Source organism: Orussus abietinus, unplaced genomic scaffold (assembly GCF_000612105.2).
Source record: "Orussus abietinus isolate OABI.00-Male unplaced genomic scaffold, Oabi_2.0 scaffold16, whole genome shotgun sequence".
In the NCBI taxonomy this organism is placed as follows: domain Eukaryota; kingdom Metazoa; phylum Arthropoda; class Insecta; order Hymenoptera; family Orussidae; genus Orussus; species Orussus abietinus.
The window spans coordinates 1,252,342-1,799,217 of NW_019394714.1; the positions used below are offsets into that span (position 1 = coordinate 1,252,342).

Consider the following 546,876-nt stretch of genomic DNA (forward strand, 5'->3'; position numbering starts at 1 on the left):
CGACTTTGTGCCCCGCACGCGTGCAGCACGCAAACCGCACGGGAACCGCACGGATACCGCGCGCTCGAATTCGCGGATTCGCAAGAAATTCACCGTCGGCAATTATTACCGCGCGGGAGCCCTCCACGTACACGTGGATGTGTGCGATCTTGTACATAAGTGATTTTTCCTGGCCGCGGTATTTCCGCAGCGGCTCCGCAAGGAGGTCCCTTTATTACCTCCGTTTCAGGATTTTGCATACAAAGAGGGAGCAGGACTTTACTAGCTTTTTAGTGCCTCCACTCCTCCGCGGTTTTAGATTTCCCAAAGCGGGACCTCTCGAACCGAGGGATTTAATTCCGGGGAATTTATTAAATCCCGCGATACGGAATCCCGAGTAATTGGACCCGTGTGTTCGTTAAATTTAATAATCGAACGCTGCCGATTCCGGGGGTAAATTCGTTTCGGGGTAAGGTTTTAGGATGAAACCACCTGAAATTTGAACATTCGAGGTCCGGGGACTTTCGGTATGGGATTCGGCGACAAACAACACACGGCAAGAGGTTTTCTAAAAACTTGTATTTTTCTTCCTTTTATTAATTAATAAACGTGTGAGTGACTTGTATACGTGTATCCGTGTGCGCGGTCGCACTCTCTCTCTTAACCTCTCTCCGCGTGTCGCGATCAGTGTGGAGCTGTGTGTTGTGTGTGGGTGTGGTATACGTGTGGCAGTATATTACAAGATCCCGGGGAGGGACTTCGAGTTCTCGCCCCTCCCCGGTAATTAGAGATTGAGAGAAATCAATTAACAAAATTAACTAAACGCGAAAGACCGCCGTCCGACTCGACACGAAGCGCCCTTAATCCTCCCCTGTTCCTGCGTCAGGATGATGTCCAGACAGAAGCGCAAAAGGATGTCCTTTTCCGGGCACTTCCATTATTTCCAAAGTGTCGCATGACTATTTGCATGACGAGCCGAGCTCACTTTGCACAAGGCGAGCCGGTTGACTTGTTACGCGAGCTACGCGCAAGAAAAAGGGAGCAAGAAAGAGGATAAGGACGAGATTCGTGATCTCTCGGGTGATAAGTCAACCGGCATGGCGTCGCGGAGAAACCGGACGAGCGGCGGTCCGGCGCATTTTGGCCGTCTTTTATCTCGGAATAAGAAGTCCCAACAATGGTTTTCGGAGATGTCATTTTACCCAGTCCCGGGTAACGCAGGAAAGGGGATTTCTCATCGTGAGGGCGTCTCGTGTTCTCAGCCGCAGCCTCGCCCCATCGCGCACGCGTCGTCCAGCGTTTAATAGCGAATAACCACTTATATCACACAAATTTTAACAATATACAAAATGTACCCTATGTACAAGGTTTAAATTACACTCCCTCACGCGCTACCGGACGCGTGGCGTCCTCTCGGCGGCAGGAAGTCCCCGCTCTTGCAAAACTTCCGGTGGCCATCCTTGCCGCCGAAGAGGACGCGCGTCCCGTCAATGGCGCTCGCAATCCTCTCGCTTTCGGTAATGCAAAGAGTGGTTCAAACGAAGGTCCTCTATGAACGGAACGAGTAAACGAATAACGGTCATTTCCTCCCTTTCCAGGTATTTTGTCCCTTATGATACAGCATACATCCAAGATTCTTTTATTGAGCTTCGAACGACCGCCGCGGGGCGTCGAGGGACGTTCGCCCGATCGCAGCGCCGCCACGCGAGGACGCCAACAACTGCGAACAAAGGTAGCCCCCGTCTCGGCGAAAGAGTTCCCCCTAACCGGTATATTCAATGTCCGAACGTGGCGTTGAAATAAATCGTAGAAATTCCCCTTCCCAGAACAAACGGAAGGTCTCTTCGAGTTAATCAAAATCAATCGACTTTTCTCTGATACACGAGGACAGGTGAATTTCTCGTCGGCCGAATCGAGGGCTACCTTCACAGGCGAGGGGGCTTCTCGATGCCCCGGGGGTCGGGTAGAGAGGATGATATTATCGTGATGTACTTTGTTCTTTAAAGATTATACATTTATAATACACTTATTGCGGATGCTCGAAACCCTGTCACTCATATTAAGTGTCCTCGACCTCGCGTACCGAATGGACGCGAAATTCGGACCAAGGACCGACGCGGTCGTCCTCGCAGTCAGCATTTTCAGTTTCCTGTGGGTCAAGGATCGATCTTACGAGATCAATTGTCATGATTATGTCGCCTATGTCCGAGGTTGTTCGGATTCGCTTTATTTGAGTCATGGATCGGTGTGGTTTGCGGAGCCACCCCCGGCGGTTCTTCGGTCGGGTCCTCTCCACCGATTCCTCTTTCCTGTGTCCCGTCCTCAGGAAACCTCTTTACGTCGGGTCCTCTCTCGGGAGGCCTACCTCGCTACCCCTAGTAACTTATTACCACTCCTTATTGCTTTTAGGGTAGAATTTAGCCGCCGTCTTTCGCCTTTGTCACCCCTCCCTCTCTCGTCCACCTTTGGAAAAGAGGACCTCCGAGGTAAAAAGGAGAGGGAGGGATTCGGGCCCGTAGTCGCGCATACACAAGAGGTGAGAAACGAAGGGAACATCCCGTTAATCCTCGGGGAAATGAAGGGCTGCGATTTCATTTCGCCCCAAAGGGCCGAGAGGGGATGAAGCGCGCTTCCCGAGCTTCGTTCAACTCCTCGGAGCAGCTTCCTTAAGGGAGTCTGAATAAAAAAACGTTAGAAAGGTGGAGGAAGAGTAGAAGAAAGTAGGAAGTGGACTACGTTAAAGTGTCACGTGGGCAGAGTGGGGGTAGCGGGGGGCGTGGCCTCGTGGCTGGCGCTCGGAGTGGGGGGTACCATTAGCGCCTACACGGCGCGGAGACAAGGGACGCCTAATGAACTTAGACGCTGTACAAGGAGCCCTGTGACGCAAAGGCCTGATAATTTTGAAAGAAAAATAATTTTCTATGAGTCGATCTTACCCCTGGCCAATCGGTACGTCCAGCGGCGCGGATTTTAATCCCCTGAATGGGGAGGACGAATTAATCGACTCGAACCCTTCTTAAATGTTAATTCGCCAAACAAGTAACTCCGTTAGGAAAGCAATTCCTAAGAGAGAATTTCCCTTTTCACTCTAGACCGTACAATCCCGGCACTTTTGTCATGTGAATCGCTCGTTAGGGAAACGGCCTCGTTTAGGGAATTCGGGGGTCGGAAAGGGTTAACGCGCCTCTTGTTATGCTTATTTGCTTTTTTTGCGGGAAAATGATCGACCACCTCCGGATCATTGGCATGTTAATCTCGACTCCTTGCCTTCCTATTTCGGCCTCTACGTAGACTATTCTCAAAGTTCTCGCAGCAATTTCGTTATTCATAAGGCGGTCAAGACCACGAGGCCCCGACACCTGCCCAGCAATTTGGAATGGTAATCGGAGCACCCCAATTTCGTGTCTCCGCACCTGGTCGCCCGAGGCCACGGCTTGGACAAGGCGCGTCCACTTATAAGAAATTCCGGGAAAAAGAATCGAACGAGCCGGTGATTTGCTTCCCGTTCTTCGAGGCTTTAATCACCTCTCGACGATCGACAAGGGAAGTTTCCACATTTTTCGATGCCATACCCCAATTTTATTTACTCGATTTAATTGCATCGCCGATCTCGGAGTGGTGGAAAAAAAGGGAGACGGATATGTAAAGGAAGAGGATTTAGGAGAGTCCCCTCGTTTCTCCTGCATTGAGCAATGATTTATTGGTGATCGCGCGTCGTCATTCGTTGCGATTGAGCCGATCCAAAAGAATTATAGCTGCAGTTTGCAGGGCCCAACTGCAGCGTTCGTCGGCTCGGTACCACGAGGCAAATGAATCATAAGGCGAGGCATTAAAGAAACTCAAAGTAGTTCTCCAATTTGAGATTAGGATAGCGCACGACATAGCTCCGGTGTATCGGAGTAGTCAGGTATTTCTGATCGGGCCGCAACTTTTCGAATTATGTCGTGTACCGGCTACTTTGAGAGTAGCTACAATCGGAATCAGCTCGTACTTGGAATGTGTTCAAGGATCTCGAAAGTTTAGGGGTTCGGTCTCAAAGAAAGGCAAAGCCATCCATTCGGAACTTCCCCGTCGAGGTCCCGCGGCAAGCCCAGCAATTTTATCGAACAGTCTCTCCAGCTCCGGTAAGAAAAACCCATCGTCACCGCGGGTCCTCGAAATCGGTTCCAAATAGCGATTCCACCGTCCCTTGTCAGAGCCGGAACCTCAAACCCACGGTACCAAGCCGAAGAACCATCACCGAACGGACAAGATTAATTATTGCCTATAGTACACCCCTTCCGTGTTTCCAATCCCAACCCGGGATTGGGAATCTCGATCCAAACCCCGGTCTTCGGACTCGAGGGCCTTCCTCGAGGGGTCCCTCCCCAGCTCCTTCCATCCCAAATCTCCCATCTCCCTTCCGCTGGCCGAACCGTTAAACGCGTCAGGAAATCCGAAAACCGCCGAAGCAACGGCAAGAGACCCAGAGTCCCAAAGTCCGACCCGTCCAGAGGAGTTCACGTCCTGGACCCGGTGCACCCCCGTCTCACCGGACATCACCCTGTCCCGGGTCCCAAGTCTAGAGGACAGAAGAGGTCCCTACCCTCACCACGATATCTCGCGCCTATCCGATTCCCCCAGCACACAGGGCCCGGACCTAGGGTCGCCAGAAGCTCTCAGTCGCAGGGATCCCCCCAGGATGTCCACTCCTGGTAGGACGGGTGATGGTGGTGGTGGGAATGGCCCGGCAGGCCCGAATGTACCACCCCCATCGTCTGGTGATGGTGGTGGTGGTGGTGGTGATAGTGCTGATGACCCGGCGGAGGCGGCGAATAGGGCTCCCCTCCGACGCCGACGTCCACGACGTCGACCTGCGTCGGCAGGCTCGGCGTAGCGACGACGGCCGTCGGTTGCGGCGAGGGCTGAACCTTCTTCGGGCGACCGACCGGGTTGCCGCCTCATTCGCGACTCCTTCTGGGTCGACCCACCTTGCCCTTCCGGACGGGGGCGCCGCCGTTGCCCGCCGCTGCTGCCGCCGTGACGCTCGACGACTTCACGATTTTGTGCCAGTCCGTCTCGCACACCGGGGCGCCCGACAGCAAGCAGTACCTGGACACACATTAAAAGTCCAGGTTAGTCTCCGGATCCCCAAGTTTCGGGACGAACGAACGTCCGTCGACATTTTCACCCAAGACGTTTTCGATTCGATTTCTCCTAGAGATTGCGACAGCGAGGAGAAATCATCGTTTCCTATCCGTGATTATTTTTTATCGAGAGAAAGAAGGGGCAGGGTACACTTCCGAGCTGGTGTGGCCCACTTGCCGCACCGCCGGTCATTTTTACCGACAAGCCGCGGCCTTTGACGGCATATTTACCGGGGATCGGGGAGATAGCTTTTGACCGGGGTGATCGATCGATCGATCTTAATCGAGCTTCTCACCTGTCTCCGGGCACTAATTGAGCGCCGCACTTGCTGCAGGCGAAGCACTTAAGGTGGAAGACCGAACCTCCCGCCCTCATGACAAATTCACTGGCCGGTATCGTCTGTCCACATCCCGCACACGCCCCTGTGTTGCCAAACATTCTGAAAAACGGAAGCAGACAAGACATCTCGATTAATAACCACGTCAAATCCTCCACCTAATTATTAAGTCCTTATTTCCGAACCACCGTGAAGCCCACTTGGGGATTCGACGTTGGGAGACGAGCTCCCATCGACCCATACATAGAATCCAGTCGCGCGACAAACTGAATAAAAAAATTAAATCACGTGACTTTGCAACAATGAAAAAATATTTCGCGTGGATTTATTCGCGAGGGAAGGAAAAAAAAAAAATTGAACTCGAGAATCGGGTCTCGGGAGGCGCTTTCTACGTCGAAGCGAGGCCCCCCTTAAAGTGGCTTAAACGAGCTCCCCGATATAATAAGGTGTTGTAAATGCGCCTTTTAATTGGCAGCCAGGCCAGATAGGCCCTTCGTTCCTATCGAGATCCCGCGAAATCCTCGCCGTTAATCCGGCACCCAGGAGGTAACGGTAAACGTGGAATACCGGCGTCACATAATTGACATTGGTGACCCGGGTTCGACGCCGACGTCGTATGTATAAGTACGTGGACAGGTACTCGTATAGGCAATGGTTCAAGCCGCGGATGGTAAACGCGTATCGCATCCGTAGGTTTTGGTCCCGATGCCCCTGACCCAGCCAAAGGCAACGAATGTAACGAGTAATTACCCGAGGACGCGGTAATTGCTAACCCAGGTTACCGATCGCGAGGAATCTGCATACGTCCGAAAAGGCGCGGTCGGGTGAGGGGAATTATACATGCAATAGAAGTAAATACATAAAACATAGGGTCGCCGGTAATGGCGTGTAATTACCGTAATTCACCGTGATAATTGCCGGGATTTGTAATTAACGGTAATGCACCCCACCGTCCCGGGGTCTCCGGGCTAACTTGGCGAATTCTGCCGAAGCTGTTGAGCGGAACACGCGATGACTTCGGGAATTAATGGCTCGTGTTCTTGCATATGATTAGAGGCGGTTTGTAATTGCGCCCGGAGGATTGATGGAGATGATCGTCGAGTTTTTTTTAATTGGGAGGGGAAAGTGCCCGGGTGAGGAAACCTAGGCGAACGGTTTCTCCCGACACGAAGAAACGAATCCTGGGAATTCTATTTACCTCGGCTGATACGCGTGATTAGGGTCCACGAGTACTCCGACGTATGGCCGAGAAAAAATGGGATTTTGTAATTGGACTTGGATGGAAAATGTGAAAATTTTTCGGAGGACCTCCGGCCGTGCCCCCTAATTTCGGCCGCCTCGTTATCGGCTCCCAAAGTGGCCCTTATTAATTAATCGATCGACCGATCGTTGCAATGCCTCGAGACAGGCCAATTGGCAGGGAACCCGGAATTTTCTAAATGTCAGCGATGGCGTGAATAAAACATGAGGTTGATTAAAAAGGACGAGCCTTTAACGACGCAAGGAGTGGTCCCTACCCGGGACTCGTGAGAACATCGTGTCTCATTAGAATTGTCATCGATCTTCCCTAACGATCCGACAAGACAATCCAATTAATAATCCGAGGAGCTCGGGCCAATCAGCGCTTAGATGAGGACAAATGAAGACCGCGAAGAAGTCCAAGATCCGCAAAAAGTGGACGGTCTTTGACGGCACTGACCAGTGGTCGAGCAAGAGTCACTCTCACGTGTCCAATCATCGTCCATTTTGCCGTTCTACATGGGCGGTGGCAGACGTCGGGCATCACCCTAATTAGCAACTATGGGCAAACCGAAAGTAGAACGAATCCACGTCAACGTCCGCCTGCATAATTAATAATCCGCAAACAAGGCAAACTTTAATTGGGACGGAAATTTCCCTTAATTTCCCGGATTTTTCTTGCCTCCGAGACGACGTCACAGTTAACGAGGAAAAGACTTTAATTTTTTTAATTGTTAATAAATTCTAACGTATTGCCCTCGTTAATGAGCTAAGGAGGATTGCGAAACTGGGCATTGTTGTCTAGGGAGACATTTTAGTAAAAATTGCCACGATTGGGTAAAATGTCCGCAGACTGGTCGAGTAGCCTCTTTTTGCAGGTAATTGCCTGTTTACTAATCGCTGAACTATTTACGCAGTTATCAAGCTCCTTTCCGAGTGATATCGCTCGAAGGGATACTCTTGGCAAAGAACGCTTGCGAAACGCAACACACGGCTTGTCGTAAGTAAATGAGTATTACCCGAGCGCGAGTTGTGTATGAGTCATTTGAACGTGAAACTTTAATTGGACAATTACTGAACAAGCAATTAGATAAAGTCGGAGAAGTGAGGAGGCAGAAACGGGAATACGAAAATAGACAAACACCGGCATGAGAAACTATTCCAATTAGCAACTGTGCAAACTTTTTACTCGACCTTACGGTGATCTATTTCAAAATTATTGAACAATCGCGGAGCACTTTTTTTTTCCCTCCCCCTTTCTTTCCGTCTAAAAACTGCAAATTAGAGGCAGGAGGGACCGCCAACAATTGTGCAAACATCTCGGTCGAATTATCATGATTAACTCCAGGAAATCGTAACGACCGGGAACTAGACAAAGTAAACCGATGCAATTGTCGGAGCGGCAAACGTGTCGAAATTCCCTTTATTAAATAAATATTTGTAATACCCCCCCAACTCTAGGACCGTCACTTCGGACAATTTGGTTAAGGACCTCGAGGGGTTTGTCCTGCTGCCAAATGCGAATTTTGTTGTTGGCCCCGGCCCAGACGCGATTCGGTCTGCAATGTCTTTATTTCCGATGGACCGGCTTTATTAATAGTCCAGCGGGATTAAATATATTTAATAACATTCACTCGGGCTCGGCGAGGCACCGTTCTAATGCCCGACGACAATGCCGGGAACAACGCGCAACCAATCCCCGCCATTATTCCCTATCGCCGTTCAATCAGAGATGGCCTTTTGTCGATTGCAAGATCATTTAATATGGCGGCTGGTACGAGAATAGTTGTGCTCTCGCCGGGCATCGCCGGAGAGAGACGCCGCGACGCCGGGACGCTCTGGCGAGAGAGAGACGGACCGACCTCGATGGTCTACACCTTGGTGCGCCGTATAAATAAGCCGACGCTCCCACGGGAGTGCTGGCGGAATAATTCCACCGAATATAGGGCTTACAAATTCAGTTTCCCGTCCCGCCGTCGAATTTGATTTATCATTTCCTAATCGAGTGCAATTATTACCGTTTACAAGTAACGGCCGGCCCCAGGGGTGCAAGAAACCCCGCCGACACCGTCCGCAGCCAATGATCCCTCTTCGCCGGAAGTATCGTACGGAATCGCTGCGGCCCGGAGTCACCGTCTCCGCCGTCGACGGTTTTTATTAATTAAACTTTAGGCAACCCCAATTGCGTTAGTTCCCCACGATGCATTAGTCCGGGGAACGCCTCAGGGAGGCGCCATTTTGCGGGCGCAATTGGGGCTCCGCTCGCCGAGAGCGGATCCCCGTTGATTCGGGTGGATCTTGGAAAATGGACAAACAAGCAAGCGGACCAAATAATTAGGCTAATTAAAGCCGCCCAATTTGCGCTTTAGACAATTAAAGTACCGCCACGCCGGAAGGGACGGACTAACTCATTAGCGGTGCACGTGCGTGTCGGTCCTCGGGGGTGCGGGAGGCACAGGAGTGTCGGTACTTTTCCGAGGGTGTGTGCAAGTTACGACCAGGCTGGAGGGGGTTGCACCCCGTGTCCGGGGTGGCTCGTTCAAAATTTTCGCCTAAGAACGTTTCCCGGGGAAATTAACGGCGCGCTCGGCTCTTGTGTTGGGTCTTCTATAAATCCCGGATAGAAAAAGTTACGACGCGATCGTCGATTTTTAACCCGATGTCCTCGATTAAGAAAGCAAACCAGGGACCCCATCTTGGATTTCATTCCATCAACTATCGCCGGCGAAATTGACAATTTCGTACGCGACCTCGCAACAATTCCAAATTTTTCATGCAAATTTATTCGCATGCGAAAAAAAATCCATATCGCCCGCGAAATTGACAATTTGGCGTACGAGTATTAAACATTAACCAATGTCGCGACTTCGCGACAATTTTTCCTGCGTATCCATTCGTAGGGGAAGAAAAAAATCGAGCTCGATAAACGGACGGCCCGAATCGGCGTCCCCGACTTCCGGCGATTCGGCCCGACTCGGCCGGCGTACACGTAAAGCCGCGGCAAATTAAATTGAAATTGACTAGTCGGGTAATGAGGTGGCCTGACCGGCAGAGAGTGCTCGCGCGTTCCAGAAAATGAGTTCCGACTTAACAACAAATTGCCTGGGTGAGATTTTTTGTGCGACCGAAGGGGGAGAGGTGCCCGCGGGATCCGTCAGGGGGGAGGATCCCGCGGGAGGAGGGCAAAGAGAGTCGGCCCTAATAAAGCTAATCGATATAAAAAGCCGCGTTTCCAATAACCATTTAATTCAGTCAATCAAAATTCCTATTAGCTCCGCGAGTGCAATTTGGCCGGATATACCGAACCTCGCGCCCATATTAGAAGTCGGCTGAGATATTGCTCGGGCTCAGCGATGGCCTCGAACTACCGCCACGTACGAACAAGTGGAAACCTCGGAATAAAATCCGGAGCAGGCCGTCAGCGATCTCGAGAGCGTCGGTTAAACCCAATTTACCCGGGCCCCCCGCCGACATAAGGTTTACGACCTCCTCAAATCGAAGTAATTAGGTGTCAGGGACGATTAATAAGATTCCTCGGGTTTCTCGCGTTTCGTCTGGTTTCGGGCCCCACCGGGGGGGGATCGGGCAAACCGATCGGGTTCCCGATAACTACGAGCTCTCTCAATGTTATCGGGTTCTCGAACCCGAGGGCAAACTCGATCCTGGAATCTGGAACCGGACTCGACTGGCCGCTATCTGCGCATGCGCCGTTAATTTCCAATGATTCACGGCGACTGTATTAAATTCATTCAAATTGGCCCTCTCGTTTCTCCCCGAGTATGCATGAACTCGGGTCGACTCTCTTTGCGGCAACACCTGGAAATGCCCCGGTGCGCGATAACCCGCGACCCGATAATAAATACGATTGACCTCATTAACGGGATCCGACGATAAATCGACGTTTCGTAGGAAGAAAGGCCCCGCGAAAAGGCGGCGGCATTAATTCATGCAAATTAGCCGCATCTTCTCGGCGAAGGGGCATATATCATGCGCACGTACAGGCGTACACGAGATATGTTACTTGATCGAGTGCGCACACCTACGAGGATTCCTCGTATCATATCGCACACACTTATACGCGGAAATCGAGGGGGGCAGAGAAGTGCAGGACGCGTGTGCACGGGCACGCGAGGGGCACCTCGAAACACGCCCGTGTACGTGCACAGGTGTGTGCGGTGCCGGCCAGGACTGATCGATGCCCCAGAGGGGTACGGGGGGATATCCGAGGAAACAAAGCATGCAACCAAAACGTTAATTACATTAAAATGAGTCCAAGATGGCGACGGATCGGAGCGGTCCCGGAGGTCCACTTCCTCGAGATAAATGGGAACGTTTGACGTTCCCGAGCGAGGACGGTGAAATGTTAATATATATTTTTTTTTTTCTTCCTCCGGATAAGAAGGGGGAAGAGTTTCCTCGTGGATTTGTAAAGTGACGTGAGGATTTAAATACCCCGGGAGAAATGACGATTTCGAGGGAGCCCCTCGTCCTCGCGGTTAAGGCGACGCACTTATTGTGCAATTTATGCGCGATACGTTACCCTCGGATATTGGGCTCGGGAAGGAGGGACCTTAAGTGCACTCTTTGATCTCGAGGACGAGGTCGGGTGACCCCAAAGTATAGTAATCTCCCCAAGGATAACCGGCCCCGGAGCGGAGATCAATTCGCCCCGGCTGACAGAAAATGGGGATTTAATCGAACGGTCGTATCGACAATTTCGCGACCGGAGCCCGCCGCCATTTTCCTCATCGCCTCCGTTCTCGATCGACGCCGTTCGACCGCTCATTGGCGAGATCTTTTTAAGTGGACCTCGAGTGTCCATCCAGGTTTAAACGCCGGGTATCCGGTGATTAAACCCTATATAAGTAATCCCCCGCCCTTAACTTTAAGGCCGTCGATTAAACCTCGGGTCTTTGTTGGGATTAATCGCAGGTTAGCTCGGGGGCTAAGTTCAGGAGACATCATCGAAATCGGTCGGCAAAGCGACGGTCCGATCGGTCCTGGTTCCGGTCCCCTCCACCTCGCGGAGGGACGGAGGAAAATCCAAAATGGCCACTTCCGATCGCGGGGTCCGATCGCGCCTGGGCATCGGCATAATTGCCTTCGATTCGCCCAAAGTGTCTCCGGGGGGTTTAAAGTTCCGCGCGGAACGAGCGAGCGTCGGGACGGATAATGGCGGCGTAAGGGCCGCTTCGCCTTAATTAATTTCGAAACTCGAAACTCGACTCGCGGCCCGGATGGCCCGTGCGGTAGGTCGTAAACTTCGAGTGCCGTCGAGATATCGAAGGAACCCCTCTCGCAACGTCAGTCGATACTCGGCCGGGGTACGGGCTCTTCTTTGCCGACCTTTGGGACTTCTCGGCTCGGGTTGGCTTTCGAAAAGTTTCGCTCTACAGCCCCCCCTCGTTCTCCGTCCGCCATCTTTCTTTGCTTCGGATTTTCCCCTCTCCGAAAAATTCCCCGCGAAGAAATTTCGGTCATTTTTTTTTGTTCCCACCCCCCCTATCCGACATTAATTCTCGTCGATTGCGATAATTCGCAGGCCCAAAAATTCGATCGGAGTAATCGTGGGAATTAAACTCGCGAATCGCAGGAACCGAACGAAGCCATTCCTCGAAGGGGTGGCATAAAGAGTCGAATAAGGGAGGGCCAGGAAGGGCGTAAAGTAAGCGCCGAGTCAATAAGGCCTCTGAGGCGTAATCCACGTCACGCCATGGACAAATTAAAACTTAGTTGCTTTGCAATCTCGTCCGGGACCTTAACCGGGGGGGGCGAGGAGGGGGCGGCGGGCAACCGTAGAGTTAAATTGTTATGACATAATTAGGGGCGATCCGGAGGAGGGGGCGGCGGGAGGGGGATGAAAGCCCAACATGGCGACCAATTTTCCTGAGCGGTTCTCAGAGCCTCGTTCGGGGGGATATTTGTCGCGTGTTTTCCGACTAAGTGAATTGTATTCCGGGATTTGCCAAAGCGAGTCCTCGCCCCCTCGCCCCCTTACCGGACACCCTTTCATTTACCTGGGAAATCAACATGGCCGGCGCGATTTCTACCGCCTCGATTTAATCGAATTATTCCGACTGCCGATTAAAATCCCACTTTGCCTAGATGCGCCCCATTCGTCGGGCAGAACAGCGGGGCATTCTTCCTCGAAGGAAACTCCGCGAAAATAGGGAGAACTAATCGAATTCTCCCGGGAGAACGCCTTAGCCTCGAAAAAAAAAAAAAAAATTTCACGGATTTTACTAAGCCAAATAAAAGGTGAGTTTTTAAATCCCGAGGGATAATCGATCCTTCGCGTCGACTCTGTATGCGACGATCGTACGAAATTTCTGCAATGAGATTCGAGGGAAAAGTTGCGGGGCAAGTGGGGGGGAAGGGAGGGATCCGAAATATAAAAATGTCAGGGTGCAGGGTAAACTACAGGTCGAAGGTGGATGGTAGCCAGGCAGGCAGGGCCGTATCCATCGGGCCAACAAAAGTTTCTAAACGATACGGTAATAACAATAATAACTTTTGCAACTACCCCCCAGCGAAGCGGCGGCCTCGGGGGGAGGAGGAGGAGGGAACGGGGGGAACCTCTCCGGCCGCGTAAATTGAACGTCCAACTTGTATTTATATGATAATAAGCGCGTTTAAATAAACCCGGTGTACATGAACTCGCTACTTAAATACCGGACGATTACCGGGGATATTCCGTGCCGGGTTCGCGTGCAAACTTCCGAGGGTGGAGGAGAAAGGGGGTTCCTGGGGGGTACGGGGGGTGGACAGGCCGGAGGGGGTTGCAACATTCATTCTGGCCTCGGTGCGTTACACCGATGTCCATCGGTGGAACTCCCATTTACATATTTACAGTCCCGGAAAACTTTCCCCAAGTTCGGCCGAAACCCTCTCGACGCGCCTGCGCGGATCGAGACTCCTGGGGGGATTTATTTTCCCATCCCGACTTTTACCTGCCGGTTTGTGGGGGGATGGTTTTCCTGGACTATGGGGGAGAGGGTGGAGTCGACTGGAATTTTTTGGGTCCTTTTTAATCCATTTTTCTGACAAGACTTGACCCCTTTAATGCCCTTCTCTTGGGCAGGGATTAAGGGGCGCGTCCAAAATGGCCGCGGTTGGATTTTATTTTCTTTTTTTTTTCTTTCTCAGCTCGGCAAGTAAAATAGGACACGACTTAACTTGCGATGTTTCCCTTCAGAAAATGCGATAATTTTCTCCGGGCTTTTGAAGCCCCCTAATTTGCCTCGTTATCTCGGGCCGAGTTTTCGGCGCGAGGCGTCCTCTCGCCGGCGTCGTAAACGCGAGGGTGGCGGCAAACGGGGAAACGTTAAAGAAGTCAAAGTCGCCATTAAAATACCCCGCCACTGTCGGGGACCCTCCTCGAGGAGTTTTCGACTTGTCTATTAATAATAATCCGCGCGACTTTCGCCGACTTTCACTCGAGCCCAATGGACGCCGGGACGCGGGCTAGAGGGAGTGCTCCAAGAATTCGACTGTACTTTCCAAAGAAAGACCCGAGACGTACAAGAGAACGAGGACTTCTCGTTTAACGAACACCGATCCGGAGAGACAGCTGTCACCGATTGGCCATTATTTGCAGACTCTGCGTCGCTAATGGGCAAACATATGGAACCCCATGGTACCACCGCCCGTGATACCCAACGTGCCTAAAAATCATTCGACCGGGCGCATTTGGTGACATTAACCGGGATTACTTCTTTTTGCAGTGCAGAATTAAATTCCGCCGGTAAATACATTTCGGGGATCGGATCGTCCACGGGGTCGGGGGTCTCCGTGGGAAGGGATGGCTCCAAAATCCCGGCCGAAATTCTTTTGAAATCCATATCCGCCGTTTAATTCCCGTCAGGCGCGTCTGGGGGCGCTAATTCGCCTCGTTATTCCTCGGCCGTCGCGGCGCCCTCCCGCGGAACATCCTAAACCTCATCAGCATCGGCGTTAAACGGACACATTCTCGTGTCCTTTGTACGTCCGGGCCGCAGCGAAGGAGGAGAAAGACAGAGAGAGAGAAAGAGCCCCGGGAGATAATGGGCGGGAGAGGGACGCCGCCACCCCGGAAGCCCAGGGGCGGCTAAAGGGGGCACCGGTTACCTCCCGAAGGAGGTTAGGTCGGGCTCGGTTATAATTTTAATGACGGCGTGTCCGCGCGCGAGCGGGCGCGGACGCGCGCGCGAGCGGACTATTAAGAATACGCGTCGCTAGAAACTTTTAACGAGACGGTGCCCCCCCCCTCGCGGCCCACACCGACGCCGCCCCGTAAATACGTGCACGGGGACCGCGGCGTATAACGACGCCGCCATCTTCGTCGTGGTGTCGCCATCGGGGGCGGGCCCCGCTGCCCCGGCGGAGCATTATGTATTTTATAATGATCTCACAACAAAATTGCAATTTGCAGCGGGCGATGTCGCGCGCCCTCCTCCTCCCCCTCCTCCTCTCCTCCTCCTCGTTTTCTTTACTTAGTTCTCTCGCTTGCACCGGCGCGCAATCCTTGCGGAAGGTTTGCTCTTTCGTGCGATTCAAAGCGCCCTCTGGCTCCCCGAGGAGGGAACTCCCCGTTTCGGGGATTTCGCCCAGGTGGCGACACTTTGCGCCTTCTTCCTTTGTCCGGGACCTTCCTTCGGGGGTTCCTAATTTCTCCGCTCCGGCGTCCCGGGCGGACAAGATGGCGGATCCAAGGGCGCCTTGGCACGTATAAGACCCTTTCTCGACGTTTGCGATCCTTCCGCGAGGATCGCGTCTTATCATCGTCCCGGAGGATACTATTTTTGAACGATCTCGAGCATTTCTTACGGTGTATCCACGTGGAGGTATGGAGATAAGAGCGTTGCTCTCGGCTCCCGGATGAAAACGATTGATTAGCTCCCCGCGGCGTTTCGGAAAAATGTAAAACCCATCAGCGCGGACTTAATTGGATGGCATTCGAGTCTCCGGCGACCGACAGGCCGGGGCCCCGGAGACGTTACACGGATTCGTTAATTATGAAAGGGAAACAGATGGCAGAAGCGGGTTTAATAATCCTGGATAATTTTCCAACGGCAGGGGGGCGCACTTAATTGCCCGTTCCGGGTCGCTTTTCGGGAGAAACGGGTCGAAGGAGGGCCTGATAAAGTGTAAGAACATAACCTCGAAACCGTACCAACGAAGTTTCCAAATACGTCGCGGGGATCCAGTCGAAGCGAAATAAGGGAGATTTCGGGGACGTACGGTTAACGGTGAAAAATGATCTAAACGGCCCCGTTTTCCCGGTTATCGGTCCTGGAAAGCCTCGGATACGTCCCGGGGGTTCGTTAACTGCAAATGGAAAACAGATGGCGGGAAATGCATGCGATTGTGCGCTATTTCGGGAGCGCTTCGTTAGCCGGGCGGTTACTTTTAATGGGGGAGGCGGTGGCGACAAAAAGGCGGCCGTTAATTATTTCGAAAAAAGAAATTCACTCGGCCCCGGATCTCCCTCTGACCGTCTTCGCTCGTTCCTTTGCGTTAATTAAGTCTCGTAAATGACCGACTCAAACGAGGCGCGTGCAATTGCCCTTTGGGCACGTTTCCCTCGATTCCGCCTAGAAGGGGGAATTAGGACGATATCCAGGAAAAAAAATATTACCCACCCGAAGCCGAGGCCAGGTTACGTTAGACTAGATGATTAGGCGACCAAGGGATCGTTAAATAAAAAATTTCACCCCACGCCCAACCGCGACTTTTTGCAAGGTTATACAATAAAGTTGTTAATATCTGCAGGGAGAATTTATGCGGTACCATTTCCGGCGACTCGGGATCGTCATCAGCTGCATACCGGAGAGCAAGGCCCTTAACAATCTTCGACCCTTAACCTCCCTCAAACTTTCTTCCCTCTTCAACCCCCTAGGTAGATCATGCAGCCCTTAGCCAAGTTAATGACTCCGTATTACGAGGACGCCAGCCGCGAGACAATGTCTGCACTTAGTGGATGACGTCAAGCGCAAAGCGGGTCATCCAGTGCATCACTTTTAATTACACTAATCCCAGAACGTAGCATTACGTCACGTGGATGGAAACAATTTCCACGCCGCCATTTGTTCCCGCTACAATGGAGCGATGTTAAGAAGAAGAAAAAAAAAGTTTACATGTTAGTAATTTATTCCAAGGTGTTTATTTTATTATTTTTTTTTTTTCATTTAATTTCAAACGTTTCGATGGATCACGGGGAAACGGAGACGCAATTTCTCAGGCTCCATGGCTGCGAGATCATCGACGCAATTAACCTAATTTAACGGCGACCACGGGGCGATTTTTTATTCCCTTTCCTCCGGGGGCTCCCTTTGCGTAGATAAATACCTAGGGGGCGGCATTCGGAGAGATACCCTTATCACGGCTGCAACATGCATTCCCTCATTAGCGGGGATTCCCATCATTTTCCCTGACACCCCCGCAGCATCCCCTAACGAGGAGGGCGAGGGAGATAGAGCACGGACCGCGGGTCGCAGGGTGGAGGGCAGGGTGTCCAAGAGATAGGAATGAAAAATGCCGGCCGGGATGTACAGGGTTGAAAATTGGAATGGAAAATTCCGAAATGTATGCCGAGCCTCCGGCCCCGTCGGCCTGGTGCCTTTTGAATTCCAAATTCACTCGGGGGTATTATTTAAATACGGATCACCCGGGGTGTATTTCGAGTCCTTCTTCGACCGGCAATTTTGGATATTCCCTAAAGGAACGGTATCTCTAAAAGTGAAACCTGGTCTTCCCGCCGATATCTAAATTTCCAAAAATTTTCGTCATCGCCCCCAAGGTGCTCCAAGTGACAATTAAATTCAAATCCTATCACCTGTCGCGTAATAATCGTATCGACGAGGCACGACTGCCCCCGGAACGAGTACGGAGCTCTCAAGGGACAAATGTCCATATTCGAGGAATAATCAATGACGATTGGCCAGCGATTTCGGGAATAAGTATACCCCGGGCCCCGAAGCGCTCCTCGGAGGAGTCCAATTACTTTAATCTCGGCCCTGGCCCATCGGTCCCGAAACGGCTTAAAGCAAAAAGTCAAACCCCTCCGACCGGGGCCCTATCGGCCGAGGAGCGGAGAGGAAAAAATGTCGCCCAATCTACATAATCATTAACAGAAAGGAAATTTATTTAACCCTCCGGGCAAAGGACTCGTTATTTCCCTCGAGCTAATTTGAATACATTTGCCGGGTAGGTAAATTAAAATCCAATTTCGGTGTAATTTCGTGCTATTAAATGCGATTGGACCGCCTCCCCCCTCTTGGTCCCCTGCCCTGTGTCGTCTTCCAGCTCTGCCCCTCCTCTCCCTCCGTTCTCCTCTCCGAGGAAGATACGATGTCGAGGAAGCCGCGAGAATCGCCTATTAATTCCCTCGTGCTTTTAGGTTAGATAAGCGCGTCCACCCAGGGCCCCTGCGCATGCGCCCCCGCGGTTATCGCTTGTCGGGGAACTCCGTAGTTAGTAAAAGCATCCACCTGACGTACGGTTTTTCCGTATCGCGTATTTAGCGTACGGAAGGACCCCGCCGCGGCGTAACGCGCGGCATCACCGCAAGCGGGTTGCGACCGCAACCGCACGCCGGATCGCGAGCGCAAAGCGTCTACACACCGTGGTATTAAATAATCGTCCAATCAGCGCTCGGCGAGGAGCGAGGAGTCCTTAATAGCAATCTGCATGTTGAGAGAAGCCGTTAGTGTCCCTTCGATTAGCTGGCGTCCCCCGTTCCCGGCCACGGGGTCCGGCACCACGACGATGGGGTCCGGCGCGACGACCGGACGACCGGAGCGCCGTCACCGCAAACTTTTTCATTCCCCCAGGAAACTCACCTCGACGGCCCCAACAATTTTCGTACAAAGAGTAAACTCAAACCCTCGTCTATTAAAAATTCCAAACCGCGCGCCATATCCAAAGAGGAAGGATAAATAAAAAAAAAATAATAATTAAGTGGTCGGAGAAGTGGAGAGTAGTCAAAGATTCGACATACCTAGCAATTCCCAATTATTAGTGTCCCTCGACTTGCATTACGTCCCGTAACTAATAAAATCCAACCGACCCCCCTCCGACTCCTTGGGCCGACCCCCGAGTCGATAAAGTCGACCTCTTTGTTTCCAGCGTACTCCCTTAAAGCAAAATCTGTCTCATTAACAATCTAATTAATAATCCAATTATGCGGCAGGAATCCCCGGGCATATTTTCACGGTAACAGGAAAACAATTCCCCCCGACAGGCTCCGTTCCCCCTGCTTTGTTCCACCCCTTTCCCGTCCCATTCCGCTCGAGTCGCCCCATGCCCCATCCCCCATCCCCCGTCGCCCGGCCAATACAACCCCCTCCCCCGCCTTGGGATCCCCCTCGGTGCGCGCGCACAAGGAAGGGCCGCAGCAAGAAGGGGTGCCTTAGGACCCCACCCCTCCAGGAATTTAATAAGCAATTACCAGGGATGAAACGAGACGCATCTGTGTACCTGTATAACGAGGGGGGAACGAGGAAACGGGGGCGAGAGCAAACGGGCAGGGGCGCCCGGGGGAGGGGTCGGTACACAATATTTCCAATAAATTATGTTTGCCCTGCGCCATTTGCGCGGCTCGCGAAATGCGGTAAGAGGGATGTAGGAGCCTACCCCTTGCGCGGCCCTTACGCCGCGTTTTCGACGCGTACCCCCGGCACCCTCCACCGGGGGGAGGTTCGCGCATCGATTCCTTGATTCCTTTTTCGCTCGGGATCGCGGTAAAGGGAAATTCCCGACGAGGTGTCAAAACGCGGAGAAAGATCGGCAGGGACCCTATTCATCCCACCAACACACGCGTAGGAAATTAATAGTTCCGCATACGACATCAAAATGTGGACCGGTGCCGGGACTTCGCAACGATGCGATAATTTTTTTTTTCCTTTGCGAATCCATTCGTATGGGATAAAAATCGAAAATGGGGTTCCTGGATGGGGACTACGGTGAGGATCGTGCAGGGGTGTGCCATTGTCAAAGGTTGCTTAGTCTAGTCGAAAATCCACATTGGGATCACCGTGGGGTCCATCTCTTGGGGTCTCTTCCGAGGTGGCGGAAAAAGCCCGGTCGGCGTTATTCCGATACTCGACTGGTATCGCTCGGCATCGATTGGTCGAAAGCCACGCGGACCTTGTGCATCCCGGCAAATTAGTGTCGCTGCGGGCAGCAAGGGCCGCCAACAAAGGAACACGCATACCCCGGTGGAACGAGTGCACCGGACGCGCCGGGACTCGCGAGTGCAGTCAACGAAATAACGATTGTTTGTCCAATTACGTGAGTATCGATAGATATAATCGCGCGCGAAACCAAAGCCGCAGCCCTCGATAGGCGAGTCGGTTAGGACGGGACAGGGTCCGCGTCCCCCACACGCACACACAATGATCATGCGTCGAGCAACGAACGCCCCGGCGAGAGGCGCGTCTCTCCTGGCCTCGGACAAAGCCTACGCTGCCGACGTTTTTCCACGGCAACTGCTCGAGAGAAGTCGAAAGGAGAACCAACGCGGCCCTACCTGGAGGTCCTGGACACCAGTCATCGGGTTCGCGTTTCAAGGTCAGCCCCCCATCGGGGGGAGGAAATCACGGGAAATCGCGAAAACCCATTCGGCGATCCCCATCCTCGGCCGAAGAGCGAAGACCCGGAGGAGGAGGAGGCGGACAGGAAAGAGAGGAGAGCGAGACGGAGGATAATGGACCGAGGGGATGTATGCACCACGGTGCCGTTACCGTTGCCGGGAGAGAAAGCTTTTAATTAAGTACGGCACCGACGCGGCGCGCCGGACAGACGGGTGGAAGAGAGGAGGACGAGAGACGGATGCTGGGAATGGACCAACGAGATATATCCGGAGGATTCGTCGCGGACTCGGATTTACAATCTACGATCCGATCGTGCTCTCCCCCTGGTTCCTCCCTACCCCTCCACCGAGCCCTACCGGTTTAGGGGATGCCGTAAACTTCCGGCGCTCTCTCCTTTTTGCCCTCCGCGCTTTGCCTTTCGCATCTCCCTCGGTTTTCGGTGCTCCTCTTTGTCGCCGCTTTCTGGCAGGTGTCAAAACACGAGGTAGATAGGCATCGGCCGGGATATTTATAGCTGTAGATATCGCGGATACGCGCCCGAGGAGAACGAGCGGGATGCCGCGCTCCGGATGGTGCTGGGTCCGGCCTCTGGGAAAGACCACGGAATCCGTGTTTTCTCGTAGACCTATTTCTCCGGGATCAGGTGGATTATGCGGCTAAAAATGTGGGCTTCCCATTTCTTCGGATTTTTCCGAGGAAAGTGCGATGGTGGGGACGTACCACACACTTTGGTTCCCGGTACCCAAGTGGGAGCTGATGGGACCATCGACGTCCACGTCTCGATGAGCGAGGGGGGGATTTTTTTTCCACGGTTTCTGGAGTAGGTGGAGGTCTCCAGGCTCGCGACCGGCAACCTGGGGCTTTGATCTATGCTATTAACAATTATTAACGAACAGGGGTGCGTCGGCCAAATGCCTCTGAGCGCGGACGAGGGGCCGGTGTCGCAGGGTCCGTCGCTGGCACGTCGGTCGCTTTATCATTCGAGGCACGCCAGGCATAATTTGATAAATTAGGTACACATAAGCGACGGCTGATCGCGGTTATTAGGTTGGGTACCCGCTACAACCTCCGACCTGCGCCATCGACCTTCGGCGTCGGGCCCTCCGTAGGGCCGCGCCCTGGTGGCGGAAGCGCACTCCGCCGACTTCGGACTAGTTGCTATGCCGCGAACACCCGCCAAATGGGATTATTATTATAGCCCACCCTACCAGCCATCACCCCCAACGAAAGGGGAATGTTAAAACGCCCAGGGACCCCGAGGACTCCGACAGCCTTCGCCGGGGAATTATTTTTCACCCAAACACGCGCTCCTTGAAGACGCCCCTCTATCCTGCGGAGACCCCCAAATGGAATTTTGGGAACGAAGAGAACCCACCTTCGGTTCGTCAACTGGGACCACTCATCTTTATTTTCCCAAGCAAATTACCCACCCCTGTGGCTCTCACCCCGGAAGGCTTTGATACGGTGGATTCAATACCTGTCGTTCCTCCCGTGTCTCCAGGTGTGATGTACACCCGGTGTTTCTGCGTGTGTTATCTACATACGGTTTTTATGCCGAGTCCACGCGGGAAATTTTTTTTATCTCGCGTTTAGATAGGACCTTTCCATGTGTGCCACCCGCACGGGATATTTTTGCGGGTGGTAGCCACACACGGGAGACCCACGCGAGGGGGTCTCCACCCACTTTGGAGGGGTCCTGCTTTGACGGGCCGCGGCCAACGGGGCGAGAAAATTCGACGTATTCCGTTTCACCGATACCGCGGGACGTTATCGGCCCTCTCGGTCCATGGAGGCGATACGGCGTGACAGGCCCGTTAATTGTCGGCTCGCCGGGGACGAAAGTTTATTTTCTTTATTTCGCCGACGTAGCCCGGCCCGGCCGGCGGTCGGTTGAAAAAATATTAACGCGCTTTCGCCGCCGGGGGGGGTGGCGGCGGGGCCGAATTAAAATTCATGGACCACTCGGCGGCGCGCGTCGCGAAAAGGCGGGAAAAACTCCCGGAAATCCCGGGGGCTTTTTTCCCCCGCCTAGGAACGTCCGTCGATCCTTCCTCCAGGGGATGGGAGCTATCGCAGAATTTTCCACATATTTTCAAAACGTTCTCCCCAGATCCTTTTCCCTTACCCTTCCACGTCCAAGATCTTTAGAGATGTAGCGGCGGGCAATAGTTCCTCCCTCTATTTCAAAGTCGCGGCATCAAACGAAACGACTAATCACCCGAAGCCCGTGGATTTGTCGCGTCGCAATTTTTCACCACTTCCGCCCGACTTTGCTCCCCGACGAAGACGCCCGGCGTCGCCGAATTAATCCGCGCGTCCATATTTATGCGGCCGTTGGGTACCCTCGAGTCGCCCAACAAGCTACGAGATAACCCAAACAATTTTTCCCCTTTAACGCTAAACCGCCTGTATAAATTTAGCCCCATTATCGCGGCGCTATAAAAAAAAAAACCGTTTAATTCTCTCAAAATTCCCCCGCCCCCCCAAAAAATATAAATCAGAAAAAGCACGAAACCTCGTCCTAACCACCGAGTACCGAACAACGTTAATGAGATTTCTGAGTAACCGGGTCACTTGGCTTTTTGTCGCCCTTTGTGCCCCCCGTCCCCCTGCCCCGCTATCAGGACAACGGTTGTCTTTGATAAATACAGTCGTTCCCGATAAAGTTCGGCGCGGGCCCACGAGCCGCGAGTATTTTTCAATTAGCGGAAAACAAAGGACGTCCGGGCAATAATTGCAACAAAGCGAAAACAAAAGGAAGCCCGGGAGTAATTGCCCGGCGTGACGGTGCACTCCGCCTCCCTCCCCCCGGGTCTCGCGCTCTCTCTCTCTTTCTGTTTCGATTTTTCCCTTTTTGGATTACTCGCGCGCTGCGCGCTCGACTTTGTGTTCTCCTCCTCCCTCCACCCGTTCGGCGTTATCGGCGCACCCCTCGTCAAAGGACGGATAAATTCGTCTCGAGTGGCGACATTTATGCTCCACTGTGCTACTGAGAAAATGGCTGCCTCGGTTTGGGGGAGGTGTCGCGATGGGATGATTTTTTTCCTCCGCGATCGAGGGAGAGCCGTGACTTTTTAGGGCTTTTGCAAGTTCAGGAGGGAAGTGAACTTTGGAGGGGAATTATTTTTTTTTTTTCAGGATCAACGGGGGAAATGAGAATTTCGGGGATGCTTATGAAGTGGAACGATCCAGTGGAGGCATTGGAAAATGCTCAACGCAATATGGCGCCAGCTTCGAGGGGTGGGCCATCATCCTGGTCGTTCGTAACGAGGGGGCCCCATATCTCCAAACCGCGAATCGGGCGCCATGGGGGGCAACTAATTCCCGGACCGTTTGCCCGGGAGGATTTTTCGACTGTTGCCTTTGATTTCGCGTTCCTACGGCCCATCCGCTTAACGATGTTTGCACAGTTGAAATACCCACCGCGGCCAGTCGGACGTACAACCGAGACAAGGTCTCTGGGGGTCCAGGAATCGAGTAACACCCCAGAGGAAGAGACCCGGATCGTGCGAACCGCGTCGGGCATATTTCATCCCCTCGAAACGCACCCTTCTGCGATTTTCTCTTTTTCCCGAAAAATTCGAGAGTCCAGAGTCGTCCGACAACCACCACGCGAGGATGGTCAACGAATGGCTAGAAGGATTTTCCGTGGAATTAAAGAAGTAATCCGAAGGAGAAAGAGGACGCTAGACGTGGAGGGGGCGGGGGAGAGATTGAAATACGAGGGGAAACGGAGGGACGGGGGGTGGGAACGGCAATTAACTTCTCCTCGCGAGATTAGAACGAGATATTACGAGATATCGAGCGACTTAACGGTAACACGCGAGAGACTTCAAAGGCGGTAATAAACTGCCTCTAATGAACCCCTTATCGCCGTCACCTGCCTCCCCCATCGCCACCCACCGCCACCCACCCCACCGAGGCGTGCGCCCCCCAGAGCGAAGGAGAGAATCGACCCTTCGGGCTAACCTTCGGTTTCCCTGCCGGACCTTCGACCTCTCCCTCTGGGGATAAACCCTCCACCTAATACGAGGTCTCCAGTGAACAACGCAACCGCGGATCCATACGAGAGCAACAACAAGTGGTCGCAACAACGCGCAACGATCGAGCATCGTCGCGATACCAGGTACCACCCACTCTAGGGGTCATCCCGTCTCCGTCAGATATCCCGCGCGACAGGATCGCTGATAAGACACCCAGATCCAAAGAAACGGTAAGACCGCGCCTCCCCTTCATCCGGAGCCTCCGTTCCCCGCCGCGGAGTGGCGCTGGCGCGCACTCAGCCCAGCTCCGTCAAGCCCAATCATGTTGATTCAACAAAGTACCCACCTACCAAATTGCAGGAATTTGGTATTCGGCCAGGAGAGACATAGACGTAGAGAGCGAGAGGGAGTTCGAGGGGGGGGGGGGGGGCACACGGAGAGAGAAAGCGACAGAGGGAAGGTGGCGGCGTTTCGGGGTGCGCGAGGAAGACGGCGCGGGGGAAGGAGGAGGGGGAGGGAATTCGGAGGGGCACCGAAGCGGTCTGATTGCACATCTAGGCCAAACCAGGACCGCGCGACGACGGTCCGTCGGCGCGCTCCAGCGGAAAGCCGCGCGATGATTGGCCGCCCTCCGCGTTCGCCTGTCCCTCCTCTCCCCGTCCCCCCGGCGCAGCCGAAACGCGGGGGCGGGCGGGGGGTGATTGGACGCATCCCGGTGATTGTGGCACCCGGCCTGCTCCCCCGTCCCGCGACGCCGACGCTCTCTCCCCGCGCCCCTTCCCGGCGTCGCGGCGACGGCGCCCCGACCGACCCCCCGACCGCCGCGGGGGCGGCCGCCCCCCCCTACGTCACCCTACACGGCTGTAAATCGAGTTTACCCTCTTGCCGTAGCTCAGCCCTTCAATCAAACTGATTGAAACATTCCTTGAATCCAAAAGAAACGAACTCGTCCCGTGGTGCGCGCGCAGGACCCCTTCCCCCGTCCCCCCCGACCCTCGGTGCACGTGGGGCAACGCGGGGGCGTTGGACTGGGAGGCGCGACACACGCGTGGCTGGGACGACGGGATGTGTGTTTGGGTGTGTATGGGTGAAGATCCTCCGGCTTTCCTCCGGGGTGACTGGGGAAAGCGCCTTCCCCTCCCGGCGAGGAACTTTGATGGATAATTGACAGGCCGCCTTGGGAGCGGCCGGTAATTGAGTAATCGACGGGGCGTTTCTGATAAGCGGGATAAGCGACGGGGTGGGGGGATTTTTGGAGGATGGCGAGAGAGTGGCGCCGGGAAGATGGGGACCTTCGATTCCGTATCGCTTGGGTCTGACCTATTGACGAAACGCCACTGGGAATGGTGCCGACGACACCCCGACATCCCAGAAGAACGGACGGACGGATCGTCGAACGCGGACAGACGTCTTCTGCCCGTCCGTCTATTCCGGGCTGGCCCTAAAGTCCACGTCTGGTTCTCATTAGATCGCCCCCCCCCTCCCCCTCTCTCCTGGCCTCGAATCCTCTAAATTTGGCACGGTAAACCGTCGATTCTCATCCCGAAGGAGACGGACCACTCGCCCGGGAATCGAAGGGAACGCGATCGGTCCGCTCCCGGGCGAACGGATTCTGGATCCTGGGGACCGTTCCGAACGGGTTGGGATAAGTCATGCACGGCATCTCGGGGAAAATCCCCCCGCGTTTGATATACGTTTAATATCGTAAACTGGATTATGCGCGGCAGGTACGGAAAGTGCGCTCCGAAATAGTGACCGGACGAGTCAATTACCGTCGCGCGTGTTCGGCTCCGTGGTCTCGTTTAAGGCATCCCCATCCCGAACGGCGGCTTAGTTGCGAAATATGCGGCGCCGACCTTACCTCGTGTAGTCGCTTTTGCAGAGGATCATGCCGGCCTTGGTGAAGCAGGACTGGCCGATGTCCGCCAAGGTTGCCCCGCAACAAGAACACTTTAGGCAGCTGTTGTGCCAATAGCGGTCCAGCGCATGTAGCAACCATCTTTCCACTATTCTCCCGCCACATCCGGCGCACGGCTCTGCGCTCGTCGGCCCGCGGGGTCCACCTTCTTGCTGCAATCAAGCAAAAAGGAAACCAGCCTTTAGCCAAATCCCGATCCGGCCAGACACACCGATTCGAAACAGCCCTGCGACACGTCGGAGCAGATATAACGTTTTTCGGCAGACCTCGATTGTCTAAAATTATGGGACAATAATTGGCGCGGCGCCCTCCATTTGAAAATTCGGGTTCTACGTCCTATACGTCCAGTCCCCACCCGGAAACCGCAATGCCAGGGCAGGCGTCCGTAAAACCGGAAATCATTACTTTTTCCTTTCAACGCGTCATCCTGACCACCGGTCGACTTTTTATCGCCATGCCCGATACGAAATTCGAGCGCAAGAAAGGACGCCTGAACTCGGTGGATTGTTCCGCGGGCTCCGTTTTCGCGAAGGAATGCGGGATTGGGCGGTTCCCAGTCGCGTTTCTTTGCTTCTGGAATTGATAATTATCTTCTTTTTTTTTTCATTTACTCTTGAAAGCATTCGCAATAAAGGTGCTTACTATCTTGTCCCCGGGGAAGCACTTCATCTGGTTCATCCGAGACGTGATGGCACTGTAGTGATGCGCGTGCACCTCCATGATCCGCGCATCTAGATCGACCTGAACCGGATCAACGCGAACCCTCCCAGGGTCACTTTCGGATTTTCGGACAATGTCCCTACTCTTCCTCGGTATACGAAGATCAACGTGAACTCCACTCGGAGGATCTCGAGAATTGTTCTTGGTGATCAGTTCCGAGATCGGACTCGCGTCGTTCCCTCGAATGGCATCTCGGAAATTTTCCACCCGGATTCGGACCGATTCGACCTGGACGGTATCATCCCGTCGTCATAGCTTCCCGATAGGTCGCATCCAGGAGAATCCGAAGTCTATTAATTGGGTCCCGGGGAAGTGGGAAGACTCTCTCCCGGATTCAACGGCGGACCATAGGAGAAATCCCAACAGGAGCAGTTGGGCCTTCAAACGAGAATGCGTTCCTTCCGGTGACGGAGGACCCGAACACCATCAGCGGAGATTTGGACACAATAATTCTGAACTTTCCACCCAAACGCTAAGCGAGGTTTAGACAAAAGCGGAAGCGTTCGTTCCACTCGAAGGAAGGACTAGGGCAGACTTCCTTCGACCTCTGCTCGAACGGCTCAGTCCGCGGATAATTTCGGTAACGAAACGCGTACACTTTCCCCAACCGCACAAATTAACCGAGCACTGGAGTCCCCTCCCTGCTGGATCCTCCGGACGCTAAGATAATCGGTCCTCGTCCGCTAGGCATCAGCTCCCAAAAACGCGAACCGTTCCCTCGGGCGACACCGAATCGGCCGTCCCACTGACGGTGACGAATTTTTCGAAAGTCTTCGCCGAGAGAGATTTCCTAACCGAGAAGTGGCGGAGCGACCGCGAGAGGCAAGAGAGAACCAGTCCCGACCGAAGTCAGGACCCAACTGACTGGTCGGTCCGCTTCGGAGCCGACCCAGGTCTTTGGGCCTGAATGCCTGGCGGGCCCCTGGGTTCAGGTACCCTGGTGGGGTCTGGTGGGCCCTCGCACCGGAGTGGGGGCATAAAAAGACCAGCCTAGAAAGGACCTAACTAACGCTCAAAGGGGAAGATTCCGGGCGCCCCACTCCTCGAGCCAGCCGACCCCTGTGCCGAACTCCCTCTATTCAATTATATTTCTCCACGGTAAATGCCCATATTGTTACGTTTGTCAATGGCCGCCTAAGTGAGGGTCGCATTCGTCGGGGATAATGCCGGCTGAATTCCGGTCGGTTCGACCCTCGGATGGCATCCCTTGCACGGAAACCGACCCCCGGGCACCGACACAAGGGACGTCCCGGACTATGGACTACCGCGGTGTCGCTGATCCTGGAAGAGGACACTCCTGGGCACATCTGAGAAGCCGATGGAGTCCCTTCCGGGAACAGCCGCGCCTCGCGCCACCTCCGACGCGGATGAAAAAACGAGGAAGCTGGAAAATTCCCCTTGAGCACCGGACAATGGGATTTCTTTTTAATTAATGCGCAATAATTAGATACATCCTCGGCGATGCGTAAATCATGGCGCTTTGGCAGGACCACCGCGTACAAAAAAGATCCGTCGCAACTTCCGGCAGGGCCCAATTAGTCCAGACTTTTTAGGTCCCTCCCAGGGTTTCATTTAGCGGAGTAGCGACAGATGTTGCTTTATCGGCCCATGGTAATGGGACCACCGCACCCGCCGAGTGCAAAGCGGTACGAAAATCGTGTCCTCACCTTGATGGTGCAATTGTTGTTGTGATTGACGGGCGGGTAGGCGGGGTGGCCGGGGTGGTGATGAGGGTGTCCCGGGTGATGGGGATGATCGGTCATCATGCCCCCGGCCCCGTGGTGGTGCCCGTTGCTGCCGAGCCCCTGGGCCCCCGGTAAGGACGCGTAGGGGGCCCCCGAGTCCGAGGGGGCCCCGTGGGGCGGGGAGTGGGGGCTGGGCAGGTCGGGCGTCGTTGTGGTCCCCCCACCGCTAGCAGTGCCGTAGCCATGGTGGGCCCCGCCGCCGGGCCCGGGGTGGTGGGGACTGCTCGACAGCGACGGGTGGTGGGGATAGGCTGCGGGGTGTCCCGGGTGGTGGGGGTTCATCCCGGCGGTAAGGGCGCTCGCCAGCTTGACCAATGGGGTGGGCGGGCCGCTGGAGCCCACCACCTACGCGCCACAGGGGAAATCGGGGTCGCCCTCGGGTACTCGGGGCCCGGGGCCGAGTCGACCTGGGGCCACCTAGGGCCCGGGCGCCTTCACGAGCGGGGCCCGACCGAGAGGCCTCGCCGGGACCACTTCCGGCTTCGGCGCGGAATCTGAAAGCAAAAAATTTCATCTTTAGTTTTCCGACTCTTGGGACTTCCGTTTCGGGCGAAAAAGATGAAGATTTATATGATAATTGGTATACTTCAATTAATTTCATTCGATTTTATATGTTAAACAATGCGATTCGGGAAGAGGGTACGTTCGGCCTTCAAAATTGTGATAGTATTTCGGTGATTCGGTCATGATTTCGAGGGTTAAAATCCATGTTCTAGTCTGGAATGAAATACGTCCTCGAGCCTGGGTTATCCACGGTATTGCCAGAGAAATATTTAAATCCAATCCGGAAGACGTTTCCGCAATAAATGTAACGAATCGAGACGAGAACGAGAGCGTACGCGGCGGTAAAGTTTCCGCGGGACTAGATCCCCCTGTCCCTCGACTTCCGGTTGTATTGCGCACTTCCGGAGGCGGAGGGATAAGACGCATCCGTCGAGGAGGGTTCCTAGGGAAAATGGCGGACGCGGGGGTGTTTCGCTAGTAAAACCGACGTTTTACGAGTATTGCATACTACTACTTTGCTCGCCCTACCCCCCGAGCCTCTCCCCTTTATCCACTCTAATTAAGCATTCTATTGTTTTAATTATACACCCCCGGCCCCGTTTCCCCTTCCCTTCCTCTCGCTACAGGACTGTATTGCCGCCATCGTATGCAGCCCCGTAGCAAAAGCCGGATGCACGGGATACAAGGACCGGTGGTATTGAAATACCTGGCGGAAGAGGCATTCCTCCCCACCATCGGCTGCTCGAAATGCATTCCTGCTGGACGCTTTACTTCCAAAATTCGTCGGAAAATTCCTCGACATTTTTGGGAAATCGACGATTTACCCTGGGAACTACTTTTCATCGCCGTCGAATTTAGGTTAAGGTTCCTCGATGTCAAGGATGATCGCGGGTCTCGATTCCAGGGCTGTCGTTTGGTTTCATCGAGAGGGACCAAGGGAACGCATTTTTCGGGGGGACCAATCGCGTCGAGGCGATCGCTCGGTCGGATCGATCCGACCAATTGGACGGCGCGAGAGCGGCTCCAACGGAAACGTCCAAGGCCCATGGAGGCCATTGTAAGGGCCGAACAAAGCTCGCTCTAATTACTCGGCTTTATGATCTTTTCCGGCGTCCAATCAGATTTCCTCATTTCCCTCGACCCACTGGAAAGTAATCTCATTAACTCGGCCCCTGCCCCCCCTGCAGCCCTCCGGCTGCCTCGTTTCCCATCCCAAGCCCTCCGAGTGCGTTCCCTTCCCCTCTCCCCCTTCCTGAATCGCTGGATTATTCCTAGGGAAAAACTGGGAAACAACTGGGCCAATTGTTAGGACCCTAATCGGTGAATTTCTGTCGAGGGTCCTGCCCCCTGATAAGGATTCATTAGTCAACCGATAAGAGCCTCGTAAAGTGTTCGCGTTGAACGGGCGTTTTTCCCTTCATGAGGATGAATGTCAATTATATCTAGAATGCAGATTGATGGAGGCTCCTTAGTTTCGTGATAAGAGTCCGAAGATACGCTCGAGGAATATTTTTTCCTCGTAGGAGAGCTTTAACGGAATTATGGCTGGGGATGTCGGGGTTAATCGTGGTCCTTCTATTGGGAGGATTTAGTAAAGGCGATTGCAGTTTCGGAGAGGACTGCCTCTTGGTGTTATTGGTTTAGAAGGTATGCCGAGGTGAGAAGGTCTTTAACCTCACCAGCACTACCGACATCTACATCCTGTTTGGGCTTTTTTAACTTGAGCTACTTGAACTGGTATGCCAGCAAGCTGCTACCTCCAATCAGGACTCGAGGCTCGCCGCGCTAATTTCACTGTTAATTGTTAACTGTTAACCGGTAATTGGACTACGCAGCTCGAGGGATGCGCGATGTAGCAAAACCTGGGAATTTCAGAAATTCCGCGCGTTTTCTCCCCGTTACCCAGCTGGACGTTCAGTTCCGAGCGATGCTCGAAGGGGTCTTATTTTAGTCGGCGCCATTTTGGATTTTTAGTCCCGTGGGAACGGCACTAAATGGGGAAAGGAGAAACAACACAAAGCGAGAAACATATTTAATTAAACGCCCGGCAAGAAATCACTCTTTGCGGTCATAAATCAGAAGAAATGCCGGGTACGTCGAAACCGAGCCTGCAAGTACGCCAATAAAATGCGCTTAGACGCTTAATTACTGGCCGGGAACATTAATTGCACGTTGTCGCGCGACACCCGAGTCGCTTGTTCGCGAGTTATGTCTCCCGTATTCGGCTGAGCACAAGAAGCGACAAAAAGGGGCCGTGAAAATGGCACTTTTGAGCAACGCTCGGTTCCAGCCATTAGCGACGCCGCGAAGAACGCCGATTGAAGTAAATCCCGCTGCAGGCTGTCCCGACACTAATTATCGATTAGTATTAACTGCTCGTCGTTGCTGGAAAAATGTTCGAGTAGATTTGCTTGCACGTAAAGTTTCCGGCTTTCCGTTCGGCACGAGAGGTGACAAAAACTCAGCCGTGAAAATCGCGCATTCGAACCGTTAGCGAAGCGAGTGATGAAAAAGCGGCCAATTAAATAAATAAATGAAGAAAAAAAAAAAGAAGAAATCCCTCGCAACGTCGCGCGAAAAGTCCATTATTTGTAATTGGAAATTTATGCGAGTAGCGGTCCACGTCGGGCCTAAGGAGGGTGACTCGCGGCTAATAACATAAGTTCAATCGCTAATTATCGATCGGCGGGCATTAATTGCATGTTGTCGCGAGCGAGATGCTCGAATCGCCCGAACGAGTTATGTCTCCCATGGTAAATTGAACGCGAGAAACGGAGGGAAAAGAGAGAGAGGGAAGGCAGGGAGACGTCGATGCAACTCGATAAGCAAGATGGTAAACTGCAAGGCGATAAACGCGTCAAGACCGAGCCGCAAAATTCAATATTAATTGATACCCGCCATCGGCTTATTGGCCGCGAGCTGACGCTGCAGCAAGTATAGACAAAAAGTCAATACACTCGGTCTGATTTAAATCTCTTCCGGGTATCTAGAAATCAAGGCTCCACGTCGCTTAATTGACGGGGCTAATTTAATTAGTTGTCGTTTGAATTACTTCCGGGTGTATCGGGAAATCGAGGTCTCGCTGCGGATTAAATTCACGGGAATGCCAAGAGTCCGTAATAAATCCCCCCGACTCGCAATTGTTTACAATACAATTTTTCACTCCCATCCCGTGGAACATCGAGTCTTCCGAATTTCGGCTTTACTTGTACTATTTCCGATTTTTTCATACACGGGCACAGTTATTTTTCCAATTGTTTCCGAGTAACGAAACGTGACGAGCATTGCGTCGAAACGATTAACGGCGGAAACCAAGATGGCGGCGCTCGCGGCTCCGATAGACCCGATAACAAGACGATATAATACCGGGACACACACGGTCCGGTAATTACCGCGAATGATAATGGCGACGATGATCGCGGGACGATAAGCGATAATTAACGATCGCGATCGAGCGCCGAAAACGAGGACGGCGAGGGTGACAATGGCGATAACGAGAGAGGCCAGCGATGTTATTAGCGATAAGCCGGCGATAACGGGAAGGACGTATCGCCGACGCACGCCAGTTACGATCCGCAAATTGACACGAGCTGTCATGGGCGGAACCGCCGCTAATTGCGCGCGCTTAGTCGGACACGAAGAATAGGGTCGATTTCCCAAAACGGTCCAAACGGCATTAACGATTCCGTTTGGCCCCTCGATAGGCCCATCCGATGATAGCACATCCATTCAGCGACAACGCTCCCACCCCGAGGCGATGATAAGTAACGAAACAACAGTCGTCCTATACTTCATTGGGTACGAACCCCAAAACCAGGCAGGAAAGCAGGAAACGAAGCAAGGAGGAGGTCTCTTGGTCGAGTTCCTGCGGACCCCGAGTAAAGAAAGAAGAAAAAAAAAAAAAAAGATGGAAATTTCGCAGCCCGTTAACCAGGATTCCCCGCTGATCCCGCGTCCCTAGGCGTCCCTTGCTCCCCGATGTGATTCCCCGAAATGGCCCTCGGGGGTATACGCCTTTTCATTTGGGCCTCCCACCCCCGCGTGCCGGGGCCCTCTTTAAGTAGGGGTCCGTCGGTCCCAGCCGCCCCCCCGGCGGCCCTGGGCCGGGGCCGCATATAATTACTATAATCGCTTTCACCAATAATTAGATTATTTTCAGTCCTGTCTTCCAGCTTAGTCCCCTCGACTGGTCATTATATCCGTGCCGAAGTTATCATTACCCGTGCACCGATTCCCTCCAATTTTTTATCTCTCGGGCCCGTCCCCTCCAGGTGCCCCCTCCGCGTCGTTTCGTCCCTTCTCGCTCCCTGTTCCCCGGGGCCCTCCGTCGGGCCCCGTCTTGCCTCTTCGAGCGTTTATTACGGAAAGCAAATCTTCCGACCGGAGCCGGAGGTACCCGCGCATGCGCCCAAGAGGCGTTATTACAAGATACAAATGCTTTATTTTATTGTTGGTCGGCCAGTTGCCTCGGAATGCCTGAACCATTCCTCCGCGGAGTATCGTTGAGCAAGGGGGAGCTAGGGGGGGCAAGGGTACGGGAACATTTTGTAGGCACTACTTTATGCTCCTCTCGTCTACCCCCGTCCTCCCCCCGTTCCTCGCCGTCTCTCGGGATATTTCTCCCCGCTTTGAAGGCTTTCGGAAACGGATAGGAGGGAAGCAATGACGCGGGACCGAGCCCCGTTGCTTACGGAGGTGATCCTGGAGGGAATCGGTGACCGGCGTCCTAACCGCGCTCATTCAAGGCGATCCGAACGGTGCTGGATAACCTCCCCTCTTGGTGGGGTTTGGATCAGGGGTTGATCCTTGGATATTATCGGTGGTCGGCGTACCCTGCACCAGGAGCTGGGTACCTCTGGAACCTCGGCATCCAAGTTTCCCCCGGATTTTCTTGGATCGACGAAACGCCAGGGCGTCGTTAATTCGGGCTCGTCGTCGATCATGCGAGGGTCCGGGCGCGATACTCGTCGGGTCCTTGGCCAGGGCGCAACATCGGAATACACTCCGAGCCTTAATACGTATTTAATTAAGTACCACGGTGGAGCGGTATGGATGGCGGGTTGGCGGAGGTGCAGGGCGGGCGGGGGTCGGGGAGGTTTATAGTGGATATCAGGACGGGGCCTCCATAACTCTTGCTCTTCCTCCCCTCTGGTCGCGAGCCCGCGGCTCTTATGCCGCGCGATGGAATTTCATCCGAGCTATACGACATAAATCTACGGCGCATTAATGCCATTACGGAGGTACCGAGGCCCGGCTGCACTCGACTCGGTGTGGCGGCACCTTAATGCGGACCCCGCCGCATACCTCGACGGATTCGCCCCTTCTAGGTCTAACGACCTAGCGCGGACACTTTTATGCCCTGTCTCTCTCACCTGCGCGAGTTAATGGTCATTAAGGCTCCCGACACCTCGGGGTCCTCCCAGGCGCCCCGGCGCGGACTGGATCCTCGATTCGAACGATCTTAACCGCATATATCTTTCATTTTCGGTTCTCCAATAAATGATGAATCTCCAAATCTCGACCACGAGTCAAAGCCCCGTAACGCGAGCTCTCGGGTTCATCGGCACTTTGTACTTGGACAACGAGGTTGCGTCTTTAGCGTCCGATTTAAGATACCGGTCTATACCGGGAACTTGCATCGGACATGCCCTCGCTTTTACGCACATTGTCTCTGCTTATTCGCAGCCATTAAGGCTGTCCCGGCGCGTTGCGCCCTAAGAAGCCTCTGCCATGGCATTACGGTCTTGAGTAAAATTACTTGGAGGAAACCGCGAAAATTGCCCTGCGGTCACCAGCTCCCGTTCCTCGCGTTTCTGCCCGGTTTCGGGCCGTGTTCTGGGAAATCCGCAGAATTAAGGAGCGGATCCGATCCGTCGTCTCGAGGGTCACTTATTTAGCCGGATTAATAGAGTGGTCCGTAGAGTGAAACGATTCCGGGTCAATAGCATTGCGAGCCGCCGAGGTCGCGACGTGGGAGGAGAGAGAGAAAGGGGAGAAGGCAGAAAGAGGTAGCTTAAGACCCCATAAATCACCGAAAAGACCCATGTAACGGTGCTCAAAGGATTGCCTTCAAAGGGCCCCGCCATGGCGAAGGTCGGTGGGCCCCTGGCGCGGCTTTGCCGAAATCTTAAGGCCCCTTTCCCCCCCATCGGGCCCAAGGATTCGAATTTTCTTTAATTCCCCGACACGATTTCGGATTTCCGAAACGCACTTCCAAGCCATAGAGATCGGCATGTCCGGGTCCTTCGCTTAGCGATAAACCGCTGGCCTATCTTACGCAAAGTGACGCCTTCCTTAACACGGAACGCTTGATTTATGGGGCTCCAATGTTCGCGGAGGGACATGCCAATTTCACGGTTCGGTCTAAACCTATTCCCGAGTAATTCCGATCGGCCGGGACAATTAGTATATTTCGTGCAGTTTTCCATCGCGCGACGTGCGCGGGGTCAACGCGAGACGACCTCGCGCAGGAAACCGTGAAAGAGAGAGAGAGAGATATCGGCCGGCTTAAGGCCGTATCATTGGCCGAGTAATAACGTATCAGTGGTAAACTGTAAAGCCGTTATTTGTGCACGGGCGCGTCCGAGTCTGCACGGGGTTCGACCCCTGACGGCCCCCATAAATATCCGTCGGTGGCAGCTTGTTACTCCGCAGCATGCGAACTTCAAACCGACCACAACACCCGATACTATCTCGACCTTCTGCACCTCCGGCGGCCCCGGCACCTCCGCCGAGCCGGGGGCACGGATGGGGCACGAGCCCCGATGGGGCACGGTGCCCCACATCGGAGCTACTCGCGCACGTGGTCTGCGACCACGTGGTCTCGAGGTTCGCTTAACCCGAAATTCTCTCGGAATCTGACGACAGGACGCGGGTTAAGTTCTCTCCTCTAAAAAGGAAAAGGGAACCGGGAAGAGAGAGGACGCCGTTCCAACAGTACATCCGATTCGTCGTTTCCGCGATAATTCCAGCCGCCTCCGGAGGCCAGTCCCCGGTAACGTCGCAATTCCTGCGTCGCGCGGACAAGAAACGGGGACATTAGCGGAGCGTTCCCAGCAATTTACCTTCCGCTAGAACCGCGGGATTTTTCCCCCGGAGCGGGGCCCGGGGGGAATGTAGCGAGAGGCACTCGAGGAGGTTAGTCGAAGAGGGCTTTGTTCTAAAAGCATCGACCGCGAGCCGCTGGTCGCCGGTTGAAAATAACCGTGACGCCGGCTGGTCAGGCCGGACAGAGAGTACGAGCCGTCGAGACGCGTTCTCGGTGCTAATTGACTTGGCTCGCGCCCCTTAGAGTCACGGAAATCCTAACGTCGGGCATGAGCCGCAGAGTCGAGCTCCGATTGGCTCGGACGGATCAGCTGATCGCGCCGACCAATCAGCGGCCCTTATCGACCGCGGATATGTACATCGACATGTATTCATATTTCGCGCAAATGGGAAATTCGCCCTGGTGGTTATCCTCCTCGCAACTGCGTATCGCTTCCTTGCGAAGGGACTAGACGCTATCCAGCGGCGACCACGAGTAGTCGGAGTCCAGGAGCCTTTCCGGAGAAGCCCGCGAAAGCTACTCGCGCGTCCGAGGGCCCTAATTGGTCGAAATTAGCAAGTTTAGTCATTAGGGGAGTTACCATTGGCGGGACCACTTGACTCCACTTCCAGCCGCGGCGAGGGGGTCGGGGACACCCGTTATAACGCCGAGGCGTTCTCTCTCCCTCCGTCTCTCTCCCTCTCTCTGCATGCGCACGGAATTACGAAGTGGCGCCTCTCGGCGTCTCCCTCCCTCCCCTGTTGGTCCTCTTTGCCTCTCTCTCCCGCGCCTCTTCCCCTCTTCATCTCTTATCCGTTTTATCCTCCTCTCTCTCCCTCCTTCATCGGTCGTCCCGATTCTTTCTCTCTCTCTCGCTGGCTCTCGCTTCCTCCTCTCTTCTTCTCCGCGTGCTTCGTTCGCGTCTTCGCGATTACGTCGTCCTCTCTTTTTCTCGCGCTCGCCGGCGCCCTCTCTCTCTTTCTCTTTCTCTCCGGAAGACCGCAAATAACTGTTTCCACTGGAATCCTGCGGTCTGCACCTTACTACCGCCGCGATATCAATGTCCTTACGTGCCGCGTTTAACGCACAACGAGAGCCACGCGGATCCGCCGTCGATATTCCGCATTCTCGAGGGACGCCGCGAAAGCGAACGGCCGATTAATGGAGGTTAATGGAAACCGGCCTTGCCGATTAACGCAGCCTCGTTCCGGGATCCTCGGATTAATCGCGTCCCGGTTAATTCCGACGCGATAAGTGCCGTTTAAATGGGGCTCGGCCATAATCTTCGCACAATTACCGGAACTGTGTCGCGACCGTAAGTGTTATTCTCCCATTCGAACGGTGCAACGCAACGAGGATAAATGTTTTAAACGTTTCGAGTAATCATGGGCCTGCTCGCAGGGGCCACTTTTTCGACATTAATTTCGTCGACCCCTGCAGAACCCCGCACGTGTAAATATGCACCCCATGGACCAACAATGCGCGGTCCCTCCCCCAAAGTTCTCCCTCTTTTCGAGGGTCTACCTCGACCGGCACAACCAAAGCCGCGTTTACACGTACGCAACACTCCGCCGCGTAGGCAGGGCATCAGCTGCTGCACGAGAGCCCTTAATTATTCTATTAAACAGGCCACGGACTTATTGTATCGCTGCGAGGCACGGGGACGTCTCTGAATGGGGGATCAATTTATTGCGCACAGCCGATCGCCGGTCTCACGATCGGGAAACCTCCCCCTCGAGCTTGGATCCACCCCCCGAAAAACCCTGCCTTTAATTTCGACTCCCATCCCCGGACGATTACTTCCGGGAAATAAATCGCGCCCTGTCCAGAAAGACCGTGGAAGGATCTTCGAATTAATTTTTTTTTTTTAACAGTTAATTCGAGTCGCCAGGAAAATTCAGGAACCCAAGTATTTCTCGACGGTCGGTTTATCCGCTCCGTCTTGACCGACCGATTATCCCCCGAGGATCGTTCGCGGCGTAAGGAACGTTTCTTTCGGAAATTCAAGTGGCGGTACTCGGTCGGTGAAGGTGCGCCGGTTCCGGCATGAGGCCCCATTAAAGTTACGACCGCGAAATTACAGGCGGCCGAGAGGAGGGGAGGGAGCAGGCGGGCGGAATTAAAAAATTACCAGGGGGGGCAGAGTGCCGAGTTGTCGAGTCAAAATTGGAAATAATAATTCCCCGAAGTACCGCGCTCGAAGGTGCTCCCATGGGATCGAGTCGAAGTCGGTATCGGCGCCTCCAGACCCCGTCCCAATAATCCCATCGACGAGTTCGCTTTCAATCCCCTCCTTCCTTTTCTTATCATGCATCCCGTACCTCCCTCTTTTATTTTTCATCATACGTCCCGTACGTCCTGAAACTCCCGAAATATAATACGTACCCCGGAGCGGTATCCTAAATTCGAGACCTCTGGACCGTGGCAAGTGAGGTTCATTAAGAATTAAAAAAAAAAAAAAGAGAAGGCCGGGGTCGAAAACGATTTCGGGGGTTTTCGAAAAAGCAGCCATTCCGGTATTTCCTCGGCAAAGGAGCCCCGGGTTCCGCCACGGGCCCCGTCCGGGTTACGACCGCGAGATTATAGGCGGTCGACCGTGGGGAGGGAAGGGGTGGCGGAATTAAAAAATTACCGGGGGCGCTCCGCGGGGGCAAAGTATCGAGTCGTTAAGTCAAAATTGGAAATACCAATTCCGCGGGGAGTTACGGCCAGACATCTGCCCCCGGGGCCGTTTTACAACGCCGTTTCGAGTTGCGCGCTGCAAAACCGCCCGGGCAATTTTCTTTCCTCCGGGCGGTGGGGGGGGCACTCGCCCCCTTTCCCGCCCGGAGACGGCGTTCCCGGGAGTGGCCGGCCCGTGATTGCTCGTAAACGCCAAAAATATGCGAGTATTCGCCCGCTTTACGGCCGCCCCCCCCCCCCGATTTTTCCGACCTTCTAATTGTTCTCCACCCCCCCGATTTTTACCGAGGGTCGTTCGCCCCCGATCGGCACCCTTTCACCTCCGAGCCCCCAACGAGATGCCCCGAAAATTCGATCGTTCCGATTCTTATCGCAATTCATTGCGTCCGCGTCAATTACCCGTCATGAAACTATGACACATCGAAAACCGAATTACCTCGCGAAATCCCTAAGTCGAGGCAGCCCGACAGATACGAGTTCTAATGACTCCAATATCGCGAGACATCCCTCTCGCCCCCGCCCCATCGAGGATTCGGATTAAGCCGACCGGGGGAAATTCAATATCGGTAGCTGAGATGGGCACATAAAATTACTGACTGCCACTTTGCCTTAATTTGCGCAGTAAAGTGCCCCTCCCCGCTTCCCGTACTTCCGCCCGACGGCGAGCTTCGAGTGCCCCCGCCCCCTCCCACCCGGCCCACCGACGACCCCGGGGGTGGCCACATCCACCACCGCGCTCGTGTAAAACTAAGAAATTATGATTCGGTTATTGGCTTCCGCGCATTTTAGTGCGTAATTCCGCGGAATTTGCAGCGACCCCCCCGTTTCTTGGTCGCCTAATCAAATACCGCGATACGTCTCGACATGAAAGATTACGCGACTGGCGCGGGGCGTAAAGTATGCAAGCAACTATTCAAAGTAAGCTCGCCTGTTAAACAAATCACGATTCACGGGGGAGTGCAGAAATTCTTAGAGGGAACAAAAAAAAAGTCAGATTAAAAATGAAAAAATATTTCAACACCCATCCCATTCTTCCCAGGACCCAGTTTTCATCGAGGCACGAGCGGGGCACGTAAAGCACACCCCTGGCAGGGGGTCGAAATTGAAGTTGCAGTATACGGAAACGATAATACGAAAACCATAGGAATCCGCAATATGCGGAGGGCGAGTTTCCGTATACGTAAACGTGTCTACCGCAGAATACGTGCAGGGATTGCGGGGGGCGTGGGGTGGTTCAGGGGGTCCGGGGGGATGGAACGGCCCCAGCGTGTCACTACTATCAGTTTATCAGATGCTGAGGGAGCTCGCAACAGCTGTTGCCCCGGGTATGGTAATTTTTAAGAAGGTGGGGGGTGGAAAGCGGGAAGGAGGCAAAAGTGAGAGGGTAGGGAAACGGGGCAAAACAAAGTCGGAGATAGCCGGTGGGGCTGAAAAGGGGGTGATCCGGAGGATTTTTCGGCCCCGGGGGTGGAAACGCCAACCAATATCTGTCAAACGCACATTTTTTCAAATTTATCTCGGACCTCCCCCAACCCGGGCCCGGAAGGGGATGGAAGTCCGATTTAATTTCTACCCTCGACGATCCGTGGGGGAGGTAAGGGGCGAGAATGCGCAAACGATCGCGAAATGGGGTGCGACATTTCGCGGGAGCCAATTTCGAATCTTGCACGTGGTTAGGCCTGGAGGGTTACTTATCCTTCGTCCTTTGGGTAATTTCCCTATTTATCGGCGGGTGATTAGGGATGATTTGGGGTAATTCAACGATTTCCAATGTTCGAACCGCGCAAAGACTTTAACGTCGATATGGGAAATAACGGCTTAGTGGCGGAAAACGCCAGCTGCGAGCGCAATCCTGATTGAACTGTTATTCGAGAACCACCCCGTAGGGGTTGGGCCCACCCCGGCATTATTGTGCCACGCCGTTAATTGTGCGGATTTGTCGCCTCCCTCTCCGCCGCGTTTACGCGTACGGGGATCGCCCGTTGCGATGGGCGAAGTCGATCTTTGCGTTCCGCTTCTAGATGCGCAGGGTGAAAAATTCCACGTGGATTTTAAGGGTTGTTCCGGGACTATTTCCGTTGGGCCGGATAGGCGTTCACCGATCCTCCTCGGCCAAGGGTCTGGGAAAGTAGACACGAGTCATCCCCCTTAGAGGCGAGCACAATGCCGGGAATTACTCCCATCCGCGACGCAACGTGGGGTTCATTGAGAGCTAACGTGAAAAATCGTCGTTCAACGGAAAACTCGCGGCCATAATAGGCCTTAATGACCCGCAATGAGCATCCCTTATGTCAGGGGCACAATGGCAATAATGGGCCCCGTTGTCACGGGACTTCACGCGAGGCCGATCGGACGAGGATCGTCGCTCGACGTTATCGGATGATTTGTTTAACCGGAAATTCTGACGATTACCCTGTCTGGGAAATTGTACGTCACGCGGGAGGACATCTTCATCTTCGGGATCCCCCCGGACGGGGGCAGGACGCCATCGCGTTATTAACGTCGGCGTAATTACGCGAGTCGTTTGACGGACCTCTGACAACTGCAATTGTCGCGCGGACAGCAAGACTCACTCGAGGAAGCCTCCAAAGAACTCGGTGACGTCCTCGCTCGGCGTGAAAAATCGTTTTGAGGTTAGGACGCCGAGAGAGAACGGCGGGGTACTAATAGCCGCGATTCGCGGAGGCGTTACGTAAAATTGCGGCCGGTGGTACCGGGAATTAATTCACTCGAGGTGGGCAAAGTCGAAAAAGGAAATACCGGGCCAAGAGGACGTAACCTCGTTTAAAGTACCTAAGGTTAGTTGCGATAACATCTACGAAGATACGGGAAATATTCATGACTCGCGATAAACGTTGCGCCGAGGTGCAACAAATGCGAGCGGTTCGACGAATCTTCGACGACGAATACTTCAAAGGAGGCCACCAAGAGTTCCACGACATTCCCGCTCCCGGGAAATGTGATTTAGAGGTTAGGACGGCGGGGGATGCAAATCGTGACGATTTGCAGAAGTATTATGCAAATGGCCGTCGTTAAATCTAAGCCGCGGTAATGGAACCGGAGGAGACGAGAAAACCGCGAGGGATCGCGGTGACGAGACAATTAATGCTTGAATTATGACGGACCGTTGCCGAAGCAAAGATGGCGGTCGGAGTGACGCCACCAAAGACCTGGCCGCCCTCCCGAAATAACTTTACACGGAAACCAGGAAGAGTCGATAGAAATAGATCCTTTTCCAGTATATCCTCGCGTCCACCCGACTCCATTGTCGCGAAGTAATTGCCCAGAGGTCTTAAAATATCGCGACAAACGCTTAGCCATCATAGTCGCGACTCTCCGAGGGTGAAGGAGAAGATTCAAAGAAAGGAGGAATGGATTAATTTTCGACCACTCGTCTGCATTTCATTATACGGTATCATCACGTGAAAGGGTACTTAAGACAATCGATTTTTTCCCCCCCGAAGATCCCTCTTTGCCGGTAGCGATCCTTTTTCGAGATTTTCGTCCCGTTCCCGGGAAATAACAAATGGCGTTGCGCCGTCTCGGAAACTATTTGCGAAGGAGAGGAAATTGGCAAGGCATTCTGAAAGGACTTGTAAGTCGATTGTAAGGGTCCCTCAAAAGGCCGGCCATTGTTGGACCTGAATGCGCATCCGAGTAATGACAAGTTATCGACGGTATCAGCGAGTCCTCGCGTCCCGACAAATCGCGCCAACGCGACAAACCTTTGGCGACCTCTCGAAATCCCCTGCAGACCGCTTTTTCCCAACCGAGGAGCAGAAAATTAATTAAGGAGAAACTCTACCTCGTAAAACGTCCTCCGACGAATATCCCCTGATTGCGAGGAATTATATTTCATACGCTCGTTAATAAGCAACTGCTGGAAATCAAACTCGCGCCTCCGGGCGGAATAAATTACTATTAATTATTAATTCCTTTGAATAGTGACGCAGGAAGAGCTGCCGGCTCGACGGGTCGTAAGGAATGTTTATTAATCCGAAGGAAGACCCATTAATATTAATGGCCGGAGAAGTAGGAGAAAATTTCTAATTCACCGGCCGACGTAACGTCTCGGAAAGTCGGGACGACGACAAAATGAAACGCTAAAAAAATCACCGAACGAAAGAAACGCGAAATATATTTTCAATTTTCGCACATTTTGACTTTTTTCACTACCTTAGAAAATTATGCATCTTCTTTCTATTTTTTTTTTTTTTTTATAGACTCCGTTTAGCAAATAAACGAGGAGGCAAAAGAGGAGCCTAAGGAATAAGGTTAAGCAGGGAACATTTCCGGTCAGATTACGGCGCAGTTTCGAGTGTTTCGGAGCTCTTTTTCCCGGGATAACGATGCTCGTTACAAGTCGCAGGGACGAAACTCTCGTGGTCCCAGGGACGTGGAAATATCATAATGCTTCGGCATTATTTCCCATCCTGTTCCCCCGATTCCTCGTTACTCTTCGCGAGATTTGACACAAGACTGCTCCCCAACCTCAAAGAGGCTTCCGCGATTGCATCTCGAGCCTCGAGTCTCACTCCGAAATTCAATAAAATTATCAAGAAGAATATTCGATCCCGCTACGCCAAGTTACTCCCGACTCGCCATTCGCGGGCAACTTCGCGAGGCATAACCCGGGCGCGCTGATTAATTTAATTTATCGGCGTTTCGCGGCCGTCCAATCAGAGATGTGTCCGCCGCGTTAAACGCGCGTCCATTAGTCCCCGATAGGATCGTTAGGTGGACACTAACGATCGGATTAACGGCGCGTTCCATCAACGACACGCGGAGAGTCGTGAAAGGTCCTTCCGGGATTTTTGCTCCCGGGCGCGAGCGGCGTGACGTTGGCCGCGCAATCGTCGGGTAGGCTGCATCGAGAGCATTAACATCGATGACATTACGGGGCCGTAATAGCGGCAATAAAGCCCCGCTTCGCTAAATAATAACCGGACCGAGAGAGAACGGGGAGATATTGCAAATTTCTCTACGACGAAAATGGCGTCGCGTTCCGCCACGCCGAAATGCCCGAAGTGGGACCGCGTTCCCCGTCACACCGCGGCGCGTCACGTCGCCCGGAGAAATCCGCGTTTTACGTAACCCACGAAGCTTACTTTTTCCCAAACGCGGTCGCGGTCGATTGCGTCGAACGAAAATGAGGAGAAAAAACGTGGAAAAAAAGAGAAACGAAAGAGAAAAAAAAAACGAGAGACGGAGAAAAATGTGACGGGGATTCGAACCCTCGACCCCGGAGCGCCGAGACGCTCGGGAGAGCCTAACGGGAACGGAATTGTAAAATTCAAATCGGCGTTATTTTCGGAGACACGGACGGATATCGGGACTCGGGGGGATAATCTCAATTAGCATAATTTTTATACGTGGGTCGAGATCTCGTAGGTGTCGCCGGCGAGAGGTGTCCCGTGGGCGAGCCTCTCCCGTGACTCACACCCTGTGGGACTTTTTGAGGCCTAATTGGCAGTAAATTTAATGGAATTGCGACCAGGTGTATAAGGAGATACCGGCCGCTGGTTAAGTCCCCAATAAAAGTCCCTTTCCAGGAAAGAGTCGACGCTAACCGGTACCCCCGGGTGAACGAGGGTGTCCGTTTAAAGGAATTCCCTAGAGACGCCCCTGGGCGAGCCTGACCATCCACAATGGGATTACTCGTCGCGTATAATAGGCCGATCCACCCAAATTTCGGGGACCTGGATATCGGCCGGTCCTGCCCGTTGGACCGAAGGACCCCGACTGGCAAAGTCCTCGCCGAGACTGACCAAACGTTCCGGCTCCCTTAATCCCTCCTTCGAGGACCTCTCGGATATTTATAGCTCCCCGAGATACCCCGATGCTTTCGCGCCTGCCAGCCGGAAAGTAGGCTCCACTCCAAATATGGCCAAAGCCCAAACAACACGCGCAGGAAGATCGGGTCCACGCGTTTACTGCTCGCCAACTGACCGTAGGCACTTTCACTGTCGATTTAACTCACGACTTGAGAAATATGACGCATGAGAAGTGGGCCACGTCGATTCCGTTAAGATTGAATTCGAGATCGCGGCTCTCCCGTCTTCGGATTCCCTTAGAGACTGGGACAGGAACGAGGCAGGAAAAAAGGGGCGAAAACCGAGAAAAGGGAGACAGTTCTGGAAATTTCGAGTGGCCCGGCGCAATTTCGTGATAGCTCTCCGGGACACACTTTGCGCGCCTTCCGCCGCGGCACGCACCGCGGCACGCACCGCGGATGACGGAGTTCCCACTGACTCATTACGGTAATGACGAGGCGAGCGCCCGCGCGCGCATCAATTCGCATTAATATTCCCTAATGGAAGCGGCAGAGACTTTGGGCGCGAGTGTCCCCGTCTATGTCCCAAGCACAATGCCAATTAATTAATGAGCGCCGCGAACGGTAATACGACGTTCAATTAAATAATTCCCGGCCGGGTGTCCCAAAGCGGCGCGCCCGGGTCGCCGCCATCTTCCTTTCGGGGTAGTCGATCGATCGAACATTAAATCCCCCCTTTTAAATCCTATTAAAATTACTCGCAATAACTCCTTGCGCCGTGTTTAAATTATTTATTTCCAAGGGTTAAGCATCGCGCGAGAATTATTTCTTCCTCCTAACGAAAAGACGGGGTGGATAAAAAAATCCGAAGAAATAGCTAAGAGCAAAGCGATCGGGGTTACGTTGAAAATGACTCCGGATGGAAATTCGAATACGTAATGGCGCCTGCCCTCCCGACGGCGCCGCGTCTATTTACGAGCGAAGTAATCCCGTTTTCGAGGTCGAAGGATCTGGATTAAATAGAGTCAGTGCACTTGTTGCATCCTCCTTTTTTTCCCGCCCCTCCCTGGTCGACACCGCGTTATTAAGCCCAGAACCCTCTCCCCTCCCGCTAAAAAATGTCCCGCTGTAAAGGTCCTCCCTCTTCTTCCCAGGAGGAATATTCCGAGAAACGGGAGACTGCAGTGTCACGCCGGATCGGAATTCCCTCGGATTTGTAGGGAGGAGTCCGACAGATAAACGTCAATTTCCGCCGGATCTGCCGCCTCGTTTGATAGGAATCCGTAATTGAAGTTCCGCGCGCAACAATTACCTAGCGAGAGTTTCCCCCCATTTTCGCGACGTCTAATCGCGACCGAGATAATTCGAACGATCGAAGTGAAAAAAGTGTCAAAAGGTATTAATTAACGAGATCGAGGAGATCTTCGATTTTAAGGCTCTTAATAAATCTCCCTCTAAGGACTTCTCAATTCCTCCGTCTATAAGGGCTGGATATCGTTAACTTTTCGTTCGGCAAACCCTTAACGAATTTTCCTAGAAAAGTCTTTAAGCGCGCTTTATCCGGGAAGCCCTTAACGAATCCGTAGGCGAGGGCCTTAATGAGTAATGCTTAACGCGGCCCTCGTCGGTCCGTTAACAAAGTTAAGCCCTCGCCCTCGCGAGGCGCACTCGACGTGGCCGCTTCAGTCTCACGCAAAACGCACGTCATTGCGTGTAATGACCGATTAACGGGGGCCGGAGGGTACGCGTCCCGCTCGAGTAGCGGTGACGTTGCACCGCGTTATGCCCGACCGCCGTTGGGATCGTTATTAAATTGCGAGGACGTAACCGAATGATCATTCGGCCCGGCGCGAGTTAACGAGCGCGAGCCGCCCGTTTAGCCGCCGCTCGCGAAACCCCGTCGATTGGCTCCAATTTCGATTCCTGCCCCTTTTAACGTTCGGTTAACCGTCGGTGGTTTCCACCCCCGGCCACCCCCGCGCGATCCCGCGCCGAGCGCCGACTTTCGCTAAATCGTGTCCCGATTTTTAGTCATCCGCAAATTGTTCTCTCCCAAAGGATCGGAAAGAGGTTCGTTAACGCCAAAAATCCGATACAAGGGGGAGCGTTAATCGTCGATTTTTCTGGCGAACGAGAAGCGGGACCAAGATGGCGCGAGGTGGAGGAGAGCTCTCCGGAGCGAAGAGGTCCCTAATTCTAAACCAACAGTCCCGGCCCTTCGGTAAGGACGTATCGGATCCCAGCCAAAGTCAATATCGCAGGCAACACGGTGGTCCGGCATCAGCAGGTTGGGCCACCTGCGCCTCCGACCTCATCTCCATGGTCGAGGTCTCTTCTCGAGCCTGGACCACCCTAGACCCGGGCCGGACATGTTGTTCCAATCCCCCCTAGAACCCCTCGACCCCCTCCAGATTTCTTTGTTCTCTCGAAAGGGACCCACCAGAAGCGAGAAAATTCCCCCGACATCGAGATATCAGGACCGCGCGGCATCCCCGAAGCGTTCTCCAGGGCGCAGATTTTCCAGATACGTCTGAAGGGAATTTCAAGCGAACCGGAAGGATTCGCCCCGAAGGGCACTCGCGTTATTCGGGCACTCGGAAAAAAAAAAAGGATCCCCCGCCCCCGCGGACCCCCGCGGCCAATCCGCCGCGGGATCTCCGCGCAGCATCCGCAAGACGTCTTAAGAGCACGGAATCAATTACCACGGGCTTTCACCGCGTGGGCGCGCCACATCTGGCGTGGCCGGATCTCCCACGTGTGTGGACACATACCTCTTGCGTCACGTCCCTGTGTTAACGTTAACTCCACCCGTAGGAGTGTTCGTAACCCGCTCGGCGAGCCGAATTAACGACGGGGACAACCGTTAACGCGAGCCGAGAGGCATTCCCGCTGGGATCGTAGGTTCCCGTTGGGTTTCATCGCTGGAACGCTTTGGTGCCCCTCGGTCTTCCATCGGTCCGTTGCTTTTATTCGATGATTTTATTCAATATAATATAATAATATTTATTCGATATAATTCGATGATTTTACTCGAATTCACTAAACGTCCCCGATCTTCGCGAGGATAATGGAAAGAAGTAACACCGTGGGCATGGGACACTTCGGGGAGTTTAACGCGCCGTCCTGTACCCCCCAGGACTCGCGTTTGGGAACGAACAAGCCGTGCACTCGGAACAAGAGGTCCCCTCGGCGGTGTAGGTGCCCATTGTGTTTGTTGCGCGGGGCCCCTCGCGAGCGGCCCATTGAGGAGCAACCGAGTGGAAGTCCCATTCCTCGCGTCCAGAGATCTCTCGTGTAATCCGATCCTTAACGGACCCCCTCCTCGCAGAAGGTAGAGCCGAGGTACGATACCCACGACCTTCCTCTCGAGATGTTCCACCATATTCCGATATGTGGATCGCCGGGACCCTCAATGACGGTTTCGGGACAGGGGCCCGATTCTCCAGTCCGCACGACATCAATTTTCCCATCCGAAATGGACAGTTTCATACCCCGACTTTCAAGTGACGCGATCTTTGCGACAATGCGCAATTTTTGCACGGGATTCATTTCTAGGCGAAAAAAAAAATTCCCGCGAACTCGAGAATCGGGTGGACTCGTTTTTTCCTAAAATCCGAGCACTCTCGACGGTAACGTTGCAACCGATGATGGAGCCATTTGAATACCAGCGGGCAGGTGTCCCGGGTTTCGGGGGTGGGTCTTGCGGGACCGTACCTGGTTTACGAGCCACCTGGTCTTTCGCTTCCCTCCTCGCGTCTTCCTCTACCGGTCGGTCGAAAACACGCAACGACCCCGCGTAACGAGATTGACGGATACCGATCGATCGTTAAGTCAACGGGGATGGGCATTACCCGTAAACTGCAAAGCGCCCTGACAATTATCGCGCGCACCCGGTGTCGTAATTCAGCCTCCTTAACTTGATAATTACGAGCAGCTGCACAGGTGCAGACCTTTTCTCGAAGACGCGCGAACCTCCGGAATCCTCCAACGGCGAAAATTATTACCGCGAGGAGTCCCCTTTCTCCCCTCCGTCTTAATTGGCGATGGATATCCCCTGGACCAGGTCGACCCAAGAATAACCGTCCGATCGCAAAAGGTTCCCGGAAATATAGCGATCAATGATTTACGTCTCTTAATTACACGTTTCGCTTTTGGATATATATATATATCCGCTGAGGAAGCGTAGCTTCGAAAAGAGGAGCAACTGCGCAGGGGTGAGTGCAAGCACCTCGTCGCCACCCTCGCCCCGAGGATCAGCAGGATCGATAAGAAATCGCTCGGAAAATTGGCTTATTCCGATTGGCCGACCGTCGTCGCCGCTAATGCTGACAAACGACGTCATCGAAACTGCCAAAACATCCCCGAATCACGTCGTCCCACCCCCGAGGTCCCGCGACGCCCCCCGCGACCCTCGAGATTGGAAACGGCACCCGGGGAAACTCGTCAAAGGTCGAGTTTCCTCCGACTTTTCATTTTTCACCCTTCGCATTTCCGCCTCCCCCAATTTCTATTTTCCATCCCGCCCGGTCCACCTCGATCTTCTCAATTAGCCGGACAATTCGTCCTCCGGTTGACACTTTCGCCGCGTAAAAGGGGTGAAATTTCAGGCGAGTTGATAGCAGGGATCAGGCCGGGGCCGATTAGAGGAGAAAGCCAGATTTTAAGGACGAAACCTGTCGTTCCAGGGGAATCCGGATGACGGAGGCGCAAAATCGTGACTTATTGCCCTAGGTCGTGGCCACTGATACGGTAATTCAGGATGCCCGGATAGGATATCGATGTTAATTGGTAATCAATCGCTCTCGATAATCGATCCGTTTAGACGCTATCGGACGGGATGTATACCATCGTATAACGATGTAGCCATGTCATAGCCAGAACGTGCTCGGATCGCCGATCGGTCCTTTTCCTCGTTTCAGGAAAATCATATTCCACATCGCGGTCCAATCGACACCCAGTCAAATTCTCACCCAGTGGCCGAGACAATCGCAAATTACACCGTGAAATCCCTTTCCGCGCGTTGCCCACTCGAGCGGGCCTACAATGTGGGCGCACGAACGGTGGAATAAAAAAAATAAAAAAAAGAAGAAGAAGAAAGCTAACGGCCATTAACGAGCAGATTCGTTCCCGCGTAACCCGCGCTCGTTAACGACGGTTAAGGGTCGAGAGACTCCCTCGCCGCGCGCCACCCCTGCGGAATAAGGCACCTGATTGAAATTAGTGGCGGGGAAGGAAGTCAGGGGGATTGCCGCGGGGTGGAGGGGGAAGGAGGGGGCGGAAAAAGTAAGCAAACCCGGAGAGGGTCGAGACGCCACTCGTTGGCCACGATGACGGGCAGATATCCGAGATATCCGAGATGATATCGCGGCCGGGCCTCCCGAAGAAATATGGCGGCCGGTCACGTGACCCGCCGGCGAGGCCGCCGATTGGTCGGCTCCAGGGGAAAGTCTCGGTAACAGGTGGCGCGGCGGTCGCGTGACGCGCGACTCGCAGGAACCGGACCCCTCCTCTGCCCCCCCCGATAATTAAAATAACGTTCGCCTTATTTCCTCTCCTTTTCCGGCGTTCGCCCTCGATCGAAGCTCCCTACCATGTCGCCGAAGTCACGTGACGCGGCGCGGCCATTTTGGGAAATGGATCCTACCGTTTGGCACAAATACTTTGTGTATCGCGCGTTCGAAGAGACCGCAATTGCATTTCTCGACATTTTCCGCTAACCATTCGCTACTTGCGAACGGCGATGCGTCTCTCGATTACGCGGTTATTAAACTCTCCTCTCCGGGCCGCCATTTGCCGCGCGAGTACGCAGAACCGTCGAAGGAACGGTCGCGCGAAATAACGGCGCGGCCCGGCCGCCACGGCAATGAATTAATGACCGTCGATAATCGAAATAAAGTACCGGCTAACTTCTCCACGCTTTCGAAAGTGACTTACAGTCTACACAATTGGATTTACTTCCCCTTAGCGCGGGACGCCAAAGAATCGGCCCCCGAGGAGCGGTCGGAGCCGGGAGTTCTCATTAAGGGGCCCGAAATAATCGCTAATTTAAAAACCGAAATTGTAAATCCCTAATACATCGGGGCAAATTAAAAAGAGAAAAAGTGAAGTCCCATCGACTTCCAAACTGGATCATCAAGACTCGGTGCTGCTCGCGGGAATTTTTTCATTTCTTATTATTTAATCCCTTCGAACGAATTCCACATGGGAGACCTTTTTATTTGTCGAATCAGAGGAGACGTTTTCCAATTAGGGAACTTAATCAGAAGAGGCGGAGAGGAAAGGATTGACAGAGATACGTTCAAGGGGCGAGAGGGGGATAATGGATTTGAGAGGAAATAGGCAAAAAGAGAGAGAAACCCAGGGGTGGAGGCGGCAAGATAGAGGGCGAGGGGGATGTCTAAGACGCTGCTCCGCCAACAGGTGGCAGCACCCTCCCTTTCCCTCCTCGCCCCCGACCCACCACCCATGGCGGCAGCTAGCGATAACCCGTGGCGACACCCGATAAAACGGGATCGGGGTGGTTTCGGGGGGTGGGGGCTGACGACGGGATAAGTGTGCGACGGGGATGGAAAAGAAAAACACCGGAGGGATTATCGAGACCCGATACACCCCCGTAACGAAATACTCCCGACGGAGTGGATTAGGGGGGCGGATAAATAAGGGTCGCGAGTCTAAAAACGAAACTAACTCCACGAGAAACGATTTAAGATGCATTTTGCTCGAGGGTGAAAACACCAAAGGGGGAGGTAACGCTCCGATTGATCTGTCCCTCGTACTTCTGCGTTCTCCGATGCACTACAAACTGCATCCAAAATGGATTTCTACGATGTTTATGGAAGGGGGAAAATTGTAAAGAACAAATGGACGGGGTGGCCAGGCCAGGGGGCCAATAAATTACGCCCCTGGCCCCGGGCCTAAACAAATAATAAATCCCCCCCGGGCCCCGAAAAAGCGCACTTTTCGGCGCGGGGCCCCTTTCAGGTGCGGGACAAAGGCCCGTTTGTTGGGGCCCGCTCCACAAAGGGGCCCTGCGAGGCTCCGGCTCCGATTTCGAGATAGAGACGGAAAGGGGGAGGGATCGGGAGCAAAACGAAGCCGGGAAATATGGCGGCCGTCTCACGGGGATGACAAATCGACGAAGGGGGGCATAAAGAGAGTTTAAAGGATTCAAGGGAGATAAATGGACAGAGAGGGCGGGGGGGACGGGGGGAGGCACAAAAGGGAGCAAGAAAGAAATTCGCAGACGCAAAGCGGAGGTCTTTATCCTCGATAAGGCCGATGTTAGGTTATGTCTAGGTAGCCCTCATCGATAACGAGTGGCATAACATTCGGAGCGTTTCCGCGCCGTCTAGGTTATCTGACGATAGCGATGCACTTCCTGCATTTTTTTTTTTTTTCTAACGCACGTTCTCGCTCGACCCCCGCATCGGCTCGGTAATACAATAACGCGGTAATGAGGATAATTTCGGGCGATGTAAGTCGCCGTTACCGCGGTTCACCGCAACGTTTTGCCGTATAACGCAGATGGGCCGGGTTCGTTGCCGGCTTCGTGTGTGGCGGCGCAGGGCCCGGCCGTGAGGGCGAGAGAGACGGAGCGAGGCGGCGCCGCGCGGGAGCGACAAGGACGAGTGCCGCGCCCGGAATAGGTGTACAGAGGTGGTCCCTATTAATAAGCATAATTAGGCGGAAATTGAATGCCTCCTGAATGCCGATTATTAGAGAGGGCCGTGTCGCTCCCTCTCGCCCTCCTCCTCGGCGAAATCGCTCGTTCCCACGGAACGTCTTCACCCCTCTTCCCTTCCCCCGCGATTTACCGGCGTTTACGGCGGGCGTTCCTCTTCTTCGCGCGATCTCCGCATCTTCCGGCGTAATCCCGACGACTCGGTAAAACCCTCGGAACTTCGATTCCCCTACACCTCCGGAATCTCATCCGCGAGTTCAAAAAACGGCCATTAAAAGAAAAACCCACAATGTAAAAGAAGCCAAAAATCATCCGCAAAATTCGCTAAAAATTAAGGGGAAATAAAAATCAATACGCGACACCATAGATCGTCGAAAGTATCTCCGGGGTCGTCTCACCCTTAAAAAGGGCACGAAACTGGCATGATCGATTCGAGCCCTTTAAGGGACGGCGGAGAAAATCCGTGGCCGGGGTAAGAGAGAAATAGACACCGAGTGGGAGGGGGGAGGCAGCATCCCCCGCTAAAATTCAGCAACAGCCAGTGCCCCCCTCTCCACTTTGCAGGGAGGGGTGGAGGCGCGGTGGTCCATAGCTGAGTGCTCGGAGCTTGTCTCGCTCTGCGCGCGGCTTCGCAAGAAGGACGGACAGATCCAAATTGAAATGTAATGTATATCCCCCCGGCCCCCGTCCGACCCCACCCCGGGTCCGGAGATGCACGGAGGGAGCCCCGGGAGGACTCGCGAAACCGGGGGGCGGGGGTGGGGCTAAGTGTAGGTGATTTACTGCTTCGGGCTTAATGGAGGCTGTTTACTGCTAATTAAAACCAAACCCATTTATACTGCCATATCCAGCGACCGAAACCGATATCCCCCCTCCCGACCCTCCGGGACGACCGACTAATGCGTCCTTCTATCGGGAACTCGCCCCCCGCCCCACCCATGGAGTCCCTTCCGGGACGACTTCACGTAAGTGCGGGTTCAACCTGTACGAATGTACGTGCGAGTGCACTCTCGGGTGTCCGTAATCGGACGAGTACGCTCGGTACCGCGAGAGCATTTTCGGGCACTCAGGGAAACTCCGAAATCCCGTAAAGGGGTGGCGATAGGGATTTTCGATGTGGCGGGTGTAAAGGCATAATGGAGGCGATCGAAAAGCTAAGAATGACGGTGGGCCCTCTTAACGGGTCTCGCCCCCGACGCGAAAAATGAATACATTAATACATGCCCCCCTCCCGGAAACGGCCGTTCCGCGCGCGCGTACTCGCCTCCGGGGAATTGTTACCCGGCAATTATCCGCGCCTAAGCGTCCCAAAGAGACGCCTCGGCGGCCGTTGCGACGAGTTACCGCGACGCTTCTCATTCTCCCCGTAGTCTATTAGTCCCGCCGGTTAACTAGTTCCGAGTAGAGTGAAATCGGCGAAGGAGCCGGCGAAGGGAAAGGGTCCGTCCCTCGACGCTCCCCGCGCAACGGCGTCGCGTCCGGGCCCCGAGCGACCGTTCCGAAAACTCGGGGTGTCTTGCGCGCCTGCGCGCGGGCATCTCTTTCCGTTGGAGCCGAGCGCTAATTAGCGCGAGCGATGCGACGCAAACGGCAGCGGCCAATGGACGTGCCCGGAGTTACGAGCGAGGGAGGGAGGGAGGCAGGGAGGGAGGGAGGGACGGACGGCGAGCGCCGCGAGCAAATCGCGCGTCAAAACGCGCCAATGATAATGGCGTACCAGAGATAAAAGGTACAAGGACATAAATTCAAGGTATTATTTAAGAAACGTTCAAGAAAATGACGTTTACGAGCGCGCGCGGCCCCGCGATAGTTGCGGCCCCCGATGCCGGACGTCGTGGGGGGAAGGGGGGGGGGGGCCCGTTCGCCGATCCGTGCGCGAACGAGCTGCGCGTGGATTCGCGCCGGCCGCCGCCATTTTCGGGCCGCACCTTCGCATTAGAATACGCGCTTTGCACCCGCGGAATGCGCGCGCCGGCCATCTTCGCTTAGGACTTTTTATCGCCGCGAAGGAGGCCGACGCCGCGGCGAGCTAATCGACGGGCTATCGATTACTATCGACGGCGCCGCGTCTTCGCTCCGAAATTGGCTCCGCGGAAGTGGACGCCGGCGGATCGCGATTTCCGGGCTTACCGGGGGGACGCGATCCGAGGGAAAAGTGAAAAAGGAGAACGGAAGTTTCATCCCCCGAAATCTCGATGGGGTTGGGCGGAGTCCGGCCGGACCGGGTGATTAAGATATTAAAAACCCACCCCTGACCTCGGCGGTCCCTGCCAGCCCTGTTGCCATCCGCGTGCCCCTCCCCGCGCCGGCCGCATCCCCGCAACGCACTATCTATCGAAGCCGAGGAAATAGGGGTAGTCTGGGGGACCGGGGCACGGGGGGCTTTTATACGAAAGTACTCCATATCACTTTATTTAAGATTTACCCTCTCGCTCGCCCCTTTCAACCCCCAACAAGACTTGTCCATTTCGCTGGTTCGTTCACCAACCTCCTCGGCCCCCTCCCCGCTCTACGTATTTCTCTCTCTTCGCCTATCTATTCCTATCCCTCCCCGCCACTCCCGGCGCGGGGCAATCTGCCCCAACAACCTCCCTTTCGCCCACCACGCCGCCCCCCGCGGAACGTGGGGCAACTCCCCCCTACTTCCACGATATTCTTCCTTTCACCCATTCCAACGACCCCCGCGCGAGCCACCCCCTGGACCACCACCTCCCCCACTTGCCCATTCTTACCCGACTCTCGAGTTTCCATCGACATCCCCCCTACCCCATTGTGCCTCAGTGCCGTCTTTTCGGGGCGACCTGCAGACCCGCGGAAGGAGAAGCACCTGTAGTACCCACGGCACGTACAAGGGCTCTGCGGGGGTGCTCCCCCCCGGACAAATCCGCACCCTTGATCTTGAACTTCTAACCCCTCTCGGTGGGGCGTCTCGCCTCTTTCTCTTCTGTCAATCCGACTCGTAAAGGGTCCTTTCTGGCATCCCTGGCTTCGTCATCGCGGATGACGATGGCGTTAGAAACGTTAGGAATAAATGTAGAAATTCATCCAGGGGTGATTTCACCCCCGCGACGTCGAGCGCAAACGTAGGTGTACTTCGTCCTTCTTCCTCCCTCACGGGGGACCTTCTCTCCCTCTCGCTCTTGTCTTCCATCCTCCGTTCGACATCCTTCCTCGTCTTGCCGTTCTTCGTGGGCTCTTTCCTATTTCTCCTTCTCCCTCTCCCTTTCTCTCTTTCCTTCTTCCTCTCCCGGGGCTCGCGGGGCCTTCGCCGTCTCCCTTCGTCGCAAGGTCCGCGCCTTTTCCATCTCCCTTCGTCGACGGGCCCTCCAGATCCGCCATATAAACCGGTCGGTCTGGTCGCTCCGCGTCCCTACCATGACGACCACCTGCTTTCTCCGCGCGCCGGTGAGGCCCTTTGGGCCCGACGCCCGAGTCGGCTATTAAATTTATTCGACTCCCATTCTCGCTCGACTTTCCCGAATCCTCCTTCCATTTTTTTTTCCCCGACGAAAATCGAACAACTCCACGTCCCTCCCGTCGAGGTTGGAGGCTCGGTCGAGTCCCGCGCCAAGTGCAAGACCGACTCCGCCGCGGTGTCTTTACGTCCGACTAGTAACGGCGTCGGATCGAATCTCAGAGACGGGTGAAAAGTCGTTTTCGACGACGAAAGTTGATATTTCCCGCGAGATAGGGCTCGGCGTTCGCCGGCGAGGAAGAAAAATCGAACCCTAGCCTCGGGGTATACATGGAAGACATTTTAAGGCTCGCGTGTTCTACATAGCGACAACCCTTCCCCGTGACACGCGATTTTCTGACTTCCCGACGGGGGTACGGGGCCCTGGGTATAACTCAAAATGGGAAGTTTTAGTTTCTCGGTGCCGTACATCCGCGAGGTCCTCCATCTTCGCCCTGCCTAACGAATTCATGAATTTTCCCTTTTTTCTATTTTCTTTTTTAACGAGCTCGAAATCCGACCTCGGAGCGCCCGGGCGAGAAATTGTTCGCCAGTCGCGTGTCGCCAGGAACCGCTTCCCCCTCGCGACACGCGACTTTATAATTTGTTAGGTCCTAATGATTTACAGATACACGTACCCTGATTTCCGTCCTTGCCCAGGACCCGGCGAGCACGAGAACCCTCCAAAAACCCATCAATCTTAAATCCAACCCAACATTAATGCTTCCCAAAATCGAAAATACCTACAAAAATTCCCGCCAAATAAACCCGAATAACCAAATAAATTTCTGAAACACGAATTAATTTCTCACTGTAACGCGAATAAATTTCGTCGCAATTTTTATTATAAAGTGCGAGATAAAGGGGCCGAGAGGGAGGGGAATGATCTCGAGCAAAAGACAAGAATGGCGCCGACGTCCTTTCGGGACAAGACCCCCGTCGACCATTACACAAAAGATGGCGGACACTTAAAAGGTGCTGTTAAATCCACCCCCCCCTGCCCTCCCCCCGACGCTTCCACCGGTGTAAGACACTCCTCTCAGCGGCACCTCGTTTAATTAAAGCCATAAATCAATGTCAATTAGCGCGCCCACGAAGCGACGCGTAATTAATTATGATTAACAATTAATAATAAAATAATTGCCCCGACGAATCGGCAGCCTGGTGGGGAGGGGGGCTTTTTTACGAGTCATCGGCCAGTCGGACGTTGTTGCCCCCTCTTCGCGATTGGGGAAGGGGGCCCACATATTTTCTTAATTATGAGCAAATGACCCTTTATTGCGAAACGTACGAGACGGAAGGAGAAGGGGGAGCAATAATCAAACCGCGGACGCCGCGATTTTAATTGGCGCGCATTTTTTCCCCGGCCAATTAGAGCGCGTCAATCCGTCGCCGGGTGTACCGAGATATTCGATCACTCTTATCTCTTTGTTCTCCTTGCGACCGTTTTGCGTCCAGAGAGTGACCGGAGGTTCATTGTATTTCTTTTCTTCCCTTCCGCGACGTCATCGAAATCTCGTTGACCACCAACGGATCCCTACCATTTTGCCGTTGTAACGCGGTACCGCGAGATCGCGAAATCCTCAAAGGGGCGAATTTTAAGGCCGGCCGTTAAACGGCCGCCGTCAAACGACGATCCAATTACGCGCACACAACCGCCGCCGCGAAGGATGTCGGCCATTTCCCGGCAATAGTTATAAATTCGCGTGTCGCGCGGAAACGACAAACGTCATTCGCGGGACACGCGAACTTAAAATGTCTTTCATGTTTACCTTGAGGTCGAGCTTCGATCGCCCCCGTCCCCCTGCTCGCCCCCCCTCGTCCCCACTAAGTTGTCACGTGACCCTTGTCGCGCCCCAAATAGATATCCGCGTACCACCCTTTCGACCGAACGGCCTTCTCAGCGTAACCGACACCGAGTCAATTTTGGCATTAAAGGTAAAACTGGGAAATTAATTCGGAAAAAATGTAATGGGCCCGCGGGTCTAGAGCGTAGATATCAGCGCGCAGATATCCGAATCGATTCGACTCCCCCGGGCTCGCCGGCAAGATTTAAGGTTTATTTCCTGGGACTCCTGCGACCCCAGCACCCCGGGACAGGCGAGGGAGGCGTATCGCCCCCGCGACTCGTAAAGATAACCGCGAGGCCCCCCCGGGCCTCCCCCCGGGCGGTGAATGCGTGTACGCGGTACCGTGAATTCATTAAGGCACTGATTTACCGGCTACTTCCGGACTGGGTGAAATTACGCGTGCGTCCCCTCGCCCCCGGGCACGCGCATCCCGGGGAAGGAGGCACCCCCCGAAGAGTCGCGGTTATTCGAGCGCGACCCCCCTCGACCTTCCGTTTCCTTCGTCGGGGGGGATTGTCTCCGGACTCGGGAGAGAAGTCAAGGCGGGATAAAAATCGGACGGAGGTATAGAGAGATTCGCTCGAAAATTCCCGACGAGACGGAATGCAGAAAGGTTGATCGCGACGGGCCGCGCCGCGACGCCGTGCGACACGGTGTGACGCCGTTCCGTGGCGCGGCGGTCGCACCGGGGGTGCAATGGGAGGGGGGGGGGGGGGGGGGCGGAGTGAGCGCGGGTTGTATGCAGAGAAGCGGGAGAAAGAGCGGCCGAAAAGAAAAAAGAAACCCTCCACGAGGGGTGGAGGGGGGGCGGCAGGGGGCAGGGGAAGGAGCATCGCAAAGCCAAAGCAAAAGGGAACTAAACTCATTTCCGAGGCATTAACCAATTACTTTTTGCGAAAGGGTGTCGGTTACCTCCGGTCCCCCCGGGCCCCGCAGCCTCGCCGATCCCCTCCCTCCCTCGCGCGCCCCCCCGCGGCATCGCGGCGTCCCTCTCGCGCCCGTTCTTTTTACCCGGCTAATCATTTTACCCCCGACGCACAAGCGGCCCGGTCGGCTAGGCGTCATAATCAACGGGAAAATGTGTGCCGGCCCTGGCCGACGCTCGTAGCCCCGTTCATCGGCGGTTCATTAGCGCGCTTTTCGCCGGAAGAGAAGGAAGAAAAGAGAAGAAAAGAAAAAAAAAAAAAGGAGGCAAGGAGTTTACATCGGAGGGCAATCCGTGCCGCGAGATTTCGCGGAGTACCGCGAGTCATGGAGGAGGGAGGGGTTTGAATCACCGAAAATTCCATTCTCGTTTACAAGGGATGTCGCAACCCCCCGGCCGCAACTTTTCGCCCCCCCCTCCCCCCCCCGCACCCCTTCTAGTAACTAACGACCGCCCCGAGAATAATATCACGCGCAACGAATTTCCCCCGTCTGGAGCATCCGAAATTTCGGATTACAGCCTTCGCGCGATCGAGACTCTGCCCGACCCCTCCCCGCCAGGGTCAAAACAACCCCAAGCGGGTCGATCGTACAATTTCGCAGCCCCGTTCTTCCTCCCCCCCTCGGTGAAAGTACACATGTACGTGCATAAACGCGATACATAATATACCGCCCCTCGGCCCCACCCCAGAGCATACGAGTACGCGTCCGGGGCTATCCCTCCCGTTTCCCCCTCACCCCCGCGGGACAGGCCTGGGGGGTGGGGCTCGATCTAATATCTCAGCGGCGGGCACACATATCATATTGTTAATCTCAAAACCGCGTCTATAAGAATCCACTTAATGAAATTTCCGGCGGGGCGGGCCCCGCGATTGGCCGGCTCCGGCGGAAAGCGTCCCTCCTAGTGGAGGGGCGTCCGGGGGGGGGGGGGGGGAGCTTCTCGAGGTGGTGATGACGGTAGTGAAAGGGGGGGTGGAGGAGAGCGGCATTGTGGAGCAATTAATAATGTCATATTGCACCCCCACCACGCGGGCCCGTTCCCCTCGCCCCACCGGCCTGCCTTCGCCCCCTCATCCCGCGTCTCCTTCTTTCTCTCCACCCTTAGCGCGTGCACTCGCCCTGGCGGCTCGCCGGCAACCGGGAGTGGGTGGGTGGGTGGATCGGGGGCTCGGGGGAAGGAGAGGGCGCTCGTGACTGTTATATACGGCGGATATAGGCTGTTGTGAATATTACATTCCCCGCACACAGAGACCCCGCCTCCCCCTCCGAGGACCCGGGACAATAAGACAGCCTTTGCAATTAATTTCCCGCCTTTTGCTAATTAAATTTTTTGCCCACCCCCTTTCAGGAGGGGGAGCTAAGGGCCGACTTATATCGCGGGTAGTTCCTGGATGGCGCCGGTCGTTACCGAGGCGAGATTAATATTTATTAATATTCATTATCCGCGGCGCTAAGAAACGGGACGACGGGATTCGTGGGGGGGGACACCTCGCAGGGGTCACTGCGACTCCATCCGAGAATCCGGAACTGGATCACTGTGACGCGAAAGTTCAAGGCCGCCGACGACACCCGGGGGGGGGGAGGAGGGGGCGCAGCGAAATCCTACGGGGTGGCGGCGAGAAAGGGACACCCCGGCGGAAGTCGGGGGTGAAAGAGAGAACGAGAGAGAGAGAGAAGGCCACGATAGCCCGGCGGTCACGTACGAGGCCATCCCCTTTTCGAGGGGTGGGTTCCCCGGGCGAATTTTCAGGTGAACGTTGCGCGCTCTCCCCCCGATACCTTATTTCCTGACGATTTATTTTTCTTAACGGGAAGAAAAAATTGAAACTCGAAGGCACGTGTCACGATATTCATTTTTCGGGGGGTGGGGGTGGGGTAGGGCCCAGTTTTTTTACGAGGGCCGCGGGCGGCTCGCGAGACGCGTGCGGCTCAAACGCGGCCGCGTTTACGGCCGGAGAGAATCGGGCCTCGTGCCCCCCGCCCCCGCCCCTTCAACGCCCGGGGGAACCACCCCCGACACGGGAGATTTACGATCGGGCGCTTTTTGCCGCCCTTAAGTACTCGTTATCTGCCGGCAATTAAGCCGGCTCGCGACCTCGACCCGGTATTCGCCGACCACCTGCAACTTCGTCCTCGGGGGGGGAGGGTGGGGAAGGGATGACTTTTTTACCCCTCGCTGCTCACCGTGATCTTTCACATTTTCCCAGGACCGCGATCGTTTGAGAACGATCGAGTGACGACAATACATAGACGAAGCAAAACGCCGTCTTATCGGACCGTAAAAAAAAAAAATTCCCGTACAAAGTCAAAAACCGTGGTATACCCCCGGAAGCTTTTTTTTTTTTTACGTCGCGATCTCCCTCGCCCTGGAAAGTAACCCCGATGACTTTTCCCGAAGACAATCGGCACCCTCTCCGAGGACGATTTCCTCGATGGAAATAATTTCCGGCCGTAGCAAAGCGGTATCTTTCCCGCGACCTGCCCCCGAATTCTCGGAGGCATTCTCCGGTGCGCAGGGTGCACAATGGCACCGGGGGGGGTGGAACGCACTTCGGGGCACGTTGATTCGATCCACGAAGTATAGAGGGAACGTCATTACTCGAGATGCGACTGCAAGATCGTATTCCGTAACATCGTCGCTACAGGGACGACATAATAACGTCGAACGTGCAATTGGAGCAGACGAGAGAGACAGAGAGAGAGAGAGAGAGAGAGAGAGAGAGAGGGTGCAACTCGCGACAAGAGTACGCCGAGAGGTTCGCCAAAGTGCAGCGAGGGAGGGGGGTGGATGGTACGAGGAAACCCCATATGAGTCCTCGTCAAGGGACGGAGACTTTTCAATTAGAGCCCGGCCTCGTTTGCGCGAGCGACGTTAACGCTGATAACGTTATCACTCCCGGGGATAAAAACAGGATGCATCCATCTAGGATTGGGATCCGAATCGCGAGACAACGAGGGATGAACGTTCCCCCCGATTTTCGGATTCCCTCCCCTTCTTGAAGATAACCCCGAAAAATCGCGACGCTCCCTGAGTTTAATTTCCAAAAAAAAAAGAAGAAAAAAAAAATGGGAACCGAGAAACTAGAAGAATCCTAATTCCCATGCTCGAGCGAATATCGATCGGTCGAGGAGGGGACCCTGGATAATCGTCGGTGGTTTCGTTCGCGACGCCCGTTAGAACGCCCTCGGATAATGTATGGTAACGGAACACCTAAGAGCCGCGGCGCGCGGGCGAACGTGGGTGCGAGTGGACGCGCGAGTGTGCGCGCCCGGGATGACCAGAGGGCAGCTAACGTTTATAATATTAACGCTAATGGACTACCTTATACCTTATATACGTACACACGCGACCCTCCCGGATAATATTCATGGATGTGCGCGAGGGGCTAATGCACCGCTGCAAGTCGTTGCGGTAATAACGGACGCTCATGGCGTCGCGACGCTAATAGTCCGAGAGCCGGCCCCGCCAAGATTTTCGGAACCCCTCGCATCGACCGCTCGCGAATTTCCCGCCGTTATGCCGTTCCGCCACTTTTCACCTACGACTCCGGTCGATTGATAACCCTTATCGGCGCCTCCACCCTCGCGTGCGGCCCTCCGCGGAAAAAAATTGGCAGTTTGCAATTAACCAACGAGGAGCGTAAACGAGGGATGAGAAGGAGAGAAAGGGAGGGAGAGGCCGATTAAAAAGGGATAGAAAGAGACGAGCATATCGCCGGGCGGTCCTGTTTATACCGGGCGGAAATACGGGCGGCGAATTAAAATGTAAATATTTGATTAAAGTTAATCCCGACCAGGTTGGGGGGTGGGACACAGGGGGGTCGGTATATGGAGAACCGAGGGTGGCCCTAAGGGGCGGTTTTTATTGCTGGTTTTTATTACTCGCGTATACCGCCCCCGCCACCCCCTTTCCGCCCTCCTCCTCCCACCCTATGGGCGGCGAGCTAAGAGAGAAAGAGATAGAGAGACGGGGCAGAGGGGGACGGGGGGGGTCGGGTTGATTAAAACTAACGTTGTGCCAAGAATTACCCCCCCGTGAGATTGAAAATTAAATTAATATACAAAACCCCGCCGCCCCGCGTCTTCCCCCTCTCGACCCTGGGGGAGGGGCTAATTAGCTATATAATATTAATTAAAAGTTAAGTGTCGCCCTGTTTTTCCCCCCTGCACGCGAAGGGGTGGGCAAATTCCATCTTACTTTAATTTACAGCCGCTCGTTTCGACTGTAAAACCGGACGCCCCGATTATGACTTTACAACGTAAATTATAACGATTAAGAAATTCATATCTTATTAATTAATTTGTATTTACAGCGTAGTTCTATTTATACGCAAAAAATTATTACGTTATTCTTGCAATGTTAATGCACTCAAGTCTCACCCCTCGGAGCGTACCCGAAGGTATGGGTAATTTAATTAGTAGCGTGAATCACAGGAAGGTAACAAAATTAAAAATTGTCCCGCTGCTTTGTAATTTACACGAATGCAAAGTCGAGCTCGTCAGCGATGTCATGTTAATTAAAATTTAAACGTGCCCTCCCGACTCCGATTCCCCTGGAAATTACGCACCTCGGAGATGCTCCATTATAGAAATAACTCAGGAAAATCGGGCCCCGATAATCGAGGATTGTCAATTAACCACGTGACCAATTAGCCGTAAACTAATTTCCGGGAAAGGAAATCTCGCTGGGAAAAATTAAATATCGCCGCGGGAAAATGCGCGCCACGCGATTGCGCGTGGGGAAAGGTGGAGGGAGGGAGGCAAAAAGGAAAAAGTACGAGAACGAGGAGGAAAACGAAAAAGGGAGAAGAAGGTAATCGTATAATTACCGGCGAGTCTCGACCTAACAATGAAAGTTACGAGGGCCTGGTTAATTAAAAAGCAGACCCGCTCCAAGAATTATACCACGGGATTGAAAATTAAATGAATATACAGAACCCACCGGGCTAATTAGCTATATAATATTAATTAAAAGTTAAGTGCCGTCCTGTTTTCGCCACCCCCGGCTACCACCCCCGGGCGACGAGGGGAAAAAAAATGTCTGCCCTAGTTTGACTCCCACGGGGGAGGGGACTCTTCAATTACTTCGACGATTTACCTCCGATAAGGGATCGGGGGGAATTGACGTACTGTTTCGTTGTAATTAATTTTCAAGTACCGTGCAAATGTCGACGCGAGAATTTGCCAATTCGCGAATTTTTTACTCTTGCAGCAAGGGTGCCGTGCACTTCGGGGTAGATTTATCCATTTCTACGAGACTTATAAATTTCCACGACTATTCGAAAATACACGACCGGTGAGCGACGTCGCGATCGAGCTTCTTCGTCCGGTTCGCGAAAGGATTTTCTACTCGACGGGTAAAAAAGCCACGAAATTTCTTTTCCATCCTACGTGCGTAGAAGATGTCGCTCTCCGAAGTCAATGGCGCGCGGAACCCGTTGCTCGGCTCTACTTCTGGCGACGCGATTTGCTCGCCTTAAGGTGCGGATTAACGGTGCAAGGATGCTTTCGAAAAGCGGTGAAACAGTCTCCGATCGACAGAAATAAAGATGGAAATAATTAAAAACGATCGCACATGGGGAAAAAAAAAAAAGAACGGAAGAAGAGATGACAAGTCGCACCAGCAATACGGGGAGTAAGGAAATGGAAACAAATCGTAAAGGAGCCTCGATGGCCCGTCGAAGACGGTTTCCAGGTACCACCGAGGGGCAAAACCTTCCCCGCGCTAGCGATGGGTCGTTTCCCCCCGGGGTAGGTTTTTCATCCGGGGGCAAAAACCGGAAGTTCTTTGGGTAGGCCGAAGATGGCCCCGGCGGGCGATAGCGGATCGGCGATGGCGCGCGAAAACCGTTGTCCGGCGTTACTCGGGTTCTTGCGCTCGTAAAGCGATAAATTTCCCATGGTGAAACGGTCCCAGGACCGGCAAGAATGTCCGATGTCTCGATATATCTCCGAGTGGACGAGTGGACGAGCAGCGAGGGGACGCGGGGGGCACGGGCCCCTCGTAAACGGGACTGGTACCTGTCACGACGCCACCACCGGGTCCCGGCCAGATAGAGGAGGAGAGAGGGGGCAGTTCACCTGCACGAGACATCGCCAAATCGAATAGACTTCGGCCCGAGACCCGGACCCGAATGATTTAAAGACCGGCCGCGACCTCCGACCCCGAGACCCAGGGGACGATCTCCGCCGATGACGATGCCAATCGACGTCGATCTAGCGCGAGATGGACCCTCCAGGGTTGGAAGACGATTTTTCGCCATTTTATAAATGAGGAAAGGAACGAACCCCAAGCCGCCATATTTTCACGATATCACGAATACATATTTAATATCGCCCATTAAAATATATAAATCGGGCAGACAAGTCCGGGAATTTAATCGAACGACTCTGCCGATTTCAACATTGACCACGCGTTTAGCAACTGCCATTTTGGTATCTAGGCTCTCTCCCAGTAATGTAATTAAGCTTTTTCTTTTTTTTTTTCACGACCCGACAGCGATATTTCACATTGCGCAAGTAATCTCGGAATTTCTCTATTAAGGCATGTTTTATTGAAATTTGCAATTTTTCGCTCGATCGCGCGAACATCTCCTTCTAGTATTAGTGCCCTTTTTTTTTTTATTATTTTAATCGAGGCATTAACAATTCACCCAACCGGAGTAATCTTGGAAACTCGGCGGCCAGAAGTGGATATCGACCTGTCACGATCAGACGTCCCTCGAATAAACCGAGCAAAAGTTCTAACATGCAGATTTATTTAGGCATCTCTATTTCCGCGCACACGTATATCCCTCCCTAACGTCGTTAGACTTCTATTTCTTTTTTTTTTCTTCTTCCGAAACCCGAGGCGTCAATATTTCACATAACTCGAGCAATCCTGGAAGGCCGACTCCAGAAGTGGATATCGACCTGTCACGATCGGACACGTCGCGAGAGTCCCCAGCCGATCGGTTCCTGCTTACATTCACTGCACGAACTTACTTTGATCCTATTCACAACTCAATCGTATTAAGAATTCCCTTTACAGTGAAAATCGACGTTTCGTGATCAGACGCGTTACGAGAAGCCCCCGTCGACCCTCCACCCTCCCCGGGGCGATCGAAAGGGAAATTCTCGACATTTCGCCGACCCGTCTTCGACGTTTTGCAATTAACGTCATAAAATTTCGAAACGTATTTTCAGAGCGTTAACCGGATAGGAAAGACACGTAAACATCCAGAGGGACACCCAGGGGACGCGTATTGTTGGGAATCGAGGAAGATCATCGTATCCTGGCAAAGTCCCAAGCCGCGTCTCGCGATATCCGCGACTATCCGCCGAAGAAATCCTCGCGGATTCCGCATTGATCATTTCCCGCGACTTCCTCTCGGTTCCCTAGGACGACTTCCGGGAAACCGAGCTTCACCTGGTATGCCACTCCACGTGGACCCACGCGGGACCACGTGGCGCCTGCGTGGAAATACGTGCCCCCTGGTTTTTCGCCTAGGAAACCCGCGACATGCCGAATGTCGAGGAAACGCCGCGGAATTACAATTTAAAAAAAAAAAAACACACATCTGGTTGAATCAGTGAAATTTTCCAAAACAAGGAAAATTCAATAAATCGAGGGGAGCCTCGATTTAATTTTTATTTTGCCTACTTTTCATACTTTCGCCGGGAATATTCCTTCCGTGCTAAGACTTTAACATTACCGACGGAATATATACGGAACGCCTAGCATTCCGAAAGGAAACGGGTCAGAAAGCTTATCAAGCACAACAAACAAAAACAGTCGCGGGAAACCCGACACCTCTTCGAGGAATTTTTATTTTTTGCCGGTAACACTCTTTTCTCGTCGGGGCCTTACTAACTAACATCGGAATAGCGCACAGATTGGGGAAAATTAATGAGAACACAGGAAATCATTTATTTTTGCGATAACATTACAGAAAATATTCCTTACTAATAATAAGAACTGAGCGTTACCGACAGAATATACTAGACATTAAGTAAAGACTCTGCGGCCTAGTTTCCCCGATTCAGAGGGAAACCAGGAACCAGGAAATATTTTCGAGGTTGATTTTCCGGGAAGGCTCGAAAGTACGTAAACCCCTGCGGGGTTTCGATCCCGGAAAAGCGAGAGTTTATTAGACAAGTTTCGCGTCACCCAAGAGAGAGACGGTGTTTCCCAGCGACGGACAAACAGCGAAAGCAGTCCAACGATAGCGCGGAAAATGTCTACGCGTTAATTCACAGGTAATTAGATAATGAACCAGAAATTCCATCCGCCGGTTCCCTTCTATGCAATTTTAGAATTCTCTGATATGCGTAGTTTTGGAAACATTCTAGAACGTAGGTCGATCGGCTTTCGAGACTCGTTGGAATGCTGGGGAGTCAATAGTCAACAAGCGAAGGGCACCGAGGCCCCTCAGCCTATAAACAATAAGACTCGCAAACTCACCGAAAGCCCCGGCATGCGTAGGCAGGTTTTGAGTCTTTTTCTTCCGTTTTCAGGAATCCTCGGCACCACTAAATAATCACTCACTCCGGTTTGAACATCCCTTCAATTCTGCGTAGAAACAGGAACGCGGCGCATCACAGGGTGAAAAATTCAGCGTTGCAAGGAAGATATATCTGGAAATTCCGGTCCGATTCGATTGGTCTGGTCCGCTTCCTGGTTTCGTCCCGAGCTCTTCCACAGGGGCAATTGGGACGCCAGCACTCCTGGTACCGGAGCAGCCAGACGAGGTCCACTTGATCGGAGCGTACCCTCCGCGAACGATCACAGCACTCACGAAGCACCGCACTTCCCGGGCACCGATATCTCGGAGGAGCACGTGGGCCCTAAGGGGCCTAACCTTAAAATTTCTCGCAGTCGAGAGGAGCCAGTAGAGGTCGGAGCACCAAGTATCGTCACCCTCGAGCTCCGGCGCCAGCCTTGCGGCGCTCAGTCCCACCTCCGTCCACCTCCGAGTCCGGCGCGCAACTGCCGCGGCGTAACATCCCTCGTGGTGGGTCTTGATGACGCAACCGGAAGCGCGCGTAGAGTCACGTGACCTTTGGCCGAAAGCCAACGAAGGCCCTTAGCGGAGTCGCGGCGGCCGATCGCGCCAATCGGGAGCCAGGCCAGGGCGAGCGAGCCTCCAATTGGCCGCAGGGACGACGCGCGAAGGCACGCGGCGCGCCGCGGGAGAGCCGAAGTCGCGCGTCCAGGTCCGCTCGCTACGGCGGCTGACGAGCGAATGAGCCTCCGCGGCCGACCCCCTCCACTGACTCGCGGCGCGCCAGTGGAGGGGCGACCGACGGCGCGCGGAGGGGCGCGAGGGGCGGGAGAAGAGGAGGGGCGTCTCTCGCCCACCCTCCTCGAGCGAGTGAAACATTTCGCGGGTTTCGCGGGGAAGCGAGGGGTGCCCCCGCGGGGGTGGGGAAGACAACAGTATTCCGTTAATTGAACGACTACGGCCCCCTCGCCCCCCACGCCCGCCGGGGAAGGGAAATTACTCCGAGTAATTACATAGGAAAAATGGACGCGGGATGTATCGGCCGGTAAGGAGGTGGAACGCGTCATCCGGTCTCCCTCGAATCGGCCAAATGGAAACCTCCCCAAAATTCTCCCTTCCACCTTTCGTAAGTCAATCGCCCGCGATGGGCAATCGTTTCGTCGGAATTACCTCGAAATGCGAACCTTTGCCGTTTGTATTTCGATTCTCGATTCCGGAAAATCGCCGCGCTCTCTGTGCTCGCTGTGGGATTTTTCTGTAATTTCATTTTCCGTCCTTCTTTTATTTCATTTTTCAAGGACCTAATTCCATCCTCGGAGACGTCTTAATGGCCGGACATTCTATTAGCACACGACCTGTGCACACATGCCGTTAATTACGATCCTTAAATGGCCGTGATAATTAAAGACATTACGCACCCCGCGCACGTCTCGCTTGGCGAGTAATAATGTCACGTATCGGTACTCATAATCTGAATGTTAATGGACGAAAGTATATAGATGCCGGTGATTATTAAAGTCCCCGGTCGAGATCGTTGATACGGGATGCGAATAATGGCGAGTTAAATTCCTGACAGCGGGAGTCGATTCCGCTTGGACTTCGAATTTTCTAAGGATTCTGAAAATCTTTCGATATCGGCAATTAAAAAATAGTCGGCGAACCAGCAGAGACCGAACACGGGTCAATAACGAGCCTGAAGGAACCGTTCAACTCCGAAGAAAAATACCGGCTCGTCCTGAGACCGCAGACTAGGACTTTTCCATGCCACGTCTCCTGCTGGTCCCTTCCCGTATCCTCCGCTCCCCGATTCCATCCCATTCCTGATGGAGGCACACTTGTCAAAACTTTTATCTGGACCCGCATCTCCGCCGGCGGGAAAACAGCGTACCTGGGAACGGTCAGGCCGCAGAACAATGGCCGCTGCTTTTCGGGAAGAAGGGAAAAAACAAAGGGCCGCCCATCTTTCCCGGCCTCGTCGAGCTTCACCGGGTTTTCGGATAATTGCGAAGGACAGCTAGAAAAGGAGCCGCCCGCGCTTTGAGCCCGCCACCTGGCGACGGCGGGGCCAACGACGACGTCCCGTAATCCAATGAGGACGGTCCTCCTAAACCATCGAGACTCAAACTAGCTCCTTCCAAATTAGCCCTGAAACTCCGAGGCGAAAGAATTTCCGAAATCCCGGCCGGGCGTCCGCGGGTCCGTCTTTTTACCCGCCAACGCGCGGCCGGCCGTTTCGGTGCCGTTAACGATTCGGACTTTACTGTTTGAGTACGGAACCGTGTTTTATCCGCGAACCATGTTAAAACCCCGCGCTGTACCGCGACGGGGACGAGAATAGGGCGAGCTACGCGGAAGAGGGATTCTTCGGATGGATCTTCCATCCTTGTCCGCGTTGGTCCTGGATCGTTGAAAAAAAAAATCGCAAGCTGGTCCCGGTTGGTCCTAGATCACCGAAAAAGAAAGTCCTTTGCGATGACTGCCATGGATCGCAAACTGGTCCCCGTGCTGGTCGGACGGCGGTGGACCGCGTCCGGGATTCCGGACGTCCCGGCTACCGCGGGAGCTCCGCAGGGGCGGGGCAGACGTCAGCCGGATGAAAAGCATCCCTAATTTGAAACTGAGATGCGAAAGGCAAATAAGTGCCAAAACTGGCTTGCCTCCATCTCCTGGACCCTTTTTCCTCTCCCCTGTCCCGGGCAATTATGGACCGTTTAAATGGTCCACCGACCGGCGGCCTTATGCCCTAAACTCTCCTCGGAAAGATCCGAAATTGGATCTTTGATCTTCCGTCTCCACCGAGCTTTCTTCGCGGTCCTGTTGGCCGTGCCCGTCAATGGGAGCCTAATTCGAAACGATTAGCGGGATGGAACTCCGCCGAGAAATTCGAGTCCGTATCCGACCGTGACGATGCAAACGCGTGACCGGGAATAAAACCGCCGATACATGATATTACAAATTTATTGCTTGTTTTCAACGGTACAGCGTTTATCGAATTTTTAGCCGCGGGTCGTTTTGTCCGTTTTGATCGGTAAAGACGGAAAGGTGTGGGAGGAAAGGACGAATCCTGGCATGGGAGGATCCCTGTCCCGATCACGCGATCGTTTGTAAGGAGGGCAATCCCGAGGGAAAACGACTTCGAGGTGCGGGAATAAGTCCCAAAAATAAGCGAGCCGTAGAAGGGAGTACCGCGTGGGCGGGTGTCGTGTTCCCGCGAAAATCATTGCCACTAAAAATCCACGAGGCCCTTTAGAGTTCGGGAATTTATGCCGGCCATTCGGCACGCCGGGCCCTTCGCCCCTTCCTCGACTTCTGCTCCCAGAATTGGGACCACTTCGGAGTAATTGGAGAACGCGAGACGTAACTTATTCCCAAGGGCGGTAATACCAAAATGGTGGGGGCATTGGGAAACTAATTTCACTTGGAAGTCATTTTCTAATCCATCTAATTTTCTGAAACAGTAAAGAAATATTAATATTCCGGAAAATTCGTCCTCCCTCGTGAACGCCCTCGAACCGCGGAATATTCGGTAACCGGCTCGATAGGTAAATATAAATTTGTCGAAAAAGAGGAAAGAGGGAGGTAAAGCCTCGAAGTACGGCCACTTGGCAAACGAGAGAAGGAAAGTAGCGAGGGCCCGAACGGCGGAAGAGGGAAAAAATCCGAAAGAGCATAAAAGCGGCGATAGAGAAGGAAGCCAGCAGGGCGGAAGGACGTAGGTAAGAAAGGGAGGGAACGCTGGTAAAGGCAGGAAAATGTCGGTACGGGAAGGGACGCCGAAAGAGGGCATCGGGGTGGTTTTTGAAGGGCGGCCAATAGGAGTATTGAAAGAGGCACCCGGAGAACCGGGCGAACGAACTCGGCGATCAAGAGGGCCAATTACTTGCCCATATCACGTGGAATACATAACTTCCGGCATACGTGAATGCTCATACGTGGGGCGCCACCCCCTGAGAGGTGGGTCCACCCTCTCGAGGAGGCACCCACGAACCTGGGAGCCCCCTACGTACATTCGTAACGGGATGCATTGGAAAGCGTCTACGCTTACGTTTGCGGTACTCTCGACCAACTCCCGGTGGGTGGTGGGTGGTGGGTGGTTGGGGGTGGGAACGCTTGGGAGCGGGTGGCGGTGGGTGGCAGCGCGGCCGGTGATGGCGGGGGTGGGTGAATACATGTAATAATATATCCACATATGACGGGGTCCTCGGGGGTGAGTCGACGTGCAGCGGCCTCGAGGGCTCGCGACGCTAAGGGTGCACGAAACGTAATCGACCACTCCAGAAATTGCATCGACCCTCGAATTTATTGTGAGAGCTCAAAAGACGCGGCTCGGCTTAAAAAGGGACCTCGTTAAAGGAATTTTAGAAATCTCCGACTGGCTTCGCGACCTTAGTGGGGGCCACCACCTACGAAATCATGTGTGACGATGCGTAGAAAAGAGGTAAGTGTTCCGAAAAATTCTCCCGCGAATCCTTCGAAAAGATCGTAATTATTGGGATTTTCGGAATTTCCTTCGTCTTCTAAAAATTGCCACTAACTGCTCGTCCGTTGGTAAAATCTTCCCTACCTTCGAGGGCCTCCCCAGGTTCGGGGATATTAATCTCCCGGCGAAGGTCAAAGGGAAATAATAAAAAGGTCGGGGAAATGATTAGGGTGGTGCGTTTTAATGCGAGCCCCGGGAAAGAGGGCGCGGGCCGAGGGGCGGCGTGGGAGTCACCTCCTCTGGGCTGTAAATAATAAAACTGAAAAGGTAAATATAATTACCAACCCGTAACATGTTTGTAAGCCGTCGCCGGGCGGTAACAACAATCACGGGGCTCTTGAAAACGGCTTGCTTTTGAAAAGCCCTCCCCGCACAACGGCGCAAATTAATATTTCAGTCCTCACCGTAAGATGGCTACCCAATTTAATCTGCACGCCGCTATAGCTGGAGGTGAAGCTTGGGGGGCAGGGGGCGGGGACCGCGTGTCCTTTCGACTTAAAAACCTCCACCTTCACCCCCACGTAGCGAGCCTTTTATTGCAAGTATTCCAAAACGAGAATCGCCTGGGAGAAATATGAAAAAAGTATTGAAACTCCCTGTTCAGAGGACGAGAGAAAGCTCTTCGGATTCTAAAGGCGGCCATTTTGGTCCTCGGCAATGATTAATAGGGGAAAACGGAGGTGGATCAATATTGACAAGTGGCGATGCCCCCCTTATTTTTCCACCCTGACTGCGTCACGTTTTCCGGAACACCCGGAGAAATCTTGAAAACCGACCTGAATTATTTTGGAAATTAATAGAAACGTTCTCGACCACGCCGCACTTGGTCCAAGAATCGATCCCCGCTGGGACCATTTTCTTTTTCTTCTTTTAATTCGAGCTTATCGTCGCCCAGGAAGCAGGAGAGGATCGAGACATTTGCGTTTGTATTTTTCTTTGTTTTTAGGGGCACTCAAGCTTGATGGCATTACCCCTACATCCCGCGGGATAATGATACGCGTAACTATCCGCCATATTGTATTACCTACGTCATGTACCGGCATTGTTCTCACCCTATGGCGTCCTCACCCCCGTTCAAAATGGCCGACCCTCCCCGCGGTATCTTCCCGTATTTCGCGGTTACCGTACCCCTTTATTACCGCGACACGTCGCCTGTTTTACGGGGTTCGAACACCCCGCGCACTTTTCTCCCATAGACGCCATTGTCATTTGCGAGAACTTGTCGTGTTAATTCCGCCCAGGAGTGTTACGACTCTCCCCGGAACGCGCAGGGTGTATCATAACACGTGGACGGCTCATTGAGGGTAGAATTTAAGGGCGAGAAAAAAATAGGAAAACAATTTCATCCCAATCTTTTCCATTGCTTTTATTTATGAAAAATTCAGGAACGACCCGCGACCTGGGAGCATGCGCACGGGGACCGGAAGTGACGTCGACGTCGGCAGAAATTCCAATGGATTCGAGAGGCCGACGGGGATGTAGAGGGTGCAACAATCAGGGTAGACCCGGCATTACACTCCATTCATCCCCTCGTGCCATCCCTTGCCCACCACCACCCTCAAACGTATTTGGCTGACAATTCTTCATTTGCGTGCAGCAAACTCCCCGGCCCGGGGGTAGCGAGGGGTTGGAACGACGCACGAGGGAAATTCCATATGTCGTCTTCGGAAATCCGAGGAAAGACGCCGGGAATCCTCGCGGGATCGCTATTTCGAGAAAAAGGAACCGAGCCTCGCCGCAGGGACGACTTCCCGATGGCGAAGCCTCGTTTATGGGGAATCCGAAATTTTATCGGGAGCTTTTGAAATCGGGAGTGCGCTTTAAATCACGAGGAAGCGCGACTCGATGATTAATTTATGTAAAACTTATTTTAGATCTTTGATAATGGTTCGTGAGGAACTCGTCCCCGAGGCTCTTGCTATATCTCCTCTGGTATTTTCACCTGGAAACGCCGAAAATATATTGAATGTTCTAAAAAAATATTCGGAATCATTTTCTTTTTTTTTTTTTTTAATATGGATTTTGAGCGAGGAATGAAATCGGGTTGAAGCCATCGCTATGTCGGGGTCAGACGGGCATTTCCTATGGCATAGTTAGGGGTACGTGCAGGGCGGCCTCGTCATTTGGCCGGTATTGTCAGAGAGGCCGACCACCCTGTCGCCGAGGAATACGGAATTCGGTCCGTTTAACGATATCCACTTGGATTTATGCATTCTTCCTCGATCTCCCTTTCTGCCCCTTCGCCGATTTTTCACCAATTTTTCCCGCACTTTTGTCCCATCTCTTCGGCCACGCACGGATAGAACAAGTTCGATTCTATAGAGAGTGATTTTCAATGCCCTGAGATTGATCGAAGTCAATGGTCGGCACTTGTCCCACGAGCTGGGCTGGAATCAATATTTCTTCCCGATTCCTGCTAATTACTCGAATGGGCGTAAATCCGTTTTTTTTTTATTTTCCAATTTTCCTTTACTGGCCATTATTTCTTCTCGAATAAAAATACTGATTAGAGTCCCACCTCATCCGGCACTGACTTAACTTTTTTTCCCCGTTCCATTTTTTTTTCTCTCCGTGAAACTGATGTCAGGGAAATAAAATCAAAAAGAGGAGACCTCGAGTTGAGGAATGCGCCGAGGGAACGCGGAATTTGGTTACAAGCCGAACGTTGAACGTTTACCGAGGCTGCCTACAATGGCCGCCGAGGAATACGAAATTGGGATCTCTCAACGACATCCACTCGGATTTATACATTCTTTTCCTTACTCTTTGTCTCCGCGATCCCCCTCTTTCGGATCCCCTCGGTCACCGACGAGACCTTGAACCCGATTTCCGCTTAACCGGCGCAAAAGTGACCTCCAAAAACGGAATAAATCTCGAAATCCTTGAATAAACTGAACTTCGCCCACCTACGTGATCCTGGAGCCGTAGACCAGGAATTCGGCTTGCCGCGGCAATACCCGAAACACAGAAACGATGGTCAATGAAAAAAAAAAAAAAAATTTGCATGGAACATCTGCATCGAAATCCACGATTATTCTGCCACCCGTCGTTTAACGCGCAGCTTCTATCTGCCACTCGATGGGATTGACAAAGATGTTCGCAAGAAGGAGACAAGGAGATCCCGAAGGAGACCTCGAAAGAGAGCAAGCACGACCGTCAGAAGGGAAGTCAAATTGATCCATATTAATAAGAGCCGTAGATTCCGACGGCGCTGCATTTTTGCATAAATTTGAATTGACTGTCGGTTTCGGAAGGGGTGGCAAGGGGTTGTAGATCTGAATAATCGCGAATAATTCCGGAATTTTCTCGTGTAAACGCGGGGTACACCCGTGATCAGATCCCCGGCACCTGGAAATCCGTACAAAGCGCTTCGGAACCCGCAAACGGTGCCCCAGAAAAATGGTGCAATTTTTAATGCAGTAAAAAATCCTTCCACAAAAATAAAACCTTTGGAATGCCGCATCGTCGACGTCCCACAGAGCGATCGGCGCCAAGCTCGTTAGGTTCATTGTCTAAGGGCCGATCGGATTCACGTGATCGATCAGAAAAACACACAGGGGCCCATTCGCGGCCTAATACGAGGCCCAGAGACAGCAATGGTCGGAGAAGGCCCACCCGTCGTGAACGCTGGAATGTGGAACTGTATCGCAGGGACGGGTCTCTAATCCCTTTTGCCCTGTCCTCGCCAGGACCAACCCGGCCCCCACACCGAAGACCGATAACCACGTTCTAAACTTCAGGGAAATCACCCTAGCCTCCACTAGAACGGAGCGCAGGAAGTTTGAACCCTGAACAAAGTGTCAGTCCGTGGAACCACCCAAAGGTGTCCCACACAACACTCAGGCGTTGCGTTCTTCCACTCCACTTCATTCCGCGATCTCTATCCGTCCAGGAACTTGCGATGCATCAACGGCAAAGCTTACGCGGCGATAACGACACCGACCATCGGTGCATTACTTGGCAGTAGGCGTTAGGAGGGTCGTGGAGTGTTGTTGTGGTCATTGTCGATACCCAGGCGCATCTAATGTGGTGGCGGAGCCAGCCAACGCCGATACCGGCAGTCAGTCATTAGTACCGCCATCGGTAGTTGCCAGCCAGTGTTGGCCGATGTTATCATTTCGGCCTAACGCCAGCTCCGGGCCAGGTAACACCGGTCGTCATCAGCGATGGTCGTGCCGCACACTCTCGTAGGGCGTCCCCGGTTCACACTTTGAATATCGTGTTCACCGTTCCACATCTCCTGTTCTAGTGGAAGACACGTCCGTCGCGAGGACGTTTACCTCGATGGTGTTACCAAACAGCTGGTGGTTAGACCATGGCCCTGGTCGGGTTGGACTTGTCTGCTCATCGCTATCCAAGACTATGGCCAACTTCCCCAGGATTCAATAATTGGCGTTTATCGCCGGAATTGGGCAGATTTTATCATCTTGGTCCTGGGTGGTGCAATGGGTCACCATTGGGGCATGGCCCATCACGATGTTCCTCTGTCGACCGGATCGTGAACTCCTGTGTGGGCATTTTCGAGTCCCTGTCCACCGTTGGGCATCCGCTTCGACGGAAAACATTTTCCTAACAACGTTTCTGCCTTGTATTCCCATTCTGTCTCACGTTTCGAGCTGGTCGCCGGTGTTTCCTCCGACCCATGGGAGGTGGAAGCAACACAACGACCATGTCGCCCGTTCCCGACGCGTCTCTCCTGGGTCAAACGCCGGTTCTTCGCCATTTTTTAGAGCCTCCTGCACGTAGCTCGGTAGATTACCGGATTACAACGTCGCGACGAGACTCGTCCTCGTCTTGGACACGACAACTCGGTTGTCGACAACTTTTCCACTGTCGCGATTACCCGGTTTGACGCCTTTAGGCCTCACGTGCGGCGTCGCGTCTCCGCCGACCTAACGGGGGCAGGAAAGGTGCAATTAGGTCGGAGGTGACGAAGGTATCGTTAAGGCCCAAGGCGAGGCAACAGCCATGGGAGTTTATTCCCACTTTTTTCCCATTTCGTGTCCCATCTGGGCCCTGCTCCGCTTCACGGTCCCTGGGCCCGTCGCTCTCGGTCCGCCCCATTGTAATAGCGGCGTGCTCGTTCATCGGAATGGGAGACCGTAAACCGACGAACACCTGGGCAGGGAGGAAGGAAGAGGACGAAAAGGGAAGACAAAGAGGGGAGAAAAGTACGGACAGAAACGGCAAGAGCCGCGAAATGGGAGAGAATGGACGGTGGACGGGAGAGGGGAAAGCCGAAAATTGGCGGCATGGAAACGAATCTGAAAAAAGAGAGAAAGGGAGGACAGAAGGAGAGGAACGGGACGGACCGTTTCATCCAGGTACGTGGGTGAGGAAATATGAGCTAATACGTCATTTAGTCGGTCTATTCAGAGCTCGGCCCTGACGATAATACCTCGATGACGATTTAACTCGTTACGTAATTCCTCGGTTAATTGCTACAGGCCTGGCCGGGCGGAACGTCGACCGAAGGAAGACGAGCAGGATCGGGAGGATAGCTAATAACGATAAACCCTCTCGTTTAATATAAATTGATATCGTGCCGTCGCTTACAGGCACCGTTACATAATTTGTCAAATTCAGTGCAAGACGTTTTTACGTATTTTTACATATTTCACGTCCCTTTGTCTAAATTTCGCGCATTATATTCCAGTATAAAGGTGTAGATAATTTTTTGTATGTCAGTGGGCAAGGAATAGGCGACTTCTAATTTTCTCCACCTTTGTAACTTTGATTCGGACAAATCTGCCCTCTCCCTCGGGACCTTTCGGGAGAATCCTTGGGACCCGGGGTCGAAATAAAAATCCCCTTGCTATTATTATCATATAAATAGCGGGCCTCCTTTGGCCTCTTATTTCCATTGAGCGGCCGATAAGAGTCGGCAAGAGTCTCCATGAAAGGAGAGGTCAGACGGTCCCTTTGGAGCTGACCGATGTGCCTGCTTGTAATTTTAATTCTTTCTTTCTCCTCATTTCTTCTCCCTTGTCTCTCTCGTTCCCAGCCTAATTCGCTTTCCGCCCTCGTACGATCTGATAAAGACAGGGCCTGGGGACGCCCGACGGCACCGAAAACTCATCAATTTTCGGTCCAAGACGGACAAAACGGACGGGGAAGGTCATGGTCGTCCTCTCTCCTTCCCTCTTTCTCCTGAATTTCGGGCATTTCTTTGTACACATATTTTTAACAAAGAAATTAATATTCGAGAATTTTGAGAAACTGCAGGAGAAGTGGAAAGATACTTCCGAAGAGAAACGTGTCACTTGCGGCCCTGAGGAGAGGACCTTGACGGGCCGCAAAAACCGGAAGTCAGCGGAGCGATCGAACCGGGCCACGTACGTGAGGTCCCTGATCCCAGGTCCTTATAGATCCTTATAGATCCTTTCGGATACCATCTATTCCGGAGATCCAGATCACCCGTCCCCAGATGTTGTAATAAAATAGATAATAAAAAGAGAAATCTAACGAGGAAGTGGATTATTTCCCGTTTCCTGGGCCCCTGGGGTATCCACCTGTCCACCGAGATCTTCTCCAGAGATTCGTATGAAGGATCGTCAGGTGCAACAACAGGGGAATTACAATAACAATAGGGAGCTCCGAGTGGGCGATGAGAGGAAAAAGAAATGCCCGCGGAAGGAACGGAGGCATCCTTGTTCGGATGCAAATTTTTGACGAGTCCTTGTCCGTTCCCCATTCCAACGTTCAGACAAAGAGAAAAAGGAGGAACGGATTTTAATCCCTGGGCATTGTGCTTCGTCTTCCTCCACGCTCCATTACTCTTCGGGCGATTTCTTTTTTTTTTCCGCGGCCTGATTAATTTGATTAATTTCTCCGCGGGCCATTTTTTATATTTAGGAATATTTTTAAACACTCGTGGACGCCATGGAAATGATTTAAGGACCGACCGAGGGCCGGTAATTGGGCCTTATCCAGCCCTTCGGCATTCGAGATCTATCGCAATGACGCGCGGAATCGATAGCGAGGATCTCGAAGGACTATGGCGAGTCAGGCCAATGACGACGTGGCGGACTAATGAGGACGAAACATCGGCTGGACGAATCGAGATCTCCTCGAGAGATCGAACGGGAGCAGAGATCTCTTCGGGGACTTATCGCCGCCATTATGGCGGCCATTAATCCCGGGCGGGGTATCTGATTGGGCCTCCTTTCTCGCATTTTCGTCGAAACCTCATTCGAGACGTCTTTCCTCGAAACCTGATTTACGGGATCGCTAACCTAGAAAATGAGACCTCTTCAAAATGGAACCAGGAATTACTATCGAATTTTTTCGCTTTTCTAAAGTATACGGTAAAATGGAGTGTACTAATTTTTCGGGAATTTTCCGGGGCCGATTTTCCCCGAAAATCGACTAAGGGTCGCGATCGCAAATACGTGATATTGGCATTCGTCTCCGCCATTGGTGGACTCGCGATCTTATCAGGAGCGTGCCAAGCCCGACGACTAATGCGCCCCCTTGACTCGCGACAAATGGCGATGCTGTTTAAAGGAATTCCGCCGCATTTCAGAGAAGAGCCGGAGAGGCGGGAGAGAGTCAGGAATCCCGCGTGCTCGACGGCTAATCGAGAAGTTGCGAGCACTAGATTTCGCTGCGGTCATCGATTGCGAGATGATTTTCCGACGACGATAATCAAGGTGTAATACCGCCGACCCTCGAGAATCAAAAAAATCAAGAGATACTAAATCTTTGAGGTTATGCCTACCCCTGAAAAAATTCCTGGTGGGGAAAAAAAATTCCCGGAGTCACTTAAATTTCGCCGTTTTCGGAAAACTCGAAAATTTCGTTAGTCTTTTTTTTTTGTGTAATTCTGGAAATAATTTGGAACGATGTCAGAGCGGTCGAAAAGGTGAGTCCTCTCAGAGGTCGGGATCAGCAGGCGCACCGTCCCGGCGCGTAGGTGCCAGCTGAGAGAGATTTCGTAGGTAGATATTACGGCAGGGGCACGAATATAATTTTTATGGAGAGCCCACTTGGCGGGGTTTCAGGTATTTACGATGGCACTTGACCGGTGACATGGGTTTCTGGGACCAATGAATTTTAATTCCTCGGCGGGCCCCTCCCGGGCCCGGGGTCCCGCGGGGCCCCTGGAAGAGGCCGCTCTTCGGGGGCCACGAAGCCGGGCAGCAGCCCCGCTGTGACACCCGGTACGATGATTTAATATTTTAAGAAAATGAAGGGTCCACCCTTAATTTAACCCGCCGCCGATGGAATATGTTCCTGGCAGCGGGATACCTAGGAAGCCATTACGGGATATTCGATTCGGCGGTCCGGGAATGCCTTCGAGGATCCCGGGAGCGAGTCCAGCTCCCTTGGGAGCTGGACTGCTTTTTCTTTCGAGATATCCCGGTCGCTAGGATCCACATCACTAGGATTTTCAGCGCCGCGGTGGTTGGGTAAGGACGACCGAGGTATGCCCACGATGGACCAGTTATGCCCAACGGCTTCGATCCTGTCCAGGTTCCATTCGGATTCTAAAGCCACTTTTCGCGTACTTCATGTAATCAGACCGTAGGAGTAATAAAATTACATGTTTCTTTAAATAAAATAAATAAATATAATTGGGGGTCACGTAGATTCAACATCTGGGATAAGGCCCCATCCCAATTGGGTTTCCGCACATCTAAGTGCCGCCGACAAATTCGCTACTAACCAGGGACGTTGTCCATTTCCACGGCAATTTGTCTCCAATTTGCGAGAGCTATTTTATCGGAAATTGGAAATCAAGGATTACGACTGGGCAGTCTAAGAATGTTTCCGTCTGGACGTCCGAGAGAATCCCTGGCATGCTCGGGGCCAGACCGGCGAGGACGGGTCGTAAGGCCCGAAGGGTGGGAGGTGGAGGGCCTTAGGGCGCTGTGACAAAGGACATTCTAGGTGCCGTGGGGATCCCTTTTTATTTTATCCTCTCTTTTTTTTCACCTCCTCTAAAGTCGCCGTGGACCGCAGCATCACCGACCCCGTTCGCTAAACTCTGCTCTAAGCGCGGTTCGATTTTTGTCCGCCCGTTTGTCTCGACATGACAATCGGCTTTCTAGGTACCGCCGGACCAAAGTTTCTTGCCGATCTCAGTTTCATTGGTCGATTAAAAGAGGCAAAGGATGAACACCTTCATCCCGTCAAGAGCGATCAGAAGTAGGGACGAACCGATACCACCGTGGATATTTTTGCAAATTGCTCAATTGAAACGATTGCCCCGAAAAAAGGTACCGCGGGGGCTAAATGACGTCTTTTGCAGGAAACAGAAAAACGTCGTTTGCGGACCCTTGTCGCCTCGGCGTTTTGGACTCGATCGCGTTGTGTACGGAGTGGACGGCTCGACGAAGGATACCCAATCTCTCTGATGTAATTGAAACGTAACCCCATTGTTAAGGCATAATTGACTGACACCGTGCAGAGGACCCTCCTGCCCCCCTCGATCGGGTTGCCGGTAAGGCAACCGAATCGGGCCGATCGGACGCGCGATCCACCGGCAAAAACACCACTCACGATGCCCGGCACAAAAAACCCCATGGTCAAATGACTGGTCGCGTCTCTACCCTCCCCTTTTCGTTGGCCTCCCTTTTCGGTTTCGCGATCTCCTTCTATCCCACGAGTACCGAGGCAGAAAGAGGGAGAGGAAGAGGTATCGCTTTCCAGCAGTCCCCTCTTCGATCTTGGATCTTGGATCTTGGTCCTCGACTGGACCCATAGCGACCATCCCGAGCTGTTGAAATCAATTAATCGCGCGTTATCTTTCTAAGTGCCCCCATTCGGTCGGTTAATTAATTATTTCATTGAAAATAGTCACGCCCAGGTTGGTCCGGAAAGTCATCGATCATGCTGACTCTGGCTTCGCGGTACACGGTATCGCCTAGTAGTTCTAATCCCGCTACAGGATCCCATTTACCGGCATAAAGACGATCAGGAACCGTGGCAGCGGTGGATGGATTTTTGGACGTCGAGCAATTGGCTCATGATCGAGTGCCCTGATTCAAGGAAATCTCGAAATTGGATCGGCTCGATCAGCGATCGTTTAGGGCTACTTTCGCGCCGTCGGAAGGTTCCGAGAGGGTTTTAAGGGGGTACCGATGGGGTTCAGAGGGCAAATAGGTTTGGGGTTGGCAGCCTTGGGTATCTCTAATAGACAGGCCAAGACTAAGGGGTTGAGAATGGCGGGCGGTGGGGCAGAGCACGGGGGTGCGGGGTGCGGTGGATTAATTAATAACGCCGGTAATTGGACTCCGTTCAATCTAAGATAGCCCCCGCTGTCCGACCGCCGTCGCCATGTTGGCCGTATGTGCACTTCTGTGTACTCGTGCAACTGCACGTGTATACGCGGTGCCTTCGGGGGGTCTATCTCTCGAGATGACTTTGCCCCCTCCGCAATTAATTATACACACCATTTAGTGAGTAATTAATCGTTAAGTCAATAATTGCAAGTGCCCGGGTTTCGGTTTTTACGCCGGAGTAATTAGCGACAAACATAATGGGTCCACCTACGGCAAGATAGTCCGCCATTGTAATTAAACTCCTGCGCGCGTAACGCGACGACTGCCATCTGCCCTACTAACTGCTGGATGGATCGATCGATAGTCAGGATTGAAATTAAGACAAAGTCTGACCGTCTTGTCGATTATACGCTGATGGCAGCGTTGAGGGCGGCGAGTCGCGGAACCTCCGGGACGTGGACGCGCCCACCTCGCAACTTTGGAGGCGGCTCAGGGGACGTGGGACCATCCGAGGAGCTAAAGAGTCGGAGACCCGGACGGACGGCGAGAGAAGAAGAGGAAAGTCGGGAGACAGGAGGCGCTGCGCGGCAGGAAGGGCGTAGGTGGCAGAAGAGGCAAACGGCGAAGGTGGAGGTCGGAGTCGCCGCGCTGGGAACCGTGCGCGCTCTCCAACTCGAACTTCCAACAACTTTAAGTTCCCGGCGCGCGCGGGCGCGCAAACAAAACGGCGCACTAATTGCTTACGTCACTCGGCAAGTCAATGGACTTCTTGACTGCGAGGCCCTCTGAGTCACGCGGCGCGCACAAAGCCAACATGGCGGCGAAGAGGGTGACGGAGTCGGATTTGAGGTCCAATTGAATCACGCGCCGTTTCCACCGGGCCCAAAAGAAGCGCGGCCATAAACGGTCGGATGATGAAGCACCGCTTCACGTTTCGGCCGATCGAACGGTTCCATGTTGACATACGCCCATTTCTCGCGGTTAATTAGTGTTTGGCCTTAGCGAGGCAAATTCAGTCCTAATGGGCCGCGTCACCGTAAGAACCCGTCGAGTGCACGGCCCAACGCCATTATCGAGTGCCTCACTTGTCCCCGTTCGCCGAGGCGTCTATCGCATGTGAAAATCGTGACGTAACCCAAACAAATGGCCGCGATACAAGGACCGAGCACATTCTGCATACAGGGGAGCTTCAAATCGACATTCGCCGACTCTGTCCATTTTCCAAATTTTGAGTACGACGAACCGACTACCAGTTTCCCACGAAAGTCCCTTAAGCCGTATTTCCCTGTAACGTCCTACCGCCTTCATTAGACTCCACTTAACACCCGAAGGTGTAAATGACACGGTTTAATAATGGGCCAGCCAGTAGGGCCGAAAAGGGCGGAAGGGAGTGCCTCGAGACTTTGCACTCCGGAGGCGAGGAGGGAAGAGGACGTGAAAAGGGTCCACGAAAGATTCCGAGGGAGTCCTCGAAGGGTGAAGGTGTCCCCCTCTAGAGGCGGAGGTGTGACTTTCCGCGTTTCCGAGAAGAAGTTTGCAGACTAAACAGGGTTCGAGAGCCTTAAACGGGCCGTCCGCCGTCCCGACCGACAACTTCCTGAGATAAGGCGCGTCGATAGAGGCATAAGGCTCTCTTGGTTCTCCCGCCCTCCCCGTGGCCCCCTTTCGTGCAGGGTCCCCCCTTCCTCGCACTCTATCTTATCTACTACAAACAAGAATTACGCTCGCCGCGTAATCTCGACGAGTTGCGATTTATTATATATAGGACTTCTCGGGTGTGCCTTCGCGCGGCCACGAACTCACCCATCACCGATAGGACCCGGCTTATCGACCAATAAGGAAGGCTTCAGGGCCGATAGAGATACCTCGGAGCGAACGTACCTGTTGCGGCTCCCCGCGTCGATATCGGGGCGCGGGGCGCGAGATCCCCCTTCGTTCCCTCGCAGCCGAGATTCCGAGTCACTTTTCAGCCCTTTGCGACCCCGAAATCCCTAGAAACGGGGATTTAAAAACTCGAGGTGACGGTCTCGGCAACATGGCGCCCTCGAGCGCAGCGCCACGGTCGCCAATCCGGCGAGTCTGGACGCTTTCGGACCTCCGAGGTGGTTCGACTCTCTCCCTCCCGCGTTTTTGCCCTCTCCTTCCCTCTTTTTGCTCCCCGACCGGCAGCGGACCCCCCTCACCCGCGCCGCCCCCGAGGGGTTAGTTTTCACGCGGGTTAGGCGAGTAATATGAGCTGCCACTCAAGGGCCGCCCTGTATTACCGGCCGAGTAATTACAGCAACCCTCACAGGCGGCCGGAACGCAACACGGGCGTCCCACACCGACGGGCCGCCGGGATACATTGTAACGTTATGAGTTTGGATTGTTGCGTGTGCCCGGCGAGGGGGATGCGAAATGAAACCGCGAGGGGAGCGAGTAAGAAACAGGGGGAGAGAGAGAGAAAATATGCGCACGCGCTGTAGAAGAGGTAGAGGGACCGCCACGGTCAAAGATCGCCGTTCGAGGAGATCTGTGACGAGACGCGCTAATCGGCTACACGGCCCGCGAGATCCTCGACAGAGGGTGGTACTGGCACACGGATCGCCAATTTTTTTTTTTTGCCTCGTGGATTTTAATTTCACATCGAAGGTATTTTTTATAAGATAGTATTTCCAGTATTAAAAGCCCGACGTAGGTTTCGGAACGAAAGAAAATCCCGATTCGTCGGGGTTCGCGCCATCTCGCGGCATAGGTCCTCTTATTCGTTCCCCTTTGGGAGTTCGCTCGTAGGTGGCGGGCCCGTGGGGCGAGGTGGCGTTACAAGGCTCTCGACACGATCGCGAGATTACCTACACCCACGCCAAGATAATAGATAGTAATTGCAGGGTTGTCGGCTCGGCGGAATCGGCCCCTCGACAGATCGATCGGGACCGGCGGAAAGAGAGGCCGCGAGAGCGAGAGAGAGGCCACAGGGCCCGGTTAGGAAGGAGGAAAGGAGATCGAGGTAATGACGAGACCGAGGGAAGAAATCGTTCTCACATTATTTTCTCGCGATGGGGGCACTACCGACGGATTATATACCCCGCGCCGGACCGACTGAGGAGCGCCCTTTGAGCCAGGCGGCCATATTGGAATCCGACGGGAATTCGGGCCCCGCGTGACCCCGGGGCGTCGAGTACAGGGTGGGGCAAGAACTCCTTTACCTTTCGTCCCATCGAAAAGTTCTTAGAACCGAATGTCCAACGGATATACTTTTATTTTTTCTCCTCGAATCCCGAAATTCCACGCATGCATCGTTTGGAAGGACGCGGCCAGATTTGTAACGATCATCCTGGCATCTTGGAAATACGTAAGGTATATGATTTCGCCAATTGGCGATTTTAATAATTGTTTAGTCATTTTTATGAAGGGGGAATCTCTATTAAATTTTATTCTGTCATTTGTGATGCATCGTTTTCGTCAGTGGCCTGGATTTCGTCGAAATCGGAGGTGAAAGAGAGATTAATAAACGAGATCTGTGGTTTCCGGGGCACGAGCGGAAGGAAAACGCGAAAGCAGGGCTTCCGAGTGGTTGTAAGCTCCAAAGGGAGTCTTCCTCGTCCTTATCCTTAACCTCCGTCCACTCCTTCACCTCCCCCTCGAGCCGCCATTCCACTTTTAAAGACTCGCGGGGCCGCCATTTGTCCAAATGGTCCTTTTCTCTGGATTTACATTATTTACAAACTGGTTTCTCGCGATGTAAAATAAAAATCCCTGTCTCTTGCCCTCGCCACCTCCGAGGAAGGAGGGCAAAAGGGAGAGAAAGGTGGAAGAGTTGGAGGACCGGCAGAGAGAGGGACGCGCTCAACGAGGGAGGAGGAGAAAGAGAGGGAAACACGCGAAAGAGAAACGTATGGACGAGATGAGGGAAAGAAAAAAACCAACGAAGGGACGAGGAGGACTGGCAAGAACATTGCGATGATCGTCCTACATGCCCGACATGTATGTGCACGTACGAAGACGTTCTTGCCGTACGACTTCGGGACTTATGATAACCCCCACGTCCTGGACACGGCGGCGAAGTTATTGGGAAAAAAGGGAAGGCGGAGAAAAAAATGTCCTCTCGTTCAATTCTGACCTGCTTCAACGTTATCCGACTCCTTGGGCTTTGTCAAATTTTTCTCAAATTTTTGCCCGACGCTTTTTGACCGCGGCGTCGTTTCGTCCAAGTCGGCATCCGGACCTACCGTAGAGTTCGAGTCTGCAAACTTTCGGACAGGGCACGAAGAGGCAAGGGGGAACCGTTCGAGAGCACGACCTCGAAAGTCGCTGCTTTACAAACAAAACCTACTTACGCATGATAACGTATTCGGGACAGGGAAGAGCCCGGCTCCTCGAGGATGCTGGATCCAGGATGCACCCAGGCTGGAAAGAGCGGGCGGACGTAACATGACTTAACGCAGTCCTCCCTCCCCTCGGGAAGGGTTAAAAATCTCAGCCGATTTGGAATTCTCGCAAAAGTGAACACGACTCACCCCGGATGAATCCTTAAAGAGTTAAAACTCGCTGTCGAGATTCCCCGAAAAGTGGGCCCCAGCCAGGAGGGGTGCACTTTGCATGATCCTTTTTTCGGAAAGGGCATTCCTAATCCCGATTCTTATTCCCCGCGCTACCGAGGACGGATCTCCGGAATTCCTAAGGTGAACCATACGGAAACCAGTCGGATGGTTTTATTGCGCCCATAAATACTATCCGCGGAACCATTATTTTCGGGATAAAAAAATCGCGACGCATTTCTTAAACGGTCCCCTCGGGAGCGAAAGGAACGCTGCGCCATGCGGGGATCTTTTGTCTCCGCTCCTTTTCGATGAATTATTTCAACTATCCTCCGCGCGTCCATTCGATCGGGAGTGGGCACGAATCCCACGAAAAATAATCCTCCTTTTTTTATTTATATCCCGGTTCACCCATGTTTTATACATCTTTTTTACTCACCCTAAGTCAGATCACCGAGTCCGTTTAATCATCGATATTCCCAGATCCATGGCACTCGGTTTGCGGAATTACAAAAAAATAGTCAGGACTCCCCTTCTTTCCAGTCCTCCTTCCATTCCCTCCACCCAAACAAATTGTTTCAATTAATCATTATACCGATTACCTAAAGGTAATTACAGCGTTCATCGAACGTAGAGAGTGAAGAGAAAAATCACGCAGAGAACGGGCGTTTCCCTCGTTAGGAGGGTCACGCTTAATTAACACCCCATTCGACCGCGACCGTCAATTAGTTTATTAATCAGGATTTTAATAATAACTGGTATTTACATAAACGCATTCGCCCTCCCCTGTGTGCCGGTCCAAGCGACAGAAGGGCGAGGGGGTTGTTGCCCTCCGTGTCACCCTATCAACCTAAAGAGCGGGCGGAAAGCGGGGGCCGCGGGCAGAGGGGGGTCCCCTCGGCGTGGCAAATTAATATAATTTATGAAAATGAGTTTCGCCGTCACTGCCGGCCAATTCTTCGTCTGGCTCGCTCGGGGAGCGGCCGACCTCTTTTTGGGGCTATATAAGTGTATCGGAACTCCGACGGTGGGATGCCCGATAAGCTGGAAGTGGGGCTAAAAGTAGCCGGATCTAGGGGAATCTAGGGGCCCATCCGGAAGCGAAGTTACTTGGAGTCGATAAGCTCGTTCAAGAAACGAGCTCGCGTTAAGTAGATTACGCGTAATCGCGGCCTACATTACGACGAGGACGACTTGCCGGTCTGGCTGTCGATAGTGACCGTGGATGGTCAGCCTTAATGGGAACTTTATCGCTAAACGGCGCTGACGACCTCTTAGAGTCTGGGATCTAGGAACTATCTATTGTATCCGGGGAGTGGAGGGTGGGTGTAAATAAAATTCCTAGGTGGTTCGTACATCTGGACCTGCTGCGGTTTCGAGATTCGCCTCCATGCCCGCGACTCCCAGCCAAAGGGTGCCTCGGCGACCCCACCGTCCGTTACCAATGGTCATAATTCAGTCCGATTACTCCAACCACGGTATCGCACCGAGGTTACCCTGGACTTCGCGTTGCCACGGGGGAGGCTCTCTATCTGACGCATAAATTTCGCCTATCCGTGGCGCGCACCTACTTAAGAACACGCCCTAATCTATCCCACCTACTCCGGACTGAGTCGGTGCTTCGGTTCCAAGTCGCCCACGACCTCGTCCACGGTGGGACGAGGAGCGAAAAAAATGAAACGAAACGCGGGGGATACGTCGACGGTGGGATTTCTGAATTTTTCGAGCGATCCGAAACGTCGTGCCCGTCGCCAATGGCAGTGCGTCCTCGAGGATCGCGCTACTCTCGACTTGACTTATGAGACCGGGTTCCCTCGTAATTAAACTTCCCCGTGATATCCATCGAAGATACCCGTGCCTCGGTCACGCGTGTCTTCCCCGGTGATATTAATGATTGTCCCTCCACGGACGGGGGGACACTCGTGCACTCCTCGGGACACTACTCTCTGCATACTTCCAGTGATTATGTATGCTATTTTTGCCGTCGAATGCGGTAAATCAGCCGGGAGATGGGAATCTTATTCCTACCGCGTGTATTATGTATTATGTGGCCAATCGATGCGAATCTCATTTCCATAATTTATCGGCGGCTCTCTCCGGAAAAATAAGACCGAAGGACTCCGCCACGGTTGATGCGCCTCTGGATGTCTGCATTGTTGGGCGCGAGACTGCAAATAGAGATCGTTACGTCCGTGGAATTGTGATTTGACGACGGACTTCCTATGCCAAGATCATATTTTATGGTGAATTCTTGAACCACGCGATTTGCATGACACCGCACATAGGGCGCGATAAACGGCCACGTGGAGTGGTCAGGATTAACCGGGTCACTTTTCGCAAATGTTCCATTTCGTTTTTCCATCGTTCCTACTAGGGGAGCTATTGTATCCGGAATTACAAAATTGGGCATTATTTCTGAACGATAAGCGGCCTGCCACCTCGGAAAGTGGCATTTACCTGTTGGGGGGTACACGTTAGGTGCGCGGTAGGTTAGGACAGGCTCGAAGGTTCGCACGGCAAAACGGCTGTCTCATTGTCTCGGGATATTATTAATCGCGCCATTATTCGGTATCCGGCACGGCGTCCGAGGAGCGAATGCTAATTTCCTCGGCGAATTTCAGTCAGTCCGCCAACTTTTGGCGCTATCTCCGGGAGCGATCTGCGCACCAGAGGCGTTCGACCCTGTTTCCGCGCCGCGTAAATTCTCTTTGGTTCTCGAATCTCCCATTTTATCGTCTGCCGAGCCCGATACACCGGACGCCATCGACTTTCCAACAATGTCTGCCCGTCAGAAGCGGAAACTTGGGCATACCGAGTGCTAATCCATTGCATTTACCTTAGGCATCATCTAAGAAGAAGGAAAGACGGCAGATTTGGGTAACAAGATGTACGGGGGAATCTATCCGTTCGATCGTCATCGATCATCGAGATCCACGAGGCAACCTATCGGCTCGATCGATCGATCGCCTCGGGCGACCGGCTTCTGCCGGGAATCGCAGAAAACCGGAGCAATCCGAAGTCGTAAAGTCGAGACACTTAGCTCGCTCGTTCCATGTACAATTACCGGGGTAGTTAGCAACTCGAGTGCGGTGGCTACACGCGGGATCATTTTAAAATAGATCTTCCAGTAATTAACGTCGCGATTCTAACATAAAGGCGTAACGAGGGCTGCATAAGGCAGTCCGGGTACTTCCGGTATCGGCAAGATCGGCCATCGTTAGGATCGGCAACATCGGACATCGACAATGCCTCCCGGTAGATCCACGACGACTCTTAATCTCGACTCGAGGATCTCCTTGATCTCTCGCGATCCTTAATTATCTCCGGGTACGAAAGGACGGCTCGGCGATCCGATTTTCCCGACGATTTCTCCCGTTAACGGGGCACCGGGCTCATAAACGCTTCGTATGGTTCCTGGGGGTCCATATCGGGCGACGACTCTCCCTAACGATCTTAAAGCGCGGCTCTCGAGAAGCCGCTCTATCAAATCAATTATTCTCACCGGTACTGGTCGACCGCGTCATTTGCAATCGTTAAGAGAGATCGCGCCCGAGAGAAATCCCCAGTCGATGCGCCACTTTTCGAGGGGAACTTCCGAAAATAGCCGCCATTGTGGGCGCTCAAGGGCGGCCCGGAGTGGGACATTGGTTGGAATCGATTCGAAGTCGATTTCGACTCGAGGGGGCTTTGGACTTAAAATCGCCCGGAAGATGGATTTTTCTCCTCGAATCGGGAACCGATTGTCCCATTTTTAAATTGATAACTATCGGGAAAATTTGACGACCCGTTCCGGTGCATTTCGATTTTCTGGTTCCCACAATCAATCGATGATAGTACTCTTTTATAGGGAATTAATTCGGAGGATGTCCGGGAGAAGGTAATGGACCTCCGAAGAACTTAGCCGAGACACGGCTAGCCCTTCGGGAAATCCTTGTCCCTTCGCCTTGGACGACCCTCGGAGGTTGATTTACAGGGATCGACGCACAGACGACAATGATCCTGAGCGACCAGGGACACCTCCAACGCGGCGGTCGTGGTAACCGAGTAACTGTACAAGCTAGGAACAGGATTCCCGTCGGGATAAGGAGGTGGCCGTGGAGGTGGCCGAGGAAAAAGGACGAGCACGGAGGAAACCTGTCCCTAATTGATAGGAAATTCCTGGATGCCGCACCTGGACATTTTTCCGGCCAGCGCCGCTGGTCCAGGACTGGTCGAACACAAGAGTCCTTGCAAGAGGACCTGTCGTTGACCCTCGATAAGAAACACTCTCAGGTCCAATGACGAGGACATATTCCGACCGATTGGCGAATTTTAATAGGAAATATCCCATCATACCATCACCGAATCTCCCATGCTCCAGAATATGCGTCGCCAATGGAAGCCCTCCCAACGCGGAAGCAATTCTCAAAAGAAACGGCGTTATCAGTCAATTCAGGTCGAGCTTGGCACGGTACGTAGGTGCGTGCGCAATTAACGACAGAAGTGAGTATAATGAAGACCGGTCGAATGTCATCCGGCGAGCGAGAGCGACGAGGACGGGCTCGACGAGGGCGACGAGAGGGAGCGAGAAGGCCGAGGTAAGGACGAAGTGCGCTAGAAAAGGACAACGACGCGCCTCGGCAGCGAGGAAAGAGTGAGACGCCAAGGACCAGTTCATTAGCGACACTCACTGCCCGACTCGGAGACATCTATTTTATTTATTTGCGCACTTTTTTCCGCCCCCTCCCCGGTGTCTTTTTATAAGGAGCGCGTTTAACGCGTCTAATCGTCCCGGCCGATTCCCTGACGCTGATTGGCGCTCCGCTCGAGGTCGGAAAGACCAGGACTCGGTAAGCGTGGGTTCGCGTCCCCGCTAAAGGCCTTCACGGATACCTCGCATAAATGTCTTTGGATGTGTGCACCGCTCGTAACTCGGTGAACGCGAAATCTCCGGTAATAGGGATAACGCGGTTTCGCGGGGTTAATAATGTGATTAAACGGTGGGCTCGGAGCCGGAACCCCGGCGTGATTTTGCCCTGTGTTTTTTACCGCGCCTGAAATGTTTTGCAAACGGACCGCGCTGATTTTGGACGTCGTCCAGGGTGCAGATTATACCGCGCGAAAAGTTTCCCCGGTGCCGCTCCGGATCGCCGCCATTATGCCCCGGCCCGTCGGAATAAGCAGGATTATTGGACTTATGTTCCGCGGCGAATGGAAATTAATTTACACCGAATAAATTCCCCTCCGCGCCCTCTCGTCCGCACGTTTCGCGATGAAATTAAATAAAGTTTATAAATGCGCGTATTATTCCGTGTATGCCCCAAGTATGGCGCGGCGTATCGATCGCGAGAAACGCGAGATGGGACGGTACGCATTATGCATCCACTCGGTTTAATAATAATTAGAGCGGAATTTAAATACCGCGTTATCACTTTGCTTTGTAGTCGATATTTTCCAAATTATTATCCGGCTCGCCTTCGCGCGGTTTAATAACCGAGTCCTCGGCGCGAGATTGAACGAGTCGTTTATTAAATACGGAATCGGTAAAAATTTGCATAATGCGTCCTGGCGATGTAATAATGCCGTCGGCTGAAACGGCCGATAAACATCCATTATAAACTCTTCCGAAATCAATGCAACGAGACCGATATTACGGGCACGTCTTATCGTCGCGCCTAAGGTACGAGTCAACGATTCTGGTAGAATAATTTATTCATCGACTCGATTAATAAATTTTATTTTCCGCAAAAAGTCAAACGTTTGCGATGGATGCCTTTGACGAGAAAAAAAAAAATGTCATCCTTCGAGTCGCCGACGGAATGGTGCGCCCGATTGTTGGAGAGACGCATGCAACAATTGGGTAAAACGCAATGAGGCGTGTGTGGGGACAAATGTCACGTCCACTCGTTTTCGCCCGGTTCATTCTCATAATCCAATGGACGTGCCACCTCTCCTCCCCACGGTCGCGAACCGCGCACGAGAGCGGACATAATCGCGCGTGGGAAGAGGGAGAGAGATCGAAAGTGAACGCGGAAGTTCCTTCTTCCCTCTTTTGAAACGGAAGGACTTATGCGCGTTTTAAATAAAAACGATTACCGCATTCCTAATCTACATATTCTCTAGATGTCCTCTTGGACACGATCATCAACACCACTTACCACCTCATCCCTGTACATCAAAGCCGCGTATACGAACGCAGAGTCGCGCCACCCCCTACTAACGTCCCTCATCAAACGTCCCTGCTTTTATAGACTGCTGAGGAGCCAGCGCTACCCAGAAAGCGGGCCATCTGGCGGCGGCGCTCGAAACCACGCGGCGCGCGCGAGCCCGATGACGCGTGGAATCGGTCGCGGGGGGCGCGGGGCCAATTAGACCGGCCGATGATTGGCGCGTGTAAACCGAAACGATGACGTCACCGGCGAACCGACGCCCACGCCCCCTGCCCGGTCAGTATTACAGGGAGCTGCAGGCTCGTTCGTAAACCCTCTCGACCGGACCATGCGAGCGCCCCCGCCTCCGCCCCTTGCACTCCGCGAGTACAGGAGACTAATGGAATTGATTAAAATGTGTTCGATCAACCGAACCGCGACCAATCCGCCGCGTGCGCGCGCCGCGACCCCCGCGGACCGGAGGCCCGGCCGAATATTTGCGTTCAGGTACGTCGACGCGGAAAATGCTATCTTTGTCAATTAATTCAACCTGTTGTCCGTCGCTTCGTCGGTCGATCGGGAAAATTGGCGGTTTTGTGGCCCCGAAGAGGGCCGCCCCCCGCGACCCGTCGAAATTTATCTCCGTAATAGCGCCGGCGACCCGTCACTGGGGTTCGCGCCCCGGCGGGGGCGACTTTTATCGGTAGATTTTTCTTTTCTTTTTTTTTTTTGTCACTCTTCCCGTTTCTTTTATTTAGTAAATCGAGGTTCCAAAGGAGGAACCGGGAGGTGTCCGAAGAGGATGGAAGCCAATCGGGGAGGACTTTCTGCGGATCATCCTTGTCGAGGAATCTCTTCCCGCAATGATGGGATCCGTCCGCTGGACGGCGATCCATCAGGGCCACCAAGAAATGACAAATTGCACCGGTACAAATTGCAACTTGGCCGCCGGCAAAAAGGACAAAACGGGAAACGCCGGGAAGATAATGAAAACGGATGCGCGGCCGTCGACGCGTGAAAGAAACGCGACTCCGGCAAAAGGAGAAAACGGCGGAATCGAGAATCGAACGGGTCCCCGCGATCGCGCGGATCCACCGCGAGGGGTTTATGTACACTCGAGGTCCATTAACATATAAATTAGATCTCGCCGGAAGACGGCTCGCTCTCGAATCTAACTTGGCTATACTAGCGCCGTCAATTATATACGAGGCGACGTTCGATTAAGTAATCCGTCCGAGCGTAGTTAAAAGTGCGTCGCCTTCTCCGTCTCTGTCTCCGTCTCCGTTCCCCCCGTTTCTCCCGGAATTTACCTCGACCTGTCCTTTTCTTTCGGTCCCGAGCAAAAACTTTCGCGACAAACGTTGCGCAACCCACCGGAGCCGCGTTCCCGGAACGATTTCACGAGGACGAGAACGCGAGCCTTTCTCGGCCCGCAATTGCCATGCGGGATATGGTAATGACTATTCTCGCGGGAATATGCGACTTATCCATTAAGCCCGCTGGCTGTACTTTTAGCAGAAACCGGAAGAACGGAGAAGCAGCTGCGCCTGGATCTACCGATGCGCGTCCAGGACGAGAGTTCTCCAACCCATGGATGCACTTTTCTGCTTCCCGGAACAATCATCCCACTTGCATTACCTCGGTTGAATTACTTTAACAAAATGTATCCCCTCGCCGTCCTGAAAATACCCGAACCACTTTTATGATGCCGATCGTCAGCAGGTTCGCACTAATTAATTAATTAATTAATTTTTTTAAGGGTGCGGAAATATTTTTTCATGGAGGGTCTTTGCTCCGGTTTTACGCGATCCGTGGGAGTGCAATTGTTAATTGGCTAATAACCGATCGAACCGATTGGACCGACCGAAAATGCCGTAGCCGAACCGCGGAGCGACGCGACGTTACCGGCACACCTAATCAAGCAATAACTATTTGTCAGTTTCTCCGGCAACCTAAATTCAGGCTAATTCGACATCCGTGTCGTACACAGATTCGCTATCGGGTATCTCTTTCTATCTGGACGACAGCATATTCGCATTAGCGTGGCCCCGCGACCCACGCTCGATCGACTCTCGACCCGAGTTCGATCTCTCTCGTCGAGGGCTAAGTGCATCTATACTGCCTGTATCGTTCCCGCCGGGACACGTTCGAAGCCACTCCCTGCTAACTTTATCACTCTTTTTTTTATTTATTTATTTATTTATCGCCCTCCCTGCGTAATACTCCAGAGTCTCACCGTTAAATTCGAAAGCGATTTCCGGAATGAAACGTTTGATTACGTGAGAATTCTTCATATTCCGAGATTAACCTGGATAATTAAATTCGATGGCCCCAGCTCCAAACGAGAGCATCCGAATGGATGGTATCATATGGTGGAGTGAAGGAGAAATTGGACAAACTCCAGTTTCCAGGCATGACCGGTCCATGGGAATCCACGGTGGTCCAACATGAAACCAGACTGGAATCGGCAAAGGCAAAGCCCTACTCGAGTCTCGCGTGCGTGTCAAGATAGGCCCCTTTGCTGGGGCGACTAATTGAGCGATAATCCCCGACAATATTTATAATCCTATTCTGTCCTTCGCTTGTTCTCGCTCGAGGTCTCCAGGAACGTCCACCCTATCGCCGTTTACAGGGCGATTCTCGCATTCCGCGTCCCTTTGGTCCGGTAGAAGATAGGGCGATGAGGAACGTCGGGCCTCGACCCCAGATGCATGCTAATTGTCGGACAAGGGTCGACCGGAGAACTGGTCCAGGGAGTCCTTTTCGAAGACAGAGCCAGAGATCAATCCACCATAGGTCTCCCAGCGCGGAAAGGAAAAATAGCCAGGACGATCCATTCGTCCTCCTCCAGGCTGGCCAGACAGACTGGCAGGCCACTGGTCATCTCGTAACGTCCATTTCGCTTTAGAGCCGCATACATCGGCGGGGTTAGGGCGAGGGGATGAGGGACAGAGCCCGTTTGAAAATAAATGCAAATTTCCCTTGGCAAAGCCCGAGTTTTGCCATCGCTACTTGATGTATTGCCTCCTGGCTTTTCCATATCCTTTCTTCTCTTTTTTACAGGCTCCCATCCCAGCGTCCCGCTGGTTAGGACGAGACGCGTTGCCGGTCACTCTCTCTGGACGGGCACTAGCACTTGGGTCCCTTCTGCCGCGAGTGGATAGAGACGTGAGTCGCCAGTCGTAAGCTTCGACTGGTTACGTGTCTCTTTTATGGCGAGAGTCATGACCGAATGGCGGACTCGTGACACGAGACTCGGACACCTTGGATGCACGGATCGGTTCCCAGAGCGGAACAAGCGTAATAACTCTGAAATTGACTGGCGCAAACGCTAAAAATTCCCGAGGTTAGGCCTGTGATCTACTCAGCGAATCCGATGGGGAGCCGACTCTTATTTGGGTCATCAAGAAATTTCGAGCGTGCCGGGCTCGCGGCGTCTCCCGGACCACTCGGCACCATTAAGGACCCTCCGGCACAAAGCCTTTGGTCGAACGACGGATCGACCCTCGATCGACCAAAGGAAACCTCGAGCCGCGGGGTTCCGATTAAAATTAGCAACCCAATCGTCCCGATCTTCTGAATCCGCGAATCGAATTTCATGCCGACCCTGCTGGAACTAGTTCCCGGTTCAATTACGGGCGCATTACACTTCGGAGCCGCACTATGGAGCGAATTAAGGCACCTTACTACAAGCCGGTAATATTTATCGGTTGACTTTATCCCCTCGTGTCTACCTTCTCGGGGTCCGGGGCGAAAGAAGGCCACCGGCTATTCGGGACTCCTGATTGGCCGGCTCCAGGGGAAGCTGCCGCGCCCGGTTGGGGGTCGCGAGGCTTGCGCCGCGAGATATAGAATATCTTATTAGTCGGACAATGGGCAATCAGAGACGCCATATAGCTCTCCGTTAGCGGTCCACTCTCTGTCTCGGTCCATCCGTCCGTGTGTGGTACCGGTACACCTACACGCGCGCCAAGGCCGCGGCCATTCGCCGCTGCATTCTCGCCTGGTGCAAGTTATGCGAATCTCGTCCTAGCCAATCGTATCGAACGCTGGATATCGTAAGGACCGACTTCGCCTTCTGGGCCAAAAATTAAGTTAGTTGCTTATGCACGACACGGGGTTTCTTGTGAAACTATTGGCCCACTCGCGGATCACTGATAAGACCTTCGCCCAAGTTATTAGACCCGGGCAGCACTCTTGCCGGGAGCTAATTCTCCCCTGCTGGGAGCTGAGACACCACGCTGCATCGTTGATGTATGAATCGTATCCAGCGGGACCAGCCTTGGAACCCGAAGATACCCCCCACGACCCGATACTCCATGATCCCAAGGATGGGATTTCGGCTGATTTGATGAGACTTTATGTTTTTAAGAATTAACGCATCTCGAGATGCAGCCGGTACCGGATCATCGAGTGTTCCCCTCGCGTACAAAGACCTCTTTCGGGAGATTTTAACGACCGAAATCAATGTCTCCGTGAAAGGGATAAATTCGGCTCCAGAGGGCGGTGCTGGAAGGAGTGGACAATCGCAGGTTCCTTTTTCGAAATAAAAAATCCCGAGTCGGGAATTAGCCGGGGCCGGATGATTTATTAATTCGATTAAACCTTATAAGCAACACGGTGGTTTAATCTTAGTTGAGGACGACCGGCCATTTTATATAGTGGCCGCTATCACGCGAGCCTTGGTGTGCGTGCGCGATTACGCGCGCGAGCACTCCTTAGCGTAATGCGATTCGCTTGCCAAGTCTTTCGCCGTCATGTCTCGCTCGGTATTTCACCGGGACGAGATGCTCCGTCCGATGCCCGGATGATAATCTCCGAGGCCGCCATCTTGACTGGCCGATGGCGACCGTTAGACGAATCGATCACGCGTTCTAAGGTTTTGGTCCCCGGCTCGCGATCGCCTCTTATTTTTCCTCGCTAACGAAGTCGACCGTTATAAATCCTCCGGACAGTATTATTAATCAAGCTCCCAATACTTTCCATATATTTAATATCCAGGGAATTAAATGCCCTTGCCACTCCACCTTCTGATCATTTTCCCCATCTCGTTAATTTCCCGAAGTCAAGAAAATCCAATTACATGACATACCACGTGTTTACACATTTTTTCACCTTCCATATTCTTAATATCAAGAAAATACCCATTAGGACAATTTTACCGGCGACACCTCCTGATAGCTTCCACAAAGTCAAATTACCGCGACGATCCACGATCGTCGCTTATCGAAATTCCGTAACCCGTTCTCGCGTCGCGTTTCCCAGTTCGTAAACCTCGGTAAGCAAGTGCCGCATACTTTCCCATGCATTAACCCCCAACGAGTCACCCCGGGTCGACGAAGCAGACGTAAGCACAAGACTTCCCATTTCCTCGTTATCCTTTTCCTCCCCGTTCCGCCCTCCGAGGGGGCCGCGGTCTCCCGGCCGGTCGCTCGCGCTCCATTCATTAACTTAACACGATTTATCAATTAGCGTAAAAGGCAGCGATAGATAGTCGTTCTGATATGTTGCCCCCCGCCCGCCGTCCCCCGAAACCGGTGCCCCGCCCGCCATCCCGTCCGGGCGGACCCTCCGCCCGGTTTCATTAATGGAAAAGTGGGATTTCGGATTTTAAGTGCGTTTCCGAGTCCCGGACTCGGGCCCCGTAACGAGCGTTAATAACTCCTTTGATTAACTCCCGCGGCCCGCTCGAGGAGAAATTAACGAGCCGCGATGTATCGAATCGATTGCGACCGCGGGAGGGGCGAGATGGGATTTTTTATGGCCGCCTGGGGCAGAGGGGTGAAAGGCCAGGGATTGAGTTTTGGGATGCTGGGAGGGTTTCCGAAATCCTCGGAATGGATCCGGAGATTTCTTCGACCGGGACAACCTGGACTCGAGTTTTTCCGGTCGTTACCGGAGGAGCCAGATTCTAAGTCACCTGCCCTTGGCGCTCGCTCTCGAATCGGTAGAGCGAACAGGTACGTTCAACCTGTTCGGGCTCTCTTAGGTTCCCTTGGTCGTGCCAAGGACGAGCCGGGATAAGGTGGAATCGGTGGAGGGCAAAATCGTCGAAGAATTAATTTCTTCTCCAATAACGGTTTCGCGCCTCGCCGCGCACCAATGCCATTTCGCGACCGCGAGCACGGGGCCCTCTCGCTCTCCTTCCCTCTCCGTCCCCTCGCCCTCCCTCTCAGGATCCTCCCGACCTCTTCCTCCGGTCTCGGCATTCCAGTTGGCGGCAATCGTCCGCCGGAAGTGGCCGAGAGGGAGGAAAAAACCAGCGGAAAAATTCAACTCTCCTCCGCGGATCACCGAGCCCTCCATGTCGGATGTCCTGGCAACCTCCTTGGCTCGGCGGGTCCTTTTATTTCCCCAGATTTAGAAAATTCTTTCCAAAGCGACCATGATTTTTTTATTCAACGGATCATAGATACCCTGATGACGAGCTATTTTTTTTTCTCCGATTCGCTAAATTATTCGAGACGGTTATCGACGTCGAGTCCAGAGAAAGATTCGGGAGATTCGCATCTCCAGGTTTCGCGAGGAAGGTAGGACGTGGAATCGCGCAGGAGGGAATAGAGGCGTTGCCATCGATGATGTCGATACGTCCCCGGTAATGACGTTTAATGAAACCGCTTCAAATGGCAATAAGAGCGCATCGATTTCTCCCGGCATCGCACATACGGATATAAATAAATACGTACTCCGCCCCTACGAGGTGCAATTTACATTCCTCCCCCCTCGTCCTTTCTCTTTCTCCCCTTTCTCTCCCCGAGCTATCCAATTACATATAAAGTACTAATCACGCAATTAATCTCAATCTATTTAATAACACCTTCATTACGAGCCAACGCGGAGGCCTCTCGAGCGAACCCCACCCCTCCCTTCCTTTCTCGTCCTCTCGTTCCCTCCGTCTCCCTCCATTCGCCTTCTCTCCTCCTCCGACCCTGCAACGATCCTTCTGTCATTTTCCAAACGCCTCCTTCTGGATTGTTGATGATGCGCTCTCGGTCTTCAATTTTTTTTTTCTCCTCTGTTCCACGGTTTCGAGCACTCCGATCCTCCTCTTGTACGTTTCTCTTTACTTTCCATCCTCCATGGTTAAGATAAGGTTTATTACTCCGGTCTCTCTATACGGTTATCCTTCTCGAAAGATGATAATATCGTCGATAGGCCGGGAACAATTTTTTCCATCCTCCTCGTTCCCTTCGCTAATTTCCTCCCTTATCCCTCTTTGCTCTTGACCGCCGGTGCCGGGCCGCACGCGGAAAGTAACTCGCACGATTTCCCGGTAATCTCCTGGCGATTAACTGGAAACCCACGCATCTACCGGATTTTAAGGATCATCCCTAGGGATTCCAGGGAAAAATCCTCCCCGCGATCCCGTTGTTCGGCCGCGGGCCGAGCAGGAGAGCCGGGTAATTATATTTCCACGGAGACATAGCGGGGAAATTACCCGCGTCCAATTACACGCATGCTCCGCGGGTTTCCGGGGTGTTACACGGCGCCTGGTTGGCCGTTTAATGGCCGAAGAGATCGCTCGTGAGAAATAAAAATCATGGTCGCCAGGAAAGGAGAGGGATCCCTGCCGGCCCCCTCAAGGTGGGAGAAAGTGGGAAGAGACGTCCCGAGACTTTCCCACATACCCTATTAAATGCTTCCGCAATTTTCGAGAAATTACAATTTCGAAAAACGTGCCCAAAATACCCGAGGGAAGGAAATCCAAGGAAAAGAAATAAATAAATGTCCGAAAATCGAAGTCGGGAATTTTCTTCACGACGAGGACGGGTGGAGAGGAACTCCCTTATGATAAGGGAAACGAAGGTGGAAAGGGGTGTCTAATTTCGAGGGGCAAAAAGCGATCGGGGGAGGGAAGGGAGCAGGGGGACTCCCGGCGATAGATACGCTCCTGCAAGATTAATCACTCTGCCGGCTCAAAAGCAGAGAGGACCGGAGGGGACGGGTGACATAACGAAATTGAAGCGTCAGAAAAGCTCGTTGCTTTTATTCCCGACGGCTCGAAACGGTCCTCCGCGTTTTATAGGCCGTTTACGATGGCGCCGGGAGATTTGTAACTCGAGGGAGTCCCGGTTACATCACCGAGGAAATTATGGAGGAACGATTACTCCGGATGGTCCATCGGGAGAGGGCTTCGTCTTCGGGAACGACTTGCCCGGATTACTCATTTTTCCTGGCCGAGACTAACCCTCTGCCCTGTATCGACTCCTGGGAACGCGATTCCCTCCTCTGGCGATTTTCCGTTCCCAAGGAATTAATCGTTAGAAATTTTCTGCGGCCTCCTTGTCGGAATGAGTAATTTTCGAAATTCAATTTGTACTCCGATTTGGTCATCGGTGGCTCCACGAGAACTGGAAGTGGCCAAGAAGTCTCTCCTCGTCCGGAGATTCGCGCGACGATACGTGTGCGGACGGTGTCCGCCATTCGTATTGGTTATCTTAGGCGTGGAGAACCTGAAAAGCTTTCGAGTGTCCGCCGAGATAGTCGGCTAAGTGGCACGCCGGGAGAATGGTTGTACCGCTAATTGCCTTAATTCGATAAACTGCTAACCCCTGCCCCTTTTGGACCCCGACCTAGTGGACCGATCTTTCAGCGTTTTCCCAGCCACCTCCACCTTCGGCCTCCCTTTCTTCTCCTCGTCCACGTCTTACGCGCCATTCGGAAAGGGCCAGAATCTCGACTATCGTGGCAGCCATGTCAGGTTTGTCCAAACATCCCGAGACATCGGAGAGAAGCCGATGGTCGAGGGTTGCTCCGGATTCGCATGAAGCTCGCGACGTCGCGGAGGGTGGGGGCGTCCTTCCCTCGGCGGGGCGGGGAAGTTGCAAACTCTCTTTTAATTTCCCGTTAAATTTGAATAAAGTTACCGAGTCCGTCCAGGCGGAGTATTAGGCGGGGATTCGCCGGGCACGTCCGGCGGCAACATTTTAAACTCGCATTTGGGTGGCTTTGGCCCTAACTTTATCCAGGCCCGGCTTCCGGGCCGGTCCGAAACCCGCGGGATACGTGGGACGCCCTCGAGACGACGCCCCCCCGACGTATCCCAGGGTGCTTCGGCAAAGAAAAAAGATCCCTGGAAAAAATGTATCCGCAACCGTCCTCCACCGCCAACGAAAGAGAAGAAGGGTATTTCCATCGCGCAAGGAGACTTATCAGCCCCTCGGTGGTGAAGGCCCAAATTTGATTGGGTCCCTATCAGTGGTACTTTAAAGAGTGATCGGTCCGGTTTCGTCGAGAGTTTCGATGCCAGGCGATGGACGTCGCTCTAATCGCGGCCCAGGTTTCGATACCGGAAAGAGGAGGGCGGAGGACAGCGGCCCCATCGCTGGCAGCCGGAAGGCCAACCCGGCTCTATTAAAAAGCCCGTTTCCGCCTCCGTTTCTGAAAACCTCTTACGGCGCTCGAGGCAACTGCGAAAGCACTTGAAAGCTCCTGAAAAGCACGAGGCCGACAACACTTCCAAGGGCTGAGTGCCGAGACCCACCGGAACGGGGCTCCACCGACTTCGCACCCTGTCACGGAGATACGGTTACTCCGGGGGTTCTCTTTCTCCTCTCCCTGTCTCTCTTCCTACGTTTCCCGGGCGCTTCGCCGCGGTCGCAATATCGCCACCGATCCCTATGTATTAAACATCGGACCCGCTCGGGTCTGGACCACTCGACCTCCGCGAAGACTCGCGAGGATGAATTAGCACCTGTCGGGGTAGGTCCGAGCACCTCAGGGTAAGTTCCACCCCATGAGGAATATTTCGAGTACTAAGAACCGTAAAAAAAAAAATCGGGGAGAACGATTCGACACGGGAATCAAAATCGAGAAAATCTCCAGGGAGTTAAGAGGGGTTGGAATTAGCAGGTGACACCCCCGGTAAATAAATCTCGCCGAGCCCGTTTCTCCACCCCCGTCCACCCGGAAGTCCAAGAGGGGCAAGAGAGAAAGAGAGAGTTGGGAAAAAGCAGAAACCGAGGAAAAAACAAGGGAAGAAGGAGACGGAAGAGAGGCGAAGGGGCACCGGGCGCAACGTGGGAGGGATAAAGCCGGGAAAAGGAGGAACGCGGTTTCTCTTCTTCTCTCTCTCTCTCCTTCTCCCTCTTTCTCTCGAGCGGCGGTAATCCGCGTGTTGGGGCGCACTCAGCCGAGGATAACGGGAACATACATAATGCAGCGTCTCTCCCGCTGCAAAGCGACCAATGGCGACGGCCGCCTTAAACGAGAATGGACCGGCGACGCTCCTTAAGGATCGCGTCCTCTTAACGAATACGTTAAAATATCGCCGACAGTCTCGATTTGTCGGAGATGAAGCCGCGCTTCGTCTCCCGGAAGATCGACGCGCGCCCCGGCGCCTCCTCGCGTCCCCCACGCGACGCCATCTTGGTTCCGTTCTGCGCGCCAAACGAAACCCATCTCGTCCGTCGAAACGATCGCTTTTATCGATATGTCCGTAAAGATCGACCTGGGAAATCATTCCCGGGATGGAAATATTTTTTTCGACCGTTAATTCAATTCTATATAGCGTCGCGTCGTTTACCACGATGGCGTCTCATCCGCGTCCCCCCGCGAAGACGCGTTGTTAGAAAATTCTTGCAGACAGGGAGGACGGTTAATTCCCCGTGAAAAAGGACCTGGAAGGACCCGTAGTTAATCCGGTCCTGTTTAGACAATTTAGCGTGGTTACTCGGTTGGAGTCAAATATAACCTCTCACCGCTCGCCGGTAAAGAATGGCGGACGTTACGCAGCGGAGAGCGCCCGTTTACGGGGCGGAGGAACGCCACCCCCCACTCGGGGGTGCTTCCTACCCCCGAAGAGCGAAAGGGTTAGAGAAACGAGAGGGCAAGAGACAGGACCGCGTTGGCGTCCGAATAACCCAGCTCTTTAATTTAGAGCCGCCGGACAGTAATTAAAATAACCACTCCTGACACATACTAGCTAAAGGGGTGCCCAACGCCCTCGATTTAATTTCGACAATTTTTCAGTACTTTGTTTCTATTTTACTCCCTCGTGACTTGTCGCACATTAAGCGTGAAAATAATTCCAAACGCGTCCGTATATATTTTCTTGTCGCATGAGGTGAAAAGAAGGAAAAAGGGAACAAACGAAACAGTGGGGGATGGCACAGGGGCGAAAAGGTCCGAAAATTGAGAACCCGTTCCCGAAATCGCCCGTACGATTGCGAGAGAGAAGGCGAGGGTCAGGTCGAGAGGACGCGTTACAAAATAGAAAATTTCATTTAGCCCGTCATCCCCCTCCCCTGTGCCCCACCCCATCCGGTATGTCCTCTTATTGCGAGGGTGTCACCCAGGGGAGCTGGCCAAGGGCGACTCAGGGTGCTCCGCGACCGATATTAATTCCAATTACCCCTCGTCCAAACACCGGTTTCAAAAATCCAAGAACCTTCGCCTGTTTTATTTTTTTTAGCTAAAACGGGTGATAAATCTTTTTGCTATCGAGAAATTTTCCAAAATTTGCGAGCACCCGTAGTGGAGATTGCGCAAGAGGAGCTCGCGGTATTTCACGTAACGCCGGGTGTTACAATAAATTTAAACGATATTTTATTCAGGCGGTCCGATCTCTAGTTTTCAATTTGCCGGCTCGTATATATTTCGCGGGGGTGGCCGAGGCAGGGGTAGGTTGGCAGCCCTGGAAGATGCAATTTCTCGGGATGGTCCGTCCGTCTGAAACCACCGCCAACCCCCGCACCCCACGGTCCGCAGGCTTGATGAAAAAATAATAATCTCGGGGGAACGGTCAGTTATGGGGAATGAAATCATCCTCCTCCCTCCTGGCGGCCATATTGAAAGTATTCCTTGTCTTCCGGGTGGAACTCCCCCAGGAGAGCTCCCTCGGAAACTGAACTAAGAACAACCCCCGACCCATTAAAAAAGGTCAAAATACCCCGTCAAAATTATAAAAATGAACATTCACTTATATGGATGGATAAATTTCTGCCCGATTTATAATATCCCCTTTTCTGACGAATTAGCGCCCGAATTGCGGTTCGACCTGTAATAAATTTAAATTAATTTGCGCTCCCGCCCCCCTTCAGGTGGTATTAAGCACGGCAAATTAATGCTTTCGACGTCGGATCAATTTAATTTCCCGGTAATTCGACAACGTTAAATTTACATCCCCGACCTTGGGAATTATTATAATATCGCAGAGTATTTAATAAGTGATTTAATTGAATGAAAGCAAGTAGAATCCGATCAGCGGGTAAATTCTCCCCGTTTTCACTGGGCCACTAGGAAAACCAATTACCCGGAGCAGAATTATTAAATTCCGATACTACCGGGAAGCCCTCCAAAATTTGTCTCCTGCGTTTTACGATCAAGCTCATTATCTCGCTGATTACACCTCAAACGTATTAACTTTATTACAAACCTGATAAAATCAAGTCTAGAGTGAACCTACTTGTACGATCGACTCAACCCCTTTCGGACGACCTTAGAATTTTCGTTAATCAGGAACCATCCGGACGATTTCAACTTTACAAGGGTAAAACATGCGATAATGTGCAGCGGGTAACAATAATTATTATCAAGGAATCCCCATTTAAAAAAATGCCAAGATTTCGGAGTCTCGGGATACGGTCGCGGATTTTTGCAAACAAAGTGCATAGGTATTTAACCCTCGGCGGTGCATCCCCCTCGCGAGCACCAGGTGGGGGCCGGGGGCGGGGGCGGGGGTAGATGTTTGGCTTCTACTGAAATTAAAAATATCGATTCCCATTTGCGCGCGCCGGGCTTCATAGAGGCTCAATTCGTTTCCCTCCTGCAAGACAATACCCATTCTTCCCGCGGACAGTAAGAGGTACAAATTGCAGTTGGCTCTCCTCCTCTCGATAGCTGTATGCGCCACCTCCTGCTCGACCTCCTCCTCCGCGCCCCGGTCCACCCCGTTCCTTTTCACCGGGAGTCCCGACACACAAAGGTCCGTTTTCATCCGCCTCCCCCGCGTTCCGTTGGATCCGGCCAGGCGCACCCCTATTGGCCGCCGGCCGCGGAGTCGCGGCTCCAACGGAAACGGCTCGCGACGACGGCCAAGCCTGGGCGAGGGGTCGTCATTCGCGCGGGGGACCTTCGAGAGGAAACATCATTCGCTCGTCCGCCGCTTCGACCCGTTAAGTATTAAAATACAGCACTCTTATATTTTTAGACACCGCCTGTATAAGATGGCGACACGTTTAATTACACATGTATTACCATAATTAATAAAATATTTCTCGGTTTACGCATTTTCTTTCCCCGCACCAGTTACTTGGTTTACTGAAAAACGCATCCTAGGTGCATTCTGCATACCCAGGATGGGTTTCCCTCTATCTGGCTGGTCTTTTAACGGAGTAGCCATGGCAAATCGACGCTCCGCGACGCCGACGTCGCGAGGGCGCGGTCTCGAGGGCTACCCTCGCCGTTGGCTCGGCCCTTGATTAGGCTTCCGGTTAATTAATAACCTCTCGTGCACACACCCATCGCGTATGAATATGCATGTGCGTCTGGCTGCCTCGCGCGAATGTGGGGGTGCGTTGTTCGGGGGGGTTAGAAGGGTTACGAGGATACTCATTCATTTGCATCGGGAAAACAAGAGTTGGGACGCGTGGGACTGGAAACCGGAAGGTCCTCCATTTTGGTTTTTCAATGTGTCGACCCGTTCGACTCGACGGAACGTTTCGGGCACATTTAAATGTCAAATATTTTGACGAAATGGCCAAATATTGGGAAAACCTATTTCGTCCATTACTTAATTCCCTCTCTTCGTTCACCCGGGAGTTTAATTAATCACGTGAACAATTATTTTCGGAAGAACTGCCGCCGTTATTGAATCTCACAACCGGAGAACACTTTAATTAATTAAAGTTTCACTGATAAATTCCGAGTCGGGGCACATCTCTGGTGATCGAATGTTATCGCGAAAGCGCGATAAGCTCTGATTAAAGCGATCGAATTGCGTGCATTAATCCGACCCCGCGCGACCCTAGATCACGAGAGCTATTTTCGCAATTACCATTTTTTACCGACGTAACCGACACATCGGAGCGACCTGGCTTCCAGAAAAAGAAAAAGATCGATCGCCGCCGAGGGACGTAATTTATTATGAAATCGAGATTAGTCCGGCAAAGGGACTAATTATCATATTCCATTAAGCGAGCGACCCAGGGGAAAGTCCGCACTGTCCAGGGGAATTAACAAATCCCATAAGGTTTTAATCTACCTGCCGGAAGTGGCTCCATCTGTCTCGCACACCTGTCCAGGGTTCCCTGAATACTGGGGCAGGTTAGGGATCGCTATCTTCCAGAAACGATCAAAGGTATACATAAAATTTTATCAATCGTCGCCACTAATTAAACGCATGCCCGACTTAATAATTTTTTACATGGACTCGCGGTCGATCCCGATCCATCAGAGAAAGGTTAAATAATTCCTTGGAATTTTCGGGATTTGTCGGAGACAGTCCAGGAGAGTCGGGGATCGGAGAACCTCTGAGGTCGGTAATATTCTGGTATCGAGGTAAAAACGCTGAAAATGAATTAACTTTTTGCCGTCGCGAGGCGGCTGGCCACGCTCGAGTCTCATTGTGAGGAGAGCGTCCCGGCCGTGGCCATTGTGCGTCACGACGCTCTCGCGTCCTCGTGGGGTCCAAGGTACCCCGACCGACCGAATCGCCGCCGACGTCTTTTATGAGGATCCTTTGCTTCGACATGGACGCATATCCGGACGGGCACAAATCAAATCACCGCTTTTCAAAGCAAATCCGAAGAAACTGCGACATTTCGAAATTAAATTGCTACCCTAAAAGAGTCACCGGAACTCGACAAGCGTCTCCAGATTCCGGAACGAGGACCTTACACAACCTTCAGGGACAAGATCGTTGGTTTGGGGATCGACCAAAATTTCTTTAGACTTCCCGAAGATAAAGTTGAGCATCGCTGAGGGCAACTTAAGCCCTTTGTGCTCTGGGATAACAATCATCATGCGATCGTAATGGCCTGAGATCGTTGGTCGTCCTGGACCGCGTAAGGAACTCTTTACCTCCCCCGCTCCCCCCTAACCGCTCCACGGTTATCCCCGGTTACACCGACGCGTAATGTCAATTTCTCGGAAGAAGCGAAACGATGAATATTAATTACTCATTGACTTCGGTAACTCGGCCCGAGTTAATCGCCCGGGCCCTCGATCGATCACTCGTCCGAGCGGGGGGCGCGCCCGAAAATGAGAGCCCCTGACCGGAGAATAGCTTCAGGGCAGTCGATCCTAGCGCCCGACAAGTCGCTCTAAAAGTCCATTTTTTATCATCGATTAACCGCCACCTTTCGCCCAGTCCGAAATTTCCCCCATTTCGACTTATCTCCCAATTCCCGTCCAACTTCGGAGCGCGCCGTTCATCTTTTAGCCATCACGGGAGAAATAAACCCCGTCATCCATGGCGAGCCACCCTGAACCTATCCGCGTTTCCTGCAGCCTCGAGTTTACAGGACTGCGAGAGGGAAAACTCGAGATAATAATCGGACAGCCCGTGGCTGTGTAATTTATATTTAAATAAGGTCAGGATCGAAACCGCAAGGTAAATACGAGATTCTCTCTATACACGATATCGCCGCGATTGGTCTGTGGTCAGGAAAAATCGACCAGGGAGAGGTCGATTATGTATCCCCCCGTGGGGATCGAACCCTCGCCCGGGACGTCGAAAGATCGCAGTCGGACCCCCAAGGCTTCGAGCTCCTCGGATGGGGGGATCTCCTAGTGACGCCGATTTCGGTACGACTATCGATAGGAAGGTACTAAAAAAAAATAAGATCGACCCGTCACGTCAACGTTAAAAATGAAAAATGCCAGTAAACCTCCAGCCCAGGAATTAGCTTCAAAACCACCTTATGACCAATAGCCGCGATTTTCGAGCGGCGACTATCTTCACCCCAGGTCCGCGTCGAGCTTGGCGGCCATTTTATTTCGATTTCTCCCCCAGCGGTGGGGCCAGGGCCGTATAATAAAGGCGCCGGAGAAACAATATAAAACAATAAAGGGTTCTTACCATAACCGCGGCGGGTCGGAGCGATATTGTATCTCGTATGAGGGAGGTGGGAGGGCTCTGCCCGGTGCAGCGCAGGAAGCGGGGGTTTGGAGGGAGCGATTTGGGGCCGGGGGTCTTCGCCCCTAACCCCGCACGGTCAGTTGTCTAATATATGTGATAATAACTTCGCCCGGAATCGAACCCGCCGGCGCGCGAATCTCAGATCTGCATATATGGATTGCCCCCCACCCCCGCTGCATAAAGGGGTAGGGCCGTAGACACGCGTGTACCTACCCCAACCCCAAGCCGCAGAGGCGAGGAATTTCAAGATTGAAATTTGAAATATGGAAATAACAGAAACGATCCCAGCCGCTGAGCCGCCGCCGAAATGACGACCCCCCCTCCGTAGGAACGAGGTGAAAACGCGGAGAAACCGCGGAGGAGGAGAATATTCCGCGCTATAAGCGGATGTCTCCCTGTCCCCCTTTCTTATGACGCTATCGTCGCCTACCTTCGTTCTTATCATTTCTTGATTTTACATTTCAGATCCGATTGATTCTTTAACCCTTTCTGTTGTGTTGCGTACCTCCACCTGGCGGCGCTCCTAGGGGCACTAGATGCGCCTCCTGGCGAGCAGAACTCGAAGTTAACGGACGTTACGCTATTCGCCTTCGTAGGACATTATGCTACGTGGCTCGCTAATGTCCCGTGGCGGGACTTCTAGGGCCCGATGTCACTCCGGACAAAGACGCTATTTTCCGTGAATCGACCGGCTCCCTTCCCGAGTCCTAATTGCGAGATCAAACGGAAAAAAGGAACGGTTCGACCGAAAGATAGCCGTTCCTCGGAAATCCTGCTACACCGCGTAAGAGTGCACTCGTCTCCGGTTCTAATAAGCATGCAAATCCGAGGATGGATAATCGAAACTCGGCCACTGACGTTTAATTATTCCCGGCCGTATCCCCGGCAGTGGTCTTCGCGATTACTAATTACGTATGCATGCCCGAATGCGTCGGAGGAGAAAAATAAAAAGTGCCCAACGAGGGAACCAAATAAATCTCATCTCAGACTCGGATGGATGAAATTGGGTAAACTTTGCCATTTACCTCCCGGACGATCCTTTGACTTACTTCGAACTATTTATTCGCCTCGCCCGATCGTCCCGTTTCATTTCGTCGATTTCCCTCGCTCACTTTGCCCATTTATATTCGCCCATTCGATCCGTCCCGATTCCGTCCATTTACCTACATCCCCTGTTTATGTCTATCGATTACCCCCACGTACAATTTCACCATTTTTATCGGCCTCCTCGGCTTACCTAATGCATGTATTTTTATCCCATTTTCTCGGCTCGATTAAAGGTGATGGAGCGATTGCCAACCGGCACGTCGAAAGGGCAATTAAAGCCTCGTTTATCCGCGGCGGTTAAAATGGCCGAATCCGCGATATCTCGCTAAAAGCAACGCTAGGTGCTAAGACCGCGCCAATCTCCGTTAATCGCCTCGGCTTCGCGGTTATTAATTACGCATGCGTTTCCGCGTGCACGTCACGAAGCCTTCGTTGATCGCCGATAAATCCTCCTCTCCCCCTCCCGGATACCCCGGGTCGTCTCGAGGAGTCCGCGACGTCCCGTTGCCTATTTTCCGCGACCCGCGCAAGCTCGCCTGTCCGCTCGAGCGAGTAATCGTCGACAGGTGAAAGCACGGTAGCGAGGAACGAATGTTAAGGAAATAACGAGGATTAAAGTATCGAGCGACCGAGAAAAGGGGGGCGCGACCCCTGATTACGTGGGCACAAATGAACCGCCGATCACCCGGCTCGACCTTCCACGGTCTTACCCCTAATTAACGTCCTTAAATTAAACGAAATCATTTGGACGATTTTTAAAAATCCCATTTCCTCGGTCTTACTCCTAATTAACGTCCGTAAATTAAACTAAATCATTTGGACGATTTTTAAAAACCCCCTACTTTCGGTACTCCTCTCCTCCTTGGCGCCTCCACGATCAAGCACCGAAGTTTCCTCGCATGATTCGGTGCTCCCAGTTTGGAGGAAAGTTTTATATATATATATATATCTTTACGTTTGATATACACACCTTAAAGGGGATAGATCGGAATAAAAAGTGCGCTCGGCAACAGGGGTCGGGAAAACCTCGGGACCTCCTTCACCCCGACAGGACGTCCTCGCATTGTTATCCTATCCGTATCATCTACACAGTCTCGCGCCTCCCGGAGCGGGCCGTCCCGGGTCCCGCGGGAAGCGCGCCGCTTCCCTCGGGCGTCACGACGCGGAGGGTGACGGGGGTTGGGGTTGCTGAATGGGGGATGGAGTCGGTGAATGGGCGGGACTTTCGCGGCGTCCCGCACTGCCACGCGCCCCCGGATCGACTGGTCGGCTTTAAGCCGGGAGGCTCGAATTATCGGGGGGGCGACCCGGGGGAGGTAATCGCGGGGACGGGGGAACGCGTTCCGGGGAGTTCCTTAAGGGTACCGATAGAGGGACAAGCAACGGAGACGCTAAATGTGGGATAGCGGACGGATTTCCTGCGCCTTAAAGGGGAACTATCGATATTCGAACGAAGACGCGGACGATTTATCGGACGCGGGTTTAATGCTTTCATGAGCCGACGGTTTCGCGGATTAATCGTTAACGAATTTGGTTTCAAGCGGGCACTCGATTGAATTGTTTATTGCAATTTATAGGTCAGGTGTCCGGGAGCTGTGCGCAATAAAGAGTGCAAATTCAGGATTTAAGACGGGGGCTGATGTTAAGAGGGTTAAAGTAGGATATGCCGAGATCGATGTCACTTTAAGAAGGGGATGGAGTCGGGTAGCCGAGGTTACGCCAGTATCGGGGGTTAAGTGAATACTACCCGGTGAATCAGCGCTCGGGAGGTCGTATCGGCAAAAATAAAGCGCGGGATTAAAAATATCTCGGGGAGGGGAGGAATTCCTTCGCCTTTTTCCCGATTTAGAAGCCCAAAAGCGCCGAAGCTTCGGTCCCGGCGTAAGAGCGAAAAGATGGCGGCTCGTAAAGCAAGACGAGGACCGAAAGAGACCTTAAAGGGGATCCGTTCATTCGCGCGGCGCCCCGCGAAACGATACATCGAAAGGAGTTTAAAGCTTAAAGTTAAAGGTTTTAAAGCCTCGGCGTGCACGCAGGTGCATCGGGATTCCGCAGGTGCGGGGGGGTGCAGGGAGGGCCGACGGAGGTGGAGGCACTAATGAGCAAATAAGGCGAAAAAAGGTGAAAATTCATTAGCAGTCAGCTAGCAATGGGCAGCGGGAGGGTTTACCAGGAATCGGCGTAACTCCTTTCCCGGTAAGGGACTCGGGGAGCTCGACAAAGGCTCTAAAAATAAATACATAATTAAACGCCGCAATAATGAACTCCTTTATGCCGCGGCGAGAGAGCCGGCCCGGGGAGAGAGAGAGAAAGCCACGTCTCCCTCGCATCGGTTTAAACTCGATGGAGCTCCGTTTACGTTTTCAGTTTGCGACCAGCAGGGGTGGTGAAGCCGCTATAAAGGAACAGGTGCTATGTACCGGAAGGAGTCCAGGAAAAAAAAAAGAGAATTCAAAGAAAAGAGGAAATAAATCATTTCAATTGCCATTAATCGTCCGTTACTCCCCATCGACATGGACTCGAACTTTATTCGGGGACAGATCGATTCTTAAATGATGGGAATTTTTATCAGGAGTAAAGTCTTAACCGAGGTCGTGGGGAAAATTTCCTCGATTTGAAAAATTCGTTTCTCCTAGGATATGCGACGATCCGTGTATCGACAGGAGTCGAGATTTCTGCCAATGTCGTCCTTATACGTCGGATGCGCCCAGTCCTTAAGACCCCCGTCAGGTACGAGTCCTGTTCCAGAGCCCGCAATAGGCTCGCCACTTCCGACGAATCCTTAATGATTCACCGAGGCCGTGACTTAGGCATTTTTCCACGAGACCGGGTAATAGTTTAAGTGGATCGCCGAGGAGGTCGGATCAAGTTTTCCGTCTCATGGAAAACCTTCCCGAGTCCTTGTTAGGTGCTACGGTTCTTCCACCTCGTGTCCATATCCGAGCAAACCCTAACAAGGAGTTAATTACCGGCTGATCGGGTCTCTTGCACCTTCTCGACCCGCGATTAAAGATCTAATTCTAGTTCCGATTAATAAAAATACGTTTAGAAAAAAAGAAGAAAAAAAAACGTATCTCGATTTAGAGCACATTAAAACCATCCCGACTCCTCGTTTCCTAACAAGGTGTAGGTAAGGAGGTTAATAGTTCCACTACCTCGTGCCCATGTCGGAGCATATCCTTACACGGACTCTGCGTCCGATCAGCTCCCTCCCTTCTCTACTTGGGATTGAACCTCCTCCCAAAATCGTGACAATTAACAAAATCGTCAGAATTTATTCACCTCGTCAATGAACCGAACTCCAATTGAATCTGCCCGATCAAAAGGATAGGGTCCTTCCAAAGGCGAAATCGTATCCGAAAAATTTCCCGATCGACGTCGGACTCGACAAACCCCGGAAGTCCTTCGACTTCCAAAGCTCTCCACGGCAGTTTCCACCGGATGCAGAAAAAAGAAATAGGAAGTGACGTCAAGAAGCATCTCTCGGCGCACTTTCGGCCCGAAAAGGAATCCCGAGGGTCAGCAGGGAGGACGCATCCTGCGGATAACGACCGACTAAGAGGCATCGCGAGGAGTCCTGCGGGAACCCCGGGGCACTTCCCTCCCCCGAATCGGGGCTACCCCGCAATTGGGGTGATCCTCTCCCTCGAGGTCCTCCCCTCCGCGTTCCTGGTGGATCATTTTAACTGCTGGACTCCCTCGGGAGCTTTTATAACGACGGCGTCCAGTTATTACGGCGCAGCCTCCGGGGGCGACGATGCTCCGACAAGGGAGGACCGATTTAACGAGGGAGGAGCAGGAGGGAAATCGGGGAAAGAAGAGGAAGGGATGCCGTTTCCGGTTGATGGTTTCCGGGTTTTCGTAAATATTGGATCTAGCGGCTTTCCCGTACATTCCATCGGTCCATTTAGCCGCGGTCAAAACTCGAAGGTCCTTTCTCGAATTCCATACATTTTTTTCCTCCGCGTCCTGGGACGAATTGACTATTTTTAAATCCTGCGAAATTTTTTACTTGAATTTCCAATTCTGCAGGCTCAACGAATGAAATGTTTATCGTATTTGCAACTCGTCTCGTATTTCTCGACTCACGCATTTTCCAAGGAAATAATAAAATTCTACTTGAACTTCTATTCCGAAAAGAGTGAACCATTTTTTTTTTTTAATCTAATCTGCAAACGTCCCTCTATTTTCGATGCAGGAAATCGGGAGTACGGGAGAGAGAGAGAACCACGTCCGGTTGCAAAAGAAATATCGATGGTCAGCCAGGAATTCGTATCCTGACGGTAACGACCGATAAAGAGAGACGGCGCGGGGGTTTTCTCCCCCATTAGGGGCAGTTCTTGGGGCGATGCGCCCCCGCAGCCCCTCGATTGGGGAGATGAGCCCCCATCCCCATCCCGGCCCTCCGCGGACCATTTTAACAGTGGGTTTCCCTCAGGAGCTTTTATAATGGTCGGGTCCAGTTATTACGGAAGGACCTCCGGAGGCCGTGAACCCGCTACGCTGATTCGACGAGGGGTGGAACGTTAAAAAGTGTCGACCAAAAATTGCAGAAAAAAAAAAGTAATCCCGATGCAAACCACAACATAATAAAAAAATGGCCTTGACTTAATACTTAATAGTTTATTTACCGATAAGGGTAAAATAACGCGGTTTAATCGAGCTTTCTTTACCGAGGTCCGGACTGAGGACCAAGGGACATTTTCGCCCGCACCCCGGAGTCAAACGATCGCTAGCACTTCTCGCACGCAATTCGCTCGACCTCTTCCGCGAGTGTCGCAGAATAGTCCCTCGCCTCGTCGCTCCTCCTTCGGGCAGCCAAGTCGGGGACACGACGTTTTGCATGTGTTTCGACTAATTAACATACGTGAAAATCCTCTTAATTGGGTGATTAAACGCCTCCGGAGACACTTTAATGGGGAACGGGCCCGGCTTCTCGTTCCTCTCCTGTAATTCTCTCACGACGTTTCCACTCTCCCTCCCCCCATCCGTCCTTCTCCCCCGCTCTTTATCTTCGCCTTTATCTCCTCTTTTTACCGCGCCCCGCCTCCACCTACGCATTTCCCCGGCATTCGCCTAGACTTTCAGTGGACAGGGAAAAACTGGACAATTTCTGGAAGGATATCGATGACGATCGGGTGCCGATGGATTTCTGTCTAGAGATCATCAGAGGATGAAACGCACATCCCGGAAGCATAATCCTCGCAAATAGCGAGAAAGTAATTATCTCGGAAGAAGGTACTATCGGCGCGGAAGATCCGGCAGAACGGTCTCCCTCTGGAGGGAGGAAGCGGGCGGCAGAGATCGGCGGCATCGGGCCCGAACAAAGAGGTGGCAAAAGGCTCGTCTTTATCTATTCAATTATCGGAGCCGACGAGAGGCCGCGTATATACGCCCGGTGTACCGTTAATCCCGTTTCACGACTTCCGCTCGTTTCTCGCCGGGGGTTGGTTGAGCGACGTGTCCTGTGTGACGCCACCGACTCGCCAACTTCACGGATGCGCGAGCGTCCTACCTGTCCCTCGGTTTAATGCCTAAATTACATAGAAATTGCCTCCCATTTCCTATATCTCGCCATTTTCCTCCCACGCCCCCTCGCCGTTTACCTAATCCTAATCGAGTGGAAGTACCCTGACGCGCTTCCACTGTCGCTCCGTCACCTCCACCCTGACCGATCGACCAATGGCATCGAATGCCTTATTCTATCTTAAAGACCCCGAAGACCAAAAGATGCGTGAAAACCGTCATTAAAAACGGATCCCCCCAGGGGTCTGACTCTGCCCTTGACCATACATCACCCACGACCATGTAAACGCACCGCGCAAAACGCACCTCGAGGGTGTGTGGGGGAAATGGCTCTTTGTCTCGACTCGACTGTCTACCACACGGATCTACACCCCGTAGATAAATGTCCACGTTTATGTGCGTATAAATGTACTCCTACTTACACGCACATCTACACCGGCATCAACTCTTGGACGTACCCGAGATTCACGTAACAGGGGATCGGAACCGATAAAGGCTTCTGCGTATACACGCACACGAGAAATGGGTGCGTGGTGGATGCAGGGTAGATCCCAGCAGATAGATAAGGGCAATACGGTTTGGTTTAAGGAAGTGGTTAATTAACGGAAGATAGGAGATTAACTCTCTCATAGGCTCTCTTGCCGTGGTCTTGCCCGGGTCTGATGGATCCCTCTTTTTAATTTACCCTCTTTCGTGTATCGGGGAAAATGGCCGAGGGGTCAAATGGGGGCTTTTGGGACTTATTTTGAAATGGGACTCGTAATCTGGAGTCGATCGAAGTCGTCTTCCCGTCTCTCCTAACCAGTTCGAGGAAATTGTCGAATCGCGCCGCCACGTAAGTCGGGGCGAACCGAGTCGGCTCCAACTTCCCTGATTGTTTTGAAATGAAAGTAAATTTAATTCACCGGCTAATTATCGCAGCCGCCGGTTGTGAATTAAACTTGTAATTGGCTTTCCCCCGATTCGAAGAAATCGCCCCAAGCCCTGCCATGCCCCTGCGGTAATCCCACGTTACCTGCGCGTATGTACGTCCTTGTGTACCGTAGGTACCAGTACATAGACCCCGAATCTTCCAAACTTTACTTGCTTCCAGGTCTACACCTGACGCGAAGGCAACGAGACCCGCGAAAGTCGGTCCAATTCGGAAAATCTTCCAAAAAATCATATCGCTTATCAAAAATTGATAGGAACTTCCGTGGAAAAATATTCCCGTCACCTGTGCGTCCAGATCGATAAACGGCGTTTATGTAAACGGGAACAAGCGGTGGGTGTTAAATCTGTAGTCAGCCCGAAGGTGCTCCTCTTCGAGGAAGGGTCCCCTCTTCGGGCCGGCCTAATTTTATGAAACTCTAAAAATTCCTATGGCCGCCATTCGTCACCATTGCACCGTAACGCATGGCGCGAAATCGCGTGTCGCCATCCCGCGAAACGAGCGTGAGATATTTTCATCCCGTCCCATGCGGACGTCTCACTCGTCGAAACGGAAGGGGGAAGGGCGTCGTTTCCGTCCCGATGTTAACGCACGACGCTGACGGAGCGGTCGGATAAACGACGAGTAGTTCGGTCGGATGTCGGGGAGGCGAGGGAAAAAGAAAAAAGGAGGAGAAATTTCAGGAGAGAACCCCTCGGACAAAAAATCGCAAGAGTGCGAACAAGAGCGGAGTCCTCCTCCTTTCGCGGGTCCGCGGATGCAGCTGCGAGATCCGCGAAGACGGAGAAAGAGAGAGAGAGGACCGAGAAAGGAGACACCCTCGGCCGGATATCCGAGGACGGTCTCGGACAAGGGGGAGAAAACGTCCCGGATGGGGTGACACCGGGACTCGCGTGACTGAGAAACGAGGTGCCGGCAAAGAGGCCTACGCGGAATTTCAATGGCGCATAAAAATGAGATGTTCGGATGAAAACAAGGAGATAAGCCGGCAGAGGGTGGCCATTTAAATTGTAATTTTCAGTAGGTACACGGGGGCCGATATCGACGGGGGGAGGATCGCGTGTCCGTAATGTATGCGCATCCCAAGATGCGTTCCGCGGCTGCACGCCGACCCGGTGTGTACCTGTCGCCACCACCTTCGAACCTCGAGGCGTCAGAAAGACGCATACACTTGTAGGTAAATGCAGGGAAAAAAAGAGATAAACGTCGATAGGGTGGGAGAGTGGATAGAATTTACCGATGGGGCTCTAGGAATTTTTTCAATGAATAAAAGGGTCGGCAAAGTGGTCGGCAGGCGGTTAACAATTTTCTCGCGCTCTTCTCGACATCGAAAATGGGGAAAATCGAGGGCTTCGAGGATTTCGAGGGTCAATGGACGAACGCCATCGGGCTCGTAATTAAAATGACGAGACACGCGGAAAGAAGGATCCCGAGAAACGGGAAGAGCGGGAGGAACGAGGTGAGAAAGAAAGGACAGCGTCAAAAGTCGAGGGGCACCGGCACGGCGATAGGTACATTTCAATTTAATTAATAATTTAATTACTCAGTGCGCTAATTAAATTGCGAACTGCTTCTCAACTGGTAATTCATTATTTTAATGAAAGTGTGTACATTTTATTGTTCCCCCGAGGAGAGGAAAAACAGGCTCTCCGGGAATAATTTAATGCAGGCAATGAAAAAAATGTCAACGCAATAAAAAGTAATTAGTTCTGCCCACCGCCGCGATAGCGGGGGATAGAGAGGAGCGCCGAGGAAAGATGGAAGAACGCGAAGAAAAGCAGAAAGGAAAAATTAAGGGGAGCCCCCAGCCCAAAAATTGTAAAGTTGTCGAAAAATAAGAAATAATCATGAATCGAAAGGTGATCATTTTTCGGACAGCACCAGTCACGGGGAAAACGTTGCAACTACGCGGGTGTCTAAAAAATAATTAATGGAAATCCTGAAAGTTGACTCGACGACGATTATTATGTCGCTCATCGACGTCCCTTTTATTTCCCCGGTCATTAAGGTCCTCTCGAGGCTTCGTGCAATGTTTCAGGCAATTCATTTAATTACTTTCACGGAAGACTTCGACTTTCGAATCGTTGCATCTCCTAGGTGGCAGCACCTGGCCTTTCACGTCACCTTAAGGGAGGGGAAGCGGACGGGCAGCAAAGAGCAAGAGAGAGCCAAACAAGAGTAAAATGTCGGCCTATCGCAATTCGAGATTCGCTCCAGTAACGAGGTGCTCGCAGGCATGCAACACCTTAGCCGAGCTAATTCCTCAGGGCCCTGGTTCGCTTTTAATAGCGACTGGCGAGCCTGGTCTTTCCCCTCGACGGTCGGTCACCCGTGGGTATCGTTTAATCCGAAAGAGGACAGCGAACCCGAGAAATCGAACCTCTTCTCTAATGAGACGAACCTATCTGCCGGAAAATTTGTGGAATTATTTTCTAAGTTGGAATTCGAAAGGGCAGGGGAAATGGGCTGATGACGTGGAGAACCGGCGGTTCCCGTTTCGCAAAGTTCCACGTTCTAGGGTCGCGTGGGACGGGAAGAGCCAACGTCCCGCTTGAGATGGAGACCACATTTTCGCGGACTTATGCAACATTTGCTCGCCGCTTTGGAGGTACGTAAACGTCGTCGTGCCTTGCAGGTCCCACGATATTCCGCGGAGCTGTACTCTCTGTTTACGGATTCCTAATATTCTCCCGATGCGATTCGTGGCGATAAACTTCGCCGGCTCGTAAAAATCCACCCGAGTCCCCGGCGTCGAGACGCCTCCGCGAGAGTTCCTGCCCTGCGACTTCTCCCACCTGGGTACTTTATGCGTCGCTTATTCGAAAACGAAATGGTATTAAAGGATGATTCCAATTGTAGCGAAAAGTACGATTCTGATACGTTTAGTTTCGTCGGATTGACGATCGAGATGGCAAAATTTATATTAAATACATTGATGGGGTTATAACCTAACGCGAGATATACGGTACTTGGAATCGAACGTTGCCATGAGTTCCTCGTTATACTCCCTGGATTCGTTTCTTTTGTTTTTTGATATTCTTTCGATTCAATCCATGGTGATAAATTTTGCCGGCTCGTAAAAATCCGATAGAAGAGCCCGAAAGTTCGCGACTCTGCCGCCAGAGTTCACGGGGTGAGCGGCTCTTACAGCGAAGTGCCGTCATTGAAGGACCCCTTCTTCCACCTCGACATTTCCTAAGCGAATCGCGCGATAACCGAAACTCACTTTCGATCAAGTCGAACGGCGACGTGGAATATGCAAGGGCATTTTTCAATTACGTCCAACAAATTTATCGGGAGAGGCACAGAACGGCTCGGATCGTTTCATCGGCGAAACCGGCGTTTCCATTCCATTAAACCGCGCACTTGGCGTCGCAAAGTAAAACCCACACCGTTTCATCCCACAACCTTCCGCGCATTCTCATTACCATGGCCGGGCAACTCCGAGGATATCTCTCGGGATGGCGCTATTTGTTTACAGATACCTAATATTCCGCCAATGCGATTCGCGGCGATAAATTTCGCCGTCTCGTAAAAATCCCCCTGCGATCGCGGAGCTTCGCAAGGCCTCCGCCAGAGTTCCTCGGCGTGGCACAGCGCCGCCAGTAGCGCCCCTCCGTCCACCTCGAAATTTCAGCAGCAATTCTCGGGAAGACGGCAGGGTATTTTCCAAAAATTCAAATTGCCCCAGCTAGTCCTCGACGGCAGTTTCCCGTAGCCTCCCGAAATTCGCCGGAGAACTCTCGCCGGACGAGACATGGCCGCAATAAAACAGCGTATAAAATAATTGGCAGTAAAGTTCCCCGCGAGTCGGCTCGCGCGGGGAGCGGGGGGACGGGGGCCTACGGGAGGGATGCGACAGGACCTCCGCATCATAACCTCACTTCCTCGCGCGCAGACGCATACGGGGCCAAGCCGTGAACCGGTGCCGTAAATTTCGCGAAATATTTTATTGTGTGACAATTTTTATGGTAATTGTCATTATAAATTTGCCGGGATATTTACGCCGCCGGCCGTATCTCCGGGGCGAGGCGGGGGCGGCGGGGCAGGGACTCGCGAGCATTAACGCTAACGATCGAGCGGTAAAGATCGTCGCGCGTAAATCATCCACTCAGTGATAGTTTCGCACAAGCGCGCAGGGACGTAAATTCGCACGGCCGGCTGGGAAATCGAATTAACCGATCGCAAGATGGCGCCGGCCTCGGTGACGTCACCCCCTTCTTCGAAACCCTTCCCGAAATCGCCCAAAACCCCTCAAAGCGAGTTATTTTAAATGTAACTAAAATTGCATAATCGTATACAATTGCAATTACACACGCTAAGTGGAAGCAGCCCAAAGGGGAATCGGGGACAGGGTCTGAAGCGGGGGGTAAACCACCCCATTAGCGCATTCCTGGCTATGTGTCAACCGAATTCGCCCCCCTCCGTCATCGACCGGTGCCCTGCCCCACTTTTCCCTTTTCCCAATTGTCTTACCTCCCCCGCGACCTCCCGGCAACGAGTCACGTAAATAAGTTCCATTTCGGAGTTTCTCCCGGGGGTGGAGGGCACGTCCCCCCGGAGTGACCCCTTTCAAATCAACGGTCAATACGACGCCCCCGTCGCGAAAGTATTCTCGTATCCTCCTCCCCCGAGCACTCGCTTCTCCGACCCGGCTGGAACCCCCCAGGGGGCGGGGGGGAAAGGAATACCCCGAGTAATTGGTCCGGTATTACATTCTTGGTGACCCCCGGGGTCCGGCGCTCCGTAAAAGACAGGGCGATGCTTTGTACGGTCTTATTGCTCACGGCGGAACCAGTTGCGGCGAGCCGGGCCTTAAGGGGCCCTTAAGGGGGGCCTTAAGGCGACCCGGCCACGCGGGGAGATATATCACGCCCCAAAATTTCGCCCCTCGTCCCTCGACTAGGAAACCGTGAGATTAAGAGGCCGTTAACTATCTACCTCTTATCTACCCTAACCCCTCTCCGGGATTCTTCTAACGCGTTTAGCAATTTTCCCTCGGTTAATAATTCCATTTAATCGTCCTAAACCTCGCTCTCCATTCTCCCTGTTTACCGCGCCGGTCCATTCTCCTCCTTTGCAATTCTCACCCTTCCCCTCCCCTCGTTAACCCTCGGTGCACATCTCCGACTCTTTCCGACGCACGCGCCGCATCCTCGGAGCAAAGCAGGGAAGACACCCGGAAGGGATGGCAAAGAAGGAGGAAAAGAGAAAAACAGGGAAGAGCCTCGGTCCGGCGTAATTAAAACGCAACGGGGATGAGCTTGCGAGACAAGACGGACAGTGCTGATTTCATTATACATTTTGCTCCTTCGGCCCAAGGAAGAGAATTTCCACGCGGCAATTAGAAAAACTCATCATTAAATTGTGCAAGTATCCCGAGGCTTAGATTAAACATTTAATTATCCGCACGCCGAATAATGCTATCTTTTCCATCTCATACATGAAATCCAGCTATTTTCGCGAAAAAGGGTGCGAAGCGACGGGGTAAAAAGAAAAATCCCGGCCTCCTCCCCGAGGGTGAGCAACCCCGTCTAAGCAATCCGGAGAGGGGCGGGCTTTAATCGGTCCCAGTGACGTCACTTGTGCATTTCTAAAGCGCACTCTTCGTGCCGAGCTTGGCGCTGATTTAAAATTGATTTATGCAAATTGGCGCTGCACGAGCAATTAACAATTCCTTGTAGACCGTGGCGGTATAGCATTCCGGGCGGGTGGTGGGCGGGATAGACGAGGAAGGAGAACCAGCGGACGAGGGGTACGGCTTCGGGCGGGGAGGACGGAACGGAAAAGGGGTAGCTGCACATAGCTGAGCTGATGAAGGACGAAACACAGGGAATGCGCGATGCTCCGAGAAAATGGAATTAATTTGCTAGGATTAAATCCGCCTCGCTCTGTATAGACCGAATGGTCGCGAGCTTGTGTGGGAATGCGGGTGTAAGCGGGCGTACGTGTGGGATTTTCCTCGTGTGCGAGTGTTTTCGGGTACAGGTGTGTGCGTTTTTACGGCTAAATGTGTTTCCAGATGTGTGCGGGCATTCGCGAGTGCGGGATTTTACGTGTGTGGAGGTGCTCCACCTTCGCGTTCCACCCGCTGACACGCACACGGAGGGAGTCTCACCCAGACCCACCCGGATCGACGCGCCTGCGTGGCCCCGCAAACGTCTGAGGTGCTCGGCAGTCTTTACTATCGCCAGGATTCCCCGCAGATCGATGTAATTGTAACCCCCCGGGGGAGCGGATAGACAAATTCGCTGTCTCCTGGAAGACACGCCGGGGATCGATACACTCGCAAAGCGCGGCGGCGGAAAGACGGACGGATAATTTGACTACGTGCCAAGAACGGCGAGATCTGGAGAGGGGAAGGATCCGAGGGATGATCGCGATTGGGTTTGGAATATGGCATCCCCTGGAGAAAAGACCCTCGTACCCCCTTGTCGTCCCAAAAGGCGTCGAGGAATTTCGGATACGGCTCAAGAGGTTCCCGGAGGACCTGATGAGGTGGGTGCTGATCGTTTAAAGCTGCTCCGGATATGGGTAAAAAAGAACCACACAGTTGCCCACCGCCACCACCTCCGACTTCCAGGGATTCAGTCCGATCTCTGCGTCTTGGAACTCGTTACCGCTAGAACCGGGCTACCTTCCGAGGGTCTTGCAGGGTCGTAGGTCGAAGGTGCGCGAAAAGGAGTCGAAGAGCAGGTGGAACCGCGCGGACGACACCGGGCCGGCGGCATCGCATTGTATCGGCGCGGAGTGGGAGCCGGTGGGTGGGACTCGGTGGGAGTGGGTCGGGAGTGGGAGCCCGTTATTCAGAGGAGCCGGCACGATTTGAGAGCTGCAGCGATGCAGCTGGCATTTAGCAGGCATTCAATTAAATATTGATCCAGCTCCGTTTAGCGCCGGTAAACAATTATGCACGCTAATTAATGCCCACGGCCAGGCGCAATCAAACCGTATCGTCCTCGAGCGAACCGAATCCGTCTGCCCGATGCAGATTGATCCCGCGTCCTTCTCCCCCCGCAGCATCCCGCGGCTGCAGCTGAAGCAAGCCCGATCGCCGCGATCCTAATTAAAGTACCGGGCGCGCGCGGCAATTGCGAGCCTCCTGCCGGGATCGTCGGGGGGAAACTGCCCCTCGGGTTGGGGAGAGAAAGAGGAGCCTCCCTCCGACGGGAAGAGGTTCCTTCCGGGGTATGAGGGGTACCCAGTAATTAGAGGAATTATCAGGTAGGGTGAATCGAGGTGCGAGGGTACCATCGGGATTATCCCACAAATGATAGAAAGATCCTCGACAGGGGGCAACGATTAAAAAATAAAAAGATCCGCGAGAATGCCAGCTAGGACCTACCTAGGAGCCCGACCTACCGATTTTATGCCGATCGTTTCTTATCGAACGTTAATTATAGGAGGTGCTCGGAGACTCGAGAGGCTTATTCCCAGAAGAGCCAATAAACGTCCCTCCGACTATCCGTTGGTGTCCCGATACCTCGCCGCCCTCCTCCAGGCACCGAGCCAAATGTGCATCTATTTACAGGGGGTGGAACAAGGGGGCAACGAAGGGGGGAAGAAGTGCGCTCGGAATCGAGTTCGCGACCCTTCGATGCGATTTCCAGACCGACGTATAAAAGGAGCCACCTCGAAGGTACCGGGACCAGATGCATGCATTATTATGGTTTATGGCTCACGTCCCTCAAGAGCGGTGCGGCAACCGTGGGACATATTTTAACGCGATGCTAAAGGACAAAAGGAACGTGCTCGTAAGTTACGAGACGCGCTTTCTAGGAACTGAACAAGAGCACTTGCCTGGCCTGATAGGATGAGCAGCTAGGCGCGGAAAGGGATCGAAAGCCACGTCAGGGTGGTAATAAAAAAAGTACCACGTGGACCAGGCTGAGAGGTTTATTAACGAGTCCACCCTGACGCTAAAAGATAAACCGGGCATATTTAATAGTCACCGGAGACGCTTGTGGGAACCGAAGAACGCTTGCTGGGACTGGACGGAAGAACATCATCTGAAAGTGATATCAGGGTGGTGACGAAAAACGCGGTTAATCAGCGGATGCGGAACTTGACCGAAGGTTGGACGTCTATTAACGCGATGCATGTGCACATGCACGAGGGTGCAGGGCATCGCGAAGGTTGCATAACACACAATTTTCCGTAGTGGCTATGGCGTTTGTCTAGCGTACCCGTGCACCCACGCTTTAACTATCCCTCGATCTAAATGCACTCTAATGGACTGCATTAAACAGAGAGGCGGCCCGGAGGGAGGCGGAGGCGAGGTGATAAAGGGAGGGGGTGTGTCGGGAAGGGGGAACAGCGATGGATCAAACAGGGGTGGCTGGTGGAATGCTTTCAAAAGTCCTGCTTTTTTCCAGCACCTGCCGTCACTCATTTTTTATCGACTCCCGAAAAGTGTGGATTTTAGGAATTTAACGGCGCGTTAAGCGATTTTAAGGGGAGTGGGATTTTTCTTCTTGGTGCGGTCAAAGGTCTTGTCGGATGACGCAGCCGGGTGTAGATTAGTGGAGGAGATAGAGTCGAGTTCGAGGTGGAAATTCCATTCGTTGTGCAATTTGTGAAGATATTCATTTTTATTTAAATAAGGAATTAAGGCGCGACGGTGCTTAAATACCGGACCCGATAGAGGGTACCATTACTTGTCCAGGCTGGGAACGAAAATTCCATCCCGGGCGCCTCGTTAGATTGAATCTACCATCAGCGATCGACCGGGAGCGCTAAGAGGTAGAAAGCGCGTTCGAAATTAGCCATGAAAGTGGGCACGCGGGGTGGCTCTCTCGTTCTGGGATACATTAAGCAGCTGCCAACCGCTAGACGACAGGTATGCCACGCACATGCCAACGCCGTAAAAATAAAAGCGAGACACCGAGCCTCGTCGGAGACTCGGCCGGCAATAAACGATCTTGTCGTGCTCGAGAAACGGGAACGGAGGTTCGACCCGTTCCCGCGAATTTATACCCGGGGATGCTCCGAGTCTCCTTCCTTTTCAATTTTTTTTACCCGCCCCCTCCAGCGTTCCCTCTCTCAGCATAATTCCCGGCAAACCGGCGGAACTTCTCCCCGAATGTGAGAATTTCTCTTTTTTATCTAAGAAAATTTCCAGAAAATTTGGAAAAGTGCTTTTTGTAAATGAGAGTCTTATAGGTGGGACTTTGCACACTTTTTGATCGGGAAAGCGGGACAACGGGAGGATCTCGCCTCGTCGTGGCGCCAGGACCCTGATAAGGGAGATTCGCGACACAATGGCCATTGGGATGACCACGTTCGGATCGCACAAAGTTACTAGACACCCCCTTTTGTTCCCTGGCATCCTGTCGGCGGATTCGATGACCGAATGCGAGCTCGCGAACGCACGTCCCGAAATTCCCGATCGGGAGATCGCGTTCCTGTCGCGTCGTAAAGCGTCGATGCGATAGCGCGTGTTATCACGAACACGTCCCGTAAACATGCGGCACCCATAAGTGTCGTCGACTTTCCTGTCCATTTTTTCGAGCCGCGAGATTCACGCCCGAAAGTACCTCTCCCGAAAACCGAGACTCAATTGCAATTTCAAAAATGTCATGATATAAAACCAATGGATATCCCGATAATTATCGTCGAAGTCGGGTGGATAAAAATAGGCGAGGGTAAGGGTGGGGATTGGAGATCCATCGGTAAATTCGCCGAAGCTAAGTGCAAAACGGCTGAAAAAGCGCAGCTTCGCCCTCCCCTCCGTCCGGAGGGCAGAGGCAGGGAGGGGGAGAGGCATTACTTAACTAAATGAATTCAATATCTCGGAATAAATACATTGATAAATCAGCCACTCCGCTAAAAGCTTACTTCACTTTAGCGAAGCCCCGGCAAACAGGCGCGTCCACCAATACGAGCGCCCCTACTAATGGACACGCGGGGGCGAACACCCCCGTAATGCACGCACACGAGCGTGCACTCGCGTCTCCGAACAAAAGTGGCGTGCATACACGGAGGGTTCGTCGCGAGCCTCGGATTTTTCCCGCATTACCATTTTTTCCGACCGGGCCAAATGCGAGGAACTGAAAACCGCCCCAAGGACAATTGGGAGAAAATTTTGCCATTTGAAAATTGGTCGTCACGATTGTCATTTGAAGAATTAGGGAGGAAAGCGGGAGAGGAACGCGACAACAGTCCGGATGAACACCCTGTATACGAATAGACTCGCGGGCACTCAGAGTGGGTGGTGGGGGTGGGTGGAGCGGAAGATGCGGACGAAAGGGGTGGTGGACTAACGGAGAATGGTGTACTTATAGAAGAGTGGCTCGTCTATAAAGAACCTTGTTTGTTTCCGGCCGATGGATATCGAAGAAAAACTATTTGCTCGAGAATTTCGCGAGACCCCCCGGGGGTGGCGGTCCCCCATTCCACGTGGCCGAGTCGAGAACCGAACGCGACGGATTAACCGTGACTTTAAAGGGGATGATTTTTTTTTTTCGAGGTGTTCCGATTATTTTTCATATTTTCCTCGGAACGGATTCTTGGTTTTTCAGTCGAGAGAGAAATGTCGCCATCGACAGGTCGCGCTTAATTGGCCGAGGTCTGATTCGGGGGCGGGAGGGAGATGGGGGTAGTCGGCTTTAAGGATCTTCCGCTTGCACAAGCAGTTTGAGCACCGAGACGGTAAGCCAGCGGCACGCGGAATGCCCGGGGGTGGTCGCCCCCGCCACCCTCACCACCCCTGGCGGCCCAAGGGGCGGGGAGCAGTGGTCTGATTAAAGAAAAATCCGCAACTTGTTGAACGTCTTAAATATTCATCCACCGATGTAGCGTCTACTTAATAACCGGCGCCCCGGCGTGCGTCGTTTCTCACCCCCGGGGGCCGCGGGGGTAATCCACCCCCTTGCCGCGACGCTGGCCCGCGAGCGGAGGCGAGTCAAATCCGCTAAAACGTTTTCTTAGCGGTATCGCCGGGGCTAAAAGCTAAAAGCGCTTTTAAATTCCGTCGACCCGACTCTGTTTTGGTACCGCGGGGGCGGCGGAGGGTGAGAAAGTCCGGAAAAAAAATATTGCAAATCGCGACCCGCCCGCCAGAGGGAAGTAGAACCCATCTCCAAGGACCTCTTCGAAAAACCCCCAAAAATAAGATACCAATATCAATTAATAAATCACTGACGAAGCGATGATTGAAAATGATACGGGATTTTGGACTTTCTAATATTTACTATTTCCTCCCCTTCCGACTGGACTTTTAAGTCGCTTGAAAGCATCCTTGGTCGTTTCGACACCCCCGCGGGAGACGACACAAGTTGGAAAGGATATGGGGGGCCAAGAAAGAGGGGGAGGTGAAGAGGGGTGCAGAGAGCTGCATGGGGAGGAAGAGGGTGGAGAGAGTGTCCGCTAAGAGCTCGGACCGAGGGGGCGGTGGGTGGTGGGTGGTTAAGTGGGTGCACCTATGCTCGGGTAAAACGGAGAGCTCGCCGAATCGAGCCTGGCAACGGTCCAGCCTAATGGAGACTCTTAGCGTAATTAAACGTAAACACATTCGAGGCGTCACGCTAATCCGAATGCTTATCGAGATGCACGCGCGTGCACTCCCGGATCCCTGATACCGGGAACGAGGGGGGTGCCTCCCGATTATTGCCCCAACCCTTCCGACCGGACCGGAACGTCACCTTGGACAACCGATACGCAGGGGAAAAAAAAGGAAACGCGCCGACCGGTCATTTTGGACATCGGGATAAATAGGAAAGGGGAGTCAAGATCGTTTCGTGATGCATCTCGCGAAACGAGGAAATGGGAAATCGGCGATCGGGCGCTCGGGAAGATTCCTGCATTGCCGGCAACTGTCGCTCGGCCGCGGGCCGAGGTCGAGAAATAAAAAGGCACTTAAGCCCTCCGTCGAGCCCCCGCCCCGAGCCGGACTCGGGCTTTGAGATTGCCAATTAATTTGCGCCAAAGTAAAGTGCGGAGTTAAGAGAACGCGGCGCCCCAACAGGGCGGGCGGCGCACCTTTAATAGCCGGCCCTCTGCATGGCGAATATACTGCGCCACGCGAGCGACCCGGGTTTTTATAAAATCTCGAATAATTAACAATAAACTAATTAGATAATATAATCCCGCCTGCTAATGAGATCGTCCGCGGAGAATTATTTTCCGAGCTCGGAAGAACCTTAGACCGTCTACGCGAGGATATTAATAAATTAATTAATAAATACGCGAACGGCTAACAAAATCGCTATCCTGGACGGTCCAATGTCGTCTTTTACACAGGTTGGTCGTTTCATGTAGGAGAAAGTTGTGTTTTTAAATCAATTGTGAAATCACCGTTCCCGGATGTTCGCGTCGATATCTCGATTCCTCCGGGACCCGGGTCCTGGTCGACGGATCGGGATCGATCGAACGGGCCTCCAGACCCTCGCCGCTTTCCACGTCCCATTGAAGGTGCTCGTCCCCGCCAAATCGGATTCCCCGTGCTAACCGAAGCTCCGAAACGCCGCCCGATCGTTAGATCGATCGATCGATTCGCTCGCTCCAACATTCCCCGAGCGTCCCTTTTTGCAAATTTTATGAGAACCCTTCGCGCTCCTCCTGTACCGTGATTCGTGAATCGTGTATCCTAACATTTACTCCAATCTAATTTACAAGCACTAATATACCCCCGTTAAATTAATGGACGAATAATGTTAAGTACATATTTTTCTATTCGCCAATTCTTACGGAAAAAAAAAAAAGAAATCTGGTTTTGTAAATAAAGATCCATCCCCGAAATGCGGTAAAACTGTCCAAGGTATCGGATTTAACTCAACCCGAGTCCCGGCTGTTCTCCATCGATCGATCGATCGATCCATCGATCGGGCCCGTTTCCCCGGATCCCGCCGACGTCCCGGCAAATCGGATTCCCGATGCTAATCGAAGCTTCCGAGCGGCGTCCAAAGGGGGCGTCGTCGCGTGGAGCGCGTTCCATCCGTCCATCCTCCGACCCATCGGTCCATCGGTCCATGGTCCATGGACCATCGGTCCACCGGTCCCCAGCCTCCGTGCGAGTGCCTTTTAAGATCGCGGCCGCGACACGCCGAGTGCCTGTCTAAACAAATAAAGCCCTAATGGAAGGGCGCCTTAAGGGGCGTCGGGCGTCCCCGGGGAAGGGGGCATCGATCAATCGAAATGGGCAGATGGGTATCGACTGCCCCGGGATCGATCGGAGATACGCAGCCACCTCCCATGCCGGAAATTCCAACTTAGACTCACTCCACGGTGTTTTAAAAAAAAAAAAAAAAATAGTTAACAAATTCACGATACCGAGTAAAAAGTGTACTTTGATATGACACGAGTTGCTGTGCGTCAATAAGGGAGTATTAACCGTTTCTTTCATCAGTTCGTGATTTTACCAGGGGTATAGACACGTGGAGGAAAAATGGTTCAAGTAAGCCGGAGGTTCTTTAAGGCCCCATAAAGTCCGGGAAGCTCGTCGGGCAATTCGTCGGTAATGGAATCTCGGCCCTTAACAGCGATACCCGCCGCGCCCGCGATAAGGAAGCGCGCGTTATCGATTAGAGGGAAGCACACCTCTAGAGGGAATTATTCGACGGATCGCGGACTTTCGATTTTGGTTTCGGAGGGAATAGGTTGGAGCTTCGAGACGAAGAGGGGAAGGGAAGAGTCGGGGTAGGGGGTGCCCATTATTTTAAAAGCATTTAAAAGCCGCCCGGGCGACCCGATGCCACATAAAAATCGTCCATTAGGTGGGAATCGCCGGGTGCCGGCCAACTCGAGCTGGCTATTAGTGCCGAGCATTAGCTGGGAATTCTTCAAATGATATTAACTACGATCAGGTGTAAGGAGCTCCGCCTAGATATTATTAATAAAGACGACCCCTGTCGCGCGAACTGGACAAAATAATAACGAAGTCCCACAGCTGATCGAGATAGGCGTGAATTATAGGCGTCGAAAAATGATATAAGTAAAATTAGGTTGAACCAGAAGAAGAGGAAAAAGCCTGGAAGAGCGGTCGCGGCAATGGAAGTGCAATTAGCAGGAAACCGAGCCCATTTCCCACCCCCGAAGGCGGCCGCGGATTTGTCCCATCTTGTCGTCGAGAGGGACACTTTTAGGGCGAGTCTCTAAGGCCACTTGGTGAGAAATGAAAATCGCCCCCTTTCGTCGGATTAAGTCCTCCCTTGACATCGGGGGTGGTTCATCCCCGAGGACGGTATCCATCCCGTTCGGGCCGCAAAGTATTACCTCCCAAAGAGCCCGAAGCCGAGAGTGCCAAAGCCCCTCGAAGAGAGGGGGAGAAGAAGTCTAATTTAAATGCAACTTCGTATTTTTCTTTCCCCTTTCCCCGCCCCTTGCGCGACTCCTTTAATGCCCCGCGGAAGGAAAAAGATGAATAAGAAAGGCGGAAAAAGAGGAATGCAAAGCAGCCCCTCGCGACAACTGCCGATACTCCAATTACTCCTAATTAGGAGGAGAGTAACCACCGCAAACGAACGCCACTCGAATTTCTCACGAGCTGCGAGGGAAGGTACCGATTCGTTGAAATGGGCCGACTCCACTTTTTGTTTTTTATATAGATCCAAAAATTTAAAGCGTGAAATGTGTATTTCTTACGTAATTTAATCCCCGTCGCTTGGTGCACCGGAGACGCTGGGTCTGACAGGGAGGAGACGAAGGGGGAACGAGGAGGAGAGGAAAGGGAAAATGGCTAATTTTCGTTTAATTTCATAGCTATTAGAATCGCCTAACGCGCCGCGACGGCCCATCTTACAACGACGCGGCCACGGGGGGCCCTTAATGGGAAAAATGTGCTTTACGGCCGCTTTTTGTGGACGCGCCAACGCGATTATCGCCCATAATGCCGCATATAATAGATCGTTAGCCGACGGATTTATTTCTCGCCAGGAGAAGGTGCCTCGGCTGGCCTTGACACTGCCCAACGATTCGTTAATTTCCAACCCATCCAAAATATATCCTCTTCGTCCAGCAGTCGTAACGAGTCCCATTTATCGTTCCGATGACTCCGCGATCGAGCTTCGATCGATCGGGGAGAATTACAATCGATCCCAAACCCGCGCAGTAAGTCCCCGGGGAATCGGGCATGCCTCGGATTCTTCGCATTCTTCGCACTCTTCGGATTCCCCATGTGCGGGGCGGCAAAGATTCGATAGTAATCGATAAACTGACGAGAGCACGCCCTCGAATGCCGGGTGTTTCGTCAGTTGCAAATTGATCGAGTTCTGCCGCGATTTATCCATTATGAAACGTTCGGGAATTCCGGTCGCCGGTTTGCCCGCGGGAATAATTGAGGGCGCAGCGCGAGTACTTTTGGGAGAAATTTATCCCCCGCGGGGGAATCCGGCGATCGCGAGATGAAATAATTGGGGCCGGGCTCGGCGTCGGTTCATCCGATGCGATTAAACCGCGGCCAGAATTGGGCGGCGGGACTTCCGGAAACGGGAAGTTGGAAAAATCGAGCCACGGTCGTCCATCGCGCTGCATCCATCGGGAAGACCCCCAGAGGCCGCGGCGCTATTTCCGACGCCATCCGTCAGGGGCCTGTTACCAAGACGTCCTCGCGCGTCGCGCCGCCCCCGGGGAAGCGCTGCACGGGCCGGCTGCGCCGAGTTATGCCCCTAAAGAGGTTTCTATTTGCGCTTGGCGACCCCTTCCCCGACGCGGCTTCTCAAAAGTGCCCGGCCCCCTCCCCGGGATGCGTCCCTTTGATGGCCCCCGTGGATTCCGTCGCGGAAACCGCGGCGGACACGTGGCCCGCTCTCCCGGGCTTCCGAGAAGACGCCGCCAAAGATGGACGCTGATGTATGGTTCGACGCGCCCGTTTCGTGTCGGCGTGTTTAGTTAATAGCCGATGATTCTTCTTCCCGCCAACCCCCGGCCACCGGATCGGTGTTAACCGGCCGTGTCCCGCGAGCGCGTCATATTTCCTCCCGGTCTCTCCGCTCGTCTTTTTACCCCGTCCCCGATTTTTCGGAAACCCACCTCCCCCTCTTCTCGCACCGGATGCAATACGCCGATACTCTTCCCGACGTCATCGGGGTCGCAGGACCTCCCAAAATAATTTTCCCCCCAAAACTACGAGTCCACCTCCACCCCCATCAGACCCCGGGAAATGAGCTGCAGGGTTGCGGGGGGGGGTGGAAGATCGACCCCCTCCCTGGTCTTGGATAGGGGGTCGAGAAGGATCCGCGGATCAGGAATTTCCGGCGAAAATAAAACGCGGCAGCCGAGTGGGTGCCTCACCCCCGAGCCCTCAGGGGTTGGAGTCGGGGGGGAGCCCCTTTGTTTGTCGTTCGCTCCAATTACCGCCAACCCGGTAGCTTCATAATTAACTCCCACTCGTTTAACAAACTTTACTTTTAATGTTTTAAAAATAGTAATTAGCCAGTGGCGGCCAAGAGAAGAAGAAGGCAGGTGGGGTAGGGGAGGGGGCGGCGAGCTGGGGGTGTAATTAACTATCATGCAACCCCTTCCAGCAGCAGCCGGCGTAGCAAGGAGGTAATTGGACCGGAGTCTTATACGCGAGGAGGTGTGCCGGGGGAAGAAGGGGACGGGGGTTTGGAGCCCAGCCGAGGGTGGCGGGTGGGAGGGGTCGGAAGAAGATAGGCGGGGGAGCGGGGGGCGCTTTCGGTGGGATAAAGGGTTGCTTAAAATTGCACGCAGCGCTACATTATGGAACTCTGACGAGCTTCCAGCGGCCGGCGGGGGTGGCTGCATGGAAATCCATTAACCCCCTTCGGTCCTGAATTAATTGCGATTCGTCTAAGGCCGCCCCCCTCTACCTCCACCCTTGGCTGGGAAAGGCCGGGAAAACGCCTGCAATTTTGTTTCCAAGGACTATCGCCGAATTTGGGAGTGACCACTTCCGACATCGCTTCAGGGGTGGGGGCCGAAAAGTAATAATCGCCAAATGGACGCCTTGGAGGGATTATCGGCATCGTCGGGTAATCAGCCCTTAAGGCTTGCCGAGGGGTGGCAAGGCGTGGGTGGTGCCGGGGTGGCTTCCTGCCGTGGAAAAGGGAGGAAACCCTTACGGTGCCGCCAACTAATCAGCGCTAAGACGCCGAAGAATCAACGGCTCCCCTCGCGTCGGCTTCGCTCCTCCATATTTGATTCGCCCCCTCCGCCACCTGAGAGACCCACCCCCGAAGACGGCCGGAATTAGTCGTCCACTTTCCCTGATTTGCCGCCACTTTTGCTGCCATTAATCGGAATTCCGCCGCGACGCCGGATATTTTTCAACCCTCTACTGGGTACTTGTGTAGCCCTCTGTTTCCTTTACCACCTACTCGGTAATAAAAGTTCTGTCGATGTTACGATAACACAGGGCAATTGGAGAAAGGAATTGCGACGTCGATCGCCCTCTTCCCCGTGTAATTGAAATAAGCGTCCGGCCGGAAATTAGGCGCTTATCGGGCGTATGTTGATAAAGAAAAGGGGCCGGTATCGGCTAAGCTCCCGGCATAATTACTGAAATTCATTAGCCGCGGCGAAACTAATTTCGCAACAGCGCCTCGTCGCCCTTAATCGGGAAAAACCTTGAAATTTAATTAAATTTAGGACCGCCAAAGCGGGAGCGAAAGAGACAAATGCGGAAGGGTTAACGGGTCCGGGAAAGAGAAGGAGAGAGTGGTGGAGGAGAGAGAGAGAGAGAGCTTGTTGCTAATGACGTTTACGCTACACCACAGGAGGTATGAAACTGCATGTAGAACTTGAACTTCTCTCTCGGTTAGACCGATCCAATTTCTCCTCGACTTATCTCCCATCCGTTCTTAGCCAATCAAGTTTTTCGGTGTTAAAAAAAAATCCGAAAGTTCTAGTTACGCCGTACAGTTCCGTCTCTCTTTGCGAAATAATAATTCCAATAAGGTCGGCGATTTGCGGGAAAAGGAGAAAACGAAAAAAAAACAGCCGAAGGAAAAAGGGAGGGGAGAGAGAAAAAAGAGCGGTGTGTCGTAAACCCATAAGCCGTTAGCCATTAAGGCCTGCATTTCTGCGGCCCTAATAAGGCCCATTACATTTCCGAGCCGTTCGGAGGCCTATTTTACGGGCCTCGTCTCGTGTCGTGGCAATACACCACGGCATACATAGTATAAAGTGTTGCTTCGCGAGTGGGGTCGTTTAAGACGTTACAGTACCAACAGTGAGAACCGGGGGAGTGAGAGAGAGTGAGCGAGAGACGGGGGGAGAAGGACGGCGGGAGGGGGCGGAGTGGGGTATAATGTTCCTCGGATTTTGCTCTTGTTGGGATGCCATCGAGTCGTCCCGCTCCACGTCGTCTCTTTCTCCATCTCTCTCCCTCGCTCCCTCCTCCTCCCACCCCGGCGCATCCCTCTTCGCGTCTCGCTTCAATCCTTTCTCGCTATTCCTCCTTCCTTCGACGTCTCGACCCTCTCTTTGCCCCCCCCTGCACGTTGTACGCAAACTGCAATTTATGACGATATACAACAGCGGTATTCGACTTCGTACGTCTATGTTTGAAGTAGCGAATGCGTTACAGAGGGGTTTAATAAATTTACCGAGAAGAGGAGGCAGGGCAGGAACGCGAAGCTTAAATGAAAAGACACGCAAAAGGCGCCCGGATGTTTTACGAGAAGAGCTGGGAACGTACAATACCTTAAATGGTACATCGATACGGATAATCGCGAATGAAGGACGGTGGAATCCACAGGAAAGTGGGAACGGGTCCGCAGGCGCGCATCAATCGGTCAACCTCGATTCGCCGCTCCGTCCTTCTCGCACCCGAGGGTATTCGTTCTTCCTCCCTCCTAGCGTTTCCTCTCTCTCGCTCTCGGCCTTTCTCTTCCTTCTTCTTCCAGTCCCGGCCGCTCTCCACCCACACTCGGCCGCGACACCGAGGCTTCCTTTCTATTTCTTCTTTTTCCCTGTCCTTCTGCCCCCTCCTCGCCGCTCCCTCCGCGTCCACCAGGGCAGATCGTCCTCTCCCGATCTTACGCGTAGCTGGCGGTACCTCCGTTTCCTCTTCCTCCTCCAGCGCCGGGGACCAGGACACCGCGCTCCGTCGCGACCAGCTCCGCTGCACGGTCGGCACCCGTCTGCGCCCCGCACGGCCCGCGCCTTCCTCCACCCCGCCGCCCCGTGGCAAGCCCTCTTTGTCCGCGCCTCGGCGGCGTCCGAGCGTCTACTTAGCCCGCCCGGTAAAGAGGGATTCCTCCTTGCCAGCCTGACCGCGAAATCTCCCGATAACTCGCGCCCCTCTCTCCACTGCGTAAATTACAGTGGGATCTCTATTTGCGGCGAGCCGAGGGCATAGGTTCACCCACTACCCCGATCGAGATCGCCGCCGATACGAGGGCTTTCACCGACCGTATGAACGATGCAACACGGTGGCCGACCAAGACGCGGGGTAACGGGATAAATCGTGAATATCCATATCTATGCCGTATGTAGAGACAAAGAGTACCCCATATTGCCAAAGGCTAATATAAGTGAGCGATGAGAAATTTGGCAGAGTTCCAAGTAATGGACACGTTCCTTCTCGATGGGATCTTTCCGAGGGCCCGGAGGATCCGTAGCTCGCCCTCGCGTGTTGAATCCCGTGGGAAGGAGCGATCGATGGATCGCGCCGGCGAGATCACGCGAGTTCGCGAGATCGCGTGGTCGCCGAGAAAAGTGAGCAAAACCGAGAAGGGAGGAACGTCCAGCCCTCTGCGGATGTCCGACCACCTTTGATCACGATGCGCTAGAGGTGAAACCGACACCTCGAGAAGGTCCGAAACCCCGAAATACGCGAACCCCTTCGATCGGAGAACGAATTCGAGGTCGACGAGAGCTCTGGTATTTTTATCCTTAAAGAAATCGACCTCGGTTCCCCGTAAACGAGGAGCTGATCTTGAAGTACAAGCGCCGTCTCCGCGGGGGATCGTTCGTGCAGAAGAGGGTGCATCTCTGCTCGACGATGCGCACGCAGCGGGAGGATGCACCTCGCGGGACTGCGCAAGCACAGGGCCTTCCTGATTAATTAAAGCAATAATTGCGGACCGGATAAATTATTGCCAGACCCCGGACCCAGGCTGATCTTATTTCCCCGAGAGCTGGGGATCGATCGTCGATCCTGCACGGACCGACGCCTAGAAGGTCTCCCGAGTGCCTAAATAAATGCCCTTCGTCCGGATTCTTCCCAAAACGGATGGAAATTCGCTTTTGCTCTTGACACTGTCAATGCTTCGCGGTGCGGGAGGATTTTGACCGAGTCGACGTCGCCGGCGCTTTAACGCATTCGCGTCTTATGCCGGCAAAGTGTCAGGATCTAATGGAGCGCTCGGCTAAGTTTATTACGTCTCAGGGTCGGCGTTGGTTGACTGGGTCGCCGGTAAGGCAGGGCTCTGCCTCGCGCATCGAAACGAACCGCTTCTAAATCATTCAGGGGTGTCGGCGGTCGGCCCTTGTAAACGGTCCCGGACCGGAGGTGCGTCCCAAACTCGTCCGGACGCCTCCGGTCTTGTCTCCTAGCCGGTGCGAATTTAAATCCCCTAAAATATTGAGGGGCGCTGCCTCCGAAGAGAGACGAGTCGGCTCTCCCTCTTTTTCTCGAGACCTTCGATCCGTTTCCACCGGACGGTCGAGAAGTCGGTCGCGAAGCGATCTCCGTGTGAACGTCGTCCGAACGTCATTCGAACGTCGTGCGAAGGATGACCATTAATGCCAAAGGAGAAGATGAATTATTTGACCGGCCATTTTTATCCCGAGTCCGAAACAAATGTTAATTATCCCAGGGAAAATCGCGACACCGGCCGACGACGATCGCGATTGGCGAATTGTGCGTCAACGAAAAAAAAAAAAAGGAATACGACAAAAAATAGATACATGGGGAAAAAAATCCGAGATGGAAAGGGGACAATGTCGCGCCTACCCCGGCACGTAAATTCATAACGTCGTTGGTGTAAAATAAAAATGATTACGCGTTGCGAGGGGCCGCGCGGGTATTTATGCGGCGAATGTTTATAGGCACGGCGCCGTATAACGCGGGGGCGCGTGCCCCGCGTAACGCCGCCGTTACCGCGATGCGTTGTAATTTAAATTAATTGAAAAATATGCACCGCGTGTCGGCCCGATCGTTTCTATGCACGCAGCTCACCCGCACGCACCCCTCTGCGTGCGTGCCCGCGCGCGTCATGCGGATTCGACACACACACACACACCCGCCTATGCACCTATAGTAGTCCAATTATTTTGGGCCGGATTTACCGGCATGGAAGTTCGGATTTTTTTCATGATTTACTCACGATGACGATTACGTTATTTAATCATTTCCAATTTAAAGAGACATTTTCTCTGTCGGGGTCCCGCGCCTTTTTTGGGCGACCCCGATGCATCGCCGGCGGCAAACGACATAAGTGCAACGATCGGCTGGGATTTTCCCACGGCATCGGGTCCCCTGAAAATCCGCCCCGCGATTGCCGGAAGTCCGGCGATAATTTTTTTCCGGCCGGACGATTTTCGATTTTTTTATTATTTTAACCCCGGCGGGCCGATCCCTCATGCCGAAATCCGGTCGCGGGTACAAATATAAATAACCGAATGATAATGAATCAAATCGCGGGCGAAAAACCAATAAGTTAGCCGGGGAGGGTCGGGGGGTGAACACGTACGTGTACATATGTGCGTGGTACGCGCACATATTGCCGGAATTCCGATTATACGATGGCTTTTTGCATTTCAGAGCAGGTGGCAAAAAAAGAATTTCTCGTTGATAAAAATCTCGTCGCTTAACGATCATCTACATCTTATAAAAAAACATGGAAAATCCAACCCAGTCTCGTTTTAATTCGACGAAGAATCCAGAGAAGAGGAAGGCCCAGCCTGATAGCCGAATTGTAAAAAATGTGGGTCCGTCCAAGGTTTCGAGAAACTCAAGATGGCGGCCGCGAGGCGCGCTTTCGCAATTTGTCGCCGGGATCGAATTTCTGAAAGCCGGCCATTGTAGTCGGGCCCCTTTTGGCCGATAATGGTGCCATTCAAGATACACGACTGGGCCTTGTACGGCCCGGAATGACTGCGTGTTCCTCCCCCGCCGTCTTTAACCTCCCGGCCAATACCTTCCTCCCCCCTGCCGCCCTCCCGAGGGGCCCGTCGCGTCGTCTCTCTCGGGCCCCGTCTCCCTCCTTCTCGCTCGATTTTCTTCCTCGGGAATGATTTAATTTTACCGGCCGTTTAAAAACTCCGGGGACAGGGTCCTGACCAATGGGACGCGCTGGGACCCATCGCGGACAACGGGCCAGTCATACCCAGTGATTAAGTGGTCGAGTTTATGGCCGATAAAAAGCCAACTCTGACAGGCTTTACCGCGGCTCGATGCCTGCGTTCTTTATTTAACCCGGGATTAGCGAAATCGGCTTTGCCCGTTAAAATCGAACGTTTTTCGCGGGCCGTCGAAGCGCCTAAGCGTGAGGCCCCGAGACGGGGTCCTAATCGGGCCCTAATCCTCGACTCCTCCGCCGGATCCCCCAGAAAAACGACGCTTCGCGAATCGACTAAGAACCCCTTTTATCTCCCAAGATTAAATGTTGAAAAATTTCTTAAATTAAGAATTTCCTAAGTTACGCGTGAATTGATCAAAACCCAAGACGACGAGAGGACGTGAGCTCGTTTTTTTTTATGTTCTCGGGATGAGGGAGAAAAGGAGAGAGCGAACAGAGGGGTTATTCTTTCGTGGTCGGATCAACGTGTGGGGTCTACGTATCCAAGTGACCCGGAACTTGAAAAAATTAAGCCGAGGAGCTTCCCGGCTCTCCGATTGCCGGAGAATGGACGCCGTTTATTTTCTCACGATTTCAAGAATCATACCTCTGTTGACTCTCGGCCCTCTCTAGAAAGAGGCTCTCTCGAGCACTTTCAGGAGGTGTCAAAATGTTGGATAAACAGGGGGAGACCCGCTGGCCGAGAATACGAATGAGGAAATGCGCCTCGGAATTATGTACCGTGTACACACACTAATTATGCAGCTCTCTGATGACTTTTCATCTCCTCGTAAACGATTTCCAGCGGGCAAAGATTTTTCAAGCCGTTCGTTTCTACCTCCTGCTTTCGACCGGAAATCCATGCAACGTCGTGAGAAAGGAATTAATTTCAATTCTTAACGGGAACACCTTTCACCGCGGATGAAACGCGACGCCTCGATCGGCTTCGATGATTGAGACATTTCGGACTGACTCCTTTTCTTTGATTTATCGCGGTTATTAAGATATCCCGTACACCCGAGATCGGATCATACACATCGGGTCGTCATGCCGAATCACTGTAGAAGACTCGGCGCGAGTGGCGTTTCTCGACCCTACTAAAAATACCATAGTCCGTGGAATAAAAAATAATGATATTAATAATAAACCCGCAGTGTTAATACAACCGTGTATTTCCAAAACGCGCGAAATTACCGCTTTTGGCAGAGGACGTTGAAGGGACGTTGAAGGCCCAGCCTAATGGCCGATCGACTCGCCGACAATTATACATCGCGTCTCCAGTAGTTATTAATTTTTCCCCGTGACAGGTTGGGCCTTAACGATCGTTAAGACCGGCCATAACCGTGCGTATGTTCTAATCGGCAATTAACTAGCGATTAAGCCGACGTCCCGCATAAAGTAGCGACCTTAATGCCCTCAGATGGTGGTGGACGCATTTGGCACGTCGGATGTAAACCGTTGAAGAGCATTAAGTACCTCCATGGGTATATTTATTTTGGGAAGAGATGGATGATTTTTCTCATCGACACCCGAAGGTGCCTCGATAACGGATGGGAGGCTGAATCAACGTGGAAAATCGAACGGCTCGCTCCAGATCTGTCCCGCGAGCGGAGATATCGGCTACGGCGACCATTGTCGCGGCCCGTGGATTAGCATACGCGAAAAACAGACTCATAAAGGAAAACGTCGAACGGCTGACTTTGGTGGCCGGCGATTCGCTCTTCCCATGCTAATGCGCGAGCTCGCTCTGCTCGCGCCAAGACTTGCGAGGCGAAAGGGGTACCCCACGTTAGGGAACCCAACTTTTCGCGTCTCCCTCCTTGCCGATCGTAAAGCCCCGTCTCCTGCGATTCGCGAAATTCGAAACTAAAATACAGGGAAAAGATATTAATTGTAAGAAAAATGTCAAGCAAAGGCCTCCGTACGCCTGAACGAGGGGAAATCACCTCGACTGGGAAATTGAAATCGAAATCAGACTCCACCCCTCTCCCAGGGTGAGGTCGTCCCAGGTCGACGAGGGCGTCCAACGAGTGCCCGTAAATCGCGGGTCTCGCATCCGATAATTTAGCTGTATCTGTAAGCAAGTCCCGCGCCCCTCTCTCCCGGAAGTGAAAAAATCGGCCGGCCACAAATCACGGGGCACAATGGGCCGATTGTGCGCGCGGCCCTCCAGCCAAGGCCTGACGTCTGCCGGCCTAACCTAACCTAACCTGACCTAAACTAACGGCGAGCCTCGGAAGGGTAGGCGAGAGGAGGGGTGGAAATCTATTGCCGGAAGTGAGTGTATCCCGCGACGGTGCGGTATATGGAAATTCGAGGCCGGGGGAAACTGCCCCCCCAGGGGGACGACCCCCTCGCACGCGCGCCGACAATTTAGCACTGGTCTTGACGATTTCCGGAGGTGACGTCACAATGTCCCCGGTTCAGGGTGGGGACAGGGGGTCAAGAGGTCGTGGAAAAATCGGGGAAACGGGAATTCACGGGGGTCGTCGATTTTTATTCCCCGGAACCAGGAGGGGGAAGGGGTTGTTTGTCAGACATCGGGATTCTTTCTCCAGAATCGAAATGGTTATACCTCAGGGAAGCTTGAACATCCGGCTCGGCGGTACTGCCGATAGCCATTATCCAGAAAAAAAAAAAGAATTCGGTGAATTTCAGGAAAGATGAAAAATCAAAGGGGGGGCTCCCGACTAGGGGGGCAACTCCATCTCTCGCGCCCCCTGCGGGGTCTGGGAGCGCCATTTTGCGGATGAAATTCCAATCGGGAATTAAGTCGAACCAATCGGAGATGGCGAGATGGATAGCCTCCCCCCGTCCCCCCTTTCCCCACCCCAAGGATAAGGAGGCCGATCGGGGGGCCTCATGAGAGGGAGAGAGACGCGATTCGGCCGAGGGGGGCTCTCGGGGCCGATTCATATAATGAAATGTCCGTGAGATGATGAGCTCGCAGAGCCGTAAGTATAGCGTTGCATCCTGGCCCGTGACCCCTGCCCCCCTGGCTGACCCCCCTCTGCCCCCTGAAAAACCATGAGATGTGCGAGTCGCGTGCGAGATGCGTAAGCGATTTAATTCGAGCGGATGCAGGAGTGCACTAGGACGTTAATGTACGAGCGCACAATCGCGTATCGGGCATGCGTGTACAAGTGCACGAGGTCGCGTAGACGTGTACGTGCAGCATTGCGCATTTACGCGTGAGTGCGCGAGTGCGTCTTCCCGAGGCCTCCGAAAGGGTGATTACGCGAAGACGATTAAATAAATAATTAATCCGCCGGGCAGTAACGCCGAGTTAAGGAGTCCCCTTTGAGGCGAATAATCGTGGGATTTGTTGCTCTCGTTGCCGAGGCTTTAATTACCGTAATTGGGATACTTCGTTTAATTAAGTCGCCCCGAGAGTCGATCGGGCTTTATGGGGACTGATTTATCGCGTTCTTTTGATATCTCCCAGAAATGGAAAAATTTTCAGAACGATACGAATGACTCCCCGTAACGACCCCCTCCGCCCTGATTGGGAGACTTTAATTACACCGCGATAATAATGCGAATAATTATACAACCACCCGGGGGCTACGCGATTTCGTTTCTAGGTACTCCTGAATAATTACTTGCCGGACTGTTTTATCTCGATTTTTGCGATCTGCCGTTCTATCCTTGTCAGGGGAAAAATCGGTTAAGGGAGAAGGTCGACCGCGGCGCGAGATGTCACCAGAATCTAGGGAGTAATTAGGCTCGATCCAGGATCGATAGAGTGGAATACGAGGAAGGTATCCACGTGGGGTGTAATTCGGCCGACCGAGTAATCACGGCTAATGCGTCCCTAATGGTGACTAAATACCGAATCATAGTTTGATGCGCTCTCCTGACGGCTGCCTATCGCGGGATGCTTCCCCTCGAGTCCTTCCATATACACACCTTCTCATATTAAATATATATATATGTACCTTACCGCTCATACATTTTCAGACATTCGAAAATTATAATTCCCTTCATTTTAATACCGCCGGTTTCCTTAAATTCAGCCCAAGTGAAAAGATTCTTCGAGAGGGCGCCGCGCGGGCCAGCCGATAAGGTAAAATACAATTTGAGAAGGTGCGCGAGAACGGGAAAGGACCGTTCCCGAATACAACCGAAAGTTGAACTTACGACCTCGCGATATTAAGCCATAACCTCGGTATGCACGGGGAAATTCCCGTTTTCAACCTGCGCCTCGCGCGTTCACATCCGGAGATCTGGACCTCGACTTAACTCGAGGGGAAAGATGATCGGGGGCCAGGGTTGAGTTTCGCGTCAAATACTTATCCGAATTTGATTAATAAATCACGGGGTAGCTGACTCAAGGAGGCGATCGTTGGGTGAGGTCAGCGATTCGGCGAAGGTGATCGACCTCGAAAGGACCCTCGGAAAAGGGTGGCCTTCCCCTGACGTTATTAAACCGAAGCTCGGGGGGGAAAGAACGGGGCCACGGGGTGTGTACACCATAGAGAAAGACGTATCGTTCCAATAGCGCGTTAACGAGTTCTAATGAGAGTTGGGAACGATAGTCGACCCTGGCCGGTCTAACTTTTCCCTCCAATTAAGAAACAAATAAGCTCAGGGCTCAGGGTGGCCCGCTTTCGCGGCTTCTTCCTTATTCAAGTGGTCAAAAAACGCAGTCTAAATATCCTGGCTCGTCCCCCAAGTTTCCCTCCACCCTATAACCGCTTCTCGCGAGTCGTGGCACCCGAAATTCATTTCTTTCCCGAACTCGAATTCCCTGAGACTGACCTCGCCGCTGAATTATGAAAATTATAGAACCTAAATATCGCGTCCATGGAAGGTAGCAGTTCCCGGGTCCGCCGCCAGTCGGCGCGAGCATCGCGTCGGGATAACTCATTCCCAGCCTCCAATTACAACAAGCAAGATGTCATTCCGTCATCTCGAGGAGGGCCGCACCCAAATCCCCCGCAACCTGGATGGCGCCCACGAATCGATATGTGTCTTGCGCTTACGTTCAATCGACGCATAAGTGTCCACGTGTGTTCGAGTCGTGTGAACGTAAGCACGGGACGCAGGAAACACGAAGGTTGCCGCGAGTGGGAGGGTGCTCTTATATTCCACTTATCGAGAGCCAGTGATCGTCAACCCAAACCCGCTCAGCTCTCGAATTCGAACCTGTATTACCGGCTTCGCTTCGTTTATTGCACCCCGAAGATTGCTCATTTACGATACGAAGTCGCGTGTCATCGGCGAGGACAGCTCTCGGCGCGGTTCATTTTTTTTTACTCTCGTCAAGAGATGCGAAACGACGTTTCGAGATCGCGGACGAAGCGCGCAGCTGACTTCACTCCGAAGAGTACCAGTCCTTATATCGATTAAAGGGACCTGTCGACTGCAGAATTTACGAGGAAATTATGGAAGGTTAAGTGGCACTTTTTCGGCCTTTCGGAGACATCAAGGAAGGAGATAAAGAAGTCGCGGACGGTGAGAACCCCTGTGGGCCAATAACTCGGAATTATAAGCCGAGGATGACTCCGCGCTATGGAATATTATTATATTATACCCGCGGAGAAGATATCACTTCTATCTGGGGATCGGATCGAAACTAATTTGATTTCAAAGAAACCATTGGATGACCACGTGCCAGGCCCACGTGGCGTCGAGACGAGAACGCAATGGCGGCAAAGGGTCCCGGACAGTCCCCTTCGTCCCGGTGTTTAAATTCTCCGAGAATGCGCCCCGTAGAAAAAGTTTCTAAACAAATCTCCCTAAAATTCCCGATAATTATTTAGGGTGTACAGTGCATCGCAAACGCGAATATGACGCCCCCACTCTAAATCCGCTGCCCTCCCCATGACGTCCCGAACGTGTCCGACCTCGGCTCCTCCACCCTCGTCGCCGAGGTCCGCGGATCACGAATCCCTCGTAAATGACACCCTCGTAAATCGCGTCATCGCTCTGGCACGTATTCTGAAAATTCATAGAGATGCGACGAGGCCTCCTTGCGGTATGTCGGTGCAATAAGTAGAAGGGGGGGGGTACGCAACGAGCAAACGGGGCTGAAATACGCACTTTTACGATCGCCCTCGCAGGTCACGTATCTCTCTCTCTCTCTCTCTCTCTTTGCGTATGTTTTTACAATATAAACGTTGACGCACGCCCGGCGCTCGTTACGTGGCCGGGACGTCGTCGAGACGTCGTCGGGGTGTCTTCGGGACGTCGTTGGGACGTCGTCGGGACGGATCCGCGCGGAGAGTTTAACGCCGCTGCGCCTACTTTTTTATTAGCGAGGCGACGCTATGAATAAAGCCCGGCTCGAAGAAAAATGGCGACGCGATGGCAGAAGTGGAAAATGCGGAAAACTCAAGGCGCTTAGAAAAATTCAAGACTTACTGTTCGAGGAATCGCGGACTCGAAGTAATGGAAGCGGCGCCGGGTGCAAAGCTTGAACAACCACGAGAATTTATTGATAACAATCTTAAAGATTTTACAAACTCAAATTTTACAAAGTTATGAGCATAATACGTGACTGAATCAATGGTGCTATATGACATGGAGAGACACGAGGAATCTCGCATAATCCTAACACTTACCGATGCCGAAGAGAGGACGCCGTTAACAGGGACGAAGACACGAAGAGAACTTTCGAGGCATGGACTGCGGGCACCTCTGAAATGAAAAATATACAATTAAATTAATTGGAGAGAAACGCGTCCGTTACTGTTAAATTAATTTTTCTTTTGAGTTTCAATCTCGAGGAGGTTTTAGCCCAAAGAAAAATGGCGGATCGCTGTCCAAGGAGCCGAAGAGTTTCCGCGGAGGCGTAATGGCGGCCCCGAAGAGACGCTCGACGGGAATCGATCAACGGGCAGCGCCGCCTACGCGCGGTTTCCCGATCGGTCCGCGGAGTCGACAGTGGCGGCCGGCAACTTGTTTACTAATTATTAATAAACTAATTGCGGCTTCCGTAGGGACCCGCCCCCCGCCCGTAAATCAAGGGGCCGTCGCACGGTGGCGTCGTCTTGGTTGCGCGCACCTCGGAATTAATGCTTCCCCGCTACCGAAGCGAGCCGTCTTCGGCCAACTCCGGCGCCATCTTGAAAGCTCCTCTTCGACCCCCGAATTACCCCCGAGTGTTATATTTCCCTGTCTGAGAATTCCTCGACGTTGCATCAAACCGGAACGTTAAAAATGTCGGCCAAACCGACATGTATAATTATAAAGCGTGTTCAACGGATTAAAAAATACGCGATCGGATAAGATGCCAGCGGAGGCTTTTTTCCGGCGTCGGTAACGATAAAGAAGGCTCGGTCGGCTTCCTCGGGTACGGGCCGTCGACCGCCCCGCGTCAGCAGGAAGCCGGAAATCGTGGGAAATTAAATTTTTCCCCCGCGGGAGCCGCGAATTCATAAAATCCAACATGGCCGCGCGGCCCGGGACGCCGGAGGGTCTCCGGGTTTACATCGAATACGTGTCGACCGCTACTTTTACGCTCTCCCGCTGCATGTTTACCCGCGATATACGAACTAATATCAGGGAGCACGTGATGCCGGGCCCCCGCGCCCTCCCAGTGGGTGGAGGGGCTGCCGAATCCGCCATATTGAATCGTTGCCGTTCTTGGCCCACCTCGGCCCTCCACTTGGCTCGAATCCACCGATCCTTTCGAAAATTCGCCCCCACAAAGGGAACCCGCTTAGAAAGGACGGGAACAAACGTCAAAGTAGCCGCCAAATCGACGACTAGCCTTAATTAAAGGCAGCAAGCGTAAGTAAAAAATCTCCAGAGGTTAGGAAGAGGAAACGCGCAGAGAACCAGGACGAAACGTAAAGCTTAACCCTTCGACGATTCGCGGGGGAAGAAAAAACGGAGCCTCGCGATTTCCCGCAGCCGACACGAAGATCCGCGGATTCCGCGCGCGATTTCCGCGATCCGGCCTTTCCCGGGCCGACGCGGTGTCGGTTACAGCGGAAATAATGTCGGTGCGTTTCGGCCGAGGGGTGCGAGGTCGCGGGGGTGGAAGCCGGGGCAAAGGGAGAGGGAGGGAGACGGAGGGAAGCCGGAAGAAGGGGTAGGAGAGAGAAAGTGGACCAGAGGGAGCAAGAAAGCGCGCGGGGCGGGGGGCGCGGAGGGAGCGAGAGAGCGAACGGGGGCGAGAATATTGGTTGGCTTGTAATACCGAGAGTGGAGGAGAGGCAGGGACCCGGCGAATATTAAATATATTATTACATTCATTCTCATTTCCTTTTAGCCCCGGCACGCCGGCTCGCCTCGTGGCGAGCGACGGCCTCGAGCGCGCACCGAGAGCGAACAAGCCGTTGATCGTGCAAGCAAATGAACTTTCGTGGCATACCCGACTCAACGTGAACGATCCACTCGACTCTTCCCGAATATGCACTTAAACCGCCTCTTATTAGTTTGATTTATATTTTAATTAAGTCTCGTTAAATTTAACTTGAGCAATTTTTTCGGCTCTTTTTATTTAAAGCAATCCGTTGTCACGTGGCGTTAGATTTTCCACGTCCTTCCTAAATCCTTGGAAATTCCCTCTTCTCACCAAATCTATCGTTTGGGAGTCTCGGTCATAAAAGAGGCGTCTCGTGTAGAAACGCCCACGTGCGTCGTGTCCGGATGTAGTACACCGGCCGGCCGATAGGAGGACAGCGCTCTCGCGAGCGCTCGCGTGGGCGTTTACCTCGCAGCCTTCGAGCGGATTAAGTGGTCGGGATAATGTCGACATAAGGGGATTACTCTAATGGCCCGAAATCGAAGGTTTCGAGAACAATGTTTCCCCCCAAAAAAGATTGAAAATTAGTCCGAATCCTTTTTTTTTTGTCATCGACGGAAGACGAGCGGAAGGACTCCTCGAGCGTCATCGAGCTCGCAAAATGGCGGACAAATTGCCGGCACTCAAAGTACCCCGGGGTGGTAACGGGAAGCGTTTTCGAAAATCCGATAAACCGCGAGAGGCTATTCGCTGCCGTAAAAAATCCCTTCCTCTCCACGGATCGTATCGGCCCGATGACGCGCCAAAATAGAAATGGCGTGAATTCAATATCCCGAGTTTTCGGAAATTGTCGCGGATGCGCGTCCAAGTGGACCGACGCGGACGGCCCGGAACTGAAAACCCGAGAAAATCTAGCTATCCGGCCCTTTCCGCGAGAACTTCGACTCCTGACCCTGGATATTTATTAAACTTCAACGGAAATTATTGCACGGTTCTTCTCAACCCCGTATACAGATCTGGGAAGAAAATTATTGGTAATGGATGGGAGGGAAATCTTTTTTTGGATCGTTTCAGGAGACAAGCCAAACGGATGACGTACTGACGGTACAGCCAATTTTCGCGCGATTTCCGGGGGGCAGGAGACTGACTTCCGGTGTGCGTTTACGGAAATGCAGGGACGGGGACCGGGGAGGAAATTGCTGGGGAAATTCGAAAATTCTCTCCCGCCACCCAGGAGCTCATCCCGACCCCGTTCGACCAATGCTTTCGTCCGTGCCGGGACTCCGGTAGAAAAGAATAGCGAAACTCCCCGCTAGTACCCAAAATCCAAAGTAAGACATCGAAAAAAATAATGAACGTAAAAAAATACATATCCAGAAAATGAAAGGGAGAAAAATCCTAAACCGCCATCAAAGGATAAACTCCTCGACAGATTTATGGGGCGAGGTTAAAATTGTCGACATAAATTGGCCGGCAAGGATTTAACATTTTTTTTTTCTCTCCCTCTCTGACGGAGTCCATCTCTCTCTTTCTCTCTGGTCGTCGGAAAATATTTCCGACTCGACTCCTTGGACCGGCGGAGATACCGATCTGGCTTTGAAAACCCTCGGAATGATCGATCATCGGAGGAAGAGAGAAGAATCGAGCCCGATCCCGGGAGAGGGAGAGAGAGGAGGCGAGGGGTATTGTGCCAGAACGAGGGACAAGAAGATACGGGGACCGCGAAGAACCGAGGAAGACGGACGAAATCGGGACACGACGGGATGGCAGGGTCAGGGGTCGCCAGATTAATCGGCCCGAATGTGAATACGAATTAGAGACTCTCCGACGAAGACAATGACAGAGGAGCCGACCCGGAGACGATTTTCTATGCTGATGCTGGTAAAAAAAAAATATATATATATAATTCCAAGGATGACTAAAACCCCCGCGATAAATATATAAATTTACTTTCTTATAATAAATGTTCATATTCGAAGGTCTCGGGATAAATCCTGGTCTTTCGGTAAAGGGCACACCCGGTGCATCGGAGATGCAGGCCGGAGCCCCATCCGCGGTGCAGCGACACCGCGGATTCTCCGCAGCGATCGCGATCGCCCTCGCATCGATGCGAGCCCCGAGATCGGTCTCGCGGCGTTATTATCGGATATCCAGGTGACGTTTTATCGGCGGTTCTCCGCGGTGCATAATTGGGCCATTGTGTCCTCGCGGGTGGTCCAGCGGTCGGACGCGCCGCGCGGATTAGGCCCCGAGATCGAGATCGATCGCGGATCCGCCGCGATATCATCCCCGATAAATCCGGGGCGGTTCTGGACCGAGGATTCCCGCGGGCCGTTCGCGGCCGGCCTGCCAGATTAAAAAGAATTCCCAGCACCCTCCATCGACGCACCTTCCCGTGCCCTACGCGCGTTTTCGACATCTTTCGAATTTGGGGCTGCACCCTCGTGCTCGTGTGGACTCGTAGATGATGATTTTTTTTTTCTCACTCGTAGCGGGCGAGTGAAAAAAAAATAGAGAATAGAAATCGAGAGGGAATTTGAATAGAATGTTAAGAAAAATAATCCCGTAAACCGGCGTTCGTGATAATTCCGGTGACTACGTAGGTAACAGGGAACGTCTCGATTTCGCCTCGAAATGATCTCCCACCGGCGGTTCCGGGTCCTGGGACCTTATCACCCTCGTTATCAGTGGTCCTTTGGCGTTAATTCCGTCGCCGATATCGGCGCGGCGAGACTCGTGGAGAGGACAAAGGACGAGGCCCAATGTCGGGTCCAGGGCCGAAGGTGAGTTCGAAGCCGGATAGGGCCGGAGGTGGAGACATAATGGGACCGTTCATAAGGGTTGGCGCCACCCTATCTCCTGTGGCGTGATAAAGCGCACCGTATCGTGCATTTGCCCCCGATAAGCCGGCATCGGGTTAGGGCTTTCCCTTTCTGCCGGTGCCGATGATTCTCCGGAACGCGAGCGCCTCCACCTGCGAGATGCCCCGATCGGAGTCGATCTCTCGAATCGGTGTAATCTCATGAGAATTATTAAAAAAAAAAAAAAATCATCAAGAAGTCTCACAAAAATCATCAAGTAAGGGTGGTCCTGGAGGGTGCGAGGATTTCGAGCGGTGTATAAGGGGTGGCGAGGGGAGGCCCGTAAAATCCACAAATCACCGAATAAACCAGAACAATGACGCGGCAGGGGGTGGCCGGGGGTGGGTCGAGGGCACGTACACACACCCCGAATACGACCGAACCCCCCTCCCTGGGACGATAAATTTGTCGACGGAGTCAATAACAGAGGCTGTTTCTGTGATTTAATGACACCCTCCGCCCCGACCAGGGTGTACCGCCTGTTTGCGCGTTTTCACTTTTGAGCCTCTTTAGTCCATCGTCGGGCAGGTCTCTCCTTTACCGACCACCTCCACCCTCGCCCCTCCGAGGGTTGACGGTTTTTCGAGGGCTTTGCGCGCGCTCGAATTAATTCGCCCCTCGCCCCCGGGGGCGGGTCGGTCATTTAATTGTTGCTCGAGTCAATTACCCCCCTCGTTCCATAAATAATACCCCGCTCCTCGGGGACGCGTAGGAATAGTCGCGGTACGGACCGGCCCCGGATTAATTCGCCCTCTGTCGTTTTCCATGTTTTCAGTCTCGTGGGGTGAAGTCACCCCCGATATCCGATCCCGCCCCTAATTCCTCGATCCCTCCATTTTCTACCCCTTCGGTGGCTCCGAAAAGACCTTCGAAACCACTTGACAACATTTAAAGGAATTATTTCCTATTGTCCCCAAATAACTGAGAAGCTCCCAGAGTCTAGTGCGACGTCGGCGGGAAAATTCAAACCGCGCAGCTCCTTACGTGGGACAGTGCGCCGAGTTACCCCGCCGACTTCCGTCAGCTTAATCCAGAATCGGAAGAGTTTCCGGCCGCGCCGGAAGCGATGGGTTAACGCCGGCACGCTCGCGCGCCCTCGCGGCGCCTCCCCCAACTATTATGCGAGGCGACGTTTATCGGCATTAACGTCGGCCGCGACCGCCTCAAGACGCGTTTTATCGCGGGCGTGCTAAAAGCAAAATCTCCGCGATACACCGGGAGACCTTTTAGCGTCTACGCGAGTGAGAGTCAACATCGCCGCCCGTAAAACCAAGGCGCGAGCCATCTTGGCCGAGCCGACGAAAGTCCGCCATCTTGGCGCGAAGCAATGATATCGAGTTAAATCGTCGATAGAAACATTCGACGGATCGTATCCTTCTCCCTTTCCCTGCCGAAAGGTTCTCTCGCGAGGAGCAGGAAAATCCCCACCGGAAGAGTCTAACTCCGGTATCCTCCGAGATATGCGATGGCAAAGTCTCAAGGTGGACGCGCGGCGTCCCGTCGAGGGCGCATGCGCTCTCGCGTGCGCTCGGATCGGTATCGCGCGAGTCGCGCGATCGGTCGCACCGCGCCCTCCGAATGGCGACGCGAAAGTTCATTAGAGAGAGGCCCGGCGCGTGCATTAATCAAGATTTTAATTATACCGCGAGGCGCGCGCGCGTAGCCGCGACGGCGCACGCGCGGCCGCTCTCTCGCTCGGGCGCATGAGCGGGGCTTAGAGAGCCGGGACTCTCTAATTAGGGCTCTCCTCGAGGCTCGAAGATTAAAAGCCGGGCCTAAGTGCTGCGCCACGATGCGCCGCTCCCTCGCTCCCTGCCGGCGCCCCACGCCCTCTCTCTCTCTCTCTCGCTCCCGCCTCGCGCCGCTAATGACGATCGACCACTCGCCAAACGACGCTGGAATCCACGCCGGTGGGGCAGCGCCCGAGCGAGAGAGAGGGCGCGACGGGCGGCCCGCGAGCGCGAGAGAGAGGGCGGACCTAAAGTAGCGCACTTAGATATCGGCTCGGCCCAGACCCGGATGTAGCGGCGCGAAGTGGCTTCTCGCGAAAATCGATCCGAACGAGCTTTTCCTGGCCGATTCCGCCCCCAAAGCTGACATCACCCGGGACGGGAAAAAAAGAAAAACAAAATTTCCCATAGAAAAAAAACTTTTTTTCCTCATTTTTTTTTACAGGTTATCAGAATTTCGCGTATGGAAAGGTGACGCGGAAGAGTTCAGAGACTGGTCCCTCTTCATCCAAACTTCTCTGGATATTTAAACGTTTGCACATATTGTCCCAGCCCCCTCTCCACCTGTCCGGCTCGATGGCGAACGACAGGTCGCCATATTGGAACCGAGCTCTACAAACGACGACGCCGCGCCCCCGATACACCGTCGATGCTAATCGCGCCGCGAAAGTTGCGGGGCATTATAATTAATGCCCCCGCATTTTAAATGCAATTAAACCGCGCAATTAGCGGAGTGGCGTCACGAGCGTGTCCTTCGGGGAGCTAGAAGGAGAGGGAAGGCTCGGCGGGGCGGAAGAGAGGGGAGGGGGCCGAAGTGTCGGCGACGGCGTAGAAAATTAAAATTCAAATTAAACGGCCGAGTAGCGGCCAGTTAACAAGCTCGTTAACGGCTATCGCGAAATCAATCACCCGACCGCGTTTGAGCAATCGCCAGTTCGGCTGAGGTGGTTGCCAGGAGGAAGGAGAGGGAAGGACGAGGTACGTAGGAGAATTGTGCAACGCAAGTCGGAAAATTCGACACGGAGGTGTCTACCTCGGATAGGTATCGTTTACTACCGAAAAATGAGGTAAAGAGGTGTAGCGACCGGTCGCAGGTCGATCGGATGCGAGGACCCCGAAGATGGACTTTCAGGGTGAGCAATAAGAGGGTGGTGTCCAGTTTGTCCAGTTAGACCTTCTCGAGCCCTCCGCTCCCTGGACCATCCTATCTCTAGGGGTGTCTCTAGGCCTTCCACCCTTCCCAAGTATATCCTCCTCTCTTCCGCGGGGCCAGGGGAAGAGGGGCACGGATTCAATTATCCGATATTAAACTGCCCCTAACCGCGTCCGTGTTCCGGCCCCTCTCTGTGTGGGTTCAAATGTTCCCCGCCAACCTCCACCGGAAGTATCAGGACGGATGGAGCCTGCAGTTGCACTTGCTATTGCACTTGCTGTTGCACGCGCCCCTTGCACGAAACGCGACACAGGTCGAAAGGATTCCCGTGTCAAGCGCGATCGATCAGCTGATCTTCGATTTCGAGCGCCCGCTTTAAAAAAAAAAAATTTCGCCCCCTCCTCGTCCTGGTTCCTTCAAAATTGGACCTCCTTATCTTCTCTCGAACGTTTTAGAAATATTAGAAATGACAAGAATAAAAATAAAAAATAGGAGGATCCCCAAACGTTAAGGGTGCAACCTGGGGTCGAAATGGTCGGCCCTTGTCCCAACCGTGCGTCGCTGTAAAACCCGTGAAAAAATCCCGGCGACCCCGAGAAACTTCGAATTGGCTTTCTCACCCCTTTCTTCCGGGAGGGGGGTGACCACCGATAGCGAATCCTTCGACCCCCCCCCCCCCCAAAGGGTCAGCCATCTTGGATTGGCTCCGACCCGTGGAAAAAAAGTAGAGCGAGAGGGTTAGCCCTGCCACCCCTTCGCGGGGGTCGGTATAAGCCGAAGGGGCGGCCCAGGCGAGGGTGAGGGGGGGGAAGGAGCTCTTTTATTAAACGAAAAATTGGATCGCTTGTCGGAATGCAATATTTCGACGGATTCATTTGGTGGAAACATTTCTTCACGGGGAGGAAATTCAATCAAATCCAGAAGGTGAGAGAGAGAGGGCGAAGGAGCAGGAGGGAGAGAGAAGAGGGTCTTCAGGGATGAAGAGGGGGAGGAAGGTGGAGGAGGACGGACACCCTCCCCCGGAAAGGCGCACGAGAGGTCTTCGTTGTTTCAATCTCACTTTGTGAATCTGCCGTAAACTGCGCGAGAGGGGTGAGTGTGGGGTAGTTTTCGGGAAACGCTTCCGATTAACTGTAAACGGTCCCCGTGGGGAGGGGGTGGAGGACCCCCTGGACCCTGTTTCTTCCCGTAGATCCCGTCTCCCTCTGTCCTCCTCACCGCGAAGGTTTTGTCTCAAGGAGTCCCTCGAGACGAAGAGGACGATTTCTCGACCGGCGACTCGATAGTCGGATCGACACCCCCCGTTGACAAGGTGCGCACCTCGACAGGACCGCGCGGATGCAGGTGCAGCCACGGCGCCGAGGTGGAGGAAGGGAGAAAACCAAAACAACAACAATAAAAGAAAAAAGACAACAGAGAAAATAAAAAAGCACAAAATGACGCCTCGTTACGGCCGAGCGAGTGCGCAAAGCGCGAGAGCTCGTTAAGCGACTTTCCAGGGGCCTTTTCCCGCGAAACGTAATCACGAATGGGGGGACGCCCCCCCCTGCCCCCTGCCCCCGGTGCGCGACTGGCGCGCCGCGGNAGAGAGAAACCAGCTACGTATATATATATATACATATATACAGAGAACCAGAACGAAACTCCAGGTGAAAGGCGAGACGAGGAGAAAGGAAGGAGCAGGGCAGACAAGGGTGGGGGGAAGGCGCCCCCGCGATCGGAGGGGCGAACTTTTAACAAGTTTCTACGCGGGAAATTACGAGAGGAGAGTAATTAAGGGTGATTAGAAAAAAAAAAGGGAGGAAGAGAAGAGAGGGAGGAAAAAATCGTTCTCCCATGACGAGGGTGGATGGGAATCGGCATCGATCGAAAATCGCGGCGCTGATCTACGGGGGCTCGCCCGCTCCCTCCCCCGAGCCTCCCGCTTCGGGGGGAGACGGGGGGTTATCCTCCGTAAGGTCGAGCCAGCTCGAGAGAGCGTCTTCCGAAGGGTTGTAGAACATTGGCACTAAAATATAAAGTGGCTTTCGGGGTGGCATAGCAATGGGGTGCCTATCGCATGCATTCACCCGGGGACGCGCCGACCGGGGACGCCGGGGGTGCGGGGTGCTATTGATCGACCGGGAGCCGGTCGACCCTCTCGTGTGCTTCTACCTACGGCCACGACACCACCCCTCCGTGCTGAACATGCACTACCCCTGCGCTGCGTCGCGCTGCACCGCGCCGAGGCCCACGAGGTCACCCTCGGAATCCCCGAACCCTTGTTCGCGCTGAAAAATGTGGGGGTGCACCTGGAGGGAAGCCCCTGCTCCGCCAGGTGGTGAAACTCCACCTCTGACCTGGCCCTACGTGCCGCAAAACGCGCTACCATCCCCTGCGCCACCCCGATGTCCCCGTCGGCTAAGTCACCCTCGGGAATTTCAAGAACCACCCCCGCATAGTGACATTTTTTTTCCCTCATGAAAAGGATCGTGAAAATGAATCGATGACTCGTTGTGGGAAAATCCTCGGCCGCGATGACCGCGGAAACGGGCGGTTTGGGGTGGGTCATGGCTGCGAGGTTCATCCCTCCCCATGGGGACCCATAATTTCGTAATCAATCGTCCCGGCGGACGACATCGGGACTCCTCGCGCGGCCGGACGGGGGTAAAAAAATAATTAAAGCCAAACGTCAATGCGTAATACAAGCGGTTTACGCGCACCGGGCGGAAAGCGCGTGTCGGCCATCGTGTAATAATAAAACATACCCGGCGTTTGCCGTTACCGTGATACGCGGTGCCGTTTTTCCCCGGGAAATTTACCGTGAATCCAATAAAAATTTTAAACACACCGGAAATCGTTGCGCGCCCGATTGCAAATAAAATCGGGGCCGAAAAAAAGGGGGGAGGGAAAAAAAAGAAATGGAGAAATAAACGAGTCACCGGGGAAAATTTTAATCGCGCGCCAGGGAGTACTCGAAGAGCCGGACGGATAAAAGCTGCGATCGACGTCAAAGGACAAATGTATGTATATACGCGCATGTATTTACATATGTATGTATAACAAACGAGGCAGCAATTTGAGAAGTGATTTTTGCTCGGAAATGATTTATTACTCCCGGTCCCCCTTCCCCCGCAATTGCCGCGACAGGACCAAGGACGAGGGCGAGGGGGACGGCGGAAGGGAGAGGGGGATAATGAAATTGCACTCATCGTATGAAATTTAATATTAATCCTCGATGTAATACGAGAGGGAGCCCCAGTGCGCAAACTGGCGAAAAAAATGGTCTTCCAGCCTCGTCTCAAAGTGCGCGATTTAACGATTCCAATTGACTTATAATTAAAACCTTCGTTGCAAGCCGAGTCCGATTCTGCGATAATTTAAACGTTCAAACTGTTCGGAAAATGATTACGACTTTTTTTTTTTTTATTTCCTCCCTTTCGTCCTTGTAATTCGAAAAATTATTCGCGCGTCAAAGGTGCAAGCTCTAAAGTTTATTACAACTTGGGCGCGTCGGTTAAAAATATCCTGCAAAATTAATATTCACGCCATTCCGGGAATTTACACGTATTTAGGAATAATATAAGCTCGCGTCCACTAAACAGAAGTACAGGGTCGATAATGAAATTACAAGAAATAATCTAATTAGAGAGTGTTAGCCATCCGCGTCGGTGTCGTCCCGGCTTAACCCCTCGTTTAATCTGCTCTCTTTCATCGCTAATTTCCTCTTTCGTTCCCGATGCCTCCATTTCAATTAAGGACTCCATTAGTCCAAGTTTGAGATTCCCCATCCCGGGCCAAATTCGAGGCGAGCGTAAACAGTCTAAAAAACGAGGAGGCAATTATTCCCGAAGAAGGACAAAGTCCCAAAATTGAAACATTTAATTCCGAGCCGATGAATACAATCGTACAATTCCAAAGTCTCCCAACGAGGAACTCAAAATAATAATTATTTTATCAATACCAGCAATATTCACGTTTCACGTCGTCCCGATTAGGGTGCGTCCTTTGGCTAGGGAAAGAAAATAAATAAACGGCGGAAATAAAATTTCGAAGGACCCTACACGAGGAGGAAATTCTGCGGAGAGGGAAAGGAGGAGAGAGATAGAGGGAGCTCCTCGGCGGGCAGTCGTGTCCTTCGAGCGGATCGCATCCTGCATCCTTGTCCCACCCACGGGCTCAGGCGAGAGCACGGCTTATACACTCGGTTAGACTCGCCTCACCTCTCGCGTTTAGTCCTGTGCCACCTACCGGCTCGGCCTGTTCTCCTAATCGCGACAGGACGTTTTCGCGCCTTCCCGGGTCGCCGCTGGCGCCTTCCCGGCTCCTTAGGGATGCTGCGCACCGACGTCCTGGCAAGAAGGACCTGGTCATCCCTCGAAAATCCCCCGAAAAAAAAAAATCTCGCGATACCTAGACACCCCCCGACACATCAAGGACCAAAACAAAGACGCGAAGGACTCGAATTCTGCGATGAAAATTTGACAAAGAAGTTCCCAAAATTCCCTGAGTCGTTTAAAAAATCCCCACGAGATAAGTCGAAGGGGAGCGGGTCTTGGGAGGTTTAAGGACGTCGAAAAAAAATTAAATTTCCTGATTTTTCAATTTTTTGGGACTTTACAATATATTCGTAAAACTGGAAGACCGGAGATGAGATGGGAGCGATCGGCCGATATCCGGAGGGCGAGGAGTCCCGGGGGCCCGCGAAGGATCCGGGGCCCAACGAGGGACCGAATTTATTCCGGAAGGACGATCGACCCCGAAATGCCTCGCGCGAGAACATCGATTCCGTCGCGATGGATCGATGTAAACGGTTGTTAATTAGCCGGGCCGAACGGGACGGACTGGAAACCCATGGGGACCGGAATCGGTTATCTGGCTTGTCGGCCCTCCGAACAGGGAACATCTCGGGTTTCGATAAGTCCTACAGGTTGTAGGTCCTTGAGGGATCCTTCGGCCCTGCGCCTCCGCATTATGTCGGCTCGAAAGAGGATCTAGATTCCGAACGACGAAATTTAATCCGCGAACCCGGCCCGACGAGTGCATCGCGGCAAGAGAGGCAAAACTGGGCCCGAAAAATCCCAAATGGGTCCTTGAAACCGATCCCCGTCCTTATTAACGCCGCTGGACCCGTCGACGGTAAAAAGGAATTCCGTGTCTCGAGATGCCAGGACATTTTGACTGCCGCATTGTCAGGACAAATTCCAGGTGGAACTTAAAAATCGGAAGGAAAAGTTATCCGGAATGGAAACGTCCTGGATCGTCCCAAGGAGGAATCGTTCGTCCTGGGAGGACTTCTCCTAGTAAAGTCACTTTTATCCTAGAAGGACTCCTCCCGTAAAATTCTCCCTAGTCCTAGAAAACCTCGGGAAAGGTCCCTCCAGGGCTGCACCCCGAGGCCGAGGAAAAGTTTAACAAGGGGGGCCGAGGGCAACGACTTATTAGATTAATTAACGTAATCCTAATGGGATCTCATCTGGAGGCACAATGTCGGCCCCTCGATATCGCGGTATAGCCGGGAATACGAAGGGACTCGAGCCAGGACCAGGACGAGGACCAGGACTGCAGCCGAGGTGCACCGACCCTGTACTCGGTGCACTGTATACACCCCGTGTATTACTGACAAGATAGCTCGAACAATGGCTTCCATTACGGGCGGAGGCTGCCTTGTGTTAATGGGCAAATTGTGTGCTAAGTCATTTAAACGCCTACCCCGAGGAGCCGGAACTCCAGGTCGTCCTTAGGAGACCGGGACCTTCGCCTTCATAAGAGTAGGGTAACAAATGTGGCGCAATAACTAACAATCGTCGATATTTAATTTTTTAACGTTACTCGGGTACTCACATGCTGCAAGACTACCTGCCCCCGGGTTGTCCAGGGCTCCCAGGGTTCCGTAGAATTTCGTAGACCACGAGGTGCCGGCTCGGCCAATCGGGGGCGTCCTCGCTCCTCTCGCCGGCTCTGGCCACGTGGCCGACCGTCGACTCAGGGGAACGAAAGAAACCGAGAAGCAAAGCCCCTCCTGCCTAGCAGGAAACGCGTAATCACGAGTCCCCGCCCTACATTTCGTCACTTCCGGTCGACACAGGTGATTCGATACGCCTTTCCCCGACAACGACTACTCGGGAAGGGAAGCACTGGCAATAATCACTGATTCACTTATGTCCCGATCGAGTCTAAGTAGTCCCGAGCCGTTCACCTGTGCAGGTGCAGACCGGAGGCACCTAGGATTCACCTGCAATTTCTCTGGTTGCACCCTTGGCTAGATTCGCTAGATTCGACCGCAAAGTCTTTACCCGCTGCACCCGATGTATCGACCTGCAGGGGACATCTCGACGATAAGGGCAGGAAAACGGGCATCGGCCGATCGACCCAGGGGTGCAGGTGGAGAGGCCCACCTGCGAGTGCTCCGACCTGTATGATTTATCTATTGACCTGCACGCGACATCTCGCCGATAAGGGAAAGACGGTGTTCACCGGAGGTGCATCGGCCTAACTGTACGGCGAAATCGTACATGCGTCCTGTACGCGTACCCCTGGGGAGTTTCACCTGCGTCAACGTCCACCTGTATCGTAAATAACCCCCTAAGAATACCGCGAGCCGCAATTTACGCGCGCAAGTAACGACTGGCCCGAGTCGATTAACCTGCATCGCGGGTCGCAGGTACCTACTTAGTCGCAATTTATCTGCCGGGATCGCAGCTGACCTGCGTCAGGGCCGACCTGCGCCGGAAACACGGCTCGAGAGAGCGGCTTGCCTGCGCAGGTCGTGACTGCCCCGGAGTCGATTAACCTGCGCCGCGTGTCGCGGGCACTCGCCTAGAGTCCTCATTTGCAAGGCCCTCCTCCGCACCTGCGCAGGCTCGTGGGTTTTCACCTGCGAAACCCCGGGTTATCCCGGCCCGCGGTGATAACCCGCGTCCCAGGTGAATCCCGCAGGTGTTTTACATTTCGACCCAAGGCGGATCCTAGTCCGTCGATAACCCGCAGGTGTCTTACATCCAGATTCACTCGCGCACCCGATACAACCTGCATCATCCGTTACGGTTCAATTCGATCCGCTCACCTGGGAAATTCTCGACGTTAACATTAATTCAACTAAATTCCCTTACGAAGTGCCGCGCAGGTATAGGACTTCAGGATGCACCTCTACCCAGGTTATTAGGTACCTATTCAAATTTTCCCTTCATTTCTCCTTACACCTGGGAGTTTTCGACAAATCTGCACCGATTGCCCGTAACGACCTACCCCACCATCCCCTACGAGTCCCAAGCGCGCGTGTCCGTATCCAGGTCGTGAGCTACCTGCATAAATTGAACCTGCGCCTCGCGTTACACCTGCGAGCTTTCGACCTGCACCCCAACGGCCCGAGACGACCTACCCCAACCCTCACGAGTCCCAAGCGCGGGTATACCTAGCCAGGTCGTGCAGCACCTGCGCGTAGTCGAGCCTCCCGATCGGCCCGTCTCATAAGCGAGTCAGGCCCGCGTCGCGGTTCGCAGGTAACCCCCTGCAGTCTCGCAGGTAGTCGCGTGACAGCATCGGCGCCGGCCCGCTGGTGACTGCGAGCCTCGGCCCGCAGCCTCGCTCGACTACCGCGGGGGAGGGCGGCGAGCACTCGGCGGGGGTGCCCGGGGGTGGCCGAGGGTGGCAAACCGTGCCGGGACGCTGCGCGAGAGCCAAGTTCCCGACGGCGAGGCGCACGACCGTACGGCGGAAGCGCCGCGGACCGACTGCGAGTCGCCGAGCCCGCGAGAAAGGGGAAACCGCCGCCATCTACCGGCGGCGCCGGCAACCTTCCGCCTCCTCCTACGAGGGGGCGGTAGCGGCAAGGGGTGCACTCAAAACATAGAAATATTCCCCAAAACGGTCCATACCCTAACTCCCAAAAAAATTCACCGGATAATTAAAAACAGACCCGATGAAATAAATATACATGAAATCGCTCCTCAACCGATAAGAGCACGTAAGAACGACTACGAGTAATTGATCTCGACGTTCCCCACGTTGCCACTAAAATTTATTCCCCGTTTTTTTTTTTTACTTGAAAATTAATACTCTTATCTAGGGATATCCAGGGGATGGTACCTCTTCATTCGAGAGTTTTTCGCGATTCTCGAGATGCGATCTCCGGAGGGGAGGTGCAGGGGGCCGATAAGAGGCAGAAGGGGTGGTTTCCGGAGAACCGGGCACGACTGTCCCCCTCCGTCTGTCGGGGGTCGCCCCCCTCTCTCCGCCAAGGCGCGTGGAAGCCGCAGGTGCGAGGGAGGCGGAGCTCGTCGCGCCTGCGCAGGCGCGAACCACTCCTTCCACGGACCGCGGGGGGAGGAGCGAGCCGCGAGGACGGTGGAGTAGCCACTCGCGATTGGAGACCCGGCGCACCTGTACGGCCCTCCCGGTGCACCTTTCGATGCACCTGTCTGACGTCACCGATCGCCTTGCCGCCCCCTCGCGAGTGGGGGAGGGTCGCCCCCTCTCGCGGCCAAAAGTGCCGCGGAAGACGCGACCTCTTGCCAGAAATCGCTCGATCGGATCTCCGAGGAAAATCCCAGGTTAGGGTGGCAAAGGAGGAAAAAAGAAATTATTACTTTCTACGTCTTCGAATTATGGAATTTATTACAAGAGTCGTCCCCGAGGGAAAAGTTAGGGGGATGAAAAATAAAATACCGGGCCCAATATTAATATGACGATTTTCCGGAGTTCCGGGAATATGGTCTACCTGGAGGATTCGACTTTGCGCAGATTTTTTTGAAAATAATCGACCTCGGGGGTTGATACCACTTTCGGGTAGTCTTCAGCCGCGCACGCGAGACGCGCGTCAACCCCCGGAGGGAGGGGGCGAACGTCCCCGCAGGGGTGGGAATTAATTAGCCGGGAAACCTTGCGGGGTGCTTTGATGTCCGACGGGCTTCCGGCGGGCCACGTAAGGTCCAAGGTAATCGACTTTGCTCGTTTGAACCCAAGTTACCTTGCCGGGCCAGGAAGACGACCCCCACGCCACCCCTCCCCATAAACGACCCTCCCCTGGGGACGATCCGGAATTATTTATCATCGATACCGGCCTGCCCGTCTTTGTCGCGGGACTCGCCGGGGGCCCAAAACCCCCGACCCCCGGGGGGAATTCACCCCCGAGGAGTCAGGGCGCGGGAAAGTTAAGCAGCGTCCCGACCTACCCTACACCTCATCGAATCCGATCATGGGGTAACAATCCTGCCGAACCCTCGCCGATATAAATTTATATTCCCTCCACCTGACTCTAAGACTTCTTTTAATCAGGAAATCCGGTGCGGCACCCTTGCCTACAACTTCCACGCGGAGATTTCAAATGACTTTGGAATACCCTCTTTTAATTCGCTCCGATTACCCGAGAATATATTTTTTTTTAACGTAATCTCGACGTCGCAACGATACACCCACGCGAGATGGAGTATGCACCCGCGTGCAGTTAAGTGCACGCGCACACGCCAGTCTAGAGACGCGAGGGCGGTGCAAGGATCTCCTTAATGGAGAGTCGGTCGCATAAAGGGGCACTCGTAATTACCGGGGGAGGCAGAGCCCTCATTGTTTACCCTTTGACGATCGCAAGAGGGCAACCGAAAAAGCCCGGCTCGAAATTTAAAATTCCGGAAGACAGCTCGCGCGTGCCTCGCGGAGGTCGGCACGAAACACATTTTACCCAATGCCTTTGTCCAGAGACAAAAGGGGGGCCGCGCTCTTTCGTTCCCTTTCTCCGGACTAAGCGGCTCCAGGAGTGGAAACCTCCATGGGAGCAGCCGCAAGAAAAAATCCCGATGACACGGGAAAGCCTCCCTTCCCGCCCTCCACCCTTCCTCCCCTAACCGAGCGCGACGATCGGCACAAAACGTGCATCTCCATCCGCCGTGAATTTTTCCTTTCCTCCCTTTACCCGACTTTGGCGTATGTAAAAACTACCAAGAGCACGGAGATGGATTTCACGGGGTAAGAAATACACATCATTCGAGAAAATAGAGAGAAATAACCTGAATTATTTTCCTCCCTAAGGCTTAAAAGGCTTCTCGACATCACCCTCTAGGGCCTCGGTAACCTCTTCACCCTTTCGGGGATGTCCTTCCCTCCCTTCCGTACAAACGCGAGAAAGCACATCGCTAAAACTCGGGAATACGTCGCCGAGTCGAAATAATTACCCCGTGCAAATATTCCCGGGTTTAGCCGAGCTCGAAGGGGCGGAAAAGAGGGCTCGAAATCGCGGGAGGAAGGGGGTGGCTGGCCGGCTACTTGGTCAAGATTTACATAAGAATAACCTGGAACAACAATCCCTCGAACAATTACCCCTTTTTCGCAGAGCGCCGGTATTGTTCGGGGCGTATTATTCTAATGAGCCTCAACCCCATGGCGGCCATAGTCCGGCGTATCGGTACACGGGAAAAGAGGATTCTCGCCCTATCCTTCCTCGATGCACCCCCAGGACCCACCTCCTCTCCTCCCTCTGTAAATTCCTCCCCTGGGGAAACTGCTTACACTTCCACCCTCTCGGATCCTCGCGAAGAGACGGATCATAGCGTTTCGAGGATCCCCCTTTATGGGGAGGAGACCCGATAAGTACTTCCCGTCTTATCAGGAATTACTGCACACCGTGTCAACGATGGTCGGGATTTCTTACGGATTATTTCTTAGGAATTTTTTATCGGTCGAATTCCCCCCTTTCCACGGAGATGAACATTAAAAATCGTGTACACGTTTATCTTAAATTTCACGTACAGTGAATAAGATTTGGCATTTTTTTTTTTTTTTTTTTCAATGGAACCTGCTTCGGACCTCGAGGAGAAAAATGAGCAACGTGATGCGCGATATCGCGATAACTTGATAACCCGCAGGATGGCACGTCCGATCTCGAGGCAAGGGGGAGAAAGGGGGGCATGCCCCCCCGTGATTTATGGGAATATCCGAGGTGGGCCGCAACGACAGGATCTATCATTACGCTAACGCGGAAAGGCACCGACGGGCCTCGAGAACCGTCATTATCCATCCGGCCCCCCTTGGGGCCCGATGGGGCCCCAACGCAAACAACCATAACACCGGGCCCCGATGAGATCGAGAGAGATACATCTGGATCGGACAATCGATCGTCGAGGCTCGATCGATACCCTCGAGATCGACGTCTCCGAGAGTCCAAGAATCGATCTCCCCCCATAAAAATCGCGGTAACCCTACAGACGTCTTATCTATGCTTTCTACATTTTTATCAAGGACTATAATCAACTCGTGACTTTGGCGAAATCCGGAGTAAAAAGGCACTTTCGAGGGAGGTGCTCAAGAAATCCGACTGGGAGACTTCAACGAACAGCCCGAAGAGGTTCCAAACCCACCCAGAAAATGGAGCTGCACTTGAGCCATCGAAAAAAAATCCATAATAAATTAACGTGGAAATATTAAAGCCCCATAAATTCGGAAAACGCGTACCGGAAGTTTCCGTTTCCCTTTTTCTTTGGCATCCCCCTTCCTCACTCACCCTGTAAATAAAAAAAAAAAGAGAGAATCGCAAGCTTCCGATTGACGAGAATTAATGTCCCCTAAAAAGTCGCCGACCATTGTTCCGGGGAAAATTTGTCGAAATAAAGAGTCAAATGGATAGAAGGCGGGTACCTTCACGACTCGCCGGCTTCCGAGTTGTCCCCCCTTATTTGTCAATCCGCAGTTGCAAGTGCATCCCAAAGGCTGTATGCACCCCCCTTCCTCCGGGCCGGTGAATTTTCGCGTTCCTCCGCCATCTCTCATCCGAGGGAGAAAAATCCCGGCGAGGGGGAGGGATGGCCCACTTGGGGTGGAAACGAGATAGGAGGGAGGCTGCAAGCGGAAGAGAACTTAATCGTGCGAATCTCCCAACCGGATGCTGCCTCCACCCCCCGGAGGCCCTCCTGCGCTTTTTAGGACGGAAAAAAGTCGCGCTACGGCGAAATCGGCCGAATTTATAACAATAAACCCGGAGGAACAGACGGAAAATCGGGCGGCCGCTTCCGCGTTTAATTCCCACCCCCTGCTTCCGAAAGTGCGGCTTAACCTCGGCGAAATATCGCAAAAATATGTAAATAAATCGAGAGACGAGCCCGGTCGAGACGAAAGGGTTGGGGAGCTCGGGAATAAAATAAAAACGGGAAAATTCAGGGAACGGCAAATTCTTCTCGAGGAGAGGAGAAAGCGCGGAGGGATTTGTTAAAATATGTGCGAAATATATTTAGAGATAAAATCCGCCGATTCGTTGGGAAGAGTGGAGGGATGTTGAACGGGGCGGAGGGAGGCCCTCCATCGAGGGGTCGAAAGTCAAAACGTAATCCGGCGTAACGAAAAAATCCCTCATCGATTTCAAATGCGGCAATAAGTGTCTAATAAAAAAATTAATATCGCGTAAATTAGCGTCACCTGGGCCTCCCTTCGAGGGGGTTACAGCAAACCCTCCCTTACTTTTCCGTGATTAGTCGGCGATGCATAGGGATGCCAAAGTGGAGGGCACCGCTTTTGGTGCGTCCTGTACGGGTTTATCGGGGGATGAAGTGCGCGTTTATCGGGGGATGAAGCGCGCGAGGGCCATTGAAAGATTAAAAACGCCGCCGGGGGTGGGAGGTTGGGGGGTGCGTACCCATGAAACGCGTACTTATGCTCGCGTACGAGGAGCCCGGGTATTTAACTGGGAAAATATTCGGAGCATCGCCGTTTCCACCCCCGACGTCGGACCCTGGAATCCGATTCGCCCCCCCGACGTTCCCACCCCTCCTGGCACGACGTCCTATTTTATTTCATTATTCTTCCCTCGGACTTGAGTCCGCAACTCGCGAATGTGCACCTGCAAGGGGGAAATCTGCCCCATTGTTCCACCAGGGGAAGAAAAGCGAGGAGGACCGACCCGGCTTAGTTTACCCTGGACCGTGTTTTAGAAACGCTTGATCCCCTCTCGACTAATGCCGGAGGTCCGCAAAAATAGGTCCGGTTCTCCCGATTTTAACCCCAGGGCTCTGGAGAATACCCCTGGTGAAAACTCCCGAAAAACTGGGGGAAGCCGAGATTAAAAATCCCGGGACGTTAGACATTATTCCAGAGAGTTATCCTCGACGAGGCGCAGCATCGTCGAGCCTTTGAATCTACACAAGAGCCTGGAACCGCGTTTAAAAAGCGGAAAAAAAAATTCCTAGACATTATAATTAATTTCTTAGATTTCCTAGAGAATGTTTCCCGATCACTCGGGATGCGAAATTCCGCGGAATTGGGAATTTCCGCGAGGTTTCCCTCGGGATGGTCGCAGTACCTTAAAGATGCTGCGCGTTGAGATCTCCCGTTCGGCTCCCCCGGAGCCGATCTGATTTCCCGGGTTTCGGAGGGAACATTTCGCGGTTATTGTCCTACGTTATCAGGGGACCGACACGCGTACATAAAGGTGCCGTAAGATGCGTCGGGACGCCTTCGAATGGTCCTCCCGTATTATGTGCGCCGATGGCACGAGAGATCGTCCCTTCGGGATCTTTGCTCGAAACATGGACTACCGACGTCCTCCGTTCACGCGTTTTCGTCCTCTGGACATGTAATATGTACCTGACCTAGCTTCAATTATTTTGTTAAGATAAAAAAATTGGTAAAGTCAAGATACGAGTATGGGAGCATTAATCGAGAAAATTTGGTCTATCTGGCCCTAGACCTCGAAAGCCAGCCAGGATCAGTCGATCCACGGTCTCTTCTCGATGGTCCCGAGTTCGCGATTCGGCAAGACCGATAGCCGGCTGGCTGCATCCTGTCGTTAAGGGCTACGACCATCCTATGCACCAAGGTGCACTAAGGGTATGCTCGCGGAAGACATAAACTCAGACAATAGCCGCCTTAGGCCACTCGGCGATGGCCGCCATTAGACGTACCTTTACTGTACGTCACTACTTACTATACATCCTGCCTCTCTGCTGCCGTTTCTGCCATTCCTCCTCCGAGATACCAGGTGCGTACAGGACGTACGGTTCCACTCATTTTATCAACATTTACTGGATTTTACACCGAATACAAATAAGCGAATATAATTGTTATAAATATTAGAAATATGAAACACGATTAGGAATTTTTTTCCATTATCAGGACTGGGGTAATCTCACGTCTCGTCGTCGATAACCCGAATCCCCGGAGACAAGCCGAATCTTTGCACCCCCAGGGCGGGGGAGGGTTTCCGCAGGATATATGGACGCGAAGACGCGAGGGGTAGGAATGGCCGAAGAGGTAAAACGTCAAGAAGGATGGGAATCCGAGTGAGTAATAAGCACCTGCCCGCCTTAGAACCAGCGACTTGATTCATTTCCCGGTAAGTACAGAGTGCGTCCGTACCGACCGAGCACTGCCTTGGGCTTTTCGCCGGCCCCGATGCACCGGAGATGCACATGCAACTGCGGCCCTATGCTAATGCCGACCTCCCTTAGGACCGCCGACTTGACTCTCTTCTTCCGAAGAGTTATCGAGCCGCCCCGAACAATGCAAAAAGATCAAACTGGACCGTATGGTGCCTTTTTTCCAGGAGGTTCCTCCGGGAATTTAGGGCGGTGCGAAACCGCCGGCGAAACCGCGCGCGAAAGTGTTTCGAGGCTGATACTTAAACGTGATTTTAATTTTCGTAAACAATCGCGAAAAATCAGGCGATTCCAATTGGCCAAAAGTATGAGGAAATATACGATTTGCGTTACTGACTCTCAGAAATTAATATTAAATTACGAGACTAAGAGGGAACGTTATTCAGGGAGGTAATGCAATATCAAACGTTTAAGAGGAGCACCTTCGCTCGGAAAATCTCGTCATCCATTCCCCGAATATCCGGGGAGTCACGTAAACGTCAAGACGTCCCGTTTATGTCGGGGAACCAGGTAAACTGATTACGCCTCCGCCGTGATGGGAGCGAAGGCGCGAAGGCGGCAGAAAACGCGGTTACCTCCTGTCAAAAGGGAAACGATGAATTTCCGTGGAAATAAAGGAAACCTAGAAAAATCGGGCAAAGTCCCAAGGACCGGAAGGAAATAAGCAAGTGCGAGAATTGCGAAGAGCTGGCTGAGGGTCGATAAAACGGGACGTCGCCCCGCGAGGAGACATTAGCCCCGTAAAGAGGGGGTGCACCCCCCGACCCATGTACGATAGGGACCTGGAAGATAGGACAGAAGAGACGGGGGCAAAATATAAACTAGGTGGTTTCTCGGGTAATATATACGTGCACAAATATGCGGCACTTCATCTTTTTACGGGTGGCTAGCTTGGGGTGTCGAGACAAGAGCCCTCTTTTACAGGGGGGGTCGGGGGGCGTTAAGTGTTGCGTTAAATGTTCCGTGGCGCGAAAGGGGTGCGAGGGCGTCCGGGTTGCTCCATGCGAGGCGGGTTTTATTTCCGCAGTAAACTCTCGATTAGGCGGAATTTTCGCGGAAACACTCGGGGCGATGCTGAATCCGCACCCCCTGGAACCCCCTTGCGCCCCCGGGGGCTGGTAATACGCTAAAAGTGGCAGTAGAGGGGGGGCAGGTATCCCGCCAGTTTTCGCGCTTCAGTTTCATCCCTCTGCTTATGGGGTAACTCCAGGAGCACCTCCGTACCTGTCTAACTACCTGGGCCACGATTACCTGCGCTCGATGTGATAAATTCAGGAGAATTTAAGGAAGGGTCGTCGGGGGTGTGTTCTCCATTTCTCGGCATCCCGTTCAACCCCGTGAACTCGCTTGAATTTTAACCCTTAACTTCCCTGAATTTATCGGAAGCGACTGGCAAAAATATCATGTACAAGCGTCGGTGTACCTCGTTTACAACGCCAGGGCAACATTAGGCCGGAATTCCCGGATTACTCTGGAAATAAAGAGAAATGCGTCGGCTTACGGGGGACGGGTCGAAAAATGCAGATCTAAAAACGGGGCGATATTGTTCAAACGATTCGAACAGTTGCACTCGAATGTCCGAGTAGGAGCGCACACGAGAGGACCGTATTTATTCGGCCGGTTATACGGAAATGCATAAATGGGAGTCGAGGGGGTGCAAAGGTGTGCATACGAGTGCATACGACTGCGGGGTATCACCGGGGGGACGTTCGATCAGGCGGAGGGGGGAATTGATTTTAGGACCGGGCTTTGTGAAATGAAACCTGACCCAGCCGTCGCCATTAACAACGATAAAAATAATCCAATCCGACGTTTGTTTGATCTATCAGCGCTGATATTTTCCGAAATGTTGTACGGGTGATTACGGCCCAGTCGGTGGGTGGAAAAGGGGTGGCTTGCCCCAGCGCGCGTGGGTGCCAACCGAGGGGCGTTAAAGAGGCATTTTTTATAAAACTTCATTATTTACATGAATACACGTATCCTCTTCGTCGACTTGGTTGGAAAAATTAATTTCTTGACAATTTCAATCATTTTTCCCGGACGAGTAATTTTTTAAAATAAGACCGAAACTGACCAAGTGGTCCCAGTTGTACGAGGATATATAATAAATAGACACTTTCCGAGGTCGGCTCCGATGAATCGAACTTCGAATGCGAAATGTCAATTTCTCTAATAATCGCGATCGCTCTCCGCGGAGGTGCTTCGAGTTGGTACCAGAGGAGCATGAATAATTTCCCAAGGACGAAAGTGACACCGGTGCGCCGCTACATCGCTCAGTGTCAACAGGAATCTTGGCCAATGGAAGGCAAACAGTCAAATATTTGAGTGGCAGTCGAATTTGAAAAATACCGCCGCCGGCCGCGTGGACCGCGCCGCCGAGGGGGCCGCCATGTTTAATTCACGCTGGGGTGGGACCGGCATGACGCCCATTCAACTCTTTTATCTTTTCCTTTTCTCCCTCCTGCTGTCCCTCTTTTTCGGACTGGTCCCCCCTGTTCTTGTTTGCACTTTTCGGACCCGTCCGCCTTTTCGAAAATATCGAGCCTAAAGTCCGCTAACTGACTCGGCTCAAACTCGATCGTAGAAGGCAATTCGATGTCTTAATAAATAGAAAAAAATTATTCCTTCCATTCCCTCCTCGTAAATTGATAAGCTAGGATATCGATCTACCAAAGGACCAACTTTCCTCGACGCTGTCAACCTTGTCCCCTCCCAAGACATCAAACCTCCTTCTAATATATTTATCGCGTCTCGACTTACCAGGGTGGGCACAAAGTCGGTTTCCCAGCGTTCTTCTTCTTGGTCGTCGTCTTTCCTTGATACCCATTCCGTACGTGTTCCCTTCTCGAGTACGTGTCACCTCTCGATTGTTATGTCGATCCACCACGTTTCTAGTTGGCATCCTCGTCGATTATTCGCTAGACGCTCCTTGCTCGAGTCCCGACTCTGCGACAGCAGAAGAAATTATTAATATCTCTTCGATACTTACAAGAAATTCACCGATCATGGCAAAGTACTAATTAAACGTTAAACAAAAATTCTTATTATAACGATGAGGCGATTAAATTTGTTTTTCCTTCAAATTTGAATTTCGCGCCATTCCGCCCTCGTCTTCCCTTCCTGCGCGTCGCGGGGCGAGAATCCGCGTGGCGAACGCACCGGGCAATTATCGTAATTATGTAATTATTATAATTGACCGCACTCTTAATTTACCTATATGCTAATCGGGGGTGGGGCGGCCACCCACGGCGTCCTTATGAATTATTAATTGTCAAAACGCGAGCCCGGTTCGACGGCGCATTATTTAATAATAATCAGGGCCGACCGTGGACGCCATCAAAGTTTCCCCTCTGATCGCGAAGCTTGTAAAACAAAAAAAAACACAAACGAGCCCTTACCAAATGACACGTATAATTGCTAATTGCCAGTCAATTACAGCTGGCCTATGCTAATTACATGAATCCTGGGTCCAAACGTTTTCGCTCCCGGAGATATACTTAATAGGAGCCCCACGTATAACGTGTGATTAAATTTTTAATTATCATTAATAAACCTAAATGTTTCTAAACTCGACGACGTTCAAGACGACCGACGAGGGATACCCCGAACACTGCAATTTCTGTTAAATACCGATTATTTATTCATTCCCGACCACGGAAAATTAATAAATTCATAAAACAAGCATTCGACGGCGGAATTTCACTGCAAATAGTAACAGGTATACAGTCGAACTTGAATTTTCGATAAAGATAGCAGAGTGCGTTTCGACACGCCCGAGTGGCATAAGTCTGCTCGAAGGGGGTGGAAGGAACCGCGCATCCCTATGGAGGCGGGGGCAGAGGGGGTGCAGAAACGATGTGAAATGAATCGGGCAAACGGACAAACGTGACAGACATAATTCCACAGTAAGCAGTACTTAGAGGCACCGAACTGCACCTGTCGATTCCCACTGGGAAAGATTCTGCGATCTCCGCAGGGGGTGGAGGTCCTCTTAGGGCGCAGGAAGCATCCCTTCTAGAAATCTCATCGACCGCGATATCGACCCCTTAGACCAGAAACTGAAAACAACCCTAATGTTCCGTAATATTAAATTGTAACGAGAAAAAAATCCTGTTAAGGTAAACGATGGGATAAAAAGAGGCGACATCGGGTCGTAGACAAAGACGCGTAAAGGGGTATCGAAGCCCCCCTCCATCGTCTCACCCCCGGGAGCCTCTTAGGGTGAGATTTATCTTAGGGGTGTATCCACCCCTGCGGAGTTCTCGCGAGAACGCGAGTCTCCTCTCGGCGATATTTGCGTTCTCGCGTTTCGTAAGCTTTTCCCTTGTAGCGGCAGGGGGCGAGGGGTGGGATTGGTGGAGAGGGCACAAAGCTCCTCTCGCACACTTTACACCGGAACTACCCTATCCAGTGGTGCGCGACTCACCGAGTCGGCCACAAATGGATGTACCTGTATACCCGCGAGGAATATTATATGTCAATAGCGAAAGGGGGTGGTAAGCGGCTTACACCCTTATTGTCCTCACAACGCGCGCGCGGAAGAGAGAGAACGAGAGAGAACTCGCGCATTACGCTCAGATGCTGCGAGTCCCAGGCTCCAAGGGGGTGGCTATCGCGCAACCCCTGCATTCGGAAAAATTATGATTATTAAAATTATTATTATTAATGCAACTTAAATAAATAATATAGTGATAAAATTAAAATCTTCATACGCCGAGGACAAATTAATAAAACCTGCTCGTCGACAAGTTTTCACTTCGTTTGCCAATGGGGAAAAAGTGCGCAACATTTATGGAATCGCCGATTTCCAGGAGAATCGGGGCTCTCGCTTGCTCGGCCAATCGCGGATGTGTACGCAAAGGGGTGGTTTCAAGGAGGGGGTAAAAAGTTGGCGGAAGTAAAGATCCATTTCCACAAAGAGGCTCGCGTCGGCCACTCGAAGCCACTCGAGAGAAATTTGTTCTATTTTGTGATATTTGCCGGCGCTTAATATTTTGAGCAAACAGGTTAAGTGCCTCTAAGTGGCCGGGAGAGGGAGAAAACGAACAGGAAGGAGGACGAAGGAGTGTAAGAGAAAGGAAGAGGGGGCGAGCCCAGGTACGCGAGTTTGCATTCGCCCTCGTTTCTCCTTTTTCCTCGGAATTTGGCCAGACGCGTGTCCTTAAAAATTTAAACCGCCTAGGGAATAATTTTGTCTACACTTATTCTCCCACCCCCTACCTTGAAATTCTCCGATACCGAATATTTTTCCCTTTTTTTCTTCTATCATCCTTCGTTCGATGTATTCAAATACTTTGTCGAAATATCCTTATCACCCCTCAGACTCCGATCGAGCGGGGTGTGATTCCGTCAGAGGAAGTCCCGGGGGGTCCCGCTTGTCAAAAAACGCACGATACGCACTCTCCGCCTCTGTCGGGGTGCGTCGCGATTTTTTTTCACGAACTGCAAAACCAGCGCAAAAATTCGCAATAACGCCGCCGCGATCGCGGGGTCGGCCGTCGGACAATAAACATGCCCGATATTACCAATCATTATTATTTACTCGAAATCAAACAGGCCGCGCACATCGATTCATGCCGGCATACGCGGAGGGACCCCTTCCGATGTGTGCACGAGACGACGCAATCAAGGGCCCGGGCAATTAGTCCGAAATTTCCGATAATTAAAAACTAATCGGCCCTACGTCACGTCCGCCCGGAATCATTTTGAGTTCTTAATAATTTTACGCGCCTCTCTGCCCTCGAAAAATAAATTCGTAACATCTCTGGATGTTTTTAATCGTCCCCAGATAACTTTCAAGATACTCCTCGAAGTTCCAAGATTAGCGGATGAAAATAAATTAAAGCAAATCGCTTAAAGGAATTATTGAACGATTTTTACGGTATAGAAAGTAAATATTAAAAAAAATGTCGAATAATCGCGAGCATGAATTTAATCGTTTCGCGTTGTTGATTCAGTCGACAATGGGGGAATTATTGCCCTGTGACAGTTATGGATTATGATCTTCACTGGAAGAGGGAGGAAATAAAAAAAAAATGCGACCAAGAGGGTGGCTCGGAAAACATGAAAATCCGTGATCGAGGGGTTAAGGTATCGACCGGGCTCGACGGGGATTTTTGAAAATGTCCTACACTCGACTATGTGTTTGAAAACCCGATATCTACTCGTAGTTTTTATTATTATGAGCTTTTTTCCGATGAGAGGGGCATGACAACTCGATGACGAGAGGGCGAGAGATGATCCCCTGCGATTCGGAGATGGTTGGAAGGAGGGAAAAAATAGAAATAAATTCCCCGAAATTCCGCTCGAAAATTACTTTATCGTTATCTTCGGACCATGGCGGACGAGACGCGATAAGGGAAAGAGAGAAAGACAGACCTCCGGAAAATCGAGTGTAAAAGGTGTCGAGGAAAAAGGAGGAGAGAGTTTCGCGCGTCGAAAACGCTTGACGCGGATTTTTGAAAATGTCCGACACGCCTGCCTCTGACAAGTGACCGAGAGACAGAAGGGTTGAAGAGGGGTAAAAACCGGGAGAAAAGGGGATGGCGTTACATACGTCGACGGTGATTTCGAACGCGTGTAATAGCGCGTAACGCGTAACCGAAAACGCGAAATTCGCGCTCGCGACTCCGCAAATATAGAAATTCGGGAAATCCTAGCTCGCCTCTCCATTTTCATTTTTCCCCCGTATTTTATTTTTTTTTCTCCCAGAAACGCGATCCACGTTTCCCTCTGTCATCCGGGCCGGCCGAAAAATTCTACTTTTCTTTGAGCTTCTTGTTTCGCCGTGTCGTTCGCAGAAAAGAATTTTTTTTTTTCTCCCTTTTAATCTAAATACAAAAAAAAATTCTAAATGGTCGTCCCTAACCTTACATAAACATCGAAGTAAAGCAGCTTTCCCGGATTGCAAGCGTCGCGTAGAAAAAGTCCGGGCACAAAGCGACGATGGCCCCCCCTTCCCCTCTCCACGCAGCATCTTGTGCCCGGTCCATTAGTGTAATTGCAATTTATTTAGTAATTACTTTAATTAGCGAGTACCCGGCATCGAGGGCCGACTACTAGGCAGGGCCTAACGGAATTAATTAATGAATTAGCCTTAAGGGATAAGGCGTAAAAACAAGTGGAAATCGGGTGAGGCGAGTAACTGAGCGCGCGATTAAAGTAAGTGGAGTAAGAACTTAAGTAACTAAGCGAGGACTTACTCCTTCGAGGGCGGGGGAGGAGATGAAAATTAATGGCAGCCCTCGCGATTCCTTTTCCCCGAGTTAAACTTTCATTCGTTAAGGCGATTCCATGCAAATCTCACGGACACCCCGCTAACCCTTTATTCGGCCCGAGTTCCTTCGTTAAGGGCGAAAGGCTCCTCTCGGATTTTAGATGAAAGGGGTGGCAATTTATTTATCACCGTTTATTAATTAAATCTAGACAAAAGGTCGAGAGCCGAAAGGACGACCGGAATTAGTCGAGGACGGCCCTGGTCCCTCCTAGCCACCCCAAAAATTCTCGACCATTTGTCGCGTCGGGGGTTGAAAATTTCTCTATCACCGCCTATCGGCTAATTCGAAGCCACGGGTCGAGACAGGGGCCAAAAGCCAAAAGGATGGGCAGGATTGGTCAGAACCTTCCCAACGTCTCCTAGGGGAACCTCCGTGAAAATTTCCCAGCCTCTCAATTTCGTCCAATTCGCATCCCCTCCAACCCTTCCGCTAACATGCTCGCTCGCCCTTGTTTTCCATCCCCTCGTCACGTCGTCGTCTAAAGAGTTAATCGGAGGAAGAGCTCACTGCTTGAAAGAACGAAAAATGAAACGACCCTCCTCTCAACCCTTCCAACCCCCACCGCATCCCTCTCACTCGTACCAATTTCGAAAGTGGTTCTCGGGTAATTTTCCGGAAAATCAGGTCACCGTATACTTGAGATTCGATCGATCGATTGGCATCCCGGCCCCTGCGATATAAATAAGTCCGAATCGCACTTTCGACGTTTCGACCCCTCGCGGTCAACTTTCCAAGTCTTTCAGCGAGTACAGGAATTTCTTCGTCATATTTTTTTTTTTTAATATATGCAATTGAATTTTATCACGTTCTACCAGAAATGATCTAAACCAGCTTGTAAAATATAGAAAAGAAACATGGAAAACACATATTGTTTTACCGGCCCATTCAGATCCAGGATGTCTGTCTAACGTCTGATTAAAATAGCGAGGCTCCCAACCGAAGGATATTAAATATTTCCAGGATAAAGAGAAGCATTTCTTAGAGAAACTGGCGGATAGAAGAGGAAGAGAGATATCAAGCCCGAGGAAAAATGGCCGCCGATGTCAGTCAATTGTCGAATTTTCCACAAGAGGCGAATACACCTGTCCCGAAGCAGGAAGTCCTGCAGGCGCAAGTTACGTAGCGGACTGGGAATTGAAGGATGAAGAAGACTTACGGATAATTAAAGGGGGAGCGAAATGAAGCCGACGAGAGGGAAGACGGCCGTTTGGGCAACTCGTAAGTATGGCCGGCGACAATAAAACAAATTTGCATACGGAAGTACGAAGCCCCTAATGCAACTGGCCATTGGTGCGTCCCCGGGCGCGAGTTTTACCCGGGCTAATTGTTCGCTGGGAATCCTGAACGGGCCTCGAGGAAATTAAGAAAGCTCCCTCTATTTGCCCCAGGTCTAAAACGTCAACCACTGTCATAGACAACTCTTAAAACCTTTATAAGAAATTTTCTTGACTTAAAATATAAAAAAAGCCGAAAGAGGAATTTTCTTCTCGTCTCTACGTGAAATGGAAAGTCTGCCGAAAATCGTCCTGGCCCCAGGATTCGCGGCTCGTGGAAGATCGAGGAGGCAGACGAGCTAATCGTCGCGATTCGCGGGCGGACGGGGAATGCGGGAAATTGGCGGTAATTAAAGAGGGGCAGGAACGAAATTAAGTCCGCCGCCGGGAGCGAAGATGGTCGTTTAGGCGGGCCGCGCTTATAGACGGCGACAATAAAGCAAATTTGCATACGGGGCCGCGGATCCCGGGGATGCACCTGGCCCTGGTAGGTGCGTCCCTGGACGCGAGTTTTCCCGAGCAAATTGTTTGCCGGGAATCGTACCCGGGTCCCCGGCAAATTGAGAAAACTCCCGTCTACGCCCGACGGTTTTCGACGAGCTAAAGGGGTTAAACCATCCGAGGTAGACGTCGCCCGGTGAAATTAGCGGGAATCGCCCTTTGACCGTGGGAGAAAATTCGATTACGCCACCGCCATTACGGAGATTCGGCCGGGGCCATTTTTACGTTTCACTGTCCCCTCTTCCGATTCCCTCCAGGAGATGGAACCCCGACGATTCTCCCGTTACGACTCCTGGTCTAGGAAAAAATATTCCACCGCGCTCTATACTCCAAATACGATGAATACATATTTAAAAAAAAAAAATCCTCTTAATAAACCTCACCTAAAAAATTAATTAATAGCGTCTAGGCATCTGCCCCAACAAACGGCAGATCATATCTTGGTGATTAAAAGCTGATAGAAAATTCAGGTGTCACCTGACGACGTAGCTTATCACACCGATCACCCTTCGGGTGGTCACCGGAGCGTATTAGGGGTGCAGCCAGTGGCTGACGCTCGATCGAGACATCACTCTTCGGGGTGCACGGACTGATGACTAAATTAACCCTCGGATGTGCAATTTTTGTGCACACGCGTGCCCGTAGGGGGCGAGTCGTCATCTGCCCGCGTTTATCGGCGCACGTTGCGCACGAAAATTACACGCGCAAGTGCACAAAGGTGGTCAAGGTGGTACCGTACGCGAAAACGGTCCCAGGGAGTGTACGTGGGTCGAGATTAATGCGAACAATTAATTCCGACGCTGGAGGCCTCTCCTGAGGTCGCAGGGAACGAGATTAAAGAACGAGGAACAGGATGCACCTGCCTGCAGGTGCGGCCCTTCTCGAATACCGTTTCTTCGGAAACGACCGATGGGACTTCGGTTTTCACGCCCGAGAGGCTCGAAAACGACCATTTACCGTCCGAGCTTATCGGAAGAAAATCAAGTCGCCCCTTACGTCTCGAAATTACGGCTCGATAGTGCACTCTCGAGGCAGGTGCATTTTTACATCGCTGCATCTTCGACAAATTTCTTTATAGACGGTAAATATGTCGGCGATGTTCGCGATCGGAATATCGGAAGCCTCGGCGAGAACGAATAAGGGTGAACCCTTAAGGGTGGAGCAGGGGGTGGAAAGTTGGGAAGAGGGACTCTCGCATCCCCGAATCAGCCCGATCTGCTTCGATCGGTCCAATTAAATTATTGGCTGGCCACCCCGCCCACCTCCCTCCCCGGGACGGGGTAACAAACCGAGGCAATTAACAATCAATCACAGGTGTCCCTCGCGTCATTGAAATGACGTCAAACATTGTATTTGTGTAATTGTCCATTTATTCCCATCTCCCGGCTGTCAGCTGACAAATTGCGAGCTCCCCGGCCGCCGCGCATTTTCCTGTCAATCGCGAATGAATCGTCGCCGGTTATATTAATTAGCCCCGGGGACACCGGGAGACGAGGTGCAGCTGCAATTGCGGAGCCCGACGGGGAATCGTCGCCGATAATTACCGGAACTGGGTCGCCGATTGACAAAACGCGATCGACGAGAAGAACGAATCGCACCGTCCCAGCCAACGAGACGGGAAACCGAGTGGATCGTTAACAAACGCCTCGACGATAACGCGGGGTCCCTTATCAAAGAGATAATTCGACTGCCTAATTTGATACCGAGGAACGGAGGAAAAGGGAATTAAACGGTGATACGCTTCTACCAGGACTACTCGCTACGTTGAAATAGACTATTTTTTACGGATTGCGATATCAACCTTTATCCTCGAGATGATCGTAATCTAAGGTCCTATTTTCCTAGGCAGATTCCCATCGGGCCCCTAGGTGGGCTACGCGATAGAGCACTATCCTAGGTAGGTTACCGCGTTACCAACTTCCACGGGGCGCAGTGCACCAGTTACGGACACATATAACCCTGAAACTTACTTTACGATCGGAATTAACATAAATTACCGAGTACCCGCGGCAATTTACAGTCCAATAATTATCCATTTTCTGTTTGCATTGTTCGGCGCTGGCGCAACCGACAATTTAAGGAAATTTCCATAATAAGTCGACGGTTGGTAGTAATGTTACCCGAGGCATAAATTCAGCCTAAACCCACCTTCAATCTTCCCCTCCACCCTTGGTACGTAAAGATGGACGATACCGGGCTTTCATTTCCATGCGATCGCGATACCGATATACGCGTACGGTGCATGTCTTCATTCTTTCTCTTCCTTTCCCGATGAGCAGTTAAACCGTCCAGAAATACCGGCAAGTGCACTCCTTCCCCTCTTTCAAGAAAACGCCTTAAGAGGAGGCTAATAAGCGGTTCCAGAGCCGCTAAACGTGAAAGAGTCGTTAAATGTACCTTCCTTTTATTTTCTTCCCCCCTCGCTGGGGATGTGCCTTCGCTTAAATAATTCCCGTATGTAAATAGTTCCGTATTAAATAGACGTAGTAACGGGTCCTTGTCCTTATCTTCCTGAACTCCACAGACCTCAGCTGCAGTCCCAGGGCGTCGTGTTTGACTGGATTTTTTGTCGGGACCTGGTGCGGTTTTCCAGGTGTTGTCGGAGGCGGTATTTATGGGGAAGCTGCTCATTAATATTTATACGCGAAATCAAATCCCTAAGCCGAGATCTACTCCTCGAGCAAACGTAAGCTCTCGGAGTCGCCTAAAACGTAAGACAAACACGCGTCGGTGTCTCATGAGCGCTCGAAATTTCGCAAAACCAACGACCGGGTCTCGCCCTCGCGATAATACCCCAAAAGGACCCGCGAGGGGTTAAGACGGAGAATTTGCATCAGTTTACCGCAATTCGCACCTTCCCGCCTTACGGATTAAGGACTACCGCCTACCCTGCAGAGACATCTTCCTCAAATAATTGTTATTTGCTCCAGCGACCCGACCTCGTACTTTCGCTTTACCGGAACACATTTACAAGCAACAAATTATTACTTAACGCTTCTCAGGCAGGAGATAAAAATTGTTCATTCAAGAGAGTCGAAGTTTCTTAAAGATCCTTTTCCCTAATTTCTGCAGCTTTCGGCCTGATCCCAGCCAAAACGGCTCACCGAATGGATCTCGGCGCCTCCTCTGTGCTGACGCCGGAGCCGGCACAATGGGCGCGAAATTATTCATAATTCTAGCGAGTTAGTTTAATAAACTTACAGACTGAGGTGGGTATTCATCAGGACACGCCGCGACGCCCAGGCGGGAAGGAAGGAGTTATAAATACGTCGCGAAGACACCGCGAGAGCGGCCCAGGAGAGAGAGGGCTTAGTTACACACACCACTCCCTGGTCCTGATTTGCATATCCAAAGCTCCTCCGGTCTCCTGCACCATCCTCACATGGAACGTCTCATTTAAGGGAGGGCAGCTCTCCGATCCTGTTTAAACACACCTTCATTAGAGACTTTTTCAATCTTTGCCTGCAAATCGCGCATTGCGGGAAATCGGCCTTCCCAACGTACACAAAATTACCTTACTGATAAATTTTCACAAGATGATACAAAAATTAAAATGGATGTTTCGCAATTGATTCTCTTAAACCTGACGATGACGTTACGATAGATAAGAAAAATGTGCTTATTAAACGCAATTATTTAAATTAATTTACCGGTGCTTACCCAAGGTTAGGTTAGGTTGCATCAGGTTAGGCGGAATCGCAAGTTCGGTCGATAACGCAGTTTGTCGCGACGAGGCTGGTACATTCGGGTTTGTGATTAGGGGCTGGCCGGCAAACAATGCCTAATTACATAATTATTGTGCCTGGGGCCGTAATTAAGACACATTACTCCTCCCAGCTGGTAATTCATTACGCTTAATGTCTTCCCTGCCTACGTCGTTCCATCGCCAGGATGACAGTTATGACGTCTCGACTAAATATCGTTACCGTGAAATATTACCGAGCGCGGTATTAATCTGCCCAAAGGGAGACACTGACGGCATTTGTCCCTTTACTCGAGATGAGATGCAGAAAATCAAGGAAATACTCATCGATTCCAGTCTCCGTTCACTCGCAGGCAGATCGGCTTTCGCATGAAACAGTAATCTTCTTTATAACGTACAGTTTGATCGTTTAAACGAATTAATTTACACTGCACTTCCCGACTACGCAATTACCCACATTTCGCGAAAAACCGTTAACCGAACTATTCGTAACGGAAAACCGCCAACCGCCGATTTCTTAGTTAGCAGAGTCCAGTGGCGCTATCTTCGGACAACTCTCGGAACCCGGTTGCCAAATGGACGACCCAGCCGACCAATCAACGGTAACCGTATCGACTGTCGTTACCGGACAAAAATGGCGCCAGAATATGAAAGGAAAAAAAACTCATCGGAATAGATTTTCATGCAATTAAGTAAATGTTTCGATAAAGTAGCCAATCACTTGCCAGGAACTCCGGATGTGTATTTCGACAGGACTAGGTAGAGACACGCAGTTAATATTAAAGGCTCTCGCAAACAGCGTGAAGTCCTCTCCAATTCTCGAGGTGATGCTCTTTCCCTCTCCCTCCCCCTCCTCTCTCTCGAGGCAGCGCAAACTACCTTACGTTCAAATATGGCGATGATACAGAGTCCGGGTAGTTCGGCGCCCTGTTTGCACGAGTTTGCAAATAGTCTCCGGGAATCGAAGCCAACCGAACCGAAGAATTGATAAATTAGTTATTCCGTTAGTCGTCGGCGGTCGGTGGCGTCGTGTTTGACCTGAGCTTCCCGAGGACGCGTCCGTTTACGTCGCGTACCTTTACTGAGTGTCTATTAATTCGAACGCCAAAAGCTCCGCGTTTATCTCCATCAGTGAATAAAGGATTTTATCGCTACTCTGCTTTCAGCGCGGCAGACAATTTTAACTGGAAGTGGAAAATATTTACCCAGAAAAATGGGAAATCATCTCGCGCCAACTGGGAGGAAGTGGAACTCTGGAGGAAGCGGCGCCATTTTGAAAATTTAAACTACGCACGAAAAGATGTAACCCGTCCTCAAACATGGAAATTAGTTACTGATGCAAAAGGTGAGTGAAGCTGTTAAAAATTACGGAAACTGGGGAGTTTTCTTTTAAATAGCATAACGCGAACGGTCCAGCGGCATTTCGCGGTTAATTTCGCCCCCGAAAGTTCTGGGTGGAAAGTAAACCCTCGGGAAGTTAGTCAAGTTTCTCCTTTCGATTCTCATTGAAGGATCCTCATCTCTCGCTTCGATTAGCTGCTTAAGACAGCAAATCCCCCCTCTCCGAAGATTTCAGTAATTAAAACACAGCAACTGGGTATTATTTTAACCAAAATTAACGGTCGCTGATTATTTTTCAGATTCGAACATTTCTCAGCGTTTTCTCAAGATGGCGGAACTCGACGGCCGCGTAATTCTTATAGTGCAATTTTATTTATATAAAATAAGTCACTGGTCCTTACCAGGACAACCGAATCCTCTGCAAGGCGGCCATTCGGCCGTTATTACAGAGTCGGATGCTGAGACCTTAGTTTTGGCAAACCTTAAACTATAATATTTGCTTATCATTAGGTAACAGGGTGCGACTGCTTGGTGTGATGCAGTCCATCCTCTCGGTAAACAAGGATAAGGGTTATGACCATCCCGTTTGCTTTTCAATCCGAAATCCTCCGAAGTGTCCTCTATCCAATTAGCCCCTGCGGGAATCCAGCTCCCTTAGCGAATAATTCCCAGATACGACCACCTCGGAAGAAGCTAAAACTGCAGGTACTCAAAAGTGGAAAATAGTGAGTAATAAAAACTTCACTCCCTATATCTCTACAGCGGAACAATTAAGACAATTAATTATGGGCGAAGGCTAAATAATTCACCACGATATACAATTTTCAGAGAAAGTGCTCCGACGAGGGACCCCTGTGGGGCAGTCAAGGCGTCGAGTGATTCCATTGGAAATTATTTCCCACCTTATTCGCGGCCACAAGGAGCTCGCGGTTTCGAAGGAAGAACCCACAGCCGTTTAAGGCCTCGCGCACGGATTCGCAAAGGTGAGGGCGTTAATGGAGGTATAATGCGCCGTGTGATTGTAGGCCCGCCAATCGAGGCCCGATTGTACGTCTGAAGGCCCGCTAACAATCTCAAACTAGCCCCATTCAAGCCACGGTCTCTCTTCTAAATGCAACCCGACGTAGCCCCTCTTCCTTGTCGAGGTCGTGCCACGCACGCGTATACATTTCCGTAAATTCACGCATCCTCGTATACGCTCGTCCTGACCGCGAAACGCACTCTCAGCGGACCACCATCTTATATCCTCGAAGCGAACTAAATTTTTTTCCACATCTCGAGTCGTCTCGAAATTTAACCACGTAAATATACAAACTCCCGACCCAAACCTTGCCTGCAAAGGAACAATAAAGAACTCGTGATAAGTAGATACATAAAAAGACTTATTTCACTTGACAGAACACACTTCTAATGTACCTAAGTACTAGTGTTCAAATTCTCCATAGATATCGAATACTGTAAGTCCCTTCTTACACTAGTTATTTTAAATTACGCTTAGGTGTAATCAAGTGTCAATATCAATAAGCAAGATGTCCAGTACATACTGCGCTGTAGCATGCACCTGTGGCCGTATAAGAGTACATAGTCATGAGGGCTACCTAGGATCTAAGTTCGGCAATGGCAGGAATAATTCCAAGACTACGCTACGCGTTTTCTCTCTAGATCCAAAAGAGTTTATCAAAAAAAAAAAGAATACTCTGTAAAGAACAATTTCGCGCGTTACCGGTTTATCGTCCTGAGCAGATCCTGCTGCTCCGATGAGAGTTCTTTTCGAAGACACCCGATCTCTTCTTAAGTAACCGGGCCATTCGACACGACTTGACGGACCTGTTAAAAAATTACTTGTATGTTCCACCGAATAATACTAATCTAAAAATATTATTTCTTTTATATAATTGAACCTTGGACGTCAGTAATCAATTATTACCTTTTCCGAGATGATACTGGGTCTTCCAGTTTTCTTGGCGATGTCGTTCAACAAAAAATTCGCCGTCTGAGTGTCCGTTGAAGTCGACGATTGGCGTCTCTCGGAGCTGTCTTCATATTTCGGTGCTGGGAGAAATCTGAGGAATTGCGAAATTTAATTTGATAACCAGATAACAGGGTTCGGTCGACCGTAGTTTTACCTGTGAATTACTGGCGATAAAAGGGTTCTGTCAATGGTCGAAGGGTCCGTAGGTCCTGTGATCCAGCTGACCAAGCCTCCGACTACGACGACCACTGTGGTCCCCAATCCGGCGAACCAATGATAAGACAACCGGTACAAGGGAAACACATCCTCCTCGCTGCCGAGAGTGGAAGTGTTCTTACCATGGGGCGGTCAGGGAATTTTACTCGGACTTGAGAAGAGAACGAATCGGTAAACTCACTCAGGAAACATAAACTGTTTTAGGAAATCTTCGGTTACGTTCCCAGGACAATGGGAGACGTCCACCGGGAGTTTCTTGGGCATCAGGAGTCCGGACCCCAGGGAGGCGTTGGCTCCAAGGCTGGACCATCCGGCGATCGCGAATCCTGCAATGGCACCCACAAATGCACCCTGTATGCGGTAACAGACAAAATTCCCAGGGCTTTAATCAAACCGCCGGTTTAATCCAAGGCCGGCCTCAAAGAGCGAGTCTCGCGTCGCCTTAAACCGCAAAACTAACAATGAGCTGTACCTAATTGTACAGCGTCGTTTTTATGGAACGTGAGGAAATGATTGACTGATGATTTTAATTTTTCCTTCCAGGATGCTTCCCGTATTTTACCTTAGAATTGGTCCACGGGAACAGCATCCCTAAACTGAAGACTCCAAAGCTGGTCCCAGCAGCGATTGCAGCTAGACTTCCGGTGACCTGGACAGCGAGTAAATTTTCTATATTTATAATTAATCCGATAGTTCGATTGAACCGATCAACTCACTGCTAGGACGCCTCCCAATTTTTCCACGAGGAAGACGAAGCCCAGAGCCAATACTCCGAGGGATACTGCCACGATTTTGACAAAAATCGCAGCACATCTGTCGCTGGGTTTCAGCTGGAAACAGCCTTTCACGAAGTCTTCCAAGAGGACCACCGACGTCGAATTCAGGCCAACCGAAAGAGTGCTGGAAAGAAAGGAGAATGGTAAGCTTTAAAAACAGAGTAAAAAAAAAGAGTAAGCTTAAAAGTACACCCATTGTGTGTTTCGTAATTCTAGAAACCGGGGATTGGTACACTTTACCTCAGAGCTGCTCCAAAGATCCCAGAAATGAAAAGTCCTGGTACCCCGTGGAGATGACCGGCTATCTCCATCACGTAAGCTGGTAACAGCTGATCGTCAGCTGTTATCAGGCCGGTTGCTCTCGGATCGCACTTTGGCGAGGCCCACCAAGCCAAGAGAACCAAACCGCACCAGCAGCACGTAGAGATGAAGCACATTACGCCAACTGTAAATATTCCTACGGCACTGTAACACGAGTCATACAGGTCAATAATAAATGTATATCACCGTCGTGTTGGGAAGATCCGCTCTCGAGGTGAATATAGAAATAATTTAAGAATTTTTATAAAGACTTGTAATTTTTATTTCAAGGTCTCCGGGATGCAAAATGGCAAAAAAGAAATAATTCATGCGGCTGAATTACTCTCGAAAAAAAACGATCGTTCTCATCATCGGATTCTTCCTGATAATGGATACAGCCTTGACGTGTAGCGAATAGCGTCGTTGCAGAGGTTAACAAACAAGACACTTGTTTCGCTTAAGGAGTTAATTTACGTCTCGCTTGCATCGTTTACAAAATAGATGCATTTTCAGATAACCGCTCTAGGTAATTTGTGTCGTAAACGACGTCGCTGCCGAGGTTAACAAACGAGGCACCAACTTGGCGCCTTCTCGTTTCATATTTTTATCCGAATGATCTAAGGAACCTCAATCGGTTTGCAGGATTTAAAAATACAGCATCGTACTCACTTACAGTTGGGATGTCTTCGTGTCTGGCAAAGACCTGTATCGCTGGACCATCGTCTGATTAACAGAGATGTATGCGGTACTGTACAACCAAGTACCAATCAACACCGTCCATACCGTGTGTCTTGTATACGGCGAGGGATCGAAGCTGAAAGGTCGTATTTATTTCCAATTAAGATTTTTGTGAATTCCCAGGTAAAAAGCTTTGGATGAAATTCTTACGAGGATTGTTGCACGTGAAAAGGGAGGAGAAATAAAGCATCGAGCTTACTTCAGAAATTGGATTCTTTTGGCCTCCGTGGCTCTTCGCCAGATTTCGACGGGTCCTCCCAGCTCGTAAGTTCCTAAAGCCGTAACTGTCACCACGGCTGCTATCATGATACCGACCTGAAGAGCATCGGTCCACACCACAGCTCTCAGGCCGCCCTAAACAGGAATTAACGCATAATTAATTAAATCTTGTCCGTTAATAGGGGAAGATCCGCAAGTTTCTACTCGTGGACCAAAATGGCGTCCCCAGATGCGGACATCAACGCCTCGCGGTTTTCTAAAAGTCACCGAACACCGACACCCTCTAAATTCCTCTGCATTGAATAATTGATGATTTCGCAAGGTCCACGGAAATTTCTTAGGAAGACATGGAACGATTAAGGACAAAAACGGTCCGTCAGAAAATTCTCCTTCCTCGACGCGCCTTCCAGCCTGTCCTGCGCCTCTAACCTCGCATTATTAATTCCCGCGGGGAATAGTTGTCAAATTGTTCGTAACGCACGTTCATAGGAGTTCGATTGAATTTCCATGATGTAGCTTTCCGGGAATTTCAAAGGCTGCGCCCTGGCACGCGATAATCGAGGCCTCAGCCTTGCTCGCGCCGAGGTGCATAATAAACAATTTACAAAGAGTCACTCAGCCGCGATAAATTTTCATTAATTTGGAGTTGAACAAATTGCTCGGATAATTACGAGGCAGCCAGGGCGATTAATCACTTCAGTTTGTGGTTCGTGAACCGCGCGACTCCAACGGCAACCACTCGACGGTCCGCCATTGTTTCGCGCTTCCATTGTAGCCTTTTGCAGTTTCCCTCCATAAACATTTCACCTAGCTCGGGGCATGAGCTTCTTCTCTCGACGTACCCAAAGTGGCTTTCAATGGGAAAATTCCGGACCTGGAGACCGAACTGCTCAGCGTTCTGAGATAGCAGAAATAGAGTCAAGAAATTATTCCCACGGACTTGTACGCGTCCCTGATGGAATTACTAGTAATTTCAGGTCAAAGAAAAAGTGATCCCTGGCTCGTTCATGACTCAATTATACCAACTGGACCGTTGCATAACGTGTACTCGTACGTGCACACACGTTACAGCTGAATTACAAAGAAACGACTAGACGCGCCGAAGAAGGAACTCCGGTTCAACGATCAACTTTCAACGCCCTCGTCCAAGGAGACGTAAATTTCTAAATTCGCTTCTGCGGACGAAGAAAAATTATTCGTTATCCTTTACTCACCATCACCGTATAAAACACGCAAATCCCGCAGACGATGCATCCGATCAGATGAACGTTTATGCCACTCACTGCAAGAGTGAATAAAAATTATTACACGAATCTACACAAGCAGGACGCGCTTGGAATTATCATTAAAACGAGGTAATTCCAGATAAATGTGATTATTCACGCTAAGACTTCGTCGTAACTCTCCTAATCCGCGGCGGTATTATTTATTCGCTTACTCGGAGAATTTCTGTTAATCTTAATTTTACTTCCAGAAAGATGTTACACGTTGTCTAAATTACAGCGAGAGTATACGAGTGCAATGGTTTCTTTGCGAAGAAAAAAAAAAATAATTAATTCGTACCTTGGTTGAGCGCCAGAGCAGGTACGTAAATTACAATTGATAGATACAACACCTAAAATCATTTGAGCGATGTTACGACACAATTATTTTGGGATCGATGTAGGTCTATTAGGAAGATTTAAAGGAAAGGGAAACAATACGTGATAATTACTGTGGAAGGTAGAATTATAAATATCACTATTTTCTGCGTGTTAAAGAATTGACGTTTCGACCCCCTTATCAAATGTGACAGTATGATATCAATGACAGTGGTCTCATTATTATAGGAAATGAATAATTTTGGTCTCTCAATGTCCTACTGTACGGTTGTAAAATCGGAACGTCAATCCGGTTATGTAGGCATTACGATCTTACCACGTCGATGACAAAAATCATGGAAATAAGAATCCTGACAGAGCGGTTGAATCTGATCTCGAGATACTGAAAGAAAAGAAAAAAGTACCATCATCGACACCTCTTGATCCACGCCGTTTTACAATTAAACTCTCGAAAATATTTATTCTTCCAGAACCGATAAAGGAATAAACCCTCTCGACAAACCTGATAAGCGGAATTGAGCCTTAGCGTCGTAAAGACCGGAAGATAAATCGTACTGACAGCGACTCCGGAAAGTAATATCGAAATGATAGTGATCCAATATTGCGTTCCGAAGTTATAAATCTCGGCAGGAGTTCCGAGTATCGTCACGCCGGAAATAAAGCTGAAAAATATCGACATGATCGGTAAAGTATGCCTTGAATTAATTCCCCGGTTTACAATGCGACCACCTTTGCCCTTACCTGGCGATTAAAGAAGCCGAGACCGGAAATAGACCCATTTTATTCCCCCCTAGTAAATATTCTTCCGTGTTCGATTTTTGGGCTCGACGGAAGTGCCAGAGTCCAGCAGCTGCCGAAATGACGAGCATCAAGACGAACACCAGCCAGTCCGCCCAATGGAAATACCACCTTTCCGGTTGCTCGATCATCTGCAACCCCGAAACGACACGAGTCAAACGTGAATGAAAGTTTAATCCCCTTGAATAATTCATTGCAACCGAATGACGGAGCACTAGACTTTCGCCTAAGTGCTCCGATTGTTCCATTGAGATTATTAAAAGTTAACGAGGTGAAATCGACAACGCCTGCCGAGCGATGCATCAGGTCGAGAGTCAGTAGTTGAAAGAAGTGAAAGAAGTTAATGGATCGTGCATCGGTCGTAAACGGAATTACCATGAAAATGCGATGCGATCGTCATGCTTGAGACTTTATGTCAACCAAGCACGTAGATAGAATTTTTTACAAGTATTTTGATTTTTGGGGAGCCGAGCCACGTGCACGTGCATGTGCATTAAAGATCAAGTATTCCTGCATCTGATTACTCTTGTTCCAGGTACCGCCGCACTCGGCGAGAGGTGTAGAAAGTTCAGAAACTCGGCTAAGAAAACCCGCTAGAAAGTACAAAGCGAGTAGAATATGAGACCTAACGTAATTCACCTTACCTCGTCTCTCAAGAATGTCAGCGCCCTCCCAAAATCGGTGATAACCGATTATTATGAACAACACGAGTGTTACGGGGTCATCGGCAACGCGCCCACGTGTGTACGCGATAACTGCACGACACACAGTCTCTACTTGCTTTTAAACTTTATAAATAGTCCCTGCTTATATTTAGTTGGCTGAGGAAACAGTCGGTGTACCACGGCCACGGCTGAGCATTTCGTCTCTGAGGGATCCCTCGTCCGGATCGTCAACCGAATTCCACCGAGAGCCTGATAAGATCGACACGGACCCGAAGGAAATGAGGAACCGGTGGGAAGGAAACGTAAAAGCAATCCTCGAGTCGCCGAAGAAAGTTATTGGTCACCAGCAATGGCAATCCTGAATTTACGCCGAAATTCTGGGGGACGAGCTGACAACGGACAGGGCCAGAAAGTGCATTAGTGAAGTACAGGAGAATTGCGGAAAACGCGAGACACGAGGCTCGCGACTCAGCTGCGACCGGTTTGCTCGCCGAAGCGAATACTATTCTCAAGATCGCCGATGAAGAAAAATTCCGCAATGCCTCGACTCCCTCCAGAGCTGCGTCCGGAGAAGGAGCGGCCCACCAATAACAGCCGTCGAATTGGAGAACCAAAATCCGATCGCGTTTCGGCCAAGCTTTATTTCCACGCCGGCTAGACGGCGGAATGATAACCGCAGCGAATATACCAGCCTCGGCACAATTGTTGACACACGCGTTAATCGTTCAATTAAACCATTAAAGGTTCAAAGTTAACCAGAAAGTCCGAGTTCGGTACACGTACTCGAGCTTTGAGACCAGTTGCTCTTAACATCTAAATCATGGCTCTAAGAAGACGCATTTTTTCCCGACTGCCGATTTACAATTTCATAATTATTATCGTAATTGTAAAATATTTCGATTTAATCTTCTGCACACGTCGATCGGATATAACAACCTCGGGTAATTTCCTTCGACGCTGTTATCACATTCCTAGAGTATCTCGCTGATTTTATTTTTTTTAACCTCGTCACTGGTCGCGATAAGCCATTAATTCAACTTCGGATGTCATACCTGTACCGGACTGGTACAGAATAACTTAACATTTGTGGTGAATTCGGCATGCAAATTTATGCGGTGGTTTAAAAGGCTAAATGTTAACGATCAGATTTACATATCGAGTCTTGTGCGTCCGAAGGTACACTTATTCTACGTTTTTATTTTATATCAATGTCGCAGACTTCCATTGAATTTTATTGCTCTAAATGAAGCCGGCGATTCGATAAAGAAAAAGTTTGCAATTTAAGCGATCTTAAGACCACCCCGGTTATCAAGGATCTTGGATTCGTTTATGGGTGCTCGTTTGTGACGAACGACTGTAAATAAACTAATTTCGACGCTGGCAAAGTTCTGCGTAATGAAGTTTTTTACGAGGTCAGCGCAGAGTGCAGTTTTGCATCGAACGAGATTGCAAAATACGATTTTCCCATATTCCTCCTTTCCAGACAACCGTGTCGCGTAAAAAATCGTTGCTAAATTTCCACCATTTTTTTTTACACACTTTAACGCCGTCCGTTACAGTAAAAAGATGTGATTCTTCAACCATGTCGTAACTTTCGCTCAAAGGACTGATGTTTATTGATCATTATTGATATCGTAAACGCGTATGGTACAATGATAATCATCTACCCTTAATACCAATACCATGCATAACCATTACCCTCCTTCGGAACCGAATTACTAACGTTTCACAATGTTCAGAATTTTTTTACAAAGGTACATAATCTACTAACTTTGGATCCTATTTTTCAGGTAATTCGCTTCGTACACCTAAACAAATAACTTCAGAGTATAATTTGATTCGTCATTAGACCGCACATCAAATGATCCGAATGAAGGTGTTTCATGATTTAAATGGACATGAAAATTAAGATGACACTGAAAAGTTACATTAAAATTTGGACACGACGAACACTTCTCTAAAAAAAAATTAATTTTACCGTAGTGAAAAGAACGTTTCTTTTAACACTTGCTTATTTTAACGGAGCAAACGACATATCACTGTTCCTCTATCTCTTCCTTCTCCCTCATCACAAATATTCACCTACAAACGAGACGAAAATAATGGAATGTCTTAAAAGTTGTGATCTGTTTCCGGAACAGATTTTTATTCGGGCCCTTACCAAAAATATGGCGACTGCGGTTCTATACTTTTCCCACCTTCGAACTTTGCTGCATCTTCTTTCAGAGACGCAGTTACTTACTTCAATAATTTCTATTATTCACCGTAACACCACAATTCCTACAACCACTATAAAAGAAATACTGTTTTGACCTTATTTACTTTAGTATTCGATTGTATTTCTTACATTTCAGAATGCGCGTGAGGCATTTTTACTTCAGGTTCACTTTCGCTATAAAATATGATATCGCAGTGATGAAATACTAAAGTACAAACGTTACGTCTATTTTTACAGGCGGGAAAGAGTGCTCTTAGGTTGAACTCCCAACCAAATTAAAATCTACTTACGTTATAAATATTAACGTTCCAAAATCAATCCTCGCCTCTGAAAATGATTAACGCGTTTTTCTCGGTACATTTCAGCTCGAAATATTTTACAAAATATATTGCCTACTAAACGTTATAAAAAGAGGTGAGAAATTCGTTACCCCATCAATGAACAACTTAACATACACCTGTCTCAGATGAAAGTTTCCGAAGGCCTGTACAGAGCCGAGACACATTTGGAAAAATTGGTGAAATTGAAATAAGTCTTGTTAATAAAATGCTAATCAACTGATACATTGCATACATTTAACACCTATTTGCAACGACAATTTTTTCATACAAGTTCTGGAATACTTTACAAACTAAAAATCACCGACCGTAGAAATGATTCCCCTGCCGAGTGATAACAGATTTGAATCTAAAAACCGCATTGCACGATAACACGATTTCAGCGTGGGGCAAGTTTGCAACGCTTATCAAAGACCACACCTAGACGCAATAAAGATATGCCGAGTAAGCCTTTGATAAAAACAAAATCATTATACGTCGCAATCGCAAGTTTGGGGCAAACGATCGATACCATTCAATCTGGAATCATGATCGATAAACTCCATTGCATGATTCACCTGCTTGGAACAAATTCACCTACACGCACCTGAGTACAGAAATATTGAGTATACTCTCTTGAGAGATTAAAGTCCGGTGTCTCTTAACAAATGCTAGATCACAGCTTCCGATGCTTCCCTTCGCCAAATAACCACCTGCACGTTCTGTCGACAACATATGCCAGAACGAAGTCCACTATCAGCACCATGATTAGAGTCCTTCGGAACTAAAAAATCACAAAAAAAACGTCATTTAGTAGAAATTTAAATATAAAAAAAAATAATGCCCTCTCAATAGGAATAATTTTAAGGAACAAGCAATAATGTAAGAGACATGTCTTACATCACTTGGAAATTCAACAATCTCGAATAAAACGGCTACATCTGGCATGAGCCCACAGACTAGTACTAAAATGCCAACGAAACTTCCCAGGAGAACGTAGAGTAAAGCTTTATTTTCGGTTAAGCTTTCCATAAATGGGTGGCCCTGTTGAAAATAAATAACGTTTACAAATTAAAATTACGCCGTATCAACTTGAACAATAATGCAGGAATAAATTTTAATTACCCTGTAATTTATAGCAAAGGTAGATATTTGAAGTGTCATCGATATAATGTACAGCGTGCTGTTTAATAAGTTAGGTTCGAAAGCATCCTCATCCTCGTCCTGGCTTGTAGTGGAATTCGTAGAAGATAATTCTGTTTGATTAGACGGGGCTAGGATAGCTGCTAATTTAGACTCCCTTTGAAAATAATAAATAATTAATCAAGACTTCGGAATAATTACTAATTAACTCACCAACAGTGATATCATAATATTATGGATTAAAACAAACTAAACATTGTAAATTAAAATTCACAGTTGATTTCTCACCTAGGCGATATAATAGCAGCTTCCCGCACCAAATAAATCAGACAAATAAAGTGCACTGCGAATTGTAATAACACAGTCAATATTGTGTATACGTTGAATATATTTGGCAGCGGCCTTTGCTTGGACAGAGTTTTTAGGGGTTTTGAACGCGATATGAACAGAAAACAGCTGGCCAATAAAAGGCCCTGCAGCGTTGCCTGGGCATCGCTGTATTTTATCCTGTCTAAATACAGCACCGAGTAACTGTATGCAAGTATTAGCGCATTTAATGCCAGTATCTTAAACATCTGCAGAGTCGTAACCAACGTGCATCGTCCTTGCTTTATCACGTGACAAACTGAAACAATAAAAATTAACATAGCGTCAAATTAATTACATGTCTTAATTTCTTTAAAGTTCTCATCGCTAACATGAAACAGTGAAAACAAATAACGCAGAAAAACTTACTGCATTGGATAGACGACATTTTACTAGTAAATGGAGCTGCTATGGAGGCATCCCCTAATTTAACAATCATCTGCTCCTGTTCTTCCAGATCTTTTAACATTTTCTGTATCCTCAACTGCGTATTATTAACTTGTGGCCTCGAACTTAATCGCGAGCCATTGCTAGGTGGCAAAGAATTGCCTACGCTACTGCTTGTACCACTACTATTGGATGTAGTGTCTTTCTTCGTGACCGTCATCTTTTCAGGGGAACTAGACAAAATGGCCACTCCTAGAAATTAACACATTCTAATAAATAATATTCCATTTCGTAATTAAATGTAAAATTTCCTTAACTTTAGGTAGAATATATTTACATACCGACTTGAGCGTGTTTCAAGGCTCCTACGTCATTTGTGCCATCTCCACACATAAGTGTCGTATATCCCAGGTCTTGTAGCGTAACGACAATAAATTCTTTTTGCTTCGGAGCGCATCTCGCAAATATGACAATATGTGGCAACAATACACGAAGAAGATGCCTGTTATTCTCATTGAGATAAGTCAGCCCCTGAGCAGACAAAAATCATAAATTTCTATCACTTTTCCATTCACTGTGCATCGAGCAATTAATAGAAATAGTCAACCTCTCCAGTTAAGCACAGCGCATAATTTTTCCATATTTCTTTAACTTTGGAGTGCGAAACCTCGGAACTTAATGGCAACCGTATCGTCTGATCCACACTCTCCCACATCCAAGTGTCATCCAGCATTGTCAATACCAGCGTCACAGGTTTTCTCGTAAAATGTAATTCTCTGCTCACGTGACAAGCAGTGAGAGGATTATCACCTGTGATCATAACTACCTGAAAGATAAGGAGGCCTGTTTTTAAATGGTCTTCATCAAAATCAGACAGTTAAAAAGTATCCTTCAATGTACCGAGTGCGAGGCATTGATGATTTCTTTAATCACTGATTTGGAGTCAGGCTTAAGAGGACAGCTTATAATGACGAACCCCACAAATGATAGATCCTTTTCCAGATCTTCACGAGTTAGATCTCTTAAATCTTGAGATGACAGGGAAGCCGGCAATTTACGATGTCCCAGTGCTAAGACTCTAGCTCCACGACGGGACAAAGACAAATATATTGCATCATAGTTTTCAGGAACGGTGGCGAGCTAAAAGAGATGAGTTAATCACTCTGTCATTTTTTAGATTAGGCTATGTTAGCATTGCTTCATCAATTTTGTTACCCATGAATTGTAGTCAAAATATGTCTAGAGGTTATTTAAAATTTTTTACATCGAGTACTTACCATATTTTTAATTACTTCTGGAGCTCCTTTCACTGTGACAATGTACTGAACGTCGTAAGTCCCAGAAACCGTGTAACCAGCCACTACGCACATTCGTTTTAATGCGGAGGAGAAATGATGCCTCTGGATGGTTTTAAGAACTGGACATTTCCCTTTTTTAGGAATCACAGCATCACCTTTTATAAAATACAAATAATAATGTCAAAGTACAGCCCTTATCGTGTAATATGAAATGTGGTAACCCATTCGTCATACCTTTCGTGAGATTCCAATTCACAGCCTTTAACGTGGCTTTCTCAAGTGGATCTCCAACAATGCCGTCGTCAAGTTGAGCAAGGGAATGACAAGTTGCTAATACTTGCAAAGTTTCTAATGGTGCATCGGCAAGTTGTACCACCTCTGAACTGTCACTGAAATATTAAAAATTTGAGACTTTGACATGACATCGAGACGTTCAAATTGACCAAAGGAAATGACGTACTCAATTCCAGCTACACCTTCCACGATCAAGTCGTCGCTTGTCAAAGTACCCGTTTTATCGAAACAACAAATTTCGACTTTTCCAGCGAATGGTATTCTAAATGGTTCGGTACAATACACTCCTGTATAAAAGAATAAAATGTCTTGTAACGCGCAAACAATACACTAAATTAAAATCTAATGCTATTGCTAGACATAATATACCTAATTTTGATAACGCTAGTAGCGAGCTATTGACAGCTAATGTCAACTCAATCGGCAATTCTGGAGGAACTACGGATGTTAGAATAAGAGTGCATTCCAAGAACAACTTATATTTGTTCCTCTTTGGATCTTCGCTTCCTAAATGTCAAATTAAATTAAACGATTAATACTTAATTTCTTACTTGTCAATAATAATTTTATTCCTCAATGTGACTCACCTTTAATCCAAACGTAAGTAGCCGCCGCAATGGCAAAGATTAATAGAAACAGGATGAAAGCAAACGTCTCGAGATTATTCGCCGTAACGCGTTTCACTCCAAACAATATCGTTCTCAACAATTTTCCTTGCGATGTAGAAAATCCTGTACGTAGAACGTACGCCACGCAACCATTGTCGGATGCTAAATAAACATTAGTTTAATGTTCACTCAATGTAAGTTCATGTTTGTTCATAATTTTGTTAATTCTTGTCTACCTCTGTGACCAGCAGTATTCTTGCCAGGTGGGGTATGCTGCAAAACTTTAGTGCCTCCAAATAAAATATGAAGTTTATCTTCTCCTTCAATGTTAAGTTCCCTGTCGGGTTCAAGATCTTCTACAGGTTCCTTCAACTGGGGAACGGACTCACCTGTCATATATTTTTTAATTTAATTTTGAAAATATTCATACCTTATAAAAGATTTAAAATTGTCGTACATTACCTGTTAGCATACTCTCATCTACTATACATGGACCTCTTAATAAGAGCATATCACAGGGTACAAGATTATCATTTTGAGACCTTGTTATCGAGACTATATCTCCTGGGACTAGTTGATCGGTGAGTATCAGTCGCCACCGTCTGCATCTGTATACCTTTGCAACATTAAATAAGATTAAACATTTTTAACCGCTAATACCCGAGTTGGATTACAGCGATTTGTTAGAGATTTTACCCACGAACCATTATCATGTAGGGTTTATTTCCCATTTTTCTAATTTCTGCCATATATCGAAGTTGCTGTTGTACAAACGTACACTCGAACATAATAAGCATAACAAGCGTGAATATACTGTAATACCAATACATGTCGAGACACCACAGAGCCACGCAGAAAACTTGAAAAACAAAGAACGGAGCAATGGCTCGTTCCTTAAAAAGCTGCCAGAATTCCGGCACCACCATATCCAATCTAGGTAAAGAAAACAATGTTTAGGGTTTTACAAAACTTTCACCTCAAATCATTTATCAAAACAATTATTATAAAACTCACTTATTTTTCCCATATGTAGACTCTGCCGCTGCGACTTCATTTTCATCAAGGTAGCCTTTCCAATCCCGGTACTGTCGAACGGTACGATCTACTGGAAACTCCAAGCTCCGAAATTGTTTTTTCGTGGGATCCCACGAATACTTTGTCTTTTGAAAAATGAACCAAGGCTCCTGATCATTGATGTGTTGCAAAGTCACCAGCTCCGAAGAACCATTATTCGGCGTAGGTACTACCTTAGCAAGCTTCGCATTGTACGGATTATTGCACTAAAAAAAGAAACGTCATGCTAAATCACAAATGCATACTTTTTTATGTATATCATGCATACGTTGACGCACACATCTCATGAATACAAAATAAAGTCTCCTGGGAATAAAGATTTGAATTTCCCGCCTCACGGTCGCGTACACAGCAGTTTAGCGTGGAAAAAGCTGATCACTGTTCGCCACGTTTGTCGAAAGGACTCAAATGCGTAGGTTAGGCACGTGTTACCAAGTTGGAAAACTCTTATGACACATCCAGGATATCTTACCGAACTGCAGTTAATGAAACAGTGTATGTGGACGGACCACTGGCAGCAGAGGCAGATGAAAATCTGGAGCACCCCAATAACCGCGATGCCCACCAAACCGTCGTCGTAATACCGGTCGATCCCATACACAAAGATCCAGTTGTAAATCCAGGCCACCTGCAGAACGGCGAACGGCAGAACGTACCCTCTGCAGAACAAGCTTCGAGGATTGTGCAAGCTAACGGTCTCGATGAGATCGTCTAGTCGCGACGAGGAGACCGTCGCCATGATTACGCTCACCGACGAGAAGTTCCTGGAGACCGCCGACCTATGTGGCACGCGTGCTACCCGAATGCCAAAATGGCACTGATCACGAACGATTTTACCAACGGTGGAACGAACCTCGGACGTGGGTCGCATCTTGAAAGAAGATGGCGCTGATGACCCGTGAAATTTAAATATTGAACCCCAAATAAATAATTCTTTACGACGACTATAGAGGGTATTGAGGGTATACATATTTTTAAATCATCGCGTTAAATTACAATGCCTTGTAATAAACTCTAAAACAATTGCTATAAATTATTTAGGATATTTTCCTTTGTTAATCCTGGCTGTATTCAGGTTTTCAAGTTTGGACAAGTTTTTGCCAGATAGTGGCGACATCTAATAGCTGTTCTCTCCAACATTTCGCATAATTCTTCAGTGTCCGGTTCGATAAGGCAGGATCGACTACGCCATATTTAACAGCTAGTCAAAAGATCAGTTCCGTTTCTTATCGGAACTCAAGTTATGCGTAAATAAGGGAATTAATCGCACGGTTTGCCGAAGAATACGTAAAGAGTAAGCATCGATAAACCGAGGAAAGTGGAGTAGTCCAGGTGCCATTGTTCACGTGTTAACGATTAGTGGCTTGTAGACGTCTTACGTGGTGTTTCCCGCATCCGTCCGTTGAGCGAAATCATGAAAATCATCTGCTAGTACTTGCGCAATTTCTGGAATCTCACTGTCTCGAGCGTTCTGTCGTCTGACAAATTTTTGAGCCGTGCCGATTAATGCTCTGTACATTCTGAACTGGAGATCTGTGTAAGTTTTTTCGAAGGTTTCTAAAAAAAGCTTCTTTTTTAAGCCTATCAAATTGACAAACCGAATTAACACACATCGCAATCGAGTGACCTGTCAAACGATTTTTTGGATACATTCCACGGCTGTGTAACTACTACTGTGAGAATTTCAATTCATATTATGTGAGCATATTGGAGCATGCATGCCATCAATGTCGGATTAATCTATTTCATTTTGTAGTTGGAATATATAGTTTTGTGAAAATTGCGTTAAGATCTTTGGTAAATTACACTATCATATTAAGAATAGGCTACCACTGATGTCAAAAAAAATGTTTACCTAGGCAGTGACGCAGGCTCAAGGTCAAGGGACATTGATAAACAAGCAGTAATATGAATTTAATTATTTTGAACTATTGGAGTACATGCATTCATTATAGAAAGAAATTTACATATTCATGTTTCCTCGCTCTATGCAGATTGTATTTACGTAGAATTAACAGGTTTGACCTATCAAAGGTTGGAAGAGTTGTGAACTGAACGGTTATGTATTTTCTTCCATAAGGTGCAAACAGATAATGAGTACGGCAAAGCAACAGCCTGGGCCCTCAAAGCCCTCGGGATCGGCATCTGACGAGAAAGAAGGTGATGACCGTATGTTCGAATGCCATATTTGCCTTGATACTGCGAAAGATGCAGTTGTCAGTATGTGTGGCCATTTATTCTGGTATGTTCTAGGCAGTATTTGAAACATTACTTTTACTATGTTAAATTAGTATCGTCATTATTGGATGATGCAACGATTTGATTTTTAGTTGGCCATGTCTTCATCAGTGGCTAGAGACTCGGCCGGTGCGGCAAGTGTGTCCTGTGTGCAAAGCGGCTATCAGCAAAGAAAAGGTCATTCCATTGTACGGTCGAGGCGCTACGAAACAAGAAGACCCAAGGTTTGTGCTACAAATTTAATAATGAAATGAGTTCAGAAATAGACCCTTTTCAAGAAATTTCGATTTCATACCAAAATCAACCTTACTAATTTATTACCCCGTTTAACAGAAATAACGTTCCACCACGTCCAGCTGGACAACGGTCAGAACCTGAATCTAATGTAGGATTTCCCGGATTTGGCTTCAACGATGGTGGGTTTCATATGTCCTTTGGAATCGGAGCCTTCCCTTTTGGATTTTTTACTTCAACATTCAATTTTGGAGAAACACGACCGAGTGCAGGTGAAGAGTGGTAAATGTATCTTGCGGTAACATTTTCTTCACATTTTTGTTACCTAGTTAATCATTTTTAATTGGATATATAATCAATTTCGCCATAGTTTAGCATAATAAATTTGCATATTTTTCGATACCTCCCATTCATAAATTGTACTCATTTTGTTATAGCTCCTCGTGGTACACCACAATATGAATCGGACCAATTCCTTTCGAAGATCTTCTTTTTCCTAGCTGTGGCGTTCATACTCGGAATAATGCTGGACTAATAATACTGATATAAAATCTTTCGGATTGTATCACTGAAGGAGAACTCTGGCCCGCTGCACCTTTATGAATACATTCACATGTCATTCTTGTACGATATCAATGAATTTCATTCACAATTGTTATAAATGTTAACACGTATCAGGATAATTGCTCCACAATTTTGGAACATCTATTCATCTCATTACTAGCAAAATTTTATGTTTTGACTTTGATTTCACAGAAAATAAGACAATAGTTTAATGTTTTATTTAAACATTGAGTTATGGAATAGATCAAATCTTTCTCATTGTAACTAATTGAAATTGAATTTCCTGTCTCTTATAATAATGATTGGTACACATTTTTGTTACTACGTTTTCCTAAATGCTGTATAGTTATTCATTATCCCATCGCTGTACCTATATTTACAATACTTATTTTCATTTTTATTAATTGGGCCACGTTAACAAACTGAATTTGTGTATAAATATATACACAGTAATGTATATATACATAAATATGTGGTATGTGCCCGAATTGTGTCGAGGTTTACAAAGGATTGACTATCATGTATTAAGATACCTATGGATATATATATATCCACATGTTAAGAAATTTAAATTATTATAATGTCACTGCAAACCACGAATAGTCTCCTCGAATCATACATATATTTTTTTTATTTATCGGAGTATATATATATAATAGGTTTGGAATGTATATATATTAAATAGTTTGTAAGATAGTTTATAAATATAATCAATTTAATTTCATCGATGTAAGCACGCGTGTACGTGGCCAGAGGTGCAGAATGTAACATAGTATAGATATGGATAAGGTAATCAAAACTTGTGCAATGAGTACGTCATTGTAGCATTCGTCTTGTTACATTCAGAATTTTATATGCATCAACTTTGATCGACTCAATATCGAAGTGCTTCTATAAAAGAAAACCCCATGCTTTCTGTACAGATAATCCAAAATTTAACGATTCAATGTGTAGAAACTTACTAAGGAGAACACGAAAACCACATTTTTAAAGATTTCTGGGACACTTCTACTCGTATAAGATGAACGAGACTGCTTTCCGATCACGAATTTGCCATGGAAAACATTTTCAAGGTTGAGAATTGTAACATCGACAGCTGCATCGTTACCGTAATAAACTGCATTTAATAAGCTTTGTTGAATTCCTGTAAATTACACGTTCACTAGGATGGTTGGCAGATAATAACAGTTATTTAACAGAGTGACAATTGTTATCGAGGTAAGGTAATTTATTGATAATACATAACACCAATAAATTTTGCAAGATGCAAATTTTCTTAAATAGGGTAGATTTTGCGGCGATAAACTTGACGAGGGCGGAAAACATATGATTCGCTAACGGAGAAATGACAAATATTTGCTACTTAATATTATGCTCATTTTATGTTAGTTTATTTTTTCACGCACAGTGGCTGTATGTAAATACCAACGATTCCGATGATAGGACTCCCCGTAACATTTGAGCACTTAATCTCAATTTTGCATCTTGCATTGCCTTCGTATTTTTTTGTGCCAACACCTTAGTGCAAAATCATTTCCTTTAATTTTGGGAAAGAGCGGAGTAATCATGTACAATACATATTGAGAAAGCATCAAGCTACTTCATGGAGTTACGCAATGTCATGGTGAATCTAATGGCACATTAAAAGTAACATCTATGAACAATATATGCAGATGTAATGTTCCACTGACATGTTTCGTCCAAGGTGTAATAGAAAATTAAACATATGGATAACTATAACCATCGGAGAAATTCGCAGAATACTACAAACTAGTACTTTGAAATTAATGAGATGGCGTCATTGTGATAAAAAATAAATGTCGATAACTAAGCAGCCCAAGCATACCGGGAAAGATGAATCTATCCCATTGTGGCTCTAGCGGTTGTATCACAGATTGCAGCTCCAAAGGGGTTGATACGAGTTCCCCTAGTCTACATATTACTGGATCAATGAAAAATAGCAATTTGTGCGTTGGACCATTCCTACATTAATCATCTATAGTGTGCAGACTCGAGTATATAAATACTATCACTTTCTATAATTGTGCAAGACAAGCGATACATATTTTCTGCACTGTACCGTTTTCTTTCCATGTTGCATGACATTCCTTACATTAAGGAAGTACCATTGAATATTTCGCACTCTCCTTAAACACTGCAAACAAACAACAGAAATTATGTCCAAACGAGCGTACCATGAAATTTTATAATAATTCAATTATTATCGTGCCACGCTCCATAATTCGTAATCATGATCCTTACATAGAAACAAAGGTCTTCGCTTCGATCCCTTCATGTGCTATGTACATTCGTTGCCTATACCTCGTCTCTCACTGGCTTAGACTGCTTTTTAAAGCCCTTTAAAACAAGCAGTTCGTTACATTCGTCCCGAGTTAATTTTGCAAGTGGCAACCGCTCTATCTCCTGCAATAAAGATAAATCAATGAAAATAACAGATTTCGATTCACAAGGAAAGACAAGATGTAGATAAAATGCTGATTTCAATGTAAAAAAAAAAAATAGAAAAAAGTAACTTTACCTCTTCGTGTTCATTCAAAAGAACAAGATCTGGTGGCACGCCTTGTATATGCTGGAATTCAACATTCTCACTGCATCAATGGTTAAGAAAAGCTATGGAACGATGAAACTAATTGGAAATCAAACTAAAGTCACATAAAGGATACTAAAGTGGAACGTCCTCGAAAATGAATGCCTTTACATCAGGAAGTCGCTCCAAAGCGCAACCTTTGCAGCTCTGAAATATTTTAAAAAATGTTATACTTGTCTACATCATTGCACATATTTTTTATTTCTTGCACGGTATAAAAAGTAAGTGCATATTGTACACATCATGTTCTCTAAAATTTTTAAAATTCCAGTTATAATTAATGCTGCTCATAAATCATAAATCGTTACCTCAATTCTTGCCGCAGCGTAGTAACTTTGAGTGGCATCTCCTAGACAAAATGCAAGGAAACCCGCCGTTAAGAAAATCGAAACAACAGTAAGCACCATGTTTACCCTAACCGGAATCAACCGGAAGTGCATTGTGCATTACATGCATTACAAAAGTTTACTCCCACTGCATCGACTCTACAGAAACTGGAGATACCCGTGTGCATATTAGAAAAATCGTCCACCTCTAGTGGCGTCACTTCCTGTTGCATTGGAACTCCATCCACTTTTAGCCAGACATGCGTAAAACATTACGCGTATTATGTATCTACAAATATATTTTTCCAATCCCTATTGTTATCATCACGTATTAGTAGAACACTGCAATAGTATCGGTACTCTTCATTTATTTTAATTGAATTTCAACGTGTTCGATGGATATCGAGCAGAAAATAAATGGCCGTTCAAAATGCACGGAACTGCCCTCTATCTACGTCACTATCCCCCGCTAAAAATGCAGCGACGTTCTCATGTAAATCGACCCAGACAGAGGGTATTTCTCATTTCCGCTGGAGGGAGCTCGGGCTTTCCGTTCCTTGCTCGGCGTTGAGATCGATTCGTGATTCTTTGTCGCGTCGTTTACCAGACAGAAGTCGTTCGCGTTGAACGGAGGTGAGTGTTGCTCGTAATCCGAGTTTTTTTCTGATAATTTTAATGCATCGATTGTTCAAACTACTTTTATATTGTGATCCAATATCCGTTCTTCTGTAATATCGTTATATTTCTGTCCGATTCTCACTTTTTCAAAGCGATATATATTGGTGAAATTCGCGACACCGTCGAGAGCGTGGCCGCGTCGTATTACGTTAGTAATCGTTTCTGGCGCTGAATAATCAGTAATAAGTTATATCATTAATAAGTTAACTAAATATTTGAAAAGTTATCCGCATTTGAGACGATATTCATTGAAAAGTTGGAAGATACCAACCGATTTTGTAACGGCGTTGATGTCGGGTATTTCGTCCATCCCTTAGTTAATTATTCAGATTATTGGGCGTAGAGGTTTATTTTCGGGATAAATGTATTACTACTGCCCCGAAAAATTTTATTTTTAATGGGATTAAATATAGTTTTGATTGATCTGTTGACACCGTGGCCGGATGTGGGTTTAGAAGCGTCCATAGCGTTCAAAATGGCCGACCGGCTTTCCAGAATGATGACTAGGTTAGGTCTTTAATTGTGTGGAGTAATTATCATATTTTCAATGCCAAATGTCTTGAAGCGGTTAAATTAGCACAGTTTAGATTTTTTTTTTAGATCCCTGTATAACTATTATACATTTCATTTTTAGCAAGCCATACTTGAAATTATAAAATAATCTTGATTTTAGGGTACATTTTTATATCCCATCTAAGCATACACAATGGCAGACAATGACGATCTTTTGGATTACGAGGACGAGGAGCAGACCGAGCAGGTAGTTGATGGGAGTGGCGACGTACCTGCCAAGAAAGAGGTCAAGGGAACGTACGTCTCTATCCATAGCAGCGGCTTCCGTGACTTTCTTCTTAAGCCAGAAATCTTGCGTGCAATCGTTGATTGCGGTTTTGAACATCCCTCTGAAGGTGAGTCTGTCATTTGTAGAAAAAAAATACATGAATTGCCTAAGTATAATGATGACGATTACAGATAGGGACATCATATAAACCGTGACTGAATTCTATCTGTCCTGAATTTTAGGATCTAGTTGATAAAAACTGAAAAAGCAGTTGATAATAAAATTTAACAATTGACTTGTTAAAATTACAGTACAGCACGAGTGCATCCCACAAGCTGTGCTTGGCATGGATATTCTGTGCCAAGCCAAGTCTGGTATGGGAAAGACTGCAGTGTTCGTGTTGGCTACTTTGCAGCAACTCGAATTAACTGAAAACCAAGTTTATGTACTCGTTATGTGCCACACGAGGGAACTCGCATTCCAAATCAGCAAGGAATACGAGAGGTTCAGCAAATACATGCCTCAAGTTAAGGTAAGAATACCGAGGATTTTTTTTTGTGTGTATAACATTTTATCACAATCTCTACATGATGAATGGATTGTCTTAGTCTAAACTGATGACTCAACCCTTCTACCACCCACCACTGATAGAGATTACATAATTTCTTATCTTAAAAATGTACATGTTTGGAATAATGTTATTTTTAAAAAATGTTTTCCCTTTTCTGTTTGTCATTTAGGTTGGGGTGTTCTTTGGTGGTTTGCCAATACAAAAGGACGAAGAGGTCTTAAAAAATACCTGCCCTCATATCGTGGTCGGTACACCTGGACGCATTCTTGCTCTCGTGAGAAACAAGAAGCTCAATCTAAAACACTTGAAACATTTTATTTTGGACGAGTGCGACAAGATGCTCGAGTTGCTAGGTATGCAATCTTGTCCAATCACTGGATCATTTTCCTGTAGAGCCTTGTAAAATAATTAGAAGGAAATTCTTAAAATGTGAAAGTCAATGTATACTTTAGGAAAGTTTTAATTTAAATTGTTGACGAAAATTTTCTTTCCTTGCAGATATGCGTAGAGACGTACAGGAGATATTCCGCAGTACCCCTCACGGCAAACAAGTCATGATGTTCAGCGCCACGTTATCCAAGGAGATTCGTCCAGTCTGCAAGAAGTTTATGCAAGATGTAATTAACCACTCTTCCTCTACACTCCGACTACATTCCACCTGGTTGGCCCTGTGCAAACACCCAGGACAAATCTCAGAGCACCTAAAGCCTCCTCGGAGGCGTAACCGCGGGTTAGGCTAGTCACTCCGAAGAGGCAGAAAAGCAAATACGCTTCGTTCAATCGATCGCCGAACACTCTCCCTCCTCCAGGACGTAACTGGCCTCGGTGTCTAAACACCAAATAATCTCCGACGCGACATTCTCTCCCACGCCGAAGGTCTCAAATCCATCAGTGGATCCATCCATGCCTATCCAGTCGTTACGACATCCGCAACCAAAATATCCCTTAAAAGTCCCCTCCTGACACGTCCAGTCTTTACTTTACCCCTGAATCCCACCGAAAACCAATGATCCAAACGATCCAATCGTGAAAATCGTAAATTCGGGGGTACTATTAAAAAAACAAAATGGATCAGTCTAAAGCTCAAAAGTACAGGGTCACGAGGGTACAAGTTTTTAATTGAGGGAGGAAGGATAAACCATGTCGGGGGTGGGATCGATCGATAAATAATCTCTAAATCCAGTAAATAATTAATCGGGTCGGAGCGGGTGGGTCCGGAGCAAGGACTCGAAGACCTCAAGACCGAAGACCACGCAAGAAAGAAGATTCAAGAGGAAGAACGCGGTTTAGTGAGGGGCGGGTGGGTGGAGATCGTAGCCGGAAACGTGTTAAAGATTTAAATTGTTGTTAACTAATGCCACTATGAAAGTGGGAGAACCTGTCAGATGGTGGTAGACCATCGAAAAGGCTTTGCATCGGGCCTAGACACCGAAGGATGCCTGCGGGAGCCAGGAAGTCCTCGTTGACAAAACCAGGCTCCTCTTCGGGGTGCTGGTTACGGGCACTACTGGACTTCTTTAGAATTCGCTGCTCGGAATTGCAGTGGTGGCCTTGTATTAATGCACACCGTGGCCTCGGAAGGTCACGGTGTGACCCTGTCCATCGAGAAAGAGAGAGTGGCCAGGGATTAATCGAGTCGGAATATCGGAACGCCAAACCCGGAATGATTTGACCAGGTGGAGAGAGAGTGGTCATTGCCTACGGAGAGAAAAAGTGGTCACTGCTTCGCAAGTGGCACCCAAGTTCCTCCTGGGTGCGCAACAGCCTTTCGTTTCGGATTTTCCACGAAAGCTGCACTCGCAGTGATCATTCTTTGGCACCGCCGAGAGGTGGAAGTCGCCGTACCGTATGTAAACAGTGTGACTAGTCCAGACGATGATTTGTGCGCAGGTTTTTCGTCGCGAACGATCGGGTCTTAGCACTTGTGGTTTCGTCCTAAGCTGCCTCGGTTTTTAACAATTTATTTCTTGAAAAGGAAAAGGAGACTTTAACACGTTGATTCGAGATTTTATAACAAATTTTAATTATTCTATTTAAAAAGAATTCGTTTAGATTGGGATCCTTAACTGAAAATCTAGTTTAAAATGCCAACCCTGCGATGTATCTTGGCAACGACCTCCGGTCGTTGTATAAATGAGACAAATTCTACGTTGACCCGTGTATCTATCGTAAGCTATAACGAACGAACAATTAGGATCTTATGTCTTTCTTTTAATTTCTAACGATGTCGGGTACTGAGTTTGAAAACGGTGATGATGAGGCGAGGCAACGATTAATTAGGGTAATGTAGATTGTCTTATTACATCATTGTTTGCGCAGCCCATGGAAGTCTACGTGGATGACGAAGCGAAACTCACGTTACATGGTCTGCAGCAACATTATGTCAAGCTCAAAGAAAATGAGAAAAATAAGAAACTCTTTGAGTTGCTTGATGTGCTCGAGTTCAACCAGGTATGCTTCAAAAATGTTTCATTGTAAAAAGTGATCATGCAACTGTCCATTCTGAAATTAATATCTTATTGTTATTTCAGGTTGTCATCTTTGTCAAATCGGTGCAAAGGTGTATGGCTCTGGCACAACTTTTGACCGAGCAAAATTTCCCTGCCATTGGAATTCACAGAGGGATGACACAGGAAGAACGTCTTTCGAGATATCAGCAGTTCAAAGATTTTCAGAAAGTACGTAGAGTGAATTTAGTTGTCAAAATATATTTTAGAAACTCGTAAAAATACAATTTAATCTTACATGATGATTCTATCGTCTGATTATTCCGTGACGAATGATAGTTTTTACTCTTGAACTCTCTTTCTGACAATTTGTTAAAAAAAAAAAAATGCAGAACCTTGTTATAATGGTAAACAATGTTATGAAAATTTACATTTTGCCTTACAGCGTATACTGGTAGCAACGAATCTGTTTGGAAGAGGCATGGACATTGAGAGGGTAAACATTGTTTTCAACTATGATATGCCTGAGGATTCTGATACTTACCTGCACAGAGTAGCCCGAGCTGGTCGATTTGGTACCAAGGTAATGATAATTTTATTTGAGCAGTTTACGCTGTATCATAAGAGATTCTAACTTTATTTTTGAACATATTTACAGGGTCTTGCCATTACTTTGGTGAGCGATGAGAGCGATGCTAAAATATTAAATGATGTTCAAGAGAGGTTCGACGTGAACATCACTGAATTGCCAGACGAAATTGACCTCGCCTCGTACAGTGAGTTTTAATTCAATTAGTACATGAAACCATTACTTTATCGTGGAATATTCACTAATTCCTTTAATCTTGTAGTCGAGGGCCGATAAGATGAACTTGACGAAGCTGCATTATTGCGAACTTTTGCAGCTTTAATTTTATATGTGAGTAAAGTAAGTAAAATGTTGAGATAGTGTATGTATTTTTTATTTAGTGGAAAATTAATGGTGGTGATTATTTTTCTAGTTACTACCAGTTGACAGCATTTAACAGTATTTAACTACTGTGACAAGCAGATTGTACAATTACGGAGTGCTTCGGACTTACATTCACTTTTGTTTATATGCCAATCGACCGAAGACTCTTCTACGTTTGTTACACCGGCTGGAACTCATATCATGATGCAGTTTAGTAACCTGTAGAGAGGAAAGGCTAGCCATGGCATCCCATGCTAAAAATGCATTGTTTCGATGTCGGTAATAAACGTCAACTGATTACTGTACAAATACTACTTATATTTTATTCCAAGAACTGTATTGCAAACGATAACTTGTGTGATTAGATGAGCAACAAAGATAATGGGTGCGACAGTGTACTTGTGTAAACAGTGGGGGAAGAATAAATGAATTTCTTTGCTATAAAAATATTATCACCCTTCTGTACTATGATATTAAGTATTGAATGTTTATAAATAAAGCATGTATTGATCGATACTTGCCCAATGGGTATAATTCTGTGATACAAAATAAGTTTGATTACTGTTTTTTTTCTAACATAAATCTTTCAGATTAAATTCCTAATAGCGAATAGGTACTTTCTTCTAACTGAATCACACTTGCACTAGCAGAAACTAATAGTTCTTGTCAAAATTAACCAGCTAGTGGAAGGAAAATTTATTTGGAAATGAAAATAGTATTTTAAGAGTAGAATTATGACTAAACTTATTCTATTTCGTCCTTGGTTTATTTAGAACTTTGTTGGCTCCAGGATTTAATCCACCTCTACTCAAAGGTGCAGGTCCTCTAGAGCCTCGGCCACCAAAAGTACCTAAGAAAACGAATGGCATTTTTTATTCGTAATGCAAATTCCATCAGTTTTGACAAAATGGTAATAAATTTAAACTAACCTCTACCACCACCTCGCCCTCCTCGTTGATTTTGGCCACCACGACCCTTCATTTCTCCACGACCTCTTGATTTCATCTGTACATCTTCCTTAACCATGTCGATGACTTCATCCGGAATTCGAAGGTACTTAATCGTGCTACCTCGTATATAACACTCTGGCATCCTCCAAAATTTATCACCATCCTAAGTAAAATTAACAGTGAATATTATGTTGAAATGACAACTGAAGACTGCTAAATTTATTTATTCTAACAACCCGAAAATTAATCAATGTTCATTCTTACCCGAGATGTGCATATAACCTCTCTAAGATTTATATTCATCCAATTGTCACAGCTAACTAAATGTCCATTATATGTTTCGCCATTTTTTAATTCTACCAACTGGAAAAAAGACATACATTTTATTTTAATTCCTTACTATATTTAAATACGATTAACAACGCAGTTGTTTTGAGGTTAGATCTTACCATAGGATGATTCTGAGCTGTTCTCAACAGCGAAAGGGGTAACTAAAAAAAAATAACAATTACCTCACAATTCTGTATTTTTTTTAATGGTTAAATTGCAAATGTTGAAACATTACGTACCATTTTTTAACAATCTCTTCGACCTGTAGTTATTCAACAAAACAGTACACTTTAAAATGTCGCGCAATGTCATGTCGATAGCATCGTCATTTGGCGCGAAATGTACGATCATTCAAATTCCTTATTAATAAATTAATTCCCCATGAGTTTAATAATAATTATATTTTAATATACTTTCATTAAATAAACTACGAGGATTCTGTCAGTTTACATCTGACATTTATTAATTAAGGATAGCGATCAAATCGGCAACATCTTTACCAACAAATTCAGACATGATTAAAGAGGTATATGAACCAGAGATGCAAACTCATTTCTGCTCTTGCATTTTCGCAATGAATTACGAACAAAATACTTCCATTTGTAAACGTAGTCCATCTGGCGACTGGGGAAAGTATCGGTAATTGAAACTCCGGCCACACTCGTGAATAGTTTCTCAACTCATCTTCTCTATCTATAGTAAAGCCACCAGATGGTGCTGCAGTATAGCGGATTTCAAAATGTACATCGACTTCTCATATTTTATTTAACACAGGCGAAGCCTTTTTCGTTGATCCGGCGCGCAGCGTGTATGATCCTGTCAAGAGCAGTGTTATAATCGCAGGTAATTTCTGATTTGATAATCCATCCGATCTTATCATTTTGATAATAAGGAATAAAATGTCATCAAATACATAGTAATAGTATTATTTTACTTTGAATCAAATGTTTTGTCACGAATGTTTCGATTCTACTGAAGCGGTTGGCAGAGCCAACTAGGGAATATTGTAACATTATTTATCCCACATATTTCTGTGCAATTCTACATTTGTTCAGGCTCTTTCTAATGTCCAGAAATTGCCAGTTATATTAAATTTTAAAATGTAACATAACGTTGGTTTGACAAACATTGACACAATTGGTTATGTTTACGAAGTCAAAGTAACTTGCACCTGTTTATGTGGACTTTAAAAGTGATTAGTTTATGAATAAATGTTATATAAAACACTTATTTATTCCATGAATTTAGTCTTCAAATAGTTGTTAATTTTTTTACAGTCATGGTGCGAATGAACGTACTGAGCGATGCTCTGAAATCCATCAACAATGCCGAGAAACGTGGTAAACGACAGGTGCTGCTGCGACCATGCTCCAAAGTCATAGTTAAATTTCTCACAGTCATGATGAAACATGGTAAGTACAATCGTGTCCTGGAGTATATTATTTATCACTTATCATAAAATTATTAGTTTTGAGTTTACCACGGTTAATAGGATTGCAAAGCGATTTAAAATAATTACTTTCATCTTTGCAAAGGTTACATCGGGGAATTTGAAATCGTCGACGATCATCGAAGTGGAAAGGTGGTTGTCAATCTTACCGGAAGATTGAACAAATGTGGCGTCATCTCTCCGAGGTTTGATGTCCCGATTACAGACATTGAGAAGTGGACCAACAACCTATTACCTTCTCGACAGTTTGGGTAAGTTTAAATCACTGACAACTTGTAGCATATTAACGTCGTAACGTCATAGTATCGATCGATTAAAAATATCACATCTATTTTTATGTTACAGATACGTCGTCCTTACTACGAGCGGTGGTATTATGGATCACGAGGAGGCTAGGAGGAAACATCTTGGAGGAAAAATACTTGGATTTTTCTTCTAATCTAGTTTTACATTTGTATTTCATTGCACTAACGGTGATATGCAATATGTAATATACTGCGGATCAACGTTAATGTAAACACCTTAATTTTTATCTTCCAACATTTGCATGCTCATAATTAATTAACATTTCCTACGTGCGGCGTACCATTATTTAATTGTAGAAATTGAGCACTCTGCGAGAACTTTCGGTCGATCAACCGTGTTTTTATCGATTGTCGGATTAGATGTTAACGAGTGAACCATGTACGTCCACTCGCCGGGAGGCGGCGCCAGCAGCGCGTAGCGAGGAAGACCCGCGACGCGCTCAGTAGGACCGCGGCCCAAGCGACGCTCGGTCATGCGCGCAGACGCGATTTCGGGTAACGCTCCGTTCTGTGAACCGGGCAGCGTTTGACCGCGTTCGACGACCAGTCGACGAAGCCGTCGATCGCGCGTCAGTTCTCGTCGGGCAAGTGCCGCGTCGCGACGCAATCGTCACGTGTCAGGTTTAAAACAAATACCGTGCGGTTCTTCCCGAGAACTTTCGATTCTTCGAGTCGACGAGAGCGGGTGACGCGACAAGGTTGCCAGGTCGTACCCCCAGGTGAGCAGAAGCGTTACCTGCGCTCGAAAGGAGCAACGCTGGCGCGCGCGAAAGTCGATCCAAAGAGGAGTTTACTCGCATCGAGTGAAAAAGTGACATTCCCAAGTGCGCTCGAAAGTGTATTCCTTCGACCGCGTCGAAGAAACTCCCCTTGGTAGCGCGACTTCGCTCGCCGATCTCTCGCCCTCCCGATATTCCGGGCGAAATACGACGCCGGGAAACGAATCGCGTACACCTTTGCGTACGGTTTCGTAGCGGCAGGAATTACCGAGGAAAAGTCAACCGACATTCTCCCGGGGAACCAGGAAGAACGCTAACGAGAGTGAACGCCCACGAGCGTGAAACGAACTCCGCGCGTTGAGCGCATCGACGCATCTAGGGGAAAAGAGTTTCCTCGATCCTCCCGCCGGCCGATCTCCTTAATGGGGAAATGAAAAGGAAACAGCGATCGCGTGGCCCGGACGAGGCGTCCACGGCGGCGAATGGATCGCTCGGTCGCCGCTGGCGAGAAGCGCGACTCGCTGGATCGCGGCGTTGCCAGTTTGGAGCGGCCGACTCCAGGTGAACGTTTTCACCCCTCGCGTTCGACGTTACCCGAGGCCGGCGCGCGCTCGAGCGTCCGGTCCGGTCCTTGCTCCCGCGACCTTGGGTGTCGTTCGTCCCGACCCGAGTGAATCGACTAACGCTACATGCTCCGAGGAGCTCCCCGAAACCTTCAAAATTACCCCGGGCCATGTTACGTGCGCGTAAATAAATCACGCCGAGGGAACGGAGGGGAAACCGGCAATGCCGTCGACCGCGCGATCCTGGCGCTAACGGACGAGCGCCTGGAAAGGTATAACAGGGGAACCTGGATATCCTCGATCGACCGACCTTGGTCCAGGATGCGAGGAATGCGCCGGAGTCCTCGCGCGTAACGCGGCCCCGCGAGTTCGAGATGAAGCGGCCGCGGCGCCGCGCGTCCACCGCCAACGCGCTCCTCGGCGCGTTCTTCGCGTGCCTCGCCACGTGCGCCTGCGCACCCGGTAAGTTTTCCTCCCACGTACTTAACCTCCACGTGAGACCGGATGCCGATCTACGCGCTACGTTTCACCGACTTAAGGCGACTAAGAAACGACGGCATCTCGTCGCGTACTTCACTAAATCGAAAGAAAGAAAAAATTCTATATGGATCGGCACCTGGTCAAATTTACATTAATATTACAATTACACTTACGCCTAACTTTGAAAATATATCTTCAAGGTATACATGGCAGGAACGACGAGCGGAGGGTTAGGTTAAATTTGGAATGTGAATTAACCCGGTTGTTGGAACGTGATATAAGATGTTCGGTATTTCGTGGGAGGCGGAGAGGTACGTTTGCTCCCGGCGCCAGAAAAGGTATCTATCCCCGACGTCAGCTCGAACGGGGCACAATGGAGGACAAGGGCCTTCTGCCGGTTCTTCGAGTAGTTCCCTTCTATTGGCCCCGACTCCACTCCACCGTATCCTATTCAGCCTTCCACTCGTTTTACCAGCCACTTGGTCGCGCTCGCCTCCTGCCTCGAGTAACGACACGGCGCATGGGATTCTTCCGGAACGGGCGAGCCTTATCTCTAATGACCGGGGATTCGCCCGAATTTACGGGGGATTCCAACGAACCCTTCCTAAAAAGAAGACGAAGACCACGGCGCCGCCGCGGATTCGCTCATTTAATTAAGGCGGTTAAGTAAGGCGTTAAAGCGGCGCCCGAGGGGTCAATCGTTAACCCTTTGCCCGCCGGAGTCCTTTCGACGTATGGGCGAAATTCCCGAACACGGGCAGGCGATAATCGACCTAACGTTCGACGTATATCTGCGCCTTCCACGGTCAATGGGTTGAAAATCGCGTCAAAGAAGTCTCGTTTACGTATCCTTTATTCCAGCTGGGGGTACCGAATCGTTTCGAGCTCTCCCGTGCGACAGTTTTGTCCCTCGTGAAATTTCAATTTTTTTTTTGGTCCTAATTTATTTACGAACATTTTTTTTTCTCTACGCGGGAATTTCATCTTTTCGAGAAAGTGATCTTTTTGTTCGCTTCGCGATCGATTCCGGAGGGCGGCGCGACGTTTCATCGCGTAGGATGTCGTAACCGGGTCGGGTACTCCGGACAGGTACTCGGCAGGTAGTCGCGCGTACTACCTGTCCATTCGCGTCCGTATGCAGCGACTCGCGTGCCAGTGGACTTACTCACTGGATTCCAGCCTTTGTATAACCGCTTCATGGGTTCTGCCTCGTTTCGGCCACCGGCCGGAGAGAGAGAGAGCAACTCCTTCCTTATGACCCCGTTCGATTTGGAAACCCGAATTGGAAGTTTTCTCTCTTTCGTACGAGACAGGACATTAGAGGTTCTTGGGGGGAAGGCGAGCATCCCGGAGACGAGCCATTTGAATTGGAGAACTCTCCGAGGCCGTAAAGTCGTAAAGGGTAGACATGGCAATGTCCGCAAAACGTTGCGCACTGCGTCTCATGGAACGCAGCCAGTTAGAGCCTATACAATGTAGAGTCTGTCTCCGCAGTTTGCAGGTGGTCAACCTCCGACCTCGAGGTCCGACTTCCTCGTCTCCCTTTCCTTATCCTCGTTGCAAATGTCTCCTCGAAATGTATGCGTTTCTCGGGACTTCGTTTTTGGTGCCGACATTTTCTGATTTCGGGGTACGTATGTCCTCGGAATAGCGAAAAATCGAAATTACGAAATATCTAAATCGTGAACATTCGAAATGGCGAAAATACGAAAATACGAAAAATCGAGATGGCGAATATTCGAAGATGCGAAAAGTCGAAAATTCGAAAATGCGAAAATTCGAAAATGCGAAAATGCGAAAAGTCGAAATTGCGAAAAATTAAAATGAAAAGTCGAAATTACGAGAATTCGAAGTATTCGAAATATTTTTACCGCTGCAAAGATTACTCTTGGGAACCACTGATATCGCGTTGGTAGTCGTGCCGCCGCTCGATCGGGGCGTCGCGTCGCTTTTTCAATTTGTACACGATAAGAGAAAAGGCCAGAGGAAATCAGGTAGCATTGGAATAAATCGAACGGTTCGTATCTTGGCCCGATCGCCGTGGGCGTGCGTCGCTTATGCAATCTCTTTTTTGGTTTCAGAATCCCTTCAAGCACCTCGCTTCATTACTCAACCTTCGAGCAGCGGCAACATTCTCAGCGAGGGGAGGACGAAAATTCTCCAATGTCAAGCGGGAGGTCAGTTTAGGCATTTTACTCGAACCGTCCAGAAATTGGGTCTTCCAAGATGGGCACGACGACCACGAGTCTCGTATATATTCGATAGAGGATCAAAAACACTGCAGCGATAAGTGGCGTCGAGCGCTGCGACGTCCCCTCGTCCTTGAGTCGTTAAAATTGTTTATGGGGTCGGTCCTGCCCTCGATAACTCGAGTTACGGGGAGAAACGGGTCGCCTCGACTCGAGTTCGACGAATCACGAGACTCGAGGAGGGCCGAGGGGCCTCTCGGAGTCGAGGGATTCCTGAAAACGGACCTCGAGGAAAGGGAAGAGAAGATGGCCGCCGGTGGCCGTGGAAAATATCGAATAACGGACGAAGCGGTGACCAGATGAAGCCTCGCAGTAGCCACCTGGTACCCTGCAACTCGATACCGTGACCCTGTAGTATAATGGCATTAGATCCCGAGGAGTACGCGCACCTCGTCCTCGAGAAACCAGGACTTAGTTGCGTGCCCTTCCTTGTACGCCATTAGCCGCGTCTTCCCACGTTTTTAACGTTTAACGTATCTCGGCCTTTGCGAGCTTCTCGGAAAATCTACCCCGTATGGAGCGTACCGTTTCATCGAACCGAGAGCCTTTCTAATGACGCATTGCTTCCTGAAGAAAAAACAAGAAAAAAAAAATAATTAAAGCCTAATTAATTGCAGGGTACCCCCAACCGAAGTACAGGTGGTTCAGGAATGGACGACCCTTGAGCAACGAGCTCATCTCCGAGCCTTATTTTCGCATTCAGAGCACCCAGAGGAGCGACACCGGCGTCTACTATTGCGTCGCCACCAACGACGTCGGCTCGATCTTCAGCGAGAGGATTTCTTTCTCCGTTGCCTGTGAGTCTCTCAATTTCCTCCGCGAGTCGAGAGCGCGACATATAAACTGGGGAAGAGGTTAATTAATTAATAATTGAGGATGCAGGAATAAGTATGGTAATTCGTTTGATCTCGTTTACAGATATGGGAGTTTTCGACGACCTGACCGAACGGGAATTGACCGTACAGTCAGGAAACGCGGCGGTATTGGAACTTCCGCCGATCGATAGTCATCCGAGTCCGGAAGTGATTTGGTTCACCTCGGACAGACCTCTGTCTTACGAGATCAAATACGCGACGTCGCATCACATGCTCCTGATCCTTAACGCCTCGGAAAACGATCAAGGCTCCTACAGGTGCGTATCATTTTATTCGCGTCAACGCTACGCAAAACGAAAGGACGTTAACGGCGTAACAAGAAGTATTTTTAATATCTTTATCTGTGGGTCTACAGAGCGAAAGCCATCAACACGCAGCTCGGGAAAGAGGAAAACAGCCCTTTCTTCAAGGTACGCGTAGTGGGCGACCCAAACGTGGAAGTTACGCCAAGTATCGTCGTCAAACCTCAAGACACGCAAATAATCAAGGATCAAGCCCTGACGTACTTGTATTGCATAGCTAATGCCAGGTGAATAGCGAACACCTGTATAATTGTTAAAAAAAAATTAATGACTCGTTCTTCATTGTAAGTCAATCCTCGATGCCATGAGTTTGGTTTTGTCTTTTTTATAGGTCGCTTCACGAACTGAGAACGATATGGCTGAAGGACGGAATACCGATTAGCAATGCCAGGATTCAGTACATCTTCAAGGATCCGTGGAATCGGACTCTGGAACTAATTTCGGCTAATCTGACCTACACCGGGGTTTATACGTGTCAGGTGGATTTACGAAGCGGTGGTTACCCTACCATCAATGCCAGTGCTAAAGTGGTGGTACATGGTAAGATCTAGACCCCCTAGGGATAATCGGGTCTTATTCTTAATTGTGAAAATTAATATGCATTCTATTGCACAGAAAAACCGACGTTCATTACGGAACTTAAACGGGAGACGTTGAGCGATTATGGTTCAACGGTCTCCTTACCCTGTGACGTCGTTGGCGTACCTCAGCCGAAAATCAGCTGGTTCCATAATGCCGAACCGGTGGATCATTTACTGGGGACGAGGTAAAAGCCGATATATGGATCGTAGGTTTGCGAACCGCAAGGTCTGCCAATTAAAATTATCCTACGTTTTCCTCCTCTGTCCCCAGGTACGAATTGGAGGAAGATGGGACGCTGAAGATAAAAAAGCTGACAATGGACGACTCCGGGATGTTTCAGTGCCTTGCGTTGAACGAAGCAGGAGAATCTTCCAGCTACACGTGGTTAAAAGCTAAAAGTAAGCTCATTTATTTACCACCGAGTTGAGGATTACGAAACGGACTAGCAACACCGAGGTCAATTATGGATTTCCTTTGAAATAACATATTGTTTGTATCTTGGCATCGTTTATTATAATTGAACGATTATTGAGAAAAGTCTGAATATACGTTCGTTGACCTCGGTAGAGAATATATAGAGCCGAAGGTGCGTTGGCGAATCAACGAATCGGTGAGACTGTTAAATGAATGTTGTTTGATATCTTTTTATCGGGACAGAGAGAGAGGTTACCGGAATCAGGAAGAGAGTGGTCCGATGGACGGCCGGGTATAACGTGGTTAGAGTTCGCCAGTCTGACCGCCGCTTTAAATTCACTCAGTATCCTGACAGTAAGAGACCACCTAGCCGTAACGGCGCCAACAGTTTACACCATATAGTTTAGAGATGGACGTTTTTTATCACCCTTTTAGCCACACGTCGGTCACACGCTTGATAAATGCAACGTAACTCACGTTATTACGATCCTTCCTGGGCGCCGGCGAAAGTCCATTTAATTTTCCGTTCACTGGGCAGAAAAACTCGGACGAGCGGAATCTAAAATTCCAATGCGATTTAAGTCGCTTTCGTTTAATAACTGCTTAATCCCGGGTAAACACGAAGAAGTGGAATACGCGTTGCGTCGTTGCAGATCCCAGAAAAAAAAAAAAAATTAAAAAACTAGTAGATGCCATATCATAATTCTAGATTTTATCGTTTGACACGTCGAGGGGATTTCTGCCGGCGCTCCTACCCTCTGCTTGTGTTCGGCCCTTTTTGTCTTTGTTTTACTCGATCGGGCTTTTAATTTTTGCGATGATATTTCAGCACGTTTACTCGGGGTGTATTTTTTTTTTTTAGTTTAATTTCTCCCTGTGAATTTTTCCTACCTAGAAAGAGTAACTAGGATTGCGTAGATCACGTAAAGCGGTAGATTAACGATCGGACTACGTTTTAGACGTCCGTAGTCTAGCGATTAAAAAATCGCGTTAAGATTTATCCCTTCACCTGTTTTAAAATGGTCCCCGGTAAGTCCCCAGTAATTCCTGACCAAATCTCGTCGACATTAAAAAAAAAAAGAAAGAAGAATTTAATGTCAGTTTGAAGAAATCAAGGAAAAAAAAAAAATGAGTCGATGCCCCGCGAGTTTTTCCTCTTTATTTGATGGTGATCAATGCTATCTTTGAAATAACATCCGGTCAGATAAACTCGTTATCCATGACTGAACTAATGTTCAAATAGGATTTCAACATTGTTTAGATAAGTTTTGTTGAATGCAACGTTGAATGTAGATACGGAGCGCCATAGTCGAGCACGTTATTGCCAGGCACTGAAATGCGGAGATGGGTGTATGTACACGAAGGAGATTTTACAATTAGACGTAGTTGTTTTTTATCATTTGGTCACTGCATGAAGTAAAACGCGTCTGTAAGAAATGTGCCCAACCGTTATGATATTTTCCAGCGTCGGTTCCGATGATGGAGGTCGCACCTCAAAATCTCACCGTCTTGGACGGCAAAGACGCAACAATGTCCTGTCGAGCCGTCGCTGCTCCAGTTCCGAATGTCACTTGGTATTACAATGGTAAGTTGTCCCGACCGTAGAGTACCCGCAAAGATGCCTGAAAAAAAAATTAATAAAGACCAATCGTTGCAAAGAACGTTTAAAAAAATGTCTCTAATCGTTTCAATTCCTCGTTTCAGACACCGTGCCGGTTGAAGTCGCCGGCAGAGTACAACTTCTGGAAAAAGGAGACCTTCTCGTTGCCGCTGTCAAGCCTGGCGATGCTGGAAAATACACTTGCATTCGGGCAAACGAAGCCGGCTCGGTTAATGGATCCGCTTACCTCGCGGTTCTCGGTAAGACGCGGTTCATATTTTTCTTTTGTTGCTGCCGATTCAGGAATACCGAGGCGCTGCCGCGCTGGTCCATTAAAATCCTTTGCGCCAATTTTTAGTGGTATTTGTCACTTATATGTCTGTTTAATTCCAGTGCGAACGCAAATAATTCAACCGCCTGTGGACACTTCCGTTCTTCTGGGCCACACCGCGGAATTACAGTGCAAAGTGTCCAGCGACCCGACGGTGCCTTTTGACATCGCCTGGTTCCACAATGCGCAGTACGTTTTTTTCTTTTTCTTATCGATACAAAATATTTTTTTTTTAAATATAAAACATCGGTTTCGAATTTTTCCTCGCGACAGGGTGATCAATACAAGAGCTAGTCCAAGAGTGAAAATGAGGGAGGATGGCGCTCTGGAAATTACGGCTGTACGAGCTTCTGATGTCGGGGAGTACACCTGTTCGGTTGTTTCTCCGGGTGGTAACGAAACTCGAAATGCGAGGCTTAGCGTTATCGAGCTTCCGTTTGCTCCGATAAATGTCGTGGCCACCCGGATGGAGAAGATTTCCCCTAGGACGATAAATGTCACTTGGGTTCCTGGGTTTGACGGCAACAGCCCGACGAAAAAATTCATTGTTCAAAGGAGGGAAGTCCCCGAACTCGGTGAGTAGCTTCTAAGCTTCCAAAATAATACGAGGCTCTTCTATTTATCGTATATTAGACGATACCACCAAGGTTTGTAAAATATTTTCGTATCTTTAATAGGTCCAATACCTGACCCTTTGTTAAACTGGGTGACCGAGCGCAGCAACGTGTCCGCACGGAGTCGTTGGATTCTGTTAAACAATTTAAAAGCCGCCGCGGCGTATCAATTTCGAGTGAGCGCCGTCAACAGCGTAGGCGAAGGATCACCTTCCGATCCTAGTAACGTCGTCGTCCTGCCACAGGAGCGTATGTTATTTAATTATTTATTAAAGTCTATATTTTTATACGCAAATGAATTTTTTTTTTAAGTGTGTACTTAGTTTTTTTTTTTCCGTCAGTGTCGTGTATTTATCGTTGACGTCGATTTTAGCTCCCTCTGGCCCACCTTTGGGCTTCGTCGGGTCGGCCAGATCGTCGTCGGAAATTATCACCCAGTGGCAGCTACCAACTGAAGAACATCGAAATGGTCACATCTTAGGGTACGTTTTGAGGTACAGACTGTACGGGTACAATGACAGTCCTTGGACGGTACAGAACATTACCAACGAGGCTCAAAGGAATTACCTCATTTCGGATCTGATCACGTGGAAGGACTACGTCATACAAATTGCTGCGTATAATGACAAAGGAGTCGGGGTGTACACCGAAGGTCTGAAAATTAAAACGAAAGAAGGAGGTAGGGATTCCTTTTACTACCTTTGCCCTGTTACGGCGTCTAAGAATTTTCATTTGACAATAACGCCTCGAAGGAGGGTAGGTCGATGTAATGTATAATATTGTACTTGCAGTTCCCGAAGCGCCGCCGACAAAGATTAGGGCGAAAGCGCTGAACTCGACGGCGGTGAAGGTTTGGTGGAAACCGCCCAACCCTCAAAAAATTAACGGAATCAATCAGGGCTACAAACTGCAAGCATGGACCGGTGGTAATTTCACCGAAGCTAACGAGTACAAGTCCATGACCGTTCCCCCGAGCTTGTTGGATCCTCTTGCCGAACAGAGTGCCATTATTACGGGCCTTAAAAAATACACGCTGTACAACATAACCGTGTTGTGCTTCACGGATCCGGGAGACGGCGAGCGCAGCGAACACGCGGAAATTCGCACGAGCGAGGACGGTGAGTTGAAATATTCAAATATCCCGTAACTTGATTTAATATAGTTCTCAGGAGTATTTATAATTTTTCCAGTCCCGAGTGAAGTGGAGAATCTTCAATTTGACGACATCAGCGATCGGGCACTGACCGTAAGATGGAATCCACCTAAAGAGATTAACGGGGTCCTCGTCTGTTACCAATTGAAATATATGATCAAAGACCTGCCGGAGTCTTTGAAAGCTGAGAATTTTACGGCCGACATATTGTCTACCAAAGTGGAACATCTTCAGGTAAGTGATAAAAATCTTGCGTTGAATACATGGATTTATGATCGACGTACCTTGGAGTTTCGGGGGGACTTATAAATATTTTTTATCTTATAGGCAACAACGCATTACAGATTTGAAGTAATAGCTTGGACGTCGAAAGGACCAGGAAAATCACGAGTGGCTACGATTCAATCCGGGGTGGAACCGGTGTTACCGAGACCTCCGACAAAACTCGCGTTATCAAATATTGACGCTTTTTCTGTCGTTCTACAATTTACCCCAGGATTTGACGGGAACTCCTCCATTACCAAGTGGACCATTCAGGTCGGTATCATTTAGACTGCGTATTGCATACATCTGGAAGAATGAGTTTTGTGTTAATTTAATTTAATTTGTAGGCTCAAACAACTCGCAACGCAACTTGGTACACGATATACGAAGTCTCGGATCCGGACGCCAGCACGATTACCGTCGAGGGATTGATACCTTTCATGCAATATAAACTCCGTCTCATAGCAAATAATGTCGTTGGTCCTTCCGAACCATCTGAACCCACCAAAGAATTTCAGACCATTCAAGCTCCTCCGTCTCATCCTCCCAGAAACGTGACAGTTCGAGCAATGAGTGCTACGGAACTTAGAGTTCGATGGATAGTAAGATCTAATGTTTACTTTTTCTTACGGCTGTCTGATTTTTACCGTGCATAAAAAATATGTTTCCCTTTTCGATACACTCTAATTGGTAAATTAATAATATCCGTTTTTTTTTTCCTTACAGCCTTTGCAGCAGATCGAATGGTACGGTAATCCTAGAGGCTACAACATTACGTATAAGGAATTACGTACCAATACGACCAAGAGCATTACTATCGAAGACCACACTGCAAATTCGTACGTCTTGGAAAATATGGAAGAGTATGCACTTTACGAAATAGCAATGCAGTCTTACAACGACGTCGGGTTTTCGACCCTGAGCCCGAAAGCAGTTGAGAGGACTCGAGAATCAGGTAAACTATTGTTAGAAAATAGGTTTTTTTTTATATATATTTAGTTTTAACTTGAATTCTCTATTTTCAGTCCCTTCGTCAGGACCCGTAGGTGTAGTGGCGAACGCTACCTCCTCGACAACGATAGTCGTGAAATGGGGTGATGTACCTATTGAACATCAGAATGGCCAAATTGAGGGTTTCAAGGTCTATTATGGATCGAACACTAGATCGCCGTTTCAGTACAAAAATATCCCAAGCAATAGTACATTTACAACGACGTTAACGGAGTTGAGGAAATTTGTGCAATATCACGTACAAGTGTTGGCTTACACCAGACTCGGGGATGGAGCACTAAGTACCCCACCTGTGAGAGTACGAACCTTCGAAGACGGTATAATTAATTTTATAATCGTAATTTGCATGCCCCTTTAGCTGTATGTATTTTTAATTTGTTTAATTCTTCAGCACCTGGCCCACCGTCAAACGTGTCCTTTCCGGATGTGAGTTTCTCCACGGCTCGAATTATTTGGGACACCCCGGAAGATCCGAATGGAGAGATTCTTGCGTATAAAGTTATGTTCCATCTAAACAGTAGCCAGGACCATCAGTTTTCGAAAGAATTTCCAGCGTCCGACAGGACTTTTCGGTAATTATTATTTCAGAGAATATCTATCAAGAGTCAAGAATCAAGAGTAATTATTTTGTACCTTCTTTCGTAGGGCAACCGGATTGGAACCGGAGATGTATTACATGTTCTCCGTTACCGCTCAGACGAGATTAGGGTGGGGTAAAACCGCATATGCTCTTGTTTTAACAACAAATAATAGGGAACGCCCTCAGCCTCCATCGGTGCCACAAGTCAGTAGATCGCAAGTACAGAGCAGACAAATCACTTTTAGTTGGACTCCAGGACGAGATGGATTTGCTCCGTTAAGGTATATATTTTTTTTTTGTATTCACCAGTTTGAAAGAAATCCTATCGTATATTATTTGAATACAGCTAAAATGTACCGGTCTACATTTAGTCAATGTTGCATCGTTGCAGATACTACACCGTACAGCAGTCTGAAAATTCAGGACCGTTTCAGACTATCCCTGAGCGAGTTGATCCTTCGGTGACCTCGTACACGGCAAATAATTTGAAGCCATTCACATTTTATCAATTTCGCATTCAAGCGACCAACGACATTGGCCCTTCGGCTTGGAGCTTGGAATCCGTCCAAGTTCAAACTTTGCCCGCCGGTATGTACACTGATCATTGTTTTCTAGTGAACGATTTAGATTAGGATTTTTTCCTACGTCTATTTGTTTTAGCTCCGTCCCGCGCAGTCACCGGGTTGAAAGTTGTGCCGATCACGACATCAAGCGTTGAAGTTCATTGGAACATGATAGATGAGATGTATTGGAGCGGAGACCATGAGACCGGAGGATATCGTGTCGTCTATCAGCCTGTATCCGACTTTCCTACTGCTTTACAAGCGACACCTAAGGAAGAAATATTGGGGATCAAGGTATGTATCTCGACCTGTATTAAATATTAATTATTGATAAAATTCTAATTCAAACCCGTCCATTGATTTTAGCAAACCAAAATGGTCCTCGGTGATCTGACCGAGGATAGGAACTACGAGATCGTAGTGGTGCCGTTCAATTCAGAGGGTGACGGTCCACCGTCTCCTCCGGTTACGGTTTACGTCGGGGAAGCTGTACCTACCGGAGAACCACAGCACGTTAAGGCGGAACCAATTTCTTCTACCGAGGTCCACGTCAAGTGGAAACCACCACAGCCTAACATGCAGAATGGCGACCTTCTGGGCTACAAGGTACGACCGATACAATGGTTACTAAAAATTCAAGTGAATGGGGAATGAGAGTTTGGAGTTAGCTAAATACGGGAAATTTTCAGATATTCTACTTGGTCACTAATTCTCCGCAAGACCTGGAAATCAAGCAAGAGGAGGAGATCGAGGTGGTTCCAGCCTCCTACTTGACACACAGTCTGGTATTTCTTGATAAATACACGGAATACCGAATACAAGTTTTAGCATTTAACCCAGCTGGAGATGGACCGCGATCTCCTCCGATCACTGTTAGAACCAAACAGGTAAGAACTTCATCTTCACACGAAAAATAAAATTTTATACATACCTGCAATATTTATCCCCCTCGCTCGATTGTTGAACAAGTTTAGGATCCAAAGTGTTTCGGTTATTTAATTCATAAGAATATTACAGGACTTACCTGGGCCTCCCTCCAATTTACAATTTACGGAAATTACGATGACGAGCATGCGAGTTTCCTGGGATCCGCCAAAAATGAGGAATGGCAAAATAGTGGGATACATAGTCGCTTATGAAACTGCCGAGCAAAACGACCGTACGTCATTAATCATTAATTTATGACCGAATTATAAATGCCTGAAAAGGTTAAGCGGATCTGTTGAACTGTAAAATAAAAAAAAAAAAATTGTTTAAGGTTTCAGCAAGCAGGTTAAGCAGAAAGTATCGGAGACGAATTTACTGGTACAGCCATTGGAGGAGGAAGTGACGTATACATTTACAGTGCGAGCACAAACCATTGACCTTGGACCTCCGATAACAGGCAATGTGACGACAGGACCTCAAGAAGGTTCACCGATGCCTCCGACTGACCTCACCATTGCTAAAAGTGTCTCCAGCGTGGATCTTCACTGGGTAAACGGAGCTTCAGGGAAAGGCCCTATTTTGGGATACTACGTTGAAACCAGACGCAAAGGTTGGTACCAATTAAAGTAGTCCCGTCGTTTGAACACCGATTAGTCCTTAGAATTAAATCCTGTAACGTTTTACAAGTTAGCCGATTATAATCTGAACAAATGCTAAAAATTGGAAAGGTAACTCGGCGAGATTACCGATGAGGGAATGAGTTAGAAACAACTGTAGCCATGGACTCGTAATGTTTATTATATTTAATTTTTTCATAAAATGAAGCAGCTATGGAAGATTGGCAGCATTGTAAGTCTCAGCACATTTATACGATTAGCTAGTCATCTTTGCTAGACTAGTTCCTATTTCAGAATGGACTCTCTGTTAATATTTAATAGGTCGTTCCTTTCACTACGAATAGATTTAGGCAAAAGGGAATTGGCTTGTTCTTCTTTTTCTGAAATCAGGTCTAAAAATTGGTATACATAGACACAAGATTTTTCACCTCCCCGAAGCATCGTTTGTACATACACCTCGTCCGTAGACAATGGGTCGTGTCTTCGAAGAAACGTTGACGAGACTTAGACGAATAACTAATTATATTTTTTCTTTGTCCCGCAGACGATGCCAGGTGGCAAACCATTGTCCGAACCAGTAACGGGCCCTTGGTCGAGTACACGGTATCCTACCAGAATTTACTCCCGTCTACGTCGTACCTCTTCCGAGTGATATCCTACAACCGCTATGGTATAAGTTATCCAGCTTATTCGACCGACACCGTAAGTATTGTTATTTCACTCCCATAAGATCGTGATATCCAACCTCGGTGAAAATTTACACCTCACCGTGTCTTTCCCTGTTAACAGATTTTGACGCCATCAAAGTTGTACTTGGAATATGGCTACTTGCAGCACAGGCCCTTCTATCGTCAGACGTGGTTCATGGTGACCTTGGCAGCCACGTCGATAATAATCATCATTATGGTGATAGCCATACTTTGCGTGAAAAGCAAAAGTTACAAATATAAACGTGAGTTCGATGGCTTTTCTTTCTCGTCGAAATCTCAAGCTTCGGGGCTTTCGAGCATCGATTAAAATTCTACTGGCATGCATTTTACAGAGGAGGCGCAAAAAACTCTAGAAGAGTCGATGGCCATGGACATCGACGACCGGCAAGAGTCCGATCTGGAGTTGTACAGGTCTCGACAAAATGGCGGCGGAGGGACGATGAGCATAGCTAATTCTTGCGGGACTCTGGGCAAGCGTAGCACCCTGGCTCGCAAATCCATGCATCCACCACCTCCGGCGATGATGGGGAAATCCCCTCCTAGACCTTCGCCCGCTTCCGTGGCTTATCACAGCGACGAGGAGAGTCTCAAGGGCTACGATGAAAATCCGGACGACAGTAGCGTCACCGAGAAACCCTCGGAGATCAGCTCGACGGATTCTCAGGTACTCCGATGGCAGCCATACATGTATTTTTCTCTATTCCATTCCAAGCCCTTTGTTTTCTTCCTCTTCCTATTTTTCTCAAAATTAGACAAACGTTCATTTGCTCAGAAGATCTGGCGAGTAAAAATCTATTCGGCACAGGGATCTCATTTTTTTTTTATTTCTAGAAAATTAATTTTTTGCTCATTACGTATTTGGTTGCAGGGCTCCGAGAGTGAAAACGAAAGCGTCCAGTCGGATCCCCACTCGTTCGTGAACCACTACGCGAACGTAAACGACTCGTTGAGGCAATCCTGGAAGAGGCAGAAGCCCGTGAGAAATTATTCCTCCTACACCGACTCGGAGCCGGAAGGAAGCGCAGTGGTCAGTCTGAACGGGGGCCAGATCATAATGAACAATATGGCCAGATCGCGAGCTCCGCTGCCAGGCTTCTCGTCCTTCGTATGATCCAGTTCGACGTTCCCAGCGAAAGTGACTCCTCGTGATCCTCTTCGTCCCGATGGAATCGTAGGATTAATCCTACCAACGCCTTGGAAGTACGTCAACTTTTTGCTCGATGGGTGAAATGCATCTTCCTCCGACGATCGAACTCCGTTTCCAGGGATGAAACTCGTGCACGGTGAATGTGTAAAACCGGAAGTGTGCTTTAGTGATACCCAAAGTGTTATCACGTGGCCTTGGAGTGGTCGGAGATGTGGCGTTGACTTCCTGTCTATCCGACGATCGATCTCTAAGCTTCGACGAAGCTGACTTGTCACACGTTAAACGAGGATTCATTAAATCCTCGGTGTGCCTGTATGTACGTAGTACGTATTAGAACTTGCAGAATAACGAGCTTAAGTTTAGATATCTTGCTAAATATCCGACGCGATTAGAGATTTGAACATTCGGTATTGCAAGCTCTAAAGAAGTGACCCATGGACTTGGTGACGTCACTACATGGGGATGGCCACGTAAAATCGAAGTTCTTTCCGGGACTTCTGGAGATTGCAATATTCCCGGTGAGTTTATTTTTTATGTAAATCGTAAGATGCGAAAGGAAAGATATATGACATATCAGAAGAAAGAAAAAGAAGCATCGGTCGTGCCAAGTCCGAGCTCTAAAATCACAAGATCGTCGAGTCTATTCCACGTTGAACTTCACCGAAGTTTGGCGATAAGCGTTGAGTTATAATTTTATATATTGTAACATGTGCGCGCCTTCCCCATCTCGAAGTATGGTAAATTGACAATACTCTTGCTAGGTGGAGGAGCCGAACAGACCACGACGAAATGGTTGCCATGAATTTTCTCATAATTTACACACCGACCACGCTAAACGCGACGTGGGCGATTGAACTTCATCAAAGTGTTATCGCACGTTTTATATCACTACGTTAAAGCTTAGACGCCTCTGAAAACCTAGACAATACCGAAGTGCCAGTTTGGAAAGCATTTTCAACCTTTCCATCGGAGGGCGTTCGGCTCCTTCGCCGGAAAATCATTCCTACGTTCGATCTTATCTACTCCAAAGAAGAAAATGTTCGAGGTGTCGGGACATTTTTACCAAGGCGTTCGAGCGAGAAAATATACCCTTCGGTCCGGTGATACATCTGTACATAAAGCGACTTCTTTGCGAGAAACGAAATGTCCACTAAGCGCCGTTTTTGTCGGGTAGATTTTTTACACCGTCTCCAGCATTGTGATATATCGTATTGCGTATACATAGTGTTTGTCGCGATTCGCTAAATCATAGCAGAATCGCGGATGATAGCGACGAAGCGTTAGTTAACTGCCTGTAAGGAGTGAATTAAGTTAAGCCATTCGGGTCTGATTCTATTTAAGCGTCCATTCGGCCTCGAGCTGATCCTTTTAACTTGGCGAATGGACGTTCGATTGCGGAGAATGAATTTTATCGTGCAAATTCTGCATTTATGTACATATCGTGTTTATGCTACGACATCCTAGGCAGGCGTCGGGCCACTACACATTTTACAAATCCCTAGGTAGCATGCATTTATTGTCAAGTAATGACATATCTTTAGTAGTATTATTTACATTATGACACGATCCACGAATGACGCGAAAGGAGCTTTTTAAGTGGTCGAAATGAATGGAAGATCGGCGAAGGGTTAAAAATAGGAAGGCGATCTAAATTATCCTTTTTATCCTCTCTTCCGCTGGGGAACTGAAACGTGTTGACGGGTGAATTAAATTAATCGCATGCCAAAATCAAAAGGGAAGGAGTTGAAGTTGGACGTGGCAAAATGGCGGTCCTACCGTAGGAGGGAAAATTAATTTTTTTAAAAATTCCGATCGGTCGATTTGACGTAGATCGTTCGTTCAGCCTCGGCCTAATAAATTCTATTAACATTAGGATCAAACGTGGAGCTGTTACGTCGTAACTCGATAGTCGTCCAGTATATTAAAATCACGTTGATGTATAATTCTAGAGATGGAACTCCTAGTGCCTTTTACTATTAATTTCTCGACCGAAGGCGTGTTAAAATTTCGAATCGACTATTGAGAACGAAGAGTCATGCCACCGCATGAAGTAAATCGGAGAACTGTATTTAAAGAAAGGGACGCGTTGTTGAACCGTTTATACGTTACGTCACAATAATTAATGTCTCGTGTCAAAAGCCTAGTTAAAATGGTGGCCTTAATGATCTACCGAATTACGTTGAGGATTAAGCTAGTTAAGTATGCAGGGTACAAAATATTCAATTTTAAGTCGGCAATAACTTTCTTGCATTCAGTGATACCGCGAATATATATGCCCACCAAACGTTTGATATTTAAATACTAAATTAAATTAACTACGTTCCCGTTCTGAGTCATTACAATTTAAATATAAATAATATCTTAACGCAATGTGCAATAAGGGAGTAATTCAAGAACGTTATACAATTAATGACCATTTCATCTCGATACATCACCCGCTCTCATCTTAAAAAATATATACATACACACAGCATTGAGCTTCACCCACGTTTTGTTAAATAGTAAAAGTTTAAATTTCAGGCACGAAACCTCCAAAAATGAAATCTGGGTTTTCCTGACCTCGATATAGATTAATTACAGATCCATCGAAAGCATGTTTTTCAATCCAGCGAAATAATTCTTAGGAATAACTAGAAAATGAGTACCGCTTTGCCTTCTAGCTACAGATTGTATTTACATTATCAATTAACTAGATTTTAGAAATAAGCTCTTCGACTTCTCTCGCGCCCAGTTATAGGTATGTAAAAAGGAAGAGCGTTTCCTTTTTAAGGTGGCCATTGCCGTATAGATACTCGGTGCGCAACTCTCGGTGAATCGAAAATCGCGTACACTGAGGAGCTAATTGTCAATTTACGTTTTGTCATTCGCAGCTAGACCAGGCAAAAAAAAAAAAGAAGATCCCGCAACGTCATTCCTCCTATTTTCCATAAGTCGCGTTGCCTCTGTTGTCACGCGAATTGTAATAAGTGACGAGGGCTGTGATTGCGATTTCTGCAATTGTAAGGCAAGCCAATCAAGTAATCACTTCCGCTGTACGAAATTCATGTCGCTTTGCCTTTCGACGCGAACGGCACAGCTGTTATTAACGTCGATACGATTTTATACTCCACATGTACTCTCTAGGACGCGTCTAAGATAATAGAAAAAAAGGCTGATGTTTAAGTATTTATATTTAACGATTTCACCGCGCTAAAGGCGCGCCAGAGCTCGAGCTCCCGAAAGTCGAGAACCGAAGAGTCGCGTTTTGTGTATCTACTTCGTAATTTTTAAATTGCATCTCTCATCGGCCTTTCGTTCTCGACTTTCTAGCCGCAAAGGATGTTGCCGGGAGCTTAAACACTCCGCCGTTGGCGACCGGTGTAGTAAAATGAAGGAATAACTTTTGACTATGTAATAGTCGAGGGCAAAATTAATTACGTCCCGAACTGCATTAATTGATTACGGTGAACGACTGCGCGAGATGGTTTCACTTCTCTTTCGAGGAGCACTGCCAATACTTGTTTTAGATCAATTTTTGAGTGATTTACATTAGACTAGCGTCTGGAATATAATAGCGTAACGAAGTGTCATTGAGAATTCTTATCCATTTATACTATCTGTTTCTACGAGAGTGCGAGTTATGCTTGTAAATTAAAATCTACAATTCTGACTTAAACTAGGCGCAGTTATTTCTTCTTTTTGGCTACGTTACATCTCAATTTTATAAAATAAAAATAAATATCTCCTTTCCTACATATTCTATTCATATAAAATTACAAGAATAATAACATTCAAGTAAACATAAATGTTTTGTCACATCTTTTGTGCCAAGCGGTCAGATTGGATGGCAACTTCTTTAGAGAAGTCTGTTTTATCACTGACCAGACTGCCACGTCTGCGACGTTGGGTTCTTTTTTACCGGATAACCATTGATTTTTCTTCAATTCGTCGTTTAGCTTCGCTAATATTACTTGCATATCCGTTGTAGATTCACTATGGACAAGACTACTGCACGAGTCTAAAATGGAATCGATCCTGCTCGACTCTACTGGATTTAATAATGCTTCGTAATTATGCGCTGTGAAACTTCTGCACAAAAACCTCAGCGCATTCACTTCACCCAGGAACAAATGAATCGGCAATCCTGAAGGTAATACCTCTAAATCGTTGACTGTAAAGATAATGTCCACTGAATATCGCTGAACTTAATACATTAAAAAAAAAAAAATAGTAGACTTCTTACCTTCCTTCCATATCAAGGACACGTTTACAGTGTTCCCAAGTGACACCTCCTTTTCGACTAATAGAAAATCAGGGATAATCCCAGCAAATGAGGAGTGAACGTAGGAAGACAATTTGAAAGTGGTGTCTTTCCAGATGGACTGCAGACCCAGCAAACAGAACGGAGGTCTCGACAGATTTGCATTTATAATAAGATCCACGTGAACTGGCACCTGCTAATTATAATACTTATTTTTAATCCCTGACATACAACACCTTGCAAAATTAAACTCAGTTTCTAAGACTCAAATATATATACCACTTTAACATCGGACACTGGCGTCAAAGATTCCTTTTCTTTGCTGGAATGTTTCAAAACATTGTGAAGGACGGACACTTGCTCCTTCAGCTGCGCCAGTTGCTTCAAGATCTTTTCTTGCCTCGCTTCCAACATCGATACTTCGGGAAGAGGACTCTGCAAAATACATTGAAGAATATACAATTATATAGAATAAAAAAGTCACCGATACTTCAATTTAACCGATCCTTTTTTGGTGACGATTCCATATGGTTTTGCAAAATCTTCATCACGAGCTGCAAGCACTCTCTTCTCAAACAGTACGCTTCCATAATGATTTCTTCACAGGTTGGGTTAATTTTCCATACACATCGGTTATACAACATTGTTTTCTTTTCCCGAATGTTCCAATTTTCGAGTCGGGCTTCCGTTCGTCGCAAGAAAATCGGGGAGCGAATAGCTCGCCTCGGAGCTTGCGCTCGTCGCGACGCGAAACGAGTTAATCGGAAAAATTCGTGGGGGGCAGAGACATCGATCAAGTCCGCGTGGAACCGTATTCCAGGCTCGATCGTGATCAGTTCTCTCGAGGGTTTTCGGAAGCCACGTCGCCATTCGCTTCCGAGCGAGATGACGCGAATTCGACGCACGAGCGCGATGGCACCTGTGAGGCCAAAAACGGGTAAAACGTTCGCGCGACTACCCGGTGTAATAAGAATGATCGGAAACCTGCAGAAAGCTGACAACCTGCTGAGTGATACTCGACACTATCCTGCTTTCGGGATCCGCATGGCTGGCCTGCTCCGGCTGCAAGTGAATATTGCGTACGGTGTACATGCACGGGGACCGGACCATCGGCTCCGACAGAGAGAATATCGGCTTGACCGAGTACATCGTCGTTACTCCGCTCATTTTCCTCTCGATTTCGTGGCCGTGTGAGATCTCAAGGCTCGATTTTCGCACCTCGATTGCTGCCACCTCTCCCTTGAGACTCGCGTTTCTTTTCGCGCCGCCATTTTGTATTCGGCGCGACCAGTGGCGCCATGACGGCCTCCGGTCCGGATGCGCGCGCTTCCGCGCCCGTCACTCGGCCAGCCAATCGGAGCACCGCATAAATCGATTTCGAGAGGTGTCCTTCTTCATCACATTGCAGTAAATACCACTAAATGGAGACGGAAGATTCTCGCTGTTATTTGTCACATATTCCTAATACACGAGATATGAACGAATTCAAATTTTGTTCAGGCGAGTGGCAATTATAAATTTCTATTAGAAATGAATTTGTTAATATCAGCCGTTAGCAATAGCACGTTATGTGCTCGACCGGATATCCGGTCGAAATGAGTCAAAATAATGGGTTGTGTTAACAAGAGAGCATGAAACAAAATGTATGGTCTAATTCTAATTTGAGTTTGCTCAATTAATCAACATACAAGCGATGTGAATTTTAATATCAACGAGAACATCCGGTAGCCTAAGTATTTAATACCGCGTTAATCGAATGCTTACTAAAAAAGAAAAAAGAAGTGAAAATAAGCCGGACACAAAAGCACATTGTAATGCAGGTAACAATAGTAGTTTTTCATAATTTCTAATAACGCGGCGCTCGTCCAGGAATAAAATACTGTTGTATTTTATGAGCAGCCAATTGAATACGAATGGCCGCCATTTTGGCGTCTGCTCGCTTTTCGCGGGAAACGTCGTCACGGAAATGAGTAAGTCAAGTCCAGAGTCAAATAATTCGTCTTCGCAATAGAAGAGCGATTCGAAGCATACATACCGTTAAAACATCGGTAGTATTTTTTTTCCACGGTTCAGTATATTTGACAATAACGAAAGGTAGTTCCGCGAGATGTCGAAGAGGCACTTTCCGTTGAGATTCAATATGGCGGATGCGACTGCTGTCACGGTGCGTGTCGAAACGGGTAAAACGCGATTTTCGACCCGACGATAGCGAGTCCCTTGCGTGGGCGCGACAATTCGTCTCAAGTGTAAAGTGTCCTAGTGAAAACTCAAAGAGACGGAGTTTCGACCTCGTCTTTATCTTCGCCGTCGAGATCCTCATTATTGGCGGCCATTTTATCTCCACGCAGTCCCAGCGGAGGTCCATCTTCGAAGCGCTCGTTCGATCTGGGGGCGTGCAGATGGCAGGTCGTTCGCTGTGGGAAAAATCACGGGCGAAAACCCGAGTGGGGTCTCGATAATCGAGTTTTCCCTCGAATGAAATTCATTTTGGAAATTTAAAGCAGTCCAGTGGTGGGTAGTGATCAAACGTTTCCGAGATACGTCCGCGACGTCGCGAAGCGCGGCGCAGGTGGTGTCCTCTGTCGAAGCTTCGGCCGAACTAAGGTTAGGTTCGCATTACTTTCGTGGGTAAGAAGTTGCCGCGTGTTCTGGACGGTAGCGGCTTTCCGGAAATCCGAAGAACTCCGAAGAATTCGGAGAACGACGCCTCGAGACGGGAAAGAAAAGGAGGAGGTTGCCGGCGAGCACGCAGAGAATTGCGTGTCTCGGGCAGCGGTGTCGCCATCTAGCACCGATGTGTCAGGAATTCCGGGAGTTAGGGTGAGCGCGATCGAAAGCAGTGCGGGACTCGACCAGGGCAGGCGATTCGAGGGGCGACTCGCCAAGGAAGGAAAACCGGGAGACGGTGTTAAGGATCCAGCGGGTGAGCAAGGATCGGTTGCGCGCGGCCGCGACTCGACGCAACACAAGGCATCGCGTGCCAGAGATCGGAGGCCCCGGAGAAGCAAGATGGCGGCCGCACCGTGAGCCAATCGGAAGAGCGCCTCGAGAGGCTGCGAAATCGCGGACCCCCCCTGCGCGTCAGTGTCAGAAATACCCTCCGCGGGTCCCTTCGTGGGCTGGTGCCGAGTCGCGTCGTCCCCGGCTAGCGCAGGATCAGTCGCCGCGAAGACTCTCGTCGGCGGCGGCGACGCCGCGGCGCCCTTGCCATGGGCAAGCCGTGTTTGGTCACGTGACCCCCAGCCGAAAAATGGCGGAAAGATCAGGGTACAAACATGCGATCCATTTCGCTACCGCGGTGTCCCTCGTATTTGTTTACACGGCCGCTCGCCCCCACGAGCCTGTAAGTAAGGTTAAGTAAGCTCCGCATTCCGTTGACAACCGGTCGCCACGATGACGGGTCGCGGGGCGAAGCGACGCGGGCGGCCCCCTAAGTCCGTCGTCATGGAGAGGCCCAAAAAGTTCCAGTACCACCTGATGAAGAAGCCCAAGTACTTGCAACACAAGGGCTCCGAGACGCCGAACTCACAGCCAAGCACGCCTACTGCCTCGAGGGCCTCGTCGCCAGTTGAGAGCGAGGAGAGCAAGCGCAGCACACGCAGTCGCAAGTCCCGCGGTGCCAGGGACAAGCATCCCAGAAAAGGGGCTCACTCTGGCTCGGGCCCGTACCAGAGGAGAGGTTACAATCCCAACGTGGACTACCATGACTCCGAGTACCATTATGGCTCGGACTTTGGGGATGAATCCAGTGAAAAGAGCGACGCGGAGGAGGACCCTCTGCAGAGCGACGTCGAGTCCTCCGAGAGTATAGAGGAACCGGATCCCTCCAGCGACAGCGATTTTTCTCTTTCAAGCTATAGCACCACCAGTGGAACGCCCAGGAAAACTCCGCTCGGTCAGCAAAGACCGCCGAGTCCGGAGCCGCTATGGCTCCAGAACCGGGAGTTGCCCTCTCTCGTTCTCCCTAAGTCCTCGGACGATCTGCTCGTACCCAAGGAACTGGTAATGCCATCCTTGTCGATATACGAGGTCCTCAGGCACTTTCGTACTCTCGTGAGACTCTCGTCCTTCCGGTTCGAGGACTTCTGCGCGGCCCTGACCTGCGAGGATCAGACTAATTTACTTACCGAGATCCATATTATGCTCATCAAGGCGTTGCTTAGGGAGGAGGACTCCCAGCAGACGCACTTTGGTCCCTTGGACCAAAAGGACTCCGTGAATGTTAGTTTATACTTTGTGGACTCTATGACCTGGCCTGAGGCTTTGCGCTCCTATGTGGAGAGCGACAAGTGCTTCGATCAGAGTATTCTGCACATTCTGTCCAATACGGAATATCCTTTTACACTTATTGAGGAGCGTATCAAGGTTTTACAGTTTTTAACCGATCAGTTTCTGATTACAAATCCAGTACGAGAAGACCTGTTGCACGAAGGTATGTTTGTAATTAATTTGAATGTGTAAGGACTAAGGTATTAAATGCAAACGATTGAATGTGCTATATAAATTATTATTTATTCCTTTAGGGAATATGCATTACGACGACCACTGCAGAGTATGCCATCGCCTTGGCGATTTACTGTGCTGCGAAACTTGTCCCGCGGTTTTCCATTTGGAATGCGTTGAGCCACCACTCGTCGATGTTCCAACAGAAGATTGGCAGTGCAGTACTTGTAAAGCACACAAGGTTACTGGTGTGGTTGACTGCATACCAGACGTTGAGAAGAATGGTTTATTGTGTCGACAAGAACATTTGGGATTTGATCGGCACGGGCGAAAATACTGGTTCCTCGCTAGAAGGGTGTTCGTGTAAGTAAAATTCCACCAGACTCTAAATACACCTTTACAGTGTACGGTCTGATTAATTACCTTTCGTGTTACAGAGAAAGCGAAGACGGGGATGTCTGGTATTACAGTACTCCGCTGCAATTTGAAGAGTTAATGAACAGTTTAGACTATAACGATATGGAGGTTGCTCTGTATCGAGAATTGTCAGACTACAAGGATGAAATAGTGCGACAAATGGAGCTCACTGAAACGATCACCAACCAGTACAAAGGAAACAAGAAGTCCTACTTGGAAGTCGAGAATGGTTTGACCCTTTATTTTTTTCGCCAGGGTATCATCACGTGACAACATTTACGTGTATTTAAAAATTTCAGCTCTGATCCAAAAAGTGCAAAAGGAACGACAGGAGAGGCGCGAAAGAGAAGAAGAGGAGAGAAAGGAAAAGGAGAGGCAACAGGCCGAGGAGATGGTGCGCAGGATGCACGAAGGCACCGACTCTCTCGAGGAACGTCTGGCGGTGGTTTCAGGCCAAAACGAGGAAAAGGTAAAGGACAATACCATGGAACAACGAAATCCCATGGAGACTTCGCAAGAAAACGAAACCGACGGCGGCGATCCGGACTCGTCCGTTTCCAATGCCGAACACGCGGGCAAGGCTAAGGCCAGTATCTCCGGGTCGTCGTCGGAAGAACTGGACGAGGAGGCGATGGACGAGGAAGGAGTTTTAAAAGATGGTAAATACTTTATAAAATTCGACAAAAAGTCCAAAACTCTAATCCGTGCCGTTACGTTAGGGAAAAAACACACCATCCTGACGAGATCGAAGACGGGATCGCTTCAGCCTCGCACCTTCAACATGGACGACCTGAAGCGCCGGACCACCGCTGCCTTGAACAAGGAAGAAGCCGACAAGCTCGACAGGTCCTCCAAGGACGACAACGACAACACCAGGCTGACCAGACAAAAGGCTCACCAGATAGCCTCGGGCACGCACCTCTTCAAGCTCGGTATGGACAACAACTTCAAGTCCTACGTGAACCAGTACAGCACGAACCCCATCGCCCTAAACAAGCTGCAGCGGAACGAGGAACGGGACAAGAAGAGGCACCTCTCCCACAAGTTCTCGTTGACGCAGGCCTCCGAATTCAAGTGGGTCGGGAGCTTGACCGGGACGAGAGCTCTGCTGGTCAGCACACTGCGACAGACCATCCTCCAGCTGGAGAGCAGCATCCAGGCGCCGTTCATGCACACCAATTGGCCCCTTCTCCGAAAACCGTGGACCACGGCGGTGGGGGCGTGTGTCAACCCCAGGGACTTCGCCAGGGCGTTGATCGTACTGCAGGCGTGCATCAAGTCGGTTGTCTTCGCCAGCGTGTGGCACGACCAGCTGGGCCACGTAAAGCTGCAGCGGGTGACCGCCCTCGAAAGGGAGGAGAAGAAGCGACTGGACAAGAAGGAGAAGAAGGAAAAGGAGGACGAAGAAGAGCGCAATCGGCTTACCTACAACTTCGTCAAGTACACCCTCGGACTGAAGCACCAGGTGTGGAAGCAGAAAGGCGAGGAGTATCGGGTTCATGGCCAATGGGGTTGGCTCTGGATTTCCGCCAGCAGAAGGTACAAGATGACCGATGCGAGCAGGATGGGACTCAGGGGCGGCCCTCAAAAGATCATGGTCCAGATCAGGGATCAGGGCGGCATCAAGATTCTGGCGCTCGACCCCCCGACCTACGAGTTCCTCGTAAAGGAGTACTGCCAACTGCAGACCGGCGACGCGACTGACTCGAGGGACCTCAAGGATGTCAAGGTGAAGCAGGAGATCAAGGAGGAGGAGGAGCCGACCCAGGAGGACGGGACCGTGGAGGTTAAGAAAGAGGTCGACGCCGAGGACGTCAAGCTGGAGAACGAGGCGGACGTCAAGAGGGACGTTGCCGATGACGCCGTCGCCCCGAAGACCGAGTCCAAGGTGGAGAACAAGATCAATTTCCCATGTTAGTGGATTTTTATTACAATCTTTTAAGATTTCAAAGCAATAAGCGTTGGCTCTTCACTCCTGGGTAATTCTTGTTTACAGTCTTGGCTGGCATGAAAATCGAGAAGGTGTTCACCCCCATCAGGGAGTTCGAGGAGATCGACATTACGAAGGCCCTCACCACACCGGGTCGTTTGCACTACCCCAAGATAGCCAAGAAGACGCGGATCGACGAGTTCCTCGCTAGAAGGACCCATCTTAAGGTCCTCGAGGAAAGACGCATCCTGCAATCCGTAAGTGTGGGCGATCGTCCTGGTTTCCAAATGACTCATTTAGATCGTCCTTGAACTCTGGCTTGATCGGGTTTCAGGAGAAGTCTAAGGAGCTGGCCAACCAGTCAGGCACGTCGAAGACGTCCGAGGTCGACGCCGCCGAGGTGGACACCGAACACCACGAGGAGAGCGACGTTGACGGCGGCGACGGGACTTTGCAGAGCATCCTCTCTGGCAAGCAGACCAAGGCCATCTCCCCGTCGGCCAGGGAGATGCTCGCCGCCATAGGTAAACGCATTCAGCAGGTCCGGACCCATTACGCCACTCTGATGCGGCTCGGCAAGAACGGGACCTGCTATTCCCGCTACTGCAACATGACTCCAACGCCCGGAAAGACGAGCAACGCCGCCCAGAGCCTGACCTCGACCTGCTACTCGCCGATGTGCCTTCAGAAAGCGCGGCTCAAGAGGGACCTCATCGCGTTGCTGAGGAAGGCCAACACCTTGAACAACAACCAGCTGGCCCAGGGTACGACTCCAGCGGTGCAGAACCAACAGGCGGCTAGCGTCAAGGGCGAGGAAGCCGACGAGGCCAAGGACGCCATCAGGAGGGACTTAGAGTCCGCCGTGGCTTTGGCAACGCACTGTTCCGAGGAGGTGCAGCACACCAACGTCGCCCTGGAGAAGGCGGACCCTGACCAGCCGAAGCCCGCCAAGATGATCAAGATGGAAACTGTCGAGGTGGGTTGGTCGATTCTAGATCCTGGAAGTTCTCGCTCGTCTAATCGCGATCTCGGTTCTCGATGTCCTGGTGGTTTTAATTCACCGCATGACTTTGTAGAACGCGGAAGATGGGAACAAGGTCGAGGACGCTACGGCACGATCGAGGACGACCGATGGAACGATCCGAAGTTCGCAAGAAAATGCCGTTGGAACTCTTACCGATGGGAAAATCAGGTAATGTTATTAAATTTTTTTTTTTCTCAAGATTATAGATGAAAATTTTAACGGTAAAATTTTTTTATCCTCTGTAGCTCAAATAATGCGATATCCACTACCATGATAGTCAATCGGCGAGGCAGAACCGTGCAACGAAGTACAATGGCCAAGGAGTTGAACGCCGATGGGACCGAAAGAGTTTATTCGGCACTCTCGACCGAGGGAAAGGTCTACCTGAAAAAGGTTTCCATATCCTTCGCCGACAGGAAGAAGAAGCGGACGCCGGTCAAGTACCCACTTTGCTCGACCTTCTCCACGAAGAACAAGCATCGCAGCATACTTTTGTTGCCGCAACACGAGTTACGCAAGCTTGCCAGACTCGGCGGTCGTACTCCCGTTCATGGATTTCATCACATGGCTAAGGTTCGTTGCATATGCAATGCCGTATTCATTTTTTTTCTACCGTTCGAGCTCGTCCTCGCTGGCGCTACCGTCGCGAAAAATGCGCACGATCCAGACTTAACATTTTAATCAATTGACTAAATTTTTCACTTTTTTTTTTCGGTAGGCGAATACGTCGGTATGGCCGTATCCTTGTCCGAGACCGTTGTTCAAAACTTGCTGGCTGTACCGGACCGTTGGCTTGAGATCGCTGGCGGCTGCTGCGATACAGCTGAGAATCTTGTGGGCCTGCTTGAGGTGGGACGATATGGCAGCTAAACCACTGTCCACCGATGGCAAACACCAGATCACCACCGACACCGAGATCATGTCCCTAGAGATCCTGAAACATCGACACGTTGGACAATTCATGGACCGTACTCAGTACCTTCGTAGAAAGGTCGTCATACCCCTGGAACTTCCCAAACAAATTAGAGGTCGGTAAAAAGGGGTCCAACAGGTTACTATGATTTATCACCTTGCCACAATTCACCTACGAATTATTTAAATCCCTTGCAGAAGTCACCTCTATTCGCAGCGGGCTGAGAAAAAGGAAACGCCCCGAGTCGCCGCAGAGCACCGAGCCTCAGGTCACCGAGGAATGGGTCGACGAAGATAAATTGGAACTCTGGGAGATTAAGCAATATGGAGACAGGTAAGTAAAAAAAAAAAAATTATAAAAGTGCTTTTTTTTTTTTTACTAACTTGGACTGTACATTGAATTAACATATTCTAGGGAGAATTCAATGTAACGCGTCGTTCTTGGTGCACCTTATATATATAAGCGAAACATTAAAGTATTAATGGAAATTATGTTTCGATAAAAATTCTGTTCGGTTCGAAGGTAAATGTCATCGATGGCAATTTTACCTATCGCTTAGTGTTCGAAGGAATTGTGCATTGCTCCTTGACCGATCATCTGATCGTTCTCCCGTCCTCACTTAACACCGTTCATTACTAACCCTCCTGTTGATGTGTGTGTCCCCTCCAGGTTAGAGAAGGCTAATGCCCAGATTATTACTAGGAGCCGTTCTGGCGTTCCGCAATCGGTGGTGGTGAGTTCTAACAGAGGAATTGGCTCGAATGCCGGATTGGCCGATCACCTGGTCAGTGGGAAGGCCACTCCGGAGGAGATCAAAGAAAAGATGGAGCAACAGTTACGCATGCAGAGGGCTGCTCATCAGCAGAAACGGGCGCTGGAAACGCTGAAAAATCCCGCCAACCCTGCGACCTCCTCGAGTCAGCTCGTCAAGGTTTCCAATTCGAATCAAGGTAGACGATCGTCCTCGCTTTCGGCTCCTGCGATGGTTGCTCCATGGAAAAATTGGAGACTGGTTGATTTAAAAAATAATTTCAATATTTTCATTAGATGTTCCAGGGAAGGTGGTTTCTAAAATAGCTATTCCAGCTAACCCCAACTCCGGTCAGGTGAAGTCTCAGCTGACTTCGTTGCTGACAACGCCGTCGCAGGGCAAAACCTTCCTGGGTACAAGGCGCATCTACATGACAAAGTGTAATTATTATTTACAAATATTATTTTACCATTAGTTCTAGGAAATCGAAGGATGGCGTTCTTTGATTCATCCGTTTCTTGGATCTTACAGCATCCGATGGGACCACGAGAGTCATCTCCGGTCCTACGAGTATCCTCCCGAAAACGACGCAGCAGATGCAGAATACCAATCAGCAGCAAACTCAGCAGTCGTTGATCAAAGGTTCTCAGACCGGTAGGTGGTTTTTATACAAGTTAGGGATGCTCGACGTACCTCAACGCAATATTTGAGCGTTACGTATTTTTTTTTTTTTTTTTCCTTCAGCTTCGCAAGCTACTCCCGTTCAACACGTGCAGCAGAGAGTGCAGATTTTAAGGGGACCGGATGGGAAGCTGCAAGTACGCGGCCTCATGCCTGGTCAGCAGTTGGTACAGATGCCGGATGGGAAACTCCACGTCTTGAATACGGGTCAAGCTATAGCGACGACCCCGCAACAGCAGACATCCACTGCTGCCACTGCTCCGACAGCTACCACTCAGGTAAGAATATCGATATCTAGGAAACATTAATCTAAGGATGCTGAAAAAAAAAAAATTTCTCGGAAATAAACAAACGTAATTACATTTATTTTCCTAGGCTGGAGCCAAAGGAAACGCCACCTCCAGCCCTACAAAGACGGTGTCGGCTCCTTCTGGGACACCGGTCAAGGCTAGTCCTAAGGCGGTGGCAAGTCAACAGTCACAAAATACCCCGGCGCAGGTACAACCGAATCAGACTACTCCTACGAACGTACGTCCAAAGGTAGGCGCGGCGAATGCCGCGATTAATGCCGCTACATCCACGCCGCAGAAAAATACCATCATGGTTGCTAACACGGGACAAATCGTCCAGGGGACTCAGGTTTGTCATTAATTTTATCGCAAGGTGGGGTACGGTCGACTCGATGGCGTGATGCCTTCCTTAATTTTTAGGTGGTGACAACGGGCGGCCAGGTGATCAACGCAAATCAGATCGTGGTGAACAACGCGAATCTCGCCCAACAATTGGCGTCTGGGAAGGCTCAACTGGCGACGATCGGCGGCCACCAGGTCGTGATACGAAGCACCCCCACCGGGAACCAGATCGTCCACCTGAACTCGACGAACAGCGGCATCATCGTGAAAAATACGGTCACCCCCAATAAGACTCAGCCAGGTGAGAGTGGACTCCCGATTACTCGTGTTTTGGTGTTTTAGTATTAATATTTATTAATAATTATTTAAACGTCCAGTTACAGCGAATCAGCAGACCCAGGCGACACAGGCTCCCACTCTGCAAGCTCAGTCGGTAGAGCCGGTGACGACCACTGCAGCGGCCCCTGTAACCGCTCCGACCTCTCCGGCCACAACCACCGTTGCGAATCAGATGCCTCCGGCTCCAGCCCCAGGAAGCGTCGAAGCTTCTTTACTCGCTGGCCAACCCCCGGGTACGATCATAAAATGCGTGACCGCTCAAGTCATTCAGACGACCCAGGGCCCTCGCATAGTCTTGCAAGGCCTGCAAGGTGCCGACTTCACACCGCAACAGCTCGCCATGGTTCAGCAGCAGGTCAAACAGCAGTTACTGAAAGGTCCGCGTCGTTGGTATCACCCTGATCCTGTATGTCATGGATCTTTACAGCAGCGACGTTATCGTTAATTTTTATTTACAGCCCAAGCGACGACTGGGAAGCAAGGTGTTCTAGGGCCTACGAAAATATACTTGGCAGTCCAACCTGCTCCGGGAACCTTCGTGCCTCAGACTCAACCTCAGGCGACTCAGACCGTTCCCCCTGCTCCTGCGGCGACTCCGATAAAAGTCCAACAGCCGGTGGAATCGTCGACGGTGTCGGCTCAGTCGACAGCTGGTACATTTATTTCTAATTAACTTCAATTCATTTAATATATCATTTAATTATCTCGTACGGCTGTTTCGAATTTTTACGCGTTTATTGCGTTTCTTTTCACAATTCAGACCCGGAGACTCAAGCGGCAGCAGATGCCACTTCAGAAGTTCCTCGTGTAACGCCGAGTTCACCGGGGAAGCCGAAAGTAGTGGTTCAGCAAGTGCGACGAAGCGGCACCGCTGGCGAGGATGAGCCTCAGAGAGTGAATATGGCCAATGGCCAACAGCTCTCGTCGCAGACGTCCAAAGAAAATCAGCAGTCGCCTAACAAGTTCATCTTGACGCCTGATTACATACAACAGAGTTAGTATTAACGTTCACTATGAAATGCATTCTTAGTTTTTTTTTTCCTCCAAGAAAACGCACATAAAGTACGCTACCTGTCTAACGCCACGTGTGTATGAAAATTGTTGCAGCAATAAAGAACGCGCTGAAGCAGGAGAACCTGAATCCTGAAATAGAGGAGAAACTGCTGCAGCTGCAACGGTATCAGGAGAAACAGATGAAGGGTGGCGTGGAAACGTCCGTGGCGAGTAACACGAGTCATGGCGCCGCTATATCCACGACACCTAAAGCACCGTCTCGCAAGAGGCCAGTGCCCAGTCACATTCCCACCCCTGCGACCCCGATCAACCAGCATTTACCTTCCAACGACAAAGACACCGACTGGGTTGAAACGCCCAAGAAGAAGCCGGTTATTAAACAGGAACATCGGGAAACACCCAAGTAAGTTGCGGTTCTCCGTACTATTTTTTTCTTTAGTTTCTCTTGGCTCCTTGCTTATCGATTTCGCATGTATTTACCGTAAATAAGGGACGGCGGGAACTAACGAGATTTAATTCCTTTAGGGTACCAAAAACCGAACCCGTGGACAACGAGTCAACGCCGAAGAGTCGATCGGTTAAGCCGAAGGACTCTCAGGAGCAGAGGCGGAAGCAGCAGGTGTACTCGAGAATGCAGGTTCTTCTCTTCAGGCACAAAGAGCTGCTGAAGAAGGACATCCTGAAGAAGAGAGCCCTTCTCGAGAAAGAGCTGCAGATCGACATTCAGGTAAACCGTGGCGGAATCGTGGGAAAAAATTTCCCCTTCGTCCTCCGATCGTTGATCACGTTTTGCGCAAGGTGGCGAGGGTAATGCCTTGAATTTAATTTTTAATACATTCTATATGCCTTTATCCGATAGAAGGACCTGTCGGCCGAGTTGGCTACCAGGACGAAAGCCGAGAGACACAAACAGGATGAGGTTAAGGTCGGAAGCGCGAAACGGAAGGCCAATGCCCAAGCTGCTCAGCAAGTCAGCCCTCCGTCTCGCAGCGGGAAACCGAAGAAGCACAAGTCGCAAAGTAACAGCACCACTCCTACCGGAGGGTCTTCGACCGCTGCGGCTAATCGTATCAAGAAGGAGAAGCTTTATTGCCTGTGTAGAACACCTTACGACGAAACCAAGTGAGTGGAGACTCTTCTCTCTGTACAGTTCAAGGGATCTTCCATGAAAAATGGGTATTTACGATTTTTCTTTGGAATTCTCATGTAACTTCTCTCGTAACAGATTTTACGTGGGCTGCGATTTATGCAACAACTGGTTCCACGGAGACTGCGTCGGTATCACCGAGGAGATGAGCAAGACATTGTCGGAATTTGTCTGCACCGAGTGTCGACACGCACGAGACACCCAAGAACTGTACTGTCTTTGCAAGCAACCGTACGACGAATCTCAGTTAGTATTGTTATTTCACTGTGATATTTAATATCACACTTGGACTGTAATCGTTAAACAAACAAATAAAAAAAAATATTAAATTTCTTTTCAGATTTTATATCTGTTGCGACAAGTGTCAGGACTGGTTCCATGGACGCTGCGTCGGAATTCTTCAATCGGAAGCTGATAACATCGACGAGTACGTCTGTCCTAATTGCCAGCGAAACTCGTCGGTTAATTTCGCGAACATGAAAAATCTTAACGCCAAGGATTTGGACCTCTTAAAGAAACTGATCAAACAAATACAGGTACGCCGAAATCCGTTGTTTGGTTACAGTATATTACAGGGGGTAGAACAGTTTTTTTGTAGCTTTATTTCAAATAGGTCATTGATTATTTTTTTTTATTTTATTTCAGGCGCACAAGAGTGCTTGGCCGTTTATGGAACCAGTGGATCCCAACGAAGCCCCGGATTATTACAAAGTAATTAAGGAACCGATGGGTAAGTTATGCGTTTTTTTAAGTAATGGGAAACGTGTATGGATAAAAAAAAAATGGGCTCCGACCTAGCGTGCCACCTTGACGATCATGAATTTCTATGGGTAGAAAATAAGGAGGAACGATGTCCTTATAAAATTGCAGATCTCCAGACGATAGAGCTCAGGATAAACGACAGGTCTTATAAGAAACTGAGCGAGTTCATCGGCGACATGACGAAGATATTCGACAACTGTCGGTACTACAACCCCAAGGAGTCCCCGTTCTTCAAGTGCGCCGAGTCCCTCGAGACCTACTTCGTCCACAAGATCAAGAGTCTAAGGGAAAAGTTCTCGGAGGGGAAATGAGCCCCTTCGAAGTGCGACGAACGCTCTTACCGCGTATGCCGGTGAAGCGAGGAAACGGAAATTGAAACCCTCACGACGGGTGGTGGTGTGCTAAGCGAACGGAACGCGACCCGGTCCCTCCGCAGGTGACCGTAACTCGCACTCACGGAAACACAAAGTATACATAGCGGTGTAATACGTACAGATTAATTATTTATTAGAGCTGTGTATATATATCTCGTTCTCGGTTAATCCGTAAGTATTCCGTAGGGCGAGAGTTAAACGTGGAAATTAACTCCGGGGAAGCCCGCGGAGAACGGAGGAGAGTTCGGCATCTAAGAGACAATTTTACGACTCGATCGTACCTGCTGTCGGATCAAAGGGTTAAAAAGGCGTTTATCACTTCGTCCTTCGCGAACTAAATCAGAGCCTACTCGACCAGTTCGGCGGGTTTCGCCGCCGAGTCGATATTGCCGTGGGAACTATTTTGTTTCCAATGTACCACGGTGGGATGAGAAATTCGTACCCTGGGTATACATTTTATATTATGCCGAGGCTACGCACTTTCTCGATCCACCCATCGAATTATCACCGCTTAATAACGACGTCCTCGCGCGAGCGTTTCGTTCTACCGATCTCTGTCCTGGTCCTTGTAGCCATTTTTTTTTTTTAAGCCATGATAGGGAAGTAAAGTTCGATAGTGCACTTTTCCAGGCGCTCGGAATTTCGATTCTTAAGCGCGGCAATTTATTTATGCGTGGTAGCTTAAATTCTCTTGGCGAACATTATGCTCCGAATGTCGATTATCATTGACTTGGTTATACTTTTTCTCTTCTAAAAGGGACTGCACTCGTTTACGTATTTTTTTTTTTTTTCTTTTTCCGGTGCCATGTGTTTTGGTTGACGCGCTCTTCGATGCTGGCAAAATGTCACTTGTCAGCTGACGAGGTCAGACGCACATTGGAGAATAACGTTTCTTTTGCGAGGGATCCGGTGGAAAGCTTATCAAAGTTTGTATAAACGTGGGAACTTTGAAGCTTCCGCGAGCGATTCTTCCATGTACATCCGATTTGGATAATTCCGTACTGTACGATAACCGCAAGTTCAGTTAATTCTCGCCTTTGCGAACTAATCGGTCCCTCTGGACGATTGATTTAGTAAATCGAGAACTATCTGTACCATTTAATTGTACATTGAAGAGGAAGCCGCAGGGTAGAAACGTCGTATGACTTCCCGTGGAGCTGGACGGTTTGGGATTCCTAAAAACTGTTTTCACCCGGCGCTACCATTTATAAATAAATATATATGTATATATGAGTGCGTACATACATAAGCGTATAACGAGAGGCTTGTATGGATTGATGTGTGCGATTGGCGATGCTCGATAGCTTAAGGGGGTCAGTAGATACACCGTGGAGAGAAAAAAAATATATATCAGAATTTTCCAGCCCCGCGTCCGCCATTTTGAATCGCATCGAAACTTCTATCTTAAATTCTCCATAGAACGTGAAGTAAATCAGCCTCGTAAGGAACTGTTCCCTGTACCTTTTAATTTTTTTTTTTTTTTAATTTAAACCGATTGATTAAAATTTATCTCATAATCTATTCACCCCCTTAAAACGATGGCCAAGAGCCATCCGGCGTTTCGGTTCTCGACGAGTCTCTGTAATTAGTTATCGGCTGTCGAGCACGCAACTAAGGAAGGCGATAACAAGTCTGGGGGAGACTTCGCGAATGGAGGGAAGAAAGTAGGCGAGTGTTGCGGTTGTTCGCGCCGAGGGGCGACAACGTAAGAATTACAATCCGTAAACCTACATATATCTCCGGATCCGACAAAAGCGTTCCGTGTCACGCATAGCTGTAAGACTATTTAGGACGCGCATAATAAATTGTACAAACTTGTTTATCGTGCTCAGAAGTAATTATCATTACTTACGTTGTTTTAATCACATAAATTTTCTATGAAATTGTTTATACACGAGACATATGATGTTAGAGTTTAAGGCACAAAGCAGAGAGAGAAATCGAGGTACCGCGCGGTGGACGAGGGAGAGCGCGATTTGCTTTTGTATATAATAGAGATTAAAGGGAGTAGTATGTCTATGAACGGCGATTGCATGGTGTTGCAATGAGAAAGAGAGAAAGAAACACCCGGCTTCCCCTTGTGGGGAAATTGAGGGGCGAATGAGGATCCCTTTATCATTTTGAACGGCGACGAAAAGTTCGCCTCCTGCTCGGACGAGTATTATTTGCAACGGTCGCAATTGTCGCAAATTGTCGAAGGCCCCGGCTCTGCTGGAATATACATATGTGTATAAAGTCGTATTTTCGACCTCGCCAGGGAAAATACGTGGCAATAGCGTGGAGCGATCCGCGAATCTTAAGGGAGTCGGTCCGTTGTGAGGTGCCTCGATCAAAGTGAGGTTATGAGAAATCGAAAAGCTACATCCAAACGTTTCCTATGTCTTTTCATTCTCTTTTGAGCTCGGCTTAAATTGCACTTCACCGACCCGACTCCCTTAATGGATATAGGGACGCTTTTGTAAATGTGATCCTGGCAAACCGCTCAGGGAATTCGGAACGATTCCCCGCAAAATTGCCGAGGTTCGGCCGAATCTTCGCGAGCGAGTTTAAGGTTAAGTGTGCATAGCGTGTGTGCCAGAATTACGTGTGGGAGCTCTTCTCGAGAACGGGAATTAGTTTACGGATCGTAATGGAACTCTGTTCCTCGGAGGCGACTGTCTCTCGAGGGATCGGCTTTTTTATATTATAGCTCAGGATTCTAGATTTCAACGGACTATCGAAACGTTCTCAATTCTTTGTCACATATGCGTACTGGGCGCAAAAGTTTGTTAATGGCAATACCGGATTATCGCGGCTGCCTTCAAATCTAGTCTTGTACATGATCTGAACGATGCGTTGGAAATCATTTGAGGAGAGCAAAATTCACTGTTTTGGTACGGACTAGGGATCTTCGTTATTATGTCTAAAGAGCGTACTTCAAAGTTATCACTTGCCACGAAATGGATTATTTTTCATTATGTTTGCAAGTTAAAGAAGAATGACGTTATATGTCCACCGAACGCAAAACAAATCGATCTATGGTCACAAGTACAAGTGGATGGTTGTACATAATATAATTAAGACTATTAAGGTTCCAGCGAGAATGGGAGGATATACTTACATATATATTATATATATACACAGTGAGGACATTTAATTTTATTGGCGGCTTACATCTTTTAATTTCGCTCTCGATCCCGTTCTTGAGTGGCAATCCGGTCTTGCTCATTGGACATCTTTTGGCGACGGTGACGAGTCTGTAGTCTACGGTCAAAATAGAATTCTATATAGTTCAATATGATACTGTACTTTATTTAATACCAGGCATCGATGAACGAAATATTACAAACGATTTCAAAATACTTGCGGCGTAATAATTAACCGTCTGCATTGGATATTCGTAACTTAACGATTGTCATCGTACGGCATGATTCTGAGACAAGTCACGAAATTCTTTACATGTTCGTGCTAGTCTGCCGATACTGCGTTTGTCCAGAAAACTCAAAATCCGTAACTTCAACTCCACTGGAAGGCCCAAAAGACTCGGCGATGGCAATCCTACTTCGGTTAATAAATACACTAGAATCGGAGTAGCCAGCTGATTTTTTAATCTGGAGGATGCAAAAAAAAAGCTGAACTATAGTCATTAATATTAACATTAAATATGTACAAGAAATGAGCACGAAACCTTTGCGAGAACTCCTTAAGGTTCAAAAACCTGTCGTTTATATCACTGGAATATGGATTTACATATTTAAGAGTTTGCACAGCCATGCTGCGACCAATATTCGATGTTTCAGATGGAAGGAAGTTCAAGATCAAAACGTCGCCATTGGGGGTGGCCACGAATCTACAGCGCAACGTGGGAATGGAATGCAGATGAAAGTTAATGCGATAAGTTCCGGATTCCTGGGATTTCCAGTCTCTCAGGAGCCGGCTAGAATATTGACACCATCTGAAAAAAAGTGCAAAGGTACAAATCACTTAATAATATGCATTGGATATTCATGTTTCTTGGGGACATGGAATCGCGACGTACAGTTTCCTAAATTCGCTGCCGATGAATATTTTTCCATCTTTCTGCAGTGTCATTCCGTATATACCTGGATTCCTCGACTTCCTCTTGCGGCATGTCGACACGAAACCCCACTTCGGAGAGGAGCACGATAACCAGAGCCATCAAATAGTCATGATGAATTATATTCTTTGGTAAACATTCGATAAACTCTTTCAGGACAGTTGAAAGTTTTGAAGGCACGCTTTCTTCGACCAATACTGGTTCTGCCATATCTATACTCATTAAAACTTAATTTTATATACGAGCCTAACTCTCTCGGTGTCATAATTTCAAACACCAAACAAAACTACATTAATTAATAGTAAGTTTACACATGCTATCTTACAATGTTTTTTACTGTGTAAACGCAGGTTTACATCGAAGTCACCACAGAGAGATGAGTTGGGAGATTGCTCACGGACAGGACTGCGTGTTCGCATTCTGTGCTGCCCCCAGGTGGAGGATGCGCACTGGACTGTACAATTAGTTAATATTCTTTTAAACGAGTTCGAGAACTTATGTACCTGCGCTAGTTGTATTATAGACTGTTAAATAATTAGTGTAATAAAGCATATTAAGTTAAATAGTAACAATGAGTACGTTTAATTAGACGAGCACGTCTAGAGAACCCTCTAATCGCCTATTCCTGATCCTTTAAAATTTTTGCCGTAAATGAATCTCGAACAATAATTTATCCGCGATTTAAAACGAACCTGACAGGGCTAAGGGTAGTGGTGGACGATATTCAACGATATTCCTAGAAGCAGAAGATTTAATCGAAATCAACACATCAATTATTCAAGCGAAAAGATTTTAATTAGAGCGAAACATGCCTTACGCTAATCAACCGTCTGTACACATTTCCGACCTCACCGAAGAGAACGTCAAATTTCAAGTGGAAGACACCGAATTGAGGTTAGAACGATTTATAGGCTTTCAGTTAAGAGAGTGTTCATCGAATTGTAATTTTACTGAGTTTATATTATTTCAGTGTGGCGAATAGCATGAGAAGGGTTTTTATTGCTGAGACACCGACCATGGCTATTGACTGGATACAACTAGAAGCCAACTCGACGGTGCTAAGCGATGAGTTTTTAGCGCATAGAATTGGAATGATACCGTTAATTAGTGACGATGTATGTATAAATACATGTGTTTCTTGGCAAAGCTCTTCGAGGTTGCATTTAAAATATTTAAATCTTTAATGAAAATGTTGTATCTTATTTTTTTGCTAGGTAGTAGATAGAATTCAGTATACCAGAGATTGCCAGTGTATGGATTTCTGTCCAGAATGCAGTGTCGAATTTACCCTCGATGTAAAGTGTACCGACGATCATACAAGAAATGTCACAACGGCAGATTTTAAGTCAAGCGATGCCAGAGTATTGCCTGTTACATCCCGACATCGAGAAGACGATGCCAGCGAGTATGGGGAAACGGATGGTATTAAAACTTTTATTAATTTCCTTGGCCTCGATGTAGTCAGGACTGTAATGGACTACTATTCATATTTTTTTCAGAAATACTAATTGTAAAATTACGGAAAGGCCAGGAGTTAAAGCTCAGGGCATATGCTAAAAAAGGGTTCGGCAAAGAGCACGCAAAATGGAATCCTACAGCAGGCGTGAGTTTTGAGTACGATCCAGATAATTCTATGCGTCACACCTTGTTTCCAAAGCCTGACGAATGGCCAAAGTCTGAGTACAGCGAGTTAGAAGAAGATCAGTGTAAGTATTTTGTTCAAACGGTAATTTCAAGTTGTCAAAACCGAGCCCTTTGCCTAGGAATGAGATATTTATCTTATTCCCCAAATTTGTTTCAGATGAAGCACCTTTTAATTGGGAAGCCAAGCCAAACAAATACTATTTCAACGTCGAAAGCAGCGGAGCACTGAAACCCGAAAATATAGTAATGATGGGCATAGCAGCTTTAAAGAATAAATTATCTAACTTACAAATGCAGTTAAGCCACGAAGTTCAAAGTGATGCGCTCAGTATTCATCATTAATTCATAATTTAACATTTATCGTTCCCCTAGTGTTAATTCCGGTAGATTTAAAAAATGACTGCGCTATTATTGCAGCAATAAATATTTTGATTACATATCATTTTATCGACCTTTTCTACGCTCAACATGCTAAACTGTAAAGTTCTAAATTGTGAGAATAAATGATGTTCTTACCGATACATAAGGTACTAAACTAAACCGAACCAATGGCCAGGTTAAAAGATGCTTAATTAGGTGAAGGGCACGGATGACGATGACATGCGCCGAAGGCTGATATTTCTGGTGACCTGCTTCCTGATCATCTTTTCCCTCGGTCAAATATATCATTTTTGTATTTTGTAACTCTTTTTTTTTTAAATCACATTGATTAATTACACCAAACGTTCAGGGTGCACATCAACTAAGCCTCGAGCCACATTTGTCTACGGACCGATCAAGGGTATCCCCAAGTATAATCGAACGTATTGATTATGCATTTAAAAATAAACGCTTATCGACTGTTCAAGAAAAAAAATAGAATATATGTATATATTGGTTGTGGAGCTAATTTGTTATATTTACAGGATATGGAGAGACTCGCTGCTTAATACCACCCAACAAGGAGAGTACGATACGTGCAAAGAAATGCGTTTAAAAAATTAAACCGGGACATTTTGTCCTTTCTCGACTAGGATGCTACGTTACAAGATTCTTGCGAGGGGAAAAATACTTTGACTTTAAAGATTCACCGCTCTCGGTGGATATTAAAAATCAAAGTGCACGTAACGCCGTGAATGACGCTCGAACGAACCCGACTGCATTCGCCGGATTGATATTTCCAACGCGTCGAGGGCATCGCGATTGACCCGATATCGATTTCAAATCGTTTTCCCTTTCATCAAATTCAATTGTTTGTTTTTATCAGGTCGTCCCAGTAGCTCAAAGGAGATTGGATTCCGAGGGAAAGAGAGGAAGAGCAAGGGAGAGGCTCGGCACGGGGGTTGTGGTAATTGCGCGGTGGACCGTTGGAAATTCTCCTCCACCAAAGCACCAGTACATCGTCGCACCTTCTTCCTGAAGACTGGTCACTTCGACCACGCAAATCCGTTCAGCCTCCAATAATAACCGGACGGCAGTTTCCCAATAACACCCCGTAATAATCCGTTTAATAATTCGGATTTGTTAGACCACGAGTTCGAGACAGTGGACAATCGTCGAGTTCATTCCCGGTCGTTGCATAGATAGATTTGTCGTACGTCTCTTTGTTAGGAAAATATTAGTAGCAACGAAAGAAAGGTCTTCGGTTGCAGAATGTCGACTCGGAACGGACAGTTCGTCGCGGATATAAATTCCGGAAAAGACTTGTCGCCGGATGAAGTCTCCACGGTGGAGGGAGTCAGAGCGAAGTCGACTTTGTCTCGAGGTGCGGATCCTGCCAGTCTTTACGGCCGTCGTATACAGCTACCGCAGATGTTGGTATTAATTTTCATTCCGATTCTGGTGCTGAGCATTCAGACGTGCGGCACGTTCTGCGACATCCTCGCCTACAAGCAGGAGATGACCGATTTGGAAACTCAGGTAAGGCGCCTCCTACTTCTCTCGTTCCTGAACCCGCTACTTTTGTTGGACGGGTTCGCTTGACGAGTTTCTCGAACGATTCAGATAACGAGAGCGGCCCAGCTGGACATGTTGATCACCAGGATACAGCTGGAACGATTGGAAGTTGCGCTTTTGATTTACATCAACGGTAACTCTTTCAGGTATTAATTTAATAGGTATACCTTTCTCTGATTTTATTCTCAGTCGCTTAATTAGGGCTCGTGGTGTCTCTTGAAACCGGGACTGCGGCAAAACTGAAACGCAAGTATAAATATTAATTTGCTATCCCTAATTAAAATTTTCTACTCCGTTGGGAATTTAGGTCTAATTTAACGCAGCGATTCAGGGCCACCAACAAGGTTCTCGAGAACTTACCAACGTGGTCCATGATCACCGTAACCGATTACAAGGAAGAAAATCAGATCTTAAAAGCGCCCGATAAAATTGTCCTGGAAGCACGACTCGACAATTGCAGGTCATACATCTTTACCGCGTATTTTCTCGATTGTACGAATAGGATTTCAATAATGTTTATTAATACTACCGCAGAGAGAAACTCGAGACCACGAGGATCAACATGCCCGACGTGACGGAATGTTACAACGGGATAATCGCGGACATGTTGAATTACCTTACGAAGCAAATCAAAGAGACGGATAACACGGGAGTATGGAGGCATGAATAATTTAACTTCTATTTTTTCATTTATACGTGACTTACCGTGGGACCATTTTCGCAATCGTTAATTCAAAGTCATTGGTCATCCGTCACGTTCCAGGTACTTGGTGGCACTGAAGAAATTGCTGTGGAGTTTGGAGTACCTGGGAATAGCATCGGTGGATGGTATCAATTATTTTGCAAATGGTGTCCTTGCGAGAGACCTGCACGTCCATTATGTTCGATACGATACCCTGAGTCGTGATCTTCTGACCCTGTCCCTGACCGTCGTGCCATCCCTGAAGCCGCTCTACGTTGAACTCACTCGTACGATGCTCAACTACGGCAGACTGAAAATGAGGTAATTAATTGCCAAATGAAAATTGCCACAGTTAGCAATAGCTAGTTTGCGCTTACCAGGAGAGACGAAATCCTTCGCAACAAGAATCGACAGCCAAGTGTGGACGATACGGTGGCGTACTTTGAGACACTGGCAACATACACTGACGAACTTCGCAAGCTTCAGCTGGAGTTACATCATAATGTAAGGTAACTGAAATAGCAATTACATTAAAGGCCATCACCGTAGTCTTCTATTTAACGTGTCACGTAATTGACGCCCCATTAGTCGAAGCACCTTACGCTAATTATCGTAACACTTGCGTCATTTCTAGCGCATGATTTACATTTCTACAGAACGTACGTGAACGCGATACTTAAAGAAGTGAGCAGTAAGGAAGGCACCAACATTGCTATAGTCGTCTTACTGCTTATAGTAGCACCCGTTACCGTCATTCTCGTCCGCAATGCCGTCGAAACGATTAAGGTAACTTCATAAGTTACATTTCTTAAATTGATAAATGAAACATAAACATGTAAACATTTAAATGGCATTGCGTAGATGCACGCAGCCAACCTGGCCCAGAAGTCTCGAGAACTTAAACGAGAGAAGAAAAAAAGCGACACGTTGCTCTTTCAAATGCTTCCACAGAGCGTAGCGCAACAGTTAAAACAAATCCAGCAAGTGTGTATCGATCTCTCCTAATCACAGATATTAAATATTAATCGGTAATGAGTTTATTTTATTGTTTCACTCTCGTTAAAGGCCCCTGCCGAGTACTACGAAGCTGCCACCGTGTACTTCAGCGACATCATAGGTTTCGGAAGCATTACTGCCGAAGTTTCGCCCTTCGAGGTAAAAAATCATTCCGGTCGATAAGCCGTATTCCATTTAGCAATTCCATCTTATGATTAGATTTATTCCAGGCAGTAACGCTTCTCAACTCGATCTACAAGCTGTTCGATTCACGAATTGACTGTTACGATGTCTACAAGGTGGAAACCGTCGGGTGCTCGTACATGGTTGCATCTGGTGCTCCAATCAGGAACGGTAATACTTAGCGAATCTAAATACAATTACGCCGACTTAACAATAAAATATATTCACACGAGCGAGGAAGCACGTTGATCTTGTATGGATTTCTTTTTGCTCATCGCAGGGGACAAGCACGCCTCGGAAATTGCCACGTTGGCTCTGGACTTGCTATCGGCGTCGTCGTTCTTCCAAATACCGAAAAGGCCTGGCGTGCACATTCAACTGCGCAGTGGGGTACACACTGGTCCAGTGGTAGCTGGAATAGTTGGAACGAAAATTCCAAGGTACTGTCTCCTGGGGGACACCGTGAGCACCGCTAGTTTCATGGAGACCACCGGCGAAGGTGATCGATATTTACCTTGAATTTAATTTCCAATCGCTGAGTTGACTTCTAAAGCATGCCTTGGGCCTCCTCGTTTCAGCCTTAAGGATCCACATCAGCCAGGACACGAAGAAGATCCTGGACTCCGTGGGAGGGTTCAACACGGAGCGGCGAGGCCTGGTGGACGTAATGGTGATTGTCAGACAGATTTCGAGAAATTTGAAAATAGAACCCAAAAATTCGATATTACCTGTTTTGATCCTCAGGGTAAGGGGTTCCTGGAGACCCACTGGCTGATCAGCAAGGAAGGAGGAATCATCGGCATGAACGACCTAGACATGCCGACTTCCTTCGAGGACGTTCGACCGGTTTTCATGCGTCGCCTTCGCGAGGAGGGCACGCTCTGATGCGAGCCGTACTCTCGGCGAGACCTGTGGTACCTGAATCGGCGGCCGACCCCCTGTATCCGCCTCTCGCAGCCGAACCTGATCGACCACCTGACGAAGAGATTCGCCGGCCACGGGAGGAAGACCCGGCTCTCTCACCCGGACCTCCATGTGGCGCCTCCGAAGGGTCCGCCCTCGCAGTCTAGCGTCGAGTCCCAGGACTCGGTGGTGACCGATGGCTCCAGGTCGACGCCACCCTGTCCGAGCTATTCCCCTAGTCAAAGGAGTCGATACTCCCAGCCGAATCTGCCCACGCTCCTCCTCTCCGTCAGCGACCGGAGGTCCCTGGGCGGCTCCCCGGATCGCCGCATCAGGATGTCGCAGCCGACCTTGAACTCCAGCTTCAGCGGCATCAACTTCGCGGGCGTCAACCGGGGTAGACTCTCGTATTCCAGCCTACGGAACTCCGGGGACACCAGCATCAACCTCCAGATCAAGGAGGAGATCCTGTCGACCCCGAACGTGTACACCCTGGCCAATGACGGGGCCGGGGAGAGAGGCTCCATCGTCGCGAACGACCCTGCGAGGAATTTCTGGATGCGCCAGGAGTGCACTCCCACCAGGAGGGAGAGGCTCTCGCAGCCAACGCTCGCCATTGGGGACCACTACCCTGGCCGCAGCCAGCAGAGGTATTCTCAGCCCTGCCTAACCGTGGGTAGAGAGCCGGTCCAGGTCCTCAGGTCGCCGATCCAGCAGAAGAGGTTCGGCTCCCCCGCGGTGAAGACGAAGCAGAGGGACCGGCTCATCCAGCTGGATTTCGGCATCAGTCGGTATAGGACCCTGAAGGACTTCCCGGCGACGTCGAACAAATTCAACCGGGACAGGTTCTCCATCCCAGAGCTGGAGACCTCAAACGACCTGCGGCTCATCGCTGGGACGCCGAAGCAGAGGTTTAGCCTGGACAGTTCCCTGAACTCGGACGCGGCGAGGTCGAGGCTGCTGCCGATCGCCAGCTCCCCCATCTCGGAACAGCAACAGCAGGTCAAGCCCTCGGACAAGGTCAGGCTTCCCGTGGACACCTTCGAGAACATCATCAGGACGAGCGCCGGCCCCGTTCTGGGGGTTGGGGAACTCAAGCGAGAGAAGCTCGTCCCTTCCTTGCCCCCGACCACGAAGACGGGCCTGCCGGCGAACAGAGAGAGGATGTCCGTTCCGGAAATCAGGAACTCCAGTCTCCGTCGCCTCCTGGACTCGCCCATAAAACAGAGGCACAGCCTCGCCGGGATCCCGAGGCAGGCGTTGCTGCCCACGATTGAGCTGCCCGAGGTCATTTCCGGAAAATCCACGAAGAACGTCCTGGAGAAGATGTCGGTCCCCGGAGAAAAGGAACCGCCGAGGACGACCTCCGACCCTCCGGAGGCTCAGGACGAACCCAGACACATTCAACGACACTACTCCTACACCTACGACGTCGTGGACAGCCACAACGTCCCGCTCTCCAGCAAGTTCAACTTCTCCCTGCTGTCCAGGAAGAAGTACCTCGAGAGCAACTTCGACAAGAACGAGCAGATCGTCACCACGGTTCTCGAGACCGAGATCCCGATGATCCTGAGCAGTCCCAAGTACACGAAGAGGACCCGAGTGTACTCGGCCAACGACATGCCCAAGTGGATGAAGAAGTGCCTGGAGAACGAGAACTCCAGGAAGGACGCCGCCATCGAGGAGGAGATCAAAGTCAACGGGGCACCGGAGGATCCGAGGCGAGTACTCGCGAACTTGCGGAATGGCATCTCCAAGGAAAGTCATTTGCATACTGCCGAGGTGAAACTAGTCCCTCACTCGAAGACACCCCGCGACTCTTCGGAAACCACTTACGTCGCCACCGAGTCCTTGAAGAGCGTCGACAGGAAAGTCGAGGCCTTCGTCGACACGAAGGAGAGCTACACTGGGTTCTTCGACGATTCGGATTCCGAAGACTCCACGTCTATATAAATAAATAAATTAATAAATTAATCAGTTAATAAGTAAGTATCGTTAGGAACTTGTCATCGGCTGGAATACAATGTCAAATACATACGCGCATACATGTGTAACGAAATGACATTTGATTTCCGTTTTACCGAAGTATTAATTAAAAATGCGATTGGCATTTATTTACAATTCAGGTACTCCTGGCTCATGGAAGACGGAGTACCCTAAGTCCATTATATCACAGTTGCATCGACAGCCTTCACAGACCAAGTCGACCTGGGGTCTTCCGATAAGGTGCTGGAGTCCCAGGCTCCCTGACACCAGGTGTCAGGATTTCTTTTCTGCAATACAGAGAAAAACACCTGGATTAAATCCACATCAATAAGTTTCTAACCCTAAGTTATCCTCGAGTCATCTTAACACGGACGTCGACCTGACATCGATTTTAAATAAAACAAAAATAAATAGTACCGCTCTAATTTGAAGTACAATAAAATAAATTTCGCGGTATCGAGTCAAGTCAAACTGGCGAGGAAACGTACTTCTTGACGGAGGCCAGCTCCCGTTCCAGCTGTTCCTGTGCCCTGGCCTTCATCTCCTCCTCCGCCTCCTTCATCTGGCCCTCCATCTCGTGGAGATGCTGCATCGCTTGCTGCCTTTTAGCTCGACCGCTGCGACCGGTCTCCTTAACGCTGAAGAACATGGGTCCCAGTTCCGCCAACCAATGGCCATCCACGGCGGTTACGCACTGCATGTACTCCTTGGCGGTCATCACCAGCTCGTGGTAGACCACGTAATCCGGAGTGAAGCCCATGCCGAAGAGAGCCGAGGTCGGGTGCAGGTGGCAAGGCATTCCTGTGCGACAATTCACGTACTCCCCGATGCCTTTCAACCTGGCGGCCTGGTGGAAGTACGCCGAGCAGATGCACTTCCTGACAACGTCCCAGTCGGTGCCGCAGCTGATCACCTCCATCTTCTGCTGCTTCAAGATCTCCTCCAGCTGCTGGCGCACCTCTCTGACCTTGCGCATCGCCTTTGCGTGAATGAAGTGCTCGTTGCACCAGGAACTCGAATATCCGTTCGACTTCCACTGGTTGTAGACGTTGAGGTAGGTGAGATGGTCGGACTCCGGCACCTGGAACTTCTCCCTCGCCGAGTCGGAGTCCTCCTCGCGACCCTTCGGCCGGTAGAAGATAGAAGGCACGGAAAGCATGGACACTGAATAAAAAAAAAAAAAGTTCATCCTTAACTTCGTACGTTTTTATGGAATCGCTTGGAACCGTGGAAAGAGACAAAAATATAGAATTTTTCCGGGGACTTCCTGATTTCTACAGGGAGGTGGGTACTTACCTATAATGAGGATGTCCGCCGTGCAGCCGAGCTGAGAGGCGACGATCAACATCTGACACTGTGGAGGGTCCAACGGGAATTCCGCCATTTGTCGACCGAGAGGAGTGAGTCGTCCGGTGTTGTCGAGGGCGCCCAGGATCCAAAGCTGATACAGGGAGTTCAAGATGTTGTCCTGTGGCGGCGGGTCCATGAAGTGGAAAGCGAGGAGGTCCTGGACGCCGAGAGATTTCAGAAGGAGGACCGTGTTGGCCAGGTTCGTCCGCTGGATTTCCGGAACGCCCGTTGAGAGGAGCTCGTCCAGGTACTGCCTCCTGGTGTAAAGTCGGTAGCAGTGTCCTGGCCCGGTTCTGCCAGCTCTTCCGGCTCGCTTAAAAAAAAAAAAAATACGATATCCATAAGTATGATTTTGAATATTTTATATATTAATTCGATTACTTTCTGTTCGGCTTCGATACTCTACCTGGTCGGCGTTGGCCTTGGACACGGGGTACACCTGCAGCGCGTCCATGCCGATTCTCGGATTGTACACCTTGAGCTTGCAGTACCCCGAGTCGACCACGAAGACGATACCGTCGACGGTGAGCGAGGTCTCCGCAATGTTGGTGGCCACGACGCACTTCCTGTACCCGCCCTCCGCCCGCTGGAAGATCTTCGCTTGGAGGTCCGACGGGAGCTGGGAGTAAATCGGGAGGATCGACAAAGGCGGCGCCGACTCGATCTCCGCCAGACGCTCCTTCAGGGCCTCGCAGGTCACCTCGATGTCCTCCTGGCCAGGCATAAAGACGAGAACGTCGCCGCTCCTCGGTTGCAGGTGGATCTGGAGAACCTGCTTCACCGCCGCGTCCACGTAATCCTCGACCGGGTTCTTTGCGTGTAAAATCTCCACCGGGAAGGTCCTGCCCGGGATCTCGAAGGTCGCCGCATTGCCGAAGAATGCCGAGAATTTACTCGAGTCCATTGTAGCGGACGTGACAATCAACTTCAGGTCGTGCCTCCTTGCCACCACCTACAATTTCGTAGTAAAATGTAACGGTCGACTTAACGTTTCTTACATTCCTAAATATTTTATACTACGTAATTATTTTTTAAATCTAACCTCACGAAGCAAGCCAAACAGCACGTCGGTGGATAGAGAACGTTCGTGAGCTTCGTCCATGATGATTACGCTGTAGCGATCCAAGTCACCCTCTCGAAGACTCTCTCGCAGCAAGATACCATCGGTCATGTACTTGATGACAGTCTATCGAATAGAAGAACAAAATGGTTAAGAGGTTAAAAAAGTTAACGAGCTTAATTTAAGCGTGGAGTAGATGTATGAGAATAATAATGGAACGTAATCACTCACCTCCTTAGATGTGCAGTCCTCGAAACGTATGGCGTAGCCAACTTTGTCTCCAAGAGTCGTAGCCATCTCGTCGGAGACCCTTTTGGCCACAGACATTGCAGCTACACGTCGCGGCTGGCTGCAACCAACGATGCCGTATCGACTGTAGCCATCCTCGTGAAGGTATTGCGATAACTGGGTTGTTTTTCCGCTACCCGTTTCCCCCACGATCACTACAACACTGTTTTCTCTGATAACGTTAAGTAGTTCTTGCCGCACTGCAAACACTGGCAAACTCCTTCTTTGTTGCTGAATCGATCGGTGGCGAGCTTCTCCGGTTACCTCACCAGCTCCGATGTGCTTAGCATATTTTTGACCCGCTTTAAAATCCGTGTCTTGTTCGAATTGTTCTCCATCGGCTCCTTTCTGTCCATCCTTTCGAACTCCCATGATGTTTCCTATATGAGTTCCAGCTAATTCCCAGTGCTTCCTTTGAGCTCTACGTCGCTCCTTTTGCTCACGATAAAACCGAACCAATGCTGAACCTTTCCTTGCAACTAGGGCCATGTCAGAGCTCGGGTCTCGCACCGGCACCACTGGTTCTGGCTGCTTTGTGAAGACGATTCGTCCTGATTAAATTTAAATTAATTAGATGACTCCTGCATGATTAGCGAGGTACCTTAAGATGACACATTTACTCACCATCCAGAAAGGGTGGAACTACATTGTGCACCAAAAGATGAACTCTAGCTTCCCCCTCATCATCCGGGTCGTCGTCATGGTCGATGGAACTTACGACACCCGACGTGAGCATCCTATTTCGCTCCCACAGCTCGTTGTCCTTGTTTATCTGCCGCTGTTGGGCAGATACGCGTCTCTCGCGACGTGCCTCCAATTCCATTTCTTTCTTTTTTGTGTACTCCTCTGACACGTCAGAGAAGGGACGATTTTCGCCGTCACCCAATGCGTACCATTCACGGTCGAGCCTAAAATGAGATAATGAGGAAATTAACGATGATAATAAGGTACATACAAAAAATTTAATAAAGGCAGAATATAACCTCTGTTGCTCTTCTTCCCACAGCTCCTTGTCCTCGCCATCTATTTGAGGAGTAGTTCCAGAAGGTTTGTGTTCCTTATGCCAAGGGTTGTACTTGTACGACGGTGTAAATTCACTTCTGATGCTGTCCCTTGGCTCTCTAGAACCATATATTTTCGGTGTTGGATGGTCCCAACTAGATCGTCTAGGTTCCTCATCCTCGTCGTCGTCCCAGTTGCTTTTTGACGTAGGATCCTAAGGATATAATTTTAACCTTAATTGGTGATTCTTTTTTTTATGATTATTAGTTTAAACACTCGACAAATGTACACCTCAAAATAAGCAAACACAAGCACTCTCTGAGAATTACCTTCATGCGGAACTTCGGTGTTTGTGGTTCGTCCTTGAATCTGTATGGAGTCTGTTTACCGCTGTCTCTCCAACTACGGTCTCGGTCACTATTCCATTCTCGGTGTCTATCATTCTTGCTCCGAGCGTCTTTGGCTTGCTTGTCCCGGGCATCTAGCCTCTGCCTCTTTAATCGTGATTCCATACGATTTTGTGCCTCCTTATTTACACCCCCGGTGTACGTTGGAGTTTCCTCTGCATGGGCACGGTACTTCCTGTCCTTGTAATCTAATTCACTCGAGGAACACTCGGGTACCGTCCCCTTGCTAGCTTCCTGCGAGGCTTTTCTTCTCTTGCTCTCTGCCAATTTGTCCAAGCCGAAAAGTGACGACTGTGGCTTCTTAAAGGTATGGTCCGACGTTTTCTTACGTATAACCAAACCTCCTTCCTGTTTGTCGCTGGTTCCTTCCAGTCTGTACAGATCCGCGTTGTCCGACATCGTTGAAACGATCCCCTGTATTTTTCACTTCACTAGTTTACTGGAATATATAAAATATCACGAATAAAGCTTGCGCGAGACAACCTGTCAAAGGACAACAATCTGTAAAGATGGCGTCTTCCAGCGACTTGAGCAGGGTCGCATCGTATATGATCCGCAGTGCGCATGCGTTCGTCGTCCATGCTGAATTTTAGTTCAACACTTCCGAGACAATGCGCAGATGCCGCTCACACTTTTTTACCGCCGAGCAAGATCAGTGGCGGTTCATTTAACTAGGAACAAAGTAGAGGACTAGGAAAAATTCTTAAGGTTCGAGATACAATTTTGCCAATTTAGCGTATTTTCCGCTAGATCTGGCTTTTTAAAAATCTGTTTACTAGGACGAAATTACAATTTAACGGCTGGAAGGGATTCTATTGTATTCTATCCTATTCGCGGGTCGGTGCCATCCTTAGAGGATCAGAATAGGTTTGAGTGTAAGGAATACCATGTAAGTATATTCTCTTCGAAGTGAAATAATCAACCTAAATATTCCATTCGATCGAACCACTTTCGTTTAGCCGTATTTTACCCGTAGCTAACAATTTCAGTGCTTTTGGAAACGCCAGGTGTTCAACCGACTTGACTCGTTCTTGCAATGTTTCAACGGTATCATTTGGCAGCACAGGAACGGATTGTTGTTCTACGATCGCTCCAGAATCCATCTCGACCTGAAGTGAGAACATTTGGTACCATTCGTCCCAATGTAGTTCTTAAATGTATGCGTTAAAGATTTTTTTTTTTACCTCGACAAAGTGTACTGTACAGCCTGTTATTCGAACACCGGAAGCCAAGACGTCATTGTGTGCATGACTTCCTTTAAAGGATGGTAATAAAGATGGATGTATATTCAGTAAAGCTCCTTTCCATCGTTTAACAAACTCCACGGAAAGCAAACGCATAAAACCTGCGAGACACACTATTTCTACCCCGGCAGATCTTAATTCAGCATCCATTGCTAAATCGAAAGATTCTCTGCTTGAATAATCAGTGTGCTTCATTACCTACGTTTCGACGAAACGGGTAAAATAATCATCTTCAATACAAATCAATGTAAAAAATTCAATCTGGTACAGTATGACATTAAAAAATCATACCTTTGTTCTGATGCCAGCTGTTTCAGCTCTCGTCAACCCTTTTACTTTGGGTTTATTCGAGATAACTAAAACAATTTCAGCTCCGATGTGCTGGGTCGGATCTTGCGTAGCATTAATTAATGCTTGGAGATTGGTTCCACTCCCTGATATTAAAACACCCACCTTCTTCAGAGGTTTTGACAGATTCGATACCAGAGATGGCACGTGCCTGCGCATTTCGGATTCGACCGCTTTTTCAAAATGCTGCACTTTAACAATTTGCTTGTCACCTGTTCAAAAGTATCAATTAGCTTCACACACTTTATTCAACATGTTTTAATAAATAATATAATTTACCTTCTAAAGGCCTCACTGATCCCATAAGAACGGCATTTTCGCAACGAAGTTTATCGAGAACCTCTTTTTGGTGTTCTGGAGAACATATGACGACAGCACCGATGCCACAGTTAAATGTTCGTAACATTTCAGATTCACTTACACCACCTAAAAATGTATTAGTTTTTATAACATGTAACGGATATTGTTAAATAATTTTTTTTAATTACACTAACCGAGAGTAGCTAACCAACTGAAGACTGGGAGAATGTTCCACTTGGTTGCATCGAGAACAACTCCGACCCCTTTTGGCAAAACCCTAGGAATATTTTCAACGAGACCCCCACCTGTGATATGTGCGAATGCTTTCACTAGATGAGACTTCAACACCGGAAGCACTGCTTTGGTGTAGATTTTTGTAGGCTCCAACAAGACCTTTCCTGAAATTGGATATCAACGTAAAATAAACGTTTTTAAATTAATTTACATTTTATGTAAACATTTTAAATATTCACACCTATAGTCCTTCCTTCCAAATCGAATGGTGCGATGTCTGAGTATGATTTGTTGGCCATCTTCAAGATTTTTCGAACCAAACTAAATCCATTGCTGTGAATTCCACTAGATGGAATTCCAATGACAACGTCTCCTACAGTTATGTCAGAAATAAGAGGAAGTAAATCTTTCCTCTCGACTGCTCCGACGGCAAAACCAGCCAAGTCGTACTCTCCATCGGGGTACATGTCTGGCATCTCTGCAGTTTCTCCACCAACCTGTGGATACAATTATTTTTTTTTTCTTCTGAATTCTTTTTCGTGCAATGTCAATCGAACATTTTCAACATATTGCATTATACACGTGAGTCTACATACCAGAGCACAACCTGCTCTTCGGCAGCCCTCCGATACACCTTCGATCACTTTGACAGCTACTCTAACATCGAGTCTTCCACAAGCAAAATAGTCAAGGAAGAATAATGGTTCAGCTCCGTGTGCCAAGACATCATTGACACACATTGCAACCAAGTCGATGCCCACGGAGTCATGGGAATTACATTCTATTGCAATCTAAAAAAAAAATTACTTTAAAATAATGTCCAGGTTTGTATTATTTCCACACGTGAGAATATATTTTTACCTTTAACTTAGTGCCAACGCCATCCGTTCCAGACACCATAAATGGATCAGTGTATCCAGCAGCTTTAATGTCAAATAACCCACCGAAACCTCCAATGCTACCCACCGAGCCAGGACGTTTAGTCAAAGCAACTGCTGGTTTAATAAAAGACACCACAGAATCACCAGCTTCGATGTCAACTCCACTGCACTTATACGTCAATGAGCCACTCTGTAAGATCGACCTAAAATATGACAAATAAAAAATTTTAGTCAAAGAAAGGTCTAAAGCTATTGTCATTCTTACCTACAGATCCCCTTATGTGCGATGTCTTTTCTAAATTGCATTCCTTCAAATGAAATATATTTGGCTGCTGCCGTAGCTTTACCTGCTGCGGCAGCCAACGAAGGTGCCAGACACACAGTGATCAGAACTCTTCCACCATTCGTTACAAATTCTCCACTGGATGATAGTGACGTGCCACTGTGGAAGACGTAATGATTCTGCCAGTGACTTACTTCATCAATACCTTTTATCGGCTGTCCTTTCGAAGAAGATTCAGGATAATTACGAGAGGCTATAATAACTCCTGCTGCAAAGACACCCTTTTTCCATCCTACTTGAGACTCAGTCAGAGTACCATTGCAACACGACTGCAATTAAAACACTTTTAAAATACACACAATTTTTTTAAAAAGCACTAGACAATATATCCACCTGCATAACAACAAAAAGATCAGACTGAAGAAGTGGTAAAATGACTTGTGTCTCTGGATCTCCAAATCTGCAGTTGAATTCCAACACTTTAGGGCCGTCGCGAGTTAGCATTAAACCAGCATACAATACTCCTGCCAAAATAAAAAAAAAAATAATTACTCTAAGTGTAACGTGTTAAGATATTTTTCACATATGCAACTGACCCACAAAAGGAATATTCTCGTTTCTTAATCCATCAACTGCTTTCTGCAAGATGTTGGACTTGACTAGTTGACATTCTTCTTCGGTTAATAAAGGACAAGGACAATAAGCTCCCATTCCTCCAGTATTAGGTCCAGTGTCCCCGTCAAATATTCTTTTGTGATCCTGTGCTGGTATCATGTGCACAACGGTATGACCTAAGAGAATCGATCGTTATTATTTAATATCACATTGTGTATTGACTTGCTAATTAATTACAGTACCGTCTGTGAACGCCAGTACGGACACTTCTTCACCCTCCAGAAGTTCTTCGACGATGACTACTTCTCCAGCGGAACCAAATTTCTTGTGAGTTAATACCTCGTCGATTGCCTGGCATGCTTCACTCTTATTCGCAGCAACCACTACGCCTTTCCCTGCAGCTAGTCCTGACGCCTTTACTACTAGGGCATCAAATTGAGATCTGAAAAATGCATAATTAGATTTTATGTTTAAAAAAAAAATGAAGAAAAATAAAATTTGAAGTCTGTACTCTTTCACAAATTTTTTTGCATCATCCGCATTGGTGAAACCTTTCCACCTTGCAGTCGGAATATTATGTCGATCCATGAAACGTTTCGCCCAATCCTTGTTCGTTTCAATTCTAGCTGCATCTGTCCGAGGGCCAAAACACGAAATACCATTTTTTGCCATCTCATCTGCCAATCCACTAGCCAGATAATCCTCGGGTCCCACTACCACTAAACTCACATTATTTTCTTTGCTCCACTTCACGATTTCCTGCATTAAATAAAAAGAAGATATTAATAACATTGCTACTTTTACTCAAGAATGATGCATCGGAGGTAATAAATTGTACCTTATTATCTTTGATGTTCAACTGTACCAAAGAAACCTTATCAACTCGTGCTATCCCACAGTTTCCAGGAGAAACAAAAATTTTGTGTACCTAATGGATAAATTAATCATCAAATTATCATATCAAAAAATTATAAAACCAATATTTCTCTTATGCAAGCGGAGAATACTTGCTTTTTCAGACTCCGACAGTTTCCAACATATCGCATGCTCTCTGCCTCCACCTCCGATGACTAAAATGATGTGTCCTTCCATTCTTGATATAACTGCGATAACAAAACAAAATTGGAAACCATAGATAATTACTATTAACCGCAAATATACAAAACATTAGTGATTATTTAAATATCTTCTCGCTATTATAAAGATATCACACTCATTAATCCTGACACTATAATTGAGGATTTCTCACCGTCTTATCGAATTATGTCATAGAAAATTAACTTTATGGATATTTAATCAATCCAGTGGATTTACAGGTGTCAAAAGAACCGGTTACCTCCAATGACTTAAAGGAACTCAACAGGTGAGAATACCACGTGCGTCAACGACAAGCGCGCGGGTGCGTGAATGCTGGAAAACCCACCGCAACGTGCGCTTCTACAGAATCGCAGCCACCTGATTGGTCGACGCGAGGTCACGAGGTCGCGCGTCGACCAATCAGAAGCGAGCAACGTATCGGATGTATTCTTGGCAGGGGAGCTTAAAATTTCGTAAGATTTATCATCCACCGATAACTCTCATGACCTGTTTGAATAGCTGCAACGCACTGATATTCAAAACAATATATTGTCTCGACTTCGCGGGATTTAATTTCACTCTGTGCAGAGTCTTTAACCATTTCTCATATATTTTTTTTGTTATTTTCAAAGTTATCTTCCCGCGAATCTGGGAGAAAGGGGACAGATCTCTTTTTGAGCCCGTTGCTTAATCGCAATCGTGGGTCACCGACGTCACCTCGACTTTATTTTCTACACTGAACATGGAAAATAGTCTGCCGAGTGAAGTAATAATACGGGCTTATCGAGATCCACACACTGACAGGAATTAATTGGTTGTTCTTGTTACGAAAACTTCTTATCGAAACGTGCGATGTTCAGTGAGGTCAGAACGCGCTCATTTGAGGAGGCTGTATAAAGGCGTGTGTCAATTCTACCGATTTCAAACCATCAGGAATAATGTCAACGATTTGTTATTTGCCGGCGAGGAGACTACTATCAAGAGTACGAAAAGATGTGGCTTTTGACAAACGTTGGAAAACTCAGAAACCGAAGCCTATAATTGATGAGGAACATCCGAAGCTTGTCAAAGACCAAGAGACTAGGAAAGTCTGTCACGAACCTTCTACGGCTCCCGTTAGTCGCTTTTTCGATTTTGCTCATTATTTTGTAAAAAGTGTCTGGATCTTGATACAATGTAAACTTTGCATGTATTATTTTAGAAGAAGAAACTGGAGCCCATTCTCAAGACGGTAAAAGTGTATCGATGGAATCCCGAGGCTCCAACCATTAAACCATACTTGCAACAATACACAGTGGACCTGAACAAGTGTGGCTTAATGGTGCTGGACGTGCTACATCTGGTCAAGGCACAACACGACGCGTCTCTGTCATTTCGCAGATCCTGTCGCGAAGGAATCTGTGGAAGTTGCGCAATGAACATAAACGGTGTCAACACATTGGCCTGCATCACGTAAAGACCTCTAAATGACAACTCGAGCGTTAAACGTATTTTTTAAACAACATCCACGATGCATTATGAGATCGGTGTATCACGCAATGCACAGATCACATACAAAACAATCCGATAAAAGTAAAAGGTGTTTATGAAATGTGGTGCTCCAAAGATTAATGCTCATGTTCATATTAGGAAAGTTATGAGAGACAAGAAGCCTTTGATTATTTATCCGCTGCCACATATGTATATAATTCGAGATCTGGTTCCGGATATGGGACACTTCTTGGAGCAGTATAAAAAAATTGATCCTTGGTTAAAACGCGTTGACGAAGATGGCATCATAGGCCAAAGGCAGCTTTTACAGAGCGAAAGAGATCGCAACAAATTGGATGGACTGTACGAGTGCATTCTTTGTGGATGTTGTTCGTTCGCTTGTCCACCGTATTGGTGGACAGGTGACAAATATTTGGGACCCGCAGTTCTTATGCAAGTAAGAATTAAAACAAATTAATTTATGCGATTAATGGAATTTACCGGAATCGGAATTTCAGCAGAATTTAATGTCTAATATTTTTCTAAAGGCATACAGATGGATTATAGATTCCAGGGACACTGGATCCAAGGAAAGGCTTGCCGCACTTCGTGATTTTTACTCAGTGTTTCGATGCCACACTATTTTTAACTGTACAAAAACATGTCCAAAGGTTGGTCCATTATTTAGATCTTGACTAGATTTACGTTGAACAGCATATTCTAATCTTTTATTTTTAGGGTTTAAATCCAGGAAGAGCAATTGCCGAAATCAAACGATTACTTGTGGGTCTGGCCAGCAAGAAAAATCCTGACATGGAAACTCCGATTCCAGATGCTTGCACGGGAGAAGATGTATTTCCATGCAAACAAAATTGAAAATACGATAAACGAAATAGTTATCGTCTTCTCCCCGGACAAATTAAAATATTTATTATCAACGACTGCATGGAAACGTAATACGAAAATATAACTTTAATATGCCACGAATTTCATCACATAACAAAATCCTTCTAATACGTAAATATTAATTGTAATCCTGAGGAAGGGAGTACGACAGCGATACAAAACTTTTTAGTGGTACGCATACAAAATAAAGTACGTGACAGTTACGGATTATTTAAACGATACATCACGTTAAATAATAACATATATATCAATTCATTGCTAGATGTATCCCAACTCTTACGAGTGCGTATTCATTTTTTTTATAGTAGAAAAATACTGTATTAACTTATGACTTAGATAAACGTATTGGAACTCCTTAGATTACATATAACTGCAATTATACCTACATAATTAGGTTACGTCTCATGAGTGAGAACCAGCTTCCGCTAAAACGAACGAATGGAAAATTCTTTTCATCCAAATAAGTCAACGAGATGGCCGTTAATCATGGCCGACTTAAAAATATATTTGGAACGAAGAGAATTCCATGATCCAATTAAATTTTATACAGCGGTGATTAATCCCCTCGGTGAATTCCTTTGGAGGGAAAGAATTTCCTCCTCGATACCGAATATATGATATCTCGTTTCGCGCGTCTGGGAAAATAATCGTATCATCACATGTGCATATTGTACTTAATGGAACAAACAAATGTTCCTGAGTCGTCACGTCGTTATCGTGTCGTTAGACGTTCTAGGACGTTTGTCTTCCTCGAATCAACCAAGGTACATCAAGTCGATATGTTACAGGTATAGCTAGAACAAGACTCAGAGATATTCTATTCTACTCGAGCCCTCTTTAAAGATGTCGTGACATTGTTGATCCTTCCATCGGTGGACTCCGGGAGCAATGCTGGACTACAGTTCTCTTCGTCACTTTGTCTCGTCATCAGAAAGCGCACAGTTTCTCGCATTTCTTTGTCACGTAGCCACGGATGCAGTAACACTTGCCGAGTGGTAATACGCTTCATGGGATCTACGGTCATCATTTGCTTTATCTGGGCCGAAGAAATAAATTAATATTTCACATCTGTGTATTTATTACTACCACATGTTGCATCGATTGTTAGTTATGACGACGTCAAAAAATCATACCAAACTTATGGCTTCTGGAGATACGTGGTGAAACCTTGTCTGTGGGAATGTATAGATGCCTTTAATGATCTGCTCCTGCAGACTGTACCGCCTGTTGTTAACATTAAACGGTACCAACCCACTCAGACAACAATATAAAATCACTCCCAAACTCCACACATCTACCTGTAAACATTTATATATTTCTCAAGGGACGCAGGTTATGTCATTTGATCTCCTTTGATTTCACTTACCTGTTTAGTGTATGTACCACGTCCACCTGTGATGAGTATCTCTGGAGCAACATACATTGGGGTCCCACAAAAAGTTCTCATCAATGTTTCAGCTTTAATTAATTTTGACAATCCAAAGTCAGTCACCTTCACCAGAGTCACATCAGCGTCGCTTGCCAATAGAATATTCTCCGGCTATGGAAAGAAACAATGTACAGATTAATATTACCGTTATCAAATTGACATTAAAAAGATTACCTTTAAATCCCGATGCGTAATTCCTCGGGTGTGAAGATAATCGACAGCGAGGACAACTTGATAAAATATTAGCTTCGCGTTTTTCTCTGACAACCCGTTTTTTTTTAGAATCCTCTCAAATAGTTCACCGCCTTCCATTAATTCAAGTACAATGTAAACATTTGACGGTGTGTCGATGATTTCTTCCATGCGAATAATACATGGCTGAAAGTGAAACAAGCTATGAATATAACAATATTCAACGAGAGAAAGACCAATTTGTATACAAACTATATCCACGTACATGCTTGAGCTCTTTCAGTATCCTGACTTCGTTCATTATTTTTTCTGGATCATTGAAAGAATTTCTATTCCCATTCATCGTAAGACTCGTCTTTGATATTGTCTTCATAGCGAATCGCTTGCCACCGATTTTCATGAATACCATTTTAACTTCTCCGCAAACTCCGGATCCTAATGTCCTAGAAACGGCATATTTACATCTTAACTCGGGTGGCAAGCCGCTGCCATTGACACCGATAATATTCATGAATATGTAAACTGAAAAGGGTAGTAAAATATCTTTATCTTCCGATACTTATACATTCTCAATAAAATGTAGCTGCCTCTGAGCCGAAGTAAAACATTTTACCAACAAACTTTGCTTGAGTAATCGATATCATATCGTTATTTTCCAGGACTACCCTTTTTTTTTGCCCGACTAGAATTTTGTTAACAAAAGTTCCGTTATGACTTAGATCTTCCAAGTATACCACCATATCGTTGGTGTCACTGATGGATTCTTTAATGATTCGAAAATGAACTTTGCTAACGGTACTGGTCCACTTTAATTTGGAGTCCTGTGCCACATGAATATCACAGCTAGGAGATCGTCCCAATGTGTATTCCCCTTTTGACATTTCTGGAAGACAAGAGATTAAACTAATTAATTTTTCAATCTACTGTAAAGCGTCTAATAAGTCATGTTTTTACGATGAGAATAAAAACTAAAAACAACAGTGCTAGGTTTCAATTAAATTCAAAACGTTTAATGGACAAAGTATTTAATGTTCAATTTATCTGTTGTGCCGGACAAGCGGTAAAGTGTATTTACGCCGCGGATAGGAAATATTATGAATAGATCGATGGGAATCCAAACAGAACTTACCAATCGTTTGGAAGTAATCATTGTTTGAAAAAAGTCTGCCCCATGAATAAAGTAATTCCTGGGAATTCACTAAATCCTGAGATTGTGTCAAAACAGCGTCGGCATTTTGAGTGTCCGGCAAGGAGAGTGGCAAAAAATCGTCGTTTGCCATTCTTTATCCTCTGTTGTTGCACCTGGTTAAACAATACGAGGGCTTAACCGTATATCTTGTCCTAATCCGAGCGCTTTAAATCACTCACGAGCAACGCGCCAATAGCAAGGTCATTACGGAACATGCACGCCAACTGAAGACGTCGGAAAGCTGAGAGAACTATCGAGTTTAGGAAAAACATGGGAATAATGAAATCACGGATACCGGGTGACCTATTACACCTTCGGGGGACGCATGACGGGAGACTAGCTGGGAGACCGTGTACCTTATCCGTATAAGTGTGTCTTTCTCGCACTCATAGTCGGAAGGAGTGCGAGAGAGATAGCATGATCTCTTAGTCGCCCAGGAAGGGGAAGTCTATACAAAAATATGGTATTCAGGTGATCGTGGTGACATCTTTGAGAGAACTTTTGAAATTAAAAACTTAACCTCAAAATGTATGAAAATGCACGTGTAAATACAACTGTGTAGTCGCGAATAATTACGAATTTAGCGTTGCACTTTGGTTGCACATGCAATGTAATTTATAATATTTTACAGAAAGCGTTTATTATTCTACCAAGTATTTGTAATTAAAATAAGTTACTACGAGAAGGGGAAAATGGTCGGTCAACGAAAGAAGAAGGTATGGGGAATTTATTAGTATTTAAATTATGATTCAATGGGGACCAGTAATCTGTACCATTAATTTTCTTATATTAATATTTCAGTACGAGTCAGGTGAGGGAGCTCAGTTTATGTCAAGGAAGGCAGTCCTCAAAAAGTTGCAGTTATCGCTAAATTCATTCCGAAGACTATGCATACTGAAAGGAATTTATCCACGAGAACCTCGCAATCGCAAGAGAGCCCAGCAGGGTAAAACTGGTATCAAAATCTTATATCACAAGAAGGACATTCAATTCTTGCTGCATGAGCCTATTATATGGAAGTTGAGGGACTATAAGGTATTTTCAAATTGCATTTAAAAATATCATGGTATGTATGGTATGTACTTGAGAGTAATGATATGATTTTTTAATCCCCTTTCTAGATTTTTAATAAAAAACTCAACAAGGCAAAATCTCTTAACGACCACAGTAAAATAAAATGGTATCTCAGTAATCACGTGTCGATAAAACTTGACCACATAGTTAAGGAGCGCTATCCAACGTTCATAGATGCATTAAGGGATTTAGACGATTGCCTCACATTATGTTTTCTCTTCGGCACGTTCCCATCTTTGGCTCACATTCCCAGAGACCAGACTTTATTGTGCAGAAGACTGGTGGTAGAATTTATGCACGCTGTGATAGCAGCAAAAGCACTTCGCAAAGTGTTTATATCCATTAAAGGATACTATTACCAAGCAGAGATCAAAGGGCAGACAATTACATGGATCGTGCCACATAATTTCTGTTTCGAGCCTCAGAAGAAAAGTGAAATTGACTTTATAGTCATGTCTACGTTTGTAGAGTTTTATACCGTGCTGTTGGGTTTTGTCAACTTTAAGCTGTACCATTCTTTGAATCTCTACTACCCTCCAAAATTAAATGACATTGGTAAGAAAAAATTTTAATTTACAATTTTAATTTTAAGAGTATCAGTAATACACTGTAATTTCCCCAGGTTGTCATGATAAGGAGCTTGTTGACGAAGAAGCATTTGTATCGGAAAGAATAGCAGCTTTGACTGCACCACTGATTAGTAGTAACTCGGACAGGACGGTGGAAGAAGAGGAGTGTCAAATAGACCAATTTTCAAATGTACGTATTTGATCCGCATTATCAAAGTATAATATTATTTTTTTCTCTTGGTTTTTGTTTCAGACTGGGGAGACTGATCAATTGGAGGCTACCAAAGTTGAAGCAGCGAAAATTGATAAACTGAAAATTCTCTTCAAAGGCTTGAAATTTTTTATCAACCGTGAAGTACCAAGGGAGCCCTTGGTCTTCGTCCTTCGCTGCTTTGGTGCAGAAGTATCGTGGGATAAAACTTTATTTATCGGCGCCACTTTTGATGAAAATGATGAAACCATCACTCATCAAATCATTGATCGACCCAGCATCGATAAGCAATATATTTCAAGGTATATTATAAATATTTTTAAATGTTGATGTATATGGTTGCATACATATTTATTCGTTTTAAGATACTACGTGCAACCGCAATGGGTGTTTGATTCAGTCAACGCAAGAGAGAGGTTACCTGTGGAAAAGTACCTTATGGGTGTTACGCTTCCTCCACATTTGTCTCCTTTCACGGATGACCAACATGACCAGGTGTACATTCCTCCAGAAGCTCGTCCATCTGTTGAAATTGGAGTACAGAACAAAAGTCAGATTAATTATATTTAATAATTTTATTTTTATTAGTGAAAAAGAAGTCAACTTATTTATTTGGTACTGTTTATTTACTCCTTTAGATGATCACGGTGAGGGGATAGTCCATGACGAAGAGGAAGAAGAAGAAGAGGTTGAGGAAAATATTGCAGAAGAAACTGAGGACACAGGGGACGAGATGTCAAGTCACAAGAAGAAGAAAACAAAGAAAATTAAAAAGAAACTCGAGAAGTTGAATAAGGTTAGTTTTCGCTTTTTCTTTAATATGCTTCGATGCATCGAAGAACCATTTCACAATGATCCACAAAATATAATCGAGTCATAACTTTACAGGAGATGAAAGTCAAAGCAGGTGAAATAACAGTCGAGCCTCAATGGGACGCTCAAAGAAAAGAGAGACAGGAGTATCGACTGAGAGAGAAAATGATTAAGAAGAAGCACAGAAATTTGTACAAGAGCATGATGCAGGGTCGAGAGAAAAGGGCGAAAGAAATTTGGCTCCTTCGCAAAAAAAGGCGGCTTCACGACACAGCCGAAGGTGAGAAGCCAAAAGTGAAAAGTTAAGCGATTCGTGTCACTGTACGTATACATAAATTTTGAATCGACAGACTCGTGTACCAAAACGAATGAATAAAGAAAACATTGGCACCACTTTGAGGTAAATGTAAGTAACAATTGACTTAAAAGGGAAAGAGCTTTCCTTTTTATTGAATACTATCGCTACATCTTCAGCTCTCCTATTAATTAACCTTTAAACATAAGAGAAAAACATCTAGAATTTCAAAGCTTAGCTATTATTCAAAGAAAAATCTCTTAAACGAGCTCCCAGTATCGCTGTCATAAGGAGCACAAACCTGTTCGCAACGTTCAGTGGACACCGAGCTACTCGAAGAACCTGACAAGACTGCGTTACGGTGAAATAATTTCTACGAAGCATCTCAGCGAATAAATAAATAATGTGAGATTTTCAGGTGTCTTATATTTTTACGACACTATTTGTAAACAATTCATATAAAGTAAAAACATGCCTGTCGACAACTTAAGCCAATATTGTACAGTTAAATCTTAATTCCTCGTGGGGTGTTAAAGGTAAACCGATGTCAAAGAGGGGGAAACACTCGACAGTCCGAAGGCAATCCTTTAATCGTCTATATTTCGATAACAGTGAACTAAAAACCTACACGTCCCGAAGAGCCATTAATGAATTGTGTTATACACTTCGTTGACAAATGAAATTTACATCCACAGAGAACTAAACTCTAAATTATGAGTTATTGAGCCATTATTCTCGTCACCCGAAGGCATGACTACATTCAGAGGACCTAGACTCCACGAACATCTCCAGGGCTAAGGAAATAATTAATGTGTATCGATGACAACCAAACGTGACATTTTGCACGAATAATAAAAGAGCGATCAACCCCAGCCGTCTAATTTCAGCTACTTCAGGCCCTCGGAACCGTCGAAATAAAATAAAGCCCCCCTCGACCCAATACCTACAAATTTTGACAAAACTCAACGACCGTACATCGGATCCCCGGATAGTGTAAGGTAGTGTCCGAGAAAAACGTAAGCCTTGTTACTTTCGCAACTTGTCTCTGTTGTGGCCACGTGTCCATTACAGGGTAAACGTAGAAATTAAAATACCAGAAGAAACGCTACACTTTTTTTTTCTCTCTCTCTCTCTCTTCCTCCGCCGATGTACACGAATTTGCAAAAAACAGTTTTATAATCTAGGATCTAGATTGCCTTATCCACTATATATCGTTACCGTTAGCGACACGTTATAGTCCATTTTGTCTCATCTTTACAACATCGTCGTACGCGTCCATGACTGGTTTCCTCCCGTCCCCGCCGTCCGGTCCCCGCGCAAGAAGTGCCCGGTCGTTACATATATACAATGGTCATGGTTATCCTTAAACCGTACGACTTATGGTCAAAATGTAACTCGATGCAGGATACCCATCGTCCGTTCCTCCCAAGGCTCGCGTGGAAGCCTGGCCGACCTCTTCATTTGTCCAGCTCCAGGGCCGCGTACTGCTCCTCGTCCACCTCGGTCATCATCAGGTTGCCATCGGGCAGGAGCAAGACCACTCTTCTGGTGCCACCTGCGGAAAATTCAAGGGGACAGGTGGCTACGCGAACACCCGACAAACGACATTAGGCCTTAAATCTAGGCATCCTGGAGCGACCAACGGACGCGTCGACTTCGAGGAATCCGCAAGGTGGATCCGCAGGCAACCACGAGATCTGAAAATAAAGGGATAATTGTGAACGCAACCTCGGCGTACCTGGGGTCGGATCGTCGGCCTGCACCACCTGGGCGACGACCTGGGCCTGTCCGTCGCTGTCTTCCTGGGTGGCGGTGGCCGCGTTTCCGGCGTTGTCCATGATGGACATGACCATCTGGTTCTCGGCGGGCTCGGCCTCGCCCTCCTTCACGTAGAATTGCGAGGTCAGATTGACCTGGTCGGGGATGAGCTGGGCGACGGCCTCTGCGACGGCGTGGTCCAGGGTGAGGACGGAGCCCTCGTCGCCCTGCTGCTCCGTGGTGACGTATACGCACTGCTGCTCTCCGTCCGCTCCGCGGGTCACCAGGAGGGTCTGCCCGTCCTCTGCCTGGCCGGCAACCTGGTACCGAGAGATCAACAATTACGTTAAATTCCTCCAACCCTTGAATATCCTTAAGATAGATATTTAACCTCAAATCGGGTATATCGAATACAATATAAAAGTATTTTAAAATTAACAGCGCACCTGATAGACGATTCCGTCCTCCCCGGTGATAGTGACGAGGCTGGACGCGTCCTCGGCGGGTTTCTTGTCCTCGGGGGTCTTCTCCTCGGTCTTGGGCAGCTCCGGGGTATCGGGCTGAGCCGCGGCAGCGGCGGCCAGGGCGCCGTCGACGGAGGGGGCGGCCTCGGCAGCGGGAGCAACGGCCTCCGTGAGGGCGGGCGTCGAGGTAGATGTGACGGCGGCGGGGGTGTCGTCCAGGCAGGGCAGGCCGGCGGTGGAGGAGCCGACGGCGGGCAGGCTCATCTGGGCCGGCTCGGAGGTCTGAACGATGGTGCCGGTGGTGCCTCCGGGGCTCATCTCGACCCTCATGATGCTCCCGGTCTCGGTGAGGGACTCGAGGGAGGGTAGGACCAGCTCGGCAGCATTGGACGCGGCGGTCGCCTCGGGGTTGTCCACGGCGACGGCGGCGAGGGGGACGCTCGGCTCCAGGGGCGCAGCCAGGGCATCCTGGGCTGGAGTTTCCTGCTCAGCGGTTTGCTCCATGGGCTCGCCATCGGGACCCATGATACGTCCGGTCAGGGGACACAGGGTGAACGGACGCGGCGGGCTCTCCGGCTCGATCGGCTGCACGGCCTCCGCGTCTTGGGGCAGCAGGTCCGCCGACTCGCCCTCGCTGCTGCTCTCCTCGGTGCCGACGTGGAACTCCATGTGAAGGCCGTCGCCCTCGACCAGCTTGCTCTCCTTCGGTTTGTTCGCCGCCGCGGACCCAGGCGCAGGAGATGCCCCTGCGGCCGCGTTCACGGCTTCCGCGAACTTGCTCTTACTGCGACCCGGGGCGCCGCGGGCGCCGGCCAGGAGACCGCGGTTCCCGGCCTTGATCAGGCCCACCGCCTCCTGGGCTTTCCGCTTCGCCATCAGCAGCTTCTGTTGCGGCGAAAGCAGAGACTGCGCCTTCCCCAGCGGCACCTTCGGCAGCTGCTTCGATTGCACCAAGCTCGGCACCGTCTTCTGCGACTGCTTCGCCGTCGAGTTCAGGACGGTGAACTTGGACCTGACCTGGGTGGGGACAACGTTGGGGCTGCTGGTCGCGCATTGCACGGCCGTCACCGCCAGCCGCTTCTGGAGCACCTGACGCGGAGACTGGCACTGCACCTGCTTCGGCATTGAGGCCCTGACCGGGGTGCGGTTCGGGGAGCAGACCTCGTGCAGACCAATGGGGGTCGTCGCTCGAAGTGCCGGTCTGGGAAGGAGAGGTCGTCCGTCCGGGTTGCGCTGAATGGATCCCGGACTCGATCTGACCCCTGGGGTCATCCTGGGGCGCAGGGCCACCGGGTTTGACACCGCCGTCACCACGTGGATTTGTTGCAGCTGCGTCGGGTCCGGCTTCGGCTGGATCTTGATGGGCTCGTTCTTGATCGGTGTCGCACCAGGGCTCTTCATCAGCAGCGGTTTCGTGATCACCTTCATCTGGGTCACCATCTGGTTGCCGTCCGGTTTCGAGACCACCTTCACCGGGGCGATCGAGTTGACCTGCGAGCCCGACAACACCTGCTTGCGCACCACGTTGTTGCTGTCGCGGTTCTGCACCATCAGGATGCCCTGGGTCGGCGAGCCCTTCACGGCTATCTTCCCGCTCGGCGACGAGTCCAGCTTTATTATGCCGTCCTTCCTGGACATGACGTAGACCCCCGAGGTCAGGTTGGGCATCTGTTTCGGGTCCACCTTGACGACGCCCTTCGCGTTGGCCACCAGCACCGGCGTCTGGCAGGACTTCTGCATCTCCGGAGACTGTAGGTTCAGATTCGCCGGGATTTCGGTGCCCGATATGGTCGTCCGGTTCGAGTCGTTCGACTGGACGTCGGCGCGATGGAACGCCCTTTGGATGACGTCGCTCCGACTGGCCAACCTCTCCTCCTCGGATTCGGCCGTCCAGTCCTCGTCGCTGCCCGTGTCGCCCTTCGCCCGCTTGGCAGCGTTGCTGCAACCGTCGTCGGACTCGCTGTCCGAATAATCCATTCGCCTCTTCCCCAACACTGAGAAAGTCAACGTATTTTTAAAGTTTCTCTCCAGGACGCCGTAGAAAAATTAGATACCATGTAATGAATTCGGGAGGCTCCTACTCACGTTCGTTCTCTTCGTCTTTCATCGATCCACACCACTGCTTCACCTGGTCCAAGGCCTTCGATTTACTGGAACGCATCGGTCGTCTAAACAAACGAAAGGATTGACAATTTCGTTTTTAAACGACTAACTCTTTCTTATCTAATTTTTTCGGGAACTTAGGAACTAGGGGGTTAAGTTTTACCCAGCCTGCGGTGGAGTGCTCGGTCCAGGTTTGGTCTCGCTCTTCATCACCGTCTTCTGGGGAGTCATCGGCGACCTTCCTATTACTTTGATCGTCGTTTGTTGTCCAGCCTTCAGTTCTTTCTGCTTGGCGAGGTTCCTTTCGAACTCTTCCAACAGGTCTTTAAACACGGAGACGCTTTCTGCCGGTTCCCAAGTGTTGCGGTCACTGCAAGGTATACATGCTCATTAGGAAAATCGTGTTTCGAATTAATAAAAAATTCTTACACACTTTTTCTCAGGACACTCACTGTGGATAGCCTTCCCACTTTAGAAGGAACTCGGAACATCTCTTCTTTGGATTGAAACGTTTCGCCAAAATCTTCTCGATTACATACTCTTCGTCACTGGACTCGGTAGCTTCGCTGCCGATGATATTTGTTGGCTTAACCTGAAATTTATTATCGATGTAAAATGATTAGACAAAACACTAGGTATTTATGTGAAGGGTATACCTTCGGCTTGATGGATGGTTTCATTTTGGGCTTGTCTTTAATTTCTGGATTGACGTTCGTGGACTCGACGTTCCTTGTGGTCTTAATGTCTGAAGGCTTTGATTCCTTATTTTGTTCACTGGCTTCCTCCGGTTGCCCGTTTCTTATAACTTTTCGTACAACTATAGATTTGGAACCTGCAAACAGTTTAAATAAAATTAAGAGAAGCACCATTTTAAAGTAGAGATTATTGCCGATATAAGCGCGAAATCATACCATCGATGTTAGCACTTGCTTGGTGAGGAAGCCGAGGCATATCTTGCATCTTCGCGTTACTAATCTTTGTGAAAGTCTGAATGGTTTTCCCGGCAGCTATCCAGGAATCCCTAATGTACGAGTCCATTTTACACCACTTTTGATACAACTTCCATGAGTTGGCTGCATCTCTTTCCGATCCATCCTGTTGAATCTGTGAATCCTTCCATAACAGGAAGGCCCACACTTGTGCTTTCTGTTCATTCTGCAAAAAACGAATTTAAGTGAAGAGTCACAGCTGTTATAATTATCAGATTTAAAAAGCCAATAATGCGACAAACTAACCTTGGTGTTCTCACGGAACTGTGAAGTCCGAGAACAGGCACCCTCCTTCTCGCGGTGCTCTTGAAACTCTTCGACGAAGTGAAACACGGAATGGCACTGGCCGCACACCAACACATCCAATCTCCCTATTTCTTCTTGAGCCACTGTAACAAAAACTGCGATCAACGAATGAAACTCGACCCATACGTCGCTCCCTTTAATAAAACAAAAATTTCAACTCCAAGAAATCTAATTTTCGGTGATTCTCAGATTGCACAAAAAATAAAAATTAAAAATACACGTAGTTCATTAAATACTTTTAATGGCTGTGGGACTGGTGCCAACAGCCGTAGGAGCGTCTCCTTCCATCTCGTCCGTAACGACGGATTTCCTCTGCGATGGTGCCGTTCCCTGAAAATACAGAATTACTCTCTAAGTACACGTGCCATTCCAAAGTACACATCCAGTTGGGTAAACAAACGAGTATTTAAGCAGCTCGGTGTTAAACCTCGTTTTGGGTATAGGGATCATGTCACGAAAAACAGATGTCACCGATACTCCTTTTATTACTCATAGAGAATACAGTCCAGCGAGGCCTAAACCATAGGTTAAGTCGACGGGGAGTTTGAGACACTGGGTCCAGAGCAAGACCCGAGAACAATCCACACGTCCAAACTCCACATCTTTAACAATCGTTACGAAATAGTAATCTACGGTCTACAGGAAAAAAAAAATCGCATAGCTCTGAGCGACACGGCAGAGCGCGGTGCGCCGATTAATTAGAGGTTAACCGGGAAGTCCAGTAGAACCTGGCGCGAGGCCGCTGCCGGTGTCTGGGAAACCGTGCGAAAAGCGAGAAACCGGCGCGGCGTCCGCGCGCAATCTCGAGGGACGCGTTCACTCGCGGCTCTGTCGAGCGGATTTGTGTGTGAAATCGCGGGTAAATTCGTGTAGACTCGCGTGCACGTTCGCGTGAATATTTACGCGCGGATTCCCTCGTCGGATGTCGGAGACCGAGAGATACAGAGGCGAAGGTCCGAACCGCGTCGAAACTGCGCAGCGTGCCGGGTCGTATACTCACGGGAAGCGGCCGGACGTGCGTTTTCGCACAGGCCGCAGATCGAGACACCGTCGGGAGGAGCAAGAGCGGAGCCGTGCACTCGCTAGGTTATGCACCCGCACCCTCGGCCGGTGCGCGTCGACCGGTGGGCGAGTCGAGTTAGGAGCGGAGCGACTCGATCGGAGATCGAGGAATGCTGGCGTACGATCGCATCGCTACCTCCCGCCGCCGTGCCACTCGCGGTCCTCGCGATGCGTGTCTTGTCAAGATGGCTCTTTCGCGCCGCCGCCGACCGACTTGGTTAGCTCGACCCCTCCGCCGCGTGTCCCGGGTGTCCCGGGCGGAGCGCTTGCCTCGCACCGACGCCCTGCCTTTTTTCGCACTCGCGCCACTTACGCTGAGATATCGCACGATCCGAGCGAAGCAAATCCAAATTCCACTCGGCTAGACCGACACGGAAACCGCGACTCGAAGCCACGAGCGAAAACAGCGAGCGCGTCTGCCGACGGTGGCGCCCCGATGCTTCCCGCAGGTTCCCGCCCAAAGACCGCCGAACCGGAGGAGCAAGAGTGAGCCAGCCAGCCAGCCTCCGTTGCGTGCAGTTGCGTGCTCTTCCGCGACCCTTCAAAATTCAACGAGCCTCGAACTAACGGAAACCGGGTGACATGAACGCAGCGGGTCCCGGCCAATCGCGGCGCGAGGAATCGGCTCCAACGGAATACCGGAGGAATCGAGAGAAACTGGTCCGAACCGCTTTGGGGGCGGAGAGGTAACTGTTTCACTGAGTGCGGCGCGGCGCGGCGATACGTCGAGGATCGACCAATCGAAATCGAGCTTCACTTCGTACGTCACTTCCGCCGCGATTCCGATTGGTTCCTCATCCTTGACGCCTTGACACACCGTCCTCTATGTGACATCCGATGCGCTCCGTGGGATTTTGGGTGGAACGTGGAATATGATGAATACGATCATATCGTAACTCTTACCAGGGGTTACCGACCGTCGAGGCGCCCCCACGACTCGTAGGTTTGTTACAAGTTTTTCTGTTTACAGAAATCAACTGAAATAAAGTAATCTACGGAAGAAGAATGTGATACCCCACCTGAGACATTTTAACGAGTTGTTAAGAATTTATTTTAAGTCTACATTCGAATTTGACAAAAGTAATAAAAGGAAAAGTCGAGGTGTTAATGCGTTAATGCTTCTTTATGTATTTTCATATGATAAATTAATTCTTTATGTTACACAGTTATAGATTTTAGACACGTGAAAGTATAAAATCGTTACAAAATTTTTCATAACTTTCGGGTAGTCCTATTGTACTTTAAAGTTTGGCTGTGTTTGTCTCATGCAGAAAAAGATTTGAAGCGAAACTTAATGCGTTGACCGATATGTTACCCGAACCCGAGTAACTCTTGAACGGTTAAAATTTCTTATGGCAGTCAACATGTTAAATTTTGTAAACGAAGCATGCTCAAGATTATCCATAGATTTACTGTAATTTTTTAAATAAGTTACCAATTGTTTGGCATATTGTATATGCTTATTCTTCCTTCGTAGTCTAGCTTGAAGAGTTTTGACTTTCCTTCGTAATCTATTTTCTCGAGCTGACATTGTTGCTGCGGTGTAAGTTGTTTGTACTTGAACATGGTGCATCGTTTTATCAGGGTATTCTACTATTTCCGAGTCTGAATTTCCTACTGCCCTGTCGACTTTCATTTTTAATTTGCTTTGCTAGAAATAAATTAAGAACTCTTCAATTTGAAAAAAAGAAGTGTCCTATTATGATTCACAAAAAATGTGCCTACTTTATAATTAAGTTTTGTTAAAAAATTGATGAATGCATACTTACCACTGATAAACACGTAGTACCAGTTAATGCTTTTCTTAATATCGAAGGTGACGTAGCAGTTCCAATGGGCATATTCTGTGAATATTCAGTCGATCATATCCAATTATTTAATTCCCAAAATATATCATACACACTTACTTCCTTTTCGAAGACAGTGGGTACGGCATCTTCTGTCAGATACGTTCGCCCATTCTCTTTCCGAATATACTCTGGGAGAAAATGCTTGCTGCAAATTCGATGATAATATTTTACACTGTGCAAGTTTGGGATCGCTTCCAGCCATTTCTTTAATACCGCTGGTTTGTTTACTCTGAGTCTAAATACAAAAACACGGTAGGTTAAGAAAGCGTACATTGATTTATTTTTTACCTCGCTATTAATTACATTTAAAAAAAACGAGAATACACTTACGAAAAAAATGATATGTTAGAATTCGGAATCCAAACAGATTTGCATGATTTTACTACACAACAATGTACCATTCTGTCAAACTATCGCATTACCGCAATGTTTTGCACTACCGCCAAAACACCAGCTATCGATAATATTTAACTATATTTAATATTCCTTTTGGGCACAAGCTGTATTTCAGTGAAAACAGTTTCATTACTTTTATTTTATAAAAGAGGTTAAATTTTTAATAAAACTGGACTGTAGGGATCTGTGCAGCTATCTCGGCAACTGTTTTATCGGTGCAGCAAGCCGAGCTGCTGGGCGACCGCGAGAATTTAAATATCACAAGAAATACTGTTATTGATAATTCTTGTAATTTTAATCTAATAATTTTGTACCGATTCTTGAGTAAACTAGACGTTAAGTAAAACAGGTTTATTTTTTTTTTTTTTAATTGGCGATGCAAGATCAAATTCATAGCCACCCGCCATATATCTTACTACACCATCTTGGTTTTAGGCGAACAAACTGCAAAGCACGAAACTTCAACATAACCTATCCGAATGGAACTCTAGAATGCATTTTAATACATTGTCGGCAATTATCAGTAGAGTGTGTATTCTGGCGTACTGTGTGACGTGCGTTTGGTGTCGAAGCTGTCAGAATGGTAGCGGATGTCCAAATAACGTTTTTACCAAATGAAGTGATCGAGTACATCTTGGAAGATAAAAGTATTAATATTTCGGACGTTCTGAATTTCTCCTTGACCTGCAAACAATTTCACAGGATCATATCCAGCAGCAACAAACTTTGGAGGATTAAGTTTTTTCAAAGGTATTCAACGACGGAATTATATTTTTACCATTTATACTCACGAATTGAGTCATTAATAATAATCTCGGTTTATTTATAAAGGTCTAAGTACACGCAATTACTTAAAACGTAGGAGTTCCAGGATCTGTGAAGTTATGACATAACAATGAACATCGGATGCATAGTGCTGTTGCTTTGTGTGATTGTAATTCTTGTATCATAGGTATTTCCGTGTAGTCGAGGTCTATCTTGTTAATCGCGGAAAAAATGGTGTGCAAATGGCTCAACTTTTTATACGTGTTATATGCGTATGAGTGAAAGATATGATAATGTACAAAGTGAATCATTTTAAATTAACCTGTTGACACATAAGCGTATAGATTGTACGAAACATTTATGAGATATCTTATAATGGGAAATTATTTCAAATGGAAAAATAGATTATTGACAATGAATATTTTTACATTGTTCATTTTTTAGTAATTAGTGATATATATATATATTTCATACAGATGGCCACATATCAAAGAAGCCTACGAGGTAGAAGAAAAGCAAGGGTGGAAAGTGCAATCGTGGGTGCAGGAGATACAAAGCAGTGTACAAAGCAGGAAAAAGCTATTGGAACATCTGGAGATGATGTCTGCTAAATATTATAAAAAGCATGAACTTTCACACTCTGAATTTAAGGATTTAGATCCACTATTCCGTTCTGAACAAGGAGCCCATCCTCTGGCGTATCACTTCCTTGTGGATGAATTAATTGCTTTGATTCAGCGTCCAGTCAGGTAAGCGTGTTAAAATTATCACTTTTAATCAAGCATCAGTTCATTTGGAGTAAAGCAATTTACTATTTTTGGATACATTACAGAAGCAGTAATTTAACGCACAAGTATTATGCATACAAGGTTGTGCGATATCTGCGCCAAAATTATTTATCCGATGAATGGCTGAGATTCGTTCAGTTACCTCCCAGGCAACAAATTCTAGAATATGGTGCCACGTTAGTAGCTCAATGGAGTCAACCAGAGAGGCGTGTGTCATACCCGCGTATATCGAGTATGTTGGATGAGATTGCAAAACAAACCAAGAATTTATTGCGCATACAAGTACCTGGACATTCTATTTTTAAAACCCCGCCCGATGTCCTGAAATTATGGAAGACCACGAATATTGATGATAACCAATGGTCCGTTCGGGAGACAAGGGAAATTATGAGAGCATTATGTGAAGTCATGTTCAAACAGTTGGGCTTTTACGGAAATACGGAAATGTATTATTCGTCGGAGAACTCCTTAATTGATCGAGTAAGGTGTACAATTAATAGTCACCTGTTTTTATCAATAATTCTCACAATCTTATTAAGTACTCTTCTAAACATTAGACATTAGAACTCAGACGTGGAGTTCCTGTAACACTGGCAATTGTCTTTGAAAGTGTTGCTCGAAGACTTGGGGTACGCTGCGAGCCAACATCCTTCCCTTCGCACTTTTTACTGAGATGGAAGGAAAAATAGTAAGGGGACAGTTTCATAAAATTTATTTCCCTGTCGCTATTGATCCCAGAGAATTATTTTAGAATGCTTAATTTTGTAGCACTCCTCCTGAATCGGAAAGGTCTGAGAACTTTTACATCGATGTGTTCAACGGTGGTCAATTTATAACAAAGAACAATTGTCCACGCATCAGCGGTTCGGCTAGTTGTCCCGTTGAGAAATCAACGAAACATTCAGCAGCAACCGCTGTTGAGGTATGTTAATTTTTCTCCATGTTGAATGTTGTAAAAATGTCGATTTGCACAATTCAGGTGGTGGAACGAATAGCGAATAACCTAGAAGCTGCTGGTCGACAACGTACATATTTGAACGGCAGAGCTGCAAGGCTGCGCTCGGTTTTGGAACTTTTGCACTTGGTTAAACCACGAGACAACAATACGATATTGGACTTGGCACGCTTTTACATGCTACATCAAATGGACTTAACCGACTTAATTAAGGTTCTGAACAATATACAGGAGGTACTGATAAATGCTAAACCAAATACCCTTTGGTGGAAATCTCGAATTTATGAAACCTAAGTGAAAAATGAGACATCACTAATTCTACATACAATTTTTAATGTTACCAGTATCAAGATTTGGGAACACGCAATCAAGCTAATCATCTTCTACAAATGCTGCAAGACTATGACACTCATATCAAAGTTGTGCAAGAAGTATGTACGACTTTGCCTGCTCTCTTGTACTATGATTAACAGTATCGACAAGGACAATAATTTTCAGTACTTTATAGAAATTTGTTTTTAATTAATTATTCTTTATGTACGATCGAACGGTGTGTAGTAGTGACAGATTTTCAATCCACAGGAAGATGTAACGCCTAAAACCAGGATTCCTGAGGTGAAGTTTGCTATAGGACTGATAATGAAACATCGGATGTATGGTTACTTGTGTGTGATAACTGGATGGGACCCATACTGCGCAGCTTCTCCAGAATGGATCACTGAAATGGCAGTAGCAGAATTATCTGGTGGGGTCCAGCAACCGTACTACACTGTATTTACTGAAGACGGTTCATCGCGTTATGCTGCTCAAGGTCTGTACAGCAGGGACTACGAAGTAATCCGGATTGAAGTTAGACATGTAAGTGTGATCGATGAGAGTATAATGATTTTTTTTTCTATCTGAACAGAAAATCTGGAAATGGCTCAAACACCTGCATGGGTGAATCACTATGAAATCGGTAGATACTTCTGCAAATTCCTTGGCACTCACTATGTGCCCAACGAAGAAAAGTCCAAGGAGTATCCAGAAGATGCTGAAGTACGGAATCGCCTTCTTGAAGTTTACCAGTAACACGTGGCTGTACTTTACTTATCGACCCGAGGTGAAGTAATAACTAACGTTAAAATAAATAGATGAGAATATCATACTACTCAACATTCCCGGGAACCCATTTCCGGTGTAAAATTTGTACGGATCCTTCAATTCTTCACTGGCTTAACGTGGACATTAACCGTTCGTATTAACCGTCATGTTAATAGTATTTTAGTACACAATTTTTGTTGAATTTAGTTGTGACGGTTCAATTTTGAGAGACATACCAGAGCGAAGTGTGTATATTTCTGAACAAAATAGGATAGTTTCTTCGCACTGTATTGAGCCCATTTAGATGGTCATATATTTTTGGATGGAGGTTAGGAAGTGTATCCATTACTCCGAAAAAAACCTTTTTAGTATTCCCTCTACGGTTGCTATAATTGCGTACTTCTATGTTAGTGTGAACAATACGCGATGCAATATTTATTATTACATTAATTATCTCCTGTGTAATGTACAGAAAGGAACACCGAGAAAAATATAATATGATCCCACTTAATGCAAGATTTACAATATCGTTTGAGCAATTGTTGGCTTTGCCGTACTTCTTCAAACATTCTTAACATCTGTGTACAATTAAACAAGCTTCACCGGTTGACCTAAAATTCCAGTTTGTTTAACGGTCTTTATTCTAACTTAATGACCAACCAAATAATTAACACGCAGCTCCCATCACGTTTGCGGTGCTAAATTTTTAGAGCTACAATAATTTTAATTTTATCCGTAAGAAATTTAGGGCTTTTAATGCACTCTAACTTATCGCTAATCTAGGAACATGGCTCATGGACCTCAAGAAGTGGATGCAAAGGCATCTGTAAAAACTAAATATAACTTTTTATTTAAACTTGCTTGAATTACATTGCCGAATGCTAACTTAACTGAACATATTTAGCAATCTAGTGAGATTCCGAGATAACGGAATACCAATCACAGTAAGGAATTAATTACCCAAAATGAGTACGATATATTATCACTGGCATTAATAGAATTATTAACCAATGTATTCTAAGAACATAAGATATTATTTTATTAAAGGAAAATAGACTCCAGACCGTTGGTTATACCGTTGTAAATTACAAAGCTGTTTTACTATTATCTTGCAGTTTCCTCTTCAAAACAATGTCCATTCATTTCCTGCAATGTGTAGTCCCCTTTGACTCGTCACAAATGTTACCTTTTCTATCCCTCAAGTGCTCTACAAAGTAATAATCTTTTTTTTAACGAAACGTTAGACCTCCCAAGTCTTCTTTGTAACAACTTAATTTTACGATTATTTAAAATCTATAAAAACTATCCCTGATTATTTTTTTCCACGAGCCTTTGCTCTGAAGAAGGAAAGGTTTGCCTGTATCAGCCATAGTATTTGATATATGCAGATACTCTTACATGACTTTGGATAATATCAGTTGCTAAACGCCTGTGTATTGTATAATTATATATATGTAGCCCTGCAAGTAATTACTTACTATCCGATTGCATGAAAGGAATCCAATCGAACATGTACTTCATTACATTAAATTAGCATAACTTGGACTCTTAACAAAAATGATGAATAGTCTAAGGAAACGTATTTGTTAGAATAAATTATATAAAGCATATTGCATTTTTCTCAAAACTTTTTATATGCTCTAACGATTGAATACTTCTAAATATGGCAACATCAAACCATACCGACTGTCCTCCATTGCGTCGTAGACAAAATGACTTTAATCTAGAGTGTTTATAGCTGCAACAGATTCCTGTCGTTAACACCCGTAACTGTTAATCGATGAGTCACATTGGAATATGTTTAAAATTGACTTTGTTGGGGCAGCACTGAATTAAGACTGAGATCTTGTCGAGTCTTCGGGATCTAAGAGGTCGTCGCAGGATGCTGTCGGAGGCAAGAGGTGACGTCCATTTTTCTTCTTACTACGAGTGAACACCTTCGTCAGCTGGGCAAATTTCCGGCGCGACACTGAAATTGTTACACCCTACTCAAAATCTGACAATCCTTCTATCAGCACTCTTGTTAACGTATACCACTATGGAATACCTTTCCCCATGTTTTTCAATCTCTCTTTAAACAAGTCTTCGTCGTCGTGGGTGATCGAATCTCCACCGTTCTCGAGTTCAGCTCGCTGCACCTTTGCATCTGCGATACAGAAAGTAAAAAAATATGTATGTGGCGAGAATTTTACTTACTTTCCTGATAATGCGCCTAGCTGTGTACTACCAGCCGACCTTTCGCAGGAATGAATGATTGCCCCTAATTATGGATTATCGGTCGTACTTCGGCATCCGGCGATTTGCGCTTTATCGTAGAGTACTGGTTGAGCTTCCATTCTCAACGTTTAATTCAATATAATATTTTTATCACAGATCGACTTTATAAAAATCGTCACATTTAATAGAAAACCTTAACTTACCTTAACCTCTCCATGAATAATTGTATATACTCTTTGAAGCTGCTTATACGTGTTTCTTAAATGTACAATTTTCACAAACTTCGTAAGCTAAATAATTTAATAGCCAGAATAGATGTCAACTTAAAAAGACCGTTTTCTTTATGGATATGTACTGAATTTTATTCCGAACATAAAAAATCAACAAAGTCAACAGAATATAACAGAGCAAATAATAATTAAATTATTAAACGTAGTTTTCTTCTTGTCTTGACAATACTGATAAATTGCCTTCTCGGTCTAATCTAACCGAATTATATCACAGATGGTTTTAACTTTTGCAGTCTTCTATTTGAGATTATTATTGCACCTTACTCTACTTCCGGATAACCCTGAAATTAAGAAACAAGTGCATTACCATTCTCCAGTGTCAATAAAAAGTCCTCGTTCCATCGCAACTCTGCCATGAATTCTTCATTTTGAAGAAACATAACGATCCTTTCGTCATCGAGCCTCGTATTCTCGGAAGCGACCAAGGCTTGTATGCTATCGGATTCTTCGGTCAATTGTTGAGGAAGCCTTAGGAAATTATCAGGTAATGGTCCCAACAGCGGTGGTTGCCACTTGTGGATACTTTTCAGTGAATCGCTGTTGTCCTCCTTTCCTGGTCTCGAGATCACCTTTGGCGGTTCCTCGTTTTGCTCCAGTTCGCCTCTAATTTTCTCGTTCTCGTTATCCGTACTCATCGTAAGTAGCTGATCGATCGTCGTGTCTACTGCTCCTTGGTTCGATCGCAAAACCGCCTGTATAACAAAATCGACAGTGCATAAGTCATGTACTAAACCGAACACATTGATTGAAAATTTACCTCGATAACGTCGTCGTCCATCTGTGGAAACATGTTTTTAAAATCTGCCATTGCCTGATAGAATTCCAAGGTGGTCTGTTGCTGTTGCTCCGTTGCCGATGCCATGATGTAACGTTTAATGTCCGGTTAAATGTCCCCGATGACAGTCAACGATCTCGAATCTCGACGGCAATAACCTGCCACCCTCGACGGCGACCCGTGCACCAGACGACCAATTTTCAAGTGGCTGTGCCGATGAATTCGAACGTGACTAGATGTGCACACCTCGTGACAAATCTGGAACCACCTACCTAATCATGAAACGGCGCCATCACAGACTAGGGTCGGAACTACGACCCCAGTTGTTCCACTTTTTCCTCGAGAAATAACCTCTAGTTCACGCCTGAATTCATCGGCAAAATGTCCATTACATGATGCTTATTCTTGATATTTTTCAGTCTACGGTGATTGCAATTCTCGTAGTGGGAGGCACGGCTGAAAGAACAAGCTTCGGAATTGGTAGAAAAAAATATGTATAGATTTGCTGTTTACAATAGATGAGGAGTAGTCGATAGTTAATAGTGGCATTCCTTTCATCTGTTCTCTGGATGTATCCGGAGATCGACGACGTTGTGTCTCGGAAAATTGTTCCCCCGAACTCGACTTCAGTTTTACTTGTGCCTAAAACAAGATACGTATAAGTTTATTCGGTTTTCTATATTAGAAAACAAAAGAATAACTGGCTAATTATGTCTTCCGAAGCCACGTTAATTTTTGCAAAGCTGGAAGCTTTAAAAGATATCAGGTTTGTTTCGCGTTTTTAAATATAAAACAAAATCATTACTTTTTTTAGGCTTTAAAAATACTGCAACATACTGTATTATATGTTGCGTCTTTCCATAGATCAAAAACAGTGCAGTTAGAAAAAATGAGGCAAAGAATTGTGCATGAAATAGAACAAACCGAGCAGGAGGAAAAATGTTTGACGGAGTACAAACAAGAAATGGAGTTACTCATGCAAGAAAAAATGGCCCATGTAGAGGAGTTAAGGCAAATTCATGCCGACATCAATGCCGTAAGCCCAACAACTTGTTTACTAGTTGATACCAATGGATTTTAGATGAATGATTTAATGTGCCATTTTAGATGGAGGCAGTGATAAAGCAAGCGGAAGATGCAAGGAATAGAGCTCGAGACAATGCAAAATTAATTCATAACAATGATTATCAGCCACTAAAACACGATATCGATCGAATGCGTAGAGAATATTTAGGATTGGAAAGACTGCCAGAATTATATGAAACAGATGCTGATCTCTTTTCTCCCGAGTAAGTATCGAAGTGTTCATTTCTAATGGAATAGCAAACAGATGGTATAAAAAAGTAGCGCTTTTTTAATGGAAAATGAGGGAGCGGTTATTTATCGTGTAGACGGTTTGTTTGCAGTTACTTTGAGCGCCCCGTGCAGAAAGCCGAATGGAGAATAGAGGCACGGAGCGACGACTTGTTGCCACCATTGGGTTTGCATTCTCATCCAGGACATCCCGGTAGTTCCACACCTTTTCTCGCACCCCAACCTCTTCAAGGACCTAGTAAGCCAGAACCAAGACCGTTACCTCCAGCTCCTGGTCCACCTACATCGGCATTCAGGTATGTCTACATGAAAATATACACCAGAGATTGGTAGATTAAATAAGTGAATGTTATCATTAACCATTCTTTGAGCATTTGCATTTATTTATTTAAATAATGGTGAAAATGAAAAGATACTGATTTAAGAATAGTAAATGCATGGAGCATGTATTCTACAATGCTGCACGATGCACCCTAGTTTTAAAACTCCCTACATCCCAGATGTCACAGGTTCCGCATTCCTTTTTGCAGGCAACAGCCACCTCCGATGAAGTCTTGTCTATCGTGTCACCAGCAGATTCACCGAAACGCGCCTATATGTCCTCTCTGCAAAGCTAAATCACGTTCCCGTAACCCTAAAAAACCAAAGAAGAAAGAATAGTCGAAATTTTAATATCTTATTCTGTCTATGCGTTTACATAATGGTGTTATTAGATTAAGCTGATTCTATGTGTCAAAACACCGTATGTGCTTCAACGTATCTTATAACCTTTCACTCCTTACGGCAGAGTGACATTCTATGGGAGATTCCAGTGACACCTAAATATGTTTATGAAGCACAATCTATAATAGTCATGTTTCTTATTTTATTTGTGGAATATATTTAGACAATTGTCGGGGAACTTCGCAAAATGTGGTGTCCAATATATAATAGGTGAACACCCCAAGTCCCACTGAATATACGAGAAACTGAGTACACTGTAATGGTTACTTTTTATTTAACAACCAGGAACCAGAAAGTATATGGTTCGCATTACTTGTAACGATGCATTTATAATTCCAAAAATAAAAATAATGAGTACTAACTCGTAAGTTTTTAACCTGAGTCCTGAATTTCAATGGCTTTTCGGTAATGCAATTTGCTTATTAATTGGCAGTGTTTTAATGAATCTTAATTTTGAATATGTTTGAATCTTACTTGCTAGTTCCGCTCTTGCCAGTTGCTTGAGATTCGGATGGACATTCAGAGTTTTTGTTCGGACCTGGAAAAAATACTTCGCTTATTAATCGCTTGGGAATAAAAAAGATACCTCATCGGAGGAATTCAATTTCTACCGTGCTTATTGTAATAAAGAGGTGGAGCCCAGATGAAGTCGTTCGGTGTAGAAACGGAATCCGAGAGTGCGGTGGCCGAGCTAGTAGAGGCTACCGAATTATCGAGACCGGATGAAAGTGTAAAAAGTGGAAAATTCGCAGGACATATATTTCTCTTGTAATCGGTAGTGAGATTCTTCCTAAAGAGAAACGAATTAAAAATCATTCATTATTATCCCCATAATTACAGATCTCTGCGGAAGCTACTGAATGCAAGTTTAAGAAAAATACATACCGCAGTTTGGCAATGCAACTAATTTCTGGCAAAGGGGGCAGATGTATCGAGCCTAAAAATTGTTCGAACTCGTTTATCTTACTGTCGGAACTGTCGACATTGACATCGGTCGACGAAGCCGGTGACGAGAGACGTCGCGATGCCAGGTGTCTAGAGACAACTTTGTTGCTACCAAGGGCTACTGCAAGGAAATTATAAATGCACTTGTTCACTGAATTGTACTAAATTTGATGTACACATTGTAACAATTTTTCAGTATTCACGTTGTCTTACCATTTGGCACTGTAAGATCGTTTGGCCTGGAATTGTCTGCTTCGTTGGCAAGTTTTGACAGGGAAGACGTATCAGTAAAATCCTTGTCACAGTCCACAGAATTGGAACGAGTGGTAGGTTCGGACCTCGTCCTTTGCACAGCAGGCGTTGACGTCTGAATTGTGTCTCGCTGACACACGGTAGGTTGAACGGCATGGGTAGGCATTATTCTACTATCACATGTTGGTTGGGATTGACAAAGTCGAGACACGAAGGACGATCGGCAACGATTTGGGAGATTCTGCGTGGAAGTGGGAGAGTTATTCTCCAAATGCTTCTGGGAGTATCCTTGAGAAGAGTTGCCACTGTCCAGGGTTGCGGAGCAATGCAACGGGCTGGAGCTGTAATGTTGCAAACCGCCCAAGGAGTTTTGCACGTCTCGTAGCTCCTTGACGTGATGTGGACAGCATAACGGGGTCCAGGACATGTTTGGATCGTGCATCTTGAATAGATGAAGAAGCACGATTTCATCTTCCAAGCTGTCCCGCCCCCTGCTATATTAAAAACGCCACTCAGTGAAATTAACCTTTAAATTAACGACACATGGTAAGTTAGATTCTTAAATAAGTCCTAATAATTGAGTATTAAATAATCGATACTGACCGTCGCAAGTGACGTTACGGAAATCGATAGTGAACTGCACATACCTACAACGATCCACAGTTGCATGACCTTCTTCTAACTTCGGTCGCTGCTTGCTCTGCACCCATGGCACCAGTGCCTCTGCGACCTCCACATCATTTTCCCCTGATAATCATAAAAATCATTGTCAATGGACGATAGATCCCAAAATTAATTCTAGTGACCTAATAGAATAAAAGATAAAATGCTCGTTGAAGTAAATGCCCAACCGTCAAGCAGAAGTCATCGGTGTACAGTGCTCGATGGCTCGTGATATTTTATTTCCGTTTCACGAGAATGTGCACAGTGGGTTTAATATTGACTAATACTTTTAAAGGATGTTGTGATTTTTATACAAGATACTTGGGAATGCGATCAACGGTTTCTTATTGAATTTCGGCCTTGACGATTTTCAAGAATAATTTGATGTAGTCTGGGATCTCAGGAAAGGATGTTAGATCGAGCCGCTCTCTCTTAGGAACATGTTGGGTAGTGATTTGGAGCATCAAATATTAAACTCTCCTTCACGCACTCGCCCTCCTGTGTTTCGTTGGTAGGTTTTTCATTTTCTTCCTTACTTAATGAATGTTCTTCCCATTTGCGGAGATGTTCATTACTTAGACACGGAGCTCTATTGGAACTTGCACCTAACCCAAACGATGAACAGAGTGAATTGAGCCGTCCTTTTATTGTAAAACTCTGACCTTTCTGACTTTCTCAGCAAAAAAAGATCGCTTCCCTTTTCTCCCTTCCGTTTAATTATTTCTTTTAATTTATACCGCTCCTCATTACCTGACATTGTTTCGTCGTCCACGTCGTTTTCATCATTAGAATTGTCGTCCAATATTGTTACGTTGGGGTCGTTTTGATCACAGTCATCCAAATAAATGTCGTGTTCACTGAGTTCCTGGGAGAAAGTCCATTATAAATAACGGATAACGTAACTTAAATATAAATATTGTACCCGTTGTGTGGACAAACGTTTACTTACTCCGCTGTCACTGCTGTTACTACTCGAAGAGACGTTTAATGGCTGTTGATTGAGCATTGTTGGTGATAAAGGAGACGGTGAGGGTGAGAAGACATTTAATATTTGGCGGTCTCCAGATGATCCGTCATTAATAGAGTGACTGACCGGAGATGGTAATTCTGCAGATGCATTGTCGCTGGCACGCTGATGTTTTACATTGGTCTTGGAGGATACGGAAGAAAGAGTCGAAGATGAACCGATTGGGCGAATGTCTGCAAGATCGCCCAACTCGCACAACGGTGACAATTGTCCTGCATTGGCAGCGATGTTCCCATTTCCACTACTGTTGCCAGAAGAGAGCAAATTTTGCGTGGATCTATTTAAATCACAGTTAATAAAATTTTAAAAAGCAAGGATTCAAGGTTTCTGCCAATTTTTAGATAAAGAACCCGATGAATCAATTTTTTAATGGAGCATTATGACAATATTAACCTTGTCGGACTGGCATTAACCGTTGGATATGTATCAACGGATCGGGCAGAATTGCAACCCAGGGTTGGATCCCCTCCACCCAGAGATTGTTGCTGTTGTATATTCAGACTTGGAATGTTCCCTGATGATGGATTGCACATACCAGCCCCGTTTGACACCCTCGTGGCAGTTACAGCGTTGCGAGATATTTCAATCGCCAGTCTCTGCCATGTAAATATTTTAGGTTAACGCCATCATTGACAATTGTCAGACTATCTATTAATTAATTAAAATCATTATCTCTTATATATCACCTCTTTCAACTCATTAATTTGAGTTGCATACTGATTCTGGACAGTCACCAATTGACTTATGTACCACTGCTGATCTCTGCACCGTTGATAAAATGTTGGTGGCCGTACCTGGAATCTGTCCTCTACATGATTATTTCACGAACTTTAAGGACTTGTAATTTAAAATCTATTTGAATATTTCGTGTTAAGGAGGAAGCTTACCGCAATATTAGTGTGTCCAGCTCAGTATTTAAATACCCTTCGGTAGCTAGTAAATCTAGCCGAAAGAACCTATTATAACCCCAGCATTCACCAATTTCAAAATCCGAAGCAAACTCACGTACGATATTTTTACTAGTGTCACGTGATCCTTGATGTATCATTTCCACTCTATATTCGTATCTATATGAAAGATTAAAGCCTTGAAGAAATTGTATACAGGGCTTCCATTTTGTTTCTCATCTCCATGGATTAAATAAAATACGTACTTTGATGTCTCTGGTAATCCAGCACTGAGTTCCAGGAAGACTGATAAATAATTACCACGCACTACACCATTTCCATCCGGATAAACTTTTAGTCTCCAGCATAAACCATTTACATGTAAAGGTGCTGAATACACTGGATCTGCTTTGAGTTGAAGTTGTGTAAAATTTTGCATTGCAAAAGTAGCACTATCGTAACCTGGGACTATCTCACTGTGATTACAAAAATAATATTGTATGATTGAATACTGGTTCAGGATTAAAATGAAGTTTTCAGCACCATTCATTATGTACCTGTGAAAATCCGCAGGCACAGGGGCAGTGACGAAACTTGTCATGGGTTTCTTGCGAACTTGGTGTATCATGCGCGATAATTCACCGCTTTTAACAATAAGTTCCGAACGAGTGCACGAACGCAACTGGTGATCAACCTCTTGCAGCAATGCCTCCAACTGTTCCGTCTCCAAAGTCAAGGAGTTCTTTTGGCCCATCAGAGTTAATAACTTAGCTTTTAGTTGCGAATCGAGGCGGGCTATCATCAGTTCTACGGCATTCCTAATTTCTCGTACCCTCTCGTCCTTAGCTGCCCGTACTGACTCGACGTTACGTTCCTAGAACGAAGGATGGTATTAAGTATTGGTTAAAATTAATTGCTTATGGAAATTTAGTTTTTTTGTATGGAGTATGTGAATGTACCACTTCCTGCACCAGACTAATGAGCTCCATGAGGCGACGTTTTAGCTGGCCAACTTCAGTTTTTATCTGACTAACATGTTGATCGTACACTTCTTCAAGAGGTTTAAACGTGTGACCAGAATGCGTGCCTCCCCACAAGGCACACTGATGGCATATACAGCGCCGGCATGTCCAACAATATACTGACAATTTCTCATGATGAACGGTGCACCTTTGAAAACGATATAAATTTTTTTAACTATCCAAAAATATGCCTTTTTAGGTACAATCCACCCAAGTAATTAATATTTAACACCTGTCTCTCGTAGAGTCATCTTGGCGGGAATTGGATACACCCACAGCTTGCAGAGTATCGAGTTGCTGAGTAACTTCTTCGACCCATCGACAATTGACTAATTCATGAAGATGAAGCGAAGCACGGCAATGTGGGCACTGAGATCGTTGTTCGGTTAGCCATCTCCTGATGCAGACGTAGCAACAAAGTTTGCTACAGTGAGGACATAGATGCGCATCTTGCAGCTTTTCCATGCAGATAAAGCACCGAAATACCTCGGCCAATGTCTGTTAAAAAAAAATAATTTCAGTGTACCACAAAAGTGTGCATTAATTGTATTTTTATAAATGCTGACAATTGTGCAAACACAGCTGTTCCATTAAGGGAAGTTAAATAGAAAAGTTAAAGAGCAATTACAATGGAACCCCATGTTTTCTGTTAAAATGTTGGTCTCCTCGTGGACAGTGCTAGATCCTATTCTATCAGCAAATGTGAAACACAAAACACTATTAAATTCGAAAAACTGTTAAATTTAAAAGTCCTGTTACAGAAAAATAAATGACCTAACCTCGACGCTGTGTTCATCGTTGGTCTTTGTGGGGATAGCTGGTTCTCGACTTGCCATCGTTTCTTTACTCGTTGTCCATAAAAACTTTTTATTTCGCTAATTACTTTTGCCGACTATTTGACAATTGAAATAATCCAACCCACATCTTAACGATACATTTTAAACACTTGGCAACTTCAAGCCGCACGCCTCGAATCATGGAATATCGAACCATGATGGAAGAAGAGTGGGTTAATGATATCGATCCGATATTTCGCAGGTCAAGCGTAGTTCACGTTATGCTCCGTCAGAACGCGCTCCTAACCTATTTATTTCGGTTGTTTGAAAGGCAGCGATTTTGTTAACTTATACAGTGTTTGGATTTAATTTTTTCGATATTATCAAACATTACCACCGAATACGAAAATGGAAATGCAAAGTAGCGAAGCGATGGTCATTATACCACCTCCTCCGAAAAGATTTACGTTGGATGAATGGCATCTCAATAATAGATACAGGTAAAATGTTTTCTCATTTATTCTTGAGTGTCAAATAAGTACAAGAATATCGAATTCGTCAATGCTGCCCATGTAATGAGATGTCAATGTAGATATTTTTATTTAGATATCGATGCTCCGAAGCTCAACAAGAATTAGCCGACCGACTGCTTGCTGAGTCAAATCGTATTTGCGAACTGACCGCAGAGGAAGCCAAAGTCAATAAGAAGGAAACCGATTATCGACTGAAAGAGAAATTAGAAGATATTGAATTTAATCGGAAGGAACTACTCCAGATAAGAAGGGAAGTTCTCCTCGAAATTGAAGCACTGGGAGTGTCTAAAGATCGTCTCATCGATGCTTTAAACTCGGTTCGAAAGAATGCACTTGACATTTGTCAAAAATGTCTTATGTACAGGTACAATTTCTGAACATGGGTTTATTATTATACAAGGTTTTAATATTACTTAGTAAAATTCTTGTTTGATTTCACCTAAATGATTTTTTTTCAGAGAACGACGCCTTGGAATCGATTTAGTACACGACGAGGTTGAGAAACAATTAAAAAAGGAGTGCCTAGTCATTCAGGGTGTTGAGAACTTATTGGTGCGCACTTTAGAACAAACCCATGAACAATTGCGGCGGTTAAAGTCGACATTGTACTTCATAGATCATGATCTCGAGGGCAAAGATAACAATAATCGCATCGATAGGCACAATTTATTGCTCAGAGAAACTAACTCCAATCTCAGCCTTTACCATGGTTGTGCACCCCTTGACTGTTCGTATGTAATTATTGATTTTCGCAAGTCCAAGAAATTTGAAATAACAGTTGTGACAATTCATCATTTAATTAAAAACAATGCTAAATCACGTGTAATTTTTACACAGACGCATTTCTCTACAAGAATGGGAGAGGCAGACGAACAAAAATATTATGGAAGCTTCCAAAGAGGTGAACACCGTAAGACCCATGCGTTGCTACATCGACAAAATTCTTCAACAAGTCACCGATGACTTAATTGCCCAAAAACGTACAACGGATGAAGCTTTTCGACATCGTATCGATGAAACTAGAGAAGCTAAAATGAAGTTAGAAAAACAGCATTCCGAGGTTAGGCACTTTTAAATTATTTTTTATTGAAGTAGATTTAAAGATGGTATAAATTATAATCGGTAAAATATAGCAATAGACTTTTCTTCAGATAATGCGGCAAGTGAACGAGATGACATCCAATATTAATAGACTGCAAAAGTCGATCGCCGATAAAGAGGGTTACATGGCTTTAGCGCATACCCGATTAGGTAATCGCTGTCAACGCCCAGGACTCGAATTAACGCGCGATCTCGTCGAGACTTCTCTCGTTAAAGAGGTCTACGATTTACGACAAATCGTTTGTAAATTGCAGCAAGCACTCTGCGAGGTACGTACAACTCGAGCAATTAACATATTTCATTAAATTGGATAACATTACAAAAATTGAACAATTTCTCCCGAAGGCTCAAGCATCTCTGCGTTACATGTTGAAGACTCAGATACAATTGGAAGAAGACATCAACATAAAGACGAACACCTTGAAAATAGACGAAGTCGAGTGTATGACAGTGCGACAAAGAATGGACTACCGCTCCTTCTGATCTGCGGCACGAAGATAAAATTTCTCATTACATCATGCGCTTTATTTAATTATTCGATAAAACACAAAATACAAACATAATCTAATTCCCAAACAACGTATCTAAATAAAAACCGCATTCCCAATCCGAAGAAATTCGGCGGTCCCGAATTCGGAGGATTGGTATATAAGGTTAACTCATTTATGGTAGAGATGAGTTATGCCCCCATTGAAAGGTAACAGGTGGTAAGTGCATCAGCCGCCCGCGCCAATCATCAGGGGACAGCACAGACCGCGATCGCGCGATCCTACCCGTGCGGCGATCTCCCAATTCATCTCTAAGGGTAAACGCGTGAGAGCGAGGGCTATAGCGAGCGAGAGAGAGGTCAGAGGGGTCGAGTTCGGCCAATGGGCGCGCGTACGGCTAGGGAGGCGAAACCAGTCGAAGCAGCTCGGTCGCGTCGACTGTTAGTCGGTGGTTAGTCGGCGATCGTGGCGGATCGAGGTAAGAAGTTGCTGGGGTCTCGGAAGCTCGCCGTTGTCGTCCAGGACGCGGAGTGCCGGTGATCGCGAGTCGGCCGCGATGTCGGGATCCGTGCGGGACGCGCGCGCTTATCGAGCAGTGACCCCCGGGGCGAAATGAGGTCCGCCGCCAGGAGGTAGAGGCCGCGAACGCGCGCTACGTAGTTGGGCGAGGAGCGGAGACTCGCGCGCGCGTGTCGGTGCACGCGAGGAGACCCGCGGGAGGAAGGGCAGAGGAGGCGATCGCCGTCCGCGTTTCGGTCGCCGCTTCGGCGATGTGTCGGCGTCGGGCTAAAAATATGCAGTAAAGGAGAGCGGAAGAGAGAGGCCCCTTCGGGACAAGCGCGCGAGAGGAAGGGCCGCCGCTCCTCGCTTTTCCAGTCGCGGGCCCGCGAGCCGTGCCTCGGCCTCCGCCTCCCCCTCCCCCCGCCGTTCCCCGAGCCACCGACAACATGGCGGACCTCGAGGCGGTCCTGGCCGACGTCAGCTACCTGATGGCCATGGAGAAGAGCAAGTGCACGCCTGCCGCGCGAGCCAGCAAGAAGATCGTCCTGCCCGACCCTAGGTACGAATTTTCATCGACGCCGAGCCAGCGCGCCCGGCCGTTCTCCCGCTTTGTTCGAGCGCGGCCCTGGGAACGCGCTCCGCCATCTTGCTCCAGCGCTCGCCGCGCCGGCTGCCGGCCGCTTGCCGAAGTGCGGCCGGCAGTGACACTACGCACTCTCCATGGGAATTCGATTGTTATCGATACGCCGCCACCTATGAGAGGCGATCCTTTTAAATACCCCGTGTGATGGTTGCAGGTGTTGCACGTTGATTCGACTCGACCATTCGGGAATTATATTATTTATCCTCGAATCGCCGAGTCGCGCGAACGACCGAGGGATTTTAGGTTACGTTTATGGTAATTCCTTCCGATTGCGTTCAGAGCCGGACTTCTTCCGTGGCTGCGATTTGAGTTTACGTGGATAAGCGAAGTTGGCGTCGATGGACTTTAGCAGTTTTAATATTAGATCGATCGCACCTCCATTCCTGAGGCAAGAATTGGATACGCAATTGTAACGCGTTGCTTTTATCTCTGAGACTTGGCTTATCCAACTCAAGAGAAGTCCCTGGTGAATTTACATGCGTACACGTAAATTTAAGGACCTCGGCAGGGTGAACTAGACCGAGGGGTACCGAACCTTTCGAAAGATCCTTTCCTGAAATATAAATCCCCCCATTGGGTGCGTCGCTTGGAGTAGATTAGTCATTAATCCCGGATGTTTTCCGGGACATCAGGGGCTTTTGTTTTCCCTCGAGGGGTCATGAATGTAGAGAGCCGACAGGAAGGGTGAGATGGAAGTTAGAGAGGCGACGGCGAAGGTGAGAGAAAAAGACCTTTTAAAGGAACGGCTCTGGCACTGCAGTGTACATGGAGGGGCTCATGTGTACATACACCCATGTACGCGTACATAGAGTAGCTCAGAATGCCGCCTAATAACGAATCTCCTAAGCGTCGCTCTTTGTCGAGGGCCGACTGGGAGGAATTAAAGGGAAGGAAGTAGCGAAGTCCCCCTTGATATTTTCCCTATCTTTTTTTATCGCCTTCGCTGTGCCTCGATGGCAATTTTAAAAATGACGAAAAAGGTAATGAGAAATTCCACGAGGCGGGATCTAGTTATATATCTCCATTGTCATTATTTATACGTGTTCACGTGGACCGTTCCAAGGGCTTGGATATACTTCCTCTCGTGGCCGAGGGGGAATTTTTGGAGCGACGCTATTTCGATCGACTTTTCGGGGGATCGCGAGAACGGGAGAGCCGATTCGAGATCGCGTTTGAAATTCAAAGAAAGGGTATCTCATCCGGCCGCGTCCCGTATCCAGGGAATGTAGGTCGGAATAATAAATGTAGCGGAATACCGCGGGTCCGTATTTACAAGTGAAATTCCTCGACGCGGAGGTGCGTCTCTTTTTTTAAAGACCCGACGTCTCGGGGCGAGATCGGACATGGTCAAGAAGTTGGCACGCTAAGGGCGTAATAACGTTGAGATTTAGTTTATCACGGTGGAACACCGTGTACCTGTCGGCAAAAGCCGAGAGTCGGTACGCTAACGCACACCTGGCCTTTCCGGCGGGCCTGCAAAAGGCGAGCTCGACCGGGCTTTTTGGCTGGAAGGCACGCTACTCGAAATAGGATATGATTCTCCTCCAGCGTGACGCAAACCCAGGGTGTAGCCGCGGAAAGTTAGCTCGGGCATTTAACGAGCCTCGGTGGAAAGGCGAGGAAAAGCCGCGACTCCGCCGGGGACCTGGAAAGCGAAGGAAAAGATCTTATTAAGGTCTCGAAGGCGAGACGGGGGAGAGGAGAGGCGCGATATGTTTATTTCTATTTAATCAACCTCGACGATCGAGCGGTCGCCGACGACGTCCAGTCGGCCAATTCCCCCGGAGACATCAATTTTCACGGCGCGCGTCCACCGTCATTTTTTTTTGCCTCTCTTCCTCTCGGGAGGAGGCTCTCCCGTCGTTTTCGAGCTACCATAAATCCCGGTATTCCGTGTACTTCGGGGATCGATTTGTTCCTGCGCGATAAATTTCCCACCGAGGGAGGGAGCTCTCTTCTCTCTGTCTCTCCGGTTCCGCGTGAAAACGCGGCCGAAGCGTCATTTCAACTGTCTCGCGATATCGATTCCGGTCCCGGTTTAAAGGGATTCCTGCATGTCGGATTTTACGTTGCGGGAGGTCGGGCACGGCCGCGGCCTCCTTCGTAGATTAAACGTTTACGCGAAAACGGGGAAATACGGAGCTGAGGGTAAATGAAATTGTCTCTATTTTTAATTAATTTATCTCAGGGATCGCCGAGTCCTCGCGGCGTTAAGGCGAAATTCCCTAGCACGGGCAGGCGATAATGGAACTTAATGGACCCGTCGAGGGCTGGGCCGCTCTCGTCGCGATAAGCGATTAGGGATAGAGAGTCGCTTGGAGTGTCTCTAGACTCTCTGCGTGTCGTTTCGTGGGCCAGGTGCGACCATACGAGCTTCTCCCACGAGTGATAACGTTATCGTTACTCCCGTTTCCTCTCTTCGCGGTTTTCGCGTCCTCGTGGTCGAAGTAAACTGACCCGATACGCGGTATCCGTTGGCTCTCTGACGTCAACTACGACGTCTTATCGCTCCTATGACGGGATGGATAAGGTCGCTGACGATTTTCTTGGTCTAGCACTTGTCCGGCTGGAAACGCGACGCCTTATCGTCGGTCTCGTTATCAACGCGCGACACCGTTCCTCGGGCTACCTTCTCTTCTTCTATTTATAGGCTATTTTCTTTCGAGTACAGAGGCGAGGTCGAGAGGGATGAACATCAGGATAGCCGGATAAAAAGGGCAGAGGTTCGCCGATTGTTCGCAAACCGTGCTCAGAGATGGCATAATTAGCGCGTAAATCTACCATCAATTGCCCCTCCACCTTGAAAAACTGAACTTTTCGTAAGCACATTAGCCCATACGATCCAGGGTGTCTACTTCGTTGTCACGATCGGCGCAAAGAGACTCGCAGAATTTTGCCGGGCGAGAGGAGCAAACGCCCTCGTCCTCGTCGAGGAGATTGCGACGGTAAATTAGCTCGCTCGACGTGTTTCACGGCGCTTCGCGTCCCGTACGGGAATTACCGACCAAGCGGTATTAAAACCCCCGGGCCGATATTTAACCCTGCTAATGTGGAGAACAATAAAGCCGAGTCGCTAGGAGAGGTATCGGTACGCGATAATACATGTTATAAGACATGTGCACGTTGACGTAACCTCCCAATTAAGTCCCTCTGCTGTGAGGGCACGATAAGGACGCGCTTCTTATCGTGGCGGGAATTGCTGCGCAAGGGGTCCCTTCCCCTCATCGGACCGGCAAGTGGCTCGATTGATCGTCCATAAAGTCTAATTGCATCGGCCGTGGTCTTCCTTATCACGGATGTCGCGGCCTACGTCAATGGACTTTCCGCGTAACGCGCGGAGATGAATCACGGTCCAGAAATCAATGGACGGAAATTTAAGGCGACCCGAAAGTGGCATCCGAGGGGTCAATCGGTTGGGCAACTTTTCTATTAACCGGGTGTACCGAATCGTTTGACGTTTTACCTCGCGAACGCGGAGGCCACGGGGAAGGTCCTACCACCCATGGGATATCATTTTTTATATCACCTTGTCCACAGGAATTTTTTTATTTCGCATAAAAAATTTAATTCCGCTGGCGACGGGATTTTTCATAGAGCCTCCGTATACACGAGAAAAAAAAAAAATGCATAGCGATTGACCCCTTGGACGCCACTATCGCGTTGCTTTAACGGTGGAGGGAGAAGTCGGGTGTTAATTGTCGAGGTATTATCCATCCTAGAAATGGCTCGCTAATCTCGGGATGGCTCGGTGCCAATTCGGAAGCCCGAGGGACTGGCCATTTCGCCGGGGCGCAAAGTCGTTGTATACGGTTCTCTTTTATTTTTTTTATTTTTTTTTTCTTCTCTCCTGATATCCTCTCGCCGAGGTGTCGGCGAACAGGACGAAGGAGCGCACCGGCTTGAAATTGGACTCACTCCGGATCGACTCGAAGGCGTGGTGCTGCTATCGATTCCTGGCGGGACCACGCGTGCTATCGGAATACCGATAGAGAGCCCGCGTTATGTGACACCAAGTAATTCCGAGTAATGACGCAGGCCACGCCAAGACCGTTTACCGCGGAAATTTCTCGCCGAAAGTCGCTCCCTCGTGGAAACGAAACGCCACCCCGAGGTACACTTTCCGCGTATACAGGGACGGTTCCTCGTGTGGTACCGCGCTAAAATATGGAGACTGACATTCGCCAGGCGATGTAAAGAACCCGGAAAGGGTTAAATATAGGAGCGGGAGATCTTTTGAGAACTCCAGTGGGAGGAATCGATGGACGAACGCGGCCTGGCGCGGCAAAGCGGCTTATCCGGTTCCGGGGAATTCCTCGGCCTCGAGAAAGGTCCTGGAAGCCGGAACTTCCGCTTTTCGAGCCACCCGGCTCGGATAGATATTGCCGGGAACGCGGAGATTACACGGGCGAGGCAAACACCGCTCGTGGGGGTCGTTCTTTGTGAGAGAACGGCGCGAACGGCGCCTCATCTCGCTCTCTGCATCAACTCCCAAGCTTTCCTCTTCCGGTTCTCCCTCTTCCCCGGATTGCGAGACCTTAAACCAACCATCAGACGCGGCTAATTTTCGTTGAGTACCTTCCATGTACGTGAGACTTATGAAAGTGGTCTAGATAATTATGAAAGAGGTTTAAGTACAAAGATCTAAAAAAAAATGGATTTACCCTGATTTTTCCATATCGTGGGTCGTATCCATTTATCCGTATTCGTAGGAATGCCGGTTTTCGCAAATGCTCGGTGGATCCGTGAGAATTCTTGAGAATTCTGCAAAAATCCTGGGGATTCGTGGAAATTCGTGGAAATTGCAGAACTTCGGAGGGGATCCGGGCGGCACTCGGTGGTACCTCTAAAAAGTCGACAGCTTAAACGGCCGCCCCGAGTGGATTTCGATCCGGGCGCATAGTAGGGTAATGTCTACTTAAAACCTCCCTCAAAGACTAGCCGCATCTCCCTTCCTCCGTCCTCCCAGGTGATGGCTCCGTCTCCCTCGCGCCGCCTCTTTCCCCCTCGAGTGGCCGGCGTCTCTCTCCGTTTCGCTGTCCCGTTTTTCCGGCCCCCTCTTTCACCCGGGGTGGTCACCCGGCCTGGATTCCCTCTGTACCGGCGTTTTTCCGGACGACCTTAAAGACCGGGACCTGAAAGAGAGGAAGGAAAAGTCGGAGAAAGGAAACGGGGGAAAGTTAAAGCGGCGCCTCCAACCAGGCCGCGAGGCTCCTCGGCCATTAAGGGGGCGCGTCGCCGCCAGGTCGGGGAATAATAAGGTCCTTTTCAGGGCGAGCTCATCTACCCGAGGCCGGATTCGGGGCCTAATATTGCACGAGCTGGTAAAGGGAGTGTCCATACGAGAGGCGGAGTCGAAATTAGACCCGAGAAATCGCCTCGACCTTTGCCACCGAAGAACCGAATCGAGTACTCACTTACCGATCGTTAGGTAGTTTATTATCGATCATGGCAATGGGATATCTCGGGGGTGTGTGGTTGATAAATTCCGAGGGGTTAATGTACAGGTGTAAGCGGTAATTGACACCTGTACACGTGCCCGTTGCGTGTATCGCGTTACCGGACGGCTTGATATGATTTCATGGCTGATCCACAGGTGTCGATCGAGGTGTAAGGATTATCCGATTAGGCGCTACCACCTGACACCACGAGCGGCTGTTTAACCTTCCGATCGGGTGGATTTGCATAATTTTTGGATTATCTCCCGGGGCTCTCGCTGGAGGAGGATTTTCTACGCTGTGCATTGTAGGCCCGCTTTATCCTTTGACGCCTTGTCCGCGCAATTCTTCCATTGCGGCAATTTCCAAAGTGCACCCAGGGGAGGGTGAATAATTATTTCCTCATTAATTATAATGAAGTCGACTGGGCAGCGCTTCGGTGACGCGATTTGCACGTTAACTCGAAACCGAGGGAACCGAATGCGAGCATTGCTCCGACACGGTAAATTTATCGTTGTATCGATTTTACTTCATATCTCCATAGGTTATGAATTAATGGTTAATGAACTCGAGACGCGGAAAATTGAAAAATCGAGGTTTTAGGACCTCATTGATCGAGGGAAATTTTTTCCTTTTCTGTTGCAGCGTGAGGAGCGTGATGCACAAATACCTAGAGAAGAAGAACGAAGTGAACTTTGATAAGATATTCAATCAAATGTTAGGTAATCAGTCGGCTGGGTGTCTCGAGACGAGTCTAATGGCGCGATTTGACCGCTCCTTCGTTTTGTCCCCAGGATACCTTTTATTTAAAGACTTCTGCGAGACTGTAGCGGAGGAACCCATACCGCAACTTAGGTTTTACGAAGAGGTTCGTTTTCGCCATTTTCATATGCATTTTTCTTATTATCTTTTTTTTTCCATGGATTTATCGAGCGAGATTGACCGATGTCGCTTTTTTTTTTTCTTCCCGCAGATCAAGGCGTACGAAAAATTGGAGTGTCCCGAGGAGAGGAGAAAGCTGGCTCGGGAAATCTACGATAATTTCATCATGAAAGAATTGCTGGCGCACTCGCACGTAAGCGTTCCCCTGTTAACGACGTTCGATCGTTTTCCTTTTGCCTCCGAAGAGGATAATAAGCTTTGGGGAGCTGAGAAATAAGGGGTCTCTCGATTTTCCGAGGCAAATAGTCGGAACGGACTTACTCAACATTGCGGAATAAATGTGAACAAGCCTTAGGAGGCCGAGGTTCGCGAGATCGGTTCTCAGCTCCGCATTTTTCGACCAATTTACCCGCTTAATGGCTCGTTTTCAAGGGAACGAAATTTTGTTGGGCCTGTAGCTATTCAGAATATTGGATTTGAAATTATGCACGCGCAAAGTCGAAAGGATTATTTTGTCAGCCTTAAATTGAGATAATTAGGAGGGTCGATCGGTCTCCGGATGTATTTTCTAGGGAAAATGTGAAGGATACTGCCCGATAAATATCGACTCGGATTGGATTCTGATCCGGACGTCTCGTTACAGGAATACTCGACGGACGCGGTATCACACGTACACAAGTATCTCATGAAGAACGAGGTTCCTGTCAATTTATTCGAGGTAAGGACTACCCCGTAGAGAGACGGGAGACTATTCCCCGGGAATTATTCGAATAATCGGCAGAAATCAGGATGAGAACGACGACTTCCTTTCAGCCATACATCGAGGAGATCTTCAACCATTTGAGAGGGGAGCCGTTCAGAAAGTTCCTGGAGAGGTGAGTCCAGATTTCTCCACTTGGCGCACGTATTTACCTCCCGAGCCCGTAATAATCCGAAAACCTTTCAGTGACAAGTACACTCGTTTCTGCCAATGGAAGAACCTCGAGCTGAATATTCAGGTACGACTTTTCCCTGGGAGCCCTTTCTACGAGTTGCTTGCCCTGGAATTTCTCCCCGAGAGAAAGACAACGATCGACGAAAATCGATCGCCTTTCAAACGAAATTTTCAACGCTTCCTCTCGACTTCCCTCTTGACTCGACCCTGTGAACGTTTCAGCTGACGATGAACGACTTCAGCGTGCACCGGATAATCGGAAGAGGCGGATTCGGCGAGGTGTACGGGTGTCGAAAGGCGGACACCGGGAAAATGTACGCCATGAAGTGCCTCGACAAGAAACGCATCAAGATGAAGCAGGGCGAGACCTTGGCACTCAACGAGAGGATAATGCTCTCCTTAGTCAGCACCGGGGTAAGCCTCGTCCGAGTGCGACCTGTCGTCGTTCACGAGGAGATTAACGTTTCCACTTATTATTTTTTTTTTTCTTCTCGCTCGCCAGGAAACTGGTACTCGCAAAAATCGTGATTTCATACCTAAATCGCCGCGGACCGTTGTTGTCAATTCCGTCGTCCGGCGATGCGGAAACGCGTCCCGGTACATACATATATATTATCCACGCCGTAGAGTCGAATAGCTGCGCCATCAGCTGGCAGTAGCAATCTGCTCCGCTCAATTTGCTCGCAGCCTGTGAAACAGCCTGGGCCATTTCCCCACCTCCGGCTACAATTTTTATGCGTCGAGCCGCTTATCGATCCCTTCCACGGGTGAAATCAAGTACAAGGAAGTTTAATACGATCGACGTTTAATGCGCTTCGGCGTTTGGACGATTTAAGCTCATTACTTGAATAGTGGAAATATTCCGAAAATCCTGACTCATTTTTTTTTTCGATTATTTTTATTTTTCAAAGCTCATCACAATTTTTATCAGCCTTGGTGCGCGTCGAGAAAATGGGAAAAAATGGTCGAGCGTGGTCATTGATCGTTTTTAGTTTCTTTTTTTTCTGTTAATATGGCAGTTCCCTTTCGCACGCGGCAAATCGTTTCATAATCGCTTCCCCTCAGGTCGACTGTCCGTTCATCGTGTGCATGACGTACGCCTTCCACACGCCCGACAAGCTGTGCTTCATCCTGGACCTGATGAACGGCGGCGATTTGCATTACCACTTGAGTCAGCACGGGGTCTTCAACGAGCCGGAAATGAAGTTCTACGCCGCGGAAGTGATCCTCGGGCTGGAGCACATGCACCGCCGGTGCATCGTCTACAGGGATCTGAAGCCGGCGAATATCCTCCTGGACGAGCACGGCCACGTCAGGATATCGGATCTGGGCCTGGCGTGCGACTTCTCCAAGAAGAAGCCCCACGCGAGCGTGTAAGTCGGTATTTTCCGGTCGAGGATCCTCTTCGGATAATCTCGAGTCCGGATCTCCTCGTGAATAATTTTCCAAGGATATACACGGCGTTGCAAAAATGGCGGACACGGATCACTCGGCGCCATCGGTTGGCTATTTTCTAAATAATTATTGCAGGCAAAAAACAGCCCGTAGAAAAAATAATAGTACAAGACTTTTCCATTTTGATGTCGCGTAGACCGTATTTTAGAAACGCCTTGCGTGTCCGTTGACGTTTTGGCGTCGTGCTTCGGTTTCTAATTTCCAATGGCTCTTTATTTTCAGCGGCACTCACGGATACATGGCGCCGGAAGTCTTGTCGAAGGGGACGGCGTACGACTCGAGCGCCGATTGGTTCTCCTTCGGGTGCATGCTGTACAAGCTCCTGAAAGGACACAGCCCGTTCAGACAGCACAAGACCAAGGACAAACATGAGATAGACCGCATGACGCTCACCATGGTTGGTCCGAACGCTATAACGCCCTCCTCGCTTCTTCTTCCCGATGCCTCTTCGAGTCCATTTTCCCTCCGACTCGTGGACCTCCTTCGATGACTCTTGACGTTTCACGTGCAATTCCAGGCATCCTTTCCCGCTTAATTCACACTTTCCTCCGCACGCGGCGTCGCGGTCGTTTCGCATCCCGGACGGTGGAGCAAGAAGATACCCGTGAAACGTCGAAACGTTAAAAATCACCGAGTAGTAAAAACCAGGGGCGAAAATTCGGATAGCTTTCGGGAACACCCCCATGTGTCCCATCCTGGCGTCCCGGGATTCCCAGGGCGCGTCTTCTCCGTAAAAACGTTGCCACCTGCAAGAGAACCTTGAAGAAGGTGGACGAGGAGGGCCAAATTGCGCAAACACCTCTGGGTCGCTTTTTACACGGAATTATTTCTCTCTCGCGCGTTTCGTTCGCTTTAACGCGTTGCAAGATCTCTTTTCTCGGGAAATTGAAATTCTTGTGGATTTTCTTACGTCCATCGGGTAAAAAGGGACCGGTGGCTTGCAGGTGGCAAGGACCCGACATAAAAAATAAAAATGAAAAAATGGAGAAACCGGAGGAACGGGCCGAGTCGCGAGTCGGGTCCCGGAGATTAATCTTGCAAACCTTGTTCTAGAACGTCGAGCTACCCGAGTCTTTCTCGAAGGAGCTGCAGTCGCTATTGGAAGGTTTGCTACAACGAGATATCAACAACAGGCTCGGTTGCCGGGGACATGGGGCAGACGAGCTAAAAGAGCACCCGTTTTTCAGTGGTATCGATTGGCAGCAGGTTTACCTACAGAAGTACACGCCGCCGTTGATACCACCGCGCGGGGAGGTCAATGCCGCCGACGCGTTCGACATTGGGTCCTTCGACGAAGAGGACACCAAGGGGATCAAGTTGACCGACGCCGACCAGGAGCTCTACAAGGACTTTCCCCTGGTAATCTCCGAGCGGTGGCAGGCCGAGGTCGCGGAGACGGTCTTCGAGACGATCAACAACGAGGCCGACAAGGTGAGCCGGGAGCGGGGCCCGGTAGCTGGCTTTTCTGGTTACCGATTCCATTCTAGCTACCGCTAGGTGGACCTTTAACGCGCCACCCGGGGGCCTTCCTCGAGGGCCCTCCGCCAACTGTCCCCATTACTGATCCGTCACTCCCTCCCTGTTCATGCCTCCGCCGAGAAGGTGGAGAACAAGCGGAAGGCGAAGCAGAAGCTGAGGTTCGACGCCGACGAGAAAGGTCAGTGGGACTCGTCTCCGGTCTCCGAGTTGACTCTACCCTGAGGAAAACAAAAATTTCAATATTCTTCGGTAAATTTCAAGAATAATTATCTCACCATCGAGCCGGAATATCAATTGGACGCGACGTCTCTTCGGAATCACGACGACTCGAGGCTACTCGAGTTGGACGATCGTCCTTTTTATTAACGAAATATTTCTTTGGTTCGATGAATTTTCTTTTCTTTTTTTTTTTTTTTACTCAAGGTAGAACTAACGAGGGCCTTTTATTGCGTCGCGACTCGAAGTGCATGCAAACGAGTGCGGGGCTTAATTTATAACCGGCCATCGCGCTCGATAGGTAATTAACTTGTATTTCTCGCCGGCCGTTAACCGAGTAATGGCTCGTTAAACGGCGTTTACGCGGATGATCGATGCTATCGTTCCTCGCCGAGGAGGAACTCGTTTCCCCGGTCACCGACACGACTGATCCCGGTGATCGTTCCAGGATCCGACTGCATTCTTCACGGGTACATCAAGAAACTGGGTGGTCCTTTCGCCAGCGCCTGGCAGACGAGATACGCCAAGCTCTACCCCAACCGACTCGAGCTCTATCCGGAGTCGACGACGAAGCCCGAACTCGTCTTCCTGGACCAGGTATACCTCTCGCTCCTCTCTCTCGTCCCCCAGGGGTCCTCTAATCCCGTTCCTTCTCGAAATAGGTGGAGGAAGTCAGCGCCGACCTCCAACACGTGAAAGGGGAGCAGTGCATCGTGGTGCGCACCCGGGACGCGAAAATCGTACTCACCAACCCCGTGAGTATTTATCCACCGGTTTGCGAATTTATTCACCGGGTTACCTCGGTACGGTATCGCTCGCAAATATATTTTCCGATTAAGGCGGTAGAGGTCGAGGTAGGGACGGTAAAAAGGGTTTTCGATTCGCAGGACGAGATCGGGCTGAAAGAGTGGGCGCTGTCCCTGCGATCGGCGCACAAGTGTTCGATGGAGATGCTGGGCAACATGGCGAGGAAGGCCGGGAAGATCTACGGGACCGAGCGGGACGCGGTGATACCGCCCATCCAGCGCTCGACGAACGGCAACTAGCGCCTCGCCGGGTCGAGGTCGGCGTCGTCGTCGTCGTCGTCGTCGACGTCGTCACACTCCGAACCCCAATGCCCCGCAGCAGCAACAGCGACCACGTTTTTTTACACTACCGAGAGAGGGAAGAGCGAGGGGCTGAGGGGGGCGTCGGACCCCGAAGAGGCTCGTCGAACCCCGAGGAGTCGCGTCTCGCGCGGATGACCTCGCTCCTCCCCTCCCGACGGCGAGGGAGGAAACGAAGAAATATAAAAGAAGTAAACCGTGGAGCCCCGTCTACGGCGGTTAGCGCCGCGCTGGATAGAGACAAAGTAGGGAGTAGCCAAGTCGTCGCCATGGGTCCCGAGCGGGTCCTAGAACCTAACCCCCGGATCCGCTCGGGAGCGACTCGGGTGCGTAGCGTCGCGTCGTTAGATTTGTACGTTAGATTGTATGTGCAATGTGTGGCGTAGCGACCTAGAGGGTACCGAGAAGACGCGACGGAGAGCGTCGTACACCCGCGTCGTACAAGGACCGTGGAGCGGAAGGTGGGCCTAGATGCGAGCGTTCTCGCCTTCTGGAACGTGAAAACGTTCACGCGTAAACCCTCGCATCTGGACCCTCCTTGAGAAGAGAGGGATGGAGGGTATCGTTGCGCGACCGAAGCTCGAGCTTCGATCCCCTCGTCTTAGAACTTTATCCCAACTTTATGCTCCATCCCTTTGTTCCTTGATCCATGCGTATCGTACATACACACATGCGTGCACTGGTGGACGCGAGGGTGTACCCTTTTCGAAGAACTCGGTGTCGGACGGTATTTCTATCTGCCACTGTACCATGACGGACGGGAATTTATTATCGTTGTGTACCGTCGCACGATACCGGTACCCAGTTAATGGGATCGGTAGCACAATGTTCGAAAAAAAAATGTTCGCGTCCACCAATGTACCCTCGCACACGGAGGTAAGTACTGGGAATGGCTTGTCCGAGCCCACGGAGAGAAGGAGACACGAGTACACACCGGTAGCGTATTATTATCATTAATATTACTACGAGCCTGTATTCTCATTAATTCTGTACGTCGTACCGTTTCGTTCACCCTAATTTATTCACTAACGCAGAACGGTTTTATAAAACGATATTATAACGCGGTTAAGCCGGACCGACAGGTACCGTTATTTATTACGTTGTTGTACTACGAGAGGAGCCGAGGCGCCGAGGATGGAACAAACGTTGATAAGAAAAGCGAAAAGGAGGTCGTTTGTATATTGACAGGAGGTAAAAATTGAATATTGTTATAATTGTATACGCTCGGGCATCCGGAGAGGCGAAGCTCTGGCCCGGCAATAAAAAGGATACCTGCGATATCAACGTGATGAGAGGTTGTCTTTTTCTTGATTTACCCTTTTTTTTAATTTTTAATGCTGGTTTTTGAGCGTTGTTAGGTTCAGTCACTTTTATCATGAATGATACGAGAAGGAATGATATATTTAACGGTTACGTACGACTATACATTGTACATTTTTATTTCGTATAACACGTATTATCTAATCATAAATGCTATTACGGTTAAAATTACGGTTTGCTGGTGAACTTTGAAAGTCCCTCGAGCAGACTGATATATGCAGTGTGCTCGTAATTCGTACTTAAGTCGACCAGCTTCTCGGCAAATTCGTTTGTGATGCCCTTTTCTTCCAGATAATTCATGAGCAGATCGTAAAGGTACTGTAACAAAATTGGAACGTTCGGCGATATTGATTTTATCAGGAAAAATAATTTTATGACAGGGTCTGAGATTAAAATTTAAATACGTACCGCATCGACCACTTCTCCAGCAACAGCATACACCTTCTCCGTGTACTCGCCTTCGTAGAGGGTGATCTCATCGATTCCAAAAATGTCATCTGAACAAAAATAAAATATTTCGTATATAACAAATTTTGTCCCACAAAATATTCTGAAAATTGGTATGAGACCAATACGAGCATCGGAGATCTACTTCAAACATTACAGATAACAACAAATTTACGAACTATAACTATCGTCTGCTCCAGATGCTCCTGGCTCACTGTTGAACGAACACCTAAATCCTAACGTCTGGTTTCCTCTTACGATGTCGATTTCAAAAGTAGGTTTGCTTTTCATCTCTCCAATGTTTACTTTATCATCACGAGGATCGATTTCTGGATCTGGCTCCGCGTCGACCGTGTGGTTCACATTGAAGCTGATTTTGATTCTATTAAAATTATGGAAGCAACGAATTAGCTAAAATTCTCATAAAACTTGGGTCGATAATTGTTCGAAACAAAAAGCTGTGAGGTATGTATATTTGTCGTATTTCCCATTATATGTAAAGTATAGCATAGCTTTACAATGTATCTATTGAAATACTTTTTTTTCCCAAAGGTCAATTATCAAAGAGGTACAGGAATTCCTCTTTGAACTCAACTCTTTGGATGGTTTATTTTGTACATTGACAATTGGAATAAAATGACTTACACCGAATCGCCTTGTTTCTTTTCCAATGAAACTTCAGCGCCATCGAGGGAAACCTTAAACCCATCTACTTCGGTGGGAATGGTCTTCAACTTTTGGGCTTTCTTCTCCGCGACTATTTCTTCGGCCAGGAATTCGACCAGATCTTTCTCCGCTGAAATGATAATTCTTCTAAACACGATAGCAAGAAATCAATGCGAAGCGGCTTCGCTCCTACTCGTCGAAGAAAGAATGAATTAACAAAGGCATAAATTAATTTTTTTTTACCCTTCGTGTGAGCGCCTCTACAGCAAGTGCAGTTCGAGTGGTTCTCTGACTTGTAATTTTTAGCCGTAGCTATGAAAGAGGTTTCGCCAACCGACCGGCTACACCCGGTCCATAACGCTCTTTCCGCGTGCAGCCGAATTGTATTAACAGCCGACGTTGGCCTTAAAACGTTTTTTGATAAGCGCAACGCGTTTCTTACTACACCGTTCATGTTGCTGAACATGAGGTCGGGGCGTGAAGAACGATAGAGAAACGGACGAAATTCGAAATCCTCGAAACAGCCAACACGTGAGTACTCTAAAACAAAATGCCGGATAAATTCGTTGCATCATGATCTTCACAACGAAGAGTAGTAGAAAGTATCCCTATCTCACATTTTGCAGCTAGTCCAAGTTGTCGTCCCCTGGCTTCATTGCGGAAAAACAGATCCATAGTTAATTTAGACTCCCAAAGTTGGATAAGTAAAATACCCTAGGTAAGTTACTGTGACGACTGGTCCTGGTCCCTCTGGTCGTCAGATTGGCCGGTGGTTCGTGGCGCCTGTGGAGTGCTGAAGTGCTCGGCTCGAGGTGCAGGAGTTTTGTTGGCGAAATCGCGTGAGGTTGGTCTGGGGATATAGCTAAAAAACAGCGTTTTAAGCGTAACAAAGTACAAAGTTCTCCCTGGCGGCCATGTTGGTTCTATGGCAGCCAATGGCGAGTTATCATGGCGGCCGGCCATTGGTCCACACCTGGCATCTCGATTGGTTAGCTTCGATTCGGATCACGTGATGTCGCCTCATTGTGATTAAGGTTATCCTATTGGCCGTCCCTCTCTCTGGTTCGTCGAAAAAAGTGGTGTGATGAGCTCTAATGGCAGTCTTCGATTGAAAGTCTTCGCGCAATGATAACGATACCGAGTTATTGACGTAGCGCGTTTGACGACGCGTATGCAGACGCGCGTGCTCGTTTATGTGGAACTGGCCGTGAGGTCCGTCCCGAAATTCCTTAAATTATGGACGAAACCAGAATTCCACCGACCGTTTCTCACCAGTATCTCGTGGTCGTCGATGATCAGAGCAATTCTGTTGTGAGACAAATTAAAAGGTCACCCTCCAAGGAAAGGGCAGTCACCAAGCGAGAATGGGCCACCGTTTTGGTATTGTGCTTTGTGAACCTCATCAATTACATGGATCGGTTTACGGTAGCAGGTGAGCAACATTTCTCTTAAGTCGGTATGTTTTGTGCATCTTTTAGGAAATTCCAATTGAACCGTGGTTTTACGAGTGTTCGTGATTGCATCGATTTTTTAGGTGTTCTTAGCAACATAAGGACCGACTTCAACATTGGCAATGATAAGTCTGGCCTGCTCCAGACAGCTTTCATCATCAGTTACATGATTTTTGCCCCGTTGTTTGGATACCTTGGAGATCGGTACAATAGGAAAATTATCATGAGCTTTGGCGTATTCTTATGGTGCCTGACTACATTCGTTGGATCGTATATGAAGGTATATCAATTTGCAAGGTTTACTGCAGCATTAAAAATTGCCAATGGTCCTTTAGTAATATTGGTTATGTTTGCTTCATCAATGATGATCAGAGAGGTTCTTAAATTTTTATAATTGTTCACGATGATGTCTTTATTTGGGTTTTAAGTTTATTCTAAGATGCTCTCATCCTAAATTCAGATGACATCATTCATGAATTACTCACAATTCCAGTGAGAGATCGACGCCCACGCTATATTCTTAGGAAGTTAGCAAGAAGTTCCTTTCTACGTAATCTATAAATACTGTTTTAGACGTTTGGCTGGTTCATTATTTTTCGAACGTTCGTTGGCATTGGAGAAGCTAGCTACTCGACGATAGCTCCTACGATAATTAGTGACTTGTTCGTTAAGGACGTTCGCTCCAAAATGCTTGCATTATTTTATTTTGCCATACCAGTTGGAAGGTAAGATTTTTAATTGGAATACTAGTAAATGTGAATAATTACTTTACTAATAAAAACGTATAAATATTTTGCAGTGGTTTAGGATATATAACAGGAGGGGAGACGGCAAGAGTAACGGGATCTTGGCAATGGGGATTGAGGATTACTCCTGCTTTGGGGATTGTAGCTATTTTCCTGTTGCTATTCGTAGTACGAGATCCTGTAAGAGGAGAAAAGGAAGGAGGCTCACACATTGCCAGTACGACGTGGCTCAATGACATGAAGGCCTTACTAAAAAAGTGAATATTCCAGTTTTTTATTCCTCTCATAAATGAGTCGGCGTCGATCATAAAATTGACCAAGATCAATTTGTACCTACAATCTGTGCTTAAAGGAATACATATACAAATATCCATATAGTTATATTCACATTCGATTGTCAGTTCACATCATTGCAATCTGAATTTCAGTCCGAGCTTTATGCTGTCCACTGCAGGATTTACCTGTGTAGCCTTTGTTGCCGGAGCTCTATCCTGGTGGGGGCCGACCTTCATAGAATTGGGTTTCAAGCTGCAAGCCAATGGACAGTCTGTCGACTCGAAAGAGTAAGTTAATGTAACATCGTCACTTTAAATAAATCCTGTGTATCATCTTCCACTACTGACTACTAATTTATTATGTTTTATTCCTTAGCGTAGCATATAAGTTTGGTTTAATTGCCATGGTGTCTGGAGTAATTGGAGTGCCATTGGGTTCGTTTATGGCACAAAAATTAAGAGTGCGTTGGCAGCAAGCTGATCCACTAATATGTGCCATCGGACTTTTATTGAGCTCTCCACTCATATTCTTTGCGTCCATTACGGCTAGCACCAGTTCCACTGCATGTTATGTGCTCATATTTTTTGGACAGTTGGCTCTGAACCTTAACTGGTCCATAGTGGCTGACATGTTGCTGGTAAGCATTCAACTTTGAGAAATTTTCTGTACTTCCATGGATCGCTGATTTACGTTTGTTTTAAATTGAGTAAATTTACAGTACGTAGTAATACCGACCAGAAGATCATCAGCGGAAGCTTTTCAAATACTCGTAGCCCATGCACTAGGTGATGCAGGAAGTCCATATCTCATAGGATTGGTAAGTATCGAGTCTTTTTAAATAAATGTGTTTGGATACGAATATAATTTTTTTTATCAAGGAACATAACTTGCTCAATCATGGAATTATTTATGAGTCAATTTTTATGTATATCTGTTTTCAGCTATCCGAGGCACTAAAGAATACCCTTTCGCCGGAGTTATGGATAGGCAGCTCGGAGAAACTATTGCTCTCTACGGGGAAGGTTGTGGATCCAGTGATCGAGTATAGAAGTTTACAGTATTCTCTATTCCTGACTATCTTCGTGGAAGTGTTGGGTAGTCTCTTCTTCTTCTTGACTGCTCTCTACATCCAGAGAGATAAGGCACTGGTCGATCTCACCATAGCTGGTAAGTAAACGAAGTATCGAGTCCTTTCGGAATGTCATACTTTCCTTCATCGACGATTGATGTCATCATTTTTTTTTTACTTACACAGGCAATTGTTCACAATGAGAATATTAGAGAAAGACAGTTGTCCGTAATGTCTTAGTTTCACTTTCACATGCTTCCACAGAATTCATTAATCTATAATTTACTTTCTGTTTCACTAAAAAGAAGCTTGAAAAATTAACAGCACGTTCGCTGCACGTATGTTTGTATTTTCAATGGTCAATGATTTGTAGCAGTTTAGCGATGACGAGTGAACCGAACAAATATTTACCTGGTAGTGAAAAATAGTGAAAGTACATACGTCCATTACGATACGGGTTTCAACAATGTTTAGGTGCACAGATCGGTGTGATCTATTTACTGATAATAATAATTAATTAACATATTAATAGGGAATGTTGGAATATGAAATAAAATATTCTAACCCGACTAAAACACAAATGTATTTCTGCACAGTGCATGAGTTGCTCTCAGGCTTGCAGTTGGAACCACAGGTTTTTGGAGCCAATGTAAGGTAGTAATACCTATTAGTGAGATTTAACACGTTAAGCGCCAGAAATCTGTTTGGTTAATTAAAATCGAATTGTGAATAAATTGTTAACACAATGACATGTTAGTGCAGAAATAATGGCAATCCCTTAGCCTTGTCGAAAATTATTTATATTTATTAATGGGTCAAACTTGCAAAGTTGTCCCTTTACATGATACTTACGAGCGTAAGTCAATGTAGAATCACGGTGGCGCTTAACTTGTTAAAAATAGGCAATCCTTTGCAAAATAGAACCTACGTTAATCTCTGGCTCATGTTAGTTTTGAATATTTATTTTATGTTCCAGCGATTTTGGCATGTCTTAGTAGCATAAGGTATCCTCTCTGTGAAAGCGCTACCTAGGTCAAAGTGGCAGCTTTGTTAACGCGGTTGATAATAATTAAAGAAGGTACCCTTCCTTTGGTTTGCTTCGACCCACGATTACACCAAGAATATGGTGCTTAACGTGTTCCGACTTATTAACCGTAACATCAATTATTTTTGCAGAATGATGATGAAAAAAATCGCAATTACGCGTCGTCCTGAAGGACTCTCGAGAATTAATCCGTTTCTTGCATCATTCTGTAAATAATTTCACAATGAAGTAACCCAGAAAACACGGGGAACAATTATGTGCCATTCGTGAAGTTACTCTTAAGGGCCAGTAACATATCTTGTTCGCCTTAATTATCACACCTTCGTAACGCAGCCAGTTACTTTGCACACTCTTTCATCGTATCGTCAATAAATAAAAATTCATATGTTTATCGTAGCTGTAAATCAGACCGTTATGTATTGTACGTAGATATCACATGGTATCGATTCGTGCTTTAAGGGTTATTTCATTTAATTGCTTCTTTATTTTTTTTTCTCGAGAATCCAAAACGTACTAAAATCATGCTCAGCGTCTAGCTACGAAAATTTTTTGGGCTAACAGTTTAGAGAACCGCTATTTAATTTCATGCATTCACCGATGCAATCGTATAAGAACCAAGTGTCATTGCGTTTATTTTATTACACGAGAGCTTCGTTTCTTTATTTTTAATTTCTTGAATTTTTCATTGTCATTCGATTTCTCGCTAAAGCAAAGATTTCACATGCTGTACGAATGTTGCAAGTTTATTAACGTCTGGCTTCGATGATAATTGTTAATGTCGAGGGCACGTTCGATTGGAGAGACCGCGATTGCATCGTAGTGCATGGAAACATTTTGTGTAACGTACAAACATCTTTCTTGCAGACAAATATCTAGATACTAAGAGTAATGGGCAAGCGGAATCAACGCGTTTATAGATCATCGTTGGGCATCTCCTGATAGTGCGCTGTAAACCTGGTACTTAATTTATTTTCATGATTTCATTATTCCTCTACACTCAGCCTGACAATTAATTTAATTTTCCCTTCCGCTCTTCCCTTCGTCTCGACCTCTTTGGGAGAAAAAAAAAAAAAAAGAAAAGATACGTTTTCCTTCGCCCCTTGTGTTGTCACTTTTTGTTCACTCCGTTGCTTTTACACTCTGATTAACTTTAGGTTCTTCTGGACTCTCTCGTGTTTATCCTGGATCCTTGTCCGACATGTCGTTACAGATTAGGCATCCGTTCGTACTTGCAAGATGTTTGAATTAATTAAGAGTTCGCACACATTTAAACCATTGTTGATTCTCATGTCATGTGAGACAAGTAAATTATGCACCCACATGTTACATTTAAGCAACAAGCGAGATAGCTTCTGGCTTTCCTGTGTTTGGGTTTTAATTGCCGTTAAATTCACTCGGTTGAGTCAACAGTTAGTTGAGATTTCGTGCCGAGAGCGATGCTTCTTCGCAAATGTAATTTCTGTGGTGACTCCTCTTGCTTGACGTTAATGATAACATACATTAATGCGCCTAATTAATCTGGACGCTTTGGCATGACCACTAACATACTAAGAATGGGAGGATATTCCAATGAACTGTGCATGAACAAATAATTTCAATTTGTTGACTAGTTACATGTTAAACGGAGATCGAATATCAGCGATAACTTAGAACAAGGTATTCAAGTTTATTTAGTCTAAGAGACACAGAGATAAGGATTCTGGTAACCTTTCGATTATTCCATCAACGCGTTAGGTTAATCCTCGTTGTATTTTTATTTAATGAGAACTCGGCACTTTGGACCGTGGCAATTTCTCGACTCTCAGTCGTCATTTTTATTGATCCGTGGTCAAGGAATTAAATACAATTTAACGAATTTTTAATTAAGGTCACCGGTGTTAGAGGGTATGCAATTTTGGAGTTACATCTTTAGCGATCCACATTTGAAGTTGTAGGTATGTCTCGATTCCCTTCAAATCGATCTACAGGACGACGGATTGGCCTTTCTAGCTTCTGGTCTCTTTGGGATGACAAAAGTAATCCCAGTGGACTCTGCACGTCCCTGAATTCTCTATGCAACGCGTACCCACGTGAACTATCCGTTTCCTCGTGTCTCTGTGTGTCGACTCGTTAAGTCAGGCGAGGGGAACTTTTAAATGCAATTGAGCGGACATTGTGTTCCAGAATGTGACAACGACTCTGATACCTCACAGATGTCCAGCGAGGACGCGGAAAACGAACTGCAGAATTCTCTGATTAAGCCTGACTGAATGACCCTAGTGATACCTCATCCGTCGACGCTGCAGTAGATTTATGAAAGTTCCTGTAGATGCTGGAACGCCATGGTCGGCGCTAGCCAGTTCCAGAGGATGGAGAAAATAGTTCATGAAATCCCAGCCGATCATTATGCCCCTGAGTAATCGAGGGCGATCCACGCAGTGCAGCTTATGAAACGCAACAATTGTACACGCAGTACTTCTATATTGTTAATTGGAACGGTTGTGGTTTCGTCATGACCGATGTCCCCAAAAATGGCCGTCAATAGGAATCGCTAGAAGTACGCAAAGAAGCGGCTCTTTGTATAGAACAGAAATTCTATTTGCTCTTAACTAGACTAAGAACATCGAACTAACACGAATGGTTGCGGTATTGGTTTGCATTGGATGTTCCTTCTCATTGCCGTGCCAGTGAGGGAGCGTTATTATTTAAGTGCTCTAAGTACCAATTATTAATGTATCGTGTATCTGTCCTAAGTATTGACTGAATGCGTATTTTTACAATCGGAATTGTAAATACGCGTGTTATGACGGTAATTTATCGATAACTCGTAGATACGAGGTTGAGTATCGGGACATCCAAAGCTGGGAAATTGGAAAATTGATCGTTCACATTTCTCGCCGGACTGGCGAAAGTGTACACTACTATACGATATTCGTAGGATATTAGAATATTTTTCTATTAGCATTGCCGACACATGCGGCTGCCATGGAAAGGGATTAAATCGAATATTTTGGCACTGGGTAGATCGATCGAGACAATACACTTGGACTTGTATTGAAACGGTATAACTGAATATTTCAGTTGGATAAAAATCGCCCAATTTTCTCTTAAGGTTTAAACAAACCAAATGGAATGCTCGTTGCGATACGAATGCATCTTGAATCTGAATGGTTTTTGGACAAATTGCTCGCTCTTTCTTCTTTCCCTTTCGCAGTTGGCATGCTCAGGATGAAGCAATAAATTATGTCTTTCCGAATGATTATAAGTAAACACTTGAATTAACGGCGACAGGCAGGTGTTCGACAACCTTAGCGTAAAAACTGCGATTGTTACCGATTACCGCTTAAGAGGCAGAGATGAGTTTTTAGTAATAAAAGAAGGTTCGCAAAGGATATTTTCGCGATCGGTACTTGCCCATAGCGTGACTGCTCGATCGGCTATTATTAGTTAATTGGAAAAGACAGTGCAGGAATTTTTGCGATGCTTTTTTTCTTGTTTGCTTCCGTTTCTCCTTTCAATTAAAAGAGGCGATTTTATCGGCAGACTTCGACGCGCCATTTTCAGGGGGAGAATTTTCTACTACGGCAGCTGCGCACTGGCAGATATTGTTAACGTGGCAAATATTTGCCGGAGATAAGGGGTATTCCTGGAGGAGATAGTGCACGCAAGGATGCGCATTAATTGCAGTCACGTTCGCGAATTGGCGTCGAATCGAAACAAAATCCCGGGAACGTCGAAAAGGATAGCGCTACCGCAAATTTCGATGGAAAAGAATTTTTTAATTGCATTCTCCATTTTCGACCTCGCTCTCCCTTCTTTACCGACTATCGATGATGAGTTGACGTCGATAAGGCTGGCTTCTGAAACTTCAATTCGTCCGTAGTTCAGGTGAGTTCGATCCGTAATTCTTATCCAGGGGTGAAAGAAGGGAGAGTGGGTATGATAAAAAAATAACGTCGGGACGTTCATCGACGTGTAATAGGTTAGGCGCCGCAAAAGTCAGCCTTCGAGAAAGCTCCATCAATATGGATCTAGTGCACGCGTAATTTAATCCGAGTCGTAAACTTGACGTCTCATGAAAGCAGAATTTATCGTTCCGGATGAAACCGGCGAAATAACGGGTATGCTCCTTTATCGCCCGGGGCTTTTGCGCAAAATCCAGGGGGATCCCGGAAAAGTTCCTAGGTTATGATGTTATGGCTATAACTGTCCAGGTCATGAAGTTGAATCTCATCGGAAGCTTTTAGAGTTGGTTCAGGATGTCTCGTAAGGGCATGGAACTTTCCGCGGATGAGCCCGGGATGGACTCCGGAGTGGTCCTTCCTTCCGGGGGGAAAAGTTTATCTTAAAGTATCTCCAAATCCCGCAGTCGGGAATTCTAAAGCGCACGGGAACTCGAGAAGCTCCGCTCGGCCTCGAATCCGGAATAAATAACCTGAAATAATCGAGGTTTAACTCGGTGTTTGAAATTCCCGTCACGTGACGAGGGGGGCCACCGGTGGCGCCATCCGACGGCCGTGGCAGTTAATCGCCGGGTTCGAGCACAAGTGAGCACAAGACCGGGTGTCATCGACCGAGGAGGACGCTTCGCAAAGAGTCATGAAAAGCCACGCTTTAAAAGCGATTAAGGCGATACAGAGGGCCGAGTTGAGCTCGACTTAACGTCCCGCCGCCGAGGAGGAACCCCGGAAGATCGAGGTGACCTTTTTCTTCCCGTTTTTCACGAGCGGCACGTCCGCGAGGTAATCTTGTTAGCTGGCGGCCATAAAGGACGCCTCCTCGGGGGAGCGTTTAAATATTCAAATCGACGGGACGGAAAGTCCCTCGTTCCGTTTGCCCCGCCTCGGATGCGAGCCCGATCGACCGTGAACCTAGCTTTTACGAGATCCCGTAAATTGCGCTTATTATGTCGCACGGCGCCTCGCGCCATGTTACGACCGTTAAGTACTACGCTAGGCAAATCAGAGAGGGTTGCGGGAACACGGGAAGTAAATATTTCGAGCCCGCAAATTGAACTACTCGCGAAGACGGAGATTCCCTTTATCGGAGAATATCAAGGAACGGAATTTACAGTCGAAGCACGATCGAGGATCCCTCGACTCGTCGCGGAACGAATCCGGAGAAGAAGGGGTTAAACGCGATCTTCTTCCAGAAGCCCGCTCGAAAGGCGACGAGTATTTGCTCCTCCGCCAAGATCTCGGAAAGTTTGACAATATCCCGCCCTTCCTGTCGATCCTCGGCTCGTTAACGAGTTCCGCCCGAAGTTCGCGGTAATTGGATAAGAAACGTACACGTCTGCGAACCCGGCGTGGGCGCGACTCCTGAAGAGTGGAAAGGATGACGAAATTCCCGACGTCTCCCGGTTTGTCCTCTTTGACCACCGGGGATAAATAAACCGACAGCTGGTAAGACTAAGAGCCGGGGGTACTAACCGCGATTAGCGGGCATTTTTTTAGCCACGATTAATTATTTATTTAAATTGGGTAACGAGGGGTTGGCTCTAATTCCAGCGTGCAACGAAATGGAACCCTGAAAACTTGGAGATTTCCAGTTTCCAAAAGACGGCCGTTGATGGTATGCTCAAGTCACGCCAAAGATAAGGCGTAATCGGCGACGACGCCGTAAGGAGATACCGCTGGTCGTCATGGTGACAAGGAAACTGGAACGTCTCGAGATTATACGCTTCGGATGAGAAGCACCGCTTGCAGGAGTCGCGGGACCTTGTCCTGCGGTTTGGGGGTCGAAGAGGACGAGGTCCCTGGAATAGGCTCGAAACCCGGGTCGAGGCGTTGGGAAGATTAACCGCGTCGAGGACCTGGGGTATCGATGTCAATTCCGCATAACTTACGTCAGCGTTTTTAAACGCATCGTTACGAAGCTCCTCCAGGACCCGGCGTCCTGATTCCTGTCCAGCTCCCCTGCATGGAACCACGTCCTCGACAAATTGCCGCCCTTCAGACGTTACAACTCCTCGCCCTCCCGTTGCTGCCTGATTAATACGAGCCCATCTGTCCCCGACCACGAGATTTAATTAGAAATACGAACGGTCCCCACGAAGGCACGAGAAACGGATCACCCTGGAAGTTGTGTACCGAGGATGCATCGCGGATCAAGCTCCGTCCTTAATGAGAGTTTCGCCTCGAGGAAGCGGTTATTGTACCGACTCCTGGAAAGAGTCTTTGGATTAAGTCGCGCTACGTCGTCGACGTTTGTCTCTCGACTCTCTCGTTTTCGAGAATCGTTCGCTAACGACCTCCGAGAGGTCCCAGAGACAATCGGCCGTTTGGCGGCGTCTAAACGATGCACCTCGAGGACTCTCTTGTAACGCTCATTAAGGGAGCTTGTGAAATTAATTAGTGTCCTAGACTTTTGTAACTCGTTAAGGACCTAGAATAAGTCGAGACCGATCCGGTGGGGCGAGTCACTGTCCTCTAGATGTTCATCTCCGGGCGTCCTGGGTCCTTTGGCGAGGATTCCTTCAGGATTCCTCCCTTCGAAATAATCCCGACTAATTTTATCCCGCGCGAGATGAGATTCTTAAACGGGACTCCTTACGGAATCCTTCTTGGAGAAGGGAATCCGATTAAGTCCTCCTTAGTTGCGCAGACGTCCTGCACGTTACGCTAACTGGGTTTCTTTCTAACTCGAGCGAGTCCTCGAGGGGAGGTCCTGTCTCGAAGAATTATCTCGAATTTCCTTGCGGGGTCCGAGTGCAAGGAATCCGGGAAAAGGGGAATCGGTATGGACCGGAATTACCGCGTTTTCTCGGATCCTCGATCGTTCTCGTCCTTTACCCAGGAGGGACCATTTTTCTCGATTTCTTTGTCGACGTGGAAACGAGATTCCGAGATCAAAGCCTGACGATAAATTACATTGTAATTTCACGCATCGGTTCGGCTCAAACGCTGTTACGTTAACGTTATATTCGAGAGCGCTTTTTTTATGGGGAGAACCTTGTCACGGGTACTTCGATTCCTCGGTAGAGGATGAAAAGGAAAGTTCGGGAGGCACGTCGAAACTTCCGCAGCAGCGATGAGTGCCGAGATCCCTTAATGCTCCTAGAATCTCCCGCGGAAGGACCTCCGTCCTGGTAATAAGAAAACGATACAAGAAATATTGGAAGGATGAGAAAATAATACCTCGAAAAGTGGGTGGGGTACTCCCGAAGAACGCCGACGAGGGTGGAGTGCGTAAAAAGCAGAAGTTCCGCCCTCCTAAGGGTCCTGGAGAACATTTGTCATGCCCGAGGGAGTTCCGCCGTACGGGATAATCGACACCGACCTCTCTCGCGAGAGTTCGGTATTCTACAATTATATATAAACGTATAAACATTTTTATATATATTTACGTACGACCACTCGTATATTTTGCGACTGTCCAAGTTGGCGAGACAACGCGGGAATCTCGGAGGGAAAATAGGAAAATGGGATACGCCAGACGGAAGTTGCGAACGATCGATGACACCTCGCTCGAAGTTTATGTTCCGTGGGTTCGCAGGTGATCCCGCAGGGAGAGAGACTCGTCGGAAGAGCGGGCCGTCGCTCCCAGGAAAAGGGAGGATGGCGCATGCTCTTCGTCCTGCACATACATAACCGGCGAGCTCAGGAGCCAGGTACAGGCGAAAATCCATATTGGTACCGTCTTCTTGGGTGCGAACTCGACGAGGAGTGGCCGGCGCTGGACCTTGAAGAGGATCCCGAAGAGCGCCTCGAAGAGCCCCCCGAAGAGGGACCAGAAAATCCCGTCGCGTGGATCCAGTCGGGAAGGCCCAAGGTCACCCAGGTACGAGACCCACAGGTGACCCCCGGGTCACGCTCTCGTCTCTCCGCCCAATCCGGGGGCACCGGGGCTCCCCTTCTCCCGCAATTTGGGAAACCCCCCGGCACGCGTGCGCACCCGCGCCGGCACACGTGCGGCCCGTGTCCGTAAACGCGGAGGTAGTCGGTGTCATGACGCCCGAGCGGGAGGTGGGCCGACCCTGAAGCATGGAGAACGGGACACGCGAGGAGAACTACGTCCTGAACGTCCTGGAGTCCATCAACGAGCTCAACGAGTCGCTCTTCGACGCCGAGCTCGAGTGCCTGGCCGCCAAACATCTGGCCGGAAGTGCCCCGGAGGAGGTCTGCGACGTCCACTGGGACTCCCTTTTCTGCTGGCCCCGCACCTCGCCCGGCACCCTCGCCAGGCTGGCCTGCTTCGAGGAGCTCAACGGCATCCGATATGACAGCACGCGTGAGTCTATTTTTTCTTTCCTCCGGGTGGTACCATGGTATCGCCTTGCCTCTTCGGGCCATGAATGGAGTTGCGATTCCTGTGGACGATCCCCTATATCTTGAAAATTCCCGATTCCTCGATTTAAGGCGACGCGAAAGTGGCTTCCGAGGGGCCTTTAGGATTTTTCTTTGGACTTCGTGGACCGAATTGCTTGAGATTTTAACACTAATGGGAAGGCTCTACGAGAGGTGTTGGATTTTTAATATCTATAAAAAATGTTAAATGTTTATAAATTTGGTAAATAAATTTTATGGGGGTCGAGACCTTCCTTGAGGCCAAGATGTTCGTATGGGGAGGTTTTAAAGGACTCGGTATATCCAGTTCGGAGGAAAGTGTCGAGACCTCTTGGATGTCACTTTCGTGTCGCCTTAAGACGCGGTGGAAGCGCTTTTTCAAATTCCCTCGAGGAAGGGATTTCTCCGGACCACGTCCTTCCTCGACGGGGGATGCGCGTCTGGAGCACGTCGGGTGATTTGGGGGGTTTTCCCCTCGCCTCCCCCTCGAATTATCGAGAAGAGTATTATGTCGGTCGAGGATTCGCCGATCCCGCGGGAACGTCTTTGTGGCCGCGGATTCCCGGGGGATAAAAATGATCCCTGAATGGGAAATCCTTACCCGGCAATCCGGAGGGTCGCGACGGGTCACTTTGCAAAATCGCTCTCCTCTCTCTCCGACCCTTCGACTCTGAATACGATTTTCATCTCGCGGGATTACCCTGGTAAAAAAAAAAGGGCCTCGATACCAAAAGACACGATCGATAGCAATGACTCCTCAAGGAAATAATTTATAATTTCATTACATAATTATACATTGATGAAAATATACACGGGCAATTTTTGTCAGGGTCCTTAGATGCACTTGGCGCGAAACTTAGCCGAGGGATCGCGATGCACTCGACTCTTTGCCCGCGCAGATTAGTCTCCGTCGTGGCAGCCAAGTAACACCTTGAGAAAAATAAAATCCGGCGTTATCGTTATTAAAATTGGCTCGATTAAAAAAAAAGAAAAATACCTACTTTTTTTTATCGGGTTATCAAGAGGTTCCGGATTTCGGGAAACATGTCGGTCGCGGTTCGAACGGACAGGGGTACGTCACGCAGACGGCCTCGGAGAACATGATGCACTCCGTGCCTGCCGGACACTTGACGTTGTCGCAAGTACTCTGCAAGTTGTATGTAGAGTCGAAGGCTTGGGATGCAACCTGGTGCACGAGGAACAGCAGAAACGCGAAATATAGAAAATTCTTCATGGCTCCGAAAGAGACTCTTTACGGACTCGACCTAATGACGCCGATCGCCTCGTCTCCCCACATTTATATACTCGTCCCACGTCCCGTTATCTCCACGTTTAGGATCCTCTCGTTCCGTCAACGCGGAATTATCGCGAGGAACGGGATTTCCGCACGTGGAAGAAATACTCGCGAATCTGGATTTTCCTTGTATCGCCCTCGATTCGCCATCGCGCTCGGAACTCGGGATTTGCTTGAATATTTTGTACCGGGTTTGCAGTCATCTCAATGTAACTTCAGTCGCGAATAGATTTTCCGTTCGTCGGGTATGTAATTAATGGTCACATATTTTTATATTCGGATGGTAGGGAGTTTTTACATTTTATATGCTATGCTCAAGGTCTTGTTTCTGGACGACACGGGATAACCTCTTGTCTTGACATACTTGATAGGAGTTGTTGACATCGAAAGTTGGGAGTTTACAAAATAGAACGTAATTTGTCAGGAGTTGACTCGTGCTTATCGGAGGCGTCGGTATATGCCGCGGAACTCTATCGAATCTCTTTACGTCGCCCAATGATCTAACCGTGAGTCGATCAATCGGGGATGCGGAGATCTCTCTAGAGGTTAAAAAAAAAATGGGAAAAAATTCGACAGGTCGATAGTGCTTTTAGGAGGCGAAAGCGTGGCAGTCGAGCCATGGCTGGGATTAAATAAAAGGTCCCATTGGATTTTCTGTACGACCCCATAACGCTCTCTTCATCCCTCGGACACTTTACGCCATGCTTGTAATTATAACGCGAGCGTCAAGTGTTCGGCACTCGACTCTACACTTTTCGCGAATCAACGCGTCTTAAAATGTATAAAAAGCCACGTTATACAATTAATTCGTAAAGTTACGATTTGTAAAATAATTTATTCTCCCCGTAGTTGTACGCCATATCCCATTTACGGACTGGTGCCAGTTTCAGAATTACTCTTTTCTCGGCGAACGTTTTTCCCAGCACCTGTCGCGAAATTTAAGGATCGTCGGAATTGGTTATTTTATTCTCTGGAATTTATCGAGCTTAATTTTGATTTCTCGTTTCTTGCGCCTCCCTTTTTTTATTCCCGGTGGCTTAGTTATTCCCTTACCCCTCGATTTTGGCGCATCTTCATCGAGAGCCCTGAAATTGAGGGGGAAAGGTCCCTCCCCCGTTCCCCATATTTAGGGAGGCCATCCCTTATATCGCTCGCACCTGTCCCTGATAATCCTGGAACCCAGGAATCCCGAAATCCAGGAATCGCCGACAGAACCATTTCTTATCTCCCTTCGTTTCGAGTCTTCGGTTCCTTGACCTCCGATCGCCGGAAATTACTCGTCCATTTCTCTTCCTGGAGAGGAGGGTCGGCGCGATGGTGGAATAATTGCCTAAAAAAAAAAAAATTCTCCCAGATAATCATAGCCGATATCAACGTCGGTTTGTTGCAGCCTTGTAGCTCTTAAACGTCACTCGCGATAAAACGCGGGAGAAATAACGATTTTATTGTGAAATTATGGAGGATTTAACGGTCTCTCGCGGTAAAGAGAGATAATCATTTTCCTATAAATTCTTAGTAGACCCAAATCGTCTCTGGTGACAAAAAATGGGGTAGAACTAATATCACTTTTCGATGCATAAAAAAAAATTAGTCGACAAAGGGACATAAAATGGAGTACGTAACGGGAAGGGTAAAGTCGTTCGGAAGAGTGGGGAGAAGAGTGGGGTACCACGTGTTAGGCCTTCTCGACACCATATAAATTCTGAAAGGACAAGGACGATTACGGGGCGGGTCCCGAGGGGGGGAATAAAACTGAAATAAAAAGCTGGGCATAAATCGTGGCTCGTTACCGTGCCGCTTTGCTCGCTCATAGTTTTCGCTCTCGCGCTATTGGACTCCTCTTGTATAAATCCTTAAGGGCGCGTACGCGTTTCTCCCGTTGGACGGGGATCCCGAAGGAGCGGGTTAGTGCCCAATAAAAATGGCTTTACCGCGGCCCCTTTCACGGGCTGACGTATAAAACATTTTGCGAGGTCGCCGATATGTACCCCACTGTATGCGCAGGCGTCCTTATACGTTTAGGTACTCGTACTGTATAAAATCCCGATTTTACTGGCTGTTCATATTTTTATTAGTTCACTTATTTTATAATATTTCTCTAAACTCATTTCCCGCGGCAATGTCTCATAGATCCGCGCTCGATGCAATTTCGGAGCTTCACCGAGGGTCCCAAAATGTATGGGGGGTACATACGCGGATGTACGTACGCGGTGGGCGGTAAATCGCCGGGTGGAGGATTATTCATGCGGCCCGTTCCCCGATGCGAGGAACTCGATCGTAAGCTTCCCGATTATCGGGCCATCTGTTGATGGTTTATCACATACCTGTAAACCCGACAGAAGCAGGAATAAAACTTCGCCGAGGGGGGGATCCATTTCGAGGAGGAATAAATGTCACCGTGGCCGCTGCGCGCTGCAACGCCTGAAAATAGAACGCTCGGAAGGGAACCGTAAAAAAATGTAAAAATCAATTTCTTTTTTATGAAATTTCACAAATTTTCTAAAAAAATCCCCAGATTTATAATCTCGCGTTACAGGACCGTTTATGTATTTTGGAGCTGCTCATTCTGGCTGCGTGAAATTATTTTTACCAGTTATCAGTATGTTGGTTTATTTATTAGCTTATCGAGCCATCGCGCTTAGTGTGCCGCAAAAGGCCCGCAGACTTTGAAGTCGACTCGGCGTCGATATCGCTAGGAGTAATCCCTCAAGTAGAATAGATAGTTAGGTCGATCTCGGGCGATATGGCGTGCAGAGGCACTGGCTAATTTCAGCTCGTTAGCATATCCTGCGAGAAATTAGGAGTAGGCAGGATGCAAACTCGAGCGGGCCTTCGCGACGCGTTTGATAATTGCCTCGATGCCACCGAGCAAACTCACGGATCCGAACACTTTGGCACGGAGCTCTCAAAGGTTCTAAAAAGAAAAAAAAAACGACTAAAAGGAAGTGTCGTTAATTCGCGGGAAGCGATTTCCGCCGAAACGTCATAAAATTCGAGACTCGTGTTTCGTGGGGCGCGCAAACACCGCTGAATAATTTAACTGCATCGTATCAAATTTGCGGTATCGATCTAACTCTGTGTGCTCGAATTTGACGGAATTGACAAACATTTTTAGCGGTCGGCATCGAAACTTCACGGTTTATAGTTCTCCACGCTGGGCTGAAGAGCGTCCGATAAAACGTAGCGAAACGCGAAACTTATTCATTTAATCAAAATCGCGTATCAATTTAAATCGCCATTCTGTGGAGTTCCAAAAAATATATATATTAGGATTTTGCGGTATTTCAATATCGGATATCGCCGCCATTTTTTCTGCAGACATGGACGCGCCGTCGACGGCTGTTGTTTCGATATTTCGCGATGTCGGTGAATCTTTTGAATAATTTTCGTTAGATATATTGTTTTAGTGTTCCGTAACTATGTTGTGTGCTCGGCGGGGGAGATCCGTAACTTCATGTCGAAGAATTTAATTTAACCGATCAGCTGACCAACCGATCGCGGCCATCTCGCCCGCAAGGGATGGATGCCATATCCCCCGCGGAATGCCTTTGCGGAGTCACAGTCGGAATTCGATATCGACCCCCATTAGAGTTTTGCGGAGTTGTAACGCGGGTTAGCTGAGAAATTTACGAGCAGCCCGGATGTTCGCTCGAGAACGCGTATATCTGGCGAGAATCGATAGACGCTTCTTCTCTTCCGCGAGCGAAAGCAGCCATAACCTCCCTCGGTGCTCTTCGCGAGAAAATCCGACGTATCTTCGGCTTCGGAATCATTTTCCTTCCGCGATCCCATAATGGGCATGGGCGATTGCACATTTTTCTCCCGGAAGGAAGTCCCGAGGGAAGTGCACCGGTGGGAGCGGACGTAACCCCTCGGAATTAAGGAGGCGAGCGAGCGTTTTCCTAACAATTTCCATGCTGGGCAGAATACGGTGGGTTTTCCCATTAAGAAAACACTCCTCCTCGAATGAAATGGACCATTTTACCCTCTGGGAACATGCCACTGTAAATGTATATCCGAACGGCGCCTTCTAATTCAAGATGGCGGCGACGCGTCACCGTGCCCGTACTGCATTAGTTTATTTAATTGATATATGCCATGGTTCGGTTGTATGTCAAATTCGCCACGGTAATATCTAACGGGGATTCGATCCTTATGAGAATGACGGACAATCGTCGGTTATCGGGAGAGCTAGAAACTGTAATTAACCGTGTTTGTGCCGCCATGTTTGTCCTAGGGGGACGCCATGTCCGGCGTGTTGTCTCAAGCCTAGGAGGGCTTCTTCCCCTCTGCGAAGGGCAGTTCGCGATAAACGCGGCAAACGGTACTCCCGTTAATAGCGGTCGTAATAATTAACGCGTAATCGGCCCATCACTCGAAGGGTTGCGTCCCGAGTGCGCTCGTTCGTCCCCGCCATTGTTCGTGGCGAAACGAAAGGGGCGCCTCCGTGAGATATACGCACGTATATATATATGTTTATAGAGTCCGCTGATTTAACCTTGTAGGCAGTAAAAATTATAGAACAAAGGGGCTGCTTTAATTCCCCATCTCTCTACGGTATGGAAATATTGCACAGCGCAATATGGCGGCCTGTTCACCGCAAGAGGGAAAAAGGGGAGCCCCTGTTTGCTTTTTTATTTTCTCCTTTTCACGGCTCTAGGGAGGATACCATGGGAAGGGTTGGGTTTCCTGCCTTTATATACCCTACGTGGGCGAAATGTTTCCTTTCGCCGCGTCAGGGAGGAAATTTTGTAAATTCTACCCCGCGATTCGCATTTCCGGAACCGACTCGGCTGGCCGTTCGCGCGAACAACGAACGCCCATCGACGACGCGCTATAGGACCCGGTTCGATATAACGAGGACAACTCGACCGTCGTTTTGCTTCGTTACTTTTTATCGCGCGGAGCTTCGCGCTCGCAGTCGCAGGAGCCGGAAGCGAACGACTTTTTGTCAGGCAGGGCTTTTGCAAAGAGTCACGGCGTGGACGAGTTCGAATTAATATCTGGGATCCGAGGTGGAAGCGAATTCGGCGTCGACATGGGATGAGAGGCGTTAAGGCACTCGTACCGGGTGACGGCTGTACTTTTTCTCCGTTTTTGTGAATTTTTTCTAACGAATCTAAAAAATACCCCATCTTGGAATTTTTACAACGTATTTATTAACATTTGCGCAGTCACTCAGAATTTTTCCAAGCAAACGTATAGATTACCTGGACCTATTTTTTGGACACGGTATGACCGTCTTAAGGTCGGATTCGTGGTAGGACCGACACGGGCCGACGCGTACAAGTAGAAATAATTGTCTAAATGTAAGGAGGAATATATACGTGGATTTTTAACGCGAAACGGAATGAAAGAAAATATTTTCGGAACGCTGTAGGTTATAATTTTTTACGGGCACGTGTCGGAGAGGGTGAACCAACCTTTACCCCCCGAGGAACGCTCATAGAGACTCCCGCGAATCGGCAGGAATGCAGAGGGGGAATTCATTAAACTCTGGAAAAGGGAGGACGTCGCATGTTGAGCAGGGGAGTTCGCGTCGAGACGGAGCGAACGTCCCCGAGGACCGAACGAAGGGGACTCCCGACGCCGGGAAAGGATGGAAGGATAAAAGGAAACAAGGACCGTTTCCAACGCTCTCGCCCGAGGATTCGATGCTCATCGATACTCGAGTCCTCGAGGACGCGGCTCGACCCTTGGAAACCATTAGGTGCCATTAGGGACTAATGGTTTTCAGTTTACCAGGGCTTATTAAGTGGGGGGAATCGGCAACGAGGGCTTCGGGCGAGCTTGCGACGAGGCAGCGGAACTGACCGGGATATTTTCTTTACGGAACAAGATAAACGTCCCGAAACCGAAATTTATTCATTCCTGTCCATTCCAATTTGAATTTCGATGGTGCTCGTGGCGGCTATGACACGTGCGATCGAAGGCCACGTGGCGCGGACGTCGATCTTCGGTCTGGATCCTTGGATCGGATTTAGGCACGCTTAACAAATTTTCTGATAAAGTTTGATAAACGAACTTCGTGTATCTCTCTAATACAGTTTTGGGGCAATCTCGTTGTTCGACATTTGCAATGAAAACCGACGCTGGACCGAGCGTCGCGCGTCGCAAGGGCTGTGGAAAATCCGAGGCGTCGAGTTGGGTTAGGTTCGACGGGTATGGCGGAGGATCGGTATCTCGTCCGTATTAATTAACTCGACAAAGGTACCGTGCCGGGTTATTTCTCCATGGGGTGGGGGCCGCGATAGGGAGATTGGCTGTCCACTTTTAGGTTCAATACGGTTCGGGCGAGCGTTATTAGGGTCGCATGGCCCTGAACCGGGAAGGGTCGAGCCACGATCGGGTCCTGCTTTTACGTCGACGGGGAAGGACAAAGCCGAAGCGACGACCAAGCGAGTCGATCTTCGAGGTAATGGCAGGACCCGAGACGAGGACCCGAAAGACGACCGTGGATTCGATTTTACATTTTTCGCCATCTTCCTAGGAGTTCCCAATTTTTTTTTCCCCTTTCCCTGCCTCGGATCGGACGTCGTTTACGATTTGTGATCGAAGAATCACAAGATGGCTCTTTGCAAAAATTGTTCGCGATCCTTTTCCTCCTAAAAAGTGGGTCGCTGTCGTATAGAGGGTCGGGAACGTCTCGCTCGAGTTCAAGCGTGCAGATGTATTTGTCGCGTCACTCGATGCGTCTTTTTTTTCCCGCACGGACGCGTTTGGAGCGAGACTTTGCCGAGTGTTTTTTTTTATTCTTTTTTCCACGCAGTTATCGCGTTCGCGAACGGGGACGGAGATCGTTCTCATCTCGAGAGAGACTCGGCAAATCGAGGGCCGCATCGATCATCTTCCCTGCCGAACGGAATGGCTCCGTTTTCCGAGGGACGTCCCCGGAGGCGCGGACCAAATGGAAAATGAATCTACACCACTTGGCAGCGAAGGGGTCGCTTTTGACCTTTTTCAACGTTCCAACCCGACATCCCTTCGAAGCCGCCCAGCAAATTCACGTCCCGCCCAGAGAACGGGAAACGGCGACCCACTTTTAAATTCCACTTTGTTTCAAACGAATTCGCACTGTACGTGCGCCAAATTTCGTCGGTTTAAATTCCAGGGACGGGAGTCGAATTAACGCGAATATCGGTGCTCTTATATCGATTTGCCGAGATTCGGCGATCGCTCGAAAAAAATCGTTCCTTCGGGGTATTTGTCCCTCGACGAGATGCCCGAATTTTTTTTTTCTGGCCTCCCGAAATGTCTGTATATTTAAAGGCTCATATTTATTTATTCGGGGCGAGTCTCCCGATTATTCCTTGGAATAACGATTTCTGTCTGGCCGGAGAGCGAAGTGCCCTCGAAACCCTTGATTCCAATTCCTCCCTCTTCCGATAACGTCGTCGGTCGCCGCGCACAGATATATTTCCCAGGAATATTTTCAGCGATGCAGGGTACCGAAGATATCCAATGGATATCCGTGGCTTTCATTGGACGTTGGGGCTTGGCCAATATCGAGTGCCCGTCGGACGTGCATGTTGTATTTTTTTTTTCCTTTAAACGTCGCGGATACATTTAGAATTGCATTAGGACATCTCGGTATAGAAATCCCGCCATTCGGGAGACACCGCGAGGGATGGATTTGTCTCTGAGCGCATGCGCTCATTTATTTTATTTATTTTGGGACCTTAGTCAAATTCCGAAATTCGAGATGCTCGAAAGTAAATACACCGATAATATGTCAATTTACCGGGGGGGAGGCGGTATCGTCATTTTATGCAGATGGAAGGCCCTGCCCTAGAATGCATCAGTGGCAGGGTACGTATACAACGACATCGACACACCATATTATATTCGTCACTGACATAACGTCGATATATTCGGACCCGGCTCGGTCGAACTCGATCATCCATCATGCATCCGACTGCACGTTACCTGCATTTCGACCGAAGCGAGTCCGAATTATCGAGGTCGAACCTGGACGTCTCGATTTCGGATCAACTCGTCTTTGCGATCATTATATACGCGGAAAAAAAAAAAAATATTTGGTTCGCCAAACAAATTCGCCTGAATAATAATTTTTATCCATTCGGCGAAATATTTCTCTGCGTGTGCATTTGGCGCGGAACGCAACCGAGTTTCTAGACTTAGCCTTTTCACCTGGAGCGATTCGAAGGTCTCGTTAGGGCAGCTTTCGCGAGTTAAAGTCGATTTTCTACTTCAGGGGCCTTCGTACTTGGAGCATGCAAAGCAGACCGACCGCATAATACCGCCAGGGGCGAAACTGAAACCGGGAGGTGGTTTTATTTTCGAATAAATTTTCCAGATTTCCTTGAGAAGCTTTCACGTAGCGGTCATATTTCCCGACGGAGTTTCCCCCTGGCGCACTTTCTGTTTCGGTTCTCTTTGTTACCCGGGACGCGGAGCGAGGGAAGGCTCGGAAAGGGGAGGAAAAACCGCGACTTGGCCGAAGTTACGTAAATAATGCCAGAAACGCTGGTGGCGGTATTTTCGCAACGTTTGACCATCAATTCGGCCTGGTCGCGTGAAAAGTCTCCGAAGAAAATCCTAATTTTCTGCAACATAAGATGGTCGCCTTTCGCAAAAAAAGTCCCCCACGATGCTCGATCCATTTCTTCTTAATTCCTGTTTTTTTGCGGGAATAGATCATAAACTCGATGCGTAGTCCCACGAAGGGGGTTAGAGGTCGGGCGAGAAATGAATGAGTTTACTGGAGGTCCGCGGCGTCTTGAAAGGGTGATAATCGGCCTTATCATGGAGGTCACCTCGTTCCCGGGATTTTTGTCGCGGGACGTCGAAATTGGAGAGAAATTCTTAGGAAAGCCCCGGGAGAGTCCCACCTTTATCTTCGGTCGTCGCCGTGGAGCATCCATATTTACGGGAGCCAGGCCAATCCGAACCGTCCTCGTAAAAAACCCGAACGAGTCGTTCCGCGGGTCCGGCGAGGTCGCAACGAGGCTTTTCTCGCTCGTAATACGCTTACTGCACGAGAGAAGGTCTCCAGGTCGCCGCTAACACTCGCGGGGGAAAGAAATTCCCTTAACGAAGCCCCCGGGAACCTCTCCATCTCGGCGATCCTTCCTGGCCGCTGAAGAAGCGAGGTTAGCTCGTTTCGCTCCCGAAGGAGGGCTCGGTCCTATTCCGCGAGGATTAGGCCGCGAAAAGGAAAACAGGAGATAATCGAACTCCCCCAGCCGACCCTTGGCGATGGTCTTTCGTTATAAACTCGTTAAGCCTCCGATGTATACGGGGAACAAAGGATTTGGCACCGTTTCGGCGCCGCAAGATGGCGGCGGCCGACTCGTATCGAACCGCCCTCGCGCTGCAACCGTGTTTAACAAATTATCCCGAGAAGTTGAGCGAACGACCGTCCGGTGAGCTTGCAATTTCCCCCGGCGGAAGGGAACATTAATCCGGGCCAAACGGAAAGGCCAGGTTCCAGATTAATCGAGCATGTCGAGCAACGCATCGGCGATTCCGACTCGTCTTAGGGTTCGAGGTCGAACGCCGACCTACGGTTTAACGTTGGATTAAAAGGCCATCGAGGTTTATTCCACGACCTGACGTGTGGATATATTTCTTTTTTAGTTCCATTCTCATAGTCTGGTCAGGGGGCGAGGTCCATAAATTCTGCGTTCGCGGAAAGAGGACACGTCGCGTCGGCCGACATTGTTCTTCGCGTTGGGACCTCGTAAGCTTGAACGCGGATTAAGCGGTTTACGCGCTGGCATATATATGCAGATTCGACTTCGGGCACGACGCAGCTTGGATGCAAAAATGTATACATAATGCATTCAATATCTCGTGCATCCTCCATGCACCGCGGATACAGGGGGTGGTCGTTTAGTCCCATTACGCGAACGTGTACACGGCGCAGGGCACGCGTGGTGGTCCAATTAAGCCCACCGAACGATCTGCATTATTTGGAGAGCTAATGGAATCTGCTTTAGATAATAATTGCACCATTTCGAAGGGTCGAGCTTCAATCGGGCACGCTTAGCGTGGACGAGGATCGCTTCCGGCTGTTTTCACGGTGGAACGATTTAAACCGGTGCGATCACGCCGGGGGAGAAAAATTATTCGCCAAATTTCTAGGACTATTTGATAGGGCGCGGTAATATTTTTGCGAGGGTCTACTCTTGGGCGAACTTCATAACGCCGTAGGGCGGGCGTCATAAACCTCCCTGGGTCTACGCCATGGGATTACTCCCGTGATTACAGAAAGTAGAACGGACTGACGCGTCCCGCCTCATATTCCTGGCCACGAGGCCAAAAACGTGCCGGATGGTTGCGCGTTTCCACGCGAGGAGAAGCGCCCGTTGAAAGCAATTTTACGGCCTGGGACACGCCACGACCGCCCCTCGTCGTTCTGGATGGACAACGCGAAGAATGCAGGACAATAGCGGCCCCATTTATAGCAATATCGCGGCGGAAACAACGCCGTTGACGTAATTCCGCTGTCATCGACCACGCTGTCCAAGGGATTCCCGTCCCGTAAAGTCGGGTCTTCTTCCGAATTTTCATCGTTTAAGGGCCTCTCATTCATTTCCCGCGGGAGGGAAAATTCTTGGCTTTCTTTTCCATAAAAATTCCCGTATTCGCCGTTCTCGGAACTTTATGACACGGAAGCTGAATAAGATTCCGTTCACCGGGAACAATGACTGCTCGTATCGGCCGTCGATCGCCCCGATTGCTGTCCTAACCCAGAAAGTCGTTGCATTGGCATGCAAATATCCCGATGCACCGAGCAGGAGCTCCAGGATCCCGAAACGACGGCATTTATTCGGGAACTTCCGAGCTCTAATTTCAAGTTACGGCCACGCATCGTAGCGCGCTATGCCGCGAGTTATGGCGCGGGAAACTTGGTTCTTAAACCGAAGGTACGGTCGAGTAAGGGTCCTCATGGCGGTTTTTGTTGTTCCGAGGAGGGGAAGTTTTTGTCCGTGGACCGTGGAGAGGATCCTCTCGGAGGAGTGCATCCATCCCCGGCCCTTGCACGGCCTAACCGGGAAAAATCAATATGGCCGCCGCGCCCTAACCCTTTGCCCGAAATCTAATTTCGCGGCGACGATTGTCCGCTCGAAGCGAAGAAGCTTTCAGGGACGAGGAAACGACGTTACGACGCGGACCGTCGATCCAATAAATTCGTCGTCCCCTTACGCAAGACGCGACCCGATGTTTGCCGAACCTTATAGACAGTGGCCGATGCTAATTGGCGCGAGTTCGCGCCCCCGCCGCGAGGCGTCGCCGTCGCCGCTCGAATTAAGGGTTTCTTTACGAATTAGTCCGAGTCCCCCGCCGAGGCACGCCAGTCGATAATTGCGTTTGGCCCTAACGCTCCGAAATGACGCGTCCCACATTCTACCCTGGGGCACTACGATCTCGAATATGGACCGAGGTAACTGCGGCATACGTCGAAACTGTCCAACACAAGGGTTAGGGTAGGTTAACCGAATTGGGCGTTCCTCGTGCCAACGTCGCTTTTCTTCGATCAAACGAGAACGCTTTTCTAGGCGTTCTCTCCGGATTAAGTTTAAATCCCTGCGTCGCCCTGCATGGAGAAAATGCATTCTTGTTCCCTAGAGTTTACCCCGCGAACGCAAAAAATGAAAATAATTCGTAGCTTATTTCCTGGCACCCCGAGACTCGCAGGGAATCGTCGGTACCTGCAAATATACGAGTTTGTCGTCGATAACGAGGGTAGGTTTTAGGATTAAGGATATCGTGGAAATACCTCGGTTTACGCAAACATCCACGTTTCGATCCCTCGCGATGGCGTACACATTGTCGGGGCGAGTCGCCCTCGTTTACGTCGATTTCTGAATGTCCATTGATATGCGCGTTAACTAGCTCGATGATTATGTCGGGCCGCGTTAATTGATTCAACCCGCGATCCGATGTTTGCACGTCCGGACCAGACTCCGATTCGATTGGCCTCTTTGTTGCCACTGCTCGGTTCCAGTAATTCCATCTCCTCGGATTAGCCGAAACTCCAGATCGCGCCGTCATCGACCATCCCCTGGGAACCCGAGTTCCTAATGATCGATCATTAAATTGTACAACCGATTGCTGACAATTAATACCGAGGTATATCCAGCGATCATGCAGGCGACTCGTTACGAAAATTACGAAAGAAACTTGGAAGCGGTCCATCCGCGGATTTCGGGCGCAGCACCGAAAGCCCTCGACAATGGAGATGGTAATCGATCGTAAAGGTAACGATTACCATCCAGCGGTTATCGGTTCTCACGAGACCACATAAGCGTCGAGACGGGTGTATGTCCTGGTATTCAATGGGCGATCCTACACGCTATCAGCTCAGGTTTGGGATATGGTTCATAAGGGACAATATGCGCACTAAACGACGCAGGTGTTCGGCCACATCAGCGATATTCAAATGATCGGTCTCGTTCCAGATATACTGGGTTAAAACGAGCAAGTAGTGCTTGCATATTCGCACCTGGGAATAGTCATTCCGAAATATCGATGTGGCAACGGAACGGGGAATCATCGCCGGTGATCAAAGGATGTCAGGGTCGTGATTGGGGACATGGTTCTTGGAGCCGCAGTTGAGGTTTTTATGTTTTTTTTTGGTAGTTAGGTATATTTTGAAACGGGAGTAAGAACCGTCCCGGCTCGATCGTTGGGCGGAGTCCTGGGGTACGGAGCGCGTGCCCAGGTGGTGTGTCATAATCGAATCTTGAAGGCGATGCATTTATTGGAAACTGCAGGTGGTTACGTGGTCGCACGGAATGGGCCCTCGAATGACGTTCTCTTTCCCCGTTTCGCTTCCCACCCGGCCGCACTTCCAATATTTGAGCGGCGAACGACGCGCTCCATAATGGCTGCCATTACGAAGGCCCATCGACGCTTCGGTAGGTCTAATCCTGGAAGTATGTTTAATAGGATGTACCGCTCGGCCCAAGAGGATTGCTCTTAACCGCGCTATCGTTGGAAAATTGGAAGCCTGATACAGGTGTGCCGGTGGAACGCGAACGGAAGACCGCGGTGCCCCAATTTGCCTCGTTCACGGATATGTCCAGTGACCCAACTTCATCGACGATCGGATGGAACGCCATTATCCTCCGATGGTGGCTCGATTAACGGACGAGAAAGCCGTTCCAGTTATCCTGGACGGTGTGGGAAAATTTCTAAGCGACGACCCGACGCCTTCCTTGGGGTTCCGATAACGCAACCGAGACTTTCGTCCTGACGGCTGGTAATGCCGTCGTCGGCTCCTCCTCTCGACGAGCCTGGAAAAAGGGAGGATGGAATTTAAAACGGATCCCTCGATGGTAGTCATTCGTGGGAAGTACCGACCTCCTCGATGAAGGAGACGGCACGGTCTCGGGTGGTGTTGGCTTTGCAATAACTCGAACGTCTTCGACGTTAGAGGGGATTAAATATTTGCCAACCGGAATCCTTCCTATAGGGAACCAACATTCTTGTTTGCCCTCGTCGTTATAACCGTACGCATCGCACTCGGGGTGTCTTTGTATGCGGATGACTTAGTTATCTGGTGCAGGTGCCGGGTTCAGATGGGTTTATGAAATCGGCCGTCTTCTCGGCATCTCTCGTCTTTACTTAGAGGAGGAATCGCTGGCTCGCGCCATTTCGTCCTCCTCGACCGTCCGTGGACACTTGGAGGCGAAATTCAGTTAGGAGACAAAGGGGATCTTAAACGGAATTTTCCTGAAAATCTCTCAGCTTTGGATTGATGCGATTAAGTACCGTCTGTTCTACAAATTGACCTCCGCCGCGGACCCTCTGCAGGTTGCGCGATCGTAAAGTCGGAGTAGGTATTAGGCGAAAGGAAGAGAGGCAAAAAAGGATGGAAGTCGACTCGGCGGATCAAAGCCGCCAGGGAAGAGGAAGCGAGTCTAGCTCTTGATCCTACGAACCTGTCCAGGGCGAAACATTTATATCTCTTCGTACGTTGCAGGGGAAACACGAGCACTTCCCGCTTTTACGAATTAATTGGTCGAGACCCTCGAAAAGTGCGTTTGGGCATCGAGGCCTCTTACGATAAAAATTCGTCCCGGGAAAACTGCCCCCTATTGAAGTCAATTGACCGGGAATCCGACTCGTTCGAAAGGAAATGGCCTTAAAATGTGAAATATCCGTGTGCCATAACGCCGAAGATGGAACTTCCTGGGTTTGCGGTGTTGCTGAATGGCGCCTAGCACGACTCGCTCATTCACCTTGTCCTGATTCGGTTTGACCTATACTGGCAGCAATCGATGTCACCCGAACCTACCACTATTCGCATTTCTGAACCAGAGGGTGGAAAGAAAAGATCAAGGCCAGGGGCATAATTCGAGCCGATTAGCTCTATTTTACGGCTGAAACGGTGTGATCAGCGAGGCGCCATCGCTGTACAAGCATGGCTAATTGCGGATTTTGCAGCTCGGATCGAGACGTGCGCTTACTGAAAACGAAGTATCATTTTTCCAAACCGTGCGCTCTGAAACGCTCTAAAGTTTGATCGCTCTCGAAATACATTCCCTTTATGAATTAATTTCTGGCGACCGTTCTTTAATTTTTTTTTTTTACGGAAAAATTACCACCTTGTTCAATAATCTTACGAATCATCGCGTACCTTTAGTTTACCGACATTGTGCGACCGGTTGGTTACGATCCTGACTTTCTTGTTTCCAGAGAACGCCACCAGATGGTGCTGGCCAAATGGAACCTGGGATTACTCGAACTATTCCTCGTGTCGCGACCTCCGACAATTGGCTGTAGAAAGTGGGGTCGAGATCACGTCTATGTTATACTTCATCGGCTACACGCTGTCGCTGTTGATGCTCACCGTAGCCGTGTCTATATTTCTGCACTTCAAGTACGACATCCCCATTTAATTATATTATAACCCTTTCTACTTTGAGCGCTGACTGACAGCAATTTTATTTATGAAAAAGAAAAGGCCAGTTGAAAATTCCAGTTAACGAAGTAATGGCTAAGTAATGGCGAAAGCGGTACAGGGATTCCCCTCCTGAGTGACTTTGATGCTTTCGTTCATAGGAGGGAATACCCTTGTTCTCCGAGGGGAATGATCGAAACATTCGAGAGTTTGGAAAATCGACTTCTCTTTTTCAGATGTCCCTGCTTTAATTTTTTTTTTCTCTTTTTAGAGAACTGAGATGTTTGCGGAACAATATCCATGCGAACCTGATGTTCTCCTACATCCTTGCCGACCTGGTCTGGATCCTAACAACGGTGATGCAGGTAATCCCAGACTTTCTCCAAGAGAAATTATTCATAATTTGTGTAATTGTTTATGCTCAGCTGTAAATCACTGCTAGAAGGCGTAGAACGAAAAAAAAAAAAATTATTGCAATGATGAAAGCAATGATTTTTTAATTAGAACGGATAAATGTTTCAGGTATCCATGCACTCGGACATCCCTACCTGTGTCATACTCTTCTCCCTTCTTCATTACTTCCACCTGACCAACTTTTTCTGGATGTTTGTCGAAGGTGAGCAACAAACTCGGACTATGTTTTCTTCCATATCATTATTGCCTGTACTTTAGATTTTGTCAAACCCAATTTGGTCGCGTCTCGCGAAGCATCTGAAATCTCGCGAAGACGTATACAAGGCAGTGTCATTTCGGAGGGTGCCTTTTCCCGACGCGAGGGTCGTAGCAAACATGACGCGTCGTCAGTACGTGATGTTATTATCGTGTATACGTCTCAATACATACGAGCACACTCTCCTGGCATCATATCCTGGCAGCAAATCTCATAGCTACTTTCGCGTCGTACATATTATCAGAGGAGAACTCTCGCCAACCGTGAAATACGTTTCCAAATACCGCTGGCGAATTGCCTGGATGTTGAGAATTTCACGACTTCTGCGATTACTATCCGCATAGAAGATCGAAGTTACAGCTGCGAATTATTCATTCCAATTTTTTACTCGCTTTCAGGGCTGTACCTGTACTTGTTAGTCGTAAAGACCTTCACCGGTGACAATATTAAACTAAAACTATGCCTCGTCATTGGCTGGGGTAAGTCGATTATAATATAATACCCTTTAATTTTCATTATAATATATTTCAGTAAATATTAAAACAACGCCATTAACGTATTAAAAAAAAACTGCCGAGTTTAAGCTTTATCGGGATTTACTCTCGCTTCGGGGATTCCCCTGGTGTGCAATTTTACATCTATATGGCTTTTACTGACGTCATGCTCGTTTTACAGGAATACCGATCTTGATTATAGCCGTTTGGGCGATTGCCAAGTCGCTTGCAGAGAATATACACCGGACGAATCAGGTAAACGTTTGGTGCGAAGGTTAGGTTAATCAGCTGATAGCCGTACAGTGCATGCCGTTTAAAATAATTGCTTCTCGGGGATTCCGAGGTATCGAAAATATAGCGGAGCTCGTTAAAGGCCGTATTGCGGGTAATGTAAGTGACGTTTAACTGATATTAATGACAGCGGATGGTGGTAGACCGTAGTTCGATGCAGTTCGTCACGGTTTCGGGGAATGTAATTACGAGATATATTTAATAGGCACATTATTTGTAACAATGTTGATTTTGCAGAATGCAGCTTTGTGGAGGCATTGTCCATGGATGATACCTCATCCTTACGATTGGTTCTACCAGGCCCCTGCGATCTTGGTCTTGGGCATCAACGTGCTCTTCCTCTTCATGATCATGTGGGTAAGTGAAGAAGGTGAACCGTGATATCGAGTAAATCATCCACCTGCTATTTGAATTACCGATGACCAATATTTTTTTAGGTGCTGATTACGAAGCTTAGGTCAGCCAACAATGTCGAGACGCAACAATACAGGAAAGCCAGTAAAGCTCTTCTGGTTCTCATTCCTTTGCTGGGAGTTACTTACGTCTTAGTTCTGGCTGGACCTACGGAGGGCCAAGTCGCCAATGTATTTTCGTACGCACGCGCGGTCTTACTCTCGTCACAAGTAAAGTAACCCGATCTTACGTTACTTCAATTATTTCGTCGTTCTATGTGTGTTTAGTGATAAAATAGTCCAGTGTAACGTTTTCTCTTGATTTCAGGGTCTGTCCGTGGCGTTGTTCTACTGCTTTCTCAACACAGAAGTACAGAACACGCTGAGGAATCACTTTTTAAGATGGAGTGCTGCTCGAAATCTCGGAGCTAATCAAGGGTACTACAATAATTGGTCACCCCGTTCAAGAACGGAGAGCATAAGGTGAAAAGAAGTATACATGGTAGGAGAGACCGTGGCAAATTGATTGGTTGGTTCAGCCAGTAATGTTTTATTTATATCGTACATGCCCCGGTCTCCCCGATAACGCTACGTTGTATACTGAAAAATCTGCAGACATTAATTCAACGACATTTGGGACCTCCACATGTGTGTCCATACTAACGACAAAAAGTATCCTATATAAATTTCTAATATTTGATATTGCTCTCCGTTAGGCACGTGTCCCTTGCTAATCAGCGTGTCGCGGGCAGAATTGCCTTTCCCAATTGTTCAACCAATGTATGTGTATTTTGTACGTTGTATGAAAACCCATCGTAGACATGTCCGATCGAAACACTTGTAGCACAAATTATGCGTACACCGATGTGCGGTAATTTCTAAATGCACATATGTCTACATTCTACACCATGTCATGTACCATCCAAGTAATGTTAATGTTTGATCTTCCAAAGTGGTAACCCAAGATCCTATAACCCAACCTCTTTTGGAGGTTACTCGGGTTTGGAAAACCGATACAAGCGACACAATTTGCAGGCTGTACAATCAACCATTGAATCCATATCGAAAGAGGGAATCCACTGTGAGCGAGACGACGACAACCACTGTCATCGGTGGGAACTCCAACACGGCTTTCCTGGACAAGACCAAGACTATTTCTGAAGACCGCAACGAGTGAATCGTTTTGGTGAAGTGTTTGCATCGAAACCTGTACCAGGGAATCACATCGCGCAACTCGAACTCTGTACAAAGTGTTTAGATGAATCGTAAGGGCGTTAGTTTTTTTAATAGCGTTATACAAGAAATATTTAATTATGTAAATGCGATATTTATTAGTAACAATTGCGAACACACCTAGGATGGGCTGCGCCCGGTTTGGTGTTTTCAAAATATGATATTCATTTGTCTTCAAACTCGACCAAAATCTGAAGGAGTCGGCGCAACATGCGTTGGACCACTACGATGTAATGAAGCACTCGCAGTTATCTTCGTGAATCTCTTTAAATACTGGATAACGTTTACAATACACGTCTACCAGTGGCCGTGTCTAATGATACAAACTGCCTCGTCGAAGTGAGGTTTTGTTCGAATGTTCAAATGTCTTTGCGAAACGCACGTTATTGCTTTACAATGACAGAAAGATGTCGGAAATTAAAGTATCTCGCGGAGCTCCGAAATTTCCATACTATTCACAGTGATATCTTGCACATTGCCGATAAATATGACATTTTATTATGAATGTGATGTGTAACAAAATAGAGCATGTCGACATACGCTCATCGTCGGTGTAATAAGAAAGAACACAAGAACGAAACCATGAGTAATCCGTGTCTTGGTCTAGGAATTTAATTTAACGATAAAGGAAAATCCGAAGTACGACCCGGCATAGATGCGACAAGATATTTAAATGTTAGTCCTGGCCATACGCGATTAAAATGAATATCGTGAGTAGGGAATTATTCATTTTAAAAACAATCCGTATTTTGATATAACTTCGTCTTGCAATTGGTAACATTAAGAGAATACAAAGTTTAAGAATTATGTTCTCTGTTATATACACAAATGTAATATATATATTTGTATGATATATAAATAACGAACCAAAGGTGTATGTACCTGAATTTATGAATATTTGATATATCAGGGTCGCGTTCTGTACTGCCCTTGGTACAGAATACAGGTGGGTAACGCACTTGCCCCTAACTCGGCGCTTAGGAGAAATAAATTCAGTCTTCGCCTTCAGTGATGATTTCAATGAATTTCCAGATAGTAGCAGAGGGAATCCTTGCCTTGGATTTTACATCGAGCTCCCAGGAGATGGCCGGATATTCTTCGAGATGCCAAGATGAAGGAACGAGGGAAGAAGCGGGATGACAAGACTGGACACCTGGTTAAATATTCTTTTAAACGAGTTCGAGAACTTATGTACTTGCGCTACTTGTATAATAGACTGTAAAATAATTAGTGTAATAAAGGAAATTATTGAATAATAACAATGAGTATGTTTAATTAAACGAGCACGTCTAGCGAACCCTCTAATCGCCTATTCCTGATCCTTGAAAATCATCCGGGAGAATTCCGTGCCACCTCCTTGGTTATTCTATGTTCCTGTTACAAATCGAAAAATTCGGCATCTGAAATTTTTGCCCGGGAATCATCCGTGCCACCTTCTTGGATGTCCTATGATCCTGTTCCACCTCTGGAGATTTCTAACAGGAACATAGAATAACCGAGGAGGTGGCACGGAATTCTCCCGGGCAAAAGTTTCAGAGACCGAAATTTTCGATTTGTAACAGGAACATAGAATAACCGAGGAGGTGGCATGGAATTCTCCCGGGCAAAAATTTCAGAGACCGAAATTTTCGATTTGTAACAGGAACATAGAATAACCGAGGAGGTGGCATGGAATTCTCCCGGGCAAAAATTTCCGAGACCGAAATTTTCGATTTGTAACAGGAACATAGAATAACCGAGGAGGTGGCACGGAAATCTCCCGGGCAAAAATTGTCGGGATTGAAATTTCCGACTTCTAACAGGATCATAGGACAACCGAGGAGGTGGCACGGAGTTCCTCCTGGGTGATTTTCAAGGATCAGGAATATGTGATTAGAGGGTTTGCTAGACATGTTCGTCTAATTAAACATTTCCATTGTTATTATTCAATAACTTGCTTTATTTCACTAATTGTTTTACAGTTTATTATGTAACATATCGTTTAAAAGTAGAAATAATCGCATATAATCCTCACGATAATAGTTAGATCATGATCTGAGCCTTGACATTTCTCGTTCTCGGAACGGGAGAGCAGCATAATTATTTTTTACTGTCGCATCTACCAGGCGATAGTCGCCTTGATCTCAAAACATTGCAAAGCAAGATGGTCGCCATTTTCTCGATTTGTCTGCAGACTTTGAAGGCGCTAGCTTAGAAATCCACGTTTAAACAATTGCATTAATCTCTACATTACCACTTTAGATACCTTGATTCGCCTCCTGAAAAAAATTCTGTCAACCATCCAAATCGATTGCCAGCAGATGCATCATCAAGGCGACTTTGCACTTGGTTTTACAAATCCCGTTCGACTGAATCTAATTTCTATCTTCCTTTCCTTTAGACTCTAAAGTTGTCTAAATTCCAGGTTTATGGACGCAAACAAGCAAAAACGGTAAATTAGCAGTGATAGGTAATTTGTAGATGCCACGAAAAGGTAAAATACAAGTTATTTGCAGTTGCGTGACAGAGCGAGTCATTTGGAGGGCATTGCATAAGGCACGACTTCATGAAGACTCCTTTTTGAAGAGCAAACCAAACTTGCAGCGGACATACATCCGCGTATCGGTGACATTAAACCCCGCATGCGTTATCACCCGTATCCATCCATTACTGAAAAACGCGCTGCAGATAAATATGAGTACCATGGCATGCAAGGTAATGGACCTTTATAGGTGTTTAATGATTTGCATCGGCAATAAACCTGCCCAAGGTATGCGGTTACTTTTGTTCCCGGCCACAGACAGACTCGGATGATCGTAATCGCGCGATTTGCAGTCATCCTGGAAGACACGCACAATTCGTCACGTACAATAGATTCTGCATGTACCCGTTTAAGACTCGACATTTCATTGTAGCAACGTCAATAAATGCTTGCAAAAGTAAATTTAAAGAATATGGGGGAAGACGTTACGTCGGTGTTAAACCTTTCATAATTTTTCGCGCACCTTGAAGAAGACCTTGAAGAGACGGAGAATTCTCGCCTTTTGCGTCGTTGACTTCGGTTTATGGTTTGCTCTCGTGAGCCGATTCGAGCCACCCACGTAAACGCGTTTATGCGGTCATTACTCTGACACGGTATCGCAAGTAATCCGGTAAAGAGCCAAGCGAGGAAACGATCGGCGATTGACAATCGCCATTCACCGAATGGAGGAGGTGGACCGTTCCTTCTTGAGGAGACCTACATAGTTTCCACGTCGAGTAGCCCGACGCAAAGTGCGTTTTTCCTACGCCTTAGTCCCGATTTCTCTTGTGCCTTATCACAAGTAAACGATAAGTGCGGAATGGCACCATCGACGAGGGACGTTCGACTTTTCCGTCACGCAGCGTCGCCTCGTACCGCGGAAACTTGTTTTCAGCGTGGCGAGGAGACTCAAGGGCGTCCACATCGGGTGCTTAATGCAATCCTCATTACATAAAGAGGTATGTCGCGTTCGAGTGCGGGGAAGTCTCCATCTTCTTGCCACTTGCACGTGCCCGGTGACATACGGCATTGTACGTGTAGCCGACAACGGCATATCGGGTTACAAGGTCACGGAAATCCAGCTCGATCGCGGCCGACGCGGTCCGCCATCTTGGATCTCTTCGGAGACTTCGATGCCGAGTTGAACGATCTTTTTTGTCTTAACGGCCCCGATGTTGAGTCCAGTCGTTAGTTTGGCCCGGAAATATGGATTTGTTGTCGTGGATGGCGTGGCGGGGAGTACGTTGCGTGTTTTGAGGTGCATCTCAAAGTGCATCTCAAAGTGCATCGGTGCGACGCCCCTCCTCGGCGTCGCATTTGGTCTGCCCACCCTATCGGCGCACGGCTCGCCTCTCACGTGTTGCGCTCTAATGACATGCAATTTTGCAACGCAGCTTCGAGCAGTCCTTGGCTCGGCCAGGGTATATAAAGCGAAGGCTTAATTGGTCGCCGCTTACAGGATTTTTACCCGGCGAGATGACTCCTTCGATCTGCGCGATTTTCTGCGTCGTCCTGGCGACGCACCTCGTCCTCGCCGAAGAAGTCGCTCTACGTACGTCAATTCCTGCAAGCTCTCGAAAAAGTGACCGACGTTCTCTTCCAATCAGTGGTAATAATTCAATTTCTCGATCTGTGCAGCCAGCTCCGTCAAAACCTGCAAGAAGGACTCCGAGGATTATTCCTCCTGCCTCAGGTTAGCTCTGCAGGAATCCTGGCCGACCTTCAGCAATGGTGAGTGGATCTTCGAATCTAGAGGGATTTTACCGTTTAATTTTATTTTATGTTCGTTTCTTTCCTCAGGTATTCCGGAGTTCGACCTGCCCAGGCTGGACCCCTACGACATCGATTTTCAGGAGTCGGTCTACGAAAATGGGGAAGTCAGAGGGAAAGTGACCGTCAGGGACGTCAAGACCTATGGTTTGTCCAAAATCCGATTCCTTTCTGTCAGGCCACACCATGAAGAGGGACGCTTCAGGCTGGAAATTGACATGGAAATTCCCAAATCGTTTATCGAGGGAGACTACAAAGCCACCGGCGCTTTGGGGACCTTCGTAATGGGGGGAAAAGGTGAGGTGCAGACAACGCTATTGTTTTACTTTTTGTCATTTGTCATTGAGAAATTTTTATTCAAATTAATCCGTCTCGCAGGTTACTTCAACATCAGTATGGAAGGTGTGAGAGCCACTTGGGACCTTGACGGAAGGGTTGAGAACGACAGGTGGATCGTGGAACATTTTACCTTGCTCCCGGAGGTCAGGAAAATGAATATCTTCTTCACCGACCTCTTCAATGGAAACCAAGAACTCAGTAAGTGAATCTGCAGGGTCTTTTTTATGTACCCTACCGTTCACACAATTTTAAATAATGCACCCTGACTGCACAGAATTTTTTAGCAGTGGTCTGGAAGAGATATCGGAAAATAAAATCTTTCTTTTTTGTAGACAAAGCTGCAATGACGTTTGTCAACGAGTACTGGCCATTGTTGTACCACGGAATGCTGCCGACGGTCTCTAAATCCTGGGACGAGTTCCTGACGAATTTGGCGAACAAGGTCTTCTCGAAAATCTCGTTCTCGAAGACCTTCCCCTGAGGCCCGGTAGAAGATGCGCAAGAGATACCTGAAGACGCGACGAGCGAGAAGAAAAAAAAGAATCGGAGAAATCGTCGCGAGAAGTGCGGAAAATCGCGGAAAAAATCTCGACGCGTTCCTGAAGAGGGCGAAGAAGAGGGAAGCTCGTCGCAGAATTATTTTTGCAGTGCCGTGCAAAATGTCATTAACGTCGAGCTTTGACTTCGATCCGAGATTTCCTGGCGAATGCTTGTGGCCAGTTTCCGGTCGGTAGGGAAATTCGGGACCGGAAGTCCGCGGAATCGCGAATTACAAAGAGCAATTCCGGTCCCACCGAGAGGAATAAAAATACTTGAATAATTTTTTTAACAAGAATTTGTTCGCCTACCATTTTTTTTTTACGGCCGAGGTTTTCGTAGACCTCAATTTCCAGCTCCACCGGAAAAATACCGGCACAGTTACGCGGGAGCAGGAATAGAATGCGTCGAAAAGAAGGGACTAACTGCTGCTCCACTCTCTACATTACATTACACTCTCTAGATTATGTAATCTTGTTCGGCCGGACCGAAAAAAAAAAAACGTCGGGATTGCGAAGTGCACGAAACGTGTTCGCCAGATTTCAAAGGAGATTCGTTCCATTTCGGGCCATTTAGTAAAGGCACTCGGGAGCTCGAAGTCAGTTAATGATTCCGTAAAATGAGTCACCGAAAATTTGATATACCGTGGAAAATTCCACATTTGGCATGAAATCGTCTTTCATGTTTTCGACTGACGTTTAGTGCTAGCAAACTGCAAGAAGGTTCCATTCTCTGGGGTGAAATAATTTTCTAAACTTCCAACTAACATTTAATACTCGTAACGAGGCTCTACCTAACCTTAGGGTAAATCTACAGAGGGTGCACCACTGAAACGAAGAGTGCGTCGCCATTTTTGATTTTCTTCCGAGACCGTCTTGCCAGGGGCGCATTAAAATCCGAATTTTAGGACGCAGTCGAGGAACTATCTACTCTTAAACCCGATTTTTGATAGAAGGAAGTTTTCTTCAAGGCAAGAGGATCATTTCCACGGGGACGTGAAGAAGAAGCTGATTGACGATGCTGGTGAAGAGCGCCGAGAGCTTTTTCTTCAATTGCGGTTGCATCGCCTTCAGGACTTCTTGTCCGTGTTCCCGCAGGAAGAGGTTAATAGCCTCCGCTGGAAATTCACTCGTTAGAACTTAATTTCATCCACCCAGAATTTACAAAAGAAATCAGGAAATATTAAAATAAATTCTCTCTTCTTGGAGATCGACCTACTGAGGATTCGGTTGTTCCTGAAGATCTTGTGGACGCGCATGTTAACGTCCTTGACACTCAGCTCGACGTCGAGTTCTTCAACGTGAAGATACGTTTTTCCGTTCCTCGAGCTCGTCGAAATGGATCCTTGGACCAAAACTTTGGCGTCCCCAAAGCGAGCTTGGAAAGTGCCATTCCCACTCGCAGGCAGAATTATCAGAACCCCGGAGCTGGAAATTGCACGAGAAAAAAAAAGGTAAATGTATCAAAAAATACAACCTGAAGAATGCCACAAAATGACTAATACCGTGAGGCATCATTAATTGCAAAGTCGGAGTCGCGCTCGATCGAGCCGCATTTTTTTTAACGCGAATTTTGTCCTTCAAAACACCGGCTAATTATCGATTATTATACACATTAAGAAATACGCGTAAAGTGGTCGTTGACTCTACGGTTTTTGATTCCTAGGAAGGATCGGTCCACATCGTTGAGTGGAAAGTAGTAATTCCACTCTTCATACCACATCCACCTGCGAGTCTTTTCTTGGTATATAAACGCGTCTTGTAATACATACAAAACCGCTCAAATGTTTTGGGACAGACCTATCGCTACTGAAAATAAAGTATAAAAATTATTTTAAGGATACTCGGCATAATAATTACCTAGAGTAATGTGCTTCCAGGTCGAGGCGGGGCATTCGGACGATGGCCTCGAAGGGTGATCCCAGTTTGATGTCCTCCACCGTGTAATTGCTGGCACCTCTGACAAAGAGCTCTTGAAGTTGAATTTTGTAGCCATTCGTGCCTCCCGTCAACGTTAGAGTGAGCTCGCCCATCTGTGCAAATAATCGATGCACCGTTTAAAATGCAGGGGTAATTTCGACAAATTTTTTTTGGACGAGCGGACCGAATTTTTTAAACGAAAGGACGAAACTCACTCGAAATGGCTCGACAGGGGGTAACTCGATTTCCGGAATTCCATCCTTCAGGTAAGGTCGCAGGTGGTGGAGGGCATTTAAGATGCACTTCTTCAGCTCTGGGTCGCGTTTGGAGCACTGTTTCACATATGGAGCTGCAAGGAAAAATCATGTTTCACGTGTTATCACCATCGCACCATTTTTCGATAAGTGTTATCATATCGCATCGCATTGTACCTGCATCACCTGCAGTTAAAGGATTACTCACGAGTGGACTCGGCACGAGTAAATGCAGCGCAGAAGAGGAGAAGAAAGCCGGAAGAGAGTTCGGCGAGCAGCATCTCGACTCGATAAACTTTTCGAGGGTTTGGATCGGGGAAAATGTCCTGAAAACTGGAAAATCCCGGAAATAGGATGGCCGAGTCTTCCGAAACGTGAACACGAGCTGTCGAATGCACCACTGCACCTCGAGGATCCGAGCTCGCGGGGGACCTGCAGAAAAATCAAGGGGCAGATGCAGTTGCACCGGACACTTTCACCTGCGAGGAAAAGACCCGGGCCCCTGCCGAGGAGACAGTGTACCGAAGTGCCGACATTGCACACATTCGAGCCGATGCACTTGCACTCTCCGTTGTAGCGAGCCAAGTCAGAAGAACTAATCCCAGACGACTCAAGTAATTAGCCCGGATGAATCAAGTAATTAGAAGTTACCGGGAAATTTTCAAAGCCGAGGAGGGTCATTTTATTTATTCCCGAAGGAATTTGCGGCCGCACTCCGGAAAGTGCAGTGACCGGGAAAAGTAATTTCGGACGACTCAAAGTAATTATAAATTATCGGGAAATTTCCAAAACCGAGGTTAGTCATTTTATTTATTCGCGAGGGAATATTAGGTCGTCTTATCTAACGTCAGCCATGACGAATAGAGGAGGCCAATGAAGAGGCACGTTTATGGAAATCGCCGAATGAGAGATCGAAGGTGGAATAACCGGCTCGCGTAAGACTTCCTGGACCCTCGGGCTTAAAAACAGAAAAATGAGTAAATCGAAAAATCGGGGAATAAAAAAAAAGACATCGGTCATCTTGACTGTGATAAATGCTAAAAAAAATCCGTAGATCCGAATATTGCCTAGAACACTCCGAGAGATATTTAATAATTTTTATGAATATTATTAAACTACGTCAATTAATTAATTTTAGAATTTTATTATAACCGTGAAAAATCCAGGTCTAGGGTCCGCGGCAAAAAATCTCCCATTAAAGAACATCTCTTCGCTATGGAAAAGTCAAGTCCAAGAGAAAGTCCTCGTAAGGACCTCCCATAAAAATTCTGTATAAACCATTTCTTCCGAACAAGGAAAACGTTAAGACCGAGAGCAAAGTCCTTCTCGCGAGGATCCTCTATAAAGATCCGACGAAGGTCTACCGTGGGAAAAATGGAGGGAGGACCTTTGTACCTCCTTGCCGGATCTCGCCCTGGGGTATACGGAAAAGGAACAAATCGGGTTCGGGATAAAAGAGCGAATCGGCGATCAGGCCCCACCTCGAAGTGGAAGTTCGAAGGGGAATCTCGGGGGATATTCCGTGGCGCCAGGCGGAAGAGGAGATCGGTTTCGAAATAGGCAAAAATAGGGGGAGAGGCCGAAACTCCCGGCGAGGATTTTCACGAAATTGTCTTACGTCACCGAATATCAAGGAATAAACGGAGCCGCCGCTCGACTCTCGGATGCATTGCCGAGAGTGAAAGCGCGCGAACGGCACACGAGTCCGCGACCCTCCTGAATAGTTCCACTCGTTTCGTTATTATCGTTTCTTCCAGTTCCTTCGCGCGTCTTCTGGAGCCGTCGGAGGTTCCACGAAGAACCTTCCGAAGTGTCATGGCGATTTTCGCCGGCATAAATCGAGCCAAAGTCGCCGTTTTCGTCCTCCTCTTCGCGGCGTCGGCGCTCGCGGAATTCGGCAAGTACACCCAGGCCTCCGACAGAGGGTGCTTTTTTGGAGGGTGAAGGAAAAAAGTAGTGACTAATACGTGATTTTTCGCAGTATGGATAATTAGTGTGAGAATAGGAGAGTTGTCCAGAAAAATTGATTTCTTGAGGCGAGGCTTCCGACGTGCTTGACAATTATTTTTTTTTGATTATACGGTTCGGTGGGTAAAAAAATCACGTTGCTTAGGGAAAAGTTGCGAACGGATTTGGCAATATTTGTTGATACTCTTTGCACGTGGTTGCAAGGCTCCTTTTTCCACGGTCCCTTTCCCTCGTCGGTTGGACGGCGATCGGTCGTAAAAAACGTTTTAGTGCTACAGAAATCGTGTCAAGAACAATGGTTCTTAAATAACGGAGAAATCTCCATTTTCCGTGCACGTTGTTAGCTCAAAGTGAAGAATTAACTTCATTTCCGGATCCCTGTCGCCGAATTGGGTCACCGAGCTTATCTATTTTCCTCCAATTTTCGTGGCCTCCTATTTCCGACCTTCTCCTCGATAATCGAGAAATTCTCAGGTGGCGATCGTCGTTATCGGCTCCGGTTTACGTCATTAATAATAACCCTTGAGGGAAGCAAATTACACGCTTATTCATCGCGAAAGTACACAGACGTCTTTCGACCCGGTTCCACCTGGACAAACACCTTTTGGAATGTCGAGTAATCGAGTAAACGAGTACACGAGTAAATAAGGATCTCCTTTAAGTGTATACGCGTTCTAAATTCCGAGAAACGGGTTCAATTCGATTGAATTGTCCTTTTGGGGAAGAACGGCGTCAGCGTTCTCCAAAATGGCGGACGGCGTCCTCGAAGCTACCGCCAAAAAATGCAAAAAAAATTTTACAGACAAAAAATAACACCGCGCTATTATGAATTCATATTGAACGATAGAGATATAGATTTTCTGAAAAGAATTTTGTTAAACGCAACACTGACTTTCTCGTTTAGTAATACTCGAATTCCGTAAATGTCTGTCGACATTTCTTGGTGGGATCGATTCGTTTAATTTCTCTTTCGAAATTGGCGGTCGAGAGAGAGGATCCTAAACATGACGTCCTCTTCTCCGATAGACGCCTCTTCGAGAATCTCATCTTCCTAGCGATGAGCAAATCGCGAGATGAAATCCGCGTTTACACCCGCTCGTTAAACTCGTTAAACTCTGGTTGGCGAGAGAACGCATTTATTCGAAGAAGAAACCGCGAGTAACACTTTCACCGACGCAGCCGAATATCTCGCTCCCGTCTCGAGGGAACGGCTTGTCGAGATGAAGGAAAGTCTTCGAGCCACATCGAAGGATGTCTAGATAAATCCTCGATTTTTTTCCAATGCCCAGAAAAACAGCCAAAGAATCGAAATCTTCCTGGATCCTCTTAAGGACTTTCCTTGAAGCGAGATTAATTCTCTTGGTGGCGTATCGTTATGATTCGTATTTGTACTTTCATTTCTGTTTTTACATCGTATGGGTAAACAAGACATGCGGTCCTTATTTCTTTGGTGACAGATCTTGATTTTCGCTCATGGTAAAATTTTTCCAACAGATTGTAAAAATTAAGAAGATAATTATTTTTAGTATCAGGGCACGGGTATCTATTTTCTATTCGTATTAATATTTAAATTGATATTTTTTAGAGGACCATTTCAAGAATTGCCATCCCGACGTGTCCGGCTTCGATGCTTGCGTTCGCGAAGGTCTGAACAGCATTCGTCCTTATTTCAAGACTGGATTGCCGAAATATGGAGTCGCACCGTTCGATCCCTTTTTCGCCAAAGAGATTTCGGTTAGACGTGGACTTTTAGGAGTAGGATTCGTCCTGACGCTTAGAAATGTCACCGAGAGTGGATGGTCGTCCAGCAAGGTTACTCGGTTTATCAGTGACCTGCCAAATTACACGGTAAGTAAAAATCCCATTACCAGGATAAGAAAATATTGATAAGGCGATGTCGAGAATTTCCTTTCTCCAAGGCGCGACACATCTCATCGAAGGGACAGCTCATTATCGTCATCACTGCCAGAATTAAAAAGGCGAATTAATTTATATTCTGGTATTGATAATAAATTTGTATTTGCAGGTGCGATATACTCAGAGTTTCCCTGAAAAATCCCTCGCCGGCCAATACGAGTTCATGGGGACAGCTTTGGGCACGAATATGAATAATAGAGGGAAATTCACCTTAATCCTTTGTAAGTCTTCGACAGATATTAATCACAAATTAATTTTTTTTCCGGACCCTGCATATCATAAGTCGTCACATGAAATTCGTAAAATATTAATATACATTTGGTATGTTTGAATTGTAGGAGATTTGCGATTATTTTGAATAAAGTCGATTTTTTACCTAGACGACCTGGAGCAGACGACGACCATAACCAAGAGGCCGAACTCGAAGGTGAAGGTGCAAGTCGACGTACACTCGATGAGGGATTTGTCTCTTCATATTTCGAATTTGCTGCACGGTCGGGAGTTCCTGGAGCGTATCCTGGACAGGATCATCAACGGAGCCTGGCAACCGGGTTTTATGGTGACCAGACCTCTTATCAACGAGCTGGTATCAACGGCTTTTACGGAAATTTTCGGCAAAGCCTTTGAAAAATTCCCCTTCGAGGAAATCATCAAGCCACGACGCGTCTCCAACTCGACGTCAGCCTGAAAACGAAAAATGTTTATTTAATTTCCGATCCATATTAATATCCATACTCAAAGCTGCGCGTAATTAGTTTACCTCTCGTAATCAGTTTGGAAAAATTCCGCTAGTGTAAATAATTCCAATTTGCGCACCGATCCTGTACAGTGGACAGAACTCGCATCAACGATCTCAGGAAGAATCCTGAAGGAAATATCGAAGGGAAACAAGAGTTTCGCCTGGCATTGTAAATAATTTATCAATAATCCTCGTCACGCCACGAGAGTAGACCCGTGTTCAATTATTGTTTTTAATCGACGTTAACGTTTAATGACGTCTGGATTTTTCTCAGATTAGTTGAATGTCTTTTTTATAAGTAATAAAATTACTGCGTACATTCGTTTTTATTGCGTACCGGTCTTTGTTAATCGAGGGCGAGTTCCAAGCCGGGATGGATTTTTGTTGCAAGGGTAAGAAGAAGGAAGAAGTCGGTAGCCTTGAGATCTCAACGAGGTTGGAGGTCCTCGACCTCGGGTTCTTCTCCTCAGAAGATCGAGACCCAAGATCGACCGGATGTAAATTTTCAACGAAGGGTCCCTGATTTTCGATTTTCCAAGCCATCCAGAAACGGGACTTAAAAGTGGTTTGGAGGATTACCCAATTCCTGAAGACCGTTCGTCGACCCCGGAGAGGTTGGGACGAGTTTTCCAAGTGGTCAAGATCAAGATCACGAGAGTCGATATCGGGTGAAATCCTCGGATCTCGACATGGAGAAGACGGGTAGAGATGCGTGAAGCGTTTCTACATAAACAAGGCGAAGATCAATGTCGATTAAGAGAATGCGATCATCACGCTCCGCAGTCATTAATAATAGTAGATAAAAAGCACCCAAGAGGTCGAGGTCGGATAAAGTCATCGGAAGCTGGTCGTGTCGAAAATGTCGGTCCGAAATCCCTCGATAACTCGAAGACGGGTAAAGTCATCGACGAATGATTTTCACCTCGGGACTACACTTGGAGCGTCACGGCACGACTATCGCTCCTGGTCTCTCTCTCGAAGAAAGTTCTTCGGATGGGCCCCACTCCGGCAAGGCCTAACGGGAGGCAATGTCAAGGTGGCGTATAAGTCCAGAGGGATCACCGGGAACCGGTCATTCCCGCGCGGGAGCGAGTTCGATCGGTGGAGGCGCAACCATCGCGAAGGTCGGACCAAGTCCTCCATCATGGAGACGAAGAAGAGCGCCCTGTTGGTCCTGCTGTGCGCGTCGTCGCTCTTCGAGGTCCAAGCCCTGGGCAAATATCGAGGTCTGGAGTTCATCGAGCCCTGCTCCAGGTTGGATCCTAACCTGGAGGCCTGCCTGGCGAGGTCGGCCAACGTCCTGACGGAGCACTTCCGCCATGGTAAGGCCCCTGCACCTTGAAGAGCCGTTTCTGGGTTTCTGAGACCTGGGATAAATGAACAAAAGGGAAGAAGGGTATCGAGGGTAATTATTCGCATCCGAGCTTCAGGGAAAATTGCGTGGAATTATTTAAATTCAAGGAGAGGAGGAGGAGGTGTTGAGTTTTTTAGATCCTTGTCCAGGTTCGTATGGGGATTTTTACGAGGTGGCGGAGGTCCCCGTTATTTCTCCAGCTCCGAAAATGGGAGGTAGTGGAATTCCCGCGGTGAACGAACTCTTGGGCACCTCGTGGCACCTTCCATCGGGAAACGGTGTTAGAGTGCGAAAAACCAGGTTATAACGGTCTGCTCGAATGGTCACCCAGTGTCCTAGATTCGAGGCTTCCACCTCGAAGACCATTTCCGGCGAGTCTAGTTCTGGTAGTTATAGCGCGACCTCGAACCACTTTCAGGACTGCCCCAGCTGGGATTTTCGGAGGTGGAGCCGATAATCATCGATGACGTGCACATCGCCCTCGGGGAAGGGCCCGATGGCTACAGGGCGCTCTTCAAGAACGTCGCCGCCAGGGGAGTTTCCGCTCTCCGGATAACCGGCCTCAGAACGAGGATCGCGGACGACGAGGTCCAACTCCAATTGGCTCTCAGCATCCCGAAGATCAGGGCTGCCGCCAGGTACCAGTCCAGTGGAAGACTCATCCTGGTCCAGGCCAGTGGTCATGGCGATTACTGGGGAGAGTATGGTCAGTATCTCCAACTTTCGACCAGTCTGTCCCCTGTGTGCTCCAGAATTTTTCACTATGGATTTTTCCATGCTATTCTGGGTCAAAATGAAGTCGAAAAGTCCTGTACGATTTTTTTCCTACGGTGGATGGTTTGCCTGGAATAATTTATTAAAAAATAAATTTCTTTTATCGCGTTTGCTTCAGAAAAAAAAATTTAATGAGGTGGTCAAACAAAAGGCTGTTCTCTTCCGGGTTCACCCAGGATACAACTTTCACCTAGGTGGATGCAAATTGAAATTTAACGACACTTTCGTTGACGAAGCACGTACGGTTTTCTCTGGAAGCACCGTTGAGCAGACTAGATGTTTTACTTCCTCGTCGTTGAGGCAAACGCGAAGTCTACTTTCAGGCGTTCTTCGGGTAATTTTCTCCCTGCAATTAAAATTCGTTAGGGAGGGGGTCATTTTTCGAGGAACAATTTTCACGTTAAATTGTAATTTTTCGAGAGGTCAAGATTTACTCTCTTAATAATTCTGTGAATAATTTCAGTCAACTTCCCTCGTTTCTCCGGGCTCGGAGGAGTTCACTGACCATGTCATGGCATTATTTTGCCTGCATGTAAATTGTCATTAAATGTCCATTTGTAGAGGGAGTCAAGGCCAAGGTCTTCATCAGGGCCAAGCCGTTTTTGGTACAAGGTCGGCCATACTTGAGGTTGCAGCAACTCAAAATGGACTTCAGTGTGCAGAACATCCGAATGGGCGTCGAAAATGTCCACGATGGGAATACTATTCTACGTAAGGACACTTCCGGATAGATACTTTTTCAACCCATTATCCTTGGGGGAATTATGGAATAATCCTTGATGTCGAATTCGTAGAAAATGTCACTTCAGAGATATTTATATTTCCGTGAATTATTTCCTTTAACGTGCATCCTATTTCTCGTATACTTTGGAGTTCTCCAAGATGGCGATGGTACACTTTCCTGGTGATTCGCATCTATTTGTTACAAATAATTCAATACTCGATTTTCAGAGGCCGCGTTGAATCTCTTCATCAACAGCAATAGTCAAGAGTTGCTGAAGGAAATGAAACCAGACCTGAGGAGGAAACTCGTCCAGGTGATGACGGCGTTCGTGGAGAAGATTTTCGCCCAAATCCCATACGACGCCTGGATCTCCGACCCATGATAAAGAATTAGAGATTAATTCCTTGGATCTTTCATTGGAGAAAAAAAATGAAAATTCCCGGACACTCGAGGAAGTGAGCGGACAGTTTGAGGAAGAAAAATCGTTCTAAGGAAGGAAGTAAAACGATTTCGTCGCTCGATTTAGAAAGGAAGGTCGAATGTCGGCCATTTTGTTTGCGGGCCTGAAGAGTTGTAAAAAACGATGATCAAAGGTGTGCATAAATCTCAAAAGAGTCAAAGCTTGGATAAAAATCTTCGGTTCTCCGAGAGGAAATGGACGCCATCTTAGAATTACAATTTCGTTAATTAAGCCTACCTTGTATTATTTAATTATTTTATACGATATTTAAGGGTTGTCACTGAAAAATGTCTCTGTAGATAAATACTGAATTTCGGACGCTTGTGAAAATTCCTCCTTCATGAAATTCACTGTTATCGTTCATCATTATTCGGATTAATTTATCCTCTGAGACTGAATTTTCTAGCGATAATTAATTCACAACCAAATTTTACGAGGTGCTATTTTCACGTCAGCAGGTCATTTCGTGAAATGACGAAAAATCAAATCGAAAAATCAAATCGCGAGGGTAACTCGGTCGATTTTATCGGCGTCTAGATACTAACGATAAATAATAAAAAAAAATGTAATTTTGATATAGCAGTCCATCGTTGCTCGAAATTAAATTTCTAAAGGCAGGGCAATTCGCCGGCACTTATTTCTCATGAGAATAAGTTCGCTGATGAATGATAGCGAAGTCACTTAGAGCAATGTCGGCGTAATGAGAAATCCACCCGGCAATTTCTGACTTTAATTCAGTGTTGCCGACAGGACTCTCATTTGTGTAACTAGTCCGTAATACGCGAATATTATGCAAGGATTACGACATATGGCCAAATGCCGGAACGACTCGTTTGACCGACAATGATCCGGAGTTCTTCGGAGCCCGATAATCTGATTAATCACAGCGAATTGTTCATTCGGAGACGGACGAAAGCGCAATTCCTGTGATTTAGAGAAGCTCGTTGGTTCGATGGCACACGCGAAAAATCCTCTCGAAAAGGTTAATCGAGCCACCTTGGAGGCTGATAAGGTCGAGAGGAACGGGTTGTTCGGCAAAACGCGAAAAATGACGTGAGAGGGTACCGGCTAACTCGTTCTTGGAAACTTTCCTTCACCTTTTGTGTCCAGCAAAGGGGAGAAAAAGACGCGAGAAAGGAATTCCACTAGGATTACCGAAAATATCGGGAGGTTAGAAGATGAAAAGGGAAAAATTGTGGGGACCAGAAAATTCGAGAGGAAAATGAAGAGTACTAGACAAAATGGGCTACGAAGAAAAATAAACATGCCGTGCTAGTTTAAATTTGTGATTTTAGTTTAACTAGTGTATGTAATTGGGGTAGAATTGAATATTTGTGAAAAGGGCGCAAATGAAAGATGGCGGCCGAAGAGAGCCTCGGCTTCGCCAAACAAGCCATCAGTTACGCAAACGTTAACGATCGGTTCTGAAATTCCAAAGTCGAGTTCCTCAAGAACGTAATATTTGCGAATTAGTGGTGGCCAGTCATTTGCCCTGATTGACGTGGATTATTTTATTACAAGGCGTCGTTGTAACGAGCCTGCTTTTAACTCTCATGCCACACTCTTCGATATTCTCGCTACGGACATCCACTGATTGGAAACATTGTGCGTTCCTTTACGATGGCAATAATCGATTTTTATTATCCTAGGTTCTTTTAGAATATTGTTATCGTCATAGTAAAGCTTCGCTAAAAACCTTTTCCACAAGGCGTGCGATAATCATGAGCGAATTGCGCATTTATGACCATTCTACTGGAAAATGGCGCGTTTTCGCTTTTTTTTTATAACGGAATATATGTGCAGGATATTTCACAGCTTACAGTTTGTACTTTGGAACGAGTGTGTCAATCCTGGCGATTTTTCCTCATTTTCATCCTGAGGCGGTCGCGCTAAATCCAGCTCGATATAATTCGACTCGGTATCGATATCGGGGCCCGAATCGATTGGAACTTGACAGGACGGATTTTTAAAAATAGAATGCAATATAAGGAATCCTTTTTAATTGCTCAAGTAAGCAATCGATCCCAATTCAAATATTTTTCAAGTACGGGAAGAAAAAGAGAAAGAAACATGACGGCCGCCCACGCATCGACATCTCCCGAAATTCCTTCCGGTCGGCATTTTTATTTGGAGCGATAAAATAGAATCTCATGCTAACGTAATTAATAAAATCGGAAGATATTGGAAAACTGAGCCAGGTGAGTAATACGGTTAGCACGAATTCTAATAAAAAGGAGAGATTGTCCGTAAGTGACATTTTCGCTGACACGATGACGACGGATTAACTCGGCGGTATTGTATGGTATTATTTGACATTTTCCTAAACATAGGAATAAAGACAAATTACTTAGTGGAACGAAATCGAGGCGCATGCAACCAATTACGACACACGGGCAATAATGCCAATGGGCTCGGAAAACCGTGGTTTCATTTCCTGCAAATGGCGCCACAATTATCCCTAGGCGTTTAAAAAAGACCTCGTCACCTGCCGGCGCCAAAGTCGTCCTGGAGAAATTTTTCTCGACTTTTATTGGAAAGGAAAAATGAACCATTCCAAAATGACGCGAGGCGACGTCTAATACTATTTTCTCTCAGGGCATGCAGAACGTGGGACCAACCCCATGATATCAAATTCGTCTTTCCGCGGCTGAAAAATTATTTCTATAGATTCCATGAAAGGTGTTATTTATCGTGTAAAAATTAAAATTGAAAATTTAGAAGAAGCAATATTTTTGACTGGTCGTATCAGAAGAAAGCGTCGGGTGTCTTGACGAAGAGAGAAATTTCTTGTACACATTTTGTGTATTTTCGTAGGCGATTCGTGACCGGTATCAAAATGGAGTCACGGCGTGGGTACCAACTCAGGGGTAAAAATTACGACGTCATACGCAGCCATTGGCCCGATTTCTCAAAGAAGTTGCGACGCCGAAGAGCTTTGGCGTGGAAAAACAGGAAGGCCCGGTCTATCTGAAATTCTGGCGGCGTCTCTCGCGGATTTTCTTGGAATTGGACGCAAATCCTGAAATCCCGCTCCAGGCGGACGTGTCACTCGAGGGCCTCGCGAGAGTCATTCGCGAAGGCCAAAGTCAACCGAACTTAAGTTCGCCATTTGCGGGTGGAGGGAGACTCGCGACACAAGTTCGTCGAGTGTTCGCCTATTCAACGTGGTGGAGTGTGTGGGCTCACGAGCGTGTGCACGCATTCGATCATTCACGTCCACATTGGACGACAATGGTTTCGCCGGACACCCAGGAGAGGGGACCGCTATAAGGCCTTCACGCGGCCATCATTTTATCCATTTGCAACGGGACCATCCGGAACTATTTATTCGCCAGAAGGAAATCCTGCCAGGAGTCAAATCCCGAGAGACGCAGGAGTCTCTTTTGCGAAGAAGTCTTTTGACATTGTCCAAATTCGACTTTTCGGCGCGACGATGTCTCTCTCGACCTCCGCGTTTCTCCTCGTGGTCGTAAGTGCCGCCCTCGCCATCGACGTCCGTAAGTTTCTTATTTAATGAAAGAAATGTAAAGTTCCTTGTAAAGACATTAGTACACGGGGTAGATCGAGAGTTTCTATGACTCTTATCGGTGAAATTGTCAGTACCGGTCTCCTGGGGAGAATCTTCAATTCTTCCGTAGATTTTTATTCGGAGAGCTCGATGCAAGGAGTGAAGTGTTCGGGGACTTCGATGCTTGCACAGGAAGGGGCGATTCTCTCGGTTTTGTGAGTCGAATATTTGGAGACATTGACGTCCGCAAGGGGTAGTACTATTAAATCGGATTTAAAAAAATGTACATTAAGCAAAACGACAAGTGACAATCGACCGTACAAACAGTCCAGTCGTCCGAAACTAGTTTTTCGTACGTTAACAATCTCCAGACGGTAGATTCATTTTTTTTTATACATAAAATTTGCAAATTATGCAATTCTCGCGATCCGAGCAAACATACGCACGTCTTCCATTGACTTCGAAATACTCAAAGCCGCGACGAACCTTGAAGTGGACCTTGAAGAGGATCCTTTCTATCGATTAACCCAATATCGTCATTCATCCTAATTCCCTGTCATTCTCATTAAATGCGACGCCTGCGGATCGAGTCGGGCATGCACAAAGCCAATCGCGAACTTCCTGTCATGGGTTATCTCAGTGATTACGTAAATCCTGTGATCGTAAAATGGCTCGTTATGTGTCCAGCTGACTTCATCCACGTCTGCAAGAGGAGCGACCCTAACATAGAGGCTTGCATAACCGAAAGCGTGGAGAAGCTGAGGCCGTACCTGAAAACCGGGGTGCCCGAGTACAACATCCCCTCCTTGGAACCTCTTTTGCTGAACGAGCTCGTTGCCAGCGAGGGGTCCGGGCTCAGGATAACCGCGAAAAACGTCCACGCTTATGGGGCCAGTGACTTCATCGTAAGGAGACTGAAGTAAGTCGGAGGACTCTGAAGAAAATAAAGAAAATGTTCCCCAGGTTCTCCAGAACCGCGGGGTATTATTGATAATCGAAAGCCATTTCCGACCACCGGGCATGTCCTTCCATGAATTCACAATGGCCTAATGGTCGAGTGACTTCGGTGGGCTCTAACTTGTCGTTTGTATGCCGAAGACGACGCTGAGCGTCGGCGCGTGTGGCCATGACACGTAGAGTCGCTCACGAAAGAAGGATATCTGCGATGGCGATGGGGATCAAAACAATAGTTGGCCTTACTCGAAGAGCCGCGTTTTAATTTTTCGAGGCGATCGAGAACCCATCTTTTATCGAAAAATGCTCACCCTAATTTTTTAAATCTTTTTTATCGATCCCTTTATTTTTATTTTTTTCTCTCTCTAGGATCGACCTGGACCACCTGCGATTCGCCGTGGACGTGGATCTTCCTCATCTCTACATCGACGGCCAATACTCCATTGATGGACGCGTCCTTTTGCTCCCCATTCGTGGTTCCGGCCCCCTGTATGGAAATTTCTCAGCCGCCACAGGAGCCGTCAAGCTCAAGGGTGAACTTCGTAAGGACAAAGAAGGCCTGGATCACCTACATTTTGAGGAATTCCGCATGAAGATCTCCATCGGGAAGGGCTCGTTGAGGCTGGAAAACCTCTTCGGCGGCGAGCGCGCCCTCGGCGACGTCGTCAACGGCGCCATCAATAGTAACTTCGACTCCTTCATCAAGGAACTTCAACCACTCATTGAACACGCCCTTTCCGAGGCTTTCGTCGAGATCAGCAACCGCATCGTCAACCCTTTCACCTACGAGCAGCTCTTCCCGGAGCATTAATTCTTCTGTTGGTTCCACCACCGCCGCCATCTTGGATCTCGGCGTCCTCGACGCTCGAGTTCCTCCGGCGTCTCGTTTCTCGTTAATATAATCGAGACAAAGCCGCCGAAAAATGGCGAATCAAGGGTGAAGAGCAAGATGTACCAAAAAGTAGTCAACGACTTTCGCAGAAGAGATCGAGCGAGATGCCGGTGGGACCTCTCTAGTGGATAATTTATAATTTATAATTTTAGTTTTTAATCACGATATATATAGAATTGTCGATGAAGTACTAATTTTGACTCGTCGAGTCGAGGTATATCCTTTTTTCTATATACATCCTCTCGACTGCTGATCATTTTCCCTTGGGAAATAAAGAATTCCGATTTCTTAAAAAATCTCGTGGAATGTTCCCTTTTACTCATATTATGTTTTTTCGTTTATCAAAAGTCCGTTACTTTATCTATGCCATGAGTGGAAGTTATTTTTATCTAACTGTTTAACTAACGGTCATACCACGTCTTTACACCGGTCCTCGTCCAATAATCGTTTTTTTTATTATTAATTTGATAATGAATCATGAAATTGGTCCCTCGACGAGGATCGTAAAAAACGTCTGATAACAACTGAGTATTTATTTTCCAACAACGTAACTAGGACTGCGCTTGCAGCGATCCAGCGGTGCAACAATTCCCTATTAATTGCTATACAAAATGAATACACTTATTATTCATGATTTCCTATTCAAGGTTTGGTTTCGACGAAGATCATAAAACGGATCCCTCAAAAATCGAAGCGCCATTCTAGGAGAAGGAGAAGGTTTTGATTTTGCACGTAGAGGAAGTGCGAAGGTCGAATTTCTGGGAGCACCAGACAGGTCGGTTGGTTCCAGGATCTTGAAGATGCCTCGAAGAGCGTTCAGGACAACCTCGAGCTCACAGGGGCAATTCTATCTCGACTGGATCCCGAAGACCAGGAACCAGAGGCCGGAAGTGATCATCGATAGGTGATCGATCGATCGCAGCTCTACTCCCGGTCGGGGAAGAGCTCGTCGAAGGTGAACTTCTTGCAGATCATGTTGGCCACCTGGAGGACCCGCTCGGAGATGGCCTTCTCCAGGTTGGGATTGATGGTCTTCAGCACTTCCTGTCGATTTGTAGACATGACAGTGTTGATACTCTCTGCCAAGGTCTTGTCGGTACCAGGTGGAGGCGTGAAGACGGACTTGAAGTCCTTCACGTTCAACTTCAGGCTCATGGTGGGGAAGTAGACGTACTGCTTCCCTTTGTGGTCCACCAGCTCGTAGTTGAGAGTTACCTTGATGTCCACACCCTCTGAAACCGTGCCACGTAATTAAAAAAATGTTACAAAATTGATACGTCATGACCGAAAAATATTTTCAATAAAGTTATTATAAAAATTTTTTTTCTTTCGATAGGGCTAGGGAAAAAGCCATACCGACGTTGATCTTGATGGGTCCTTTTCCGACGAAGTTGACGAGGATCTTGGCATGAACGTCGTAGATGGCGTCCAGTTTAATGGAGTCGAAATCCGCCGTCAGGTCGATTTGCTTCTTCTCCAGGTCGACATGGACGGTCTTCAGATTGAAGCTTGTCAGACCGCGGAGCTCAACAGGCTCTGCGACGGCCTTGAATTCGTTCGTGTCCGAGAAGATGACTTTATCGACCACGAGGGGCTCCGCCGAGGGCACATCCAGTTCTGGGATGCCTTCTTTAAGTTTATCCCGAAGAGCGTTCACGCTGTCGATCACGCATTGGTCCAGATTGGGATTCCGGCGACCGCAGACCTTGATATACGAGGCTGAAACCATGAAGAGTCCCTCCTTGAATTTTTTTTAAACGCCCCAACTACGTAGAAACTCGTCGAAGGACATCGTTTACGCGCAACGTCTAGCAACGAGAGACCGAAAGATCTGGTATAACTAATTATTCATATAGGAAGTGTTTCGCGACTGGAATCATGAATATTCATTGGCAAAAACTCGACAATTGATTATTTGTCTCGGTCGACCTTTAGATTGGTATAATTTTCATTATCACATGTCGGAGACATCAATGCCTCGGGGAGGATGAATTCTCCTTGGGAAGATGCACTTGGACCCGTTTCGATTTGTTGAGGATTTTCAAATTTACAGAAATTTCAGATTGAGTAGGAATTTCGGCGTGACCTTTTCTACTTTTCTTAATTTGTTACGCTTCCTCGGCGAGGATGCGACACCACAAAGAGGAACCAAGATGGCGGCCGAGATGGGATCGAGACTTACGAACTTCGGCGAAGACCACCGTGGTCGCGAGGACCAAAGCCACAGGAATGGACAGCATCTCGGGGCGTTCGTAAAGAACCAACCAGCGACCTGCCGTGGCTCGAGGAAGACCTCGAAGAAGAGAAGCGGACTTCGTCGGAGGATGCGCTGCAGCCGGATGCAGCAGCACTGCAGCGCGCTCGACGACGTCGGGCTTATATAGACACCGTCTAGATGACGACCTTAGAATTAATCCGATTGATTCGTAAGTTCAGGGTCGTTCTGTAACATGAATCCCCTCCGGCGAGTCTTTTTCTTCTTCCTCGAGATAGTCGCGAACTACTCGTCACCGTGCGTCGATTCGCGGAAGTGCCGCCATCTTATTTTTTCCTCCACCTCCCTCTGTGTATTGTCGCGCCGATAAGTTCATCTCGGATTTTGCGACGTGTGAACGCTTCATAATTAATTGATAATTCGGACCTGGCGGACGTGAGAAGACAATGGAGAACGAAGGTCGAGGCGAATCTTCGCGAGATGATTCAACATGGCGTCTTCTATCATGTAAATCGCGTTTGTCAAAAAGCAACCCCTCGTACATTTACGAATCGTATATTTACAAATATTATTAACGATGCGTATTATTTTGTTCCCTGGTGGCACGAATTTTCCAAGATGGCGGGGCATTAATCGGCGTCGTGTCATTACTCCAAAGTGCAGGAAATGGAAATTTCTGACCTTATTGCACGTTGCAGGAAGCGAGACGATAACGGGCAGTAATTCTGTCGAGGCGTCATTACTCTTGTAACTAGCCGATTATTTTTTTCCGAATTCTCGTTCCTGCAGAAACAGGAGCACTAGCTACGAGCAAGTAACCGGTAATTCCTTTATTACTATTCATCGGGAAACTTATTATTCAGATTCACAGGACGAAGGAGTGCATAATTGATGGAGCGAATTTTTACGTTTCCTCATCGACCTTCGATTTTTTTAACGTAATTTACGTTTCGAACGAAGCCGTGGAATAAGTTCACCGAGTAAAATAAATATCTGGAATAAATTTCCTAGGAGACGAAGAAGAGCGAGAAGGTGAAGCAAATTAGGCGTTAAAAATTCATTTTTTAGTGTTCGCTATCGTTATCATTTTATCGGAATGTTTTTATCGCGTATTGTTTAAAAGGTATATTTTCCCCATTATGACTGGACAATTTCTTGACCTACACTTCATCGGCGGACCTTGCTCTCTGCGTATTACGACATAATCCGTATTCCTTTTCCTGAACCAGTTCGTTGACTGGATATACAGCCTTTACTTCACTCACTTTCTTTACCGCCGTTATAAAGTGACCCTATCGATAGTTACTCGCTTAACAGATGCGATAACTTCGTCCCAAGCCGACGACGCCGTCGTCGGTCGCTTTTTGCGATTTCCTACGCAAAGGCAAATAAGAATGGCGCAAAAAAAGCGAAAGGGTTAGGAGAGGTTAAAAAGCTCAAAGAAAATCATCTTGCCGAGAACGGTGATTTACAGCGTCGTCGGAGATTTGCATTTGCTTTTTCACGTGAATACTGGCTAAGAGCCTTGTGAATCATTTTTAAAATCCACACATTTTTTTTTAACATCACTAAAACCCTGGATAAAAATCGCTGATAATTTTTCCGCTACGTCCCAGTTTCCTCGGGATGCATTAAAGAATTTTTAAACATTTCAGAATTTTCCAGGGCCCCGTTTTTTCGGAAAGTGCCCCCTCTACGGAGACCCATCGGATAAGCAAACCAGCGCCACCGGGAAAAGTGGAAAGGCAGAACACACTTGATCACGCACGTTCTCCGGAATTTGCAGGTGCATTGCACGCATGTGCAACCAACTCCTGTCCCTGCAATCGGTATAGGTGGACCAATGGCCGGCAAGTGGCACGAGGCAATCAACCGAATGCAATAGCGAACGCAACGATCCGGACCGATTTCAGGCCAGGCTCCGTCAAACGAGTCGTTCCCCCGATGGTTCCCCCAATGGTTCCCCAGGTGGACCCCCAGGGGTGGGGAGCCCTCTTACGGGACATCCTATGGAGAAAAAACGAAATCAAGGGAGCCCGCCAGCACCGGGTCATCGTCATCGTCATTTCAATCTAGTGCCCGATTTCGCGACGGCCGGACATGTCTGCTCTCCTGGTTCGCGGGTGGTACGCACTTCTGCCTTGATAACGCCGATAACACCGATATCCCATGACTCCCCTTCGGAGTCTGGTCCGACATCTCGACTCGCATCACCAGGACCTAAATCGCATCAAAAGTACCGCCACTGCGAGAAGAGTGCAATTCAAATCCGAAAGAGATCCGGCAAATTTGAGAAATCATTTTTCCGCGCTGGTGGAAAAATCGCGATAAATTCATGGGACCTGTATCGGTAGTTTTACTCGGCATGCAAAATTCGCGGGGGTACTCGATGTGTTTTTTAATACTCTATTCAGTAAAATTCGTTCGAAATTTTCTTTGGGTGGTAAAGCGAAGTGCAATTTAGTAAGGCTTTCAACGGGGCAAGGAGGTCCCAGTGGCGGAAAAGTCGGGAAACGCGTGTTTGCCGAGCAATGCAATAAAAAAAGAAAAAAGAAGAGAAAAACCGTCTTCACACCTGCTTATTTGCAAACGATTTTCAAGTAATGGCCTCGCGTGACGCGTGTATTTCCGAAGAGGGGATCTAGTTGTCCGAGAACGAGAGAAGTTTGCCGCCTTGAGGAGCAAGTCTGTAGACACTGAAAATGTCATTATCTCTATTTTTAATTTTTCCAACAAAAATTCATTTCCCAGTTAAAAATTATTCGTACAAGCATTTTCTTCTTTTAAATTCCTTCGTTAAAGACGCTCCCGACGTTTCAAGTTGTACCGCTGAAAGTGATCCGGACGATTTTATCAATTTTTCGCAAATGTCACGGATTCCTCTCTTTTCGTCGAAAATTATGGACGCCCTCGGTTCATCGGCTGGGAATGAATAGATTTTCTATACAAAGCATTATCGGGCCTAATCGCGGTCGGACTTTTAATGACGCTCGCGGAAAATTATACGTTCTCCCAAGGCTGATCGGCGATTCCGCAAAAATGGCGGTTCTCTGCCAGTTTTTACCTTGGTCTTTCTGTTTCCAGCCTCATGGTGGCGATCACCGGGAGCGTGTACGCCGTCTTGCGTGAGTCCCATTCTGCGAGATTAACCCATCCCGAATTATGAAATTATTAGTACGGAAGCAAACGTAATCGAGACAGGAAAAGTGAACGTAGAGATAAATCCGCTACTCACCTCCTCGACAAAATAAGAAAACCGTAATAAATTCATGAAACGCGTACATCGAAGGTTTCATTAATTAAACTGAATTTATAATACTTCCAGACATACTTAGCATTTAATTTTGCGACTCGGATTAAATAATTTCCATAAAGTCCGAAACTCGCGCATATGCAATTTTGGTACAGGATGTTTATTTATTTGAAAATTAATAGAAGAACCGGCGATTCGACGTCGTTAGAGATGACGCAGATTTTATTCCTGAATAGTAAGAAACGATCGTCACGGAGTGCAGTCGTTAAGATTCCTCTTGAGAGGCGACAAAGTCGCGGTTTTTATTCTGGAAGTCGAGGAGTCGAGGAGGCGTTTCGCAATTGGGGAGGGACTTCGCAATTGCGATTAATTGTAAACTCCTCGGGCGCGCGATCGGTGTTTTGTATTTTTCTTTCTCTCGGGCCTTTTTCAGCGTCCTATATCAAGCCTTGCAAAAGATCGGATCCGGACATAGACAATTGCATCACGAACGCCATCGAGAGTCTGAGAGAGAAATTGGCGGAAGGAATCCCCGAACTGGGGGCTCCTCCTATCGAGCCTCTTTATCTTGACCAGATAAGACTGTTGAAAGGACCCACTGGTGCTAGGTTGGACGTTAATATAACTAATTTACAGGTTACTTGCAAATTTGGTCAACTATTAAATTTACCAGACATTTCCGACCGATCTGGACGCTTGAATTCCTCGAATTGAATTTTTTTGATACAACAAAATGGCAACGGAAGAAAAGATCACTTTCCTGCTCACCTGTAATATCTACCTTCCAGGAGCAATTTTTCAGTATTAATGACTCCGGTGATGTCAAGCTTCATTAGACGTGCTTCTTTTGCGCAGGATCTCCGAGTAACCTAGAACCTGTAATCTGAATCTAGCAAAATCGGAAAAATCAATGGCACAGAGGTTGGAAGGTAAAGTTCCGTCATTGCGTGATTCATGTGGTCAAAGTGCCGCTTCTATCGTAAATCGGTTTATAACGTTCTCAAGGTATAATGAAGGCAAAGTTTGAGTTTTCGAGCCCCTGATCGATCGGATCGTATTTAGTGATTATTTAATTTCGTGGAGTGTATTATAAAGAAAATTGAGAAATTAGTTCTTCAGGGTTATCGAATCCGTTTTTAGGTCGATGGTCCCTCCAAATTCAAAGTCAGCAACCTCAAAGCCAACGTTGACGATGTCGTCTTCACCTTCAAGGTTGGCTTCGATAGGTTGAGCTTCAAAGGACGTTACCAAATCGACGCCAGGATCCTTCTTTTGAGGCTCGCAGGAGATGGCACCATAACAGGAAATTTTAGTAAGAGTTCGCGAGTAACGATTCCCCTTGATTTAATTAAAAAATTAATTTTAATTGCTCGCTTTCAGCCGGATATAACTCCGACGTGATCCTGAGGGCTCACAAGTTCAGCAAGAACGATAAAGTGTACCTGAATTTCGAAAGGATGCAGGTCGTCATCAGGATCGGAGGAGCCAGCGTTTATCTCAGCAACCTCTTCGGCGGAGACCCGATTTTGGGTGGGAATTAATTCGGAACTTATTTCTTCACTTTAAAAAATAGCGCATAGAAAATGGTACATTAATTAATATCAAAATTAAATCATTTCCAGGCCCGGCCAGCAACGAGATCCTTAACGCCAACAGTGCTCTCTTTCTGGAAGAAGTCAAGCCAGTTTTGGAAACGTCATTGGCCGATTTATTTACCGACGTGGCCAATAAGATCGTCACTACGTTCACTTACGACGAATTATTCCCCATCGACTAAATCAGGAATGACGAATTTTTGGAACTGTAAAATTCCGACATTCCTCCCACTCGTCACTAAAACATGCAAAAATGTAAAAGCGAGTCGTCGCGAAAATCAGGATTCGCAAATCATCGCTCCATCTGTAGAAAAATAAGCAACAATCTTTATTTCCTGCGTCGTGAAAATAAAATCATTCGGGCCATTTAAAGCGTTCCTCGTTGCCTCAAAAGAATTGTGTTATGGAAGACTTCCGGTGCAATAATTTCGAGTGAATGACGCGAAGTCAGGCTCCTTGAGTTTTTATTGAGTCCTTCCACAAATTCGCGGACAAATGTTTATTGCAGTAAACTTCCTTCGAGGATTGCGCGTTGAGATTAAATCGCTTCGTCCATGAATTTATGGAACGACTCAATAATTAAAAGGAAGGGGATAGAAAAATTAAAAAAATAAAAACATGGGAAACTTGAAACTAGGGGAGCAGCTCGTCCTTAGTAAGGACACTGAGTGCCCTGGCTGCCAAGGCTCTGCTGACAGTGGCAGCAGTGTCCTCGATGATGGGACTCGCGATATCCAGGACGATCCTGGGGTTTGAGTTGAAAAACGTGGCGGCCGCGTCGGCTGAAAATGGAAAATCGATGAAAAGGAAGCCTAATAGGGAAAGACGACTGACAATAAATTTTTTAATCACCTGCGATCGTGTGAGACGGTGGAGCCTTCAATTTGATGCTGCCATCGCCGACTCGAATTTTGGTCGCGAGTTTGTCAACCTCGATCCTCTTCACACCTTGTGCATCCGTCACCTCCTTACCTCTCGCGTTCACCAGAGCTTGCGTGTTGGCTAAAATAAAAAAAAATAAATTAATAAATTAATACATTTTTATGGATCGTATATGGACAGTCCCGAAATATAAGAGCGGAGATAGGACCGAAGAGCATGTCGAAGAGACTTACTGAAATTCCCCCTGAAGCTTCCCTGACCGTTCAGGGGGAGGAGGAGGATTTTTCCCTGCACGTCGTAATTCCCTGTCACGTGGACGTGGGGCAATTGCACCTTCAGAGCCACGGTGAGCTCTTTAGGGTCGGCGTGCAGCTCGTCGACGAAGAAGTTGGTGCCGCCGTGGACGCGGATTTGGCTCATGTTGGCCTTCAGCTTCAAGGCTTCCAGGTTCCTGTCGACCCCCAGCGAGGGAAGATAAAGTGGATCCAGGGCTGGCAACTTCAACAATGGAATTCCCTTCGCCAGGTACGGAGTGATGGCCTCTAGCTGCTTCACGATGCACCTGTCATACTGCTTGGCGTCCGTGGATCTTGGACAGGAAGTGACACCGGCGGCTGAAATGCAAGACGGATTCAAGACCCTGAAGACTTCCTCGTCGTCTACCTCTTCGTCCGCGTAACGAGCGAGGTCGAAAAATGCGCGTAAAATAATAAACGCGAGAAAATTCGTGAAATAACGTGCAGAAATTAGATCCGTCCAAAGTTGATTAAACGATGCGCAAAAATCATTAAATTCAACGCCCGTCTTTGCAGTAGCTGAAAGTGCAACTCGTAGAAAGTGAAATGTCGCGGATTCCTCGTTGCATGGGCGAGGGCATCGTGTACTTGTACGCGCTTTGCGAGTGAATCGACATGGAGAAAACAGGATTTTATCATCGATAGCGATATTAAGAAAATATCGAAGGAACGAACAAGGTATCCGATCCCAGTGGGTTTCTTCGGCCACGACTCTCGACTTGGAAAGTGTCACTCGAGTGGTCTTGCATAATTCCAGGGAAGGGAAGTCGTAAATAAATATTAACGCTCAACCTCGCGAAAAGAATTACCGATTTCGCTATGATTGCGCAATATGCCAAACTGAGGTCAGTCAAAATGTCAGCAAAAATAAATTTCCTCCTCATCTCGAGATAGACAGCCATTACAGTTGTCGAAGCAGATAATCAATTAAATGGACGGGGGGCTCGCAAATATTCGGAGTTATTAATTTAAATAACAATTACAGGAGCACGAAATAAAATGGCGTTGCAAAATTGCCCAGGGTATTATGTTAAATTAAATGATACCGCCGGTGGAGTTGCCCTTACGTTATCCTGCCATTATTTTAACGACCTGTGCAATCGATCTCTGTACTCTAGGTGCAAGATACAAATTGACAATGGACCACTCACGCAATTCCGAGACGGCTCTCTGGGTCCATCCGACGAGGAAGAGAATTCCAATCTGGAGGACCGCCATCGCCAGGTGAGAAATCCGATGCACCGGTGCGGTCCCAATTAGCGAGAGACGGTATCGAAAATGCGTACGATGGCCCCAGAGTGCCGATATATATAAACTAAGTACACTTTCTCCAAGAACCCCACTCCGAGTGGCAATAGTGAATTTACCACGGTAGAGTGCCTCCTTTTAACTCCTTCAGGGCCGTAGCGACTTCGACTTCGCTCCCTTCTTTCTTCATCTCTGAATTTTAATTATCCCATATTGTAATTTTTCTTCACACGGTCATAGTGATTCTCATCTCGTCTTTTCCAAAACAGGTGGCTACATACATGAAATTAAATCGTAGCGATTTATAATCGATGTAACCCTTTGCAACTGAAAAGAAATGGCCCCCGAAATAGTCTCCAGGATTTGTCCGAAGTACACGATGCCCCGAAATTGTGTCGCCTCTGATTATGTGGTAATATATTCGCTACCATCTTTTCCTTTTTCCTCGCAGTGCTTTTATTTCTCCAGGTGATTGACGGGTTAACCTATCCACGGCTCGTTACATAAGTGCTCGTAAAGTCATGGAACAGCCTCTATTATGCTCGCGAAGGATATCGTAATCCTGGAGTTGATGGTCGGGTATTTACATGAATTTACCTGCGCCTCGGCTTCACATCCTACCCCAGTCAGTTTTTGATCGAAGCTGAACAGGTGCAGCTGCACGTCAAAATTAATTCTGACAGAGGCAAAATACAGAAAATTGACGTTTCATGAGATCGCTTCGCTCAAAATTCGACTTTCGGGGTGATGGAAATTTTCAAAGGTGGATATCGTCGAGTTTCTTGCAACCGGCTGGTTCAGCTTCGACTGCATCGTGCGAATGTCAAGAGACGTTACAAAGACTCGAGATGGATGTGAATAATTACGTTAATAACTGCGTCAGCCTTCACCTACAAGACCGCGTAATTTCTCGAGTGGGTCGCGAGATCGATCCCACGGGGGACCCTTTTTTTTTCCTATTCCCCTCGACATTACGACTTCCTCCACCGGAAGGCTCATTTTCTAGCCCGGCTCAATTCCTACAAGTATATAAATAAATATACATAGCACCGCTCATGTATTTCGGGAGTTCCCGAGTTTCGCGAGGAACGCGACGAGAGAATTGTTACAGTAAATGACAAGCTAATAAATAAACTAGGAAATACGTTAGCAAATAAATAGACTAAAGGGTGTAACTAGTAATATGTGTTGCCGCCATTTTGTGCCAAAATATATGAGCGGTTGCAACGGTTACGAAATCGGTCGAGTTCTTGATTTCCAAGATGGCGGACTGTTGCAAGTTCTCCCGGGCGGATTGATTCCCAGGTTTCTTCATTTTTCTGGGAGATTCTGCTTCTCAGAGCCGATGATCAATTTACTGGCAGGTCTTTGTACATTTTGTAGATCATCGCGTCGGCGCTGTTCTCGGTTAAAGCTTTCGAGGCGAAGTCATCGGCCAGCATCGCCGCGACAGCCTCTGCGGCCATTAGACCTGAAATGGAAAGCGATCGATTTTTTTCTTCGCTTTTAACAGGGAGTTTATCCGCTAACCGTGACGCTGCTCAGCTGTAAGAAAGCCTGCTCACTTTTGCCGGAGCTGAAAGTGTCTCGTTTTTTCCATAAAGTACTTTTTTTTTTCCAAGCGATGGTTTCGCCAATTCCAGGGTCAATGACAATATGGCGAAGATTGGAGAACGAGAAATAGCACACTTACAGATTTACGCGAGGAAGAAAGTTGGAAGAGTCTTTTTTAAGACCCCGAAGGCAACTTCGATTTCGTGAGTGACTTCGAGGCGAGTAAATTCTACTCGATCGGATCGATGCTTTCTCCGAAATCGTTTCTCGCAGTTGAAAGATCAGCCCAAGGTGCAGGAAGAAAGAAACCTTCCGCAAGGTATGTACACGCACTTACGCAATTGCGGGCACGTAACGAGTCGTGCGCCCTGCGACAACGAGTATCGGAGATCGCGTCGGATTAATTCGAACTTTCCTCGCTGGAATTTCTTCCTCTTTTTCCGGTTTGGTCACTGTGGCCAGTGCGGTAACAAAGCGAGATCATACCGTGCACCAAAATGGCGTCCACCGGGCCCTTCTGGTCCATTCCCTGAAGATTGACCTTCCTGTCCCTGGCGACCAATTTAGCTCTAGCTGCTCGCACGATCAGCTGATCTTCGTTGATCTTCTTCAGCTCCACGGTGAAGTCTCCGATCAGGTCGGCTTTTGATCAGAAATTAATTAATTTAGAAATGCAAAATAGCGTATTCCGAATTTAGGCAGATTTTTAAGACACCGATTGTCTTATTTTGCGTAAGAAAAATTGCAGCTCACTGAAATTTGCAGAAAGAAGGCCGTTTCCCCGTACAACTTGTTGGTCGACTTTTCCCGTCAGGGTATATCCGGCCTTCACGTTCAACTTGGGCACGTGAACTCTGACGATGACGTGCATGACGTCGTCCTTGAAGAGAGAGCATTTTTCTCGTCAGACTTCCGCGTTGGGAGATCGCCGAACAACAGCCATCTCATTTTCGAGAAACCGGGACTTCCGTGTACGAAAACCGACAAAAATTTGGGAAACATTCGAGAGTCTCACCTCGACTTCGACATCCTCTACGGAGTGCTGCCTCTTCTTCCGCTTCGCCTCGTTGATTTTGGGATCCTCTCCTTCGAGGTCACCAAGATGGTAGATCAGCTGCATGCCCTGCTCGAAATATCCATCCTTTTCCTGGTACATCCTGGCGTACCTGACGAGGTCCTTGATCCTCTTGGTCTCGATGGCCGCCCTGAACTTATCGTTCCTCTTCTCCAAGGACTCGCCCTCGGTGAAGTTGTGGACGATGTACCTCATGCTCTCCCGAATGTCCTGAAAAAAAAAAAAATAGATTTTCCTATATTTTCTAGATTCGAGGGTTTCACTGTTCACGATCTTCACCTTCATGATATCCCTGAAGCCGTAGACCCTGGTCTCCTGGCTGGCGTCGATCCTCAGGTTGCCGAAGTGCTTAATCTCCTTCCCTTCGTTGTCGGCGTAGAGGATGTCGACGTATCCTGGCTGCTGCTCCAGTTTGGCGCCTGACTTCGTGGACGTGTACCGGGAGGAGCTATCGGAATCTTCGTTAAACCTATCGGCACCAAAATCTTGACCTGCCCCATTGGTGGGAACTCCTTGTCCACCTCCACTGGAGAACCTCCTCTCACCCTGACCAAACCCAACCCTGAGCTGCTCTCTGCTCCCATAGTTCTGACCAACTCTCTCTCCAGCCTCCCCCTCAACGATGGCTTTTCCTAGGACCATTTGCGGGACCCCATAACCCCGAAGAGGCACCACAGAATCGCTTTCCGAATCTCCCTCTGGCCTGGACTTGGTCTCCACGTTCTGCGACGCCGAGGGCGCCGGGTTCTGTTCCTTTGCAGGGTACTCTTCGGCATCTCCACCCCTGACAGGAGCGCGAAACTCTCCAGATTTAATGGAACCTGTTCTAGAAATCTGCCCAAAGCGTTCTTCCGATGTTGGGGACTGCGCAAAGATGGTCTGCGCCGGTTGGCCTCTTCTGAGTTCTACAGGACGTCGATCTTCGGTTTGGAACCTGAAATTCTGGCTCTCGAAGGACTCTCCGTATCTTCCCTGGGATTGAGACACCCCCTGGGAGGGAATTCTGAATTCCGAGTTCCCGTTGGGGTATTTTTGCTGGTCGGTGTCGGTCTTCTGGAAGTATACCCCATCGCGACGTCCAGTCGAGTCGGATGTTGCGTTCTTCGACTCCTTCACCAGGGTGTGGAACCTGTACCTGATGGTGTCCAGGTTTCTCAGGTCGCTGTAGCTGACGTAGCCGGCTTCGAACTCACTGAGGTTGGATTTTAGTCTACCCCTCGCGACGTGGACGCTGTCCAGGCTGGAAGCGTTCAACCCCGTGATCTCGACGTTCCTGAGGACGATCCTGTAGCTGGTGTCTCCCTCGGACTGATCCACCTTGATCACGGGAACTCGAAGGGGATCTAGAGATCCCACCTTTGCCAGACCTCCGGATAGCAATTTGGTCCAAAGGGTCTGCGACATCTCCAGGAGATTCGCATTCGCCATGCTCGCAACGACCAACACCAACCACGTAATCGAGGCCCTCGTCTTCATCTCGAAGAATCTGGTCCTTCTCGCAGACTCACTTGACAAAAGTTCCACTTCTCGGAGCCGACCTCCCAAACCTTGAAGACCAAATAAAAATGTTAGAAATACATCTATATTAATTTTTATTTATCCGTCGTCACGGTTTTGGGGTTGGATTTCGTTGAAGACTCACCCCTCGATTTTAGTAGTCGATCCGGAGGAAGTTGGGACGGGCGCTTTTTTGTGGGTGCAGAAGAGGTGGACCTGTCGCGGATGCTGGGGATCTTCGGGTACCTCTTCCTGCATCCAAGGGTACCGAATGCTGTGGACGACGCATCTCGGGAGAGTTTTTATAGGAGACCGTAGAAGGGCGCGCGATCTGGGCCACGGACCGTCATCGTCATCGACTCGGCCTAGCCTGATATCCTACGGTTAGCCAGACATTGCTCTCCTTTTTATTTCCTTAACTCCTCGACACGCGTCGAGTCGCAATGGAGGGCAAGGTCCTGCAACGACCTTAAATGCGAAAAACCTCTCGTGCCATCGCGTTTACGCGAGCCAGAAGGCTCCTCGATCGGATCCAGACCGAATTCCAGGGATGGTCCAGATTCCGCCATTCTTTACACCCCCTTTTCCACGTGTTCCAAAGTCGACCTCTTCCAATTTCGCGTTTTTCTTCAAGGTATTTTTTTTTCAGGTTTCCTCGGTGTCCTGGAAGCTCGGGCCAGAAGGGATGAGTCTTCGGGAAGGAAGCAAGCATCGGTCTCTTCGGGACGATCGACGCCAAAGATTTGTAAACATTCCCGATCGGCGGATATCGCAACACCGGTACCGCTCTTCGGGTCAGCTGATTCGATTTCCCGATTGTCGTCGGCCGTTATTTGGATTCGGAGTTCGTAATCGGCGTTACAGAACCGATCGTTTTGGATTCTGAGAATGCAGGTCGCGGGTTTCGAAATCGGCGAAAAGCTGGAGTCAGCGCATTGCCGGCCGGCCCGAGGCCACTCGGATTTTTTATCGGGCCTTCGGTGGTGGCTCGACTTATTTCTTCGTGGACGTCTTCAACGCAGCCATCATGGGACACGGTGGGTCCCCTCGTTTCTGGCTCTTCTCTCTTTGCGCCCTCGGACTCCTCGCCGAGGTCTTCTCCACCCCAGAAATTCGTAAGTCAGGGATTTCGCACCCTCCCCAATTTTTTCACACCACCTCTTCTTCCCCCGAAATGCATAAATAATCTCTGAAATTTTTCTCCACCTCCGAATCTGAATTTCCAAGTTTAGGGGCGGTTGCTTCTGAAATTTCTCTCGCATTTCGCGGAACGACCTCGCGTTCGTTTCCTGTTCTCGGATTTTCTCGTTCTCCCTGTAAATGCCCCGGGAACGGGAAGGCCACTCGTCCTGGAGGAAGAAACTGGTTCCCGAGAGCGAAAGCACCGAACACAACCGAGGAAACCGTGACCGGTCGTCAAAGACTAACGAGCCGACTTTTCCCATCGTTACGTGGAGAAAGTAACTTTCGATCTTCGCAAGGGACGAATTTGCGAGCAAATTCGATTACGAACTCGCCCTTGAATTTCGCCCCATCGCTGCGCCCTCGATCCTGTATCTACCAATTAATTAATTTAATTAATGTCCAAAACTCGACAAGAATCCCTCCAAAAATGGAGAAATTCCCTAGAGCGACATTTTTTACTCCGCTCCCGCGGTATTAAATTAACCAGAAAAATTGTCGCGGATGTAATAATTCCACTTCGGTACCTGAACAGCCAGTCATTACCATTACGGTCTTGCCGGCACTTACGATAATTAAGTATAATTTCCTTCTCCTAAGAGTAAGTCTCCTGGCTTGTAAAGGTGTCCGGTAGAAATGTGTAGGAGGATCTGAAAATGAAAAATTATATAAAGGTAAATAATACCGCGGGGAAATTAATCTCAGAATCGCGTTATGTGGATCTACATGGATCGAGACTCGTCTCGGATCGGGTGTCGATCATGGTCGTGGACATTTTCGAGTAAGGTCGACCAGTTAGTCGGAGCAGCTCCGATTTGCAGACAAATTGACGATTTCGAAAATCGAGCGTCACCTCGCGTGCCGGCCCAGATTTCCGATCCGATTTTCCCCCGACGACTTTCCGACCTCCTGAGCGGGAAAAGTCGAAATTTTGGGACTTCATTTTCCAGCCACTTTCCTGAAGGTATGTCGACGCAACGACCCTAACTTGAACGAGTGCATAAAGCGCAGCGTGGAGGGCCTCAGGCCTTACCTGAAGACGGGCATCGCTCAGCTTCACATCCCACCTTGCGAACCCCTCCACGTTCCTCAGATCGAAATCAGCCAAGAAGCTGGACCAGTGTCCGTGAAATCGACCTACACCAACATCAGAGTCCTGGGAGGGACGGATTTCGTCCTGAAAAGTGTCAAGTGAGCGCCTTTCGCGTTGCCTTAAATCGCGTTTAATTATATTAATATACAATCGAATGAAAATAAAATGCCGAAACCCTTTTCGACGCCAACGGCATCTTTAGAAGAATCGTGCAATAATTAATTATCACCCTGAGAAATTAATTTTGATTTTCAGGATCGACCAAGATAAGGACCGCATCAGGCTGAAGCTGTACATCCCCCGATTGGAGATGACTTCTAATTACACCATGGAGGGCAGGATCCTGATGTTGCCCATCACCGGGAAGGGCACTGCCCATGGGAACTACACGGACATCGACGTGGTTTCGACGGTCCAGGGCGAGAGGTACCAAGACAGGAAGACCGAAAAGTCGCACTTCAGGGTGACGGACTTCTACGTGGACTTCGACGTCGGCCATGCCAGCGTCCACCTCGACAATCTCTTCAACGGCGACGAGACCCTGGCCGACGCCATGAACCTCTTCCTCAACGACAACTGGAAGACCGTGGCGGCGGAAATCAAGCCAGCCCTTGAAGACACGGTCTCCAGCCTCTTCAAGAATTTCTCCAACAAGATCTACTCCAAATATCCCCTCGACACCCTTTTGCCCCCCTGATTTCCAAAAACTAAAAATTGATTGACCAAAAATCGAAGTTGCGCCTCTTCTAGCGATGGAACATCGACCGACGTGTTTCGATGGCTGCGTTGACGTCCACGTGGGGACATCTCTTTTTTTTTTCTTTCATTTTTCATAAATCTAGAAATTGGCCGAACAAAATTTCGTCCCTGGAGATTTTTTACTCTTCTTCCCAGGAAGTGGCACGTCTTTAACGAGGAAAATAAGGACGACTCGATATCTCGTGGAAGCTGCATCGCGTGATAACTCGGGATAACTCCACGAAACCAGCGCGTCGTTTCATAAAGATTTTCTTAATAAACTAGAAAGTAAACTAAGGAATATATTATTAAATAAAGTGATAAATATACGAGTAATTAGTAAGATACGGATCGCTATCTTGCACTGTCTTAAATTGCAGTCCCCGAAGATATTCTATCACCTCGTACCGCGTACATCCACGTACGGAGGAAAATTGCAATCAGGCGCTATTTGCCTCTCCAGCTATCTCAGTGTCCCTGGTGTATATGCAACAAGTGTGCAGAGCCGACAACGGGTTGTCTACCTTGGAGTGTCGCACTTTTCGACATCATGGGTAAGGTGGAAAGCCGAGTTACCACGCGGTGCAGATTTTGGAATCCAGGAGTGGGTGTTGGATATCGAAATGGACTTTCCCTAAATTTCTTCCAGATTTCCAGAGGGAATTTCGTCACTCAGAGATTTCGCCTTCGTCTCATCTTCTCGAAGTTTGACAATTTCGCGTTCATAGTTGAAGCCTGCACATTTCCTGGGTTCAGCTCGGGAAATTGCCCGACCTCGTCTGCAACAATTCCAGTTGTTCCTAGTCGAGGGCAATTTTGCGAACGAGCCAGCTTGCGCAACTTTGGCGTTGCGCGCTCTCGAGTCGTTCCTTTTCCTCTGGAGAACCGCATAGGAAAATTCCTAAGGTCGAGTGGTCCCCGACCAGTTTTTCGACCCGAGGGTTTAGTTTTCGATAACGGAAAGCAAACCACTTGACTGCAGACGAATGTCTGATGGCTCATCCGGGCAAAAAGCAGTTCCAAAGAGCGACCGCGACAAAGTGCGCACACCGCCTATTCCGACAAAAATGAGAACCTGAAATTTCACAGTAACCCGAAAATTCCCAAGAAAATTTCTCTAATTAGTTCCTAAGGCTCCAAAGCGTGCATCGTGAATGCAGCTGTGGGCTTATTAAATTTTTTTTAGTCTGTATTTTTTTTCAAATTTTTCTATCGGTTCACGTTTTCTAGATTACGTTACGACCGAGTTTTTCAAGCCGCGTCGGTCTCTTTTGGTTCGACCGTGAAGCGAATTCCGTAAGTCGGGGCATGACCGAAATTTGGAAATTCGGGGTTTTAGTGCTCGCATAGGTCATGGGCGGTTTCACGAGGGCTTAGAAAATGGCCGGGAAAATGTATCTTGGGAAATCGATTGGACAATAACGTCTCGCAATGGTCATCCAGGTCTCTGTATCGCGACTCGATGATAGCGACGTTACGCGGATCCGTTATACCACTCTTCGCGTTACTCAATCTTAACCATACTGTGCGTAACGATACCGGAACGTAATAAAGTAACCTATCGGCTGATCCATCCGGAGAAAGTGTCTTTTTCTACTTAGGGAACAATTTTTTCATATCCCCGCCGTATTCATCAGGGGATCGATTGATCTGGAAAACAAACATTCGGCAAGTCGCGTGATCGGAATCGACTGGTGGATCAAGATCAGAAATGGCGATCACGATCGGCGAAAAGTAGGAAAATTCACAAAGAAGAGCAATGCACCGAGCGAACTTGCGAATCCCATGACGAACGGTACGGTATTCGCCGGAGATCTTTCCGAAAACTGGAGCAACAAAGCAGGTGCTGGATAAGGAGAAAAATAAGAAACGTCCCAAACAGGAAGAAGCACCCGAATTTCCTGAAACGCAGAAAGCGCGAACAACAAAAGGTGGACTTTTCGTTTTTCCTACGAGAGAGATGTAACACGGTGCGTTCCACCTGTGACGCGGAGGCACCTGCAGGAAACTTGGCGGAAGACTTTCAGGATAATATATCGAGGTCCTTAATTGCCGGGATCCCAAGGATTCCTCTGTTTCGAGAAAAACGAAGCTCGCGACCTTTACCTCGAATTTCTTGAGGATCCAAAAGGACGTCGAAGAACGAAACGTCGACCCGCTCTCGCACCTGGAGGACGAAGAAAGAGGCAGTAGAGAGCTCCCGAGTGCGACTTCAGGGTAGGGGTTTTCGCATATAAGAGAGAATATGGAGGCGGCCCGTCTTTAGTCTATCACAAAGCAGTCGGCGCGGGTGACTCCTTTTTCAGCCTCCTCGACCCCCTGCGAAGCATCTCAGGATGTCCTGAAGAGAGCCGCAGCTTCACTTCTCCCCGAGCTTGGCCCCGGAAGCGTCGAAGGAGAGCGTCGGAGTTTGGAGAACATCCCAAAATCGCGAGACCAAAGGGTGAGGGGACGACTCGTTTTTCAACGTCAAATTGTTAACTATCAAAGGTCAAGAGAGAAAAATCGTTGTCACTTCCAGTTAATTCGGTGGGGAAAGGAAAAAGATGTTCTCCAGGATGGACCTCGTGTACCTCTTCTTGGCGGGTTCCTTCGTCCTCTCGACCTGTCAAGAGACTTCTACGGAGACCCCGACCACGGACAACCCCGGAGCCAATGAACCCGACTTTGTCATACGTGAGTGAACCTGGTCTGGTAAAAATTGTTTTCAATGTTTCCTCCGATGAATTTTGTCATTCTTGATTTTTACCCTGGTCAACTTTGCAAAAAATTCAACTGAATTTATTCATTGTCAAATAAAGTTTCGCTAATCCAGAAACTTTCGACATTATTTGTGGAAGTATAAAGATGGTCAGCGAATGTTTGCATCGCTCCTTCCGATTATTAAAAATTAAAAATGCATAAATGGGCAAACCTGCATTGTTTAACCCTTTCTTTTTCGATCCTTTTTTTTTTTACGACCTGGACGGAACATTCCCGGATAATGCGGGGAAAGTATCCGCGGAATTATTACCATAAATCGAGCGGATTCGAGTTCCTGCGGAAACGAGGCATTGACTATTCATTTATGTGCGATCGGGAATGCAAGACATGAAAGCTCCTCCTCGTTGACTCGAGTCATTCTTCTATTTCCGTAGACTTTCGGTTTCGCCCCGAGAATGCCGACATTTTACGATTTGACAGGACTAAAAGTAATCGCCTGATTTACGCCGCAATTGACTCGCTCCAAAGCGTTTTGCGCGGCCAACAATAACGCTCATGAATAATAAATGGTCGGCCTACTTTCGGGGCCGCTAAAAACCATCGACAATAATTTCCAGAATCATGGGCATTCGGTGCGAATTATTTTCCCGGAATTCGCCGAAAAATGTAAAACAAGAAAGGGAATTTTTTCCTTGATATAAAAAAATATATATTTTGCGTATGATAATTATTTCCATCAATTTATTAGACACTTTTAACCGGAGTGCATTTCCTCGTCAAGGGACGATATCTCCTTGACAAGAAAGAAATGATAATCTGGACCTCCCGAAGACACGGAAACCGATTACTGGCAAGGGATAAAGTTGAGAAAAGTGCGTCAACGGTTTAGTCAAACCCGAGTATCGATCACGTTTTCCAAAAGTCACGTTTCTGAATCACCCTTCCGACCACCGAGATTATCCCGGAGATTCGAAGGACCGGACCGCAAAGTGCGAGGAAAGAAGAATAACTTACCGCTACCCGTTCAGAAAACGAGACCCCATAAACGGCGAAATTACATAAACAAGTGGCATAAAGGGAGTTGCAAAATTAGTAGAAAGTGGAATGCAAAGGTTTTACTACCGGGATAATCAGTGTTCTCGGAACTCGCGGTGCGTGAACGCTCATCCGAATATCCGTTTACCCGGCGCGTTCGTTTCCAGGATTAAGGATGTCTAAAAATGGTGGCCGTTTCAAATAAAAGCCCCTCGTTAAACGAAAATAAATTAAAACGTTGGCATTTTGCATTCGATGTAATCCCGAGAATTTTAGTGGAGACTAAACAAGGGTAGAAAAAAGTACGAATGAGGTAGAGTGAATTAATTTGAAGGATTAAATTCCTGGCGGCCATTAACGACCCAAAGGGTGGAGGTTGGTCCAGAAAGGAGAGTCACTTCGGAGCAGCAAAGCCGAGTAACGTCCCTAATGGGCCGTCCCGGTGTAATAGCAAACATGGCGTAACCCGGCACGACGAAGGTTATGTCAGAGATTGCATAACCCTGAAGCAGGCTGCCCGGAGAAAGTCGGAGCTGACGAATATCGGCATTACCGAGCGGAGCGACGCGCCGTGGCGAAGAGTGAAAGTACAACATTTGGATCCCTTCTGCAAGGAGTTACTTGATCCGTAATCGGATTCGACTTTGGGACCAAATTCTGGTTCCAAGTCCTGGGACCGCCGAACGAAACCCTGACCAGGGTCCTCGCGTTCCCAGGACCCAAGTTCTTGGACCACCAGGAGGTACCGATCGGAGAAGGTGAAAGCGAAGGTGTGCCGAACCAGACGGCCAAACGGCATCGCGTTCCTCCTACGCGCCTAACAGAAAATAATTCCTTTTTTTTCGGTGGCGCCACTTCGACCTCGATATTTTCCACAAGTTCGATCGAAGCGATCTATCGGCGCGACGGTGACAAGAAAACCTTATATCGATGGAAACGCGATTTTAAGATAACGAAGATCAATTATCTCACTTTCCTGCAGCGACAAAAAAATGTGAATGCACGTCAACTCACGGAACTCCAGAGTCAGGGTCGGCGACTGGAAATGAGAAATAAAAGTTGGATTAGAACTATGCATTTGACCCGATGAATTAATTTATCGCCGAGGAAAAGAGTAGGATTGCGTAAAAATGGCGGAAGCGAGTAAGTCCGAGATCGACGTCAAGACTCGTTGAATCGCGTGTCGGCTTTTCCTTCGTTCCTTCCTGGAGTCCGATCAGGAGTCAACTGACCATACCCAACTGGGCCATAGTCCCTCATTTACACCAATTACCCCGTGCAATTACCCGCCAAGAGTTCATATAAAGGCGAGGAAAGTCCTCGGTGGAACCGCGAGATGCATAAATAAATAAATAAATGAATAAATATATAAATTCGCGCGTTACGCGACTCTGCTCACGTACCGTGCAACTCGGGCTGCATTTTAATCCACGATGCATTTTCTTGTGCAGCCGAGTACATCCTGCCGTGTCGTAGGTCGGACCCGTTGATCGACGCGTGCATCCAGAAAACGTTCAATCATCTGCGTCCGTACCTGGTTAAAGGTGAGTAACTCGGGGATAAATTGAGGATGGTGATCAGGCGATCAGCTGATCAGCTGTAAATACGTCGAAGAATCGCGATTTCAGGAATCCCAGAACTGGAGTTGCCCCCGATCGAGCCATTGACCATCCCCGAGTTGGGGATGGAAAATGGGCAAGGAGCGGTAAGAGTCAGCGCCCTGTTCTCCAACATCACGGCGATCGGGCCCGGAAACTATTCCATCACGAAGATCAGGGTGGACCTGAAGAGCCTGCGGATGGACCTGCACCTGACCATCCCAAAAATCGAGTTGCAGGGTCGATACGAGGTGACCGGCAACGTCCTGCTCTTCCCGATCCAAAGCCGGGGCGAATTCTGGGCGTTTTTCGGTGAGTGAAATCTTGGAAATTGAACTCTAATTACCGCGAAATAATATCAGGATCATATTTCAAAGATCCCAATCTCTGGATCGATTTAACCATTTTTTGTATCATTAATTCGTCCGCATCATTTGGTTGTCCACTAAGTGAATTATGAAAACATTTCTCAAGCGACCGGAGAGTCCCCCTAAATAATTCGCTAGACCTTGAGGAGGCGTTCTCCAATTCCAGCCTGGTCCCCGTCGCGTTCCCTTTACGGTGGTCGATGAGGCAACTCTTGGACGTTCCATGGTGTTTTAAATTCCAATGGCGTTTTCAGGCGAGGTGGCGGCCATCGCGCGTGTCCAGGGCGTGCAGGAGGTCAGGGACGGCGTGCGTTACCTGAGGATTGCTCGCCTCTTGATCGACTTCAGTCTCGGACGTGCCCGATTTCGCGTCATCGACGAGTTGAACGGCAACAATGTCATCGGGCAGGCGATGAACCAGTTCCTGAACCAGAACGCGAAGGAGATCATCGAAGAGATGAGACCTGCCGCGAGCTCCAGCATCGCTCAGCACTTCCAGTCCTTCTTGAACACGGCCTTCACGAAAGTGCCCATGAAAGTTTGGCTCCAGGACTCCTAGAGGCCGAAGAAGATCCCGATGAGCGCTCTTCGGCGCCTCGAATCCTCGACAAATTTAATTTCCGGGTCTCCGATACCTGAAAGTGGACCTTAAAGAACCTCCAGGTGCAATCCTGCTTTGTCTCGATTTTCGTTGACGTCCTGTCGAAGCAAGGACCTAGAAATAGACATCGGAGTTAGACGTAAGTTCTGAGAGTTTCATCGATACGTCGCTAATTATTTATTTCTAATCTTCTCCTCTCGACGTAATGGTACTCAAGGAGCCAAAATTACCCCTGCAATTACCCCCTCAATTTCGACGTTAATTTCTCCATGAGCAGTAATTACCTCTTCGTCTCGTTACTTGTAGCTTAACCCCAGTTATGAGTAGCTTTCTTTTCTAAGGTAGCTTTAACACCGTGAACAGTTTAACTTTAGAACGTAATATTTACTGGCTCGACTAATTAAAGAAGAAACGAAAAAAAAAAAAAGTAAATTCCTCGAAACCGTCAATTGTCAACTGTAAAAAAATTTTCGCATCGGCCTTGAAGAGCGCACTTCTTTCGTCGGCATTTGCAATACATATTTTTGAATATGCATTAATTGGAAAATCGAGGAAAAATCGAGCCAGAGAAACTAACTATACGGGTGCTCTTCATGGTCTTCTAGATTAAGGGAAACCCTTTGTACATAACGATCAAGAAATAAAAGAACGCGAAAACAATAAAATATGTTTATAAAGAAATGTAAAATGCGAAATTCCCTGGGTGTCAAGACCTTCCCTAGGACGTCTACACTAGCGTGGTAAAATTTGAAATGATTCGGTGTACCCAATTTGGAGAAGCTCGACACTTTCGTATCGCCTTAAGCCATGGAGGTGAGGGGATGGCGTTTCCCGAGGGATCCCGAATCCGGCCTCGGGCCTGCGACAAACAAGCCGGGCTCCGGGACGTCTTCCCGATAATAAATCGGAGCACAGGGTGGTGCGTATCTTCCGACCTTTGACCCGGCCTCGAAGAGTCGTCTCCAGCCTGTCGGACTCTTCAGTCGACTGCCGAGCCGGACAAGACCTCCTCGAAGGAGGTACGAGGGTTAGACAGGAACGAGAAAGAAGAGAGGCCAAGAGTAGTCCGGAACGCCCCAAGGTCCGCTCAAGATTCGTCCTTAAGGCTGACCCCTCTTCCGATGGTGGTCGAGCTCCCACCTCCCCCGAAGTCCTGGTCAAGGTTGCGAGTCCTTGGAGGGAACCGGGGAGCAGTCTGGCTCGGTAGGTACCCTTAGAGGGTCGCTTCGAGGTCCTCTCCAGGATCCTCTTCGAGGTCCTCTTCGAGGTCGCGACTCGACGCTTTCGAAGATGGTCGTGCAGTTCACCAGAAGGCAGTGGCTCACTCTCATCGTCATCAGTATCGCCGATTTCGCAAATGCCATCTGCGTGTCCCTCCAGGCGCCTTTCTACCCGCACGAGGTAAGTTCCTGCTCCGATTTCGGTAGAAATGTCGCGAATCATTCGAAGAAGCATCGGGAAATCGCGGCTCGTTTCATCTTCCGTCATCGAACATGGAAACATCGGGATTTAAATCGAATCCACTCTCGATTTCATATTTTCCTCGATAATTACCTGTAGTTTTGTTTCACCCACCGTTGGACCCTGAACCTCGTTAAATCGTGAATCACTTCCAATCACCCCAGATATTAAATCCCCGAAATTTCCAAAATCTTATCTGCGCGTGTTCCGATAAGTCTCCGAATGGTTCACCATCGAAAGTTCATTCGAGATAGGTTTGGATACCGATGAGGTCAGCTTTAGCGATATGTCGACAGCTTCTTCGAGTCGTCGCTCGATACGTCTGCAGGGTTAACGAGACCAATCGATCCTCGACTTTGGAAGTTCATTGAAATTCCACAGCGGAAAAATTTTCGGAATCGCAATCGCCTTCGGTTATATTTTAATTCTTATTAATAATCAGTAACATAATTTTTCTTTGCAATTTGGTTTCGGTCATAGATTAGACTTCCTCTATTCTAGACGACACCCGTGAACGTCATTAATGAACTTATCACATGTAGTAAATTTACGACGTGGAGCGATTGCCAAATGATAACGAGGTCGTGACATCGTCTTAATATCGGACATCGTTAATAAGTCTCTCAAAAAACGGAGGTCGATCTCAAAAACCTGAGCGTAATACCTTTTGTTAATATCAGGAAAAAAATTCGAGAAGAATTTAATAAAAATTACTTAATTAGCATGATTCGTAGGTTTTTATAATTCCCATTTGTCCTTTTTTCGGTGCTCAAAAGTGAAGTTAAATCACCCGAATTGCGCAAGTTTCCGGTAGTGAGTGAACATCCGTCGGTTCCGACAGTTCATCTTCGGACCAGAGATCGTCTAAGTTTATCGGGATTTATCAGGGCGAGAGTCAATCGGGCGTCTTGCCGATAACAGCAAGAACCTAGACGACTTACTTGTAGTAAACAGAAGTCCTAATTTGACTCTGTCAAGTTAATAGTAAACACGATCCAAGAAAAACTCGAATTCCATTTCCAGGCGGAGAAGAAGGGCGCCTCGGCGACGGAATACGGCCTCGTCTTCGGCATCTTCGAGCTGGTGGTCTTCATCATCAGCCCGATATACGGACAACACGTTAGTATCTCTCGATTTAAAAAAAATTCCTCGATTAACCTATATTGAAAAAAATTACATAAATAAAAAATCCCCTTTCGAAATTATCCAGGCGTACCGTTAAGCGAAATCCAGAATAGCCTCTTCAAGGTGTACTCGGGTTCCCAAAGAGTTGCCTGACTTCAAGGGATGCTCTGGTGTACTCCCTAATTTTGTAAGAAGAGTCGCAAAGTGCATTTTGACGTTGCAGCTAAATCGCATCGGGCCGAAGCTTCTGTTCAATGGGGGAATCCTGACGACGGGGACCTGCGCCATCTTCTTCGGGCTGCTGGACAAGGTGGAGGGCCACTACCCCTTCATTCTCCTGTCTTTCGTGATCAGGATCGTCGAGGCCCTGGGGAACGCGGCCTTCCTGACCGCCAGTTTCGCCATCATCGCCAAGGAGTTCCCCTCGAACGTCGCGACGACTTTCGCGAGTCTGGAGACCTTCTTCGGTCTTGGTCTCATCGTCGGTCCAACGGTCGGAGGGGCACTCTACCAGGTGAGGGCAACTTGATTTTTCATTTCTCGAGACCATTAATTAATTACCTAATTTATCTGAATTTTTCCGCACAGATCGGCGGCTACACGACGCCCTTCGCAGTCCTGGGATCCGCGCTCTTCTTGGCAGCCGTCATGACAGCCTTCGTTCTTCCGGTGCACAACAACGATGACCACGACACCCAGAACCATGGTGGTGAGAGGGTCTTCAGGGTTCAATTTGAGATCGTTCGATTTTTTAGAAGCACGAGAACCGACGAGAAACGTTTTTCCAGGGTTCACGAAGGTGCTGAAGATCCCAGGAGTCATGGTCGCCGCGGCATCCATCATCGCCACGAGCATGAGCATTGGATTCTTGCAGGCTACCCTGGAGCCACATCTCCGGCAATTCGACCTCAGTCCTGTGGTCCTGGGCCTGATGTTCGTCATCAACGGAGGCATTTATGCTCTGACCGCTCCTGTATGGGGCTGGCTGTGCGACAAGCACCCCAAGCCGAAGGTACCTTTGATATATTTAACCGGCTCTTAGGGGTAATAAAATCCATACGCGAAGATACGTGACAATATACCCTATGATTTAATTTTTTTCAGGTCGCCACCCTGATTGGATGCATTCTGGTGATGATCGGGTTCTGCCTGATAGGTCCAGCCCCGTTTATCCCATACCCCACCATAATCTGGATGACCATTTCCGGCCTGGTCATCCATGGACTCGGCATGGCAGCTCAGCTGGTCGCCAGCTTCACGGATGCTTTAAGAACGGCAATGTAAGTTGAAGTCGATTTGGGAACCTCGGAGCCTCTCTTCAGGGTCGACCGAAGCTTTGCCGTGACTCGAAGACAATCTGGAGAAAAAGTGGTCGATGTCTATTTATAAGTCCACGATAACTATTTCAATCCTAACGCGATATCCCGGTCAACGTTCAGACGGCCCCCTCGTGATAAATCCATCGGCGGAATATTTTTTCTACGATCGATGGATACTCTTCCTCGGACGTCACGACGAGGAACGGAGTGCGGCATGGATGCGCTCGTCGTTTTTCATTGAAGGGGGAAAATAATTTGGGCATCTGGATTTTTGGTCATCCTTATATCTTCGGGTCCAGGTCTCGTTAAGGAAATCTTGGTTTTAGATCCTACGGGTTCCCGAACAACCTGGAGACCTATGGGCTCATCAGCGGCCTCTGGACCAGCACCTTCGCCCTGGGGGCCTTCATCGGTCCCAGCGTCTCCGGCATCCTACTGGACAACATTGGCTTCAGAAAGGCGTCGATGTTCATCGTGATCCTGCACCTGCTGGTGGTACGTTTCCGAGTAGAAGTGCTCTGACTACGACTTGGGCTTCATCTTGCTCTTCGTGTTCCCGATCTAGGGTGCCGTGGCGGCGTTCTTCCTGAGCTGTTGCCCTCGGCCACCGAAGCCGTACACGGAGATAGGGACGACGGAAGACCTGAGGGCGTCCCTGACCGACAGCACCAGGTCGCAGAGCATCAGCCTCCCCTTGGGGTCCAGGGGACAAAGTCTGCCGATCGACAGGCCCAACGGCATGAACTCCTTGATCGCCTGCAACAGTTACACCAACAGGGCCGGTGCCTGGGCCAGGGCGTCCTACAGTGGTCGCTACTCCCAGAGCTATGGCTCCGTCGAGGTCAAACGATACCTGGAGAGGACCACGTGATCGACCTCCCCGTAGAGCCCTGAAGAGGAGAGGCGACGACCTCGAAAAGCAAATGACTTCAGGAAACTCTCGGTACCATCAAAGCGGAACAGCGATTTTCTCTTAAAACTCGACTCGGGACTGCCAGAGGAGGAGATTCGGAGTCGGTCGTTCTTCGGCTTCGTCTTCAGGGACTTTCGAGAAAATCCCGACGTCGAGGGTTGGATCGCTCCAAGATTTGACAGTCGACCTGGACAGGGGACGGTTCGAGGCGGTTTCGCGTTGCTTGTACATAATGGCTACAGAGTAGGATAGGACCCTTAAAATATAGAGGTAGTATTTCACCCTTATCACCGGCAATGATCGATGACGAAGAGCAATCCACCCCAGGAGCCCCAGTGCTCCGAGTAAGTGTACCATCCGGAGCAGCCTGAAATAAAGACGTCCTTTTTAAGCGCGAAACTGGAGACATTTTTCCTTCCAGAGCCAAAATTATACGACAATTATACGATTGACAAATCAGGGGAGAAACATGGCGACGAAAAACAACGTTTCTCAAAATGGGACACTTTTACCTGTCCTCGCGTTTCGTTACCGACACCTTGCAGGAGGCCTCTCCACTGTAGCACCTGTCGGCGCAACAGGTAGGCGCCATTCCAGGTGAGGTGCTGCCATCTGAGGGTCTCTCCTCAGGTGGGCCAAATCCCCGAGTCTCGCTCGGCCTCAAAGGAAGGAATCCTGCTAACGTAAGGATCATAAAATCCGGAAATAAATAAAATGATAAAAATAATTTCCGTGGAACCGATGCCGTCTCCATCGACGAGGGAAAGGCTCCCCTTTCGTTGGCTTTTTTAATTCTATTTATCGCGGGAGATAACGCGGATTAATAATTTACCCGGTTAGAGAAACTGTGTCAAATTGACTTTTTCCTCCGAACCGCTGATCGTTCCGGGAAAATATTACCGTGCATAAGGGGGGTAAAAAAGTGGAATCCATGTCAATCTCCCTCCGATTCTTGACCTACCTCAAGAATCGAATACCTTGTATAAAAAATCCGAGACGATGATTAAAAATTCCAGATTGTCGATGAGAACTTTTAACTTTAAAAGTAAGGTACGTTATCCGCTGTCTAATTTCGAAAGGCCCGGGCCTGACCCTGACAACGCCGAAAACGAAAAAGAATCCAAGTTTAGACCCTCTTCCTCCATACGTGTCCCAAATCCGTGATGCGACCTCGTCCAGAAGCCGACTCGACCAAGGTCAGGCCCGTTACGTTTGGGCCGAGGTCCCAGAAGGCCCAACTTAAGCGAGACGACCCACCTTTGCCTGACCCGGGGCCGGGTGGCGCGCACCTGCCGCATCCGAGTAGAGTTCCGGCGCGGGCGGCAGGTAGGGCCCGTTTTCGAGGAGGTCGGGCCCGTCGGTAAAACAGGTGGAGGGGGTCAGGCCCGTTCCTCGGCCGGGCCCGCATTTCCTCCACCACTCTTGGGCCCTCGGGCCGCGCATGCGCGGAGGCCCTCGCCTCTTTCGCCCGGCGACGAGCGGCCGACGAGCGGCCGACGTGCGGCCAGCCTGAGCGAGGTCCCGAAGTGCGCGCGTCCACCGGAAGGGAAGACTCTGCTCGCGCGCTCCTTCGCGTCTCCTGTCGCTTCCTCCGACCTCCTCCGACCTCCTCCGACCTCCTCCGACCTCCTCCGCCCTCCCTCGACCTGGGCCCTCCTGGTTCCTCCTCCCGAAACCTGCTCCCGGGTCCTCCGGAAAGTCGAGCCGATTTCGCGGCACCGGCCGGTTCACGCCGCGGAGTGGACTCCTCGGCATCGCGCGTTCCCGCTCACCGTTTCTTCCTCTTTGTGGATTAGTGCCATGAGGATCTAGCCACTCCGAAGGGTAAGTGACCCTTTCAGGGTTAACTCACGAGAGACTTGGTCTCCGACTCGAAGAGGTGCTCCTTGGGTCCATTGAGGGGTGCGGTTGACTCTGGGCTTGAGAACCAGAAGAAAAAAAATATCCACTAAACGAAGATGACTCATATTTTACTCCTTGTAGAAGGAGGCCTTGAGGAGAAACGAAACGCGAAATCGAGGAGAGATAGAGGGCGTAACTTCGGCCGGGTATCTCGTTACTACTTGTAAGAAAAACGGAGGAAACGCCGGAAACCGCGAAAATACAGGAAGGACATTAAACGCGAGCGTGTCGGAGTTGTTGCTGAAAAGTCACGAGCACGATTCTTAGCCACGAATTATGCAACTCTCAAAAATATCGGAAGGCACTATCGAGACGTGACGTTCACCGGGTGCTAAACTACTCGACATATCGAAACGTCGTTTGGGCTTTTGGCCGATAGTTGCACCAGGATAGAACTGTAATATACATTCAAACCCTGAAAAACATCGCGTAGTAATTTAAATGAGAGATTTTTAACGGCGTACTCTCGATGATTAATGATTGATAATCGATCGCGAAGGACCCGAGAGGGTTGTCGATGGTCGCGCCGGCGGGATGTCAGCTGGCGATCAGCTGATTTCTGAAATTTGTTCCGCGATATAATTTCTTCCCCCAAATTTTAAACCTCGTTATGAATTAATTAAGAACATGAGTCCACACTCATGTGGACTCGGAAAGGGTCCTGGCGAGATCTCGCCCTCCGCGATAAACATCGGGGGATTTATCGGTTTATCAGCCTCCTGGGAAAAAATCGATCTTACGGTTTCCATCCTCGAACGATGGAGGATCGAGGGGCGACCTTACGAACCAAATTGGGTGGTTCCACGTCGCAATTATCCCCTCCGACGAAAATCCACGGGAGCTGCTGGACCTGTATGTAAAACCGCGATCGAGGAAGTTCTTCCCGGTAATAACTGGCTCCTCGTTCTCTACCAAAATGTCGGAAAATAATTTCCCAAGTCGTTAAAGTCAAGAAAGTTTCGCATAAATTTCCAATGAACTTCCAGAGAACATTTTCTCCCGTAGACATTGAAAGAGAATTAAATAATCGAATATTTCGCCCTGGTCGGCGGAGACTTCGACGCCTGGGAGAGAAGGTCGATCGCGTTCCCGTTCACAGAAGAAGAAAAATGGAAGGTATGCGAAGCAAACATGTCGAGTTTCGTCGAGTCATTAAAAGGGAAATACAAAAATTGTGACGCGAAGCAATTTTTCCGGTTTTCGACCCGCAGAGATAGAAAGAGAACGAAATAATCGACAAAAACCGCCCCGATCGGCGGAGACTTCGACGCCTGGGAGAGAGGGTCGATCGATACTCTCCTCGCGTTCTCGTTTACAAAAGAAGAAGAAGGATGGAAGGCGTGCAGAGGAGACGCATCGATTTTCGTCGGGATCCACGGGTCATTAGGAGGGGAATTTGAAATTGTGATGCGACGCGTGTCCGCCGAAGAAAGGGAAGGCCGGAGGTGTACCGACACGGAACGGAGCCCGTGCAAGCCGAACCCCATGAATGTATGCATTTGGCCGTGGGTGTATCCTCCCAGGAATCTTAAGAGTCCTGGAGCACCCCGAGTCCTTCCGAGCTGACTTACGAGCCGTCCCGAAGCGTAAAAACCCTTCAAAGTGGGCCCCGAAGAGTCCCACTCAAGCTTATCCTGACTCTTCCAACGCGAATGGAAATTCCATAAAAACTTTAAAAAGTAAGAAAAGTGTGCCTCAATCGGTGCCTTATTTTCTCGATTTCATTAATCGACGGGAGAAATTATCGCAATCCTTGAGAGTTAATTGACTTTGTCAATTTCTGACGACCTTTTGCAACCAGGGACTCTCCGATGCCACATTCGGGCCATAATTCGCGACTGCGGTCCCGGATAAAAAATCGTGTCGAGGAGCTGCCGCGTCCGTGCAGGCAGGACGATCCGTACATGTATGATCGGTACACGTATGTACCCAGGGCATGTACATGCACGAGAGTGGCTAGAGTAGGGGGACGTGAAATGCAGTCGGACCGGCTCGATGGGCCTCGGAACTTTGTGGGTCCGTACACACGTATCGCCAGTGTATGGCGACTTTCCACCAAGTACGAACACGCACAAGTACGCGGACACGTACACGTGAATACATAGATCGGCTCGCAGTTTTTCGGGCTCGGCGAGAAAAATCTCTCCGAGAAAATCCTGGCCTCGAAATCCCATGGGGTTTCGGGCACCTCGAGATTCGCTCTTCAGGGTCGAAGGTGCTAATAGACGCGAGCTTTTATGAGTACGCTCCACGAGGTGCTACCGCTTTAGGTGCGACGTAATTGTAGGGAAACACCCGTCGGACATGGTCTTTAACTATGCTCACGGAAAATGTCGACGGAAAGTGTTCACTTCGAGGAGATAATTAATTGTCTGCTCGGCGAGAAGGCGGGAGGCGTTGACACGAAATTGGCAAGGTGGAGGAATAACGGAATTCATTTATTCCGGGATTAATTCTTAATTAATTTTTTGGGAAATTGGCTAAATAGGGAATTAACGATTACATAACTACGAGGAAAATTTTTCTGGATGTGGGATTAATCGTTAATTAATTTGAGGCATGGGGGAAAAAAATCGAAAAAGTGAGTACCAGGTTCTCCAGAAATTTCTTCGTTCCACCTCGAGGTTGGGTCACGAGAGGTTCGAATCGGAACCGAGTTAAATTCCGGTGGAACCGGGCTTAGAGGCGAAACGAGCGTTGTTTGCAGGTCGTGGGGCCGTTTACCGAGGTTCGCTTACACACCGACAGGGGCGTCCCGTATGCAGGTGCGAGTCGTGACGTCGCGGTCCATTGTTCCTCGTCTGGTCCCTTCGCAAACTGCAACTGCAACCCGACTCCTGGGACGTTTTACGAGCCTTTCTTCGAGCCGAGAACGTTTTCTCGTGCCCGCTCTTCGTCTTCGTCTTCGTCCTCGTCCTCATGGTCCCGGTGGTACCGTGATTAGGCGACGGTCCAAGGGTCGACGATGATCGCGTCCGATGTCGTGGTACCGCTCGAGAGGGTGCCCATCATGGTTTTCATAGTTTTTTTATCAGAGACCATGAATAACCTGGTCCTAAAATCTGATGATCATCGATAACGTTATTCATAGTCCTCGGACAATTACCCTCGAAATTTCCTATTAATTATTTTATCTTCCTATTAATATCTATTTTTACGCAAATTGACTCAAGTATCCCGGCACTTTTGTGCACTTGCGCGGTCGCGACGTCTGCCTCCCCTCTCGACTGCACCCCATAACCCGCGGCCTCAGGTGAGGGCCGCTCTTCGGCAAGTACCTCGGCGAAGCCTTGGGAAGCCATGTCGTAAAATTTCGAAGACCTTCGAGTCTTCGTGCACGTCCGTCGGAAAGATCTTAGAGATGACTTATGGCTGCGTCGGGTATTTTGCCCCGCGATATTTGCGGCCACGTTATGTCCTTGGCGAGATCTCCCCTTCTTGTCTCATGGTCCCCTTCGTGGTACCGATCCTGACACACAGCCTTCACGTTCCCCAAAAATCGAGGATACTTCGCCCCGGGAAAAATTTTAAAGTGGCCCAAGCTCCGAGGATTCGAGGTCACGAGGACGTGAGAGGCCTTCGGGGTCTCTTCGGGCTCTTCTTCGAGTTCACCGGCGATCACTTTCTCGTGTACGCGTCTCGTTAACGAGGCATCGTTTCGGAGTATTTAATCGACCCCGATTCCAAAATCAGCTGTTCGATCCGCACCTCCCGTGGAGTATCGAGGTCTTGACGGAGACCTTGAAGACCTCGTCGGGAAGAGCCACGAGACACCTTATGATCGCGTCTGCCATTTTGCTGCGCGATTTTTTTAAGCGGCGCTGCCCTTGGTCTGCACTTCTTCGAAAGGGAATTCTCCCAGCTAACGAAGCATTTTTCTAGGCAACGAGGTTTACGATAGGGTGTAACGTTCATTACCGGTAGGTGCACCGTATGTACAATGGGCCGCCTCTCTTTGTCCTCTTCTAGGTATGTACATGGCATACCGATACCCTGCGGTCCTCTTCGGCCTCTTCTTCATGAATTCCCGGGTAAATGAATATATTAGCCGCAGTTATATATTTTTTAAAGTCATGGAAAGGTTTTTAAGAATCATGCAAATCATGGAAGCCTGACCTCGGGTTGATACATTTTCGTGTTTCCCTTTTTATATTATTTTTTTGCGACTGGAGGTAAAAATACGCACTCGTGGATTTTTTTCCGGACTCCTGGACTCCTCGAGTGCGTATCGTAAAAATCGTAAAAGTGCGTAGAGGTACGTACGGTTATGGGGATTTTACAAAATAACGTAATTACACGGCGAGTCGGCTGCGGGGACGTTTTACGAGCCTTTCTTCGAAGCCGCCTTCTTCGAGGGACGGACAACCGCCTCGGGATTTTCGGATTTTTATCTTCCACGGTATTTACACCACACCATTGCCTTGTAATCAGCATTAGTAGCGGTGTCAAAGGTAGCCGTGCATTGCTACACGGCTAACTCTCGTGACATTCCGAGCTGTGTTACTCCAACCCCTGGGGGTCTTCGAGGACGTCTTCAGGGCGTGAAGGGTCTAACGGAAGGGTTCGTAAAATTGAAAAAAAAATGGGTGTAAAGTGTACGCATGTTTTTACGATGAATAATTATTTATGATGAATGGAAATGAGGATTTCTAGCTGGATTGAAAAGTGGTCAATACCTCGTAGACAGGTATAGCCAAGGTGGAGGCAGCTTTCCTTTGAGTTTCTACAAGATACTGGACGATTACGGTCACAACAGGCTTCGGCTGGGCACATATAGCCAGGGATCGCTTTCCATACACGAAGTCGCCGTTTCCGGTTTTTCGAGCGGCTTCCGGCCACTCTCGATATTCGGAGCGAAATTTCGTAAGGAATGTAACGATGAAAAAAAGAAAAAATTGCCGCCACGCGAAGCCTCGATAAATTAATTAGTGAAATCATAAATTATGTGCGTGAATAATTAAAGTGGATGCGTTACCCAAAAGACATCCAAAGATCCCGGAAGTCGTGGAGGAAGTCGCGTCATGCTCTGGATTGGAAAAGTGGAGATAAAATGCAAGGATCATGACTATTACTGGCGAAGCTGCTGTGTATGATAAAAAAATGGATCCGACCTTCGAGGACTCATCCATATAGATCGCGAGACATTCCAGACTCGTGTCGACCTCTTCCAAGGAACCATGGACCATTTTCCAGGGTGCCAGAGATGAATTTCCATAGGCATGTCTATCGCTCGTCGACTCGTTCTGGCACCTTGAAATTCCCAGGCGAGCTCGTTACGCGAACTCGAAGAGGAAACGTCGAAGGCCCGAGACAAAGATCCATTCTCCTTTTCTTCACATCCGGCTGGCGATCGAGAAGGCATTGGTCCCTCACCTGCGAGGAGAAACAGCGATTAGAAAAATCTCGAGTCCTTCCAATCCTCGCCGTGGGCGGATCAGGTGTCGAGGGTCCTTGCCATCCGTTCGATATCGAATGTCCTTAGACATCCCGAGGAGACCGTGAAAGTCGGCCTGGGAAGTCGAAGAGCTCGGGATTCCTCGATCAGGCGACCATCTTGGATCTTTCGAGTGGTTCGTTTCTCCGATCGATCCATCATCGATTTTATCGCCGATTCGGGAAAGCCGGAGAAAATTTCCGGGACGCGAGAAAGCTCGAGGTCGGAGACATTCGATCTGGTTTCCAGAGCCCAAAATAGGGAATCGTCGATCATCGGCGACGGGAAGCGACCGGTTGCACCTGGAGAGCCCCAGGTCTTTACGCATCGATCTCGAGATTTGGCGACCTGGAAAGGGGCCTCGGGAAGATTCTGGAGATCCTGGAAAAAATCTCAGAGGGTGACAAAAAATTTTTCGACTTCCTCGTTCGAAGACGATAGGTCCAGGCTCGAATCGGGACCGGATCGGCCTGGCTTCCGGTGGCTTAGGGGATTCGAAATTGAGCTGGGATTACACGAGGGTCTGTCATAGCGGAAAGTGCAGCATGGAATGCACCCGGGATAGGTGCAGGATAGGTGGTCTAGGTGGAAACGGCCGATCGGCTCGGAACGCCGGATTTCTAAGCGGCGAGCTCGGCGACACTTTCACTTACTCGCCAATGTCCGCCCGTGGAACGTAGACCGGACTGGATGCTGGGATATAATGTTACTCGTTACTCCACTCGAAACGTCGATAGGTGGTCTCGGTGCCTGCCTGGTACCCCGTCGCCCTCGATGGCGACTGCGACTCTACTTCCGGTTCGCGGATGCCGGAAGCTGGACCGCGTTTCTTTCGATCCTGGACCAAGAAAAGCGAGAAAACAAGACACGAGAAGATAATTGAAAATAATTTTACGCGACACCTCCCCTCATCCATTTCGAGGCGGTACCTTCTCCACCTGAACACCGATAACACGTTCTACCGTTCCTGTAGTCATTAATTAATTCCCTGTTAATTAATTGATGGACTATTTCGTAGCTTACTCGCTCGTTTATCCAGCCTTTATATTTGCCGCGATTTTTTGGGACTTCTCAAAATGTCAGAAATACGGGCAAGACGTGTATTACTCCAAAATCAGGTAACCAGGTATCGCGACCATGCGTGATTCACGACCTGAAAATCCTGTGCTAATTCTCTTGGAAATATTAAAATAAAACCCGACATCGGCGACCGGTTAGCCCACCTATCTCTACCTCTTCAAGTTCGGCAGCTCGGTGAACTTCGGCGAAACCGGGAAAGGAGGAATTAAATGCCGAAGTAATCCGCAATCGCGGACACGCTCTGATTACTTTTACGCCCCTTGGGTTGTGTCACCGAAAGTTACTTGAAAATCTCCGCCGAGGCGCTCATTATCTCGTGTCGGTGCATCGCGATAAGCGCACTCGTCCTTAACCGATCTTAGCCGATCATTGTTGCAAAAGAAATTAATTTCACGTCCGGTTACGTTACGCTGAATTGCCCCTCGGTCCCGTGTCTCAATTTATACATTTGTACATTGACGGTTAATTTTAACACGGGGACGTCTCGCTTTCCTGGCGGAGTCGCACCTAACCTGCAAGGATCGCGTTCCTTATTTTTTTTTTTGTACAACCTGTTAAGGCTGTGTAAAACTCCCACACGGTCGTAACACCTCTTCAAGGTGAGCTGCTTGAAACCTTGCGTCTCCTTATCAAATGCACCGGATAAGAGGAGGGGACATATCGAGGCAGGATGATGAACGACTAATAAGGGAAATCGGGAAGTAAAAATCAGGAGGATTAAAAACTTCCAATTTTTTTCGAATTGTCATCACTAGAAAATGTGTCATCGCCATCTTGTATAGTCGGGATACATTGTTTCACATCTTGTCAAAAGACGAAAAGCACCGAAATTCGCTGTAAAAATGTTTAACGATTTAATCCGTCCAGGGAACGACTTAACGGATACGAGTGGTCGACCTCGAGTGACCCGAATACATGTAATCCGGATTGCACACAGATCATGTCAAACCGGAGTACATCGATCCATAGATAGTGCAGATTTCCTCTCGACTTCGCCTCAATCCATTCCCTCTGTGCGAAAGATGCCGAGGTTGAAGTCGTCCATGCACGCTTGTGCGAGAAAACGCACACATAGAAAATGTGGGAGACGAAGGGGACACTCGAACGACTCTAATAAACGTTACTTATAAATCGCGGTTTCAAGAAGGCATGCCAAGTCACGAGCCCATTTCATTAACACCTGCCAAAGTGTAAATCGACTCATCCGCAATATCGCTCGTGAATATATTTCGAAGCGATGTCTTCGGACAGGACACGACGACGATGACGCACTTTCCTGGTCACTCGAGATATTATTCAGTTTTCTTCCGAATATAATTCTGAATTTTCTAGCGACCTATAAAAGTCACGTTAATGTTAAATCCTTAATTTTTTTGAAACGTTAAATCTCTCGGATTCTGGGAGGATATAATTTTTAAAGCTGAGATAAGTTTCGTTTGGGAAGCGCGACTCCGTTCTCCAAGATGGCGGCCGTCGACGTCGACTCGCGATTTTCGGGAGCGAGTTCTCTCGTCGTTTCCGAGGCCAGGAAGAAGGGATACATCGGCGCCGAGGTCGGGCACCTATTTGTGCAGTTGTTATTCGCGATATCGCAGGATAAGCAACCGGCGATCGGGCAGCTGTGCGGCAGAATCGAGCGGAATGTCTCCGCGGGCGGAGAACGCGGCACGCGGAAAGAACGCGGGAAAGTGACTCGGGGAAGGAAAAAAAATGCCCGCTTTTGTCGCGAGTCGGCAATCCGGAGTTTCCTGCTGACTCAGAGGAGAACGGATACGAGTCGACCCACCTCCGGATCCCGAAATGCAGGGAAGATCGCGAGATCCTCCAGGTATTCTTCGAGCCTCTCCCTCCGACTCGACCGTGTTTCGCGACAAGTGCATAACCGCGACCGTCCGGGGTTCTTTGCGGGAAAAATCGCAGACAGGTCATGGATTGTTGAAATTTCAATATTAACGCGATTGAAAAAAATTCCCGGAGGTTGGCGGTAAAGTTTGCAGACTCGACGACTCCTCGAGTCGCGGGATATGACAACGTTACCGTGACCCTCCTTTTTTCCGCGACTAATGTCCGTCATCCTTGACCGTTAGTTCGAACGTAACAGGACTGTTCGCAGCGGAACGAATTTTCCGCAAAAAAAAAATCCGGGAGAGCCAGGTGTCCGGCAGTGACGAGGTTAACTGGTTATCGCGTCCTGGAGGGGACGTTTACGTCCAGTGGTCGTGGAAAATGGAAGACGAAGAAGTCGTCCGATCGCTCGGCATCCGCGGTCTCTTTACGACAATGTAGGACGTTCTTCTGCGGAAACGGGCGAATAGCCGGTTGCGGGACGTCCTCGCGAGCTCGAAATAAACGGAAATTGGGAAAAGTCGGACTTTTGAATCCCTTTGAATCATTTTCAAGAAGCTTCGCCGCCTAGACGAGGCGGAATCGAAATCGAAATGATTTCGCTGGCGCGCCTACGGGCTAGACCACCGGCAAGGTCGTTCTCCATGTTGGTCACCACTTTCATTTCGCGTCGCTTAGGTTAACCTAAGCGTCGCGAGCGAGCGACTGGTATGTCCATTAAATAATTCCACGCCCGTTGACTCGAGACTGTCCATACTGGGAGGGTAGGTGTGTACAGACTCGAACACTTCGACGGAAACGGCACCGCCGATTGCATGGCTCTTTCTTCGGGTACACGGTTGCCTGCATCGAATCCGCGGATTAAAATCAATTAAAATCAATTTTAAGGATTTTTCCCGAGCTCACCTAAATTATGATTTTTTCACCCTCCTTGGTTAACAGGCGAGGAATGGGGGATTTAATTTTTACCTCGGAAAATTAAGGTATTGCGCTGAACGGAATGACTCGATGAGACCGAGGGACGAAAAGGGATCCCCAAGTGATTGCCACTTGGATGGCTATCATGGGAAATTTATATAGACCCTCGTAGACTTGGAAGATTGTCTCGAGAAAAATTATCGCCACTTAGTTCGAGATCACGAAGTGCACAATACTTGATCCCCGGAACGCGTTCAGTCCCCGATACGTAGCCCACACCACACCTACACGAGCACGGGGTCGGGCCTTATGTAAGTGTTGGTTGGCAAGGCCCCGAGGGGCCCGAGCTGCCGGCTCCGCAACTGTCCCACTTTCTAATCAAACCGATCCAAACCTGGACCCTGGATCTGTTCTCTCGGCGATCGGCCTTTTCGAAAAAGAAAGTCGAGGTCGTCGGGGAAAAGGAACCCCGACGTCGAGAAACCTCGACTTGCACCCGGAGATTCCTTTCCGAGACTCGTCCATTTACGCGATACATCGAAATCTCCTCTCATCCGATCTCGAACAAAAATTCCAATTTTTGACGATTTGATTTCTTCGTCAGAAAAATTAAGAAATGTCGCCGAAATTCAACTTATCTCTCGCTCATAACAATTTTTATTCCAAGCGTGATAATTTTATCGTCCAGGCAGGAATGTCGCGATTCGTCCTCTTTTTCTCCTTTTTCCCCCTTTTTCAGAAACTCGAAGAAGCCGACTTTCTCGCGGATTTTCAGCAGTTATCCGCGGAGCGATTTACGGCCGGACTTTTACATCGACTTTTACCTTTACTTTTACTTTTACGCTCGGCGCCGAGAAAAGCCGAAAAAGCCGAGTCGAGCTTCGGGCAAGAATCGTTAATGGCATCGAGAGAAACGTTTCGGGAGTTTCAAAATTCCCCAGGATATCGCTTGGAACATTTCGAAAGGTGCTTTATGGATGTCGAACACGCGAGCGAAGGCTTGGCCATTTTTCATGGTCATTCGTGCTTCCAATGACGGAATCTGGATCGAGCATAATTCCGTTGTAACGAGCTATTGCCAACATTGTTAACGTTACGACACTCCGTGTCTGAAACGTGCATTACCACTCACGTATGTTTCGGACGCTTTCTTAAGTTTGGAAATTTGGAAAAGGCTGAATAAATTTAAAGTGTACAAATCTCGATAAAACGAATTACGTGTGAGAATAAAAATGTCCAGGTTGGCCGACGCGGCGCGTCTCTGCGAGATGAAGAGCAACGCGAACGACTTTCTTCGGATGGATGGGGAACCTTCGATACCCGATAAAATAGGTACTCCCGAGCGATGAAAGTCGCTTCTCTCCCTTCACTTTCTTGCTCGAGGTTCCTTGCGTTCTCGCCGCGGCATTTAACCCGGTAAATCGTTAATACCATTCGGCAAGGACGAAAGTATCCTTCCGCCATTTTTTCGCCACCGCCGTTCCCACCCACCATTTTTCCGGCTAATTTTCTGCAGAGTGCATTGACTTCGGAGACAAGGCCAAAGCCCCCTGGTGGCACGCAATGCCCAGCAATTGTCGAGGGTGACACGAGGATCGAAACGCGACTCCGAAGTCGAGAGACGAAAAGTAGGTTAACTCCACGTTGCATAAACGCGTCGCGTCGACGAGCGTCGCCGTTCTTCAGGATAGGAATTAATTCCAATTTGCAAGAAGTAACGCCACTTTCGTCCTTCAAGAAAAACGTTTCGCTCTAGGAATGTTCCCTGCTAGAGAGATACCCTCTGGCACATTTTGGAAAATTCCTCTTGGCGCCGGGGTCGCTGAAACTCCAGAAGAAAAAAAGAGAAAAATATTCCTAATAGAGCTCGCAGGAACTTTTCTCCCTGTACAAACGCAGCTATGTAAACTTCTCTAAAGCCGAGAGCAGTGGCCGAATGTGTGCGACACACACCTAGGTTAGCGCATAAATAAAACATGGACGTCGATCAGGGTGTGCCCAGCAGCGCCGTGTCCGGTAAAAATGCAAATTCCACTCGAGTTAAGGGGTACCGCTCGTAGGAAAAATCGTCGTCCTTGCGCGGCTGCCGTCGAGCGGCTTTCCTCGCCGACTCTCTTCGGCAAATGCGTTTCCTCGGTAATCAGCGCGTGCGTAACCGAGCGCCGAAAACATTTAATTAATGGCTAGTAAATCGTGCCATTGGGTACAGGTAATGTCTTAAAATATGTACCTTTAATACGAGTACATACACGGAGCGTCGAGCGGTTCCAAGATGGCGGCTGGTCGGAGCGCGTCGGAGGGAGTCTCTCCTTTGCGGGGGACTCGAACGCGAATCGTCCTTGCGCCTCGATTTACCGTGCGAGAAAATGCACACACGACTCGCCCGTTACGTGTCGGCGTAATCGCCCGGGTGACGCATTCGAAAGCCGAGGAAAAAGAGGAGCAACGTTCGATTAAGCCGCCATTTAATAACGCGTCTCTAATCGAGAGCAACCTGGCGTCGTTGGGGTGAGTGACGCGATTAACGACTTTTAATAATTACACCTAACCGCTCATATATTTCGAGAGAGTACCTTCTCCCTATCCAAGATGACGATGTCCCGTCTTTCGTAATTCACGTATTCAGCGGTTACTATATTTACCAATAATGCATTTTCTAGTTTTTCCGACGTAACCGTCGCGGTTCGCCGGTGACTTCGGGCGCCATATTGGTGTACGCGGTTTCGTCTCGCCGTGGAATGTAGAAAGTAAGGTAGACACGCATACGTCGGGCTGAATGTGTAGGGATTCGAGTCGAGGATGCTCCTTCGCACTCCTATTCGCCCCCTCCGAGGCCGCCATGAGGGAAAGGTCACGTGGGCTGCGCAGGGCGCCGCCGCGCAGCGGCATTTACGGGCGCGCGCATGCGCCCACTCGAATAGTTCCGCGTCGATCGCGTCGCCCTATTGCGCAATGGGACGAGCACCAGGACTTCGCGTTAATGTCGGGTTCCTTCCATGCAAATTTCGAGAAAGACGTTCATCTCGTGTCGCGGTTTTGTCAAGTACGCGTACTCTCGGATTTCCTTGGCCGCTGAAAGAACGCTATAGTCGGTCTTCTATAATTAATTATTGCACAACTAAATCCCGCCTTGACGGCTCCGCGTATTTTTTTCAGAGGCTTTCAAGATTCCGAGCATTTTCGTGCATTTTCCTCGAGAACATGCGCGGTTAAGGTCCGCCATTTTTATGCGCGTCTTTTTATGTATCTTCAGCTTGCAGCTCGTTAGCGCGACCGTATCGGACGAAATTCCCGTAAAGTGTGAAATAATCGCGTTGTTTACGGGAAAACGATCCCCGCTATCGTGGGATATTGATAATCACCCGCGGATATGTATTACGATACGTTTGAATATTTATAGGCGCGTATACAGGATGTTCATTAACATTATGTAACGCGCCAGGCGAGGCGCGTCTTATAAAACGGAAGAGGAAGAGGATCTCAGCCACTTTCGGAACGGTATTAAAGTGCGCCTGTAAAGTACACCCTTGAACTCTAATTAAGAGAGAAAAAATATATCAACAAGGAGGAATTAATTGCGAATCAAAGGACCTCGCTGCGACCCGGCGAAAGATGAGCAAAATCAAAATGGCGGACCTCTCACCCGGTCTTACCCGATCCAGATTTTGGACGTTGACGTAAATCACAGACAAGAGAGGAGCCGTCGAAAGAGAGGCGGTAATCGCCCTCCTTTCTCTCGGTACATCCACTTACCCTAACCACCGGGGTAACCGCAGATTCTTTCGATCCATAATCGAGAAGCGATCGCCGGCCATTATGCACGTATCGCGTATACGTGAGCACTTAATCCCATCTAACGTTGCGCCACGTCTCTAGGGAAGCAATTAAAATCCCATCGGCTGCAATCACATTGTTGGGAGTAATTACATGTCCCAAAGTCGCGTTCATAACCCCGGGTGAAAAAATTATTTCAGGTGTCGGAGGGTGCGACGATTTTTATTTCGAAAAATTCGAGTCCCTTTTTTGGCTTCGTCGCCGTTCTTCGCTATTTCGTTCCCCGACGTAATGGCTTCTATTTGGGGAGGCCACTCTTGGAGCCGAGTCAATGGACCGAGCCCAGGCTTTTTCGGCCGAGTTTTTTCGGCGATCCGCGGGATTATGTCATTTGTTCGGGGCTGGGAGCAGGCGCCGTAAAATCGGGAACAGGGAACGCGGGTCCCGCGGGACGCCTCGCCGGTGAATCAGTCCTTTGTGGTCGGCTCTGCTCAGGGTCAACCACTTTTGGACTCGCAGACTGTGCACCTAGCCTAACCCGACTGTACCTGCGGATGCGCTAACTCGTAGCTATAGTGCACCTCGTATCGTGCGAACGCCCCGACGATACTCGGAGAAACGCGATTTCACGCTAAAATCGCTCCTTCCTGGAAGACTCCAGGATAATCCGGGACCGAGTTAACGCCACTGATCGGACAAAATTAATGTACACCACTGACCATTTCCAGGATCGTGATAATTTTTTTTTTTCGCGCGATTTCGGAGGAAATAAAAAAATTATGGAAACAGCTCTGAGAATTTACATTCGTTTCTCGAGTGGTTCTTGATTTTTCGGTTGATAAATTGTTATCGAGATAGCTTGAAAAATGTTATCAAACGGTTTGAATAATTTGGGGGAAATTTGGGGAAACTCGAGACACCCGTTGTACAGGGCCGCGCACTTCTTCTCTCTCTCTCCTCCGCACCTTCGTCTTCGTCCCGCTTTGTATCGGGTCCCGTAACTGCATTCGCGAATACGCTTAACCCTGGACAAGGAGTGTGGAAGTCGCGGGAGCACTCGGAGAGGAAGGAGGTGCACAAGTGGGCGATCGGCTCCGTCTGGACGAGTTCGGTCCCAGGACGCTTCCATGGGCGGGCCCCCCAAGGGCTCCGCTTCGTCTCTTTCCTGTCCCGGATCCCGGGTTTATTGCCTCCGCCGGGAACCGCCAGGAAAAAAGAGGAAAGGACTCGGAGGGAAAAAAATGCCGCGGCAAAACACCGTCTGCACCGGACGAATTTAGACTTTCGAAAGGTTTCACCCGCGTTTCGCCGCGTTACGTGGCGCGGAGATCCTTGGTTTCCCGAAGAAACTTCAATTCTCGATGTAACGTAATTCCGATATTCGCAGATAACGACTAGGCGAGCGTTTCGCGGTTACGCGTGCTTACACGGATTTATAAATAATTATTTGACGCGAAGTCCTGCCGAGTTTCGTTGATGGACTCAATGGTGGGCTTGGCGCGGAACTCGGTCTCGCCCGAGTCTCTTTCCGCGCGGATGGGGTGAACCAGGTTCGTCATTTTCGATTTGCTTTCAGAATCGAGACCGCATGACACACTCGGCCAGGCCAGGTGAGAGTCGACAGTCGAGCGGGACCCCCGAGGCCTGATAAGCCTTGAAAATGGCCGAGGACGAGGGTGGCACGGACAACCCGGCGTTCACGAGCGACGAGTCGGTGGGACCGACCACGGAGAACGTGGTCTCGAGTAAGGACGAGAGTCCCGGGAACGGACAGGTGACCCTGGAGAACGGGGGCAATTCGGCCCCCGAAGCTACCCCCAAGGACGACGCCGATCACCGGCAGTCCTTCGTGTCCCAGCACTACGTGGAGCCGGTCAGGACCTCTCCGGAGCCGCGATACAAGTCGGAAACCAGGATAGAGCTGCCGGCGGACGGCTCGGAGAAGAACTCGGCGACCCCCAAGCTCAATGGTGTTAACGGCAACGGCAACAACGACGCCAGCTTCCTCAACAGCAGCGTCGTCAGCGTGCCAAATGGTAATTTCATAACGTGGTTTCCTCCACCCTCACCCCGAAGAGCGCCTCGCTGAGCCGGATCTTGAATTTCGCAGACAGCAAGAAGGAGCAGGTCGAGGCCGTGAACCTGGAGCTGGTCTCGATGAGGCCCTACACGGGGAACCTGCAGGCCAAGGGCCAGGAGGCCTGCGAGGTGCCTTCCGACCCCTACGAGGAGTACTTCGTCCCGGTGAACGAGCATCGGAAGTACATCAGGTAACTTCGCCGGCTCCCGAGGGAACTGGTCTCGTTCGCCTCCTCTTCTCTTCTCTTCTCTCCCGTCTTCTCTCTTCCGCCTTCGCTCCTCTTAACGTTCGCCGGGTACCGTTCGCCAGCGCCGCCTCCTCTCGGTCCCTCGCGAGTAACGAGAACGAGTTCCCGCGTTAAGGTGATACAAAAGTGGCTTTTTCACCCTTTTCCCCGAACCGAGGGCACCGAATCGTTTGACGTTCATTCCACGTGAACGTGGAAGCTCCGAGGAAGATCTCGACACTCTTGAAATTACATTTTTTCCATTTCTAGTTTTTTCACGTTCGTGAAAACTTAATATCAAGAAAATTTAGGGCCCCTCCTAATTTCACGACTTCGAGGTCGCGTGGTTTTGCAACTTGTCCCCAGACATTCTCGCTCGTCGTTCCTCGTCCACTTTTCGCGATTGGCTTTCTCCATTAGAGTTCCCAATGTCACGTGATAACTCGCCGGAAACCACCATGAAACGGATAACGGGAACTGTACACGACTTCGTGATAACGAGCGGCGTACAATGCCTCCGTCCATTCGTTGTTCTCCGAGCGATACCCGTCGTCACATGGTACCTCTAACGGTGTCGGACGATCACTCGAGGTCACAGGTCAGGTAACTTAATTCGCCGTGGAATGACCGTTTCGTCGAGCCTCGCAATTCCCCGGTGAACTCTCCACCAGGAAATCCTTGAAACGAAGGATATTTTGCGCCTTAATTAGGATTTTCCGAAATTTTCCCGCTCGTCCCAAAAATGGCGTTGACCCGACCGGACGTATCTCTTGTCAAGAAAAGTGGTAAAGAATACCTCGTCGATCGGCCATCCATTAGTTCGTTAGAAGCCACTCCTGTTCCGCCCGTTTTCACCTGACTACGATGATTGGTCGGACAATTGGCATATAATTGCACGTCACTTACCATGTTAAATAACCAGAAAGTTGACGCGCGACGTGGGTCGACGTTTTCCCTCTTACTTCGAGAATGGCCGCGTAAATCGCGTACAATCATTTATAAACGGCGCGGATAATAATTACGAAGGCTCGTCCGCCATCTTCGAATGATTCCGGAACGCGGTAATATGTCTTTCAAAATTAAAAAAAAAAAATTCTCATCGCTCTTCCGAGCTTCAGAAATTTTCCCGATCTTCGAGGGATAGAATCTTCGGAATTTTCACCTTCTCTTGACAAAAGCGAGAAGAACAATCGCCGAAAGGTCGAGCACGCATAAGTGCAACTTCGAAGGCGAACGAAAAGAGGACGCAACGAGCGGGAAACCCGAAACGTCGCCGGTCTTTGCGAAATGTCAACGATTGCTTCGACCCAAGGATCAATTATATCGCGTTTCAAAAGTCTCCGTTATCAGGCCTCGAAATCGAAATGGGAAAATAATAGGCAGGCGAGATCTGACGAAACGAAAATGTCGCAACGTCCGGAGCCGTCCAAGATGGCGATCCTTGTCGAAACTCGGGAAGTCGGGGCGTCGAGGGCCGTAAAATCGAGAACACGAAGAGGCATAAAGAGACAGGACGCGTACGGTAGGTTTGAAGAATCGTATAAAATTGCGATCGCTGGCGGGGAGGGCTCGGTCGAAACGGTCGAACAGGGCGAGGAGAGGGCGTAATCGGCCTCGAAGACGATGTCGAAAGGGCGAGGAGAAGTCGCCAAATAACCTAGAGAAGCGACGTCGTTCACCCCATAACCCTATAGCAGAGGTCCCGAGGCGGAGGTCGAGACCACGGTGGCCGGGGTCCGTTTTGATTTGGGCCCAGGGGTCGGCCGGGAAGGACTCAGCCTGAGGGACCCTACGGCAGGACTGGTTGACTATTCCCACTGGCTGACAGCCCTCAGGTACTGAGCCAGGATTAGTCCTATCGACATGGCGGGAGAGAAGGATGCTCGAGCTGGTCCAGGAACGCGCACTAACTCGCTTTCCTCCCCGAAGTCGCGGCGCGACTTCAGGGTCGCGGGGCGTCTTCGGGGTCCCCCGGTCCCGCCGAAGGTCTGCGGAGCTTCCGGTCGGCGCCCCTTGTAAAGGACTCCGACGTGCTTTCGGCTTACCTAGAGATAGAAGGAGGAGGCCTCTTACTAAGGTGTCTGATTCCACAAGGGGAGCTTCTAACCCCGTCGCTGTAACTCGTCACCTAGCGCTGTACAAACCGCTTTGGAAGCGACCGTTCCCCAGGACTCGACTCGACAGGTCGTCCTTTCTGTTTCAGGGGCGAGAAGCTCTACGTCACCAAGGACAAGAGGTCCAGGAGTTCCTACTGGAGGAGGATGGCGTGCTGGGGATTCGGGCTCCTGGTGCTGGCCGTCGCCGTCGTCATCGCCATCTTGGCTGCGAGTAGGTCGACTTCGGTTTTGACGAGTTCCGCAAAGACCTCGACATGCATTGAATAAATAAGTAAAGAGAAATGGCACGTGAAGTAACGACCAATTTTTTCAGCCGGCGTCATCCTGACCCAAGAAGCTTCCCAACCCCTGGACAACAACGAGGACCACGCGAGTTCGCGTCAGCTGGGCGACGTGCTAACCGCCGGAAGTCAAGGGTACATGAAGAATCCCCCCTCGAGTCCTCCTCCAGAGACGTCCAGTTTCCCTCCATGGCCGACGACGGACGAGTCGATTTATGCGACCGTTCCCATGGCCCTGGATGGGACGATCAGGCTGGACGACCTTCGATGGACGGCCGAACTGGCGGACCCCAAGTCGAGGGTGTACAGGGACGTCTCCGCCGAGATAGAGGGGAACCTGAAGAACATGCTAAAGACCGATGAACACATGGACACCGTGGTCAAGGTGTACGCCATCGATGAAAACGGGGAGGTCAGGTTTAGGATAAGTCACCCGCCGGTCCCGAGCCCCGAAGAGGCCAAGAAGAGCATCGAGGAGATGCTGAAGAGGAACGACAACATGGTCGGGAGGTATCGCTCCAGTGGACTACATGTTGGAAATTTGTCCGATGAGTGCGAACAAGGGAAACTCGGCTGCTCGGATGGGTGCCAATTTGACTATTCTTCGGGGTCGTTCGTATGCACCTGTTCCGCTGGGAAGCTGTTAGACGGATCGGGGAAGATGTGCCGGGACGAGAACGACTTGAGTAACGTCGACATGGAGGAGGTCTTGTCGGAGTCGAGCACGGAGTCCATGGAAGAGATGGTGCAGGGTAGGAGCAGGAGTCCGGATGCCTTTGATCCTCTGCACTCGGATCACTGGATTCATCGGCATTCTGAGGAACGCGATGAACCTGGGTCCGTGTTTGATGGGGATCGGCATCATCATGTAGGGTCTATTCCTGCGGAACCTGTTGAACCTGCTGAACCCAAGTCGGCTGCGGAACCTGAACCATCCGCTGAGCCTGAACCGTCCGCTGAGCCTGAACCATCTGCGGAGCCTGAACCATCTGCCGAGCCTGAACCATCCGCTGAACCAGAACCATCCGTTGAACCAGAACCATCCGTTGAACCAGAATTACCTGCCGAGCCTAAGCCAGCAGAGGAACCATCCTCAGAGCCTGAACCAGCTGCCGAACCTGCGCCTTCAGTCGAACCCGAACCTACACCATCACCCTCATCTGAACCGCCTACCGAACCTGCACCATTATCCTCACCTGAACCACCTGCCGAACCAACACCACCCCCAGAGCCCGAACCAGCTGCTGAAACGGAACCATCCGCAGAGCCTGAACCTTCCTCTGCACCTGAACCATCCGCCGAACCTGAACCATCCACCGAACCAGTGCCATCTCCTGAACCTGCACCATCGGCAGACTCCGAAACGAAAATGATATCCATGGAACCTGTAACCGAATCCAAACCCTCGATGAACCCCGAAGAGACCCACTCCACATCGTCCGAGTCTTCATTGGAACCAAAAGCAGAACCCGAACCATCTACGGAGACCGCACAAATTGAACCTGATCATTCTATCATTCCCAAAATAGAGCCCGAAAGTGTCGATGATTCGAATACTCGCAATATGTCTGATAATCATCAAATAACCACGGAATCGCATTCGTCATCGGCACAGTCATCGACCGAATCCAGCATTTCGATGGAAGCTGTTTTAAATCCTGCCGATTTGGGACCATCATCCGAGACCTCGATGACGTCCGAAAATTCGACAAAAATCTCCAATGATGCTCAGGAGGAAGACAAAATATTAGATGACTCCAAATTTGTATCACCGACTCCGAATACGACATCTGATTTCGCAGTTCCGATCGATTTGAGGCCAGAAATGGAATCTTCACCTGAAACGACAGGTGAATAAACTCGGTAAAATTTTGCGTTAAATAAAATAAAGGCGTAGAAAAATCATTCACGATTTTATTTTAGGCAGCCCAACGGAATCGACAACCGAAGATGCACCTGCAACGGTGATCCCCCTGTCCTCTTCCGAGGGGACAACAATTCCATCCATTGTTGCTACTGATTTTGCAATGCCTAATGATGAATTCGACGAATCCAAAGACGAAAAATCGGGAATAGCCAACACCGTTCACCCCGAAGTGAACTCTGAAGAGAGCGATCCAAATGTTGAAGAGCCGTCTACAACGCCCATGGTTCAGCCTGAAGTGGAAAAGGACACCATCGTAGAAAATCTTTTGGAAAAATCGCCCGAAAGTTCCAACTCGAACGCAACTCACAAGCTGGACGACGCGACCGAATCGCTCCTCGAAAAAGTCGGGCAAAATGTCGACGCAGCTACCGAGGAGGCGAGGAAAAAATCCGAAGAGACGACGGAATCGGAATCGAAAATCGAATCTCAGCTCCCGTCCGATTCCGCCACCAAAATGGATTTAATGGTGATTTATTAAAAATATGTTCTATTATTTTCGAGGCGAGAAAAATAATTTTTTTTTTTATCGTTTTCTAGGAGACCAACGACACGGCGCCATCGAGGATGAAGTCGCAAGACCAGAACGACTCGAACGTCATCGAGCACATGCCAACGACAGTTTTCCCGAAACTGCCGAAAAATATCGCGGATAACGTAGAGCCTCTGATAGATTCAACGGAGAATGGAACCGAGCCAGAGAAACAGGGACCAACCCCAGGAGCTTCTTCGGACGAAGCATTCGAAACGATACCCCAGCTCACTCCTGAAGAGAGTGGCAAAAGTCAGTCAGAAACGATCGAAAAGGACGAAAAACCGAAAAAAGATGAAGAATCGAGCGAGACGTTGACGGAACATGTCCTCGTGCAAGAAAATTCGGCAGAGAACTCGGAAGAAAATTCAACGGACACCCTGACGAATGTGGACGAATTGGTTCCTGGTGCTGATATAAATGCGTCAAAGGATGAAGAGGTTATCGAAGAGAAAGAAAAAACTAAGAGTGTCCAAGTTCCTCCTGACTCTTCAGGAAAGTGGTACGAAGCGACGACCGAGAAGGTGGATATTCCCGATGAAAAGCACGTGGAAGACATGTCGCCCTTCCTACCGGATGTCCATCGAGAGGAGACCCCGAAGAAGGCCCCACGACTGGACAAGGACGAGCAGGACGTGCCGAATCCGTTCGAAGGCCACGTCGAAGACGTGATCACTCAGAGTCCCGAAAAGACCATCACCGAGGAGACCACGATGATCTGGAAAAGTCCTGACTTGGATAACGAGGTCCACGTGGATACCCTGAAGAGTCAGAATGTTCTCCCTGGAAGTGAACTGAAAGAAAATGAAGGCGTCACCGAGTCGCAAAATTCGAGTTTGGGAGATCTTAAAGAGGTAAACGAGACCAGCGAGGTTAAATCAGAAGATCAAAGTTCTGGTCCCAAGGACCCTGAAGAAGTGGCGGAAAATGTCACTCAACATCCTGGGGTAACCGACAATCTCACTCCAGGGCGAAATACGAGCGAGGAAGTTAATTCACCGGATGATGACAAGGATGACGAGAAACTGAAGGTGATTCCTCTGGGTGGAGAACCGGCGCCCGTGGAGCATGGCGAAGAACCTGAAAAGGAAACCACAAAGAGCGAAATTCCCAGGACGTCTACAGAGGATGTAAGGGTCACGAGTGCGACCACCGAGGCGACGACCAGAGAACCCGAAGAGGTGCGAAGTGTTGAGGAGAAGCTGAAGAAATCGGCAGAGAACACGTTGGAGGACCAGTACAACGACATTGCAGATGATAATTCATCGAAGGAGTTCCACCACGTGGAGAATCTCTTCGAGGTCGGAAGTGGGAGTAAAAACGAGAGTGCAAAGGTTGAACATCGCGAAGATGTCGACGAAGAAGTTGAACATCGGACTGAAAATTCGGCTCCGAAGAGTGGGGACCAAAATGGCACCGAAAGCGTGACGAGTTTCCCGGGGACTCCGGAGACTTCGACGCTGGTTATGGAGACGAACTCGTCGACATCGGAGATTTCCGTACACCCCGAAGAAAAAGAGTCCATTATCAATGTGACATCGGTCAACGGAACTCAGGAAACAGGCTTGGAGGTGAAAATGGAGGATCCGAAGCTGACAACCGAGATCCCAATCCTGCCCATCGAGATCCAGCAGGAGATCTTCACGGCAGTGCCCACTGTGACGGAATCCTCGTCGGAAATGTCTTCGGATCTAACAGAGAAGACATTGGTGGAGTCGGAAACTACGGAAATAAATTCTTCAACGATAACTACGCAGACCTCCGTGATCGAAAGTAAGACCACGGCGCAGGTCCCCATTTTACCCGACGAGCTGCAGACCGAGAGCGATGCCTCTTCGGGTTCCTCTTCAACTTCCAGTATTGTCGAGGATGGAAAGCGTAATGCCACCGAAGGAGAATCAGGAACTTCTTCTAAAAATGAAGAAAACACAGGTAATAACGAACCTAAAGGTGCAGAAGTGAGCGAAAAATCGACTACCGAGGAGAACGTCGCCAGCTCTGCCGTCGTCGTCGAGACGAAGGTTGAAGAGGATCTCGAAACTGAAAACGTCACGAGTGGAATGAGAGAAGAGAAGAAAAAGGAGAAGCCGAATGAAGATGACGAAATGATAGACGACGCAACGATGAGTCCAGAAAGCGAGTCTACGATAATGTCGTCCGTAGAAAATGGGAGCAAAGGTTGGACGAGCACTTCGGACACGACCACGACGACGGAGGACATCAGGCCCGTTTCCGAGGATCTCATCGACGACATGGAGCCTCTGGAATTCGACTACAAAACTCTGTTCTCCACGACGGACAGGACGAGGTCGAGCACGGAGCTGGACGAGTCCCAGGAAGAGGACTTGCGAGTGATCCCGTTGGAGAAGAGTCAGGAGGCGAAGAAGAAGACGGTGGAAAAAAAACCCCTCGACAAGTATAAGTACAAGAAAGAGAAGGAGCTGAACCTGGACGATGAAGAGGGGATCATTCGAGAGAGCACGACTCTCGGGACGATGAATATCCAGGAGGAAAAAGAGAATTTCACGAAGGTCGACTCAACGTCGACGAACAGCCCCGAAGAGGGGACCGACGCTTCCTCGACTTCGGAACCAAAAATCCCGGAAGTGACTTCAGAGCTCGAAAAAGTGGAGGTTCGAAAATTCGAAGATAACGAAAAGGGAAACGACACCCTTGAAGACACATCCACCACGCGGAAGTACCCTACGTTCATCCCCGTATCCGAAGAGATTGACGAAGAGGACGCGAAGATGATGACCACTCTTCTTCCTAATAGGATCTCGACGTCCTCGGAAGAACTTGAGAAAAAATCTTCAGATGATCCTCCGGAGGTAACGACGCCCTTGATCTCCGCGTCTTCTTCATCCGAGGGAACCACGAAGAGGGCGGATGCCGAGGAGTCCTCCACCTCAACGTCTACTTCCGAGGTTCCCGCAGAGAGCAAGACGGCCGAGGAGCCGCAGGCATCCATTGAAGTTCAGGAAATGAGAGATGCCGAAGAGCAAGGGGTATCGATGGGAGTGATTTCCAAGGCAAGATCGGAAGACTCCGAAAGTATCGCCGACCCTGATGACATCCTTCGGAAGATCCCAGGTCTGGTGTTCTCCAAATGCACGACGGGTCAGTTTCAGTGCGTGAATGGAACCTCCAGGGAAGGAGCTTACTGCGTCAACCTTTCCGACAAGTGCGACTCGGAGAACGACTGTTCCGATGGGTCGGATGAATGGAACTGCGAGGAGGAAGGATGTCCAGGGAATTTCCAGTGTGCCAGTGGACAGTGTCTTCGAAGGCATCTAGTCTGCAACGGAATCATCGACTGCGACGACGGCAGCGACGAGAAGGACTGCCAAAACTGGAAGTGTCAGTTCGATGAGTTCCGATGTCCCAACGGTGAGTATTCGAATGAGTGAAAAATGGTCCGATACGTGGAAATTTAATTTTTATCTCGAGAAGATGCTTCCGCCTGACTCAAGTCCCACTTCCGATCCACAGGTCGGTGCATCCCCGTGTTGTGGCAATGCGACGGTCGTCCCGATTGCGAGGACCACCGCGACGAGTACTCCTGTGCGGAGAGCTGCGGCAACGACGAGTACCTCTGTCCCACAGAAAAGTGGTGCATTCCCCAAACCTGGCACTGCAATGGAGTTCCCGAGTGCTCCCAAGGCGAGGACGAAAAGCTCTGCGACTGCGCCCTAGATCAGTTCAAGTGCCAGACCGGAGGCTGCGTGCCTCTGGACCAAGTCTGCGATGGGTTCGAGCACTGTCCGGACCGATCCGACGAATGGGACTGCCTCGTCGCGAACGTCACCACCTGGAGAAACGACTCCACGGACATGGAGAAACAGGACGAAGGCATCGGCGACGAGGAGCCAACCGCCAGGGCGACGGTGTTGAGGATAAAGTAAGACCGAAGCTAAAAAGTATCGACGAGCCGGACCGATCTTGGTTTTGCAAAAAGTGTAAGAAGAAAAACATTTGTAAGGCCAGGATCAAGACCAGCTTCCTCTGTCGAAGTTGTTTGATTTTTTGAAAAACGAAGGATGTCACCATTTTCAGGATGCCCTTTGGGGAGAGACGTTCGGTCTGCTCCGATGACTGGACAAAGGAGTTCAGCGACGCGTATTGTCGAGCCCTGGGGTACTCCTTTTCGGTGATGACAAGGTCGCTTGCTCCGGAAGAAAGTCCCCAGTTCCTGAGACTGAGGGCCGGGGCGACGCCCGGGATTCCTCTCGTCAGAAACCTGGAGCCCGTGGAAGCGTGTCCATCGGGCAAGATCGTAGAGGTGTCCTGTCAAGAGTTCCCTTGCGGATCTCACTACGCAGAGGGACCCACGGCCAGGCTAGTAGGAGGGACTCCTGCCGAAGAGGGTCAGTGGTCCAGCGTGGCTCTCCTTAAGGAACCAAAACACGGGGCCGCGTGCACTGCGAGTGTCTTGGGGCCTCTGCACGCCCTCGCCAGCTATTCCTGCATTCACAGGTAAGTACCGAAAGAAGACCTCTTCTCCAGGACCCCGACTTCTCATCGAACCATATGCAGGTACCGGCAGACCACCGGCTGGCAGCTCTTCACCGGCAGCGACTTACAAAAGCCACATCAGGTTAAGAACATCATCCCCTACCCCCAGGTGAAATACAACCAGTTCCTCTACAACGACGACATCGCCCTGGTAGAACTCGCCGAGCCCCTAATTTTCTCCAGGAACGTCAGTGCCGTCTGCTTGCCGAACCGTCCCTTCCAGGTACTCGATGGCTGCTTCTGGTCTTCGCTTTCCTACATCGGTACTTTAGTCATTAATATATGTATGACGCCAACTTCTACTAATTTCCTCTTCAGCCAAGGCAACTGTGCGTCACGGCTGGTTGGGGCTTCCCCATGAATGGCGAAGTCAATCTTCGGCAATATCTCAAGTTCCTCCCGGTACCTACGTACGATTCGGCCGAATGTAACGCAACGAGTCATTATGCAGGATTTATCACGAAGGACAACATTTGCGCGAGGTTCACCGACACGGATAAGGGTCCTTGCTACGTATGTTCATGATTTTTGTCCAGGTAACGGTTGGACGTGCTCGTTTAATGATTTTCATTTTTCTATTTCCAGAATGACGAAGGGGCTCCTTTGATGTGCATCAGCGAGTCCGGCAGGTGGGAAATTCAGGGCCTTCTCAGTCATCACAGCAGATGTTCTCGAGGACACCCTGCGATATATTCCAGCCTGGTGCCGGCTCTTCCTTGGTTGAGGCATTCCGTTCCTGCCTTCCAAGTTCAAGTTTAAGATTAAGTTTCATCGGTCCGAGCGGCGTTCCATAGGAAGTGCTAGGGAAGATGGGACGGAGCTCGAAGGAGGAGTTCGAGGAAGGCATCTCGGAGTTCCAGGAGGACCTTGAGGATATCCCGAAAAACTCCGTGACATATCTGTCTATTCTTCTTATGCCGTTTGCCTCGTCGTCATAGTCCACCCCTTTGACGTTTCTTGTTCTTCCAGTCAAAGATTTTCGTTCGATGACGATCAGGCAATCGGGACGTAGAGTGGCAATTGCGGTCACTCGCGTTCGATTTGTTACTAATGTTGAAGAGAAATTTGTAAATGGATTTAATTCAGCCTACGCGATGTTCAGGTATGTGAAATTAAATTTGTCGATTGAAAAAGATTAGTTCATCTAAGGCGAATCGTCGCGGATGTTATTTTACCTGAACGTCAGACATTATTTTGCTCCGACCAGTCTAAGTCTAAGAAAATGTGATGTAAATATTGTATAAAGCACCTGTTTGATACGGTCTAAAGGATGTATTATTGCACATTTAATTATCGATTTAAGTACCACCTAACTTGCTACGTTTTTTATGGAAGTACTCCATTTAACTTGCGCGCGCGTTGCGTGTAGATTTTATGTAACAATGGCATTGTAAAAAATCGAACAAGTTAGTTAAGGTGCTTCGAAAAATGTGAAATCTAAATTGAACGATTAACTCCTCGGAGTACGATATGGGTTCATTCCGAATTACGCGTAAGCACGGTTGCAAATTAATGGAGCCCTGTTTAAGTGTCAATGTTCGCTATGATAATTTGTCTGAGAAATCCTGTGCAAGGATTTCTGGATCGAACAGTGGTACTAGGATATAGCGATACGTAGAATAAATGTATATACACTGTACGACTATTACAATGAGATATATTGTTATGTTATGATACCGAATATATATGTACACGTAAACGTATCTTCTGACGGAAGTGTAGTATTTTTATACAAGGTCGAAACAATACATATATATATGTGATTATTACACAATACTTCCTTATTTTATTACTTTCAAGTTTCATACTAAAATTTAATCAAGTTGTTTTTTAGGAGCTGCAGCTACCTCCAATGCCGTTAGAGTGGCGTCTGCTTTAAAAAAAGCCAATGCGATGCTTCTTATGATAGCATTGTATTTTGCAATAAAGTCTCTAATCTTATCATTTATAGCTTCTGTCTTTTCATACTCTTTAAGGTACAAGAGAGTTAAAGTATTAAGTTTATCATTTAGTTCAGGCAAATCTCGAATTCGATCCGTCTCTAATGCGGGTAATAATTCCTGGAGTTTCTCGAGCAAACAAACATTCTCCTTAATTTCATACTCCATAGCCAGAATTAATTCTAGTTTTGCGTCAGTTTGTAAACTTATTTCCTCGCAATCTGGATCCAGATAAGAATTTAGTTCCGATAGTCTTTTCACCATGGCATTTGCTTTTTCTCTCCCAGATAAGGCAGATAAGATTACCGTATTTGTATGGAAAACGCTGTCCACAATAGGGGTCGTCGATGGGAATTCTTCCAATGTTGGAGTTTTGTCGAGACCATAAATCTGACGTTCCAGAGCCTCGACTCTTTCTTCCAATAAGCGAATATCTGCCATACTGAAAGCAGTATTAATTCATCAACGCGTACGATAAATTGCACTTATTTTCAGTTTGTAGTGTGATTGAGGAAGTACAAGCCAAGGTAATTTTTCATGTCAAATGAAGTTTCCCGCTTGAGGTTAGAATCCTCAGGAAATGTTTTCAAGTGCGTAACAAAACATCTACGTGTTAAATTCAAAATCTGTACCTGTAATTTAGAACTTTATACTTGTGCTGCTTATGTTCACACTTGTCAGGAAGCTTTTAAAATCCTTGTGTGAAAATTTCACAGAATTTGTTACCAATTGACATCTCTCACGATCACTGTCTGTGCTGCCCTCGGTGGAGAATTTGGCCACCTGATACCTGCCAGTGGCGGCTAGCTCAGGGACCCTCCTCATAACTCTATGATAAGAAACATACTTTAACATTTTTTAACATCTTTTACCAACAGTATAAAAATAGGACTTAAATTATAATGGAAGTGTAAGTGAATCACCCGCATATGCTTATGGCTATGTGTGAGGGTTGATGATTTATGATATATCAATATTTTTGTAGGTTAAAAGACTGTTCTGCCTATTTAAGTAATTATGAAGTATTGGAAATTCTTCAAGGCATGAAATCTAAGAAGAAACAAAAAATGACACAGAATCAACTTGCGACGATAACTTATCAGACTATACGATATTTAGAAGATACGCCGTGTAGCAAACAATCTCCAGAAAAAATTAGAGATTTTCTGAAAGCTGTTGAGGTGTTTAAATTAACAAAGTGTGAAAAATTAACACTTTTAAATCTTTGTCCTAAAACGGCACTCGAAATTCAATTGGTAAAAATGACTTAATATCACTTAAAACTATCAAAATCTATTTTATTTATTAACGAACACATTTCTTGTTTTATGCAACAGATTATAGAAGATCGAGAAGATCGTCTGACGGAAGAAGAAGTAGAGTTATTATTGCAAACAATTTCTAATCATTTTGGAGAAGAGGAAAATATAAATCAAATGGAATAAACTAGGACGTAAATTGAAATGTGAAATGAAATTTCAATTTGTCACGTGATAATTGTTGGAGATATTTTATGTAAATTTACATTATGTAATTAACATGGAAGTATATTGTGTATCGTTAAATAATGTTGTGCGCACATTGATCAATTTGGTTTGTTATCTCTTTTGATCTCCTAAATCATCTATGGAATCTTCATCGATCTGAAACACGAATAAATGTATTAATGCAAATTTTGAAAGTTTGAATTTCTGTACGCTCACATTTATAGAATTTATTTGTAACAAATAATTTTACCTCAGGCCATTTTTCAGGAATCACATCAAGTAAGTCATCTTTAACATCCCCTTGTATAACGATTTCATCCTCTCCTGTTACACTTGAGCCACAAGCAAATCTACTTCCAAAAAATTTAGCTGCTGCCTTTAGGTCAATATCTAAAATCACGCAAGTTTTATACCCTTGGAGATAAGTGAGAAATTTATAAAAAGAGGAAATTTAGCATCAGGAATATGTAAGAACATTTTTTTTACCAAAAGTACTTAAACCAGACACTACAGTAACCGATTTCTTTTTTCCTCTAGGAGCTCTCGACACAGTGACTTGCTTTGGAACATCCTCTTTCTTTCTTGATTTTAACATTCCTTTCCCACCCCGCTTCTGTCGCTTTTTCTCGTCCTCCCCACCTCCTGTTTCTGTCATTCCATCTTCTACTATTCTCGGTAATATCAAATTTAAGCAATGATTAATACAAGTTTACTCAAATATAAACTTTACATAATTCATATTGCAGACATACCTAATTTGACCTTTTCAAATTCTGACGGGAGATTTCTTTCAAGCCACTGTTTACATTTTTCATATTCTGGGTAATACTCGCAGTACTATGAAAAAAAAAATGCTTAATCTAAGAACTTCTCGATGAGATTATCCGTGGACACTGAAATTATTCCTCGTTATGCCTGAATAAAACTGTTACCTCGATCGGAAGAGAGCAATTCCCACAGTACTGAACATGGATCGGATAAGTAACATCGGGATGAGGTCCCAAACGTAAGTCAGGTTGTTTATCTTCTGACATTTTGTCACGGGTCGATTAGTTTAATCTTGATTTCGGAAAGAAATTACCGATACTGTGTTGTAAAATTCACAAATTACACGTTATGTTCACGGGTTCTACTTTTGGTCGTACATGCCAAGTCCGATTCGAAGGATCAATAAAATTAAATGATCGACTGATTTCTACACGATCGGCTCTGATATGTAAGGAAAATTGCTTTTAATCTAACAACGGGCTGATTTCAGCCATACTCAATAGAAACAATTGTTCCCGGACCCCACCGTTAATCGGTCTGTTTCAATTTCAAATAGAACATAACCTATCTCAGAACTCATTGCCACTAAATCGGTACACAATAAGAAGCGCATTTAGGTGGGTAAAGGGGTAACCACTTTTCACACGGTCATCCCGATGAATGTAGAAATATTCTAGAAGTTCCTTGCACAGTAAAATATTTGGACAAGCAAATAGTTCTAGTTGGCACCACCACCCATAAAATCATTCGAATTGAACGGTAGATAACTCCATGATAAGTTTCCTCGGCACACCGGGAGATGGTGCCACTGGCCAATTCGAAAAGTGACGCCGCGCAACGGTTTCTATCCAAATGTGTATCCCACAACGTTGTCTTCCGCGTAAATTTAGTAATTAAATAACATTACCAATGTTTTTACAATTAAGAACACCCATGGATTCCTATGGAGTAAACGTGTAATAAAACAACAATGAAATGTAACAAAATAAAAGCTGCACGGACGACGGTCACCCGCGAGACGAGACCGAGCCGTTTTCGAAGCTCCCGGTCGTGAGAGCAAACGCCTATTTTTTTCCCGTTTTTTCGACACCGTTTAAAAGGTTCCTTCGCGTTTTAGTAGTCTTTGAGGACGTTCGTCGGCGGAAGGGAGACGGAACCATGGCCGGACACGGCGTGCGGTAGAGAGGAGACCCCGGTTATCCACTTGGCGAGTTCGCAGGAGTAGCATTCGACGCTCTTCAGGGTCCTCATGTACATCGTCGTGACGCCGCCGATGATCAGCAACTGATTTCCTGGGAGGGAGAAATTTAAAGGTACAAATTCCCGAGCGTACAGATTATTCCCCAAATTCGTGGACGAACTAGCCTAGTGAAATTCTGAATTTATATGTCTTGGTCGTTATCCCCGACGAAAATTCATAGCGAAAAGAAATTTCTCCACCAACTTGCGGAACGATTAACTAAGTCGTTGCGATAAATCGCTACCGATCGACCCCGTTGAATGGCCGTGTCTCGGGACGGCCATTTCCGTTTGCAACTTCCAGGAGCAGGATTTCGGGTCCCAAACGTCGATCGTATCGATGCTCTCGGTGACGTTCTCCGAGATCTTGCTCGCGCCGCCGATGACGTAAAGACTCTCGGCGACGACGTGCATGGAAGCGAAGCACCTGGGCGATTTCAGGGGCTCGACTTTCAGCCACCTGGGAAAATAGCGAGGCGTTAATCGTTATTAAAAATTGCTACCGCGGGGGGAGGAATTTACAGGTTCTTCAGGGGATCGTAGCACTCCACGTCCTTGGAGATGGGCTCCTTCTTGGATTTCGTCATCCCTCCGGCCACCCAGATCAGGTCCTGGTACTTGGCACTCGCCGGGCCCATCCTGGCCGTGTACATCGGTTGCACCTCGCGCCAAGTACTTTCGACGGGGTCGAACGCCTCCACTGACCTCAGTGCTCTGACGGATTCCAAAGGTTTAGGAGAGAATCCTCCAGTTTAACTTGTCAGGGTACTCACATGCCGTTCTTGTCTTGCCCACCCATGGCGAACATCTTCCCGTGGCTGACTATCAGGCCGAAGTTCTTCCTCGGGGTGAGCAGTCCAGGCTCCTCGAACCAGACCCTGGAGCAGGGGTCGTAACTCCATACGGTGCCGACGACCACGTTCTTCCTCTCCAGGTCGTCCTCTCTGGGGTCTGCTCCTCCTGAAATTTATTTATGATATCATTTATATAATTCAGAATCAAGGAATATTTTCGAGCTCCTCCTAAAATTGATTTAGAATATCTATTTATAATTTCTGAAATTCGGGGTCGAAGCACGCACCCACAAGGTACACTCGTCCTCTCAGGTATACCACCGAGTGGTGGTGTCTGGGTTCCGGAATCTCGCCGATGAATTCCCAGACGTTGTCGGAAGGCTTGAACCTGTAAATGTCCCTTCCGGTGTTGCCCGTGCATCCGCAGAGCTTATGGGGATCCATGCCTCCGAAGATCAAAACGGATTCTCTTCCGGGATGGAACAACGAATTTTCGGAGTAGGGGCCATCGATAAGGACGTTTGCACCCATCTTCTGTGTGCTGTTTTGAGTTAGATCGTCAGATCTCGCGCTTCTCGAGATAATGGAGGATAATGGTAAAACCGCACGCGAACGGCGATAAAAAAATCCCAGGACTCACGCAGGTCTTTTGAATTTAGTTTGGGGAGGAATATCTCGAGTCCTGGGCCTGGGCTGGAAGGCGCTGGTCGCTCGGTAAATTTTTCCCTCCTCGTAGTTCGGATCCAGTTTGGGATATCCACGTGCGATATCCCTTGTTTGCAGGTCGACGGGGGATCTTTCCCCCATCCTAGGGGAGAACGGGTCGTCGGTGTCGGTGTTGTCGGATGGGGATAAGTAGCTCATCCTCTCGTCGCAGTTCTGGAAGAAGGCTGGCGATTTGATGGTCTGGATGGGTTTTGAGGTCTCCACCGGGTTCGTCGGGGCGGTCATCAGGGTCGAATCCGCGGGTTTAGCGAGCTTCTGGGTCCTAGGCGTGGGCTGCGGCTTGCAGACCTCGAACTTCAGAGAACGAAGTAAGCCAAGGGAAAACGATTTCCCTCTCTACCGTGGAAAGTCGCTTACTCGAAGTCCTTCCAGATCCTTGGCAGAGCTGCATTGATCGTCGTCGACTTGTCGAAGGTCTCGCTTCGCCCTCGCTTTGGAGGAGTCCCTGATTTTTTTCCTGGGACTCTGGGTCCTTTCCTTCGAGGTCCTCTCTCGGCCGATCGAGCCGTTGCTCACTTTGACGGGCTCCAGAGGCTTCGGCAGGTTCTGGCCAGCCGGGATGGACAGGAACTCGGCCATCCTCTTCGCGTTCCGCTTCTCCTCCGAGGATGTCTTTCTGATCTGGGGCGATGAAAGAAAATCGTACAACGTGGATAAGGGTAATGCCGCTAAAATGCGTAGAAATGCAAAAAAACACGGAAAGAAAAATATAGAGGTTTGCCGGGAAGCTCTTCAGGAGGTACGGACTCGACGACCAACCTCGTCGAATTTTCTCCTGACTTTGTATCCCCTGTAAGTGGCTTGGATCATGGTGGCCGCTTCTTCCTCGGATTTCGCCGACTCCGTGCGTTCGTCGGAAGACCTGGCCTTGGGATCTTTCCTTCGGTTGCTCCCGGATCTGCGATTCAAGCTCGGGTCCCACCGATGTCGATGAGCGGATACGTCGTTGTGCCTCTTTGCGGTCACGTTGGTCTCCCACTGCTGATAGTACCGGGTTTCCTGGATGGCCTTCGAGTTCCCTCCTCCATCGTGCGAATCCGGTACCTGAAGAGATTTCGATTTCTTTGCAAATTATCTCCTCCGAAGAGGCGACTCGTCTTCGAGAACGCTTACCGAAGGCCGCTCTTCGGGGCGATACAGCTCGAACGCCCTGCCGGACTTGGTGATGTTGTAGATCTTTTTTAAGGTTTCTCCTCCACCCCCGCCGAGTCTCGCCTCCAAGTTCCCCGGCTTGTTGGCTAGCTCCCCATCGCCCGCCATCCGCTGACCCTGAAAATTAGGGAAAATTTGAATTTTCTAGTTTCTCCTCAACGTCTCTCTTCGACTTCTCCCCAGATTCGGTGTAATCTCAAGGTAAGAGTTATGCGCTGTAAGTGCACGCTGGAGGCCATTCTCCGGTGCAGTCAGTGACATAGGAAGAAGTGCATCGAAGGTCTGCAATCTGGTCGACCAGAAATCCAAGAGTTTTGACTTGAATTTATTTTTTTCAAAATGTAGTTATAGCAGCATTAACTCTGACCTTAGACCATGCCACTGCGGAAAAGCGACCACTTACAGGCACGTAGCTTACCCCGAGATTGCATTCGCATCGGAGAAGCCCCTTGCACTCTGAGACTTCGGGAACTCGTCTTGAAATCTCGCCTTGAAGTCGACTCCGACTTTCGTACTCTTCCCAAAAATCCGAACAGCTGATCAGCCGACGAGGTGGCTGTTCTTTTCTTACCTTCCAACGTCTACCTCGCTCTACTCGGATCAAAACTCGAATTCCACCCTTAACCCTTCCTCCCTTAGAGATCCTTCTCAATGATCGCGACGCGATTTTTTAAATCGGACTCGGAGTAATTTGGACCACTTGGAGGAGATTTTCTCTTCATCTGTATTTCTGTATTTCCAGCCGCGCGTTCCCGACTTTCGTCCAGGGATGCGAAAGAATATTTATACAAAACCGCTCAAAAGGGAGCTTCGTCCTGTCGCTTCAGTTTTTCGGCCACGGCGCCATCCTCGCAGGGTTGGAGTCGTTCGCCCACCCTGACGACCTACTCACCCCTTTGGAACCTCGGTCGAGGTTGCTCAGGTACTCGCTGAGGATTTCCGGGGACATCGCCCCCCCTGGACCGCCATTCGACACGTAGGGGGATGATTGCCCCTTCATGGGTTGCTTAGTGTTCCTCGAAGCATTGCTCGGTACCCCTTGACCTGTCGAGAAATTTTTTTATATACCTTATTTTATAAATCTGCCGCCTGAATATGTGTTGAATATCTGTTTTAAGGCGAAAATCTACCCGAGGCTGCAGCTTCCATGTTGCCGTGATTTTGAAAGTAATTTCCTCTTCCCCTCGTGGGTGGGGGCGAGGGGCTCTCTTTTGGTGGCGAATTCGGGGGGGCGGGTTTCCCTCGACTTTTTCGCAGCTTCAACTCCGGCAGTTTCGTCCTCTGGTAGTCCTCCAGGTATAGCAAAAATTCGCGATACGTCACGTAGCTCTGTACATGAAAAAAGCGTCCATGATAAGCTCTTATCGGTAGCGCCTCCATGATCGATTCCTGACCTTGTCCTCGCCGGCCCAGTTTCGATTGGTCGGCTCGGTTAAACCTAACAAATCGATCCAGTGATAATAGTCCTCGGTCTGATTCCCGTACCAGTACTTTATGATGACGAAGCTGACGGAAGAGACATTTCGTAATTTAATAACGGAAAATTAGAAATTTTAGTTTTTTAATTAGAAAAATCCAAAATGATATTTATGCGGAATTTTGGATTTCACTCACGCGAGACCGTCGTCCACCATTTTCTGGACCTCTGGGTAGGACATCAGCTCCATGAATTCCGGATTCTCCGGGTTCCTCTTCACGTCCACCAGCTGCCAGGGGGCGATCAGGCCGAATCTCACGCACTTCAGGACGTCCAGTAGATATTGCTTCCTCCCGTCCCAGTCGAACATCAGCCATCTCACGGCCGACATCAGCACGTCCATTTCACTGTACAAGTCGACCAGGAGTCGGGATTCACTCGAAGAGCACGTTTTGTGAAGAGGACAGATGAGGAGAATTTTTTCAAAACTTAAAAAATAGCAGAATCAACGATTTCTCGCCTGTTCACGCAGATGTAGTTCGAACGCAGCAGCAGGCAGAGCTCCTCGACGGAGAGCTCGAGGAAGTCCTTCGTGCCGACCAGCATCAGGAAGAACTTCATGATCCTGGGGACCATCAGCTCCATCACGGCGGTGTTTCCGATTTTCCTCGCCTCCAGATACAGAAGGAACGCCGTGTCTTCGGAGAAGAGCTCGTCGTTGTCGATGAAGGCCCAGCACTGCTCCTCGAGTTCTTCGGAAAGGAAGGAGACGCGATCGTTGGTCAAGAGACTTTTGAAAAGCGTTCTCCTAGGAACTCAACGCGTGCCCAACATGAAGGACGAGTTCGTCTTTTGAAGAGTGGAATAAAAAACGTGCCTTTGATGCCGAGGTACTGCGCGGCCATGAAGATCTCCAGGATGTTGTCTCTCCTCAGCAAGTGGCAGCTCTCCACCGTGGGACTGATCATCCAGTCGTAGATGATGGAGAAGGCTCTCGAAGTGACGCTGCTCTGAAATCCACTCTCTCGTGTATGCCGGGCCTCCTCTTTTTGGGATTTTAAAACGCGACCTCGAGGAACGAGATATTTCCCAGAGGAAATTCCTGTCGCCCGGTTCCCGAGGGCGTGGGATTTCCGGGAACGCTCGCTTAACATTATTTTATCCCCGGGCCGCAATCCGAGCTAAAGATGCAAATTTTCTATTTCATGCTCGCGGGGGAGTCTCCTCGAATCTCTTTTAGAATTTTTCCCGGAGATTCGGACGAACCAGAAATCCCCAGGAAAATGAATTTCCCACAGTAGTTATCTTCGAATTTCCCACCTTTTTGCCCGCGTCTCTATTCACTCGGTCCATGCTGAGTCGCTCTTCAAGGTCCAAAAGGATTGTCGAGTGAATTCAAAGGCAGAGAAGGTGGAGGTATTTTTTTCTCGCGAAGTGTGGGAAGCGTTTTTCAAGAGAGCGGCATTCAACCCTTAACCGGAGTCAAATATAGAGTCAAAGCTTCGAGAGGGGTCGAAAGGAGTCCAAGGTCGTTTGGCTAAGAGCCACTGAGGGGGAGAGGATGCTGACACGAGGAATCGAGGTCGGTCCAGCTACCCTCCCGGAAAAATTTCCTCCTTTTGCGAATTTTCGTCTTCATTCAATTTGGAACCCTTCGGTGAGCCCTTTAACCCATTACGGTTCACGAGTTTAGAGGTTGAAGCTAAAGGACTCGTTCCCTCTGAGGCGCCTCCATCCTCGCCCAGCGAATTTTCAGCATTAATAATTGAGAATTAATTGAGAAGAAGAGACAGCAATTAAGGTCGATCGTCAAGGTGCACTCGAGGTGTCTCGGAATTCTCATAAGACTCATTTTAATTGAAAATTCCGTATTCTTATAAATGAAGGGCTTTTACCGAAGAGTCCCTCCCCTTCTCTCTCGACTAGCTCTCATTAATCAAAGTCCACCATTACACTTTTCCTCAGAGGTGGAGGTTTTACGTCCTCGAAGTGGCGTTTCCAGTCAATAAGACATTTCTAAAATCGAGAAAAGAGTCTCACCCCGCTTAGGTCGACGTCCTTGCAATTCTTCTCGTCGAAGAAGGTGCTGTAGCTCTGAAGGACCAGGAGGTGGCAGTGGAACTCGTCCTGGCCGATCCGAACGATGCAGTCGGCGTTCCTGAAAATATAAGAATTCAAGTGACGCCAGGAAAAATTATGAGACCGAAATTCACTTGTAATTCGTGATCCTTCTGGCCAGTTCCTGATACAGATCCGTCTTCTCCGGGAGGATAATATTGTTCCAGTCGATGGGCTGCTCCCCGGTGAACCCCAACCTGATGGTCATAATAGCTAGAATATCAACTGGGATTTTTTTTTAGTGTGGGAAGGAATCAAATGGACGCTCACGAGGACAAGGGGACTTCCGATGCCGATGGTCCCCTGACCGGGTTCGATTGGGTCTGGTTCTGCTCCATTTCCACCTGGTGAACCTTTACTCGATAGGGTTGAGTCCTCGGTCTGTACTCCTGCTCGTTGCGAGACTTCTCCTGGGTCTGTCAAGGCGAAAAAGAGAAGGAAAAATAAGAAGGTCGAATTTTTTAGCGCAAGGTTGAGGGTCAACCTGAAGATACTCCGCGGTGGAGGGCGGGAGCTCAGGGTCGGGGTAATCGAGATTCGAGCTTGGAAGGTCGATGCCGGGTCTACTGATCTCGGCCTTGACGTTGACTTTGGTGTGTCTAGGGTCGGCCACGAGGACGCTGACCTTCTTCGACTCGAACACGACCTAGAACACCTGAAGGTATGTTCGATCCTGTCGAGTCCTCGGGGGACCGGAAGTCCCCGCTCGGCCAACGGTAGCAAACCTGATTTGGAATGATCTTCAAGTTACCACTTGGGGTTGCCTGGAAAGGGAACACCCTCCTGGCGTCCTCGGCATTCACCTCGAAGAGACCTCGACCTTCCGGACCCTTATGATGAGTTTGCATACGCTGCACCAGGAACTCCAAATTCGCCGGAACGCCGCAGGACTGCCTTTGTTCGATGTCTCCCTCTTTGGTCCGGCTGGAACGGAGAAAAATCCTAGTAAAAAATGTTGCACTCGCGTAAAAAATTCCTGGCAATTAGAGATCGAACCTGGAGCGATTAGCCATGAGCCTCGAACCGCGACCTGGGTCAGGGCGACATCGCTCCTCTTTTTCGTAGATAGAGCCAATGTTCTTCCGGTCCGATCTCCACTTCTCCTGGATGGGCGACCAGTTGCCGCGTTGTCGGTCGGTCGGGTTCTTCGAGGTCTTTAACGGACACTTTAGAACGTCGGGCTCGACCCAGGGCTCCTGGGGAGTCACCCGCACCACCCGACTCTCGTGGAAGATGTTCACGTTTACCGGGTCCTGTCTCTTTCCGGAGTGACGGCACTTTCGAGCCGCGACTCGACGACGTCGGTGCACGAGCTTCGGACTCGAGACCTCGGATCTGGTCCACTCTTCTGACTTTGGTCTAGAAGTAAAATCGAGAGTGAGAATATTTTCTTCATACAAATTTTTTTCTGAGGATGCCGACTTTGCTCCATTCTTCAGGGTACCAACCTTTGCTTGAGTTCTTCCTTCTTCTGGGTGGCGACTTCCTTCGGAATAGGTCGGACCGGAAAGGCCTCGTGGACGACGGTGCCTTCGGATTTGGAGTTTCTGACGAGAGGCCTCGGAGAAGAGGGTGGAGGCGTCGGGGCCTTCCCGTGATAAAGGACGACGACGCTGCTCTTGCTGTCGTCCCGTTTGGGAGAGGTCGAGCGATCCTCGACTGTTGCCGGGCACGAAAAGGAATTCGGCAAGATTAATACCGATCGATCGAGCGCCCTTCTCGAGATTAGGGCAGGATTAAGCAAAGGAAAAGGACGAGGAGGGTCCTTACGTCTTCTGCTGTGCCGGCGGATCGCCTTTATAATTCTGGGGGTCCCTTTTCCCTTCCTGAAGCGCAGCAAAGCGTTTTAGACCGGTTTATCCTTACCGGAGCTCTTAGTGCTCGCGCTGGAAATTTCTCCCCTAGGGGAACTTTTATAATTACCAAAGTTTACCGTAGGACTTCCCCTCGAGCCCCTCGCCGCTCGAGTACTTCGCCTCGGCGAAAGTTACTAGATGCTAAACCCCGGCAGAAACGGAAACACGGTGTTATCAGGTGTTATCCCTTATCACTAGGTGAGCCGACTCGATCCCTCGACCCGACCTCGTTTTTGGGGAATTACTCCTCCTCTGTTTCCCAGACCTTTGTTATATCCATATCTGCATTAGAAGTTCGAAACTAACTGAAATATTTACCTCATGTCTGTTGGCGCAAATCTCAGCCGAGAAGTTTTGCAAACTCGCGGTGCGTTGAACGGTGTTTTTCGCTCGCACTGAAACAGACCTCCAGAGCCTCGTTACCGGAAGTCCTCCATCCTCCGGCCGACTTCCGGTAGAGGAGAACCCCGGGGTACACTTACATCACTTACGCAATTTAGTCTCGGTGGCCTTGGGACAGTCCGGGCGACGAAGAGTCAACCGGGGCGACGAAGCTAGAAGGTCCGTCGACTCTACCTCCTCATCGATGCGGCAAGAAGGGCCCTTCGAGTTCCTCCAGCTGGACCCTGGACCCCTGAAACGGGCCAACGAGTTAGTGCATTTCTGGATTTTTTGCTGGACGACCTCGAAGAGACGGCAAAAAAGTCCAGAATGCTTGGGAAAAAATGTCGACTTCCTGGGATACCCGAAGGCGCTGGGACTCACCTGGGGTTCAGGAGGTCGAGGTCCGAGGAGAGGTAAGAATCGTCTTCGGCGGACGTGGACTCGTCTAGATTCTCCTGGAAGAGATGGAAAAGGATGTCAAGAAACCTCCGGCACCGAATTCGCCCCCCGAAGAGGGGAACTCACGTCATATCGCGGCGAGCCTCTTCGCATGATACGCCTGGCGTCCGTTCAGAGCGAGATCACTGGCACGAGGGTCATTCCGGCAAGGAACTGGGATACGAAAAAAAAGGGAGCGTAAAAACATATATGGCCTGTAGAAAGACTGGACGCCGTGACATTTAAAACGACCGGGACATTTGTAAAAACGCGAAAGCGAGCGGCTGCAGGACGGCCCTGGAAACGAAACAGCGCACACCCCGAAGACCGACAGCTGAAGAGATCGGCGCCGCCCTGTCGCCCTCCTTGGGCTCGGTATGCATTATCTGCTATCATCCGCAATCATCTCTCATGGCACCTCGAAGAGCTGCAATCGTCATCTCGCCACCGAGTCGTTCCACCGGAAACCTAACTTGACCTAATCGTCGATTTTCGATCCGACGCGCAGGTGGACGCTCTTTACGAGGTCGTTTCCGGCTGGAAAGCGGAAGCTTAAAGGTCCGGCTTCCCATGGGAGGAGTCGACGTTTCAGCCCCGCGGTCCGGATTGCGGCCGTTCCGCGGCGCTTTTCACAAGGGGTAGTAAATCGTTGGCCATTACGAATCGGCCGTTCGGGGGAGATCGAGGGGAACGGAGAGAGAGGGTGGAGGAGCCGGAGGGGAGTGGCTCAAAGAGGGTGGAAGAGGGTACAAGAGGGTTGGCTGCATCGATCGCCTCGTCCTGGTGACCTCGACCCAATGCCACCCTGCTCCACTCTCTCGGCTCGCAGCATCCCTCTCGCCCCTGGACCTCTTCCGCTTCCCATAGTCCTACTTCCCGCCTCTCTACGCCCTCTCCCGGCATGGTAATTAGCGGTCGCAAATATCGCCAATCATCATCCCTGTAAATTCCTGAATTTACCTGCAATCCAGGGAAAGCGGAATGCACCTGAAAAAATACATTCCCGAGGGCGTCTCGCACCTCGTGTCCTTATTTTTACCACGGATGCGACGCTTCGAAATTTGAAAAATCTGGAAATTTATGTTAGGGGTCGTTTAATTCTCCATTTCCTTGATTTTCGAAGCAATGGCCCGATCGCTCATCCGAGCTCGCGAATTACAGGCGGAAGAGGAAACGATGGTTTACCCCCTGTCAACTCTCGCGCAAAACTCGACACCGAATTCCGCGACCCCGTTTACACCGGGCGATATTGCCTCTCGCGAACGTCCGCGTAAAAGCGTTAACGGCATTCGCCGATAAATTCGCGAGACCGGGAACCAGGGTTCGAATCGGCAGATGACGCGAAATGCACGAGCGGGGTCGATTTGATTTCCAGGGTCGAAATAAATCCAGAGCCCCATCTCTCTAAAGGGTTGAGACTCGCCCCTACCGAGTACGCGCACCAAAAAAATTCCCCGTCAATTTGAATTTCTTTGAAAACAAAAAATGTTATTTACGGTTAAAACGTGATATCGCTCGTTCGATCGAGCGGTAACATTTTTCTTTTCGTTTTGTTATATCAACGTTCGATGCAGCTGCAACGATTGTCGCTGAAAAATTTTTTTCATCTTTTTATCTCAATTTCGGGCTCGAAATTCCGGCCCCACGTGTCCTTCCAATCCTTGGGCGCGATTCGGCCGAACTCGAGGCCGAACGGAGTCGTTTGGGGGTTGAGAATTAATTCGGCATTTCGAAGTGCCGGAGGAAAGACGCGCAGCATCCTGGGGATCTCATCTCGCCCGGGAGGGGATTTTCGGACGGGGGCTGCGCTCCATTTTTGGTCCATTTGTAGGCGGCTGGATGTAAAGGGGTGGCGAGGGGTGGGCGGGGTTGCCAAGGTTACACCCGCGTCATAACCACCCCTCCAGGGGCATTTTCCCCCCTCGACTCACCCCCGGCCGGCGGCCACTGCGAGGGCAGAAAGGGAGAGAGAGAGAGCCTACTAAGCTTCCCTTTCAAATTCCACGTTAAATCCCACCCTCGCACTTTTGTCCCTTTGCCCTCCCTCCCCCAAAATTCTTACCTTTCTCGCTGATTTATCTGCTTTTTTCCCCGACCCCCCGCGAACGCGGCGATCCTTACAATTTTTAATGGAAAAAGGGCCGACTCGCGACAATCAATTATTCTTGATTTTTATTTTGAAAATGTTTAAACAGGTACTGAGGAATTTATTTAGGGTGTATTTGTTATCGAGATTCTTCTTCTTCTTCGTCCAAAGTAAAGGGAAAGAAAAATAAATGGAATAAAGATAATATAAAAAATAAAAGGGATTCGCGGCGCTCCAAGATGAGGCACTTTATCAGGTCGTGAAGAATCCTGGAATATCAGGATGGGGCCCTCCGGGGAGGGAAGTTTCGAATTCGTAAGGAGAATCGCTCCGAGGATCGCTCCTGGAGAGCAGGGGAGGACTTTTTCCGAGCCCGAGGTCTTGACATACTTTGGAAATATCTCGACGATCGAGGTCGAGGCTCGAGAACGCCTCGAGGGGTCCCGAAGGACCTCTCGAGCGACCCGGAAGAAAAAACCCGAAACCGTCGAAGGACTCGGAAGTCCTTGTCGGACGACACGTGACAACACGTGACAACGCAAATAATATCGAAAAATTATGACTTAATGTTACCATTATGAATATTCCCGCGGTCTGGATTTTTCCGAATTTCCAGACTCGCGGAAACGAAGAAAACGGAATAAACGCTGACGGAGGGTCCTTTTTTATTTTTCCAGGATTTCCGGTCCCGGATGGAGCACTTCCTCCTTCGTTAGGTGGCCCCCTCCTCCCATCGGTGCCGCTTCTTCCTCCCGTTTTTGCGAAGGACTCGTTATCCTGCCATGTCGGCCGCGATGGAGGGCCGGAGCAAAAAGGACGAGGATTCGCCTGAGCGAGAAAAAGACGGAGCGCAGCCAATTGGCTGCAATTTGCTGGAATCTCGGCTCAAGGTAGGTGGGGGTGGGCGAGAAAGAGGGATGCGACAGCTTACATATTAAAATCTGCTAACGCCGGGTAATTCGTCCTTTGCAAGACCATCCTGGGTCTGGAAACACGCTGGATGGGACAGGAGTTGGACGCGGTGCTCCGCAAAAGAGCGCGATAAGAGCGACTCGGCTGAAAGGGTTGGAAATGAATTAGCGATCTCCCCATTTTTCTCCACCCTCTCTTTCTCCGTCTCTTTTGACTCTTGGGAATTCGAAGGAGAAATTATTTCCTCCCCTCTTTATAAACCCTAAAAAATTATTTTCAGCCCTTTTCATACATACTCTTGTTATGACCGGTGACGTCAACATAGCTCGCTCTACCCTTAATACCTAAAAATTCTAATTTTCATATCGATATTTATTTTTTATGTACATGATTATTTTCCCTTAATTCGGGTGATTTATTTTTATAATTTTATCGTCACGTCGAAGTTTCAAGTCGAGGGGTGAAAATTTCTCCTCACCGAGGATGTCTCGGGGCTAGAAGCAGGCTGAATGAGTCGGAGGGGTGGACAGGGCTTGTTCCACAGAAGAGCGTGATAAGAGCCGTTCTTCAGGCATTTCTCACCCCCGCGACCCTTGGCATAGTTTCAAAAAGGCTGAAAATAAATTAGCGACGTTTCTATTCCTGTCTATTTTCTGGGACACTTTTCTTTCGGCACCGTTCACCCCCGTCTCGCCGACCGCCCTGAAAATTAACGTTTGACTCTTAAAAAATGATTCCTACACGCATAACATTTTTGAATATTTATTTAATATTTATGAAATAATTGGGCAGTTTAGAGGACCTCTAGGGGCAGAAGAACGGGAGTTGAAAGGGGTTTGTTCCGTCAGGGCGTGATTACAGCCATCCTTCCATTTTTCATCGTTCTCGTTTAAGCGTTCTTCTCCCCCGCCACTCTGAGTTTCGCAACTTTGCCTAGGGTTGAAAATAAATTAATTAGCCACCCCCGGTTTCATCCATCTTCCGGGACACGTTTCTTTCGGCGTCTTTGAGCCCCAAAAACTTGGCCGATATGAGCCATTATCGACGATCCCCTCGGGGGTGGTACCTACCATCGCCCCAAATTTAATACATCAATTTGATTGATTCAAATCGATCGTTCACCCCCTCGCAGTACCTCGGTGACGCAAACGTTGATTCGGCATTAAATTAAAAAAAAACATATAACCTCACTTTATCACGAGTGATAAAATTAAATAAGTGGGTAAGAAACTTTAATACCGTTAAATCCGCCACTTTATTAATTTATTGCCAGTCTCGGGTGCGTTAACATATATTATTTAAACATTCTAGATAGGATTTATGGAAAGCACCGGGAGGATCCGGGTCGCGTTAAGGGGGTAATAAAAAGTGAATTTGCGGGAAAATTGCCAAGCATACGGAACACAAAGTGCGTCGAGGAGTGGATGTGCAATCTTCTTAGGGGATGCCAACCTCGGAGGGTGGAACCGGGTTATGGTGAAATGGACGCCCCGAAAGCACCCTTCCCCAGATATTGCTCCTGTGTCAGTCACCCCTAAGCTATCATCTACCAGGAATGTCTTACACTCGTTTCATTTTACATCCCTTAGTTTATAAAGGAGAATAAAAAAGGGAGGGTGAGTTTTTCGGGTCTTTTTCTCGAAAAATTTCGATGGAACGTTTTCCCTGGATTTTCACAATTTCTCGGGCCGTTGTACAGGGGATAAATTACAGATTGCGTCTGCGTAATATGCGTGACAAATAGTTCATCGAGGGGGTGTAATCGCATCGCTAACTGCCGGGGAAAAATGTGCTTTTAGAGGAGCAGGCCGTTATTTATGCTCTATTAAAGCTCGCACGCGGGGGTGGCACTTTTTGTAATCGAATGACTCCTGCCATTACGGGGCGTCTGTTTTCTGGTGCTTTTAGGAGGACAACGTTGACGAGTAAATCCATTAAATTATCCCCTTCTGGCTGTTGACCCTCGCGATTTCACCAGCCGACTTCGGGGATGGAAATAGGGTCGGATCGAGGGAAACCACCCCGTAAATTTCGGCGAAAAATAAATTACCCAACGAAACGATCGGTAAAATTCACAGGAATTTAAGTTGACAATATTTCGTAAAAAAATTGGAATAATGCGGCTAGAAAAATTAATTTCGAATGAACCCTCGTCGAATTCTTGGCGCGTTTCTCGTCGCACCCTCGAGAGGAGTCGATCGCTTAGGGGATGTTTCTTGGCAAAAGATGGCTCAATTGGAAAATCTGAGTCGAGAGAAGTTGAATTCCGAGGGGGTGCATTTAGGGCACTAGAGAGAAAGAGGGTGGCAGGGCAATAATCGTCGGGGGTTGAAAGCGAAAAGGACGACTGCTCGTGCAAACATTTACCTCCTCGATTCCGCCGTCATTTAACTTTCGGCGCCACTCCGGAAGGGTTGGGCGTGCAGGGGACGAAGGCGGTCCTGTGGTCACGGGGGTTGCACCGGGGGTCGCGAAACAATCGTTGCAAGTGAGTTTAAGGCGAATTCATGCAAATCACTCGGGGGCTGCGAACACCCTTCTGCCAGGGATGGATATAATGAATATGAATGAAGGAAACGAAGGGGTTGAAATCGCTAACCGCGGAGCCGGTCGGTAATTATTATTGCCGAGGGTTAAAAGCGGTCAGGCAGATTCCGCCATCCAAAGGAGGATTATTTCCGTGTGGCTTATTCCCCCGTTTATTCCAACGCGACCGTAACATTATTTAAATAATTCCTTGTCAAGAATTTTTTTGATATCCCTGCCGACATACTAAAAAATTCACTCGAATCGATTTTCAAACAAAGTCCACCCCTTGAAAACCGAGACTCGCGAGGTCGAGTTTTCCCGATTTATCGGCGGGATTAAGCCGGTAATAGAGCGATGGCGTGCATCTTTATGGTAATACGTGGCATCGATTACCAAGGGGTGTCTTGAGGGTGCTGTCGGGACCGATCATCGGTCAACGTCGATCCGACCCAGTTTCGGGTTCACCCTCGATTCGTCACCAGGGCCCACGAAAACGGCATCATCAATTTCCCGAAAACCCTCAATTTCTCCCCTTACGGCGTTTCCCCGATTTTTGCGAACGCCATTTTTCGGGTCGCGAGCGCACCTTAACGCCGATTTATGCGCCGCGGCTTCCACCCCCGCATTAGCATGGAGCGCGGCCGGGAATGCATAAAGCCCCGATTCCAGAAGTCGATCGATTCGGCGATCGAGAATTCGATTACCATCGATTGCCGGCCAGGCCGCGAGCTCTCGAACTCACCCCTTCGCGCCCTGATAACGCACCCTGATAACGTGGAAAACCGCGGATCCCTCTAAAGGGTCACCAGTGAGTTGCTAATTTAAACGATCAGGACATTAAATAATTATGACGTCACTCAATAAAGTGGAGTAATTTTAATTGGCATTAAATCTCTACTATTTTCCCGTTTTCTCTCCCCATGCAAAAGCCAATAGAAAAAAAATTGGGGTAAAAAGGGATGATTCGCGGTTGACTCTTCAAGGGGGGAATAAGGGTTGAAGAGGGTAGGTCCCGAAGAGGGACCTCGCCTAGATGACAGGGCACCCTCGAAGACCCAGAAAACCCTCTTCGATAGTCCTCGATTAATTAACTTCGATCTCGGCCTTTGAGCGATAGATCGTGTTTTCAGCGACCAACCCTGAGGAAACCTCCCCCGTTTCCTCCAGGAGTTTCGCCTTGATTAATGAAGCCCCTGGCAGGGCGAGAATCGATCTCGCGGTTCTCCTCGATTCAAGGAAAACACCCTCGTGGAGAGTGGCGTATCCCTGGGCGGAGAACGAGGGGCGAAGGTCCATCCATCTCTTCGGATTTTTCTTCGAGTTCTTCTTTGGGTTTCTTCAGGGGCGAAAGAGGGTCTTCTCGAAGCCTAGCTCGGAATCGCTTCCACGGGACAGCTCGTTGGGTGGAAGTCCAGATGTGAGACTCTTCAGGGACGAGGAATAGGAATTTTTTTTTTCCCCGGCATCGAGAACCAGGAACTTTTTTTGTCGGGTTCGAGGACCAGGAAATTCGATTTTTCATGAACGCTGACCAGAAATTCCGACTCTTCGAGGAGTCAAAGTGCTCGAGAAGGAGAGACTCGTTCTTTTGGATCAGGATCCGGAGAGTGGTCCTTGGCGGAGAGATCCCGAGGACCCTGGACGACCTCGCGGGGCTCTTCGGGGTCTCCACGCGGACAGAAGTCCTTCGCCCTTCGGCTCGTCCGTTCTCCGGCTCGCAAAGAGAGCAGGCGACACAGCCCGGGAGCTCTATCGACCGACTTCTCTCTCTCATCCGCCGTCCCAGCTAGGGAGCTGCAGTTGCAGCTGCAGCTGGAACGAGCCGTAATGTCTCTCCCACCACCCGCCTTCCCCTCTCTCGCTCCCTCCGAGGGCGGACACTCTTGACATTTCGCGATCGCCCCTTCCTCGTCGCGCTCTTCGAGGTATGCACGCCTCTTCTCTTTTTTTTTTTTACATCGAATTACGTCTTCGTTTTCCTTATCGCCATATGCAAGGAAAACAAACTAAGACCTCGAGTGTAACAAAAAATCGGATGTGCAGGTACCGAGATGGACGATTAAAAAATTTTTTATTACACTCATTCGACACTTTGTCACGTAATTCTGCTTGTAGTATGGACATTCATTTTTTTCTTCGGCGCTCCTCGCCAAATTTCGTGCATCCCACATAAAATTTCAATTATACCTCGAGAATTATGAGATCGAATAAAAAAGACATAATAAAAAAATCCGTCTCCCAGAAGACGAGGAGCGATCTTCGATCCAGCCTTCCTGGTACATTTCCCTTTACTCCATTGTGTCCTCGCCTCTTTTATGCCGCTCCATTGTGTCCTCCACGTGGCTCCCTCGTCCTCCTCGTTTTCGGGGAAGACGGAATCGTCGGCCTCGAAGAGTCTCTCGCTGGACCACTCTCCGTCATTTTATTCATACGCTAGGATCAAACGGGACACCGTTTTGGACCGACGTCGATCTCCATATGCAAAACGCCGCTTCCAGCGGACAAAGTGGAGGACCTTATGCGCGGATTTGTCGCATCTCTATGCGTCGTCTCCTCTCGCCCACGTGGAGTCCCGAGGATCTCTCTCGAATCCTAGAGGATCTGAGAAAAATGGCGCCTAGGGGGTCGACGCTCGCCCAATTGGTCCTGCCACGTCGGATACCTTCCATTTTCAAGAACGATAATCGCCCAAAAGGATGCCCTCGAAAAGGACCCTTATATCTTCGACTTCATTTTTATATCTATAATTTTTTTTCCTTGCAAATTTTATAAATCTGGAGATCCTTTGCGAAGGACCTTTTAAATTCCCACGAGGTGCGAATTCGCGTCCGGAAGAATCCCGGGGAAAGGATCACGGTCCCGGGTTAGGATAGGTCGGGGGTTGCGGTGGGTCGGGCCTTACGTAGGTGAAGGTGGGTGGATGTGGAAGTTACGTAGGTGGCAAGCACGAGGAGATGGGGCGGAAGAGGAACCTAGTCTTCATCGGATGGAGTTTACGAGGCAGGAAAGAAAGGATTTTTCTCTTCCGGCGAATTTGAGTTCTTCTTTACAAAGCAGCCAGAAAAGAATTGTTGCATCGAAGAGCCTGGTTGGCTATTTTCCTTAATTAAACTACAGAGAAACTATGCACTAGAAAAGAAAATAGGACAGAAATTTTCGAGACCATTTTCGACAAAAACAGCGTTGCGGGAATGTCCACCATTTTTTAAACATCCCGTATATGTAAAGAGAGGTTGTCAAGAGGGTCAGGGGCGGCAGATCGGCGAGACCCGGGGATGTCGCAAAGGTTCCCGGTTCTGGGCCGGGTGCGAAAGGGTGGAGTGGGCGAGCGAGGGTTGGGCGGATAGCTAGGTCAGGGCAAAACAACGCGGAACTCGAGCCCTTCCACCCCGAGGGGGTAATTTGCACCACTCGAGGACTAAACATCCCCGCGGATTCTTTTCCACCCCCGGTATCGCTTTTCCTGCCCACCCCTGGCCCGTTTGCGCCGGGCGGATCGATTTCCTCTTCCGCTTCGAAATTCATCTCGACGTTTTTCGGCCGACTTTCGATTTCGCGAGAAAGATCCTCGTCGATACAGTTCCCGAGGTAGTGGGCGGAAATCCACTACCGTCCACCCCCTCGATCGATCGACGCGATTGGGCGATAATTACCCGTCGAGGTCGGCAACTCTGAAAATTCCCAGGGAGAATCGGGAGGCCGCGAGTGACGTCCGCCAGGGGTGGCGGACCCCCTGCGAGGGGAGTAGGCGGAAGCGCCCGCCCGGGCCTGCTCATCCCACCCCGTCGGCCTGAAAACCTCCGCCACCCCCGGCATCCCTTCCACCTTTGCGTCCCTCTTTTTCCCCCCGCCCCTGTTTTCCGCCCTCCCACGCCCGGGTGAATTCGCCATCCCTCTCTCCCTTTCTTCCTCTCCGCCCTTTCGCCCCCCTCCGCCCTCTTTCTCGCCACCTCGTAATATTGATCTCTCTCGTATTCGCGAAATTGGTCGCCCGTACTCAACCCTTTGCGAATCCCGAGGGATCCCCTATTCTATTTATTGGCCGTGACCGGGTCACCCCCTTATAGGGAGGCGAAATGACCCACCTGCTCGAGTTCCGTCATCTGGATAAGAATCGTCATTTACTCAAAAAGTCTGAAATCTGGGGAAGGAGGGATAATTCACTAGGAGGTGGTTCATCCCTTAACGAGTCGGCGATATTCCGAAGAAGAGGTATCCACGTCCGCAAACACCCCTAGTCTCCCCGGCGTCTAATTTACATCTAATAAGACTCTCGACTTTGATGGGACCCTCGCCCCATACCTCGGGAAAAAAAAAATTACTTCTCGGAAAAAAGAAATACTCGCGTCGAAGTCATCTCGAAGAGGTGACGTCGGGTCACCCCTCTATTTATTTTATCATTGAATTTTTCGGCTCGTGGGTGGCTCCGCGTGCGTCTTTTTGCAGCCCCAAAGTGGAATACAGGGGTCGTTCGGTGCGTGTAAATGGGATCCGGGGCATGTTTACCCCGAGACCGCAAAGTGGCGAGATCAGGGCGGCCAGGGGGTGGCGGACCTCCAAAGGGAATAATATTGTCCCTCGTGAACTCGTGAAGCGACTTCGTTCTCCACCTGCCGGAAACGCGAAACCTTATCGGTCCAATCAGTGGCTCACCCCGTCGTAATCGTAAAGGGACGATTAGCGCCGGAGGGGATGAGACGTTTGCTTTACCCTGGACCCTCTAACGAGAAGCCGGCAGAATTCCTGGGACTTAATCCGATCAAACTCCGATTAATTCTTCTTCGCGGAAATTAACCCCTAACGCGCCCTTAAAAATTGATACAATTTCAGAAATGGCCTCCGTTTATCCTCGCCGATGTAACCACCGAAATAGACGTCGCTAAGTTGAGGGTCGACCGGCGTCACTCGAGATACCAATGTCCATTCTGTCCAACGCTTTCACCGCACGTGAATTTTTTTTTCATTTTATTGTTATTTTTAAAGCGATAAAAGTGTTTTTTAACGACACCGAGTCAGACCTTAAGGGAAACATTGCGCAACCACGTGAAGACGTAAATGTGTCACCCTTGACCCCGTTTTTTGCCCATTGATCTCGTCACGTAACATCATCGGAAAGCCGTGCAACTTGCAGTCGCGCAAAGTGCAATCCTGCAAAAATCAAGGGATGACATTTCCAGCCTACGGGGAGGGGACGCAGGGAGTGGTTTCAAAGGGGTAATTTCGGGGGTTGTAAGGGTGCCCAATTTGCGCCCCATAGAGGTTACGCCCATAGGGGGACCTCGAAAAAAAGGGGTCTCGATTGCGAGACCTGGACGTCGCTTTATTGTCCTTTACTTCTCATTAAGGGTGGCTTTACAAGTCCCGAAATTCGCGATTCGGGGAAATTTGGACAAAACGTGAAAAAAATCCAAAAGTGAGGGAAAATACCGATCTCGTCATTTTCAGCCGCGATTTTCCGAATTTTCGTTTTAAGATTCTCCTTTTCCTCCTTCACTCGAAAAACTCGACATTTTTTTTATTTATTCGGACCGTTTCGTTTTCACCGTGTCCTATTTTTTAATTTTTTTTTAAACGTGCAATTCGACGTTGTGGCGCCACATTGCGAGATTTAACCTAGGGCTCGTAAAATCATCGGACAACCTGTCGTTTCACATAAATCTGTCACGAACGAGCCTGCGATTACGCCGACATTACGCTCTGTGTACGCCATTCCGGTTCTCTGCGTAAACGTGACAAGGTTGCGTCTCGTGCTCTCGAGAGTTTGTCATCGTGCACGACGACGACGACGACGTCATCCGGAGGAAAATTTTGAAAGGTCCTCAAAGTCGCGTCGAGGTCCCTCGTTTTGCGCAGCCATTCTCGTATAAAATTAGGAAAGTAAGGGAAAATAAATGAGACTCAAGAATATAAGAAAAGTGCGGGGATATTTAATCGCGCTGTTTTTCATTCCTCTTTTGCCTTAATCGAGCTCGGAACTCGAGAAATGATATCGCAACGAAATGGCTTCGCGGCGCCGCCACCATCTTGGCGAAAGTGGCGGGCACTTAGGCGACGAAAACTTGAAATTCCGAGTTTCTCGTCGATAATCCATGGCGGAATAAGAGCGAGTGGAATAAGTCCGGTCCTTGGCCGGATTTTAAGAGAAATTCACGAGCCCGTGGCACAGCTTTGACACGGTTTCGAAAACTGGCGACCGACCAGAGAGGCTTGACGACTTGACTCGCGTTTTGCCAATCGCCGCAAATTTCCTTAACCCTTCGGCGTCGAACTTTGAATAATTAAAATCGAGCCAAAATCGCGTCTCGCTGGAACGTTTCACGAATTAAAATGCGCAATTTTTAACGGCATTAGGTACCGATTCTATGAAGATATCGTTAACTTCGTCCGCGAGATTTAATTTAATAAAGCGAGGCGGTTCTCGAGTCGCCGAGGTTAAACGAATTCGCAGTTAATTCCGGAGCGGGGATTAAGCGGAGGAAACGCGTCCCCGGTAACGATCGGCCCAGGTGTACGTGCATTGGAAACCGCTCGCGATAAGCGAGCAATAAATTATTCCCACTGTTATCGCAAATTGCGGAGCCAAGGTGAAGGTCGCCGATACGTGGCTCCTTTGTGCCCGTCTTGTCAAAAGCGCCGCCGTCGACTAGACCGGGATCTTCCATATCTGGCCGCCCGATTAAAAGTGATCGCCCTTCTCGTGGAAAAATATGAGACGGAGAGAAATGTTGCGCACGATATTTTACGATATTCTCTCGACTGTAGGAAATTCTCAGGGGTTACAAATTTTCGACTCGATCCGTCAATGATTTTATTATTTTATTAATCGTGATTTCAGTTTCGAAATTCGCGGACGGAGAGGGTAATTGTCGCAGTTGTTTCAATCGAGCATCTCTCGTTGCATGTAAATGCAGATTGATCAGACCGAAAACGTCCGATCGAGTCGATTCTCTTATTCGTCAAGTTCCGTGGCGTCCCCTCGGAATTGAATTCCCTGCGGGGTCCCCGGGGAAATTCCCGCGTCAATTCTCCCTTGTGACGTAAAAGCGTCGACGAGAAGGTTTAGTCAAAATGCAGTTGCAAGGGAAAAGTGGAACCGGCGCGATTTTCAGGTTAACCGATGAATTTCAATCGCGAGTTTCGCGAAACCCAAATCAACCTATCCTAAAGCAAGTACTACAAAGATTTTGAAAATTGGTTAAAGATACTAAACGAAATTGGCACCAGATAAGATCCACCGGTACCTAACCTAAAAGATAAGGCAAATATTTTGAGTGCGGATAAGCAGGGAGAAGCAGGGAAGTATTTTAAGAGCCCGAGGGCCATTTCTGGATCACCCCTCCGACGTCCCTTCGACGCACCCTCGCCCTTGGCCCTCCCTCGTCCCTGCAATGACGTCACGATTTTGAGTTGGACCATTCCCGGAGAGGCTGACAAGAGGGAGAAAGGGGAGGAATAGAGGCAACCCGGCCAGGGGGCCGCGGGGTAGGGAGAGGATAGCGAAAGTAGGGGAGAGCTTCCCTCTCGTAGCCCGGGCACCCCCGTAGGGTGTAAGCGGGTAAACGCGTGTACTCCTCCTCTCGTACACGTCTCCACGGTGCCGGGATTTGCGTCGGCGTTGCCGGGCAACCGTGACATCATCCGTGACGTCACGATCTCGTGAGGTATAAAAGCCGCGACGGCACAGAGAGCTCAATCCGCGCGCGACCGCCGCGAACGACGCATGGGCTGAGGGGGTCTTTTTCATGGGTCATCAAAAAAAATGTCAACGATTCGCGGCTTTTCGGGTTTCCAGGTGAACCAATCATTTGGAAAGCGCTTCCGCCGACATGTTCGAGAGGGGGACTCGGAGATAAGGGGAGCTCTGGATGAGTACGTGCCTCCGTATGACCGATAAGGTGCCATTATGCAGGCACACGGAGGAGGAGTCGAGGGATGCATGCAAATGACACGCGGCAGGGCTCGTTTGTTCGCTCTGCGGCGCAAATGCGAACGTTATCTCTGGTTGGCCGTTATCGTGCATGCGCCGCGGGGTTCGATTGATATCGGGCGGACGGGGGTGCGGAATCGATCCAAGGGGGCTCCTGGGCGCTCCTAGGGCATTCCGAGGATGTACTCTGCAAGGTTCCCATCGTATCAGCAGGTGATAAGGGATATTCGTCCCCCTTAGGAGGTGTAATTAGACCTCTGTTGGAGCGAAGGCTAATTACGCCAATTAACCTATTCATGGCTGGAGTTGCCGATCCCTCGACTCCAAAGATCGCTGCCATCAAAAATAAATAAAAATAAATTATCCCTCTAGATTTTATAATTCACAAATTGTCCTTTGATACATCTCGCGGAAAGTATCAGGAAGGAGGGGTTTCCATTGAGGACGTGGAAATCGGGGGGAAAAGTGCCTCTTATCAATTCCGGAGAATTATCCTCGATGGTTGCCAATCGGATTATCGATCTCCCGATTTCGATCACCCCGACTTGCGTATGCTTGAGACGATTACGCAGCCGCTTTGATAAAGGGGACGGCCTTAATCGGCCGTAATCGGGAGTAATCTGGTTTCCATGAGGCGGCCGATTCTCCGCAGGTGGGGGATGAAAGCTGAGAGAAGGAGAGGATGCCGCGGATTATCAGCGATTATTAGCGATTGTCACCGATTATTAGCGGTTGTATCGTCGGTGCAATCGATTGCATAGAAATATACGCGGAATTTAACTACAGAATTGACGACTCCACGCGAGGAGACCGCTTCAAAAATAAAATTAATTATCCTGATAAATAAAAATGGAGAGGTAGAAATCCGAGAGAATCGTGGTGTCTTGTAATCCGGGCTTAAGCGATTTTTTTCTCCATTTTTGAGGAACTTTCCGCTAAGAAGCTTAACCTTCTCGGAGAAGCCGAAACGACGATACCATTTTCGGTAATCGTTTCTCTGCACCCTTGATACCGATTACGTCTCTTATCAACCCTGACAGACCCCGATGACTCTCTCGTTTTTTGGTGCTTTTTTGATAACAAGGGTAAAAAGGGGTTACCAAGTTCGGAAGGAAAAAAAAATTAAATTTTTGCGACTACCACGAGAGTTGGCAATTATTTGTGTAATTTTCGTGTCGATTTATTTTCGTCTTAAATTTTCTGGGAAAAATCTCGAGTTTCCTTCGCGTTTTTTTAAATCGCTAGGGGTGGTTTCGGGTTCGAAGGGACCTCGTGGGGGTGAAACTTTTCGAAGGGAGGAATATACAGGGGGGTGGGCGTCTCGTCTCGGGAAAATTAATGGGGCGAGATCCGTGTCTCTGGCCCTCGTAAATCCACCCCTGAAAATTGGGTCAAACGGAGGGAATCTCCTCGGAGGGTGACTGAAAGTGTGTCAAGATTTCCCCGAAGGGTGGTTCTCCCCTTCGATCCCGCAGGGGTAGGTTCTTTCGATTTTCCACCCCAAAAATTTCCCCTCCTCCTGTCCGTCTTCCGTCTCGCGTCTTCATCCCCTTCCTCGAGTTCACCTTCCAGGCCGTAAAAATCGCGACGGACTCGAGATTCATTTTGCGACCCCTCCTTGCAAAAAGAATGGAAAAAATGGCCAGCCCCGATTTTACGGGGCTCTCTGGAAAACCGGAGAAATATTTTACGAGGGCGGCGCGCTGTCCCGAAAACTCTCGTAAAAGAATCCATTCGACCACCTCGACTTCGTTCTTCGACGTCGCCGACATCCCCATGAGGGTGACCGGGGAAACTTTCCCCAAACTGCCGAGATTTTTTTTTTCGTGTCGAGGAACTAGCATTTTCCACCAAAATTATACCTAAAGACGCAAGATGGCCGCCGAATCCTGGACATCGTCGACGTATTCCAGACAGCCAATTATCCCCGCCTCACTTCCTTGCCGAGGAAAAATGTCTTCGCAAGGATTCCTCTCTCAGGGATGTTTTTTTCCCTCCCACAAGAAACTCCCTTTTTTCCGCAACTGCGACATTCTCTCTGCGCCCAATTATCTCGACCTCGTCATCTCCTTCTCCGATTTTTTCGCCATTCCCCTTATCGTCTCTTTCGGGGTGGAATCCCCCGGAAACCCCGAGTCGTCCCTTTTTCGCGGGGCATTTTCTCCCACTTTCAAAGCACCCCATCTTCACGGGGGGTGCGTTCCCTGCGAGCGTCCAAAGTGTGTTTAAGACGTCCTTTTAATATGAAAATCGAGGGGTGGCTTCTTGGCGAAATGTGCATCCCTATAATATATTCAAAATCCGGGCGTAATGGAAACGCCACTTATAAAAAAAAAATAGGTAAAAAAATGGAAAATAGGGAGAAAGACCCCTCGATTTTTCCGCAGGCTTTTTGCCACTTAGAACGCGCCCCTTGCAAGGGAGGAAGTAACGAGGGTGGAAAGGAACTCGAGAGGCAAAATATTCGACGTTCTATTTAAAAAGGTCCATTAAGGGTGGGAGGACTGCAGGCGAAGAGACAGCGCTCTTTTATTCCTTCCTTTAGAATATCCTGCATTAAATCTTGCCGGATAAATAATTGATAAATTTTTGAAGTTGAAATTTCATGGATGTCTGAATTGCAACCCTTCTTCTCTCATGGATATTTGCGTGGATACTCATGGCATAAGGACACCCCTCAGTTCGAGGTTGCCATCGATTTGGCGTTCCAAGAGGCATTTCCGAGGATTGAGGAATTAATCGGTGAAGTCGGGGGTGGCGGTGCAGTTGCAGCTGTCGAGACCGAGTGGGGGTGGCCCCAGGTTCGAGGGGGGTGAAAAACGAAGGTGCCAGTTCGCGGGGGTGGAAATTTCGAGGGGCTCCGAGGGCTCCTTTCCCGACCAGGTCGAGACGGCTCGCTTCCGTTTATATCTCGGGAGCGGTCGATAAAACGGGGTGGAACCACCCCCGGCCCCCCGGCTAAGATCGCGGGGGGAGGGGGGAAGTTGAAGGTCAAGGTCGGGCTATTTCCTGCACGAGCAAACGAGCTCTTTCGAGTCCTGGTCGAGGGGGAGGTCGGGGGTGCCTCTGGTGGCAGCGCGTGCCGTGAAAGGGTGCTCTTTCCACCCCCAGCGGGGATGGGGGGGCGATTATTCCAGCCCCCGTAATGGCGACTCATGTTTGGAATTTTATAGCGACCGCTGGAATTAGTTTTGACATTTTTTTAAAATAATTTTAATCGAGATCGTCCCGAGATAGCTCGCTACGAGGCGCGACTTTCTTTTTCGGAGGCGCGTCCACGAGTTCATCCCCTGATAAGACGCGATAGATCTCAATTTTCGAGAGGTTACAACAGCCGACACTCCGATAACGTACGAGGGTCGGAGGAACCAGCCGAGGTCGACAAATCCGAAAGTATGGACGGGCCACCCCTAATCGTAAAACACGACCCCCGACGTCGGTTCCTCTTGATAACGGAGCCACCTCTTGTCAAAAAGGAGGAGCGGAATGATCGCCGAAAAAATCCACCTCCATCCCCCTCGCAATTACAGTGCGCATGAAGTTTATCAAATGTTTCCCCCAATTTTTGGAGGAACAAATTCAACCCCTTCGCGCGATTTCGATTTTTCCGAGCGCCGATAACTTATCGCCATCGAGTTGGGGCTGGCAAATGGAAAGTTATGGATTGCGCTACCCCTAAAACGCCCGTAAAATACGATGCGTCGGTTTTCAATGGGGTTGGAAACCCCATCTCTCGACGGCGCGACGCGTTAACGCGCAGTGGCGAAAGAATTTCGTCCAATTTCACGTGAGATAAATTTATCAGCTTTTTATTTCGGGGAGCAGTAGCTCTCCAGAGTGGCCTCGCACCCCATAAGGGGCTCGGGGAGGGGGTTGCCCCGCAATCCTGCGTGCGGAAGACAGGGGGATGCACGCGCAGTTACCGAATGCAGGTCACGGCGCTCCTCGTCGATAACGGCGCCCGTCGACGTCGCCCCGCTTAAGGGGACCCCCAAAAAATTCCTCAAATTCCACTTTTCCTACCCTTTCATTTCAAATATTTTTCCCCATTTTCTCTCGCACCTGGACTGCAGAGGGGAGGCTCCCTTTTTAGCCCTTCCTCTTCCACCCTCGAGATAGAAATAAGGGAAGAAAATAATGATAACTAAATAATAATAATCATAACGAGAGGAACGGGAAAAGTCATCCCCCTGACGAGGAACTTTTTTTTATCTAAGGGGACGATAAGAGAAAAGGGTTGATAAGGGATGGCCTTGTTTTCCTGGTGGAAACGGGGTGTCGGATGATCGCGGCGTTTCTGGACGACCCCCCTCGAGGGGTGACACGCACCCCCGCAAGTCGTGATAACGCATCGCGTTATCGGGCGCGTATCAAGAGCCCGTAGAAGCGGCCGCGTGCGGCTATCGATTCCCGTTGGGGCCAACGACGACAAAACGCTCCGCCAATACCGACCCTCCGCTCCGCACCCCCGATATCACGGTTTCATCGCCGATTTACGAGCCGCGGCGCCTGGCCTGGATTCTCCCTCAGCATTTTTTTCCCGCAACGGGGAGCAAGAATCAAGGGAGAAAGACTTCTATAGGAAGGAAATTGAAAAATCGAAAAATTAGGAAAGTACGAGGATACCCTTTCGGTGATTCAACGCTCTCGGAGATTTTGCATCCTTTTTTTGGAAAATCTCGGTCATGGCGAATCGCAAAATGCGGGGAAAAATAGGCTTTTCGAAAAGGCAATCCCAATGCCGATCGATCGAGCCTCTCATCGCGTTTCCATATCCACGCTTCCGAAAACGAGGATCGGAAAGGCAAGGCTCCGCACGCATGCCCGAGTCCTTCGCGTCTTCCGCATCGATTCCGCGTGTCCGCCGCTGCCGCGGAAACGCGCCGGAAACGCATTACCCCTTGTCCCCGGCCGCGTCCCGAACACTTCCGGAATCGATACCGCGGAGAAGTTCCGCATTTATTTCTTCTATAAATTTATTTCTTTTCCTTTGAAGTAGAAAGAATTTTATTTACCTATTCCGTGTATTTATCTTTCGTTTTAAAAAGTAACGTTTCAAAGCGAGAAGGGGTGAGTTTTCCACCAGGTTGGCGTAATCGGGGAAGAGGTATTTTCGGGAGAGTCGGGGTAATCGACGCGTTCGTAATCACACCTCGTGATAAGCGCTGCCTGATAGGATTCCCTTTGGAAATCTCCCCACCCCCGCGAGGGGTGAATTCCGGGGCAAACGTTTGCTTAATTGGAACTCAGCTTTAACTTCCAAGGCGATTTAGCTGGGTAGTTGGTACTTGAACTCCGGCGGGTGTACCCTGTAAATGTCACCCCATCGCCCCCCGCGTCCCTTTCGATACCAGGGATATCGATACGCTAACAAATATATCTTCCAACTAACTCCAGGGATGTTAGGGTGGTATCAGGGGTTGCCATGTTCCAAAGGGGTGGCTCGGGCCACCCCTTCCGTTTCCGGAAAGCGGGCACCGCGGCACGCGAGCACGTAACGACTCCACGACCTGGTGGGGAATTTTCTCGGGGTAGTTCGCCCTCGGGACCCCCTGGGGACAGTCCCGCAGGAATCCCTGGAGGAATGCCTGGAAGGAAGGTCCCGAATGCGGAAAAGCCCTGATTTACCGATCGAATCGCCTTCTTCCCCCGGGAATAGTTCGACCCTTGGCCGGTGTTGCGATATTCCCCGAGAATGTTCGGGTCGAAATATTCGGGAGAACTTCCTGATATCGAATTTATGAGCCACCGATAAGTCCTTGCTAAATAAAAAAAAAAAGGCGCTTCCCGAAAGTTTCTTCCGGGCGGACTCTAGAGCACCTGCGGGGGCGGGAAAAAATGGAAGAGAAAAAGGAGAGCTCTCAGGAGCCGAGGGGAGATGCCCTCGAGTCGGGCAAATTGTTTCCTTTGCCGAAGAGGATCCCAAAGAACCCGAGAACTTTAAGTCCCGCGACTTCGTTACGAAGTGTAAGAACGGGAGAGACTCGTGTCCTCTTCCGAAATGAAAAATCGAGGAAAATGGTTTCTTTTTTTTTTTCTCGGAATTTCCGTGAATTACATCAGGGAGAACCTCGAAGAGGAACGGGGAGACAACCGGAGGCTCTTTGGATCCTTTTTGCGCGGCCAGAGGATATTTCCGGGGCGGTTTCGTCGGGGTGGGCTATTTTCGGAGCGAAGAGGCCAAAGTGGACGGAAAGAATCTTCTCGCGAGCCAATCGCGGGTGTCGTAGGACGTCGAGGAACGACCGCGAGGCTCGAAATAGATCCCGAGGGATCATCGCGACGAACAATGAATCACCGGCCGAGAATCACGCGGAAGAGAGCCTCGAGGTGGAAGTCGAAGGTTAAGCCTCGTTTTTTGAGGATCCCGAGGCGACCAAAGGAAGCCAAAACGGCCAAAAGGAGATAGATATCCAAGAAGACAAGGGTGAGAAAATTTACCCCGAGGTCAAAAACATTTCATGGAACCAGAGAAATATTTTTTCGATTGGATGAATTTTTTTTTCTTATCGCTCTTATCGGCGAGGGAGTTTTTGGGGGGACAGATCGGTCGCTCATCCGTCGAAGCCGTTCGCCTCGGCCGATTTCGAGAGAGCAAAAATAGCGCGAGACTTACGCAATGCGCGGGTACACCGTCAAGAAGGTATTTTCGGTGCGCGAACGCACTCTCCCAATACGGCAGAATGTTGCTCGCTCCAATTATCGCGAGTGCGCTAAGCATCCCGAGTGCCCTTCTTCAAACGGAGACTCGATATCTGCCAGTCCTTGGTCAGGAAACGTGATAAGCCGTTACAGCCAGAGGAGGATTCCACGGAATTATCCCGATCTCGAGGTTTTAAGAGAACCGTGACAACGAAACGCGGGGAACCTCGATTGAAGAAGTTCACGGGAGCAGATAGAAAATTTGGGACAGGAAATTTCTTAACCAGGGTTCATTAATTTCGGATTAATTAATCTCCTTCGTAATTGCGAAAGAGTTTGCCCGAGGTCCATGACTTTTTCTCCAAGACAAAGGAATGGCGTCTCTTTTGACGACAGGTGCAGTCAATGGGGTGTCACATCTCGTACCCTTGCCAAATTACCTTGTCGTCAGCTGATAGCGATAACTTTGCCGCCGTCGAGGCGCTCGTTACTCCCGGCCGCGGAATCGCAACTTTCGGCAAAGTGGCGATACTCTCTCTTTTCCAAAAAAGAAAGAACGAAAAAGTTTTGAGGAAGGAAGGAAAAAAATCCACCGAAGCGACCCCTCGAAAGGGTGGATAATGAAACGGAATAAAATGAGGCGAAAGGAAAAAGACCGTCGGCTCGGTGCGGTTTATTGGACTTTTCAAGATAAACGGAACATTCCTTGGTGACACCTTTCCTCGCCTCCTCGCTCTCTCCTCTCCTTCGTCCTGACCTTCCTCAACCTCGTTCCCCTTAAATCCTCGGAATTTACCTTTCCAATTTTTATTAGATTCCTCGTCGACGTTATTCCACTCCTCAAAGGCTCGAGGTTAAATAAAAATATCTGTATATTATACGTACACTTAAAAGAATCTACAAGTTCCATCGAGGGTCCCAAGATATACGAGCGGTATATTTGACGTGTATCAAATCGAAGAAGTGGCGAGAAAGGAAAAATAGCTGATGGGTGGAGGAAAGGGCCGGGCGTGGAAAAACGTCCGGGACAATAACGAGGGGACATAACCTTAGAATTGATTTTATTGACGCTCTAAACCGACGAATCGCTTTTGGCCGTAAAAGCTCGGAACACCGGCCCAGTTTCAAATTCAGGCCGATCCGCGTCGTAAAGGGTGGAGGGAAAAAAATCTGAACGAGCCCTTTCGCCAGAGTGAGGAAAAGATTCAAAGAACTTCTGATTTTTTATCTTTCCCAGGTTGTCGTAAGGCCTTCCGACCAATTGTCGTGGATTGTCCTTCATGAGCGGTCGTCGGAATTCTCCCTTTTCGAGCAATCGTCGGAATTATCCCAAAACGAGGTGGCCAGAGCGTGGGCGGAGGAAAAAAAAATTCCCTCGCCCAAATCGAGACGGTTCAAGTATACGAGGTCATTCGGCAACTCGTTTCGTTTAATAAGAAAAGTACTCTCAGTTGTCGGTCCTCGTATTTACGTTTTTATTTCGGCTCGTAGGATTTTATATTCCTGTTTGCCCGGAGGGGACGTCGGAATCTCGACGGGTCGCCGACTCCTCCAGGAACACCCCCGATCTTCGGATCGTTTACTTTTCTTTTACCCCTTTACCTTCGAGAAGGAGAGTGTCGGGTTCGAGCATTTTCACCCCTTTCATCGTAGCCAATTAATTTTCTTGAACAAACGAAGCTCATGCAAATTCAACGCCTCGACGCCCTGGAGGATGCCCGGAAAATTTGAATATCCTCCCCCTCCGCCGGCTTTTCCGGGATCCGAAACGCAGGGAAATCTTTTTCGAGAGTTCCAGGAGTTAACTCGGTCGGAAAATCCGGTGAAATTGCAAAGTTGGAAAATTTAGAAATTCACAAAGGTGCCGAAAAATTCCGGGAATTTCACTCTTTTTCTCTCTCTTCTCGCCCTTTTTACCGACTTCTTGCGGGACGTTTCCGAAGAAGGAAAATGTCGGCGTTAAGGGGAAGTCTTGAAGACTTTTATTTCCACTTTTTCCTCCTCTACGCGCCGCAAATTTCCAAGCGGAGGCCAATTTAAATATGCATGAGAGCAGCTCGCTCGTTTCGCACGGTCCGTGCCGATCTCGTTAACCCACGTGGGTGCACATGCGGTACATGCAGTTGCAAGTGACGGCCGAAATTACGCGACGGATGAATCGGCTCTTCGTCGATCAGGGCTTAAAATTTCCTCGGAAAATTAATTCTCGAGCCAAGTCGGGAATCGGATGCTAATAAGCCTCGGAAATAGGCTTTAACGGTCGTAGCGCGACCTTAGAAAATTTCTGGGCGCGAATAACGCGAACATGGCCGACGCTCTTGGCTGACCCTAAAATTCCTCAACGCTTGGCCGTTTCATCGCATAAACAGAAATCCGACTCGTTTGATCGCTAATTTTCAGGAAAAAATAGGAAAAAGTGAGAACTCTACGATAAGTGGGCGTTTTTAATTTTATTTGGATTTTTATCAGGACTGGGCGTCGTTTCCCAGGAAAAACGGCAACGCAATATGGCGACCGTTTTTCGTTATCAGGCTCCCTGCGATTATTTTCGTGCCTCAGTGTTTACAGCTCTTCTGGGAGGACCGACCGAGAGATTCGCAATCGCGAAAATAACCCCTCGTTCGTTTTCCCTTAATTTGCCGAAAGAACCTGGCGGGCTTCAAAATGGCGGCCGTGACGCCGAGGGACAACCCGCTAAATTCGGCGCCTCTATTTCGGCGGACTCGTTGGACTTTGTGCCATCTTTTCCTCTTGACTCATTCAAGATTTGCAGATATCGGGCCACTCTTTGTCCAGAATCGGTTCGGATATTTTCAAAATCAAGTAAAAGCCCATTTTCGACCGGCGACCTGACTCCTCGATTCCCAAAAAGGGATGTTCAAATTTAATTTCCTCGTTTTCAGTGTATTTAAGTCAATTCGATTTTAATCACTCTTTGTACTGGACTCGACTGAGATTTTCACATTTTTATGCAAAATGGTTTGGCAACACCAGCGGGGATTTTCAATTTCTTGTTTCTTCTTCTTGGAATAATTACTTTGCATAATTTAATTCCCATTAAATTTGGGATAACTTCACCTCGACGTTTTAATCCGCGCTCGGCTCTGATTGGAGGAACGTTATTAACGCGGGGTATAACAAAGTAGCGGTGCATCCCATTATGCAATGATAATTGGGAGATCGAGGTCCAAGGCACGAAAGGAGGCTGGCGTTTCATGGCGCGCAATTATCGCGAAATTGCCGTGAAGGATGTTCCGCGCTTCCGTGATTGCGTGATTATTCGAGATATATTTATGCATATTATGTGGGACGTGAATACACGGTACACCGTGATTTTCTGCACGTCGCTGGACGCGATTGCAAAACGATTTATCGTTATTTCCGTGATTTTGAGAGGAGTCCTCGCTTCACTAGTCGAGCACGCGAAGTCGTATGATAGTTGAAGAAAAATCGAAGGAAAAGAAAATATCGAGGAAAACTGAAGAAAAAAAAAAAGCAACGCACATCCCAGCTAGAAATCGGTCGATATTTTATAGTCGACTTATCTATTTAATTTATTTTCGCATATTTTTGTTTAGATTAGTCGCGACGTGTGAGTCACGAGTTTTCAAGGCAAGTTTTCCTCCCGAGTATATTTAGAGTAAGACAAGACGCATTTCGTGATGTCTCTACTCGACGTAGTTGCTCCTATGACGTCCGAAATGACGTCAACGTAATTCCGTTCCTCCCTTCTTCGCGACTTAAGTAGACTTACGTATTCAGAAAAAAATGTAAAAGATCGAATTGCAGTAAAAAAAAAACTTGAAAACGGAAAGAAAAATTTGCTCCGATTGAATTTCTCGCGTTAATCGCCCCTCGAGTTGCATCGCGGAAGAGGCGACGACCCCACAGAGGAGAGAAGAAGAGGGGAAACGATTGGGCAAGCAATGCTAATCTCCGTGGAAGTTAGTGGTCCCATGGTGTCCCGTAACATGGCGCGTTATCCCGGGGATACCACGAGCGGCAATCATAACTTTCAATTATTCATAAACCGCGCTCTCGGGTCCGGGTCTCTTTCATCATCTCGATAGCATCTGGCCCGGTGAGATCTCATTCAGCCTCCGACGTCTTCCCGGTCCATTCTTCCTCCGATTTCCCTCCCGACTATTTTTTTTCCCTCCTCGGAGAAACTCCTCGAGGATCTCTTCAGGGTCCGCCGATTCGTCTTCGTCGCTTGGACGTTTAATTATTTCCGTCGTCCTTAAGCTCGATGACGAAGTAATCGTCTTTTCGCCTCTTCGTTATCAACGATAAGGTCTTTGACATTTTATCGGTGGGATCGTTTCCTCGATAGTATTTTTTTATAACGTTGATGTTAACGGTAGTACCGATGTTAACTATTTTATTAACGTCTTTCATGGTCAAACCGACTCTCGCTTTTTCTCGTTTCCTCGTTTTCTCTCGTTTTCAGGAGGTTAGGAATTCTTGGCACGCAATAGCGGGATTTTCCGGGGGCAACAAGGGCCCCGGGGGGAGGAGATTAATAATTTACTGGCCTTGTAATGAAAACGAATGCCTGGAGGGTCTCAAGGGGTGTCTGCAGCATCCCTGGATCAAGATGATAACGCGGACGGTGCGCATTTTCTCTTAATTTTTGCGTCATTTCCGCGAAATCTCGTTGGATTTCATCTTATCGAATTTCGCCAGCGGTTACGCGGGAGAGCCGAAAAGTTTGGAAGTCAATGGAGGAGATCTATTTATCGGAGAGAACGTAAGAGCGAAGTTTCGGGTCCACTCGATGCAGAGACTCTCCGGAGCGAATGCGATTCGGCGAGTTCGTCCCTTCGGAAAACCGATTAATTACGGGAAAGCCAACGAAAGCGGAGGAAAGCTCACGGGAATTTTTTTTCGAATCTTTCGGGATTTTCTTTCCGGGTGCACTTGGCGCGAGACTCAGCTAAGTCTCTTTGCGCGCGCGATCGAGTCGAGTCTTGCGGACGCCGGACGATAACTCGGGCCTCGATGTAACGACGAATGATAAGAGCGAAAACGACGGCCGATAGCTCGCCTTTTATTGGCCTCGACACTTAACATCCGACGTGACCCTGGCGACTTAACGGCCTTCCTTTACGACCAGAACTCTCGTTACTGTCCCGAAGGAAGAGCCACCGTTGACCGAAATCGAGATTAACAATTTTCTTGTCGCGATTGTCTCGGTCTATCCGAGAGCGACGAAAAAGACTCTTAAACCATCTTGTCGAATTTATCTCTGGACGCAACTTTGTGGAATTAAATCATACGAGACTCGCAGCGACTTTTGACGGGAATTGCCCGGGACGAATTCATCGGCTGAAGAGTTAGCGTAAAAATATATTGAATTTAAATCGATAAAATTGAATCTTGGACTAAAAAGTCATTGTAAAGAACGTATTGGCTTCTTTGCGGGAAAGTGATTCGAGAAGAGCAGGTCTCGTCGCCTCGAAGTCTCCCTTCGAGTCCATCCAATCTGCCCGGCGAGCGACTTTACGAGTGCGTAAAAAGGCCGACATAAAAAAGGAGGGCCCGGGATTTTATTCCGGCGACATGACGGAAAACGCCGACGGCACTCGCGAGACAATCTCGGGGGACTCGCGGTTTCGTTCTTTTGGTACTTTTGATACTTTTTATCGCCGCTCCGAGGAACCTCCTCGGTCGCGAACGACCCTTCATTCCGGGGAGGATACGTCGAGGTCCTTTCGTTTTCGGATTTCTTGAATTTCCTCAAAATTGAGAGTTGTCCTGGAATCGTGATTTTCGAGGTGGCACGAGGGTCCCGAATTTCCTGGACATCCTGGATGTCCTGGAGAGCCGAAGCTCCTCGTTACGTCTCTTGTCGCCTTGCAGGACGCACGTGCAATTGCGCAACTCCGTAATGTATGTTTAGGTGATGCGACTCGTGAGCGATTAAGAGGCGCGATTGCTATCGCGGAGACGTGTCGCGCGAGGCGCATCTCGCCTATCATCAATTATCAATTATATGCTTTCAATTGATAAAGCGCCCCGTGACGCGCCTTCCGTTGGACGTTTAATCTCAAAAGGTTCTGGCCAAGTCGTGGATCCATCGCCTTTGAGGTTGGACTTCTCGTGAAAAATTGTCACTCAAAGTAATGTCTCAAAGAATTATCGCGACTCGCGTCGATGACCCACTATCATCTCCGGATGTCTAAACTCAGGTCACGTTCGCGATTTGAGACGAGTTAAAAAAATTGTCACCAAATTTGGCCGTCATAAATTTTGTCACCAAAACTCGCGTCGCAACTCTCGTCGATGACCCGTCATCGCCTGTGGATGTCTAATCGAGGATCACGTTCGACTCTCGAGTTTAGACATCCTCGTCCCGCTTTCGAGTTCGAAGACGTGCCGATCGGTCCTCTTCTCTTTTTATTCGCGATTTTCGGTCGACGCCCGAGCAGCAGAGGCGACGAAATCGCTTCCCGTTGTCTCCGGAGGATCCGCTCGAGTTCTCCTCGCTCGAGTCAATATTTACGCCCAGAAGGCGAGCTGCTTTACCGACGTTCCGCAAACGGGAAGAAAACGCGACTCTTCCGCGTGCCGATGGCGGTCGATCGTCCCCGATCGCAAAAAAAGACAGAATTACTGTCTCTATTTCTTGTCAGAATTTTTTTCCAATGGCGTCAGTCATCGGCATCGCTCTCGGCACTCTTCTCGTCGACGATACAGGTTCGCAGGACCCTTCGAAAAGGACATACGGCCAGGAAAGTGGGAAAGGCGAAGCGAGCGGGTCGAACCGCGAGTATCAAATGATAAGGCAACCCGATATCAGGGCCGACAGGAGGTGTGCGTTTCCACCGTGCTCGCTTTTCAATTGCAAAACCTCGCGCCATTCACCGATCCGAAATTTCTAATTCTACATGAAAAGATAAATGATACAAAAAGGACCCGGAAGGATATCAAGGACGTATAGTGCCTTATCTATGCCTCTCGAGGAAAATCGATGGGGGGGCGATCGATATCTCGAGGAAAAAAAAAGGACCGGTCGTCTTCCGGAAGTAGATCATGGCTAAGGCGCGTTCGATTTGCAGATATTTCCGGAAACCGGAAGCCGGATGCAATTGGGACTTTATCGAGGATTTCGGAGAGGGGGGTGTCGGACGTAACTCCTTCGATTTGGGGCGGACCGGAAGAGGGTGGCTCGTCCACCCTCGATAAAGGGTTGGCTCGGAAGCTTCGCTCTCTTTTTGCGTCCCATTGTGCTCCGGATAAGATGCCGCAGGACTCGTTCGAGAATATCCATTTTTGTCGGTATGCCCGCAAAAAATCCACTCCGAGAATTCCGTCGATGCGAATTCTCGAGGAAGACGGAATCGCAGAAGGAAAGAGGAAAGGAAGCGCGGGCATTTTAACTCCCTCTTTATTATATTTTATTAACGATAAATTTTTACACGTGCACGTAATGGGACGAACATCGCTTTTCTACATTTTATTTCACTCATTCGTAGAAAGCAGGAGAGAGTAACGCGAGGTGGGCGATTAAGTCGTCTTTTCGTCGCCACTTTTTCGGGTCGCCGAAACCGAGCACCGATAAGCGAATGCACTTCCCTTGTAGCCCGTTAGGAGCTCTTATCACCGAGAAAGGTATTCCTCGGTACAGTGATTTCCTCTTGAGTGTCGAGAGAGTCGATTAACTTCTCAAAGTCGGCTTTTACGCGTTAAGAGAGGACGATTCGATGGCGACGCCTCCACCGAGAAACATTAATGGCGCTTATCGGGTACGCGAAATGTCAAAATTTGGGACTCGTCGGGTACATCGAGTCCTCGATTCAGGACTTATCGGGTGCATCGAGAATCGATCGTCCCCTTTATCGGAGGCCCCTTGCCCGGACCTCCCAGGGCACGTCGTCCACGCTAATTAATCCAATTTATCATCGAAGCGGGAAATAAAATTAAAGCGGCAGGGCGCGTGCGCCAACGCTGCTAAACGATACCGTAAATGTGCGCGGCGACGCCCCGCGTCTGCTTGCGTCAGAACGCCGTGTAACGATGATTAACGAGAGCCCCTCGCTAATTACGTCGAACAACAACGAGATCTCGAACGAGTCTCTTGCCAATGCGAATTTCTTCCCCCTCGACCGTTCCGCTGCCAAGTCGAAAATTCTACCACGAATATGCAAGTCTACGGAAGGTCCTTCAGTTAATTTTTTTAAATGTGATGACAAGCATTTTTTATTCTTATAAAAAATGAGACGTTTCTAGAGAAAAATCCCTGGGGGAATCGCGCGGTGACGGCCGCGACACGGTTGGTAATGCGGAGCATAAAGGAAACACGAGGTTCTCCCTAATGAGGCTCGAGGGTTAGTTACCATAGGTCACAGGGGAGGTCCGGCCAGTTTCGAGGAGGGGGGGCGTTGGTTTTATCGCCGAGCCCGAAATAATTAACATTTTAATACGTGTATCCGCTTATCTCGGGGGACGCGGCTAGTGGGTTTGCATGTTAATCGGGGCCGGCGGATTACCATTCGGCGGACGTCCCGCGGACTTTTCGGGGGAAACTCGCTTCCGGCGTGTTCGTTGCTTCCTTCGCGATGGCCTCTTTTTTCCTTTTTTTTTTTTTTTACATAATCCATGCGAAGCGATTAAATGTTGCGTTTCCGGCCTGGACGCCTTTCAGGAGTGGCGCCGCTTTTCTTCCGCGAGGAAGCGGAGCGAAATCTCGATTTGGAATTAGCGAGGCCGCGACGCGAAACGAGGAGAAACGATGAAAAACGACGAGAAACGACGAGGAAAAGCGAACGAAGCGACGACGGGAGCAAAGTGGGTCCATTGAGAACCGGATCGAACCACGCGTCGGTTCTCTCTATTCAAAGCGCCAAAAGGGATCCAAGATGGCATCCGCCGTCCGCCCGGCAATTATCGTCGTCCAGTGCGAACTCGTTAGTGCACCGCGGCGGCCGTACCACGCGGAAACGCGAACGCTACGAGGAGATGGTTCTCGGTACACCGAGACGAGCTAATTCCGCCGAGCCTCCGCGGCGGAATGCCGCGCGGAAAACGCGAGGTAGGACGGCTGTATGCCGCTGCAAATAAACGCTTCCGCTTGCAGTCGAAGCCCCACTTAAGCGTCATTGTCACCTATCTCGAGGTCTTCTGCCCGACTGCTCCGATCCGCATTTCCAATGTCCACGGCGTTGATAACGCCTTTGGGCAATTCCATTTCCGCGTTTCCTTTGATCCGCCATTCGCGGGTAATAACAGAAAAATCGAGAAAAAAAAATAGAGGAAGTCCCATTAGCGCCCGTCTTCGCTCCGTCGCTCTTGGCCGATCGCGCTCGGGAATCGATAATGCAGAAATCGTTGTCGTTATCGTTAAGCGAAAAATCGAGGAGGCGAATTTAGACCGACGTCTCTTAATGGCCGTTTTCGGTAGCCCTCGATCCGCGATCGTTATCACCAGGCGTCGCTTTCTCTCTCCGGCTGTCGGCTGCACTCGACGTCCCGCCAGAAGTGCATTTTCGCAAGGAGTGCACTCGACACCTTAAGATGCAAAACGCTAATTCGTCGTATTTAGAAGGCTTCACGCCAAAGACGGGATTTCTTTTTCGGTGGAGAGGAGGAGAAATCTCGACGAATAATTCCTGTCGACGTATGTTCTAATTTTATCGCCTATTGATACGGCTCTGATAAGGCGTATCACGTGAGCCCGGGATCGCATCGATTTCTTCCGATCGATCGACTCGATCCACTAAAACGAGCGTTAACAGACCGGATCGACGAAGGCCGCGATTTCTCGCCCTTGACATACTGCCGACCGAGCATCGACGTTGCCGGGCCTTGAGCCGATCTATCGGGATCGATCGGAAAAATCGAGATCGATCGACCCATTCGAAGAAGGACCGAAAAGGGAAGTCCTCCTTTTCCGTTTTTTCCCTATTTTTCTACTTTTTCCTCGCGCCATATCGGATCCACGACGGTCCCGTTAAGCGGTCGTTAAATGGTCGTTAAACGGTCGTTAAACGGAAGGGAAGATCGAGGATGACGGCCATGCGCGACCCCGGAACGTGCTCGGCGTTGATCAATGCGAAACGATACGACAAGTGGATCATAAGATCGGCCTTTGTCGTCCACTTGGAAACGGCAATTTCGCGGCCTGCGCCGTTTAACGGCAGCTTAAGGAAACGGATCACTCGGACCTGGACGCGTTCGTTATCATTTTTCTAACGGGGAGGCGTTAAACATCGTCGATATGGGGTCTTTTGATTAGAGAAAAAATTGAGAGGAAGGGTTCCGAGGAGAGTCAATTTTTCGTTTAACGATTTCGTTTAACGGCGATGCGAGACCTTGACCGAAAAATCGCTCGACAACGTCGGCGTCTCGGATCATTTTTATCGGTCGTCTATGACGAATTTCGACGGACGACGTCGCAACGGCCGTTTCTCTTCGAACGTTACGACTCGCGTAAATATCGCGAGAGGTACAGACCCTGAGAGGCCATTATGCAACGTCGGCATCCCGACGTCCCGCAACGTCTCTTCCTCCGTCGCGGCGTCCGCGCACGCTGATACGTAACGTTATCGCCCAACGGCGTGAGAGGCGAGATACGCGGCGAAGAAGCTGCGTTTACGCGAAAAATATTATCTTTCGCCTCCATGGAAACATAGTTTTACCGTAAACGTCGGTTAAGTAGATATAAACGTTGGTTAAGTGGGAAGTACGTCGAATGTCAGGCGTGGGTCGTTAGGATAGTGGTTGGTCTAGGTCATGGTGAGTCCATCGTTAGTCTAGATCATGAGCATCCTGGTCGGTTGTTGGTCTAGGTCGTGGGGCGAATCCAGGTCCACGGTTAACCTATACCTAGAAAAGGATCTCACCGAAGCTGAGTAATATTTTTTTAAACAGTACCGAAGAATAATTATTTCACTAAAATAAATTCGAATTAATTGTATGCAACATTTCTTCGGGATTATAATTTATTTGAGGGATACTTTTTGAATTCGCAAAATATTTCCTTGGTACCGTTCAAAGAAATATGTCTTTGGGTCAATGAATTTGTTCTTCTCAGTGTAGGCCACGGGGAATCGCGATCCACGGTTAATCCAGGTCATGGAGCGCCGCAGTTAGTCTAGGTCGTGGCGAATCGCGGCACGACATCGCGCCCTCCCCAACGCGCCGTTAAATCGCCTCCAGCAGCTTAATCGAATCGTTTCCTCCCGTTTTATCGCGATTTCCCCCGTTTTCGGCACCCGGTTGTTCCATCGACCCCAAACCGCGAAGGCCGCGGCGTTATCGGTCTCTCCCGTGCGGAAATCCGACAAACGGCGCGCCGTTGCGGCCGTTTCGTGCCTTCCCTTCCGAGTGGCGCGCCCCCTTTTCTCCCCCTCGATCTGCATAATTATTTTTATTAATCATCCTCGTTATACGAATTGATCGTCGATTCGATGATCCCTGTATTTTGCACAAGAATTTCGTTGTCAAGCGGTCGAGGCCTTTTCCCCGTAGATCTTTGCTTTTCGGCGTCGCGAAGCGTCGACGTCGAGTCGTTAAAATTAGTTGGACGTCGGCGGGTGAATGGCGTCGACGGCTTCCGGAAAATCGCTTCCAGTCGGCGTCGCGATCGGCGGCCACGCTGGGTCGGGCGCGATTCGATCTCGCGGCGTCGCGACGCCCCGCAAATTGGTTCCGATTCACGACGCTGAAACGTCGGCCGCGAGCCGGTTGTATAAGCCTCGCTGACATTGTTATGAACTTTGCGGTTGCAAACTGTCGATAAAGCTTGCGCAATGCCACGGGGAATTGCGCAATGCGCTCGCTCCCTCCGAGCCGAACCGAGGACGCCGATCGACGCCATTACCTCTGCACGGACGCGCTTTCAAATCGCGCGCCGAAACTACCGAAACTTTATTCCTCAAATCCGTGCCGTGTGGACTCCCGAGGGACTTTACATACTTTACGGATCTACGTAAGATACCCGGAACGCTCTTTTGACAATGAAAAGGAAAAACGAATTTTTGGCTGATAGAAACGATCGAGTCCGTGATTGCCTATTTTTCAACGCATAGACGTATCCGGTACTCGATATTTCTTGACGTACAAGCGTATATACAGAACTCGCGGACAATGTCCGAAATCGGCAGCAAGAGGAGCCCTCGAGGAGAGTCGCGGACGGAATAATAATCGGCGGTCGTTCCGCTCTCCGCGAACTTTCGAAACGCAGCCAAGATGGCCGCCCCCGGACCATTATTCACGGATCATAGAGCGAACGGCTGACGGGACGCCGCGACGCCACGCCGCCGCTCGGCTTGATTCACGGCTGCGGTGCCTCCGCATCGGAGCTGCGGATTTGTCCCCGATCCTTCGAATAAATCACAAAACGCGCCACGTGATTTCGGGAGGTGATCCTTCCCCGCTAATAGACTCCGCGACTGGGATAAGATTTTGCGAAGAAAGTCCAGACGGCGAAATCACCGATCTCGCCCCGACAGACGAATTTGGACAACGCGAGAGTAATCGCAAAGAGCGCGAGCTTTGACAACGAGGACGCTACGCCACTGACAAGGCGGCCATATCGTCCGAGCCACGAGGAAATAAGCTCGTTTACGAGGGTGTTAAGACTATTCGAGCGTGGATTATTATCCGTCTTTCTCCTTAACCCCCGGGCGGTTCCGTTCCACCTCGAATTTTTCACCGAATTTTTCGGTTCTCCGGCGATGTCGTCGACGGCAGGTAAGATTCGAAACTCGAGGCTTTCGATCGCTCTACCTGTTTTTCCGAATTTCTCTCTCTGGACGACTCCAGCCCCGAAAAGGGCCATCTTGACTCGCGGGCGGCCGCTTCTGTGGGTAATCCGAACTCCCGGGGCCCCGGTGCACTTTGCAACGCGTTCATTCGTTTCGGGCACCTTATCGCGTCCAATTTGTCTCGGAGGTTGGCTAGGGAGAGCCAAAAGGGAAGAGAAGGGAAGGTGCTCGCGACAGCGATGCGAAGTATGACTAATTGAAGCAAGGCCGGCCGTGTTTACATCTGCAGGGTTCGCGATCCGCGGCGCTGAAAATACATTCGATGACGGCGCGGTGCAGTTGCAGTCGCCGAGTTGGCAGCTCCTGCGGAATTGCGACAAACCCGGCAAAGTCGTCCCGATGCGAGCATAAAGGCACCCGGCAAGGCTGCCCCGGAGATGAATCGCCGCGCGAGTGTGCGTCGAAATATCGGATCGCGACAGAAATAATTGCGCTTTTTTTCAAATATCGGCCGCTTACGTAAAACTACACTTGTAGGTAATTAATTAAATTAAGTGGTAATCGAGAAGCAGGAGTCGCCCGCGGAAGAGACTTTCCCGTTTAGGGAACCGATCGGACCCTCGGCTTATCGATCTCTCGATTAACTCGCCGATTTGTCGGCTTAGCCTCCGCTCGTCGCCGGATTCAATTCCGACCTCCATTCGTCGGTTACTCCGACCGGCGGCGACGATCGATTTCGACATCCACGAGTTCTCCAATTACGGGAGAGAATACGCGCAGGAGTGCGGAGACGGTCGCCCGGGTATTGAGTTATCGATTGCAAAACTCGCCGGCGAGGAGTTAAGAAATTCCCCGGCAGAGATGATCGAGGGTTCCGCTTCGTTCGCCGCCATCTTGTCCGCGGACGGAACGCCTCGAGAGGACGTCGCCGGGTTGTCGCAATTCCTGAAAAATTCAACGACGTCGATGCACCTGGCAAATGCATCCTCGATACGGACTCCGCGTTTACTCCGAGTAAATAGAGGCGGCCACGTTTTCGCGTTCTCTTTCCTCGCGAGACTCGACATTTTTCTTCGGTCTCGTTCTTTCGTCGTCTCGGGTAACCGCTGCGTCCTCGAAAACGATCGCGTTCTCCCACGCGCGAGCGTTCGATTCAAATGAATTTCCCTAAAATGCGCAAGAAACCAGCCGATCGAAATCATCCTCGCGAGAGCGTAACGAAGTAAAGAAGGAAATTTCGAGGGGAAGGAAGGTTCCCTCGGCGTGCACCGAAATGGCGGCCCTTTGGCAAGTGGGTCGCCGGCGACGCCTGGCGCATAAATAACGAGCGCTCGAAAAGTCGGCGGCCTACGTGTTCGGCGATTCTAATCAAATCGAATCCATCCGGTAACCGTGGAAACACGCGGCCGGCCGGCGTCGCGACGCCGCGAGTCGCTCGGCCAATCCCCGGGGCGAGCGATCGCTGCAATTACCGTAGGCGGCTCTATCGATTGGCGCCTTCGTTCTTGGTCGGCAGCGAGTCGAGCCTAAAACTCTCCGCGGGACCAAAATGGCGCCGCGTATTTTAGGTTATGACAAAAATGCTTAATTCGTTGTCTAAGTACTTTTATCGGTACTGGTTCGACCACTTAACGCGTTACATCCCGTCTTGACTTTTGGGCTAGGTTTTCACGAATTCTCAAGTAAACGCGTAGACCTCCGTGAAGTCAGCTTCTCGGCCAATTTCACGTCGGTCGATCCCTCTCGTCCGTGGCCACGCATGGGTGGAAGGCGGTGACGTCACGGAACGGTGACGCCTCGGACGGCGCGTGCGCGGACGAGCACTGGGTTAATAGGTTACGTTATCGATCAGGGGGACGCCGGGCATCCCGACGTCCATAACAGCTACTACTCCCTCGATTCAATCCTATACTCTAGCCCCGTTCCTCCCCCGATTCTCCAGGCGTCCCGACGCGCGATCGATCACCGACACTTTCGGAATTACTCCCTCTCGGCCGGGGTGATCGTCTGGAGGCCCTTTGACGGCGTCGCGGTGGTTTTTCGGAATTTATCGAATTTTCTTTAAATAGCCTCTTTTCTCGAGGGTACACCTCGCGGCACGTCGGGAGTCCATCCTAGAGGGAGATCTCGGTCTCCGTCGCTCTCGTCGAGGCCTTCTCGGGGTAAAGAGGAACCGTAAATACTCGGCCCCAGCCACGTGGCCTCCTACGCGGAGGGCGCATTTTTCCTCTCCACGTGGGCGTCGATCGAAGACTCGGAGGGACTTCGGCTCTCTCGAAATGTCAACCAGTCCCGAGATTCTGAAAATTCATCGGTAGCCCAAAAGTCCTGAAAATTCGCCAAGTAGTCCCGAAATCATGAAAATTCGTCGAGGAGACCCGAGGTATCGGAGTTATCAGGACGGATCGCGAGGTATATTTTTCCAGACGCGAGAGCCCGGAGGAGAGCCAGGGAGAAGTCGGGAGAGGGCGAGAGACCCCGGGGCGGAGTCCCGGTCGATATTCCAGCCCTCTCCTGTTCCCGTTCCCACAGGAACGGGCTCGAAATTACCCCGACGTGGCCTCGTCTTTCGGAAAACGCATTCCGGTTCCAGGTGAAAATGTTGCGACGACCATCACCATTTTTCTCCGATCCCGATAACGAATATTCTAATTCGAATTTTCCCCATAATTATGCTTCCAATCGCAACTTGACATAACACTTTTGACATGTCTCCAAATAACGATAACGATGGTATCGTTCGCTCATTACCTGTTTAATTTAATATCAATTTTACGAAATAACTCCCGAAATTAATATTTCTCTTTTACCATACTGCGAGGTCGTTATCACCGGTGGCCCATAATTTCGGGGGAGTAGGTCCTAATTTGGGGGTTGAAAGGGGAGCCTTGCACCCCTTGTACACGGGAACCCTTAATAACCAAGCCAATGAATGCACAAAGGGCGACTCGGAATTGCTCAAAATTTGGACTCCCTAATTACGGGGAAATCGACCCCGCCGAAACCCGGAGGAATTTCGAGTTCCGATTTTAGCAGTGCATTCGGTCGGCCCGATTTGCATATTCGCGCAGATATGCACAAACGTGAGTATATATAGATCGCGAGTACGTCTCTTTTGCGGGAAACTCCCCATCGACCCGGGAGAAAAATTTGCAAATGGAAAATTCCACCCAGCATGGATTTCCTGCTTCCGCGTGGGCGTTTCCGGTGGAAGAAAATCACAACTCTGGATTCTCGTGGAGATATTAAAATTTATGGAAAAAAGAAATGAAAGGATAATTGTCACGCGTGGAAATCCGCGAATTTCGTGCCATTTTCACCAACATTTTCGTGGTATATTCAAAAATTTCCGGGCGAAGGACGAATTTGTAATTTGAGGGTGGAATTGAAAAGAGGTAGGGAGAGCGCGTTCTTATTTTCGATCAGAATTTCGTCCACGTCGGGGAGGGGGAGGGTCGATTATTGGAGGGTGAAGGTCGGCTACTCCATTTTCCACTTTTTCTCCGACGAGAAAAGAGGCGACGAAAATTTTTAATAAAATTTGGCTTCCTGGCGGGTTGATGGAAGGCTCGTAATGAATTAGGGGTAGGTATTCATCCCTGTAACTCAGTGGCAAAATGTTCCACCCCCCCAGTGACGATCCCTCGCTTTCAAGGGGATGAAACGAGCCACCGATGTGCCGATGTCTTTCATTGGCTCGGTCAACCCTCCACCCCCCTTTTAATGCCATCCCCTTATCATTATTTATATCTGGGATGGAAGCAACCCCAGCTTCCCTCGGCGAGGAAATTTCGCTTTCGCGAAAGCGTCCAGGGGGTCGGTATATAACGCTCGCCTTCCGATTCCCGCAATTCCGCACCCCATGTTTCCCTCGATCTCCCCGAAATGTAGGGTAATCAAATATTTCCCTTTCAACCCCTCCAGACAGCGATTCGACTCGCAATCCGGCGCCCCAATTTTTCCCCCCCGATTTTCTTGATTTTCTAACGAAATAATTAACGGGATATTTTCCTTGCAACCCCTGCTGACAGAATTTATATTCCTCCGATCCCCCCAATTTTCCTATTTTCGATTCTTTCAATTTCGCGCCCCACAATTTCCCTGGACTTCCTCGATTTCTTAAAAAATATTAGTTATTAAAATATTTCTTCTCCGATAAGAGGGTTTTAGGACGTTATCCAGGATTCTCGGGGGGTCCTTGAACTCTCTTCTTATTCCAGTGTCAAATTATGCACTCGATGCTCGGGGTGCAAAGAGGGAAGGAGAGAGGACCAGGGGTGGCTCCGGAATCGGTGACACCCCTATTTTCGGGAACGCGTCCCGAGGGAGTCGGGATCGGTGACGGGATCGTCGAAACTCAGGGGTGGCGGAAAGACACGAACGATTTGCGTCGAATTGAATTCCTGTCGTGCACCCACTAAATTTAACATCAACGGGGTGGTTTCGGGTCTGCCCTTCAGGGTGACTCTCCAGGGTCGCTCTCGAGGGCTGACGCGTTTTCCACTTTCCCTCTCATGACCGACCCGCTCCCCCGGGATGATCCTCGAAAAGGAAAATTAAGTTTCACTTGAAAAAAATTAACCGGAAAACGGGGAGGATTTAACTTGACTTTCTTATTAACTCCGGGATTATTGGCCGGCGAACGAAGCCGCGTGGATTGCGCGCGATAAGGACCTCGAGGAGGACCCGGAGAGGACCCTGAAGAGCGGTTAGGGAAGGAAAGAGCGCCGGGCTTTATCTCCCATCGTCCTCTTGTTTCGGCTGGGCCAATTTCGGCGAAAGTCTCTGCCACGATAAAGCGTATACCCCGATATCGCGAGGCTTTCTTCGGCGTCCTCTTCGTCCTCCTCTTCGTCTTCGTCCGGCCGTCCTCTCGGGGTCCCGAACTTACGAGATGGCTCCGTCATCTTTTCCCCGGCACCCCTGAACTCCTCTCCCATGACATCGACTACCCCCTGAAGAGCTCCCACGAAAAGGAGCCTCGTCGAATTTTCGAAATTTTTAGACTATTCCTGATACTCGTCTCTCTTATCAGTGATTACCAATTTCACCTTCCTCGACGGTTCGGTTCCAATGTGTACCATGACGATTATTTGTTCCAGCCGGGACAAATAATGGAACGGCGTCGAAATCGCCGATCGGCGAGTCTCGCGTCATTCGCAGGAACGACGACACCCGCGCGGTGATAAGCACTGATAAGGCCACGCGTGTGTCACGACTTTTCGGAAGCGCTTGTCTAATCGCGGCCGGTTCACCTGAGGTTTTCGTAGCGTCGATGTATGCGATCGAGTCCTGAGATCCCTCAGAATTTTTATCACCGATTTCGGCCTGATAGGGAGTGGAAAAAAATGACAAAAAATGGGAAAAACTTTTTCCCGCCGGGTTTTCCTTCCGCGGCGGATAAGCATCGACAAGGTCGCTTCTCTGGGATAATTTATTAATGAGCCTCGTAATTACTCCGCGACCCTGAAGACGCTCGTAAAAAATCAAATCGTCGCTTTCCTCTTTAAAAAACGGACGCGTCGAGGTCGCGGCCGTCGTTTGCGGGAGATGTGGAAATCTCAAAATTGTGAGGCGCAAACTGGAGCAGAAAAATCCGCGAGGACGTCTCGAGAGGACTTTCGCTAATTCTGAGGAGAAGGTTGGACATTCCGGAGAGTCCTTTTCTTCGAATCGTCCAGGACGAGGAAGAGGACGAAAAGGGAAGAGAGGACGGAGTTTCATATTGGCACTTGTTCCTGCAGACGGCACGAGTCGGCCATCTGTCTCCTGCTGCAAGTTATCCCGGGTTTCGTCCAGGACCTTCCAGGACCTCTTGATACCTCGAAGAGTCAAAACTTCGAAGAGAAAAAAAAATGTCGAAACGAATTGGTTTACTCGAGTCTGGACCCGGTAGAACGGAGTTGATGCTAAAAAAAAAATTAATCTCGACAAGGACCTCCATCTGACAGGACCCAGAAATTTGGATTATGTTAAAAAAATATGTTTAATCCCGAAAAGGACCTGAATTTATGCGGAAAAAAAATATGTACGCTTAAAGACTTTCTCAGGATCCTCGTGATACCAGGAGAGCTCGAGGAGGTCCTTAAGGCGATTTTCCGAAGAGCTACTCAGAGTTTTTAGGCAGCATCGATTCGGAAGGTGTCGTTTAGGAGAAGATCCTGGAATCCCCTTCCTGGAGGATCGTTTAATCAAGCCAGGCCCACATTCGAGAATCCCTCGGGGGAGACGGCTCCGATTCCGTGGGATTTGCCAAGAGGGATTCTCCTCCCCGTTTCCTGAGGGAGATGTCCTCCGAGGATCTCCGTCTACCTTCGGGATCGCTTCTTCAAAATTTACACACGATCCTGCAGGAAACACTCGATCCTCCCAAAAAAAGACCTCGAGCTTCTCCGTACGTTATCTTTAAAATGTTATCAATTTTTAAAAGGATAATTTCTGCACGAAAGGAATCACCGAGACTTCCAAGATGGCGCCTGGGACGTCTCTTTATGCGAGAAAAAATCGCTAAAGAATCGAGCCGAGCCCGAAAGTCGCGAATTCCTGACTGAAATGCCGGAAGTAAGAAGGACGAAGGAGCGAGGGGGAATGCGGGGAAAAACAGGGAGAAACGATCCCGGGCAATACTCGCGTTACGTTAACCCAGGAATGGCCGGTCTCTCCTCGGTTTATTGCAAGAAACGCCGTCGAGAAGGAAAAAGCGCCTAATGGCCGCGGCCGTCGCGGTAATGGACCTCCCTTAACGATTATTATAATCGTAAAGGCGGACGTGACGTAGCGGTACCGGCGGACAAGTCGAGGCCTCTCGCGTTTCCGCTCGCGGAATTCAGAACCTCCGACCCTCGACGCGAGTCTCCCCTTTGATCGCCCAAAATCAACGGAAGCGTGCTCGGCAATTTTTTTTATCACTTTTAAAGATTCCTAAATTAGGAACGATGTCGAAGAGATAATCGTAAAATAAATACAAACGTTTAAAAGAGCATCAAATGCGTCATGGCGCTAGGTACGTCACGAACAGGGGTGCTGGAAAAATGGTACCTGACTCTATTTTCGGGCACGCGTCAAGGGGGAACGTCGCGATGGTAATTTCCTGGCCCGTGTCCGCAATAGCGTACTCGTGGCACGTGGACGAAATCATTGACGAGCCATTGACAAACATGGCGGCCACGGCGCGACACGAAGAGGAAGCCTTGACCCGGTACGCGTCCCGGGATTCTTGGATTTTCCTTTTATTCCCCGAAGGCTCGCGACTCCTCGCGTAATCCACGGAGATGACGCGAATCTCCTGACATTTTATTCCGACCGACTTCCAATTTTAGCTCGAGGTCAAGTTTCGCCCCATTTTATTTTTCAAAGATCCGGGCTCGTATGGATAAAACGCCAATTGCCCCCTTGGCATCGTTTTTGGAAAAAATGTCGATAATTAATTTTCAAGCGTTTGCGGTCGTCGAAAATTGGTTATCAAGACGGGAAATAATTTTCCTGGGGGGCATGGGTCATAAAATCCGGGCGTCCTCGATGCCATCGAAATTCGACCTCGACCGCCGGCAGGGTTTCGGAAACCACCCTTCCCGGGTCGATCCGGCAACGCCGCGCGGCCGGCACCCCCGCGTCCCAGTGACCCACCGAGCGACCAATCGGAGCGCTCCCCCCGGGCCGCCACCGTTGCCCGAGCCTTCTCCTCCCGACCTGGCCGCAGGGGTAGTTCTCTCCGGGCTCGCCGGAATAGAGGTCGCCCCACGAGTGGTTTCACTTTTCCAAGGGTGCCCAATTTTTTCGGAAGTACTCCGAGTACCCTAGGAATCGTTACAGGGCTCCAGGAAATTCGAACGTTCGAGTCTTCGAAAAAATGAACCGAGATTCCCATTCCAAGGGCGAGTTCCCCCAAGAGCGTAAAAAAAGGAGATTCGGATCCGAAGATCTTCCCCGGCAGTCGGGTCGAAACGTCGAAAAGCGAAACCATTTTTGCGAAGACCTGTACGAGCTCGCCACCCTCCCCTCCGTGGCCCAGTGGCACTAATGGCCCCCACCCCGGGGGCTCGGCCCCCACCCGTCGGCCGGGTCTCCCGGGGCGGGCGGCCTATCGGCGCGCGGCGGCCGCGCTATCAGACCTCCGCGGGCTCCAGTCGCCGGCGGTACTCCGTGGTGCACGCATCTCCTCTCCTTCAGCGTGCTCCGCGCCCTTATCGCCAGCCCGCGAGCCGCCGAGCCTGCGCAGGAGCCGACAACGTCGCGAACGTCGCGAACGGCTCAGGGGGTACCTCGGCAGGGAGGGGGGCTCTCGTATGGACGCGCGGGGGCGACCGACGCCTGGCCGAGCACCCGCGTAGGCGCCGATCGGTCGAGGACGAGAGTCCCCGCGACCCTAACCTCCACGGGAGCCCGGGAAGGGACCGATCCCGGACCCTCGGGAACTCCCGCCGCTCCCGGTCGTCCTAACCCTCGGCCCTCGCGAGGCGCGGCCGCTCCGCTCGACTGCCCCGCCCACCGAGCGTTCAGCTGATTTTGACAGCTGCCCCCTCTCCGCCACGCAGCCGCGAGGCCCCGGGTGGAGTTACTCGAGTGCTGTGTTCTTGTGCCCTGGGACCCGTGCCACCCCCGGAAGACCGACCAGAGGGTGAGTACCCTACTTTCTGGGAACTTCGTGGGGATTTTACGGAAAAATCAAAGCCAATTCTCCGAGAGGTATCCGATACCTAATTCCCGCTTGACGCACCACCCCCCGTTGCCTCCCGTTCTCGGGACTTCGATCGCGGATTACCTGGGGATTAATTGCACGCTGCGGAATTGTAAGGATTAACGATACGACCGGCCTGGGGCTGGCTGAATTATGGCGAAGGCTCCTTGTGCTCGGAGCACAGGTGTCGCAACTGGCCCGAATTCCTCGTAATTGGTCAATAGACGGCGTTTAAATATACCGGACCACTCGCTCTTTTCTCCCGCGCGATCGATGGCGCCTTCGTGACGGATCGCCGAGAAGGTTGCCGATAATCGATCAGTGATCGATCTCGACCCTCTAGACGAGATCCGAAGACGTCTTCGAGGTAGATACCCCGTGACGTTTCCGGAGATGACCTTGAAATTCGAAGATTGAAAATTCGCGCACGAGGACCGACGGGGGTTGAAAATAAAAAAAAGAAGTAAAATTTCGTTCCTTGATTTTTTTTCCGCGACATTTCTCGAGACGCGAAAAATCGCCAAAAGGCGACGAGACCGCCGCGGTCTTGGGCGGTTATTTTTTCCCTGTTATGAAACGGTGGTTTGCGTAAGAGCTGCGGTTAAAAGCTTGTAACATTCGACGACTAAGAGTGACGCGACAAGTAACGAGACAAGTAATTGACCGAACGGCACGTAACCAATTATTGGATGAAAGGGTTGACAGCTCGGCCATTATATAGATCTCCCTTAAACTGGACAGGCCGGCTCGCGTTTAGGAAAAACGGGGAAAAGAGGAAAATCGTGAGACGGCGTTCCTCGTTGCCCGCAACGTGGCATCGACGTCACGTCAATGGACCCGAGCGATAAATTAATTCACAATTGTTTCGGCGCATCCTCTTATCTCCATATCGGACCACCTCGCGATATCAGAAATCCGCGGAATTCCAAGACCCCGATTTTTCGGAAATCCTCGCACGGGATCGATCGCGATTGGACGGGAATCGGATCGAGTACACTTTCGCGACATCCGTCACGAGCGTCGATCGTTACAACACTCGATCGATGCAACGATCGATTACTGATTGGAGTCGCGCGTTCCACTCGATACCCATCGCGTTGCGCAACGACGCGATAGGCCTACCGACGTCGTTTTCGTCGAAAGATCCTCGTTACATAAATTAAACGGGCAAAAAAGATAAACAAATAAATGAACAAACGTATACATAAATAATCGACAGGAGTTCGATCGATTTTTCGGACTAGTTTCCGCGAATCGATGCGAGGCGACGCGAAAGGATCCGCTTTACAGGGTTTATGCAATCGCGGAAGCGGCCTCTCTCCTTAACCCTCCGTTTCTGCGTTTCTCTGTTTCTCTCGCCGCGGAGCGCCATGCTAATGAGGTTACTATATCATAATGCAACAACGAGTGCAAACCGAAGATAAGTCCTTTATTTATGCGGGGAATTAGTGCGGCGCGGTGGGTACACCTTTCAAAGCGCGGTATCTACGTGTCCGTACATATTTTCTCCGGGTATGTACGCCCTTATACATACGCGCCGTACCGCTGGGACGTTCCGAGATACTCTGGGTGATTCCGAAATTTCCGCGAAAAACTGTCGCGACGATAGCGGAGGTTTAATTAATTTATAATCATACCTACGAGTGGACTAATAAATATACCGGTACGCGAGAAAAATCGTTACATAGACGGGTAACCGGTAAGACGCGTTATCGTTACGTTAAACGGCGAGGAGGCTGTGTCTCGGAATATATGAGCGTGCGCGCGGATACACGCGTACGCGCGTACACCAGATGGCATAAATTCCGGCGGTGTTAATACGCAATAGGCAGGCTGGGGGGGACAAAGGTGGCTCCTCTCCCCGAGGTGCTAAATTTAAGCCCGACTTGCTCGGCGCGGATTATATAAAATGACGGCGGCTGATTTAGGGCCCGACCAGGCCGAGTCGCGCCGATTCGCCGACCAACTTTATTGTCGCGAATAACTCGGGGCGTGAAAAGTGCAGGAGATGCCGCAATCCTAACCTCAAAGAGCCCCCACCCGCGCGGCGGCCGCCCCTCCACCGCGACCGCCGGCGAAGCACGCGCTGCTCGCGCTCGCCTCGTATCGCGCCTCGCCTTACCCGGAAGGAGTGCCTTATCGCGTTTATCGGCCGCGAACGTGGAGAATTTGCGAGAACGTGCGACTCCACGTCATTCGGCGCTATCGCCGTCGAAACAACGTTTCGGCGCCCCGACGTTGACGCAATTGACGAGAATCGTCGCGCTGCGTGGTTGGACGCGGAACTCCCCGTCGACCGATAAAAGAGCGAAATCGAGCGATAGGGAGTAACTTCGAAATTCAGGGGACGAGGAAGTAAATTCGACCCAGGGGCAGGGAGGGGCGGTGGCGATTTTCACGTTTTTCATTATTGCCGCACGTGTACTTGACAAATTAGCTGAATTCCATAGTTTGGAGACGGGCCGAGATGTGGCGCGCCGCGGACGATGATCCGCGATAACCTCGAATAGGTCGTCGGATAAGGACGTTTGCGTCGCTTGGCGCGTTTTAGCGAGCGTGTCGAGTTTCCGGTGCCCGAGTGTACCAGGCGGACCAATCGGCGAGCGGGAAATCCGATGCCGGGTATCGAGGAACGTGCATTGGGATTCCTCCTATCAGCCGCTTATCCCGGTGTTAACGACTCCTGAGTCATCGCCGGATTTTTTGCCGAGACGCCGGCGCCGATTCTTCGACCGCGGCCGCCGTCGAGTCGCCGGCGGATCGTCGTTCGACGCCTCCTAAAAACACGGTGGAATTGGTTTAAACGTTCGGGAACGAAGCGGCTCGAACGAAACGGCCGACGCGATATGCCGCGCGTTCGGTACCGGGCTTAATTAAATCCACCCTATTTATCCCGCCATGTAATTAACTCTCGGCTGACGAATTTCTTCCGGTGAGTTCCGGGCGTAAGCGCGCAATTCCGGTCGCGAGCCGCGTAACCTGCAAAAAGAATATTTATCGTTAATTCGCCGCGGCCGGAGGTGAGCTCACCTCTGTAAATCTCTCCGGACGCAAAACTCGGCAAGACGCAAAGGCGAGACAAATTCCGGCGCGTGAAGTTTAATTAAATCCTCCCCGTTAATTCCGGGCGCAATTGGGATAGCTCCTCGCGGCGAGTTTGTTAGCGGCCAGGAGTCGACTCGATTATCCAGGGGGCGCGACCGAGGCAGGGAAACCCGCGGAGTGTTCTCCTAATCTAGAAAGCGGGAATTAATTTTACCTTCCGGGGCACTCCTGCGAGGCTTCATCGACGCGTGACGTCGAGGCCTCGAGGGAAGCGAGCTTCCTCCCCCGCGAGTACTTCCTGACCTCGAAACTTCGGCTCCTAACCTAAAACCGGACCGGGCTCGATTTTCAGGTTAGGGGCGCGCCCGCGCGCCGCCACCCTGGGTCATGGCATGATCCGACCTCGCCGCGATTCCGATTCTCGTTTAATATTGATCCGAGCGCTCTCATTGGTCGAGCCACCCACGCAGCGCCGACGGCGCCTCCGCAGCGGCGCGGTGGCGTCCCGAACTTCCGTGCCTCGCATCCACCGAAATACGTGGACCATGGAGAGAGATAGGACAGGGGGTTGGATTTTTCCCATAGGCAGAGAAAGAGTGGAAAAGACGAGAGAATGCTCATTTTAAGGGTGGAACGACTTAACCTCTCGTCCGAAACCCGGAAACACGATGTTCCCGTTTCTCGCCGCCCTTCCGGGTCGCGGAACCGTAGGGGAGGGTGGAAAGGCCGAATGTTTTCGGAACGATCGATAACGCACTCGCTACACATGCCCCCCCTGTTCCGATATACGTCGGTCGTCGGATAACTACTCGTAGGAGTCTCAATTGCACCGGCATTTCTCAGTCGCCTCTCGTTACCCGGAGTTCCCTTCGCGGCCACGCGTCGCTCCATTCAGAGGAGGCGCCGCGCCGCCATTTCGGTCTCCCACCTCGCGTCTCGTTTCCGCTATTACCCGCAAGTAGCTGTCTTTTTCGCAGTTTTTACAATCGCATCGAAAAGCTCGGAGGGGCATCTTCAAGGGGCTGGCCACTATACTTCTCCGTTGTCCGTGGATTCGAAGCTACGGGGAAGAACGTTATTCCCTGAATAGCTCGGAACGTTCCCACGTGGATCGCGACGTCAGGAGGAAAAGGCGCTTTTCACCGCGCGGAATGCCACCAGCGCGCGAATTTATTTATGCATTAAACGTCGAAACGTGGCGGAAAAAAGGACGCGGGCATTTTTATTTTCCACCCGTTGGCCTCACGCGGCGCGCGGTGACATTTCGTTGACGTCAATCTTCGAGAACCACGCGGTTTGCCTTTCTCTCTCCATTTTTTCCTCTCGACTCCCCGTTCGCACTCCGACGTTCCATCATCGTTCCCTGGAAACCCCTTTTGCGGTTTCGCGAAGGCGACGCCGCGGGGGAAAATCCGAATCGTCGAATCGCGAGGGTCTATCCCTAATCTAAAAAGCCGTTTCCGAGTCTCGGGAACCTATTTTCGAATTTTCATTCCGCGGGGGGATCGGGTAGCTGGAATTAAAATCGGAGGTAACAGAATTCGGGGAGATTTCGCGAAAGCGGGCTCGCGCGAAAAGGGAAGAGCGCCGTTGGCAATAATTGCGGAGATCGGTTCTCGCTTTCGCGCCTCTTCACGCTTCCCTGGTCCACGTCGAGGGGCGCGGGATTAGGGGAAGAAGTTTCAAAAGGAGAAGAGGGAATTAGCCCGTTACGCATTGCCGGGCTCGAGTGCAATCGCCATTTTCGCGGAGGGCCCCGGGGAGGCGTCGCGGCGTTGCGACAGGTCCTTCCCGAGTCGCCGAAGAAAATCCGGAAAAATGGCCGCCGGGTCGCTTTCACCGGTTTTGCGGCCGGCACGAGGGAGACGCAGATATCCGGCCCTAAGCAGAGGGAAAAAGAGGCCGGCGGTCCGACGAGAATCAACTCGCTCGAGCGATACTGCGGAGGCGACAATGCTCCTTCGAGCGAGCGATTATCCAACCGCTCGTTAAGATCTCGTCCGCTTTCTTTTTCCCGATTTTTCCTTCGAAATATTCTCCGCGAAGAGGCGGTCATCTCGAATCGACGAGGGGTCGCGATTGAATATTAAAAAAAATTTCCCCGTCTCTGCGGAAAATGGCGATTTTAATCCGGCGTCGTCCTGCTTGCGATTTTCTTTGATTTAGTGTCCCGAGATCGTGGATCGACGGGGTTCGCGCGTATTCTACGATCCTGGACGAAAGCGCCCGGAAACCGGGTGGCGATTCCGCGGCGGAATGCCCTCGCTTCGTCGAGAAGACACCATTAACGCTCGCGTACCCGGTCACTCGGTCGTCGAGGTATTCCTGGGGTGACACACGCGTGCACCTCCGTCGGAGATGAGGCCTCTCTATTTATAAATATGGGTCGACGTGGCTGCGGTTTCATCATGGCGATGCAACCGCGTCGCCTCGGTCCCCGTGGAAGGAAAGCTCGTTTCTTTCCCCGCGTCGCGTTCAAACCAACGGAAACGAAAGAAAATGGCACCCCCCATTTTGTCCGACACCTCGGAATGAAATTCACCGATTACCGATTCACGAATTTTTTTTACATTTCCTATGTTACAATATTTTTTATATCGTTTCTACAAGTTTCTCATATTTTATCAAAGGAGGTAGGAGGTAAAAGGAAGAGGTCGGGGAAAAGTGAGGAAAAGACGTCCGACCTGGCACCTTCACCAGGAAAACCCTGAAACTTCCCTTCCACCTAGCCCCAAGGCTCTCGAGGATTTTCCGCGTCCATTTCTCGGTAGAACGTCGTAATCGTTACGAAGCGCCTGACGCCAAGATGGCGCGCCAAGGAGCATCCGATTCTAATTTTCATCCGAAGGATAGATCATTTCTCTGGACGCGGTAAATCACTCCGAGTTTCGCGTTACTCAATGAATTGAATAATTTCTCACCTCCGGGATTCCGACGTCCTCCGAGCCAGGAGCTAACACCGTCGGTCGAGTTCAACGATTTTTCCTTGATTAACGTTCGCATAAAAAATTCCTTCCTCGCGGATCGACCCTGCGCGATAGTTTATCGTCCGTCTTTAATTAGTAGAAGGTGACTCGAGCCCCGGGAAAATTTCGTCGTCGGAGGTTGGGGCGACTTCGACGCGCCCTTACTTCCCGGTTCGAATTCTCCATGGTCTCCGTCTTCCGGCGCGGCGACGGCGGCGGCGGCGGCGGCGACGCGGTGGAATTCTGCCGTGACATTTGAGGATGTCTTAAATTAAAGCTGGCAGGGTCCGAAAGAACGCGGCGATTGCCTCACGGCTTTTTGGCAATGAGGCCGCCGGGTTCGGTTGGCAGCCCTGGTGCCATCGGGACCGGCTCCCTAACCTGTCGGCCCGATATGCGCTGGATTGGCCAACGAGCGATCCACTCCCACAGGAATTTTTCGGCCGCTATTTCGGTGCGGCTCGACTCGGGGACTCGACCAAGGAGACGGGCCCGGAGGAGTCGGGAAAAGCGAGGTTAGGTCCGCCCCGGTACCGCGACCGGGTTCACTGGCCATTGCGTCCGCGACGGGAATTCCTTTTCGCGGTTAGTGTCAAAGAGAAAGGCACTTACCGCGGTTTCAATGCCCAGGTGTAGGCTATCACCCCCGGAGAATGGAAGTCGATCGTCGCCGGGGCGATTCGACGGTTAAAAGAGGAAAAATCGCGGATCAAAGCCTCTAGGTGGCCGCACGTGATGCGCGTGCGAGCTGCGCCCCGACACCGCGGGTCCGGAGTAGTCCGGAGACGGGAAGCGACCCCCTTCTCGAGTCCGCGTTTACAGGGGAGGGTCAACGAAAACGGCCGGTTCGGGAGTCTTGAATTTACCTGTTCGGGTAAACGAGCGCTACGGCAAGGTGCGAACGAAGAAACAATTGTTCGCGCTTATCCAACCAAAACAGCGGCGGGCGTTGTGACCCAGTAATGGCGGAGCCTTGGACGCTTTGGACGCGTCGAGAAGTACAAGTCCGATTTGCGCAACCTCCGTGCGCGAAGGTCGATAAAACGGCCGGGCAACTTTACCGACCGAGGCTGCGGCCGCGCTAGACCTCCATTCCGCGAAAGGGAGTACCTCGATCGTTTTTATCAATTCGTTTTATTATTTACGAGACCGCCAGGGGAAAATCGATAACTACGCCGAAGGTCACCCACCGTATCGATAATGCGCCGATCTTTGGCACTTCCGGGCGCACTTGCGCACCGCCACGTGATTCGCACCGAGGGGTTTACGTAAGCGCAGTGGTAACGAGATTTGCCAACCTCGTTTCGGAATAAGAGGGAAAGAAAGAGAGAGAGAGAGAGGCTGTTATACAAGAGCGACGAGGAGGCGAGTCGAGTGCTCGCCAATCCTCGGCCCGCGGATTTTTACGAGCCGGGCGAATCGATAAGTTCGCCCGGAGAACGGTGCTCACCGCTTTGGAAACGCTTCCTGGATAAGCGATAACGCCCGCCGTGCCTCGAAACGAATATTCGTTAAACGGCGTTGATCGAGACAGGCATCGGGGCAGGCCCCGGGTAAACGGAAGCGAACCAACGTGGCGGCGCCCTGGATGCGACGCGCGGAAAGAGGGCAATCGGTCGTTGTTAAACTTTAGCGAGAATCCATTTCACGTGGAAGACAACGCGTTGAACTAAATCCGTATTTATCCGTGCGGACCCATCTAGGGGGTATTAACTACCGTTTCGTTATTGCCTCCCTCCTGTCGGGATCGATTCCCGCGATCGAGCGTTCCCCTGTCCAGCGGAGAACTTTCCCGCTCACGATTTCTCATTCGACGCAAAAAAAAAAATTATTATCGACCGTTGGCCCCGGCGGGAGTCGTTAACGAGCGAAAGGGTCACTCCGTTATCCGGAATCGTTAAGTCCTCCTCGAACGAGCAAATTGAATCGTCGTTTCCGTTTAACCAGAGATCGCTCCGTCTTGGGAGATTAACGGCGTTTGACGAATACTCGTTTCGGGGCACTCGGTCGCGACATTGGCTTCCGCGCGCATGGCGCGGTCTCTCTCTCTCTCCCGCTCGCACTCGTAGGTCGCGGCGTTACACCTCGGCCTGCGTCGTCACTCGCAATTGCGTAACGCCGTTTGCGAAGGCCTCGTCGGTGACCGTGGCCGCTCTACCAAGTCCGGAGGATTATCCAAAGCGAGTGCGGCCGTAAAACGCCGCCTGTTGCGGACCCGTTACGCGGCCGTTACACGCCCGCCGCCGATTCCGACTCTTATCCTTTTTTCCACTCAAATCCTAACGAATTTTCGTATCATATCCCAGGGAAATAATTGCGTTGTTACGTACATTATATTCTTGTATCCGCGTCGAGAGGAAGTATCGAGCGGACGAACGCCACAATTTAACGGGGACGGTAATCGATGTCGAAGACCGAATATCCGTCTCGGGAGAGCCGTTTCTGGCTCGGCCGTAAAACGGCCGCGTTGCCCGTTACACGGCCGTTCCGCACCTACCACCCCTGCCGTGTAACGACCCTCTCCCTCTTTCGCCGGCGCACTCCGCTTTCGTTGGAACCCTGCATATTTTTCCCGTGACCCATTTCACGAGATGCGCCTCGGATCGATCGCGAACCGGAACGATGCTCCGTTTTCCTGCCTCATTTTATTTCCACGCTTTTCTCCCGTTATCTCGCCATTTCCTTTCGAGACGCGATGCGTTGCCGATCGTCTCACCTTCCGGTTAAGGGACGTCGACTAATCGTAAGATTCGCGGATCCGGCTCAAGGCGGATCCTTAACGAGGCGAATCGGCGTTCGGACAGGCATTCACTCGATTTCATTCATTTGCCGGATAATCGGCGAGTTCCTGTTTGTAGCTCAGGGCCGATCGAGCAGCTCCTCGTGTCCGTAGTCAAGGTCCGATCGCGCGTGCGCCTCCACACCTACACCTACTCCGGTTTCCTACGAATCGAGCTCAATTCGGCCCAATTGTCGAGTTCTCCGGTGCTTGCCGGACGTTTCCACCTTCCTCCTTCCAAAGGACTCCCTGGATCGATCCGCCTCGAGTCGCGCCGATTACCGCCCGTCGACGACATTTTTCGGAAGGATTAGGCGCGTATCGATGAAAAAGAATGAAATAAAAACCTCTACGGAGATCGGACCCACCGGGTGAGTCAGAATTCGTCCTCGAGAACCGCCGATCGACCGTTACTCCTTTTTCGACAAGCTCGATGTCGTCGACCCTCGTTTCCGAGGAACGGACATAGGCCGTACCGCGGATTGGCGTCGTTTAGATTTTTTTCGAACGTTTTCCCGTCCGTCGTCCCTCCGAATCACGGCGGTTCGCGCAATAGCCTTTCTCGAGATATTTCTATCCGTTTGCCCATCTCAACCTCGATGACGGATAGCGATCGCGTTAACGATCTTGACGTTGCTGTCAAAAATGCCACGTGGTCGAGACGCGTCGCCCCGTCTTGAGGTCGAGGATCGCTATTTTCGTTGTCAAAGGAAAAAATACCCGGACTGACGATGCCATGTTAGTAACGATACGCGAAGTCGCGCATAGAAAGAGTTTCCTTTTCTGGGCAGCGGCCGATTCCGGAAGCGTTCGCCCTTAGCGGTCTTTACGGCAATCGCAGGTTGGCCCCGTTTCCTTGCCCGGTCGCAAATCGCCTGGCCTTGTTTCCTCCCCGGTCGACCCTCGTCCTCCACGCGCACTCTCTTCCCCCTCCGGCGCGAGACCGACCCCTCCACTCGGTCGCCTTCCCCACCGCGCGACCCACCCCCTCCTGTGCGATCGCCCCCCACCGCCGCACCCCTATAAGCAGCCGCACATGTCCCCGCCGCTCAGTGTCGCTGCGGTCTTCGTGGAGGGTGTTCCGTCGACGGACGTCCCGACGCTCGACTAGACCTAAGGAACGAGGCGTACTCGAGTTAGCGCGGACGCGTCGACTCTCTTGATTTTTTTTTTTTTCTACTTTTATACACCGGAGAAACTTCGAAGTTAAGTTCCTCGCTTAGAATAGTGGACTTGCCGCGTGGCTGCCCGGAGTACCAGTGCCCGTGGCACCCGTGAGAGTTCCTCCCGCCGATGAGAACCGGCGGAACGGAGAACGCGGAATCCCGTTGGCGAGCTCCCATGTGACGTCGGCCCCGGGACGGAGCCGCCCGAACTTGGCTGCGACAGTTTCACCGAGTACGTAGCGCGTCGACTCCTCTACCGACTCTCCGCTCTCGCCTGCGCTTCGACGATAAACTCGATCGATCGAAACGACCGACGCCGAGCCGGCAGTGTTGCGCACTTCGCGCCGCTCGGAAATTTCCTCCTGGCCGGACGGGGGACCCGAAGGCGAAATTTTCCATTTCGTCGGAATCAACCCGACGGGGAAAATGATTGCGCGTCCCCGTTGCATGGCCGTGGCACTTTCTGAAAATTATCGACCGCTCCCCCGTTCCGTATGGAGGGTTTTCCCGGAGTAAAAGTCACCTCGTTTACCTGTAATCGGGTCCAAACGGGCCCGTGCTCGCCCATGGAAATTGGATCCATGAAAAATTCATAGGACTGGGTGGACAAATTTATTTTAATTTATACGCGTTTTAAAGTTGGCTGAATTGGGTATACCTTCGTTTGTTAACGGAGTTCTCCCAAATCGTTAAAGGTCTAAGGATAAAAGGTCGGTTTCATCGGGGCCCATCTCGCCGAGCGCGTCGGGGATCGCACCGCAGGCGTCGAGGATGAAAAGTGAATCGGAACTGCGCTTAAACTCGCCGCAGTTCTAATTGGCTTTTCTTCCGCGCCGCGTTCCGTGCGACTCCGGCCTGCCCGCCGAAGCCGCGAAGTCGGCCGAGGCTGCGCAGTGGCCGGAGCATCCGCGCTAGGAGCGGGAACGCGGAACGGAGTTTTCGAGCCCGGTTATCGCGACGAGCCGATAAATCGCGACCTTTGGCAATTTCCAACGTGGGCGCTCGATCACCTCGATTTTTCTCGGACGCGGGAGCGTCGTCTCGCCCGATGATGGCGGCGATAGCGCCGGGACTGTATCGCGATATTCGCGATATTCGGGATACTTTTGACATAAATCCTGCCCCCAAGCACCACTGGTATTTTATCACGATATTCCCGATATCGTAAATTTCGCATGCGATCGGCCTCCCTGAAACCATTGATCGCGGTCGTTCGCGGACTCCGGTTTGATAACGACTCGTAAATAGCTTGATCATTTCCCGGAACCGTTGGAATAGCGGAGGAAAATCCGAGCCAGTACCTCGTCGAGGTTCCTTCTAGGTTTTCCTCCTTCGGAGAATTTTCCACTATATTTTTTAAAGAGAAAAAAAATTGCCGCCGGACTCCGTTTTCCGTCCGCAACGAACAATGATATCGCGACGCGGCGAAAGCAATCACGGCAGTCGAATGGAATCGTTTACGCGGCCGTGTCGGAATTATGCGAGTCGTTATCGCGGAGTTACCTCATCACCTTCCGCGCGATAACGCGCGGCCCGACGAAATCGGAGCGTCATTTTCTTTTTCCCTTTTGGTCGAATAAGAGGTGCGCGCCATATTCCCCTTTTGCGTCGCGAGACTCGGAACGGTCGCCGCGTTGAATCCCGAAAACTATGTTTACCCGTGAAATGAGGGAAAGAGGGAAAGGGGCGAGAAAAACAACCCCTCTCTCTCTCTTATTCGGTTCCGCCGCCTTCAGGTCGAATCTCGTGACGTCGCGACGATCCAATATGGCCGCCGCTGGTTCCCAAGATGGCGACAGCTCGCTTTTCCGCGTCTTGCCAAATCGAAGGAGGCCTTCACCGAGTTCCCTCGAAGAGGGGCCGCCTCGATAACCTGATCGCGCGTGTCGCGGATAATGCGGATGTTCGCCTTGAAGTATTTTCTGTCACTTCTCTTACTTTCTTTCATTCTTCTCTCCCTCTTTACTTCCGAACAAACTTGTCCGCCGCTGCCGACTTTATATCGACGACCTCGGGAGTTCCGTTTCGATTGCACCTTTTCGCCGCGTGAAGTTGGCCGCGTGTTCGCGTGAATAACGCGAAGTGCCTCAGCTCGCGTCACGCCCTGGGGACGAAGTCCGCGTTGTTAAGGTTAAGGTTATGCACCGGTCGTCGGACTTTTGCTCGGATGCGTCGCGACGCTGCCTCATACGCGTGCACTTGCGGGTGACTTGGCGCGCACGTGGCGCGAAAGCGCGCGCGCAGCTTCGAGTGCACCGCGCGACCACGTGGTCGCGGGGATGTTTAAAACATCGGCAGAAAATTTAAATATTTCACCAATTAATAATTGAACCGCCCGCAACGATAATCGCGCTTTAATCACCGCCCATAAAAGGTGGCTCTTTCGGAAAAGGCAAAAAGAGAGGGAGGGAGCGATAACCACGCATCGGGCGTGGAGATATCACGCGGTGAAAGCAGTCGGGCCGACGATACGGTCCCAGAACAAACAATTTCGGTCTGGCCGTCGAATCGGCCCGACCGATAAGAGCAATCGATTAAAAACGTCGCGGCGACTGAAATTAAAAAAAAAAAAAGTGAAAGAATTCACCGAAGATTCCCGTTTTCGAATTTCCAGACTTCAAAATTCACGTCACACCGTTCAACGCCAAACTAATAATTTGACGAATTTGGTATTCAATAACGAGAAATTCTCGCGTGATGTGTACATAAAAGTCGCGGTAAAAAGTTTGATAAAATCCTGGAAGAAACGGCCCGATTGACCGGGGGGTGGGGGGGTCGGTGACGCAAGCAGAGTATATTGATTTACAGAATCCGATACACCGGTTAGAGAGGGGAGGGGGAGGGGGGTGTTACAGTTTTATAGGCTGTTTCCATGGAGCGGTAAAAAGACGAGAGAGGCCGGCAGGTGTTCCCTCCGACCCGTTCACCGAGATCCTGACCTGGCGCAACGTTTCGAGAGTTGAGCCCCGAAAACGTGGGCTGAGCCCCCCCCCCGTTTCCCCCAATGGAGCTTATTCGCGGGTAGTGCTGCATAAAGCTCTCGTAAAAGTTCCCCTCTCGAGGGCCGCTTTCGAGTCGCACCGTCAGAGGGTTGGTTTTTCTATTTTTTTTTTTTTCGAGCCGCCGGAAACTAAGGGCTCAACGAGCGGGTCTCACCCCGAGGGGAACAATTTTTTCCGAGACCGAAAAACGTTCAGAGATGCTAGGTTTTCTTTTTTAAAAATTATGGACGCACCGATAAGACGGGATTTCAATATAGAAGGAAGCTGAAGGGGGAGGCTTTGGGGGGCGTTAATTTACGGATTAAAAATTAATTTCATATCGAGGAGGTGGAGGGTTGGGTCTTCCGAGAGGGGCGAGGGATAAGGGTTTTATTACGCCACAAAGCGGCCGCACGATTCCCAGCCCCGATCGTAGGTCAGAGGTATAGCGTAGGTCGGGCGACCTACTGGCCCATTTTCCAACCCTTCCCCGAGCACCCTCGGCCTAACCTCCCCTTCGAGTTCAAAGGGGCCGGGAAGCCGTGCGTAAACGTTATCGCGCCTCCCCGACCTTTGCCCCCCTCCCCGAGGGGGACCACCTTGCGACCCTCCCTGCGCCCTTCGCGACCTTTATCCCAAGGGAGCTCGAGTGCTCTTCAGGGTCCTCCCTCTTGCGAACTGCAGGGCGAATCGGAAATTCGGGGAAGAGCGAATCGACCTCGATTAACGCTCCCTTTGGTATTTACCCACCTCCCTCTTCGAGCCCTTTTCAACCCCTCTTAAACCTCTCTCAAATCCTTCTTCAACGATTCTTTTGATCTCTGCCTCGGAAGAATCCGAAGACTTCCAACACGGGCATCGCCCGAAAGACGAACCGACGAAAACCTCGGCGCGTAATCGAGTGCCGTCTGATTTCCATTACCCGGAGTGAAGCCAACCCTGAGGAGCGACCTCGAGGAGACCACTCCCGGGATTAGCCCCAATGAAAACGGGATTTCGGAGCTCCTTATCCCCCTAAACCGTCGATAATCGCGATTCCTTTCCGGGCCGGGGCGAAACGCCGCCGGCGGACCTCGGCTCTGCCAATGGGAGCGCCAAGGCGCAGAATAAGACGCCGACGAGTTTTCCGAAGTCCGGCCAAAGTCTCGCCTCCGATCGATACTCGCGAACGAGCCGGTGATTGCCGAGATAATGGAAACTGTGACCTCCCTGGGCGCGACGATCGACGATCGGGTCCAAGTTTTCCTCTTCGAGGTCGGAATGGTGACCAATGACTCGAGAAACACCACCTGAAAAATAATCCACCGTCGTAATAAATAATGGGAATACTTGAAAGTGGGATGGCAAGATTATTTTTCGGATACGCTGTCGACGTAGAATATTCAATAGGGTCTACCTGAGATCGACTCACGATAAGAGAGTCCCTCTCTTCAAGACCCGACATCTCTTCCCAAGGACCCCGTGGCAATGGTCGCCTTCGGAAATGTGCCTTGATATTTTTGGCAGGTTACGCATCGGCATTACTAAGCGATCTAATTTCGTTTCCAGCGTTCCCGGTGTCGTGCGCGAGGTTTCATTCTTGACGAACGTGCTCGCGTGCACGTAACAAGGGAGGGCTTCTCGAGGAGGCGGAATTAAAATGGGGTGTTTCCCTTAAAAAAAAAAAAAAAAAATACGGATCGCTCGAGCACCAAACGACATTTTTTATCCCAGCTGTATCCGCGTTATCCGGAGGACCTGCCCCTCCGAAGAGCTCGTCGAAAACGTAAAATTATAAGGTGGCCTCGACGCGGAGTCTAGACGCAATTTTTCGCGCATTTCCTCGGCCCTCCTCCGGGACTCTTGGAAGTCCTCCAGGACGCTTTATCGACGCAAATGGATCTCCGTTTCCTTTCGGGCTTCCCGATATGCGAAGTTCCCGGGGATGCCACCCTTGAAGGGGAAAAAAGAATAGCGGCCACCGAAGAACTTTGGGAAAGCTAGGGAGACTCGTGAAGTCTTCGGGCGCGGCTCGTTATCCTGGGTATCCTGAAGAACACTCCGAAAAGACCCCTTGCCGATTGTCTTTGCCATTTTTTTCGGCACGTTTCGGAGACGTCCTGGACTCCTTTGAGGACCGCACTCTTTGAGCACCCCCCAAGAGGTGCACCCCCGGGAAAATGGTTGCACTCCTCCGGGACTCCGGCCGAGGCCGACAGATCGATACCCGCGCACCTCCGCGACCTCGAGGAGCCTCCGCGATTCCGGGTCAACCTGCACCCCGAGACGGGACCAGCCCGGGTATATCGACCCCTTCCTCCCCGCCGTGAAAAACGACGACTTCAAAATTAGGACCTTCCGATTTATTTCAATTTTTCGTCCATCGATATCGCAGGAAAAAAAATAAAACCCTCGGTCGGATAATTCTCCTCCCTCCAGGGGGCGCGTACAAACGTAAACCGGAAACGCTGCCGCCGGATCGATTTCCCGCGGAAGAGGAACGAAGTGCACCCCCCTCGAGTGGTGGGCTGCATCCCCCTGATCACCCTTCTCTAAGGGGTGCATAGAGGTACGAGCTGCACCAGACGGGAACGCACGCGGGTCGGGGGGTGCATCTCGAGGGGTGCGACTCGCACGTCGGGCATTCGGCGATCGATCGAATTTCTTTTGGCAGCCGAGGCGCATTCCCCTCCTCGGGTGCATAAAAAATGCAACGCCCCGCGCCCCCAGGGGAAGGGGCAATGGTTTTTCGAGGCCCTCGAGGGACGGCGTACCCCCCAGGACGTGAATGAAATTTGACACGAAGAGACTTCTTGGAGAAATTTTTGCGAGGCGTCTAATGGGACATTAAAAAAAAAAAAAATAGGGACGTCGCGTTCGAAGAAATTTCGAGGCAACCCTTGAGAGGGATGGGCGGAATTACTAGCCCTGGAAGGGGAACGGAACTATTTGAAATTCCTAGCCCGAAGCTCGAGGGATGGCGCGAGTCTCGAAGTTGGGCAACTTGGGGATTTAAGGAGTTAGCGGTTCCCGAGGGCGACGCCGGGCGTCGATGCTTCCGGGGTGGCTATTGATCCCGGCCGATAATTAGAGTCCTGCGAGAGGCGTCGAGTCGCGCCGCGACGCCCTCCTCGTCGGCCGGCCAGAAATCCCGAAGAGTCGGCTCCTTGTCCTTATCGCTGGTCAAGTTCAGGGACCCGCTACCAGGACGCCGGGATGCCTCCGACGTCAGCTCGGGGATACAATCGAGAGGCGGAAATCCGAACGAATCGCTCGTTCGTTGCGTTGTTTTTTTCCGGCCCTCCCCCACCCCTTCCCTCGGCTTTCTTCGTGGCTTTCCGGAGGATCGATTTCAGGACTTTGCCGGACTGACGTCTTTGACTCCGGGCAGGAAAGACGTTTCGGGGTTTGCTTTTCCGGTTTTTTCCGGGGACCCGAGCCCTCGGGCAAGGTGGCTCTCGATTCCCGACACGTGGAGGCGATATCGGCATCCCCGAGTCATTATCTGGAGCAACGGCGCCGCGTCCGCTGACGCTGGGCCGTATTGATCTGCCGGGTCGGCCGGCACCGCGCCGGGGAGAGAGAGAGCGAGAGAGACCGATACGCGGGCCCGGCAGAGAGACGGAGAGGGAGCGACCCTCTCCTGGGTGGGACCGCGACCGGAGGTCGCGCGTGAGGCGGAAGGTCGGTGGTTGGTCCAGTGGAGAACCTCCGATTCATCGAACTCTTCCTCTCAAACGGGTCTGACGTTAGAAATATTTTTTAAAAAGCGTGTAGTCCCCCCGGAAAATTATTTCTGCATAAAAAAATTCGCTGACCCACTTTCGAGTGCCCACTTGCCGGGAAATTTTCTTACGACCGTGAATTATTTTTCTACGCGTTCAACTTCTCGTCGGACATATTATTTCTGGAATTTTTTTTTATCCCATTTCCCCCGCCATTGCACTTCGGCCCTGGAAGCGGCGACTCTCTTCTAGGCCGCGGAGTAAACGAGCCTCGATATGTGGAGCGCGGTATCTGCCGATACACGTCGGAGTGCGGGGAAGCAGCCGGTTTGCCAAGCGAGACAAAACGCATTGCGTAATACCAACTATTCAGCTCGCCTGAACACCCACGATCCGCCATTGGCGTAATCGCCTTTTTTTTTGCGCGACTTTCGACAGAAAAAAAATGTCATCCCAAGGGAGGAAGAAGTCCCGTGCTCGGCAAGTCGCGGGTTTCCGCAGATCCCTTTTTCTATCGGCCCAGTGGCGGAAAGTTTGCATTATGAATTGGATGAATCGGGGAATCCACCCCTCGGGGAGGGAGAGAGGGAGTCTCGGGAGAAAATGGCCGCGCCCTGAGCAGTTGGGCGCACTGCGGCTGGAACGCAGGGTGGAGGACTGCGATCGGGTCTTCGAGGGGTGTCTTTGCTCCTGCAGCCTGCAACCCAAAGGACTCCTCTCAAGGACGCGGTCCTTCAAAGCTCGAGTCCTTTTGAACATCCGAGTCTCTTTCGAGACGACGTCGCGTCTTCGGCCTCCTCTTTAAGGATTTCCCTTGGAAATTCCTGCCTCATCTCACGCTCGTTTATATTTGGGAGGACGGTTAGACAACGTTCTACCAGAAAATGTCCGATACTTTTAAGTAGAAAAATAGGGGGTGGGCAAATATAAGGATCTAATTTAGTCGAAAGAATTTGTTCCTTCTCCTTTACTTTAATTGATCCCATTTTTAGACGCGAAATAATCGGACGACCCCGACTCGTTTCAGATTCCAGTCGCGGGAAGGATCGCCGAAGGACTCCCTGGAAGAGCGCGAAGACCGGGGAGAGGAAGCTCCCTCGGGAAGAGGACGAAGGAGGTCGAGACGGTCCGGTCGTGCCCCGTCGTAGCGCCAGCCCGAAAATTCTCTTCTCAAAGCCCAAGATGGACATCGAGGTGCAGGTGGCGCTGAACTTCGTGATATCCTACCTGTACAACAAGCTACCTCGGCGCCGGGTGAACATCTTCGGGGAGGAGCTGGAGAAGGCGCTGAAGGAGAAGTTCAAGGGCCACTGGTACCCGGAAAAGCCGTTCAAAGGATCGGCCTTCAGGTGCCTGAAGACCGGCGACCCGGTGGACCCGGTCCTGGAGAGGGCCGCGAAGGAGAGCGGGGTGCCCATTCAGGACATCCTGGAGAACCTGCCGGCCGAGCTGGCGGTCTGGGTCGACCCCGGCGAGGTCAGCTACAGGATCGGCGAGAAGAGCGCCGTGAAGATCCTCTACTCGGAGACGGCCGACCCTCACGACGAGACCTCGGCTGACCGCGAGGTGACCAAGACCTTCAACCCCGAGGCCCAGTGCTTCAGGCCCATCGAGGCCGTCGGCACGTCGCTCGGCGGGTTGAGCCTCAGCCCCAAGTCCACCTCGCCGTTCCCCTCCTCCATCGGCAGCAACGCCAGCAACGGCTCGTCCAACAACCAGCAGAGCGGCCACGGGTCCGGGTCCTCGTCGGCGCCCTCGCCGACGCCCATCGGTGGCTCTTTCAAGGGCTCCCCCAGCCCCGTGCCGGCCTTCATCCCCCGCACGACGGCGCCGCTCACCTTCACCACGGCCACCTTCGCCCAGACCAAGTTCGGCAGCACCAAGCTCAAGACCAGCAGCAAGAGGGCCAACAGGTACGCCGAAATCGGGTGGGACCTTTCTGACGGTGCCGGATGGAGGACCGAGCACCCCTCGTTTTGTTAACGTATAAAATCCTGTATTCGTTAGTAAAAAAAAAAAAAAGAAACCAAGGAAATTTTTGTTCTCGGGGGGGTATTCATTTTTAGTTGTGTCGAATCGACTCGAATTCAGGGTTTGGTCGATCCATCCGGCAGCGCTGCCGTTTCTCGCGCAGTGGGTGGAAGGAACGAACGTTTCGCTTTGCAGGATGTCGCCGACCGAGTTCTCCAACTACATAAAGCAGCGGGCGATGCAGCAGCAGATCCACCACCACCACCATCATCACCAGCAGCAACAGCAGCAGCAGCAGCAGGGGCTGCCGGTGTCGCAGAGCTCCCCCAGCAGCCGATCGCTGTCGCCGGGCCTGGTGGCCGGCGGGCAGCACACCGACCCGAGTGCGTACTTCTTCCAGCACGGGCCGTACCATCCGCAGTTCCCCCAACGCAACATCTTCGACTCCACGAGCCACGGGTACCTGCCCGACCTGTACGGGGCCAAGTTCCCATCGTCGTACCTGGACCCCGGCTCGCTGGGCCACCAGTTCTACGGAGGAGTGGGCACGTCCCAGGCCTCCGGGAACCTGGGGCCCGTGGGCTCCGGCAGCGCCTCCGCCCCCGGCCAGCAGGAAAAGACCCTCGTCGAGGGCCTGAACAACTTCGGGCTCGGCTCCGTCGCCCCGTACCCTGCCAGCCAGTACCAGCACCTCCTGGTGGCCAACTAATACCGAGACAGGGTGGGGCTGCGCCTGCGTGCACCGTGTCCATCCTCGGTGATGTGATCGAGCGAGGGAGAGGGCGAGGGCAGAGCACCGCGCAGAGATAGAGATCGAGACAGAGGACTTCCTCGTCCGCGTTGGTGATCCTACCGCAACGACGCAACCTCCACCGTCCTACACCCCAGAAAGTGGATCCGCGATCCCCGACCCACGCCGGTCCCGAGCTGGCCCGACCATCGGCTACCCATGGCCCATCGCCGGGCCAGCTCCGGGGCCAGGGGGAGGGAACCACCGGAAACTGGACACCGATACCGTGAAAGAGACAGAGACGGAGGGCGCGAGAGGAAGGGGCGGGTTTCCGCCGAAAGGAAAGCGGGCAAAAATCGGAGAGGGGAGAGGGAAGGGGTCTGGAGCTTTGGGAGATCCACCGAACATCCGATACGGACCTGAAATGCGAGCTTGGCCGGCGAGCGGACTCCGCGTCCCGGTCTCGGCGTCCTCGCCGAGGGCCCGCCAAGCTTCTCTGGGACAGTAAAAATATTACCACGTGTAATAATTTATTTTTTCACTGGAATAGTCGAAGAATAATATATCTGTAGAGAGCCTATGTATATTATATTCAGAATATGCACTTGGGGCCTCGCCCTGTCGCCGGCGCCCGGGGGTGCCCCGCGCTCCCTCGTCGGTGCTCGGCGAGCCCGTGTCCTCGGTACGATCTTACATTTTATTTTTATAACGAAGCAAGGTAGACGTAGAGGCGCGTCCGCGGGTCGCCGCGGCGCCGGCGTCGAACGTCCAGGCCGCGTCCCGGGACGCCGCTCATCCCCTTCGAGGGTTGACCGGACGCCGCCGCCCCCGGCGGCCTCTCGCGGAACCATTTAGGCGAATTAACGTTATTAAGGCCGCGACGCCCTCGCCGTCGCGGGGGTGCCGCCGCCTCCCCCCGTCCCGGGGGACCGGCCCGCCCCCCGACGCCGGCGTCGCGACGGAGGTGCCGCGAGCCGCGGGCCGGGCACTAGGTGCTAAAAGTATTAAACGTTATCCTGGCATCGCGATACTGATTGGGCGCCCCCCTACCCCGGGTCCCTCCTCTCGTGGGGACTTCCAGGACTCGCCCGAAATCTATCGCCCTTCTTGATTTTTTCTTTTTTATCAAATGGAAACATCTACTTTTTATATTACGAGATAGCGGGGGAGGTCGTTGGTAACGTAATCGGTGACTCCGGAAGAGTCCAGCGGGGGATTGCCCAGATTTTGTAGAGCTCGGTTTAAATATCCATATTTGATTCTCTCCGGGAAGCTCCCAGGAGAGGGAACCCTAGGAGGGGGGCACGGGTCGAAAAACAAGGTGGAAACACTTCGGAACTAAGGGTAGAAAGGCAAAGAGTCGAGAGGGTTTCGAGGGGACGGGGGAAGACGATCGAGAGAAAGAGGCAGTACCCTGTAATAATATCTAAACTTAATTATACTATTAAAGATACGTACGACTGTGGTAGCTATGCTAGTACCTGCTATTGTTAAAGAGAACGACGGAACGACGAGGAAACACAATGAAGGGCTCGACGAGAGGGGGGTGGGGGGTACCTTCGGAGAGGAGGGCGGGAAAAATAAATTCGTCGAGTCTTAGGAATTGGCGTGAAAGGTGTCATTGCAGCCGCGTTTGATCGAACCACCCCCTCCTAAGGGGGGGTTTCACCCAACCCCCTGGGGGTTGAAAGGGAGACGAGGGTCGGTGAAATTTAAGGACATTTTTTTTTGCCGCGAGCGCTCCGATCCCCCTTTCTCTTGAGGGGCGGGATCCTTTCTCCTGGATTTTCTTCCCCCTCAAGTTTAGGAGGGGATGGAGCGCCGCGCGATTACGATCGAAGTTTCGGAAGGGAAGATGCACACGGTGGCAACTAATTTTTGCAATAAGTCGCGAATCAAATGGAATCCCGGCTTGGGACGAGAGGCTAGCAGCTCTTTGTCGCAGCGAAGAAATCAAACCACGATGTATACTCTTTGAGAAGCTCGCGAAGGCTGGACGAGGAGGGGGGGCAGGAAAAAAAATTTCCTTTCGGCAAGGTGGAATTATGCAGGAAAAATCGCCAGGGGAGGGAGCGATCCCTCCGGGGCGGAGAATACAGAGGGGTGGAGGAACGCACGAGTAGGAGGAAGAGAGATACATTGAGAACACAAAACATATAGTATTATACATTTACAATACGATTATATATGAACACTTTATAAAGAATTACGCATAGTTTTCCATAACTACTGGATGTACTCGTTAGAGGGATTTAAGGAACACCGATTACACGTTTTAACGGTGTATACACGTACACACTGTTCGTACACCCGTGTGCACGGATGAGCATCCGACACGGCGACGAGACACGGGACGATCCGGATCACGGATGTTAACTATTAAACAGGAACAACGCAAATCGGTAATCTGTCTTTAAAGAATATCAAGTGTCTATTATAGCGATCGATATTGTCTACGTAACGATTTAATGAAAAAAAAAAAAGTAACATGGTACGTCGTGTAGCTCGTAGTCATATTGAATACCGCATACGCTATATTCTTATACTTAGACGTGCAGGGGCCGCTGGTAGACGAGGGGACAGGGGGTGGATTTCCGAAATCGGGAGCACGTGGCGAAAATCTATGGAAAACTCGAGGCAACTTTGTCCGATCGATCGTTTGAACGGATAGAGGTTTTACATTTTTTTTTCAAAATTGTTTAGCAAAAAATGACCGATCGAGAAGGTAGGATTTTTATTTTTTAATATTCTCGATGTAGCAAGAAGTAGAATCTGGATTTACAGGGACACTCGGTCGGAACGAAGTCTCGAAGAATTCCGATTAAAAGATGCTCCAGGATCGGCCAGGAAGTGGGGGATAATTAAAAGCTCGGTACACTCTCTGTCATGTAAATAGTTAAACGGAATACACGGAGACGAATGACGGACCGAGACGAGACGAGATTGGGACGCGTTTAAACAACGGTGTAACTTTTTCCACTTTTCCCTCACCGACGTGCAAGCTACACACGGACACGTACACACACACGCGCGCGTACGTGCGTACACGAGAACACACCCCTACGACCCAACCTATCGATTATTACCGAGTAATGAATTATAAACAAGAGGATGATAATTAGATTTGTAATTAATTATATATATTTTTCAATACTTTAACTACTCGCTGTATGTAAACTACGCTATACATATATATATATAATATATATAGGTGTATGACGTTGTATACGCGAATATTATGTATATCGGCAACGTATATATGTAATATTTGGTGTATACCGGGTACCATATAGCGCCGTACCTTCGATAGCGAGAAACAAGGAGAACGGGGGGAGAAAGAGAGGATCGCGATAAGGCGAAAAGGCGAGTCCTTACGGGGAGGACGAGGGAGACGCCGTTGCGATTCGTGTCGACGCGAGAGGAGAGAAAACCCCAAAACCTTTTTTTACACCCCAAAACGCCACATCTGTCCGACCTGCCCTACGTTCGGAGGATTTCCAAATTTCCCATTTTTTAGTCGGACTTTATAGAAACCGTTATTTTGACTTTAAAGGTACTCCTTCGCAATCGTGACGAGGGTTGCCTCGTGAGAGACGATTATGGCTAATTAACACCTCGGGTTGATTTCTAATTTTCTTTTTGCTTAAAATTTCCGTACCCCTCATTTCGGCCGGACAACGATCCGAGTTCGAATACCGCTTTCGCAAGTTTCTACCTCATAGTCTCGAGATTTTGTACGCGAAGGGATAAACCATGTCCGATTCGGGAAAAGTAACGAAAACTGGAGCAAAAATGTCGGGCGTCTCGTGGTTCGATACTTTCTACTTTGTACTCGTAGTATCGTTGTTTCCCTATCACCCACTCGACGTACTAGATATTCGCAAGGAAGTCGGAAAATAAAAGAAATTCTCTCGAGTCGCTAGAATGCCGGATCCTAGAATTTCTCAAAAAAGAAAAAAAAACCTCGACAATTCTTTCTAGACCGGGAAAATAAAAAAAATGACGAACGCCCTCGTCGCGACGTCAGGATTTTATTTTTTAATATTAGCGTCTACGCGACGACATAAAGTAGACGTTGAGGAAAGAAAAAGGGATACGCGAAAGACGAAGTAGGCTGCCCTGATTTTTTTTTCTTCCGCAAGTTCCCGGGGATTTTTTTTTTTATCGAACTTGAATTTCCCGCCACCTCTCCCAGGAGAGGGATTTTTTTCGTTTCCTCGTTTCTCCGGTCCACAGTCCCCGGAGGTACATCGTTGGCTTTCGATTTTGTTCCTTTATTTTTATACGACCCTTGAGAAAGGGAGGGAGGGAGGTGCGAGGAGGGGGTACAATTAAATACATATAAATATATATATATATACACACCGGAGGAAGAAAAAGATATGTACTGCTTCTACCAACTACTAGTATAGTTAGCGTTGTCGTTCTTACTTTAATACCTACGGAAGGAGTAATCTTAAGGCCCTTTTTCATAGTTTGTTATCGTTGTTTTGTATGATAATTGCATAGAGACTAGCGAGTGCGAGCGAAAGGGAAGGGGGGAGAGAGAGGGAGAGAGCGAAAGAGCGAGTGCCGGGAGTGCGAGTGCGAGAGAGAAAGGGAGAGTGTGCCGGATACTATATTTTTGTTAACCGATAATACAGTGATTTGATAACTTTGCACTAGCCGTTCTCGATTGGCTCTTTTCTTTCTCTTTCATACTGTTCATTTTACGTGTACACATATATACATATACATATACATATATATATATAAACGATTATAAATACTATACATATATATAACACGTGTGCGTGTACCGCTACCTTATGCATAGATGAAACACGTCTTTTTCGTTTGGAGCATGGTTTACCGAGTTGGATTCTATACATAAAAAAAATGATACATGTCGAGCGAGCGAAGAGACGGAGAAAGAGGGAGAGAGCGAGAAAACGCGCGAGGAGAAGAGGATTCGAGCGGAGGGGAAGGAAAAAAAAATGGGAAAAGAGAGGGCTCGATGAAGCAAGTATCGCTCGCGCGCGAGAGCGACAGAGGGAGAGAGGAAAAAGAAGGCGAGAAAAGGAAACCAAAAACAAAGCGTCTCTTGACATGAAATCGCGACTAACCGTTCTCGACTCGCGTGTAATATATAATTTTGTAAATTATTTTTTGTATTTTTATATTAAAGGAGAAAAACCATGTTGAGCGAGAAAGAGAGCGCGAACGACGAGAGCGAGCGAGAGGGGGAGAAGGCTGGGCACGGGAGTGTGAGAAAGAGCATACGAAACACGGATCTTTCGTCCCTACTTGTCGTTGAACTTGCGATGCCATGAATGCGAGAAAGAGGGGGAGTGGAAAGAAAGAGAGAGAGAGAGAGAGAGGGGGAGAGGAGAGCACTTGCTTGTGATACTAATAACGATACTTAAAAATCAGTCGGCGTTAGTTGTTTCATTAGTTAAGTCGGGAATACACGAGGATGGTACATATATATTATATATAATCTACATATATAATATATATACGCGAGCCAAAAATATTTTGCAGGCGTAGCCCTGTCGGCAGGATCGCAAATGGCACGTCTTTGCTGGGGATCTTTGAAAGAGCGAGAAAGGGTGAGGGGGCGAAATTCGAATTGCGAGAGTGAACGAGTGAGAGAAAGAGAAAGAAAGAAAGCGAGGGTGCGACCGAGGGGAGCGAATGAGAGAAAGCGGGAGGTTTCCTAGTTTCTCGGAAGCGAGCGCGACGAAAAGGACGAGACCTCTCTCGACGAGTCCTGGCCGTCCGGATCTCGAAGCCCGAGGTGATAACGTTATCGTGGAGATGCTTTTCCACGGTGACCTCGGATCGAGGGGGCCCGAGATCGTTGGGGGAGGTCATGGTCAGGGCGCCTGGAATTAGTACACATCATCTATATAGGAGGCGCCCGATTAGTTGTTGGAATTTTGTAGACCGTAAACGGATACTCGATAGTTCAATTTCGATAGTTCAATGTTGTAGTCTCTTCGGTTAGTCGAGCGAGAGAGGGAGAGGCGCGCGCGCAGGTCACGTGGTGGGCGACGGGGGCGACGGGGGCGCCGATTGGCCCGCGGTCACGTGACCGGGTAAGGGCGCGCCCACGTGGCCGCCGGGTAATAAAAGCGAGGGGTTCCGCGCTCGCATGGTCAGCCGGCTGAGCCGGCTCCGGTCTTTCGGCGACCGTCCGTCCCCACTCTCCGGGAGACCCCCGATGAACGACGGCCCACACGCCCCCTCTCCCTGTTTGGAGTGGACTCGTGGATGTTAGGACGATTCGTTAGAGTGTCTATTTGGAGCGTTGATATCGGTATTGTTTAATAGGCGGAATTTGCGAAGCTGCGAGAGCCGAGGGATACGCCTCGTCCTGTGACGTTCCCCTGTCGACCCCGGGGTGTGTGGGGGGGACCTACCTTATCCCGCGGGATACCCCTCCGCGGCGTCTCGGCGTTTCGATGGCCAGGGCCCCGGGGTCGCGGAAAAGAAGTTCGACGACGAAATTGCGAGTTCTTTCTGCGAACGCCCTCGACGAAGACCCGTGCAAAAAAAGAAACGGAAGAAAATTAGATCACGTTACGATCTAACGACGTGCGGGCGGTAGATACCCCTTTACTATCTATCTATCCATCTATCCGTCTATCTATATATGTGCATCTATATATAGATAGATAGATATATTTGCCATATTTAATATACATATTATATATATATATATACATATATACATCTATATATGTATATATCATACGGAGGGAGAGTGCGCGGGCGAACGAGAGAGCGAGTGAGACCGAGCGCCAGGTAGAGACTAGAGAGAGTGTCATAATATCATGAAATTATTATTCTTTGTTACTTCTTTATAATTAAACCAATAAAAAAGCTATTGAATAAAAAGGACTCGATACGTCGTTATTTTCGAGGCGGGCGCCTCTCCTCTTTTCCGTGACGCCGCTCGACCTCGATCGCGGAATCCGAAATCGCGGAATCCCTTCGGCCATTGCGAGGCCATACATTAAAATACATACATGTGTTTAAAGAGGCGGCCGACTCGTTCGCGATTTAGGAACCCGAAACTGCGGAGCAGGATGCGAGTCCATACATTAACCTCCGGTTTAAGGACCCCGCTCGTAAATTTGTAAATCGTCTTTACGATCGGTCCTTCCCTCGAGACGAGGAGGCTTTACGGCCGCTGTTAACTCGTAAACGGCCACCGGGAAGTCGGCCCTGCTCCCGAGTATTTATCCGCGACAAATACCCCTTTTCTCCTTATCGCGATTAGCGACCGCCAATTCCTCGTTCCCGAAAATTGCGGTGGACCGTAAAAGGACCCTTCGTTCCCCGTTTTCCTCCTTTCGAACGATACGCGGTCGGAAATTCCAAGGGAGACGATTTCCGAATCGGAATGCTCCGTGATCGCGGCGAGCCGACTCGGCGTAATGCGATTACACCGTAACGCGAGAACGCCGTTTCTACGGGGAAAAAATAAGCGGAAATTATTCCGCTTATTTTTGACGACGCGTGGTCGGAAGGAGATAGTTTAATCGAGTCAATTTTAAGTCATTTGTTTCCTGTTAAGAAAGTTCCTGTATACCTTGCACGATCGTGCCGTGCGTCCACGGTGCGTGGGTTCGATCCCAGGTGACCACAATTTTTTCTTCCTCGAGATAGTCACGGGAAATTGCATCCCGGATTTTCTACCGAGCTGTTGTCTAATTTTACGATTTTTCCCGGCGTTTGTGTATGTCCGCGTGTGTACGTATCCCGGGTGTACGTGTTCTTCGGCGCGAGGACCGATCGATCGATCGGAAATAAATACTTCCCGGTCGCGATCGTCGCGTTACAATGTTTAATACCCGCGAGAAGAGTTAATCGGCTGACGTGAATCGTTTCCACAATTCCGCGTTTCCGGGTTCCGCGGCGGAAATTCGCAGTGAAAGTGAAAGGCGCGTCGTTTTTATGTCTATGAACGCGACGAGGCGAAGAGGGGTGCGCGATACTTGCGACTTCGACTAGCAAAAAAATGGCGAAATGAGGAAAATGAGGAAAAGAAAGGTCGAAGAAGGAACGGAAGGGTCGATCTCCCCCAAACGGACAAAAAGTTTCGTACGTTTGGGTGAGATGCATTTTTCGTCCCCGTCGCAAGAAAAGCGAGAAGCTGGAAGTAAAATTTGGAAATTTCTCGATTCGCATTGATTTCGAGCACCATTAGGATCGATACGATCTAATTTGGTTTTCCAGGTGTCGAGTAGGATGAAAAGCTTCGATACGAGAAATTACGCGGTCGGGTAGGGCATTTTTTTTTCTCGAAATCTTTGACGAGGCCGAAGTCGGCGCTTTGAAGTCCGGCCTTTGGCCGCTTTTCAAGCCCCGCGACTTGTCCCAGTCGACGAGCGATTTCGGAGGGCAATTTCTGACCTTTCGCTCGGCTTCGGACGTCTTTGAAAGCCGCAAATTCGAGCTTCTCGCTTGATTTCCGTCGCGATTGAAACTCACTTTGATCTATAAAAGAGGTCTTTCGGGCGACGCGAGGCGGGCGGGGAGAGACCGACGAAATATCTTTATGCGCAATAATATCGCCGTAGACCACTTTCGGCGACCTTCGAGGCGAGAGTAACCTATTACCTTTACGGAGTTACCACCGTTAATTATCGATGTCGTGCCCTACTATGATCTCTCTTTATAATAGTCAGTGTATCGCCATCGGGTCCGTTAGACCCGCCTTTTTACCTAGAGCGTCAATGGATGGGCTCGAAAAGGGCGTCGCGCGACCGTTTTCGACGGCCGGGGGACGTCGCCTCGACCCTAGCTCTCGGATTGCCGTTAACCGCGCGAAGTGCACACCTTTATGTATCATTAACCGTAACGGCGTGCAATGGGTCGCAATTAAAATCCGGGGAATTGTAATCACCAAAGAGGCCATTTGCGTTAAATCGGAGCCGGGATAGCGAACGGGAGTTCGATCGATGACTTTTCGTTGTCGTTATCGATCTTTTGACCCTTCGTGCGTCTTCATATCAGGTCGCGGACGACTATCGAGACTACGGACGAGGACAGCGAGATTCGGCCTAATGTCCCCGCGACGTTGCGTACTTAACTTTTGCGCCGGCATTGCCATCAGGGCAAATTGTAATTAGTCAAATTACCCGGGGTTACATAAGTCTTGGCACGGTCCACGGTTAATTTTAAGCGAGCGTATCCGACGAAGCGAGGGGAACGTGTACTCGATGTAACCGCTCTCGAGATCCTAGCGTCGCCATCTTGTAGCCGTCTGAATAATCCCGCAAACCGTCGATCGATATTCCGCAGACGTTGCGCAGTGCATAGGGGTTTTTTGTAATTTTACAGTTTGATTCTAGTGACTTTTGTAACTCGGTGTACGTACACGTAGAATAACTAGGGTGTTACCTCGCAATATATGAACGATCGTCGAAAGGGCTCCGACTCGAGGAGTCGCGGTTGAGCACCGAGGAAGGTCGGCGTTACTCGATATCGATGTCGAGATCGAAGTACCCGTGGCGCTCGACCGAGTTCTAATTCTTCAGTCTTACGAGGAAAGCTTAGAGTCCCTCCGAGGGCTTCGAGACAGACCACGAAGTTAGAACTCTGTATTTTTGGAACTTAGAAGAGCGAGAAAAGCGGCCTACGAGAGCCTCCCGTCCGAGCTCAAGATTTTCACGTTTCTCGGAATTTCAAATCAGGAGACTTTAGAAAAGATTGAATTTTTCAAATTCTTTTTGACCCCTCTCGTTAAGGAATTGAACGTTCAATAAAAACAGACTAATAAATCCTCATTACGGTGGGATCATTCGAGTCGTTCGGGCAACCAAGATGGCGGCCGCGAAGAGCCGGAGACAGGAGGTTCTCGAGCGCCACTTTCACGAATAATCCTGCGAGCTGCAAAAGCGTCGCGTAATTCGTGATCACGTAAAATGACGTAATCGAGGCGCGAGTATACTTTGCTTGGGTGGAGATCCGCGAGAAAAGCGGAAATGAAAGGAAAAGAAACGAGATACTCGCGCGGACGCGCGGTCCGATATTTCTACGGAGGCACGCGCGCGACATTCGATTATTATTGAAGTATTAATATAATTAACACCTTGATTGTAAGTCGTAGGGCAAGGTCCGTTAAACAGTCAACTTTATATTTCTATAACTTAGCGCGAAAAAAAAAGAACGGGGAGGCTCTGGCCTCCCCTGAAGATGATATATTCGATGCGAGAACCTTCGAGAGAAAACGCGAGAAAACGGAAAAAATACACAAGAGAAAAGAAGTAACGATATAAAAATATATATATACATACAAAAAAAATATATATACGTGTATAATAGTCTATAATTTTTCATATTGTTGTACGAATTTTTAAGTTTATATTAAAAATGTTTTGTGCATTCATACGAAAAGGGAAAAGATGAAATTTAAGAGCACCTCGTGGGTTTGTTTCTTGAGCCCTTCTCCCACTCGCGACTCGTGGAATCCCTTTTGCGAGTCGAGTAAACGGAATCATTAAAAAGACCCCCTTATTAAACGGACAATTCGGCCAGGGGGAGGTTGACGACCGAAGAGGTCCAGTATTTATACAAAGCCGGCTGAATCACTTTATTTCAATCCTCTGAGTATCCAAAAGTGAAACAAGAGCGTCGACTCCGCAAGGTCCGGTACTTGGACAAATATTGACGAGACCTCCGAAACCCCGCGAATCTTAAATGCGCCCAAGTGTCCGCTTATCGCTCGCAAATCTTGGCGTCAAGGAATTCCAGAGACGCGTTTATCGGCCGCCCATTATACAGGTATCACCGACGAGTCGACGGCAACCGGGAACGTAAGTAACCTAGCGAACAAGTCGGAAGACCCTCCCCCGCGTTCCGGCTCGACTTCGTACATGATTTGCGAAAAGATACCGTGCACGAATATTTATAAAACATTTACAAAATTGATCGCGAGTCTAGAACGAGATGAAAGGTGCGCGACCGGCAAAACCTACGTGCATAGGTTGGACATCTTGAAATGACATTATCGAGTACCCCTCGTAGGTATAGAGTTAAGAAAACTGCTAGGGTGGACTATACCTCGTCGGACGTAACGTCCACGGGCTGCCCGGGGCAGCAGCGAGGGACCCAGGGAAGCGTTGTACCGGTTCGTCCTCGCGACGAAGATCCCTGATCCTCCTCTGGATCCTTGGGCAGGTTTATTTACAAAATTCGAACTCCTCGGTGGTCGGGTCCGATACCGCGGGGCTGGACAAAACGGTGGAGCATTCTTCGGGGTCCTCCAGCGTCCGCTTCGGGGCGAGGTTCCTGGTCAAGGAGTACGCGCCTCGAGGCCGACGTCGTTACTCGAGTTAAAGTCGAATAAGGAAACGACCATCCTAGTCATCGCGGAGTTTATTTGACCCGCCGGCCTCTGCGTCTTAATTCTACCTCAAGATACGCTCTTCATCCCTGGTACATGACCGGCTAACGAAGAACGATCCGCGCCGCAACGGGGCACTTGGAAGAACCCCGGTAGAAAAACCAAGGACCGAAGACCTATGTAACGTATACGAACATATAATATATAACTCGGTTCTAAATCCATGCGGAACCTATGCAATCTTAACGGATAGGCTCTCATCTCGACCTCCTAAAAAACCTCGTCAGCGGACGCCGATGATCCTCCACTCGGTTTCGCGGAAGCACGGAGAGACGATCTCTACCTTCATCGTGGTATCCTTGGTACTTGTCCCCGATACTCCAGCCTTAAGCCGACAAATCATGGTACTTGAAGTAGTGAATCTTGAGAGCCTTGGTGTTGGGGTATCGGACCTTGCATACGGGACAGGATCTCGAGTCGATGGCGTCCTTGATGACGTATGCGGTGATGTTGGTGCACCTGTACGGCGCTGGACTGTTCGGATCGGGTTGGTAGATCGAGTGGTGCACCTTGAAGATGTGCTCCATGACCATATCCCTGGTGAAGAAGTGGCGGTCGCAGAAAGCACAGCAGTACATGATGACTCCACCATCGGGGGTAGGCAGGCTGGATTTCGAAGTCTTGGCGTTGCTCTTCGCAGGACTGGATTTAGGCTTGGACTGAGACTGCGATGCGTTAGCGGCCATGGCCGCTGGCTTGTGCTTGATGGAGAAATGCTGACGCACGTTGGAAATCCCGGGGAAGGTCTTGCCGCAGACGTTGCAGGAGAAGGAACCGTCGAGGTTCGTCACGGGCATGCACTCCTCGATGACCTGGACCGATGGCAGGCTTCTGCTACGAGTTCCGCGGTGCTCGTCCTTTTGATGTTTCTGCAGGATTATTCCACTCGAGTAGTTCTTTTTGCAGATCTTGCAGGAATACCTCTGGGCCGCCGGAACGGGCAGAATGGACGCGAGGTCCACCTTTATCTTCTTGTTCTTCGGGTTGAACGAGGTGGACTCTTGACTGACGGAACGCTTCCTGGATGGCGACGAGGGGGACGGCTGTTTCGGGGAGTAGGATCGATGGATGGTCTTGTGCCTCTGAAGGGCGGCCTTGGTTGCCAGCACCCTGGGACAGTCCTGGCAAGGAAACTGTGGACTCGGAGGCTTCTTCGCCAGAGCCTGGAATTTCCTCGTGGTCCCTGGGACTTTGAAGACGGCCTTGTGCAGCTTTCGATGGCGCAGCAGGGTTTTGCGGGTGCTGTAGTTCTTCCCGCAGGTCTCGCACTTGTGTTGGGCCTTGGTTTCCGAGCTCAGGATCGGGTGCTGGTTGTGCCATTGTACGTGTTGCTCCAGGCTCTCCTTGTCGGGGAACATGTTGGTGCACAGGTTGCATTGGAGCTCCTGGGTCGGGAACTCCTTTTCTTGCTTGTTACGGGCACAGTGCACGTCCCAGAGGTGCTTTCGCAACACCAGGACGTCGCCGAATCTTTCGTCGCATACCTGGCACTGCAGATTTAGAGCGGTCGACGGTTTTTGGGGCGGAGGGTTCGGGAAGGATTTCCTAGCTCTGGCTGGCCTGGCATTGGCCGTCTTCCTCGAAGGCGACACCTGAAACGTTGATTATCGAATTAAAGTCTACCGTTTGTCGAGTTCCTAAACATGGGCGTACCTTCTCAAGGCTGGTTATCGTAGCCGGAGCCGACTTGTTGAGAGGAGTGAAACTTATGGAAGGACCGACACTGATACGAGAATTTGCTCGGTAATGCCAACCCCTGTGGGTCTTCAACGACTGTTCCTCCACGAAAATTCTGTCGCAGATGTCGCACTTAAAACTACCCTCGTTCAAGTTCTCGTGAACGTTTCTTATATGTAGATTTAAGTTCGCCTGGAAGTAATCGAAAGAGTCGGTCAAAAGAATAATCGATAGGAGTTTTAATTTCCTGATCGACAATGGCGAGTCGTACCTGGAAGGCAAACTTCTTGTTGCACCGGTGACACTGCAGCGAACCTTTCAGTACTTTGTGCTCTGCCTTGACGTGCTTGTCGAGCATGATTTGCCTCTTGAAGCTTCTCGGACACTCCGAGCAATACACGCGCTCGCGGTCTCCGTGAATGTTCTTACTGTGCCGCTTCATGTTTGTATAATTAGAGAAGACCTTGCCGCAATATTCACACTCGGCGTTCTGTATCTCGGTCTTAGACACTGGCTTCATGTTTTCCACCCGTGGCTTCGCGTCCTCCGTCCTGTCGTACTCGATGCAAGAGCTGTTGGCGTTCCTCTCGTTGGGATCCTCTATACCGTGGTCCTTCATGTGTATCTCCAAGGCACCTGCGCTGCTAAACATGCTACGACAGATCACGCAGGAGTAGATCTTGACCTTCAGGTGCAAATTCCTGTGCTCTCCCAATTCCGCCCTTGTGAAGAACTCCTGACCGCAGAGGGCACAGTTGTACCTCTGCGAGGTGCTCCTGGATTTATTCGATTGGACCTCGTGGAAGGTCTCCCAGTTTTTGGAAGAGCTTTGCAGTCCGCTGGATTTGTTCCTGGTCGACTCGTTCCTCGCGGAGTCTTCGTCGTCGGTGTCAATGTTTTCTACGGTGCTACGGTGTTTCTCGTGATGCATCAAGAAATCGCTGGGAGAACGGAACTTAGCGCTGCACCAAGAACAATGCAGGTCACGAGTGTTGTGCTCCGATGTAGTGTGCGAGTAGAATTTCTTGAATACGAGGAAGGTCATTCCGCAGAAGGAACACTTGTAGGATGTCCTGGCATCGGGTGGCAGCCCCTTACATAATTCTCTGTGCTTCAGCATGTTTGGCTTATGTCGATATATCATTCCACACAAGTTGCACATGTGATTGAATGCAGGATTGCCATTCTTGTAAGGCCCCGCAACGTTGGAATCGTTTCTTGACGGCATCGGCACCATTGGAGTTAACTTGGGTGGATCCTTCATCGGAGTTGTCAACTGCTCGTACTGTTTGTCGGAATGCTTTGACAAGTGACTGAGCAATTCCTTTCTATTTAACATCGGCCGAAGACACATGTTACAAACAAAGTACTTTTCGCTACCTTGTCTAGGAACTACCAATGCGATCTTCATCGCACATTCGAAGGAAGATCCGCAGTGAAACTGGTACATCGAACTATCTTGGAACTCTGTAAGGCAGGCGATACACGTGTACGGTCGCAAGTCAGGCATGTGTTGGCGAATGTGGTTGAGGGTACTTCGCCTGTCAGGGAAGTCGCATTGACAGGAGTAACAGGAGAAGGTTTTCAGTTGACTGATGATGTCAACTTGAACTTTTGTCAGAGGAGAGTCTTTTTCCATGCTGACTAACTCGTCCTCCACATCTTCGATCATTTCTTCTTCGTCATCCAAACTTCTGTCGCCGTTCATTACCATATCACGATTGTTTCTCTTCTGATCCATAATTGGAGTGCTGGTGTGCTGTGGTCTCTTCAGCCCGTCCAACTTAGTCTTCTGACCTTTTGATTTCGAAGCTTTAGAAGGACTTGGCATAGCCGGTAAACGAAGGGGATTGGTGGTACCATGGAATTCGGTCATATGCCTCATATAAGTACCCTTCGAACGTAACGTAATTTGACACTGATAGCACTTTCGTTTAAACGGAGGTCCTCTGTAATGCGTATGAGGTCCACGTCGAGCTTTCTTCTTCGCCGGTGCTTTTGGACCACTGGACCTTTCAGTCGAATCTGCCTCCATAACTAGCTCTTTTCTATTCACAACCATAGCCAATGGATTAAGCAACAGTTCGCTACCCGTTACAGACTCAATTTCTATATTACAATCGGTGTCATAATCTTGTACTTGTTCATCTTTGATTACAATGGGGGAAATTTGTTGTTCGACTCGTGGCTCCTTGGGCAACGACGGAGGAGAAGCTGTACAATCGTTACCACCAATGTCTATTTCTATTTCTTCGTCATCGTCATCATCTATAAACTCTTCCACCGAGTCGTCGTGTCTAAGTATCTCAATTGCGTCCACATCTCCTTCGAGATCGACTTCCTCCTGAAGGAAAAAAGAGAAACCATTAAATAATGATAGAACTAAAGCAATAATAATCTCCAACATTTAAATAAAACGTACTCTCTCAAAGTCACCATTATGAGATTCTGAAATGATTTCAATGGCATCCTCGTAAAACTCCACATCCATCGGTTCTTGTTTTATAGTTATAACCTGTTAAAATGCAAATTATATAGATACCGAATTTAAACGAGCACCAGAAGTAGACAATTCAAACTTACCGATGGTGATCTGTACATCTGGGTTTCCAACCACTGTTGGAGCTTGTCTTGCGAGCGAAGACATGACTCCTTGTAATTGTGCCAATGATTGACATTCTTGACACACTGGGCACATATTAGCGTCGATAATTTATCATTTGACAATACCTGCAATGGCATTAAATTATCCCATTATTCCTCAGTTTTACAGTACACAAAATGAACAAACATGACGAAACTTCATAGTTATGACCATTCCCATAACTCGTAGCTTCACATCTTGATCGAGAAGACGCTACAAATCGCATGCACAAAATCAGCTTCACTGAGCAAGATGCAGTACATAGGAAACGAACAATAATTAGTGCTTTTTAAATTGCATAATCATAACCGATCTCTCTGGTAGAATTGTCCAAGCAAAATGGTTACGACCATACCCTCTGTTCAAGTGAGATTAATCTACGACAAAATGTCTTAATATGTATGATTTCAGAGTCCCTCCATGCACTTAGTGGCAAGCCTGAAGGGATTCCAGTGCCACTGAAGGTGACCGACAGCGATAAAACCGTTAAAAGTGACAACATAACCTGCAAAAGCGCGATCTAACCTCTATCGACAGACACGCCTTGATTTTGGACGCAAGCGGCACCGAGGAGTCGTGAACGCTGAATATCGAGACTTTTGGTCCTTCCGTAGAGAGACAGAGCCGGCAAACGTTGTCCACGTCCGCCAATACTTCGACCTCGTCCATCCTGGTGACACGTCCTTCGCACTGGGCCTTGCTACCGATATCTCTTCGGTCGATCCTTCGGTCTCAACGAGAGATCAGGAACGCGACGTTTTGTTTGGTAGCCGACATTTAAACTCGAGGGGCGGGCAGCTCCTTTATCAGCACGCTCGGCTTGTTCGTTGCAGGAAGATCGCGGGCAATCGGCGGGACTCCATAGATCCGACATGTGTACACTGCGCCTGCGCAAACATGGCGGCGACGGAAAGGCGCGCCGCATCCTGCACGGATATCCCGGTGATTATTACCCGACGCGACTTTTTACACACTGTGTACTGTTCACATTGGTAAAAAAAAAGGCAAAGTAACAACTACGGTCTTTTTAGGAAGCTGAAAGGTATTTAACAAAAAGGTTTAGGTAACGTCCAGATTTTTTCATCATGGCGACTCGAAACTTGGCTCCAGAGATGAGTTAGGAGATCGCTCACGGGTAGGGTCGCGCGATCGCTTCCTGTGCTGCCCTCCGGTGGAGGATGCGGACGACTAACGCAATTGCCACCTGTTACCCCTCAGGGCCGAAACAATTCATTTTTGGTAGGTGCTCGCGCACTCGCGATGGCGGTGCCATCGAACAATCGCCGCTGGGGGCTCACGCACTCGTGACGGTAATACCATATGGCTTACCTACGCTTACCGACGCCAAGTCGAATTCGATGGTAAGAGAACATTCGTGACGATCTCTTTGACTTTACCCTCCTCTTACATTAATTTTTTCCGCAAATGATACAAGCAAAATTACAACGTGTGTGCTCAAGAGTATGAGTTACACTATATATACAATTTTTATAAGGTAACTGATACTAATAAAAAAAATTATGAATGTTCCCTATGACAAAAATCGCAGCCCCGCTTTCGATAGATCGCTTTTGGCGACGCGCGCTCGGCCTTATATAGGGGTTACCCAGTCATGCACATGCGCAGTTCCTTGTTACACCCTTATATGTTCCAATTTTTGAGTTTCTTCTTAAAAATAAAATTTAATGAGTGCCAGGTCTCCCTTAGGGCCTCGTTGTTCCGCGGCAGAAAATTAAAAGAACCGATCCGAATGTTAGAGTTTGCCGAAAGACCTCAGTGAATCGAACGCCTCGTGTTGAAGTAAAGATTTTATTGAAATATAAGGAATCTGTACCAGACAGAACTAAAATTACTGTTGGATTTGGTACTACTGGGGTTCACGTATCGTACATGCCTGCGTAGCCATACTGCGTGTATTATTCTGCCGTTAATCGTCTAAATTGAGTGTCTCTAAGTACAAGAAACGTTATCGAAGGGGTACGCGCACAGTCTATATCGTAAAGTTCTAAACCTAAAAAGGATCCTCCTCTCTCTCGCACTTCTCATCCAGTCGCAGTAATTAACATGTACACAACTAGGTCAACTTAATCCCTTCTGTATTTACAAGTGATAACTCGATGACCCTACAGCTACGCCCATTTCTTTATTCTCCGCTCCTCGTCCAACGTCCGACCCATATATAACAGGAGCCTCCGCTAATGTATTTACAATTTTTACAACGTCCCTTACTGTACAGCGCATTACATAATTACATTATAGAGCGGAAACATGTACATATACGGCACACGAGTCTCCATTACGTTAGGGTGTGGTACCTCGGTATAATAAAACTCGAAAACGGTCGCCGAGACGTCGAATCTAATTCATACGCAAACTAATTACATCGCGATGAACCTAATCGGTGTCTCGTTGCGAGTGAAATTTTACGTGCAAATTCTGGGAGAAGCCTCGAGCATGAAAATAAGGAAAACCCCGTCCTCGCGAGCAAATTGATCGTTGCACCGTTCGTCTCCTAGCGAAGGTATCGTTATCTTGGTGCTGACATCGGGGTTACACATGAATCTTTTACCTACTAAAAACAACAATGTTTCGTAACAACACAAAACAATAGGTACTTACAAATTATAGGTACTTCTCCACTTAACTCCGTAACCAACGAGTACTGCGTGTGATTCGAAAGAGGAATCCAAGCGAGATATTTCTTTCACGGTCACGCAAAAGGAGTAACCGATAGCCTCAAGACTAATTGTCCCAGCTCGCGAAAATCAACGTACGGAATTTCGCGAACACCGATCGCGAACATTCGTTCTCTCAAACGAACCTAACGTGCTCCTCGGAGCCATTCAAATGTAGTTTCGGTACATTTTTTGTACAGCGAAGTATCTCATACGGGATTCCGCGGCAAACGATTCGATCGCGCAATTTTGTAAAATAAAAAAATTCTCACGGGAAATTAACGGTGATGTTACAGTTGAGCTTTGTAGAAAATAATGGATTTTAACCTATTTCGGGCTGTCGGCAGGTGCACCGACGGCGGGGAAGGATTTTCGAGGACCTCGAATTCGTCTCCCTGCAGAGTTCAGTGATGTCTACGGACCGTAGTCAGTCGAGGACGACGCCGAGGGAAGAACTAAGGGAATCTGAATTCGTCCGAGACTTCGTCAGTCGTGCTGGAATTCATCCGAAATACGCGATTTTGGATATCATCGCGAGAAGCGACCGTTTACATTAGTCGCCCTCGGGGTGGCACAACGCGCGGGCGATCGAAATATCGTCACGATGGAACGAAGTAAACGCTTACTTCCCACATTTCACGGCGTTTTCCCCAGCACTGTTTTCCGTCAGTCCGTCGTTTTACGTCGAGACGTCCGATCGCGCCCAGTCTAACAAGGCTACGCCCTAATGGTGTAAAAGTCTAAAAATTACCGTATCAATTATAATAAATAAGCAACACGCATGGTCAGCTCTCTATAATAGTGTATGTATATTATGTACCTATATCACGGATTTACTGGTTCAGAATGTGCACAAGCGATGCACCGAGTATGTACGCGAGTCCTAGAAACGATAACGCACAGCCGAACGCCCACCATCTTTCTTTACTAGCGAAACCGGAGGACAATCCAAATTCTCAACGTAACATTTAAAAAAAAACGTTACATGATAAATCCTTTTACGTAAATCGACTCGATTTACTCGTCAGCACTAATTGATCAATAATTTCAAGGTTTTCCGGGAATGTCCAGCAAGAGCGACCCAGTCTTGAAAATGTAGATATTCCAGAGTCAAGGCAAAAAAACAGTATTCCAATCCTGCTAGCAGATGGTGAGATTCGCCCGCCCTAGTCGGTTCTAGATCGGAAAACGTGACTTTGGTTGTTTCGTGAGAAATTTTGATTTCCTCCGTGCGGAGCGATCGTTGAAATAAGAGAGAAAGAGAGAGAGAGAGAGGTGGGGGGAGGAGGAGACAGAGAGAGAGAGAGAGAGAGAGTCATCCGCGAAGACGTAGAATGATCGACCAACGACGACCACGTGCGCCTTCCGCCAGGAAGGTGATTCGCGTCATGCAGCTTCCTAGAAGCTTAGTCTAAAATCGGGCGTCATAAATGGGATCGTTGGAATTAAAAGTGCACTGGCGTAAGACCTGCGCCAGAAGCGCCTTCCTCGAACCCTCGAAACGTCGACGGTCGACGTATTTAAGGTGAAAAGGCTCGACTCCGCCCTGATCGTCCTCGTCGAGGTAGGCCCCGTCGACGTGGACCTCGTCGGCCGCTTCTCTCGTAAAACCGCGCTAGGAACCAATTAAAAAAATACCGGCATCGAAACCGCGTCCAATTCGGACCCCCAGGAGTCGAAAATACCTCGAGGTCCGAATTTCTTGCCTTCTTTTCCAGAGTTCCTCCCGGCGGCCGTTGCAGACCTCTCATCGAGTCGGCAGCCACATCGTGGACAACGCCAGCCACCACTGTCCGTAGCTGGTCGCGCGAGTTCCCCCGCAACTCGGTGGAGTACCTCGTATGGGTATCCAATATTTGGGCAGGGCGTCCAGGGCGGGGCACTGCGACAGTTCCCTGATGCGGTGCACATATTCGCCCCTACGTGCGCCCAAGGTACGGAGGCCAGTAGATGGGCACAACGGTGAGCGTCCTCGCCGATCGATGAACCCCAGGTCCTCCGGATCTTGAACTCGAATTTTTGGTAACGTGTAGGCCTCCGCGCTACGGCGCCGTCGAAAGCAGGGTGCACCAAGGGCGACAATTCCCAGGATCCATCCCTCACCCTGGTGGTCGGTTTCCCGGCAGAAACGCGAAGGCCATGGTGGACCTGGATTTTTGGTAACGTACTAGGCCTTGCCTATCCTCCCCTGGCACCCTCTCTCTCCGAACTTAACGCGTGGTTCGAGTGTGAAAATAATTTATATGTACAAGGTATTCGACAGGAGTGGCGCATCGTCCCGATCGAGAATCGAGTCCGAGGCCAGGCTTCAATAGATATCGCTCTTGGGATCCCTCTCCCGGAAGAATCCCTTCTCAGTCTTGCACTCCCTGATGGTAACGGTCTTCAGATTGACGGTGACGTCGGTGATGAAGACCTGGTCAGCGACTGGATTCCTCGCGTGCCAATAGTCGGTCCCCGGGCTGCTCAGCGGGACGTAAGTCTTCGCCTTCGCGAGCTCCGTCTGCTCCGGGTTCGCCGGCCCGTTATTATTATTGTTGTTGTTGTTGTTGTTATTGTTGTTGTTGTTAACGTTGTGGTGGCCATTGACGATGGTGGCTAACCTGTTGTTGTTCGTGTAGGAGTCCGTGGGGCTGGGAGACTCGTGGCCGTTCGAGTCGGTCGTGACGCTGCCGTTCGTCGCCTTCTCCGGCTTGTGCTCGGACAAGTGCCTCTTCTTCGTCGGCTGCTCCAGAGGCGTGTCGATGCGAGGAGACAGCGGGGCCGGGGGTGCCCTCGGCAGCGAGGGTGGAGGGCCGTGAGGAACGTCGGCTTCCGGTCTCTTCTTGTCCTGGACCGCGGGGGCCAGCGTGGTCGGCACCGCCGGCAGCGGCTCTTCCGGCGTCGACTTGACGCTCGATGACGAAGGTCTCCTTCCGTTTACCTTGTGACTCTGCAAAGTAAGGACGCCTCGTTAAAACTAACCGCTTACTTGGCTCGATCGATCGCCAATTCCGTATCGATCTCAAGGTAAATCGGGATAAAATAATTATATCCAGTTTCGTCTTTCGAAGGCCACCGCGCCATTCACGCGGACCGACGAACTGCACCCATATTGGAACGCGCAGGGCATGCTCCAACGTTTTGAAAACCGCGACGAGAAAAAGACAGTTCCAAAAGGTACGTGCCCTCTCTCTTTTTTTTTCCCTCCCGCGACATGCCCGTACATGTAATTAACGGACAAATATCGGTAATAATTCCAGGATGAGTGCGGTTCAACGGTGCAGTCGGAGGAACGGAGAAGAAGAATGGACTAGCAATGATTATCCTGGACGAGCAACCCACGTGGTAGGAAGGAGACGTGGGGTTCCCTTTGAGGGGCAGCAGTCGAGGCATCTTGTTCGGGGGCGGACTTCCGCTTCCGCTGCTGGGACTGCTCGTGGTGATGGTCACGCCGATTTTCCCGGACTCCTTGCTGAGGACCTCGGCCTTCCGCTTGGTGCCGGCGGGCTCTCTTCTGGCCGGTAGCGGAATGTCCACGCTGCTGTTGGAGCTGTCCGAGTCGACGCTGAATGCCGACGCGGAGAGGTCCGGCGGGGTGGGGGACTCGTGTCCGTCCAAGGAACTGGGAAGGGTGTCCTCGTCCTGGGCGGCGGGGTTAAGCCTAGGCGCGGACGTGCTGCCCGTCGTCGACTCGTCCTGGCTGTCCTCCCCGACCCTCTCGTCGCCGCCTGGCTCCTCCTCGACAACCAGATTTGCTAGGACCTGTTCCTGGAAATTATGGAACGAATGCACATCTCCATCGACCGCAGGGTGAAGATCGTCCCCCTCGTCATCGTTTCCTGGGGGTGCTCGTGACTTCACCGCCCCCTCGAGTCGCGACCGGGGGTTATCGAGGTGCGATCAAGGGATAATCATGCAATCCGTTTATAGGAACCATTCCGGACAGTCGCAACGGGTCATCGACAAGGGTCAAGATGGAAACCTACACTGTATCGAGTGTCCCTTCGCCTTGGCCTCCTCGTCGACACATCTCCTCCCTTCTGGCTCTCCTCGTACAGCTCGATCAACCTCACGTCCAAAATGTTCTCTTCGGGCTCCCACGTGTTGTATCTGGAAAAGAAACGAGACCACGATGCACTCCCTTCCGTCCGATCGAGGCTGCGATAAGGGCTGGTTACGTCTCCGAGACGTCGACCGATCGCGAAATTCCGGCGTAGCGACGACTATTCAAAATTCGGGGACATTTTTGCCAACGAGGGGCAGAGACCGACAACGACGCAAAGCCACTCACTTTTTGCTCCAACCCTTCCATTTGACGAAGTACTCCACCTTGCCCTGCAACAGACAAAAGGAAGAGAGTCGTTAACCCCGAAGAGCATCCGATTCTCGTTAAGGAATGCCCGAGGAAAGTCTTACTTTATCAGTGGGAGGTTTCGGGTAAAGAACGGTCGGGAAAGCGAACGACCATAATGCGCTCGGACGGGCTTTCGCCGGTATTGTTTGTATGAATAAAATCAATGCCAACGAGGGGGGTTTCAATTTAGACCGAGCCTCGGTGCCATAAAATCCGGCCCATTTTCTTTCCAGATCGGCGGCGTGCGGTCTGCCAAGGTGCAGTCCGCTCGTCAGAGAGCCGCTTTAACGGGCCGATTCGTCAAAAGGCGGTTTATTGGCCGGCAATAACCGGCAATACCCGGCAATACCCGGCAATACCCGGCAAAATGCGAAACCGAGACCGAGGGACAGTTGGTAGGCGCTCCCTTTAAGAGCCGTCCCTCGAGAGACCCTCCACGGTTTGGCTCGTAATCGTTTCAAATCCTTTACTCGTAAGTCAATAAAAATGACGAAAACCGAAGAATGGCGGCCGGAAATCCCGAAAGAGGTTACCCTCGTCCGTCCTAATCATCGTCGGACGGTCAATTCCATCGAACGACGTTTAATCCGGAGAAAGCCAGGTTCGGAGTAACGCGACAACGTAAAACGCAACGGTGGATTTCTCGTCGATGGCGAACGCGTTAATGGAGTGCAGGCATCGTTTCGTCAAGGGACCTTTGTCGGTCGCGTGCATCCTAACACCGACTGGATTTGAGGACCGAAACGACCGTTGGCTCTGCAAAAACGTTACGGAAAGAGGCCGGGAGATCGACCGCGATCGCGAGACCAGGAATGTCCCATCTTCGGGAGTAATCGACCGTCGAAGATCCCGGACTCCGAAACGGACCGAGTCATCGAGATCGTTCTCTTTAAAAATTAGGAACGGATGGCTCCCAGGATCTCGTTCTTTAAGGGCGCTTAAGGAAAAGGGGTAACCTCGTTGACAACCTCTTTGCGCCCTCTGGTTCCATCGCGCGGAAGGTCCGCAGCGTCCGGGATCGCGTCGGCGAGTGACCGCGGCGCTTGGCCGGCGAGTCGTCGAATCTCCGGTCGTCGTCCCACGGTCGATAAAACGGGCGGCGTTGAGGCGCGGCGGGTCCGCGCTCGCCCCGCGATTGGTCGGTCGGCCGCCGGCGAAAACCCCGACGACCAACTGGCGGCCGAGAGCGCGCGCCCGGCGCGGCCCGCGACAGTTGGAAAACGGTGACGTAACGCGCTGACGCGCGCGGACCGCGCCGCGTCGCGGCAGCTGGGAAAGCTCGTCGCCGCGGCGCCGACGTTGCCAGATCCTCGCCCCCGCGAGACACCGCGACGCGAAGGAGAGACGAGGTGCGCAACCGCGCGGCCTTTTTGACGTACCGGTCACGGTACGCCTCCAAAACGTCCTCGCTGCGTGCGAATGTATTTCAAGCCAAATACGAGAATAAAGTTAAAGGAATTAACGGAACAAGGAGGTAAAGAAGGCACGTTTCTTTTTCTCGTTGCCTCGAGACGGCGCGGATTTCCGCGTTATCGCGACGAGGCGCGAATACGGCGCGATGGCCGACTCTCCTGGATAACGTTCAAGGGACGCCACGTCTCGCGCGGTAATTGCGAGAAAAAATAAAAAAAGTAAATGATCGATACGGTAGTCAAAGGCTCCGACTTTACGGCCGCTCCACATGGCGAGGCCGGAGTGCGTCGCGCGGAGCAACGGCAAAAGACGAAAGCACGTGTTTACGTTTCAATTACATCCGCGCGAGCAAACGAAGCGGCCGCCCGGAGTCTCGCGCGGAGATTCCAATGAAAACGCGTGCTTTCACTTCCCCTTATCGTTCCCCCGGCGATAAAATCGGACGAGCCGGGTTAAGTGAAAAGGCCGTTGTCCCGAGGTTCCCCGTTTCCAGGTAAAGGCGGCGCGCCTCGATTCGGCCAGAAATCGACTTCCAAAACGTTGCACGTCGACCACCGAGGAAAAGCGGGCCGAACAATTGGATCTCAAAGCCCTTTTCCCGACGCGCTCAACGGCACGAACCCGTCAATTAGATGAGCAAAAATTCACCCCGACGTCCCGCCCTCGGCATCGCCTTGGGGAAGCAACAAGAAGGAACAACCCTCGCACAAATCCATCCAAGAGGCTCGGGTAGACCCTTCGGCCCGTCTTGCCTCTACCGTTACCGGAGGTAGAGGGGCTCGGTCCCGCGATTTTCCCGGAAAATTCTGGAAGCCTCCGCGAGTTCGTTCCAAGTTGTTCGCCTCCCAAGGGAGTTTCCCCGGTCGGCGTCGCGAGGAGCCCGAAGGGACGTGGCGCCGACGCAGAGCCGCGGTAAATCCGGCCGGTGGCGGCGCGCCGCGGCGCCTCGGCCAACTACTTACCCGCTTCTCTCTCTTCTTGGTTATCCGCTCGGCGGCGTAGACCCTGTCGCCGAGGTCCATGTCGGCGGCGGGCGGCCGCTGCGGGTCTCGGTGGCCTCCTGGCGAGAGGGGATCGCTCGGGGATGCGCGTCAAAGGAGCTCGCCGGGGAACCGAGCACCGATCGGCATGGCAGCCGGCGCGGCCCGACTACGAGGCGCGACGGAGGCGCGGCGGAGACCCGTCGTTGTCGAGGGTGGGACGTGTCCCGCGGGCGGCCGGCAGCATGGCCGATGTTTTCGCGACGAGGTCGGCGTCCGCCGGGAGTCGGGGCGCGGGTCTATTTCAGCGTAGAGGCCGGCCGGCCGATGTTTTCGGGTCGGCCAGTAGTTCGACCGGCGAGCGCAAGCGGCGCTGCGGCAGCGACGGCCTCGCACGTCCCATCGGTGAGAATTTCCCGCGGCACTGGTGCGCGTCCGCGGTCGTCCGCGGTCGTCCGGGGGTCCCGGGGCCCGGTCGCCCTCGTCCGGGTGGAAGTCCCGGTCCGTCGGTCGGCGCTGCTCGGGCAGGACCGGTGACCCGCGTCCGCGCGACTACCTTCGGCCGAGATCGGTGTCGCCGTGACGTCAGCGATTCCCCCTCGCGTAAACACCAAACATGGCCGTCGCGAGAGAGCGGATGTACGCCGCTCGAGCGGAGTGCGTCCGCGCGGCAGGTCGATAAAGCAGGGCCCTGCGCGGCTCGCGGAGGAGCCGCCGCGACGGCGGGTCCTCGTCGACCGGCGACGGCGGTCCGGAATCGGCGCGGGGACGACGCTCGGACGTTTCAACGGAGCGCGGAGGTTAACGGCGCGGCGTCGTGGCGTCGTCTAGCACATTCCGCGGACGGCGGCGGACTAGCGGCTCGGTCTGCCGAACTCCCCTCGCGAGCCGCCGAGTGGACTCGCCCGACCCGTTCGAGGTTGCGCCCGGGGTGGGGGCACGCCAGGGGAAGGAGCGGGAGCGAGAGAGACCGACGACGCGCCGCCGGCGCCCCGAGAGAGAGAGACTCGCCGGACCACCCCGAGCCCCGCGAGAGCCGATGCGGCGTTGCCGGCTCGCCGCCGACGGTCGACCCCGAACGTCGCGCGGCCGCTTCGCCCCAAGGGTCCGCGAGGACCCGGCGCTCCCCGTGCCGAGGGCGCGGAGTCCGGGTCGCGATCTGGCAACGCCGGAGGCGACGTCTCCGTCACCCCGACACCCGAGACACGGCGATACCGCGACGGCACTCCGAGGACGCGCGGAGGACGCGGGGCACGACACTCCGGAATACTCGACCGCCACTTCCGGCGCGCACGTACCGCGACGACCGACTCGGGGACGGAAGGGGGGAGAGACAGAGAGAGAGAGAACGGCCACTCGACGAACCTCGGGAGGTGCGCGCGTGCAGCCTCGACGGATCCCGAAACGAGAGTGTCCTCCGTCCCGACGAGGCGACCGCTCTTCCGTCCTTTGGCATAAATACAGGAATAAAAAAGCCGAGCTCGCGCGCCGATTGGCCGGCGCCGTCGGCCGAGTCCGCGCCGGCGGGGGTGCCGGCCAATCGGCGCGCGGCCCTGCCCACGCCGGGTTCCCTCGCGCGCCGAGGGGCGGCGCCTCCCGCCGACCGGCGTGCCCTCTACCCCCACCAAGGTCGCCGAATAGCGCAGCGCTCTCGCAGCGCGCGCGGACGCCGACGTCGCGACGCGCCCCGACGAGCCGGGGCGAGGGGCACCGACCCGGAGGGGGCTCGAGGTTTCCCCTCTTCGTATCGAAATATCCCGGCCTGGCCGTACAGCGATGCCGTTTCTACCACGCTCGACCGCAACCGCCGGCTCTCGTTTCTCCGCTCTTTCTCTCGCGCGACCGAGCTCGCCGGCGCGCGCGCACCCGCTCCCTCCCTCCCTCCCTCCCTAGTCCCCGATCCCGACGCCGCTCTCCCGCCCCTCCGCGTACGTCGCCGTGGCGTTACGAGTGCCCGTGCCCTCCGCGTGTCGCTTCCCGCTCTCTCCCTCCCTTCCCCTGTCCGTCGCCCGCGCTCGCTCTCTCTCCCGCCTCTCTCCCGCCTCTCTAGGAACCGCGATCAATCGTTACGCAAAACCTCGCTCCCCCTTCCTCCTCCTCCTCCTCCTCCTCCTCCACGGTGTATCCATTGCCCATGGTGGATCATCGGAGAACCACGCTTCCGACCGCGACCCCCGCGTCGCCCGACGGGCAAAAATCGTTCCATCGAGGGATTTCGGGGGAGGGGGGAACATTCGGGGACTCGGATGAACCTAGGGAAACTCTTCCGGAAACGTCCCGAGCCGGTCAGCCGTGGATTCTTCAGCTCCGGAATACTCGGATCTCATGACGCGCCCCGAAGAGGAACTCGGAGGAGGAAAGAAATCTTCTCGATGTTTTGATTAGATCGATTCGGAGAAACTCTCGCAGGGAGAGGAGACGGAATTTCAAACGGTTGTTTACACTTTTCCGTCGAAACGTAGGGCCGGGAGCGTCGATCACCTCGCGTCAATCGGGCATTCCAGGGGCACGCGGTCGGACGAAAGGAGTCCGGGCTGACTCGTTACGATTTTCGCGATTCCGCGACGCTGTCTCGATCTTCCGACAAATGGAAACGCGGATCGTGGGTCGGTTCCAATCGCGGCGCAAAACCGGCAAGACGCGAGAAAAAGGAGCAAAGGATCCGTCCCGAGCGAGGACGCGGCCGCAGCCTGTTCGAAGAGAGGAACTTCGTCCCGTTTTCTAGAAAACCGGAGGAGAAATTCCGCCGACGATCGCCTCGAGGAGAAACAACGCCCGAAGACGCAAGACCGTCAGAAACGGGAGGAACCGGGAGAGGACCTGGAAAAATGCGGCATCCCGAACAACGGATTGAAGATCGAGTAAGTAGGTGACCGACGATAGGTTAGGACGTCCTAACGGGACGGGGGTCGCGTTCGCGTAGAGCTCGACCTGGCACGCGGAACGATCGCTCGACCCTCGGGTAACCTAACCTCAAAGAACATCGTTTTACCCTGCGACTACTCTTTTTTCGTAAACCACGGTTTACGCAAATGTGCTCGGGGAACGGAACTCCTCTGCGAGGAGTTTTGAACGTAATTGCGCCGGGGAGAGGAGAAAGAGTAAAGCTTCGTTTTCCCTTGCCGCGTTGCTCGAAATTCTTCCGGCCCGTTTTCAAACGATCCGAGGACTCTGCCGCGCGAAACGCGGCAAGGGCGACGCGAGGGCGACGCGAGGGCAAAAGGCGCGAGTAACCTCGACCTGACTCGCCGGGAACGAGCGCGGCTCCGTCAGCGAAAAAAGCAGGCCGCGCCGAGCCGTTACGCAACCATCGAACGAAGCGAGCACGGATGGCGCGCCGACCCGCTTCCTTTGTCCGCGCGACCTCGCCGAGGACGCGGAGACCGGCACTCCGACCTGACGGAAAGCCTCCGCGGTCGCGCGCGTCCTCGGAGCTCGCCAGCCGCCGATTATCGGATCCGGAGGAGCTGGACCGGGCTCGGCGGAGCTCTTAAAATAGCTCCTGTATCGGCCGGTTTGGCATCCGAATCGTCACCGACCGGCTCTCTCGGCCCCGAGGAGAAGACCGGATTTGGAAGTCGAGGCGGAAAGTCCGGGTTCGCGGAGAACGCGTCGAGAGGTCGGACGATTAATTGGACCGGGGTCCAGGGCGTCGCCGAGCGGCCGGCGAGACGATCTCCTCTCCCGAGGAACCCCGGGAGACTCGAAATCGAGGCGCGATCCCTTTGGAGAAGACCTTTCCCGACGATCGAGCGATCGAGCGAACGAGCGATTCAAAATGGCGGCGAACGTTCTAAATGGCTGCCGTCGCGGGATCGGGCCAAATTGGAGTCCCGCGGAACTCCAGGCCCTCGTCGTCTCGTCCACTCGCGGATTCCGCGGGCCGCGAGTCGCGAGTTTCCAGGACTTCCGATTGCCTCGGATAATCGATGAGATGACGATTCCGTTGCCTGTCCTCGATAAAGTACTCCGCTTCCGTGCAGGAAGACGCGCGAACCTCGGAACGGAAGGAACTTCGTCGAGAGATTCGATATTCCACGTTGGATATTGCTTGTAAAACGTGGAGTATAAAATTTAACGACGATCGAGTGGACGGGCGAAATGCCCCCCGAGGATATCCACCCGTCGATAGGAATATGCCTTTTGCCGATAAGTAGGTAGACGCGAAAGGGGCGCCGAGGATCTCGGAGCGCGGTGCTCGAATCTAAGCCGCACTTCGCCGCCAAAATGGGCTATTTTTTATCTCGGGAACCGAAAGAGATATCGAGGCGAAACCTTCTCCTGCCGAAAGCAGACCTTTTGTCATGCCAGTTGGATTTTTTTGACCCTTTTGGCTGCACCCGATTCCGAGTATTCGGCGTTCGAAGGTTGCTCGCTCCCGCGACCTCCGAGGCGAATTTTAGATTTAAAAAAGGCGCTTCGCCGCCGATTTCCCGGCGTGCCTTGCGAACAAAAATGGCGACCATCGCGTCGCGGCTCGGAGCTTCTCGAAGAAGACATCCCTCGCTCGTCGCTCGCAGCTGGACGTCCTCGATTTGTTTTCGGGCGCCTTAGGTCTATTCTTGCGCGATTTCTCTCGACCGGGTTGCGAAAGAGGAGGCTTTTCGACATTTTTACGCCACGCTGGTCCTGTTTTGCCTTCCGGTTTCGGTCGGATGGAAGGGAACCGTTATGCGACTTCGCTTTCTCCGACTCGCAAATTATCTTTTTCGTGGCCGCGAAGCCTGCCCGTAGAAATGGTCGCTCCGATACCGTGGAAAGGGTCCTGACTTTTTCCGTTTCACTCCCCGCGAGTTGGGAAGAAAACTTCCAGACGTCTCGAAGGAGCGGCCGGTCGCGTCCATTTTCCTCGCCAATCGTTCGGTTCGATTTTTGCGAGATCGCGCCTGGAACGAACGAGCGATCCGCGATAGGGGAGGAACCCCGGAATTCGGAGGATCTCTCCTCGGCCCTCCCGGACGAGGTCTTCCGCTCGGCAGAAAATTCCCCAGGGAGATCCCCCCATTTCTAGGGTTTCCGCATATTCCCCGGATTCGGGGGTTCCGAGGGGGGAGCGAGGCGCGTTCAATTCGACGGGAAACCCGACCGGTTTCACCGCACGGCCCCTCCGCTAATCGCCATTGATCGCGGACACCCGCGACAGGACTCGATCGCGCCGACGTCGTACGGTCGAGAGTCGCTCCTACGCCTCCCTTCGGATATCGACCAAAGTCGCGCGCCCCTCCCTCGGTCTCCCCCGAAGAACGCGGAACGAGCGGGGACGGAAAATCGCGACTTGGCCCCCGAGAACCCCCGCAGAAAAATCACGACTCGACGGAAAAACGCTTTTTATAGCGTCGACTCGTCCAATATGCGGTTTACTAATTTTCTCATTGAAAAAAAAAAAAACGACAAATCCCCTCGGCTGCCCCGCGATAAAGTCGCGGGGCAGCCGTCTCCATTGGATAACGACGCGTTCGCCCGCCGCGGTTTATCAGCCAAATTCCTTGTATCCTATCCTCGTCGATCGGGGATTAACGCGGTCAATCGCCCACTTTTACTCGGTTGGTCAAATTGGGCGTCGAGGATTTCCATGCGGAACGAGAGAGGGACGTCCGCAGGTAGACCCTGAGCCCTCTCACCCGGGGACGAGGTTCCCTCGCAAAAGATGAGCTATATTTGCCGGACACCCGGTACGGCCCCGAGGCTGTCGGGCCCTGCCGGGTCCTACCATTTTGTCCAGAGCAGGTCCCAGCCTTCCTCGGAACCGGCCCTGCGTCCCTCGCCGCTGCCCCGCTCGCCTCTCGTCGTTCTCCGCCGAGTTTGCGATCCTCCGCGGACTCGTTTAGAAAATTCTCCGAGAGACCCTTCCCCTCCCCCCGCAAGATGGCCCCTCGCTCGGATTTCCCTCGTCCGTTTCGAAAAATTTCCCTACCCGTCTCTCTATTTTTTTTTTCTGCGGGTCGTTTTTCCTGAAAATGTCTCTCGTACCGCTGCTCGATCTTTCAACGAATCGATAGTTAACAGGTTCGTGATCGCAAATACCGTTCGCGGTTACTTTTGCTTTTCGTCGTTCGAGTCTCCCGGAACGCCAGCCCTGATACGGCTGCGATGTTTTGCGGCGATAAGAGGACTTTGGCCGGTGCCTCGTATCTTTTTCCCGTGACTCTCTCCGCTTGACAATGTATCTTTCCGTCGAGTCGAAACCGCGAGGCGACTCGAGCTCTCGCGAGGACTTCTATCTTCGACCGGGATAACGGCAACGATTGTTCTCGAATTAGCCAATTATGAAACGAGGCTCCCTCTTTAGCATGGGGTTGGAGCGATTTCACATGTCCGGGAATTTTACGTGGTTCTATTCCGAGGTTAGAGAAGCGCGAGGCGTTTTTGAGGCGTAGCGTCCGATCGGGCGGTTTTCCTTGGCGGAAAATCGGACACGGAAGTAGGCGGAAGTTCAGGGGGTCGCGTTAATCGTCTCGTTAATTATTTCCAATGTTTAACCCCGAAAACTCGGCCTCGACGCCGCCGCGCCGCGACCTCCGAGGCGCGGCATGGCCGTTCCAGAAATCGTTCGTAACTCCCTTGTTTCCGCCGCTACCGGGATGAAAATTTTAATCCCGGACTGCGAAACCATGCGGAATCGGGCGCCGTTCGAATCGCGGCTCTATCCCTGCCGGTTGCCGAGTTATAAAATGCGGTTAAATGCCTGCGCGGCGCGGCGTAGAATCGAGGACCGTTCCGCGCAGCCGGCCGACTCCGCCGGAGCCAATGGAACTTTCCGTTCCTCCTGGTGTCGGCACCGCGGGAGAAAGGTGGCGTTTTCCCCGCCGCATTCCTCGCGAATTTTTGGGACTTCGCCCTTTCTTTCGGAAGTCGAGGTCTGGAGGAACGCGGAAAAATCGGGCTCGGCGCGGGGTATGGATTTTTGCCGAAGACCGAGTACCTCCTACGCGTTCCCGATACTTCTCGCTGGAAACGTATGTACGCGGATATACGCGCGCGTCTATGCATACCTATATACATATGCGGGTATGTACGGTTCGGAGTTCAAGACTGGTCTTACTCCCCTAATACCACCCGTTCCCGTATCTGTACGGGGATACTCCTATCGGACCGTTCCCACCCCCCGAGGGACCTTCCCGAACGGAGAACGAGCCTGGACGAGGACTCGAAAATTCCGTCATCTCGAGCGTCCCGAGATCACGGGAACGATCTCGATTCGCTCGTCCGGGAAAGTCCACCCGCGACGCCATATCGATTTTTCCCGTTTCCCCTGGACGAGGGAAAGTCGGTACTATAACGACGAAGAGTACGTCGACGCCGGGGACGAACAGGTGCCTCGGAGACGAGGCGGTCGAGCGGGCGTCGATTCGTAAGATATCGGTTGGTCCGCGGTGCGCGATCCTCCGTCTCCCCGGGAGGAGGGAGAGAAGTCCGCGTTCCAATCTTGGGGGATAGGACCGATCCCGCGGAAGCAGCCTCCGGAACGGCTCTTGCTCTCCTGATCCCAGGGCATTCGGCGTCCGGTACCGAGGGTCTCCAGGGTGCCTTCCCCTAGGAGGGCCGGACTCGGCCATTTTCGCCGGCGACCCCCGGGGGGCTTCCGGTGGAAAGTTTCGGTTCTCCCCGAAGCTCTCGCCCTGACGCCGGCAACGTTGAACGGCGAAGTCGCAGCCTCTTGCTCCCCTAGTACCCGGGCCCCGCGGTCCCGCGGCGTCCGGGGAGTTCCGGCCGTCCCGACCGCGTCGGAGCGCGGCCGGGCCGCTTCTGCCCCCGCGTCGCCATGGCAACACCCCTCCGCCCCCCGCGGCGTTGCCACCCCCGCGAGGCCGCGCCGGTATCGATCCGACGCCCTCGGCGCCCTCGGCGCCCTCGGCGCCCTCGACGCCCTCGGCGTCCGCGTCCTACGTGGAACGCGACGAGTGCCACTGACAACGGGACCGTCCGTCTTCCCCTCCCCCGCGACCCTCTCCCTCGCGGAGACCGGCAAAGGATCGGGGATTCTTCTCCTTTTTGCGCTTCCTCTTTCTCCTCTTCGCTGCTCTCAGTGGCCTCGAGTCTCCGCCTAATTGCGAAGGGGGACGATCGAATTTTTCATACGGAAGAGGGAGAGAGCGAACCTCGATAACGTGGAAACGGAAGAAGGAGGAGGGACGAGCGAAGAGGAACCGGGGGTCGGAGGTGGATGGTTATGCTTGGGCCGAGAGGGCCCGGGGGAGACTCTCGAGCCTCTCTTGGAACGCCTCCAGGTCCCGCGGGATTCCGGAAGGAGAAAAGGCACGCGTTCTAATTCCGGAACCACCGGTGACATCGGCTGTGCCGAACGGGGACGACTGCAACGAGGCGCTCCCTCGTTATCCCGAGAGCGATCGGGCCCTTCCGGGTTCTGGGGGCAACTCCGGGAACCCTTTGCCACCCACTCCTGGGGCCCTTTGAGGAGCCGCTTTACCCACCTCTCGTCCCCTGAAATCCCTTTCGGGGAGAGACGCCGGGCAGCGAGGGAGAGCGTCAAAATGGCGCGCCCTTCGGTCTTCCATGAAAATCCCGCATGACTTTAGGTCTTATTCCCCGGGAAAACCGTTCCTCGTCCTTGCAAGTTCTCCACGGGGGCTCTCGAAGCGTCGAAGTCCTTCGGTCTTTCGACATTTCTCCCTTCCCGGGAAGGAAAAGGAAATCGGGGTCGTTGAGGAATTTTGCCCTCCGCGGTCTCCACGGGAAGAAATTGAAAGGGTAACGCGTAGGAATCGGGATGGGAAATCGGAAATTCGACGGGTCTCGAGGCCATTTCCGATATTCCTGCGGCGCGGCGGCGAGCGTCAAGATGGCGTCCGGCCGAGACGCTCCCTTCGGTAGGAAGGCGAGACGCGCCGTTTTTACGGGAAGGCCGAAACGAATTTTCCGATTCTCGAAACCGAGAACGGGTCGAATGGGAGGAAAGATTCTCCAGGTGGGACGGGTTGAATCGAGGGGTGTTTTATGGCCCAACGGGCGCAAAAATGGCGGCCGACCCGCGAAAGAGGAGGGTGCTAAATTTCGAGCCCGAAGACCGCTTTTCCTCGAAACCATGGCTCTACGTCGAATCGTCCATTTTCTTCTTTAGCGTTGGGTGTTTTATTCGGAGGTTTTATTAATTCGAGCAAATCGACGCTCGGCTGAACCGGTCGGCCGTGGCCAACGGAAAGCCGGCGTCGGGAACGCTTAATTAACCGATGCGCACTTTTTCGCGATGACATCGCTCCCTGGAATCCCTGGGAGAAGTCTGGGGACAGAAGTCGAGAACTCACGGCGCGGAATTCGAGCGCGCGCAAGAAAAGTCGCGACCGGTGACGTAATCTTGTGTCGCAATGAATATTCACGCGACTCGCGCTTGCGCCCCGGCGAGGGGCGATTAGCATAACCCGTCCTTCTTATCTATTGGTCGGTGTCGACCGGTAGCCACCGCGGTTACGGTGCGAGTCGATCGACGATTGATAACGCAGGGAAAATGCGCCCCGCGACGCGCTGGAGATGAGCTCGGAGAACGTCAAACCGTTTCGGCAGCCAAAAAATTAGATTAACGCTCAAAAGTCAAACCAGCTGCTAGGCGTTCTCGATTGATCGGGTTAGGTTAACCAGCCATTTTCTGGGGGCTTTGTTCCTCTCCCGGGGTCCATGTTGGAGAACCGCCGCGAAAGGCTCGTCTTTGACTCCTCGTGATCGATATCGACGACTCTGGCGAACCAGTTAGTCCGGGAATTAATAACCGAATGGCGGCCGGGAGATACCACCCGGCGCGATAAAGAGATAACCATCGGCGCCGCGGTTGGTAAAGCGATGGATGCTCTCGTTGCGTTTTACGCGCATCGCGTGTCGACGTGCCGCGGCTTAATCGAGGAAACGGGGTTATTGCGGCAGGAGATAAACCACTGACAGGAACGATCGGAGGAGCTGCGTCCAATCGTGGCCAGGGGTCGAACCCGTAACTCGAATCTGGGGAAAATGCGAACATTGAGCACCTCCCGCGATCGTGGTTCGCTATAGCGAGAACGTAAGATGATTCACGGCAGATAGGACCCGATAAGGGATATCAGATATGGATTCAAATTTATTCGAGATTAACGCGGCCTTCGTAGATATTCGGGATCCTCGTCACGGCCAAGGTGCGGAAGGGAAAGGTTGCTCCCGACCGCCATCTTGTCGGCGGTTCGAGGAGTCCTTCGAGCGATAAAGCGCGCGTTGTCGTTCGATGCTCGATTCAATCTCGAGCATATGGAAGTCGAAAAGACGAGCCCACTCGAACAATTTTTCCCGTTCGACCGGAAGAAGGACAGAGTGCGCCAAAAGAGCGGGTGATAAAGGGGAGCGGAAAAAAAAGAGGAAGACGGAAAGGCGAGGCGTGGCCTGGCCGCAACCCCATCGTATTCCATCCACCGCTTTAATTCGGCGTTACGCTCGATGACGCGCCGGGGAAAAAATTCCATCAACCACCCGGGGAAAAGCAACGACGACGCAGTCGATAAATCAGCCATTTTGCGAGACAACCCTCGAGGCCGTCTCGACGCGCTGCCGCGAGAAACGACGAAGAGGGAAAAAATGAGGGTTGGACGAAGAGCGCGATTTCTCGATATTCGAAAATATCGCGCCGAATTTTTGAAATCATCGAGTTTTCCCATATCGTCTACGTTGGGTGACATCGATTCGGGTTGAGTCGATGGAGGGGGCCTTCGATGCATCCATTTCACTTTGGAGGTTAAAAGGCACCTTTCGGCCATTCAAGGGCTACCCGCAAAAGGTGTCTTTTAACGCCAAAAGTGAGATACGAGGGATGCGGTACTTTCGGTTCTTCGAGTCGTCAGGTAGACCTGCATCGTGGGTGGAGCTTTCTCGCAACACGTGTCGCGCACATGCCACTCGTCCGTTTGTCGTCCATCGACGGGCCTTTTCACCTTCGACCCTCCTTCTCCCGCGATTATCCGTGTCAGCCGACACGTGCGACGAGGGCGCGGGACCTGCCCTCCCCGAGTACCTTGCGCATCGAAAGCCAGTCGATGAAGAACCGACGGAAGTGGCAAACTCGAGCTAAAAGTGGGAAAACACGGGGCAGAATCCAGACTGCGACGAACACGGCTGGAGTCGGGCATATGGGCGCGCTCGTCGCGTATAGTCCGCCGCACTATATTCCCCATAGGACAGGGCACTGCGCCCGAAAACGGGGTCAATACGTTTAAAAAAGAGACAAATTTGTTTAGAATCCAGGCCATTATAGATATCGCTGGAGTCGGGCATCTGGGTACGTATTATCCGGCCGTTATTCCTCCCCTATAGTCCACCTAATAATATTCCCCGTATGCGGATCCGCCGGCAAGCTCTTTTCTCCCCCGGCTGCCCTACGGCGAGAGATTAACTCGAACTAAGGACGTACGGGTACTAAGCCACAACGGAGCGTCTCGAAACACTCCCGAGCCGGAAATAGAAAATCCCTAGATGCGACACCTGTGGATATTTATGGGTCACCGCCACTACTCCGATCTCTTTGTCACTTAATGGCGAGGGTAAAGGGATCGTCGATACGCTTTGTCCAGAAATGTCTCGTAATTTATTACTACGCGATATATATGTATGAGACTCGGTGCCACGATACGCGTCGAAAAATATCGCAACGCTTTGGCGACCATGGCAGCCCTCGACCTAATCCAGAATCCAGCGTCGAGCAACCCGCTAACCCCATGGATGGGCGAATCTGCCCACTGTGGTTAATTGGCCGGGCAATTGGGCACGGGATCATCCAACGACGGATCGTTGGACGTCGCTGCGTTCGTAAAGTCGCGTCCCGGCGAATCGCGCGAATCGCGCGAATCCCACATCCCACATCCCACGTCCCGCGAGACGTATTCAACAGGTGACACTTTGTCACAGAGCCGTCTGCCCCGGAGCTGCCACCACGGCGAATTCATTGGTTCCCGATACCCTCGCTAATCCCCCGCCGGCGGGACTTTAGCCCATTCGGACGTCCAGCAAGCGGTCCATCCAGAGGCCTCGCTCGCGCGGAGTCGTCTCGTCGCGATTTCCCGGAGGTCATGGTACCCCTCGCGATAGGAACTAGCGAAATAACGCGCGCGCACCCGGGGAAACGATAGGTCCCTCCGGGCAATGCGGAATCGGTTTAACGACAATTATCGAAATTCCCGTCAACGTTCACGTCGAAGGAACCTCGATTCCCCGTTTTCGGTCCGCTTCGCGGCTTCCAGCGGCTGTGGCGGCGATTCGATTTAGCGAGGTGCGGCGCGTCCGAGTCGACTAAAAGCGGCGTTCCTAAATCATTTCGACCCTCTTCTCGGGCGTCATTCCCCAACCTCCCATCGGACGCCCGCAATTCCGTCCTTCCCTCTTCTCCCGGTCGTTCGCGGCTCCCGAGTTCGTCATCGAAACTAACGAGGCGACGCTCGAGCGAGCGCCGACATCTTGTTTTCGGCTGTCGCGAGGAAACGTCTCTCCCTTCTCCTCGCGCAAATTCTCCGCATTTTTCCGCCTCGTTTTCTCCTCATTCGCAGAGTTCGGCGCGCGCCGGCGACGTCGCGATAATCGGCTCAATTTGCGCCATTAGCGTCCGCGCCCCGGCCCGTTGGCGGCGAGCCAGTAATTTATTCAAATTGATTACGACTCCGTGCGGATAGGACGGCTTAATGGCGACCAGGCCGAGAGCGGGTTAGGAACACGGCGAAAGGAGTCGACTTCGTGACGCCGCGGGAAACGAGCCGCGACTCTGGATAATCGGTCGATAAGCGCCTGGCTGTACCCCCCACGCGACCCCACTTGATCCTCGCCGAGGGCAGCGGGGGGTACGGCGCATCGCGAAAGCGTCGCGTAGAACGAAACTCGACGTAGCGAAGTACCACGGAATCGACGAAATTCTCCGATGAAATTCACGGTTAACGTCGAAACGCCAAGGAAACGGAGCACAAGTCGAAGTCGCTTGGGGAAGGTCACGGCCATGGAGGTCCCGCCACCCGCGGCGGTAATCGCGAGAGCAGGGTTGCCACCCCTGGCCCGTGGTTATAGGAGCACCTATAGAACGGAGTAAGCATTGTAAATCAATACCTACCCCGGTTATAGCGGCGCCTCTAACGCTCCGTTCCCCGCGTTCGATATCGAAGTGGCGGAGGCGAGTCCCGGAAAATCGAAAAATCGGAAAATCGGGAATCCGCAAAAATGAATCGTCGAGACGACTCGATGGAGAGGGTAGAGAAAACGCGCCGAGGGCGGAGGAGGAGCAAGGGGTGCCGATCATCGAAAAGTCCTTTCGGAGTCGCGGGAGGTGACGGAGGTGGGATGACGTCCCGTCGTATCCGCGGGACCCCCGAAAAGAGAGGGCGCGAGGCCCGGTCCGAGGGTGGGAGAGAGACGGAACGACGCGACGAGAGGGCAGGTGGAGCTATTTGGAGAACGGCCCACTTTGGGCCCCGCGTCTTCTTTTTCTCTCCGGCGCTTTATCTCCTCTCCTTCCTCCCCGCCCCCGGGACCGGTCCTCGTCTTTCTCCCTCTCCCGGGCCCTCCTCGTCCCTTCGAGCCCAGGACGGGCCCGGGTCCCGAGGGCACCGTCGCGACATCGGGAAACCATCTGGTCCGGTCCAGGGATGCCGCAGCTGCCGCGCGACGAGACGATGCGATCGAGGACTCACCCCCTGAAGAGCGTCACGAAATCTTCCCTTGGGACTCTCTCCCGGCATCTTCGAACTCCACTCGCACCTGAAACGGATCATTATCCGTCGGGTTTCTTATCGGACTCGTTCCTCGAGATTCTCGAGGCGCGGTTCTTCAGGGATCTTCAGGGTCCCTGGAAAGGTACCTCGACCCGTTTTCCAAGCGGATTACGAGCCGCTGCGCGAACGAGAGCGAATTCTTTCCCAGGATTGGTCGAGGTTCCCTTGGAATCATCGAGTGGATAAAAAAAGGAGGGGAATGGCGGGTCGATCCCGTGGAAAGACCTCTTCCAGGCTCCGCGGAATTCCACGGCTAGACCCTGCCCTTCGACTCCGTTCTAAAATCCCCCGAATTATCGCGAACCTCGTGAGTCGCGACAAAGCGGAATTTATTGATGCAAATTAATATAAATTAATAGAAATTAGGCAAGTACCCCTCAGGGCCGAAGGGCGCGATTTCCTTGTTTACTCCCGTTTCCAGGCGCTTTTCTGGAGCGCGAAGTCGGGAGATTTCTTCCCTGGTGGTAGGTACAGGTACAGGTATGTACGGGTCGAGCGATCGTATCTCCGCGCGATACGGCCGGCGGCCTTGCTCGAGTATGTTAACTCTCGCCGAGCCCGAGCGGGAGAGGGACGACGCTATAGGCCGCGCCACGGGATCGAGAGAGAGGCCAAGCGAGCGAACCGCGGCACGCGCCTCTCCTCGTCCTTTCGACTCGTGTCCTGAAATCCCGTCCGAGCGCCGGGAGCTCGTCGGAACTTCTCGCTCGTCCTTCGACACGTCGAAGATCGACTCCCGCGAATTTGGAGCGTGAAAAATTTTCTTGGTGCAACGAGGACGTTGGGGAGAAATTTACTCTCTTTCTCTCTCTCTCTCGCTCTAGAGCGGAATCGATGCCCGAAGGCATATCGAGAGCGATGCCTTCCGAATTTGGAAAGCTTCCAGCTCGGCCATTTTCCGTGCCGAGCTCGAGCGACGGACGTCCCCGGGAAATCCTCGTTTGCATTGGTCTCGACCGTGCCAATGATCCCCTTGTCCGGAAAAACGCAGAAAAAATGGCGAACTCGTCGATGCACGATGAGTTGGCAGAATTTGGAGCCTCCAGGAATTTAATTCGAATTTAACTGTCGAGAAGGGGATAAAAATCGGGATTGAATTTGCCTGACTAAGAAAACCGGTAGAGAGCGAATAGAAGAGAAGGAGGGAAGGAAGCTCGCGGGCGAGGGAGAGAGAGGGGAAGAAAAGTGGAGGACGAGGCTACCTCCTTCCCTGGGGGAGAGAAAGAGATCGACGAGAGGGAAGGGGGAGAAAAAAGGACCGTTCTCCCCGGGTTATGGCGGGTTATGGTGGGTTATGGTCGGAAGTAAAAAGAGAAAGAAGTACCGGCACGCGGGAGAAAAAGGGGCGGCGAGAGAGAGAGAGGGGGAAGGTAGTTTCCGGGGTACTGGCTGCGGGCGAGAGAAGGAGGGAAGGACGAGATATCCCTTGTGAAAGGTATGGAAACCACTGGTTCGACGAAGGGGATCGGGAAGGTAACGAGGAAGGGAGACGGAAACGTTCTCCCTGGAAGGAAAGGAAAGAGGCAGAGAGAGAGAGGGGAACGAGAAAGAAGGCACCACTGCCTCGGAGTCGGAAACGCGGGAGCGCGAGAAGGACGGCGACCGCTCGCCTCTTCCACAGGGGAAGAAAGAGAGAGGAAGAGCGACGCGGCGCGATGCTGGCACGAGAGAGACGGCGCTACTGCCTCGGAGTCGGAAACGCGAGGACGCGCGACCGCTTGCCTCTTTCATAGGGGAAGAAAGAGGGAGACCGAGCGACACGGCGCGCCACGGGCACGAGGGAGAGGACAGGGCTTTCCTGGCTTTGCTCTCCCTCCAGGGGAGGGGCGAGGGGGCCCCGAAAAATAGCGCCGAACGCACAAGCTGCGACGTTGGCGCGTGTCACAGGGGGCAGCTGCCACCGTGGTCATTGTGTTCTCGTAAAAAAGGGAAAACGGCCCCGAGAGAGGCCCGAGGCCCGGGGGCCGGGGGCACGTAATGCCCAGAAATGGGCAAATTATAGAGCGAGTCTCGAGGATGTGCCCCAATTGGCGCGCCCTTCGGTCCGCTTCAAGAAGCGGGAAGCGATCGCTGTCCCCTGCGAGTCTAAAAAATGTATTATTCCGCAATTTTTTTTTTCCGACTAGGAACGAAGGGTGTTCCTCCTTCCCATTCCCAGGGAAGGAGATTCGTGAACGCATCGAGCAAGAACCTAGTCAACGATCGGACCACCCGTTGTATCCATAATTCTGGGTCGTAGATTAATTTTTACCGTTTTTAATTTAAACGTATCTCTAGAAAATGAGTAGAAAATAAATTTAACGTTACAACGCGGAGTCGAGACGGGCACCTCGTCTTGGCCGAGAAAATGCGCCGCAATCTTTCGAGGCAACGAAACGGTAAATACGTGGAATACGCGAGCGAGGCGTACTTTTTTCTACCGCATGCAGGAGGTGCGCAATGTGGAATACGCGCGACACGTGCGGAACTCGTGACGCGGCCGCCATTTTGGGACTGCGGTTCGGCCATTAGCCAGAAAATTCGTCCGACCGATTTTGTCATCCGCAGGCGACGTTTTCGGACCGGCGACCCCGACCAGGCCGCACGAGGGGGATAACCATCTCGAGGGATAACGGAGCAGCTATCGGGATGGGTACGGATCATGATCGAGATATCCGCCCTGCCGCATCCACCTCGGTTTCCCTCGGTTTACCTCCGGGTCTACCTGCTGGCGTAAACACCGCAGGTTAACCGACCCCGAAACATCCTGGACACGAGTGGACCTCGAAGACCAAGCGGCAGTCGCCATCAGAGACTGTGATGCTCGATGGCGCATGACGCGGTGACGTCACGAGTCTAGTCTGCACTTCTGGCTCGTTGCAGTCGTAAGGTCCACCGTGTCGGATGGGATAACGGGTCACGGTGTCTCCGCTGGTCCCTGCATTCCGAATGATCGTCCCGTTACAGGTGTCTTCGAGGGGCGCGATTTGGTTCCTTTGACGGGAGCATGGAACGATTGCGATCCGAATTTCGGCTCAGAGGAGGCCGAAGACGCAAGGGCCCGAATCGCGTTCATCGAAAAGTGCCCCGGAAAAAGAAACTCGCGTTGGATCGTTTTCGTCGGACCTCCGATTTCTGGGGAACAAAGGCAACGACTCGGCGTCCACCGTGACGGACTGGGTAACGGTTCGCACCGTTCCTCTCGTTCGGAACGGCTGGTTCCCGCTCCTCCGTGCATTCCCCGTTTTCTTAGCGATCGTCCCTCGACCAGAATTTGCGCTCTCGGACGTAAGTCGAAGCCAAATGACTCGGTTGTGGGGATTTGTCTCTATTCTGGGATCGAAGTCGAAGACAGGAGCCGAAGGCACCGGTCGAGAACCGGGTCGAGATCCGCGTTCCTCGTATCTGGAGCGAACCGAGTCGTTCCTTCGTCCTCGTCTCGAATGGCACCTGGAACGACCAGGAACGACCGGCGTTTAGCTAAGCGCGCGACCAGTTTTTGTCCTGCGGATCCTCCAGAAGAGGAGACCGCTGGGCGGCCAGGAGCCGCGTTTCCTCGTCAGGATCCAGGGGAAATTTAGTATCGGAGTTTGGAGGACCGGACGACTCTCCTTGATGCCGTTAAAAGACATAGGAGGACGGCTCTACCTATCGCTCGCAGGAGACAAAGTGCCCTCAAAACCATCCGAAAGAAGACGCCCCCCGAAAATGACGCGGTTCCGCGACTTCTCTTCAAGGTCCTCCTCGCCCTGGGTAAAAGGTCCTTTCGCGCTGCTCGTTGACGGCGAAGGACCACCCCCTGGCGTGGCGGCTCCTTTCGACTTGGACGAGGGGCTAAACCGCCGGGTCTCTTTCGGAAAATCTAAGAACGTCTTTAAAGGCCCGAGAGGTCGTTATGGCTCCGGACGAGGCGCGTGGGTCCCCGACGCGGATCCGGTAGAATGCAAGAACCGCGATCGGACCTCGGACCCTAATGAATTACCGGGTCGGTAATTCCCCAGGGACGCTAATGAATTCACCTAGGAATTCCCTCGTCGAATCCTACCCAAGTCGGGTCCGACTGGGTTCGGTCTCGGTGGATCGCGGAGTTCAACCTGTCCAACTTCTGCGACTTCCTCGGTCGTCGAGGTCTCCTCGATCCTGGAGGCACTTGGGCGTTCCGAGCGGTTCGTGATGGGATTTCCTGGGTCAAGGATCCAAGTTGTCCAAGAGTCCGTTTGTCATCCGGGAATATCGTTGGCGCCTCCTCGAGCGCTGGTCGCACGGGAGGTGAGAAGGTTGACGCGATCGACGAGGCCGACCTTCGATCAGTCGTCCAGGTTGACGCGAGGTCATAAACGCGAGGGTCCCCCAAAAGGCCCCTCGAGGCCCCGGTCGAGAGAGCCAAGATGGCGACGGTACATAAATCTTGGACCCGCTGGCCACCGCAGGACCGAGCCGTGCCTCCACGAGGAAGAGAGGCCCGGGGGACGTGCGGAGAGAGAAGGACGGGAGAAGGGAAGCCCCGGGGAGGACCGGAGGGAGCGAGAGGGAAGGCGCCGAGGCCGGCGGTGAGGAGGCCACAAAGGGAACCGTGGAATCGCGCGAGTCTGTTGCTAATACAACGTCCCTCCGACGCTTAATTGCTCCCCTGAAAAAAGCTTGCCCAGGAGTTCTCGACGAGTCCAAATAAGGCGGAACCTCGCCTCGGTGAGCCCCGACCGGTAACCGGCCTCCCCCTGGCGAGTCCTCGCGATAAACGCACTCGCTAATCGGACGTGTCCTGCCCATTTTGCGGGGCCCACGGCACGAGGCGAGGTTCCCTCGCAGCCGAGCTCGCGGAAGCTCCCGTCCCAAACGATGGACTCCACCTGCCTCCAGCAGGGAACCTTCCCGGCCAGAATCCGACGTTCGAAGTCAGGTCGGACCCCCATATTTTGTATCGCTTTAACTTCTTCCGGGGTACGGATACGGACCTCGCGAGAGAAGGAAATTTCGGGAAAGGTCGTCGGGGGGTAGGAGGTGCCCCAGAGATGGACTCGCTGCTCGAAGCTCAGCGGCCGCGTCGGGGTCCTCCCGGTCCACGAGACGTTTCCGGGCCCCCGAAAACGCCTCCCCGAGTGCTAATCCGTCCCCCTTTTCTCCCCCTCTCCTCCGGTCCTTCCTGGTCGGTCCTTAGCGCGCCTCCTCTTCCTCTCGCCGTCTCTCGCCGGCTCCCGACAGCTTCCGGAATCCCGGGAAGCGAGGGAAGCGAGGGAAGCGAGGGAAGGGAAAGGGGAGAGGAGTCGATAATGCCCAAAGCTTTTCAGCCTATGCGAGTGGAGGAGCGACCCAACGACGCTTTGTCTCCCCCACCTCGGCCTTCGCCTCTTCCGCCCTCTTCGGGCATCCCTGCTTTGTCAGGGCACCTTCTCCCTCCCCTTTCCACGGTTCTCGTTCCGCCGGTTAAAGCGAAGCTCTCGAATTAAGCGTGGACGGTCTCGATCGCGACGATCGGCGCCCCTTCCAACGCCATTTTAAATTGACCTCTCCGCTCTGCGCAAATCTTCGCCCAAAGTCCTCCCACCGGTGGAACGTGGACATCCGATGCAGGAAGGCCGGGAGCCACGCGCGACGTCCCCGCCTGCTGCAACGAGTTAGGATCGGTCGGCCGAGCGAGCGACGCAACCTTCGATGCCCGCCGCGACGTATCACGGTCTACCCGGAAGACGTCGCTAAAAGTCGGCGCGTTCTCCCAGAAGTAGACGAAACGTCGCGCTATTCGGCGCGCGTGGCGGTGCCTTTGGCCGTTTCCCTCGGACCGTCCTCGTCGCTCCGCCGAGCAGGGTCGATGCGCGTCTCCCTCGCTCCGCTAGCCACCGAGGGGCGCGCGGGGCGCGCGGGGCCAGGAGGGAGCGCGACGAGAGCGAAGGTCTCCCTCCGGACCGGCCGGATCAGCCGGAGGGAGAGAGACGGCCGCGGCGAAGGAGGAACCGGCCCGACCCGACCGGAGCGGGAGCGACGGGCCGCCGGTGGGGGCAGCCAGACGAGGACGCGGGCAGCGCGCGGTTCCCGGCGCGACGGAGACGCCCGATGGAAGGAGGGGGCGGGGGAATCGGGGCGCTTATCGGATCGTAGCATCGCGAGGCTCGTGCACGTACGCCACGTCGCGGACGACCGGGTCCCCCGGCCTTGCGACGGCCCTGGGGCCCCCCGGACCACGCGCTTCCTCCCGAAGCTGCATGGTTCGGTTCGATTGCCCGGATCCTCCTCGCCGAACCTAACCCTAATTTTTATTTCGGGTCTCCGGGATCCCCCGAGTCTTGGAACGCGTATTTTCGGGACGGCGGTCCTCCGCAGCCTTGGGTGAGTGTCCGAGGCGATTGCGTTGACTGGGTACGTTACGTGACTCGAAGGAAATATTCCGAGGGGCGGATATGGCGGGTACCCGGGGATATCGGCACGCGAGACCACTTTTATTAATCCGGACGCGGATAAATCGCTGGGTCCCCGGGACCCTTCCGGAGATTCCGCGATCCTCGGCCCGCTCCTAAATCTGACAAGAGGGGCCCTAAGTGACCGCGGGCGACTCCGAACGCTCCGCCAGGGCCGGGAGGGTCGGTCTCGGGTGCCCGGTACTCGAGTACCTCGGAATACCCTCTGGGAACCTCCGGGTACTTCTCTGCCAAAATGTCCGGGTGTTGTCGAACCGGTCCTCGGTTCGCGCCGAATGGTGAGCCCTTTCGCGGAACCGGGCGACCGGCAAGATAGCGATTCTCTCCGTGTTCTAATCGTGCCCTCGACCGATCGACTCGATGTCGTTACTTGGGGTTCAAGGTGTTAATCGCGTACTTTGCATTTTATTATGAACGATATTCGATAAAAACGAGTCGATTCGTGTCATTTGCTCCCTGATCCGTCCGCACGGTTACGGACGACTAGCGGGCGACGAAGAGGTCCGGATCCGGGAAAGAAATCCGATGATCCTCTCTTCCCCCTCGGGTTGGTCCCGAAAATCCTTTCCATGCGGTATTACCCGGGAAGGACGGCGAGCCAGAGGGAAACCATGGAAATGGCGTCGATCCGGGGCCGGTGTACACATTTAACGCATCCAATGGGCATCCAATGGGCATGCAAATCCCTCGTGCCGTCGTCGACGTCGGTAACGATCGACCCCCGATGTCGGCGTAATCGTCCTCCATCCCGTGCTTCGTCGACCCTCACCTGTTGATCCTCGGACGTTCCGGAACGTTCGCACCCCGCAAACCGGAACAAATTTCACTTCCGTCGTGCGCCCCGTCGCGATTTCCGCCCAACGGAAGCGGGCACGCTGCAAACGGATCGGCATCCGCGTTTTGTTTTTTAGCGCTGGTCGATCATCCCTTGACGGTCGAACGGTGGCTCCACTCGAGGACGTCCATCAAAAGCAGGTAACACTTTTTGAGGATGGAGGCACATCTTGTGCCCATGAACGAGGATGGATCACGATTCGATGGGTGAGTGGTGGGGGATGATCGGGGATGTCCGATGACCGGTGGAGGGTGCTCGACCGACTTCCTTCGCAAGTCTTTTGTTTCGATAGCCGAAGATGAAAAAAAAGAACGCCGAAACGAAAGACGTAGGGATGCGAACCAATCGATGGGTCCTCGCGCCCGACGGATGAAACTCTCATCCGGCGTTTTCTTCCCGAGAGATCGTTTTCCGGAGTAAAAGCACTTTCCCCCTTCCGCTGCCTTTTAGCGGACGGTTCTCCGCGGAATCGGTCGGCGTTGGGAATTAAGAGCGTCGTAAGAAGGTCTCGCACGCTTTAATTACCATTCAGGCCGGAGCGCCGAGAGAGGGCTAGCTCATGCAAGTATAATTCCACACCAGACTCGTGCTCCGCTCTCTGCCCTCTCCTCGTCTCTCCTTTTACCTCCTTTTTCCTCGCCGTTTCTCCCTTTGCTCCTTCTTCCTCGCGCCCTGCCGGTCCTCCTCGACCGTTCGAGTCATCTCGGAGATTCGCCTACGCGAGGGCGTTCTCGTGCGGAATTAGAGGGCAAACCTCGAGGGGGGTTTATTTGCAGGTACCCCATGCATGGCCAGGGGGTAGGGCGGATAGGTCCGTTCGTCGCGACGACGCTTCGTTTGGTGCACTCGCAACTGCGCGCGCGGTAGCCAAGTCCAGAAGAGCAGCACACGTCGGACGGTGTTTAATTGCGCGTCGCGTTCCGTCGCGACGCTCGCGACGTGGGAAAACACATCCATCGGGTGCGACCGGAAAGTCCAACGAGTCGAGAGGAAGGCTCGCTCGTGCGCGGAGAACGACTTTCCACTTGCGGTCCTGCTGACGGCGCTTTCGTCTCCTTCGATGAAGACGTCCGGAAGCTACTCCGCTCCGTCCCCCCGGTGGACCCGTTTCATCCCAGGATGCCGAATTCCATCGGAACGCGTCCCCTGATAACGGAAGGACGCAGCCGAAGCGACGCCTATGCCAGGGCCTTCCGGAGTGGTGGGCGTGGCTCCTAGACGTGCCATTTATTTAAATGATCGTTCGCGGACGATAGCCGCGTCCACGGGACGAATGGGATGCGCAGGCGCCCCTAATCGAGGCGTCCCTCCTCAAGGAAGAGGCCCTAGGAAGAGCAAATAAAGGCCGAATCAACGAGGACCATCCCACGGGTTCCGGATCCTCCTAGAGAACCCAAATCCCGTTCTCTCGATTGCCCAACGTCGAAAGGACAAGAGGATCCAACTCTGCCGCGGTGCCCACGAAATTTGGAAATCTCTTGCCGGTAGCTTCCACCTTGCGATCCGGGGTCGGTGCGACCAGTCCGCTCCGGGAAACCTGGGACCTGCCGGCTCGACAACGCGAGGACGAGTCGATTGCGACGAGAGAAGACCGGAAGGAAGCGACCACGCGGTGGTGGTATCCCAAACGTCAAGACGGTCGACGAGCACGTCGTCGGAGTTGCCGCTCCGAGTAGGCGTGGTTCGGCAAGACTACGCCCGAAACTCGTGAAATACGCACTCGTTTTGCGTATTTGGGGAGAAGCGGTCGCTGGAGATTGACTCGAACTCGCCATTTTGTCGCGGGACAGAAGGAACCTGGACGTGGTCGTCAGGATTTTGGCGGAACGTCCCGAATGGGAGAAACCGACGATCGAGGCGAACGGGGACGGCACCGGACAACGTTTTCGCGGGTCCTCGAGTCGTCGGGCATCGACGGGGAATTTTGGGGCGGTTCTCCGGACGAGTTCCCGTGGGGGCCCCGCGAGCAAGAAGCTCTCCTCGGAGTGTGTCGGCGTTTCCAAGGGCAGGGACTTTTTCCCGCCTAGCGGCTCGCGCACCGGCACGGAACCTGTTTGCTTGAAATATGTCCGACGTTCGGGCCCCTCGGACCGCGAAACTGATTACGACTCGAGTAATTAAGATGAATACCCGGCAGCGAGACGGGAACCGGTACCGAGCATAATTCGCCATTTTCCCGACGAGCCCAGCATTCTCAAAGGACCGCGACGCGTCCTCGTCCTTCCAGCCGCAGCGGGACCAACGAAGGACCCCACTGCCGGTGAAAGGTGCGGACAAAGGGTACCGTCGAGGGATGCCCACGGAGGAAAACGGACGACCCAGAAGTCGACCTCCCGGTCGGGTCGAGGACGATCGATAGGCGATCGATATCGGCCGAGACTCGCCGAGCGGCGAAATCACTTTCATTTCCTCGGACCCGCGGATCCAGCGGAGAGATCGAGATCGCCGAGAGATCGGCGTAAGTGGCGACCCTGAAGACCGGGCCAGATATCTCGAAGATCCTTATCCGCGGGTCCGGCTATCTCGGCCCTAAGTGGCTCGGCCGATCGAACCGCGGATCGAGGCCGATCGTAGATCATCTCGATTCCAGGCAAGGAGTCCGCGATTACCCGGTAACCGTTCGCCCCGACTGCGCCTCGATACCCGCGCACAGGAGACGAAAGCGTCCTCGTCGCTGCTCACCGGGCAGATCGCATAAAGTCGACGAGTCTGGCGACGCGCCAGACTTCCTCCTTTCTCTCTCCTCTTTCGATTCCTTTCTTCGTCCGACCCGGGCTCGCCGTTTTTCTCCCGATCCGGGTCGCCGTCGTTCCAAATCTTCGGGCGGAAGACCCCATCCGACCCGAGGAAGCAGGGGGCGATCGGGTAATAAGCGATGCTTTAAATAATTGGGACAACAGGTAAGACGGGGAAGAAATTTCCAGATCCATCCGGGCAGCGCGGTCGGAATCGATTGGTCCTTTCGCATGCAAAATAAGGACGAGAGACGCGCTCCTGCAGGAAGCGAGAGGAGAGATTTAAAGCATCCCTACACCGATCGTATTGGGCTGGGCGGAATTGCCGGCGATTTAAATTGGCTGCCCTCTCGACCCTCCGTTTAACCCATTTACCACCTCAACCCTGAATAGCTCCTCCTCCCCCTGGCCGTCCGGTGTTCAAGGGAAAAAATGGAATTCTCGATACCGGAATCGGGCGACTCGGAAGGAAAACGACGAGTTGGGATAGGTCGGACCCGATCAACTGGAAGAATGGATGGGAATGAGGCCCCCCTTGTCTTCCGTCGACTCCGAACGAGGAGATTTTTATTGGAAGGAAACGTGGGGTATGGAGGAATCCTGAAAAATCGTCCAACCCGAGAGGTCGCCTTTTTTTTCGGGATTTACGGCGGGTCGGGGCGGTTCGCTTCGGAGCCGGGGGAAGATCTAGTTGAACGGATTCGGTGCGCGTAGGGGATAAGTACAGTGGCCGATAAAGCGGAGGGGAAACCGCGAGATCACACGGCGCGGCGCAAATTGGCCGAGCGCGGTAACCGCACGGTGGGCCTTCGTCACGAAGCCCAAATTATTGGCTATCGAGGCCCTCTTCGTGATCCCGCTCGCTAATTGAATGTTTAGGATACGAGCGAGATCCACTCGAGTCGCCTAGCCTTGGCAGCGAGTCGATCGGATCCCCTTCCCATCCGTGGACGATATTCCGTCAGCCTGCTTGAATCGATTACTTTCGTCCCCGCGCGATTTTCCATAAATTCTGAAAATAGCGTATTCGGGCTCGTTGAATATCGAAAAAAAAAAAAATAAGTCGACTTCTTTCCGTCGCAAGATCAGGGAGTCACTCCGCTATCACCTGGGATCGCAGGATAACCCCGAGTCCCGAAAGATCCCGCCGTGGGGGTGTAGCTCCAAACCACGCGCACGGAAAGGTGCGCTCACCCTCGCATGCGTGTTGAACGTACACGAGGGTTCGAGGTTACGTGCGAGCATGTGCCCCGCGTGCAAGGCCGTCAGGGGTTGGGAATTCGGACGGGAAAGGGTTCCCACCCCTCGGGATTGCACCGA

General features: G+C 49.6%; 53 protein-coding genes and 3 long non-coding RNA genes across 99 annotated transcripts in view; 31 read left to right on the top strand and 25 right to left on the bottom strand.

The window, feature by feature from the left end:
* Nucleotides 1-539: 539 nt before the first annotated feature.
* On the bottom strand, nt 540-158,235 carry LOC105696948 (LIM/homeobox protein Lhx9). 2 transcript variants are annotated; one of them, XM_012419833.2, is made up of 6 exons: nt 157,882-158,235; nt 144,684-144,759; nt 28,542-29,113; nt 26,098-26,306; nt 5,402-5,545; nt 540-5,070 (listed from the first exon to the last, which is right to left on the bottom strand). In XM_012419833.2, exons 3-6 carry the CDS (start codon nt 28,899-28,901, stop codon nt 4,920-4,922), a joined length of 864 nt encoding a protein of 287 aa, XP_012275256.1. In that variant the 5' UTR covers nt 28,902-29,113; nt 144,684-144,759; nt 157,882-158,235; the 3' UTR covers nt 540-4,919. The 2 variants fall into 2 exon arrangements, with proteins under 2 accessions (XP_012275256.1, XP_012275255.1); XM_012419832.2 differs by lacking the exons at nt 144,684-144,759; nt 157,882-158,235 and adding an exon at nt 66,958-67,700.
* Nucleotides 158,236-179,492: 21,257 nt separating this feature from the next.
* LOC105696739 lies at nt 179,493-181,024 on the top strand. The gene is made up of 4 exons (XM_012419438.1): nt 179,493-179,523; nt 180,313-180,491; nt 180,787-180,956; nt 180,998-181,024. Exons 1-4 carry the CDS (start codon nt 179,516-179,518, stop codon nt 181,022-181,024), a joined length of 384 nt encoding a protein of 127 aa, XP_012274861.1. The 5' UTR covers nt 179,493-179,515.
* A 977-nt stretch (nt 181,025-182,001) lies between these two features.
* On the bottom strand, nt 182,002-187,871 carry LOC105696964 (sodium-coupled monocarboxylate transporter 1). Of its 3 annotated transcripts, XM_012419859.2 has the most exons (15): nt 187,752-187,871; nt 187,051-187,238; nt 186,812-186,971; nt 186,626-186,691; nt 186,272-186,323; nt 185,923-185,990; nt 184,689-184,843; nt 184,425-184,565; nt 183,692-183,916; nt 183,392-183,575; nt 183,238-183,324; nt 182,857-183,026; nt 182,614-182,772; nt 182,415-182,550; nt 182,002-182,314 (listed from the first exon to the last, which is right to left on the bottom strand). In XM_012419859.2, exons 2-15 carry the CDS (start codon nt 187,236-187,238, stop codon nt 182,279-182,281), a joined length of 1,827 nt encoding a protein of 608 aa, XP_012275282.1. In that variant the 5' UTR covers nt 187,752-187,871; the 3' UTR covers nt 182,002-182,278. The 3 variants fall into 3 exon arrangements, 2 of the variants coding, with proteins under 2 accessions (XP_012275282.1, XP_023288809.1); XM_023433041.1 differs by lacking the exon at nt 187,752-187,871 and having other exon boundaries at nt 187,051-187,377; XR_002762249.1 differs by lacking the exons at nt 182,002-182,314; nt 182,415-182,550; nt 187,752-187,871 and having other exon boundaries at nt 182,638-182,772; nt 182,857-183,001; nt 187,051-187,377.
* LOC105696967 lies at nt 183,845-185,903 on the top strand. 2 transcript variants are annotated; one of them, XR_002762250.1, is made up of 5 exons: nt 183,845-183,936; nt 184,043-184,277; nt 184,394-184,496; nt 184,613-184,753; nt 184,891-185,903. It is a non-coding gene; the product is annotated as an uncharacterized LOC105696967 (long non-coding RNA). The 2 variants fall into 2 exon arrangements; XR_001103767.2 differs by having other exon boundaries at nt 183,931-184,277.
* Nucleotides 185,947-186,877, top strand: LOC105696966. The gene is made up of 3 exons (XR_001103766.1): nt 185,947-186,063; nt 186,183-186,292; nt 186,780-186,877. It is a non-coding gene; the product is annotated as an uncharacterized LOC105696966 (long non-coding RNA).
* A 1,493-nt stretch (nt 187,872-189,364) lies between the features above and the next one.
* LOC105696976 (manganese-transporting ATPase 13A1) lies at nt 189,365-196,296 on the bottom strand. Its single transcript, XM_012419870.1, has 18 exons — nt 195,950-196,296; nt 195,418-195,683; nt 195,108-195,336; nt 194,866-195,019; nt 194,640-194,792; nt 194,383-194,565; nt 194,165-194,302; nt 193,962-194,082; nt 193,736-193,890; nt 193,481-193,656; nt 193,104-193,343; nt 192,811-193,029; nt 192,545-192,734; nt 192,186-192,455; nt 191,739-192,075; nt 191,433-191,607; nt 191,208-191,351; nt 189,365-191,091 (listed from the first exon to the last, which is right to left on the bottom strand). Exons 1-18 carry the CDS (start codon nt 196,214-196,216, stop codon nt 190,984-190,986), a joined length of 3,525 nt encoding a protein of 1,174 aa, XP_012275293.1. The 5' UTR covers nt 196,217-196,296; the 3' UTR covers nt 189,365-190,983.
* A 344-nt stretch (nt 196,297-196,640) lies between these two features.
* LOC105696978 (E3 ubiquitin-protein ligase RNF185) lies at nt 196,641-199,643 on the top strand. 6 transcript variants are annotated; one of them, XM_012419881.2, is made up of 6 exons: nt 196,641-196,771; nt 196,848-197,014; nt 197,558-197,719; nt 197,808-197,939; nt 198,049-198,221; nt 198,387-199,643. In XM_012419881.2, exons 3-6 carry the CDS (start codon nt 197,571-197,573, stop codon nt 198,482-198,484), a joined length of 552 nt encoding a protein of 183 aa, XP_012275304.1. In that variant the 5' UTR covers nt 196,641-196,771; nt 196,848-197,014; nt 197,558-197,570; the 3' UTR covers nt 198,485-199,643. The 6 variants fall into 6 exon arrangements, with proteins under 6 accessions (XP_012275304.1, XP_012275305.1, XP_023288846.1 ...); XM_023433078.1 differs by lacking the exon at nt 196,848-197,014 and adding an exon at nt 197,058-197,152 and having other exon boundaries at nt 196,655-196,771; XM_012419882.2 differs by lacking the exon at nt 196,848-197,014 and having other exon boundaries at nt 196,651-196,771.
* Nucleotides 199,644-199,723: 80 nt separating this feature from the next.
* Nucleotides 199,724-201,574, bottom strand: LOC105696979 (selenoprotein M). The gene is made up of 5 exons (XM_012419886.2): nt 201,430-201,574; nt 201,198-201,268; nt 201,053-201,122; nt 200,776-200,937; nt 199,724-200,668 (listed from the first exon to the last, which is right to left on the bottom strand). Exons 1-4 carry the CDS (start codon nt 201,559-201,561, stop codon nt 200,830-200,832), a joined length of 381 nt encoding a protein of 126 aa, XP_012275309.2. The 5' UTR covers nt 201,562-201,574; the 3' UTR covers nt 199,724-200,668; nt 200,776-200,829.
* Nucleotides 201,575-201,988: 414 nt separating this feature from the next.
* On the top strand, nt 201,989-207,323 carry LOC105696972 (ATP-dependent RNA helicase WM6). The gene is made up of 11 exons (XM_012419866.1): nt 201,989-202,080; nt 202,799-203,033; nt 203,218-203,438; nt 203,647-203,830; nt 203,976-204,094; nt 205,797-205,928; nt 206,009-206,155; nt 206,370-206,507; nt 206,583-206,700; nt 206,776-206,852; nt 206,926-207,323. Exons 2-10 carry the CDS (start codon nt 202,832-202,834, stop codon nt 206,787-206,789), a joined length of 1,275 nt encoding a protein of 424 aa, XP_012275289.1. The 5' UTR covers nt 201,989-202,080; nt 202,799-202,831; the 3' UTR covers nt 206,790-206,852; nt 206,926-207,323.
* LOC105696973 (U6 snRNA-associated Sm-like protein LSm4) lies at nt 207,174-208,563 on the bottom strand. The gene is made up of 5 exons (XM_012419867.2): nt 208,396-208,563; nt 208,276-208,317; nt 208,091-208,189; nt 207,806-207,989; nt 207,174-207,726 (listed from the first exon to the last, which is right to left on the bottom strand). Exons 1-5 carry the CDS (start codon nt 208,396-208,398, stop codon nt 207,626-207,628), a joined length of 429 nt encoding a protein of 142 aa, XP_012275290.1. The 5' UTR covers nt 208,399-208,563; the 3' UTR covers nt 207,174-207,625.
* Nucleotides 208,564-208,896: 333 nt separating this feature from the next.
* On the top strand, nt 208,897-210,132 carry LOC105696771 (40S ribosomal protein S15Aa). Its single transcript, XM_012419492.2, has 4 exons — nt 208,897-208,999; nt 209,434-209,568; nt 209,692-209,857; nt 209,952-210,132. The coding sequence occupies exons 2-4, from the start codon at nt 209,436-209,438 to the stop codon at nt 210,043-210,045; spliced, it is 393 nt and encodes a 130-aa protein (XP_012274915.1). The 5' UTR covers nt 208,897-208,999; nt 209,434-209,435; the 3' UTR covers nt 210,046-210,132.
* Nucleotides 210,133-210,467: 335 nt separating this feature from the next.
* On the top strand, nt 210,468-225,576 carry LOC105696815 (protein sidekick). Of its 3 annotated transcripts, XM_012419553.1 has the most exons (33): nt 210,468-211,655; nt 213,755-213,850; nt 214,540-214,719; nt 214,841-215,054; nt 215,153-215,326; nt 215,431-215,639; nt 215,715-215,865; nt 215,952-216,079; nt 216,339-216,449; nt 217,561-217,680; nt 217,800-217,955; nt 218,089-218,215; nt 218,300-218,601; nt 218,704-218,889; nt 219,014-219,319; nt 219,432-219,758; nt 219,831-220,027; nt 220,121-220,330; nt 220,405-220,659; nt 220,784-221,012; nt 221,083-221,385; nt 221,460-221,640; nt 221,714-221,929; nt 222,040-222,236; nt 222,309-222,505; nt 222,578-222,817; nt 222,901-223,098; nt 223,229-223,370; nt 223,470-223,748; nt 224,300-224,457; nt 224,545-224,707; nt 224,798-225,129; nt 225,334-225,576. In XM_012419553.1, exons 1-33 carry the CDS (start codon nt 211,568-211,570, stop codon nt 225,574-225,576), a joined length of 6,615 nt encoding a protein of 2,204 aa, XP_012274976.1. In that variant the 5' UTR covers nt 210,468-211,567. The 3 variants fall into 3 exon arrangements, with proteins under 3 accessions (XP_012274976.1, XP_012274978.1, XP_012274979.1); XM_012419555.1 differs by lacking the exon at nt 216,339-216,449 and having other exon boundaries at nt 219,810-220,027; XM_012419556.1 differs by lacking the exon at nt 216,339-216,449.
* A 2,104-nt stretch (nt 225,577-227,680) lies between these two features.
* On the bottom strand, nt 227,681-232,241 carry LOC105696816 (aminoacyl tRNA synthase complex-interacting multifunctional protein 2). Of its 4 annotated transcripts, none has more exons than XM_012419557.2 (4): nt 231,888-232,241; nt 230,132-230,287; nt 229,835-230,045; nt 227,681-229,762 (listed from the first exon to the last, which is right to left on the bottom strand). In XM_012419557.2, exons 1-4 carry the CDS (start codon nt 232,215-232,217, stop codon nt 229,383-229,385), a joined length of 1,077 nt encoding a protein of 358 aa, XP_012274980.1. In that variant the 5' UTR covers nt 232,218-232,241; the 3' UTR covers nt 227,681-229,382. The 4 variants fall into 4 exon arrangements, with proteins under 4 accessions (XP_012274980.1, XP_023288848.1, XP_023288849.1 ...); XM_023433080.1 differs by having other exon boundaries at nt 229,835-230,048; XM_023433081.1 differs by lacking the exon at nt 231,888-232,241 and adding an exon at nt 230,855-231,706 and having other exon boundaries at nt 229,835-230,048.
* Nucleotides 232,242-233,227: 986 nt separating this feature from the next.
* On the top strand, nt 233,228-247,620 carry LOC105696814 (nucleosome-remodeling factor subunit NURF301). 2 transcript variants are annotated; one of them, XM_012419551.2, is made up of 27 exons: nt 233,228-234,284; nt 234,376-234,658; nt 234,733-234,941; nt 235,012-235,371; nt 235,432-236,625; nt 236,709-236,899; nt 236,977-237,618; nt 237,719-237,834; nt 237,912-238,239; nt 238,385-238,694; nt 238,777-238,912; nt 239,249-239,529; nt 239,627-239,770; nt 239,862-239,984; nt 240,075-240,289; nt 240,387-240,650; nt 240,722-240,944; nt 241,021-241,359; nt 241,441-241,635; nt 241,743-241,976; nt 242,090-242,399; nt 242,522-242,723; nt 242,856-243,118; nt 243,222-243,389; nt 243,484-243,679; nt 243,789-243,873; nt 244,014-247,620. In XM_012419551.2, the coding sequence occupies exons 1-27, from the start codon at nt 233,246-233,248 to the stop codon at nt 244,214-244,216; spliced, it is 8,253 nt and encodes a 2,750-aa protein (XP_012274974.1). In that variant the 5' UTR covers nt 233,228-233,245; the 3' UTR covers nt 244,217-247,620. The 2 variants fall into 2 exon arrangements, with proteins under 2 accessions (XP_012274974.1, XP_012274975.1); XM_012419552.2 differs by having other exon boundaries at nt 239,282-239,529.
* LOC105696817 lies at nt 245,512-248,720 on the bottom strand. 6 transcript variants are annotated; one of them, XR_001103751.1, is made up of 4 exons: nt 248,362-248,693; nt 247,947-248,213; nt 247,622-247,869; nt 245,512-247,522 (listed from the first exon to the last, which is right to left on the bottom strand). XR_001103751.1 is itself a non-coding variant. In XM_012419560.1 (4 exons), exons 2-4 carry the CDS (start codon nt 248,544-248,546, stop codon nt 247,674-247,676), a joined length of 648 nt encoding a protein of 215 aa, XP_012274983.1. In that variant the 5' UTR covers nt 248,547-248,548; nt 248,662-248,720; the 3' UTR covers nt 245,512-247,673. The 6 variants fall into 6 exon arrangements, 3 of the variants coding, with proteins under 3 accessions (XP_012274983.1, XP_023288850.1, XP_012274982.1); XR_001103749.1 differs by having other exon boundaries at nt 247,609-247,869; XR_001103750.1 differs by having other exon boundaries at nt 247,605-247,869.
* Nucleotides 248,721-248,881: 161 nt separating this feature from the next.
* On the top strand, nt 248,882-250,501 carry LOC105696925 (DNA-directed RNA polymerase II subunit RPB3). The gene is made up of 5 exons (XM_012419772.2): nt 248,882-249,230; nt 249,307-249,451; nt 249,551-249,758; nt 249,836-250,042; nt 250,138-250,501. The coding sequence occupies exons 1-5, from the start codon at nt 249,145-249,147 to the stop codon at nt 250,320-250,322; spliced, it is 831 nt and encodes a 276-aa protein (XP_012275195.1). The 5' UTR covers nt 248,882-249,144; the 3' UTR covers nt 250,323-250,501.
* An 80-nt stretch (nt 250,502-250,581) lies between these two features.
* LOC105696740 lies at nt 250,582-254,669 on the top strand. The gene is made up of 13 exons (XM_012419439.2): nt 250,582-251,879; nt 251,964-252,061; nt 252,223-252,375; nt 252,450-252,575; nt 252,679-252,918; nt 252,978-253,106; nt 253,254-253,383; nt 253,459-253,581; nt 253,663-253,752; nt 253,824-253,947; nt 254,057-254,275; nt 254,355-254,446; nt 254,521-254,669. The coding sequence occupies exons 1-13, from the start codon at nt 251,613-251,615 to the stop codon at nt 254,659-254,661; spliced, it is 1,932 nt and encodes a 643-aa protein (XP_012274862.1). The 5' UTR covers nt 250,582-251,612; the 3' UTR covers nt 254,662-254,669.
* On the bottom strand, nt 251,873-254,437 carry LOC111674070. Its single transcript, XR_002762251.1, has 7 exons — nt 254,291-254,437; nt 254,005-254,188; nt 252,975-253,110; nt 252,811-252,907; nt 252,621-252,721; nt 252,083-252,154; nt 251,873-252,008 (listed from the first exon to the last, which is right to left on the bottom strand). It is a non-coding gene; the product is annotated as an uncharacterized LOC111674070 (long non-coding RNA).
* Nucleotides 254,670-254,992: 323 nt separating the features above from the next.
* LOC105696924 lies at nt 254,993-256,646 on the top strand. Its single transcript, XM_012419771.2, has one exon. It carries the CDS (start codon nt 255,016-255,018, stop codon nt 256,630-256,632), a length of 1,617 nt encoding a protein of 538 aa, XP_012275194.1. The 5' UTR covers nt 254,993-255,015; the 3' UTR covers nt 256,633-256,646.
* On the bottom strand, nt 256,561-261,277 carry LOC105696923 (pre-mRNA-splicing factor ATP-dependent RNA helicase PRP16). Of its 2 annotated transcripts, XR_001103763.1 has the most exons (10): nt 260,695-261,277; nt 260,347-260,579; nt 259,988-260,271; nt 259,307-259,914; nt 259,058-259,201; nt 258,422-258,967; nt 257,962-258,328; nt 257,154-257,829; nt 256,799-256,952; nt 256,561-256,624 (listed from the first exon to the last, which is right to left on the bottom strand). XR_001103763.1 is itself a non-coding variant. In XM_012419769.1 (9 exons), the coding sequence occupies exons 1-9, from the start codon at nt 261,169-261,171 to the stop codon at nt 256,871-256,873; spliced, it is 3,417 nt and encodes a 1,138-aa protein (XP_012275192.1). In that variant the 5' UTR covers nt 261,172-261,277; the 3' UTR covers nt 256,670-256,870. The 2 variants fall into 2 exon arrangements, 1 of the variants encoding a protein (XP_012275192.1); XM_012419769.1 differs by lacking the exon at nt 256,561-256,624 and having other exon boundaries at nt 256,670-256,952.
* Nucleotides 261,278-261,525: 248 nt separating this feature from the next.
* LOC105696941 (trifunctional purine biosynthetic protein adenosine-3) lies at nt 261,526-266,090 on the bottom strand. 2 transcript variants are annotated; one of them, XM_012419815.1, is made up of 16 exons: nt 266,014-266,090; nt 265,689-265,780; nt 265,516-265,605; nt 265,189-265,436; nt 264,920-265,119; nt 264,659-264,853; nt 264,456-264,586; nt 264,045-264,391; nt 263,760-263,982; nt 263,495-263,689; nt 263,140-263,395; nt 262,859-263,062; nt 262,644-262,790; nt 262,308-262,576; nt 261,957-262,214; nt 261,526-261,881 (listed from the first exon to the last, which is right to left on the bottom strand). In XM_012419815.1, exons 2-16 carry the CDS (start codon nt 265,767-265,769, stop codon nt 261,696-261,698), a joined length of 3,030 nt encoding a protein of 1,009 aa, XP_012275238.1. In that variant the 5' UTR covers nt 265,770-265,780; nt 266,014-266,090; the 3' UTR covers nt 261,526-261,695. The 2 variants fall into 2 exon arrangements, with proteins under 2 accessions (XP_012275238.1, XP_012275237.1); XM_012419814.1 differs by having other exon boundaries at nt 265,927-266,068.
* Nucleotides 266,091-266,217: 127 nt separating this feature from the next.
* LOC105696943 (succinate dehydrogenase [ubiquinone] iron-sulfur subunit) lies at nt 266,218-268,999 on the top strand. Its single transcript, XM_012419819.1, has 6 exons — nt 266,218-266,869; nt 266,956-267,206; nt 267,384-267,681; nt 267,773-267,895; nt 267,963-268,177; nt 268,919-268,999. Exons 1-5 carry the CDS (start codon nt 266,693-266,695, stop codon nt 268,098-268,100), a joined length of 987 nt encoding a protein of 328 aa, XP_012275242.1. The 5' UTR covers nt 266,218-266,692; the 3' UTR covers nt 268,101-268,177; nt 268,919-268,999.
* Nucleotides 268,179-271,174, bottom strand: LOC105696942 (serine/threonine-protein kinase Chk2). 2 transcript variants are annotated; one of them, XM_012419817.2, is made up of 8 exons: nt 271,120-271,174; nt 270,881-271,053; nt 270,365-270,634; nt 270,017-270,273; nt 269,734-269,937; nt 269,497-269,670; nt 269,264-269,428; nt 268,179-269,166 (listed from the first exon to the last, which is right to left on the bottom strand). In XM_012419817.2, the coding sequence occupies exons 2-8, from the start codon at nt 271,029-271,031 to the stop codon at nt 268,948-268,950; spliced, it is 1,440 nt and encodes a 479-aa protein (XP_012275240.1). In that variant the 5' UTR covers nt 271,032-271,053; nt 271,120-271,174; the 3' UTR covers nt 268,179-268,947. The 2 variants fall into 2 exon arrangements, with proteins under 2 accessions (XP_012275240.1, XP_012275239.1); XM_012419816.1 differs by having other exon boundaries at nt 270,881-271,145.
* Nucleotides 271,175-271,448: 274 nt separating this feature from the next.
* LOC105696854 (pescadillo homolog) lies at nt 271,449-274,057 on the top strand. Its single transcript, XM_012419639.1, has 9 exons — nt 271,449-271,656; nt 271,742-271,975; nt 272,062-272,569; nt 272,637-272,773; nt 272,837-273,096; nt 273,160-273,344; nt 273,433-273,590; nt 273,683-273,887; nt 273,958-274,057. The coding sequence occupies exons 1-9, from the start codon at nt 271,633-271,635 to the stop codon at nt 273,981-273,983; spliced, it is 1,737 nt and encodes a 578-aa protein (XP_012275062.1). The 5' UTR covers nt 271,449-271,632; the 3' UTR covers nt 273,984-274,057.
* On the bottom strand, nt 274,030-281,299 carry LOC105696852. 3 transcript variants are annotated; one of them, XM_012419635.2, is made up of 11 exons: nt 280,898-281,299; nt 279,759-279,852; nt 279,463-279,605; nt 279,139-279,382; nt 278,884-279,059; nt 278,680-278,819; nt 278,391-278,597; nt 278,210-278,292; nt 276,107-278,118; nt 275,641-275,980; nt 274,030-275,457 (listed from the first exon to the last, which is right to left on the bottom strand). In XM_012419635.2, exons 2-11 carry the CDS (start codon nt 279,808-279,810, stop codon nt 275,360-275,362), a joined length of 3,495 nt encoding a protein of 1,164 aa, XP_012275058.1. In that variant the 5' UTR covers nt 279,811-279,852; nt 280,898-281,299; the 3' UTR covers nt 274,030-275,359. The 3 variants fall into 3 exon arrangements, with proteins under 3 accessions (XP_012275058.1, XP_012275057.1, XP_012275059.1); XM_012419634.2 differs by having other exon boundaries at nt 280,523-281,299; XM_012419636.2 differs by lacking the exon at nt 280,898-281,299 and adding an exon at nt 280,426-280,482.
* A 136-nt stretch (nt 281,300-281,435) lies between these two features.
* LOC105696856 (THAP domain-containing protein 1) lies at nt 281,436-283,706 on the bottom strand. 2 transcript variants are annotated; one of them, XM_012419642.2, is made up of 4 exons: nt 283,622-283,706; nt 282,492-282,669; nt 282,354-282,428; nt 281,436-282,235 (listed from the first exon to the last, which is right to left on the bottom strand). In XM_012419642.2, exons 1-4 carry the CDS (start codon nt 283,631-283,633, stop codon nt 282,165-282,167), a joined length of 336 nt encoding a protein of 111 aa, XP_012275065.1. In that variant the 5' UTR covers nt 283,634-283,706; the 3' UTR covers nt 281,436-282,164. The 2 variants fall into 2 exon arrangements, with proteins under 2 accessions (XP_012275065.1, XP_012275064.1); XM_012419641.2 differs by lacking the exon at nt 283,622-283,706 and adding an exon at nt 282,765-283,041.
* On the top strand, nt 283,279-286,932 carry LOC105696853 (F-box only protein 21). The gene is made up of 9 exons (XM_023433101.1): nt 283,279-283,580; nt 284,072-284,344; nt 284,428-284,863; nt 284,941-285,071; nt 285,152-285,305; nt 285,363-285,572; nt 285,683-285,769; nt 285,921-286,149; nt 286,246-286,932. The coding sequence occupies exons 1-9, from the start codon at nt 283,411-283,413 to the stop codon at nt 286,407-286,409; spliced, it is 1,854 nt and encodes a 617-aa protein (XP_023288869.1). The 5' UTR covers nt 283,279-283,410; the 3' UTR covers nt 286,410-286,932.
* A 159-nt stretch (nt 286,933-287,091) lies between these two features.
* On the bottom strand, nt 287,092-289,900 carry LOC105696855 (CUE domain-containing protein 1). Of its 3 annotated transcripts, none has more exons than XR_001103756.2 (5): nt 289,686-289,900; nt 289,236-289,620; nt 288,469-288,567; nt 288,105-288,390; nt 287,092-287,628 (listed from the first exon to the last, which is right to left on the bottom strand). XR_001103756.2 is itself a non-coding variant. In XM_012419640.2 (4 exons), the coding sequence occupies exons 1-4, from the start codon at nt 289,788-289,790 to the stop codon at nt 288,254-288,256; spliced, it is 726 nt and encodes a 241-aa protein (XP_012275063.1). In that variant the 5' UTR covers nt 289,791-289,900; the 3' UTR covers nt 287,092-288,253. The 3 variants fall into 3 exon arrangements, 1 of the variants encoding a protein (XP_012275063.1); XR_001103755.2 differs by having other exon boundaries at nt 287,900-288,390; XM_012419640.2 differs by having other exon boundaries at nt 287,092-288,390.
* Nucleotides 289,901-290,145: 245 nt separating this feature from the next.
* On the top strand, nt 290,146-292,101 carry LOC105696858 (zinc finger C4H2 domain-containing protein). 2 transcript variants are annotated; one of them, XM_012419644.2, is made up of 5 exons: nt 290,146-290,469; nt 290,568-290,739; nt 290,811-290,992; nt 291,095-291,313; nt 291,548-292,101. In XM_012419644.2, exons 1-5 carry the CDS (start codon nt 290,414-290,416, stop codon nt 291,675-291,677), a joined length of 759 nt encoding a protein of 252 aa, XP_012275067.1. In that variant the 5' UTR covers nt 290,146-290,413; the 3' UTR covers nt 291,678-292,101. The 2 variants fall into 2 exon arrangements, with proteins under 2 accessions (XP_012275067.1, XP_012275068.1); XM_012419645.2 differs by having other exon boundaries at nt 290,147-290,469; nt 291,110-291,313.
* LOC105696857 lies at nt 291,514-297,499 on the bottom strand. Of its 2 annotated transcripts, XM_012419643.2 has the most exons (16): nt 297,316-297,499; nt 296,769-297,034; nt 296,474-296,684; nt 296,072-296,388; nt 295,781-295,990; nt 295,515-295,694; nt 295,314-295,428; nt 295,021-295,223; nt 294,550-294,904; nt 294,351-294,465; nt 293,585-293,684; nt 292,899-293,431; nt 292,626-292,806; nt 292,352-292,530; nt 292,215-292,278; nt 291,514-291,651 (listed from the first exon to the last, which is right to left on the bottom strand). In XM_012419643.2, the coding sequence occupies exons 1-16, from the start codon at nt 297,370-297,372 to the stop codon at nt 291,636-291,638; spliced, it is 3,102 nt and encodes a 1,033-aa protein (XP_012275066.1). In that variant the 5' UTR covers nt 297,373-297,499; the 3' UTR covers nt 291,514-291,635. The 2 variants fall into 2 exon arrangements, with proteins under 2 accessions (XP_012275066.1, XP_023288870.1); XM_023433102.1 differs by having other exon boundaries at nt 295,781-296,388.
* A 114-nt stretch (nt 297,500-297,613) lies between these two features.
* LOC105696778 (tektin-1) lies at nt 297,614-299,533 on the top strand. Its single transcript, XM_012419500.1, has 6 exons — nt 297,614-297,812; nt 297,919-298,209; nt 298,304-298,576; nt 298,683-298,905; nt 298,997-299,215; nt 299,292-299,533. The coding sequence occupies exons 1-6, from the start codon at nt 297,721-297,723 to the stop codon at nt 299,427-299,429; spliced, it is 1,236 nt and encodes a 411-aa protein (XP_012274923.1). The 5' UTR covers nt 297,614-297,720; the 3' UTR covers nt 299,430-299,533.
* A 323-nt stretch (nt 299,534-299,856) lies between these two features.
* LOC105696944 (G protein-coupled receptor kinase 1) lies at nt 299,857-313,374 on the top strand. Of its 4 annotated transcripts, none has more exons than XM_012419820.2 (15): nt 299,857-300,494; nt 306,659-306,735; nt 306,808-306,881; nt 306,987-307,088; nt 307,539-307,613; nt 307,709-307,770; nt 307,842-307,893; nt 308,052-308,243; nt 308,895-309,202; nt 309,507-309,681; nt 310,338-310,715; nt 310,772-310,941; nt 311,428-311,576; nt 311,642-311,734; nt 311,867-313,374. In XM_012419820.2, the coding sequence occupies exons 1-15, from the start codon at nt 300,382-300,384 to the stop codon at nt 312,469-312,471; spliced, it is 2,625 nt and encodes an 874-aa protein (XP_012275243.1). In that variant the 5' UTR covers nt 299,857-300,381; the 3' UTR covers nt 312,472-313,374. The 4 variants fall into 4 exon arrangements, with proteins under 4 accessions (XP_012275243.1, XP_012275244.1, XP_012275246.1 ...); XM_012419821.2 differs by having other exon boundaries at nt 300,382-300,494; nt 310,772-311,012; nt 311,867-312,163; XM_012419823.1 differs by having other exon boundaries at nt 300,382-300,494; nt 310,887-310,941; nt 311,867-312,025.
* A 91-nt stretch (nt 313,375-313,465) lies between these two features.
* Nucleotides 313,466-315,328, bottom strand: LOC105696945 (complement component 1 Q subcomponent-binding protein, mitochondrial). The gene is made up of 6 exons (XM_012419825.2): nt 315,136-315,328; nt 314,762-315,058; nt 314,498-314,648; nt 314,032-314,234; nt 313,814-313,902; nt 313,466-313,723 (listed from the first exon to the last, which is right to left on the bottom strand). The coding sequence occupies exons 2-6, from the start codon at nt 314,982-314,984 to the stop codon at nt 313,574-313,576; spliced, it is 816 nt and encodes a 271-aa protein (XP_012275248.1). The 5' UTR covers nt 314,985-315,058; nt 315,136-315,328; the 3' UTR covers nt 313,466-313,573.
* A 267-nt stretch (nt 315,329-315,595) lies between these two features.
* Nucleotides 315,596-322,476, top strand: LOC105696974 (protein spinster). 2 transcript variants are annotated; one of them, XM_012419869.2, is made up of 10 exons: nt 315,755-315,950; nt 316,053-316,249; nt 316,543-316,694; nt 316,769-316,972; nt 317,144-317,278; nt 317,367-317,628; nt 317,710-317,808; nt 317,933-318,158; nt 319,970-320,062; nt 321,269-322,476. In XM_012419869.2, the coding sequence occupies exons 1-9, from the start codon at nt 315,755-315,757 to the stop codon at nt 320,020-320,022; spliced, it is 1,524 nt and encodes a 507-aa protein (XP_012275292.1). In that variant the 3' UTR covers nt 320,023-320,062; nt 321,269-322,476. The 2 variants fall into 2 exon arrangements, with proteins under 2 accessions (XP_012275291.1, XP_012275292.1); XM_012419868.1 differs by lacking the exon at nt 319,970-320,062 and having other exon boundaries at nt 315,596-315,950.
* Nucleotides 322,477-322,784: 308 nt separating this feature from the next.
* On the top strand, nt 322,785-347,815 carry LOC105696986 (diuretic hormone receptor). Of its 5 annotated transcripts, none has more exons than XM_012419899.1 (11): nt 322,785-322,972; nt 326,582-327,316; nt 343,337-343,520; nt 343,813-343,906; nt 344,064-344,157; nt 344,610-344,690; nt 344,887-344,960; nt 345,234-345,353; nt 345,434-345,619; nt 345,717-345,871; nt 347,654-347,815. In XM_012419899.1, exons 2-11 carry the CDS (start codon nt 327,070-327,072, stop codon nt 347,655-347,657), a joined length of 1,239 nt encoding a protein of 412 aa, XP_012275322.1. In that variant the 5' UTR covers nt 322,785-322,972; nt 326,582-327,069; the 3' UTR covers nt 347,658-347,815. The 5 variants fall into 5 exon arrangements, with proteins under 5 accessions (XP_012275322.1, XP_012275318.1, XP_012275321.1 ...); XM_012419895.1 differs by lacking the exon at nt 347,654-347,815 and adding an exon at nt 346,424-347,629; XM_012419898.2 differs by lacking the exon at nt 347,654-347,815 and adding an exon at nt 346,424-347,498 and having other exon boundaries at nt 345,717-345,826.
* A 2,716-nt stretch (nt 347,816-350,531) lies between these two features.
* LOC105697001 lies at nt 350,532-352,051 on the top strand. Its single transcript, XM_012419923.2, has 5 exons — nt 350,532-350,673; nt 350,760-350,852; nt 350,922-351,188; nt 351,270-351,428; nt 351,563-352,051. Exons 1-5 carry the CDS (start codon nt 350,598-350,600, stop codon nt 351,709-351,711), a joined length of 744 nt encoding a protein of 247 aa, XP_012275346.1. The 5' UTR covers nt 350,532-350,597; the 3' UTR covers nt 351,712-352,051.
* Nucleotides 351,951-354,328, bottom strand: LOC105697002 (protein takeout). Its single transcript, XM_012419925.2, has 5 exons — nt 354,149-354,328; nt 353,902-354,035; nt 353,627-353,799; nt 352,986-353,194; nt 351,951-352,884 (listed from the first exon to the last, which is right to left on the bottom strand). Exons 1-5 carry the CDS (start codon nt 354,219-354,221, stop codon nt 352,733-352,735), a joined length of 741 nt encoding a protein of 246 aa, XP_012275348.1. The 5' UTR covers nt 354,222-354,328; the 3' UTR covers nt 351,951-352,732.
* Nucleotides 354,329-357,323: 2,995 nt separating this feature from the next.
* Nucleotides 357,324-358,889, top strand: LOC105696741. Its single transcript, XM_012419440.2, has 4 exons — nt 357,324-357,327; nt 357,494-357,756; nt 357,935-358,046; nt 358,206-358,889. Exons 1-4 carry the CDS (start codon nt 357,324-357,326, stop codon nt 358,511-358,513), a joined length of 687 nt encoding a protein of 228 aa, XP_012274863.1. The 3' UTR covers nt 358,514-358,889.
* An 819-nt stretch (nt 358,890-359,708) lies between these two features.
* Nucleotides 359,709-361,798, top strand: LOC105696742 (protein takeout). The gene is made up of 4 exons (XM_012419441.1): nt 359,709-359,886; nt 360,337-360,624; nt 361,254-361,403; nt 361,644-361,798. The coding sequence occupies exons 1-4, from the start codon at nt 359,709-359,711 to the stop codon at nt 361,796-361,798; spliced, it is 771 nt and encodes a 256-aa protein (XP_012274864.1).
* Nucleotides 361,799-365,164: 3,366 nt separating this feature from the next.
* LOC105696954 (circadian clock-controlled protein) lies at nt 365,165-367,527 on the top strand. The gene is made up of 3 exons (XM_012419841.2): nt 365,165-365,373; nt 366,072-366,303; nt 366,708-367,527. Exons 1-3 carry the CDS (start codon nt 365,310-365,312, stop codon nt 367,147-367,149), a joined length of 738 nt encoding a protein of 245 aa, XP_012275264.1. The 5' UTR covers nt 365,165-365,309; the 3' UTR covers nt 367,150-367,527.
* Nucleotides 367,528-367,743: 216 nt separating this feature from the next.
* On the bottom strand, nt 367,744-369,591 carry LOC105696955. The gene is made up of 3 exons (XM_012419842.2): nt 369,413-369,591; nt 368,587-368,949; nt 367,744-368,462 (listed from the first exon to the last, which is right to left on the bottom strand). The coding sequence occupies exons 1-3, from the start codon at nt 369,468-369,470 to the stop codon at nt 368,155-368,157; spliced, it is 729 nt and encodes a 242-aa protein (XP_012275265.1). The 5' UTR covers nt 369,471-369,591; the 3' UTR covers nt 367,744-368,154.
* Nucleotides 369,592-371,486: 1,895 nt separating this feature from the next.
* LOC105696952 lies at nt 371,487-374,504 on the top strand. Its single transcript, XM_012419839.2, has 6 exons — nt 371,487-371,571; nt 372,530-372,570; nt 373,132-373,334; nt 373,839-374,010; nt 374,079-374,228; nt 374,321-374,504. Exons 1-6 carry the CDS (start codon nt 371,546-371,548, stop codon nt 374,473-374,475), a joined length of 747 nt encoding a protein of 248 aa, XP_012275262.1. The 5' UTR covers nt 371,487-371,545; the 3' UTR covers nt 374,476-374,504.
* Nucleotides 374,505-374,913: 409 nt separating this feature from the next.
* LOC105696953 (circadian clock-controlled protein) lies at nt 374,914-376,736 on the bottom strand. Its single transcript, XM_012419840.1, has 4 exons — nt 376,623-376,736; nt 375,409-375,789; nt 375,146-375,295; nt 374,914-375,075 (listed from the first exon to the last, which is right to left on the bottom strand). Exons 1-4 carry the CDS (start codon nt 376,687-376,689, stop codon nt 374,927-374,929), a joined length of 747 nt encoding a protein of 248 aa, XP_012275263.1. The 5' UTR covers nt 376,690-376,736; the 3' UTR covers nt 374,914-374,926.
* Nucleotides 376,737-378,068: 1,332 nt separating this feature from the next.
* LOC105696743 lies at nt 378,069-381,414 on the bottom strand. The gene is made up of 6 exons (XM_023433099.1): nt 381,351-381,414; nt 379,628-380,895; nt 379,289-379,558; nt 379,027-379,153; nt 378,760-378,915; nt 378,069-378,190 (listed from the first exon to the last, which is right to left on the bottom strand). The coding sequence occupies exons 1-6, from the start codon at nt 381,412-381,414 to the stop codon at nt 378,069-378,071; spliced, it is 2,007 nt and encodes a 668-aa protein (XP_023288867.1).
* A 410-nt stretch (nt 381,415-381,824) lies between these two features.
* Nucleotides 381,825-384,194, top strand: LOC105696951 (protein takeout). The gene is made up of 3 exons (XM_012419838.1): nt 381,825-381,960; nt 382,978-383,218; nt 383,376-384,194. Exons 1-3 carry the CDS (start codon nt 381,873-381,875, stop codon nt 383,815-383,817), a joined length of 771 nt encoding a protein of 256 aa, XP_012275261.1. The 5' UTR covers nt 381,825-381,872; the 3' UTR covers nt 383,818-384,194.
* Nucleotides 384,195-386,142: 1,948 nt separating this feature from the next.
* On the top strand, nt 386,143-390,828 carry LOC105696985 (protein takeout). 2 transcript variants are annotated; one of them, XM_012419892.2, is made up of 5 exons: nt 386,143-386,301; nt 386,380-386,534; nt 389,048-389,140; nt 389,225-389,506; nt 389,817-390,828. In XM_012419892.2, exons 2-5 carry the CDS (start codon nt 386,405-386,407, stop codon nt 390,119-390,121), a joined length of 810 nt encoding a protein of 269 aa, XP_012275315.1. In that variant the 5' UTR covers nt 386,143-386,301; nt 386,380-386,404; the 3' UTR covers nt 390,122-390,828. The 2 variants fall into 2 exon arrangements, with proteins under 2 accessions (XP_012275315.1, XP_012275316.1); XM_012419893.2 differs by having other exon boundaries at nt 386,398-386,534.
* A 161-nt stretch (nt 390,829-390,989) lies between these two features.
* On the top strand, nt 390,990-395,380 carry LOC105696984 (MFS-type transporter SLC18B1). Its single transcript, XM_012419891.2, has 8 exons — nt 390,990-391,564; nt 392,648-392,743; nt 392,973-393,263; nt 393,338-393,458; nt 393,538-393,761; nt 393,854-394,029; nt 394,395-394,563; nt 394,634-395,380. Exons 1-8 carry the CDS (start codon nt 391,454-391,456, stop codon nt 394,937-394,939), a joined length of 1,494 nt encoding a protein of 497 aa, XP_012275314.1. The 5' UTR covers nt 390,990-391,453; the 3' UTR covers nt 394,940-395,380.
* A 16,358-nt stretch (nt 395,381-411,738) lies between these two features.
* Nucleotides 411,739-423,312, top strand: LOC105696744 (microtubule-associated protein futsch; the record flags this gene model as incomplete). The annotated part of the gene is made up of 11 exons (XM_023433100.1): nt 411,739-411,970; nt 412,045-412,204; nt 414,444-414,568; nt 414,671-416,488; nt 416,562-417,031; nt 417,103-420,484; nt 420,587-420,995; nt 421,151-421,570; nt 421,631-421,832; nt 421,928-422,122; nt 422,195-423,312. Coding segments are annotated over 11 exons (7,587 nt in total), but the record flags the coding sequence as incomplete, so codon positions are not given.
* LOC105696783 lies at nt 423,251-424,335 on the bottom strand. Its single transcript, XM_012419505.2, has 2 exons — nt 424,182-424,335; nt 423,251-423,991 (listed from the first exon to the last, which is right to left on the bottom strand). The coding sequence occupies exon 2, from the start codon at nt 423,988-423,990 to the stop codon at nt 423,424-423,426; it is 567 nt and encodes a 188-aa protein (XP_012274928.1). The 5' UTR covers nt 423,991; nt 424,182-424,335; the 3' UTR covers nt 423,251-423,423.
* On the top strand, nt 424,336-425,006 carry LOC105696785 (DNA-directed RNA polymerase III subunit RPC9). The gene is made up of 3 exons (XM_012419507.2): nt 424,336-424,459; nt 424,535-424,805; nt 424,887-425,006. The coding sequence occupies exons 1-3, from the start codon at nt 424,452-424,454 to the stop codon at nt 424,992-424,994; spliced, it is 387 nt and encodes a 128-aa protein (XP_012274930.1). The 5' UTR covers nt 424,336-424,451; the 3' UTR covers nt 424,995-425,006.
* Nucleotides 425,007-425,035: 29 nt separating this feature from the next.
* LOC105696784 (density-regulated protein homolog) lies at nt 425,036-426,417 on the bottom strand. Its single transcript, XM_012419506.2, has 5 exons — nt 425,969-426,417; nt 425,789-425,873; nt 425,523-425,702; nt 425,287-425,426; nt 425,036-425,192 (listed from the first exon to the last, which is right to left on the bottom strand). The coding sequence occupies exons 1-5, from the start codon at nt 426,068-426,070 to the stop codon at nt 425,148-425,150; spliced, it is 552 nt and encodes a 183-aa protein (XP_012274929.1). The 5' UTR covers nt 426,071-426,417; the 3' UTR covers nt 425,036-425,147.
* A 437-nt stretch (nt 426,418-426,854) lies between these two features.
* Nucleotides 426,855-435,452, bottom strand: LOC105696745. 2 transcript variants are annotated; one of them, XM_023433104.1, is made up of 25 exons: nt 435,425-435,452; nt 435,174-435,247; nt 435,021-435,076; nt 434,699-434,909; nt 434,247-434,609; nt 433,976-434,174; nt 433,735-433,896; nt 433,521-433,666; nt 433,346-433,447; nt 433,173-433,290; nt 432,010-432,142; nt 431,653-431,884; nt 431,330-431,539; nt 431,110-431,221; nt 430,846-431,044; nt 430,608-430,759; nt 429,677-429,832; nt 429,323-429,607; nt 428,921-429,184; nt 428,478-428,857; nt 428,125-428,378; nt 427,817-428,003; nt 427,566-427,757; nt 427,289-427,503; nt 426,855-427,096 (listed from the first exon to the last, which is right to left on the bottom strand). In XM_023433104.1, exons 5-25 carry the CDS (start codon nt 434,261-434,263, stop codon nt 426,918-426,920), a joined length of 3,894 nt encoding a protein of 1,297 aa, XP_023288872.1. In that variant the 5' UTR covers nt 434,264-434,609; nt 434,699-434,909; nt 435,021-435,076; nt 435,174-435,247; nt 435,425-435,452; the 3' UTR covers nt 426,855-426,917. The 2 variants fall into 2 exon arrangements, with proteins under 2 accessions (XP_023288872.1, XP_023288873.1); XM_023433105.1 differs by lacking the exons at nt 434,247-434,609; nt 434,699-434,909; nt 435,021-435,076; nt 435,174-435,247; nt 435,425-435,452 and having other exon boundaries at nt 434,002-434,154.
* A 41,421-nt stretch (nt 435,453-476,873) lies between these two features.
* On the top strand, nt 476,874-501,800 carry LOC105696788 (protein Tob1). 2 transcript variants are annotated; one of them, XM_012419513.2, is made up of 3 exons: nt 476,874-477,351; nt 495,080-495,965; nt 496,219-501,800. In XM_012419513.2, the coding sequence occupies exons 2-3, from the start codon at nt 495,235-495,237 to the stop codon at nt 496,730-496,732; spliced, it is 1,245 nt and encodes a 414-aa protein (XP_012274936.1). In that variant the 5' UTR covers nt 476,874-477,351; nt 495,080-495,234; the 3' UTR covers nt 496,733-501,800. The 2 variants fall into 2 exon arrangements, with proteins under 2 accessions (XP_012274936.1, XP_012274935.1); XM_012419512.2 differs by lacking the exon at nt 476,874-477,351 and adding an exon at nt 487,268-487,599.
* A 1,980-nt stretch (nt 501,801-503,780) lies between these two features.
* On the bottom strand, nt 503,781-514,153 carry LOC105696786 (zinc finger protein 845). The gene is made up of 6 exons (XM_012419508.2): nt 512,998-514,153; nt 512,412-512,558; nt 512,251-512,343; nt 510,100-512,172; nt 509,805-510,020; nt 503,781-509,743 (listed from the first exon to the last, which is right to left on the bottom strand). Exons 1-6 carry the CDS (start codon nt 513,139-513,141, stop codon nt 508,478-508,480), a joined length of 3,939 nt encoding a protein of 1,312 aa, XP_012274931.1. The 5' UTR covers nt 513,142-514,153; the 3' UTR covers nt 503,781-508,477.
* A 114-nt stretch (nt 514,154-514,267) lies between these two features.
* On the bottom strand, nt 514,268-521,963 carry LOC105696787 (polycomb group protein Pc). 2 transcript variants are annotated; one of them, XM_012419511.1, is made up of 5 exons: nt 521,859-521,963; nt 519,421-519,464; nt 519,116-519,239; nt 518,472-518,891; nt 514,268-518,079 (listed from the first exon to the last, which is right to left on the bottom strand). In XM_012419511.1, exons 1-5 carry the CDS (start codon nt 521,916-521,918, stop codon nt 517,456-517,458), a joined length of 1,272 nt encoding a protein of 423 aa, XP_012274934.1. In that variant the 5' UTR covers nt 521,919-521,963; the 3' UTR covers nt 514,268-517,455. The 2 variants fall into 2 exon arrangements, with proteins under 2 accessions (XP_012274934.1, XP_012274932.1); XM_012419509.1 differs by having other exon boundaries at nt 518,472-518,897.
* A 277-nt stretch (nt 521,964-522,240) lies between these two features.
* Nucleotides 522,241-546,876, top strand: part of LOC105696789 (ras-related protein Rab-37) — a 62,507-nt gene continuing 37,871 nt past the window's right edge. Inside the window, exons 1-2 of one of the 2 annotated variants that reach the window (XM_012419515.2) lie at nt 522,241-522,281; nt 524,602-524,737. In XM_012419515.2, the coding sequence (XP_012274938.1) occupies nt 524,705-524,737 (33 nt within the window). In that variant the 5' untranslated portion in view covers nt 522,241-522,281; nt 524,602-524,704. Of the gene's footprint in view, nt 522,282-522,400; nt 522,480-524,601; nt 524,738-546,876 lie in introns of those variants that run through there. The other variant, XM_012419514.2, reaches the window with a different exon arrangement.

What these genes read in the sequence shown, in the direction of transcription:
- LOC105696783 (XM_012419505.2), bottom strand. Translation starts at nt 423,990, where the DNA reads ATGGCAGATATTCGCTTATTGGAAGAAAGAGTCGAGGCTCTGGAACGT.
- LOC105696815 (XM_012419553.1), top strand. Translation starts at nt 211,568, where the DNA reads ATGAAGCGGCCGCGGCGCCGCGCGTCCACCGCCAACGCGCTCCTCGGC. An exon ending in TCTCCAATGTCAAGCGGGAG is followed by an intron (nt 213,851 to 214,539) that starts GTCAGTTTAGGC and finishes AATTAATTGCAG; the next exon opens with GGTACCCCCAACCGAAGTAC. An exon ending in GCGTCCGACAGGACTTTTCG is followed by an intron (nt 221,641 to 221,713) that starts GTAATTATTATT and finishes CTTCTTTCGTAG; the next exon opens with GGCAACCGGATTGGAACCGG.
- LOC105696924 (XM_012419771.2), top strand. Translation starts at nt 255,016, where the DNA reads ATGTCGCAGCCGACCTTGAACTCCAGCTTCAGCGGCATCAACTTCGCG.
- LOC105696951 (XM_012419838.1), top strand. Translation starts at nt 381,873, where the DNA reads ATGGGACACGGTGGGTCCCCTCGTTTCTGGCTCTTCTCTCTTTGCGCC. An exon ending in CTTCTCCACCCCAGAAATTC is followed by an intron (nt 381,961 to 382,977) that starts GTAAGTCAGGGA and finishes TTCATTTTCCAG; the next exon opens with CCACTTTCCTGAAGGTATGT. An exon ending in TTCGTCCTGAAAAGTGTCAA is followed by an intron (nt 383,219 to 383,375) that starts GTGAGCGCCTTT and finishes TTTGATTTTCAG; the next exon opens with GATCGACCAAGATAAGGACC.
- LOC105696964 (XM_023433041.1), bottom strand. Translation starts at nt 187,355, where the DNA reads ATGGAACAATCGGAGCACTTAGGCGAAAGTCTAGTGCTCCGTCATTCG. An exon ending in GCGTGTTTTATACGGTGATG is followed by an intron (nt 184,844 to 185,922) that starts GTGAGTAAAGGA and finishes ATTCCTGTTTAG; the next exon opens with GGCGGCCTGAGAGCTGTGGT. An exon ending in CCAGTATCATCTCGGAAAAG is followed by an intron (nt 182,315 to 182,414) that starts GTAATAATTGAT and finishes ATTTTTTAACAG; the next exon opens with GTCCGTCAAGTCGTGTCGAA.
- LOC105696740 (XM_012419439.2), top strand. Translation starts at nt 251,613, where the DNA reads ATGTCGACTCGGAACGGACAGTTCGTCGCGGATATAAATTCCGGAAAA. An exon ending in TACGGCAGACTGAAAATGAG is followed by an intron (nt 252,919 to 252,977) that starts GTAATTAATTGC and finishes TGCGCTTACCAG; the next exon opens with GAGAGACGAAATCCTTCGCA. An exon ending in AGTTAAAACAAATCCAGCAA is followed by an intron (nt 253,582 to 253,662) that starts GTGTGTATCGAT and finishes CTCTCGTTAAAG; the next exon opens with GCCCCTGCCGAGTACTACGA.
- LOC105696942 (XM_012419817.2), bottom strand. Translation starts at nt 271,031, where the DNA reads ATGGCAAACGACGATTTTTTGCCACTCTCCTTGCCGGACACTCAAAAT. An exon ending in TTACGCATCGGGATTTAAAG is followed by an intron (nt 269,671 to 269,733) that starts GTAATCTTTTTA and finishes TTCTTTCCATAG; the next exon opens with CCGGAGAATATTCTATTGGC. An exon ending in GTGGTACATACACTAAACAG is followed by an intron (nt 269,429 to 269,496) that starts GTAAGTGAAATC and finishes AAATGTTTACAG; the next exon opens with GTAGATGTGTGGAGTTTGGG.
- LOC105697002 (XM_012419925.2), bottom strand. Translation starts at nt 354,221, where the DNA reads ATGCTGCTCGCCGAACTCTCTTCCGGCTTTCTTCTCCTCTTCTGCGCT. An exon ending in CCCCTGTCGAGCCATTTCGA is followed by an intron (nt 353,800 to 353,901) that starts GTGAGTTTCGTC and finishes TTATTTGCACAG; the next exon opens with ATGGGCGAGCTCACTCTAAC. An exon ending in CAGGAACAACCGAATCCTCA is followed by an intron (nt 352,885 to 352,985) that starts GTAGGTCGATCT and finishes GTGAATTTCCAG; the next exon opens with CGGAGGCTATTAACCTCTTC.
- LOC105696854 (XM_012419639.1), top strand. Translation starts at nt 271,633, where the DNA reads ATGGTCGGTCAACGAAAGAAGAAG. An exon ending in AATTGGAGTACAGAACAAAA is followed by an intron (nt 273,345 to 273,432) that starts GTCAGATTAATT and finishes TTACTCCTTTAG; the next exon opens with ATGATCACGGTGAGGGGATA. An exon ending in AACTCGAGAAGTTGAATAAG is followed by an intron (nt 273,591 to 273,682) that starts GTTAGTTTTCGC and finishes ATAACTTTACAG; the next exon opens with GAGATGAAAGTCAAAGCAGG.
- LOC105696817 (XM_023433082.1), bottom strand. Translation starts at nt 248,558, where the DNA reads ATGAGTATAGATATGGCAGAACCAGTATTGGTCGAAGAAAGCGTGCCT. An exon ending in GAGGAAGTCGAGGAATCCAG is followed by an intron (nt 248,214 to 248,361) that starts GTATATACGGAA and finishes ACTTTTTTTCAG; the next exon opens with ATGGTGTCAATATTCTAGCC. An exon ending in CTTAAGGAGTTCTCGCAAAG is followed by an intron (nt 247,870 to 247,946) that starts GTTTCGTGCTCA and finishes TGCATCCTCCAG; the next exon opens with ATTAAAAAATCAGCTGGCTA.
- LOC105696948 (XM_012419833.2), bottom strand. Translation starts at nt 28,901, where the DNA reads ATGAACCCCCACCACCCGGGACACCCCGCAGCCTATCCCCACCACCCG. An exon ending in ACAACAATTGCACCATCAAG is followed by an intron (nt 26,307 to 28,541) that starts GTGAGGACACGA and finishes GCTTGATTGCAG; the next exon opens with CAAGAAGGTGGACCCCGCGG. An exon ending in CAATTAGTGCCCGGAGACAG is followed by an intron (nt 5,071 to 5,401) that starts GTGAGAAGCTCG and finishes ATGTGTGTCCAG; the next exon opens with GTACTGCTTGCTGTCGGGCG.
- LOC105696853 (XM_023433101.1), top strand. Translation starts at nt 283,411, where the DNA reads ATGGTAGCGGATGTCCAAATAACGTTTTTACCAAATGAAGTGATCGAG. An exon ending in CAGCAGCAACCGCTGTTGAG is followed by an intron (nt 285,306 to 285,362) that starts GTATGTTAATTT and finishes TGCACAATTCAG; the next exon opens with GTGGTGGAACGAATAGCGAA. An exon ending in TTCTGAACAATATACAGGAG is followed by an intron (nt 285,573 to 285,682) that starts GTACTGATAAAT and finishes TAATGTTACCAG; the next exon opens with TATCAAGATTTGGGAACACG.
- LOC105696978 (XM_012419881.2), top strand. Translation starts at nt 197,571, where the DNA reads ATGAGTACGGCAAAGCAACAGCCTGGGCCCTCAAAGCCCTCGGGATCG. An exon ending in ACGAAACAAGAAGACCCAAG is followed by an intron (nt 197,940 to 198,048) that starts GTTTGTGCTACA and finishes CCCGTTTAACAG; the next exon opens with AAATAACGTTCCACCACGTC. An exon ending in AGAAACACGACCGAGTGCAG is followed by an intron (nt 198,222 to 198,386) that starts GTGAAGAGTGGT and finishes ATTTTGTTATAG; the next exon opens with CTCCTCGTGGTACACCACAA.
- LOC105696954 (XM_012419841.2), top strand. Translation starts at nt 365,310, where the DNA reads ATGTCTCTCTCGACCTCCGCGTTTCTCCTCGTGGTCGTAAGTGCCGCC. An exon ending in CGCCCTCGCCATCGACGTCC is followed by an intron (nt 365,374 to 366,071) that starts GTAAGTTTCTTA and finishes TTATGTGTCCAG; the next exon opens with CTGACTTCATCCACGTCTGC. An exon ending in TTCATCGTAAGGAGACTGAA is followed by an intron (nt 366,304 to 366,707) that starts GTAAGTCGGAGG and finishes TTCTCTCTCTAG; the next exon opens with GATCGACCTGGACCACCTGC.
- LOC105696786 (XM_012419508.2), bottom strand. Translation starts at nt 513,141, where the DNA reads ATGGACGAGGTCGAAGTATTGGCGGACGTGGACAACGTTTGCCGGCTC. An exon ending in AGGCGTGTCTGTCGATAGAG is followed by an intron (nt 512,559 to 512,997) that starts GTTAGATCGCGC and finishes ATGCCATTGCAG; the next exon opens with GTATTGTCAAATGATAAATT. An exon ending in AGATGTACAGATCACCATCG is followed by an intron (nt 512,344 to 512,411) that starts GTAAGTTTGAAT and finishes GCATTTTAACAG; the next exon opens with GTTATAACTATAAAACAAGA.
- LOC105697001 (XM_012419923.2), top strand. Translation starts at nt 350,598, where the DNA reads ATGACTCCTTCGATCTGCGCGATTTTCTGCGTCGTCCTGGCGACGCAC. An exon ending in CGCCGAAGAAGTCGCTCTAC is followed by an intron (nt 350,674 to 350,759) that starts GTACGTCAATTC and finishes CGATCTGTGCAG; the next exon opens with CCAGCTCCGTCAAAACCTGC. An exon ending in CTTCGTAATGGGGGGAAAAG is followed by an intron (nt 351,189 to 351,269) that starts GTGAGGTGCAGA and finishes TCCGTCTCGCAG; the next exon opens with GTTACTTCAACATCAGTATG.
- LOC105696856 (XM_012419641.2), bottom strand. Translation starts at nt 282,835, where the DNA reads ATGGTACATTGTTGTGTAGTAAAATCATGCAAATCTGTTTGGATTCCG. An exon ending in TCTAACATATCATTTTTTTC is followed by an intron (nt 282,670 to 282,764) that starts GTAAGTGTATTC and finishes TTTTGTATTTAG; the next exon opens with ACTCAGAGTAAACAAACCAG. An exon ending in GTACTACGTGTTTATCAGTG is followed by an intron (nt 282,236 to 282,353) that starts GTAAGTATGCAT and finishes ATTTATTTCTAG; the next exon opens with CAAAGCAAATTAAAAATGAA.
- LOC105696787 (XM_012419509.1), bottom strand. Translation starts at nt 521,918, where the DNA reads ATGGACCTCGGCGACAGGGTCTACGCCGCCGAGCGGATAACCAAGAAG. An exon ending in CCAAGAAGAGAGAGAAGCGG is followed by an intron (nt 519,465 to 521,858) that starts GTAAGTAGTTGG and finishes TGTCTGTTGCAG; the next exon opens with GGCAAGGTGGAGTACTTCGT. An exon ending in TGGAAGGGTTGGAGCAAAAA is followed by an intron (nt 519,240 to 519,420) that starts GTGAGTGGCTTT and finishes TTTCTTTTCCAG; the next exon opens with ATACAACACGTGGGAGCCCG.
- LOC105696943 (XM_012419819.1), top strand. Translation starts at nt 266,693, where the DNA reads ATGTCAACGATTTGTTATTTGCCGGCGAGGAGACTACTATCAAGAGTA. An exon ending in ACGAACCTTCTACGGCTCCC is followed by an intron (nt 266,870 to 266,955) that starts GTTAGTCGCTTT and finishes GTATTATTTTAG; the next exon opens with AAGAAGAAACTGGAGCCCAT. An exon ending in GACCCGCAGTTCTTATGCAA is followed by an intron (nt 267,682 to 267,772) that starts GTAAGAATTAAA and finishes ATTTTTCTAAAG; the next exon opens with GCATACAGATGGATTATAGA.
- LOC105696952 (XM_012419839.2), top strand. Translation starts at nt 371,546, where the DNA reads ATGTCTGCTCTCCTGGTTCGCGGGTG. An exon ending in CACCATAACAGGAAATTTTA is followed by an intron (nt 374,011 to 374,078) that starts GTAAGAGTTCGC and finishes GCTCGCTTTCAG; the next exon opens with CCGGATATAACTCCGACGTG. An exon ending in CGGCGGAGACCCGATTTTGG is followed by an intron (nt 374,229 to 374,320) that starts GTGGGAATTAAT and finishes AATCATTTCCAG; the next exon opens with GCCCGGCCAGCAACGAGATC.
- LOC105696814 (XM_012419551.2), top strand. Translation starts at nt 233,246, where the DNA reads ATGACGGGTCGCGGGGCGAAGCGACGCGGGCGGCCCCCTAAGTCCGTC. An exon ending in GGTTTCCAATTCGAATCAAG is followed by an intron (nt 239,530 to 239,626) that starts GTAGACGATCGT and finishes TATTTTCATTAG; the next exon opens with ATGTTCCAGGGAAGGTGGTT. An exon ending in CTCCGACAGCTACCACTCAG is followed by an intron (nt 240,290 to 240,386) that starts GTAAGAATATCG and finishes TTATTTTCCTAG; the next exon opens with GCTGGAGCCAAAGGAAACGC.
- LOC105696925 (XM_012419772.2), top strand. Translation starts at nt 249,145, where the DNA reads ATGCCTTACGCTAATCAACCGTCTGTACACATTTCCGACCTCACCGAA. An exon ending in TACCGTTAATTAGTGACGAT is followed by an intron (nt 249,452 to 249,550) that starts GTATGTATAAAT and finishes TTTTTTTGCTAG; the next exon opens with GTAGTAGATAGAATTCAGTA. An exon ending in CGAGTATGGGGAAACGGATG is followed by an intron (nt 249,759 to 249,835) that starts GTATTAAAACTT and finishes TATTTTTTTCAG; the next exon opens with AAATACTAATTGTAAAATTA.
- LOC105696785 (XM_012419507.2), top strand. An exon ending in CGGCACTCGAAATTCAATTG is followed by an intron (nt 424,806 to 424,886) that starts GTAAAAATGACT and finishes TTTATGCAACAG; the next exon opens with ATTATAGAAGATCGAGAAGA.
- LOC105696944 (XM_012419820.2), top strand. Translation starts at nt 300,382, where the DNA reads ATGGCGGACCTCGAGGCGGTCCTGGCCGACGTCAGCTACCTGATGGCC. An exon ending in ACCTCGAGCTGAATATTCAG is followed by an intron (nt 307,894 to 308,051) that starts GTACGACTTTTC and finishes TGAACGTTTCAG; the next exon opens with CTGACGATGAACGACTTCAG. An exon ending in AAGAAGCCCCACGCGAGCGT is followed by an intron (nt 309,203 to 309,506) that starts GTAAGTCGGTAT and finishes CTTTATTTTCAG; the next exon opens with CGGCACTCACGGATACATGG.
- LOC105696945 (XM_012419825.2), bottom strand. Translation starts at nt 314,984, where the DNA reads ATGTTCAGCAACATGAACGGTGTAGTAAGAAACGCGTTGCGCTTATCA. An exon ending in TAGAGGCGCTCACACGAAGG is followed by an intron (nt 314,649 to 314,761) that starts GTAAAAAAAAAT and finishes TTATCATTTCAG; the next exon opens with CGGAGAAAGATCTGGTCGAA. An exon ending in AAGAAACAAGGCGATTCGGT is followed by an intron (nt 314,235 to 314,497) that starts GTAAGTCATTTT and finishes TAATTTTAATAG; the next exon opens with AATCAAAATCAGCTTCAATG.
- LOC105696974 (XM_012419868.1), top strand. Translation starts at nt 315,755, where the DNA reads ATGGACGAAACCAGAATTCCACCGACCGTTTCTCACCAGTATCTCGTG. An exon ending in TCGTTGGATCGTATATGAAG is followed by an intron (nt 316,250 to 316,542) that starts GTATATCAATTT and finishes ATACTGTTTTAG; the next exon opens with ACGTTTGGCTGGTTCATTAT. An exon ending in TTTGCCATACCAGTTGGAAG is followed by an intron (nt 316,695 to 316,768) that starts GTAAGATTTTTA and finishes AATATTTTGCAG; the next exon opens with TGGTTTAGGATATATAACAG.
- LOC105696743 (XM_023433099.1), bottom strand. Translation starts at nt 381,414, where the DNA reads ATGGCGGAATCTGGACCATCCCTGGAATTCGGTCTGGATCCGATCGAG. An exon ending in TAGAGGATGTCGAAGTCGAG is followed by an intron (nt 379,154 to 379,288) that starts GTGAGACTCTCG and finishes TCTCTCTTCAAG; the next exon opens with GACGACGTCATGCACGTCAT. An exon ending in GGACGCCATTTTGGTGCACG is followed by an intron (nt 378,191 to 378,759) that starts GTATGATCTCGC and finishes TTTCCATTTCAG; the next exon opens with GTCTAATGGCCGCAGAGGCT.
- LOC105696855 (XM_012419640.2), bottom strand. Translation starts at nt 289,790, where the DNA reads ATGGCATCGGCAACGGAGCAACAGCAACAGACCACCTTGGAATTCTAT. An exon ending in TTTATTGACACTGGAGAATG is followed by an intron (nt 288,568 to 289,235) that starts GTAATGCACTTG and finishes TCTGTATCGCAG; the next exon opens with ATGCAAAGGTGCAGCGAGCT. An exon ending in ATTGAAAAACATGGGGAAAG is followed by an intron (nt 288,391 to 288,468) that starts GTATTCCATAGT and finishes TAACAATTTCAG; the next exon opens with TGTCGCGCCGGAAATTTGCC.
- LOC105696941 (XM_012419815.1), bottom strand. Translation starts at nt 265,769, where the DNA reads ATGGAAGGACACATCATTTTAGTCATCGGAGGTGGAGGCAGAGAGCAT. An exon ending in AACTGTCGGAGTCTGAAAAA is followed by an intron (nt 265,606 to 265,688) that starts GCAAGTATTCTC and finishes TTTATCCATTAG; the next exon opens with GTACACAAAATTTTTGTTTC. An exon ending in TGAACATCAAAGATAATAAG is followed by an intron (nt 265,437 to 265,515) that starts GTACAATTTATT and finishes TATTTAATGCAG; the next exon opens with GAAATCGTGAAGTGGAGCAA.
- LOC105696745 (XM_023433104.1), bottom strand. An exon ending in GCAGTACCTCGGCATCAAAG is followed by an intron (nt 431,885 to 432,009) that starts GCACGTTTTTTA and finishes TCCTTTCCGAAG; the next exon opens with AACTCGAGGAGCAGTGCTGG. An exon ending in AGGATCTGGAAGGACTTCGA is followed by an intron (nt 428,858 to 428,920) that starts GTAAGCGACTTT and finishes CGTTCTCTGAAG; the next exon opens with TTCGAGGTCTGCAAGCCGCA.
- LOC105696778 (XM_012419500.1), top strand. Translation starts at nt 297,721, where the DNA reads ATGGAAATGCAAAGTAGCGAAGCGATGGTCATTATACCACCTCCTCCG. An exon ending in CAAAAATGTCTTATGTACAG is followed by an intron (nt 298,210 to 298,303) that starts GTACAATTTCTG and finishes ATTTTTTTTCAG; the next exon opens with AGAACGACGCCTTGGAATCG. An exon ending in TGTGCACCCCTTGACTGTTC is followed by an intron (nt 298,577 to 298,682) that starts GTATGTAATTAT and finishes ATTTTTACACAG; the next exon opens with ACGCATTTCTCTACAAGAAT.
- LOC105696984 (XM_012419891.2), top strand. Translation starts at nt 391,454, where the DNA reads ATGGTCGTGCAGTTCACCAGAAGGCAGTGGCTCACTCTCATCGTCATC. An exon ending in GCCCGATATACGGACAACAC is followed by an intron (nt 392,744 to 392,972) that starts GTTAGTATCTCT and finishes TTGACGTTGCAG; the next exon opens with CTAAATCGCATCGGGCCGAA. An exon ending in TCGGAGGGGCACTCTACCAG is followed by an intron (nt 393,264 to 393,337) that starts GTGAGGGCAACT and finishes TTTTCCGCACAG; the next exon opens with ATCGGCGGCTACACGACGCC.
- LOC105696972 (XM_012419866.1), top strand. Translation starts at nt 202,832, where the DNA reads ATGGCAGACAATGACGATCTTTTGGATTACGAGGACGAGGAGCAGACC. An exon ending in CAAGATGCTCGAGTTGCTAG is followed by an intron (nt 203,831 to 203,975) that starts GTATGCAATCTT and finishes CTTTCCTTGCAG; the next exon opens with ATATGCGTAGAGACGTACAG. An exon ending in GCAAGAAGTTTATGCAAGAT is followed by an intron (nt 204,095 to 205,796) that starts GTAATTAACCAC and finishes TTGTTTGCGCAG; the next exon opens with CCCATGGAAGTCTACGTGGA.
- LOC105696858 (XM_012419644.2), top strand. Translation starts at nt 290,414, where the DNA reads ATGTCTTCCGAAGCCACGTTAATTTTTGCAAAGCTGGAAGCTTTAAAA. An exon ending in GAAGCTTTAAAAGATATCAG is followed by an intron (nt 290,470 to 290,567) that starts GTTTGTTTCGCG and finishes GTCTTTCCATAG; the next exon opens with ATCAAAAACAGTGCAGTTAG. An exon ending in CCACCTACATCGGCATTCAG is followed by an intron (nt 291,314 to 291,547) that starts GTATGTCTACAT and finishes TCCTTTTTGCAG; the next exon opens with GCAACAGCCACCTCCGATGA.
- LOC105696955 (XM_012419842.2), bottom strand. Translation starts at nt 369,470, where the DNA reads ATGCTGTCCATTCCTGTGGCTTTGGTCCTCGCGACCACGGTGGTCTTC. An exon ending in GGTGGTCTTCGCCGAAGTTC is followed by an intron (nt 368,950 to 369,412) that starts GTAAGTCTCGAT and finishes TCATGGTTTCAG; the next exon opens with CCTCGTATATCAAGGTCTGC. An exon ending in ACCCATCAAGATCAACGTCG is followed by an intron (nt 368,463 to 368,586) that starts GTATGGCTTTTT and finishes GCACGGTTTCAG; the next exon opens with AGGGTGTGGACATCAAGGTA.
- LOC105696953 (XM_012419840.1), bottom strand. Translation starts at nt 376,689, where the DNA reads ATGGCGGTCCTCCAGATTGGAATTCTCTTCCTCGTCGGATGGACCCAG. An exon ending in GAGAGCCGTCTCGGAATTGC is followed by an intron (nt 375,790 to 376,622) that starts GTGAGTGGTCCA and finishes CTTGCATTTCAG; the next exon opens with CCGCCGGTGTCACTTCCTGT. An exon ending in ACCGTCTCACACGATCGCAG is followed by an intron (nt 375,076 to 375,145) that starts GTGATTAAAAAA and finishes TTCCATTTTCAG; the next exon opens with CCGACGCGGCCGCCACGTTT.
- LOC105696741 (XM_012419440.2), top strand. An exon ending in GTGACCTGCCAAATTACACG is followed by an intron (nt 357,757 to 357,934) that starts GTAAGTAAAAAT and finishes TTGTATTTGCAG; the next exon opens with GTGCGATATACTCAGAGTTT. An exon ending in GAAATTCACCTTAATCCTTT is followed by an intron (nt 358,047 to 358,205) that starts GTAAGTCTTCGA and finishes TTTTTTACCTAG; the next exon opens with ACGACCTGGAGCAGACGACG.
- LOC105696923 (XM_012419769.1), bottom strand. Translation starts at nt 261,171, where the DNA reads ATGTCGGACAACGCGGATCTGTACAGACTGGAAGGAACCAGCGACAAA. An exon ending in AGGACTGCACATCTAAGGAG is followed by an intron (nt 259,202 to 259,306) that starts GTGAGTGATTAC and finishes TCTATTCGATAG; the next exon opens with ACTGTCATCAAGTACATGAC. An exon ending in CCAAGGCCAACGCCGACCAG is followed by an intron (nt 258,329 to 258,421) that starts GTAGAGTATCGA and finishes TTTTTTTTTAAG; the next exon opens with CGAGCCGGAAGAGCTGGCAG.
- LOC105696976 (XM_012419870.1), bottom strand. Translation starts at nt 196,216, where the DNA reads ATGGCGACGGTCTCCTCGTCGCGACTAGACGATCTCATCGAGACCGTT. An exon ending in GAAGGTGTAGCTGGAATTGA is followed by an intron (nt 193,891 to 193,961) that starts GTACGTCATTTC and finishes TTAATATTTCAG; the next exon opens with TGACAGTTCAGAGGTGGTAC. An exon ending in GAATTGGAATCTCACGAAAG is followed by an intron (nt 193,657 to 193,735) that starts GTATGACGAATG and finishes ATTTTATAAAAG; the next exon opens with GTGATGCTGTGATTCCTAAA.
- LOC105696979 (XM_012419886.2), bottom strand. Translation starts at nt 201,561, where the DNA reads ATGCACTTCCGGTTGATTCCGGTTAGGGTAAACATGGTGCTTACTGTT. An exon ending in TTCGAGGACGTTCCACTTTA is followed by an intron (nt 201,123 to 201,197) that starts GTATCCTTTATG and finishes CCATTGATGCAG; the next exon opens with TGAGAATGTTGAATTCCAGC. An exon ending in TTTTGAATGAACACGAAGAG is followed by an intron (nt 200,938 to 201,052) that starts GTAAAGTTACTT and finishes TCTTTATTGCAG; the next exon opens with GAGATAGAGCGGTTGCCACT.
- LOC105696739 (XM_012419438.1), top strand. An exon ending in ATTAGTTACTGATGCAAAAG is followed by an intron (nt 180,492 to 180,786) that starts GTGAGTGAAGCT and finishes ATTATTTTTCAG; the next exon opens with ATTCGAACATTTCTCAGCGT. An exon ending in AGTCGGATGCTGAGACCTTA is followed by an intron (nt 180,957 to 180,997) that starts GTTTTGGCAAAC and finishes GCTTATCATTAG; the next exon opens with GTAACAGGGTGCGACTGCTT.
- LOC105696986 (XM_012419895.1), top strand. Translation starts at nt 327,070, where the DNA reads ATGGAGAACGGGACACGCGAGGAGAACTACGTCCTGAACGTCCTGGAG. An exon ending in ATATACACCGGACGAATCAG is followed by an intron (nt 344,961 to 345,233) that starts GTAAACGTTTGG and finishes TTGATTTTGCAG; the next exon opens with AATGCAGCTTTGTGGAGGCA. An exon ending in TCCTCTTCATGATCATGTGG is followed by an intron (nt 345,354 to 345,433) that starts GTAAGTGAAGAA and finishes ATATTTTTTTAG; the next exon opens with GTGCTGATTACGAAGCTTAG.
- LOC105696788 (XM_012419513.2), top strand. Translation starts at nt 495,235, where the DNA reads ATGGACATCGAGGTGCAGGTGGCGCTGAACTTCGTGATATCCTACCTG. An exon ending in AGCAGCAAGAGGGCCAACAG is followed by an intron (nt 495,966 to 496,218) that starts GTACGCCGAAAT and finishes TTCGCTTTGCAG; the next exon opens with GATGTCGCCGACCGAGTTCT.
- LOC105696784 (XM_012419506.2), bottom strand. Translation starts at nt 426,070, where the DNA reads ATGTCAGAAGATAAACAACCTGACTTACGTTTGGGACCTCATCCCGAT. An exon ending in GTCTGGTTTAAGTACTTTTG is followed by an intron (nt 425,427 to 425,522) that starts GTAAAAAAAATG and finishes GCGTGATTTTAG; the next exon opens with ATATTGACCTAAAGGCAGCA. An exon ending in TTCCTGAAAAATGGCCTGAG is followed by an intron (nt 425,193 to 425,286) that starts GTAAAATTATTT and finishes TTCGTGTTTCAG; the next exon opens with ATCGATGAAGATTCCATAGA.
- LOC105696771 (XM_012419492.2), top strand. Translation starts at nt 209,436, where the DNA reads ATGGTGCGAATGAACGTACTGAGCGATGCTCTGAAATCCATCAACAAT. An exon ending in CACAGTCATGATGAAACATG is followed by an intron (nt 209,569 to 209,691) that starts GTAAGTACAATC and finishes ATCTTTGCAAAG; the next exon opens with GTTACATCGGGGAATTTGAA. An exon ending in TTACCTTCTCGACAGTTTGG is followed by an intron (nt 209,858 to 209,951) that starts GTAAGTTTAAAT and finishes TTTATGTTACAG; the next exon opens with ATACGTCGTCCTTACTACGA.
- LOC105696985 (XM_012419892.2), top strand. Translation starts at nt 386,405, where the DNA reads ATGTTCTCCAGGATGGACCTCGTGTACCTCTTCTTGGCGGGTTCCTTC. An exon ending in TGAACCCGACTTTGTCATAC is followed by an intron (nt 386,535 to 389,047) that starts GTGAGTGAACCT and finishes TTTCTTGTGCAG; the next exon opens with CCGAGTACATCCTGCCGTGT. An exon ending in GCGTCCGTACCTGGTTAAAG is followed by an intron (nt 389,141 to 389,224) that starts GTGAGTAACTCG and finishes TCGCGATTTCAG; the next exon opens with GAATCCCAGAACTGGAGTTG.
- LOC105696742 (XM_012419441.1), top strand. Translation starts at nt 359,709, where the DNA reads ATGGAGACGAAGAAGAGCGCCCTGTTGGTCCTGCTGTGCGCGTCGTCG. An exon ending in GACGGAGCACTTCCGCCATG is followed by an intron (nt 359,887 to 360,336) that starts GTAAGGCCCCTG and finishes AACCACTTTCAG; the next exon opens with GACTGCCCCAGCTGGGATTT. An exon ending in CGATTACTGGGGAGAGTATG is followed by an intron (nt 360,625 to 361,253) that starts GTCAGTATCTCC and finishes GTCCATTTGTAG; the next exon opens with AGGGAGTCAAGGCCAAGGTC.
- LOC105696852 (XM_012419635.2), bottom strand. Translation starts at nt 279,810, where the DNA reads ATGGAAGGAGACGCTCCTACGGCTGTTGGCACCAGTCCCACAGCCATT. An exon ending in CAGTCCCACAGCCATTAAAA is followed by an intron (nt 279,606 to 279,758) that starts GTATTTAATGAA and finishes TTTTTGTTACAG; the next exon opens with TGGCTCAAGAAGAAATAGGG. An exon ending in AGCAAGTGCTAACATCGATG is followed by an intron (nt 279,060 to 279,138) that starts GTATGATTTCGC and finishes AACTGTTTGCAG; the next exon opens with GTTCCAAATCTATAGTTGTA.
- LOC105696857 (XM_023433102.1), bottom strand. Translation starts at nt 297,372, where the DNA reads ATGGCAAGTCGAGAACCAGCTATCCCCACAAAGACCAACGATGAACAC. An exon ending in GTAACAGCAGTGACAGCGGA is followed by an intron (nt 294,466 to 294,549) that starts GTAAGTAAACGT and finishes ACTTTCTCCCAG; the next exon opens with GAACTCAGTGAACACGACAT. An exon ending in CGATCTTACAGTGCCAAATG is followed by an intron (nt 292,807 to 292,898) that starts GTAAGACAACGT and finishes ATTTCCTTGCAG; the next exon opens with TAGCCCTTGGTAGCAACAAA.
- LOC105696816 (XM_023433080.1), bottom strand. Translation starts at nt 232,217, where the DNA reads ATGGACCTCCGCTGGGACTGCGTGGAGATAAAATGGCCGCCAATAATG. An exon ending in CAGTGTCCGATGTTAAAGTG is followed by an intron (nt 230,049 to 230,131) that starts GTATATATATTT and finishes TATTATAATTAG; the next exon opens with CAGGTGCCAGTTCACGTGGA. An exon ending in GTCCTTGATATGGAAGGAAG is followed by an intron (nt 229,763 to 229,834) that starts GTAAGAAGTCTA and finishes TTATCTTTACAG; the next exon opens with TCAACGATTTAGAGGTATTA.
- LOC105696973 (XM_012419867.2), bottom strand. An exon ending in CAGCTCAGAATCATCCTATG is followed by an intron (nt 208,190 to 208,275) that starts GTAAGATCTAAC and finishes TCTTTTTTCCAG; the next exon opens with TTGGTAGAATTAAAAAATGG. An exon ending in AGGGCGAGGTGGTGGTAGAG is followed by an intron (nt 207,727 to 207,805) that starts GTTAGTTTAAAT and finishes TCGTTTTCTTAG; the next exon opens with GTACTTTTGGTGGCCGAGGC.